The sequence below is a fragment of the Vulpes lagopus genome, chromosome 5 (genome assembly GCF_018345385.1).
Source record: "Vulpes lagopus strain Blue_001 chromosome 5, ASM1834538v1, whole genome shotgun sequence".
Lineage (NCBI taxonomy): Eukaryota > Metazoa > Chordata > Mammalia > Carnivora > Canidae > Vulpes > Vulpes lagopus.
In genome coordinates this window covers 101,490,044-102,066,759 of record NC_054828.1, presented here as the reverse complement: position 1 = coordinate 102,066,759, position 576,716 = coordinate 101,490,044, and the positions used below count along the sequence as shown (strand labels likewise).

Sequence of the window (576,716 nt, the reverse complement as noted above, 5' to 3'; positions counted from 1 at the left end):
TCAGAAGGATGCTATCTGTATACACGGTGGAGGGTATGAACTCTGTTGGAAGTTTTAATTCTAAAACTAAATTTCCTATATGCTCAGGCTTTACATTTAGGTGCTTACATTCAGCTTAAAAAGATAAAAAGTATTTTTAAGTCTGTCACTTCTCATGACTCAGCTGTTAGAAATCTGGGCAGGAGGGAGAAATCCAAATGGTATAGCAAGGAAATGGTAATGAGAAGAGGAAATACTGCATTATGACTGTCAAATGTCATCTGCTTAATGTTTGATCTGGTTTATGCTTATAGCAGGATACAGATGGAGTTATAGAAGAAGAAAGTGCCAATCAAAAGTATAGTTTCTCTCCCTTGCTTTTTTCACTGTGATCCCTAGAACTCGGACTTTGATTTCTGCCTGCCTTTTCCTCCACCAAATCCAGGAGTAGGGTGGTGCATCTATTCTCCCTGTTGCCCTTGTCAACTATTACTCTTAACTTGGGGAGGGACCTGCTGCTACCTTTTCAGAATTGCTCCCTCTCCTACTTTCTGCCTATTGCAGCCACCAGGTACTACAGTTACTATAGCCACATTGAGCCTAAAGGATATGGCTGCTTTCCACATGGAATCTGTCCAATAATGAAGCCAAAAGAGAAAAAGTAGAGCTCAGAGCTGAAAAGAGATAGTCATGATTATATTGTTTGGACCTCCAGATCTAGCCATGTCTGAGGCCAGCACTACCTTTTAGATTATTCTGCTTATCCTAGCTTTAATGGCATTTTGACAGCCTTCAAATCTTGGCTAATAAAGGTCCCAATACTCTGTTCCAGTGCCATGGTCATTAAACCCTGATCCTTTCCTACAGGTGAATGTATGCTTATCACTTGATCATCCCAGCTGGGCCCACAGCAGTTGTGACAGCAACAAAAATCTCTATTTTTCACCTCTAAGTTCTGCTTTTTCCTGCTGGCTTCATTATTGGGCAGATTCCATGTGGCATTGGTGAAGGCCACTAGACTCCTATCCCCAGCAGAGAAAAAGCATTTGTAGAACTGGTAGGAAGACCTTGGGGGAGGAGTCTGACTGGCTTGGCACTAATCAGAGAATAATTTCTGACGCAATCATGATACTTAGGGGAAATGGAGCTTGATAGGCCAGGCTTAATTTCATGACTGTCATTTGGGGTGAAGATGGGGCCAGCACCATCATAACAGGAAAGATATGCTCTAAGGCTGATCAAGAAAGGAATTATGGGACTATCCATTTGGATAAGCAAGGGCTACTCCTTGCCTTAATCTTGGCATTGGATTAGGTCCCTGGAAGAAATTCATGAAGACTGCTTTGTTTCTGGGAAGAGTGGGCTGTGTCTTTCCATCTCATGAATGGGAAGCTTGATGACTGTCCCACAAATCTCTTTCCACTAGTATGAATACCACAGCTGTGCCTGCCAATTGTTTTAGGTCTTATCCTAGTGTTGCCAGAAATTAGAGCCTCCGGCAAAGACTTAAGTGCTACTTCTTTATTAGGGAGTGCAATACCAACCTGACATCAACAAGACCTAGAATTCCATAACCAGGAAAGGAAATGGAAATGAATCAGGAAAGAAGGGAAAACCTGTATAAAGGTACATTATTAAATCAGCTACCACTTGGTATTAAAAGCACCTGAGAGCTCACCTTCTGAGATTATGTGAATGAGCCAGGAAGAGGTGTGTCACAGGAAGAAAGGAGCCACTGAATAAATTCTTCCTATTTGCCCTTAGTCAAAAGTTAACCACCTGGATGTTAATTTCTCTGAACTACTTTAATATGCATATGTGGGCTCTGCCGTGTGTCCCATCTCAGCATTAACAAGAAACCCTGGGCAGGAGGCAAGAAGTACTTGGTGCAGGTATGAGAAGAGGTGTTACATTTTGCTGCTATATTACAAAATGGTGCCCTCTTGGGGAGGAGGGTGCTGTCAAAGGGGCTGCATGACAGTAATGACCAGCTGCAAACTCTGAAAAGACTTGGACAAGGGGCTTTGTTTTTCTGAAAGGTATTTAAAAATAAGTATTTCTTGATGTATTTTAAGTAAACTCTACACCTGACATGGGGCTTGAACTCATGACCCCAAGATCAAGCGATGCATCTCTACTGACTGAGCCACTCAGGTTCCCTGACAAAGGGGTTAATGAAACAAACTGTAGTTGCTGTTTTTATAGCAAGTCACAAGTCTCTAATTGATATTTACCATCTTCTTCCATCTCTTCTAGATTTTCTCCACCTGTGGCCAACACTTTAGTGGTTATGGACTTCTATGTCTTGTTGATGTCATGTTGTGAGTGCTTCAATTGTGTTTCTTGTTCTTACTGAGCACAGAAGTACTAGGGGATGTTCCAGGGAATCTTCTGCTTCTAGACTTGCTCTTTCCTTCATCCTTTTTGTGTAACAGTTCTCTTAGCTCCCCATGGCAGTCAGGATCAAATCACTCCTACCAATGGAATGACTTTGTCTATAGCATGAGGAAGCCATTGACCTTTGGTATTATAGTGAGCAGTTCACTGGAATCCTTATGTGCACATTTTCCCATGGAAAAATCTGTTGCTCACTCATCCCATTTCTACCCTCACCTAGAATTGGAAAATAGGATGAGAAACATCAATTCCATGAGTCATCAAGAATAAGGGCCAATCCTGTGTCATTCCTTGGTTTCTGAACCTCCGTAGTCTAAGTATTGAGGACATAATATTTATTCCTTAAATGCACATACTATATTCTACAAGAGAGAGCCCCAATCCCATAATGGTGGTGCTCAATCTGACCTCTTAGCTGAGCCCTTAAAAGGCTCTTCACTGTTTTGTTGTGTTGGCTGCTTTGTGCGTAGGAAGGTAATGAGCAATTGACCGCATGGTCATGTACCCATTGTCGAATGTTGTTAAGAAATTGGTCCTTTGGTCCAAAACAATTTTATATGGGATATCAGGTTAGTAAGGCAGGCATTCTATAAGTTTGTAGATGGCAATACTGGAAGTAACACTGCAGCTGGGAAGGCAAGCCTGTATCCAGAATAGATATGGATTCTAGTTGGAATTAATTTCTACTTCCTCTATGATAGAATGGATCTGATTTAATTAATCTGTCATTAATGGTTGCTGGATTTCCTGCAGAATGGTACCATATGAGGGATCAGCATTAGTCTTTACTGCTGGTAGTTTGTGTATTCAGCAGTAGTAGAACTAGATGAGTCTTGCTGAGAGGGAGTCCATGCTGCAGAGTTCTTGCACAACCTCTATTCCTACCACTATGGTAATTGTTCATGGTCCCATTATGCTATATTGAAGTGGTCAAGGAGACTTCCTCGCTGATGGCCACAGGAAAAGTCATTTCTATCCATTTCATTTTTAATGGTCTTCTCAGTGCTGCATGTTCTCTGGAGGACAATATGAGACAGTTTTGCCCATGCTCATATGTCCATTTTGTTCCTTTTACAGACTTTTCTTTCCAATATTCTAATCTGTTCCTGCCAGGCCTCTGACCAGCCAGCCAGTTCATTCACCACTCCTCAGGATTCCTTGTATATCTATACTTCAGGGAATTTCTCTCCTACAAAATGAACAATAAAATATGCCCACAGCTCTGACTGTTAGGATTTCTTGAACTATTGCCCATTAGAGCTGTCCCTGAGGGAGCCTGAAATCTTAGGAAGCAGGAGTGCAGGAAAAAGAGTAGTGCAGCAAGAAAGGTGGAAAATTTACCATGGTGGCATATTACCAAACTGGTATCAAGTGATATTGACTCTATAAATGGCCATTCTCACAACAGTCTGTTTGCAGAGGAAGCAAGAAGACTTCTAATGCTCAGGGTTTCACCTCAAGTAATTAATTCTTACGTACTTTTAGGTCACATATGTGAAAACTTGGGGCAGAAGGCAAGAGGGAATGTGACAGAAATATGCGGTGAGATGTTTTTGGGTTGTGCTCATGTGAAGGTGCCAAATTTCCCACAGAGCTGGTAGCTGCTGGAGCCATTGAGGTTGGCCAAATGCCCTAGGGATAGGCAAATATGAAAGGATATGACTTGGTATGTAAGAAGTCTCTAGTTCATCTGCCCTCCTTGTAGAAATCTTCCTTGCAGAGTGATGGTACACTTGTGTTTCATACAGTTTCCACTGTACCACCACCCCCCCAAATACCTCTATGAATGTGTAGGCAGATACACCAGTTGAGCATATATAATGTATCCACAAATGAAGTTGACACAAAGTTGAATTAGGCCTGGTAAGTCTTTTCTGGAGTTTGAAATCTGTTATATTTGACAGATGGGAAAAATGAAATGAAGAGATGGTGTGACTTTCTCCAAGTCATTCAACCAGAACATGGCAAAGCTGGATCTATTAACATTTTATGTCTCCTATTACAAATAAATTGTACTGCCTATACCAGTTATTGGAGCATTAAAACAGCAAAATGACTGGCAAGTACAGGGTCATGACTCTTTAGAGCTTTGAGTTTTAAACAATGCCACATGGTACATGAGATTTGTAAGTTCTTCAGTGGTAATACTATCTTGATGAAGGTAGATCAGGAGTGTTTTTTATGCTGTATTTGCAGCAAATGAGGATGGACAAATTTATTGTCAAAGGGCATTTATCCTTCTGATTGCAAAACCAAAACTAATTGTAATATCTTTAGAAAAGCTATCCCAAAAAAGTACAAGTAGAGTAAATAACACCAACAGTCTTTCTGACCTTAATGTTATTACTGTCTTCCCATATCATTTAATATTTTACTAAATCTTCATTTTAATGGCATTGCATTCCATTATGTAATTATATCATAATGTATTTAACCAATTTTTTTTTGTTGGACATTAAATTAAATTAAAAATTAGTTTAATTTAACTAAATTAAAGTTTTTCAGTATTGAAAATGCTTCAATATATAGCCATCGAGGCATATCTTTATGAAACCCATGGTCTTTTTAAAAAATAGCTTCATCATCATGGAATTCCTTTTTTTTTTTTTTTTTCATCATGGAATTCCTGATTCAAAAGAATGTACTTTGATGCCTATCCATATATGAAAGTGCCCATTTCCTCCCTTATGAACTCTAGGTATTCTAAGTTTTCAGTATTTGTTCATGTGATGGAAAAATATAAAACCTCATCTTAATGAATGCCGGGAAAGCTTTTTTACTAAAAGATAACAGGAATTCTAATCCAAACAAGGATAGAGTTAGCATGCTTATCTAATTTATTATGGTAAATACTTTCAAAAAATGGCCACAATTTTTCCTTCCCCATATCTGACTTTTTCAGTGTGACCTTTTTTTTTTTTTTTCCAATGTGTTTTTGCAAAGATGAGTAGATATCTACAGCTGCTCACTGGCATCTTAAAAGTTTATATAGAGGTCTTAAAAGGGCTTAGTCTTAAGTTAGATGGTATCTCGACAACCTCTTATTCTCAGGACTATATGTTGAAATGGTTGCTAGTATGGGAATAATAGGTGTGGTCTACCTTCCAAGAACAGAAGGGGATGAGGAGCTTTTGATTCCCCAGGTCAACTAGTAGTCACAATCTCTCCATGATCTGCTCCAACAATGTGTGACTTGCTTTGACCAATAGAATATAGCAAAAATGATTTGCTGTTTTTTGAGCCTAGGCTCCTTACACAGAGGCTTTGCACATTTCTATTTGCTCTCAGATCATGGGACCACCATGTGAATGCCCAGGCTGCCCTCTGGATAATATACTCATGGCTCAGGTACTCCGTCATCCCAGGAGCCATCCAGTAAACCCCAGGAGCAGAGCTGTGTAGCCAATTTCTAGCTGAGCTTAAAAGTTAGTGAGTCTTATTAGGTAGAGAAGAACCATTCCTGTAAGCACAGCCTAAATTGTTGACCCTTAGATTACTAAAAAAAAAAAAATCAATGGTAATTATTTTATGTCCCCACATTTTGGGATAGTTTGCTACCCAACAAAAGTTAACTGTGAAACACTCATGATATCATTTTGATGAAGATATAATCATACTTAAAATTAAATGAAAAATAGAAATATTTCAACATCCACTTATTAATCCATTTCTCCTGTAATTATCTTCTGGAACTATTTAGGTTTATAACTCAGTACCAGTTATATGCTCAACAGGAAATGTGTACATTATGTTCACCAAAAGACATGCACAAGGATGTTTATAGCAATACTGTTAATAGAAAAAAATTGGAAATTACCTATTTTTGATATTTGGTTAGCCCTTGTATATTCATAAAATGGAATGCTATATCGTTATAAACTGCACGCAACAATGTGGATGAATTTCATAAATGTCATGTTGGGTAAAAGAAGGAAGGCATAAAAGAATCACATACTGCATGATTCCATATATAAAATTCAAAGGCAGGCAAAACTAATCTCTGGTGCTGAAAAGTCAAGAGAATGGCTATTTTGGGGGAGGTAGGTGATGACAAGGAGGAAGAAATATTTATCTTAGGGATTTTAATGACCAAGGGCATGGATGGGCTTCTAATATGTCAGAAGTGTTCTGGTTTTTTTTTTTTTTAATCTGAATGGCGTTATACAGTTATGTTCACTCTGAATATTTATTGAGCCACTTATGACTTGTGTACTTTTCTGTATGTATGATACTTTAGTAAATAAAAAAAATAAAGATTTTATTTACTTATTCATGAGAGACACACAGAGAGACAGAGACATAGGCAGAGGCAGAAGCAGGCTCCCTGCAGAGAGCCCAATGCTGAACTCCATCCCAGGACCCCAGGATCATGACCTGAGCCAAAGGTAGACACTCAACCACTGAGTCACCCAGGTGCCCCAAGTTTATTTATTTTTTTTAATGAGTATAGCCTGGAAGCTGTTGGAGTTTCCCAAAGATCAGCCATGGGGTTGTAAATAACAAAGGCACTTAAATGTAGCAAAAAGAATATTGTTTCATTAGGAAAACCAGCATGTTGGTGCACAATACCAGGTCTTGGGTGGTTCTGGGATCAAGAGACCCAGAGGGGGCCAGGACCAAGTACTTTGGCTCTCACTTATGTTGCAGCATATAGGTAAAGATCACAACTGGAGGATTTGGAGGGATAGTGAAACTGACAGTGGGTAAATCCTATGAATTGAGAGAGCAATGTTGAGGTCAGAAAGGAATTTGCAAATGCAAAACAGAATAGGTGAGCTGAGATTGACAACCAACTATCCTCAGGAAATGGAAGAGTTTGATAATTAAATTTACACATGGGCGGGAGATCATATACCTGGAAACAGATGGTAGACAGGGCTCAGTCCAGGAGGTCAGGGACAGCATGTTTCCACATATAGACAACATGCTACTCTGAAGCTGTGGCTTGCCTGTTGATCCAAGGGTGACCATTATCTCCTCTGATAGGTAAGAAATTTCCTTGTAGGTGAGTTACAGGGCTATTTTGCTGCTCAAAGTTGAGGCAAGAGTCATGAGGGACCTAGTAGTGGAAGCACAGAAAAAGGGTGAAATTCTCTGAGGAGTTCAGTTTTAATGATTATAGTGATTCAGGAAGGAATAATTCTTGTAATTCTGCTAGTGGCAAGGGAAAACTTATTGCTGTGTGGGTGCAAGATAATTAGAACCAAAATCATATAATTGGAAGATGTCCTACCTTAGCTGCTATGGCTTCTAGTACAAGAACAAACAACAGTTGGTCCTCAAATGCCAATTGTGATATGGTGTGAATCCATCTCCCTAAGCATGAACCAAGCATGTGTTAGGAAATGGCAAGTGAAATACTAGTGCTTAAATAATACTTCATTTTATGCAACACTATTTTCTTTTCAGAGAACTTTGACAAATACGAACCCATCTGAAAACTCAAAACAGACTCGAGGGAGGGAGAGCTTTGTATTCCTACTCATCTAAACAGATGAATCAGCTGAACCCTGAGGAGGAGAATATGATTAACCTACGGGCCTACAACTCAAAAGCTGAGACATCACTTTCTTCATGCATTGTTTTCCTGCCTAAGCTGTGATGCGTGCTGGCAGTGTGACACTAACTAAAGGTGGCATGGGATATTAAAGGTTGTGGTTGGTGGTTTTTTTTACTTTTGGAAATTTCACATGGACTTAGAGATGAAAGGCTGGCACGTGGACTCCACTACTTGTTGAAGCTTGATTTTCTAGGAAATAAGCAACATCTGAGTTTTCCTGGATCTCAAAGACTGGCTTGTGCTTTCCTTGATAACTCTTGATGAGAGAGAGCCTTTGCCAGTAACTCATAATGTTGCTCAGACTTTGTGCATATAAAAACCACCTTGTTGTGTATACATGTTAAAATGCACGTTATGACTCATAAGTTCTGGTATAAGAACCAAGATCTGCATTTCTAGCAAACTCGTAGCTGATGCTCCATGTCTCTGGACTGCATGTGCAGTAGTAGGAATGGAATATATTCTTGTGGTCACTGTGATCTGAGTGCTTTAGTGTGGACTCTAGAAATTGGCATCTCTGTCAAGAAATAGTGCACCTAAAGCAACATTTAGGAAAATCTTTGAGTTTCAGATCCATTGTAAAGAAAAAGGGGGGGAAAAGAAAAGGAAAATTTGAGTTTACTTTTTTCCTGTTGCCCAGGAAACAGAATTATGGATCATAGGAGTGCCTACTATATGGCAGCCACAATTTTAGACCCTGAACTTAGAGCAGAGCGCAAACTGGAAAATGTCCCCATTGTTGTAAGGTTTACAGTTTAATGGGGGTGAAGAGAAGGGGCGAGTCACACTAAAAGTTAATATGTAACTTGTAGAGTGGTTATAAGGGATACAGAGAAAAATACTTCTTTAGGAAGAGAAGGCAGTATAGTAAGAGGGTATGGAGTGGCAGTTTTAGATCAAAAGCCTCGTTGAGAAGAGGACATGGTGAATAAAGACAAGGAGGTGACAAAGTGAGTTGTGGGAATAACTGAGAGGGAGAACATTCTAGTCTGAGGGAATTACACATACAAAAGCTTAGAGATGGAGCAAGCCTGGCACATTTACAGTATAGCAAGAAGGCTGGTGTAGTTGTCGAGGGCAGGGGAGAACAGGTATTTGAAGATAGGAAAAGGGGCCTCTGAGAGCCCTGTAAGCCACTATATATACTTTGACTTTTACTGAATGTTATGGCATGTCATTGGGTGGTTTTAGAATCATTCTAGCATCTGTGCTAAAATCTGTAGAGGCTAATGGTAGAAGCCATGGGACTATGTAGGGGGATATTAATCTTTCTGATGAGAGACAAGGGTGGTGGTTGCTGGTATAGTGATGAGAAGTAGTTAGATATATTTATATGGATGTGATTTTCCTGTGTTTCCCTGGATTTGGGGGGGAAACAAGGATTTATTAATCTTGACTCATGAAACTCCTGGCAGTTGGTTGACAGTTACGAGACTTTTTCTTCTCCTGCCTTTTTTTTTTTTTTAAAGCCTACAACTTCATTTTGTCTCTGCTGCTTGGATTATCACCTTTTTATTATTTAAAGTTATGGAATGTTGGGAGGAATAGTATTTGAGGTTAACCTTCACCAATACAGACTTGGGAACAATTTAGCAGCTTGTATTCCATTTTTAAGTTTTATATCACAGATGGGTGTCTTTCCATTAAAAAAAAAATCAGGAGTGGCAGCAATTGTCAATGTTCCTTTCCTCATAATTTTAACTTGAGTATTAAAGATAGAAACTTTTTAAAGAATTCACTGTTCTGGGAATAGCAAATATGTAGCAAATATTGTCACTCCACCACTTTCTCACCAATGGCAGACATTGCTAAATAATCATAGCACTCTTTGTCATTGAGCCCTGAAGGAACACTGGAATCTTTATCAAAATAACCACAAATAGATCAGAGTTGGCATTAGTTAAAACCCGTTTGCCATTTTTGTGTGTAATTATTCTTTCTGACATCTTAATGGGATTGGACAGGAGACTATTGCGTAGTGTTACAGCTGGAGCCAGACTTCATCATTGTCTTATCAAATCCTGTTGCCACCACTTTGCTAGCCCTTTGATACTACACTAGCATCTTAACTTTTCTAAAGCTTCTGTCTTCTCCTCTATAAAATGGGGAAAATATTAATACCTATCTTATAGGTAGCTAGGAGCAAAAAAATGGTTAGTACAGGACCTTACCAGATTCATTTAAGTACTTAATCTCAAACATTATTACTTGAGTTAGAGCTTGATACACTGATTTCTTCAGTACACAAAGTTTATGGAAGCATGCTACCTTTGTCACTTTGTCCTTATCTTTTTTTTTATTTAAAGTTATAGCTTACAAGCATACCTATGTTTTCTTCAAGAAAGGAAATCATTCTTGAAAATTACTCCTAAGTCCACACAGGCGTTATTGGAGTCCTTTATCTCTAATTCAACCTCCTCTTGGTTTGGGGTTGGGTGGGGTTCAGGGTCTAGAGGCAGGAGGACTGGTAGATTATGTAGTGGAAAAGCCATGGGCTGGAGGTAAGGACTTTGGTCTTCTGGTCCTAGATCTAACATTTTACATTGCATCTACATGTGGACGTTGCCTTAAGGACAAGACCCATTAGTGAAGTGGGATCCAGTAATTCATATTCTGTTTCAGGTTCATTATGAGCAATGATTTATGTCAAGTTGGTTTGAGACACAATCATTTTGTATTACATAGTTGATATGGGAAAATATATTTCAGGTTCCAAAGCCTTTATGTATTTCATAGTCTTAATTTTTTTTTTCAATTTAAAAAATTTTAATTCCACTATAGTTATACACAGGGTTATATTTCAGGTGTACGATATAGTGATTTAACATGTACTTCATAGTATTTTAGTCAGAATATTTCCTTAATTTGGAAAACTAAAACCAATAATGATTATGTGGACATCTGCACTCATAAATGCTAAGCCATTGTTGAGGAAAATGCAGCTTATCAGGACTATTCTGGTATTAGCTCCCTGAAGTTTCATCTTCAGTCTCCATGACACAGGGATCAACTTCTGCTGAGTTAGAGACCATGTCTGGGTGCCAAGTCCTGGGTTCAGAGGCCATAGCTGAAGGCTTTACAGCAGTGTCCTCACAAATGCCATTCCATTTATTGAACACAAATCTTTTCAGAGACATGTTCTATACATTATCTTGATTCTTGAAACCTCCTTAGATAAAGGCCATGTTTGTGAGATTCTGGCCATAGAGGAAAGATGTTTTCGCTGTGGGGTAGTAATTTCACAGAGCCTCACCATGGCCTGTATCTTAGATGGATCTCACTCAAACCCTCACTCTGGAGTTTTACTTGCCTTTCTTCTGATAATGACAGACAACAATAACTAAGGGATTTTTTTCCCTGTTAGAACTAAATGAATTTTAAAAGCCTTCTAGGGAGATGTAACTAAATAATGGAGGAGGGCATACAAAATAAAACCTACTTGTCCTCTCTGGCCTAAATCAAACTCCTTTTTAAATTCATTCCATCAAGATTTTATTCTAGTTTCTGTTCTTGAACAGAAATCTGCTAGTCTAATTGTTCCTTTTTTCCTTGGTTAATTCTGATTTTTCTTTTGTATGTGTTTTATGCAATTTCAGAATTTTTTATTCTTCTTGGGACTCGTTATTCTTGAATCTTAGGATTAGTGCCTTTTTTGTCATTCTAGGCCATGTCAGCCACTACTTCCTTGAAATCTCCTTTCCATTTACCCCTAGATGTAAATTAGAGCTGATTTGTCTTCTATTCCTCTTAACTTTTTATCTTTTCTAACTCTATTTCTGTTTCATTCTGGATTTCCACAGATCTGTTTTCCAGCTTAAGTCTCTAAAACTGTTTAATCTTTTATTCAATTTCACTGCCTACATTTTTTTGAGATATATTGGTGGTTTATTTTTTTCCATAATGTCTCATTCTTCAGATTCTGACTTTCCTTTTTATTTCTTTTTAAGATTTTATATTTTTTTTGAAATTCTGTAACATTTAGGTGAAGTTTTCCTGAATTGTGTATTTTTTAATAGTATTATCTTAGGACTTTGATTCTTCCATTGGTGTATGTAGTAATTTTAAAAATACTTGTTTCATATTTTCTTGTAGATTCTTTGAGAATACTTATACTGTCTCTATTTCAAAATGGGTTGTTCCTTTGTGTATTTATTTTCTTTTAAGATTTATTTATTTTAAAGAGAGTATGGTGGGGAGGGCAGCAAGGGAGTGAGAAGGACAAGCAGACTCTGCACTGAGTACAGAGCCCAAAATGGGAGTGGATCCCACAACCCTGATATCATAACCTGAGTTGAAACCCAGGGTCGGATGCTCAACCGAGTGAGCCACATATGTGTTCTTCTTTGTATATTTTAGATCATGGTGGGGATTTACAAATGGAAGCTGTAACTGTTTTCACTTGACATTTGGGAATTCCCCTTCCTTGTAAGCTAGTAATGTATCTTAAAGATTTCTTAGGTTTCATTAGTATTTGTAGGTGTTTGTAGTGGGAGAATTTCCAAGTTACTTTGCTGTCACTTGAAAATCAGAAGCCTTTCCACATCAAACATTTATTAAGGACTAGTTAATACTAGAAGATGCCAAGAAAGAGAAAAGATTTACTTATTGGGGTCTATATGAGACAAAGGGGAGAGGGAACAGGAGAAGGCAGAGACCACTCTAATGCAAATCTCACACTTCTTAAAGGAGAGGAGGAAAGAAGGAAAATTGGGTAGGATGAGCCTTAGGCTGTGCTGCAATTCTAAGAAAATGTTTTCCAAACTAAGGGGAACTCTAGTAATTTCCTATAGAAGGAAGACATAGGTTGGGCAGAAATGGCCAGGCCTATGGAAAGGGAAAGTCTGTGTTAAGCAGTTTCCCTGCTCAGTGCTGTACTCAGTAATTGGCAGGGGCTGCCAGGTAAAGCATAGCCTCTGCAGCAGATTCCTAGGATCTAACCACACTCATTGTGTCCGGTTTGCTTGAACCTCCATGGCTACCACACCCCAACAGGAAATTTCACAAATTGACCTTCTGGTTTATACACAAGTCTCATTTGAGTTTAATTTTGTGCCTATTAGTAATAATCTGTTCATTTCTGAGTCTCCAATACCAAGGACTATAAGGTTGAGAATTAGAACCATGTCATGATAGATTTATCTAGGTGTAATGTCTAATTGGCTTCAGGCCTCTTTTCAACCTGCCCATTTTGGGCAAAAGCCTCTGTCTTATGCATCATATGCTTGCCCTTTCTGTCCTAAATTCAGACTATTCACTATATTATCCTTCCTATCCTGGTGGTATATCATTTTCCTAGGTGTACTTGTTGTCCTATCTTCATCTAGACTGGAGAAGGCTGGAAATTACACTATTAGAAAACTTTAGAGAATAATTATAAAAGGATTGAAGATATTTAGAAAAGTATACATTAATATAAAAAAGATATTGGTAGATAACTATCAAACCCTCCCTCCCAGGAAATTTTTTAATTGCTGAGGGATTTAACACATGTCATCGAAAAATCAGTCACATAATTTGAACCTTTGAAATTACATGGTGTTTTTAAAAATTTGAGAGAGTGAATCACTGAGAATGAATCATTTCTGTTCCCTTTGTATGCTAACCACCTCATCAAGATTCAAATTCACATGCACCTGTCCTAAAATTCTTAGGGCATAAAGGCAACGGAATGTCTCTGCCTTTAAGGTTTTCATTTTCTTATTTTAGGGTACATAGAACAAATGGGATTAACAGTGAATCTGCTCTGGTTATACACCTCTGAATATTTGTTGTCTGTTCACAGGACATCATGTACTGATGTGTTCTGTCCTTGACACTTATTCAACTATTTCATTGCAGAACAGTATACCATAGTGACAAATTTTTTTTTCCAAAGAGAATTTTAGTTTTACAAACTGCATTATAGATCTCTAGCTTTCATTTAGACTCAAGAGGTGTATTTTTGAGAAAAGTATTTTTAAAGCAAGTGATTTAGACACACAAATCTAAACCACATCTTCTTTGGGAACTGAGTCAAGCTGCCAAGGACCTAAGCATGTAGGTTCAAGGAATATATATTTATAGTTTCTGTGCAAGAGGATGGTAAGGAGGAAAAGGATGTGATAGGATATTGAGGAAAATAAGGTCAGAGAAATGGCTCCTTTTAAAAGTTTCCCTTCAGGCTAAAGAAATGGACCTAGGACTACAAAAAGGTCTTCTAAAATTATATGACATTTTCATTTACAGCTAAATGCTAGAGGTTTTCCTGATAAGCTAATGTACATGTAGTGGAAGGCCCATTTAGGATTTTAATCTAAGACCTTGTGCCTTCTGTGGTCACGGAAGGTCTAATTCCAGACAAACACTCTCATGCTTTTCTTCCCTGTTGTTATCCCATAGTGTCCTGTAATTACACCCCACCTATGTTTCCAAGGCTCCCGGGCATATCTCTGAATCAAAATGAATATATGTGTATAAGAGTGACACCTAAGTAAGGAAACACCCTATAGCATCTCATTAAAGAAAATGAATAAAGATGCAGAAATCAAAGGACATAATAAAACAGATAGCAAAGGCCCAAACCTCCAGAGATATGCATATGCAAATTAACTCTCTAACCTGGCTAAATGTTAACTGGTCTTGCTTTATAATCATCTTGCTCTGTTTATATAATTACTCCAGTCTTTTTCTTAGGATGTTTTGGTTAGATAATTCAACTAAATGTTAAGGTATCAAATGAATAAATAGAACTGCAATCGACTGGGGATGATGCCAGCCAGCATTGAGCATCATTATTAAGGTTATAGGTTTTAGTAAAGATTGGATTAAATGCTGATTATACTGAAATGCTTCAGTGGGTATATTATTACAAGGTCTTTGGAAAGACATTTTTTTTTTAAACATGTGGTATGCATTTCTTTGACAACTGCTTAAAATGTATCCCATAGAGTCTGATCTATAGAAATCTCTCCTTGTCTGAATTTTTAATTCTGTAACTTCATTTTGTATTTCCCCTTTTACTCAAGAATTGTTTAATAAAAGGTTCATAGATTTCAAGATAGACTTTCTATTGGTTAGTGATTTCTAGTTTAATTGCTTTGATCATAAAATAGAAATAAATGATACTCTATATGACTGAGTGGTGTGCTAGAGTGGACATATATATAATTGGCTTTCATAAGCCAGTACCTCTCTTCCCACTTCTTGATCAGTGACATTACATGGGTAGCTTCAAATCGACCATAGGATTTACGTATGTGTTTTTATTTTTTATTTTAAGATTTTTATTTAACTATCCATGAGAGAGGCAGAGACACAGGCAGAGGGAGAAGCAGGCTCCATGCAGGGAACCAGATGCGGGACCTCATCCCGGGACTCTAGGATCATGCCCTGAGCAGAAGGCAGATGTTCAACTGCTGAGCCACCCAGGTATCCCATATGTATGTGCTTTTAATGACATTAACCTAAGTGGGTTACTCAATGTGAAAGACATATTACCATGGGCTTAAAAATTTCTTTCTGTGGGGTGCCTGGGTGGCACAACTGGTTAAGTGTCCAACTCTTGGTTGTAGCTCAGGCCCTGATCTCAGGGTCATGAGGTTGAGCCTCTTGTGGGGCTCTGTGCTCAGTGCAGAGTCTACTTGGGGTTCTCTGCCCTCCTCTCACTCTGCCTCTCCTGCTAGTGCTCTTTCTCTCAAATCTTAAAAATTCTTTCTATGGCAAGTAGATGGGAAGGGAAGAGAGTTGATATTTTGCCACTAGTTCAGTTTATGGAAAATAGCAACATAGCTACAGAATAACAAAATGAAGAGGTTTGATTGATTTTTGCCAGTTATAGAGGATAAGCTTCAGCTAACCAAAATATTAACTAGGAAAATTTCAGCCAAAGGATTTTACTGAAAATACTAAAACTCAGGTGAATATTTCAGTATATAAATGTAGATATAATAAAAACTTGGTGGGGAGGAGGGTGGAAATCTAAAGTACAAATGTTGTATATTGTGACAAAGTAGATAATGCCCTGGAAAAGGAGAGAGAAGAGAGTTAGAATAAGCTTTTTGATTGTTGTATAAGCAGTAGATGGGAGTTAAAGCAGGATAACAAAAAGTGGTAAACCAGATCTTCAAAGGCAAAATCCAACCAAAAAATACCAAGAAATTAGAAATACTAACAAGTACAATGATAATCACCAGAACAAAAATTTAAACACTTCAATATACCAAAAAAAAATTTCAAAGGGCAAAGAATACATATATTCTAAAAAAAAGAAGCATAGCAAATGTAATAAAATACATATATTTTCCACAGATAAGACAAAACATCAGTCATATCAATAAGTGTGAATAGGTTTAACTTATGTACTAAGAGAAAATCATTCAATTTGGCTCATAAAACATATACCATACTGTATATAAGAGATATATACCTGAAGCAAAGTAATTTTGAAAGGTTAAAAATAATGGGTGAAAAAAGCACACCAGGAAAATGAATAAATAAGGAAGTAGGTATAGTAAGCGTGATATTAGACAAAATAGAATTGGTAAACAGGGGGTATTTTTCTCTTTTATTATAGAATACATGTAACATAAAATCTATCTTAACCATTTTAAAATGCAGAGATCAGTGCTATTAAGTACATGCATTGTTTTGTGTTATACAGCTATTACTACTTTCCATCTTTAGAACTTCTTAATCCTGTAAAACTGAAACTCTATACCCATTAAACCATAACCCTCCCTTTCAACCTCTGATAACCATCATTCTAATTTGTTTCTATGAATTTGACTATTCTAGGTACCCCCTAAAAGTGGAACATAGAGTATTTGCCTTTTTGTGAGTGGCTTATTTCACTGAGCATGATCTCCTCGAGGTTCATATTGCAGCACTTGTCAGAATTTCCTTCCTTTTGAAGGCTGAATAAAATATCGTTTTTTTGTATATACCACAGTTGGAATATCCATTCATCCTTTATAAACTTGTATCATTTATACCTTTTAGCTATTGTGAATAATGCTGCTATGAACATGAGAATAATCTTATTGATTGTTGTATAAGCAGTAGGTGGGAGTTAAAGTATGGTAACAAAAACTGACCAACCACACTGTCAAAGGCAAAATGAAACCAACCAAAAAACCTCAGAAAATTATGGGCACTTTTTGATGGAAAAGTCACAATTTACAATGTAGACATAGCCTTGTGAATATTTTTTACATCAAATAACATAGCAATCATCTTTATGAAAAATACTAGAGATGCAAGGAAACATAGAATCACAGTATCACAGTAATAATAGGACCTATTAAAAAAATAATAGGACCTATTTATATAGCACTCTTAATACAGGAATGACAAGGTAGACAAAAAATGAGAAGAAGACCTAATATGATCAATGGAGATCATATGAATAAATATCAAACTCTATACCTGCACAATACAGAGTAAATTTTCTCAAGCTCATGTAACAGTCACATAATTTGTACATTTACAAGTACAAAGTAAGTTCACCAGTAGGATGGTAAATAATCAGCTCTTTTGGTGGTGGTGGGGAAGCTCTGATTTATAGTACTTACTGATTTTTCTGATATAAATCCTCCTGTAGCTGATTTGAAGCTACCCATGTAATGTCACTGATCAAGAAGTTGGGAAGTGAGATCTACAATTGGCTTTCATAAGCCAAGTACAAGTCTGCTCTAGCACACAAGACTCATTTTCATAACGTATCATTTGTAATATTTCTATTGTATGATCAAAGCAATAAAACTAGAAATTTCTAATCAATAGAAAGTCTATCTTGAAATCTAAAAACCTTTTATTAAGCAACTCTTGAGTGAAAGGGGAAATAAAAATAAATTATAGAACTAAAAATTAAGACAAGGAGAGGTCTCTATAGATCAGAATCTATGGGATATATTTTAAGCAGTTGTCAAAGAAATGCATATTCCTAAATACTTTTACCAGTAAAAATGAAATCATGAAAATATTTACCTTAATAAACTAAAAGAACAAGGACGTAAATAAAACATAAGGGAATCCTAAAGATAAAAGAAGTTAATGAAGTAAAGAATAACAAAATAGTAGACTCTAAAATCCAGTTCTTAACAAATTCACAATATTAGCTAACTTCATCAAGAACAAAGGGAGGAAGGATTTATATACAAAATAAGAATTGACAGGGCAGAAATAACTGTTGAAACAGAAGAAATTTAAAAATTATCAATGACTATAGACCTTGACATCAACGTTAAAATCTAGGTGAAACAGAATTTATTTTTAGGAGAATAGAGCTTACCAAAATTGACCTAACTAGAGTTAGAAAGTTCCATTTTCATAGTAGAAATAGAGAGTTATTAAAGAACTATCCCACAACAAAAAGACCAGGCTCAGATGTTTTCACAAACAAATTCTAGTAAATCCTCAAAGACCAAGTAGTCTTAATGCTCTATAAATTGTTCAGGGCTTTGAAAATGAGGGAAAACTTCCTAACTTTTATGTAGCAAAATTGAATATTGAACTTAATCCTGATAAACATGCTACAAAAAAGGAAATAAAAGACCAGTAATTATGAATATTGATGCAAAAATCGTAAATACAATTTAGTACTACATTAAGAATATGCTATACTAGATCAAATGGGATTTATTCTGTTTGGCTTAATATTAGGAAATTCATTAATATCATACATGATACTAATAGCTCTAAAGGAAAAAAATCATGTAATTCTCTCAGTAGATGCTGATAAAGCCATTGCTGGAATTCAATTTGAGGCGAATTGAGGAGTACTTTTTCTGGTATATGTATTATGTACTGTATTCTTTTTTTTAAATTTAAATTTAATTTAGTTAACATAGTGTATTATTAGTTTCAGAGGTAAATTAAGAAATTAAGGGTGGATGAATTTCATCAGACATTAAAACCTGCTATACAGCCAGTTATGATTAAGTACTAGAATGTAAATAGATCAGTGGACTAGAAAAACTCAACAGACCAAAGTTCATATGGAGATTTGGCATATGCTAAAAGGCAAAGATGGGCTTTTTAATAAAGGAAGCTTGGACAACCTGGTGTAGCCACTTGGAAAAAATTAGATTCCATATTTCACACCACACACAAAATTAACTCAGTGTGCATCAAAGATCTAAATGTAACAGTAAAACCATTTGGTACTGTAAGAAAACGAGTGAATTCACCTTTAATCCTGTAGGAAAAGCCTCAAAATCTGTAGACAGTAAAAGAAGACTGATAACTTGGACTACATAAAATGTTTTTGCAGTCAATACACCAGAACTGAAAAACTAGGAGACAGTATTTGTGACATATACTACAAAAACCAACTTCCTTACATGTAAAGAAGAAACCTTAAACAATGAGGAACAAAAGACCAAAAACCCAACTAAAAAGTGGGAATAGAGATCTGATCAGATAACTCACAAATTAACATAAAAATGGCCCTTGAACACAGCAAAATTTCACATTATTGAAGAAATGCGAAGTAATAAACCCCACTGTGATGCCATTTTAACCTATAAGATTAGTGAAAATCAAAGTATTTACAACATGTTCTGTTAGTGAGGCTGTAGGGAGACCATTACTCTTGTACCTGCCCTTTGTGATGTAAACTTTTATAAACCTTCATAAGTGCTATTTAGTAATACCTAACAAAACAACATAGGTGCTTACCTTTTGACCCAACAATCTCACTTATAGGAATCTATCCTGAAGATACAGCACCAACAGTATGAAAATACAAATGCACAAAGCTTATCATTAGTAACTGTAAATATTGGAAAAATCTAAATGCCCATCCATAGTAGGGATGTTGCATTGACTGTGGTACCTCCATACCACATAGTGGACTTCCATGTGGTTGTGAAAAGAATGAAGTTCCCTATGAACTGATACTGGAGTGCTTTGCCAGAATCTATTGGTTAAATGAAAACAAAGTCCAAATAATGTTTATAATACAGTATTCTTCATGTAAGAATGAACTAGAGGAAAAAATATATCTGCTCATTTGTGCAAATTAAATACAGGAAACTTAAATTAGAAGCTGATGACAGGCTCAGTATATAAAACTGGTATCCTGAATTCTGAGATCCCTCTCTTCATAGTATAAGTCCTTTTTTCTTCCTGGAAGCAAGAATATGTAAGGTGAGATTTATCCTCCCACCCACCCTCGGGCCCTAGAAACCACTGTTCTATTCTCTACTTCTAGGATTTTGACTATTTTTGTATTTAGCCATGGATACACTTTGCTTCTAATCAGATACTAACGTCTCAGGGCTGGGGTTAGAATAATTTATTCAACTGCCTTTTAGGAGGCTAATTCTATTTGCTATTCTGTTAAGTATTTGATCTTCCAACTCTTACAATCAGTGCAAATAAGGAAAGAAATCATAGGTTGATACAAAACTCTGATTATTCAGGTACCCAAACCGCTGCCCTACCACCATCTGCCCCAAACCAATGGAGTATGTAGCTTGAGTTACCTGTAAACAAGACTTCCTGTCCCTTTGGGGGCCCTCACTCTTACTGTTTCCATATTAAGTCCTAAGGAAACTTGTCCTGAGATGCCTATGATTGAAGGTTAGGTAGAGAAAAAACTTCAATAGAAGGCAAAACAAGAAACGTGCAGTCAACCATGGGGAATTCCAGTAATTAAACAGCTAAGAAGGTGAATGGGAACTTAGAAAAACATTTAACACAGAAATCAATGTAAAGATGTAAAACTAGAAGATAAGAATTGGAGGGAATGACCTAGCACTCACTAAAACTCTAGAATACAGCAAATATACACAGTGCATTACCTAGTTCTCACTAGTACAACAAAAGGGGCTGACCTAGCCTTCCACATAAGGAGACTAAAGCCCGGAGGAGCTAAGCACTTTGCAAATGTTGCACTGACTTAAGTGTTTGAATCAGGATTTAAATTTGGGTCTGATACAAATCCCTTCTTCTTTGCCCTTACACCATTGCTTGTCTAAAATAGGAAAGAAAAACTATTTCAATTAATAGGAAATATAAACACAGATACAGATGTAATGTGTTTGAATTTCCACCTCTCATATCTAATTTCTGCCTCTTTCTTACTATTTCCCTATGTAACCTATGCCCCAACTTGAAATAATGATATTGATTTTTATTTGCTTTCCCTTGATCATAATCCACTGGACATTGGAGATACTTCTATCAAGGAACTATCAGGACTGCTAATCTTTAATGAAAGCAGAATGAAACAGATAAAATAGAGATGCATAAAGCATGTTATGTGGCATTAAGAGGAGTCATTAATTATAGCTAGGGAAATCTTTGTAAAAAAAAAAAAAAAAGAAAAAGATGCATTTACTGTGGATCTTGAAGAAGGATTTAAAGAGGAAAATCATGTGCAAAATTGGATAAAATTAGGCTAAATCACCAAATAACCAAAGTGTATAAAAGGGGTAGAGCAGAAATCTAAAGGGATCAAAATAGACCAATTCATATTCTTCACGTTTCTCTCTGTCAGGTGGAAATTTTTTATAGGGTGGAGAGTTGTGAGAAAAGGCATTCTTTTCTGCATTTGAAGTATTTATTCAATTAAGAAATTATGTCTTATTGAGACTAGCTAAGGAGCTGGTTTAATGAAAACCACTCAGAGATAAGGGGGAATGATAATTATGATCAAATCTTCTTATTTGGAAACAGCAGAGCATTGAAGCCTAGCTGCAGACAGGAGACAGATGCCTAGAACCTTGACTTTGGAGACATTTTGGAGGGAGATACGAGTCTAAGTCATACTGTTTTGGATGGAATTTGTAAAATGATTGCCTATTGAGCAGTAGTCAGAATTGATTTAAATAAGAATACTTTATCTGTAACTTATTGATTTGTATGGTGCTTTGAATAAAATAGCAATGCAAGCTGTATTGTGAAGGACAGAAAATCTGGCCTCACAGCTGATGACTTGGGGACCTGGTTCTCCCTAGGGTTCATAAGATCAAAGGTTTAAGTACAGATGAACTCAGTTTAAAATTGTTAAGGGCTTTTATTCATGTCAGTTATTCAAGGGCATGACATTTAATCATCTACCAAATTAGCAGACACATGGTATAGTTTACCATGTCACAGGAAAGCAGGGATTGTTCTCACTCTGTGGAGAAAGCTAGGAGGTCATTGAGTTCATAACTTAGTTGGTTTAGATAATAGTTTACAAATAATGACTGTGTCCTCCAAAATAGTGTTTTTCAAACTATGTTTCAGCTTCTTATTGGGAATTGCAATCAATTTAGAGTTGTCACCAAGGTTTTTCTCCTTAATGAAATAGACAATGTGGAATAGACTAGAATAGAAAAATAGATGTATTTCATGTAGTAAGGAAACAAACTTTTAAATGTGTATACATTATATATTATATACATTGTATATTAAAATATGTTATATAATATACATTATATATAATATACATTACATATATAATTATAGGTGTGTGTCTATACACACTTTAACAAGGACTAGTTAAAAATGTCAGATGTATTTCTTCAGTTGGCTTGCAGTCAATATTTGAAAAACTGCTCTAGAGAATTGTTAATGATGAATTACACTCACATCTTTTATCTCTTATAAGCTTTACTTTCTATGTTCTTATCTGCTAACTAGACATTTTCTATGAGTTGTTTAGCTTTTATCTCAAACGGATATTCCTAAAACTGAACTCTCTACCTTCAAACCATTTTATTCTACCAAATTTCTATTTCTATTTATTTGCTATACTAGTTACTCTTGATCAAGTCCTTATAATTTTCAACTCTTGCCTCTCCATCTTTAATCAGTTGGGGGGGGGGGGCGGGTCAAGAGGGTATGGAATGAACATTAATTATGTACCTGACATTTATCAGGCAACTTGCCAAATATTTTATATATGTTGCTTTATGTAATTCTCACATACACTTATATTCAAATGAGGCTCAAAGAGGTTGAGTAATCAGCTCAAGGTCACATGGATTATTTATGTAGAGCAGCTCTTTTAACTTTGTCAGCCTAGGTATCTGACTCCAAATTCAAATGCTTTTTTACATCCTACCACCTTCCCAAATGCACTCTTTAAGATTGTTTCCACAGGAGCTCAGAAGTACTGTAAGAGCAGTAACAATACAGAATAATAATCACTACATGATCTTCAGTTGCTATCAGGCCCATATTGCTGGAAAGGACTTCTGAGCCCTAAATTGTTATTTTGCTGAAGACATAATTAAGACACAGAAAGGTTAAGTGACTTGACTGATGCCATAGGCTAATTCATGGTAGATCCTTGGCCAGAATTCAGGTCTTGATTTTAGAACAGTATTCTTTTTATCTTTCCTACTAGCCTCAGGAAGTAGAACAAAGGGTGAAATGGCAAAAACAGATTCTATATGGCAAAGAGTTCTTGAACACCCCAAGGTGTCACAGTCTTTAGATGAAATTGACTTCTTATCAAATCCTTAGGATCAGAAATCTTTTGAGATTTTCTTCTGAATCATCAGGGGTCAATAGACTTTTAAAAAGCCCTTTAATAGCTGTGCTTTGTGTGTGGTTTGAATGGAAGTCTTTCAAAGAAGAATAAAGTTGTTAGGAGGGAAGAATTTTATCACTGGGTCTCCTGGTGAGTTAAGGATTTCAAGTATTAGAGAAACAGATTCATGGAGTCTTGTTTTTGTCTTTCTGTTAGGGCTTCCACAGACCAAGGTAGGGTGGGGTCTAAGAGAGTCAAGCTCAAGATTGTAGAAACATCAAGTTGGATTTACATGCCTGCTCTTCATTCTTTATCTCCTGATAAACCCAGTTGATCCCAACCTTGGTCCCCTGACTCACTCATTCATCTCAGCTATTGGTAGATCCATTGTGATCTTTATTATGTTTTCAATTTAGCTTAGTTCAAGGTAAAGTTTCCTTCATTTCCATTTTTCTTTTCCCACTCCCCTATAAAACCACTTTTACATTCCTAGAAACATGCTTTTTTATGTTCTTCATTGAGCTTTAGGAGATTTTTAGTTCAGATTTCTGACAGTTTTGCAGATAATACTTGGTAAGGGTGGCACAGTGGTTAAACAGTGTTCTTAAAAGATTTTATGTATTTATTTTAGAGAAAAGGGGTGTATGTGCCTGAGTGGGGGGAGGGGCAAAGGGAGAGAGAAAAATCTTAAGCAGACTCCCTGCTGAGCATAGAGCCTAAAGTATGGCTTGATCTCAGAACCCTGAGATGACCTGAGCTCAACTCACAATATGACAAAATGACAGATGCTCAACTGATTGAGCCACCCAGGTACCCTTAAACAATGTCTTTAATATTGGGGTTCCACTGTTCTTGAAATAGAAGTGTATCAAAAGTCAAATTTCTATTTGAACACATTCTTTTTATGATATGCAAAGGGATTTTGGATTATTGCTGGATTTGCCTGAGCTTTTCATGTAAAAAGACTGTTCTATATACAAATCAGACTAAGTAAAAGTATAGTTTGATCATTTCAGAAAAATAGACCTCTAGATGTGTGAGACCATGAATAATTTTATTGGGTGAGAAGTCCCATTAATATTCTGAATCAGTATTTGTTTTTATCTAGAAGGAAAATAGCATTCCAAAATAAATGGAGAAATGAAATTCTGCTCTACGTTATTTGTGCCAGGGTATTTCTTACCTTTGTGCTTTATACTTGTGTCAATCCCTTCTACTTTCCATCTACAATTCCCATTTAGCCAGCTCCTCTTTAAATCCTACCTGATTAAATAATGCTAAATTACCAGAGAGTGCTTGACAAGTCCTGAGGACCAGAAGTTCTAGAAGATGTTCTTCTAAATCATTATGAATAACACACCTTTAAATGCCTATCTTTATTGGCATTTGCTGTGTGAACTTATTTGAATATAATTCCATTTAGAAAAGAGAATAGTTAAAATTCCCAGCTGTGCCATGAAATCTTTTTTTCATACACTGTGCCACACATATAGCCCAACATTCCCAGAACTCCTAAACTTAAGTCTACATAGCTTAGTATTTAATTTTTCTCTATTTGTTTTGAAGTTATTTCTTATATCCATATCTAGACAAAAATCTATATATACCTTTTTAAATGGAGAAATAATTACTAATCTCAAATCATTGACCCATTTGTTCATCAGACAATCATTCATTATTTTCTGTGGGATGCACTATGTGTTAGGTACAGGGATATTAACTTAATCACTTAGCTGTAATTAATAGGAAACCTGACCAACAGGTACCTAAACCAGAGTCAGTAAACTTTTTTTGTAACCGATCAATTAGTAACTATTTTAGGCTTTTCCATAAGGTCTTTTTTTTTTTTTTTCCCATAAGGTCTTTATTGCAACTACACAGCCATTGTAAGAGCAGCCAGAGGCAATATGTAAGGGGAATGGCTATATTCCAATATAGCTTTATTTATAAAAACAAGACATGGGTCTCATTTGGCCCAGAGCCATACTTTGCTGGTTTAAACAGGTGGAACTTTATTATTCTCAGGTAATGGGATACCCACAGGTAGCAACTATTGTGTTAGAGGCTCAATTCAAGTTAAGCCTGAAATTTTTTGGCTTTTCCCTGGGGTTGCAAGATTTCTGCTGTCTTCCAGATATTAGGATGACACTTAAGATAGAAATAATAGGGAAAGGAAAGGGCTAGGTCACTGAAGAGTATTAATAGAAGTCCTCATGGCAGAGTTGTAGGTCTCATTGGCCATAACTCCTAGATAAAAGGAAGGCTGGCAACACAAGCATTAGACTTTCCAATCTGTTTTGTGAGTCATGGCAAAGGCTTTGGGGGAAACTAGTGTCTATTGCAAATATGATGGTCAGGACAATTCCTGTCCTTAGGGAGCTAATAATTTGCTAGGGATGATGAACTAGGTAATTCTACAAATACATACAATGAAAAGGGTCAGTGTGGATTCTTATAGGAGCAGACAGAAAGGGTATAGGGATAGCCATGGTGGGGAGTTAGGTTTTGGGGGATGTTAGGGATGCCACATCTAACTTGAGTTATCAAGGAGAGGAATGGCTCTTCGTAGGTGAACGTACTAACTGCCATAGTTATGGTGGAAATGAGGAGCTGTAGACATTCAGAGGGAAAAGAGATCAGGTGAATTCTCTGGGATAATTTTATCATTTTACTTGAGTATTGCTCAGGCTATCAATGGGGGAAGATGATACAGTTAGCATGTTTTCAGGTGGTGGGAATGGAGTTAGCTGAGATATGGAAAGAGAAAAGGAAATGGGGTAGACAGGCCTAGTTCCTTCTGGCACACCAAGGGTCAGTCCTGCATTTGGACATCATGGCCAGTAATTGCTAAGGGAGGAAGAACAGTGCACAGCTATCACTTGACATATGATTCCAGCCAAACAAAGCCAAGCTGGTGCATATTTGAGACACTGAGGTCAGTAAAGTCAGGAAGTAAATTACACAGGTCATGTGGAAGGCAGAAATCCAAGAAAGTTTAAAGCTAAGAGCAGTTACAGAGGAGGGTACCCATTACAGGTAGGGATAAGGGCAGATTTTAAGCTGCTGTAGTCTAGGTCCCAGGACTGGCTGGCTGAACCATGTTAAAATTGATATTGTAGTCTGTGGGCTTCTCCCCAATGCATTAAATCAAATATTTGTCTTTTATAACAAAATACTTACTATGGGATGTTAGGGAAATACCAGAAAAAATACAGCGCAAAAAAAAAAAAAAAAAAAAAAAAAGAAAATCAGTGATTTGTAGATATATGATTGTCCTTTTCACACAATTGTCTGCTGGTTTTGTCCATAGTTCTTTATATAACAACATTTTACTTGATATTTGAAACTCTTTATAAACATAATTTTTAATGATCTAATGTTCCATTTCTTAGATGTACTGTAACTACTCCCCTAATAATGAATATTCAGTTTTTGTATTTTTACTGATTGACATGTGTATAATACCTCAATAAATGTCTTGGAATGTACATTTGGATTAATGTTTCTGTGGAATTTTAAAACCATGTCCTTTATATTCTTTGATAATTCTCCTATCTAGAGATAGGTTCTAGGTCCCTCCCTTTAAATCTTGGGTTAAAGGGACTTGGGTCAGTTTCAGGGCCTATGCTTTAAGACACCAGCAGAACACACTTCCTGTCTCTTGGCCCCCAGACTCCATGCTATGAAGAAGCCCACTCAGCCTGTGGAGTAGTCCATATGCAGAAGTCCACAATGGGATCGCGGGGAAATGACTTCAGAACTCAGCCCATCCCAGCTCCCAGCTGGCTCCAGTTTATTAGCTTTGGAAGTGGCTCTTCCTGCTTCAGGTGCCTCAGCTTATGCTGCACGAAGCAGAGATGAGCCTTCCCAGCAGAATTACACATTTGTGAGCTAAATATGGGTTACTATTGTTTTAAGCAGTTAAGTTTTGAAAGGTTTATTACACAGCAATAAATAAACAGAACACTTTCTGTTTGTCTTCTTAGATTAGATTCTTAGTAAAGGACTATAAGAGTATAAATACTTTAAAAGCTGTTGATCCATATTGCCTTGCAGACCTTGAGAAGGGCTGTATCAATATCTACTCCCATCATTAGTGTACCAGAGTGTCTGTTTCACTGTATACTTGCCAGCATCGAATATGTAAAAATCACTTCTCATTTTCAAGTGTTAACTTGTTTACTTAATATATTTCTATTAGCTATTTTATGTGAACCATTTTTCTTTTTGATTTGTAGAAATCTTTTAGTGTAATGTTCTTTTTATCTCTTACTAGGCTCAGGAACTAGAATAAAGAGTGAAAAGGCAAAAACAAAACAAAACAAACAACAAAAAAAACCCAGCTTCTATAGGGCAAATCTTCTTGTATAAAAAAAACATTCTGGTGAGTCCTTTAATAAAAAGATACTACCTTATTATATTTGTTGCACATTTCCCTAGCTTATTTGCTTTTAAAACTTTTATCCTTTTAATTCTGTTCATAATGTTTATGTAAATGAATTTGTAATCAAGCCTATTGTTATTTCTCTCCATGAAAGAATAAGCAGAGAAGATTAATCCTTAGAGAATGGCCAGAAATAATACCTGAGGATCCTGTAGAGACAGCCAGATCATAAAACAAAGCAATCTGTAGACATCACATGTATAGGAGCAGGCAGTGGTAAGCTGCTTTCTAGAGGCACGTGCTTGTGGCTGTGATTGTATCACCAGGGAAGGGCTAGTTCCTTTGGGGATTATCAACAAATAAAACTGCAGAAAACATAGATGAAAAAACATTTCCCAAGTCTATGGATTGGTTATACCAATTAACAGGTTATCACCTCTATAATAATCTCTGTATGTAAACAGGCTAGCTCTACGAAGCAAATACTATTTTCCTATATAGGAATCTGCATTTTAATGTAGATAATGTAAAGATTGAGACAAGCCCAAGCACTTATTAACATTTTATATATTTCTTTAAAATTATAAACTTAGAGTGTAAATTCTCAAAGAAGAAATTATGCATTTCCAGACATCTAGCTATTAATATTTTTGGTAAATTTGTCTTCTTTTCTAAGCGTTTCTAACATCTGAATTCTTTTTTGCTTAAACAACAATGTATCCTGCACTTCTCACTTAACAAAAGGAAGTGCTTTCATTTAATATTATCTAAAACTATCCATAAACATTTTAACAACGGCATAATGTATATTCAGTTATTCATTTTGTAGCCTATTCAGCTTTTTTTCATTTTTGTCACTACTACAGGTAAACTTGTGATGAACTTCTTCCTACTTTTCCTGCCTTAAAAAAAAAATTATTCCTTAAGTGAATTCCAACAGTCAAAACATGTGAACTTTAAGTCTCATATGTATAGGACAAATATTTACTTTCTCAGAAAGAAAACATTGCTGTTTTCCATAGATCTAATTTTGCCTGGCTCACTAAATTTCTGGTTTAGGTTTAAGGACTTTAGGTTGGTGTGTCGTTGCTAGCCTCAGACTTTATCAGAAGGAAGGCTGAAAGAGATGGGTAAGCATGGCAGTGACCCAGAGGATGGGTTTCAGATGAAATTGTCTTCTGAATGTTTTGGTGCTTGGAGGATTTGGGGGGGGGGGCGCTTATTCAATGACTTCCCAAAGCTTCCTTATACCAGGCAGTGATTTAGCTGGGTTATACCACTAATATATAGGCTATTCAGAAGCAACAAGGGTTCTACTGAAGACAGGTATAAATGAACCTGTGGACCTTGTTGGCACCATGAATCACCCTTTGCAGCACCAGGCCTGCCAGGCTCGTGCTGATGTATTGGAAGCCCCGTGTCCCTGCAAGTGCCTGTGGACAGACATATGGGATGGATGGCCAACTACAGATAATGCATCCATACTTACAGAGGAATATTTGCCTACAGGAGCTGCTGAGGGGAAAATTTATTTTTAGGCAAGAATTTACTTTGTAAGGTACATTGAACATTGTGGAATTAGCCAAATTTGGAAATTTTCTTTAAGTTCCTACTTGGCTTGGCAGCAAGTTTTTCTTTTTCCCATTGTATAGCTGTTCTTAATCTTCACTGTGGACCAAAATTGCCCATGGAGCTTATGAAAATGTGTGCTCAGGCCTTACCCCTAGAGACTGATTCATTAGGTTGGGAGTTGGGACCCAGGAATTTGCTCTTTTGGGTGATAGTGATACGGGTGATTGTTTGACTGCAGGTAGGGAAACACTAATCTGGGGCTGTGAGAGACAGCCAGTTCTGTTACCCAAATCATCCTTCTAAAAAGGATTGTTGCCCCAGCCATTAGGAATGCCATCAGCAGAGAGTCTTGAGCTCTGTGACCCTACAGAGGATTGCCTCTCCTGTAGAAAATTGCCTCTCCTGTGTGCCACTTACATTTGGCGACTCTAGCCAAGGAATACAAAGGCCAATTCATCAAGTTATAGGCCAGTTTGATGGGCCATTTAGCTCCAGAGCACCCTTCGGGTCAGCTGAGGTGGTGGGCCTTGTTTCACAGCTCAACTTCTACCAGAATTGATCCAGAGGGGACATTCTAAGAAATTTCTTGTACATTAGATTCTGTCTCAGAGTTGGCTTCCCAGAGAACTTGATTGTAAACAGGTGTTCATCCAGGTTCTGTCCTCTGGGCAGAAGAGAAGAAGGCTCATCAAGGTGCCTTCTACTCCATTTGTAAGCCTCATCTTCCCACCTCCCGCCACCTCAACCTCTGCCACTTTGCCCTCTGCTATATGCAGTATCTTGTCCTTTATTTTTTGCAGACTTCTCTTTTCACTACCCAAGATTTATGTTCGGTTCATTTGCTTATAATTCAACAAAACTTTGTTAAATAAATTTTTGTGAGAATTTTCCTGTTTGAAAATATTAGAGTCTAGAGAAATATGGATTACACAATGAGATTTGTTCCAGGATTCCATCCCCTCTAAAGAGATCATGGTTTATAAGTCTTTTTCTGAATTTATATGAGTCACAAAGTGAACTATTACAAGTCTTGAGTCTATTGGTTCTTAGCTCCTCCATCTTTCATCTAACTGTCCATCCTCACTCACGCCACCTACCATCCATCATCCAGGATGGATGCTAGAACAATGATTAAGAACAGAGACTCCAGTGTCAAACCAACCTGAGATACATAATAAGACCTCAATAACAATTGAGCTAATATTTATAGAGCATTCATTCTCTATGACGCACTATTGGTTTAATCCTCACATACTTTTATGGTATAAATATTATTCACACTATAGATTGAGAAACTGAGGCACAAAGAATTTAAGTAACTTCTAGGTCATAGCTAATAAGTGGTAGAGTTGAGATTCAAACTAAATTTTCTGTAACTATTAAGCTATCAAATAAAATATTGATAGTACACGTTATTAATAATTATGGAATCACCATCATTGTTAGTATGTGGAAAGCAACTACCTTTTTATCAAACATCTCTCAGTACTCTCGGAAACATTCCTAATTCATAAAGTCAGTGACTGAGGTCTGGTCTAACAAAATCCATTTGTCATTAAGCAGTACATTTGACCTATTTCCAAGATTATTGGACACGGGGTGATACTTCAACAGGCTTCATTCCCATTACCCAAATTGTTAAGGTTGCTATTCTGAGAAACATACATTTTTACAGAACTTTCTGTTTTTCCAAAGCTCTATTTTGACACTGGTTGCTCTCTGCATTCTATCTGTAATCGGTCTCCCATCCAACACCTAAATGTTCCTGGAAAATTGGTGATGGACTGGAGTTTCAGCAATACTTATAATGAAAACACACTTTAGAACTCCTTAGATAGTTGCTTTTGGTTTATATTTTCATTCTCTTAGCCCATGTCCTTATTTATACCAGGCCTGGAAAAAGGGGGAAAAGCCAAATTCTGAAGCAAAACTTTGGAAATGAGTTAAATTCCATCTGCTTCAGCAAAAGGAAGCAGCTGTATTCAAGCAAAGTAAATGATAAAAACTGGATTGCCCTTCCTTGCTAAGGACCAAAAGAGCTTCAAGATGTTTGGGACAAAAATGGAATTATTTTTTTATTTTTAATTTCAGTTTAGCTTAAGGCATTCTCTGAAATGCAGATATTTTAACTTCATTATCCTCCCATGGAACCAGGATAAAATGGTCTTTTAAAAAAATGACCTTTAAAGATAGATAGAAGATAAAAATGATTGGATAATTTTTATCTTTTAATGTAAGTGAAAAATGTTTTAAGTGGCTCATCAGTAAGTACTGGAACTGTCGTCATTATAATGGACAATTGCCAATTACTGAAGGTTTACTGTGTGCCAGTCAGTGGGGTACACAGATTATTTCTTTCTACATCATGACCATATCTCAATATCACTAACAACTGACCTGACTTTGCACAATATGATTCTTACTCTCCTTCTGTTGAAAATATTGTAGTCACCAGATAATCTCCAATTAATCAGTTTGCTCACATATTAATCCATTTATTAAAGAATTATTGAGCATCTACTGTTGAATATGCACTAACACTGTATGAAGTGCTTGTAGCCCCTAGGGGAGATGGACTTATGCACAAAAAAAGTCACAGTGCAGTGAGATCTATGCTTTAATGTGTGCACTCTCCAAAAGGAGGAAGTGGTCATTGCTGCTTAGGAAACAATTTCATGGGGGTAAAGGATACCTTATGGAAGAGGAGATGGAGAAGGAGGAGATGCTGAGTTGGTCTTGAATGAGCAGAAGTTTTCTAGCTTTTTCTCAGAGCTTAATTATCTTACTGTACTTCATGGGCCTTGAACACTGCTCAGACATGTTTTGGGGGTACCTGTCCAGCCAATGCTCACAATGGTAGTTCATGTTTGTATGACATGGCTGTATCTCATCACCCCAGTTGATTGCACCAAGAATGAATCTCTAACCTTGGCTGCACTGATGAGATTCTCTTTTTTAGACTCTTAATAGACATAGAGGCCATGGTTGAGGGGTAGAGAATACTGGAGTGAAAAGATCAAGAGTAAAATAATTTCAGACTTAACTTTCTTTTCCCTTGCATAAATTGTTAAGAGGGGCTCACGGATATTATAGCTTGACCCCAAAAAATCAAAAATGAATGATCATATGGTGCTAATATAGAGCATGAGATTTGGCAAGGGAAATGAAGAAAATTAGAAGTCATTTTGGATGGTGTGGTTAGGGGATGGAATCTATCTTAGTTGGTGTGGTTAGGGAAGACCTTTCTGAGGAGGCTGGGTTTCAGTTGGGGTCTGAAAGATGAGGATTAACAGGCTATCAAAGAATGGGGGGCAAGTGTAGTCCAGGGAGGGGCAACAGCAGGAGCATAATCCAGAGCAGCATAGCTGGAGCAGTAAGTGAGAAGGAGAGAGAATCTGAGCCAAATGACCCAGGATCTACTGGCATTTGTTATTCTCAATGCACCCAGCACCAATAATGAGTTTTAGGCAGAGCACTGACACGAAGTAGTATTTTAATTTATTTCAAATTCTCAGTGACCTGAGAGTAGAGTCCTAACACATGGTGTAGGCTGGTATGATCAAGCTGTTATATGTGTCTGGACTTCACTTGGCCCAATCTGACCCTTTTTTTCCTCCACCCATTATCTAGATTTCCAGCATTCAGTGGCATAGGAAATAAATGATAATCATGATAGGAATATTTATAGATTCCTTTTAATGTGTTAGGGTGTAAATATTTTCAATATAACTAATTTTATTAAATCTACATGTATTAGGTCAACTAAATATTAACGAATACTTGGGGATTACTATTATCCCCATGGAAAGAGAAGTTCCATAATTGGTTTATGTATACAGACAGTAAGTGGTGGAACTGGGATCGAAGTTAAGGTTGGTCTGACTCTGAAAGCAGAATATACTCTTTCATACTCTTTCATACTGTTTCCTGTTCTGTTGGAGGTGACTGGGACTTCTGAATCAAGTCCTATACCCTCATTTCAGAAGTAAGGTAGTCCGGGCCAATTTTTAAGTGGTCTAGGCAAGGTCGCACAGCAGCTAGTTGGTGGCTTGGCCTTGTTCAAGAATCTGTACCTAGTTCTCACAGGCAGCATTGAAGTGCATGTATCCTGGTATTCCATGTACTAGTGCTAGGTACTTACATTTTACCACAAGAGTCTTTGATTTTGTGACGCTTAGAAGAGACCATTTTTGCACTAATGGGAAAATAATATCCCTGAAGCATTAAGAAGGAAAAATGACTATCTGGGAAGGAAGTCAGGTAATATGTCATACAAAGGTAGCTCAGTATCACATGGTTCTTTACATGTCCAGAGCAATAAAGACTTCCTGTGTAATAAACATGTCAATGATTTTGGCTGATCTGCATCTTATTCCAGCAAGAAAACACCTGACAAAATTACAACCTCCATCATCCTACCACTTGATTTTCATTTGTGAACACCAGTCAGGGGTAATTTTATTTTTAATGCTATATTGCTCCTAGGTTCTATCATCTCCCTATGACGAAGGAGAAGTTAATTATGAAGATCAGAATGATGTTGGGTCAGTCCTTCCCAAAGAGTGTTCCTGGAATACCAGATCTGTAGTATGCTAAGAGGCCTTATAGGGAAAATGTTCTCTGGTGCAATGGGTCTGGACAGGTCTGAGCTTTATTGAATTAGGTAGTTCTTACTAATAGGAACCTTAGGGTCTTTAATATGTATTGTGAATATCAAAGACAGAGGGATAGAATTTAGCATTTCCCAAATATATTTGACCATGGAAACCTTCTCTCAGGGTTTCTCCTAAAACTTACAGAACTGTACGTGCCATCCAATCTCTGACCTAATTCTCAGGCACATAATCTGCTACAGCCACGCTTGCTCTGTATAAATAAAGTCTGCTCCAAGTATAGTGGTAAAAGTTGATCAGTTTCTTAGCCTTTATCTCCCAGACTTTTTCTCCCTCATTTTTTCCCCCTTTGTAGTATCAGCATATGACAATTTTTTAACTTAAAAAATGCAAATTGATATACAGGTGAAAAAATATCTAGTCTGTGTAGTATACTTTCAGAAACACAGAAGAGGTACTTTTGCTCAAACATATCTGTATTTTTCTTTAGCCCATTACATGACCTGAATGATATACTTAATGATTCCTATATATAGCTTTATTAGTATTGCCTTAGGAAGAATATATTGTACACAGTGATAGCGTCTGGCAAACTAGATTCTCTAATTCTGTTTTCCCCCTGAAGGGTTTAGAGATGGGCCTTTGAGAGGGTGGGAATTCTGATGAGGACTATGACAGCTATTGCGTTTCTCTCAAGAAACTTCTGGCCTAATTCTTTATCATGTCTACTCCTCCTTGGTCAGGGTGCTCCTTATTATTCAATCCACCTGATTTTGATTCTGGAGAATCCCATAATATGTAGTAGAGATCTGCAACTCTGGAACTTGAATGTTGAAGAGACAGATAAATCTGCATATTGCCCTTTTAGGTCAAACAGTGATACCAGTTACCAAACCATAAAGTCAGTTTATTTTGATATCATCTGATTTTACATGATATGTAAAATATGTAAAGTGGCTGGAATCATGGTTTAAAAGATGCATTTGAACATTGAGCTGTCTCCTGGTGGATGCTGTTAGGTAGCTAATAGCAACCTAGGTAGTATATGGCTATTTCATTCAGCATGAGCTTCTTTCCCTGGTTGTTGGCTCCAATAAAAGGAGATGGGAAGGTGGGTAGCCAATAGGTGTAGTAGGGTAGGAGATTAAAGAGTTTGCTATCCTCAGTCATGGAGACAGTGTATCTCATAACTAGAAAGGACCTTTACATTGAGGTTAATTGCTATCTTTTAGAGACTAATCAGACCAGAGAGAGTAAATGACCTACCTACTGACACTCCTCAGAATTTGGACCAGAGCTCAAGTCTTGCATTCTGTTTCATTAGACTACACTTCCAGTGACCTACAGACTGGGTGACATTGAGAAGCTGGTGGAGTCAGGAGAAAATGTGTGCAGAGTGGTCTCTTCTCCACCACCTCCATTCTCCCACTGCCCCCTCAGTGTTCTTCTCTTCACAATTTTCCTTCCTTTTCTATTTGTCATAAAATCTGCCTCCTTCCCCCTGTATAGCTACTTTAGCTTCTTTCTTTCTCACCCATTTCTTCACTTTTTTTGTATTCCTTTCTCTGCCAATAATTTTATCTGTTCATTCATTTCTGTCCTATGTCCTGAATGTTTCTCCCCCAGGTGTCAATTTCTACAACTTAATTGATTTGTTCCTTGGTTCCATTCAAAGTGGTTGTAAATGGCCATATATTTGAGCACTGCAAAACTCCAGAGGCTGCAATCCACACAAACCTCAATATGACCAATGTGGTCCTCTGGTCTCATCCCCAACCAGGAACTTACCCTTGTGTAACAAAGTGGGGGAGAAGTGAGGCTTCTATTAGCTATGACAATTGCTCTCTATGAAGGGTGGAGCTTATATGGTCCTGCTGAAGAGTTTTTTGGGTTTGGTGAATAAAGGTAAGCTGAAACAGTTTTGTTATCTTGGGAAAATTGAATAGCTAGTCATAACTCAAGGAGAGGAATTTGGAGTTCCATGAAGAAGAGGTGAGATGAAATAGGTTGGACAAGAAAACCATAAAAATGGGGTGAAGAAACTGGTCTCATAAAAGTAGCTAGCAGAAATTTCCCAAGGTGAGGTGACCACAAGACCTCTTAAGAACTGGAATGCATATAAAAGTTCTGATAAAACACCCTCTTCTGTCTCCCCTCACCCAGGCCTTAGGCTCATTGAGTTATAGTCATATGTGCTTTGGGGATGTGTTTGATTGAGTGAAAATTGCTTATAAAGCTAAGTTTGACATTTGGGAAAATTCAGTGCTGAAAAAGAGGAAGCACATGAGAAATAGCCTTGAGCAGAGGTGACAGTAGGATGAGACTGCCTGGGAAATCAGAAGGAAAATTTGGAGGGAGGCAGATGTTTTACTGGTCATGGAACAGAGATTGAAGCTGATTGTCTACATTTCAAGGGGCCAGGATTCCTTGGCAAACATCTGGTTTACACATATATGATTAGAACACTGATGGGTTTCCCTGGGTCCAGCTTATAACCACGTAGCATCTGCTTCTCATAAGCTGCTGAGAGAGAAGGTCAAAGAGGCTCTTATCCAAGGACAATAGCATGTTTACTTTTCATTTAGAGAGAAAGCCTTGGAAAAAATCAGATGGATAAACTTGTTAATACAGAAAATGTGAAAAACCTGAGAAGGAGTCTCTTAACTCAAGAGCCCATTGCCAGCTGGCACATGGCAGTTGCCTGAAGGCTTGGAGGGGGCTGGGAGGAAGATTAGAAACCGTGTCTACTCAAAACTGAGCCAGGGATGCCAGGTAGTAAAAGTGTTGATTTCCACAATGAGAAGATACTTTTCCTAATGAAATAAAAAAGGATTTATTTTTCCTTTGGAATTGACCCAAATGCCTCTATATTCACTATAACCATTACCCTTTCTTTGATTAAAACAAGTGTTGGGGAGCTGACCTGGGCTAGGGTATCGGCAAGCAGGACACAGTGGTCCTCAGTTTCTTTCATTGCAGAGCAATGAGAGAGGTTCCAGCAAAGAGGGCATCTTTAATTGAGAATGCTTACCCATTAGGTACATATACCAGGCTTTGTGCTAAGTAAATTCATCACATATATCAATTAAATTTAATTCTTAGCATGGGTATTATTTGTGGCTGGTGGAGGTCCTGTGGATGTCCCACCTGAGCAAATGTTGACTTTTTAGGACTTTGGAAATGACTGAAGCAATCTGTCACCATCCCTGCTAAGTACCAATTAATTCTTACTACAGTGTCCTCACTCAAAGAATGATTCAAATACAGCCATATATATATATATGTGTGTGTGTGTGTGTGTGTGTGTATAGTTGGTAAGCTGCAAAGGTCTGCTTTAAAAATATGGACTACTTTATCGATTACTCCTGAAGTCCTTGAGACAGATCTGTGGAAGTAGGAAAAAGAAAACCCAATCCTGGGACAAAGCCAGGAAACTTGGACTCTGTAACCTTGGATAAATTAATAATATTTCTTAGTCTCTGATTTCTTATCTGTAAAATAAAGGATTTGAAATCTGAAATCTTGCTCCTCCAGCTGAAAAATATATTTGTGTTTTAAAGCCCTGAGAGCCATTACTGTCTGTTTTATGCTGATTTGCCTGATTCCTGACACTGGCCCTTATAAATAAGGGATGAAGTATGGATTAATCATTCAACTGAGGAACTGAGGATCAGGACACCTGATGTCCCTGAAACCAGCCCAGCAGTTTTTTTTTTTTTCTACTCATCTCTTTTCAATTGGAAATGGAAGCTGTCCTCACTTTTTCTAAGTAACAATGAATAGGATACATTTGATCTCCTCGAGTTCCACAGAAGAAAGTCTACATAAACAGGACATCACAGCTAACATGGACAGAAGTTCTGAACGTATTGTTGCAGAAAAGCAAGTCACAGAATATGTAGATTGTAACACCATTTATGTGACATAACAACTGTGTGTGTGTGTGTGTGTGTGTATGTATGCCTATACATAATGCATAAAAAATGATTGGGGTAGTGGTCAGAGAGAATTTAAGACTTATCTATGATTTTTATAAGAGGAAAGTTTTTTTTTAAGATTTATTTATTTGAGGAGTAATTGAAGGCAGAGAGGGACAGAGGCAAAGAATCTTTAAGCAGGCTCCCTGCTGAACACAGAGAGCCCAGCAGGGTCTTGATCCTAGGATCCATGAGATCATGACCTGAGCCAAAAGCAAGAGAACTGGACAGTGAACCAACTGAGCCACCCAGGAACCCCAAGAGGAAGGTATTTTTTATTTAAATAATTAAAAACAATAGAACTATGCTATAATTTTTGCTGGTGATAAAATGATTTGCCATTTTTAGATGGAAACTATATTGGGTCACTGAGGATGGCCCAGAAGAAGTTGGTCACCTATGTGAACAGAGGCAGTTGGTGTATGTATGGTGGGAAGGAGAGTGGGTGTTGGAAGCATATTATAACATGGGCAGTGTGATATAGAGAAGTGATACAGGTGTGTATTGCTCTATTCTTGAGCACCAGCCTCATGTTTTGCTGTTTCTTTGTCGTCTTCTGAGGATTTGGTGCAGGTCATTTTGGAATGTGGGCTTTGGCTGGACTCGCCAGCAACTCATTTGGGATTATTGGAGTCCTCTCAGCCTTGCCACGTCAGCTGGTCTCCACCTCCTTACCCCGAGAGCTATAGCTATCTCCTTGAGTGTACCCAGCAAAACTCCAAATGTTAGCAGACAGTGTAGAAGTAGTAACCTAAATAGCACTAAAGTGAATCTGCCAATGTCTCCAAATACTTGAAAGGAACGATGTTGCTTTGAGGAAAGAAGTTGAGAATATGTTTTTCTTGAGAGAAAGGGAAGATGATACTGTGTCTATAAAATAGAGGACCGGTGTTAGAGGAATACCGTACCTCATTATGTGCAGGTTTTATAGCAATTAATAGCTAAACATTTTTCAAAAAATTCCCACATACATTTTACCCACTAAACAATCTTATGGATTAACATACCCAATTTTAAGGAGAGGAATCTGGGATCAGAGAAATTAAATGATTTGCCTGCAGATATTCAGCATATAAGTGACAGAATTAGACTTCTATCACAATTCACTGTATCCATCACCAGCCTCCTGGTAGCTCAGCTCTACTGTGGACTCTGAGTTTGGCCTGATGGCCCAGCTGCCAGCAAGGGGTTACCAGTAAAGGAATTAGGAAATAAATAGCACCGGGTATCCTGCTGGCCATATGATTGATCCAGAAGAAGTGGCAGTTAATATTCTTGTTGCTATGCATTGCTCCAAATATTTGAATTTCAGAAAACAATAAAAAATTCTCTTGACTTTGATAAGATTTTGATATGGTTCTGCAGTCTCCCCACTCCTTCCCACCACCCCTAGACTTCCTTCCCTTTGCTTTTTAGATACCTTGATGAGCACAGTTTACTGTTTTCCACCACCAGAGACCTGTTGTTGAGTTTCTCAAATAGTTTGGAGTCCCTGACAAAGATTGAGGGCTCTGGCCTTAGCTGTTTCAGGAGGCAGTGGTGTGCATCTGAATAAACTTGGCTTAATCACGGCAAGTCATGGTTGGCGCAGTTTATCAGTGACATAACATCAAATGAATAAATGGCTCCTGGAAAACAGCTCATTCTAAAGCCAGCTGCTTTTATTGCTGAGCTCTGATTTCACTGTGATTAATGAGAATGTGTTCCCTCATCCTTGGAGATCAGAACAGCAGCTTCTCAACCCTCCTCCCTCTACCCCAGCACTATCTTGCCATTAATCTATACGACTCAAGATGACTGCGTTTCATGAATACTCCTTGGCTTGGGAAACTCTCCTGCTTGAGTAAATAGGATGGTAATAATATTTGTATCATTTTAAGACTAAGTCTCCCTCTGCTAAGAGAAGTGTAGCTTCAGGATAACACTGGTAATAATCACCTCCCATCCCCCAACACACACCTCATATATTTTAGCGCTCTGCAGTACCCTTAAAGGAATTCACTGGTACTGAAGAGGGGAGACTTCCTTCAAGAAGGGTTCTAGTTTTGCTACATACCTGGGGCCTGATCTCCATGTTCTTTGAATTTTTCCTTTGAATTTCCTCTGGGCTTGATCTTGTTGTGCTCTTTATTATGACTTCAGTTATGACCTAATACATTCTCAAATAAGACTGAAAACAGAAGCATAGAGAGCAAAACCTACAAGTCCCTCTCGTTTCTCCTTTCTCATTTTTGTTTCTTAGCCCAAAGGTAGCTACTGTCAGTGGTCAGTACGTGTCTTTTAGGCCTTCACTAATATATTGACATACATGCATCCATCTATATGCCTCCCATTTTATTTATTTTGCAGGAATGTGATCATTCCAAATATATCGAATGCAATATATTGCATTCAGCAATATATTAATACTCAGATTTTAAAAAATTATAAGGTATTTCAAGAACATAGAAAATATAGACAATAATATAAATATCCACACACCCCCAACCTAAGCTTTTTGAATGGTTACATTTTGCTTTACTTGATTTGCATATTTTAGTGAAGTTATATATTAGCGATATTGATGCTTCATTTGTACCTTTCCTTTTTCCTATTGTCACTTCAAAAGTAATCTGTTTTGAATTCAGGGCTAATTGAACTCCAATGTGTGTTTTTATACTTAATATGTAAAAATGTTAGCATTATTTTGAACATAGTTGAAATTCTGTCAGTGGTGAACGGTACGTAGTCTACAACTTTTTTTTTTTTTTTTTTCACTCTCTGTTACATTTGTACACATGGCCAAATAGAATTCTGGTTCATTTATATACTTCACGGTGTTCTATTGTGTGAACATACTGCAAGTTATTCAGTCATTCTCCCATCTGGGCATGTCGGTAGGGTCTCCAATACTTGCTCTAACAAACAGAATTGTAACAATTGCTGTTGGTATTTTTCCTGTGCAAGACTTGAGAAAATTTCTGGAGAGCACTGACCCATGAGTGGAATTGTTGGGTTGTAGTTTATGTGCTATTCAGCTTTAGCAAAGAGTGCCAGATTTTTGAAGGAGTTAAAGGAGATTTTGTAATTTTAAGAATTATTTTTGTTCCCCACATCTTCCTCAATACTTGGTATTTTCAGATACTAATTTTTGCCTATGACTTTCTTGCTTTAACTTGCATTTCCCTAGTTGCTAGTGAGGTTATGAATATTTTTATGTGTATTAGGCATTCAGATTTCTACTTCAATGAATTGCCTATTTTTATCTTGCTAATTTCTTATTTCCCTAATAACACCTAACACAAAGCACTTGTTGCAAGTCAGGCAAAACTTATAGGGCTTTATATGTAAAGTCATTTAACCTGAAAAAGAATCATATGAAAGACCTCAGCCAAGCTTATCTGGGCAGTTACGTGGGAGAACAAGGATTCAAACCCATGAAATCTAGTTTGAGAGTTTGTATGCTTAAACTATGCTATGGTGTCTGGGTAGATAGCCTTGTTCTTATTCATATTCTCCTCCTTTATATTTTTCATGGCTATTCTTCGCCCTTTTCCCTATGAGTTTTAGGATTACATACCTGCTAGATTTTTCCAAATTCTGTTAGAATTTTAAATTCCGTGGAAATTATAGTTTGGGAAAACTTAATACTTTCACACCATTGTTTCTTCCCATGAGTGAATGCATTCTTTCTCTCCTCTTAATCATCTTTGTCTCTTTAAATGATTTTAATGATTTTTAAAATAATCTTCATGAAGGGATGGCATCGCTCCATTCTTTCTTTAAATTTATTCCTTTATTTATTTTTAAATTTATTCCTTTAAAAGACATATTTATTTGAGAGATAGAGTGTGCACAAATATGGAGGGAGTGGTGCAGAGGGAGAGGAAGAGAAGGAATAGTAAGCGGATTCCCTGTGGAGTGTGGAGCCTGACACAGGGCTCAATGCCACAACTCCAAGATTATAACCTGAGCTGAAATCAAGTTGGATGCTTAGCTGACTGAGCCACCCAGACCCCATTTAAGTTTATTCCTGAAAAATGTAGTTTTTGATGCTTCTGTAAATAGTAATTTTTTTACTAGTTTATTCTGTTTCAAAATTTCTATATAAAAACATATTTGCATAATATATATTTAGTTTTTATGTAAGATATTTCCTATTTTTTCCCATTAGTTTTACTAGTTTGAATATAAATCTTTTGGATTTTCTAAAATCTACAATTATAATTTCTATGAAGGAAAGTTTTTTTCTTCTTTTCCAAATCTCATACCTTTGTAGTCTCTTATGATCCATGTCTGATATTGCAATCCAGGCTTTACCTGTCTCTTAAAAAGAGGGAGAATTTCCTTTCTTCCCCCCTCCATATTGTCAGGAATACTTTGCATAATAATATTATCTATTCCTTGGATATTTGGTAGAACTTGTTTGTAAAATCACCTGCGGCTTTTTTTCCTCTCCCCAGTAGGTAGATTTTACTCTTTCATTTCTTAAACTGTTTTAGGTTTATTCTTGTTTTATTTCTATTTTATTTTGATAAATTACATGTTCTTTAGAAAATTGTCCATTTGTTCAATGTTCACAACACAAAATTTCTCACAAATTTTACTCTTAACATTTTAAGTCTACTGAAAAATATATGGAAAACAATATAACAGTCATATAAAATCCCATCAAATTAGGTCCTAACTATTTGCATACTTGCTTCAGATCTCTCAAAGGAAGAAGGAGTGGAGGAGGAACGAAATAAGGAATGGTGAAAATATTATAGAAATTGCTAAAAATAATCCTTTACATCCCATTTCAGTCTTCTTTCCTGAGATAATCATTAATCGGAAGCAACTGCACATTTATGGTTATTTTTAATACCTTTGCTATGTATATGCATCATTAAATAATATATACTATTGTTTTGTGTGGTAAGCCAGACTTAGATATATGAGAGCTAGAGGAAAATAGTATTCGGGAATTTTTGGGAACCAAATTCATCACTTAAAAAAAATCTTTTTTTTTATTACATATGAATGTATCCTTAACAATATGCCATTCCATTTTCATTTTCCTTAATTGGGCTTTGGTATTATGCTGTGTGTAGTCTTCTGAAACTTGCTTTATTCATGTAACTTGTATTTCTAAGAGCCATGTATGTCTTCCACATAGTTGGTTTTTCATTACTAAATATTTTTTGTGTATATACCACAATGTATCCACTCAAAGCTGGAAAAGAACAAATATCTTTTCCAGCTTTTTGCTACTATGGACAATGCTGCCCTTCCTTCCTCTTCTTTATTAAAAGAAAAAAGTGTTGAATACTAATAATACTAAAAAAGTGTTGAATACTTCGGGAAAGTCAGTTAACCTTCTTAAGCCTCCTAAGTACTATTCTAAACACTAGGGATGGAACAGTAGACAAACCAGACAAAGGTCTCTGTCTTTGTAGTTAGGTTATAGAGGGCAAAGAGCTAATAAATAAGACAAGTAAAACGTATATTCTGTTATATGGTAATAAATACTAAGGTTGAAAAAAATACTTGGCAGAGAAAGGAGAAAGGAAGTCCTGGAAACAGAGGAATTATAATTTTGGAAAAAAATGCCAAGGAAGTCCACACTAAGGAGGTGTACTCCTTGAAGACCCAGAGGAGTGGGGAGAATGAACTATGCATATATCCAGGCAAGGAGAATTCCAGGAAGAAGCAGCAGTGAGTTCAAAGGTCCTAATGCAGGAGCATGTCTGGGACACCCAAGAGCCTGCAGGGAAGCTAGTATGGCTGTTACAGGGTGGAGAGGGAGGGTGACCAGAGGTAAGTTTAAAGAAGTATAGGGGTGAAGGAGAGGGAGAGAGTTCAAGTCATGGAGGACCTAAGATATACAAGAACATTTTGGCTTTTGCTTTGAATGAGATAGCACATCCGTTCCCTTACCATTTCTATCAGGATCCCTTTCCCTACAGTGTTGAGAAAATCAGTAGGGGCTAGAGTAGAGGCAGATTAGGAGGCTATTCCAGGAATCCAATAATGATATGATATGGTGGCCCTGTCAAGGTATATACTTGATCGTAGGTTTCTTACAACCACTTTTTAAGGTAAATATATTATTTCCATTTAACAGGAAGAAGTTGAGGTTCAGAGGTCAGTCAGTTCTTTATCTAACTCTGTTCCACAGAAGTTATGTATTCATGCAGAAGAGGACTTGAATCTGTTTCTGACTTTAACTACTTTGCTATATTGACAGCAAGAGTTCACAATCACTGCAAAACCCTGCTGCCTAATTTAAAACTTAAAATACTCACAAGAGATCTTGCAATGGACTAGATTATTTGAACCAGGCGTTTTTGCAGAATGTGTCAGCTGTAGTGTTTTACTTTTCAGATATTTATAATACATAAGGAAGAGGCATCATCCAAAGGAAAAGGTAGCCTAAAGCCTGTGAAAGACACTGTTAGAATTGTGGCTGCTGCACTTGTCTACAGGCTCAGCTTTCAAAGATGACTCAGCAAAGACGTGACTGCAATTAGATTCATTGAGCAATGTCTGCTCTTTTCTGCTGACTACTCTCAAACTTTCAGGAACAACAGTGACAATTTGTTGCCCTCCAGGTTCAATATTTGTAATTGCCTATTGAAAGTAATTGCTGGCATAATGTTTAATCAATAGATTATAAACAGGATTTTGTGTTTTAGGATTTCAAAAGCTTCTGTTGTCCTGGGGAGCCATTGCTACAGGGTATATCACACAGTGTGGTTTTCAGCAGTGGAATTCACATGGTGTGATAAGGTTGAAAGCAGGAAGGAAGCTCACAATTACTTGGTGTTTTGTCTTTATTTTATAGAGGAAAAAATGGAGGCAAAGAGAGCCTATTTAAAGGCATTCATTCTTTTTTAAGATTTTATTAGAGAGAGTGGGCATGCACAGTTGGGGAAGGGGTAGAGGGAGAGAAGCAGACTGCCCACTGAGGGTGGAACCAATGTGGGCTGGATCCCAGGCCCAGGGGATGGGATCCACCTGAGCTGAAGGCAGACACTTAATCAACTGAGCCCCTCAAGGTATTCATTGATCTAGAACTGAGCAAAAATGTTTGGAGAGGTGCTCCAGTGTAGTTCAAGGAAAACACTTTCAGACATCAAATAGACCTGTCTCTCTTACTGTCTGGCTTGGGAAAGTCAGTTAACCTTCCTAAGCCTCAGTTTTTCCATTAGTAAAAGCTAGACAGTAACTATCTAGCAGAATACTTGAAAGAATCATAAAATGTCAAAAGCTCCCAGGCACTGCGTGGTACCAGGTAAGTTCTAGCTATACATTTTTTTTGTTTTTGTTTTTAGTAAAATTGTCTTAAAAAAAAAAAGATTTTTTTTTTTTTTTTATTCACAAGAGACACAGAGAGGCAGAGACACAGACAGAGGGAGAAGCAGGCTCCCTGTGGGGAGCCTGATATGGGACTGCATCCCAGACTCCAGGATCACGCCCTGAGCTAAAGGCAGAGGCTCAACCACTGAGCCACCCAGGTGTTCCTAAAACTATCTTTTCAAACCTACTTCTAAATTACTTTCAAGTCTAAGTCCAAGCCAAACCTCAAGCCTCATATACACTGACAAAGAAAGCAACTTTGAGCCATCTATCTATCTATCTATCTATCTATCTATCTATCTATCTGTCTGTCTGTCTATCTATCTATCTATCTATTTATTTTTCATCTAGATATTTAGATACATATTTTAGATACATAATAATGAATGAAATATTTTATGAAGGGCTTAGGGCTCCAAAGAAAAGGGAGAAAAAAGTGACTGGTATCGATTATACTTTCTTAAATTGAGGTATAATTGACATACAATATTTTTGGTGTGCAACATAATTATTTGATGTTTCTATACACTGTGAAATGATCACAATAAGTCTAGTTATGTCTTCCTACAAAGTTAATACAATATTATTGACCATATTATGCATGCTGTACTTTACATCCTTGTGACTTATTTTATAGCTGGAAGTTTGTAACTTTTTAGTCCTTTCACCTATTTTGAACCCCACGGTTCCCCTCACCTCTGGCAACCACCAATCTGCTGTCTGTATCTATGCATCTGGGTTTTGCTTTTTCTTTAGGTAAGTGAAATCTCATGGTACTTACCTTTCTTGGACTTAATTCACTTCACACAATGACCATCCATGTCACAAATGGCAAGATTTCCCTTTTTTTTTTCTTTCTCTCTCTCTCTCTCTTTTTTTTTTTAATGGCTGAATTGTATTCTATTGTGCATGGGAGGAGGGAGAGCGTGTATGTGCACACATATCTTGGCTATTGTAAGTAGCAGTGTAATGAACATAGGGATGTGTATATCTTTTCAAATCACTGTTTTTGTCTGTCTGGATATATATCCAATAGTGAAATTACAGGATCATATGATAATTTTGTATTTAATTTTTTGAGGAACCTCCATTCTGTCTTCCACAGTGACTGCACCAACTTATAGTCCCACCAATAGTGCACAGAGATTCTCTTTTCTCTACTTTAGAACATCCCAGTGAAGGGACTAGATAATGACTTTTTTTATAGAGAAACTGTGTAATTTCCCATTTTCAAGGGACTGAGATCTCACATGTGTACCCGGCAAGGATCTTTGCCTTGGTACCACAAGTATTTGGAGTGTCTTGTTGTTTCTAAATAGGTTTTCAGTGTACTGTAGGGGATTTGATTGCCGAGTCTACCTCATTGCACACATTTCCTTTGGGTGCTAGAATGAGAAATTATCTAATTCACAAGTTTGAAGTACACGTATCAAGGCTTCACAATAATATCTGCCTTCTTTGTTCTGATATCTGCCTTCAAAACTACTGTTCACCAGAAACACAAAACATAAGCATGATAGTAGTGGATGCGTCTGATTTGTCAAGAGCACACAGTGCTGTTGGAGTAAGACTGAAGAGTACTTAGAACATTTTGTCTTTTCTGCTTAAAAAAAAAAAAAACTGCTGAGTGAAATCAGCTATATAGCTAGCTTAGCTAAAGCTTCAGTATGTATGTCTTGGTGGGGATGCTATGGGTTAAGGGCAAGAAATAGCTTTCTGGATTCAATTTTCCCAGAGTTCCAGGGGATTTTAGGTACTGACACACACACCAAACCCCCAAGAAATATATGATAAACTAAGAGGTTGATCTATTGATTTACAGTGGGGCCAATGCCTTTCTCATGACTGGACTAATAATGTATATACCAAATAATGCATTTGGTATCCAAAATATCTTCTTGAAGTGTTATTTGGCACACCAAATTAATGATCATAAAGCTGTTTTCAAATCATGGAGTCAGAACAAAAGCAAGAAAATTGTCCTGAAAAATGTGCTATCCAGATTTTTAGAGCAACATGATGAATTATGAACCATGCCTGTTCTACAAACAGATAAGGCATTGCTCTTACCTAGAAAGTATCTACCATCAGATACTTGAGAAACCTCGGTGCAGATCACTCAACTTCCTTAACACAGTCTTTCCTCAGATAAGTTTTGGGACAAAGGATTCCTTTATAATTTTCATTAATTGCTGGCAAGCTATACTGATCTGGGGTGTTTCCCAATTCTTCATCAACAGTGTGTTTGCAAACCACTTTTTAAAAGATTTTTAAAGATTCAATTACTAAGATTGAATTTTAGTAATTTCCTTTCCCAGGGATCACTTTTTCTTTAAATTTTAGGAACCAGTATTTTCTGAGACTCCTGTACTGTCTGATTGACCCTAAATATGCAAGTCCTACATTTGAATGTCCTCATGTTATTTACAGGGCACATGCTACAGACTTGGAGATCTAAATACCAAAAATGGTAGACGGGAGGCAGGAGTGAGTCCACATGGCCTTAAGTGAACAAACTAAAGTAACTATTTTAATGATCACCACCCATGTATAAAACCAATAAATATTCTGCCCATCTTCCCTTTGAGGGCCACTATCCCACACAGGCTTCAAAAGTTGGTGAAGAGCCCTCAAATGAGTTATACAAAGTAAAGAAAATGTATCTCTGAATCTTTTTAAATTCAAGTGAAGTTAACATATAGTGTTACATTGGTTTCAGTTGTGAAATATAGTGATTTCCAACAGTTCCATATATCACCCAGTGCTCTCATGATAAATGAATTCAGTAAAGCTGAAGGATACAAAATTAGTATGTAGAAATCTGTTGCATTTCTGTACACTCATAATGAAGCAGCAGAAAGGGAAATTAAGATAATCGCAGGTACAATTGCACCAAAAGTAATAAGATACTTAGGAATAAACCTAACCAAGAAGATGAAAGACCTCTTCTCTGAAAGTTATGACATTGATACAAGAAATTGAAGATGACACAGACAAATGCAAAGCTATTCCATGTTCATGAATTGGAAGAACAAATATTGTCAAAATGTCCATACTATTCAAAGCAATGTACAGATTTAATGCAATCCCTACTAGAATACCAACAGAATTTTTCACAGAACTAGAACAAACCACCCTAAAATTTGTATGGAACCACAAAAAAAACCAAATAGCCACAGCAATTTTGAAAAAGAAAAGCAAAGGTGGAGGTATCACAATTCCAGACTTCAAGTTCTATTACAAAGCTGTAGTAATCAAAGCAGTATGGTACCAGCACAAAAAAATAGATACATATCAATAAAATAGAAAAGCCAGAAATAAGCCCATGATTATATGGCAAATTAATCTTTGACCAAGCAGGAAAGGATCTCTGAATCCTTTAACTTCTAAAACCCAGTGGCAATGGATATTCACCACTCTTTTATCTAAAATAAGGTTATGACCATATTAGGAGAGAAAAACCATTTTGTTGGTGTGCCATGTTTTGCTTATAACAAAGCAATTTGTATTTTAAAACATCTTACAAAGAATCAGACATCGGGAATATTTACTTAGTAACTGCTTCACTAACCCCACCTAAACATTCCAGAATGGTCTGTCATAGATTGTTATCACTCATTATCATATATGAGAGTCATCTCTTCACAGTAAAGACTAGAAATGCTAATAAGATGCAGTGAAGGCAGTTTTCTGGTCTGTATGTGAGAACTTCTCCTTTACCTCCCCAGGTGATAATAGAATAATTCTACTGGCTGATTTCAGCAACACCTGGCAATGGGTGGGGCATTTAGGTGTTTTAGTGGGACTCTACCACTTGATGAATCTCTCCTTTCTTTTCCCAGGATTAATCTTGTTATTCTATTCCTTCCCTCTTCTTGTTTCCCTCCCCGGGATTAAGAATGGAGAGGGGTGAGGAGAAGAAAAACAGATGCTAAACTCTCTGGAACCTATTTCCCCCTATTCCTCATTCATAGTACTTGGGGGTCTTGCTGCTAGTTTATCAGAATTGGTTACAGACAAGTTGGGTACTTTTAGGGCAGTATGAACACAGGGCAGCCATAGTATTAGAGGAATATCACTATAATATCCCTTTCTTTCCAGGTCAAATGCTAAATTATGTAGCATTGTAAACATTTGTTGCTTTTAGTTTTTGATGCTAAGTGCAATTTCTTGGGTGTGAGTAAATCTGCCTGAAGAATTGTTTTTATTAAAGAATGAAAATTTAATAAAAGAGTTGTGGCTGCTCAGTTCTGCAAAAGGGCCAGTGATGAATATTTAAAGTTTGTAACTGAACAGCTCAGAGACCAGAATAACAGGACTTTTGAGTATAACAGGACTTTTGAGTTCACTTCCATCTTTTTATTCTTGTGAGCATTTTCCTTACATTAGGATAAAAAGGGATTCATTCTTTAATATTAATATTTTGAGACCTAATTAAAAATAAGTAAGCATTGTTTTCTCACTGAACTCTGTCCTGTGTAGGCATTTGAGGAATGTGTATTGATGAAGATTTTTTGAAAGGTGATAGGTAAGAATAAATACTACATTTTTTAACCTTTGTCTGATGGAAGCCCCTCACATCCTAGCAATGTATTTTCTTGCCCTGCACCATTTTTTTTTGGGCCTCAGAAATCATAGTTCTCTGTAAAATATGGCAAAGTAGCAGCTCTGTAACAGTGCTCACTAAGAAGACAAGCAGCTTTATTGTGGCTCCTCACAGAAGCAGCCATAAGTAAGTTATAATTTGGGACTGCAGAAAAAAGTTTTATGGTCTCATTTCCACCATACTTCTCTGCTGCCAATTCCATGCCCACTCCCATGTGAGTGCCCCCACTCTTAACCTCAAGATATTGAGCTCCTTGGATAGGTACAACATTGCTAGGCCTCTTGTTCCCTACCCCTCATCCTTCATGATGTCCTTCATGATGTCCATTTGCCTATTTCCCATCGCTTCACTCAGTGTTTCTGTCATGTTCAAGCTGGGCCTCTGTGTGTTGTCTGCCCATGTTGTGGTTTATTATGCTCATCTTGTTTGGGGCCAAAGTATCTTTGCTAGGAAAGCATCCCCTATATTATTGTAGCCTGGTAGATTTTCCATTGTTTCAAGAAACCCATATGCTTTTTCCCTTGATGGAGAGATTAGGAGAGGCCTTGTTGATATCAGGTGTTCTGATTCCTCAGAAGCTGAGGTTATTAGATTTACCTCCATTTTATTGTGAATATGCTTTAGCTTCCTGGTCCATGAAGAATTCTGTAACCCAACAGCAGGATGCCTTGGGTAAGGGAGGAGGTGAGGTAAAGAATCTACATTTCTTTTTTGAAGATTTTATTTACTTATTTGAGATAGTGAGAGAAAGCATGAGCAGAGGGACAGGGAGAGGGAAAAGCAGGTTCCCTGCTGAGCACAGAGCCTGACTTGGGGCTTGATCCCAGGACCCCAAGATCCTAACCTGAGCTGAAGGCAGAGCTTAACTGACTGAGCCACCCACGTGGCCTGAAGAATCTACATTATTGAAGATAAGATAGGCCTTGTGAGAAGCACCTTCAGTCCACAATACAGAACTAGGGAAACTTTCCACTGTGTGCTGGAAAGTAGGATCCTGGTGTGATATTTACTAAGAAATTTTGATTTCTTCAAGTAAACCATTTGGTTAGTTGTGGTTTGGCAAGGTTGATTTGCATACCAGTAAATTCCTTCTAAAAAAATGTCCCCCTGAAACATGTATGGTGTTTGTGGACTAGGAGGACCTAATGTTTTGGACTTAAAGTCCTGAAGGCTGATGGAAACTTCATGTCTCCTCTCCATAGTATTTCTGCTATTCAGTGGTATGTACAAGTTGACTGGAACTGACATGCCCTTTTCCCTATTACCTTCTTTCCTTTCCCTTTAGCTATGAGGCAGGAGAGTGAATTTGTGTATGTTTGTTAAATTTTCTCAGTGTAATCAAAGCCATTCTTCTCAGATGCTTGCATACCAGCATCCATCAGACCTTTCCCAGAGCTTCCAACTGGCTATCGCATAGCATGCTTTTTTTTTTTCCAAGGAATCTCTGCAAATCATACTTATCATAGTGCCTGTGTGTGGTCCTGTTAACTAAAGAAGGACTTTATTCTTATGTGTTTGTTTGATGGTTTTGGTAGAACAACTCCAACACTGACATCCCCTTGATTTCTGTTTTTCCTTCCTTCAACCTATTTTCACTTGGTTATTGGCTTTCTCCCAGAAGAGACTTCTTAGCCTGACTTTCTAAAGATTTTGCTCATATTTCTCTTGACCTATTCCTCCTCCACCAATGCCACTACTTCCCTTTCTTTCTGTCAGGGCAGTTCCACTTCTCATCTCCTTTTCTTCTTTGCCTCATTATTCAATCCATCCCACAGCCTCCCCATATCAATCAACCAACACAAGGATGATAATATTTAACATAACAGCAACAATGACTACTCCCTTACTGAGTACCTACTATGTTCCAGTCCCTACTCTTGAAAAACTCTTTTCAAAGAAGTCTCTTAAAAAGCGAGGTAGATGTCTTTGTCCCCATTTTATAGATGAGGAAAATAAAACCTAGACATTTTCACTATTGTTCCTAAGTAATGTTGTACTAGTTGGCCAACATAAAATATAGACTCTTAATGCTCTGTGCTCCTTCTACTGCATACTATGCTGTCTGAAAGAAAGGCCATGTAGTCTCCCATGAAATGACAATAGCTCATTTTTTCTTGAGATCTTCGCCATAGTCCTGCTAGGAGAAATTGACTCAGGTTGATGAACTTGTTCATAGCCAAAGACTTGTAAGAAGCAGAAAAACCAAGATTGACCTGGAGCTGTGTTTTGCATCCTGTCTCACACTGCTTGGGAAAAGCTTTGGTGCTCTTTAGGTGGAGCTGCTGAATGCTGGATGAGATCAATTCCATTGCTAGCTAATACTTAGAGACAGATTGGGTAAAGATTTTTAGATTCCTAAAGATTTGTTCCATATGTCATAATGTGTAGGATTTTCTTCTGCTGGCTTGAGGAGATGGACATCTATTTAGCTGCTCTATCCCCTCTTTTATACTCATTGACCAAAACAGGGTTAATGTTTGGAGCTTTTTCTTTCTCCAACTCTTGTAATGGCTTGATTCTCAGCATTCAGCATGAGGATGGCTTCTGGACCCCCATCCTCAGAGGTCAATGCACAAGCTCATATTCTGACTTTGACATTAGAAAGGGAGGAGATCTTCAAATGAGAAAATTATACTTTTTTTTTTTTAGAGCACAAACCTATCTAATTTTACTAGATGGAAACTGGAACCTTATCTTAAACCTTTGGATTTTGTGCCAAGGAATTCTGCTTTACATCAGCTCAGGTTTTATTAAATTCACAAGGGAATTATGGAAAGATTGGCTTTTAACATCAGCCGGAACTATAATTGCTTTAACTCCTTTTCTAAGAATGTCTTTGGAATTATCCAGATTGTTGAAGTGGCTTTAAAATCAACATATGATGGGACCTTCTAACAAACAATCTGACTAGATCTTAGTTCTCTTTTATGGGTTTTGAGATTAAGTAAAATCCATAAATATTTAATTACTGGGCATTATGGGAAATCTTGCTGGTTTAGATGTACAGGGACAGTTGAAGCTGGAGCATACTTGACCTTCATATGATGGATTCAGAGTTTTTGCTTTTAATATAAATTCTGATTATATCAGTGGTTTTAAATAATCCATTGTTTGTTCAGGTGTTTTTCATTCATTGTTTGATTCAAATGTTTTAATGTCCTAAAAACATTCAGTGATAGCGTGGCTATTTTGGCCATACAAAACCAATTTAAACATTACTGTGAGATTTGTCCTAAAACCCATTAATTTTTTTAAAACCACATAAAAATATCAGTAACAGTATCATAAAAGATTGTCATTTGACTTTTTTTCCCCGCATGTGTAACATTCATCTATTTCTTTGTATCTTCACCAACTCAGCTTGAGTTAATATATGATTTTTAGAATTGAGAACTTTGCTGACAAACTACTGTATAAGCTTTTCTTGCAGAGCTGTGTCTCTTTTGTGAGATAATAATATCTTAATTAATCTTTAGATGCCTGTAAAGACAGACTGGATCCAGTAGACCTAGTCCAAACTATTTTGAAATAGAAGAGCCTACTTGGGTTTTATGGTACTAAGCTCAACCCTTATATGCGCATTGGTCAGTATCTTTATGAGGTTTGCTTTGGGGATCAAAGCTTAATCAGCTAAGTTTTTAAGAATAAAGACTAATAGAAGGAAAAACTAGGACTCAAAGGGGACAGAAAGCAGAGCTTCACACTTAACTGAGAAGCCTGCAGAGTATAAAATAGAACTTTGAGAATGGTAAGCTTGGTTCAGGGTCAAACAGGATATACCCTCTGAATGAGAATGCTACAACCTTTGCAAATCTGCAGAGGCAGGCACACAAGTGACCTTCTGGAACACAAAAGCCATCAGTGCATCCCCATCACTTTGTGAGAAAGAGGATGCTCAAGATTGGTAGCTGGCATAGTCCATTCTCCTGGGTAGATCTGTTTTTTCTTGTGAGTTAATATACTGGGTTTTGGACACACATGTTTTATTTTTCTTTCAGTGGCCTACATGAAACAGGATTTGATGATTCCTTGAAGATGATTTTGATTTGTAACCGTAACAGAATATCCTCTGGGCCCTGGCTAGCCCTCCTGTCAACACAGTGGTGCAGGGCTTGAACTGATAAGGTTAAAGCTCATTGATAATACATTTAGCCTCAGGTGTCAAAATGTCAGGATAATTAGTATTTGAAGATGGTGAGTTTTCCCTTCTTACTAATGAGATTGAAAAAAACACTAAATGGGATGTTTTTGATGAAAAACTGAGGAGAGCTACATGAAAATGTAACAGGTTCATAATCTCAATCATTTAAACCCTGAAATTGTGTTAATGTTGCTTTTTTTTTCTTTTTTTGGTACAAGTCATTATCATCATTATCAGATTCATCAAGAAATATTCACTGTGGACTAGCTTTGTGCAAGGCATATGTCAAACACTAGATACAGAGAGATCAAACATACCCCTGCCTTCACAGGGCTTACACTGTGGGGGGGGCAGGCCCTGTGAACTGTGACTATAACCTACTGGGACTGCTTGTGAGTGACTTGGGGGCTTGGTCTTCTTTGTGTCCATTCCATCATAACTCTTCAAAGAGGACTCCCATTTTTCTAGGATCATCATGATGAATCTATCCTTATCTACTTCTTTCCTACTGTAAGATATTTTGGTATCTACATATTTCTCTTTGTCCTAGAGGGACGGTGGAAGTTAGAAAGATTAGAGGAGTATGGGATGGTGGGGTGGTATTTATGAAAGGAGAAATGTTATACAAAACAAAGAGAAAGTAATGGCTTTTTTTTTTTCTGAATTGTTTGAGGAGTATCGATTCTAGCTCATTGTAGGTAAATCTGATTACCTTGGTGTGAGGTCTTAGAGTGATAATAATCACTAATGATTATTATTACTAATAAGTCATCTACCTGAGTGTTCCTGAGACTGATGGTTTAAGTCAAAACAAGAGGAAAAATCTTGTTCTTCTTCTGCTCAAAAGTCTTAAATCATTACTCATTCATTGCCTACTAAATTTAGAAAATATGTTGAGAGAAAAAAAATGAAAGCTGATTTAGGTATAAATTAGGTTGTTTATTTCAGATTTTTCTTGCTTCTTGAGGTAGGCCTGTATTGCTATAAACTTTCCTCTTAGAATAGCTTCTGGAGCATCCCAAAGATTTTAGACTGCTGTGTTATAATTTTCAATTACCTCTCTCTATTTTTTTTATTTCCTCTTTGATTTCTTGATTGACTCATTCATTGTGTCATTGCTTGTTATTTAACCTCCATGTATTTATGTTCTTTCCAGATTTGTTCTTGCAGTTGATTTCTAGTTTCATAGCATTATGGTTGGAAAGGATGCATGGCAGACCTTCAATCTTTTTGAATTTGTTGAGACCTGTTTTGTGGTCTGACATGTGATCTATTCTGGAGAACGTTCCATGTGTACTTGAAAAGAACGCACATTCTGCTGTTTTAGAATAGAATGTGGGACGTTGGATGGTTGGTCAGCTTTCCCTAAGGCTCCTGACAATGGGTAGGGAACTAGGTTATGTTAAAAAGAGAGAGAGAGAGAGAGAGAGAGAGAGAGAGAGAGAGAGAAGAAAGAAAGATGAGCACTGATTTTTTTTGGGAAGAGAACTCAAAGTATTTGCTTCAAAGAAGCATCCCTGTATGCTCAGAAGTAGCTCTGCGACCTCCCATTCAAGGGCAACCCAATCCTGATTAACTCTGCAGTAAGCTGAGTTAGTTCTGGATCATAAACTCCTTGAGAACAGGGATAAAGATTTGTTCATAGACTTATTAATTATTTATGCTTTGACTGCTTTCAAAAAGGGCTTGAAATGACTTACAAAAAAATGCATACAATAAAACTCTTAAAACCATGGTAACCAGAATCATGTTATGAAAGGGTGGGAATAAGATTCATCTTTTTTACCTTTTATATCACCTAGCTTAGTGGCTTTACATACATACACAAATTCTTAAGAATAAATATTTAAATAAATGGCCATTTCAACCCTTGGCTCTGAGCATAAATTTTATGAAATACCAAGAGAATCATCTCACAATTAGCAGCCAGTGCTTCCCTGAGGAAAGACATCAGAGTTGCTTATCAGGCTAAGGTTGAGCAGATTTTTTCATGCTAAGGGCAAACAGTACAAATGATGATTGACCTTGCCATTGGCAGCCACAGATAGATGGATTGTTGTTCTTAACACTTTCTTTTCAGTGAGTCACCATTAGCAAAGAACCATCCAGACAGCAGCATCTACAAAACTCTACAAAAAAAAAAAAAAAATGTGTGTCAATTAACAGGGACAAACCAGTAATGTATACTATTATCTGTATATCCAAGGGGCTCTAGAAAAATCATTCCCACCTGCTAAACTGTAATTTAAAGCATCCCACATTTCCTCCTGTGTTCTTTAACCATCCCTACCTTCTCAAAATGTATTTCCTTGAAATGTAAATGAGTGACAGGCTTAATATACTCTTTGTTGGTGTTTAGATTTTAAGTAGGAGCAAAGTCTTCAGCCAAAGACATCTATCCAATGGGTGATATTCCAGGCACTTGGAGTTCATTTCTGATAATGGAGAACTAAGTCATTTGGGCCAATCTTCCCTCTGGGAATAGTGGAAAAGCTGGATGAACTATGGAAAACAACTGTTCTAAGGCTTAACAAATTTGTAAGACAATGACAATTTAGGGATCAAAGATCTGGGAGAAGAACAAAACCCAAATAGATGAGGCTAGGCTTTAAGGGCAGCTTTCCTCAAGAGATTTCTGCAGGAAGAAATTCAAAGGCTGAGAAGCCTGCTTTTATAATCTTATAGGGCTGGTGAGACAAGGACAAGAGGGTTCACCAAAGAGGGAGCTGTGTCAAACTCATCAGGTTTTGTGTTCAAACCCCAAAGGTGCACTCCATAGGAGGAAGGGTATATTGGAAGTAGATAGGTTTTTCAATCCTATTAAACCTTGATTGATTTATGGTAATCTGGAATTATGAACATCCCTAACCTAGATCCAGAAGCAAATTTAAAACTCCTTAACAGGAAGATGCTGTATTGCAGAGCCTTAAGTTTTCTCTACATTTTCCCACATAATATGAGGAAACAAATTTGTGACCACAAACTAAAAGAAACAAGAGACAAAGGAACTAGACCCACAGAGGATCCAGATACGGAGTTATGAGACCCTATGAGACTTTAAAATAACTATGCTTAATATTTTCAAGAAAATAAAAGGTGAGATGGAGAGTGAGAAAATACGACAGACAATATTTGAAAAGAGATAAGTGGTGTAGAATTTTCCAGTAGTGACAAAAACCTTCAAGCCAACAGATACACACTCCAAGCAGGATTGGTACAATGAAAACAAGATAATCAAGAGGAAAACAGACTAAAGATAATACATTCAATAAATCTGAAAGAATCCAGGGTGACATGGAGGGGAGAGAAGAAAAGAACACAGACCAGATAGAACCAGTAGACAGTAAACAGTAATATGGTAGTTTAAACTCAAATACATGAGTAATTACATTTGAAGTAAACATGCTAAAAATACTCCAATTTAAAGACAGATTGTCAGGCTAGATTTTAAAAACACCAAAACTCAATGACATGTTGCTTATCAGAGATCTATCTCGTAAAATGTATGTATACATTAAATATAAAAATATGGAATTTGAGACACTAAGGAGTTAAGTAAGGCAGGGTTTGGGACAGGAAACATTTAGTATGCCTGAAGTAGCTGCAACACAGAGCTGCTCTTCTACCTGTTGGACTGCATCTATAGCTTAATGGTGATTTATTAGAGCATTGGGGAACCTCTGACTGACCAGATGCTTTGCCCCAGATTGCACTGTGAGTGTTAGCAAGGAATATAGATTTAGGATTCCTCATCTTTTCATGATGACACAATTAAAAAAAATGTTTCTGAAGTCTTATGTCATTGGATATTAGGCAAGAATGGAGGTAGCCGTGGAAAGATGGGGGATTTCTCTCTTCTCAAAATCTCTGAAAACAATGGGGTGAGCTTTAAGCAGTTAGATTTGGGATTAGCCAGGGGAGTTAACCATATTTTTTAGGTTAAAAGGAACAGTGAATGTGTGGGTGTTTTGGTGATGAGTTTATTAGAAGAGTAGATGAGGAAGTGAGAAAGCACAGGAAATCATCTCAGTAGGAATAGGAAGAAGTAGGCCTATAGTCAGTGCCGCTTGGGGGTCCAAAAAGGGTCATCTAATTTTCTCCTTAGAATTATTTCTCCAGACTTTTTTTTTTTTTTCTCCAGACTTTTAAATATGTTTCGTCTTAACCCTTGCCATGGAGAGAATGCCTCTTATTGGAGGGTAGGGGAAGCAATTTCAATTGTTATGATTGCTGTTAATAATAGAAACTAGTTTTTAAGATTTACTTTTTTTAATTAAGATTTACTTCTATAAAGTAGTCATTACTGTGATATCATCAGCCATACAATTTGATATAATTCTTTATAATCGTTATAATAATTGTCCATGGTAGTATTATTAGCATGATAATTTTTATCCTAACAGGGTAGGATATCCCCCCTGATATCCCCCCTACACACTGCTGCTTGTTTTGTGTGCCTGGGGATAGAGGACATGAGAGGAAAGACAGCTTTGGTTTTAATAGAACTTCCTCTCTCTTCAGTTCCAGCTCATCTACGCTTCAGTTTTAATTAAGTTCTGCTTTCATGTCAGTGAATGCTCCATCTAGTTTATTAAAACCATAAGGTTAGTTCACTTGGGGATTCTTCTAAATTGCGGTTGCTGGTCTTGGAATCCAAGACAAAAGAAACATCCTATATCTTTATGTTCCTGGGAGGTAAGGCAACCCGCTACTTCTATACCTTCTTTCCACACCTCTAGTATTTACCACAGCCAGGCCTTCCTTGTAAGTTTGTTGAATTGAATCCAGAGACAGAGTATCTGAAAGAAGGAATCTTTGGACACAACATTAATTTCATCCATCCCGTTAAGTCTTATCCCATATTTTTAAGGCACTAATGCACCATTTGAAGGAAACCTTCAGAAAATCTTACGAGGTAAAAAGATTATTTTAGTAATTTAAATAAATCCTTCACTCCTTCTTCCAATACATAATTTGTACACAGACTTTGGGTTGAAATTTTAGAATTTCATAAATTGGCTTTCCCTAAAGTGGGGAGCACTTTTAACTTGAAATGTTTTCCAAAAGATGTTCTTTCCTTCAGGTCATTTACTTATTATATTTATCAGTATTTTGACAAAACACTAAACATTTTGAAATTAGATGAAAAATAGAAGGTGTGTTGCTCTTTTTTTTTCCATGTTAGATACTGAGATCCAATAAAGAGAATAAAATTCTTTTTTTTTTTTTTTTTTGGGTAAGAGAGCACATGAGCTGGAGGAAGAGGACAAGAGTGAGAGAATCAAGAGCCAAGATCAAGAGTTGGCACCTAATGAGCCACCCAGGTGCCCCCAAAACAATTTTTTAAATATTTTATTTATTTAGGAGAGAAAGTGAGACAGCCCAAGCAGAGAGAGCAGCAGAGGAAGAGGGAGAAGCAGGCTCCACGCTGAGCAGGGAGCCTGATATGGGGCTTAATCCCAGGATCCCGGGATCATGACCTGAGCCAAAGACAGATGCTTCATCAGCTGAGCCACCCAGATGCCCCCAAATTATTCTTCATAATCAGTGAGGGTAAACTAGTTGATGTATGTTATTTACATTGGACCCAACATGATTTCCTAATTGAGCTATAATATCACTTTTCCAAAGCCATCTGTAAATGAGAGGAAAGAAAGCCACATTAAATCGAATCTTAGTCTCTCCAAGCCTGCTCTGATGGTCTTTCTGGTCTTTCTGGGATTGTGGGTTACTACTCACTCAGGTGTCACAGCATGGACTAGGTACAGCCATGTCCCTTTGTATAGTTCCACTCAAGACTTGCCACCAAATCTGATTAAGTCAGTTTCTTGTCTTCATTATCATCTTCAAACTGGATCTTCCTTTCTTCCTGGGATAGATGATCTATTAAAACACTAGTTAGATTCAATAAACACTTATGAGGTTTCTGTCATGCAAATAATGGTGCCTATAGATGGGAAAGTGCAGCATGATTAAGACTTGGTAGTTTCCTTTATTGAACCATTGAATTTCCTGTATGTGAAAATGAAGGAAAAAGATTTAAGCTTTTTAAAGGATACTTTAGCAAAAGGATCCCTTTATTCATATTTTGTGGCTTTCTAGTGAGAAAACAGTGATAGTTTCAAGCTGGCTGTATCCCACAAGCCAAAAAAGGAATGATTTCATCACATCACTAGAGGGTAATTCCTCCCAGGGCTGTCTGTCACATGTACTCTTTTGCTAGAATAGCCAGAGCTGTCAGGTGGGGGGTGGGGGTGTGTGTGGGGGAGATGACTTTGAAAAAACAAGATGACTCTAATGGTCACCAGTAGGGTCAAGCCAAGTCAGATGGGGAAGCAAAACTCTGGAACTGTGAGGTTTAAGATGGTGAATTTTTGAGAAGATCTCCCACTGGAAAAGATGATTGTGATTTCTGAGCCAATATTGGGAAGAAAGTCCAGCATACTTTGAGTAGGATTGAATTTGAGTTCTTGCTCTACTGCTTAAGAATTCTGGGGACCTTGCAACACCTGGGTGGCTCAGTGGTTGAGCACCTGCCTTTGGCTCAGGGCATGATTCCAGGGTCCTGAGATCAAGTTCTGCATCAGGATCCTGCCGGGAGCTTGCCTGCTTCTTCCTCTGCCTGTGTCTCTGCCTCTGTCTCTGTGTTTATCATGAATAAATAAATAAAATCTTAAAAAAAAAAAAAATTCTGGGGGCCTTAATCTCTTCCCCTGTGAAATTGGAGTAATGAATGCCTAAGGATTATTGGAAGTTAAGAATAGTATATGTAAAGTGCCTAGCATAAAAATAGCCTCAAATAATGTGGATGATAACAGTGGCAACTATTGATAATATTAGCTTTAAAATGCTGAAGCAGCTGACATCAGGACATCTGATTCCCATGGATTTATGCTTGTTCTTTCCTGGAATTAAACTGGACTTTCCCACGGGCACAATTTACTGTTTATCACAAAGAACCTCATTTTGCTTTCCTTTCCCCAATTCTTCATGACTTATTCACACCAAATTTATGAATCCCAATGCTATCTTTGGAAAATAACCAATTCCACAACCTTAGAGGTTGAAAGTTTATTCAATTAACAAATATTTATTGAGGTCCTACTATGTGCTAAGTGCCGGTAATTCAGTAATAAATAACAAATGTAACTTGGTTTTTGCTCTTAGGGCACTTATAGCCTGGTAGTAACCCTCTGGATATGAGACTAATCATCCAAGTGAATATAAAAATACAACCATAATAATTGCTATAAAGGGACCACATGTTGCTATGAAAGTTAATATAGTTTGGGAATGGGAGCTGGGATCTAGGGAAGGGAAAGTTATAAATTAGTGGGTATTTTCAAAGTTACAGCAGAATTCCTGACATGAGTTACTAATAGGAAAGGCAAAGCGTATTCACTAAACACTATTCCCTTGACAACTGCTTGTGATGTCACCTGATGTTTTAATTCCTAAGCAGACTTCTCTCAGTAAAACCTCTAAATGTTAAGAATTATTCACTAGTCCACTACCAACATATATAACTCTCCCCTATTTTATGGAGAATCAGAGGACAGACTCCTATTACTCTTATTTCTAGGTTCTAACCTATAAAGTGCATGACCTGCAGAAGATGGTTCTGCTGTTTTCATTAAGGGAAATCCTAACAGTTCTATCATATTGTATCCACGATGCTTGCTGGCTTTTAACTGGGTTAGCTTGGGAAAACTAGCAAATTAACCTTGATTTCTTCAGCTTTAGTAACCCTATCACGAATATTTAGCATTGGGAATTGTTTCAAAAGGCTTAGTGCTCTGACTCCTTCACTTATTATCAACACAGTTTCTGATTTTGATGGACTGGCCTTTGTGTACTTTCTAGTTTATGAAAGCTATTTTTCCCCTAGCACTTGGGATATATTTTTATGCACAAGTGTGGCTCCTTCAAGAGCCTCCTGCAAAAAAAAAATAATAATAATAAAAAGGAAATAAACATTTTTTGGCTTCTTTTAAACCCATAACATTTTCAGACCCCAGGGCATGAAGGGAAAAACTAAGCTGCTTCAAGCTAGCAGGCAACCCATTCAACCCTGGTGGTAGAGATTTTGCTTTGTTCAGCATTGCATCATAGCATCTTGAAGAATGTCTGTTCTTGTAGGCACCCAAATAATTGAATGATTAGCAAGCTCCAAATTTGATGTGATCATAGGCTCATTGGCAAGTTTCACCTCTTTCCTTTGGAATTGTGAAGACCTCAAAATATGGCACAGAAATTTGCACTTTTCTGTCTCAGCTGTGTTGTATTTTCTTCTACCTATTCACTGTTGATTTCATGTGTGAATCATGTCAGACTTTCCATTGTTGTTGGCTGCTTTATCAACTCCCTATTTCCTCATTACCCTCCAGTTTCTCAAATTGAGCTGAAACTGGGCAACATTTCAGACTGGTTTTACTGAGGTAGAGGGCTTAGAGAGTATGGCTCATAAATACTATATTGTGAGCTAAGGAGAGTGAGGTAGGAAAATGCATAATCAGGGTGCTGCTGGCTGGAGAAAACTACTCAGTGCCTTTGAAGACAGCTCTAGTTAAGGTTCAAGAGCAGCCACTGCTAGCATAATTACTATCAATGAAAGTGGCAACACCCGTGGTGAGTTCCCAGAATAGCTGAGATTCTAATTGATAACACACAGAGAACACAAGCAAATCAGAAAGGACAAAAGGCTATTAATTTTGAGTATAAACTACATGAAATGAAAATGAAGACAAGGAAAATGTGTTTTAACAGAAAGAAAGGACTCTGTGCTCAGAATCGGCTTCTTCCTTTTATGGGTAATTTATTATATTTTAGTATTGCACTAAGTGTTTTACATGCATTATCTCATGTGATCCTTTAGCAGTGCTATGGCCAAGGATTGTTGGGTCTCCATTTATTTAATTTATAAGGAAATTGAGGCTAAGAAATCTTAGGTTAGTGGACAATGGGAACAGTCAACCTGACTAAAAAAAAAAAAATCCAAATTTTAGCCACTTTGCCATTCTGGGTACCTTATCTGGGTCACAGCTACAGTAGTATTTGATCACAGCTTACCTTGATCACAGCTATAGTAGTACTTTTCTTTCAGTTATTTCTTGTTGCTCATTGAGGATGATGTAGTTGTATATATTTTTGGTTCTTTTGAATTCATAGTTACCTTTGGACTTAGCCTAAAACTGGGTACTTGGGCAGAAGAAGTACAAGGGCATTTTTACTAGTTAACTTTGACTACCTTTCTCTTAATAATTTTGGGTAGAGAACATAGCACTCAACTCAGAGGAAGGAGAACTGAGTTTGAATGTAAACAGAGGTACTAAGATGTAACCTATGAAAATATCTTGAATGGTGCCTGGTACATAATAAGACCAGGAGAAGGTGAAGTAGTGATAGCAACAGGAAGGAAGAGAAACTGGAACATATGTCCAAAGATGTAGGACTCCATTAGGTAGGAGTCCATCAACCTTCTCGGTCACCCCTTTACCTTTGTCCTCTGCAACTTCTGCTTCAAGTTAGTCATAAAGACAATTGAAACATGAATTTCTCTCCCCATCTAATAAAGATTCACAGTGAACTTTAATTTTGAACCAAACTCCAAATGAAGGTAGTGGTCTATGGAGCAAAGTTCCAGGTTTGTAATCTGCTCCTCTTCCCTGATAGGGGAACGCTCAAGAGAAAGAGTGAAAAGAGGACAGAGTGGGGGACTGAGGGCACCCGAAGAGAGTAGAAGTTTTGCTGACTTTGGCAAGATCAGTCCTAAATGGATCCTGTGCTTCGAGGGCAGAGGGAGATGGGAAGCATTTTCTGGAAGTTTTCAATGCCATCAAGTGTCTGAGGCTCTTTCCTGGGTATTTGGGAAACCATGAAAATGCTCACCTTATTTTTCAAATATCTATTAGGTTATAATGAGCTAGTTTAAATATGGAAACAAAGATTATAAACTTGTGTCTGACTCCAAAGTCAAAGCTATTATGGACTCCCTTCTGTTCCACTCAGCCTCCCTCCTTGCTTTCTAGATGCTGAGCTGAAAAGCTCAAGCTACATACTAGCCACGGGGCAGAGGGACAGTATTGTTAACAGTGCCACATGTGATAGTAAATTCTTCAAATTTCTCAGTATGCTTGGGGTCTTGCCATAATAAAATGTTCTGGTTAACTGAAAGGTACTAGCTGCCCACAGATGGACTGCCAATTTTTGAAAAATACCACAATTAAACTTAATTCAATTTTTTTCTTTGACGATAGAGCTTGAAGATCATGCAATTAGTGTTTCTGTCATCATTAGGAATATAAATACTCATATCAAAAAAGAATCGTGGAAGTAGTGGCTCATGGAGAAATGTATACTAAGGGAATACTTATACTAAGAAATGTCAATGAACTAGTATTTACTCTCTGAGTGTAGCTAACATTGGGGAGATTCTGCTGGTGGCAAAGGATGTGATGCTCTAGAGGGGGTGGGCAGAGGAAGGCTGTGAATTGTTGCCATCATTGAAACAGTGCCTCCTTGAACTGATTTGTAAACTAACAACATTGACTTCAGCCATCTTATGTTTCTGGGTACTGTGATGAGTTACAAAAATCCACTGTCACTTTACAGTGCTCTTCTAATGTATACACTTTAGTTGTATGGCAAACACTGATTCAAAGGCCTGGTTTTGAGTCTGTGTTGGTGCTGGCTTCTTTAAGGGAACAGTCAAATTTTCATTATGGCTATGATGAATTAAAATCTAATTGAATTTCACAGGCATTTAATAGTGTGTCTAATGTGGGCAAGGATCTATAGTAGGTGATGGAAAGTACAGAGATAAGGGTTGGTGCTTGGTAATCCAGGTTTCCTGGTTCCATGAAGCTCTTAGCAGATTATATTATAGACAGATGTGAACAAGTTCCTGACTGTGAAATGTTGACTTTCTCTCTGTCTTAATTCACATCCCCCCCAAAGCAGTCCCTGCTGGGAGTAGTTTATGTGGGAAGAGATCTCAGGAAATACAGCTGAGGAGATGGGGAAAGGAGAAAAGCCAAAAAAAAAAAAAAAAAAAAGGATGTTGATGAGCAGGTCCCAGTTTGGACAGGTGGGGGTGAATCCCACTGGAGGTCTCTGAAGTACTCTGTGGTACACATGCCAGAATTGTTCTACCTGAGGATGGGGAGTTTAGATATTTACTGAGTTCCATTTCCCATCAGTTAGGGATTGGCCCTGAGGTCAGCAACCCCACAGCACTTCAGGTGCATGACGCCGAGCAAGTGCTCCGGGTGTTTGAGAAAGCTTTTTGACAGAGAAGCAGAAGGAAATAGGAGCTGTGGCAGGCTGGAAACCATTTGTTGGTGAACTCACCTCAGCCTAGGAGAGTGCTATTTATTATAGCAGTTACATGAGTTCACCACAGAAAGTTTGGAAAATAAAGAACATTTCATATCCACTTCTCAGAAATAACTACTGTCATCATTCTATTGGACTTTCTGTGAAAATTTTTTTTCCTACTGTGTGTGTATTCCATATGTGTATATGGCAGGGTTTTCCTTTGTTTTATTTGAGACTTTGTTTTTCTTACCTTTTCCCCATCTTCAAGGAACTCAATCCCTAATATTTACCTCAGAGTTTGGAAGAATTGAAAGTAGACAGTATGAGGTTAAGACATCTTCTTGTCTTTTGTAAAGACCTAAAAATGTTGTGGAGATTATTTTGGATATTCTGGAGGAAAAGACAGGGCACCAAGGAACCCCTGGGTCTTAGTTTGGGCTACTATAATTGAATACATAGACCAGGTGGTTCATAAACAACAGAAATATCCTAGTTTTGGAGGCTGAAAGTCTAAAATCAGGGTGCCAGCATGGCTGAGTTCTGGTGAGGGCCTCTCTTGATATGCAGGCTGCCAACCTCTAGACTACTCCTATAACAGAGAGTTGTCTGGGGTCTCTTTTATAAAGGCACTTATAAAATTCCATTTCTTGAGTGCAAATCCCACTCATGAGAGTTCTGTCCTCATGATCTATTTACCTCCCAAAGACTCTGCCTCCAGATACCATCATTTTCAGGGGTAAGATTTACCATATGAATTTGGGAGAGGCACAGACATCCTGTCTATAGCATCTTGACAGTAGCAAGGGAAAAGGAGATTCAACCCAAGATTGGAGGGATGCTACAGGCCTGAAATTCTTAGATGCATCAGACCTCTCCCCAGTCTATGGCTATGCCTGGGTAAATGACCAGAGTAGAAAGACTGACCTGGGGCACAGTGGCTCTCAGCCTGACCAGTGCTCCCAGGACCCCACAAGAAACAGATCTGCCTTTCTTAAAGTCTCAAATCTGTTGGGCAGTGGTATATGGCGATGGGAGTGAGTGAGTAATGCAGGCCATGAGTGATGACCTTGGGGCTCCCTGGTGCTTGGCTCTACATAATGCTCTAAGACTTTGCCAAAACCTTGAGGAGGGGGACTCCCAGAAATGATTGATATGAATTATATCACCACCCCTGTGGATGTGGGATTATAATTGACTTTAGTTTGAATAAGAAATACAACTAAGGAAGGATTTAAATTTTAGATTTTCTACTTTTCCTGGGAGATTATTTTCTTGTGGCCTCCATGGCTTCTGTCTCCCAAGTCCAGGCTACGGCCTCTGATACAGCTCACAGTGACCCAGACGTGTAACTCTTTAATCACTTTCCACCAGGAAATAAAAATTACTTATTCTGCATCATCTAATCGACTTTATTAAAGACTGGGGGTCAGGGAGAGATCACATTATGTGGAGTCTCATGCCATTTCTCCAACTATCTTTTTTTCATTCTATGTCTCCCCTTTCCTCTGGTAGCAAGAATGAGATGCTGTGGCTGCCCTGCCTCTTTAGGCTGGTGTTTGTTCCTATTTGGTCTGTTTGATTAGTTATTAAATATATTGTCTTTTCTTTTTAAATATTTATTTATTTATTATTTATTTATTATTTTATTTTATTTTATTTTATTTTATTTTATTTTATTTTATTTTTTTATTTCAGAGTGAGAGAGAGCATGCACGAGTGGGAGGGGGAGAAAACCTCAAGGAGACTCCGAACTGAGCCTACCTGATCTCATGACCATGAGGTCAAGACCTGAGCCAAAACCAAGAGTCAGATACTTAACCAACTGTGCCACCCAGGCTCCATATTGTCTGTTCTTGATCATCCTTCTAAGAAGCAAAACAAATTTCTCTTTTGCATTTTATTGTGTTACTAATGACATTTTGGAGCTTAATCATGCCCTTGAGAGTTTCCTATTCATTCACATAGTTCTTAATATAGGAAATAGTTCTAGATATAGATAGTGCCCTTCTTAAAAAGCATTCTGTTGATTAAAGTTATATTTATCCTATATAAAACAGCCTCTTTAAGAATTTTCAAATTAAATGATTGAGAACATTATGGCAGAAACACAAAATTCCATTTCATTTTTCTCTTGGGCACTCAGGAAGATGTTCCCTGGCTCCCCTTGTACTTAGGATGTAGCTATGTGATTAGTCTGAGCTCTGAGCCATGAGCAAAGATGATACATGTCACTTCCAGGTGGAGTATTTATGAGGCAGTGTGCCACTCTCCAGCTCTCTCTGCTGCAGCACCTGTGGAGGCTATGTGCTGAGATAGTAGAGCTGCAAAATGGAAGCAACCTGGGACCGGAGGTCCTCCTTCTGGAGAATTGCTTGACTGAATTAGACTTTGTGATTCAATTGAGAAATTAGTTGTTATCTCAGGTTACTAAGATTTAGGGTTATCTTGTAATAGCATATCCTAAAGTAATTGTTAAGCCTAAATCATAATTGATATGACCAACTCTGGAATCAGCCTTACTAGACTCCATTCCATGCCCTACCGCTTTCTAGCTGTTTGACCTTACAAGTTAACCTTATGAAGCTTCAGTTTCTTCATTCTTCTGTAACAGTACCTAATGTATAGAATTGCCAGGAGACAACCAATATGAGGTGCTTTAATATACTATCTGGCACATGATAAAAAATGTTGAAAAAGCAATAGCTTTTTGATGACAATTATGCATAAGGATGATTAAAACCTAAAACAAAATTGTTAGTATAAGCATGTAAGTACTCCCAAGCAATTTTAATGTCCATGTTTTTTTTTATATTTAGAACCAATTATTCATCATAAGAAATAGCATTAGGAAAATTATTGGTTGAGTCAATATGTGTTTACTGAGGTCAGTAATAAAATGTTTGAGCCTGAGTTTTTCACATTTGTTGCCACAGAATTGCACATAGCACTCTCATTTTGATCTTCTACAACTCACACAATTTTGTATCTTTATCATTTCTGAGCCAAGCCTGTTTTTGCTCCTTTTTTCCCCTCTCTAAATCTGGTTTGTTTTCACCATGTCCTCTTTCCATGAAGAGATAGCCTGTTTTGCCTTTTTTATGTCAGTGCACATGGCAGTACATTCCTGACTGTCCATCTCCCTTTTTATGTTGGTGGTAGGGGTGATCAAGAGGGTTGGGGAGGGACCAGAGAAGATGCTCCATGGTTTAACGCTTGGGGAGGCTGGAAATTAGGCAGCAACCATGGTGAGGTAAAGGAGATGATGAGCTAGGTTTGTGTCTGTCATGTGTGAGACATGTGCACTCTGGGGGTTGGGATTTCAGGAACATCAGCACAGAGCAGTTTTGTCACTGGAGTTTGTGGTGGTCCATTAGGATGGAGATAGTCCATGGCCTTTAAGAAATAACTTGAATTTTGGAGAGATTTCTCCTGTAATTAGGAATTAACTCATTTCAGAAGCTAAAAACAAAAGGATTAAGAGAGAACACAAAAAGATTCCTTAAGGTATGGAAGAAGGAACAGGAACCAATTAAGAGGATAGAGGGAGGACCATTGTAAGAAGACATTGCTCTGAAAGCTAAGGAGGGAAGAGTTCATGTCTGGCACACAGGCACTAAATAATTATTACAATAAATGGAAGGGCATTCAACCGTACTAAATGGTACAGGCTAATTTAGGAAGAATGCAGCCAGTCTCTCTCCTGGCTCTGGTTTGCATCCCTTTGTGCTCATTTAATTTTATTTCTTGTTTGGTTTGGTGTTTCCCCCCAACTTAGTTCTAATTTATTTTACCTTGCTGCATTAACCCGTTTTGGAACAAAGTAAGATATTTATAAAAATATTTGTCCCCGGGATCCCTGGGTGGTGCAGCGGTTTAGCGCCTGCCTTTGGCCCAGGGCGCGATCCTGGAGACCTGGGATCGAGTCCCACGTCGGGCTCCCGGTGCGTGGAGCCTGCTCCTCCCTCTGCCTGTGTCTCTGCCTCTCTCTCTCTCTCTCTCTCTGTGACTATCATAAATAAATAAAAGAAAATTAAAAAAAAATATTTGTCCCCCAAGTAATTCTAAGTGAGCAAGATTTGAAAAAAATAAAGAAAATATCTACTACTATTCTAACCTCACCAAGAGATTTCTACTGAAAATGACATTATTATAGAGCTCTGAGTAAGCACATTGTCATAAGGATTATACCCCAGATGCATCTAGATAGCGGTCATCATTATAAAAATAGATGTTCATTCATATAATATTTCCATATAACTTCTATTCCAATGAATGAATATAGTACTATTACATATAAGGGTCTATATTTAATACCATGTTAAGAAAAGATGAGTGTGGATGACGTTATATACACACATATATATTTATATATATAGAGAAAGATGAAGTTAATAAATCTACATACAGAGTATTTCTGGGAGGATCAAGATGTGGCTGTTTATCCATACCTTGAAAATTTTCTTTCCTAGATATTGAAGAAGTTAGGATTTTTATTTCAGCTACTGCCAGTCCCAAAACTTTCTTAACTCTCCACCCCCACAAGCTGCCTCTCCTGCCTTTCTTTTGATTTAAAATCAAAGACCCTGACTCCAGCCAGCGGAGTCTACAGACTTAGTCATTTCCACCCCTTGCTGCACACAGGTGGCAGCTCCAGGGGGGCAGTGGCTAAAGGCTGCGGAAAGTGCAGCTCTCCTGCTGGAGGCTGCTGGCTATCTACCTCCAGCTAGAGGCACGGGGCATTTTGCTGCCAGAGGCCAGTTTCTCTTTCTGAAGGCTTTTCTGCTTCTTTGGCAGCAAGACTCAGAAGTTGGGTGAATTGGTAGTGGGCCATGGGGCGGGATGGAAGGGAGTGGGACTCTCACAGAACCTCTTAAGCATGAGGCTGTTCTTTTGACTTGGCTATTCCCATTTATATCTCATATAAACAGCAAAAAAGATGGGCTGGAGAGATCAAACTAGGAAGTGCATATTCCTTTGGTAGCAGATACTTCATCTCTATCCCATGTTTTCAGAGTACTGTTGACAGATATTAGCTTAAATAAATGTTTCTAATTCAACATATGAGTCAATAGTAATGCAAACAGACATGGCTGATAAGTGCAGGAGATAAGGTGAAATTAAAGGTATTTTGCGAATCTTCAAGATATGTATATACTCTCATTTCATGTTTTTCCCATTTTAGGGTGGGTAAAAACAGATAACATATAGGAAAAGCACCCAAAATGAAAGAAACTTGTGTGAATTATTGCTAGTGCCACACCGTTCACACGTCATAAACTTGGATTCCTTAGGTCTTGCTTTTTACGATCTTTCTGTATTTTAGCATTTAGAGCTGACACTTATGTACCACACATACAGTTTCATTCACATTTAACACTAGATAAGAATTTCTTTTTAAAAACCAAAATTATAAGTAAATATTGTATATTACTGAATGATTTAAGCTCTGAGTTTCAGAGTTCTTTAGTATTGGAGCTTTGAATGCGGTAACTGAGCAATCCCTGTTGCTATTTAATTTATGAAAATTCCTTAGTGTTGGCAATGATTTACCAGTTATTTCATCTTTTTTGTACCTAGTAATCAGTGTTTAGCTTTCACATAGTATCTTTGGAACTAATAAACCAATGTCAGTACCTTGATGGGTGGGCTGTTTCACTTTTAATATATGTAGTTAATTATAGTAGCCTAATTGAAAACCAATAATTGCCATATTGCTTAATTTGGCAAGTGGTTCTCTTATTACCTCTTATCGGAAGTGTATCTTCTCCAGATCATTTCAACTGAATTTTTTTTTTCCTGACCTCTGGATCTTTTGCTGGCTGATATCACACCTGTCATTTTATGTTGAGTCTACATTTTTTCAAGCTTTTAGTTTATTTTTATTTAAATAAAAGATATTAAGTTTAGAATTTTCATGAGTAAGCAGTCTTATATATCAATGTGAAGTAAGAGAGAGATGAATTGGAATCTCCCTGTGGTGCCTAGGATGGTTTTGGAATCCCAAAGAATTTGAGTGATATAACTGCTCCTTTTGTCTATACCTTCCAGGATTTTTGAATATTTTTTCTTCCACTGCACTTTTAAATTATTCTGCACCTGGTAATCTCTCTGAATTCTGAGAACAGTTGATTATATGTGATTATCTGAGATAATCCAAGTAGTTAATCTTGTGGATATATTGAATGTAATTTTGTGATTAAATTTTAATTGCTGTATCTAGAGTTGTGGGAATTCTCAGTATTTCTGCACAAATAATGTCACCAACACAAAGAATGTTAGGAAATACCCAGGTTCTCCTGCTTCACCATTTCTCAACAAATCCATTTTCTTTCATTTGTGTTGGCAGTAGGTCATACTAGTCTCAGAAATAATGCATAGAACCAGTCCAATTCTTTTTATTTTATTTTTTACTGGAGTTCAATTTGCCAACATATAGCATAACACCCAGTGCTCATCCTGCCAAGTGCCCCCCTCAGTGCCAATCACCCAGTCATCCCAACCCCCCATCCACCTCCCCTTCCACTACCCCTTGTTCGTTTCCCAGAGTTAGGTGTCTCTCATGTTTTGTCACCCTCACTGATATTTTCACTCATTTTCTCTCCTTTCCCTTTATTCCCTTTCACTAATTTTTATATTCCCCAAATGAATGAACCAGTCCAATATTAAGTGACCTATACTCCTCTTCCTTTGTCTTCATCCCCATCTCAACTCAACTTTGTGTGTGTGTGTGTGTGTGTGTGTGTGTGTGTGTTTCTTTTCAAATTTTTGTTTTAAGTTTTAGTTAACATATAGTGTGATGCTGGTTTCAGGAGTAGAATTTACTGATTCATTACTTACATATAACACCCACTGCTCATCATAACATGTGCCTTCCAACTCAACTTTTTATTGGAATAGGGGAGAATATCAAATGTTGTTTCTTATGTGTTTTGACTCCTGAGCTAAAAAGGCTTCATAAAAAATATAACAGGTTTCTGATTGCAAGCAAACTATCTTGACAAAAGGATGCTTGCCATCAGGTTGCTAGGAGGGAGTCCTTGATGTAATAGCTGTCTCATGATCCAAAACTGGCCAATGGACAGCAAACCAAGGGAGTCCTGGAGGTGGAATAGCCAGATACCCAATTGGGGTCACATTGCAATGCCACTTTGGCCCAAGTGCCACTGCTCTTCCATCATTTCTCATCAATTTTACATCTAAATGTCTTTCTGTCTTGGTTGTAGTTGCTCAAGATTCTGGGTCCCAGGAGCCAAGTATCCAATGGACTGATCATAGATCTGATGAGTTTCCATAGGTGCTGGTACAGGCAGGTGTTAGAAATTACCCTTCCAAAAGGCCCCACAGAGAGATGGAGTGCTGATTGGAAGGGATGTAGATAATATGCTAGACAACCACAAAGAAGTTAATAAATATCCGATAATCTTTAGAATCAAAAGTCTAGCAAATAGTACTTGAGGAAAAGCCTAAATTGTACCACACTGAGTATTACAGCTAGCTGCCCAGTGGAGATTCCTTCTCAGGGGCTGACCCAAACTCAGAGCTGAACCCAAATTGCAGTTGAGGAAGGTGGAGAGGAATCTTGACCAACCCACATGTGCAGGGTATCAAGTTCCTGCTCACCCTTTTGAGTCATGCATCAGCTGGTCCTTCGTAGAACCAAGAGCCCCTTGCTCTGTTTCAAAGCCTTACTGCCTCCTCTGCAAGGACACACTATGAGGTCTGGTTTCCTACTATCCTAACTCTCTTGCTTCATATTATTATCTCAGGCATCCTCCCAAAGACGATCCAATCTGCACATCTGTGCTTTCTAGTAGAAGGAGATTAAGGGACATGTCAGAATTCTTAAATGTTGGAAATATGGAAATCTAGTTAACTCAGATTTCCTATTAGGAAATATAAATTTGCCCCCTTTCAGCTAGGATTCCCTAATCTTTGACAAGGGGCACATGGGTGGCTCAGTTGAGTAAGTGTCCAACTCATGGTGAGATCAGGCCCTGCCTTGGGCTCCCTGCTCAATGAGGAGCCTGCTTGAAATTCTCTCTTTCCCTCTGCCCCTCCCCCTGCTTGCACCCGTGCTCAGTGTCTCAAGTAAATAAATCTTTAAAAAAAATCTTTGATGTAAACACTTTAAAAATACTTTTTTTTTTTCATTTCTACCAATCTTGTCTTTGTGCCTACACATTATACTCATCAGCCTTAAGATCAGCCATCTGGCACCTCATGTCTCAGTTGGCTAGAAAAACTGAACAATGTATGGCATTGTTCCATGTAATAAAAATGAGTAATTTATTACTTAAAATTCAAATAATTTAATATGCTTTCTAAGAAATTTTCTGGTTTAGACAATTATGAAGGAAAATCGAAGGAGGAAAAACCACAAATAGGAAATGTTTCTGACCTAAAAAGGAGAATAAAAGTTGAGCTTATTTTGAGTAGATCTCTCTAATGATGAGTCAGAAAATGGGAGAAGGGCTTTTGATCTTCCAGTCAGTTCTAGTCACTGTAGCATTATCTCAGATTCTGAGACTGCATGGCATTATTTTCATTCCTTAAGGCTTCCAGAGCACGATTCTACTCCTTTGCTTCTCTGAGGCACTGAATTTTGGTTCCAGCATCCTCTAATCTGTCTGTCTTTGCTATTATCTATTGGCCATCTAGTTTCTCCTCTTCATTGAGTTTTTAATTCTGACTGTGGTTTCTCTCTGCTCCCAAAGTTCAGTCCTTATCCAGGGTGATTTTCAGGCTCTGTGGATGACCCATCCAACACCTTGATCTGTTTTTTTTCTCTCCAAGGACCTCTACCTCCTTTAAGTTTCACCCTTGCACACCTATAGTCTGTGCCAAACCTGTTTCAAAGTCATAATTTAGACTCATCATGACATTTTTTATTCTATTATATTAGGACTTCTCATTCATTGTCCCCTCTACTCTTTGCCTTTCCCAATACTCTTTTCCAGCTTCTGTGCAATATTCTATCATTTCAACTACTCTCTTCTTATAATTTAACCTCCCATGTCTTGTGCTCATTACACCCTCTTGGAGAAACCCCCAAATCCTAGATGAACCACTCCTTTTTCTTTTCTTTTCTTTTCTCTTTTCTTTTCTTTTCTTTTCTTTTCTCCCCTCCCCTCCCCTCCCCTCCCCTCCCCTCCCCTCCCCTCTCCTCCCCTCTCCTCCCCTCTCCTCCCCTCTCCTCTCTCTCCTCTCCTCTCCTCTCCTCTCCTCCCCTCCCCTCCCCTCCCCTCCCCTCCCCTTCCCTTCCCTTTCTTTTTTCTTTTCTTTTCTTTTCTTTTCTTTTCTTTTTTTTCTTTCTTTTAGATTTTATTTATTCATGAGAGACACAGAAAGAGAGGCAGAGAACATAGGCAGAGGGAGAAGCAGGCTCCCCTCAGGGAGCGATGTGGGACTCTATCCCAAGACCCTGGGATCACGCCCTGACCCAAAGGCAGACAGACACTCAACCACTGAGCCACCCAGGCATCCCCACCCACTTTTTCATGTACTTGTATCTGCTCTCTTGGGTATTTCTTGAGAAAATGATTGGCACCGCTATGAATTTATGGTCATCATCTTAATCTGAGTGTATGATACTAACCAGAATATTCTTTGAAAACTGCAAGTCTGATTATATTCCTCCTTCTATTTTTGTAGTTTAATAGCCTTCAACGACATATATTTGCTCCTAAAATTAAATCTAAAACTTAAGCAACCTTTGCCTACTTTTCCTATCTCAGTGCCCCCTTGCTCCCATTTAGCCACTTGGCTACCTACTGGGTATCTTTTAGTTTTCCTGTCTCTAGGTGTTTAAATATGCTCTTTCCTACAACACTCTTCACCATCCTCTTCTACTTTGCTAATTCCTATTAATTCTTCATGCTCGGTACTACTCACCCCTTCTTCAGATAAACTTGATCTGACCTCCAGGCAACTTTTGCCATTATATGCTTCCATAGCACTCTCTGCTGCCAATTTCATAGTACTTTTCAAATCTTTAAAAATGATGCTATATTCCATGCTAGCATCAAATCTGGGACTCTTACTCACTGTAGTTTCTCTAGCATTTATAATAGAAATCTTTGCTGAGTGAAAGGATGGATGTGTGGATGGATGGTTGGACAGATGAATGAAATACCAATATGAATAATTCATGCCATCCCACTCTATTAATATAGTTGACTTTTATATTACTTTTGTTGTTTCTCCATCTTTCTTTTCAGTTTCTGAATTCTCATTTTGCCAGTCTATGAAGTGTGAGATAAGCTGAGACAGACAAAGGAATTGGAGATGTGATGTCTGTTTTTATGTTAGTAACCAGGATTGCTTTAATTCCTTGCAAGTCTTCTGAGACATGTTCTTCTGACCTTGGACATAATCAGATCTGAAATACCTTTGAGTCTGTCCAGTGATTCTTAATGCAAAGCACCTTCTATCTCTTTGTATGTGGTTGGCAAACTAAGGGTGAGTTTTTGAAAAGTATACTTGATAAATCCATCCATTTCAATTGTGGTTTAGATTAAATCATTTCCTGAGGGTTTCATTTTTACTGCTGGTTTCATTGGCAATTGGCAAATTTGTCCTTATATTAAACTATGTAAAAACAGTTCTAAAGGAATTGGCTCCAGAGGCCATTTTAATATTTTTCATATGAGAGACCATTATTGGCCACATTTAACAAATTATTGGCCAACATCTCTACTTAATGTACATCTCCAATGTTACCTTTGGAGCATTTTAAAGAAAAGAAAGCTGAAAAATCTCTTAAGTATGATATATAGATTTCCTTTTAGCCTCTTGGAAATGACAGTGAAAAAGAAATTGGACAGAGAAACAGAAAAAGTGTGGGAGGATAAAGGCATTATTTTTCTTTGTATTTTTATTAGTTGGCCAAATATCTTAACCTGACATTCTAAACCCTCCTTCAAAATGATTATGGAAGTTTAACCATAGATGAGTTTTCAGGAAAAATTGGGGCAGTGGGGGGACTGATCAATATTACCTTGAGGCATCAGGCTAAAATATAGAAATTTAGAGGCTGGGAATCAGTTATGTGATGTGACTTCAGGGGAATCATCTATGAACAGATTTCTCCCCCAAAATACCACCATCACGAACCTATTACAGTACTAGGAATTTTGCCAATAGTTATTCATTCCTCCAGGATTAAGGGATTATATACTTAGCAGTCTTCTTTAAAAATGCAGAGTTTTTTCCTATGATGTCTTAGAAGTGTGCACAAATGTGCATGCACACCCCACTTCCCAGTTATGGACTTGGAATTAGTTAATCAAATAGCTATCTTTATGGGAAGGAAACACCTACAAGTGTTTCCTGATAGGTGAGACCAGCATATAACAGTTCTTTAGATGGAAGCAAAAGAGAAGTTTTCTCTGTTAATAATAACTTATTGGAAGGACACTGGTGTGCAGCATTAGAGGAAGAGGCAGCCAATCAGGCCTTAAGGACAAAAATCAGAGTAAGTCTGGGAACTTAGGCAAGATGATACCTCCTTATGCCTCAGATTCCTCACTTGGGGACTTTGGAGACAAATATAGTGCTAACTTTGTGAAGTTGCTAGTAGGATAAAAGGAGTTAATACTCATGAAGTTCTTAGAACAGGGGCTCACATATAGTAAGCACTCAATAAAAGTGATCTCTTAGTCTGGATGCAGAAAGTCTCAGGGGCCGCCAATGGAAAGACTGGCTAATGGAGAGATGGCATGGGCCAGGAGAGATGGTGGAGGAGGTGATAAGAAAGAATTAGATTCTGGAACACCACAGGTAGAATGCCAACAGTATTTGCTAATGGGTTAAACATGAAGTATGAGCAAAAGAAGAATAAGAATGATGTCATGGTTTTGGACCACAGCAAATGGAAAGTTGATGGTTGTCACCTATTGAAATGTAGGTGATTGGGACAAAGAGGCTGTCTTTAGATATATTAAATTTCAGATGCTTATTGAGACTTCTCAGAACAGTTATCAAGGTCAACAGGATACAGAAGTCTGATGTTCACTAGAGAGGTCCAGGCTTGAGGTCCAGAATATATATAGAAGCTGAAATAATTCTTTACTAACTACTTGCAAGGGTCTAGTTGTTATTAATGAATTTTGTCTGACATTACTGATTCTTTATTCTCCACCCCCTCCTCCCCCCAGCCAAAGATTTAACTGGTTGGTTTCTTTGTCTAATGAAATGGTCTAGACTTTTATTGGAGAGGTTTCTGGGACTTTGATGGAGCTATCAGTTGTACCTTTGCTGGAGTCTTTCATTAGCATTTCCTGTTGGATGTGGTAGATAAAGGTGGTACCCAGAGGATCCTACTGTTTGGATGTGTCTTATGCAATTTTGTAGAGGAAAGCTTGGCAAAATAGGGCCATAGGAAGTACCTTGGGGGCAACAAGTACTGGGAGTGGGGAAAGGATGAAGACAACAAGAAGGGAATGTTCTAAAGACAGGTTTTTTTCTGCCCTCCTGATCACTGCTCAGTGTCTTCAGGGAACTGAAACAGTCTCATATTACACTCAGTATTCTTTCTCTCTCCCCAGCCCTTGTACTCAGTGGGAGACACGGCCGAGGGATCACAAGAAGACCTGTCTCAGTCCCCTTCCACTTCAGCACACAAGGTCAAAGCATGTCGTGCATTTCTCTTCTGCTATTAATCTTCATTACCCAAACAGTCATTAAATGAAACTCAGCCCACGTTTTTTTTTCCTGTTCAGTTTTTATTACCACCACCTGACTAATTATTAAAAAGCAAGCAAGCATCAATTAGATCCAGACACATACATGACAATTACACTGGGGAGACACGACAGGGTTGAACAACACATCCCCCTGGAGTGCATAATAATCTGGCAGAGACCAGAGCTCTATGTATAAGCAACAAATGCATCTAATTGACTTCCTGGGAAGCGAGGTCCTCATGTCAAAACATCTGGGTACAATTTTCTGGGCATTTAAACAGCTCTGACTCCAGAGAGACATGGAGTATGCCCTGGGCTGCATCTAGGCTGGATTTACACAACCCCCTAGCACCTTATCCTTGGTTCTTGCACCACATATGCCTTTTTCTTTAGCTCTTGGTCCAGTTCACCTGTTATAGTTTGAAGTGATAGACTTTTCTTCCTATATTTCATCAGCCAATCCTGTACCACACTGAATTTCTGGCCATTCCATGGACAGGAAAGGAGGGTCAGTAGGCACCTTACACATGTTCTTTCCCCCCTTGTTTTGCTAAAAATGTGCACTCATTCTTCAACTCCTGGTCTAAATGTCACTGAATTAATGTAGTTTTTACTGATTGCCCCCAAGCATTTAGCTGCCTCCCATCTTCTTTTTTTTAACTTATTTATTTATTCATGAGAGACACAGAGAGAGAGAGAGAAAGAGAGACACACACACAGGTGGAGGGAGAAGCAGGCTCCATGCAGGGAGCCTGATGCAGGACTCAATCCTGGGACTTCAGGATCATGCCCTGGGCCAAAGGCAGGCGCTAAACCCCTGAGCCACCCAGGGATCACCCCAGCTGTCTTCTACTTTCTATCTCTGAACTAATACTTACCAAATTTGTGCTGTAATTTAACTACTCAGCATCTGTCTTTTCAACCAACTTGTAAGCCACTTGAGTTTAGGGAATATGTGGTTCTGGTTTTGTAATCTAAGATCCCAGTACACGAGCCATTCAGTGAATTCTGTAGCATTAATTAACTAGCTTTCGCTAGGTTAACTAAAATAATTATGTTAGAAAATGTGGCTGAAATAAGTTTTTACTCAATAGTTTGTATTGTTTTCCTGTCAATGGCTTACTAAGAAATATTGGTAGGTTTCCTATCGTCCTCATATTTGCACTTGTGATACATGATAGAGGAATGGTTCTCTGCATGATCAGAGGAACATTAGAATCACCTGGGGGCTTGATGGGCACACAGATTCCTGAGCCCTACTTCAAATTAGAATCAAATCCTTAGAAAGTGGGAACTGGGAGTCTGGATATTCAAGAAAATTCCTTCAGTGAGTCTTATGGACCTATAAGTTTGAAAGCCACCAGAATAAAAGAGAGTGGGAGATAAGATATTCCTTCATAAATGCAGCCAGGATGCACTATGACATAAAACCATCAGAGGCCAGAAATTGAAGTGAAAAACCATATTCCATTCTGTGACAGAAGAAAAATATCCCTTTTATCCCCAGCCTTTCTTGTCTGCATTCTCATTCCCCACCACTTCAACTCTGATGCTGTGCATATATCCTCAGGTCTATGTGCTTCATAAAATTTTTCATGAATGCCCCTAAAGAAAGAAAATGAAGTTATACTTCTGGGATTCTGGAGGTGGAAGGGTAACCCAAAGAGGCCTCTAAGAAAAAACATTTCTGTAAAGACTGGTTTTATCTCGCATATTCATGTTGCCTGTACATCTACTCCATAATGTACATATTTGTTTTAAAATAAAAATGTTTTAAAGCATTATTGAATAAAATTTAAGCTTCAGGAGGTTGTACCTCTTTGCCCTTTTCCATAACTGCAGAGTTACTTTTTTCTCTGATTGATAAGGCATCAACTTTTAAAATATCAATGGATAAGGATTCTGGTAAGAGGAAAATAGTTATAAAACTAATGTAACTATAGGAATGTTTGGGTGGTTCAGTCGGTTAAGTGTTCAACTCTTTTTTTTGGGGGGGGCGTACAGTATACTTTATTGATAATACATGACAAGGTAGGGCTCCCCAAGCCTCCCCCCCTTCCTCGGGGTCTGGGATGTAAATTGGAGGTCAGGAGATTCTTGGTGTGTTGGGGGATTAAGTTGGGGCAGGGACTCCCCAGCAGCTGAGGGCCTCTCTCTTCCTCTTGTTCTTGCTGGGGCTGGTGATCCAGGAGGCTCCTACTCCTTGGAGGCCATGTGGACCATGAGGTCTACCACCCAGTTGCTGTAGCCGAATTTATTGTCATACCAGGAAATGAGCTTGATGAAGTGGTCACTGAGGGCAATGCCAGCCCTGGTGTCGAAGGTGGAAGAGTGGGTGTCACTGTTGAAGTCACAGGAGACAACCTGGTCCTCAGTGTAGCCCAGGATGCCCTTGAGGGGGCCCTCCGATGCCTGCTTCACTACCTTCTTGATGTTGTCATATTTGGCAGCTTTCTCCAGGTGGCAGGTCAGATCCACAACTGACACATTGGAGGTAGGGACACAGAAGGCCATGCCAGTGAGCTTCCCGTTCAGCTCAGGGATGACCTTGCCCACAGCCTTGGCGGTGCCAGTGGAAGCAGGGATGAAGTTCTGGGCAGCCCCTCGGCTGTCACGCCACAGCTTCCCAGAGGGGATGTCTATGGTCTTCTGAGTGGCATGATGCCATGGATGGTGGTCATGAGGCCCTCCACAGTACCGAAGTGCTCATGGATGACTTTGGCTAGAGGAGCCAAGCAGTTGGTGGTGCAGGAGGCATCGCTGACAATCTTGAGGGAGTTGTCATACTTCTTGTGGTTCACGCCTATCACAAACATGGGGGCATCAGCAGAAGGAGCAGAGATGATGACCCTCTTGGCCCTGCTCTTCAAGTGAGCCCCAGCCTTCTCCATGGTGGTGAAGACCCCAGTGGACTCCATAACATACTCAGCATCAGCATCACCCCATTTGATGTTGGCGGGACCTCGCTCCTGGAAGATGGAGATGGACTTCCCATTGATGACAAGTTTCCTGTTCTCAGCCTTGACCGTGCCGTGGAATTTGCCGTGGGTAGAATCATACTGGAACATGTACACCATGTAGTTGAGATAAATGAAGGGGTCCTTGATGGCGACAATATCCACTTTGCCAGAGTTAAAAGCAGCCCTGGTGACCAGGCACCCAATACCGCCAAATCTGTTCACTCTGACCTTCACCATCGTATCTTGGGGACACGGTTGGCACTGCACCAGAAGATGCGGCTGTCTGTCGAACGGGGAGGAGCAGAGAGCCAAGTGTCCAACTCTTGATTTTGGCTCAGGTTATGATCTCAGGGTTTTGAGATCAACCCCCATGTTAGGCTCTACACTCAGTGGGGAGTCTACTTGAGATTCTTTCCCTCTTCATCTACCCATCCCCCCGATCATATGCTCACTTGAACATGCACACACACATTATCCCTCTCTCTCCTAAAATAAATCTGAAAAAAAGTTAAGTATAAATAGAAAGCAAAATCCATATAACATAAAATGACCAGACATGCTGATCTTTGCTAAACAATAATATATCAAAAAAGAGCCAATACTTAATGGAGAATCAGATTTATTAAAATATACTGTTCATTTAGCACTATTCACAATAGCCAGGAGGTAAAAGCAACCCAAATGTTCATCAGCAGATGAATGGATAACTCTGTGTTATACTTACAACAGAATATTATTCAACCTAAAAGAGGAAGAAAATCCTCACATGCCACAACATGGATGATCTTGAGGACATTATGCTAAGTGAAATAAGTGTGTCACAAAATATCTGGTTACTCTATGATTCATTTATATAAGGTAACTAAAATAGGCAAATTCATAGAAATAAAGTAGAATTTTTATTACCAGGGACTGGGAGTTGTTTAATAGGTCTAGTTTCAGTTTTGCAAGATAAAGTTCTGGAGATCTGTTTCACACAATGTGGATATATTTTACCAGTACTGAACTGAGCACTTAAAATGGTTAAGATGGTAAATTTTGGTTTAACCACAAAAAAGAGTGTGTGTGTATAAATTCACTTAAAACGACAACCCTGTGAGGATAGACAGTATTAAACCACTTTAAAGGTGTGGAAATTAGATTCAAAGAAATAGTGATTTGTCCAGTACCCATCTATGTTAATAGCAGAATAAGGATTTGAACTCAGTCACCTAACTCCAAAGCCAGTGCCCCTCCTAGTCATCTTGCTCCACAAGAGTGATCAAGCTCTTTACTGCGGGCTGTTCTGCCACTTGGAGGTCCTACACCATGAGGAAGTGCTCCTTCCTTAAATTCTTTTGTATGTATCTGTTTTTCTGCTTTTCCTCTGAAGACATCTTTGTTCATCTCACTGGGGGAAGATTTTGTATGCTTATGGATATTTAGACTTGATAACTTCAAACACGTAACCAGAGTTTTCTACTTTGTTTTGTGTGATTTGGGTGGCATCATAAGTGGGGACTCCACTCAGTGTCCCTAAAATGATCTGATTTTACTTATTTAATATTCTGGAATTCTGTGTTAAGATTTCATTTACAGAAAATGAAAGGGTGCTGCTGCTGGGAAATTAATCTATTCCAACTACCAGAATGACTCACCAGAGAGGAACAATTGGTGAGTGGTACAGCCAGGAAGAGAACTCCGATCACTTTCATGGTTTCTACTTGAGTTTGCTGCTTTTTGAGATTCTATTTGCTAAACACCTGTAATGCTTTGGTCTTAAGTGTGGTACTACCTCATTCTATTCACATTGATTTTTTTTAAAAGATTCTATTTATTTATTCATGAGAGAGAGACACACACACACAGAGGCAGAGACACAGGCAGAGAGAGAGAAGCAAGCTCCATGCAGGGATGTGGGATGTGGGATGTGGGACTCCTGGGACTCCAGGAACAATGCTCTGGGCCCAAGGCAGGCGTTAAATCGCTGAGCCACCCAGGTGTCCCCATTCATATTGATTTTGCCTGTGTTTTCTCCTAAGTATAATGTCTTTGAGGGCATGTCACTTACCTTGGTGTCTGCCTCTGGGTAAGGACAATGTTTGCATTGTGGTTCATTCATTCGTTCGTTCATTCATTCCACGTTGCAGTTACTTGATATGTACCTGATAATTATATGAATATGGTAATTACAGTTTCAAACCCATATAGTCATTAACCTCAACCTCCTGTTGTTATGCTTGTCAGGGGTAAGAAATACAGGCAAACCTTGAAGGTCAGAGACTTTTTATAGCAGTTTCATTTGTTAAAAAGTATGATTAATTGGAATACGTTCCCATGGTGAAAGTGAAACTTTGCTGCTTGTCTGTATGGCTCTTTGATGAAAACAGAGGGGAGTAAGTGGAAGTTGGGGACTCTGGGGAATCTGTGACAAAGGGCTCCATCTGGAGAGCTACATTTTGGATATGTTCCACCTGGTAAACACCTTGTCAGGTGTTTCAGATTCAGTGAACTCAATGTATTTTGCTTAACTGCCTTTTCCATTTGCTTCTCAACTCCTTGTGTACTCAGTGGCAATTTAATCCATCTGCTTCATACTCATTTACACCTAACTCCTCTAAATGTTTGGAGGGAAAGCTGAAAAGTCTCTTCTGTATTTAGTTAATACAGATTGATTTTTCAATTCCAGAAAGGAATGGCATAAACAAATACCAGGATCATTTAGTCTGATTCATAGTTTGGGAACCCTCTATTCAAGCCCTAGGCAACATTGTGATTAAAGTATCTAACCTTTACTATCTCTTGGTGTCCTCTTCTGGGCCCCTTATATGTCTGTTTTCGCATAGTACTCCAACCTCATGATCCCCTAACATAGTTCCCCATATTTCTGTAACTCATGCTTTACTCATTGGCAGACTATTCATTCAATAAAGGATTTCATGATTAGGTGTTCATGGAAAATATTGGGATGGAACCAGCAATACTCAAATTTTATTGAAAGTTTACTACATGTCAAAAACAGGATTAGTTCATTATACTCTCATAACCACTCTGAAAAGAGGTAGTATTGCTATCCTCATTCCAAAAATGGAATTTAGGCATGGAGAAGTTGAGTGACTTGCCCTGGTCATACTGCTTGCACATTGTGGAATATAAATGGAAACACAGGCTATCTGACCTTAGGCATATACTCTTAATCCTCATGCGTCCTGCTTCTTGTTGACTTACAACCCTCTCAGTGTGTTTGCATTGCAGTGGTACTTCTAGGATCCTTAATCTTAAAGAATGACTGATGGGTGGGAAGAGGAATAGGCCCTGAAAGCTACAAAACAACCACCCAGGACTCTTGAACCATAAAAGTTGGGTAGGAGGATGAGAGAATTACTCCACATTCATCTGGGGGCTGACTCATAAGATGCAAAGATACGAAAATATTTTCCTTTGTGGGTACAAATCGACTTATTTGAAGAATCTGCCCTGGTACTTTCACTGTAGACAATAAACATTAAATCATTTAAAAATGTGCACTGGATTTCCCAGGTGGTTTGAGGTTCTGCAACCTGAATTTGCCTGCCTTCCTAACCTCCCCAGGACATCAATACCCATCTCCAGCCTCCACCCCAGCATGGTTATATCAATGCTGTAGTTATCAAAGTATGGTCTCCTGAGTCAGCATCACCTTGGAACTTGTTGAAAATGAAAATACTTAGGCCCTATACCAGGCCTACTGACTCAGACTCTGGAGCTAGAGCTTAATAATCTATGTTTTAATCAGTCTCCTGGGTGATTCTGATCAATGTTTAAGTTTGCAAATCAGTGTCTCTTTGGCAGGAACAGTGACAAAGGGTGTACCTTACTCTGAGTCTGTTTTCTCATCTGTAGAAAGAGAAAACCTATTCTACCTCTTGATTATCTTTGGAATTATGAATTTTGCTTATGGTAAACCCTATAAACTCTAAAGAACTTAATCACATGAAAGTATCATGCAAGCTGATAACAGCATAATGAGTCCTTGCCTATCTTCTGTTCCCCTCTCCAGTCCACATGGAATTTTGAAGGGCATTGAGGTTTCATACCAAAACATACTGTATGGTATGGGTGGGACACAACTGCTTTTTCAGAGTGCAAGATTTTTTTTTTTTCAATTGCTTCTAGAACTCTTGAGAAGCCATGGAGAGTTAATCAAATTGTAGAGTAGGTTGCTAGAAGAATGATATCTGCTATATCACCAACGTGTCCTTAACCTCTGAGGCCCTTACTTTTCTGATTGCCTGTAGAGTGGGGATTGGACTCTATCCTAGCAAAAGAATGTCATTAGTTGCTCAAGGACAACCAGTGAATTAACAACCATGGCAGAATTTCTGGGAAAATAACAATCTTATTCTCTGTTCTCCTTTTACATCTAGGAAATTCTCTGAGTTAAAGGTTCTCATTTAATTTGGGAAAAATGACAAATGAGAGCTTTAATTCTACCTCTAGCACTTACCATGTTACATGATAATGTGCAAGAGGAAAGTAACTTCTCTGAGATGGTTTATTTTTTAAAAAGATAATAAAATATTTATAGACTGGAAGGTTATAATGGTGAAATAGGATGGCGAACTTAAACACCAAGCACAGTTCCTGGGTGCTTGGCACTCAAAATATTCTCTTCCTATCTTGCCTAAGTGAGAGCCATTCAGTGTTGAGGAGCAACTGACATATAGGTGTTGGTGATGACCTGGAGGCCAAGTGCACTGAAATTTGGGGGATTCTCACCATCTTTATCATTTCTCATAGTCCCTACTCTTGACTTCCTTTCTAAAGAGAATTCTAGTGCTAAGAAATCATGTTTAAAAGCCATTAGTTTAAGCATAATAACCAGATATCTTTGAAAAGGGGTAACATTAAAGATTAACTTGTGTTGGGAAATATGGCCTGTATTGAAGGAAAGCCACATCAAACAAATAGGAAAGAGACTTTGGCAGAGGGAAATAGGGATTCATCTATCTGAAAATTACAGTTTTGTGATGGAATTTCTCTTCTCAGGTTATATATTGAATATTATAGCATCCACCGATTCCAGGAAAGGCTGTTAGAAATCATGTCCCTAAGGGAATTTACTGTAAGCAGGAACAAATGGCACATGCCAGATAAATGAGTTTACTCATTTTCCCACAGGTTGATCTTTTATAAGGAAGAGTCCTGTCTTGGGAGAATTCCTTCTCAGGTTTCTAAGATTCGCAGGTATGATGAAGACCCCTAATCTACTTCTGCCTTTACTCAGGGATTGTTCTATGGCTGAATGGAGGAGGAATCAAATTTAGAACTGCCTAAAAGGAAATCCAGATACAGGCTATTATTAGATGAGAAGTGAGCTGAGGTGGTATCAGCTTGTAAGGTACTATCAGTTATACTTGGTTTTAAGAGAGAATCTTAAATAAGAGCATGGACCTAAAACCATGAAAGCAGTAGGAATAATGAGTTTTCAAAAATTCTACTGTTCAGAAGCCAAGGTTACAACCATGACTTGTATATATAAGGAGGCTCACTTCATGTAACAAAAGAAATAAAAATGTGTTTTTAGGAAAGGACAGGACATTAAGGAAAATAAAGTTAATTGTGTTTGGAGAAACTATCTTAAAATTTCTAATGATGCTGTAAGATGGGGAAAATGAGAAAATGCAGAGTAATTGTGTTTGGGAAGGCCTCTCTGGCTGCTGAACTTTGCCACCTGACATTTTAAAATCTTTCATCCTCTGGTCTCACTTTACCTATCCAACTTTGCTGGATCTCAGTGATGTACTTCCAAAGGCTTTGCTTGATTGATGCAAAAACTGATGACCAGAGATTTTAAGAGCTAGCTCACTCTTATGCAATTGGTTAATGTTAGACTTGATCATGGAAGTAAAATCTTCTATGAAATATATTGCTAGTAAAACTTGTATTAAACAGTGCATCTCCATATGCAATAGAGTGTGTGTGTACTTATTTCTGAGTTAATAACTATAGTTGATTTTTAGTTTCTTCTCTCTTGAATATATTTTCTTCAATATACTTTAAAAAAAAAGATTTTATTTATTCATAGAGACACAGAAAGAGAGAGGCAAAGACACAGGCAGAGGGAAAAGCAGGCTCCATGAAGGGAGCCTGATGTGGGACTCGATCCTGGGACTCTGAGATCATGCCCTGATCCGAAGGCAAACGCTCAACCGCTGAGCCACCCAGGCATCCCATTCTTTAATAGACTTATGACTGGGAAGTCTACAGGCACTATTTCAGCAACAGGCAGAGCAAGGGGCTCAAAGCAGAGTGCTCTTGTTCGTTAAATTTCTTGATCCTGTTTCTTAAGTATTGGCCTTATTACCACTCACTGAAAATGAGCTTCCTACGTGTGGCCAAGAAACACAATCAATAGCAACACCAGTCTTTGTTTCTACTCTGTAACCCCCAGGAGGGGCAGAGTTTCTCCAGAAGGTTTTAACTGTTCCTTCTTGAATCATGTGACCTAGATGGAATCATAACTGTGGTTGGAGAGAGTGGGACCTGACACGTTATGTACCTCTAGTGTCACTTAGGGCACAATTCCATGATAGACAACCCTTCACAATACTTTATAACTTCTTTTTCTTCTTCTTTTTTTAACTGAAAAAGTCTTTTGGACTTTTCTGTTCTCTTTCCAACATCCTATAGACCCTCTCAATTTACTGTCCTCACTACTTTCTACTTCCACCATACTTCCTCTTGTCTCTGTGATGTTGCTGAGATTTCCCTCTCTGATCTAAAGGAAAATGTGACCTACACAGAGACCAGGGTTCTGATCCAACCTCTGCCATTAACTAATCTTTAGTCTTGATTGTAACACCATCTCCTTGGGCCTCAGTTCTCTTAAATATGTGAGTACATGGGATGAGGAGGGATTCAAATGACTATTATACAAACATAAATATGAGGACACTTCAGATAAGGTATTTCCCATTTTCCCATTGGGAAGCATCATAGGCACACAAAACCAGTTTTGTTCAATTATAATAAGTACACTTTTCAGGATGCAAATGAATGTCAAAATATATTTTAGTTATGCAGACATGTTAAAATAGCATATTTTATACAGACTGATTAATCATACAGCATTTTTTCCTCTCATGTTTCATAAATTTTAAATAAATAAAATATTCAGCATTGGTATCATCATGAGTGGAGCCACTTTTGAACCATCTCAGTTTTCCAGGGTATGCTGTCTTCACTTGCATCTAAGACATAGTCATTTTTGAATCTGTATGATGATTTAACTGGCATTGATTGTCCCTCATCACAAATACTCTTTCAAAAGACTTTACTCTACTTGATTTTTATTTCTTTTCTGTGGTTTTGATAGCTACAACATAACTTATGTTGATTTTTCAAATGATCTTTATTTTTTAATTATTATTGGCATTCGATTTGCCAACATATAGCATAACAACCAGTGCTCATCCTGCCAAGTGCCCCCCTCAGTGCCCATCACCCAGTCGCCTCAACCCCCGCCTACCTCCCTTTCCACTACCCCTTGTTCGTTTCCCAGAGTTAGGTGTCTCTCATGTTTTGTCACCCTCACTGATATTTTCACTCATCAAATGATCTTTAAACTTGTTTATAATGATATCTAACACAATTATGAGCTCTGTCCCAGGAATAATTACTACACCTTTATTAGATTTCTTTTTTTTTCATTGTCCACAAGCTAATCTGTCATGTCACTCTATAATATCATGTCACTAAGCTAATCATGTCACTCTATAAACATTTAACTAACATAGGTTATGGGCATTTCATGCTAGCATGTTAGCAAAAGACATTTTATTCCAAATTTTTATAGAATGTGCTCCCCTTTTGTGGATTTTTTTTTAAGGATGTAGGTAATGTGACTCTTTACTGAGAAAAATTTTGGGAAAAATCTTCACCTTAATACTTGTGATGGAAAGGGAGGAAGAAGAGGGACAGTTGATTAAAGCTAGTTTTAAAACTGCATATGGTAGAGGAGAGACTGGTATGATGCCAGAGGAGGACTCAATGATGCAGAGAATTAATCTAGCGTGACCTGCCTGTGGACTGATACAAAGGCAGGTATGGGCTGTGTTGAGCCAGCAGAAGCTTCAGAAGGACCACTGCCCCTGGAAGTATAGTCAGCATGAACTAAAGGAAAAAGAAGAGAGGGTAAGTTTTAGAAGGATCTCCCCACATGGTGTAAGACCAGGAGAGAAACAAGTCACCCATCACACCTCAATTTACTTCAGTGTTAACAAGTCCTTTCTCTAGGGCACTTGCTATTCAAGAAATGTCAAATTTCAAATCAAACAGTGTGAAAACTTTTGATGAATATCACTGGGAAAACTGAGTAGATGAATAGTGAGTATAAGGAATATAATGAATAATCTATCTCATTTTCTGAGAGGCTTTATAAAATTGTGTCCTGGATATAGGGGTGATGCATGATCATCCTTAAAATCCTGCTATATCTGAAAGTTAAGACTGTTGAAACTCATATTTCACAAAGTATGAGAGAACAATGGGCTGTACTTGCCTTGGTTAATTAGTACAAGTAAGGGAGGCATTTCTGTGACATCAGATGACCTATTGTACATGTAAGTTAGTGTTTTCTGAAAACTATTCCAGGGACCTAAATGAATAAAATAAATGATGATGTTTTTTGGTGAAACATTTTCGTGAACATGATTTCATTTCATCACACAAACCTCTGAAGCAGGCAGGCATTATCATTCCCAGTTTGCAGATGAACACAAAACAGAATGTGGGTTGTTTGTTTCTTTGGTGTTGAGTTTAATAAGTTCTTTATAGATCTTGCCCTACGACCCAGCAATTGCACCGTTGGGGATTTACCCCAAAGATACAGATGCAATGAAATGCCGGGACACCTGCACCCCGATGTTTATAGCAGCAATGTGCACAATAGCCAAACTGTGGAAGGAGCCTCGGTGTCCATCGAAAGATGAATGGATAAAGAAGATGTGCTTTATGTATACAATGGAATATTACTCAGCCATTAGAAACGACAAATACCCACCATTTGCTTCAACATGGATGGAACTGGAGGGTATTATGCTGAGTGAAGTAAGTCAATCGGAGAAGGACAAACATTATATGTTCTCATTCATTTGGGGAATATAAATAATAGTGAAAGGGAATATAAGGGAAGGGAGAAGAAATGTGTGGGAAATATCAGAAAGGGAGAACATAAAGACTAACTCTGGGAAACGAACTAGCTAGGGGTGGTGGAAGGGGAGGAGGGCAGGGGGTGGGGGTGAATGGGTGACGGGCACTGAGGGGGGGCACTTGACGGAATGAACACTGGGTGTTATTCTGTATGTTGGTAAATTGAACACCAATAAAAAATAAATTTATTTAAAAAAATGGAATGTGGGGTGGTTAAGTGCTTGAATCTACCTTTTGGGAGAACCCCAAAAAGATTAGTGATGCTCCCTCTTCTCTTGAAAGTTCAGAAACCATTGTATAGACTGGCACCCAACACCAAGTGATAGCGACATTCCCGCCTCCCCCTTGCCTCAGCAAAGTCCAGGCAGTCCAGCTGCTAGGAGCAACTTCTACTCTGAGGGAAAAATGCACAGATAAAACTTCTATGGATGCAAAGGCAGGAATATTATTGTGTTTCAGAGTTTTTTTGTTTTGCTGCTGTTGGTTTTAGTAAGAAATGGATGTGGTATATTTCAAATAGTACAGAATGTTACAGTGAAAATGTTTTTGTCTTATGTGCTCCTGACCTTACTCTTCCAGTCCCAGAAAGGAACTCTCGAAACACTTGTGAATGGTTCCAAGAAATTCTCTCTAATCTGAGGACATCATTGCTTACCCCTCCTGATAATACCTGTTTAGCACAATTGGCAGCATATTGAATCCTACACCTTCTGTTATATCTTGGAGTTTATTCCATATCATTACACAAAAACTGACCTTTTTCTTTATAGGGACTATTTAGTATTTCATTACATTTGTTCTGCTGAATACATAGAACATTATTTATGGACATTTGGGTTTGTGAACAATGCTGAACCAAATATTTATTAGACTGTGTTCATATGGAAGCCAAATCCTTACAGAAAAAAAAAACAACCTAGGAGTACAAATCCTATATCAGAAAGTCTGTGCTTAAAATTTGAAAATTACCAAATGTTCTCCAAAGATAAACTAAGTTGCACTCCTACCAGTTATTATTAGAGTAATTGTTTCATCAATGTTGCACATTATGAAACTTTTGATTATGGCCAATTTATTAAGGGAAAATGTATTTGTATTTCATATGTTAAGAGTTAGCACATCTGAAGATCTAACAACATGAATATATACACTGAACTGTGTACTTCAATGGTTAAGTCAGCTTAAATTTATATATTTTAATAGTTTTAAACCCTTTATTCCTTGTTCCTGTCCTTTTTTCTATTGGTTTAATGCTCTTTTTCTTATTCATTTCTAAGAGCTTTTTTTTTATACTAAGGAAATAGCTCTTTGCCTTCTGCTATGAATATTTTTCACAGTTTTTAATTTTTAAGGTTTATAGCATTTTTACACTTAGATTTAAAAAAATCTGTGTAATTTAAAACACCAATTTGACATTTGATCTTTCAGAAATATTTCTTTTGTGGTTATATTTTTGTCTTTACTTTTAAATTCTTTATTCATCCAAAATATTTTTTAAAAGACTTTGAGAGAGAGAGAGATAGAGCATGAGCCTGGGGGAGGGCAAAGAGAGAGGGAGAATCAGACTCCCTACTGATCAGGGAGCCCCATGTGGGGCTTGATCCCAGGACTCAGAGATCATGACCTGAGCCAAAAGCAGATGCTTAAAACTGACCCGACTGAGCCACCCAGGCACTCCCAAAATATTTTTGTTGTAGAGAGTGAGGCAAGGATATAACATGTTTTAAGATGAATGTGCAGTTGTTCCAGTGTGTTCTCAGTTTTTCCTCAGCTAAGTTAGAATGCTACCAAATTTCCACACATAATTGACTTTATTTATGGACTAATTTATATCCAATTTATTAATCTCTCCATTCTTCATTTACACATCCTAAACTGTTTTTGTTACTGTGATTTTATTATACATCTTATATACTTAGAAACTTAACATTTTTACATTTTACTATTAAGTTGTTAAATGTTTTACTACCAATAAAGAAAAACCAAAATGGAAGCCACAATTTGAGTATACCTGTAAGCCAACCTCCCATAATCATGTAACTAAACATGTAACTAAAACTGTCCTGATTTCCATGAAATGCTGACTCTCACCTAAACAATAATGTTTCTTCATGTCAGCATGGCCTTACTAGCCAATCAGCTACAAGCAAGTAAACTTAGTGCTATTAAAACTAGAAACAATGTAAGTTTCAGAGGGCTTCTGGGAAAGATGATGGAGTAGGAGGATCCCAGGCTCACCTAGTCCCAAGGATACACATAGATAACACCCACATCAGTGTAAATAACCCATATAATCACCTGATGGCAGAACAGACTCTCCACAGCTAAATGTAGAGAAGAGGCAACACAGAAGAGGGTAAGATGTAATATATATGGTCGGGAGCCAAAATGACCTCAGGACTGTCCCTAAGAGGGAGGGATGTTGCATGGAGAAGGGAAAGTAGACCCCATGCCAGGCACCTCAGGCACAGGGCACCCACAATAGGAAGATGAATTCCCATGACATTTGTCTTTGAAAACCAGGAGAGCTGGAGACTGATAAGAAACTGAGTCCCTGATTTTAAAAAGCACAACAGCCCCGCTGAGATACATCATAGAAGAGTTAGTTTTAAAAACACCTGGGGTACACAGGAAGGAGATTTATTTACTAATCTGTGGGCTGGAGGGGCAGGGATCTTTGGGAGACTTCTCTAAGAACAAAAGAGCTACAGGTGCCATTTCCTTTCCCCAAGCCTGAGCTGCAAGAACCAGCATAGCACATATAGTATGCATCTAGCTTGTTAACAGCATGCCCTGCCCCTGTGCTCGTAGAGGACTTGCCCTCTCCATCCCAGTCTGGACAGTTTCCTGAGGGGCTACTGGTTCCCTCCTGCAGCTGACAGCACAGACTTGCTGGCTCTTCATGTCTTGCCCTTGCATTCTACAGACCTGTCTTCCTTCAATATGCCTTTGGCCAGAGCACATCCAATGTGATGCCACAAGCCAGGCAGTGTGTAAGCAGCCCCTACTGGGGCTGTCACCACTCCATTATGACTCCTGCCTCAGGGAGAGGGGAAGATAACCACACACCAGTCCAACTGTATCCCCATGGGTGGGCTAGAGGAAGACATCAAGTCTGACTGCAGGTCCCACCCACTGGTGAAAGCTCAGGGGAAAGGCAAAGTGTGCTTCAATTCAGTGCTACTGCATTTCTGGCAAAGACTTGGTCTGACTCAACTCAAGCCCAAGGCAGCCCCAGACTGGTCCCCACTAATAACACAGCAACCAAATCCTGCCCACAATAGGCAGAACAAACAAATGGAAAGATAGTCCATGCTTGTGGATTAAAAGAACAAATATTGTTAAAATGTCCATATTACCTGAAGCAATCTGCAGATTTAATGTAATCTCTACTAAAATACTAATAGCATTTTTCACAGGACTGGAATAAATAATCCTAATATTTGCATGGAAGCACAGAAGACCCCAAATAGGAAAGCAGTCTTGAAAAAGAACAAAATAGGAGGTATCACAATCCTAGATTTCAAGATCTACTACAAAGCTGTAGTAATCAAAACAGTATGCTGCTGGTACAAAAACAGACATAGATCAATGGTACCAATAGAGAGCCCAGAAATAAACCCACAATTATATGTTCAATTAGTCTTTGACAAAGGAGACAAGAATATGCAATGGGAAAAAGTCTCTTCAACAAACAGTGTTGGGAAAACTGGACTAGTTTCTTATAAACAAAAATCTCAAAATGGATTAAAGACCTAAATGGGAGACCTGAAATCATATAAATCTTAGAAGAGCTCACAGGCAGTAACTTTTTTGACATCAGCCATAGCAACATTTTTCTAGATATGTCTCCTGAGGCAAGGGAAATAAAAGGGAAAAAAACCTATGGGGACTGCATCAAAATAAAATAAAAAGTTTATGCACAGCACAGAAAACAATAAACAAAACTAAAAAACCTACTGGAAGAAGGAAAATTTGCAAATGACACATCTGATAAAGGGTTAATATTCAAAATATAGAAAGAACTTATACAGTGTAAAAAAAAATCCAAATAGGGATGCCTGGGTGGCTCAGTGGTTGAGTATCTGCCTTCAGCTCAGGATGTAATCCTGGGTTCTGGGGATCAAGTCCCGCATCAGGCTCCCTGTGAGAAACCTGCTTCTCTATCTAAGTCTCTGCCTCTCTCTCTGTGTCTCTCATGAATAAATAAATAAAATCTTTAAAAAGAAATCCAAATAAAATGGGCAGAAGACATGAACAGACGTTTATCCAAAGAAGACATATAAATGGCCAACAAACATGAAAAGATGCTCAACATCCCTCATCAGAGAACTGCAAATCAAAACTACAATGAGATATCACCTCACACCTGTCAGAATGGCTAATATAAAAAACAGAAGAAACAACAATTGTTGATGAGGATGTGGAGTAAAAGGACCCCATACACTGTTGGTACAAATGCAAACTGGTGCACCTGCTATGGAAAATAATATGGAGATTCCCTAAAAAATTAAAAATAAAATGACTGTAGGATCCAGTAATTTCACTACTAAGGTATTTACCCAAAGAATATGAAAATACTATAGGAGTACATACATCTTTTTGAATATTAATTACAGTATTTACAATAGCCAAATTATGGAAGCAGCCCAAGTGACCATCCATAGAGGAATGGATAAAGGATAGGTGATCTGTATATATGATGGAGTATTACTCAGCTATAAGAAAGCATGAGATCTTGCCATTTGCAACAACATGGAGAGTATAATGCTAAGTGAAATAAGTCAGCAGGGAAAGACAAATATCATATGGTTTCACTCATGTGGAATTTAAGAAACAAAACAAAGTAAAAAGAGACATACCCAAAAAACCAGACTTCTAACTATAGAGAACAAATGATGGTTATCAGAGGAGAGTTGGGTTGGGGGATAAGTGAAATAAGTAAGAGATCTAAGAGTGCTCTTACTGTGATGAGCACTGTGCAATGTATAGAATTGTTGAATCACTATATTATATACCCAAAACTAATATAACGTATATTAACTGTACTGGAACTCAAAAATATGAAGTATGTGAGTTTTGGTAACCAATCACAATGGAAAACAATGTACTTCCATATTCTTTATAAACTGAGGTGTAATTGCTGAGGGCAGAGTTTGCTTCTCAATAAATAAAGTACTCATATCAAGTGTAGCTCTCTGAATTCTCTTTTTATACTACTGCCTAGGAAGAACTATCTTCTCATTTTTCTTTTAAAGTATCCTGAGCTAGGGCAGCCCAGGTGGCTCAGCGGTTTAGCGCCGCCTTCAGCCCAGGGCCTGATCCTGGAGACCCAGATCGAGTCCCACATCAGGCTCCCTGCATGGAGCCTGCTTCTCCCTCTGCCTATGTCTCTGCCTCTATCTCTCTCTGTGTGTCTCTCGTGAATAAATAAAATCTTAAAAAAAAAAAAAAGGTATCCTGAGCTACACTATTCTGTATTTTTCATGAGAATTTTTTTAATCTACTGTCCTGCCCTTACCCTAAAAAGCTGTTGGTATTTTGATTGGGATTATATTATAGTTACAGACTAGTTAAGTGTAATTTACCTTGTTATTGAGTTTTCCTATATAAGATTAGGGCATTTCCATATATGCAAATATTCATTTAGATCACCTCATAACTTGTTAATTTTTAAGAGCTTTTTGTTAGGGGAGGGGCAAGATGGCTGAAGAGTAGGGTCCCCAGGTCACCTGTCCCCACCAAATTACCTAGAAAACCATCCAATCATCCTGAAAATCTACGAATTCGGCCTGAGATTTAAAGAGAGACCAGCTGGAACGCTACAGTGAGAAGAGTTCGCGCTTCTATCAAGGTAGGAAGACGGGGAAAAAGAAATAAAGACACAAAAGGCCTCCAAGGGGGAGGGGCCCCGCGAGGAGCCGGGCTGAGGCCGGGGCGAGTGTCCCCAGGACAGGAGAGCCCCGTCCCGGAGGAGCAGGAGCTGCACCAACCTTCCCGGGGGAAAGGCCTCCCGGGGAATTGGAGCAGGATCCCCAGAAAGGCGGGGATGCCCTCGGGCTCCCTGGGACAGTAACAGAGGAATGCGCCCCGGGAAGATGCGCCGAGCTCCCTAAGGGCTGCAGCGCTCGGCGGGACCCGGAGCAGCCGGAGGGGCTCGGGCGGCGGCTCCGCGGAGGGGGCTGCGGGGCTCCGGGAACAGCTCGGCGGCGGCGGCTCGGGCGGAGGAAGAAGCTCCGCGCGGAGGGGGCGGCGCGGCTCCGGGAACAGCTCGGAGGGGCTCGGGCGGCGGCTCCGCGGAGGGGGCTGCGGGGCAGGAGCGAATCCAACAGCGCAGGCCCCGGGGCACAGGGCGCCGGGACACAGCCCAGGATCCGGCCTCCCCCAGGGACAGGCAGAGGCCGGGAGGGCCCAGGACAGCGAGGACGCTCCTGCCTGGAACTGAGCAGATCAGCGGCCCCGCCCGGGAGCCCCCAGGCCCTGCAGACGGAGAGCCCCGGAGTTACTGCGGGAGCTGACTCCAGGGTCCCAGAGCTGCCCCCGCCACTGTGGCTTCCTCCCGGGGCCTCACGGGGTCAACAACTCCCACCGAGCCCTGCACCAGGCAGGGGCAGAGCAGCTCCCCCAAGTGCTCACACCTGAGAATCAGCACAGCAGGCCCCTCCCCCAGAAGACCAGCGAGACGGACCAGTTCCAGGGGAAGTCAAGGGACTCAAAGTATATAGAATCGGAAGATACTCCCCCGTGTTTTTGTTTTTTTTGTTTTTGTTTTTGATTTTTGATTTTTTCCTTCCCCCACCCCCTTTTTCCTTTCTTTTTCTTTCTTTTTTTCTTCTTTTTTCCTTTTTTTCTTCCTTTTTTCTTTTTTCTTTTTCTCTTTTCTTTCCTTTTTTCTCTCTCTTTTTCTCCTTTTCCCAATACAACTTGTTTTTGGCCACTCTGCACTGAGCAAAATGACTAGAAGGAAAACCTCACCTCAAAAAAAAGAATCAGAAACAGCCCACTCTCCCACAGAGTTACAAAATATGGATTACAATTCAATGTCAGAAAGCCAATTCAGAAGCACTATTTTACAGCTACTTGTGGCTCTAGAAAAAAGCATAAAGGACTCAAGAGACTTCATGACTGCAGAATTTAGATCCAATCAGCAGAAATTAAAAATCAATTGAATGAGATGCAATCCAAACTAGAAGTCCTAACGATGAGGGTTAACGAGGTGGAAGAACGAGTGAGTGACATAGAAGACAAGTTGATGGCAAAGAGGGAAACTGAGGAAAAAAGAGACAAAAGACCATGAAGATAGATTAAGGGAAATAAACGACAGCCTGAGGAAGAAAAACCTACGTTTAATTGGGGTTCCCGAGGGCGCCGAAAGGGCCAGAGGGCCAGAATATGTATTTGAACAAATCCTAGCTGAAAACTTTCCTAATCTGGGAGGGGAAACAGGCATTTAGATCCAGGAAATAGAGAGATCCTCCCCTAAAATCAATAAAAACCGTTCAACACCTCGACATTTAAGAGTTAAGCTTGCAAATTCCAAAGATAAAGAGAAGATCCTTAAAGCAGCAAGAGACAAGAAATCCCTGACTTTTATGGGGAGGAGTATTAGGGTAACAGCAGACCTCTCCAGAGACCTGGCAGGTCAGAAAGGGCTGGCAGGATATATTCAGGGTCCTAAATGAGAAGAACATGCAACCAAGAATACTTTATCCAGCAAGGCTCTCATTCAAAATGGAAGGAGAGATAAAGAGCTTCCAAGACAGGCAGGAACTGAAAGAATATGTGACCTCCAAACCAGCTCTGCAAGAAATTTTAAGGGGGACTCTTAAAATTCCCCTTTAAGAAGAAGTTCAGTGGAACAATCCACAAAAACAAGGACTGAATAGATATCATGATGACACTAAACTCATATCTGTCAATAGTAACTCTGAACGTGAACGGGCTTAATGACCCCATCAAAAGGCGCAGGGTGTCAGACTGGATAAAAAAGCAGGACCCATCTATTTGCTGTCTACAAGAGACTCATTTTAGACAGAAGGACAGCTACAGCCTGAAAATAAAAGGTTGGAGAACCTTTTACCATTTACCATTCAAATGGTCCTCAAAAGAAAGCAGGGGTAGCCATCCTCATATCAGATAAACTAAAACTTACCCCAAAGACAGTAGTGAGAGATGAAGAGGGACACTATATCATACTTGAAGGATCTATCCAACAAGAGGACTTAACAATCCTCAATATATATGCCCCGATTGTGGGAACTGCCAAATATTTAAAGCAATTAATAACCAAAGTGAAGAAATACTTAGATAATAATACACTTATACTTGGTGACTTCAATCTAGCTCTTTCTACCCTCGATAGGTCTTCTAAGCACAACATCTCCAAAGAAACGAGAGCTTTAAATGATACACTGGACCAGATGGATTTCACAGATATCTACAGAACTTTACATCCAAACTCAACTGAATACACATTCTTCTCAAGTGCACATGGAACTTTCTCCAGAATAGACCACATACTGGGTCACAAATTGGGTCTGAACCGATACCAAAAGATTGGGATCGTCCCCTGCATATTCTCAGACCATAATGCCTTGAAATTAGAACTAAATCACAACAAGAAGTTTGGAAGGACCTCAAACACGTGGAGGTTAAGGACCATCCTGCTAAAAGATGAAAGGGTCAACCAGGAAATTAAGGAAGAATTAAAAAGATTCATGGAAACTAATGAGAATGAAGATACAACTGTTCAAAATCTTTGGGATGCAGCAAAAGCAGTCCTCAGGGGGAAATACATCGCAATACAAGCATCCATTCAAAAACTGGAAGAACTCAAATACAAAAGCTAACCTTACACAAAAAGGAGCTAGAGAAAAAACAGCAAATAGATCCTACACCCAGCAGAAGAAGAGAGTTAATAAAGATTCGAGCAGAACTCAACGAAATCGAGACCAGAAGAACTGTGGAACAGATCAACAGAACCAGGAGTTGGTTCTTTGAAAGAATTAATAAGATAGATAAACAATTAGCCAACCTTATTAAAAAGAAGAGAGAGAAGACTCAATAAAATCATGAATGAGAAAGGACAGATCACTACCAACACCAAGGAAATACAAACGATTTTAAAAACATATTATGAACAGCTCTACGCCAATAAATTAGGCAATCTGGAAGAAATGGACGCATTCCTGGAAAGCCACAAACTACCAAAACTGGAACAGGAAGAAATAGAAAACCTGAACATGCCAATAACCAGGGAGGAAATTGAAGCAGTCATCAAAAACCTCCCAGGACACAAAAGTCCAGGGCCAGATGTTAAGGTTACTCTTGTATATTCTTATATTTTTCAACTGGCATTCCAAATAAGATATATTCTATGGTTATATATTTTAATTTTTGGTGTTTTTTTTTTTTTTTTGCCAGAATATCTTTGGGTTTTTCTTGGGAGATCAAGACTCCTTAAATCTTTTTTCTTTGCTAGTTCCATTAGTGTCAAAATCTACTTTTATTTTGCCATCTTCAGTTTGCAAAAGGAAACTTTTATAGGTAGTGATGGACATTTATCTTGCTCAAGGCTTAATCTCTTCATACTATCCTCATCTGGACTATTGTTTTGACACACATACTGGTCAATAGAGACACTTTTAAGAGTTTTTGATGAGAATGTTGGCTCACTCACTGATTCTGCCATAATGGAATGTCCAGCCCTCAACCCAAAAGGCCCCCAATCATGAAACTAAGGTTACCTCAGAACTCTCTTGGAATTACACACCCTAGCCTCTGGAATGAATTCATTCCTTAGCAGAGACACACTAAGTCTCTTGGGTCCATAATTTCGTGCCAGAGTGAAGGATTTTGCCTATTTGTGAATTCTGTTCTCACCTTCCAACTCTACTTCCATGACCGTATTCTGTTCGCCCAAACACCCATAGCATATCATAGAAACAGTTGGATCCCTGTCTTGTTCACTTGAACTTCAGTTTTCTGCCTCGGTGGCTAATCCGATGCCCCAATTTCTCTGAAACTGGGAGGGTTTACTTTGACCTCCATAAATCTTTCCATGGTAAAGTACTGCTTCTGATCCTGTATCCCTAGCGTTGATTGCCAAGTCCTGGGTGTCCTAGACATCCTAGTTTGTTGCTGTTGTATTTTCTTGATGTCATGCTCCACCTGCTTATCTTGGTATAATTCAATGGAGCTAAATACTGTACATTAGGATGTACTGGGGGATAAGGTTGCAGATATAATAAGGACTCCAGTTAAGTATGAATTTCATAAAACCACACAATTTGTAGTATAAGAATGTTCTGTATAACATATGGGGCATACTTAAAAATTATTCTTTATTGGAGGGGATCCCTGGGTGGCTCAGCGGTTTTGCGCCTGCCTTTGGCCCAGGGCGTGATCCTGGAATCCCTGGATCGAGTTCCGTCGGGCTCCTGGCATGGAGCCTGCTTCTCCCTCTGCCTGTGTCTCTACCTCTCTCTCTGTCTATCATAAATAAATAAATAAATCTTTTTAAAAAAGTTATTCTTTATTTTAAATTTAAATTTAACTGGGCATCTTATATTTTTATTTGTAGAACCTATTTACTTAGTAAAGTTTTTGAGAAATGCTTGTACCTAAGTTGTACTATTTACCCTCATATGTCAAGATTTTGATTCAATTGGTCTGTAGTGGGTTCTAAGCCAAGTATTTATATAAACATTCCTCTAGTGCTATTGGTGTGTAGCCAGAGTTAAAACCATTGCTTTAATTGTTTAGGACTGAAATCTTCCCAATAACCTGATCTATTACAGCGGGTCTCTTCTTTAGAACCTGACGCTTCCTGGGCCATCCATCCATCCATCTATGTATCTATCCACCAATTCTTCTGTTCATTTATCCATTCAATACACAAGTGTCAACCCTAGGTCAAGCATATGGCTTTGGCTTAATTTCCTGAACATCTTCAGTGCGACTAAGGCAAATTGGTAAAATTAACCTCCAGACATAGTCAAGAAGGAATTCTCTACTCTAGCACATGAGGAGGGGAACAAAAGTAAATCTTCTATTGGTTCTAAAATGTTTTAACTCACTTTTAATTCTATTTAATCAGTTACATTAAGACAATAGTTTATTCAATATTTCTAATTATAAGTAGATCAAAAGGAAATGCCCTATGCTGGTCATAGATTTAGTCCTAAATTCGTAAGCAGTCTTTGATGCAAAGTAATTATCCTTAAAGCACTTCACCAATTAAATACATGCTATCCCTAAGAGATTCTCATATATGCAGCATGAAAGCGATCATTTGTCATCTTGCCAGTTAGAGGAAATTAATCCCAACTTTGAACAATGACTTTTTCTCTTATGCCTGCCATGGATATAGTGCTACAATGTCATTACTTTGGAATAAAGAGGACAATGTATAAGTCAGTTAGTTTAGATAATTAGTGACCCTTCATCTTTCTCAGGGTGTCTTCAAAGATCTGTTAAATTTCTTCTGAAAACATACTTTATGAGCTTTATGATCACAATAAATATGTTTTTCACCTTCTGACCTGGTGCTATGGAAATATAGAAGGAATTATGAAAAATTCCTAAGATAAGAACTTTGTCAAGTGTCTATGATGCAGTGTTAACTTTGACATAATTTTCTGCAATTAGTTTTCTTGTGTAAAAGATCTATATGCATTTAAAAAAACTGTATTTCAGCTTAGAAAACAATGTATTTCAGTCTTCTGGAATGTAATCATTTATCAAGCATAAGTGCCTGTGTTTATAAACTTAACTTCTCATTTTTCACATTTTTTCCCCATGTGGGAAAGTTAGACTTAATTTATAATATTCTGTGTGGGACAAATATATATATATGTAATTTTTAAAGTAAAGATTATTTTTATCCTGTTCATAGTAGAGGTGTGGTTCTGCAATTATGCTGCTTTTTGAAACACTACTGGTTTTTATTTTTTGTTTTTGCATACATGCAGTAACAGCATCCACGTGATTAAGATCATCAAAGAGTAAAAGTTGTTTGCTACTGGTGGAGTTGTACAATATAAAACTATTAATATAACACCAAAAAGAAACCTATAAGGAGAATAGGAGAGAAAAGTTCAGGAGTAGTACTTTTTTTTTTTTTTTAGGATTATTTATTTATTTATTCAGAGAGAGAGGGGCAGAGACACAGGCAGAGGGAGAAGCAGGCTTCATGCAGGGAGCCTGATGTGGGACTCAATCCCAGGTCTCCAGGATCACACCCTGGGCTGCAGGCGGCGCTAAACCACTGCACCACTGGGGCTGCCCAGGAATAGGACTTTTTTATGGTGGTTTCCATCTAGCTCAACATTTGAATTTTTCCCCAACTGAATCCGTGTCCTGACATCTGCATGGGACTGAGTACAGCACAGTGGTTGGGGGGTGTTGCCTCTAGAGTCAGACTGGTCTTCATGTTGGCTCTGCATTGATTATCACATAGGCTTCACACATTAGGAAGCTCTTTAATTTTCAAGTTTTTTATTTGAAATATGGGAATAATAATATTGGACTCATGGAGGGTTTTTTTGTGGGGGTTGAATGAGATAATGTATGCTAAGTGCGTAGCAGTGGCTGGCACTTACTAAATGTGAACTATAAATAATAGTGTATAATAAACTATTCCTGTTTATATACTATAATATATTGCAATATAAATATAAATAATATCATAATATAAATAGTAGTTTATTATTATAAACTGTTCCTGTTTATTATACAATAATAAAAGTCATGGAGTACTTTAGGAGGCATCACTAATTGTATCAGTATTCTAACCCACCAAGTTGCCTTCCTCACTAAACATTCCTTTTCTTTTTCTACATTAAAGAGAGTCCTTTCAGTTCTATTTCATGTCACTACTTTCTTTTACTTTTGTATTTTTCCTTTTGTCTTTTCCCAATTTGTGTCTCAATGGCTTCTGTTCTCCTCTGCTTCTATTTTCCTAAACATTAAGAGTCAAGTCCTACTTCACTATGGATGGATAGCAAATAAAACCAATTAGAGCTCCCTGTCTTATGCCAGAGAAGACAGTATGTGACATTTACATGGCACTCTCTAAGAATTTGTGTATTTTAACTCATTTGATTTTTACAAGAACTCCATGAGCTAGGTGCCATTATTTTCTCATTTTACTGATGAAGAAACTGAGGCACAAAGTAAGTAACTTGCCCGTGATCACAGAGCTTAGCAGTACTGGGATTTGAACCCAAGTACTGTGGCTTCAGATTTTATGCTCTTACCCATTATTCTGTGGTGCCCCTCTGGAGGAATATTAGGAGTTAGGCAACTGCAATATGGTGACACTTAGACTTACATGTTCCCCCAACACAGAACTAAGGCATAGCAATTTTTCAAAGGTTACAGCAGGTCAAGTGCTAGTGCTTCCCATGACTACAAAACATGTTGCTCCGTCTCAGGCTTCCTCTGATTCGAATAAAATGAAGTGCCCTAGTTGACTGACCTTAAAGGGTCTGATGTTTGCCTATTTTTTTTTCTATTTCATCCTTCATCAATTCTTAAAAGACTCTGATTTTTTTTTTTTGTTCTACTTGTAGCCATATGTATATGTGTTGATTTTTTTTGACAATTGGACTTTTTTTTTTTTGACATCTAGACTTTGCTACTGATCATCTTTGGAAAGGCACACTCTGGTCTTTTGTTTCTATTGAATTGAAAAGCCTTTGGGATGCCTGGGTGGCTCAGTGTTTGAGTGTCTGCCTTTGGCTCAGTTCATGATCCTGGGGTCCTCAGATCAAGTCCCACATCAGGCTCCCCACAGGGAGCCCGCTTCTCCCTCTGCCTACATCTGTCTCTCACTCTCATGAATCTCTCATATGTCTCCCATGAATAAATAAATAATAAATAAATAAATAAATAAATAAATAAATAAATAAAATCTTTTTATTTATAAAATAAATAAATTTTATTTATAAAATCTTTAAAAAAGAATGAATTGAAAGGCCTTTGAGAAAGATGTTTGAGAGAAGTCTCTGTTCTGATTTGTCAATAGGAGGAGATTAGTTAAGAATTTTGAGTTAGTCTTTCCTTTGGAATTTATGGAACTCTGGCTTACAAAGAGTCTTCACTAATGTGTTGAGGGATGAAGCATCATGAAGGCGTCAGTCGCAAAAATACAGATTTTCTGTATTCAGTAACAGAAACCATAATTTTTATCCCATTTTTTATTGCAAGGTCCCCAAACATGAATGCCTTCTGATTAATAAAGATGAGATTTTATTTTTTTTATTTACATCTTTAGGTTCTGGCTTCTTTAGAGCTGGGACTTACATACACTTGGAATTTGTTGGCTAGAATTTTAAAACAGATGGCCACGTTTTTTCCCTCTAGGAAACTTGCTTGGTTGTTTGTCCTCTAGTTTTCATGGTAACCAAAGAAGGTTGTTAACATTTTTCCTCACAAAGTAAAGCCAGCAGAGCTGTCAGAACAGGTGCAGCTGTTTGTTGAGGGCTTAACCTTTTGTTGTAATTTCTAGTTTGTATTACTGGACTCTTATTCTACTTGTACCTTATTTTTAGTTACATATAGTAAGAAAAGAACCTAGAATAAATTCTTTATTGCATATAGCCTATTTAAAAATTTTGCATTGCAATATGAACATTAAAATTTCCCTGCAATATCAGATCTTTGGTAAGGTGGGCCATGGTTATTGCTGAGATGAAATGATTTCCTTTCAGTAGATGGGACATGTGTGGGACCATTGTAGATAATCCTCATATTATAGATTTATCATCTCAGAATTTCTGAAAATATTTTATGGAATTCTATATTTAGCCAGTAGTTGAAATGTGAAAGCAGAGACATTTAAGCGTCTAAGGTTCCAACCAAGGATTGATTATGAACTTTGATGAATGATATATTTATCGTGCATCCACCATTATTCCTTAAAATGTGAGGTTTTTATCTGCCACTGAATAGCTAAGCACAGATCTGGGAAGAGCTCATGGTCCACATACATAAACATGTAAAGTTATAGGATCTTAAGAGCTTAACTTAAACATGTTCAATTATTGAAATTTAAAAGAAAATCAAGAGTTTACTGGTATATCTCTGGATCTGATTACCTTGTCCTTCCCTGTCTGGGTGACTACATGTTATGTAGCCAGTACACACAGAAACTGGACATAATTGGAGAATCACAATTCATAGATGATGGAAGTGGTGCTGCAACATAGCTGCTATTATGGACAGTCTTAGAACAAAGTGGTCATTTGCAACAAGGGAGAACTTGTGGCATATTCAAGCACATTTTGGACTATTCATGGATTATGTACATAGGCATGGCCTTCTTGTTGCTCTGGATAATCTTGTAACTTGATTTCTTAAAAGAATTTTGCTTAAATTTGTGAGTGAAATTAGACTTATTTTTGTTCCCAAATCAGATGTCTACGATAAGCAGGCCAAAACAGCAAGAAATAAATATATCTGTTCTCCATGGTTTTCTGAAATACTGAAGGTGATGTTGGAGGAGCTGTGTCTAAGGTGACTTTGAGGAGGTATGAAAAAGTTAGTGAGCTTTCCTTGCATCTGGGGGTTATTAGCTAAAGTCTTTTTACTCATATGACATTCTATATCACTTCTTGTCACAAGCTATATAAGAGCTGAGATAATAATGATGTAGGATTGTTATTGTGGAGTTATATATCAATCTGTATGGAGTTTTTTGACCTATTCATAGTGATGGCATAGATTACATATATTGGTGCATACTGCTATCATTTTATGTCATCTTGGAAGTTTTCTCAAACCAAGTAGATATTTTTTATCTGTCTTGATAGAGGCAGAATGATATAATGATCATAAATTTGGTCTTCGGGGTCAGACAGACTGGAATTCAGATTTTGGTTCTGCCACTTAGTAGCTATATGATTTGGGGCAAATATGTAAATTCTCTGAGCTTCAAGTTTTCATGTGTAAAGAGGGGCAGAAATTATACTCTTTTCAGAGGTTATTCATGAGGAACAAGGATATAATCCAGATACTTAGTACATTGCCTCATTGATAGCAAGCACTCAATAAATGTTGGCTGAAACTACTACAACAAAGAGAGTTAGAATTAAGCTCATTTGGTCTTTTCGTCTCTCAGCAAGGAAGATGTTGCTGGTGTTAAAGGAGAATTTATTCAGATACTTGCTAAAGACAGGAAAGCTTTATTCAAGAAGGGGACCGCTGCAATGGGGAGTAGGGGAGAGAGACTGAGCTCAATTCTGAATAGAATGAGAACAGTGGGGGGTTATAGCTAAGAAGCAATAAGGAGGAACATTACTAAGATAGATGGAACATTACTAAAAGGATACATCCAAACTAGGTAGATTTTTGCTAGACTAACTTAACAGGATTCTTCCTGAAGGCAAGCCAGGGTGTTAAGATATCAAGGGTGAGGGATGAGGAATTTGATCAGATATCAAGATGGGAGGATTTTCAGTAAAATGACTCAGCAGGGTCTTTACTAAGATGGACCAAGCGGGCCGGGGACAGATCTCTAAGGTCAGGGCCTTCTCAGGAGGGCTCATTAGGAGTGTGACTCAAGTTTGGTCAGGGAGAGAAATTTTGTCACTGGCATCAGGGACATTAGTATCGTATAAGACATAAATATCAACTAACATTTCTTCAGTCGCTTATGAGTATTAGGTAATGTGCCAGGCATTTAATAAATGTTAATTATTTCATTCAACCCGTAGGACAATCCTAAAGAGCAGGTGCTATTAGTCTGATTTTATTCACCAGGAAATTGAGGTTCTGAATGGTGAAGGGATTTTCACAAGGCTAGACTACTCAGATAGACTGACAAAGCTGGAATTTGAATCCAGAGTTTTCTGATTCTGCAAACCAGTATCTGTGAGCACTGTTTTATCTTGTGAATGTGTGGCTGTATGGATGGATCTAATGTTGCCTCCAGTGAGTAGCACATATTTACAGTGAATAAATGACTTAGTGAATACCTATCAGAGGGACACTTGGGTGGCTCAGCGGTTGAGTCTGACTTTGGCTCAGGTTGTGATCCTGGGGTCCTGGGATTGATTCCGCATTGGGCTCCACACAGGAAGCCTGCTTCTCCCTCTGCCTATGTGTCTGCCTCTCTCTGTGCGTCTCTCATGAATAAATAAATAAAATCTTGAAAAAAATAATACCCATGAGAAAGGCGAGTTGCAATTGGTGTCAACAGATTCAGAGGACTTCAAATGCTGCCAAGATTAATTTGTGATACAGGGTCAGGGCATAAAACATCCGTCATCCTCATTACCCTTAGCACCACAATGGAAGGAATCACAAGGTTTTACTTTGGGTTTCATTCTTTGGCCATCCATGCTCATCTGCTTTCAGACTTGAATGGATCTGAAACCCTCATATCTCTGTCATAGCAACAATTCACCTTGAAAGACAGTGGCAGCATCTCCTTGAATAAGAAAAATGAGAATGTGTCACATTTCAGATGTGAATCTGGCTGTGAGTGAGTCAGTGACATGTACAAACACTTTTAAAAAGTGGTAAACAGACATGATACATGTAAGGGAATCTGTCATTGAGAGAACATCCTAGGTATGTTCCCTTTTGTGCTATTATGTAGATAAATATTTATCCCTTCATCAGCCATCTTCCTCCTCTTTCACAGAATTCCTTCATCCCTTGCAGGAACACCATTTTAGGAAATGTTAAAAAGAATCTTAGTGTTTTAAAACCAACACAATATACAAATTTCAAGAGGAGACCTTTTAAGCATTTCTCCCAGAGTTAGGGTCAAATCTCTTAAACTGGGTTTTATTTTCATTTATTTTTAAGTATGGCTTTAAGATATTACTTCTGTGACAGTTGCATTTTCTTGAGCCTGATGGACCATATTTTAATTCAAGATCTTTCTGTGGATAATTTCTGTTATAATGTAGGAGGAACAAAATAATTTCTTAAGTCCATGGAAAGTACAGAAGGATGGTAGAGGGGGAGTTCAGAAATTCCTCACTGGGAGATAGAGGTTTGTGATTTCCCTGGTTCTTGAGAATTCTAATATTTGGGGTAGAGCCTGATTCATAGTAGATGCACAATAAATATTTGCTGGATTAATGAATGAATTTTTGCCTAACTGAAATGTCTCTAGGCCTGGACTGGACTGTGACAAGAAAGGCTTTGATTCTTCTTTGTTTCAGGTTAGTTAACTGAGTCACACTGAAGATACATAAGAGTTGATTTAAAAAATTGAATGGCTAATTTACAAACATTTATATTTAAGTGTTAGGAAATATGGTTAAGATTAGGAAAACAGTTAAGACAATGATTTGTACAGAGTAGACTAGTTCAGGCAGCGAATACTTCATAGATTACAGTTTAACAAGATTAAATGTCACATAAAACATGTATGACAGTGCTTCTGATTTTTATATTAACATACCATCGATTATACACATGAGAAATATTGCTGGTTCAATTTGGGTTATGAAATATGTAGTTTTTTATAAGACATTTCAAATTACAACATATCTCAGGCAGCATGCAGGAAAGGCATTTATTGTACATTTGTTAGGACACACCTTGCAATAAGCTTCCAGTTTTGGGTAGTTAGATCAAGAATATAGAAACCGTTGGAATGGTAGTATGGTTGAAATCAGCAGTTGTATTTACTGACTGAGAGATCATTTCTGGTAAAAATAAAACTCTCTGAATTCATTCATTAGGAAAATGCACAGTGAGCATAAACTCAATTCTTTAAATTTTTTTTTTTCACAATTCTCATTTATTGGTGATACAGCAGCTGCAGGAAATCTGAATTCTGAGAGCTGGTTGTACATAACAGCAGGAATTCTGTGGGCTCACATGATTACAACAAAGATGCTTACCATTTGAAATCACATATTATAACAACGGTGCTATACAAACATCACAAATATTTGGTGTTTCAGAGTCTTAACAAATATTATGCTGTGGTTATTTCACAAAGAGACTAGATTAACAGGCAGTGTAAATCACATATATCTTAAGATTTTAAAAATACATTTTTTACAACAGTTTTCTAATTTCTTCACTAGAATTTAATTTTGGTTTTGTCTCATACTTAGAGTCCTTAAAGAAACTATGAATCTCTGGCTCATGCCAAGAAAGTCAATAGAATTGATATTTCCCCACAGGAATATGGCTGAGTGTACATTGAATCACAGAGTCAATAAAGCAACATCTAACTTATAACAGATTAATTTTTAAAATTCAAATAAAATCGAAGTATTTTAAAAGATAGCAGTTTGAACAAAACTATAGGAATCAAAAATTTTATGTACAAAACAGTTGAATGTATTTTGTAAATGGCTAGTTCTTGCAAACTGCACAAATTAAATATCCTTGGTACACATAGTCTGTTAACCATCTATGCAACATTGTTAGACCTTGGAGTTAACCTACATGAGATGATTAGGTGGGAAGATTAGATGGTAATTTCCATCCACTCATGACAGTGCTTGAAAGGGAACATTTTAATGCCTTCCATGTTAGACAAGATCTGTCATTAATGTTGGCGCCTTTCATTTAAAAGAATTAGCTGAAATTCCCAAAAGTGATTCAGTGCAGTATGACAATTATAGAGAAGACTCATGTATATACCCTTGAATGTTGGAGTGCTAATCCAGCATTCTGCAGGTGATCCAAGTTACTGTACCTTTCATTCCTAAGGTGTCTGTGTATTATACTGGTTTAAAGAATATTGTCCTGGGCCCTTAGGAATATAAAACATTGATTTTCAAAAAGATAGAGGATGATAGGGCAAACATGTCTTATATTCATAATAAAAGAAATTAATCTACATTTTCATTAAACAGTGCTCTTTGGCAGAAGACTATAGATAATATCCGCTTTTAACTTTTCATTTAGGCCATCTTCCCTTTTGATGGTATCAGGTGTATGGTCACTTATTCATTACTATTAGTTAATAGGAAAACACCACAGATATAAAAATATTTAAGTTTAGCACATATTTTTGAAAGTTGAATTCAAAATGTATTGATTCATTGATAACTAGAGAAGTTATTTTACACAGGCATTTTTAGCAGTGTTGCTTACAATTATAATTTTAACAATGTGGTCAGCAAAGAGGATATGAGAGTACCTTTATTCCCTACTACATGTTGTCACTGAAACACACTGAATAAATCCACTGGAATTTCTGTTTTTATACACTGTGTTTCCTACAAAATGAGTAATAGATGATGCATATCCCTTAATATATGTGTGCATGTGGTTGTGTGTGTTTGTACTCAGAATGGCAAGTTTAGAGATTACATTCATTGGCATAAAGAATAAAAACTGAAAAACTCAAGTATCCAAATGCATTACTGACATACCACCACTCAGGAATTTAAAAGTGCAGTGAAGTTATGTTATTTTAAAAGTAGTTTTAGACGTGAACATTTTCAGGATCAACTAAAGGAATATGAGGATTGTTTACCATTTTTCAAGGTAAAATCTCCTCCTCTCCATTTTTAATCTCTTCCCACTCTCCTTGCTTTGAAGGATATTTGTAGTGGGTCCTTTAAACTACACATACAAGATGTGAACAAGTGATTTTTCCTTTTTTTTTGCCTTGTACAGACAATTCATGATCACCTCCTCAGGAGAGGTGGTTTCTGGCTCAATGATCTGCCACTTTTTTTCTTTATGGATTGCCTGTTCTGGCTCAGGATGAGTTCAGTTTACTTTAACAGTCTTTACCAGGCTTATTCAGTGGGAACGAATTGCCATCAGTAATCATCAAAGGCAAGAGAGAAGTTCTACTGCCTAAATTTTCCCTTCTTTTTTGCCTCTTTAGAATACTCACAGTGGCACAGAGCAATGGATATATACAGTATGTACAATATGCTAGTTCCTTTCCTGGCCCTTGTCTAGGAAGTTACCAATATCTTCTCAGTGTGAGCTTCCTACTGTCTACAACAATTAATAGATGAAACCCAGGGATGTCCCGTTGTAATAACAGTTGTGCCAACGATTATTATGGCTTATTAGAATAGTGTTGAATTGCACCACTGACCTATGAAAATCACCATGAATGGCACTGAAAGGCAAAACTGTTGGGAGATTAAAACAATTATCTGTCATCTTCTAATACCAAGGCTTCTTTTTTTTTTTTATTTACCACATAAGTAAGACTCTTCAGATCATATAACTTTTCCCCCTGATCTTTCTGAAAGAAATTTTTTATCCAGGTTTGTTTCAAGGTTTTGGGACTTGAGCCAATAACACACACCATGGGGTGTGGACTAAGGCAAGCCACCAGTGTAACTTTGCCTTGAGTTTAAGAAGTGTAAAAATACCACAATATACTCTGAAACTCTGGAAGAAGGTCAAGGCTCTGGATCTGCATGAATCCCAGACAATTTGACTCAGCCCCTATCCCTAGAAAGGTGTACATCCCATCACCAAAGTGTCTTGACATTGGTAATTATTCTAGGAAGCATCCTTTTAGTGAGACTTTAACTTTTAGTTAAAAGAATATGTAAATAGATACTATACAATTGTGGAGACAGAGGAAGGGGGGACTTTTAGCTGGAGGTATTTGGTAATCAGGTATGAAAGAGAAATGGGATAATGGGGAAAGAGCCAAGGGGGAAAGATTCTTGGAGACAGAAAACAAATGTTCAAATGCTTAAACTTTGACCAACAACAGGAGAGGAACACAGATTTTAGAGAAGTGGGCTTTTCAGTAATTCCTGAAAAAGCAGTCGTTCCAAAATATCTGACAAATTTGACTCCTTTTAAGGGAGGCCTGGAGTGAGTGACAGTTATAGAATTCTTCTCCAGGATATCATTGTTAAGCCTCCATTATAGGCTGCTTTTTTGTACGCTTGAATTAGTTTTCTGGATCTCCAAAATAGGGGAGTCAAAATATATATGGTTGTTTTAAGTACCTGTAAGTGGGTTCTTTTCAGGTTAGATTTTAGGAAAAATACATACATGTGCACATATAATAACAATCTTAAGTTGTATTTTGCAAGGCCTCTTTATAAACAAAGTCACTTGTTGACTCTCCATTTCTGCATCAATTCAAATGAGAGAGCCTAGAAAGGAATTCCTGAGTAACTTGGGATGGTGCCTACATTGTGGTTTCCAGGTTTTATGAGCTATACTGAGCCTTTGAAACTATCTTCTAAAACCCAAACTCACTCATAACCAGTAGTCATTTTAGCTTAATTAGTTCACACCCAGTCTTTAAACCAGTGGACTGTATCATTAAGTATAACTCAGTACTGATACACACATGATGGTGCAGCATTAAGGCAAAAGGTCCAGAGCCTAATCAATTAAGTGTCCAAGGTCATTCTAGAGGCCCTGAGCCAGTCAAGCAAAGCAGATTAGCTGTTGGTTTTTTGAAAGAACTAGAAAAGCTGATTAGAAATCTCTCTGGAGAGCCTGCCTGAAGCTCTTTTATGCCAGGAAAGAATATTTGTAAGGATTAATTTGCCTTCAAATTGTATTTTAAGTCCAGTGAACATTTATGTCCATATATCAGAATTTATTGGGATTGTAAAGAACCTACCATTTAAGCTTTTAAGCTTTTTCCTCTGAGGAAGCAGTTAAACAGTGGGCAGCATTTACTTTCCTGGATCTCTCAGAGCTCTGTTCAGTAGCTCTCAAACTTGAACGTGCACCAGAATCACCCTTAAGGGCTTGTCAGAGGCTATATGGCTGGGCCCACTTCCATAATTTGATTCACAGGTCTGAGCAGGGTCTCTGGTAGGACTAGAGAATTTGCATAAATAACAAATTTCAAATTTTTGGCTGATACTGCTTTGTTAGGAACCAAATGTCAAGAGTCACTACAGTAGCTTATTCCAAAACACATTGTCATTACCCAAATCACCTTAATGTGCTCCCAGGACAAAGGTTTTCCATGTGGAATGTGAAGGTGGGTATTGGAGTTTTCTGCCAGACATTTTTATAATGTAGGTAAGGGACAGATTCAATAGATACTAATTTAATATAAGAGCTTCAGAAGTTAGTGCCATATCTGCATATATACAGCAAACCTGTAAGTAAAATGTGACTCACTCATGCTCTAACTTGTGACCTTCCCCTGAAGGAAATATTTTTCTATATCACTAAATTTGAGTCTCTAGAAGGCTTTTTAAAAATTTATTTGAGAGGGATAGTGGCAGAGGGAGGCCGAGAATCTTAAGCAGGCTCCACATCCAGCATGGAGCCTGACATGAGGCTCGAGCTCACAACCCTGAGTTCATGACCTGAGCCGGGAATCAAGAGTTGAATGCTCAGCTGACTGAGACACCCAGGCCCCCTTTAAAAGGTGTTGTAGAAGACTTTACAGAGGGCATTATTTCAGTAATAGCATTAAGAGTCTCTCTTGCCACACAGGTAAAATTATTCCTATTACCTTGAGGTGATTAACATAATAGATTAGTTAAGTTCAGGTTCTTCATTGAACACAAAGGTTTGTTGATTTCTTTTTCTAGTAAAATCCCTTTTAAAGTGTATCAAATGCAAGGATCTATTTGCATGAGTAAAGAGTTTGCAAGAACATCAGAGAAATTCAGTTGATGAGAAATTAAGTTGAACAAGCTGCCAGTGCACTTAGAGATTACTATTTGACAGGTGGAACTGGGTCAGTTCAAGAGCCTGGATTGGTATAAGGACTTGAGAGGGATGAGACATGAGGGTCTGAATGAGCAGCTGCCTTATTCAGAAGGGAGGCTCAATCTATTCACAAGTTCTCTGCCTTATGCCAAGCACCTATCACTGATTGACAGAGCTACTTAGATGGCTTAAGGCAGTCATTTTTAGAAAATGCTTATGGTGCAGATTTGTTTAAAAAGAGACAGAAAATCCAACCTTTCCAATTTAGGATCTCCTAATGAAATGTGAAATGGGGGTCAAAATCAATATGAAGGACTTCTCAATATATATAAATACCATGCCTACTGCAACTGAACAGCAGCTTTACATAAACATTAGTCATGAGAAGGAAAAAATAATTTTTTCCCTAGGTGAAAGTTCTAGATATTAATATAGTTATAGGAAAAATATTATCTATTTATTTTTTTTCTTAGTGGGGAGGCTCACGAGATCACTTTATCTGTTACAGTGCTGGGAACATTTGTTTACCTTTCCCCCTGATGAATTTGGCGTTGTGCCTCAATGCTAATAAAGTTGGAATATATGACTGTTATGATGTTGAAATGGTTTTGCCATTTCTAATGACATTCTAGCTGGGATTCTTTCAAGAGAAAGCTTACATTTATTCCACTAAAACATTTTTTGTTTATATAAGCAGAGTTCACCATGGTTGCTTTTTCTTTTCCCCATGGCAATGCCTACATCCTCTTGCTATATTTTCTCCAACTGTATGCAATTTCAGATTGCTAATGAGGCATTTGGGCTGTGGGCCAACCAGGTGACTTGCTAGGGGTGGGATTTAAGTCTTTGTAAAATCATTTTGAGGAGTCATCTTCTCCGTAACAAGGAAGGCTTTAGAAAGACAGTTGAACATGTAGAAATGAAATTCCTTTTTTGTCTTCCTTGACAATCTATTAATATCTTTCTGTCTGGTCAACAAACACCCTGTTTGTATTTACTCACTTTAGTATAAAATAACTGTATCAGTCTCTCTCTTAAAAGGTAAGAGAGAAACAAAGAATTAAACAAAGAATTAAGTACAAAGAATGAAAAAGTACGTGGAATTATTGCGAGAAGCTGTAGGAATGTAGTTTACATTCAGAAGAATAACATTCAGCCTTACAAGGGTCACTGATGTGGAATTCATTCCAATCTCATTAAATTTTCTATTGTAGGTTTATTCCGAAGGGAGAAACTTTTCACTCCCTGTTTGGGAAGGGAATTTTTTTTTTCCAGAAGTGCACAAAGGATTTTTTCAAAATAAACCTTTAAATTCCCATCAGACTTAATGTGGTTTTATTGGCTTGACACTTGCAATCAAGTATTATGAGGAGAAACTGGTTCACAATGGAAAGTACCTTCAACCCATACCCAGTGGATGATAACAGGGAGCAAGAGATCAATCATGTAGTGCTTGATGTGTTCTGGGAAATCAAGCTAAAGGTAGTCTTTCCTTTAATGATAAGGGAATTCATGTTCAGAAGAGCCAAAGATTCATCACCCTCTGAAACAAATACTCATTTTTGAAAGAGATGAGTCCTTGGGTCTCCTCTCTGATGACATTTGATGTTAAAATGAAGAGAGCTTTGTATATTCAGACATAGGGACTAAGGTATCTTCTAGTTGGCTGTCAAAATGTGACAGCTGGAGTTGAACTCACTGAAATATAACCAGACACCTCAAAGTCAAAAGAGCAACAGGTAGAGTTAAGAACATCCAGTGATGAATTAGTATCAACACTCAATAGAAAACAATTCAGGAGTGGGGAGGCAAATATTTGATATTTGTAATCAGTTCTTCCCTACTTGAAATGCTAAAGATCATATGTCAACCTCAGAGTTGGCTCATTGTAGACTCAAGATCTGTTAGTTGAGTTTGAATTCATTTATCTCATTGGTGAAAGACTATGAAGTTAAAGAAATTAGTATTTCTATTTCTATTAAAAGCTTCTTGAAAGGTTTCAGAATGGCTCCATTAAGCAGTCTCAAATTGATAAAATGTCTCCACCAAAGTGGAAGATTAATTTGCATGCCACAAGTGGACTCCTCTTAACTGAATTCAGGGCTAGTATTAATTTTCTTAAAACTACTTTGTCTTGAGCTCTCCATATCCTCTTAGAGCGCCTGATACAATACTTTGTACAAAATAAATGCTTGAGGTTTATAGAATTCAACTAGGATTGAAAAAATATAGATTCTGATGTTTGATTTAAAAATGGTTTCACAGCCTTGACTGTAGAGATGTTTTTTTGAAAGTTTTGACTGAATATAAAGTCAATCAACAATTCTGGAAGACATAGTTGCTAAGTTCACTAATTTTCTTCCCTCTTTGGTTTTAACTTCTGGTTCTTTTTTCTCAGGTAATTTGCCATTTGATATTTATCTAGCCTCAGTATCCAGATCTGAATTTTAATGGATTAGCACTGTCCAAACATACTTTGTAGCAATCAGTCTTTATTGTTTTGTGAGGACCAGGCAAGAGGATCAAGTGACATTTAAGATCCTGGTGTCAAAGCAATTTCTGACTTTTGATTAAAGTAGTTGAGGAAACATTTCCAGTTCCTAAAGATCCTCCGAATGGTCTGTGCTTTGGTACAAATCTTGTGAATCAACCAGTGAGACAGCTATCATTTCTTTCTTTTTTCTTTTATATTAGGAACTAAGGAATGGCTGTTTCTCCTGGGAGAATTAAGAATTAAAGGCAGACTCTGGAGCTGTGTCAGTATCCTCCCACAGAATGAGTATGGGGAAATACTCTGCTGGGAATCATGACAGATAAAAACTTATGAGGAAGAACAAAACATCAAGAGAGCCTGTCAAAAGCTGTGCCCTCCTCTTTAACCCAGAAGCCTGTGCTGAACCTTTTTTATTGTCTTCAAATGTTATTAAATATCTTGTCTGTTGTTTTAAAGAGACCAAAACCAGTCTGGTTTCTTTATAAGAGAAAACCCAGTCTTTCGGTAAAGTCACAATGATACTACACATGCTTACATCGTTTTGGTTAATAGAAGTGTCAAGATCTAAGGAGGTATGATTTCTAAACAGGAACAAAATAATTATTACTTTCATTTTACTAATGAAACAACTTCTAGAGTTGCAGTGAGAGTATTGGCCAGGAAGAAAAAATACAAGCCTGGAGTCCTTTAAGAATGGACTCCTTGGGGCAGCCCGGGTGGCTCAGCGGTTTAGTGCCGCCTTCAGCCCAGGGCAGGATCCTGGAGACCCAGAATCAAGTCCCACATCGGGCTCCCTGCATGGAGCCTGCTTCTCCCTCTGCCTGTGTCTCTGCCTCTCTCTCTTTCTGTGTCTCTCATGAATAAAAAAAAAAAAAAAAAAAGAATGGACTCCTTGCTAGGTCCAATCCACATTAGCTCTGCTACTTTCTTAGTGTTTTAAAAACTGGGTCCATGGCAAGCAGTTTGAAAAGATGGGTTCACTCTCTAGGCAGGCATCAAGTATCTGAGCTGCATGACTCGAAAGATTTGAGTCAAACAAAACAGCCTGGCTCAGAGAGGAGTCATTATAGGTAATATTCACATTAAGTGAAAAGAATACTCTGGCATTGTTCTAATGTTCATAGACCATATCCATTATGGGGGGGGGGGAGCAAGGGTGGTGCTGGTCTGGCTTGAGAACTAGTATTGGTCCCATTTATACTGCCCAGTTCCTGACCCCACCTAGTAACTAAACGGTGATGTGACTTATGACATTGATAGTGATTTCTCTCCTCTCCCCAACTGCTTGTTTGCCTCTATATACTCTATAAATGGGATACGGGAGGGCAAGGATTGGACACTAATGTTACTAAATCCCATGTCCCAGTAATTATGGGACATTTCCATGCATTTTCCTTATGGCTTTGCAAAACATGTACTCTTTGCTTCAGAATTGGCATTTAAAAGCATCTCTCTTGGTGTTTAAAGTTTCAAAATTTAAACACAATTTTCAAGGCGATAAGCAGATGTAGTCCATTTTGAAAATGAGTATAACCCTTTTCTTTTGACTTTCTCATCATCTACAGTTGTTTCTGAAAGATGTGCCCTAGACACTGAAAGTCAGGAGTACGAAAAGGGGCATAGAGGTGGGGTTGCTGATGCAATCCTACTGCTCACAGCTTCTTTGGGTGCTAGACTCCTTTCTCAACAAAATGAAACCAGTTGTTGGAAAAATTCCCAATCCATTTTGATGAGAAAGATACTCATTTTTTAAAAAGGAAATCTATCCAGGATCTGTGAGGACAACCTGAGAATATCAAGAATATTTTAAGCCACATGCATACATTTACCACAGTATCATCTGTCTCAAAGAAGACTCAAAGTGTCAAATTTCCTAAGGGATTACTAATGGAAGCAAAATCCTTGTTCTTAAGTTTTAGACTGCAACTTCAAAGATAATATTTTCTTAGCCTAACAATAACAGAGCTAATAAAAATGGCTTTCAGTTTTTGCATGATGTTATCTTTTGCTTAGATCCAATATAACAAGAATTTTATTGAAATAGCAATAAGATAAAAGTCCTTCCAATATTCCTAATAGCATGTGTCCCCAACAAGGTCCTATATGTAATGAAGCAGGTGGTTAAATAGGCTCCAGTGACCTGACATCAATATTATTACCCCTCTCTGTACTCACTCCTTACCCTGACTGGACCACCTTGGAGAAATCTCATTACCAGTTAGTTGAAAGGGTTGGGTTGCCTGTTAGTAACATCTTGGATGGAAAATGCTAGGCACAACACAACCAGTGTGTATGAAAGTTGAGGGTTGCTTCAGTGAAAGTAAGTTAAATTACAGCTAGTGGAGGATATATGGTGGTAAATGATTAGATTTTTATGGCAGAAGTGGGGAGGAGTCTCATTCCTACTGTCCTGTTGTGCCAAAACATATTTCTAGAAAATGTCAAGTCATGTATAGGAGCCTGCCTGCTCAGTGCTATGTTTCCAGGGAAAATATAAAATCTCATCCTTTTAATCCCCCAGGATTTGGCCTAGACGAGCATAATTTTTTTCAAGAGCTGTTTTCAACACCCTCCAAATAATAACAGAGAGTAATTGGAAAAATCAGAAGGGTACCCTAATTGATCCTAAAGACTTTCTATCAGAAATGCTTGCTAAATGAAGGGAAGAAAAGCATTTTTTTTTCTTTTAAAGATCTACTTACGTTTTTTAGAAAGATACATATAACTAACATTCTAGGCAGTTTTCAAACAACTGAATTTGCACCTTTATCAAAAAAAGAAAATCGGGAATGTGTTTTCTTCTGTATTTCTCTCCCTTTTTTAATTTATAAAAGACACCTGATAAAAGGAATACTAACTTGACATTGGCTTTTACAGTAATCTTAGACATCTGTAAATGTAATTCAAGTTATTTGATATACATTGTCTGTTTTTGTATTTATGTATAAATATCTTTGTGTCCTAGGAAAAGATGAAATAGAGATTTAACACTGAAACTGTGTCTGATTATTATAGAATAATCTTCAGACTACCATTTCAAATACTTTTTGTTTTTACCTTGGTTGAAATGGCAACTTCTGGTAGAAAAAAAACACTAAAAGCAACCCTTCTGTTTGCTTTCCATGAAAAGGCCAGTATTTCAGAAGGCTTTTAACTACTGGTAGGTCTTTCAGGACTTTGTTGTTTGTTTGGGTTAGACTCAAGCTCAATATCCCATCTGATGATTATTTAAAATATTAAAATTAATTCTGAAATGTTAATATCAAAATGGAATCAGCCTTTTTTACATTAAATTGTCAAGTTATTAAGTTCTGAAATTAAGAAACTTCTTAGCCTAAAAAAGACGGTAAATTGTTGAAGGTATTTTTATGAGACACCTGTATAGATCCAGTTGTGTTCCACAAAATAACTCAATAATTTGGAAAAGAGTAACTAAAGCATACCTTGTAACAAAAGTCAAAAGTTATGTATGCCAAGCTTTGATTCTCATATAAAAACAGAATACAAGCTGAAATTGTTACTGTTTTTTGAAACTAGAAATTTATCTTCCTTACGGTTAATGACTTTAAAATAATTTAGAAAAGAGTAATCTGTGATGAAATACTACCTCGCACATTTTATTTGTGCTAAATTCTTTCATTTTTAAAGTATGTCTATCAACAACATAGATACTTTTCACTTAAAACATTATTTTAGCCATATTATTTACTTACATGAACATTATTAGAATATATTTCAAGATTTCTTCTTTGGAGCAGTTCTCAAAGTTTAATGTTAGGATAAGTATAAGGAGGTAGAGAAATGTACCTACAGAGAAAATTATTTTTCTTAGAACTGGTTAGGTCCTATAATTTTTATCTTAAATATTGATATATTTTTTAAGTGAAACATTTTGAAAAGTGGTCAGATACTTGGTTATTAGGATTGTTCCTTCCAGTTAGAAAGAATGGGACCTTCACATTAGAATATAGGTCATAACAAACAGAATCACATTTTTAAGAAAGCTCTCCCTAGAAAATTTATCTGTGGCTTCAAGGGGATCTACTAAAAAGTACTATAAATTAAAAGCAGGTTAATTCAACTTGGGAATGTAGGAGAGAGGTCTTTGGAAATTTCTGGGCCACATCCTTCCTGGTGAATAAACAAATTCCAATATAGATGGTTGCCAGTATGTTAATTCCCCTGTCACCCCCAGTATACTCTTGGATTTGGCTAGGTAGCTCTGTCTCTGCAATCAACAAATTAGGAGGGCTGGGCTTTGCAGTAACTGTCAAAATCAAGTCAGTAGATTGAAGTTAGCTAATTTCTCTTTTGGTGTATGGTTATTGTGGAATTTTACTATCATTTGCATACCAGGAATATAATACCCACAGAGAAACATTTGACCCACTTGTATTTTTTGGAGGCATTATATTTTTCTATGTTTACATACTTCACCTTTGTAGAAACTTTCATAGAATTGAGTGTGAGTGTGTGTCTGTGTGTTTTGGGGGTGGGCTCCTTCATCCTGATCCATACTTACATATATCAATAGAATAAAAGGCTAGGTAGATGGCACTGAAGCATGAAAAATGTGATCCAAAAAGGAAAATCAGTACTGCTGTAATGTGTAGGGTATTATCTGTCCTAAACATTTATAGAGATACATAGTAAATGATTGTTTTCCAAGTAGAATGCCATTATTTTCATTTCTTCCTATGATAAATTCACTTTCAGAAAAATATCCCAGAGCACATTATCATGATCCTCTCTCCATTGCTGAGAGGCAACAGTGAGCATTACTAAGGGTGATGAACATGGTGGGAATAAGCATGGAAAAGTTTGGAATTGGGGAAAAGAAAGACTAAGATTGCCTATTTCCAAGGGAACATCTCTCTGGATCTTTGATAAAGGTTAGGACAGCATGATTCTAAAGAATGTGAGTAGGACCAGCAGCTGTGAAATAGTTCATTGATTACAGATGTGGTGACCATGGGCAAGCAAGTCTATCCTGTAAAGATAGGAATTGTGGTTTTAACCACAAAGTCCTCTTCCCTTTTGAAGTTATGAAGTAATGTTCTTTCCTACAAATAAATAAAAATAGTAATATGTATAATGACTGTTTATTTAAAGGCCCCTTAGGAGAATAAATCAGAGGAACTTTGACAAAACTGAAAATTGGTAGAGCCTCTTAGAACATCTTTTTGGACATCTTGGCAGGCAGGGGGAAAAGTCACAGAAAGCTACTCACCAATTCTTGTGGGCTGGAAAGCTGAAGCACTCTGTCCCTTGGGAGACCTAACTCTCAGTGGTTGTTCTCTTCTCTAGGACATTCTCTACCTTGAGAGATGATTAACTATGGCCTGATTAAGTTCCAAAAATCAACTATCTAACTATTGCAATAGTTTCCCCTTCCTATGTCCTTGAAAGTAGAACACCATCTGAGCTACCCAACACATTGTGTTGGGTAGAAGACTACATTTCTAGAAATGATAGAAAGCTAATATTAAAAAGAAGAGCAGAAATGCAGTCCATTAACAAAAATCTGTAGGTAGATCTGAATGAAAGCCAATAGATGTATTCATAATAGCATCTTTCTTTCTCTGTAAGAAAAATATGATTGTGTAAAGCTCTTCTACATAATACACTCATTTGTTTATCAATTAAATATTATGTTCAATTTTACCAACAGCTACAATGCTTTTGCCAAGCGAAGTGATTACTATAACAAAAGTTGTGAATGCCACTTGTAGATTTGGGTGAGAATTAAGGTTGTGCATTGTCAATCATGAAATGGCCAAGTGTTTTTGAAGTTATGAAACTGTACTCAAGACTTGCTCTGAATTCAACTGCCCAAGATAGGAGACAGAAAACTAGAATCAAAAAAGACACTCTACATCTTGAACCAGGAGACATTTTTTAACAGAAGTCTTAAAGGGGCTGATTTACATTCTTAAGAGGGTGAAGTTTTGTCACTGTCTACTGGAAGAAATGTATTACATTTCTAATTGCAGTTATGTGTAGAACAAACCAATCTATTTTGAAAGATTAGGACCAGGGATCCTGGGCTGTGGAATCAATGAATCTAACCCTGTATGGAAAAGGTAATGTGCTTCTATTAACCATAAGACTACTGGGGGAAAGATGCTGTGTTGGGGATTCTCACTGTGAATGAGATTCATCTATCAGAATACCTATAGGGGGTTTAAAGGAGCACATTTTATAATTTTTTTCTTTGAAAAGCAACAAGAAAAACTGTGCTTATGCTGTAGAGAAAACAAAGCTCTCTGAAATCTTCACTGGTGGCAGGCTTGAATCATCATCTTTGAATTAAAATTAGCTTATAAGAGGTTGAGAATCATTGAACCATGACATTTTATTGAAAGGTAGTTAAGATAGTCAAGACTACTCTGGCCATTGAATTACTGTCTTTGGTATTTAAAGAAATAAATGTTGGCTGCTTATTTTGTGTTAAACCAAAGATTGGTAACTAGGAGACATTAATTGTTGATCCAAGAAAATATTTAAATTATACTTTATTTCCTTCACATGTGAAAGTGTGCCACACATGATCATATATGGATATAATGAATTCAAAGGAAATTTTAAAGATGATCAGATGAGTAAAATTCCATTTACATGTGCACAGTGGACAGATTCCAAGAACTGAATCCACTGATATTAATGTAGACTTGCAAATAAGCATACAAACTAGAGGTCACATTTTTTTTCACAAATGCTGATTTCTAGTGTCACCTCTTCTTGTACTGTTGGTTATGTGATACGTAAAATCAATAACATGTAGTTAGAAATTAATGCAAGCAAATTCTATTAGGATTAAGAGGAATATAGTATATGATACTAAGCAACTAAGTATCACTTGGGAAACAACTGTTACTTCTGATCAGTTTTATTGAGATTGATTTATTTGCTATAATATTCTGCTAAAAAGTGGTTTGATGTGGAGCTGTTTATAGGTCATGTTCTTGGATGCAGAAAGGATGTAGATAAAGTGGTACTAAAAGATGTAAAAAAAAAAAAAACAATTAGTGAAATGGAGAAACATCCAACATTTATCTCTATACCATTGGATAGACACATATTCTGACACTGTGCTCTCTTGGGAACATTAAAAAGGAAACCTTGTATGACCGAAGAGTTGACATTTGCGTGAGTTTGAATACTGGGTATCTATTTTCTTTCTTTTGGATGAGATACCAATTGCACAATAATACCTTTTTGGTCTTTATTTCTTCAAAACATCAAAACAAAAATGAAGTAGATGACAATGAGAGGAAACATTCCATACAGATTATGCTGTATCACTAGTGATTAAATCAGAAACAATTAGAAACTTTATTTGTCTGTGTCAATAATGTGTACCATTTATAAGGAACAGCACAATTAGTGCACTTCCCCCCTAAAGCTGTGCACAATACACACAAAATAAACAAAATGAAATAATTTTACACAACTACAATTATTAACAACTCTGAACAATCAGAATCATATTTTCCCTATAACATGAAACTTGAAAAAAGCAAACAAACCAAAAAGCTTTGAAATTAAAATTCAATGGCAGGAATTTCTGAAAGTCCTCTGTGAAAATTTGCTATGGGATTATTGATGTTCCAAATATGGCTAAAATTGAGTGCAAAATCTAATTTTTAGACAACTCACATCCTTTGACAATATTTACTTGGTGTTTCTAGGCTAGATTTCCATTTAGTAAATCTTAAGAAAAAATGGGTTAGCATGTGCCCCCAAAAGACTTAGACCATCAAATGTTGGGCCATGGCCTGCTGGGGTGAGTCTCCTGGAGATATGAGGAAACTATAGAGGTGTGGGGCATAGAAAAGTACTGCTATCCAACAAAGATAAAAATGGGGTTAATTGGAGCATTTCAGTTATCTGGATCACCAACATATTGCCTTTCTTGGCTTACGATTGGGGGCGGGGTGTGTGTACGGATATATAAGAACAGCCAAGGATACATAGGATGCTTCCCTTAACCTGTGCTTTATCTCTGAGTTAAAATCTTAGATATTTGGACAACTCCATTGGTAACAATTTCAATGTGTTTATGTCAAAAGTTTTATCCTGTTTTTCCTTTTAAGATAAAAGTGTTTCCATTTGGCTGTGCTAACTTTTACCCATGGAAATAGCAATCACATTAGCTGTGAGCCCCCTGAGGGTAGGGATCTGGGCTGTCTTGTTCATGGTTTAGGTCCCAAGAGTAGCACAGTACCTGGCATATTGAGGAATAACCAGCATTTAATTATTCATTCAGTCACCAAATGTTTATTAAATGATGAATGATTATGATTACTGAGTAAAATAAGAGGAAATAACTGAACAGCTTTTATATCTTAAGTATCTTTGAATCAATACAGAGGGCCAGTGGTGTCTCTGGCCTGGGATTCTTTATAGATAGAGAAGTCTGAGACAGGACCAACGTCATTCCATTTTTCCTCATTACTGGACTCACTACTTTGGAATGTTAGGTTTATCCATGCTCTTTGGTATTTTGAAATAGAAAGAGCCATTCCTTTTCCAGGGTTAAAAACCTCCCAGTGCAATCCTCCTGGGAGACACTAATCTCATCTAATTGCTTCCTCCTTAGTCATAAGTACAGAAGATGCACTAGTAAAGGCCCATTGGTCTCCCTGGCTCCTTTCCTACTACAGATACAATCAGAGGAGTCTGGGTGGTGAAATAAACAGGGCTCAAAATAGCCTTTTACATAAAAAAATAAAATGAACAAACCACTATCTACCATCTGTGCCAGACAGAGCAGAAGTGAAATAAATACTTTGGGGTTAGGGGTGTCATGGAAATGGAGGCTCTCAAAGCCTGGGGAACATCGAATCCAGCCACTGCTCTACACCTTTCTCCTTGGCCTTCCAGAATCATCAACAGGTGACTGTTTAGAGGCCTCTGGTGTATTCCACATGGCTAATTTTCCATGAAGATACTTGGTAGTTTGCCTCCTGTCCTCTCAATAGCTTTAATTTCCCAGTGAACTGTTATTGCTTCTTAGAAATGAATGTGCAGGTCCATGAACAGTAAGCCATTTTCTCCTCTTATCCCTAGTAAAATCAAACTCAATAACAACACAAAAGTTACAACTCAGGTGAAAAGGAAACTCACTTATGTCTTCAATGTCCAGTCAACATTGCTGAATGGGAGAACAGTATACGCTATACTCTACTATATACAGATACGCTTATTTTGTTTTTCATCCATGCACTGTGTAACAGGTATCACAACAACATTCCCAAACAGGCACATGAAGAAGGAGCAAATGTTCAGTCATGACTGGAACAGGATTGTGCAAGCCATGAATGCTTTTGAAAATAAAACCGACGAATGATCCCAGGCAACAGCAAACATGGGACTGGGACATATCGAAGCAAATGGAAGAGGGTGATGTGCTTTTTGAATGGGATTATTCCTGTTTGCATTAGAGGTGGTGGGCAGGAGGAGGAGGGTTAGGATGAGGGCCTGGGGGTTTAGTCAGGTTGGAAAACCAGAATAAGGGCCTTGCTAATCACAGTCCAGAGCTAAAGAGATAAGAAATAAATGCTTTTGCATGTTCTTGGGAATCTAGGCACATTATTTCTGTACCTGTTGAACAAGAGTGCCAGGCATTGTATCTTTAAATATCAGACTGTATCTAGAACTACCACTTTTCCTGGCTGCATTCGAGCTCCCATGCTTCTTCTTGGAGGCAGCTTTACCTCTTCTCATGTTCCAGAGATAAGCATGAAATTTAGTGATGTAGTGAAGACATGCTTCTTCTTCCATGCCCATATCCTTTCTTAATCCAAAATAATTTTTAAAGTTTTTGGAGAGAGTAATTGTAATGATTTAAATTTTTGCCAAAAGCCCATTTGCACTTAGATTGGTCATCACCTCCCACAAGAGAAACAAAAACTTTGACTCTCCCAACAAAACAATACAAAATAAAAGTCAAACATCAGCCACCTCCCAGCCCCCACCAAAAACGAGCAGAAACAGAAAGCAAATAAAAATTTTGAACGATTTATGAACCTGGAGAGAACACAGTCCTTCTAGGCTGAGCTGCAAAGATGCCCCTGCCTCCATGCCTTGTTCAATGTGATGACGCCCCTGGGAATGGGAGGTGATGGTTTCTCACTTCAGCCCTAGTACAGAGTATGCTCTTGAAGCTGGATTCCATCAGCAGGTAAGTGAACATGACAAATGTCAGTTTCCTCTGTTCATTATACATAATATTTTATGTATATATATACGTATATATATATAAATTTACTATATCTGATTGTTCCTTTAGAAGCCTTTTATGTGGCAGTAGGCCTCCAGGGAGGAGAAGAAAATGTACAAGAGCCATAGGAGCACGAAGAGGCAGGATGTGAGGAGCTTGGCAGTCCGGGGCCCACCCAGCTCACCTCCGATTTCTGGCCTCCGCCGATACAGCAGCACCCCCACATTGATGAAAGCAAAAATGGTGAAGAGAGTGACAGAGAAAGCTAGCGTGCCAGGGGACACTTTGAACTGTTCCCCATTGGCTGCATGGTAGATGGCAGCGATGGACCAGGCCACGCCGATTCCCAGAAAGACGTTCACCGCGTTGCTGCCAGTGACGTTACCTATGGACGCGTCTGCATACTGATCCTGGGTGGCTGCCACTTTGCTTGCAAATGTGTCTGCAGAGGAAAAAAGAAAAAGGCAGTGACACTCAATATTTTAAAGAGGTCTGCGGAGTGCTGGAAGCTTCAGCTGTGCTCTCTAGGATCAAATCCCCCAATGGAAGCCCAGTACCAGGAGAGGGTTTTGCTGTTTTCTGGAGTCCCAGTCCTGTGGCCAGAGCTACAGGATCAAGACAGCAGCAGCCAAAGGTTTGGTGTTGCCTGCGTTGCTGACCAGATCATCTTGGCCAAGTTCTTTATCCACAGGTACCACAGTTCTTTGTAATATTGATCTTGCAGGGTAGCCTTTTTCAGAGTGATCGTGGCCCATCAGAATCATGTGGGGTCCTACATAAGCGTGAATTAGCACAAGGCTCCACCTGGTTGGTCTAGATCAGAATCACCAGGGCCCAGGAATCCATTTTAACAACCTCCCAAAGGATGGCAGGTTGCCAAAGTTTGTGAATGGCTGCTGGAGAATATTACTAAAAGGTTTGGTATCATTAGTTCTAGTTTATATATATAAGAAAAGTGAGGCATCAGGAAATCTTTGCAAAGATTCAGGAGCAAATCATTTGTGGAACTGAAACTAATGGAACCATAGTAATAGGTGGCATTTGCCTAGAGTCTTAGGGACAGGAAAGCTGACTCACCTGTGCTATGGCATTAATTGTGACAACAATTTTATGTGCCAAGGATGCTTTATAGGTGAGAACACTGGGCTTAAGGACAATAAGTAATGGATGCAACATCATACAAGAAGGAAGAAGCCATTTTAGGGCTGGCACTTGGGCCTCCTGCCTTCACTATAAATGCTTTTCCACGGTGCCATCTTACCTCTCACTATGCCATGTGTACCGATGGCCATCCTCAAAGCTTTGTTCACCAATAATCCTGAGTGCATCTTTTTCTGAAGGTAGGAAAATCATGTTCCATACAAGGAATAGGACAAAAAGTGACATATTTTTGATGCGTGGAGCATAGGGATTTCGAGCAGGTTTGAGCTAGAAAATTTCAAATCCTGCCTTCACAATTGAATGTGTGACCCCAGGCAGATTACTTGATTTCTCTGAGCCTCAATTTTTTAATCTGTGAAATGGGGATAGTGACATCCACTTCAGGGAGCTGTTAGCCTGAAATACTATGTGTAAAATGCTTATCCTTCTTGGTACAAAGGAAGAGTAGCTCTTTCTGTGGTTTTGCAAAGACCGTGTAAAGCAGACTAGATCAGTTTACGAAAAGTTGAGGCAGGATCCAAAATAACTCCCTTTATTAAGCATCTGGATAGAACTTGCAAGATAGTATCTTTTCTGTATAACTGTCTCATTAATAATATTAAAGTCCTTTTGGCTACCTTGGCAGTATACCTTACACAGAAGATTTATAGAAGACCTGAGTAACTGTCAGATTGAGCTCACATTTGCAGAGCCAGTAATGGCTGATATGACACTATGGCGGGGTGTTGTGTCATCTGCTCTGGTCCCCTGGAGGTTCCTGGGATGCTCTGAGTATGCGTGGGCTTGGGAGATATCTGGACTACTTTCTCCCCTCTGTGGCTATTCTGTGGCCACCATCATCTTCCCATAAATCCCCAATGGGGATGATACATAGAGCTTGTAAGCTTACATCAACCTGTAGGTCTTTGAGCTTCACTCTGGCAAGTTGGTTATTTAGGCTGCTCAGAGGATACTGAAGAAGCAATATCCCTTTCTTTTTAAAAGGAAGTCAGTCAACAGGGAGGACCTCATCTCATTAATCCTGACCTCTGTGGTGGAAAGCAGTTTTTACTTACTGTTCTATAATTAAACTAAGGCAAACACTCTCTGTACCAGGCACTGTCCGACACACATTACACATGTGTTCTCATTCAACCCTCTTATCAGCTTTAAAGATGTGGCTGTTCCTCTTCTATGATTTGGGAATGCCTCTTGGACAGGTCGCTAGAACACGGATTTTTAAAACAAACTGATTCAATGTCAGAGCCCATTCTCAGCCCACACCACCCGGCCACTCCCAGGAAAGATTAAAGTCTTCCTTTCCTCACTTCAGATTGTCCTGTTCCTTCCACTCGGAAACTCCGAAACAGGTTCTTGCAGAATGCTCTTTCCTGTCTCAGAGCAAAGACTGCAGAAGGGGTAGGCAGTTTGCCCACCTACCCTCCTGGATGCACGCTGCTTTGTGCATTCAGATCACACATGGCATTGAGGACTATCGTGGAAGCTAGTGAGTAAAAGCCAAGCAGGACAAATCTTAATGGTCTCTTGCACTTCATTGGTAAGAGTTATTAGGAGCAGCAGCAACAGCCTCAGGGAAAAAAAAGTGGAGTCGTTTTGCTTTTCTTTTTCAATCAAGGACAGACAGCTAGCTGAGCAAGGAAAGTAAAGGAAAAAGGTGGAAGGCAGGAGTTTGCAGTTTATAGTTCAGCTGCTGCTGAGGAACACCTGAGAGGCTATTCTGTGCTGACATGGCTGCTGGCACCAGCTGGTGGTGAACAGATGGCCGTGTTAGGCTGGGCCGTCCAGGTGGGGACATTTCCTCCCCACGCTGCTGGGGCAGGTGACCTGGCGCTGGTCCACACCTGCTTATCTCCCCTGGCATGTGGTACATGGCACACTGGACTTCCTGGGTGCCCCCTCTCCACTCAACCTCTAAGACTTTCTGGAGGTTTCTGCTGTTGTGCCTGAAGGAAATGAGGCATAAATCAAAGATTCCTGGGACCAAGGACCCTGAACACCCAAACCAGTCCTTCTGCCTGAAATGCAGGGCACACCTGGGTCTGCAGGGGTGTCTCCCTTTCTTGTTTTTCAATAGCCTATTGTGCATATTGAATGGGAATCCTTGTAATAACAGGCTCCTGTTTTCAAATGCCTCTCTCTGGATTCCCTGCAAAATTAGTAGCCAAAGTAACTAGCTTGTCACATAAATGAAACCTGCTTGGGGCTTTTTTGAGTCTGATAGGTTTTATTTACCTGGGTTACACATCAGGCCTTTTGTCTGGTTTAATTTGAAAGCTATATAAAAATTATAGGTATATGCAAATCCAAATCATTAACCTTAGCTCCAGCAGAGACAGCTCTGTTTTCCAAATAAAGTATGATGGCATCTCCCCAAATTACCTTCTATCACTGCTTTGCTGCCTAGTGCAAAGAGCGACACATCACACACCACATGTTAGGAGCTGCCAAGCCTCACGCTGAACACTGAGCCCATAACCTGTTTACAGTTGAACAAGGCAAAAGCCACTCATATACCACTCCCCAAAGGAAAATCCAAGAAATAACTACTGCTGTGGTCTCAGAGGGGTTGTAATCATATTCAGAACTTGGCCCATTAAACTAACATATACAAGTCAGATTTCCCATGTGATTGGCACAAATAAGACATGTTGATTATATCTATATCTATATCTATATCTATATCTATATCTATATCTATATCTATATCTATATCTATATCTATCTATATCTATATCTATCTATATCTATATCTAGATATATATATTCCTACATATACATCTTAGGTCAGATTTCCAGTAGGGTTTTTTGCTTTTAACTCTCATCTTGAATTCTAATAAATTTTGAATTAGTCACATAGTCTTAGACTTTTGGTTCTGCTTCCTGGTACCTATGACTATAAATCAGTAACAGGAAAGATTCAGTTGGGAGACAGTGTGGCTAGAACTAAACCAAACGTCACTGAGTCAGGACATAACTGTCCTCTGCAGACCTATCTTGAGTTCACTGTGTGAAACCTTGGCCAAGTCATCTGGTCAGTGTGCATAATAGGTCAGTACACTCCCCTTTCCTCCAGAAATTATTTTTACCTGAATTTTTCAAACTTTATAGCTACATGCAGAATTAAATGTCTCTTCTGTAGGGCAGCCTGGATGGCTCAGCAGCTTAGCGCCACCTTCAGCCCAGAGCCTGATCCTGGGACTCAGGATCGAGTCCCACGTCAGGCTCCCTGCATGGAGCCTGCCTGTGTCTCTGCCTCTCTCTCTCTCTTTTTTCTCTCTCTCTGTGTGTCTCTCATGAATAAATAAAAATTTTTAAAAATGTCTCTTCTGTAAAAAGGATATGTATTATGTTTCTATAGGTCACACATAGGGTTTATTATCTAGAGCAAGGGTTTCATCCTAGATGATTTATTCTTGACTCTTATCATATTTTGAGGGCCAGCTGTTCAACCCTGGAGCAGTTTGTGCCCAGGAACTGACACTGACAGTGATTTTCATTGGAATCAAGCCTGCTTATGAGGCATGCTTGCTTCCCCAGCACCTGTGAATTAATGACAATATAAGAGATGGACCAGGGGTACAGAGCTTCATGATGCAGTAGTGAGAGAAGCTTCATTAAGGAGACCATTTTATCTCTTCTATCTATGTGGTCTTGGGCAGGGCATCACTTTTTTTAGGTTCTAGTTTCTTCATCTAAAATAAAGGATTTAGACTAGAATATCTCCATGACTGTCCCTAAGTTTATTGTTTGGGTGGTACACAGAATACATCAAAATACTAAATTCTCATGTATGATTTTAGTGTTTCTCTTTTTTTTTGTAGGAGTTTGAACGTAGGCACCCTTCTTCATTAAAACTGATTAATGTTAATATCTTCTCATTTTTAAAGAATGGCCTAAATGAAATATTCAAAGATCCCAGGAAGATCTCTAGAGCTGAAGATACTGCCATTGATCAAATTGTGACAGTATTTATGAAATTAAACCATACTGCACAGTCACTTACCTCTCCAAATAGATAAATGTTTGCAAAATTATTTACTCGAAGTTACTTTGACCAGTCATCCATTTATATGAGTAAAGCCTTGATATAAATGGTGGCATTGACAACTGTTGCAAACTGTGTAATGTCAAGTTTGCATACCCCTGGCATGAGAAATACTGGGAGAGCCAGGTTAAAAGATCTGGAGCTCCACCCTCAACCCACCTAATCAGACTCTCTGATGTAAGGACACAGGAATATGCATTTTAACAAGTGCCTCAGGTTATTCTTCCTTACACCAATGTTTAAGAACTATGGCTCTAAGCCATGGAAATGGCTATTGCTCCAAATGCCCACAGTGTGGGTGGCCTTGCTGAAAGAGATAGAAGTTTCAGTTTGGGGGAAGCAGCTAATTTCTCTTAGAAACAGTGATGCCCTCAGATAGAGGGGTTATTTTATTCACAGAACCATTTGGGTGGGCGTGGTGGAGGGACTGGGGCTGCTTAACTCTAATGTTCACCCACTCTCAAGACATTACTATTTTTTTTAAAGATTTGTTTATTTTAGGGAGCGTGAGAGAATGAGTAAGTGGGGAGAGGGGCAGAGGGAGAGAATCTTCAAGCAGACTCCCTGCTGAGTGCAGAGCCCGTGGGCTCAATGCCAGGACCCATGAGATGATGATCTGAGCTGAAACCAAGAGTTGGACACTCAGCTGACTGAGCCACTCAGGCGCCATAATGCTCTTATTATCTTTAAACCTTAATCCAGCATAGATGCTATGAAAGGCCAAAGGAGGAGGGAAATGTACTTTAGTTGAATTCTGGCTCTGTCACTTGCCAGGTAAGCAGCTTACCTACTTCATTTTTGAAGAAAATGAAGTCTTGACAGAAATGTGTTAAGATGAATTGCACTCAGATTAGGGTCTGGCAACTAATGAGGGTTCAGTATTATTAGCTGTTTTTATAAAACAACAGCACCAGATCCCAAGAGAATGAATAAATGATAAGGAATTCTGACTTAATGTGTTAATTCTCAACTTTTAGGGAGTTGGAACATCCTTTAAAGCCTGACTTAATGATCCCATGCATTTAAAAATGTGATAAAGCATAGAATTATTCTTAAAAATCAAAGACTTTTTTTTTATTTTGAAAATTCCACATAACCTAAGTCATAAAATGACATTGGATGTTCTGGTTTTTAAGGCAGGCATCTCTGCTGAAATAATGCTCATATTCCTCTCTCACTTTCCTCTATGCACGTTTTTCTCTTGCTCTTTCAGAATTCAAATGGAAAGAGTTTATGTACTAATTCTGTCACTGAGGACTTTGAACAAGGTTTTGTCTTTAGTTGTGACATTTACCCAAGTAAATACAAAAACCACACTGCCTCATGCATTCCACTGGTTCATCTCAAAAGAATCCTTATTTGACTTCCAGGCAAAGGTCAAGAGATCAAGGAATTGCTGATGTTTGATTGATTAATGGCCAGTCAGGAGTTGTAAAAACAGAAAAAGGGGAAAAACACTTAAATGAGATTTCTGCCCATAAAAGCTGCTCCTGAAAAAGAGAAGAAAAGAGATGGAGATGGTGACATGACCTATTTTTAGAAGAGAAGAAAACAGAGGTAAGTAAAAAGCTCCAGAGGACTCGTGTTGGCAGATCAGAACACCTGCTTCTAGGCATTTTATCCCCAACTGCAAATCAGAAGCACCAGGGCAACCTCTGAAAAATACCAGCTTTCTAGCCCTACTCGAGTTTCTGCTTGATTGGTCTGGACACCGGTAATTTTTTTTAAAAAAAATTGTATTTATTCATTTATTTTAGAGGGTGTGGGGGTTGCTGAGGGGGAAAGAGAATCCTAAGCAGGCTCCAAACCCACTGCAGAGCCCCACATGGGGCTTAATCCCACAACCCTGAGACCATGACCTGAGCCGGAATCAAGAGTCAGACGCTGAACAACTGAGCCACTCAGGTGCCCCTGGACACCAGTATTTTTTTAAAGCTCCCCCAACTAGATTGAGATACACTAACCATTTGGAGCCTTTGTCTCTTTGTCTGTGGAAGGACAATGGCATGTCTTGCACATTAACCTGGATAACATATGGAAGAGCTCTGACACAATTTTTTTGTTGTTAAATAACTATTTTTGTTTTGATATGTTAACTTTCATGTTTGTACTTTGCAAGGGTACCCCGGGACTTTACTTCCCTGTTATGTATTTGAAATCCTGGTAGATTTTAAATTCAAAGAAAGAGATGAATTCTAATTAAAAGAGAAAAATAATAGAGGTTTATTTTCCTGGGAACATAAAGCAGAGAAGAGAACACAAACCAACAGTGCCATTTGATTTGTATTCCAAAATGCAATTTGATCCATGTTTTCAAAAGAAAATGATAATACTCCACTTTTAAATACATCCATAATGGGACACTTTTTCAGTTTGATGATCATGAACATCCAAGAGAGGATCCAAGGTTCCTCTTCTTTGTTCAAACCTCTAGCTTCATGAAGTTTGCCAAAATTTTCTAAAATCCCTGGTTCTAAATCTTTGAGGTCAATAAAGACATTTGAGCCTCTTGAAGAACTCTTAGTGGTTTTTCTGGAATGGGGCTTATTCTATTCACTCCATCACTCTCCCCACTCCCACTCTTGACCCTGAAAAAAGCCCTAAGCCAACTAGCTGGGTATGAAGCAAAGAAGTGGTAGTCTGACCTGGTTGTCCCTTGAGGCTTATATTAACATGGTTCAGGAGTGGACTAGATTCTACATGGTAAGCAGGTTTGGTACTTTCACTTTGGGAGTCCTGCTTGTTTACGTCCCCCAATAAAAAGGTTTATGCAGATTATAGTGGTGGAATTTCCAACGTGTGCCTGATAAACTAAAGGGTACAGGGCTGTCTGTCTTGAGAGAAATCTCCTGTCTCTTGGTCAAGTGGTGAACAGGCTAGCTTGGTGATGACCATAATGTTGCACGGTTCCCAGTGAGTTCATGTGAATCAATGGTTCTGCTTGGCATTGAGATACTTATTAAGCTGAAGTCACTGTAAGTAGTTCATTTGGTCACCTGGTTTCATGTTACTCTGTGGTTAACCACTGTCATTACGGAAGAACGCCAATCCTGATTACTGTGGACTGCATAATCTCTCTAGTTACAGCAATAAGTATTAAGGAACCTTTAGTTTATAGTACTAAAGGAGCCTTTAGTAAGTAAGCTAAAGAATAAGACTTGGTCCTAGTCCCATTTGCCATACACTGGCAGTATGGCCTTGGGATAACCTCTCTTCAAGCCTCTGATATCTGTAAAATAGGGAAAATTAGAGTCCCCATTTATATAGCCATAAAGATAATCAAAAATATTACAAACAGCTTAGCATGGTGTCTGAAATATAGTAGGTACACAGCAAATACCATTATATTTCAGAATTCTTTGTTCTGATGATAACCAAGGAAATGTTAATGATATTAAAATCTTTCATTATGACTTCCTTCGGCTAGGTGATTTAAGTTTCATAGAAATTATGTAGAATTTTGGGAGAATGTGTGTCTGTGTTTGATGTCCAGCAATAAAGGTGGTGATAAGGGCAATAGTAGATAATATTTATGAGGTTCCTAGGTGAGGCTCTATATATAGCTTCTCATTTTATCTACAAAACAACCATATGAAGTAGGAACATTTATTATCTTCATTTGGTAGATGAAAAAACTGAATCCCTGAGTAGAAGGGATTTGTCCAAAGTTATATAGCCAGTAAGAAGTGTAACTAGGATTCAGACCAAATGAATGTGATCCTAGCTAGGTTCTCAACCACAGATCTATGATGGGTTTTTTGTTTGTTTTGTTTTAGATTTATTTTTTAAAGAGAGAGAGCATGAGCACAAGGAGGGGTAGAAGGAGAGGGAGAATCTCAAGCAGACTCCATGCTGAGCACAGAGCAAGCTCTGACCTTAAGATTGTGACCTGAGCCAAAACCAAGAGTCAGATGCTCAAAGGACTGAGCCACTCATGGGATTTTGACCTTAAGCACGAGAGCATGGGTACTAACAAGGACTAAATAACTAACATATCTGAAATTTGAAAATGGACAAAAAGTTCAAAGAAAATAATCCAGAAACTTCATCATGTTTACCTCTGGCTATAACTACGCAATATTAAAACAGCTGATCAGTTGAAAGAAAAGGATTAAAGTTGTTCTACAGAGAAACATCAGCCTGACTCCTTTAGGAAAATATTTGCATGGGTCAGAAACAAATTAAGAAGGGACTATTTTCATGGATGACCCTTCATTCATTTAGAACAATATTAGAGATTACGGACAAAGTAGTTTTTTCAATTCCTTAAGTTCTTGGCTTCTCTTGGTTATTACACTTACACTGTCTTTCTATTACATAAAAATAGGCTGGAAAGAACCTACTTTAAAAATAACACAAGATTCTGATATTTTCAATTTTGAGCCATAATTCTATTTTATAATAAGCCTTTATTTTTTTTAAAAAAAGATTTATTTATTTGAGAGAGACAGAGTGAGTGGTGGAAGGGGTAGAGGGAGAGAATATCGAAGCAGACTCCCACTGAGCATGCAGCCTGACTCAGGGCTGATCTCACAAAGTTTGAGATCAGGACCTGAGCTGAAACCAAGAGTTGGGTGTCTAATAGACTAATCCACCCAGGTGCCCCTATAATGATCCTTTATTTTATTAATACTAAATCCATGAGGGTAAAACATTGTTGTGATTTAGTCAAGCAACATTTTGCTAATTTTGAAAAGTTTGCAAAAAGGGGGCAGGTTTGGGGGTAAAACAAATAGCTGACTGTCATCTTCCCAAGCCAGTTAGTTATTAGATACAACTGGAACTCCTTGCCTCAAACACAGTCCAGGGCTGCCCTGCATGAAACAGCATCCCTCCAGCTCACTTCTTCCTTCCTTCACGATAATCTCTCTCTTTCCCTCAACCCTCCTAGCCTTTGAAGTCTGGATCATTCTTCTATACTTTGCTCTATTTCTGGAACATCCATCTCCTATTTGAATCTTTTCAAGTCCTACTTTAGAGATACTAAAGCCACAGGTACCCCAAGTCTTGCTAGAACTAGAGGCAGCTGAGTGGGACCTGATAGAAAGACTGTACTATAACTTGGAGCAAACAGAAACCCTCACTCTTACTTCCAGGTAGCCTTATTAGGTTCAAAGAAAACTTCCCTGTCAGTTGGGCTATATTAGTATAATTCAAAGTCTACAGATCTGCAAAATACACTGAAGACACCCAACATGTGCCTTTGTCCTGTGGATATTTACCCAATTATTTATTATCCACAGACCTTCTCTTTTTGAAAGAGGTTGCTTTGTGCGTTATGCATTCAGGAAAGCCTGAATACAATTAAAAGTAGGCAAACAGAGGGAACTCAATATATAAAAATGGTCACTGCATACAACTTCAACCCAGCCCTGGAGGCAGCAGGTGCTCCTTAACAGGTGGAAGTTGAGGGAGTTCTGGAAAGTTGTGATAATTCTCTTCTTTCTGCTCCTACTTTGCCTCGACGTGGTGTAAAAATTTTTTTCCATTAGCTTATTCCTATGGATTAATTATATGGTCCCAAAAGGCATATGTGTCTATCAAAAGTCTTAAAAATCCATAAAATCTTTGATCCAGCAATTTTATTACTAGGGGTTTAGAAGTAATTCTGCAAGTGTGAAAGCTTATGTGTATGGGGGTGGTCAGTGCAGAGTTTTTATGTTAGAGAAAAATTAGAAACCTATCATTTCTGGTAAAATTACAGCTTTAATGTGCAACTGTTAAATTATGATTAAAGGTACAATAACAAAGTAAAACTACTTTCACTACTAAGTGAAAAAGTTCTGTAACTAAGCCTAATATAAGCCCATTAAAAAGTGTGGGTTATATATATGTTTGTATATATGTTTTTGTGCAATTTATTTAAATGTCCCAGGAATTTAAAATGATATATATATATATACACACAATAATGCAAATGTATGGTGGGATTGCTGGATGATTTTTTATTCTGTGCTTAATATTTCCCAATTTATTTACAAAGGGAATGTGTTTAGGACTAATCTACATTTTTAAAAGTTTCCTCTAAATAATAGAGTCTGTATGGAAAGGGATAGAAGGTTTATTTTCAGCCTTTTCTGGTCCTTTCAGGGGTCAGGGCTATGGTAGTGGGATCCTAAGAGGGAAGGTATACATATTATACACAGAGCAGGTGCATTTCAATGGGCGTCAGCATAAGGAGGAATGGAAGTGATAAAGGGATTTCCTGGCCAACAGGGGCTAGCCTGGAGTTCAGAGTCAAGAAGGTGCCCAGGATAGGCCATAAAGTGGCACAAGAAATCTGAAAACGAACTTCACCCATTATAAAAGTTTTTTGAGGACCAGCTGTGAAAGGAAGAGATGTGTGGGTCTTTGTTTCCTTCCAACCATTCCTGTCGGGCAATGATGGACTATAGAGCAAGGCCAAAATCCTCTCAATTTTTGTATTTGTGTAACAGCAACATTATATTGTATTTACTAATAGAATATTCCATTGACTTCAACCCACAGAATTACTGTGCATATTCATTTGTTAAGAGCTCTGTCCCCTTGAGATTTCTGGGAAGGGATATAATACCCAAGTGCTCATTTGTATGTGGGCTCTTCATAGAGATGTAATTTGTAATGCAGAGACTAGAAAGTAAGGTGTAGAGCTATATCCAAACTGCTAAGGATACATGATGAGGCTGAAATCTAATGTCAGGTTCTGTCCTTGTCTCTCTCCCAGGCACCTAGTATAGTTCTTGGTAGATACTTTTAAAATGTCTTTTGACAAAAATTTCTTATTTTCACATCTTAGAATTTTCAGAGCACTTCCAGAGATGTTATACTATTTGCTCTTTCTGACAATTCAGAGCAGGGGGAGCAGCTACCATCAGCCCTGCTCTTTTCAGAGGAGAAAGCTGAAACTCTCTAGGAGTCAGATGGAATGTGAATGCAGGGATGGGCTTAGAATTCGCATTCTGTGAATCCTGGTGCCCAGGTCCTCCTACTGCAAGCTCATTTCCAGTATCCTTCATTAATCCTGCTCTCATCAGATATTATCCCATGCTCTGAATCTGATAACACATCTAGATTGCCTAACTTCTAGGGCTGCTGTGGATATCAAAGAGATAAATTATACAAATATACTTTTTAAACAATGAAGCTATGCAAATGTGGCTATTGTTGAAACACTTCGTGTGAAATGCAAATGCTCTACTCTTATGAAATCACCATGAATCACTAAGGCCTTTATGTGGATCATTTGTTGGATATTCCAAAATAATAAGCAACACGGAACATTTATAAGGGGAGGGGAAGAAGTGCTGGGGAGAAAAACCCAGTGCAATTGGGTACTGTCCCGTAAGAACAGATGTGGTAGTGATAAAAGAGTTGCAGCTGCCCAGAGAATCAAACCACCGAAATAATTCAAAGTAGTTATTTAAAGGAATAAGCCAGGAAAAAGTAACACCTTTTCATAATTTCTAAGATTAGAACTGCCTGGATAAATTTGCAGGGGGGATAACCAGAGCTTTGAGTGAGTAGGCAATTTGCCAAAGGTTAGTGGCCTAAGGAGTCCTACCACCCTACTAGAATACTCCTCCATGTGTATAGAACATATGTATTCTTGATTTCAGGATTCCATGACCTTGTTTTATTTTCTTCTCAACAATGTTCATCCTCACTACTGTCTGACACTTTATCCTATTTTTGTGAAGTATCTGTTTTCTTCCACTGGAGTATGAACTTTGTGGGATTCAACATCTGTCTTGTTTATCGCCCTGTATCTACTGTGTTAAACAGGGCCTTCTACTTAGTGTGTACTCACTAAATATTTGTAGAATCAACGAATGAAAATGAGTATAGAATGGTTCTGAATCTATGCCATGCCCCTGTATCCTACTTCTTTCTTTGATTTAATGCTTAACAAAATGGTATTAATCTCCTTTTTAATGCCTGATGACTAGTGCAGAGAGAAGACCACTTGAATATTTAATGATCGAGAATGCCACATTGTCTCACTCAGTTTGCACATCCTAGCTACTGGCATCATCTGTCAGAACACAGCCCTTTATTTTGAAGATTATTTTTCACTAACATCCTACTGTGGACTCAGGTGTAGAAATTGTAGAAGAAAGGGTTTAATCCATATACTAAGGACAAGAATACTTGATACCTAAGTTACCGATGTCAGGTTCTTCTAGATGGTTTGACCCTTTTCTCCCTAAATGTGAGACTCTAGAAGTACAGACAAAAGGACAAGTAGCACCTGACCCACTTCTGATTCAGCCTCACCCTGAGTGTTGACCCCTCTCTGAGCAGCCATGTGGTCCTCTAGTTTGACAATTGGGTTAGTTTAGGGGTTTTGGCTTGCCATATTTCAGCTGTCTAAAGCATCATCATACATAGAATCCTTCAGAGGATGTCTTTATGATCCTTTTGCACATTTGTGGGGTTTTGTTTTGTTTTACAACTGTAACCCAGGAATGAAATGGTATAATTAGTTCTCTGCTGGGTCCATTTGTAGACCCCACTGGGGATCATTTCAGTTTGGAACTGCAGCTAGTCTTGCTTGTTGTCTCAACCCATGATTTTTTTATAGTGATAACCTAATAATAGCTTACAATTTATGGAGGACCATGTCAAAAAGCCCCCTGGGCTCCAGAGGGCGGAGGAAGGGGGAAAGAAAACAAACACAACACATAATTTCCTGATTGTCAGTAATAGAACCAAAGCAAGCTATTTTCTCCTTAGCACAAAATATGGGATTTATACGTGCTGAGCTAAACAAAGTTTATCAGATATGGTCACCTATAGATTTGGCATTTCTGGGTCATGTGCCGGGAAGAGTGGCTGAAGAATATAAGGCATTTTATGGATTTAAATCCTTTTCTAGAATGAAGCAGAATATAAAGTAATAATATATAGTTTATGTTTCATTCCTGGGAAAAGGCAGGATGTGGGGTCTGTGTGCCAAGGAGCATTGATGGCATTCCAGCTGGCTTTGTGCATAAATGCCAAGTACCATGATTTCATGTCTATAATATGCACTATCCCCAACAGACATTAAAATGCTTTTACAGTCACATGTAAGATTTACTTTTTAAATTGAATACCATTTTATTTGCCTTCTCGTCTAAAAATACCAATGGGCTTTAAATTCATTTTGCTGTTCATGCAGTGCCCATGACATGGCAATTAAGTTCTGCTTTTTTATGACACACTTTTTTTTTTACTTTTGAATTTAGTAATATGTCATTCTGTGTGTAGGGAGACAATGCACATGGCCTCTGTTCAAGGCCCTGGTCTCTACTCTCTTCCTAATGGTTCCAGGGGCCAATGACAAATATCTACTGGGTTACAGGCTGGGGCCAGGGATAAGAGTAAGAAGCTGAACTCATGAGAGCTGCCTCCTTAGCATTGTGTTATGATTACCTGACTATAATTGTCTAAGGATATTTAGGCTCTATAGATCATTAGACAGGGTGTTACCCCAAGATTCATAGTGCTAATTCCAAATACCATTGTGCAATATTTTCCCCTAGCGGTTTTGAATATATGAGCCAAGGTTACTGTTGGGGGAAGGAGAGTGGGATTGTTTTAAGGGATGCACAAATTCACATATGCACAAAGCAATGAAGACCAAAAATATCTCACACTTGTAGTTTGCAAATGTCCATAGAGATTTTGTGGTGAACAAAACAAAAATTATGTTAAAATCTTACAGACTCTGAGATGAATTCCTAAATTCTGTGTTACTAAAATACAGTTACTATCGTGGAGAGAATCCATGCCATATTTGTATTAAAATTGATACTTGTGAAATGTTGAAAAAAAGACAAATCTGTGGGTTAGAAAGTTACATTAGTGGCTGCCTGGGGCAGGAGGAAGAAGTGGGGATTAACTGTCAGTAGCTATGAGGGATCATATAGGGGTGATGAAATGTTCTAAAACTGGTTAGGGTAGTGGTGGCAGGGCATTGTAGATTTGCTAAAAAAAAATCACTGAACTTTCTCCTTCAAGGAGTGACATTTCTGGTATAAAAATTATGTCTCAATAAAGTTGTTAAAAAATGCAGCCTGAGGCCTGAATTTGAAAGAAAAAAAAACGCAAAACAGTGATTCTTGACATTTTTCATTTTCATTATCTTCTTTTCAAATGTGAGAAGAGAGAAATTTGAAAGTTACCACCTCAACATCATTTACAAGTCACTTGTAAGAGACTCATACTTTTGTTAATCCCTTTGGAGCCAACAGGCCTACAGCCTTCAGGACACTTGAAGTTTGCTCCCTTTAGGGATATCCTTTGAGACTAAAAAGGAGAGGAAATTTATATTCATTCACATTGCACATTCCTAAAACCAGCTCTCTGAACACACAGTCATATACACACACGTACACACCCCTGAGCAGGGTGATTTTTCTGCCAATGCCCTTGCTTTGGCTGACCTAGACTATGTAAAAAGGCCCAGATAAGACCAGGATGAGGTATTTTTAACTCCCCTTCTTTAACACTGGGATTTTTATGGGACTGAGTGAAGGTGGCTGGTGTGGGCTTGAGGCACTAATCTAAAGACAGTGGGGTTTGGGACTGGGCATGACGCATGGTGAATTCTCAGCTCCCTGGACCACCTCCGGGTAGGTGACATCACTGTGAGCATCTCGGTCCTCCTCCAGCCTCATCCTCCACGCCAGGTGGCCATGCAGTGCTGCCCCTTGGGACCAATCAAGGATTGAAACTGCTAGCAAAAAAACTTAAAAGTACTAAATACAACCTCTTCCTTGGGCCCTAAGAATAAAGGATGCAAATGGTTTTGAAATGGGTCTTTCCCAGATTTTTACAAGATGCTTTGAGTCTGCTGCATTTTGTCTGTTACCCAGTGTTTTGTAGTGTAGGATAACAGGCAGTTCTTGTGCCATTTATGGAGCAGGTCTTGTGAAATCTGGTATCTAGCCTTCCTTTGTTTGGCTCTGTCCTTATAAACGTTTGCTTTTGTAAGCTGCTTTCAATTCCTTTGAGTTGAAAGGTGAAAAAAACCTATTTGCAAGAAAGCGTGCTGAAACACACTGAGTGTTTTACCTCCAGCTATCTGGTCTCTGGCATAAGGTTGAGATAAGGTCCCGTGGAAAGCCCCCTGAGGAATTAGGGCTGCCTGGTGCTGCACTCTGGCTGTATTCCAGGGTAGCTCTGCCTCTTGGCCTGACTACGATCAGAGGACCCATTTTCAGCAGCACTGACCTTTCTTAGTGGCAAAGAAACTGCTTATTAGGGTATCTGGAAATGAAATATACCTGCCCTTTAGGATCCTCTTGGGGGAACCGACATTAAAGCCACAGGGGAATCTTGATGCAGAGTAAAGCAATTCTGTTTTCATTCCCATTTAAACTGATGTGAAATGTTAATCATCCAATTAAATATGTATACACACTGTAGCTATGGCACTTCCTTATCAACCCGGGGCCGAGTTGAAATGCCAATGTGCAGAGTATAAAGCTCAGAGAGAGTAAAATGCAGGAGACAGGAACACAACTGGGAATGCCCACCTCACCAGAGTTCCTAGCATAGGACCATAATGAAGATAGGCTTGGTTTGCTCTTTTTACTTGCTGTGATAGTGCTGAGCTAAACACTGGCAGGCCTAAACCCATTCATCAGTACATTGAAGAAGAAAAGAAGAGATCTAACATTTTTTTTTTTTTTTGAGCATCAGTTATATGCTGGGCCCTTGCTGGGTACTTGGTAAGGGTGTTTTCTTCGTGTCATCGTCACTGTAACTCTGAGACATTTTCATGTCCTCGTTATTCAGGTTAAGGAACTAAAGTTTATTGGAGTTAAGCAATTTGCCTCTAGGGGTGCCCTACATCTTGGAAGTGGTGTGAATGGGTTTGAACTCCAGTCTATCTGACTCTAAAGTTCATGTTCTTTTATACCTCCTTGTTGATGTCCATTAAAACTGCACTAAGAGAAGATTTTGCATAGTTTTTATGATACTGAGAGTGTTAACCGGTTCATCCGTGAGCCCAGAAATGACAACACTAAATTTATCTCAAGTTGGATGGAGGGAGAGGAAATGATTGCATCATCCTGAATCCTTGTTGTTCTCCAGGCCAAACCGGATGGCTCTGGGATTTCAGAATGGCTGGATACAACTTACCCTGAAAATAATATCTGATTTGTATGGGGTGCTGTGTTTCCCTTTGACCCCATCTCTGTTGTTAAGTAAGGGGGAGGCTGAGTGTGTGTACTGGTAGATGCCTTGGACAGTTAGCTCTAGTGATCCTACTCCCAGACTCCTACTTCTACTCAGAAATTTAGAAGACTGGGCTTGATTTCCAGAGTTGTCAGTAAGTCTTTGCAAAATATGACTGCTGAGAGAACATCCCCCATACGTCCTTCTTGGGTCCCACTGACCCCAGTGCCTCGCCAGCCGTGTATCACAGGAATCTCTGGTCTTAGCCCAGAATGACCAAACCTCCTTTTGTGGTCAGTTCCATTAGCAACATATGGCTGTGCCGATGGGGATTGTCTTGGATTTTTATTTTTTTGCCAGCTAGGTCAGAGCTGAAAATGTTTAAAAGGGTTTCCAGTGGTTTTAGTGTTTAAATTTTTACAACGTAGGAAATGCTAAGTGTTTATGGGTATAGAAATAGGCCTTTATCATTTCTGAATTTTTTTGAAGCATGTACTCTTCTGCTTTCCATGCCAGAGGGAATGATGATAGTACCTGACCTCAAAGAGCTTGAATATAATTCTGCTGCTGCATGTTTTAAATTGAGAAATACTAAATTAAAGCCAAAGAAAGAAGTAATTGCCCTCCAATTATAATATATGTGGGAAAGAATGCATAGAATGCTTACTTTAAAAATGAATCCAAGGTGGAATGATAGAGTGGTTGAGCACCAGATTATAATAGAGACACAATTTATTATTGATTTTAACTGGAACTGGATATGAGCAAATCATTTATTCTTTTTTGAACCTTAATTTCCAGCTTACTCTCTTGTTCTGATAAAGTGACTTTTAGACAGGACCACCACTATATACATCCATGGGTATGGTACCCCATACATCTCTAGGGATGTCATTTAGATTACGATGATCCCTTGAGATTGCAGTACACAACCTGCACAACCATACAAGTTACCTTAGGATCCACTGGGAATTAAAGTAGCAAGACACAATAAAGTGTGATGTACTATTACCCAAGTATACAGTATTTTTATTTTTAGAGTTACTAGAAGTTTGGAAACTAAAAATCCATAGTGAGTTGTTTTTTTCTGTAAAAACAATGTTTTCCAGCACAATGTCAAATGGTAAAAAATAAAACTCATTTTTAGGTGAAGGGGCTAATGGACAAAAAAAAACCTCAGAGGAGACAAAATCACTTTGTACCACTTACTGGTATAACCTAAGTAAGACAATAGATACTGTAAATACAGTGTGCATGCCTAGCACATAGTGGAGCTACATGACAAATATTTTAAAATTTCCATCTCTGTTCATAAGACCTTTCCCATTCATTCTCATTTTCTTTTTTTTAATAAAGATATTTATTTATTTATTCATGAGAGAGGGGGTGAGTGGGTGCAGAGACATAGGCAGAGGGAGAAGCAGGCTCCCTGTAGGGAATCTGATGCAAGCACTCTATCCTAGGACCCTGGGATCCCAACCTGAGCTAAAAGCAGATGCTCAACCACTGAGCCACCCAGGTGCCCCCTCATTCTCATTTTCTGATGGTTTCTATTCAACATTTTGAGAGTGTAGATAATGAGAATTATTTGCTGGATTTATACCAATGTTCAGTTGACAAAGTGCTTTGAGATCCGTATTATTAAATCCTCTTGTCAACTCTTAAATTTCCATATATTACCATGCCTATTTTATAGGCAAGAAAACCAAAGCACTAAAAGAACATAGTGAACAGCTAGTTTAACCAGTTTTTTTGTCAAGTTCTTCCTATGATATTTTGAAATCTGGAAGTAATGTAACTTAAAAATAGTACACATTTTCTCTAAAATAAGGTCTTATTTTTTTTAAGTTCTATATACAGAGTAGGGAAAAATGCCTAAAATCATCTATTTTCTTTCCCTTCATGACTTAAAATTTCTACAGTGAAATAATTCCTACTTGACAAAACTTAAAGGATGTTCAAAACACTGGAAGTGAACAGAAAATCTAACAATGCCAGGGGCTAAGAAATAGCCCTAAAATACCCAGTTCTTAAAGCGTTGTGGTCACAGGAGTAAACAACTCATAACAGGAAATTACGGGGGGTAGTTGGCCAGATCCAGGCACAAGCCTAATCAAGATGCATGGAGAAAGACCAAGGCAGAACTGAGTGAGGTAAAAATATTCCCAACTCATTAACATCTAAGAGTTTTCTCTGCAATTAAGGAAGAATGCTTGATTCTACTTGATTCCAGTAGGAGCAAGAGATGAAAAGAAAATCCATGTTTGGAATGTGATAGAGAAGTTGGAATGTCTTGACCCAATATACCCAGTTTTATTCAAGTAAATAATTGTAAGCTAAAAGAGCATGTGATCAGGGTAGTGGCTAGTGCAAAAAATGGCTGGGTTCTAAACTTCTTGCATTAATTTCTCTTGAATTTTGAGCCTGTTTTCTATAGAAACAATCTGATGTAACAATCTGATGGTCTTACATGTTACAAGACCCAAGTCAGGCTACTGCAAAATGCCTAGTTAGTACTACACAGAATGCATCTAAAATTTTAAAAGTATTGGCCTAAGTTCTGCATCCTAAAAGCAGGGATGATAGCAGAGAAAAGAATGAAGAAGAGACAATATCTTGCTCCCCATCACACTTCCCACAAGAGCCAAATTATGAAAGAGGAGACTTGTGCTCCTAAGCTATGCTTGCCCTTCTAACTATAGTAACCTACCCACATGTATTCCTCAAGAATAAGACACACTATAAAAGTATCTATTGTTCCTCTCCCTCAATAATAACTTTAATTCTTTGCTGTCTCTAAGTGTTAAGAAGAAAGCCATCTGATCTGAGTAACCTATACTAAGGTGTAAATAAATGACTGATTTGTACATTGATTTATAGATACAGCACATCCACACACACGTGCAAACACATAGGCATTTACAATTGCATTACTTATTTGTTAGCTAGGCACCTTTTTGGGAGCCAAAGAAATGAGAGATTGAAAGGGCAAAGTTTTCTGCTCCCATGAAGCTTCCATTTCAGTGGGCAGAGGTAGACAATAACATTCAAAAACAACCCAGAATATCCAGAAAGTAATAAAGACTCTACAGAAAATAGGGTGATACAACACACTTCACACTGTGTGGTTAGGAAAGTTCTCTTTGATGAAGTGACATTTAAGATGAGATATAATGAAGACAAAGAACCGATCTTGTGTAAATGAAGGGGAAGGGCATTTTAGATGGCTAGTGCAACCTTGAGAAAGGAGTGAACTTGGTGCACAGAGGACAGTAAAAAGGCCAGTGGGGCTGAAGAACAGTGGGCAAGGAGGAAAAGAGAATGGAGAGACAGGCTGCAGACAAATCAGATTGGTCATTGTAAGCCAGGGACAGACTTCTAAAGTGTATCCCAAGTAGGGAGACCTTAGAAGATTGTAAGCAGAAATGTGGTCTGACTTACATCTTAAAACAATCCTTAGCAGAAGCATGGAGACAGACGGGAGGGCCTTGCAGCAGTCTGAGAGAACAGCCTACCTGGCCTTGGTGGTAGACAGAAAGCTAAGTGGGTCCCATCATGATATGATATACTTGAGGGGTAAGATCTGCAGGAGTTATGAATGGCTTGACTGTGGGGATGAGGAAAAAGGAATCAAGGATACTGAGTAGATGATACTGTTTTCCTGAAAAAAGGCAAGATCTGGTTCGGTTCAAGGATAAGGCAGTCGGATAATGGAAATAAGCAGTTCTACTTTAGACATGGTGATTTGGTAATCATTGGCATGCTGATGGCATTTAAGCCTCGAAGACTGGTGTGATGGGCCAGGGAGTGAGCCCAGAAGGGGAGGAGAAGAGAGCTAGAGATCAGGCTTTGCTTACTCCAACATTAAAAGGTAGAAGGAGATGATTCAGGAAGCTCCTCTTCTCTAGACAAGTAGCTCTGCAGAAGGTGAGTCAGGAAAAGAAGGCTCTTGCTCTTGCTCTCCTAACAGGTGTGGGTCTTTAAGGTCTTCTAGGCATACTAAGGTTGAGGGGGAGTGAAGACACTCAGGCGCCCCCTTCTGCCGGGAGATTATAATGAGCATTTGATTCACAGTAGTAGGAAGAAGCTCTGTCTCACCTGGAAAGGCATAAGCTCCTTTCACCATAGATTTTGAATATGATGAAAAAATACTTTAGATGAGATATTTAAATATTCAATCCTGCCTCAGGGCAGGCCATCACAAGCTGAGAATCCAAGAGTCTCACCTACAAAGAGGCAGCAGTACATCAAACACTAGCTTAGAGCTCTTCTACTTTAGGAAAAGGGTCAAGACATCAGCCCAGAGAAAAAGCCGGGCCTCAGGACCAATGCCCATTAATGGTAAGCTTTGAGTGAAAAGAATTAGTTTCTTTTATTCTTCCACCTGTAGAGACTGGGCTTTGTCATCTCGGAATAATAGAATAATTTTTTTGAGTCAGGAAATATAATAAAGCACTGCTCTGAATCATCAGGGTTCAAGAATAAAGTCGGAAATATTATGTTTGTTCAGCATCTTGTTCAATTTGCACAGCTGTTTTGGGGGGAATGGGATGTCTGTTTATATAAATATGAGATTACCTGTGAATATTGTGTGGGGAACACACTGCACAGCTAATATTGCAGCAAATTACAGGAATCCTCCTGATGACAAAGTAAAGAAATCTGTTTCCTGATGGGAAGAATTTATGGCAGTGAAGGAAAACCACTTTGACAGTGAATGTTTCTGTTGTTTTCTCCCTAACAGGCTTTCTTACCTCTTGATGCCCCTACCTGGGTTCTGAGCCCGTTTTAAGTGGCAGAACAAATGACTCCTCCAAACACTAAGGATTAGTGGAATCCACATTTCATGTTACGGAAAAATGATATGGTATGGCTGCCACACTCTTCAAAAGAATTTAATACAAGAGATGCACAGAGCTACTTTGGAAGACCAGTATATGGGAAAAGGAGCCAGTTTTGAGGTACTGAGATAAGGAGCTGGGAAACTTAAAATATATATATTTTTAGAAACAAGGATTTGATGTAGTAAAGCTTTTTTTTTTTTTTTGATCATTTGGAAAACAAGAGATGCATTTGATGGGACCAACTGCTGACTTTCCAGAGAGGTAGGTTGATTTTGAGTAACTCTGATGAGAGACCTAATTTTGCTTTCATTATCATAATTTGCACATATTCTCCTCAAGGGTTAAACCCAGGGCCAGAATGTGTGCTAACTTGGGCACCATTTGATACAGTGATTTAAGCCTTAGGAAGAGTAGACTCCAAAATATTTTCCTGTAGTAACCTAAGATAGAGTGATTGGTAACCATTATGTTTAGTTCTTTTTGGTAAATGTGTCCTCAAAACAAAACAACTCACAGTATGAATATTTCAAGGTCTTCCTTCTTGCTAAATTTCTGGTTATTTTTGGAAAAAAATAAAAATAAAGACCCAAATTGGAACTGATAGAAACAGCTGGTGTTGAGAGGGAGTCCAATCTCCTCTGAGCATCAGCAGTCAACTGGAAGACTTTGCCTACTTCTGGCCACTAAGATAGTAGTAAAAGGACCCGCTAAGTCCCCTGAGTCCTCCATTAACTCAGTGACACCAGAACCACATCGGGCCCCTTTATCAAGACTCTCAAATGGTCAATCAGTTGGATAACACCATGTGCAATGGCTCACCACTATAGATCTGGAAAGTTTTTTCTGGTTACTCAAGGATGAAGTATCCAAATTTATACTGGTCAGATCATCCTCAGCTATTCATAAATAACTAATAACAAATGCTGGTGTTTTGGGGATCCCTGGGTGGCGCAGCGGTTTGGTGCCTGCCTTTGGCCCAGGGCGCGATCCTGGAGACCCGGGATCGAGTCCCACATCAGGCTCCCGGTGCATGGAGCCTGCTTCTCCCTCTGCCTCTGTCTCTGCCTCTGTCTCTCTCTCTGTGACTATCATAAATAAATAAAAATTTTAAAAAAAAGACTAACCATTTAAAAAAAAAAAGCTGGTGTTTTAGTCAAATTCCTTCTATGTTTCAAATGCTTTACCAGATGCATAATTTATAGGTGTTTTCTCCAGTCCTTACCACAATTCTGCAAGTTCAGTATGATTATCCCTATATTACAAATAAAGCAAGGCTCAGAGACACTGAGATGATATCTGAGTGGAGATGAGAGATATTCACAATTAGTGAATTCCAGTGAAGAGATATATACATGATTTAAACTGCAGTCGTTTTTTAGACTCAAAACCAAAAGCCAGGGTCAGCTGTATATCTGTCAAGATGTCAACTAGTACTGGGGCCTGGGTCCAGAACCTTGGTTACAGTAGGCTCTGATGTGCACCAGAATTACCTGTGAACTTCAAACACTCATGTTTGGGTCTTTCCTCTAGATCTTTCGATTCTGCAGGTGGATGGTGGGTTACAGGCATTTGTATTTTTTAAACAAGCTCCCAGGTAATTTTGATGCTCACCAATGTCTGAAAATTACTGCTATCAATGTCATGTTTGGGAGGATGATTTTTTAGAAGGCAAGCAAATATAATGAGCTACAGTTGTAGAATGGAAGAAAAATTCAGCTTATAAGAAATGCATGAAGGGACATCCATGAAATGTGTACTTGTTCTAATTGCTTTGGCTGGGATTACTTATGCCCTGTCCTGATCAATGTCTACTTTTTTTTTTTTTTTAAATTTACTCACATTAACATTTTGGTCAAGGGAATATTGTATCAGGTCTTCAGTAGATATTTATCTCAGTTACCCAACCAGTCAGATTCATGGAAGTCATCCAAACATTAGTAAATATATAAAAGTCAAATTCTGTGTGTAAAGGTGATTCTGTAATTTTGGTTTGTGTTTTTGAAATTGCTGATTGTAATGGGAAGCTGATCTATCGATCTAGCCATCAAACCAATCTGTTCTCTCAGTCCCCCTGGGAATGCTTTCCTGTCATCATGATGATACCGACTAGCTTTCTAACCTTGAAAAATGCCATGACGGTCTTCTGGCAGTGACATTATTTATATCTGTGGGCTCTTGTCTTTCATAGGCCTGTTTGTTATCATAGTCCTTGAAACTGTGAGAAAGAAAAGGTCAAGAAGGCAAATGGGCTTCCACGTCTGGGGGAGATCATATATGAACGTATTCTCTACCTGGTACCGAAGTTCCAAGTGCGACGAACACTACTGCAGTCACAGAATCTTTCAAGCCGATGGTGCATCCAAAGTGGGAAGCCAGGTCTCCAATGAAAGCTGTCAGTATGCCAATCATGAGGATGGAGACAATGAAACAGGCCCAGCCATTCCAGTATTCTGTCGGGGGGACGAAGGCGAAGAGGACCTTCCAGAACACAGTCAGAAAATGCATCACATAATCGAAACAGGAGGGCAGCTTCTCCTCCCCACATTCATCGTCGTCATCATCTTCCCCTGGAGGGAGGAATGAAGCACATGTCATCACAACCTGTGCTCGGCGGGGTCTTCCTGTCTCCAACTCCCTCCTTCCTTGGCCTGTCATCCCTCCCCTCTGAGTAACCGGGAGGTCATTAGAGGTGACTGGAGCTTAGAGTTTTCTAAGAGTCCATCATAATCAACCAATTAATTATTAAGCTACTGACACACTCCCTCATGTGGTTCATGGCTGAATGGCAAAAGCTTAAGTCCTCATCCAGTTCTGGTTACATGCAATCAACACACCCTTTCGACAGTCCTACCACCTCCAGTGAGAGTTGTCATTTTAGGGAAATGAAAAGGATTTCTTCCAAAAGACTGGGAAGCTCTGTGCCAGGCTCAGAAAGAAGCCTCTTTAGACAAAAGATAACTATGATGAAGTTCTTCTAACCAAGGATCTTCCAGCTTGGAGCCTGGCTTTGGGGATTCATGGTTAAATAATCACACAAAGTCCTCAATCACAGCTCTGGGCCCTACATAGTTTTTCAGCTTCATCTCTTGCAATTACTTCAAACTCAAACTTCATCCTAGCCAAACAGAATTATTTCTATTTTTTTCAAACCATAAGTACTTTCTCCTACTTTTGTCCTTTACAACTAAATGTGTTCCGCATGTCCTAATCCTGCCCTCCCTACCTTTCCCAGCTCATCCTTTAAAACTTACTTCCTTTTGAAATCTCAGACATCCCCCTTTGCCCTCCAGCCAGGACTGGAAATTCCACCTCAGAGCTTCCGGAACCTCCTAACACTTGAGACACTAGATCGGTGGTTCTTAAACTATTGTCCTGGACCAGTAGTATCAGCATCACCAGGGAACTTGCTAGAAAAGCAAATTGGCCCTACTGAATCAGAAACTAGAGGATGGGGTGTGGGGTGGCTCAGGTGATGCTGATACATACTCGCCTTGAGAACCAGTCTCTCTCTAGACTAGCCCATTACTCTCTTCTTCAGTTGATCATGAGCCCAGCGAGGGCAGGAGTTTGTTCATTTTTGTGTCCCTAGCACCTGGTCCCATCTCTGGCTTGTGGGATAAGCTGATTAAGGGCTTGTTAACCAAATGAATGCATGCACAAATTTCCACTGACTTTGCACAATATATACACATATATCCCAGTTCTGCCAATTACCTAACACAATTAGTACATTAAGAAATGCACCAAGCTTACTATTTAAAGGAACCAGGAAATCAATAATAGTATTCTAAAACAGAGACTTCATTTATAATGGAATATAATCCCCACTCACATATTTTAAAATTGGGATACTGAATGTCAAGTCTTCTTAAAGTGGTACCAAATACAATTTCATTTTGTGCCATTTTGGAAAGAGCTGCTTGGGGACTTTGTTCACCACCTCCCCATCCCCACAAACCTTGACACCAGGGATATGCTTTCCTTTGTCCAACTAATGCAGTTGGCAGCAGGTGAGGCTGTCAGACTTTCCAGCTGACTGTGTGGCCTGAGATTACCAGCAAGGAGCAAATATGTGTGTTCTCTGGGGGACACTCAGTGGTGACACTGTCTGGTGCAGATCATTATTGGGAAAACCCTTAAAGCTGAGGAGTTTTGAGGGAAAAGTGCCTCTCACAAAACATGAAAAGAAGAATGGCTCCATTTGTCACCTGTCATCTCAAAGGAAGAGAAACAAAGCAATGGCTTGCTCTTAGGGAGCACGTGGTCAGAATTATTATGCAAAAACACTTTGGGGATCTGTTGAGAAAACAGCCTCCCCTTTGAGGCTTTGCACCATCTCCAGTGAACTTTTGGGAGGAAGCTCCCAGCAGATGAATAGAATCCTCTTTGGAGACTAGGTAGGTAAAGATCGCAAGTCAGGCCAGCTGATAGAAAAGTGTGTGACTTGCTAGAGTAAGACAGCATTGTTGACCATGTTAAAGTGACTGAGGTAGCTCTAATGCCTTGGTGACCTATGAAAGGAAATGAAAACCTAAGCCACATCAATTTCAGAAATAAACTTGTATCTGAGAAAACAAAATTTTAAAGCAACCAATCACAAGCAGCCGCCTAAGCCTTTACCAAATAAGGCAACCACTGAAGCTATAGCCAATCAAATAATTTCCTTGCCTTACTTCCACCTCTGCTCTATAAAAGCCTTTCCCCTTGTTTCTCTTGGCAGTGTCCCTAAACCACTCTGGTTTGGCTCTGCCTAATTGGAATACATATTTGCTCAAATAAATTCTTAAAAGTTTTAATGTGCCTCAGTTTATCTTTTAACAACCATTTCCTATAGTGCCATGCTGAATAGTTATTACACATTTCTAATATCTGGCCTGAAAGCAGAGATGATTTTAAATAAAAGCACATGTTATGGGCTAAATTATCTCCCCCACATTCATCTGGTGAAGCCCTAAACTCAGAATGTGACCATATTCTGAAATAGGACGTTAAAGAGATGTCGAAGTTAAAAATGAGGCTGTTAGGGTGGAGCCCTGATCTAATCAGGCTGGTATCCTTATAGGAGGAGGATACTGGGACACACGGACACTAGGGACGCACGCAAATAAAGGAAGGACCCTGTGAAGACACAGCAAGAACGCAGCCCTTCTCCCAAATCAGGGAGAGAGGCTTCTGGAGAAACTAAACCCACCAACACCTTGGTCTTGGACATTTATCTTTCCAAACTGTGAGAAACTAAATTTCTATTGTTTAAGCTACCCAGACTGTGGTCTTTTGTTAAAGCAGCCCTAACAAACTAACACAGTCTCTTTGGAAGCCTCCAGTGTCATGACATTGATATTTAAGGCCAACCACTCAGTGTTTCTATTATCCATTCTTTTCTTGTTTGCTCATCCATTTCTTTGCTCCTCCTTTTACTTTTCTTTCTATTTCCCTTTTATCCTATGTTTTAGCTCCAGGAAGAGCTTACTATAAGAGCTGTAGTTGTTAGGGTTTATTAGAAAGAGGAGGAAGACAATCATTAATCCTGTAAGTCCTCTTCTCCCCCACTTCCCATCCCAGAGAGAAGAGTTGCACATACCCTACAAAAGCTCAGGAAATGCACTAGACTTTATAGTTATATTTATTTTGTATATGATCCTTATGAGTTCCTATATTCTATATTTTGGGACATTTTATTGTTTCATAAGGTATATGATTAAAACAATTTGGAAAACATTGAATTTTAGTCATTTATGGAAGCATTATTCTGCCTCTAATTCTACTTAAATTAGCTAATTTGGGCTGTATAAGAATCATATTGTATGAGCACGAAAGCAAATAGTGAAACTTCTCATAAGAAATGACACTTATAAATCAGGAGTAGACATTATATTCATCTTCAAGATGGAAATAATAACACCTTTCCCATGAGGGATGTGCAAGGGAATAATTAGATCCTCTCTTCAAAGTGAAGATATTTCGAGATAATAATGAGCACGGTAGTTACCATCATTGTCCTCCACTTAGGACTGTACTGTGTTTCCCTGTCAATTCTTTTTTTTTTTTTTTTTTTAAGATTACATGTTTATTTATTCATGAGAGACACAGAGAGAGAAAGAGAGAGAGAGGTAGAGACACAGGCAGAGGGAGAAGCAGGCTCCATGCAGGGAGCCTGACATGGGACTCGATCCCGGGTCTCCCAGGATCAGGACCTGGGCCTTTAGGCAGCGCTAAATCGCTGAGCCACCAGGCCTGCCCTCCCTGTCAGTCCTTAATTGCTTAGTCAACATGCTGGGTCCTAAAGTAACAGCCTAAGCTTTTAGAAACAAAATTTAATCTTGCCCTCTGGAGTTATCTTCATGATCTGTAAGCGTGCAATGCAAAATAAGTCAATGTCTGAGAGAGAGGGACAGAGAGAGAAATTTCCTTCCCTTCTGTAGGGTTCCAGCATTACAAGGTATCTGAAATATCTTAGCACTTAAGTCTGGAATGGGAGGCCCATCTGCTTCATTGCATTTGAAAGTAGAAATGGCTTCCCATCCTTTTTCCTGGGATCACACTGTTCTTTATAAATTTTAATCTGCAACTCAGATGCCATTAAAATATTAAACATGACCACTGACTGCCATGTGTGATGTACAATTACCTTGTCTTGGAGAAGGAAAAGGAAATATGATGTTCATTCATCACCATCAGGACTATACTTAAAAGTTTGTTCCTTGCAAAGAGCAGTGGAACATTAAAAACACAAACACAAACACCTGGAGTGTCTTTTATGGGATGGCAAAAATGATGGTAACCTGCCAGTTCTGTAGGTGTGTCAGCTCAGGATTATTGGAGGCTGCGTAATTCGTTCAAGTCCCTCCTCTGCATTAGCAAAGAAATAAGCAGTTTGGGGTGGGGGGAGCTTTCTTTTTATAGGATCCCAAGCAAAAGATCGGCTTATCTCAGAACCCTTCTTTTCAGCTTTATGGATTCCACTAATGGAAAGATAATAAGCTGCATTTGATTAATCCTTCCTGTGGCCCTTCAAATGGTTTCCTTGAGACATGCTGGACTTCCTAAATAGAACTACAAAAATAGTCATATCATTAAAACCACAGATAAAGGAGAGAACATCACTTCAACTACTGACATAACAACTTGGACTGACCCTGTTCTACGGCATGAGAACAAAGGTGGCATCAGCACCACTGATCATGAACAGGAATCCTGGGCTTGGCACTTGCAGATGACCACACATCTAATAGACCCGGTGTTAGTGTGCATCCCTCCAGAGGCACTCAGGGTTTGGCCTCAGGGAGAGCTTTGACAACCAGAAAAAGAGGCTACTGAGGTGTAGTAGACATAGTCTGTAGTAGACTTAGTCTGACTTAGGTCAGAAGACTTAAGACAATTTCTCGTTCTCATAGCTTGTGTTTGAGAGTAGAACTTGACCTTCCTGAGCCTCAGTTCCTCATCTGTCAAATGAATTTCCTAATTCTCACATTTTAGATCAGCGGTGAGGACTGGAAGAGGTAATATGAAAGTCTCTTGTCAAACCATAAACCCCTTTACAGCCAGATGTGCCATATTCCATCACTCCTACTTGTCAGAAGGAAGGTAGTAAATCAATATGATCCGAGTATCCTGATTTTACAGAATCTATATTCTGTTTGAATGAGTCATTATCACCACTACTTTCCCAAGCTGCTTGATTTTAAGAAAAGAAGAAAGGAACAGAGAGAGGGAATGATAGAGTGGCTACTAAGTGACAGGCACATAAACTAAACTTTTTCACACACCTAATCTAATTTAATCCTTATAATAATGCTGCATTATTAATCCCATCGTACGTACAAAACCCCCCTGAAGTTCAGAGAGTTTAAGTGACTTTCTAAAATAATCACAGGGATGTCTGGGTGGTTCTGTTGGTTAAGTTCCGTCTTCGGCTCTGGTCATGATCCTGGGGTTCTGGGATCCAGTCCTACCTTGGGCTCCCTGCTCAGCAGGGAGCCTGTTTCTCCCTCTCCTTTGTAGCTCCCCCTGCTTGTGCTCTCTCTCTTCCTCTGTCAAATCAATAAATAAGTAAAATCTCAAACAAAAGAATCACATAATAGGTAAGTGGCTGAGTTGGGATTTGATCTAACAGCCCAAGGAACACTACACATGATGTCTTTTTGAAGCAGGTAGAGTTTAGCATCAATCACATCTTGATTCAAAGTTTGAATTTGAGAATACTTTATTTATTTTATTTTATTTTATTTTATTTCATTTTATTTTTTTTTAAGATTTTATTTATTAAAAAAAAGATTTTATTTATTTATTCATGAGAGACATACACAGAGAGAGAGGCAGAGACAAAGGCAGAGGGAGAAGCAGGCTCCATGCAGGGAGCCCGATGCAGGACTCAATCCCAGGTCTCCAGGATCACACCCTGGGCCGAAGCCAGGTGCTAAACTGCTGAGTTATCCAGGGATCCCCAAGAATACTTTTAATGCCTACTGCTACACAGATACAATGTTACCTTTTTAGGAATTTAAAAACACTGCTGCACCATATTTGTCTTGTAATTTATTTTCTAGATATGACATATTTTTGGCCAACTAAACACAGAAAACAATAAATAAAGGGAGGGCACCATGGTTGTGACCATTTCGGAATCTTTACTTGAGTAGAGCAAGGTCTAATTTCCATTTCTAGCTGTCAAAGGTCAGCCAGGTAGTTCTGAATCAAACACCCTGGTGTGCATCTAGTTCTTTAGAATTTGGGAAACTGGCCTATATTGTCACAAGTCTGTAATGGAAAGCAGTTTGGGGAATGTATGCTGCTGTTAATCTGAAGGAAGGCCTGACTTTCAATTACTTCTTGGTACTTGCCTATAATTAGCCTATTTTTATTTTGCAAGAGTATTCTCCAACTAAGGGAATAATGAGAATGACCAGATGCTTTCCAGGAGTATGACAGAGTGAAGATAGGATGGTATCTTGCCAACCACACTGCCGTGCATATGATCCAGGCCCAGCAAGTCCTACATGACAGCCCATGTAATACAGAAATCAACAACTGTGAAGCTAGATCACTACGGTGGTTTTCTACATTCAATACACACTTGTTCTGAGCCAAAGTTCTTGATGAAGTTTTATTCCTTTCTTTCCAAGTGTGGTTGATTTGATTTTGTGTCTCTTTAGTTTCTGAGCACAAAGATTTGTTGCCACCAAACAAATTAACAAGTTTATTTTATTTGATTGAATAGGCTTTCTCCTCCATAGCTATCACTTTTTTTCCTGCAACCTGATACACAGTCATTTCAAAAAAAGTTCTTTTCAGTTGTAGATTTCCAATTCTTTTTGATTTCAAAGGTTCTGACAGAATCATAAAATGTTTAAGATGAAAGAAACCTTAGCAATCTGAAAATTCACCCCTCCTCATTTTAAAAGGAATACTACAAACTGTGATTTGATTGAATTTTTTGTTCTCTTGTTTTCCTATATCTCTCCCTCCCCCACCATCCCCCATTTGATACATGAGGGCTTTTACTGTCTTGATCACTTAGGGATCTAAAGACGTTTCTTCCCATTTTCCCTATTATATGCTTATATCTTATTTCTAGTGAGAAAACATTTATTCATCTCTTCCCACTCTTAACAGTTTCTATATGCACCCAAAGATTCATTCCCAAACAAGAATTTCCCTCTTGTTCTGGATTTTGGAGAAGTGCTGTAAACATTTTCCTATAACCTAATGGTTGGGAAGTACTTACAAATATGTTCTCTGATGAAAAGTAGAATATATCAGTAATTTTTCCACCAAGTATATTGCATGATTAATCCTTATCAAGAGAGATCTCAAAACATAGTTTACTCAGATTCCTAGATCTGTGCATTGTCAAAGCATAGAGGGAAAAAAAAATGCAGGCATTTGCTTTTATCAAATGAAACATGTGGGTATTAGAAAATACTTGGACTTAAACCACTGGGAGGGTTTCAGAGCTTGCTAAGGTCAACTCTCTGCTTAACATGAATTCCTTTAAAATCTGTCTACAAGGGGGCCAGGAGGCCCCAAAATGCAGAATAAAAAACGCTCAAGCCCCAAAATGCAGAATAAAAAAAAATCTGTCTACAAAATGGTCACCTGTGCCACACTGGAGGGTCTTAACTACTAGAGGGTTTATGATCTCAAAATCCAAATTTTAGGGGTCCTGGCTGGTAGGTTCCACTCATTTTCTCAGGTCCCATAGGACCATAGGCCATATGGAATAGGTCCAATCTTGCTCCACATGCCATTCCATCAGGCAGTTGATTCCAACCTCAGTCCTTGCTCGAATTCCTTTATCAGGCTGGCCATACTCCTCTGACCACTAAGGCATCCTTCTTTTTTTTTTTAGAATATGATGCATGGCGTTGAATACAACTTCAAGAGACACCTAACCCACCTGCACTGGGGAAGGTCTTTAATCTTGTGCATTCTGGACACTATTCACTTACATTAATGTTCACATTGGCTTTGGTAGCCACCTCACACACCATCCTACATATAACTTTTAAAGCAACAACAACTCACTCTTTCAATGTCATTTCTAGCTCTTGTCTTCCTTTTCCCATACTAGTATAATTGATTCGGGGGGACACAATGTTTTTTTTCTTACAGATTTGTTTATTTTAGAGAGAGAGGGAGAGAGAGTGAGGGGGGGCAAAGGGGAGGAGCAGAGGGAGAGAGAGAAAGTCTTAAGCAGACTCAGCACTGAGCACTGAGCCTGACACCAGGCTTGATCTCATGACCCTGAGATCACAACCTAAGCTGAAACCAAGAGTCAGATGCTCAACCTTCCATGCCACCCAGGTGGCCCACAACTGTACAATGTTTAACCTGTCCTTATTATTATTCTAAGAGAAATGATTCCTTACCGTCTTTTCAGTACAGTAAAACTATTATTAGAATACCTGTATCTTTGACATCATGCCAGCTCTTTCTAAGAACTTTCCTTCTTGAAGCTTTCTCGGAAATGTATTTGGACTGTGAAAAAGTCTCTCTGCGAAGCTAGTCATCCTTGGTGTGATGCTTGCTGGTGGTCTCTAGTCTTCCTGCCCTACTGCCCTAAGGCAAAAGTCTGAGAGCAAGCTTAGGCATATACTGAGAGGCCCTTCTTCACTACCTAGTGGGGATTTGAATTAGTGTGGACACTCAATGTCTGGAATACGTGTGCCTGCATGCCCACATTTAAGTGTATGTAGTTTACTCCTAGATACTTGACAGCTTTCTAGTTTTTATTCTATGCCCCTAGATAAATAAATATATTGGGTATCAACACCACTGTGCATGAAATGTCAGTTCAAGATTGCTATAGATTTGCAACTTGGACTGCTGGCCTGTTCTGGGATGCAGAGGACACCTACATGGGCCCTGTTAATCGCCTCAATCCCCCAATTCCAAGCCAGAGACAGCTATGGGCCATCCTCCTCCATAGGACCAGTGTTCATTTCAGTTCATACTTGAGGGGCTAGGGACCCGTGATATGTGACAGTGCCGGAAGGGACACAAGAAGGCAACTCACTCTCTGTGAATAACTTCAACTTCGTCTGGAACAAATGAAACCCTGGATGAAAGAACAGGATCCTTACCAGCTTAACAGGATCCTTAATGTTAGGAAGGTTGATGCAAAAGATGTCTAATGTGTCAGAAATACTTCTCAGCAATCATGGCCAGTGTCAAAATAAAAAAGGATCTACTAAGGAGTTCCAGTTCCATGTAAGTTTGATTACTAGCAGAACAAATCAGTTTAAAGCTGAAACCTGACTGTGTAGCTTAGCCTCCTTTGTCTTATTTTAGTTTAAAGATTTTACTTATTTATTCCTGAGAGACATACAGAGAGAGGTAGAGACACAGGCAGAGGCAGAAGCAAGCTCCATGCAGGGAGTCCTATGCAGGACTTGATCCCAGGACCTCAGACCTTTGGCCCTGAGCCAAAGGCAGATGTTCAACCACTGAGCCACATCCCTCCTTTGTGTTTCAAAAGACTTTTTCTTTGTGCCCTAAGTGTGCCTAAATGATCGCAGGGTGACATGATTAGTCATGTGGTTTTGTCCCAAGCTTCGTTTTCTGCAAAATAACTTCAAGTCAAGCTAAATATCTTGAAATTCAGTGTACTCTTACCCTTTACCAACTGTACGATTGACAGAATTGAGGCTCCTGTAGTAGAGAAGCACATGCCCTGTAGACATGAGCACCTAAGAAATAAACTTTCAACAAGTAGAACTGATACTCAGCAAGTGTAGATGCCTCCTGCCGGTTTAGATGGGTTAGTAATAGTGGGTGGTTTGTGAGCACACCAGGTTCTAAGATGGGCCTGAGGGCCCTGATAACACTTTGTAAATATCAGCAGCTGCGCCTGAATTAGCCTCCTAGAGTGTAGGAAGTTGAGCTTTGGAGGAACTGTTTGGGCAGCAATAACCCTGTAATTTTCAACAAACAGCTCAATGTTATGTCCTAGGAAACGGTTGAAATTTATATAAGGTTAGATGTATACCAAAGCCTACCCCACATGCAAAGGAGCATAAAGACTGCTATGATCAAGCTAAGAGTTCAGGTTCACTTCCTGAGTGCTTACCCTCATGTTCATGAATAAATATATACGTTCCACCTAATCTTCATCCTCCTAGCACCCTGCTCAAGTAGGTATTATTTTTTCCATTTTCAAGATGAAACCAAGACTCGAAGCGTTTAAGTGACTTGCTTATGAGATCTAACCTCTTTCCACCACTTCACTGAAATTACTTGACCCACTGTTTCCACAGAAAAAATTCTCTGTGGTTTGTCTAGCAGAAAGCCATTCTGATAAAACCTAAGCTCATCTGGCATTGATTTATGGAAAACTTGAATTAGAAAATAACTACCCTTTTTTCTGAGCAAGCGAGAGAGAGAGAGAGAGAGAGAGAGAGAACATGAGGTGAGTGGCAAAAAGAGAGAGAGAGAATCTCAAGCAGACTCCATGCTGAGTGTGGAGCCACATTTGGGGCTTGATCTCATGACCCTGAGATCATGTCCTGAGTCAGACACTCAACCAACTGAGCCACCCAGGCACCCCAAATAATTACCCTTCTTAAAATAATCCTCTGCATACATCATTTTTAAAAAGATTTATTTATTTGACAGCGAGAGTGCATGCATGAGTTGGGGGGAGGGGTACAGGGAGAGAAGAGAATCTTTAGAAGACTCCCTGCTGACTGTGGAGCCCCATTCAGGGCCTGATCTCATGACTCTGAGATCATGACCTGAGCCAAAATCAAGAGTTGGATGCTTAAATGACTGGGCCACCCAGGTGCCCCCATATATATCATGTATAAAATACTGAATGCTCTTTCAGGGAATGAATGGATGGCTCTAGTTTCTGTTTTCCTAAGAGTCTGATTTTCTTTTCATCTTGGGAAAATCCTCTATGGGTGGTTTATATGGGTTCTGTTGAGAAGTGGGATCCTTTTCATTCTGGTGGCTCACATCTACCTCTCTGCGTAGCAAACAGAAGGAATCGGCACTTCAACAACTGCTCTCCACCCCCAGCACCCCTGCTCCTTGCCTGCCTTCCTGGTTTGACGACCACTTGACAAGACTTAGTTCTGATCCTGAAGTTTGTGAGTTGATTTGCTGGCAAAGTGGCAATGTAAGTTGAGCATCTAAGACTCTGATCATGGGCTTTGGTTTCCACAATACAGAGTGATTGCAATTACTCGGCACTCCTCATCCGCTTGCCTGCATTTCCTTCTCTCTGTTGTGATTTCAGTGAGTCCCTAGTAAACTGGCCTGCCATGGACACCAAAGGGACTTCAGTGATTTTCATGTTCTTGGGCACTTCACAGATGCTACACGTGCTTTGGTTTCTTCTCCTGGAAACTGAGGATAGCCATTACTAACATACTCCTTAGTGCTGAAGATAAATCAGATTTTTAAGAGAAGTAGTATGCTTTATATGTAGTAAAATCTGTCTTGGGTGGGGCAATCAGCTCATTCAGACACAGCATCTTCTTTCCCTCCCTGTTCATGTACGCTTGTCTTAGAGGGAGGCTGGCTACAGTGGATGCCAACGATCAAGTTTGTCTGCCAGTCTCGTAAATAACAATCCTGAATGGAGCTGTTGTGATGGCTTTCTTCAAATATAAACCATCTGAAAAATATCTCTTTCCCTCTCATTATCTGTAAGTCTATGGCCTGTTTTTCTTATCTGGCTAAAGCAAGGAAACAAATGTTATTAAGCTTAGAGGTCAGAACTCTAAACATATTTTAAGTCACTGTTTTGCACCACATGCCCAGGCTGAACTCCTCACCTGGACCAGTTATCTGCAGTAAATCTTTAAAGGGAATAGAGTGGTTGAAAGAGTGACTTTAATTTGTACCATTCTTTTTTTTTTTTTTCAGTGAATATTTAGTAATAATTTATGTGTCAGGCACAGTTCTAGGCACTGGAAATGTAGGCAAATAACACCGTATAGAACTTCCATTCTGTCCAGGAGAGAGAGATAGCAATCAAGTAAAACAAATGAACAAACATGATGGTTTCAGATACTGATATGGGCTATGAAAATAATGAAGTCAAGTAGTGTACTTATGACTGGGTAGTTGAGAAACTCCTCTGAGGAGATGGCTTGTGAGCTGAGACCTTAATGGTGAGAACATCCAGACAGAGGGAAAGTCTTCCTTGGGTTGGGTTGGGGCTTGTGCAAAGGCCCTGAAGTAAGAGCATAGTATGAAGAGTAAGAGTACACCTATGGCTCACAGGCATTAAACTCTGGGAGGCACAAGTGTGACAAGATGGAAGGAGGATTGAGCTTGGGATCAGAACCTGTAGATTGGGGTCTGAATCCCAGTTTCTGTTTCCCTATCTTATAAATGGGTTCATGAATACCTGCTGCACAAAGTTGCCATGATGGGTTCATGAATGCACAGGTCCACCAATGGTACAACTGTTGACTCATTCAGTGCTGCTAAGTAGTTGGCTCAGGAAAGTTTTGGTCTTTGCTTTGCCGAATCCCAAGACATCATGTCATCAAGAAGCTCAGAGGTCCTTAGGTAAGATCAGGGGACAGGCATGGATGGAATAAGCACTAAAGTGTGGGTTCTACAAACACCAGCTCAAAAAAAACCCCCAAAAACAACTAAAAGAGACTAATGCCAGAAAGTTTGGCAAGAACCAAGAATTCTAAAACAGGTTCTGTGTGACCTTGGATAAGACACTTTCCCTCTCTGGTCTCAGTCTCTTGTTTATTAAAATAAGGGGAAGTTGGACTAGCTCTGGTTTTGCTCTGTGCTGGATTCTGGGCTAAGATGCTCCAACAGGACAAAAGACACAACACCCAGCCAGACATGTTCAGGCAACTCAAGGCAGGAGAGATAAATAGGGTAGGGGTTAGGGTTGGTATCAAAACCTGTTGGCTTATGTAAGTGGCTTTTGGTTGCAGGAATCAGCAGGGCAAGTTCTTTATCAAGAGAACAGACTGTGAACAGCAAGAATGAATGCTGCAAGTCACCTTTAGAGGCTCCCCTCTGCCTTGGGGTGTGTGTATGTGGTGGGGGTGGCTATGTTTTCTCTTCCTTCCACCTCTTTGGATTATGCTGAAAGGTTTCCCCCACTGTAAACAGTGTACAAAGGCTCCAGCCTAGGGATGAAGAGCCCTCCCTACCCCGTGCCTCGTGCATTGATTTGTAAGCAACCATTAAAACTGTATTCACAGCGCAGCAGCCAATGCCAACTAAAGAGCTACCGGATCCAGTGATGGCGCATTGTTTGCAGGGCTGAGCTGCTGTCTCCACACAAAAGCTGCATCAGAGACGTGACTTGAGGCTTACAAATGAGAGCGCTGAATCATTCTGGAGCCCTTCGGTGCATGTTTTCCTCAAGATTTTGTAATAAGCAATTTAAAAGAAAAACAGCTCAACAAGCCAATATTATTTTCAGAAATATCGGCTATAGCGTATCCAAGGGCCAGAAGATAATTGCTCCTTTCTCCCACCCTCTTGTGCTCCCATCCCTGTGTCCCTGGCCTGCCTCCTACTGAAACAGAGTTGAAGCTCCCTGACTATCCTGCTACCACTGACATTTTTAAGTTGATAGATATTCCAGATTTGCTTTGCCTACCTACCAATATGGCCCCAATAGTTTTCTCTCTGGAACTTACTATAACCCTTTTTTCCTCACGCCCTCTGCTTTTCTTCTTTTTCAGTTAGGATCATGATTATCAGCTAACTAGTAAAATTTCACTATGAAAACTGATAGATAAGGCCATTTTTAAATAAATATTAGCATATCTGATTTGCATGTATGAGGATAGTATTTTACGTGTACAAATACATGCATCTGAGTATCTGCATGTCCTCTGTATAGGTATTTATTCTAGATGAATTACACATGTCTGAAACTTTTGGAAAGGTGGCATGTGTCTATGTAAGAGCATGCATGTATCTATACATATTTTCTTCTAGATCATATGTAGCTGTATGATGTAGTGAAAACAGGCTTTTTAATCCAGTTACATGGGGACTGAATAACATTGATTCACACATAAATTCATTCATTCTTTCCCCATAAATACTTATCATTGTTGGACACTGTCCTAAATGCTAGGGAAATAATGGTGAATGGGACAGATTTACTGTGATTTAAAACAACAACAACAAAAAAAAAGGATTTTAATTTAGATTCTTACTACTTCTAAGAGGACTTGGATTTGTACCTGCTAATAGAGCATAATATGTTTTAAGATAAAATGAGATACTGATGTCTGAAGGAAGCGAAAATAAAGGATGCTTTCAGTCATCTGAAATGAGTGAATTTTGACCACTTGGGGAAAAAATCGAATAGGCTTTCTGATGGCCAAAGCAAATAAAAAAGCATTGAATTATACACTTATGATTTTCTAACTGCAGAAGTGATAAAAATTAATTTGTTGGAAAAACTTCTTTAAACTAAAGTAGGAATTTATTGCTTTTTCTTTATAGTGAGTGACATAATGAATAATTATTCTAACTCTAGGAAAGATAAAATAACACTTTTCAAAAATTATCTTTTAAAGATAAAAATCAAAGCTGTAACTAAATTATAATCCAGTGAAGGCAGTTTTGAAAAGGGCTCTGATAAAAAGTTAAAGAAGCTTTACCTCCTTAATATCTTCTTCAAAGCAAGGAAGAACAGCTACTAAATTTAGTTAATGTGACCATCAGACCGAGTATCGTAAGCATTAGATGTCTTAAATGAGCTTTAGCTGAGTTGGTGTAATTACCCAATTTATCTAACGGGTACTGTAAGGCAGATATTACACTTGATTAAAGTCAGAGCCCTAAATTTCAAGCAGCAGGACCAGGGAAAGCAAGTTGACATTTATTGCTGAAAATGAAGGGTCCTTCAGAGGATCCTTCAGTATTTCCATGTTCCAGAGACAGAGGTCACCTATACCAATCCCCCAACTTCACAGGTGAAGTTAGAGACTAGTTTAGAGCTATCCAACTAGTTGGTGGGTCTTTGACCACTTGAACTCAAGTCTCCAGAGAAGCCAAAGATTCCAACATACAACTTTTACATGAAATGCTTTGTCACCCATGGTATATGCACTATCACAACGAATATGAGTATTTTAGCTATATACTAGAAAAGGGAATGAAAGCCAAGTTGGATGACACAGTGTTGTTCACATCTCCTGTTAGAGTTTAAAATAACTGCTATTCCTATTAATGCAAGCAGGCTAGTGCTCAGAGCATGAGAAACCTACCAGAATAACTAATCATACTATTAGGATTAATTGGACAGTGAGGTAGTCAGGGCCAGGGTCCCCAACAAGAAAATATGGAGTCAGGACAGCTAAAAGAAAACAGCACTGACATCCTGTTTTGCAGCTTAGCTAGGACTTCCCTGACCTTCTGCTTTGCAGCGTTTGCAGAAATGACTTCTGCAAAACATCCTAAAAAAAGACAATGAACCACAAAAGCATATGTCAGTATCATGGGCAGGAGCAGTGAAGACCTAAGCCCCCAGATGTCAGCAAAAAAGACCATCAGCATGTGGATATAACCTAATAAGTAGGCAGCTATGGGACCAAAGCCCTGATTGGCATGATTCAGTACACCCCGATTGCTTAAGAGAGTTGTACAAAAGAGCTCACAACTTAGAAACTCTGGGGGCAAGCCACTCGGGCCCCCCTCCCTCTCCAGGGGCTTTATGCTTTTGGTTAATAAACTTTTCTTTGCTGCCCACCACTCTTCATCTGGTCTCCCTCTTCATTCTTTGAAACACAGATCCTGTAACAATACCACTAGGAAACACAGTAGGAGCTAAAATAAAGAAAAAGGTGGACATTGATTCTGTTTTGTGTCCAAAGACCTGACATGATTTCTAGCAGTAGATATAAATACAGTTCCAAGATCGCAAAAAGAATTTGGAAGTGTTGCTGGGTCCTTTATGATGGGATTAACCTTGCAGTACTAATGCTGTCCACTTTCCACAATTGGTTTTCTTTCTGGTCCTTCTATACTTCTGTCCAGTACTTTCACACTCATTTCCAAACCCTTCACTTCACCATGTGTAACTGAGAGTAAAGGGTTCATCAACATGGGCCCTTTTTCCTACATTGACTCATTGAAATCTGGCCACTTAAGACCTGAATTAAAATTGTAGAAGGGACATCCAGGGTTTTGCTAATAGCTTACCAGTGTTAGACTCACAATGATGGGGCTTCCTAGTCTAGCTGGCCACTTGCTCGTTGTGTGACCTTAACTAGATATGTTTACATAAGCACCCTGGGCCTCAGAATTGTAAACTCAGGAAAAAAAATTACTTACCTTAGGGTATAGCTGTGAGGAATAGAAATAATATAAATAGAGCATTGGCCAGGTAGAGACAGTCCATGAATTATGATATTATTTAAACAGAACATGAATCATAATTTCATGCATAGGTCTTTGATAGACTTTCTTTTAAGGCCATTGTACCTATTTCTCATAAAACCAGCACCTTTGTCCTTGAAATGAAAAAGTCAGCTTATGATTTTTATATAAACGATAATTAAAAATCTGTATAGTCACACAAGAAGCAGGGAAAAATGAAAACTCCCAGTCCCCAGCACATTCTCCCTCCACTTTACTTGTCTGCCTTCCCTTTCCCTCCCTCCCTCCCTTCCTTCCTTCCTTCCTTCCTTCCTTCCTTCCTTCCTTCCTTCCTTCCTTCCTTCCTCCCTTTCCTTCTTGTCTTATAATTATGTTGAGGCTGTGCCAAACTTGACCCAGCAGCCTTTTTCCTAACTGCTTAAATGGCATTTTCAAATGTTCCAGGGTTAACACATTAAGTAATAAGAGTATCTCCTTTGTAATGATATTCAATAATAATAGAAGAGAGGCTAGGAAGATTCTTCCTTAGACTAGGTTGCGTGGCAATCCCGTGAAACTCATTTGAAGCACCATTTTTATTACTCATTTAGGCTTACAGAGTGGGTCCATCTTCAGGCTGACAGTATTTTCAAATGAATTGATGTCTGGGGCCCCATAGACTTGACAGTTTCTGCTATTCAATAATTCAATTTAATTGATGGCACCTATTTCTCCACATAGCATGCATGGATGATGAGCTGATGACAGAAGCATCCCCAAACTGAACTAGTCTCTAAATTGATTTGGTAGGCTGAGGAAAACATGCCCTCATTATGTAGCTGAAGTCGGGTCTCTGGCTGTAATCTACTGTGAAGCAGAGTGAGGGCGGACAGGCCAGCTGCACTTACCAGCCTGGCCTAGTGTTGAATGTCTGCCCTTCTGTGGAGGATTTTGCAGGCATTTCTGATTTCCAGTTAAGGAGCAGGAAGAAAATTAGGCACTTTTAAAGCATCCTCTCACTTGTTTTTGAAGCTACACTTTGAGTTTCTTTGAGGCTACACTTTGAAAACTCTCCTTCTATCTCTTTCCTTCTAGAATAGATGTTTACTGCATACTGTTATTGGGCTAGAAATACCTAACTTAAGGTGGGTTGGTGGGAAGAATATTGGTTTCCAGGTCCAAAACAGGTAGGCCGTGACGCACAGCATCATCAGGGATGCTGTGGAGCATCGGCCACTGACAGAACTCCCCAGTTTTGGGACACCCAGTGGCTCAGCATTTTGAGTGTCTGCCTTTGGCTCAGGGTGTGATCCTGTGGTCCTGGGATCGAGTCCCGCATTAGGTTCCCTGTGGAAAGCCTGCTTGTCCCTCTGCCTGTCTCTGCCTCTCTCTCTGTGTGTCTCTCATGAATAAATAAATAAATCTTTAAAAAAATCCTTATTGCTGGTAAAATTATCAGGTAAAAGAGAGGGCAGCGTGTTGACTTTCTTTAGAGAATATCACAAATTATGAGGCAGGAGAAGACTATAAATGCATCAGGCAAACAAATGCTCCCATTTGTTCTTTAAGGGAACTAGCGGGTATTCTCTGTGGGGGACTATGAGCAAAGCTTCAGGAGACTTAATGACTATTAAAGGAAAAAAAAAACACTTCCTACTGTCAGCTGTGGCTCGGTTGTCCAAAGGATGAAAAGACATGCTCTATATGAGATACCTGTGCATGTCTCAGTGCCTGTCTTGTGTGTATCTGAGTGTGCACACTTCTGTCTGGGTCTGTGTGTCTCTGTGTATTCATGCGTGTTTGCATGCACACACATGTGTGTCTGTGTATCAGAGTATGTGTGCATCCGCGTGCTCGTCCCTGCATGTCCATGTGTGTATGCACAGGCACGTACTCAGCCCCCAGGTATAGCAAGTGAGTGCTCTCTTCACACTGGGTAGGATTCTGGGCCAATTTGCACTGCCATTTACCAGCTTTGCTTCTTGAGCAAATAATGTTTTTCTGATTCTCTGTTTTTTTATCTATAAAATGGTGTGTGTTACTCTTACTACAAAAGGGAAAAGCAGTGTTTTTAGTCACTTAATCATTTTAGTTAATTAAACTGAATCGACTATATTCACACAAAATTTGGTTATCTTTTATTGTAGAATCTTCAACGAGATTTGCCTCCCAAACAGTGAATTGTGGTATCTAAATGTATAGACAGCCCTCATGAAATTATGAATTGCCTTAATTAATTCTTACAGCAGCTCCATGTGTGAGGAGAAATTATCTCCTTTACATTCAAGGGAACAGAGACTTAGAGGGGAGGTGATCTGCCCTGAGTCACCCAGAGAATTTCTGGAGGTCTGACACAAATTCACATTGGACTCCAAAGCCAGGATTGCAACCATTCTCCTTCACCCAACCACGGCCCAAAACTGTTGTGAAGAACAATAATAGGGTGGTTGTGGAATTGGCAGCATTGACATCTGGTTCTCTTTACCCAGATAATGTTTGCCCTCTTCCTTGACATATCTGTTTCTCCTCTATATCTCAGCTGGTACGCAATTTCTTAAGGTCATCCCTCCATTCTGCTTGGGTGGAGATGAGAGGAAGAAAGATTTCTTCTTCCAGTGCCCGGGTGGCTCAGTCAGTTGAGCATCCGACTCTTAGTTTTGGCTCAGGTCATGATCTCAGGGTCATAGAATCAAAGCCCTGCATTGGGCACTGCTCTCAGTGTGGAGTCTGCTTGAAGTCTCTCTCCCTCTCCCTCTCTCTGTCCCTCCCCTGTTCCTGCACGTGTCTGTGAACACACGCTTTCTCTCCTAAAATAAATAAATCTTAAAAAAAAAAAAAGAGGACTTGGGGAAAATTCAAACTGGACATGCAGTGAATTGTAGCTTCACTTCTAAGTGCATCTGCTGACACATCTTAGAAGTACCTGATGGTACTGGACTTGCCTAGCAAGCATCTGACAGCCACTTAACTTGCTGCGCACCATTGCTCTTGGAATTCCACCCAGGAGGCAACAGAAGGAGAGCTGCAGGGACATGACTATTGAATCCCTACCTAATCTCTGGAGTCTCATGAATTTTGAACTCTTCAAATGTTAGACTCTAAGAACTTAGTTCTCAGAAACGACAGGGTCATAGGAGGCCCAGATACTGAGCAGGAAAAGCAGGGGAAAAAAAAGACTGCCAGGAGTTACCTTGAAACTAAATTTAATATAATTAGTGAGAAACAGAGGCAAAATCCTATTTCCAAAATTATTATTTTAGTTTAGCAAGATATATAGACTCAATTTTGCACAGAAAATTGCATAGGAAAAAGCCTCTCAGAAGAGCTGTTTAAAAGGAATTTAATATTTTTAATAAGGCAAATGGTTCTGATTTTCAACTCTTTAGCCATGAAATCTCAAAATCCAATGAAAGTCTGTTTTCAATAAATGCTGCTTTACAAATTTTATTGTCCACTTAACAAGTGAAGAATATTAACATTCTTTAGACATTTAAATTTAATCAAAATGACAAACATTGAGCTTTCTAACTGCCCTTCATGTAATTCAGTGCCTATAAAATATGGGTTTGCTTTTCTGATATTTTGTCTCCAAATTGTAAATAAGGTCAATTTACCCAGCAGCCTGCAAATTTCTGAGCAATTTTGTGTTATTCCCAAGCAGTCATTTAGAAACATAAAACACAATTTACTGCATGACAAATAAGAACACTTGAGAGGTTATACATCGCATTCATTAACAACAGTTTTTCAAAGGATTTGGCAGGAACTTGTCCCATCCAGAGTGCTGAAACCATGGCACCAAGAAAGGTGACAGGACCAGAGTCCCTCAAGAAGACAGAGGTGGGGGGCAATTTCCCTCATTTGAAACCTCTCTCTCTTAAGGGAAGTAGACAGCCCATTGGACTGGTATTTGGTAGACTGGGGCTCTGAGCACTGTTCCAAAGCTATAACTGCCTTGCCGATGCTCAGATGCTACAAGATAAGGATAATCCTAATACCTATGAGATACAATTTGGAGAGGATTTAATTCAACATTATATATGAAAATGTTTGCAAACCCAAATCTGCCCCCTTTAAAGTAAAGAAGTACTAGCATCTTTATAATTGTTTCACTCTATATCAATTCTGATCAGGATCACAACTTTGGACTTGTGCACAGCATAATCTCTCTCAGTGTTGAAGGCTGCCCTTTGCTACTGCCAAGGAGTGGCCATAAAATGTTTGCGCTGGTCTCTGAGAGTTACGAGAACATGTGAATAAACCAATAGAAACCCACGCTACTGCGAGAAAAGAAAATGCACCATCAACGTGTCTGTTGATGGCATCTGTTGGCCACAGTCCATTGCAGCCCCTACATATACTTCTTGTCTCTCTCCATGACTTAGTTGTTTTCTACAACAAGCTCACCATCGTGCATACACTTTATTTTCTTATTTGCTTTGTTTACTATCTCCTTCACTGGAATGTAAGCTCCATATGGGGAGGGATGTTTGTCTGTGTCACACACTGTGGTATCTCTTGCCCCAAGAACAGTGATTGACATGTAGAAACATGAATTAATTATATCTAGCTTGTGACCATTATATAAATACTCACATATATGCAGCCAGAGGAAACCCAGGAACCGTTGAGAATGGTTCAATAAAGTTTATGTTGTTTTTAATATTTTTAATGTTCTGATTCTGATATATATTAAAGCCCATAAAACAATTGTATTATTTTTAATGTTTTCAACTGGCCTTGTCAGCAGTTTCTTATTCAAGCTATTTTTGTCCTTTTAGTTTTTATTTCTGTGAAGATGGAGTAGAGCTCATGTCTCAGAAACTAATGTTGGATTTATGGAAAAACAAAAGCCATAAGGTAGGAGTGCTGTAGACTGTTTGTGCCCCCCCCTCAAACCCACCCCCAAATTCATATGTTGAAACCTAATCCTCAGTATGATGGTATTAGGAGGTAGGGTCTTTAGGGGGTGATTAGGCCATGAGGGCAAAGCCCTGTGAATGAGACCTCAGAGAGCCCTCTTGCTCATTTTTCCATGTGAAGATACAGTAAGAAGACAGCTGTTGTCTATGAACCAGGAGGCGGGCTCTCACCAGATACCAAATCTGTCAGTGTCTTGATCTTGGATTTTCCATCCTCTTGAACTGTGAGCTTGTTTATATACCACCCATTCTCTGGTATTTTGTAATGGCAGGCCAAAGGGACTAAAGACAGGGGGTTATCCCCTCCCCTAAGTAGAATTGGCATATAAATTCTAAATCTGCTCTCCAAGCAATTTCCCACCACTTAATGTGCATAAATTTCCTTTGTATACTCAATTTCAAGAAACTAAAGTATGATTATAAATAGCACTCATAATAAAAAGGCACAAACATTTTACCACCCTCTGTTCCCACAGCACTTCAGGGATTTGTCAAATTATTCTGGGGCAGATTGGAAAGAGGGGGTTTGTGTTAGAAGTCATGGCTCAACTGCCAGTGATGCTGGTTACATACTTGACAGTGGGAATCACTATTTTAAAAATTCTAGTTTTGTTCATTAGCTGCAATAGTAGAAGATGAACCTTTGGGGACTGTTAAAGAGAAAGAACCAATATAGATGGAGCAGAAGAATTGGGGGGCAGGGGAGCCCATAATGGTGCTGCTTTCATGCATCTTGGGGAAGGACCTTCCTCTGTCTTTATAAAATCATACAGGCAGTGGACAAGATATGACAATCAAGGGAAAAGATACCTCCTTCTATATTTAATTCTCTCAGGTCTCTGACTCCCTGAATTTGAAAACAACTTCATTTTTGTAAGATTTTCCTAAATAAGACTCTGTACTTTGCTTATACAGGAAGAAACAGAATGTGATTCTATTTCCACTTCTAAGAGCCACTGGAAACGCTTATTTGTTGGATGTTGCTGAAAAGAGCGTAAAATGATACAGATGGCAGTGGTGAAGTGTCTTAACGTCACCTTATCCCACCTATGATTTTGCTGCTTCCTTTGTGACCTTCACTTGGCCACTTCTCCTGCTTTCAGGGGATTTTCTAGACAAAGCCTCATGATTCGGTGTGAGTTAGAGACACACAAGTCTTTAAATTTATCTGGTCTATTTCCAGAAAGACACAACGTAGATGGAGAAGAATGCCAGGTTTAAGACACTTGCTTCATCGAGACAGTCTAAATCAGTCTCAGAAATGCGCAGGTATGCTACAAGTACATTTAACTCTTTTAATTTTACCCTGAAAGTTCTTTGGTGCTTTGATCCAGACCAAGTGGTCACAGTCGGAAAAGCAAGCTCAGCTTGGACCGTTGTAATTCATAGCAGAGAAAGGCACTCACCAGCACTGACGGTGATGGCTTCAATAAACTGCTCTCTCCAGCTGTTTGTCCCAACCACAAGGGCTAAGTTTGTCTTCTTAATAAGTTTGTCCACGGTACTCTAGAATGGTTGGAAAGAATAAGATGATAACTGCTGGGTTGGTTAAAGCCTCAGGAAATCTAAGACCTTGTTGATTTTGAAACCTCAGAGTTACACAAAGGATAGTGGATGTTAGGCTTGGAACAACAGTATTGACATCAAACAGTGTCATGATTATGCAAACAAGTACAGTCCTTGCTTGGAACCATTCTGAAATAGAAATTTCTTCATAGCAAATATGAGCCTCCTCTCCTGCCCGATGGCCAAGGAAGAATGGCCTCAGTGTTTAAAATAGCAGATGTTGCAAAAGCACATCCCTTCCCCTTGAATGCTTTATGAACTTGTTTCTCTGTTGGCTTCACCTATAGGATGCTGCCTACAACTGAATTAATATATGACCTGCTCAGCATTACGTATCTCTGAATAGCTGGAATTGGCAGATAGATTATGGAACTAAAGACTATTATTATCGTACTTTTGTTTGTCAATGAAATGCGGCCAGATAGCAAAGCCCCAAGATCGCTGCTGTGTGAGCATCAATAAATAGATTTTTCTTTGGCTCCTGATTTTGTCAGCCTGGCAGCTCTTAGAGAATTGACTCTAACTGTACTTCTGTCGCAAATAAGAAAAGGTTAATTCATATGGTTTAGGCAACATTGCAATTGATGTTGCACTGAATTTCCCCATGCTTTGCTTTACTTTTCTCTTTAGACATTTTTTTCCTCTTAGATTTTTTTAAGCACTTTTTTTTTTTTATACAATTAGCACACTCTAGCTTTCTAAATGTCAGTTAAGGTAACAATAGAACAGCCAAACATTCACAGGCAAACTAAGCAAGCAGATGTACCCAAAGCACTACCACACGTCATAGCAACTACAGGGAGAAGGGTCACTTCCAGGACGTAAGGCTGCTCTCCCCAGAGAAACTACCACATGGACTAGTCTACCACACGTCCACACTTACTGTCAGAGCATCCTCGAATTCCCACTAATTGCAAAGAGGCAGAAAACACACATTATTTTTCTTAGACCAAAATCCGTACATGTTTAATGCAATGTACCTGAATTGACTATGGTTTGGGAGGGAGCAAGTTATCAGCTAACTGGGAAGAAGGAAAATGTGATCTGAGCAGCCTGTACAGAAGTCTAAAGCTCCATCAGAATGTCAAGTGCATTCGTTCCACAAGCATCATCTGAACATTGAGATGATAATAAACATGAAAGGGCCCATCTCCAGCTGGCCCACTCTGTACCTTCAACAACATTCTCTGCTAGGTTGTTCCCTTAGGGTGGTGACCTTTTCTGCCCCTAGCCTCGTGTCTTGTCCTGCCAGTGGCCCTGATAACAGCTATACCCGTCACTGTTCTTGGCCACAGTAACTTGAAGCACATGACAAGCATGTCTTTTTTTTCTGGACTCAGCCCCATTTTATTGAGCCCTCTGAGTACCTTGGCTGATGCCAACTCAAAGTTCTGTGTAGAATGTTACAAGAAATGACCTTGATTTTTCCTAAATGTAATGGAAACGTGGAACAGGTCTCCCCAAAAGAGCCCTCTGTTCTGATGCCAAGGCAGAGAATCCCAACACCTGGCAAATAAACAATAAAGAGATAAACTGCTGTAAGAGTTACACAGACATGCCTCAAGGAATATCTCTAAAGAGCAAAGTTTTAAAATAAATTAAAGTTAAAATTTATGTGTAGAAAAAGCCCAGGGTAGATATAAACTTTGTTCATGTTAACCCTGGGGAACTATGGGATAGCCTGGGTTCTTCCTAGGACTTAATTTGCATACATCTCCTCCCTTGACCTATAGGAGGAGGGGGGACCGAATAAAATGAATTTGAAGTTTGGACACCTGAACTTGGACATGTCCATCTCTATTCACCTCTATTCTCTTTCCTGTAGGCCAGTGATCCACTCTTGCTGCCCTAGCCCTGGAAGCGACTATTATAACTTCACCCTTAGCAATGGGTGTTAGGAAAGTCAAGCTCTTAGTCACAACATAGTAAACAGGAAACCAGTGGGTAGGGGCAGAGTTGGACATTGTGAGGTGTCAGATTCTGGTCTTTAATGCAGTTCACAGTTCTATAAAGCTCTGAACAAGTTCTTTAAAATAGGTATGGTCTAGAAAAAAAGAAATTTCCTAAAAGAATAACAAAATATCAAAATTGATATTTGAGGAAATTTTGAGAACATGTTCCCAATTTCCCTTTTGTGTTAACAGTAGCTACTGATGAATTTTGAGGAGGTGGGAGGAAATAGTCTATGGGAACTATTCTAGGAAGGTAAGAACCCTAAACAAGTGAACTTATATAAGGAAATTGGGGGACTTTCAAATGTATGGAGCATTGGAGAAAACTTTGGACCCAAGAAAGCCTTGCTGCCTGGAAGACTGTGCCCTGCCATACCCAACCCAATGCTTCCTGCAGAAAGTTTCTGTGACTGTTCCTTTTAGCCATGGGTACATGAAAGGTAAAAGTTGAAGGTTGTCTCATAAGGGAAAGAACACATAGTTATTCCCCACGAGAGCCCTGAGTGGGGGAGGAAGCTCGGATTCTAGGTGAAAAGAAGGTGCATGAGGAAGAGTGAGGTTAGATACATCTGGACAAACTGGTCCATAGGAATGGACAGTCTGAGTTATCTGGTACCCCAGAATCACAGGGAACCTGTGTGAGTATGTGTACGAGTCATATGTGTGCAGTAAGGCTGATTCTAGATCAAACAACAGGTGAGCTCTGACAGTTGGGGTCTGCCTAGAAAGCAGTGGTCAAGGTCTTTACCCCTGCTCCTTCTTTCCGTGACAATGAACAAAAGAAACAGTGATTTGTAGCAACCTGAAGGGGAAAGTCTAATTGCATTTTTACCCTTTAAAAAATCCCACTTTAATTGCAAAAGACATTTTTCTTTCTACCTGTCTCCTATCAGGCACCTCAATTTGTGAACCAATTTTTTAAAATAATTCATGGACCCAGCTAAAAAAAAAAAAAAGGAAGTAACTACTATGAAACATCAAGCTAAAAAATACCGAGGTTTCCAAGTTCCTGGCCTGCTTCTCCCTTTTGGGATCCTCATTCTGGTTTTGCAAACAGGAGCAAAGTCTGCTTTTGAAAAATAAGTGAGGGAAGATACATCTACACTCTGGGTTTGTGGTTCTGGAAAACCAGAGAATGATGTTCCTTTCCATGTCCCACTCCAGAACTAAAGTGTGGCTCTCCTGGGGTCTTCCCAGATGTCAGGGCTGTGTGGACGAGGTGGAATGGAAGGTGGGATGGGGTAGAGGGACCAGCTAAGATGGACAGGAAGTTTCACCTCAAAATACTAAGCTCATCCTAAGACCCATCCACTTAGCTTCTGAAAAATGACTCTCATCATCCAGAGAACCAAGAATCAAATTTTATCAGCTCAATTGTAAACTTTCTGGTTATAGGCACTATATACCTTCAGTATGTTGACTGTGCTAATATGGCCCAGGATCTGAAGAGGAGGACTAAATATAAATGAGAACTTGTCAATGGGATGGATATTTTATAGAGATAGCTTACCATCCCTTTCCAAAACAAAAGCCTCCTAATTGTCAGCAGTGTAAGTGCTTTGCTTTTTTTTTTTAATTTTTATTTATTTATGATAGTCATACACAGAGAGAGAGAGAGGCAGAGACACAGGCAGAGGGAGAAGCAGGCCCCATGCACCGGGAGCCCGATGCGGGACTCGATCCCGTGTCTCCAGGATTGCGCCCTGGACCAAAGGCAGGTGCCAAACCGCTGCACCACCCAGGGATCCCAGTGCTTTGCTTTTGATGAATGTATTTGCTTCTTCAAATAGAACTTGGTTTCTCCCACACATAACAATCTCTCAGAATCTACCTTTGCTTCTTCCTTGCTATCCCCTCAGAGGAAGTCCTCCCTTTGGGGTACCCCTGACCCTGTGTAGTGACGGATCCCACCCGCTGAACCCTGGCTCTGATACCATTTGGTTTGCAGGGCCTCTTGGTTCCTTGTCAACTTTCCAATTTCAGTTCTGCTCTGAAAAACTTCTCAGTTAATGAGCCATCCCAGAAATTGCTAACACTATGAGCAGTCTTGGTTTCAAGATGGGCCTAGCCTCCCCTGTGGGCAGTGTTGGTAAGCATACCTTGAATTCATAGGATTCTTCAATGATCACTTCCAGCTTGGTGTGTTCTCCCAGAATGGGCCGCCCCATTTCTGCAATGCGCCTCTCCTCCTCCTCTTTGCTGGTCAGCGGTTGCTTGTCATCATATTCCTCTGTGAAAAGGGAAGGGCAAGACAATTAGCAATGTGCTCAATCTTATTTGGAGATTCCTGGATTCTGCTATAAGAACACGAAGAAGAAAGGAAGCCCTAATGACCTACTCAAAGTCCCTCGGGTGAGATCAGAAGTCTGGAGGGCAGAATTGACCAGAGGCTGGGCATGTCAGGCAGTGCATCACTGTTGACAGCAAGTGGATAGGATGACCCACAATCTGAGCACAAGCCAAAGTGGCAGATCACGAAAGCAACTCATATAGGCATATCATTGAGAAAGACCCTGCCCGCACATTATCTATTCTGAGGGAGTCACCTGGCTGTCTCCTGTGATGCTGGTTCATCTGGCTGTTTGTACACATTCCCTTAGCAGGTGACTGAGGGAACCACAATAAAAAGTACTAGAGTGACTCAAGGGGTGGAGGAATCTGGCCTCCTCCTCTCCACTTTCTAGAAGCAACAGAAAATGCTCCAGGGCCAAAGAGTTGGTGGAAGGGAAATTCTGATCTTAACCAGAGCTCCTGTTGCCAGTGAAGAAGCAAAACATCCATTCCATTTCACTGAGATATCTGTGCTTTCAGGCATCCTCTCTGGGGGAAAGTTCAAATTTGTTAAGAAGACCCTGACCACGTTCATCTTAAAGTAAATAGGGAGGGCAAAGGTGATGCCTTTGGGAGTTAATACTACTCACCATGTGAGTGTGATTATTTCCAGAACCACCATGTAGCTGACACTCCAGGAGAGGCTAGTGGGTGTTAAGAAAATGTTGATGGACTTGAGAGTCCATTAAGGGGTGGGGGGGAAGCTCACAGATGGCTCCTCTTTTTGTGAAGGTCATTAGGATAAATCCCAGACTGAAAAGGCCATGCACATGTGAAGGCCAAACACTATTCCTGTAATCACTCTACCTGCTTACCCTTCAGGCACAGAATGCTGGAACAAGCCAGGTTACTTCCCCTCAGAGTCAAGTCAAGTGTACCTCATCCCGAAGGAAGTAGTATGGGTGGTATGGAAAGACCTCAGTGCTGATACCTTTGCTTCTAGAACTTTCCAGGTAAACTGCCTGCAGTAGGAATCTGTTGACTGAGGAAACTTGAGAAGGGGAGGGATTTACAGCCTACTCTTCTTGCCTTTTGCATGTAGGTATCAGCTCTATGGGAGTCCACACCTCCCATTCCCTCCAAAGACATGGTTTCCCTTTGCTGAGGACCCTGCTGTGGTGGTTCCATATGATGCTCTGGCAAATTTTGTAGAGAACTGGTTCCAAGGCCAGTTGTTCACTGCTATGGCATGGAGCAGATACGCTAGGGACACTGCTAGCATTTTACATAACCTAGTGTCTAAATAAAAGTAGAAAGTAGCATATTAATTAATTCTTTAATATGTACTCAATAGTGTCTTCCTAAAGGAATACTTTAGAATCTGATTTTTCTATCCCCAGTTTTCACAGGGCCCCAAAGAAATTAGATGAAGACTAAAAATAAGAGATTTTGGACTGGCCAAAAACTGCTGAAAGTTAGCAGATGCAAAGGAGAGTTGCAATTTTGAATGTAGAAGTTGTAATGCGTTTTATAGTAGGCTTGGGAAGTTATGACCCAAGAGAAGACAAGGGTTCCAACTGGTGTCCACAACATCTGTCCTTGAAATTATGTGTGTGTAGTCAAGGAAGTGATAGGCTAAAATTTGTGATTTCCAATCAACCCAGTGCTCAAATCCATCACATTGTGATTCCCACTGCTTTCTGATCCTTGGTCCCAGGAAAAGGTTAGTGGTAGTTTCTAAGCAGTATGTTATGTTAGTGTCTGTTTAAAACCTTGACTGAACATGGATGTCTTAGAGACGTACATCAAATTAAAATTATTTTTCCAGAAGAACACCTGGGCTTATTATTTGAATTGCAAAGCCACTGGGAGGGAATATTTATTTTGGCTTTCTTTTCTGTTGTTTATTTATAAATGGTAAGTTGCTTTAAATGGGACTCAAAGCAACTTAGGTAGAAAATCTGGGAGATTACAAAAGAAAGGTGAGGTGGTTGCATTGTTTAATGCCACATTTCACAAAATGAAATTATTTGGAACATGGTATTAGATACATGGACATGGTAGTAAATGAAATCAAATCACAGTAATTAAAAAGGCTATTCCCTTTTAAATCATCTTTCAATCCTTCTGATCAGAAAGAAATGCTTATTTGGTGCCATTATGTCTGTAACTAGTTCATGACATTTGCTCTATGCATATAAAAATCCTTTGTTCATTGTTCACATGGGAAGTGAGGCATAGAGATGGGACAACTTCTAGTGTAGCAAGGCGAGGGCTGAGGGATCAGGGTGGGGAAGCAGCTTGCTCTATGTTAGGGAGTCAGGGAAGGCTTCAGGAAAGAGGAAATACATGAAATTCGCGTTGAAACCTGCAGAGAAGCTTACCAGGGGAAGGTGGTGCTAAATTTGGGCAGGAGGTGGTACAGGAAGAAGGGCCTTTCCATGCAGACAGAAGTCAAAGCACAAAGGCATAATGTCACAGAAGGGTCAGGGCTATTTTCACTTAATAAATGTCATGAACATTTAAGACAGAATGATATGCAGCAGATAGGAGGCAACTGGATAAATCCTATTGTTGCTCTACATGATACTGATAAATTAGTTTCTATGGTACAGATTTTTGATCCTGGCAAAGAGAGCTGGGTCTATTTTTTAAAAAGTGTCCTCTCTGTAGATATCTTTTATTGATTAGGGACATAGTTTAACACCCTATTTTTGGATTGTCTATTATGTTTGTTTCCTTTTCACTTTGTTTTTTGTTTTGTTTTGATTTCCTTTTCACTTTGAATGCTGGAGCAAATACAGTCCATTTTACTCTGGCCAAGCCAGTTTCACCTCCTTATTTATGCCCAGTGACAGCACATTGTGGTTTTAGTTTTGCTTCTAAGACAGAAAATTCATTCTCTGCCTCTGTCTCTCCACACACATACATGTATACTTTTTAAATTCTCCATATTTTATGGAGAAGTTGATAATAAGTCACATAACATCAGAGTCTTAACTAATACAACTTGAGGATCAAATGGATAATTAATACATTAATACCTACTGTTAAAATCCATATTGACATGACATAAACTATCCTGTGATAAAGCCAGCAGTATAGGACCTTCCTTCTTTTTGAGTAATTGATTTTGCAAATGACAAGTAACAGAAGCTAATAGGTATCTGGGATCTTTGAAAAAGCTGCTGCTAATGCTCTCTGGCTCGGCTGCTTTTTGAAGCAGCAGTGCTCTAAGAGGTGAAGGGCTCAGAGTGAGACTCCCTATTAGAAAACAGTACAAGCCACATGCAGGTCTGCACCGAGGAGCTACTGTTGCTATTCTTTCACATAGTTGCAATCTTTAATCTTAACCAACAATGTCAGATTTGGGAAGGGGTACAAGGACAGCACTGGGATAATTTGCTCAAGGTTATTTTAATCCTTCACTTAGATCTGTGCTGACAAGTCTGAAAGTAGAGACCTCTTGACAGTTTTCAGCACCTGATTGGCCTCTCTGGTTAGAGCCTAAAAAGACTGGCCTATTTATTTCCACGAGAATATTCTGTAACAAGTCTGTAGTCAGGTCTGGGTATTATGATTATGGAGTTGGGAAGTGGGATGTGAGGATGAGGAAAGGAGGAAATGTTTCTACCACCATGGCCAGTGATGGCGATGGGGATGACTGAGGAATAAATATCCCTATCCTCATCCAGACTTAGAGATGCCCGGGCTCTAAGCTTACAGTGGATCTGGGATGGTTGTGTGATCCTCTGGTCATCTTGGCAATGTTCCCTTTGGAGAACCTCCACAGATGTACCATCATCTGTGCATATGTGGCTAGCATATTGCCTGGAGGCAAGAAAGGCAGGCTCTGGAAAGAAATACAGCTTGCTTTTAAAGAAACTGCATTATACTTGGAATTAACAACCCATGTTTGAGAAGCAAGATTTGTAAGAAATCTGGATTATATTGAAACTTGAGAAGGAGAGGCCATGGGGGTCAGTCTTCTCTGCAGGTCCACATGGCTTCCTCTACCATGCCTCCTGTCCTGCGTGGATAGGTTTGTGTTTTGTTGCAGACTCTCCATATTCGGAGCTTCAGAGAAGCCACTGCATTATTTAGCAATGTTCTAGTGGGGATGGGGGCCAAATTGTGTTACTTTAATGGCTAAAGACTTAAAGAACAATCGGAAGGCAGTTAACTTCAAGCTAATCAAACTGGTTTTTCAAGGACCATGATGCAACGAGTACCTGCAATGGTGATTACAGTAGAGGGAATCGGATGTTCTCTAGCATGAACTTTCCGGAAGACAGGTTGGCCTAGCGAAAAGGATAGGCAGAAAATCAGCAGGATGGACTGTGTTGGTTTACCACCAGAGCTTTGTGGAATTAGTAAGCTAAACATCACACCCAGATGCACATATCACAAGTAGTGTTAGTTTGGGGTTTGAGTAGTTAGAGGCCACTCCTATGGAGGCTGCAGAAGTGAGCAAATAAATGGGTCAAGTGTTCTATGAGTCAAACCAGATTATGTGAATGAGCCACATACTCCTTGGGAGGGGGTGCAGCTAGATTCCTGCAGGCATCTGAAGTGGAGTATTCTTGTCCTTCAAGTTATTGCTTCTAGAGGCATCATGAAACAATGGAAAGCACTTAGTACAATGACAGGTAACCTGGTTTGGAAGCCTATTGGTGCCAATGACATGGCCTTGAGCAGGCCATTTCCCCAGTTTTCCCACCTGTAAATGGGGATAGTAGTACCTGCTCCATCTGTATTACAGGTTTGTTTGAGGGTTGAGTAACTGGGAACATGCTTATTTATTTCCTGAGCAGTCCGAACAGGAGAATATTTAATGTACTGTAGGTGTTGCAAGGGTATGCTATCATCACAGTAACTGGGGGTACTTAGGCCGAGGGTCTTCATTAAACTCCTGGCTCAGCTGACTGCCAAATCTACCCGCTGCTGGCTTCTATGAAGAGCTACCTAGAACTAAGCTGAGAATTGTGAGATTGGGACTTGGTACCAACTCTGCCATATGCTTGCCATCTAAATTTGGGGAAAGCATTTCTCTTCTCTGAGACTCAGTTTCCTCAATTGTAAATGAAGCCAAAGTTGAAAAGGATTTGTTCCTCTACCTTAGGTACTGCAGTGATTGAAATGTCTTAAACTCTCAGAATTTTCATACTTTGGCTTTCTTAAACCGCCATAGACCTTGTTAAGTCTATATGATGACCATAATACATTTGGGAGAGCAACCTTTAAAGAACTATATTGATTTTTAATTTATAACTCTATGGGTATCCCTGGGTGGTTCAGTGGTTAAGTGCCTACCTTCAGCCCAGGGAGTGATCCTGGAGTCCCGGGATTGAGTCCCACATCAGGCTCCCTGCATGGAGCCTGCTTCTCCCTCTGCCTGTGTCTCTGCGTCTCTCTCTCTCTCTCTCTGTCTCTCATGAATAAATAAATAAAATCTTTAAAAAAATTTATAACTCTGTGGCTGCCTGTTTGGGGAATTAGACAAACAGATTGAACCAGAATACTTAATTTTATTAAACAATCCAAATTAATGTGCTCTAGCTTCCCCCTTTGGGGGCCCCCCTCATGTTTCATTTGACTAGAATTCACACTGGTGGCATTCATAGGACATATCTGGACTTTGGATTGCCAATGCGTTAAGATAGAGGTAGGAATAAAGAGATTGAAAGGGAGGACATGAAAGACATCAAATGGCTGTGGACTTAAAGTCAGAGGGCGAGAACCCTAGATGGGTGATGTGGGCATAGACTGATTAATCACTTTCAACCTTCATTTCCTCCCTATAAGTGAGAACAGTAAACTCTTACTCTGCAAGGCTGAAGATTAAATTATATAATGAATAAGAAATGCTTTACAAACTCTAACAAGCTATAATGTATAGGGGGTTATCATGTTATATGGCTAAAAGGTCAAGGGACAATGAGGTCATAGGTTCCAACAGGGCCTTTCAATGAGGCAAGGTCTAGGAGCAACATGCAAAGATTTGCGAATTCCAAAATCACCTCCAGCACTTAATGTCCACAACTAATGAAATCTCTGAAATATATTGGGCTGTGGACCAAATGACTTTTTCAATTTCCATATATTCTGCTTCAAATTTAGACTTTCACACTTAGCTGCACAAGACCACATAAAAGCTGCAGGCAGTGTCCAAGGGCTAGATTAATTCTTCTCTATTGCCCCTACATCTCAAAGCCTTGACTTCAAAGCTTCAAATTGACTTCAAAGAAAAGTTCTTTAGACTTAAAGCTGCTTTTCACTGTGTAGACCTAAGTTTTAGAAACTTCCCCAGGGCATCTGTATATCTAGAGTGGATCCCAGGCTCTCTGACCTGGATTGAGAGAAGAAGGGTCATACACAGTGAGAAGAACAGGCCAATGTAGAAATTCCCAGAGAGCTTTAGAACATTATCTTGTTCTAACTGTATCAATTTCAAGTGTTGGGAAGAGATGGCAACAATAGAAAAGCTGTTATTTCAAATTGAAGCCATTAAGAAAGAACTTAACGAACTAAGTATATGAAATGATAGAGATATTTGGAGGAAGTGATTCTGTTCTCTCAATGCAAGATATGTCCACAGCAGGAAATGTTGGACACGACTGGACAGATATTCTAAAACATGATATGAACAGTTTCTGAGAAAATAAAACTAGGATTCTGTTATTACCTAGATACTTAAAAGGGAAGATACTTCAAGTGATGTGGAAGGAAGGCCCTAAAAGCAAAATTCTGACATATTCAATAAGGAAAACAGGAAAATATCTAAATACATCAATGCATTTTAACAAGGCTTTCTATAGCCAAAGATTTTTAGTGAAGATCTCATTATCAGGCTGCATAGTGCTGAAGATGCTGCTAGACACTACAATATTTCCACAATGTTTAGCTTTTTTCTTTCTAATTACTTCAGAAGCCATGAAGGCTGCTTTGCCCAATTTCCACCTCCCTCAAATCTCACAAGGATAACCAACTTATTGGGTGCCAGGAATAGAATATTTCCAAGAAGGCTTCAGTGAGTTAAAATGATGGGATGAGAAAAAGAAGATAACAATTTTTAAAATAAATGTAAATTCCTGCATTATGTTCAAAAATAGCATCTTCAGCAGTGCACAATCAGGGAGATTTGACCTGGGAGAGAGCTTCAGCTGGTTCAGATTTTTAAAATCCTCTACTAGGGCTTGTCCTGTTAACATTTTCATCCTTTTCAATTTGCATGTCTCTGAGAGAGTGTGGATCATTTTTCCATTAAATGTGGTGTTGGGAGAGAAACACCGGAGAGAAAAGAGCCCCTGTGAAATTGCTCATATTCAGAAAGTTCTACTTTGGACAGAAGCATGTTGGAACTACCTAATAATGAATTTACAAGAACAGTGGTTTAATTAAGCCTCAACTTCCCTACCATGGCATTTGCAAAAATTGGAGTTTTAAGGAGCATTTCCTTCCTTAAATATTTTGGTTCAGCTGATTTCAGAAAAAAAAAATAATTACAGAAGTGATATCTCCACAATATATCAGAAAATGCCATGGCCATTAGGATGCCTTTAGAGATATCGTCAACCTGCAGCTTCAGACACATTACCCCTGCCATTTGATATTTCTCTCTCTAAATCTGCATAGATGATTCTGAAAGGGTGGGAAAATACTTAGGGTCAGAAGAGAGGAAACTGTAAGGAGACACCTCCTTCTGTACACAAGAAAATAACTTTAGAGTTGTACTAAGTATTGTGATTTACACAGGCTGGATGCCAGTATGAATTTAAGAGTTTTAAACTTTCTGAGTGGCATCTTGGGTTTGTATAGAGCACTTTGTAATGCACTTCAAGTGGTCATGTTAATAATGCTCGCATTTCCCAAAGGGGCTCAGATTGGTGTCCTGGGATGAGGGGAAGGGACTGCTCTGTTCTCTGTCAACAGGGCATCATGTATTATTAGGAGCTGAAGTTTGGGCCATGGAACAGTCCTGGATGTCAATTGCTAAGTTTCCTTGAGGCCAGCAATTGTCTTATTTAGTCTGGTGCTCTGAAGCATATAGCCGAATATGTCACACATCATCAGTGCTATGTGAATATTTACAAATAGACCAGAATCAAAATGTGAACAATTACAGGTTCTCCATACAAATTTGTTTGTACATAAATACAACACACAGTTAATGTGTAAAATGTTAAATGTGTAAAATCAGCAAAAGCACACCATGTGCCACAGCTAAATGTTAAGGTAGGTTACATAAAATGTGGTTTTGGTTTGATTTTTTAAAGGCATTTGGGGGAAATGAAGAACATTAAAAAAAAAAAACTGTCTTACCATACAGGTATTTTCCTTCATTAAAAGAAAATAAAAAATGAGAAATGATTTTTAAAAATGTAAACAACATATGGCAAAAAAAGAAAGCAAAACAAAAATTGACGTCATTAGCTTTAAAAATTCCTACCTGTTATTGTGAAGCCACCTAAAAAAGAAAAAAGAATAAATGTTATAATTTATTTAACTTACATGCTAAATAACAAATACCTGTGACATTGGACTGCCTGACCACCCATCCAAGATACAAAAACTTGCCAGATTATATTTACAATTATGAAAGATCTGAAAATATCCATTCATGATCTAATCACTACTCATTCTTTTAAGGTTAATGGGATTTAGTGCACAAATTTAATTCTTGTGCATCCCTGAGCAATCACTGGTTTTTAAAAAAGATTGTATAAACTAAAAATGGAATATAAGCTATCTAACCTACACAAAAATGAGGTAATGGCCCTAAACAACAATCTTGCTAGTAAATCAATAGAAATAAAAGTCAGAAAACTACTGTATCACCTGACATTCATGGAAAATCACCCAGAGAAATGGAAAGGAAATGGAAGAAATGAAATGCTTACCAAGCTCATTCAATAACAGGGCTGTGAAGGAAACAGACAAAGACAACACAGAATAAGAGACCAGATGAATAATGAAAGTAAGAGGAATATCAGCAGAAAGAAATCCAGGCAGATCTGATTCCAGTGGTAGGAAGCCACTGCTAACATGGGTGCATCCCAAGGAAATGTGACAATGGGAATTTTCCAATAAACAATCCCAACACTGATTTTTTTTAAATGTGTATGACTGATATATATGTATACAATTCACCTCATCTCTTATTTCTTGGCATTTAATAAAACATTTCTACTATATATGTTTACATATAGTATGTATATCTATCTAGTTTACCAAATAGAGTAGAAACGTTTAATGAAGTTAATCTTAACCTCATTTGAGTGAGTCTTCCTCATTAAACATTGCCCAGGACTTACTGACTTCAACATAGGAAGTCTTAAATCATCTAGGATCTCAGGTGTTATACCTTTTGTTCAATGAAAACAGATAAAACATATCAGGAAACTCCATTTTGGTTGCCCTGCCTGAAGGGGACTTTGGCCCAAGATCTGGAGGTTCTATTTTGTATGGTATTCCTTGGCCCTCAAGTAATGTTTCTTAAATCCTCAAAACTTGAGTCCCAGGAATTAGCACTTATTTGTGTGTCCTTATCTATGACTTCTGCCTATTACAACTGGACAACCACTATACTTCTTGTGGACACAAGGATCCATGGACACTGACAAGGCAGGCTAGAGGAGAAGACATCCATAATTTGTCTTCCAGGTTAGGTGCTTTAAACCCAGAGTATACAGTAGCACTTTATTTTGGTGAAAGCTACCTAGCTAAACATATTATATAAATTTCTTCAGTAGATGTGGAGGGAAATGCTACAATTATGTTTTCAGCCCCATTTTGCTGCTAATGGTGGTGGCATTAGAGGATACTTTATAAAAGAAGTTAGTATTTTATTTGTAGTTCCAAGAAACCACTTGGAGGGTGTGAAACCACATAGTGCTATCAAGGAATTTTAATTTGCTTTTACATGAGGGCATATTTTACTAAAATGACAATTGAAAGAGCCATATCCAAGATACTCTTCCTTTATATAAAAAAGAGTGTTTTGGAGGAATACATTCAGAAGTAAGTGCTTTTTTTCCTGTATATTAATAAGGCACTTTTGATCCCATCTTTGTAAGAAATCAACTCGGTTTTCTAGTGTCTTTTTCTTCTGCCTACTGCCTAAGAAGCATATGAAACAGGCTGCATTAAAATGGGTCCCCAGTGCTCCTTTCTCCATCATTCCAAAAGGCTCCTGTTACCATTTATGACATGAGTAGGTCAGAGACATACATTTCTTTTCTTTTCTTTTCTTTTCTTTTCTTTTCATTTCTTTTCTTTTCTTTTCTTTTCTTTTCTTTTTTTTTCCTGATGGACTCTGAAGTCCATCAGTGAGTTTCTTACCAATGGGAGATTAAATTCCCCCAAATGTTGTGTCAATATAGGAATTAGTCCTATATTTTGACATTTTTCTTTACATGTAAAAGTCTAAATTTTTTACAAAGTGGTCCATCTGATCAACTTCTATGCTAGTCATCAATTGTTCAGATGCAATGAGTAAGAGCTATTCATGTGTAGTATGCCCATTTTACATATAATTACATAATCTCTTTAAAATGGCCACTATTAGAGGATAATTGTAGGAAGCCTTTGTAATAATTCAAAATAAAAAATTATCTTTAAGGGTGGTATAAAATTCTTGTCCTTCCTTATCAAAAATAGGCCATAGAAAATAGGAATAAGTCAAAGAGGAAAAGAAATTGGCTTTTTTGTTCAAATATTGTCCTTAAAATATATAAGTACAAATCAACTAAAAAGAAATCTAGTTGTAAGGATACTGCCGTTTATTTTTTTTTCTTTTTTTACTATACATGTTAGAAATTTGTCAATTCTATAAGGACCAAAACATTTTGGAGCATAAGGCTGGCTAGGCCGTAAGCAAGGGCTAAATTCTTCCTGAAGGAACATATCATTCCTACTAAAGAAAATTTGTAGGACTATAGTTTGCTACATCTGGTCCCTTTGAAATGTCATATTTGATGGTATAAAATATCTTAGGCCAAAATGAATGCTAGAATGTGGATAACACTACTCTCCTAGGATCTTTGTTCTATGAAATATATATTATTTGAAAACTGGATTGTCTAAAGAATCATAATTATTGAATTCTTCTGAAAGTTCCTATTAGCTGCCATTTGACTCCTCTGTCGCTACTCATAGGGATTAAGTTAAGTAGTCTTTATCACTAACATTCAAGGGGAGATTTAGAAGTTGGAAGAATATTCTAGAATGATCCCTGAGTAGTAAATAACTGAACACAGAAATCATGCTTTTAGATCATTCCTTCTGAATTACAGAAATCCCTCATGTATTTCTTAAATCTGGTTTCAATCAACGTTAGTGGGCATTTCTTGAAGAAAATGGGCATTGCTGGGTGCACTTGTGGATTAGGGAAGGGAGATGAAACTGTTAAAGCTTCAAAGGAAATGAAGGATAGTACTTGGAGCCGAGGAAGAGGAGAGAGTTAAGTGTGAGAGTAGGAGACACGGAGAGAGAAGAGTACAATTTCTCGCTGGTATGTCTTTGTATACTCTCACACCTTTCATTCCTCTTCTTATCCATTTTGGTTCCTCAAGCACAAGGGAGAAACTGCACTCTTTCTCATATTCCTCACGGTCAAATATTCTAATGGTAATGATCTTCCTGTGGGAACACAAGACAAAGGCAAAACAAATGGTTGGAGTCACACGCTCATGCTAGGTGTTCACCAAGCTGCATGTTACTGTGATGTTATGCAGGGAGAACTGGCAACACATGGACCTCCAGAAGTATGTAATAGGGCATCATGGCTACTCTCAGCTGGCCCCCTGTGAGGTCTTCTCATTCACCACTTTTGCACATTCTTCCTGCTTCCATTTGGTGTCAGGAAGCACCCCAACTTAGGAAGAGAAATCAGAAAATTGGCTTCATTTTGGCATGGTGAGTATCAGCACCACCTTTCCCAGAAATGGAGGCCTGATTGGCTGTGTTGAAAATTCCTATCTTGGACCTGCAATGTGCAGAGTGGCCCAAGTGGCCGATGGAGCCCACGGTGGCCCTGGGGCGAGATCTATGCCCTGTTACATAGGCGGAGGGATGTGTGTGTTGTGAGTCATGTCTGAAGAGTGCAGGCATCCAGGGGTGGCACAGGCCAGCAGAAGCTGTTGGGCTCAGCCCTGGAGCAGCTCCCCCACCTTTCTTCTCACTCATCTCCACCAGGCGGGGCTCTCCAATCTCAAGGAAGAAGGTCTTGTTTTTCTCATACTCCTCATCATCAATTACCTTGACTGATATTGTTTTGCTGAAACAGAGAAGAATAGAAATTGACGTACAAGGGGAAGAGGAAAGAGGAGAAGGGACATAGAGAAGAGGAAAGCAAGGTTAACGAGCTGCACTTCCAAATGGTAACTGAGAAACGTCTGTACTGTGACTTTGTTCTTCCAGAGTGGGTATGGGGTAGGTCTGAAGGACCGAGAGGTTACCCAACGTACCCCTGCCCAAGGTCATGGAATGATTTTAGAAAATATATAGCACTCAGGACTGAGAGGTTCATCATCATCATGAGAAGGAAAAGCAGAAGAACACAGATCACAATAATAAGAAAAGAAAAAAATATATTTATTTAGTAAATGCCTTAAACTGTAGGATTCTCTGAGCTGTGCCCTGGAATTCACTCCTTTAGAACAAATCATTAAATCAGATCAAAATATCAACAGAGGTTACCTGTGAGTGATAGGCTTATGGGTCTTTTTTTTTTTTTTTGCCTTCATTCTGCTTTACTGTATTTCCAAACGTAATATTTTTGTAATAAAATGTTATAAAAGTAATAAATATATAAGACCATCACAAAATAAAATCACGGCAGCCTGGGTGGCTCAGCGGTTTAGCACCAACTTTGGCCCAGGGCTTGATCCTGGAGACCCAGGATAGAGTCCCACATCGGGTTCCCTGCATGGAACCTGCTTCTCCTTCTGCCTGTGTCTCTGCCTCTCTTTCTCTCTCTCTCTCTCTCTCTGTCTCTCATGAATAAATTTAAAAAATAAATAAAAATAAAAAAAATAAACCAAAATAAAATCAAACGCTTTTATCTTGTCCCACCCAATGTCCTAGAATCAAACTCTTAATTCAGGCTAGCAGATTTTCCACCTAGATCACAAGGGGAAGATGTTCATATTTTATTTGTCTTTATAAAGATGAAAGCTGAGGGCTCACAAGAGCTGTTTTGAAAGGTGGGGGGTGTGGAGTCATGATGTTATAGTTATTTTCATCCCTCCAAAGCTGAGTTTCAACTTTGACAAAATATACTATTTACACTACTTTCCAACTTCACCCATACAGCAAGGCATTTAGTTAAAAATTTTCCCATAATCTATTCATTAGCGCTTCTAGCCTTAGGGTCCTCTGGTTTTGAGTGACTGGTAGACAGTAGGACAAATGCAAATATTACACAAATCTCAATTTCCCATAAGCCTGATGACTCTGAAAATAAATCTAATAATGTCACCTTTTAAGTAATAAGGGCTTAATTACTTCCTATATTACCACTTATTCAGAGGCTCCAAAACACTTGTTTGCCCTTGAAAATTTTTTTTTCTAGGAACACTGGCCAAGAAGATTTCTGACTAAAGTTTTTGAAACAATCAGTTTACATAGACACATAGATTTAAAGTCATGGACATTATTTAGTTTTGGTGGAATTTTCTAGGTCTTCTAGAAAGAAATTAGTTTGTAATTTTTTTTTTTTTAAGAGAGGGAGAGGGGCTTGGGGAAAAGGAGAGCACATCTTAAGCTGACCATAGAGCTCGATGTGGGGCTCGATCTCATGATCCTGAGATTATGATCTGAGCCAAAATCCAGAGTCAGACATTTAACTGACTGAGCCACCCAGGTACCCTTTTTTCCCTTAAATTTTAAATTATTGATCAAGGCCATCAAGTTTCATATAAATGAAGATGTAAGAAATGATACATGTGCTCTTTTTTTCAGAATTGAATTTGACATTATAAATGAAATCAGGGATCCGGGTGGCTCAGCAGTTTAGCACCTGCCTTGGGCCCAGGGCATGATCCTGGAGTCTCGGGATCGAGTCCCACATTAGGCTCCCTGCATGAGGCCTCCTTCTCCCTCTACCTGTGTCTCTGCCTCTCTCTCTCTCTCTGTGTCATGAATAAATAAAATCTTTAAATAAATAAACAAACAAACAAATAAATGAAATCAAATTTACTCTACAAAAACCTGCCAAAAGTATATCTTCTTTGTCATCAAAATTATGCATTTTGGATATTGATTTCTATCTTCCTGTCTCATAAAGTATAGTTGTACATCTCTCCTAAAGCAATCAGCCATTAGACCAAGTATGGAAAAGTATTGATGGGCATTAGAATGGCTGGGCCATGCTACCATCTTCTGGACATCATGACCCAATATGTTATCAAGGCACTTCATGATAAGGTACATTAAGATGGATTTCATGTTGCAATGCTCTTACTTATATTACCTAAAAACATTTGACTTCTTTTTCTCCATCTTGTACCCCAACCCCTCCTGTATCTCATCACATATTTTATTAGATTGCATACATAGAGTGCAGGAGAGATGGCTGGAGTAGCCTGGCTAACAGGGTGAGCCTTTGTTTAGAAAAGGCTACCTGTTTTACTCCCAAAGAGCAACATGACCACACATTCAGAAATAAATAGAAACAACCAAATAACATTGTTTCTTATTCTTGGCAAATCCAATCCTCTATTGTCTTAATAGCTTTATTTTCTACACTCTGAGTAGCTAATGAGTGTCAGAAATATGAAGCCCCACACAATTTGTTTGTATAATAAGATAAGCACTGAAATTTTATCTTTAGATTATTTACTGTTTATTGGATCATAATCCTTAGAGATTCCATATTTGATAACTGTGACACTGGAATATCAAAGAAGAAAAAAGAAACCAGTACCTCTGTAGGTGCCTGGAAAAAGACACCTAAAATAGATGGGATTTGCATAATGGCGTATTATTTGAAAATCATTAATAATACTATCAGCAGTGTCCTTGACAGGAGAAGCCATTAAATTATAAATTGATTTTGGTGCTCTTGCATAGTAAAACTATTAATAGGAGACTTGCTTATTAAAGGAACTTTCAGTCAATTTAAAGAGACAGGATGAAGTCAATCCTTAAGAATTAGCCCTTTAATCAAGAGAGGGAAAAATCAGGAGGGATTGCTAATGTTCACCTTTGGCTTCTCTCCTCAGCAAAGGTATCAAAGGTGAAATGAACCAATGTAATTTTTAAAGGAAATATCCTTAGGCTGTCCCTTGCTCACTTCCCAAAGTCTAATGCCACTTCTTCCATCACATGGGAAGTTACAGGAGATGGGGCACATTTGGTGAGGACTCCAGTTATACTAGTTTGATAATCAGCAGAAGCCCACCTCTGTTCCTCACAATTCTGCAGTGAGTATAGAATGTCAAGGATTGAAGGGACTTTAAGGGCCCTACCATTTGTACCCTCTCCCCCCCTACCCTTGCCCCTCCCACATTGCCACACCAATCCTATATTCATGGGGCTTTTGCTCTGTCACAAGGACTCTCTTTCCCTGAGAACATAGATTCATGTTGGCTGTTCTTTTGTTCTCTTTATCAACAGGACACAGTGAAGTTTTATTTCTTTAGATTGACAGGTTAACCAAAACAAGAGAACAGTCAGGTAGACACAGCCCTTCATCCAATGACAACTCTTGCACTCTTACAGCCCCAATAAGGAACAAATAGAAAAACTGATGTCATGCGATTTTCAACTACCATAATTATGAAGAAGGTAGTGAGAACTTTTCACTTGATTTTTGAAACATCTCTCTAAAGTTGAACAGTGTACTATAAAAATTATGTTTTCTGGAAACCAGCAAAGTAGTTATAAATCTTATATAACACTAAGTAATTTCTCAATATGGCCAAAATTTTTATGGAAATATATCTTTGTTCCATTTCTAGGGAAAAAAAGGGATTTGATTTAAAAAGATCAATTTATTTATTGGAAAAATACTGGTCATTCCTTTCGATTTTTTTTGCAGTGCTTTTCCTTTGGTAATACTAAACTAACATCTATACTTGACTTCTAAGTCGCTTTCTTATCTGATGGGTTTTAAAAGATCTGAACACCTTCCAACATTCTACCAAGGAGTTCATATGTCTGGTGGTGACTCAGGTGGATGGTGGGAAAGGAAAGAAAGAGGTGACTTTATTAGTGGAGGTAAAAAAAAAAAAAACACACAAAATCTCTTTAACATATATACTGATCTCTCCTCAGTAAGCCAAAGTAACATCAGGACTTCTTTTTCTATTGCAGCCTCAATTTGCCCTTCTGTGGTTTCTTTTTCTCAAGACTGCCCTTGATGTTGGGAGAAGTGAGGAAAAAATGAGTTTGGAAGGTTAAAGAGAAGAAGAAACTCTCCTTTTAAATCCTCATGCAAAAGATTTTAGTGAGGATTTCACATATTTAGATACTGCAGTGGCTGTTTTAAGAATTATTATAAAAAAAATTAAACTCTCCTTAGGCCTAATTAAACTCTCAATGGACCTCTGAGCACTTTACATTTCTTAATTCACCTGTGGTTCATAACAGCCCTAGAAGTAACTTCTGCTACTTACATTCACAGAGGAAACAATGACTCGGAGAAGTCAAATAACTCCTGAGGTCACAAAGTGAGTCTTTCCAAAGACTGAAACCTTCAATTATATGATGTACAGTTTCCTTATTCATTCAGCTGTGCAGTATCTTTATGACAACTTTAAAGGATCTGGATCATTATTTTAAATTAATATAAAGGTTTATTGTTTTATTTTTATGTTAACAAGGACTACCTAGATTAGCAATGATAGAATTTCAACTCTGTTTTTAAAAGGAGAGGAGCACATCTATATGATGGCTGTTCTAAAAAGGTGAATCCTTGAGACAGTGGTGAGAAGTAATTGAAAAGTGCCATGAATATGTAGGGCTCACCAATTCTGAGAGCCACCACCAGTAGCCTCAGCCTCACGGGGAGGGGGGGGTGGGGGTGGGAGGAAGGGGCTTACTAGAACTGCAGAATCCCAGGATTCACCCCAGACCCTCCATATCAGATCTACATATTAACAAGATACTCAGATGATACTATGCATGTTCAAGTTTGAGAAGCATGGATCTAGAGAGGATCTAGAAGCATGTGTTTTTTTTTATTAAGTCAGATAATGAATTAAGAGGCTGGTAAATCCTGGGCTTGTGTTTTGGAACCGTCTGCATATAGAATCACATTTGGAGTTTTGCAAATTTTTCATGTAGGGCTAGACCCACTAGAAAGCAGTGAAATCAAACTCTCTGGTTGCGGGGCCCCAAGATGAATATAGTTTTTAAAAGGTTTTCAGGTTGTTCCAATATGCAGCAGGGACTGGCAACTAACTAATGGGGAGTAAGAATGTATGCCTGATGTTTAAAAGAATGTATTAAATAGGGATCCCTGGGTGGCGCAGCGGTTTGGCGCCTGCCTTTGGCCCGGGGCGCGATCCTGGAGACCCGGGATCGAGTCCCATGTCGGGCTCCTGGTGCATGGAGCCTGCTTCTCCCTCTGCCTGTGTCTCTGCCTCTCTCTCTCTCTCTGTATGACTATCATAAATAAATAAAAATTTAAAAAAATAGTTTTTTTTAAAAAAAGAATGTATTAAATAGATAAAATTGTCAGAAAGAGTCAAAACTAAATTTCAGATATAATTATCAATCTAGACTGAAACATGGTAGAAACATTTTGCTTTGTTCTTCACCAGGGTTCTTTTCTGGATTACATAGAATATTTAAAGTTGTTTTCTCCTCTGAGGAAATGCTGGTCCCCCCAGGTTACCTTAATAGTATAGGTGAGAAAACACTGACAGCAGAGTGTACACTGCTGCAAGAGTGTTTTCCTTCCCAACAAAGTGATAGGAAGTCTGGTGATAAGCTTTTACACAATGGAAATTCTATTTGGAGAGTAGAAAAACTATGGATTTCAATTGCCACAGAAGAGAGTGCTCGCATCTCCACTCTCAGAGAGCTTCTCAGCCATGTCAGTGAAAGACCACTTTTGTGGAACTGAAAACTTTCCTCAGGGCCACCACATTTAGACTCAAGAAAGAAATGACCCAGGATCCATCACATATGAAGGGAAAAGATCTGGCAACTTCTCTCATCACAGAGTGATGTCAGCAGGTGAAGCAAATTTGAAATTTAATCCCCAGTACACCTGATGTTAAAAACTTCAAGATAAACTATTACTCAAAAAGACAAACCAACTTAAAAATGGGCTAAAGATCTGACTAGACACTTCTCCAAAGAAAATCAACAAATGGCCAATATGTATATGAAGAGATGCTCAACATCATTAGTTATGGGGAAATGCAAATGAAAGCCAGAATGAGATACCAATTCAAACCCACTAAGGGGCTAGAATGAAAAAGATAATAACAAGATTTGTAGAGAATATAGAGAGATTAGAACTCTCACGCTGCTGGCAAGAATGTAAAATGCTGCAGCTGCTTTGGAAAAACCTAGCAGTTCCTCAGAAATTTGAATTTAGAGTGATCATATGATCCAGCAATTCTACTTCTAGGTATATACTCAAGAGATTTAAAAACATATGTCCACACAAAAACTTATACATGAAGATTCATGGCAGCATTATTCATGAGAGCCCCAAAGTGGAAACAACGGAAATATCCATCAACTAATGAATGAACATAAAGTGATCTAGCTACACAATAGAATATCATTCAACAATAAAAACAAATGAAATTTTGATACATGCTACGAAAAGGTAGCAGGACATGCCACCCCAGGATATGCCACTTTGACATTTTGATAATGTGGAGATATAGGCACCTGAAAAATAGCAGATGCAGGGAGAGCTTTTCTCTGAACTCCCCTATCTGCCTGAAGACAGATACTCGGAAAGGAACTCGCTTGTCATAGATCCCCTTTCTGGGAGTGTCATGAACCATTATCACAAGAGAGGAGACTAGAAATAGTTGCCGCATCCTGACAAACTTTTTCACAAACCATCATACCTCCCATCTGTTCTTCTAAGGGTCTCTTCATCTTTCCTAAAAATCATTTACTTTCCCCGAAGAGACCTTTATCCCTTCCCCCTTTTCCCTGCTAAGATGGTCTTTAAGTCTACATTTAAAAGAAAAAAAAATATTTATTTATTTTAGAATAGATAGAACATAGCTGGAGGGCCAGAAGGAGAGAGGGAGAATCTCAAGTAGACTCTGGGTGTCCCTCATGTATACATGGGATATACATGTTAATAAATTTGTTTTTTTCTCTTGTATATCTCTTTTATTACATGACCTTAGCCAAGAATTCTGAAAGGTAGAGGGAAAATTATTTTTCTTTCCCTACACTACAACATGGATGAGCCTTGAAAACATTACATTGAATGAAGCCAGACACAAAAGTTCACATATTATATAATCTATGAAAAGTCTGGAAAATCCATAGGAACAGGAAGTAGATTAGTGGTTAACCAGGGCTGAGGGTTGGGGGGTAAGTGAGTGGTGATGATCAATAGCTATTGGTTTTCCTTTGGAGGGGGTTGAAAATGTTCTACAGGGACCCCCGGGTGGCTCAGCAGTTGAGTGTCTACCTTTGGGTCAGGGTACAATCCCGGGGATCGAGTCCCATAACCGACTTCGCACAAGAAGCCTGCTTCTCCCTCTACCTATGTCTCTGCCTCTCTCTGTCTCTCATGAATAAATAATAAAATCTTTAAAAAGAAAGAAAGCAAATGTTCTACAATTGACTATAGCAATAGTTAAACAATTCTGAAAATACACTAAAACTCATCGAATCACATATTTTAATTAAGTGAATCTATGATATGTGAATTATATCTTAATAAAGCTGTTATTTTTTTTTTAAAGCAAGTTCAGCATAAATCCCACTCCTCAGAAAGAACTGTTTCTTGGGTGAGAAAAGGTGGTAAGAACAGTTAGGCTTTTCAGTATGCAGTTTCAAATTTTGCTGGTCCTGCCAAATAGAACACCGAGTGCCACATGTCACACACAAGGGGAGCCATGGGCCCCAAAGCTAAGTGCCATGGCTCAGCCTGTCAGCTCCACTGGTCCTCAGTCCATCCTCAGGTTCCCCACAGAATTCATCCCTCCAGGATTAAGAACTATTGATGCGGTACTTTAACATGCTAAGCATTTCTGGCGGCTCTTGCCTCAGGCCTGGCTTCCTTGGCTGGTTTCTTTTCCCCAAAGTACAGAATGTTATGGAAATGTCAGAAGTGGCATTTCCTTCATGGCATTTATTTAGAAAGAGAAGGCGAGGACTGTGATCCTAGGTCGTGCTGCTGCCCTTCACAGAGTCCACAGCTCTGTTTGCATCACCTCCAGCATTATCCAACACCCTCATTGGCATTGATTTCTCTGCCTACAAGGAAAGACGGGCTCACTATGGATTGCCTTTATATTCCTTGGTTTAAGTTCCTAGCACATTTCAGCTTTTTTTTTTCCCCTTTAAAAATTGATTTGATGGGTGACTTGGGGATTTGGGATTAGGGAAAGAAAGGGTCAGTCAGAGACAACCCATGCATGTATTCTCATTTTCCTTAATCGACACAAATCAACTCCCCTGTCCAATGAATATTCCAAATCAGATAAAAGCGGCTGCTATTTATATTATTTTCAATAACATTTTCCCATCATTTTTTTACTTAGGAGAAACGTTGGGCATGGATTCACTTGGGAATTTGCTCAAGGTCCCATGTTAAGTTGGGTCATTGAGGAGGGGCCAGGCGATACATGGCTCAGTCTGTTATTTCCTTTGATAACACATCAGGAGCATCAGACTGGGATGCAGATTACCTAGGTTCTTATCTTGATTCTGCCATTTTCTAGCTGAGGGATTTGGACCAGTTCTGGCATCTTTGTAAACATTAGTATTATTGTCTATCAAGTGGGGATAATAAAACTCACTTCACCATGATTATCAAATCATAGGTGTCATCAGTCATCAACTGTAGATGATACAACCTCATAGGTTGTGGCAATGACTGAATAATACAATGCATGCCAAATAATTTTGCAAAGGACTCTAAAATATTAGGAACAGCTGTTATTACTAGTTGAAAAGGAGTGGACTACCATTACTTGCCTATTTACCCAGGCACCAAAAGGAGCAGTTAGCAGATGGTGGAGGTGGTGGTCAGGAAATATTTGATGGGATGATGGGTCATATGCTCAAATTCACTCTCATATGAAGCTTGGGATCACACCCCATATGATGGGCTACCCAAGTACAGAGCCCTAAATTCAGAGAAGCAAGGGGGCACAAGGGTTACAGTTCGGTTTTTCAGTCACAGCTCTGCCGGGTCCCCTTTAACTACATCAACTAGTTATGAGGAGGGGACTGAAATCATGCTTTTCCTGGAGCTCCTATGATGATGCAGAACCTGACAAACAGGGATAGTGCAATTCTGTAATTTAAATAGACTCTGAGGTAGAGAGTTGCTAAAGTAGCTAAACCAAAGTAATTCTCCAGGAGACCTTGTCATCTATGCTTTGATCTCTGCATTATCAAGTGTTAATTGAAATGATTGGGTCAAACAAGGCAAGAGACAAGGACAGCCCAAATCCTGCCGTTTCCTGGGAATACCAGGAAAATTTTACAGAGCACTGGAGTGGGGGTTTTCCAATAAAACCTCGGTCTATTTCATTTTCTTCTGCTTACTTTCATAACAGAAAGGCCACCAATTTATTTTTTTTTCCAAATGCAAAATAGGAACAAATGTAATTCGTTTTTGGTGTCTCTCCTTTTAGCATCGGCAGATTTAGTCTCAAAAGCAAAAGCTGTGAGCTACCTTCCTGTTCCTAGAAGACATGCTGGTTGACCACTTAAGAAACACTGCAGGGATCCTAGAGTTATTGTTCCAATAAAGAATATGCTAACAATTCTAGTATACCCCAAGGTTCTCTTCTATGATGGCAGGCTAGTGTGAAAACCACATGAGTAAATGTTTAAGAGAAAAATGATATGAATGTGTTAAAAAGTGACCATAACTTTGTGATATATAAAATCGATACCTTACCATTGCCTCACTTCTCTGCAGTCAATAAAGTTCAGTCTTAAAGAGGGTATAATCATAAAGGTCCTGGGTTTGTTACCTAAATGTGCATGCTGAGACAATTTGTCAACTTAGTGAAAAATAAAGTGGATCAAGCATTGGACATCATGCTGAATACAGATTTATGTCTAGATTTTTAAAAATTGTTTATTGGCATTGTGCAAGTTCCATGATAGAGAGACTTTTAACCAAATGGTGGAGGGTTCTCTTCATATTGAAACTGCTCCCTTCACTTGTCAAGACTACATAACTGTCTATAATCTGAGATCTTCACTGCATTCCTTAAGAGAATGAAAAAGGCCCCCAATTCTCTAGAAAATGTTTTGACAAACCCCTCAAAGGTGAGAATAACATTGAATGGTTTGTGGCACCAAGCATCTTTTCTTTAAACTGAATACAAACATCTTTGGTTCAGTTTTAGAAGCTTCTGTGAAGTCCTCAATTTGCCCCTGCCCTTTATAGGAATTTGGAATTAAGTGGAATTGATGCTGTTGAATTGCTAAGAAACTTTTGTTTTCCCATCCTTTTCAAAAGCTCTCTTCATATTGGACATTTTAGAAATTTTGGGGTTGTTACTGAATGCTCTCCAGAGATTATTTCTGCCTTTGGACCTTCCTCCTTTGTCAAGATTCTTTGTTCAAAGTAGAGTATCCCTGGAAGACAGTAGAAAGATTTCACTCCTAGAATGTTACAGAACAGCAGATAGTGTATGCTGAAAGCATCTCTATCCGAGAGAGGCAAGCTTTAAAAATAGAACACCAAGAAATAGAGCCAGGCTTTCCTCAGTTTTTTTAATTCACATTCTTTCTCTCTTTTCCTTCTTTCCCTTCCTTTCTCCATGGCCGCAAAACATTCGATGGCAAATCAATCTCTCTCTGCATGCATTCATATAAAATACTCTAAAAGACAAGATATCAGATATTTTCTTGAACAAATCCAAACTAAATCAATAATTAGCGAATTGTTGCTGATTTTTATATTTTGCATTTCTGTTACATATCTAATATTTTACTGCTATTTCGCATTAGATTAAGCCATCAATCCCTACGTGTTCATACTATATGTTTTATAAATATGTTTTGATTTTAGGTTTGCATTTCACAATGGGGACTTATGGTTTACAAAAAATTTAAAAAATAACAAATAATGATATTTATTGACTACCTACTCAGTAGGGTATAATAGAAATGCAGGTTGGGCTCAGATTTGTATATCCTGAGGGTGTCATGTAAGAAGCTCTCCACGAAGTCTATTAAACTATTCCAATGTTCGTTTATTTCCATAATTAACATAATTATTAAGGCTAATTAATTATTAAGGGCTCTTTGACCCTGACCATGCATGGCTCTGAGTGATTCTACGACACAGGTGGAGAAAATGACCTCCTAAAATGCTTTCTTAAGAAAGAGAATCAGGTTGCAAAATTCTTCCCCTGCCATTTACTAGCTGCACCTGTGTGAGTTATTTATTCTTTCTAAGGCTCAAGCTTCTGCTTTGTAAAGTGGTTGAAATGATGGTATTTATCTCATCTGATTGCTACAAACAGTAATTGTGATAATACATACAAAACGCTTAACACGGAGCCTGGCATATATTAAGTGCTAAATGAATATTAGCTATTTCTATTATGACCATGATAGATACTGTGTCACACAGGAACTGGGACTTTTGAGAATGAATAGCCTATAACTTCTGTAAGTGGCTTAATCTATGCATTAGTTTTCTCCTCTATAAAAATGGAATAATTATATCTGTATCTTATACAGATATAATATCTATATTATAGATATAATCAATCAATAATGTGGTCCTTTTTTAAAAAAATCAAAATTTCAGTGGCTTTTTCCTGATAATCTAGAAAAAAAAATCCTTGATTCTGAGCAGAATTCTGTCCTTGTTCATGTAAAATATCAGCAAGCCTATATTTTGGGCTCTTTTTCACTAAACGCAGCGAAAATAATATGAATTGCTTTCCAATAATTTGTGTTATTTCTCTTAAATTGCGTTTCCTGCTTACTAAAGTAATCCTTGCTCATTGTTGAGAATTTGAAAAAGGCAGAAATTAAGAAAAACAAAAATCATCCATAAGGTTACCATTAGAGATCACCATTTAACATTTAAAAATGTTTGCGTTTAGCTTTTTAAACACACAACTACAGAATTTGCACCGTATTGCATTTGTGTATCAATAAAATTGGGTGTCATGATTTTTCACTTAATGTTGTATTGTGAACATCTCCTGTGGCACAAAAATTTTTAATCCTTTACTTTAGAACAGCACAAGATAGTCCACGAAATGTCGTTACAACAATATAATTAACTCATGTTTAGCATGAATGGATTGTGGGCCATTGTTTTTGTCTATGTTGTCCCTATCCATCTACACTGATCTATACTTTATAGGGGGAAATAAATAAAACAAGCCAAAAAGTCATGAACTTTTGATACTTTCCTATGGATGTTTGTTTTCCCTATAATCTTCCTTCCATGTTTGGGTCCCCTCTGGACTCCTACCCTAGCTGGTGACCTTCCTCAGGTCCATCTTCTGTTAGCCTTTTTTGAAGTTCTTGTTGGAATCCTGCCCTGTAGAAAATTTGTATATCAGTTTTTAAATGGGGGAAATTCTCTTCTCATTCATTACTAACCGTCTGACTAGTTTTGCTGGAAAATTCTTTCAGGAATCCTCTGTCAATGTTGTTTCCCTAGAAGGCCATTCTGGCTACCTCACTAAGCTCCTGTTCATTCCATAACAAATAATTCCTCATGCTAAATTATCCACAAATACCCACGATTATGCCCTTCTCCCAATCACCCACTCCTGTTTGTCATCAAAATAGCATGAGTCCTTTTCTAGTCAAATTCAGAGTTTACCTTCACAAATACCCCACCCTCTAGCCAAGAAGCACAACCTCCCAGTCCTGGATCACAGAAATCGCCCTCTTCAGCTCCCCCCATACAGGTGAGCAAACAGACTCACTGACATTGGCCAACACCTCACAGCGAGGCAGCAGAGTCGGGATTAAAATTCATCTCCAGCCTTTCAGCCCACATCTGGTCTGTGTTTACTTGGCTATTATCCTAGTGTTTTTCTCCTCTAGTGTTGCTGGCATCCAACTCATCCCTCTGGAGAAAACCTTTCCTTCCCTCCTCTTTCTAATGAAGTAAAAACTGGTGCTGATAACAGAGGGAAGTGCGTAATTGTCTTTGTTAACTCCCTGCCTTTTTATCGCTGTCATGCTGATGAATGCTTTATAAATCAAATGGCCCATACCTTAGAAATAAGGACTTCCTCTAGGAAGGATGGCTGTGTGAGCCTCAGACATGGAAACAGTCTGCAACATCCACAGAAACACTAAAGGAAGAAGAAATCAAAACCCACCAAGAGCCTTATTTCTGCCTCAAGTTTAGCAGCTGACAATCTCTGCCTTTTCTTTTGTTTCTTTCTTCCACCAGAGTCCTGGGCCAACATGTTTAGCAGCTGACAATCTCTGCCTTTTCCTCTTGTCTCTTTCCTCCTTCCACCAGAAGCACAGGTGTACCTCTATTGGCCACTAGATAAGGAACCTAAAGATCTACTGGTACCGAGATGAGGATACTCAATATCAGGTGTAATTTTTTTCCACTTAAAGCCTATAGTTCAATTTTAAAGGAACCCTATTTCCTTAATTCAAAAAGAGTAATTATGGAAGGAATTGGCTTTCAGCAATGAGGTGAGCCACAAATGCTCTGAATAGTGTGCCTCTATGTGGCAAAATACTTCTGTGGTGTCTAATTCAACCAGGCAAAAATTAAAAGTGATATAAATGGTGAATCAAAAATTATTACCAGCAAAATATCAAGGGCCTTGATATGCTCCCTGCTTTGTGCTCCTGCTTTCCACTCTCTGCAAAACACAATGATTCACTGGCTGTGGACTCTTGCTGAACTTTTCAGGGTAGCACTTATTTGGATGTTTAAATCTCTTTCAGGTACTCCACTTGGTTTAAAACTGCTCTGAATGGTTATCACTTTGGAGCTCATATTCTTAACAGAAGGGACCCAAGGCACTTTATAGGTAATCATCGCAAGAGAAAGTCAGCAAGAAGACAATTTAGCCTCCTATTGAAGCCGGCAATTTAAAGCTTAAAATCAGAATTAACCAAAAGCAAAATAGAGTTTATTGGCTTTGAACTGGAAATGTGTTTTGCCTTTTTCCCTTTTATGTTTTTTGTTCATAATGGAAGTTTTCCCCAGTTAGAACAGGTTTACAGAACTCAAATAATGCCTTGTTTAGCAAAACTGAACCACTAGACCAAATGCAGTGAGAAAGTACTTGGTGAGCAGTTCTTAGATTAATTACAGGGGTTCTGATGAGATGCATTCAAAGTGCACATTGATTTTAGGAGGAAATCTGTAAGGAGGCCTTTAAATTTTTTTATTTTGTAATGGATTGTATATTGTTCACAGTTAGTGCTCAAAAAAGCAAACCCTCACCATTATTTCAGCTTTTGACCCACATGTAATCTTACAGGGAAGGGTTATTGTTGTTATGATTTTTTCTATTTGACAAATTCTCTAGAAAGTCTGCACTCTTGTTCAGAGAATCTGGTAGGTAGAGGGGACAGGCTATCTAGACTGGCACTTGCAGCATTGACATATTTATAGCTGTGAGCTGTAAATATAAAATGTAACAGCTCTTAGCAGCATGAACTTGGTCAATTCACTTTCCCTTTCAAAATTTCAATTTCAGCAAATGTAAAGTGAGAACCTCCCAGGGCTGACATGAAAAACAAATGAAATACTCTATATGCATGAACCATTTGCACTTGAAGCATTTTCAAATGTAAGGTGCTTTTATGATTACTATCTAGCTTCATCTTCTCATTTCACAACTGAGCAAACTGCAGTCTTTCAATTCCAGCCATCTTTCTGTTATGGTCCACTCTAAAATATGTATAGGGTATTAATATTAATCTTGCAATATTCATTTTGGAAAATAACAGCTTACTGTGTGAATGGTAAGGCAGTAATATCTGACACCTATCCGTGGATCTCCTTTCAGAGTTATATTTTATGTTTATATCATTAAAACTTGGAAATTATAGCAGCAGATAAAATTGACTGCTAGAACACGAGCTAATACTTTATTATGTATGTATTATGATACTGTCCTATTGGATTTTAACACTTCTACTAACTTTTATCATGTAGAATTAGTTTTGACTTGTATTAATTATAATATATGGTATATTTAAAAAATAGAGAAATAAGGGAGACATAAGAGTACATCTCATGGATTGGTCCATGTATCCTGAATAAATCCTACTAATTCAGTAGAAGTAAGAATTTTTTTTAGTATTTTGTACTAATTAGGCCAGAAAAGTTTATTTATGGATTTTCCTCTCTATATCAACTTGCTGTCTTGGTATACCAGCCTAAGGTATTTGCTTCATAGACATTTGTGATGACACAGCTATTCTTATTGTCACACATTTGTGCTTGAGTTTGCGTTGCTCTATCAAGATCTCTGAGATTTCTTGGTAAAAAGCAGCCCGCATGTTTCTGAGATGAAAAGACAGGCTCCTCAGTGTAGGTTTGGCCATGGGAGTGAACAAAATGGACAGTGTGTAGGTGATTCACGCTCATGACTTGGACCTCACTATGAAGGGCCAAATGAGGCTATCAGGCACTTTAGATTCCTATGGCATGTTATTCTGTCCAGCCATTCCACAGACCCTTACTTAGTATCCAGCTATGTGTCAGGCCCGTGTTAGTGTCAGGAATAGAAAGAAGAATATGAATCCACAGCTCAGTGGGGTGATAGGCATGTAAACCAAAGGTTACCTATATTATCTTATGTGCAACATATGAGCCAAAGCTTTGCGCAGATGGAGCTCAGAAGGTGGGGAACTTCACAAATAGCAGGAATAACTGGACTGGGTCTTGAAGGAAAAGTAGACTTTTGCCAAGCAGAAATACAGCGAAGGCTCAAAAACAGTAAAAACAAACAAACTTGGTGCAAATAACAGAGAAATGAAAAGGCATGAGGAGTGTGAGGTGCGGGCAGCCCTGGTGGCTCAGCAGTTTAGCGCCACCTTCAGCCCAGGGCCTGACTCTGGAGACCTGGGATCCAGTCCCACATCGGGCTGCCCACGAGGAGCCTGCTTCTCCCTCTGCCTGTGTCTCTGCCTCCCTTTCTCTCTGTGTCTCTCATGAATAAATAAATGAAATCTTAAAAAAAAAAAAAAAAAGAAGAAGTGTGAGGTGCTGTTGGGCTCCTGTTTTGGTGGTCGTGTTGGTGGAGGAGGCTTGACAGGAGACCAACCAGGAAAGAGGGCTTAGGGTCAGAAGAAATACTAAGTCACGTGGGCACAATCTTGTAACAAAGAGCCAATGGGCCTTTTTGATTATGGGCTGCCATGATCAATTTTGACCCTAATGACAATCAATCTTACTGAGTAGAGCTTGTGCTGTAGAATAGAAAGACAGTGAACGAGAGGACAGGGAAGCAGCCATGTAGAAAATGCCATCTCTTGGATGGGAAGAGCCTAATGTCCCTGCCAGAGTAGCTAGCCAGGTATCCCGCCTGCAGCACATTTTGAGAAACTGGCCCCCAGCCTCTAGTCAAAGCTGAAGAGCTAGAAATGGCTTTATTTTTTTTAAAAAAGATTTTATTTATTTATTTGTCATATTGAGAGAGAGAGAGAGCTCGTGCACAAGCAGGGTGAGTGGCAGGCAGAGGGAGAAGCAGGCTCCCTGCTGAGCAAGGAGCCCAAAGGGGGCCTTGATTTCAGGACCCCAGGATCATGACCTAAGCCAAAGGCAGCCACTCAACCACTGAGCCACCCAGGGCCACCCCCGCCCCTTGCTTTAATGTTTTAATTTGTTTTCTGTAAACTCTCCTTCCTGAAAACTTGTCTGTGGATTAGAGAAAACAAATTGAAATTCCATGAAATGGTCTCTCTGAGCTCCTCCTTTCTCTTGCAACAATCAATTTCTTACAGAAAGGTGAAGGTAGTAAAATACAAATTTTGCTGGAGAAAACATCAAATTGTAAAGCTGACCTGATTTTCATGAACAGAAAATCTAATTATCTACCATCAGTTCAGGTCTGGGCACATATTTCATTTTATTTCTTTCAAGTGCGAGCCGTTTTGGCAAGCTTTATGACAAAATATCTAGGTGTACACATTGAATTTTTAAATGAAAGTATCAAAAACTGAAGTCTCAGGTTAATGAATTACATGGAAAATTGCTATCACATTACATTATCTTATACAGTATTGGCAGGAGGGTTGGTGAGAGAATTACAACCAAAGTGATGTAATGAAGTGGAAATTTACAAGTTGGGGTGTAGAAAGGGTAAAAAGAATATTATTCTTCTGATACAGTGAGCAGTCACTAAGAGTGATTGATTCTTAAGTTACTTAGCAGGTTGGGTATGTGTGTGCATGTGCACGTGAGCCCATGTACATTCAAGAGTCCAGAGAGAGAGGAGACAGAGGGAGACAGAGAAAGAGAAAACAGAAAGAATAAAGTGTCTTAAGGTCTCTGATGAGAAATAGCAATTTACTATAGGAGGCAAATGAGATGTAAGAAGATTGAAGGCATGCAGAAAAATGACATCTGCTCCATGCTCTTCTTTGTTTAGGCAGACAGGAACAGTGACAGGTTGAAGGCAAAAGAGATAACCAGGGTTCAGCAGCAGCAGTTGGTGTCATGTCTGAAGGCCAGACCTGATTCATCACAGTGGGATGAACCAGACTGAAAGTGGATGAGACTGGAACAAGATGTAGCCCACTGGACAAGGTCAGGGGGCTGGAAATGACAGAAACTGTACAAAGCCATCCAAAGAGAGGAGGTCTATTAGGACACAGCAAAACATGGCACCCAGAAAGTGTGGAAATGGTACATGGAAGAAGCTAGGTAAACCACTGTGTGGGATGGGCAAGAAAGCATGGAGCTGAGTGGTTCAAGGATAAAACAAAAACAAGAGATCTAAGGATAAAGCCCTGCATCCAGCATCACGTGACACAACCCCGTTCTCCTGGGAGAGAGAGGCACCAGTCCACCAAGGGAAATGACTGCAGGAAGGATGTGCCTTCATTAGGATGAAGTGAAGTCCTGAAATCAAGACAGGAAGACAGAAACTGGGTAGGAAACCAAACCTTACTTTCAGATGGATTTCAAAAACCTAGCAGTTCACTGTTGTTTTTGTTGTTGTCTTTCTTGAGTGCCTGAAAGAATATGTGGGGTGCATAGCAATTTCATAGTGTTTAGAAAATCACAAGGCTGGACGACTGGAACTGGAGAACAGGTCAGAATCTGATGATCAACAAACTTATTGTGATGCTAGGCTAGACTAGGCTAGAGGGCTAGGCTAGGGTTTCTAAAATCCCTCCTACTTCAGGTCAGGGTGGGGCAGGGTTGAGAAAGCTGGTGGGGATCAGTACAGGGGTGAGGAGAACTGAGGAAAGGCATAAAGCTGAGAATTTGGCCACCACCAGGCCTTTCCTTGGACTCTTTCCCCCTGCTTCCTCTCAAATCTCTTCTGTATGCTTATGCCTTTCTTTGCGATTGTTTGTAAGATATTTAAGTAAGTGGTGTTTCCAATATTCCAAGGTCCTAAGTGTGGAAGCTAGCTGACATAATAATACGGAAGGCTAAGGAATTTTGTGGGGAGGAGATAATAAATCTGATTGTGATATACTTAATTTAAGCTATGATAGGTAAACGTCTTATCGTGTGGCTTTCAGTGAAGATGAAGTGTCTAGAGGAAAGGTCTCTATATATTTGTCACGCATATTGAAAAGGAAATCGAAGCCCTTGGTGTGACCTGATCGACTTTCCCCAAAGGAGTTACCTCAAAAAAAATAAGGAATGTAGAATCTGATATTATAATATCTCTGGGTAATGGTGTGAAAAAGAGGAGACACACACACACACACACACACACACACACACACACACACGAAGGCACCAGTTATGGGAAGGTGGGAAACTGAAGCTTTGGGTAGGACATCATTTAACTTGAAGAGAGAGCCTCTAACATGTCAAAATCAGATGATCCATAGAGGAAAAAAAAAAGAGGTTTGGGCCAAGGTGAGACTATTGGAAATAAAGCCAAAGAGCAGTTTTGTGTAGTGATTTGAAGGAGTTAGGAAAGATTTTGAATTAGTATTAGTAATGTTGTTGGCAGTTTTAACACAAAAGAGAAAGTGAATGAGATGGCATATAGTAGGGGTAGTAGTAGTGAATGATGACTTTCTCACAGGAAGTGACCTGAAATGGATTCCTAGAGAAAAAAAGACTCGTGGCATCTTGAGAAATAAGACTGTAAACTTGTGAGGTCTGGAGGCATATGGAAGGAATATAATATCAGACCAATATGTCCTCAGCTCCAGCTGACCATTAGAATTTTCTGCAGAGTTCTTTTTAAAAAAAAAAAAAACAGACACGTAGATTTCTTGTCCTTACCATAGACTCTTATTCTCTGGATGTATAGCAGAAGGGTGAGTCGGTGGGGGGGGGGGGTCTCTAGAGTTAAAAAGCTCCCCTAATAATTCTAAAAGCAATGATCCATCTATTGGCATGAGGAAAATATTTTACTCTCCCTATTTCTAGCCTCAGCCTATGGGGCTCAAACATCATTTAGACAAGAGCCTTTAAAAACCCATCTTTCATATCATCTCACTTCCCATATTTAAACAGTTCACGAGGGGCACCTGGGTGCCTCAGTGGTTGAGTATCTGCTTTTGGCTCAGGTCATGATCCCAGGTCTGAGGACGGAGTCCCACATCGGGCTCCCCACGGGGAGCCTGCTTCTCCCTCTGCCTGTGTGTCTGCTTCTCTCTCTGTGGCTCTTATGAATAAATGAAGAAAATCTTTAAAAAAAAGAGTTCACAAAATTTATCCTTTTCCATAACAATTTCTTAGATTGATCAGATATCATATTATCTATTCAGGGTAAAAGCAAAAGGTAGTTCTTTACAGCCTTTGTGAATTCTGCTCACTGTAATAAAGCAGGTAATTTATCTATCAAGTCTACTTGCAGTACATCGATTAGTGGTAACATCCATTTATTATCTCATTGAACTACTAAGTCTATAAAGCATTCTGCAGAGGGGGTATTCTTTATGGTAGACCAATTTGTTCTGTAACCTGTATAATTGTTGCTTAGAAGATCTCATGGAAATGCTCCTGGACATATTACATACATCAGTGGCTGCAAATAAAACGAAGTCTGGCATTTATTATTGTGGAATTGCACCAAGTTTGTCTGGCACTACTCCACAGTCATTTACCCAGTTCCTATTCAGGGGCCAGATGAAATAATATTCAGTGTGCTTCAATAGTGATATCCTTCCTGATAATTTAGCACTTACTGAGGGATCCACTTTCCACGCATGCGGTAACTGCACCATTTTCTCTAAGCCCAGAGATTATTGGCAGGAGTTAAGAGCTGGTGCCTCAGGACGGAGCTCTAAGTTTATGGTGTGGTATCTAAGGCTGGAAATGGAACTAGTAAAACCACAAATGCCAAAGACATCATAAAGAAAAATGTTCCTTAGGAGGAACTTGCCAATTTCTGGGCAATCCATTATTCCCTAACCTACACGCTGACTTTTATGAATAAAACAGCCTAGGAAATGCATTTAATTAAGCAGACAGTTACGATAAAATGAAGTGCCTTCCCTCTTTAGCAAGAGACCTCTCTTTCATCCCCTCCCCTGGCTTGCACCCTTGCTCCCTGGTAGATATGCTCTTAGGTTCACTTCCATTTCACAAACTCTTTTATAAACAAGGACCGTGAGGAAAAATGAGTGATCTTAGAATGGGAAAGAACTGAATATGGAGAGTGAAAGTGATTGTTTCCAAGACTCTTTCCTCTTTGGAAATCTCATCTGGCTCTATTTTTCTCCTATCTCTGTGGAACCAAGAGAGTGGTGTTATCTGTGAGGTTCAAAATTGGCTCTGTTAACAAAGTCCCGGGAGAGAATGACTGCCCAAGAATGCTCCTTGGGGATGGCTTTGGCGGTGGGGGGAGCAGTGCCTCTCTCCTGTATCTTCGGCTCTCTCACTTGCCTCTACTGCCAAAGAGAAGCCAGGTCAGAAGGACCCCCACGAGGGCCCAATGGAACCAGTCAGAGGAGGACAAGTAGAAGGCCATAAGATTTAGATGAGCTCCAAACCTCTAGAAGGACTTGCCAACTCTAGTCTGGCCTTTGAGAAGACAGAAATATTGGGGACCTTTGAGTATATTTCACTGTGAAAATATAAGATGAACAACTTATATTTATGTCTGCCTTAAACACTTGACAACGTTGCATGTGTTAACTTCTCAAATGAACTTGTGGTAGTTTAAATGGAAGACACAGGTACAAAGAAACCATGTAAAAATGGGTAAAACATAAAAATTAGAAATAAAAAAAGTTAGTGGTAGAGAAGATAATGGTAGCAAAAGATCCCTTCACTCGGGGAAACAACTGTACTTGAAATGGAGCATTAGTCACATGCACACTGGCTTGAGTGATGACCTTCTTTCAGGGGATGCTACCAATCAGAGTTGGTACCTGCCTTTTCCTAGCCTAGAAAGATGATAAATGAGTATCGGCATTCTATATTTATGTATTATCATCTCTTAAATCCCCCAAACACTTGGTGACATAGCTAAATCATATAAATTCTATAAAATATTTCGTGTTATCAATTTCATTTGCTATGAGAAAATTATTTATTGATTTTTTTTTTTTTGCCAGATTGCATGTAGTAAAACTGACTCAAGGTGTAAATACAGAATACAACTCACAGTGAAAAATGAATTCCACAGTGGAATGGAAAGTAAGGAGAACAAGACCCCAAGTCAGAGATCTGGATGTCTAATCTACCCTCCAGTTTTACTGAAAGCAATCTTTGGAAGCATGTCAATAACACCGGCATGGTGCTGGGTAGTTCCCCCTTTCAGGCGCTTACTCCCCTGAAGTTTAGGCTGACTTGAAAGTGGAGCTCCCAGGCCCTAAGGACTGTGGCAAAATTCCTATTAACTCAATTGTCAGTCCTTTTCATTATGGATATAGGGCTGAAGGGGTTTCTCCGTGCTCAGCACTTGGAGCCTCCAGGGGAACTGCACAGCTTTATGGAAAGCCAGTTGAAGAAAAAATATAAAAGGAGTCAAACTAGGATCTACTGTAGGGCCCATGACATGATTCTCCATGTGAGTTTCCTGGTGGAAGGCATGATATTTTTAAGGTCTTTGGTAATGCACTTAATAAATACAGAAATTGGCTGCTAATATAATGGAAAATTGTTCAATTTTAAGACTCTAAAAACTAACATGATCCCATTTCAAAGTGGGGCTATGAGTATTTCCATATTTTTTAGTCATCAGATTTAAGGTATGTAATGAGGCCTGCTAGGGGTCCTGGAAAATGGAGGAATTAAATAATATAATCTGCATTATACAGCTTGACTGCAGTGGTGGAACTGGATACTATTCACTTTGGGAACCTTGACTGCATTAACACTGGGTCACTGGTTTGCTTAGGATGGAGCTGGGGGTGCAGGGACTGAATCACCTGAAGTAGTACTCCTATAGACCAACACACAGTGATCTTTATCCATCATGGTCAGACTACAGAGAATGGTCTCCATGAGGATAATAGAGTCTGTCCATATTAGACCACAAGTGATCAAAATGCTGGCAGCCAATAGGATTTCTTTTCCAAGGGATAGATTTGACTCCAAAAGAATGACTAGATGACAAAGGAAGGTTTTAATGATTATGCAAACATGTTCAAGGTGCAAATCCCTCTTTCTATTACTCAGACCATTTGAATTAGGATTCTGGAAACAACCAGAGCAAATTCTCCTATACTACTTGCCAGGAAACTATGTCCTCAAAATTCCTCTCCTCATTTAGAAAAACCCAACTATAGAAATTTGTGCGTTTTGATACATGTTGATTCTACATGGTAATTGATCACTTGGAAATTGACAGGACTTACATTAGGCTCTTGTTCTTAGTTCCAGTCTTAAGAGGGGAACAAGGAGAGGCATAAAGCATTACTCATCAGTGGCCATATTTGGCAAAGGCAGGTCTCTCTCCCCTACTATTATCATTCATCCTGATAGAGCTGTGACACAGACCAGATGTCATTTCAATGTTAAAATTACATTGTTTTCATAACAAAGTCAGCTTACATCACTCTTAAATAGATCACACTAATGTTCCTCTGTATACTGTCATGGAGAGAGTGAGCGAGATCTTTCCAGAGGACTTGCCAAGCACAAACTATAGGAGGAGTTAAGATTTTTCTCAGGGCACTCACTAGCTGGCTCACAGCCTATATATCTCCATATCTCTCTGCAGCATATTTCAGGTCGTTGCAATATAAAATGCCCTTTCTACCGATTTCTTTGATTCCTGGAGGAAATTACAGGTACTTGTTCCTGTGGCAGGTAGAAGGCCAAAGATTTCATTGGCTGGAGCTCTTTTATTCCCTGTTTTCTTTGCCCTCCCTTCTTGGGCCCTGGTGACTTACAATTAACTTACAAGTCCAATGTTTAAGAGTGTCTTTCCCATTTAACAGTTGGAACTTGGAAGGTATCAATTTTAAATCCAGGATCAGAATCCACATGGACTAAGCACATATGAAACATAATTTTGGAAGCTTAGTACATTCTCTCCCTCTCTGCTGTAGATCCACTTGCTTCATCATCTCTGTGGCACTGATGATAGGTTTGGAGACCAAGAACTACAGGCACTAACAAAAAGTCATCCTCAGGATACTGTCAATAGTAGAATGCCAAATGAGGATAGCCTTTGCTAACTGAATCCCCAAACTATTGCAATGAACCTAAAGAAAGAAGTTTTTTCTCTCAGTTTTAGAGATTTTGTCCTTATTTGACCTCATGCTTCTATTTACAATACGCATTTTGATATGAAAGGTCATATTAGAAAAAACCCATCTGTGTGGATATTTACATATGTAAAGCCAAAGAGTATGAGCAGGATTGGTAAAACAAGCTAATATGTTGAATATTACAGGGAACACTAACATTTCTTTATTTCCTCACCATGCTCCCCTCTCTCGCTCTATTATTTCCCCTCACTTTTTTTTTGCCTTTTAAGAAAAAAAAGACTCAAAGGTAGAGTGTAAATTACTGAATGAAAATACTCAGAAATATTATTCTGTCCTTGAATGAAGACACTAATCCCTCAAGAAAGAGGTGAAAAATTATTCATGAATAATATACTTCTCCTTCAAGGTTACTAGGACATATAAGATAAATGCCACCGTTGTTTCTCATGGGTCTTAGTCTAGAAATTTTATGGTTTTCTGTTTTTCAGTTTCTTATGACTTAGTTAAGGCCTGATAGCTTGAGATATCTGCATTTCTTACTTCTTCAATGCTCTTTGGCTCTAAATCCAAACAAAATTGAATTTACTGACTTTTTTTGAAGTATATTTGAAATTATCTATTACCCTGAACCAGAGCTTTTAAGGCAAGCATGTTATTTTGGGGAGAAATGAGCATAAAGCTTGACCTAGGTGATCAACCTCAGCAAAGTCATCCCTAGCTGAGAACCACTGCTGTAGACTGAAGGCATCTACTTGCCCTGAATAACTGCACGATATTTAACCAAGGTTTGGCTCTGAAAATCCAAACTTAAGGGGTCCTGGATATTCTGGTTTGAAGAACTTGATGCCGCTGTGGATCATGGACGCCAAAGGGTTATACATCTGGAACATGTTTGGTCATAAAAAATGTTTAACATATTATCTCTAAGTGTGCATGTGTGTGTGTGTATTTGTATTTGTATGTGTGTGTGTATGCACGCATACCCAAGACTTTTCTCTGCTGTATCTTTGGTGGATAGGTTTCCAGAGATTAGATCAGTACCATGCAAAGAGCAAGGGTTGAAAATGAATCCAAAACTGTCAACTCAGTGTAGTCAGGCAAATGGGTACAAGAGTTAAAATTCTCATTAGGATCCAATTGTATTTCCTTTTGGTTCCTCCTGCCCCACCTTCATCCATGTTTTTGCATGTCCTAAGCCTACTCAATCTTTTAAGATAAAGCTATAAGGCCACCTCCTCCCCAAAGCCCTCCATGATTCATCATTTAGAATTACCTCTTTCTTTTCTGAATTTACCATCACACTTTTTCTGTAAATTCACATGGAATATGTTACTTTCTGATTTGTATGGTGATTATGTGCCTGCCTGATCACCAATACTGGGCTAGAAACATATCGGGAACAAAATCTCCCTCTGCTTCAACTCTGTATTTCTGAGAAGGGAAAGCAGTCAAGGACTATTTTTTGAATCCAAATATATAATGATAGCCATACATATGTATTTTTTCTTCTAGGCTAATACCATTCCCCCTATCCCCACCGTTACCCTGCCTTTCTAAAAAAAGCATTTGCAAAAGGCACCAAGGCTCACAGTATAACAGTGGCAAGGTTTAGAAGTATACTAGAGCTCAACTGTGGGCATCCAGGCAAGCAGAGAGAGGCTGACCTCACAGAGTCACTGGAGTCGTGCCTCTGGACAGCCAATATGTCACTTTATTAAAAAGTCACTGTTCATGAATTGCAATTACCATTTGGTTTGAAAGCATATGTTCATGACTAAGAAATCATCTCTAGGCCCAGACAGAGTATCTTGCTGGCTTTTCTAGAGGAAGTGAATGCCAACCAGAATGGCATCTATGTAAGCAACTTTAGGCACGCTTTAAAAAGTGCCCCCGTGATGAGCCACGAGAGCTGACATACTATGTGAAAGAACTCAGTGACTCTACAGCCATGCTATGCTTGCAGCCCACTCAGATGATAACTTGGGATTGTTGCTCTTATGCCAACTGCTCACATTCATTGCAACAAAGGGATAGCGTTAGGCAGCCTTCCCTATTCTCAGTAACTGACTGATGTTATTAGTGCTGCTTCGCTCAGGCCCCCTTAAGCATTTTTAATTGTGATTCCCTCCAAATGTCACTTATTAGAAATTCTGCTTTCCTGATCCTGGAGGTAATAAACCTGGACACAAAGCTTTCATTAGCAAATGTTAGGAGGCTCAGAGTATATCCAGAGATAAACAAATTAAAGGGCATAGAAGATTGGGGCAGTTTACAGCTAAGAGCATCTCACTGCAATATATTTAGAAATCAGCCATTCTCTTCCCCCGTAACATTGCACTACTACTGGCTCTTTATGTTTACCCAGTTTGGTTGCCAGCAAACCTAAACAGAAAGTGTTCCACATCCATGAACTATTCCCAAATCACTGGACTGAAAAAATGCCATTCTGTAGTATGCCTACTGCTAAAGCTTCCATTAGTTGCCCAAGAGAGCTGCAAGAATAGCTCAGAGAAGTCTTAGCCAAAAATACATAATTACAACATATGGAGAAATCCCAAAGAATGGTAAATGGAAAAAGATTAACAAATTCAGTGCTGCTAATGGGGCGGGGGAGCTTTAATCTAAGTTCGTTCATTCTAACATAATGAGGATTAAAAGCAATTTTATAAACCTAGTTTAAGAGAGGAAGGAAAAATAATTCAAAAAGATCTGTGTGTTCTTTAGATGACATTTAAACACTCACATGTTTTTAGAAGCCATTTGTTGCTGTTGTTATTCAGGTGGTATGCTTGAATGTTCAGGAAACATCTTAAATGTAGGATTCATTGTTCTATCCTTTAAGATTAGTTTAGATTGCTCCTTACTTTATAATAATTGGGGAATTATTTCAGGTGCAACACTTATAGAAAATTCGAAGGTCTGAAAATTCCTATAAGCCTACAAAGGCATTTTAAATTTATCATATTTCCCATGATCCTTTAACAAAATCAACTACAGATTTTCAGATTATTTTTTTCATCCCAATTAAGGGCAACCACAATAACAACTGCGTACTTCAGTTTTTGAGCAGAAGCGACCACACATTTTTGCCCTTAACTGAAGGGAAAACAACCATATGGACCTTGTTCTTAGCCAGCGCTCCATTAGCTAATTAAATTTACAAAGCCCAACCAGTGAGCTACCATGGATTAGCTGCATTTTAATGATTCCATCCCTTTGGCAGAGCTAATGGTATCTTGTTTCAGGGCAGCCTCAAGAAGTTTGCCTCATTTTGAACAGGTTAGACAGATTAGTGCAATAGGAATGCAAAGGAAATCACATATATAATTTTTTTAAGGAAAAAGAAAAGGCAAAGTTAATTTTAATCACATATTTTATATACCCAACATATCCAAAACATTGTCATTCTGACATTCGCTCAATATAAATTTTTAATGAGATATTTTATATTCTTTTCTTCATACAAAATATTTGAAATCTGCTATATATTTTACAACTGTAAAATTGTTTCATCTCTTAACATGGATTGGCTACATTTCAATTATTTGGTTTTTAAGAGCCACATAGGATTAGTGGCTAGTATATTGAACAGCATAGGATTGAGTGGTAAAATGTCCCACTCCGTATCTTTCTATTGCTCACGCCCATCGTCTTTTTCAAGAGTTTAATCCTTCACTTTTCACACTTGAACGTTAGACATACAGCCATTCATAATGGTAAGTCTCCCTAAAGATAAAAAAATAATAGCTAGCCTGCTCCCTATTAAGAAAAACATCTCTAATGAAAAACACATCATATTTTTTTTTAGGTCTAAAAAATGCTAGGGGGAAGAATAAGGTCCAACCCTTTAGTTTGCTGACCCGTTTTGAAGTAATGGATTACAGAATGTTTCAAGCATCTTAAGGCATGATGTGAAAGTTTGAGTTTGAATAAGTCTTTTCCAAAATTTTGTCAACTTTCTGCTTCAATTATGTTGTGTACAACTTGCCTACGGGTATCCTGATCATATTTTCCTATCTAGAAGTAGGGAAACATGATCTGACAAAGGACTGAATTGTGCCTGTGTGATTTGTTGACATAAAAATCCTCACCCAGACATGGGAATAAAATATATTTAATGAAAAGATGTGACTGGAGAAAACAAAATTATAGAAAATTAGTTTGTTTTCAGAGAGTTTGCCAAACTTAGGGGGAAGAAATAACTAAGGTTGTACTTGGCAATGAAAATGGGACAAAAGGATTGGGGCTGAGAAACCAACAGATATCCCATTGGATCGAATCCTTCTTTAATTTCTGGAAGACCAGTATGAATAAGTTAGTGTTATTACAAACATCAGAGCTGTGGAAAACTGTTGAATTTTAAAGTCAGGGTACCTGCCACTTCCCTCAATATCTACTTCTAGAAATAAAAGATGTCATTTCATCACCTTGGGACATTTATTTTAATCTGTCCTGAATGTAATTATTCCATCAAGCTATTGTCACAAAATCCTATTAACTCAAAGAGTGATTGCATTATTCACTCCTCACTCATTCCTTGATTTCAGGGCCTATTAAATGCAAGTTTCAGGCAGCCAATATGAAGGATCACCTTAAGAATTTTTAAATCCTTTTGATTTTAAGAATTGTTTTCTACCTGAAGTTCTGAACATCAGTCTTAAAATGAAAATGCACTAATATTATGGTTCATTATAATGGTACAACTAGGCTGAAGAAGTTCAGAGAAGGTCTGAGGGTTTTAATACAAATTAAAAATAAGATCATCAAGTGACCCAAACACTTCCTTTGATTACCCTAAGAAGAAATCAACAAAAGCACAAGAATAGATCCAGTATAGTGATGGATTCCTACATAAACAATGGGATTCTACTTCCTGAATAAGCTCTACAGAAATCAGGTTTACAGATTCTTAAACCTCAACAAGTGATCCAAGGTAAGACAAAAGAACTTTTTAGTCTGATTTTCTAATTTAATTACTTGAAATGACTGAACACAAAACAAAATGGATTGTATTTATACATTTAACAAATTCACTTAACTAAAAAGATAAAAATTAAGTGAAATGACTGCTCAAGAAAATAGGAGGCATGAGGTCCTCATATCATAGATGCTGGTTCCAAGTTTCTAAATGAGAATAGAGAATCGTGACTCCTGCAATGACTGGCTTGATCATCTATGTGGCTGGTCCTAGAAAATGTGTTAAGTTGGTGAAATGTAACCCCTCTTCCCCCTTTTTAGCATCAGTGAGATTACCACTCTCTGGAGCTCTCACTAGTTGCAACTTACTTGATTTGAAAGGTTTCCAAGGACAAGACCCTAAAATATATGCTAGATCTCTCTTCAAAGTACTGCAGCTCTTTGAAGTTGGCCAGATGGAAGTATCCTTAAGGTGTATGAACCAGACCTCCTTCATGGCCACACTGGAAGGACTTCCCTGTCTATAATCCAAGCCGTCTGAAAGAACTGTTATCAATATTTTATGCACCTTGAATATCTACAGCCAAGGAAAAAGAAGAGAACATGGAGGATGAAGGGAGGGGCAGGAACAAGGAAGGACAATAGTAGTGTCTAGCTTATAGAAAGAACCCAATTTATGCCTTAAGCCAGTGAGCACTGAACACATTCATAAAGTTGATTTCCTGGACCTCTCACTCTCTAGTTCTAGACCTCTCTTCCTGGTCAAGGTTTCAAAGACCCATCTCCTGCCTTCCTTATCAAATCCTTCCTGCAAGAATAGATCTATGTATCATTTATATATATGGCAGGTAACTGCTTAAATCTCTCCTGTGAATCACTAGGCACTTTTACCTCAGTAGGGAGTAAAATTGAAGTCAAGTGAATATTCTGAATGTTAGTCTCTCAGGTACCACTGGTCAGGAAGAAAGGGATGGGAAAGAGATCCCAATACTGTGTCAGAGAGTACCGCAGCTTGTCTGGGAATGCAACAGGAAGCCCTGTTTGTTTCATGCCTGGGTTTGGGTTGCTATACTTGGAAGTAAAATTATACAGAGGGCAACAATTTTCCCTCTGGCACATTAATCAATCAGCTCTGCTTACAAGGTCCCTTAAACAGGGAAGAGTGAACCAGATGAACCCTCTGGTCCTCAGCAGGCTACTCCTCTTACCCTTTGGGAGGCAAACAAGAACTGAAATGAGAAACCAGGGAGCAAGGAGGGTCTTTTTCCCCTTCTCCTCTTCTATGTCCGTTTAGGCTTAACTGTCCTTAAAGAAGTCAGAACTCTGCGCACTAAATGAATGCTTACTTTTGAGGTGAGAAGAATCAGAGAATACCAAATTTAGGAGGCTTTTGAGATTGTGCAGTCCAGAGACAAATGCTTCCATGTTCCCTTTCCCCATTCATGCCAGATACCATCTGTTGACTCATTCATTTAGCCATAGAGAGCTCGATATAGATCAGTGAAACAAAAGAGGAAAAGATCCTTGCCTTCTCCTTGAGGTGAGACAGATGTATATAATATATATAATAAATAAACCACAGAGTATGCTAGAAGTGCTATGGAAACCATAAATTAGAGTTAGGTGGTTGTGATTTTTAAATAGAAGATCAGAGTAGACCCTATTGAAAATGTGGCATTTAAGAAAAGACTTCAAGGAAACCAAGGGAGTTAGCTATCCAGATTTTTTTTTCAGTGGGGGATAGGGTGAAGCAGAGGTGAAGAAGGTCCAGCCAGGGCACCCATGTCCTAGGGTAGGAAAATCCCTGGCTTGTTGACGGTTTAAGGAGGTTGCTGTGGTTGGAGAAAAAGTGATCTGGAGGTAAGAGCAGGGTCGGGAAGGAGGGTGGTCGCTGAGGCCAAATCAAAGGGGCCACAGAGACTCTTGAAAGTAAAATCAGGAACACTGTTTTGAGCAGAGAAGAGATTTAATTTGACTGGAGCTTTAATGGATCACTGGCAATTTGTTGAGAATAGATTGTTGAGATAAGGATGGTAATCCAAGGGCTACTATAGCTTTAGGCAAAAGGTAATGGTGCTTCAGAAAGGAACGGTAAGTAACATTCAGGACGGCAAAATGCATAGCTCTAGATGCTGGCAGATGTTAGTGGTGGGAATCTGTGGAAAGTCTGTTCTAATTGCTTCTCCTTCTCTTTCCTTAGAGAGATAGGAAGCCAGATCATCAGGTGAGAGTGGGGACAGAGGAGGGGAGGCACTGGACATATGAGTAAGGAAAAGGCTGGAGTGAAATAGCTGGATGGGGGAGAGGAAATGAAAATGAGGGAAATACACAGTGACCAATGGCATCATCAATGCTTACTACTCAGTATTGCCTCCATTCCCACAGGTATCAATATCTTTCTCCACACGGAACTCCCAGGCAGCCCTATTGATTGATTGATCTGAGTTGACAGATGAGGGAATGTATATTTGCCAGTTCTGATCTCATCTAACCTACCTGTTTGGTAGAGTGAAGTCCAGAAAGTATCTTTTACATTTCCATCTTTGAGAATTGTTTGAATTGCCAATTAGCAAGTGCTTTAGTAAGGAAAACAATTAGAATGCCTATCTAAATATCATGCACCATGAGGGCCTGATAACTATGGCTTCTGGGAATTCTTGCTATAGGATAAGGACTGCAGCTGAGGGTCTGAAACATGTTCCTGTTAATCCAACAGGAAGAAGACACCTGCTCGATGGATTTCTACTTAACTCGTAGCTCTCTGCGTTCTGGTTCAAAGTTATATCTTCTGCACATACTGTCTTCCTTTCTCAAAAGGTTCCAGGGAGATCGGCCAGAGTTGGTCTCTGGAATAGAGTGGCATGACTTTTAAACAGGACCCAACAGAGTCACAACTGATTTCAAGAAATTGAGGAGATACTTAAGAATGTGTTAGTCACCACTGAATGTAGTTTGTATGCTTGCTTCTTCTATTTATGGATGGGGGAGGTCCATTTAAGTCATCCTAAAAGGGTACAAGATAAAAATTAGAGAAGGGGTAAATCTGAAACACAAATGACTTTCCTGCTTTACCAGTAATTTAGTATTACCTAATGAATGCTGAATAATCCAAGTATTTATTGACATTTCTGCACCCACACTGGGAGTTGGTTTGTGACCTTCAGATCTCCCCACTCTTCTGAATTGCTTCTCATCGGTTCTCTCTCAACTCTCCTTCCCACTCAGTTTACTTCTTAGAAAGCTTGTTGACCTTTACAACCATTTCCTCTCTCTCGGCTGATATCATTCTGCTCATAAGCCATCCCTTTTCTCTCCAACAGCTTCTTAGAATGGATGTTTATAAGGCACCATTAATACCATAAAGCTGCGTGCAGATATAAACAGAGGCCCAGGGCTAGCTCACACATGGGAAAGTCCTTGCTTGCTTTATTAAGACCCTCATTTTCAAGGGCTCTATCACTTTTAGAAAAATCAGGCCATTCTTAAGTAGATCTTTTCTGTGTTTTTCCAGCCCAGAAATAATTGCTGTGTCAAGTTCAATAATAAAATGAATGACTGCTGTTGACTGAGGACCTGCTCTGGGGTGTGGACCTAGTGAGAGTCTCCCCTGTCACTTTGCAACAACCATGCCAGCCTTGTTCCTTTTCTTTTCTTTTTTCTTTTTTTTTTTTACTGTGGATACTCATTAGATCTGAAATTCATGCAGATTGGCACTTCTAAAATAACCGCAATAGTTTGTTCTATAAAAGTTTTTAATGATGTTGGGGCTTTTAAATTCAGATTTTGACATTTTGTTTGTCATTGTGAAGAGCCAGTGGAACTCACAGTTGGGTTTTTCCAATAGACGGCTGCTAATGTGGACCTGAAGTTTACAACTAAGACTGGGGCTGAAGCTATGGATGAGAAAATGATCAATGCTGAGAGTGGAAGATAAGTCTAGCGAAAGAGAGACCCCTGGAGGCACAAGAAGCAGAGTTGGTCAGTTGGGCAGCAGCATCTTGGGAGGTTTTCATTTGGGGCATGGCTGAAACAGGTGATGGGGATTAAGGAGTGCACTTGTCATGGTGAACACTGGGTAATACATGGAAGTGTTGAATCACCTGACACATGGATTATACACCTGACACCGATATAATACTGTATGTTAACTCTACTGGAATTAAAATTAAAAACTTTTTTAAAAAGAAATAAAAGGAATTTTGAGTGAATTCATGATATATATTCTCCAGCACATTGCATTTGTCTTAGTTTTTAAATCCTATAAATATTTTATGTAATTGAAATAAGCAATGAAGAAAAGGAGGAGAAGAAAGATAAGAATTTCAATATGATCCAGAAAGAGGGCTGAAGAGAGGACATAATTCCTAGGCATCCAAAGAGAGGACATGTGTGATAGTTCCTTTGCTCCGTGACGATCTGCTACTTAACACCAAGTGCTAGTCAGGAGAGATGCAATATCTTGAAGGCATCACGAGCATCTCAAAGAAGGAAGGATGGAGCATGAAAGAGTGAAGACCTTCTAGCCCTTTTCTTTTGTCCAGGAAACATTAAAATTTTTCAAATTCTTAGGCAAAGCAGCTTGGGTTCAGAGTTCCTCTTTATTCAGCTGTGCTGTCTCCTTCTAGCAGCCACGTGGCCTCTGGATGGAGCTATAAATTTGAACAACAAAGTGTGTGTGTGGCAGCGGGTTAGGGGTGGGCAGAAGAGGTTAGACTAAGTCAGGGCCAGCAGCCACCTACAGGCAACTCCACAGAACACTCATGTCTGATTTGTGGAAGTGACATCATCACTAGCCTCAGATCAATAGTGGCCAAAATTTAAGAACTCAACTGTAGTATGCCAGCTTTAAATATTTATAATCTAAAATAGAGCACCGAGTTGACTCTTTCCTGCAGGCCCCCTCTTTGACTTCAGAATCAATGGCACATTTTCATTTCTAATTTCCAGCCTTGTCCAGTTCCTGGTGATATTAGCATGCATAAATAATTTGCTGTGGTGATCATAAAGCAACTCAGGAGTGAAAGCTACTGTTCAAGGTTCAAGATGTTCGGTCACCTGGGTGGCTCTGTCACTTAAACTCAGGTCATGATCCCAGAGTCCTGGGATTGAGCCCCGCCTTGGGCTCTCTGCTCAGTGGAGAGTCTGCTTCTTCCTCTGCCGCTCCCCCTTCTCATGCTCTCTCTCTCTCTCTCTCTCATTCACTTACTCTCTCAAATAAGTAAATAAAGTCTTCAACAAAAATAAAAGTTCAAGATGTCTATTTAGAACTACATCCCTTGCACCCCATCCCACCCCATCCCCCTGCACCTATGGTCTACAGCCAAGAGAAACAGCCTTTCAAGACAGAATGTGTTTTACCAGTAGATGGAGTAAGTGGTTCCCAGTACCCTCTACCTGCTAGTTAATGCCATAGTCTTTCAAAAAGAGCCAAAGCCACCACCACCAACTAATTATGGACAATGTATAATTGCAGCTTCTGAAGGTAACCAATGACATGGATGGCTCTTGCCTGCCATGTTTTGTAGGAGAGGAATCATGGATCCATATATCCATATGCCCATCATATATCTGGATATAGGAATATATATATTTATATTCATATCTCATATAGGGATGTATGAGTAATTGAAGGGAAGCAGTAGGACACAGAATAAACCTGGGGTACTCAAAATCCCTTCATTTCTTCACAATTTTGCTTAACACCAGCCTAACATCTGGGAAACAATCCCAAGTGCATTTTTTCCCCTTCATCTTAAATGTTTTTCAAAAGTGATCATTTTACTCTGTGGTTTGGTGAAAGGATAGAATGGGGGGGAAGTCCACTTCGCAGCTGGTACGACACAGAAGAGAGCTGCGTCAACTCTCAAAGGCTGCCAAGCCTTTCTTTTGGCAGAAGCACTGGGGATATTACACTGGGGATAATTTATCACGCTTGCTTTGGATGTTCCAAATTTGCAAGCTGTGGCTAATTTCCAGAGACAGCAAGGCAATAAACTCTACTTTCCTAAAAGAAAAACAGTAACCGCACCACCTTTCAATTAAATGGGCCATGGAAAATGCACAGCCACAGATGATCATGGATATTCAGAAATCCTCAGAAAGCCTGAGTGTGGCCACTAGCGGTGGGAATAATGACTGTGTGCCTGAAGAAGCCTGGTTTCATGGTTATTAGGAATTGGCACATGCATTTGCTTCTACATCTGTCTCTTTCTGTACATTTTCCTGCATGAATATGTACACACATGCACATGCAAAGCCTCACAGGTGCAAGGCCAAAATGCACAAGTGTTAGGTGCTGGTGGAAGAATTATAGCCTCTTCTGCTATGAATCAGAAGTTTTCTTTACAGTCTCTGGGATCTGCTTTTCTCTACTTTTTCCTCAATATCCTGATGCCCTCAATGTGCCTCCTTGATCATCCAAGGCCCCTTGGAGCACGAAACAAATAGCACCTCCCTCTAGATCAGGGAGCCATGTTGGAAAGTTGTCCTTAATCCCCCAACTCTCCCTAAATATATCTGTTGTCTTTTACATTTGCTGAGCCAGCTCTTCAGAAACTGCCTTAGTGGATCATCTATGTATATTATGTGAATGGATCAGTATTTTACAGTATTTCCAGGCCAACTTCAAAGGAATGCAGATGGTGGGCATTTTGAGTGGGTGATTAGTGGGTAACAGGAAAGATATCTGAGGGGGAGAGTCTTAGCCCAAGGAGGAAGCCTTCTCAGATGTTCCTGCCACTTCTGTGGTCCAGGATCATGCCATCTGATTATGTTAACATCCTAAGTATATGTCCATTACAGAATCCAGACCAGGACCACACTGTGCCTCTAACTTCAGAGGAAGCACAGCAACCCCAGCTGTGTGAGGTTTGCACAACAGAAGAACTCAAAGGTCAGAGAGGAGTACATTGTTTCTCTCCCCTCTCCAGTTCACACAGGGTAGGCTGCTAGCTTTTTGTCTCCTGGTTTTTGTTTCTATGGATATGTTAATGATTTCACAGGATCAATTCCTGTGGCACAGAGGAACAGCTTGGGTCAGCCTCCACTTTTGAGTTCAGGAACCCTGTAATGGCAGGCAGGGTCTCATGAATTCTGAAATGCACTAGAAATATTTTCCTAATTTCTTTTTTGTGCTAATTAGTATGGGTACTTCGACGGTTTCCCTTCCTTGACTTGCTAAAACATTCATAAAAGTATGCATATAGAAAGGGCTCAATATATGTTAGTTCTTATTATTCTTATCCGATAATTGCTGAAGTGAATCCTATTTCATGGTTCCCAGCCCCCAAACCAATGGAGGTTCCCTTTTGTCTTTCATGATCCTAACAAACTCCTCTGCCCTGGTCTGATACCTGACAAAGTAACTTGTGTTTAGGTGTTAACAGGTGATGATGGGTCGACACAGTATGCCTTCCTAGTGCATGTTATTTCACCTGACCTCTCCTTCGGGCTTCTGCTGCTTTCAGGCTTCTCCCCTATCCTGTACAGTTCCTCAGATGCCTTTCTTCTCAACCCTAAAGCTCCTTATGTTTGGTAAGTAGAGGTCATCTTCTGAGTTCAGAGGATTCCCACTTTCGAGTGAACTGTGACCCCAACCTCCACCTTCAACTGTGTGCAGGAGCCAACTTAAATAGAACAACAAGGTAAGGCTTTGCTAAAATTATCCCATCTGTCAGTCTGTGAAACCACCAGTTCGAAGATTTTAATCACAACATTGACACACATAATGCTAATTTCATACAGTTATATAACTTAACTGATAAACCCATCTAAGTTATACCTGCATGGCAACAGACCTGAGGTTGAAAAGTGAAACAAATTAAGTGACCATATGCTTAATTTATATTTACCTAACAGCAAGCGTTTCTGTATTCTGAAATAAATAAACATGTGGTGAACGGATTGCATGAAAGCGTGTCTTCACATCCAAAACCAGTATTAAGAGGAAAGGAACAACTAATTTGTCTCAGTTGGGTAGTAAAGGGACACAGCCTTCAGAATGTCATGGGAGGTTATATTACAACTATTTTTGGTTATTTGAAAACTGACTGAATTCTGGCACTGTTATTAACTAAAGTTTCAATTAATAACCAATTTGGATCTAAATTTCACTTCATCTGTATTCCTCCCATCTTCTAACTATTAGGATGCCTGGACTACTTGACTTACATTAAAAATGTCCTAAAAAAAAATAAAAAATAAAATAAAAATGTCCTATTTCCTGTAGCTAGTTGTGTTTTGCTTTGATAAACTCATTGCAAATTGTGTGTAATTACTACATTGTGAACAAGGGAATGGCAATAAATTAGGCATCGCATTTTTGAATAAAATATAAGCAGCTTGAAAAAACTATTTCTGGATGACAACAAATTTGGCATGACCAAGTAGGTTAGAATTACCACTCTACATTTTTATTTATTGAATTTTATGTCTATAGAACAAAGGGGGTAAAGAGGAAGCATATTGTAGGCATTAGCCTGTGTACTTTTCTGATTTTATGGATGATCACATTTATCTAGGGCCTAGAATGCTTTATAAAAGGTGAAAACATTCTTGTGGGAGACAAAAACCAATTAACTTCCTTGCTTGCAGAGATGGGTAACCTTGTTCCTTGCATCTTAGATTTCAGCAGGACACCCCTATCTTTGGATGAAAAATGCTGACCGGTATATTCTGGGAATCTTGGCTCACCCCAAGGCTAATGAGCACAGTGTCCTGGCTGCGTGCCCAGTTTTTGTGGCAGGGAGTTACCCCCGAGTGCTTTTTTTAACTTACGCTAAAGTTTTGACTTAGAAAGCAAGATCTGCCAGTGCATCAGAGGAAATTGGGCTTTCCCTCTATAACTGTCAAACGCAAATCCTATTTCCACCTGCAGCCCTGGATCAGCCTCCATGGTCTGATATAATCACTATATTTACACAAATCTCCATTGGTGCAGCTGAGGGAAGAGTACAGATAGGACTCTCTTAGTTTGGGGAACCTAATCTTTGTGTCCCTTTCAATGGGGATACAGGAGAGGGGTTAGCTGGTGGAGACGAATCCTAAGGGGGTGCGTGTGTGCACAGAAGAGGAACAGCAGAGCATGCAAAAAAAATTGGGAAAGTGAAGAAGAGTAGCTCTCACTTGACCTTGTAGGCTTCCTGCATGGGATTAAATTTCAGAAACTGGCTGAGGCTCACAAGAAGTAATCGTAGCAATTGCCTTATCCCCTACTATCATCACATGGCAAGTTCGCTGTGGGTAGGACAGCAGGGAGTTCTTCCCAAACATTCAAAATTGGTAATATTTTCTTAAATTTCTCATCAACCTCATAGACATCATTGGAAACATCAGAAATTCTCTGTCCAATTCAATGCTTACAGGTTATTCCAAAGCAGCAGAACTACAAATGCAATTGGCATGTGCGCTTGCAGTCCCCTTCGGTGACACTTTCTGATATACGATAGAACTTACTGGTATTTTTTAATAAGCCTCAAACACTCCAATTACAAGGTACTTTTTCCCCTTCTGCCTTCATTCTAAATAAATTGTTAGCCTATCTCACGAGTAATGTCTTCTGAAGTCACTTTGGCCCATTTATTTTTTTAAGTTTTAGAAATAGCCATAAAGGGGTCAAATCAATATTTTCACTAGCATTACTAAGTCCATAGGAGAAATGTTGTATAATTCAGTTTCCCATCCATGAGATGGCTTGGAAAATGTGATGCAGCCCCAGTACAGCTCCCTTATGACAGGATGATTTTTTTAAAAGCAGTCTATCCTTCTGGCAAAGTTTGTTTAGGCACAATTTGAAATTGCAAGTAAATAAGATGATTTTTGTCTTGCCTTAGAGAGATGGATCACTGTTTCTTAGGTTTCCTTTTCTCATCTCAGGCAAATGAGGCCCAAGTCCCTTTGCTGTTCTCATATCTTTGAACCTGTGGCCTTGCAACTGGCTAGCAACGGACCTGAAAAAAAGAATAATCGTGGCAAGCCTTATGAGGCTTTTCTCTGGGGAAAAAGAAGAAACAGAAACAAAGGAAGAGGAGAGAGGCAGGGAAAGAGGAAGAGGGAGGAAAAGAGTGGAGAGAAGAGAAGATGGAGAGGCAGGGAGACTTGCAGGCCAGCTGGCCAGCTGATCCAGAGACAGGTTCAGTCTCACAGCCCTTCTGTTTTATTTTTCTGACAGAGCAGTACTTCATTAAGAAAAAGGCACTCAGCTATTAATTTGGGCTCACTCTTCACCTGGCCAATGAAGTATGAGCATGTGCCATTTTGCGTCTATTTTAGGGCATGGATGTGGGGGCGGTTCAAACTCTGCTCGGCTGGCAGCTCTCTGCATTCATCTCACTCTTCCCAGCGCTGCTGCCTTCTTTGTTCTTCCCTCTCCTGACAGGCTGCCTGACGGGTACAAGAACCGTGCGGAGTCGGATGCAGGAGGCAAAGAGCTCAGGAATAGTCCCTTTCTTCTTAGTAGTTTAAAATATATATAAAACGTTTTCTTAAGAGAATGTCTGAATGCTCTTAAGTATTAGTCATTGCCATTTGGATGCTTTATCTGCTGAGAGGAAAAATTAAAATCCTCTTGTTCCCCTTATGCCCTCCATTTCTTCCTAGGTTGTAGAAATGACAGTAGGGGGGCAAGTAGGGGGAGTAGGGGGAGCGATAGGGGGCAGAGGGAGGCCCATTTGTAACTAGTCTCTGGTGCTGTATTATGCAACTTCACAATATCTAAGGTACTAAGTGTTGGCCTCGGGATGAAACAGCAATTAATGGGTTAGATACACAAATGATTCAATACGTTTGATTCATTTCCATCAAGTAAATATTTTTATCACGAGAACGACTTTTTTCCACTCATCTGTTGATCTGTTGGATTGTCAGTGTATTAGAAGTGAGCATATTCTGATTTACAGGAAAAGTGGGGGAGGATGAGCAAGAGGTTCGCCCTGTCTTGGTAACCATCAGAGACAAAGCAGGAATGAACCTTGATGAACCAGATCAAGTCTTGCCCAGAAACCACACAGGGAGCCACCTAAGTGGGTACGGGTCCCAAGTAGCTCAGCTATGAATATGTCCACCACAAAGATACTCAAGGGCCTGAGATTTTCATTTCACGGGGACTCATACAAGATATTTGGCAAGGAAATGACAGCTAATTGTCTAGTGAGACAGAGTCATTTTTAAAAAATTTTTATTTATTTATGATAGAGAGAGAGAGAGAGAGAGAGAGAGAGAGGCAGAGACATAGGCAGAGGGAGAAGCAGGCTCCATGCACCGGGAGCCCGACGTGGGATTCAATCCCAGGTCTCCAGGATTTCACCCTGGGCCAAAGGCAGGCGCTAAACCACTGAGCCACCCAGGGATCCCCAAGAGACAGAGTCATTTTAACGAATCACTTAGCTCCTTACTATTTTCACTGAACAGCAAAGATCTGGGCTTATGAGATGAAGCTGTCTCCTAGAATCTGGTTGGGGTCCCAGAGAGTTAGAAAAGGTGGAGTCCCTGTTAATGAGAGGTTTCAAGAGAGACAGAGTCAGAGAAGCCAAAGATGTACCTTGTCTCTCTTACAGATTTGGTAGGAATCAGACCTTCCTCAAAGCCCCTTATTAGGGACGCCTGGGTGGCTTAGTGGTTGAGCATCTGTCTTTAGCTCAGGTCATGATCCTGGGGTCCTGGGATCGAGTTCTGCATCGGGCTCCCCGCAGGGAGCCTGCTTCTCCCTCTGCCTATGTCTCTGCCTCTCTGTCTCTCATGAATAAATAAATAAAATCTTAAAAAAAAAAAGCTTCTCATTAACTTCACTGTTCAGAACTGGAAGATAGCAAGAACTCCGACTCCATCACTTTATGAGAAAGGGACCTGAATCTCATGGAGCTGGTAAAGAAGTCACAGCTGGAGAATAGGAATATTTTATATGTGCTTGGCACTGTGCTAAGTGGTTTGAGGTGCACATACCTCAGCTAATCCAGCGATTACCAGCCATGACCATGCATCTTAATCACCCATGGAAACAAAAAAATACATAGTTGCTTATGTGTTCCAATCCACCACCCACTAGACACTCAGATTCCTTAGGCTTTGGGTTAGAGTGAAACCCGTAGAGTGTTTTGTTTTGTTTTGTTTTGTTTTGTTTTAGCTGCGCAAATGATTCTGGGTTACTTGGGGGTTGAAGACTACTTGTTTAATTCTCACAATCCTTTGAGGCAGGAATATAACTCCATCTTCTGCACTGAGGGGGGCACTTGATGGGATGAGCACTGGTTGTTATTCTATATGTTGGCAAACTGAATACCAATAAAAAGTAAATTTATATATATATATATAAAAACCTCCATCTTCTCCAGGAGATAAAAGTGAAGTTCGTGTCTTCAGGGGACTAGAACCCAGATCTATAATTTCTGGTTCCTTGGTTTTTTTCCGTTTAACACAACAGCTTTCCTGGAGGGCTGAAGGCTTAGGTTAGAGTGGAAAACCCTGCGACTTCCAACTGTATTGGAACCTTTGAGTGATTGTTCCATGAGAAACCGAGGAATATATTTGCCAGCAGCAGAGTAAACAGAAAAGAGTGTAGGCATTTGCATTGTGGTGCTTTTAATGCTGGTTAGTTGTGTGACTTATGGGCAGGCCACCTGGTTCAGCCTCAGTTTCTCATCTGTATAATGGGAATGGCAAATAATATCTCAAATTGCATTTGAATATTAAATGAGAAAAAAAAACATATAAAGTAATTAAAATAATGCTGGAACACAGTGGTAGTGTGCGAACAGTTCACATTACTAAACAGGTCCTAATGCTTGTTGCTACATTGATGGCTATAATAGTTTTCTTTTTGCCAGACAAGGGCATTTTTTCCATTCTTTTATTCTCTCCCTTTTTCTGTAGACAAAAGAATGTGGTGACTGGAGAGAAGGCACTAGAGGTAGGATAGAGTCAGAGATCATAATGAATCATGCAGAATCTCTCTTAAACACCCCTCTCCCTGCTCAGGATACATAATTTCTAGATATGGGGCTCAATGGGAAAATCAGGTTGGAACAGGGGATGCATCTTAAAACTGCATCTGTCTCTGCCTATCAAACCCTTTATTTTTTTCTCAGATGGAGACTGGTATGGGGAGGTGAAAGCCCCTCCCAAAGATGACACCACTCCTTAAGCATCACACTCTACCTTGGCCTCACCTGAATAAACAGATTCGTCTGGTGTAATCCTAGGAGCCGCTAGACAGAGACAGGTACGTTCATCACTTGAATGGTGAGCTGCAGCGTTAGAGTTTCTCTATTTATACTTTGTTCTGCAGGCAATCCTGATGCTTTTACATAATTGGTGAGCCCCACTGGCTCAGCGAAGAAGGAAATAAGATGAGAAACAGTACTCTCAAAAAAAAAAAAAAAAGAAAGAAACAGTACTCTCATTTCTGTATAGGTAAATGATGAATTCATAAGCCAGCTTCACTTCCAATTGTTCTAGCTAACCTACCTATTTTAGATTACATGAGATGACAGTGCGTTTTATTGTTTTCCCTCTAAAAGTTGGGCCTTGACGACAGTCAATTTGCCAACACGGGGGAGCCTGCTGGATGATAGGCAGGGCAAGAGATGGTAAATCAGGCTGGCTCATAATTGTTCAAACTTAGCCTTGCTGAGTCGATTCAGAACTTCTGTAATTGCATAATGCTCCAAGGTTCAAGAGGATGGATGTTTGGAAGCATTATATACCATGTATACACTCCATAGTGCAAACTTCCATGGTTTCAAAGATTAGCTTTGTGTTCCATACAAAATTGAAGTTGAGGCTTGTGAAGTCATAGACTGCATGTGGGAGCCACACACCTATTCAGGTATAGGAAAGGCCTAGAATGCCAAGGCATTTGAGAAAAATTTGGCTTTTGTATATAGACCTCACCTCTGGATCTTGCCTCCACAGAGGAGTCAGGTATAGACAAGTAGGATTCTGGAAAAGACCTGGATTCTCCTACTCTACCCCTTCCACTCTGGAAGCAGAGGAGAACCAAAGGTGTAGGTATTCGACCGACTTGCATTTTGTTTCCTTTTTAGAGATGAAATGGAAGCATCTTTGACTAATGTGTCCACACTTGAATGTCCATAAAAGTAGCAAATGCTGGCGTCCAACTGTTAATGAATGATCTAAAAGATTACTTGGTGGCTTTTAGTATAATCCTGAAATTAGTTAATGGAAGTGCCACTAATGAACATCTATTAATAGGGGCAACTGATGTAACACCGCTAATGTAATGGCCAGGAGGTGTAATCAAACATGTGGATAAAGCAAATCTAATACTGTTCTGTATCAAAGTAGCTCGCTTGAAAAATGTAAAGCTGGAAAATGATCACAACTGCGAGACATTTTAGCAACAGGGTCATTGCTTAGGGGGCTTACCTTCGAGTTTTATTATTTTTTTTTTAAAGATTTTATTTATTTATTCATGAAAGACACACCCAGAGAGAGAGAGGCAGAGACACAGGCAGAGGGAGAAGCAGGCTCCATGCAGGGAGCCCGATGCGGGACTGGATCCTGGGTCTCCAGGATAGCACTCTGGGCCAAAGGCAGGCGCTAAACCGCTGAGCCACCCAGGGATTCCGCCCCCCCCCCCCACCTTTGAGTTTTAAATGGAGAGATGGACAGCTATACTTTGAGACCCTCATTCTCCATAGGACTTTTCTTGATTATTCTTAACTATTCTTGATTATTCTTGATGTCAAAGCTCTGATCATTTCTCTGAACTCTTATTACATAACAAGGAGCTTATGTTTTTAATTCAACAGTTAAATTTCTTTATGGTTCTTTGTTCTAGGAGTGTTGTAAATCATTAGCAATAGAAACCAGGGACTCTATCCATAATAGGATGTCTTCCCTAACTCTTTTCCTTCTGATCAAACTGCAACTCAGGGGTGAGTAAGTCCCATACTCTGGAATCTCATAGAGTGTTTTGTTTCTTTCTTTATATCCTAATCATACCACGTGCAAATAATCGCTAATGTATCTCCTTGATGAGGTTCTTCGGAATCTGGGCTTGTGTCTTTTATCTCTGATTCCCTACACCAGCACCAGGCTCTGCAGCAATGCCAGGGCAGTGCTGATTATTGTGACCAAAGAGATAATTGTGTTGTTTAGACTTAGTTTGTGCCTGTGTCTTAGGTAATTCAGAGAACAAAGAGCTGCTCCCTGCCTTCAAAGGGCTTGGAGTCTAGACATACATACATAGAATTCAGATCATGCTGCCAAATGAATACCTCCAAGAGGAAACGTAATTAGCATATTTGTAATGTGTGCTTAAAATTACCTTTTCTCTTTCTAAATGAAGTCATTTATTTAAAAAAAGCCAATTTGCCTTGGTTACTGCTCTTAGTAAATAAAATTATTGGCAGAGTTCTGACATAGCTCTCTTGTTATGAAATACGGAACTCTTGAAAGTCAGTCATTCTCCACCTAATTTCATCTCAGTGTAAAGGATACCCAAGCTCTGGTATCATCTATGTGATATCTTTTTTTCTTCTTGCAATGGATACTTGCTTTAGCTATGTCTTTGTACAGACAACATACACACAAAACAAGAACCAGGGATGTCTATGTGAGATGGAGTTAGTTTTAGCTTTTAGGGACACACAGCTATGTGCAAAAGGCGGCTGTCTACACTGGCATGACACTGGAATCTCAGCCAACTGGAAGCAGCTGCAGCTGCCTGAAAAACAAAGCTGGGGACTTTGACAGCAGAGGCAAACGGCTGTAGCCCAAATCCCAGGGCATCAAAAGCCCTGCTGTGGGGTCTGGCAAAGGCACTAGTAGACTGGCATCACTGAACTTCATTTAATGAAAAGACCCCTAGGTCTTCATCGTGGGCCAACTCCATTATTGCCATATTCTGGTCCTCATTAAAGGTTTGGGCAGCAGGGAGCTGTTCACATACCGAAACCTACTGCCATGTATGTGGAAAGCAGAAATGGTAGGTGTGGCTAGAAGTGGTTTACAACAAACCTACTTTGTGTACAAATAATCGAGTATGCTAGACTCTACCACCAAACCATGGAGGGGATAACAGTGGTGGAATCATGTTACACCTAGACTTATAGACATTACTTGCTCAATATTTTATGTGAAAGGTGCTCACTTTTTAGTTCTTGCAAATAATGTGTTTTGCTAAGTTGCTTCCCTTTTATTAACCTTTAAGAAAGGGAAAGCAATTGTTCTTTCATGTAGTCAAGCCATTACTGATTGAAAGGCTACTATGTGCCAGTCATGATTAATTTCATAATGGTTTCATATGTATATATATATATATATATATTTGTATATATATAATGGAATATATGTTCACATGTTAATAAATTGTATTTATTTTTATATGTAAACTAATAACCATAATCATGAAGATGACTGATTTCAACCTTTCATTTTGACTTACAATCTAAAAGCTGTTTACCTGGCTGCTGTTCACATATAAACTGAATTTGTTCCATGTACAATTAACAGGGGTAAAACTTGAATAGAAAAGGTGCCGGTTAGAGATAGCTAACGGCCTCTGACCCCACTAAGTTGCAAGAATATCATTTTCATAATTATAAAAATTAAGAAAATAAAAATGCCACTTCAGGGAAATATATTTTCCCATAAATAAAGATAAATTGTATTTAAGAACACAACTTGGGAACTAATTAAACAGAGCAAACACTTCAAAAAATCAATTGTCTGAGAAACCCTATAATTCTTTTCAAAGCTAATAGAACTTGTCCTTGCATTTATCTCTCTTTTGTATTTTCTGTATAGCAACAAAATTTCATTTGTTTAGTCAATCAAGAGTTAATGTCTACAAGACACTCTACTGGCCTGTCTCCCGAACAAATACTGATAGACCTGTGTTTCCACAGCACCACATCAGTGTTGTAGGTGCACTTTGTCTCCATGTCCTCTCCTGGAAGGGTTCACTATGATATCCTGAGCATAGCCCGATGACTATAGTTTTCTAAAATGCTCTGGAAATAGCTTGGCAACATCCGTGTTGTGTAATACACATTATCTTTTTGCTCCTTTGTATTCTATCCTTGGTTTCTTAAGGAGCAGTAATTCGTGGGTAAAAGAAAGAGTATCAGGAAAAAGCACGTAGGTTGAAACTATGAATCACATACATCCATGAGAGTCCCATTACTAATGACTATGACGTTGACACAAAAAGCTAGGTTAGTTCCTGACTTATTCGATGGATTCAGACACTTCTGATCTGAGAAAAGTCTTAGGAGAACAGCCAAACAAAACTCATTATTCAGATTTGGAACTAAGGTCTAGAAAGATGAACTGATTCTTTTTTTTCTTACAAGTTCCAAAGTTGGTACCAGAGCTGAGGCTATAAAATATCTCTAGGTCCCCAGTTTGGGATCTTTTCACAGACTCCAGGCTCAAAGACAAACCACTGTATTATGAGAAGGGTACTGGCTTACGGTGCACCCCAGTGACTCCAGAGATATTATGGGTTCCTCTAAAAATTCAGCTTTTACTAAATTTTGTTTGTATGCTTTCCCCATGTTGTATACAAACCCTCAGCTCCGAACAAACCCTGGGCACTTTTGCTTTCCTGCTGTTTTGACTTTGTTTGTGCCTTTCCCAGTTCTAGAATGCTCTGACCGTCATTAATTCATTCTAGTTCCCTTAACGTACATTCCAGAGGATGGCTTTCATCCTAACAACTCATGCATTACATCTCAGGTCAGCTGAGAAGCACAACTTACATCTACAATGTAAAACAAGATAAACACTTGCTCTTATCTGCTTTACAATCTTAGTTCAACAAATGAGATGATTATAACTTTCCATCTCAACTTTTACTTGATCACTAGAAGGATATGCATGATAGGCAGGAGCACATTATGAATGACTCAGTGAATGGGAAATGTTCATGCGTGGTTCAATTTTCCTTTAAAATTATATGTAATTGAATGCTGTTTAGGATTAATGAGCCTATATAGATATTTAATATAAAATTCAATGCAAATTTTGTATACAAAGCAAATTCTGCTCTTTACCACATGTGCTTTACAGCCTACAAGAACAAGAGCTAAATGTACTTTTATAAATAAAAGGGTGACTCTGCTCTCTATTTGGAAGAGTCCCTTTGTCTTTGTTTGAAAGCTTCCTTCATGTGGGAGGGAGTTTTCCATATGCAGATACCTGCAGCCATATACATGGAAGACAGAAATGATGGATATGACTAGAAGCAGTTTAAAAGAAACCTGTTTTGACGTACAAGTAGTTAAATGCTCAGACTGTATCACCAAACCAAGAGGGAGGGTAGAAATCAAGTCTGATCTTTAACGATCTGCCACATTTCTCAAGCCTTGCTTGATTCTCTGAACTGGACCCATAACTGCTTGCTAAAATCTTTCTGGTCTGCTTCGTCTTAGGACACATGATAAGGAATACTTAGTATTTGCAGAGGAGTAGTAAATGCCACCTATGCAAGAGATGTACTGGTTCTTGGCACAATTTTTTTTTTCTGAACTGGAAAAAGGTGATATGAAAAATATAAAGCAAAAATCGAGTTAAATTTCAAAGAATATAATATGTGTAAATATAAAAGAAATGGAAAATATCCACTACCCTTTTGGCATTAACATCTAATTTTGGTGACAATACCTGACACACAACTACAGATCTCTTTTGGTGGCTCAGGACTCCAAATCTTCCCACTTTGTCTTCACAGGGAACACTTGGGAGGAATGGCTGTCTATGTCTTTCAAAATGGCTGTATCAGTGCTGTGTTTTCCTCCCCTCTTTTTCTTTCTTCTTGATTCAAGGGCAAAATACTCATTCTTTTCTTCCGGGATTCACTTCAAATGGGTTTCTCCATCTATTGTGAATCTGGTACTCTCACTTTTCTCTTAAAATTAATTCTTCTGCAGAGCTCCTTACGTGGATCTCTTCCCCTGAGTTTTGGGCAATTATATTCTCTCATCTCTTTCACATAAATCTCACTTGGAAGACAAACCCCTCAGGTTAGACTGCTGTCGGGTGTGTGCATTTCTCATCGAGAGCCAGCAACACCTACATCAATAGCATCCACCTTCACTGCCACCTGCGAAAGCATCTTACGCTTTGGGAACCTATTTTCTTCTCTTTAGCATTTCTGTTTGAATGTGAATCTGGCCCAGGACAGGGACACTGGAGCCAGGCCTGGCTGTCCCTGGGCTCTGCCTGGGACATATAATGTGGGGGGCTCTGGATTAGGGACTAGAGTCATTAGGAGTAAGATAAAGTTTCTGAGATCCAGGAGTTTACAATCTGATAGAATGAAGCTGTGTGTCCTAAGACAGAGCAGGCCAGGAAGGTGTTAGCAGGCAATGAGGTCCAGTTCAAAGAGTAAAGCAAGGCTTGAAACAGGTGGTAGATTATGAAAGGTCAAGTAGACAAAGCATCAGAATCTGGTTAGGTGTTTGTCGAAGTAGAAACCCCGAGGAGACCTTCGTTATGAGCCAAAAGACTCTTTGTGCTCTGTCTTTTGGACCTCCCAGTCTATCTGGGCACATAAGTCATAGGATAGTAACTAAAAGCAAAGAAAATCAGGGTCACATAGGTGGTGATGGGGTGCTTACTTTCGGCTGGCACATAGATGCTCCGATTAGAGACAAAGTGTGTTATTTTAAGAGAAATGGAGCATGTGAATATGGCACAGATCACTATTTTTTGCTCTTTTGTGCTCGCTTCAGCAGCACATATACTATTTTTTGTTTTTTTGCTCTCCAAATTTTTTTCAAGGAATTACAAGGGATATATATTCAGAATGATGTGCTGTTTAGATGGTAGTTATCTACACACAGAGACTGGAAGTTAGGAGAGTGGGACTAGATGGAAAAATGAGGATTTGATGCATATTGTCAAACTGAATGGCCTCTATGAAGCAGCCTTAACCACTTTATGTTACTGCCCAAATTCCTCTTCTGTTTCTTGCTGGCAATACCCCCTAAGGCAGAGCTGTGCAGTAAGTCTTCCAAATTCCTTGAATCTGCATAGTCTATGAAGTTAAGTGTGTTTCAATTATATAAAATAACTCAAACATTGTTCAAAGAATATCTTTTGTGAATTTCTTTTTCTTCTGGAGAAGATTAATGTACATCATTAGCTATAGAAGCCCTTCTCTCCTAAAAGTAACAATGTAGGTACTTAGGTGTTATTTGCAGTGGAATTTACCTTTATAGTGATAATTGCAGTAACCTTTTAAATGAACATATGCATCTACCAGAACCTGCACCTGTCATTATTGCCATGGAAACAGCTCCAAAACATAAGATACAATTCTATTATTGAGGCCATATAGTTTCCCAAATAAATTTTAATGAAATTGTAACAGGAAAAAATAAAAGAATTTTATGGAGAATAATTTTAAATTATTTAGTGAAGTTTGCAAAAAATCTTACTAAAACCACATTGGTAACCTTCATCTGAATAAGAAATAATGGTCAGTGAATGTCAAGCATACATAAAGGAATATGAAGGAGGTTTACTTAAAGGTAAATGAAGCACCCAAATTCTACCTCTTTAAGTTTATCTTTAACACTGTTTTCAATCACTATCCCTATCATTGGTTGAAGCATAGCATTAGCTGTCTGGTGGCACCTACTGAGATCATGGAGTTACCTGAAGATTTTTCTAGTTTCTGTCATCTTTGAGCTTTCTGTTGTTATATGTGAAACAGATTTAGAGCTACATTACTTTCAGAGCTGAGAGACCTAAGAGATGTCTATTCCAGCTCTTTACTTTCCAGATGAGGGAACCAAGGTCCAAAAAGGTAAATGGCGTGTCCAAGGTACACAAGTTCATATGGCTGGACCAAAACTCAGGTCCCTGATTCTCCTCCCCACATACACATTCCCATGCCTTGGGAATATGGCCCACCTCCCCACCAGTTAAAGCTGGTGCATTCTTTCATGGAGGGAGAAACTCAAGCTCTGGACTTGAATATCTGGGCTTTTATTGCTCAAAATCTTCAAAATGCACTAGTCCAATTTGTTAAATGAAATAAAATTTGAACTTCTCCCTTAAAGGATGTGTCTACTTACAAAATCGATTGATTACATGGGGATTACTACTTTGCACTTTAGAAACTGAACTAATACTTTAATATAATTTTTAAAAGGGGAAGTTTTTTCGATTTGTAATCATTGCTTCATCTCTTCTTTACTTTGATGTCATGCGAATCAAATGTCCCAGGCTCATAATAAAGCCAACTGTGAAATCTGTGTGCAGTTCCAAGTCAAGAGCCTGGGAAACCCATTGATAGGTCTGAATTTAAAGATATCGGATGATGGTTGGGATTTCAATATATTATTTTGAGCATGTAGTTATGGCGTTATATGTGAGGAAAGAAAGCCCTCATGGCCATAAATTATGACTAGGAAATGGGTACTCCCAGAGACAGAGAATACTTATTATGTAATGCTCGTTAAGGGTTGATGGTGTGGCAGGCTCTGGGCCGAGTGTCTGGTAGAGCCGAGGACTCCCCAGGCTCTAGGAGGCTCCTGAGACAATGTGTCATGTAGTGATGATGGGTGGAAAATACTCTCACTGTTCAAGATGTGGATTGTTTTGGCTTCCTTCGGGTTAGGCTTTTGGCACTTGAACTGGTCCCAATGTAACACCACAGCTGGAAAATGACATTATTTGGATTGGTTAAGAGGAGCTTTTGAATTGAACTCTACTGCAGCATTAAAGAAGGGAAAATGTGCCTGCCACATTCAGCAAGTCTTAGAGGAGACGTCTTTCTATTGTTCACGTGTTTGCAGATGAATATGATTATTAACACTTTTTTGTATAGATATGCAGGTATATAAGACACTCAAGGTTATATAAATCTGTCTTACTAGAATAATTCATTCCATAAATATGTAGTGGGCACATATTCAATGGAACACTGTTCCAGTATGTACATGTGCATACACACTCATACAGACACACTTGCGTGTCACTTTTAAAACAGAGATAATGAATTCCTTCCTCACAGGTATTATAAGACATAGCATGAGTAAAGCACATCGGGTGTAGAAGGCTGCCATAAATATTAATTCCCTTTACATTTCTTCTTTGCCATCCCTCAGCTTTGGGATATGAATAACCTTTCTGTCCTTCCAAATTCTGCAAACCACCCCCAACATGAGAGAGAAAGAAGAGTGTGAAGATGATCTTTTGTAAGTCCAATTCAGAGCCTGGGACACCCATGCTAAAACTTCTCCTTCTAAAGAAGGAGCCCATAGACTCTGGCTTGTCACCTTTTGGATCCAGAAAGGATAGGAGTTTTTTCATCATAAATATCAGCTAACTTGTCCAAATCCAGTGAGAGTAGACAAATAGATATAGGTATTTTTTCTATCTATACAACTAATACATTTATGTTGTTGAATATTTGGGATAGAAAAAAATAATTATGTATAATACTATAATTCAAGTAATGTTCCACTGAACAATTTGGTGTATTTCCTATAGCTTGCTCTTGACTTTGGGGCAGACTCCTAAGAAATGAACACGATGGGACTATGCTATCTCAATTTTGACTACACATATTGTTATATATAGCAGCAATGCCTTATGACTTCCTCAAGCAGAGGAAAAGATGTGTAATGTGAGAGAGAGAGAGAGAGTGAGAGAGGGTGGGGAGAGAATGTATATGTGAATACTGAGGAGCAATGAGTCCACTAGAATTTCACAACAAGCTGGAACCGAAAACATCAAATATATTTGATGCTAGGTCTTTGTAACTATCATTTTAGAATACAAACTAAGACATAAGGGTAAAAAGTCTGCATTTCATGTCACATTTGTAAATAAAGCTAAAATGGCTTTGTGTAACTTGTAATCTCACTGTTGTCCTGGATATTCCCCTATCAGGCCACCTTGTGTTTATGTAGCTTCTCGCTATGGCATGTGCTCGGAGCAGAAAATGATATAATTATAAATCTCCATCCACTAACAAGAACAATGGTTGCACCCAGAAACCAGACTCTCCTTCTGTGAAGCTCTACATAGGAAACAGAATGGTGTAGATACCATTTTGAATGTCAAAGGCCTAAAAATGTTAGGAAAATGGCTGCCACTGGTTCTTTGTACCAGGCACCTCTTTTATCATTTACTCATGGTATTACTTTATCCATCCTGTCCCAAGCAAACCGAAGACCAGAGATTTTAAGATACCATGCTTATAATTACTCAACAAAAGCAAAAGACAAAGAAGTATATGATCATAGTGCATTTCAAGACTTTCTAGGCTTACTTAGAAAGAAAAGAAGCTAAATTTGTGTCTCTGAGCAAAGTAAGCCAGACTAGAAGGAGAAACTTGAAATGCAGACTATACTTTGTGCTATCTCCATTTGATAGAAGCAAAGCTAATGAGGTTCTGCTCTTTATCTCACGATTATTACGACTGTTTTTCTAAATCCGGCATCTTCGAGAAGATAGTGCAATTACCACAAATCATTTGTTCCTTCAACAAACATGCATACAAATGCCTACTGAATGCCAGTAAGAGCAGGACTGGTGACATGGAGGTGTCATTTCATGAACCATAGTTTCTACATTAAGTAGCTACAATGATTTGGATACTAAGGAAACCCCTAAACTTTTAGAACAAACTAAGGAAGTATTTACTGGAGTTATTTCCGACTCAAGGAAAGAAGCTAGAAAAATTTTTGAAGTCTAAATTTCAACATCAAAGTATTAGTGACATCATAGCTTTAGGGGAGGTTTTACCTGCTTTAGACGAAGAAATACATTCAAATGGAACCTGTGGCCCATAACCTCACTCTGGGAAAACCGACAAAGAAATGCAAAATTACATCAGTGCTATATAGCTCCTGAAGGGTAGTATTGCACTTCTCCTTTCTGATGGATCCACCCGTGCCCTCAAAGTATATTCACAGTGGAGAGGGCACCAACTCTGCTGTGCATTTATAGTTGAATCTATTTTCTTCCCTGACAGAGAAAAATATTCCAATAGGAGAAGAATTTCTATGCTCTAGGGCTTCCCTCTGATAAGTCTTAAGTGCTGGCTAAAGAAATATTTCCAAGACCTCAAGAGGTCCACTTGAATCAGGAGCAACGTAAGAGGAAAGTAGGTAGAATGGGGACAGCTTGCAGGCAGATTGTGACATTTCTGAGTAATTACTGAGTGCAGAAGGTTCTGGAGTTGGAGGGCCAACTCTCCATCAGCAGTCCGCCTTCTCTGATACGAAAAATGAACATTTGAGCAATTTAATGGAAAGCTGTGAAAACGCAGCTGCAAGCATTGCATTCCAGTGAGATTGCTTCCTCTAAGCTTTCCTATTTAGAAAATGTGAAGCCTTCCAGACTTTCTCCCTCGGGGATTAGAAAGTAAGCAGAAGCTCTGGGCCCTTGGCTTTAGCAATGGGTGGTGAACCAGGGGAGAGTCAATGCGAATGAAGAGGGCCACAGTCTAACCACCATCATTGCATTTACTGAGCACCTACTATGGGAGAGTCTTGTTCTGAGCGTTTCACATCTGTTATCTCTTTAAATTTCCCAACAACACTAAGGTAATGACAGCCTTTCCTGCCAACCTATGAAGCCCAGGCTGGGAGTTGTCCAATGACTTTTCCTGTATAATCTCGCCCTAAGGGAAGACGTTACTCTGATTTTTCCACCTCATGTTTTTCCCTGGCAATTGCTGTGAGAGAATGTTGTTTTTGGCGTTGGATAGGCAAGTGTTGTACATGATATGAAAACCCCTCCCCCCCCCCAAAAAAAATCTGACACAAAGCATTAGTCAATTTCAGCCCCTCTATGCATGATCAAGACCTTTTCCCACTGCTAGATATTTTTAAATGAACAGATTTGCCTCAATTTTCAGCTGGGCTTTTGCTCTTTGTGGAATGCCACCCCAGCCAGCCTCAGCAGCACTAAAGAGGATCAGTTATACTATGGAGCAGCCACACGGGGGCACTCCTGAGATCCAGAGGCGTCTTCCCACCAAAGAATCACTGGAGTCCCAGATGAGCCGGTGGGTGTGTTTAACAAAGGGAAGGAATGTCTGGAGGATAAGACCCAGTGCACTCATTCTTTGGAAAATGTCTGCTTTATGTATTTGCCAAGTGATAAGGAATCTAGTAAATCTAGTATAATCAAAGGGCATTTGACAATTTATAGTGTTCGAAGGTAGCTTCCTAGCTTTTGAGAGAATCATATAAATGGCTATGTTAAAAATAGGCAACCAATATAATTGAGCAACCTGAAATAGGCTATGATACACACCATATGTTATGGCCATGGAAAATAAAAAGAAAAGGAATTCAGTATAAATTGAGAATCATTCTCACATATATAGACCCAGTCTCATGGAAGAGGCACATAGATTGGAGTTTTACCCCTTGTGCTGTTGTATGTACAGATCTTTCTCCCCAGTATGACACCCTCCTCTTTAGCACCCTCTTTGAGATAGCTTTGATCTATTTGTTTTTGATCAGTCTATGGCGGATCCCCAATATCCCTTCCGGCTCCCAACATGTACTAATAGTCACATTAAGTGCCTGTAAATGAAGAGATATGTTCAAGCCATTTTTATCTTGTGACAGAACTAACAGTGAAGGTAGACCGTAAACAGTAAATACCCACCTAGAAAGACTAATGTCTAAATCTAAAGTAGATTAGTGAGAATTTCTCTAGACAGAGTGCTTGAGAGGACAATTTAGCAAGCGTGGAATTTGACAAGGTAAAATTTTTGCACGTTCTGACTTTATGCTGTACATATCTATTTGTTTCTGCCTGGAAAAGAACCATTAATATACAAGACCCACTTGAACCACCTAATTTAGCAGAAGAACCCAAACCAAAGAAGGTATGTCTTTGCATTAATATTTTCATTTGGTTTCATCTTATTTATAAAGGTGACTCTTTAAAAAAAAAATCACTCCCTGGGGTTCCCTGGGTGGCTTAGCGGTTTGGCACCTGCCTTCGGCCCGGGGTGTGATCCTGGAGTCCTGGGATGGAGTCCTGGATCAGGCTCCCTGCATGGAGCCTGATTCTCCCTCTTCCTGTGTCTCTGCCTCTCTCTTTCTCCCTCTCTCTGTCTCTCATGAATAAATAAATAAAATATTTTTTAAAAAACCCCACTCCTTATATACACCCTTATGTTTATTACAGCATTATTTACAATAGCTAAAATGTGGAATCAACACACATGTCCATCCATGGATAGATGGATAAAGAAGATGTGATATATATATGTATAAATTATTTAAGTAAATAAATATATATATGTGGAATATTACTCAGCCATAAAAAAGCATGAGATCTTATCATTTGTGACAAAATGGTTGGACCTAGCAGGTTTTATGTTAAGTGAAATAAGTCAGACAGAGAAAAACAAATGCCGTATCATTTCATTTATATGCAGAATTTATGGGGCACCTGGGTGGCTCAGTTGGTTAAGCACCTGATTCTTGGTTTTTGGCTCAGGTCATGATCTTAGGGTCATAAGATCGAGCCCTGTGTTGGGCTCCCCACTCAGCAGGGAGTCTACTTCTCCTCTCTCTCTCTCTCTCTCCCTCTGCCCCACCCCCTATTCATGAACTGTCTCTCTAAAATAAATAAATATTTTAAAAATTTTTAAAAATAAAACATAAGCAAACAAACAAAAAGCAGAATCAGACCTATAAATACAAACTGATGGTTACCACAGGGAAGGGAGGTAAGGGGAGGGGCAAAATGGGTAAAGGACAGTAAGCGATACAGGCTTCCAGTTTGGCTCCAGTTATGTTATGAATAAATCATGGGAATAAAAGGTACAGCATAGGGAATATAATGATATTGTAATAGAGTTGTATGATGACAGATGGAAGCTACACTTGTAGTGAGGGCAGCATAATATGTAAACTTATTGAATCACTATGTTGTACACCTGAAACTAATGTAACATCATGTGTCAACTATATTCAAATTTTAAAAAGTAAATAAATTACTCCTTCCCTGCACTATTTGCTGCTCTCTTGAGATGCATGTTATGATAAATGCGAACAAATATTTTAAAATCATACCAAATATCCCCAAACAGATATCATGTCCAATTTCTAAGCTGCAATGTTTTATGTATTATTATATTTAATATAATCATTTATAATTATATGTGTGTCAGAAAGATGTTGAATGTTTTATATACATTGCCTTATTTTATTCCAGAAAATCCATTTTATAAATGAGGAAATTGATGTTTACAGAAGTTAAGCAACTTGTCTACGCTTGCATAGTTAATAAGTAGCTGAACTGAGACTCCATAGGTTTGTTTTTTTAGCAGCCTATGATTGTAATTGTTATACTGTATGACTAGATTGGACTAGTTTATCAAATAGCTCTTCAATTAACCCCTCTTCTTTTAAGAGTTTTAGCAGATTTTAAGTATTTCTTTTCCTAGCTAGTCAAGAACTTAATTTTTAAGCTGCAGACACACATAAGTTACGATTAAAAAAAAAAAAAAAACACCAAATACATGCTCCAGATAGAGACTAGGGTTGCATTTTTTGCCAGTGGGTGGCTACAGACACACTGTAAAGCATATGATACACATCCATCCAGACCTTGCTTTAGAAACCCATTTTGAAGAGGGAAAACTAGAAATACGTAGACTGTGGTCTTGATTCCATTTAATAATGCCTGCTTTTATTGGGTTTCCCCTATAATCATGCAACTTTTAGCCAGAGTCAAAATAAGGCAATGATGTTTTTCTTCTTGGATTTTATTCAACAGGGTTCATTTGTAAATGCTTCCAACTAGTCCCCATGACAGACTTTGTTCACTGTAGTTCTTCTTGACTTTCATTAAGCAGAACCTCAGATCCGAGCAGTGTGGCCCAGACATTGGGCTGGTCAGCCTGCTCAGCAGTTCATCTTCCTGAACATCACCTTTAAGATCTGCCAGTTGAGTGTGTGGTGTTTCCAGCGTTGCCTTCCAAATAGACATTTTATAAGGAAAAGTGGCTGCTGCTTAATTCATTTCAGAAAGAAGATGGTGAACACGTTTTGCTTTGATATGCCTTCACACGAAGTCTGTTTGTTCATGGGAGGTTTGCCTTCTCTTAAGCATGCAATTTAAAAAAAAATTCTGACTACTTGTTTATGGGCTTCTATTCCAACACTTTAGAGAAGATATTTTTTTTAATTTGTTTTCAATGCTGTCACTTTAAAGGAAAATGGTCAGATGTGACTAGGGCTGGGCAAATGTGGTCTTGCTTTCACTGCCTGACAAAACTTGCAGTCTAATAGACTTCTGTTTAAAACAAATGAGCATGTTCCATCATTGCCTCAGATTCTTCCTTCTTTCCCCATATCTTCTGGAATGTAACATCTAAGGGTGGGAAACAGTCATTTTAGTGGGAAAACATGCTGGAGGGGAAAGGCCATTTCCTACAGACTACCGCTAGAGGAGAATTTGGTCCTCATCTTTGGCAGAAGTGGGGAGTTAGTACCTTTGAATCAACTCTGAGCTATGTGAAGCCTTTGAGCCTTGGTGAATTTTCCAAGCACAGGGCATTGGCTTTCTGTAGCCTGGAATGAAGAAGTCTACTGTCCTCCAGAGAGCATGGCAAGTGCGGGCGAGGTGCACTGCTTAGCTATGGCCCACCATGGTCCTGACCAGTCAGACTCCAGGTTAGGCCTAATCACAGAGGGCTTTGTTGACAGATGATTGAAAATGCTACTGACCAAAGTAACTTTAGAACACAGCAGAGGTGTATGTATAAGTGTATGTGTGGTTTTCGGGGTGTGTGTGTGTGTATGTGTGTGCGCGCGCACGTAGAGAGAGAGGAGTCTGAGGCATGGATCTCACTAATGTGATTATTTAAATAAACTCTCCCAAATGCTAGAGTAGCAGATGGCACTACAAAAATGAAGAAAAAAGGCTCAGGGCATATATGTCACATTAGCTATATTGGCCTGCATTCAAATGATAAACATTTTCATCACCCTAGGTTATAGCTCTGTTTTAAATTTTTTGTTAATATGTTAATAGAAAATGCAAATTCACACATAGAATTCTAATAAAAATGCATAAATAATTAGACTTTACAAGAGCAAAGGACCTTAGGGATTATTTCCTCCAGCCCTCATTTTAAAGGTGAGGTCAAGAATTAAACCAAATTGCAGAGAAGTTCAGTGACTTGCTAAATGTCTTACAGGTAATTGAAGGTACAACTGTGATTAAAATATAGATTCTCTGACTCTATGTTCAGTGTTATTTCCACTATCAGCTATAATAGATTTAGAGGCAAAGATTAACTTGTGTCAGCTATGCGCAATTCCCAATAAAATGTTGCAACAACCCTTGATGAGTGTATTCCCTGATTTCATACTTGGTGGAAGGTAGTGATTCTGAGTCCATTAAGATGATTGCTTGATTTTTTGAATCGTAGTTCTCTATTACACCAAAACTATTTATCGAACTTTTTAAAAAAGATTTTATTTCTTCATGAGAGACATAGAGAGAGAGAGGCAGAGACACGGGCAGAGGGAGAAGCAAGCTCCATGCAGGGAGCCTGATTTGGGATTTGATCCCGGGACTCCGGTATCACACCCTGAGCCAAAGGCAGACGCTCAACTGCTGAGCCACCCAGGCATTCCTATTTATAGGACTTTTTAAAAATCACTTTCAAGGAGATAAATAAATAAAATTTTCAGCTTTTGAGGACACTAAGGTATATTAAGCAAATGAAATATTCCAGATTGTGGATTAAAAATAAAGTACAAACTATAGGGTGCCTTTTTTTCAAAGTTATTTGAAATTTATTATAATGTTTTCCTATTGAAGTCTTATTGGGAGAGAAAAGAAAATCTGTAAGTTTTTTTTATATTTAATAAATTTCCTTTGAGTGATATATAGCTGGGAATAAATGGACTGCATATATAAACAAATTAAGATGACAGTAGCCAAGGAGAAGCCTGAAAGTGGGGCTACCACCTATTGATGGAGAAGATCTAGCTCTAATCTTAAGAACCTTAGGTCATTTCTGGTTTTGAAGGGTGGTATTATTTATTTATTGCAAAGTAACATTTTGGCCATAAGCAATTTAAAAACAAACAAATCTATACCCAATGAAGTCTTCTATCTTGTTTTTTGCATCACCGGAGGCAAAAGATTTTTATTTTTAGGGACATTCAGTGGGAGCAGGGTGGGTAGCAGAGCTGAAAATGGGATAAGCCAATTGTTACAGGACTGTGTCAATTTTCCTATGCTGTGATACCTCTAGGAAACACACACAGATGAAACCCAAATTTCACAAAAGTCAATTGTTCTTGAGATGGAATTATGGCTCCTTCCAATTCTCTTCATGATGTTATAAACAGAAAACAATGACTGAGGAGGGAGACCACACTAAGAGATGCATACCACCCTGACAATTTAAGCAGATGGATTCATTTGGTGTGGCACCTCTCAGGGTTGCCATGAGCTCATCAGAAATGTCTCTGTTACAATGTCAGTCAAATGGAAAACAGGCCTATTGCTCTAGAGATGCCCATACATTGTTGAAAGGAGCTTCTCTCAGGACCTTTTGAAATAAATAGAATAGTTATAAAATTTTAAGTATCTTTACTTGGGGTAAGTGCTAACAAACAAAATGACATGTCCCATTTATTATCAGTGGTTTCCAAAATTCAGTGCCTGCGTGGTTCATTCCCATCATTCACCATGTTTCATATTTTCATAAGCCTTCAGGTTTTCATGTGGGTGGACAGGCCTCGGTCTTACTCTGCCAGTCTCCAACAGCGGGGTAAGACAGAGAGGAGTTATTGCTCTTCTCACCCTGAGAAGCATTATTCTAGATGAATCTTCCAAAACTATCTAAGCTTTTAAATATGTGGGGTTTTTTATTATATTTTATTTTTTAATATAAAGTTAGGTAAATATTATCATTGCTTTGTTTCTCAGGTTGTATCATAGTTAAAATTGCCAAAGAATCATCTAAATACTGAGAGTAATGACAAACGATAATGTATACTCTGTTGCTCAAGCTGTTTTCCAATCTGATTAGCTACCAAGATCGTATTTAAGACTAGGAAGGGTGGAGACTTCACTGGAAATGACTCATGGATGTTCAGTTTGTGGATTTTATTTGGAAAAAAAAAAAAGATGTGTTTTGATATGTAGCAATAGTTGTTTCAAAGGAAAGTGTTGAGTCAATATTGAGAAGTACACCTCCAAATCTATTAATCGAGGTATTTACTCTTAAAATGTGTGTGTGACATTCTTAAAGTAATTCAAGCCATTGTTGATACCTGGACTTGACAACCTATGAAATAATTCCTTAATTCTTAAATAGACATTGTGATGAATATTAAAAATGCTAGCAGGGGATCCCTGAGTGGCGCAGTGGTTTAGCGCCTGCCTTTGGCCCAGGGCACGGTCCTGGAGACCCGGGATCGGGTCCCATGTCAGGCTCCCTGCATGGAGCCTGCTTCTCCCTCTGCCTGTGTCTCTGCCTCTCTCTCTCTCTCTCTGTGTGTGACTATCATGAATGAATAAATAAAATCTTTAAAAAAAAATAAAAATTCTAGCAGAACAAAATTGTCTGGAAATACAGAGAATGGTTTCTTCAGTATTGCTTTCTTATTGGGAAAGGAAGAAATTTAATATGGTGTAAGGAGAACACAATTTTGGAATTAGGTTGAGTTAAAATTCTTGCCTACCAGTAAGTGGCATTAGACAAATTACTTAACATCTTGAGCTCAGTCTCTTAATCTAGAAAGTGAGAATAGTATATGTATTATGAAGAGATTATAGATATTGAATAGGTGAAACAATCTAAGATATGCTTTGCCAGTAGCAGGTGCTTAATATATCATGCCGTTAAAGTTGGTGATTATTAACTAGGGCTTTACAATAAAATAATCGGTTCAAATTTTAAAGATGCACATGCCCTGGTTCTATGACAGGAAAGTCTAAATCCAGAGGGGTACTTTTGTGTTTGGAGAAAGCTCCCCAGATAATTCTGGTGCACACTCTGGTTAAGAATGACCAGTCCAGAGGCACCTGGGTGTCTCAGTGATTGAGCAGCTGCATTCAGCTCTGGTTGTGATCCCAGGGTCCTGAGATAGAATCCTGAATCTGGCTCCCCACAGGGAGCCTGCTCCACCCTTTGCCTATGTCTCTGCCTCTCTCTCTCTCTCTCTCTCTCTCTCTCTGTGTCTCTCATGAATAAATAAATAAAATCTTTAAAAAAAAGAATGACTAGTTCAGTTAATTTTCATCTTTTCAATAGAGGTACACATGAAATATTTCTTGGACACCCTTGGACTGAAGAAACTTTCTCCTAACCAAGCCTCTCTATGGCCAGTTATTTAATTTGGGGTTTGGGGAAGGACAGTTGGGATATTTTCCCAGAGTACTTCAGTGCTATATAGCTAAACAACAACAACAACAAAACCCACAAAAAACCAAACCAAACAAAAAAACTTAAGTATATTTGTATGTGAAAAAGTGCCTATGTCTATCCAGTAGTTCCACTAATGGGATCATGGAACTATGGGAGGTAAGAATTTGATTCCCACTCAGGCTTTTTAGTTTTCTCAGCTTCTCAACACCTACCCCCTACAAGCCATTGCATGAAGGCATCAGGCAGCAGAGTGTATACAGATCTACAGAATCTCCTGAAATTACTGGGAAGAGTTAAATATTAGCAAGTGGTAATTTAAAAAAAAAGTGTTTTTTTCGATAATCATTTTGAAGGTTTGTTTTTTTTAAAGAGCCCCCCTGAAATACTGGGTGTCTGAATGGGATATTACTAAAATACTAGGGTATGAAAATAATTCTCTTTTTAACATTAAAGAAAGAGAAAAATCTCACTAGAAAAAACTCAGCATATGAGGTGGATAAGCTTCAGACAAAGGGAAAACCAAATCTGCTAATCAGTGACACAAAAAAATATCAACCTCTACTTCATGTTGCCAGAGAGACCGTGTAAACAGACTTATACAAAGAGAAGTGGCTGGCTGGCAATAAGGCTAATGTGGAAAACCTCTTCATTGTTGTGTGGCATGCTTCTTTTCAGAACAGCAGGAAAAGGTGGTGGGCAGAGAGGAAGGAAAACAAGAATAGAAGAGTCTTTCTTCCAAAGAGGGGCATCTGAGTCCCTGAGGGATGAACGTAGCCCACACGGGATGACATCTTAGTAAATTACTTGGAAATAAAGCCTGGAAGGCCTATGGATTGTCTCACAATTCCCTGACTACTCTGTTCTTTGATCAGCTGCGTGAGGAAGTAGGCTCATAAGGGATTTTTTTTTAGAAGGAGGGGAAGGGGCAGAGAAGAAAGGAGAGAGAATCTCAAGCAGAATTCCCTGCTGAGTACAGAGCCCAGGGGCCTCGATCTCAGGACCTGAGATCATGACCTGAGGACCTAAGACCAAATCAAGAGTCAGATGCTTAATGCATCAAGCCACCCAGGCACCCCACAAAGGAGATCTTTTAATTCAAGCTTTCTTTTTTTTTTTTTTTTTTTATTTTTTATTTTTTTTAATTAACTTTAATTGGTGTTTAATTTACCAACATACAGAAAAACACCCAGTGCTCATCCCGTCAAGTGTCCACCTCAGTGCCCGTCACCCATTCCCCTCCAACACCCGCCCTCCTCCCCTTCCACCACCCCTAGTTCGTTTCCCCGAGTTAGGAGTCTTTATGTTCTGTCTCCCTTCCTGATATTTCCCAACATTTCTTTTCCCTTCCTTTATATTCCCTTTCACTATTATTCATATTCCCCAAATGAATGAGAACATACACTGTTTGTCCTTCTCCGATTGACTTATTTCACTCAGCATAATACCCTCCAGTTCCATCCACGTTGAAGCAAATGGTGGGTATTTGTCGTTTCTAATTGCTGAGTAATATTCCATTGTATACATAAACCACATCTTCTTTATCCATTCATCTTTCGATGGACACCGAGGCTCCTTCCACAGTTTGGCTATTGTGGCCATTGCTGATAGAAACATCGGGGTGCAGGTGTCCCGACGTTTCATTGCATCTGAATCTTTGGGGTAAATCCCCAACAGTCAAGCTTTCAACCTATGTTTACTTTGTGTTTTCCATGCAGGGGCAATGCCTGGAAGTTGGGGGAAAGGGTGAGTAACTGAATCTGTCTGACTGCTGGAGGTCACCATTTAATAAGTAAATACAGAATAGGCCCCATCTGACTTACAGATCTTTCCTCTTAAAAGTTTATCTAGTCTAACCACATACCTAAATGCAATTATTTCCCCTGCATTAATCTCAACACAAACAGGGTATTATATATAAATACAGTGGAGTTTCAGGTGATCCTGTTCAAGATGTTTGCAGCACATGGTATAGAAATATGCTCTCATTATAAGCTTTAGAGAGAAAAATGTTGTTTTTACACCACCATACATGCAGTATGATTACTTATCTGTAGAACTCTTCGGCAAACAATAAGTAAACAGTGATCTTTAATGATGGATATGAAAACTAGGGATTATCGTTTTCTTCCTCCTTTTAATTTGTCTCCAAATTTTCTATAATGTGCCCATATAAGAATTTATAGTTTATTAATGTGAATTTGGCTGCAGATGTTGAACTTTGTAGTTTATTCTTTTATAGAGTCTGAAGTGAGCACCATGAAGCTTGACAAAATCAAGATATAAAACAGTTCTTTCTACATCTGCATATTTGTCTGCAAGTTTTTTTTTTAAGAAAATTCCTTTTTAAATGTGTTTCTTCAAACCTGTCACCATAGAAGTTGCTTGTTTTGAAAGGGGATAAAATAAGATTGCAAACCAGCTCTTACTTCATTGCAGAGTTTCCACCTAATCAGAAGGCAAGTGTTAGCATTGGTAGTTACACATTAAAACGAAAAAAAAAAAAAGAGTCCTTTCCAATTGCTAAGTCATCGATAGATTCAAAATAGAAATGAGATTGGGGTCTTAAGTCATGGCAAGTTGACTTGGCAAGTTGAATTAATAACACTGCCTATCAAGCTGCTCTTAACTTGAGTTGTTAAATGTGCTTTTTTCTTTGTAGGATGTTCTGCTGTTGGATCATACGGACAGCCTCTTCAGAAAGGTCATCAGGAAACATGAAGTTAAATGTAGCAAAGAATTGCTGTTTTCAACTCTCAAAAATATCATTTTCTTTATACAACTGGGTGAAACGTTACCCTGTGTTTTCATTTCAAATTTTGCTCCAGAAAATTATGTTTTAACCATCAAGACACACACTCCAAGACAATGCCATCCTAGTGAGATCTAGTCAGTCTGAGTAGCTGGTAAACTTATCAGATCCACCCAACTCTCAGGAGATTGTGAACTTCTGCTGGCATATTGGTTTCTGTTCATTTTCACAAGATTGACAGGCTCATTATGGTAATACGGACATCTCTACTTGAGAGCTCATACTGTGCAATTGTAATTTTGCATATGCTAATGAGGAGACATATCAAAGAGTGAACATTTGGGCTGATGTGCAAGGCACCATTTAATTATAAGAACAGTATGGGATTGAGCTCTGTCATTGATTCTTCCATCCCTTCCACCTTGTCTTTTCTCAGATTATTCTATTTCTTCCTAGGTTTTCTTACTTTCTTTCTCTTATTTCCTTTGTTACCCCCCAATAAATGACAGACTTTTTTTTTAATGCCATCTCTATGGCTGCACTGGAAACAAGAAATCTTTCCTCCTAGTTGTTGTTTAACATCTGCAAATGTGAGAGAATTTTAACATGACAAACAACAAAGAATTAGAAATAAACTGACACGAAACAGCGGCTCTTCTCTCCCCCACCTCCATGGTGGAAATGATGATATCCTCACCATCTGCACATTCGCAGGCTGTTGAGTGGGTAGAAAACCAGCTGGAGATGCAGCCCATGGCAGGGATCCAGAGCCTCAGCTTCTGGGAGGTCCTAGAAGCTCAAGATGCCTCTCAGCTATTGGATTATCTCTTCCCATGTATATTCAAGGGGACAATGTAAAACATGTTTCCAAGCTCTTCGTATGGAGAGGATTTCCATAAACAGAAGGCTAAGGTAGAGTAGGGGATGATGGTGTTTTGGACTCAGTGTTCGGGAACCAAGTCCTTGGGGGTCTTCATTTGCAATCTGAGCATCTTAGGTCTATCACTTCACCTCTCTAGAGTCTGGTTTTCTCATTTCAAAAGGGACAGCTTCCAGCTTTAAAATCCCATGATTTTGTAATGGAAAATACGTGCAGAATTAAGAGAAGGATGAAAATAGTTTAGGGAGGTCTCCTTCGCCTTGGTTGACAAATTATGTTTTATTTTATTTTGTTTTGTTTAAAAGATTTTATTTATTTATTTGAGAGACAGAGCATGCAAGAGCAGGGTGAGGGGCAGAGGGACAAGCAGACTCCCGGCTGAGCAGGGAGCCCAGTGTGGGGCTCCATCCCAGGACTCCAGGATCATGACCTGAGCTGAAGGCAGATGCTCAACCACTGAGCCACCCAGGTGCCCCAACAAATTATGTTAAGAGTAGAATATCACTGCACTTCCAAAATACGTCCCTGAGGCAAGAGTTGTGGTGGAAAAGTAAACAGAATGCCATACTCTTCCCATCAGCTAATTGAGGAAATATGATTACTCTGAGCCCAAGAGACTCTGCTAAAAAAGATAGAGGCAATGGGTCCATTTGGTTCCTGCAAGGCGCCAACTTGTGTCCATGTGTGTGCCAGAATGGAAGTTAGGGCCATGGTACAATCATCCTGGTCTGCAAACAGGGAGAGTGGGGCTGACAGGCCCTAGGCGCTATTCCTGGTACCATGCAGGAACACAAAAATCCAACATAAGCCATAGGAGGGCTAACCACAATGGAGTACAATGGAGTAGTGACATGGCAATATTTGTATGAAAAGCCACCTTGTAGCCTCTTAAGAAAGGTAATAAAACCATAAGATACACAACATTTTAGTTTAATTCCTAAAATGAACATTGGTCCCTCCACTCCTAATTGAATGTCATATCAATAGTGTTAAGGACACTCCACAAATTCTTGTGGAAGAAGCCAGGAGAGATATGAAATATGCAATTATTTTGGGGGGTGGCTGCTTAGAGTTCTAAGGTGTTAACTCTAATATGTTTTAAAACCAAGACTCATTGGCCAAGATACACTTTCCTGAGTTTGAGAATATATAATGGTAATGACATAGCGCTATACATGTGCATGTATTTATATGACAGAAATGCCAAAGTGAAAGTAAAAGACAATCCAATCCTTGTTTCAAATGCCCTTAATGGAAATAATTCTGTCTTTACCATCTATAGTCTTTATTTGGATCTACTTAATATTCTTGTTTCCTCTATGTTACATTATATATTCCCTTTAGGGCACATTTTTGTACTACACATGAGCTTAATAAGTTTTGTTTTTGTTTTTGTTTTTGATATCACTCAAGGCTCCCCGAGGCTTAAACCAAGCACTCAGAGGAAACATAGTCTGTAGGGAAGCCACAAAGCCTGTCCTCAGTCCTAAGCTGGGCATTCTCCTGAACACACCCAGGCCTACTGTATGGTTGAGGCCAAAGGCACCTCCTGCATCCACATTCCTGGGAATGCTGGATTTGTTCCTCCAACATGCTACTTGAGACGAGACAGGACGGTCTGTCACACCACACTCTGCTGTTTCCTTCTCTATAGTTGGGGCTAGCAATGGGGGTAGGGTAGGGGGGAAAAATACTGCTGCAATTCATAACAGCAGGCTAGCCCATCACAAGTCCAGATGACCATCTCTGTAGCTCCACCTGCCCAAATATGGGACTGAGTCCATCAAGAAATAAATACATTTTACACAGGGAAAAATACATTTACCTATATGTATATATATGTGTGTACATAAATTTTATATATATGGGCATATATGTGTTAAGGTACATATACACATATATTCATAGTTTTCAGCCTAAATCTTATAGCCTGCTATAATCTTTCTAGTTGCATTTTAGCTAACAGCATGGTGAAAACTACTTGCAGATCTTAGCTCATTTTATTTTATTATTTTTTTAAAGATTTACTTATTTTAGAGAGAGAGAGAGAGAAAGAGCATACAAGTGGGGGGAGGGGCGGAGAGGAGAGGAAGAGAAGCAGAAACCCCACTGTGAGGGGAGCCCAAGAATCCCAGGACCCTGAGATCATGACCTGAACTGAAATCAAGAGTCTGCCGCTTAATTGACTGAGCCACCCAGGCGCCCAAACCTTAGCTGATTTTAAATGAACACTGGTGTAGTATGGAGGCTGCCTAACCCACCAACACTTTTCCATGTATTTCAGAAAACCTTTTTAGATATACTGCAGGGGAATATTTTTTTAACAAGTTCCCTTCATGCAGCTCCTAAACAGATGATGGCATTTGACTCATTGTGTCCCATTCACTTGTCATCAGCTACTGGGGGAGAATTAGATGGGTCAAAGAGGAAAAGTAAAAAATAATAATGAAACTCCTGGTTAAAAAAAAAATTCAGTGACAGTTACGGAAATGAGCTCTTTACCACCCTTTCTGTGACCTTTCCTTCTTCCTTTTTTTTTCTTTCTTTCTTTTTTTTTTTTTTTCTTTTTGGACCCTTCTCATAGGCAAGCCTTAGTTTATGGCAGGAATATCATCAAGTGAAGTCCCAGAGAAAGAAAAATGATTAGAGAGATAGCCGCTATTTCCAAGAGCATATCAGATCATGGCCAAGCACATTATGTCAACACTCCCCCTGCGACAATCTAGTTTTTACTGGAGTTAATTAAAGCAATTAATTCCCTTCCCTTTCAAAGCAGGGTGATTACATAAATAGATAAATTCCCAATCCATACCCGTAAGGCAAGTGATTTCTCTGCACCTCCCTCAGTGTGTCAAAACCTAACTGAACTAAATTATCCGTTTTTAAAATATGACCTTTCAGAAATTCTCCATCCACTTTTTCTGTTTTGCCTTCCTATCTGGTGGGATGGTAGAACCACATCTCCATACAGACACAGGACTCCAAGGTTAATTAAGCCTTTCACATAGCAAAGATCGGTGACGTCCAAAGGGTGACCCCAGTGACAGGAGTAGAATGGCGGATATACACCCTGACAGTCACCACTGAGTTCTCTTCAACAACAATTTACCAGTGTGGGTGATGCTGACAATAATTAGGCAAACAGAATGCCAAACAATCGTAAGAAAAGCTGTCAAACATTTTGTGTTATTATCCCTTGCACAGGCCTGTGATTTATCATCACAGAAAAAGTACATTAAAAAAAAAATCTCCATAAACAGCGACATTTTGTTCAAATTACAACCCCCGGCTTTCCTGTCTGCCTGCAGACTGACATCTCCAATGTCAGATACAATGTTCAGCAATTTTTTCCCTCATTCGCTGGGTTGGGTTCTAGCCACTGTCGGGGAGAGCTGGTGTGCCAAAAGCAGAAACAAAGCACCTCTCAGTACATGGGAAGCCACTTGCCTTTCAGATGTCAAAATGAAATAGCTGCCATCCACATTTCCTTCTTAGATTCTCTGGGTCACATGAGTCCTAGAACTTGAAATATGGTCTTTTGCACCAAGGGTCCTACCATCACCTTTTCCACCCTTTTCACTCAAGACCCAGTTTGGGGTCCTGGACTTGGTTAAAGTGTATTTTAAGGGCTTTGATCTTTTCAATATAAAATCAACCTTCTAGATGATGTCCCCAATGGCTGTAATTGAACCAGAAAGAAAAAGAAACAATACTTTTCTAATCTAATTTCTTTAGAGTTTGGTACAGTTCTATAGATAAATTCTTATAAATTGAGAAGTACTGCAAGGATACCTCCTTCCAGGGATGCTGGGCCAATGAGACAGACGTAAGGTACTAATACGATGATTTAATAGAGTCCACAGGCAGTCTCTAACTTAGATGTCTGGGTTGCTAAGTGTTGAAATGGACATTGGAGGTCATATAATCTACCTTTTCAACTAATGAGACAAATCTTGTCTATGATATTTCTGGCTCAGGTTGGGAACTGGAATGTTTCCAAGGATGGGGATGAAGCAGCCCTTCCCTGCCAAACAGCTGGCTGCTGAAAAACCTAAAATTTGGATCTTTAGTGTCTGCAACAACCCCTCGTCCTATCCTATTCAGACATCAAGATCCACTTAAGGATGAGAACCCCTGCCCCCTATGTATTGCCTTGTTTGAATAGCCATTTCCTTCTATCCTCTTGTAAGGGCTCTTTCCCACTCCTTCCATCACCCTTTCCTTAATCTTTACACTCACAAGAGAACCTTTCCTTCTCTTGACCCTCTTTTGTGATAGTTTGGTCAGTCACTGAGTATCATCAGTAGAGTCAATCCTCATTTTATTTAGATTTTGATTTTTAGAAACAGCCAACAACCATTTTACTTGAAATATAGCAAGTCATGTAGGTTAGCACACAGAGTAAATGAGCGCTAATTTCCCCCTAACCATGTATCTTTTTCTAGTAACCTTTCCACAAGGCATTCAATACCTCCATGCTGACTGTTGGCTGCCCAGGGGCCCTCTCACTAGGTTAAGGCTTAGCGGATGGCACTTAGGACCGTTTCCAACCGTCTTTCCTATCAGAATTCACGTGTCCTGTGTCTCATAACCGAGAAGGTTGATAATAAATTCAATGGACTAATTTAAACTAAGGTGTTGACAGCTTCTATCAGAACATTAAAAAAAAAAGGATGCTTTAATATATTGTAACCCAACTAACATTTACACATAAACAGTGACTCATTTCCTTAGCTAACAAAGGAAACAGAGGTTTCATTTTCTTTCTTTCTTTCTTTTCTTCTTTCTTTTCTTTTTTTTCTCTCTCTCTCTCTTCTCTTTCTCTTTCTCATTCTTCTTCATAGACAAATATGAGTTATACCCTACAACCTGTTCATCTAATTCTGGCAGCTGGTTTCTCAAGGGAAAAGGAAAATTCATAAGGAAGGACCGGGTAAAGGATGTGCAGGGCTCACTGAAAACCCATCTCAGCTACAGAATGAACAACTCACAGCTTCTCGACCAACCTCACCAAATCAATTTTAGCATCATTTTGTCCTGTGGGCTCCCAACCTACCCTGATTGATCTAGGCTTATCAGAAACAAAAGCAAGCAGTAAAAACCAAAATAAATGAACTATCTTTTAGAAGCCTTCTCTCTTGTTCAAAACATTTAAATTTATATCAATTATATCTACAGTAACTGGAGGAAAGGTAATATGAACCCATACTTCTAGTAAAGAAGAGGCTTAAATGAGAACTTTGGGTTCCTTTCAAACCCAATTATGATGTAGTCTAACATGTGATATGACTGAAATATATTATCTTTCCTTTCTGAGGTATGAAGTTGAATATGCATGTATGTGTTCGGTTTTGTTTTTTTTTAGATCTACATGAAACAAAGTGGTTCATTTTATATATCTGGACTCTTTCAGGCAACAAAACTAGGTATGCAGTTTTCTATCCCTCATAATCATACCTAAGACATGTGGCAAGCATTTCAGAATTCAAAGTTTTTTCATGATTTTTTCATCTTGTTTCCGTATACAAATTAAAAGGGGGTAGAATCACTCTATGTAGTCACAGCTGGGAATAAAGTTGGGTGAAGAAACAAAGGAATAGAAATGGAAGGACTTTTATATATTCTTCTTTACAGTCTAAGTATGTTGTACACATGAAGATTGCAACAGAACTAGATCAAAATGGCCCTTGCTCTGCTTGGGGAAATATATATTTTTTTAATTTTTAAAAGATTTTATTTATTTATTCATGAGATACACACAGAGAGAGAGAGAGAGAGAGAGAGAGAGAGGCAGAGACACAGGCAGAGGGAAAAGCAGGCTCCATGCAGGGAGCCTGTCGTGGGACCCGATCCCGGGTCTCCAGGATCACACCCTGGGCTGAAGGCGGTGCTAAACTGTTGAGCCATCCGGGCTGTCCATGCTTGGGGAAATCTTGGTTGTAAGGATCTTCTATAGTAGAAAGGCAGGTGGGTCTATCACACTACCTGGCAGGCAGTCCGGGGTGTGCTCACTGGTTGTATTGAGATCAATTACCCACAAGTCCCTATGGAGCTTCCCTACGGAACAGGGGAAGCCTAGGCCATTGGTATTCTGCGCACACACACACTAACAGCTTGTGCTCGCAGAGGCAATCATTTCTCAGCTGCTTTCAGATTCTATTTATTGTTTATTTTCCCCTTTGGCTGAAAAGGTTTCTCCTTCATACTAAGCAGAGACACCAATCTAAGAGAATGCATTAGAAACTGCTCGATTGGTATTTTGCTGGAATTCTACTGGGGTTGAAATGCTCAAACAAAATGTGATGAAAATTTTAGGGTGTTTTGGGTGACTTCAACTCCAAGGTCTTACTAAGGTGACTTGATTTCCTGCTCTTAGAGGTTTAGGCAAAGCTAGTTTGAGATCAGAGGTCTGGTAGATTCTGAAAATGAGGCAGCTTTACATCAGCCATTCAGTGGTGGAAAATCCCATGCTATTCTGGATGTCAAAATACTATACCTGCATTTGTGTGCAGGTGTGAATGAATTATTTAAAGAGGAAAATGTGGGAGTGGGCACAGCATAGCAATGCAATTCAGACTGCACTGGGTTTTTTGAGAAACACAAAAGATTTTCTTCTGTTGTCTTCCTATGGCAAATAGAAAATGATGATGGGAGTTTTAGGGTAGATAAGAGGACATTCCTTTATTACTCTTACTGAAGTTGACAATTTTGTCTTCCTTTGTGTCCTGTCTTCTTAAAAAATATAGTATTTATTTATTCATGAGAAACACACAGAGGAAGGCAGAGACATAGGCAAAGGAAGAACCAAGGTCCCTACAGGGAGCCCGATGCAGGACTCGATCCCAGGACCCCGGGATCACAACCTGAGTCAAAGGCAGACACTCAACCACTGAGCCAATCAGGCATCCCTGGGTCCTGCCTTTTGGGTGCTTGCCCCACAAATAAATTGTAAGCTCCATGGAGGCAGAGAACGTGTCTGCTCTGTCCATTACTATACTGCCAATACCAACCACAGTTCTTGGAACACTGCAAGAAAAGACAAATAAATACTTTGTCTCCTTTAAACCACTAGTTCTCATTCCTCTCCAAGTCTGAAGTTGGTATGGATATTCTTGAGGTTTGATAATGACCAAAGCCAGTAGTGGAATAATTATCTGGTAAACATGGTCTCTGATTCACTGGAAGTTCTAGCAATATCTGACTTGGATACTCAATGAATAAAATTCTAATATTTCCTAATACATTTTAGTGTACTAAATATGTAAATACATATTTAAGCCATAGCATAGAAACACTAACTCTATCCTTTTTACTTTTTAAAAGATTTTATTTATTTATTCATGAGAGACACAGAGAAAGAGAGAGGCAGAGACACGGGCAGAGGGAGAAGCAGGCTCCATGCAGGGAGCCCGATGTGGGACTCGATCCTGGGTCTCCAGGACCACACCCTGGGCTGAGGGCCACGCCAAACCACTAAGCCACCAGGGCTGCCCTAACTCTATCCTTTTTAAATATAAGATATAGCAGCATTCATTTATATAGTTAAGAAATATTTCCAGAGACCCTACATGGTGCCAGGAACTGTTCTTGATTCCTGATGAATATGGCACATTGTCGCTCATGGAGCTTTCAGTCTAATAATGCATATATGATTAAAACTGGTGGGCATGGAGTCCAAAATAGCAGTTCTAAGCCAAACTGCTCTGAACAAATGATGTGACTATCATGGGGGAATATCTACAATTTTGATTATATTTAGCTCTCCTGCCTCCTCTCTCACCAACTAAGTTGGATCGGAAGAGGTGCACCTAGAAACACAGAATGAAGTGGGAAGAGAGGTACCTAGGGATCAGTACAGGAATGTTGTTCTTAGCAAATGGTCCTCTGTATTTTTCCAGAAGGTAATATATTTAAGTATTGAATTGGTCTCATGATATGGCCATGCCAACTCTATTAGAGTGGTTCCATAATATAAACCTCCCTTCAATGAATGATCTAAAGTTTGAACAACTTACAGAGCAGGTTGGGGAGTCATTTGTCAAGGATAAATTGAAGCCCACAGCTTCATTATTTGCTGATTGATTCATGAGAAAGTTACTTTATGTTTCTAAGCATCAGTTTCATATGTAGAGAGGAGATAATAATATCTAGGTTATAGGGTTGTCATGAATACAATATAAAATAATATAGTGCATTGTTAGCAGGGTAAGTGACATATAATAGCAGCTGAATGCATTATTATTCAGTAGAGATAGAGCCCACATTTCATTAATCACAACACTCAGAAAAGCACAGTATATATAATTGGTAGGTAAGAAAATTGAGGCTTAAAGGGGTAAAATATCAATACTTTAACTGCTCTGGGCACAGGGGAGGTGTGCTCTTCACCTTTCCATTGAAATTAGATATGGTCATGCAACTTGCTTTAGATAATGAAATATTAGGAAAGAGGCACGTGTTGCTTTTGGGTGGAAGCCTTTAAAAGCCAAATTCCCTTCTGTTCCACCATGAATAGTACATTTCAGAAGAAGGATCGTCCAGCGTCTTGCATCTCAAAGTGAGGACAGTTCAGAGCAGAGCCCCCAGCGGATGCTGTTGGAATGTAGCATGGGCAAGAAAGAAATCTCTGCTGTTTTTGCCACTGAGATTTTTTGGAATTGCCTGTCACTGAAGCAGAACCTGGCTTATTCTAATTAGCCTAACATTAAAACTATTTGGATCCAGGAGTCAAACTCAGGTCTTATGATACTGAGAGAGACCTGATGCTCCTTGTACCACCTTCAGATATTCTAATTGCTTATTATTAATAAAAGACCCAGTGGATGTAACTTCTTCAGGAGAAAACTGACTTTCCTATTGCTCCTATCCTTGACTTGGAACAAAATTATTATTTTTTTTCCCCACAGATGCAGGAGGAGAATTCTCTGAGCAATGGTCAATGGAAGGTAACTAAAAAGTCGGAAAGAGGTGGGCAGATAATAAAACTGTTTGAAAAAATTCATTCGTTTTGCAGAACTCTTTATTTCCCACAGGTTCATGACCTGAAGATTACACGGGATGAAGGGAGGCCCTTATCAAAAGCTTGCAACTCTGTAGCAACAAAATCAATTTTTAAATGATTTATGTGATGTTCTTCAGGACCATAGGCAGTAATTCATTCCCCACGTGGCACTCAGGCTGCTGCTTAGATGTTGAAAAATGATTAATTTTTATTTACACCGTGCCTCTCTCATACATTACTAGAAACAAGATTTGAGGGATCCCTGGGTGGCGCAGCGGTTTGGCGCCTGCCTTTGGCCCAAGGCGCGATCCTGGAGACCCGGGATCGAATCCCACATCGGGCTCCCGGTGCATGGAGCCTGCTTCTTCCTCCGCCTGTGTCTCTGCCTCTCTCTCTCTCTCTCTGTGACTATCATAAATAAATAAAAATTAAAAAAAAAAAAGAAACAAGATTTGAGAGCATGACATGTCTATAGCATGAAATTATTTACTGAGGGCAGTCTCAGGCAAAAAGAAAAAAATATATACTTAAAGCCAAAGATCTCAACATGCACTAAAATAACCATTGTAAAAACTTTCCAAGGCCAAATCTTCCAATCTATTCAGTTCAATCCATTTAAGGTAAACAAGCCAAATCAATTTCCCAAGGGGAGCCATTCTTATAACAATTCATATTCACTATGAACTTCAACCATGAGAGGATAAAGAATTTAGAATTTCTTTGGTTTTTGTTCCCCCAGAAGACTAATTTCAAAAAGTTTCTAGAATTTGGTGCACATAGTATATTTCAACTTAATTTTAAATAAATGTGGCATTTAAAAAATATTAGAAGAATGTCTCCTCTGGGCCACCATATGTTGGTATTTCTTTTTTTCAAAACCACAGAAGAACTATATCCTCAGACTTCTTACTCTTCACCTTGCCAGCCTGAACCAATATGTCTATCACTCTCTGAGAATGGATTCGACTCAATGCCAAGTTCAAATTTTTCTCATTGACCATATTGCCCTGAGACTCCTAGCCCAGGACCCACAAGCATCTGATAATGAGGAGTTACTTTATATTTCCTTTTCACCTGTGACTTTTAGGTTTGGGGTAAGGACCTTGTATAGCAAAGAGGGAAAACAGAAACTACTCCGAGGCCATTGGAAAGAAGTCTGCCCATTGTTACTAGACACTGGAAAGTTAGAAGGCTGCAGAGAATGGTGTCTGCCATTTTATCTTTTACCATCTTCTAGGACAAAATTTCCTGAGGGAACAATGAGAAGTCAGCTTGGTTAATCACCAGATCCACACTAGAGACCATTCACCAATTCATGTACATTTCGTACCACATCCTTTTTCTTAGATCAGTGCATGTCTTCTCTTCATCAGGCTAATGATATTGGCTAAGCTGCAGGTTGGTGCCTATGGATCACTATTACCTGCATCATTAAGCTTGCCATAACCCTCAAGTGGGTTATGGATCAAATCAGTACTCTGCTTCTACTCTCAACTAACTTGGATTGTTTAAAAGGCATGGCTAGCTCATCAGTAAATGGCTTGAATTGGTATGACAAAGGATGTAATATCCTGTCAATACAGGCTATTTGTTAAGCCTTGTACAAATAAAAGATGCACAACCAAAGGGCAGAAGTCAGGGGCTTTTTTTCTTGTTTGTAGTTTGTTTTATGCCTGGTGTTCATCACCTATCAGCAAACTTTGGGAATCCCAGTTCATTAGGTTTGTTGGGCAAAAAGGTGGGCAAAGTTGTAAAGAATAGACAAAAAAGGACTCTTTTACCACCAGTGATGCTGAGTCACTTTTTATTAACTGGAATATAAAACAGGAAAACAAAATAACAGGGCTTTGCTGATGTATTAACAAGACCCTGGATCCTTCCCCTGTAGGACAAAGGTTATATTTGCTTGAGTGACCTTGATGAGTCTTATGTCTTCAGATAACTTCAGCTATACCCCTTAACATTTTTAAATAACAGAAGGGATGTATGCTGGAGACTATATGGACTGATGTCTTAGAAACATAATAATATTTGCTTAGTAAGTGAGCTCATAAGACATAAAAATGACCGATTTTTTTCATTCATATTTTCCTGTCAATGCACTTTCTGCATGCTATGCTTTTTTTTCTTCTCCAGGCCTAGAGATGCCTCTACCATTACCAGTCCAGAGAAAGACACTAAGTACTCAACACACAGTACTGTCCTAGCCTACTTGCCCCCACTCAGTTGCAAGCTCTGTGAAAGCAAGAAACACATTGACTGTCTATCCCTGCAGTCACTGAAGGGCCTGATGGGCAGGAGATATTCAGCAACTGTTTGTTCAATAAATGAGAAAAAAATTATAGAAGCTGCCATTGATTAAGCCCCTACTGTAGGGTAGGGAATGCAAGGCATTATATTAACCATATTTTGATTCTCATTAACAACTCTACAAAGTAGATATTATTTGTCTTGTACTATAGGAAAAGAAACAGCTTCAGTGAGCTTTTCAGGTGTGTGTCCTGAATGGTTGGGAGCTGTTGGGCAGTGATTGCTCTCCCCTATGACAATCAGAACCCTTCCTATATATTTTCCTGAATCTCTGTGTCTGGTCAGTGGGATGGCATGAAAACGACTGGTTAATGACAGCTTGCCTTGTCTGTTGAGCACTTGCCCCTTGATCAATGGGATGGGATGGAGAAGGAAAGCATAATTACTGAATCATGGTGGGTGTTTTACATACTTTATCATGTTTAATCCTGGAAAAAAACTTATCATGTGGACACTAGCAGTCTTATAATCAAATAAGTGACCAGAAGTTAGGAGAGAAGAAGTGGCTTTTCCCAGACTCTAATCCACAGTGCCTGTGCTATGGGTGCTAAAGATGAAGCTTCCCGAGCCCTGCCCAATTCATTAATGTGGAATTCCTGAAAATGGGGCCCCAGAATCTATATTTTTAGCAATTCACTAGATGGTTCTAGTGGCAACTAAAGTTTGAGAAGTGCTGGTGTACGTCCAGCTGCCTCTAAATGCATATTCTTGGGCAAGAAATTTTTCCTGCCCTTGCACAACACTAGGAGCCAGATGTTCTATAAATGGAAGATATGTCCCTTTAGCGAGCATTAGGGTTGCATTTGTGGCTTGGAGTATGAGGAATGCCTCCATACTCCCCATTAATGTTAATGGGAATCATGTGGCTAATTCTCTATATTCCATGCTGAAAAGTGTTCTCTTTAGAACCAGGAGAGGCTATATTTAATCAAACCATCTGGATTCCTATGCCTATGTATAAGGGCAGAAAAATAGGTCACAGTTGGTAAGCTACTTTCTGGAAACAATTGCATTGTATCAGCAAACTTCAAAGTCCTAAAAGGGCCCCTATTCTCCTGCCTCCCTCAGTTAAGTGATAGTCCCAAAGCTAAAGAGAGGTCAGAAAGAGTCCAAAATTTAAGGAAATGATGTTTTAATAGCAAGAAAACACATAAAGCAAATCATCCCCAAAAGATAAAGTGTGGAATAAGCTTGTTAAAAGCTATTAACCTCCCCAAATAACACATTTCTACTCCAGATAACCTCACTTGCAGTTTAGAGAGCAGCATGAAATTAAGAAACACAATTTGGACAGCATAAGCACTCCAGATATGAACTCATGACGTCCATGAGGTTTACAGGCACTGAAGTTCCTATGAAAAGCATGAGGATGATGGGTCTCTAAGCCCTGAGAAAGTCAAGGAACCTGGAAGAAAAGAGTAGTGAACATTCATAAGGCTTTAAGAACTCAACATTATTATTGACTATTTCTATTAAAGGAGAGAAAGTACAGAACTGGGTGAGAAATTTTAAGGCAAGAGAGGACCTATCAAGCTCAATCTGGATATGAATATTGGTCAGGTCTTAGAGCAGGGAACTATTGATTACAATAGAGTGTGAGGGCTGGTGGGTACTGGGCTCAAGAAAATTTATAGGTTGTTACTTCCTCTCACCACACTGCTGTTCAGTCACTTCTCATGGGTCATTTTGACTGTTGCTCTTTGTACAGTACCAACTAAGCCAGGGCACGGAAAGGGTGAAGTCTCCCAAGGCATGTGGCAGGGAGGATGAATGGCATATCTTATACATTTGCCTTTTGGTGTGTCTGAGAGTCTGAGAGCTCCCTAATGAAGAGTTCCTAGACTAAAGCCCCTAGTCTAGAGTGGGAAATTGCACAAAACCCCACAGGATAACTTATCAGTAGGCTTTCAAGCTAGCACTGGTGTAAGCCACACTATCCTTGAGACATTGGGCAGAGTGCAAAGCCCTCAAATTACCACCACTTTGTCCCCGGGGAAATTCAAGAACCCAGTTTTGAATCTTTTTTCTTTCTCTATCACGAGATCAGGAACTTTCTAGATCTAGCATCAGTTTCAAGGTGGTGCCAGGAGCTCTGAAAAAAGGGATGGTATAGGATGTTGTATTCATTTTCTGATGCTCCTGTAATGAACTCCCACAATTTAATGCCTAAAACAACACAAATCTATTCTCTTACAATTCTGTCAGTTGGAAGTCCTAGACAGGTATCAGGTTGAAATCAAGGTGTCAGCAGGGCTGTGCTTCTTTCTGGAGGCTGTATGGGAGAATCTGTTGCATTGTCTTTCCTACCTTCTAGAAGCCACACACATCCTTGCACATGGCCCTTTCCTCAAAGCCAGCAAGCAACACTGCGTCTCTCTACTTTTCCATAGCATATCTCCCTCTGACTGCAGACAAGAAAGGTTCTCGGCTTCTAAGGACCCATGCAATTAGACTGGGCCCACTGGGAAACCCAGAATTTCCCCACCTTGAGGTCCTTAATTTAATTACATCTGTCAAGTGCCCCTTGCCAAGTCAGGTAACACGCTCATAGGTGCTGGGAATTGGGACATGGACGTGTGTGTATGTATGTGGTGTGTGTGTGTGTGTGTAGGGGCATTCTTCTGCCCACCACATGGAGGAAAAAGTGGTGAGGAAGGAGGTTCCCAGAGATTCAAAGAATTTTAGTAAGAAGCTAGCTGGGAGTCTATCTTTGCAGGGCCTCTGGTTGGCATTATCTTTCCAGGACCCTTTAAATAGTTCAGACTGGTTTTTTAAAGTCCCCACTTTTCCATAATCACCTTCACTGCTACTACTGTCATCCTAGCCCATCCCTTCTCACCTGGATTATGCTCTAATCCTTCTTCACTGGTCCCCCCTGTGGCCCTACATCCAAATTTGTCCTGCCCCAGGCTTATTCTCCACATAGCAGTCAGAGTTATCCTTAAAAATTCGGTCATATTATGTCACTCTCATGTTAAAAAACTCTTTAATACCTTTCTCTCCACTTACAAGATGAACCCCAAGGCCCTCACCATGGACAACAGAGCCCCAGCTGGCCTGGCCTAGGACTCCTCTCCTATCCACCCTCACCCCACTGTCTCCAGGGTCACTGCTTCTTTGGTGTTCCTCCAGCTGTCCACACCAGCTCTCACCTTGGTCCCTACTGAACCCTTTGTGTGGTTTATTCTCTCCTTTCTTCCCAGACCCAGATAAAATGTCACCTCCTCAGGGAACTCTGACACTCTCACTCCCTTTGACCAACTCCTTCCTTCACTCTCTATCCCTCTCACTGAACATGTTTATTTTTCATGTTCCTTACACTACCTGACATTGCATTTGTTTGCTTGTTCTCCTTGTGGATTATCTATCTCTGTCACCAGAATGCATAAGATACCTCAGGGCAGGGAATTCCCATAAACCAATAACTGCCTCATACCTTAGAGGCACTCAAATATTTGCCATTTGAATGAATTCAACACATATCAGTTAAGGATCAATTTTGTGAAAGACACTGTTAATATAGCAAATGAAAAAGACAGACATGGTCTACCCTTTTCTCCAAGTGTCCCATTGACTGATTTTCCTGTCCAGAGTCAGGTTTTACTGATGACCTAAGGTTATTTTTTAATTCCTATTTCCATTTTATGGCTCTCCCCTGTTCGCATTCATTCTTTTGTTCATTCATCTAATCAATGAATATTTATTTTGAGCACCTATGCTAGATCCATAATAGGTCCCTGTCCCTGAAACAAGAATGTTATGAGTTAGGGAGGTTACTTTTGCTGGTGGCCATAACGAGAAGCAGATAAGGGATAGAAAGATTCTACACACACTCAAACCATTCTCTCCTTCCTCTAATCCTATATACGTTGTCTTTTCTCCTATGAATTTATTTGCAGACAAAGTTGAAAGTGTCTTGAAATGACAGCAGAGACTTTCTAGATAATCAAAGTATTTCAGTAGTGTAGGAGACAGGAGACATAATCCCAGTACCAACAATGCAAAGATTGTGCCATGGGGATGGAGTGAGGTCACTGTGCCTCTGTAGATCCTGCCACTTGGATCTAGGTCACCCTAGTTCATCAATGGCCAAGTAGGAATAGGCGTGCAATCCTAATTTCCAGCCCAGCCTAGGTGGCAGTGCACTAGGCACTGACCTTTTAACCTTTTCCACTTCTTGTTCACCATTATGCTTGTAATTCTATGTTTTTCTTAGAGAACATATGCTACATAAGTGTCTCCAAATTAGCCTGAGCTAATTTCAACCTTGAGCTCACCCTGTTGCCTCTGGCAAATCAGATAGGGAGCATTGACACATGCCCTCTGTGTGCTACAAGATGTGTTATGCAGAGTTAATCTGGGCTGTATGCGGGAAGATGAACATATTTCAAATATTCCTAATAATTAAGATACACAAGGAGATGATTCCTATGAACAGAAGAGTCCAGAAGAAGCTACACAGGGCAATACACATCTTCATCCTGCTCACTAATTTGTGGTAGGAAAGAAAGGGGGAAGGGAAGCTGGATGTCAGAAACTTTATTTTGAAGCATAAGCAATGTGGAAAGACAAAAAGTACTTTATAGGGTATCCAAAATTTGGTATCATTTATTGGTCCTAATAAGGACAAATAAGGACTAAGCATAACTCTATACTTTGAAAGTGAGGCTCGATAACCAGTAATTCACATATAAGTTTGTTAAATAATACCACAGCATTTCTATGAACTTTTCCTCTCTCTGATTTAATGCCTCAGGTTGGGGCAAAATTTCTAAGTCATTCATTCAGGAACACCCACACAGCAACTCACACAGCAATGAGGAGGAGGAAGAAATAGTTAATACATCATGTTCCTCTCTTCATTGCAGCTCATTCTGTCTTGGCTGGAGCACAGAGAGGTGGTCCTGCTTCTTTGGGGGGTTTTGTGTCCCCCAGGACTGCTGGGTGTTGGTACTCTGGGAAGGGTCTGTGTACCCTTTATGGCCCTGACCTTCAGCCTCTTATAAAGAAAGCATTGCACTGGGGATTTTCGATCATTCTGTCACATTTGCCCATTTCTTCACTGAGGAGTCTTGGAGGAGAGGACCATAGAAGGATGTGGAGCAATCCTTCTGGACAGAAGAGACTGGGTACCACTTCTTCCCGGCTGTTTGCCTCTTGTGAGGACATTCACACACTGTCTTCCACTAAAGAAACCCGGGCATAGCATCTTATGGGCTTAGCCCTATCTATATGTATTGATTTATTCAAATTTGCTTGTTGTGTAAATAAATATAATTTCTAGGGTTAAAAATAAATGAGTAACGCCAAAGCTAGGCTGTCCAGCTTCCACACTGAAGGGCTGTGGAAATTGTGTGCCAAGACTTTCCAACCACAGCCACGTGAAAAGCCACAGATTGGGGCTGTCTGGAAAATGAGAATATCAGAGACACTTAGAGATTCTGTGTGGGAGGATGTGATCAACAATGGGAAAGTTTTCTGACCATTTGACTTTACAAGTGTTCATTAACAGTTTTGCAAAAGAATAGGTAAAATGATGTATCAGAATATCAGCAGGCTTCTATTTGTTCTGTAGAGAATCCAGGCATAGGGATTCTCATTCTTTTTATCAGAAAACTAATTTCACTCTGATAGTAAATAAAAAATGCTCCATGGCCGCTTCAATAAATAAAAATGTAAAAAAGATATGTTACACATCTCCATAGAAAAAAGAACAGCAAACACAAAACTCAAAGTGCTCCTACATATAATCTGATTGTTTTGAGTGGGGCCTGGCTTATCCAAAGGTCTCCCAACAAATGGACAAGGGTTGAAGCTGTGTTGTGCATAGACCATTTGGTTTTCCCTTTATATTAAATTGAGGCTATATAGATATGTAACCATAATGGCACAAAGTGCCTGTTTTTCATAAGTAGTAGGTAGACTCTGAAAATATGAATTCATTCATTTCTTGACTGCAGAAGTACATCAACGCTGAAGTATTTTTGTTTAATATACAAAGGTTAATCAAATTGGTATTAAAATATAAGACAAATGGCTAAATTCCCCAATATTGCCTTATTTTAAATAAATGGAATAAGAAATATATACTTGTGTCTGACCAGGAGGTACCTATAGGATAGAACGGCCATGAGCCTCAAATCCTTATTATCTGAACAAAGGAGAGAATTGTTTTATGTTAAGGATCCACAGATTTAGCCATTGGCTACAAATTCACTCCAACCTTAATAGTGTACAAGTTTTTGCAGATAAGCTGGTATATTACCAATGGAGAAAATTCTTAAAATTAATTTCCAAAAGGAATATATCCTATGTTGCTTGGGGTGCAGCCTGCTTTCATCCACAGTAGCAGATTGTCTGGAAGACTGGAAGGAGAATGGGACCTAAAGCCAGAAGAAGGCCTGTGTCTGAGGCCCTTCTCATCACTTGGCCTTTATATAAGCTTGGGTAAGCCACAGTCCCCAAGTAGCCTGATTCTCCCTGGCTTTACGATGAAGATAAAAGAACCTAGCACTGTCTACCTCGAAGGGCTGTTGTGAGGATCACATGGGATAATTATGTGAAAGGTGCTTTGCAAAGTGAGAAATACTTTAATGAGGCAGGGCACTGGGTCGTCCAGATTCGAATCTGGATGTTCTGCAGGGAAGTCAGCCCAGATGCATGCAAGGCAAGGGGTCCAGAGAGGGATGCGCTAACTTCTCCGCTGGATATTTACCTCTTTCAACCTGTGGGTGATGAACACCCCTGGGCCGGACCCCTGTGCACAGCACAGTGCAGTTAGACTCTGAAAGATTCATGTGCTGTAGCTTCTGTTATCCATCACGAGAGCTGACTGAGCACCAAGGATATTTCTATTCTAACTGATGAACACATCGATACAGCCAGTCATAAAAATCAAACAGGTGAAATCTGGTCTCAATTTTGCCAATTCAACAGCTTTATATTGGCAAATTTGACAAATATTTGGGAAGTGAACCTTCGAGAGCTAATTAACAGCTGCTTTCCCTTTGCTTCATGTTCCTGCACCTGTTCTAAAGCCAGAATGAGAAGTGAGAGCAGCAAGCAAGGGCCTCTCTTTGGGACCATCTACCTGTTCCTTAAGCGGAGGTCTTCCTAAGAGCAATCGGTTAAGCTGCTGGGTTGTGTGGTGAATCCCAAGGATTCAACAGTGAGATTAGGCTCCCGATCACATCTCTGAGGCTTCATGAGACAATGGGTGAAAACGAAAAAGCCTTAAAAAGACTCCATGCATTTTCCTCTTTTCAGAGAATGTCTCTTCCTTATGCATTATTCTCTAGTCAACAGAAAAAAGATGCCAGCTCGTTCTTTCTTCATGGGTACTCTGGCTTTAAAGGACAGAAACTCTCAGCTACCAGAACAGTCTAGTGATTTCACCTCCTATCAAGGTCAGCAAAATGGATGATATAAAATATTCAGGGAGGGATGTGGTGAAGCACAGGACTTCTTCTTTGTCTTATTCAGTGTGTTGATAACTTCAGGAAATGGGGACCTCGTCAATCTTTCAAAATGCATTTTAGAGAGGCTCTTGCTTTTACAGGATATCTTTATTCCAGAGTGCAAGAATTTTTTTGTTTCTCTGCTGTGTTTATATGTCTACTAGGCATTTCTCAGGGTCAAAATGATTCACATTAGGGGATCTATTCTGGACACTGTCAATGCCCAATTTATATTGAGGATTTTATGGGGAAAACTTAACCCTTTATTATGGTGGTTCAGCTTAGAAGGGCTATTTTGAGTGAAATGGTCTAGGTTAGAAAGTCTAGATAGAAGGACAGTGACATTCTACCTAGTAGCCTAATGTTATTCAACTAAAAATAATGTTGACATGTAAATTAAAAATCAACAGTGGGATCCTGCTGCATGAACATCATAACACAAGGTACAGGGTAGAGGAAGAGGAAGCAAATATTACAAAAGTCTAAGTGGCTTATGCCGATAATAACAGCAATCAGATGGGCATACTCTAGTTTCACTATTATCACTGGCAAGCTTTGCTACTCTGACAAGTTACTTTCCCTCCCTGTGCCCCACTTGTGGCTTTTTCATCTTTCAAATAGGGATAGAAACAGTAGCTACCTCATGAAGTTGTAATGTAAATTAAATGAAATAATCACTGCAAAATACTTAGCATAAGGTCTGAAATATTGTAACTACTCAATAAATATTAGCTGTAAGATCAGTAACACTTATTCATTCGAATGCCTGAATAAATAAAAACTAGAAAGAAATGAGAATAACAAACACATATATAGTTTGTCTACTACATGCTGGGCACTGTCCAGCATTATAACTATTAATGTATCTAATTCTAACACCAACTTCATAAGGTACCTATTATCCTCATTGTACAGACAGGGAAACTGAGGCACAGAAAGGCAAACTGACTTACCCAGGTCTTCATGATGGAGCTAGGATTTGGCTAGGCAATCCGCAGATACCTTAATCTTTTCTGAAGTGAATGAGCACATTTGGGTTTCTAGAATCTTGTTTATTACATCACTGGTTTCTGTCTTTTAAAATATTCAATGGTTACTGGATAGCAGCCATCAGCTCTCCAATTTATTTATTAGTATCCCTCAGAATAAAGGCATCACAAAATGATGATATGGGGAAATGAGAGTTGCTTTGTATGTTAATCCATTCATATGTGGGGGAAAAAAGTATCTCATGCCAAATGTAGGCAAAGCAATATCCTTTCAGTGTTGGAGAGTGAGCTCTAGAGATTAAAGGCATTTTGATCTCTCTTCTACTTTTTCTTACAAGGCATAAACCGATGGGATGCTTGGACCTATGATAAGGTAGCCCTTTATCCGTCTTTTCTTTCTGTACGTCGAGCTCCTACTTTATAACTAATACCCATATAAGAAAACGGACACACACTGCCACCATCCCTACTTGACATTGGAGATCTTAAAAATCTTGTACAGTTTCATCAATATTCCTTTTTTACAGCTTCTCTTCTTTCTTATTTATAATGATTTCCCTCTACTATTTTTTCCCTTGTCTTCTAAGCCCAGATGCTTAAATATTGGTTGCTCTGGGTCTTAATGGTTACTCCAGAGCCATGGAATTTTAAATTTGATCTCCAACTTTTAAGATGTGACAGCTTGATTATTTTACAAGGCCAAAACCCTGAATCAAGTCTGTAATTTTAAGAATCAAAACTGTTTTCCCACTGATGTAGACATTTTGAAATGTGTGGTCCACAGCTATTTATGAGTAGTTTACAGCTGCGGTCTCTTTGTGCATGACATCTCGGAGAGCCCAGAGTTGATGCTCCTGGGGCTGCTATTAATTTCATTCTCATTTTAGACAGCTTTTCCCTCAACCATCAATTTTTGGCTCTCTTATGGGTACTATAGCCTCACGGCATTCAGGCATTTGCAGGGCACTTGGGCAATTTAGCGATGATCTATAATACAGGTTTTTAAAACGAATGGTGTATTCAAACACTGGTGAAACAGAAAATGAGTCTTGGATAAAAAAGCAAGTGCCAGAGACTGAGAAAAAAAATCGCATAAACTAGTGTCGGGGTCAGTAACTTCTTTAGTGTAAGGAGACATGATTAATATAATCAGTTTTGGGCTTTGTGATATCTGAGACCTAATGGAATGACTCCTAATGTTGTCATGAAGGAAGAAGGCAAGACTTTTACGGCAAACTAACCAACTTGTATTGCACATGGACATGATTTTGGAAGTGTTTTATCTCATTCTGTTTGATAAGTCCTGACAGCTCTCTTCCCAAGTGTGCACTGGAAATCCTGTTCCAGGCCTTCTTTTAAGGAAAAAAGTCATTATATCAGTCTTGAAAATGGGATAAACCTCACATTCACTGGTATACAAACTAATCTGTGACCTGGGTGAAAAATGGACACATTCTGGTTTTTGGCCTTCAACATGCAGACTTCACTAAAAAGTTCTAGCTCGACCCTCTTATTGTTTGCATTTGCTTTTAGCCTTTGATCACTTATGCTTCAACCCTCTGATTAATATGTTATTCCTTATTTTACCTATCTATAAAATGGTAGTAATAATAGCATAGGATTATTATAAACATTAAACTCATTTATATTTATAAAACATTAGAATTATGTCAGGCACAGAGAGGGCACTGTATAAATGTTTGATTTAAAAAAATGCCCCCTGGGGTGCCTGGCTGGCTCAGTGGCTGAGTGTCTGCATTTGACTCAGGGCGTGATCTTGGAGTCCTGGAATCGAGTCCTGCATTGGGCTCCCTGCAGGGGTCCTGCTTCTCCTTCTGCCTATGTCTCTGTCACTGTGTCTCTTATGAATAAATAAAATGTTTAAAAAAAAAGTCCCCTGCCTCTTTTCTATTCTCACAAAAAATAATCTGATTAATACAAAACTGTATCTGTGTGTGGTAAGCCATACAGACCATATGGTATTTAAAATCATGGAATCCATTTTTTTTTAAAGAATAAGGCATTTCTGAATTGCAAATTATGGAGAGCACTGAATGCCATTTTGAGAAATTAGATGAGGACAATAAAGGATTGGAAATCTTAGACATTTGGATATGGGTTGCAGCTTTTTAGGATTATCTCTGGCCCACGTAAATTGCAAAAGCAGACATTAACACTGACAGTGTAAACTAAAATAGGACCCAGCTAAAATAGGACCCTAAAATATGAATGTCTGCTATTATAAAAGATTCTAGTGATAATAAAACCTGAGGAAATATTAGAATGAGAAAATAGCAGGTTATTTTCTCTTCCTTAAAAGTTCTGAAATTTAATTTCACCATGCATAGTCACAGGATAAAACATCTGTTCTAATGGAAAAATAACAAAAATCCATTTCTGAAAGCCCCACAGAGAATTTTTCACATGCGTAGATGGAAATATGTATTCCATTTTTAGATAACTACTCTTTCTTGATGTAAAAAAATCAGTGGTGAAAAAGCACAAATATCACATTTGCCTTCAATCATGAAAGCCCGATAAGTCCCAGAGTAGCAGTGCATTGTGCTTCCTGAACTCATTCACTTATCCATTCTTTTCTTTTGAAAAGTGAGTGACATCCAGGCACTGGGAATGCTGAAATAAGAAATGTAATCCCTACTCTTAGGAGTTTGCACTCTTAGGAGTTTGCACAGCAAAGTCAAGCACCGAACAACTAAAATGCAATATTATTAGCTCTGTGATAGAGATAAATACAGGAGTGAATGGAGGAGAGACAAGGAATCCAGATCAGCAGTATTGGGAAAAGCTCCTAAGAAGAGGTGACATTTGAATGGTGCCTTTGAAGGCCCTGTAAAGATAGCTAGGCAGAGGTTCTCTAGGCGGGAGGAATGATTTGTGCAAAAGCAGAGATGGGTAAAGATGCATTTGCCATTTCTCCGACAGAATTAATCAATCTCATATACAGCACCTCAACACGTTGTCTAGAGTCCTGTTAGCATGAATCTTAGGCCTATTTTCATTGATCTACATGTCGCCCTTGACAGACAGTAAACGCTTAGAAGCGGGCCGATCCATCTTTGTACCTCCTATTTAGGCTCGTGCTTATAACTTGCCAGCATAGGGTTGATGGAAAGAACAAATGAATTACCGTGAGGTTTAATGAGATCACCTGTGAAATATATACTTAGCCAAAACATCCGCTGAACCACTCACTAACAAGGGAAACTCTTGGGTTTCTGCAAACATGGCCCCATTCCCGGGGCAGGGGCAGGAGAAAGTCTGAAGTTTTTTCAAGGGATCTCATCCCCAAGACATTTTTGTGGTCATGTGAAAAAAGGGTCTGGGAAATGTGCTCTCAGATGGCATGGCTGGAATGAGGAATGGGAACCGTTTTTGCCTTTCTACAGTTTCTGGGAAAGGCAATAAGAACCAAAAAAGCATCAGTGTTGGTTAGCATTCTCAGTGCCTGAGTTGAAAGGTGCTACAAACAGGGAAAAGTCTGATAGACCATTTCCAACCAGGCCCCATGCCAAGAATAGCTCCAGGGTGGCAAATCAAATCAACCAGGGCTGGTGAGCTCTGTCTCACAACTTTGGGGTCCCAACCAGCATTCATGAAAGTCACTCTGAAGGGAAAGCCACCTTTCCTGGGACAGCCAGGATCCTAGCCAGGTCCCACAGGGAAAGATGTTCATTTCAGAGCAAAAGCAGGGTTCTGCTCCCTTTAGGCAACTTCCAAAGTAAAGCTTTAAATATATGGAGCTGGGAATTTCTGGAAAAGGGGAGTCTTAGCATCTAAAACTGAAGTTCATTTTTTTAAGGAAGTAAAACAGAGAGCTGCAATTATTTCCATGCCAGTTCTCAGGGGAATGTCTGTAGCCAGAATCAGCTAATGATGCTTATTAAAGGTAAATGTTCCCTGATCCTCAGGAAGTGATTTTTCATCCTGGTGCTTCTGAGGCTTTGTCTTCACTTGAGACCTGGGTAGAAAAAAACCCTCCTGGATTCTTTCTAATCTAATACTCAAAGTCGGTGATTCACAGGAGACTGTTTATTCTTCTATAGTGTAGTAACGGTAGATTCACTCCTGGCTCCTATGCTTCAGTCCAGTCCTATCAACAGAAGAGTACAGCTTTATGACTAGAGCTGGTACAGCAGCTTTCTTCCTTTTAACAGCAAAAAAAAAAAAAAAAGGCAATAAAATGCCACCATTTCTGTTTTTCTTTTTTGCTGCTTCTTCTAGGGCATTTATTTTTCTTATCTAATTCAGAAGCATGCTGGGAAATCTAACTAGATCTGAAAGGAAACATTCTGTAAATCCTTAGGATTGGAGTAGTAGTGAGGAATAATTTCTGATCCAGATCAGCTCCACTAATCAGCTTTCTTACCCCAGGTACAAAACACAATAAAGCCAACCAACATTTAGAAGAGGAAAGAACAGGTGTTACAGTTGTCACATGAAGTCTTTTTCACACCCAGCAGAGGGTGCAGACTAGGTCTTCTGTGTTTCTATGCTAGCCAGAACAGAGTATCATATTGTGAGCAAGCATAACACTTACTGCAATGCAAAGGCTGTCTACTTTTGAAGGTTCCATGTGTACATTTGGTCATGCACTCTGGCGCATACAGGCTGCTAACATTATTATTATTATCCAAGATTAGAAATATAAATGGAAACTGAACAACTTTGCTCTCAAGAGACCTTCCTTCCACCAACTGAAATGCTAGGTGAGATGTATCAGTTTCATTTCACACCCTTCTTTTGCTTGCTTCAGTCTGGTACCAAAAGAAAAACGTTATTCTTTTGGGGGAAGGGTGAGGTTCTGTTCTTGCTGGGTTCAGTCACTAGGAATTTTAAAAGGGGTCACCATCTTCTCTGCCCAGTAACAAAGAACAGCTATTAAAAGTATCCAAGCACTGATTGGCAAGGGGACCTTGACCTCTGAGCCAGTATAAGCCCAGCAGATGCAGACATCTTTCCCATGTCCCTGACCGCATGCCTCTCCCCTGCAAGAATATTGAAAACCCTGGAGCTAGCCTTATTATTTTGACCATACAGTGATGGCCTTTAGCATACATCCAAGATCCTGGAAGGATCTTTTTTCACCAGTTTTCTCTCCCCTTCACTTATTATCAAAACAGCCTTGGTTCTTTATCAAGCCACCGGTTTTGCTTTACTAAGTTAAATATTCTAACATATTTCAAAACAATTCTACTGAAGTTGCAACATGATATTAGAAAAACCGGCCCATTCAGTGAAAACAATGCCCAAGAAAATCCCAAAACTTTTGGGATCCCTGGGTGGCGCAGTGGTTTGGCGCCTGCCTTTGGCCCAGGGCGCGATCCTGGAGACCCAGGATCGAATCCCACATCGGGCTCCCGGTGCATGGAGCCTGCTTCTCCCTCTGCCTGTGTCTCTGCCTCTCTCTCTCTCTCTCTGTGACTATCATAAATAAATAAAAAAATTTAAAAAAAAAAAAAAAAAAAGAAAATCCCAAAACTTTTAACACCTTCCCTTTTCTTCTCCCCAATGAGAAGAGGAGGATAGGAATGTGAAGAACCTAATGCTAGTGTCTCCACTGATTGCATGACTTCTCATCCAGTTGTCCTGGTGTCACAGTAAGAATGGGATGCTAGTATAATCTTTGTGGGGGTTTTTTGATAAACCTGAAAAACGAGTTAAACAAATGGCAAAACACGTGGATCTCTGACAGAAATGACATAAAAGAGAAAAACAGTTAATCTGGAGAGTGCTTTATGGTTCATCAGGGATCACTTTAAAGGTGTTTGTTCAGAGCCTCCCTCTCAAAGACACCTACACAAGAGCCATCAGCTACCAATGACACCGAGGAAGATTTACATCATCCAACACAGTCTTATGGCTGCCCTTTCAAGAATCATGAAAGAAAACAAAAACCAAGACAAAGCACGAAGAGTGAAAATGGATGCTGCTTCATTTTCTCTTGCACCCAGTCCTTGAAACCGTCAAAGCCAAAGCTCTTTATCCTGGCTTCACTTCGGCTGTCCCTTTTGCCACATGCAAAACAACTCCATCTCTGGAAGAACCTGAATGCCCTACCCTATCCTTAAATAGCCTTCTCAGTAACGGACACTGAAGACGGGATAGAGTTCAGACTTTCACAGCCAAAGAAGCCTTTGTGAACAGAGCTATGAACAGACAGAAGGAAAATAATCGGAACAGTCATTGGTTTGGCATATTTATCCATCCCCTCCCCCAATTTTCTTTTTTTTTTTTCCTGAAAAGCAAACTATATGGCCATTCACCAGGGGATTTTGGCAGAATCTGGGAACAGTGGGCTTGTAATTATTCATGTAATTCTAGCGATTTAAGAGAAGCAGTTGTCTTGCCCATATTATATACTGTATCTGAAAATATGCATTGCCCAGATGCTCAGGAGGTTAATCTTAAAAACAAATTTTTTATCTGTATAAAGCCCTGCACATGAATCTTGTTTTCATTTCTTCTGAAGACTTTAATTAAAAAGTTATTTATTATTTATATATATAATATATGTATATATGTATATATATATATATATATATATTTTTTTTTTTTTTCCTAACTGAAAGACTTGGCTGCACATTAATGGTTTGTCTGTAAGATGGTCTGTCAAGTCCTAAGGCGGCTGGGCTGAAGTACAGGCAACTGGTACTTGTATCAGGCAACTTATTCTGGTGTCTCTCCACTGATTACCTCTGCATAGTCTTGAGTTAAGATGGGCAACTATATTCACACACAGTCCATTGAGAATTGTCCTTAAAGTAACTTCAAGTTGAACCCAAATAACCATGAACCTTCTATGTGCAACTTGGAACAACTGATAATCCTTGGCCTGCAGGGATCATGTTTTCTAAGCGACATGGATTTTTTTTTTTTTAAGTGACATGGATTTAACTGGTCAGGCCGAAGTTATGATTAAACCAGCTCTACACATATGTTCTTCTTCACACTTTTCACTTTGGCATCCCTTGACAAGGGGAGTATGGAGTCACGCCTTCAGGTCATTATGAGTGCAGTTTAGAGTCAGACTTTAAAAAGATGACTTTTAAAGGAGTATATAAGGAGCATCTGCCCTCTTCCAGAGATGCAAGCCGCCATCAAGCTCCCCTACCCTCACTTCCTAAAAGATACTTAAAACAATTTGAGCTGAATCAGTGATGGTATACTGAACTTCCAAATCTTGCTTACTTGGCAGAGAATATTTAAAAGGATGTAAGACTCCTCATGTTCCTGGTCTGTCAGTAACTATGTATTGAACAATACCACCTTGAGACAAAAGCAAAGTATAACATGCAGTACTGTGGTATCTAGTTGAATAGAAAAGACAAACACAAATGTAATAATTATAGAGCAATAGAAGAGAGCCTAGATATAGAATTAAGTGGTTAGTTGAGATGTCAGTGAGTCAAGAGCATATAAAACTGTTCTGCTTCCAACACATGTTTGTGAGTTGGCAGCAGTCTATATATGGTCTCAGAAAAATAATGAGAGTCAGGCACCTACAAAAGCTGACATTATATATAATGCCCTTGAACCAGAGACTTAAGAATACAAACTCATGGTGTTTTATTGTTCCAAGAGGAAAAATATCTGGAATGCCAGGAATATTCCTGCCCAGAAGCTTGCTGCAGAGGATAATTCTATTCTTGATTCTCTCAGCCAACACAGCAAGGAAGAGGTTGTGTGTCTGTATGCGTGTATATGGACAAGGACAAGGGGGTTCATAGCTCTACTCACCACACTAGGAGGACAGGGGCATGAGGCTGGAGTGAGGGACAGGGAGGATGAGATGGAGACTGAGGATGGGAAACTAAAATGGGGGTTCTGCAGGGTGTGATAATGAGGAGCCATCCTGGCAAGTGGGAGGATGCAAGTTTGTCTCCTCTCCTCCCACCTGCTCTACATTAACTCAGCTGTGTGACTCTGAGCCAGGCACTTTCTTCCTCTACATAAAGACAGAGTAGCACAGCGGTAATGCGTAAACCGTTGTTTACTTTAATTCCTGGCTGCTTCTAGAGGGCAGAGAGGAAGGATGGAAACAGTAGGCACTTTCCCTTTGCTTCACTGCTCCTCACTGACACCCTTGGCCTCGCTAAGCCCCACACCTGATTATGGTTCCTGCAGGGATTCTGGAAAGGGAAGGAGCACAGAGCAGGTTATAAAACTTTAGTAGGTGGTGGCCTAAAGCATCAAGAAAGAGAAAAAGGAGTGGAATTTAGTGTGAAAGCAGTTCCTGATCCTCTGGCTTAGAAACCACTTCTTTCCCCTTCCACTGTCCTCAGCCTTACTACCCCCTGCAGACTCTGCAAACCGTATGTGCTGCTTAAGGCAAGGTGGTCTGTTCTGATAATAAAACTGCCATGGAGCCTGGATTCATGACAGTGTTTTCATGAATTTTCCTTTTAAACGGCAAATAAATACACTCCTGGAGAATTATTCCTATGGCTTCACACGCGAAATGAACTTCTCATCTGCTTTGTTTTTATTTAAAAGAACCACATTTCAGGAAAGCTAAGTCATTTGTCATTAAAAAAAAAACCTAACACAGAGAAGAGGGTTTTAAAAATAGCCTTCAAAGGGAATGTACGTTCAGTTGAAGAAAAAGAAAAATGCCAGAAGTTCCACCGGGGAAATTTCTGGCTTCATTTTGGCTCCTGGGTATGAGATAAGATGTTCCTGCTTGCCATAATTTGGGCAAAGTTCTCCCCAACCTCCTGCCCCCTGACTTCCACTTCTCCCTCAGCTGAAACACCCACACGGAGGATGACTTCAAAGTGACTATAACTCCTGTGTTGTGCAGAAGCCAGCACATCCTGGCTCTTGAGAATCCATTATGCCTATCCCTTCCAACTCTATGTTCAGTAAATTCATGTTGGTAGCTTGAAATCATCCATCGTGTAAGCATTGACATCATGGAAGTAGACAACTGCCACAAATCAGGATTTTTCTTTGGAGGGGACAGTCTACCAGCATACCACTGGGTAAAAGTAAAACAACAACAACAACAACAAACAAACAAAAAACACCTTTTTTTCTGGACCTCAAAAAGTACTTCACTTCTAAAATATCTCTTCTAAATGACCTGATATTTTGACTTTGAATACAAGTACGTGTTCTATAAAAACATAGTCTAAGAGCTGAAATTCATGCTCAAGTACTTCACTTCTAAAATATCTCTTCTAAATGACCTGATATTTTGACTTAGAATATAAGTACATGTTCTATAAAAACATAGTCTAAGAGCTGAAATTCATGCTCAAGTACAGTGATTTTTTTTCTTTGTCGCTCGAATGCACTATAAAATCATAAATGATATCATTTTTCCCCCTTTGGGGAAAGTATAGGGATGGAAGCTATAAAAGAATAGGAGAGTAAGTAGACTAACCAAATCCTAATTTATCAAAAAAGAATTTCATAGAGTCTAATAAAAATGTTAAATTATTTGAAATACAGTTTCTGGCTATAAGATTTATGAGTGTGGCTTGTGTTATGATACAAAGGGCAAAATTTTTCCTCTTCAAGTTACAAACATAATTTCACATTTTGGGGGCGGGGGGAGGTGAGGGAATCACAAAAGCCTCTGGTGAATTTTTTGCCTATGTGCTTTAAAGCCCTAAATGTCTTGTTAGTCTATCCACAGCATTGAGCTACTGTGTCCAGACAGCCTCATTAAAATACACACTGGTACCCTGGAAAGGTAACATGGCAATAAAAGATTATCAAAAATAATATATTTTTTCTCAGATTAGTAGACAGAGATAGGGCTTGAGGAGTGGGGTGGAGGACAAACATATTTTGGTAGGTAGCTGGACCTAGGAGAAGTCTTAAGCAAGTATTCTCTTATAGGAGTAAGAGATCCAGAATAGCGAATCTAGGGCAATGTAAGGGCACGTGGAGGGAAAAGTTCAAATTCTGTTGAATGAATTTAAAGTATTTAAAGTATTAAAGTTCAAATTCTGTTGAATGAATGAGGAATGCGGTATCAAAGTAAAAAAATTACTATTTTTCAATGCTTTTCTTTTTTTGTCACAGTTTAAGATTTTTATTTATTTATTCATGAGAGAGGCAGAGACATAGGCAGAGGGAGAAACCTGATGCACGACTCAATCCCAGGACCCTAGGATCATGCCCTGAGCTGAAGGCAGACACTCAACCACTAAGCCACCCAGGTGCCCCTTTATGTCATAGTTTAGAATATAAGTGAGATAATATAGTTTTGGGAAAATTCTTTTTTTTCTTCAAGTTTTTATTTAAATTTTAGTTAACATATAGGGTAATATTGGTTTTAGGAGAGTTTTAGGCGAGTTCTATATCTTCTCTTTGACCCATCAATAGCATCAATTCTCACAAGGTGTGGAGATAACATCGAATTTTAAACTTAGATTCTTTCTACAGTGATGATGCCTTCCCTTCCTATAGATGAGGAAGCCAAGCTGATAAATCGTCAAGAGAGAAATCCCATGCCAGAACCAGGGCTACATTTGCAATAATGTATTTCCTGAGATGTCTTGTTGCTTTCTCATTTTCCAGGTTCACTGCCCTAGGAAGCTCTGTTAGATGCTCAAAAATAAAAGAATTATAGCAAAGGGAAATTAGGTCTCTAAAAAACAACGATGCATTTTTTAAAACCAGAAAACGACTTGGAGTTTAGTCACTGTAGGTAATTTTATGTTTTAGTCATCAGGATTTGAAGGACCCTAAAGATCCCATTACCACATTTTATAATAAGTAATGACTTCGCTGTTTTTTTTTTTCTCCTCTGTTTTCAAAGATAATCTAAAGTGGTTCATATCAGTACTTCTCAGTCTTCACCTTTGATACACAGCAGTTAAATAACAAAAATGAAACCAAAAATATTCCAAGCAACTTGGTTAAGCTCTAACTGACTCCCCCAGCAACTCTGATATTTTCTCCATGGTTTGTGCCCATGACAGATATGTATAATCACTGGGAATATTTTCTAATAAAAAGTCAATGTCATTTACGGGCAGGTAAAGTTTATGCCAACTAAACATCTGTGTTTTTTTATCATAAGAAGAGCTTTCAGGGATCCCTGGGTGGCGCAGCGGTTTGGCGCCTGCCTTTGGCCCAGGGCGCGATCCTGGAGACCCGGGATCGAATCCCACGTCAGGCTCCCGGTGCATGGAGCCTGCTTCTCCCTCTGCCTGTGTCTCTGCCTCTCTCTCTCTCTCTCTCTCTCTCTCTCTCTATCATGAATAAATAAATAAAATCTTAAAAAAAAAAAAAAATAAGAAGAGCTTTCTCAAACTTGCCAGCCTACAATGTAAAGCCACAGATGAAACAAAGGGAAGGCGCTCCCAAGTGTTAAGTGGATGGCTTTGAGAGTTTATGACTCGAGGCTTTATGTCTCAGTACTTTACTGTGTTTAACAAAATTTTAAAAATGAAAACCAAGTCTGTCCATGAGCAATAGGGAGGTAAGTTTCCCTGCTAAAATTCTGGATTGTTCCCTGATCCTAAACTAGGAGTCCCTTGATAAAACCCAGGGTTCCACTGTCATGATATGCTCCCATCCCATTTGTAGATGAGTCACTAGTGTATTTCCCCTCAAAGAGGCGGGAAAGTGGGGTACGCTTCTATAAATGTCATAATGGGGATCTGCATTGTGCAAGGGCCTTCTGGTGACTCTGCCACCCTGTCACTCCAGTCCAGTGTTGCTTCAGTCACTTCTGAAAGAATCATATGACTTCAAATATTTAAAGAGTAACTTTCCATTGTTTCTCAAAAGGTCCTTTGTTATTTCACATTAATGTATTTATCCATCAGATCTTGCAGTTAATGGAAACTTCTTATTATATTTTTATAAAGCAAGGGAAAATGGATTCACTCTTAATTTTTGCTGTGAGACTGAAGTCCTACTGAGTCACAAAAATACAGTGATTATTGGAAAAGGCTCCTTTATTTCTATCACCACCCACCCGCTCACTTTTAAAATCTTACAAGTTGCCAATCATTAAAAACACCTGTACTGGGGCACCTGGGAGGCTCAGCAGTTGAGTGTCTCTGCCTTTGGCTCAGGTCATGATCCCGGGGTTCTGGGATCGAGTCCTGCATTGGGCTCCCAGGAAGGTGCCTGCTTCCTATGTCTCTGCCTCTCTCTGTGTCTTTCATGAATAAATAAAATCTTAAAAAAAAAAAACCCCACCTGTACAACCCACATACCTGAGATCTAATGTCACATTAACCTCTAGCACCACATGGTTTAGGTCTTTCATTATTTTATTTTTAGTCTTTACATGTACTTAGTTAAATATAGACCATATGAAGAGTATTACATGTGAGACAGTGGAAAGCAATCAAGAAAAGAGGGAAGAAAAACCAAGCCTGAGCTCAATATATATAGTTTTCTCTCTCTATGACCCATGTGCTCTCATCAAAGCAACGATAAATGAAAATATATTTCTTCGGGACTTTTCTACTGACGATGCTAACACACACTGGAGAACACTTCAAATGCCAACTACTGCCAAGTCAGACTATTGACCCAACCGCACTGTCATTTTGTTTCCCCCTGCATTGTAACACAATGGCCTTTAGAGACCAAGGTGCTAAGACTGCCAAAGGACCAGAGAATCTCATGTGGGGCTTAGGGCTTTGTCTCCAGTGTCTGAGCTGGGTGTGGAGTCAGACTGCTGTGGAACAGCTGTTTCTAGAGACATCCTTCTAGAGACATACCTGGTCACCTGTCACAATTTACATGGTTCTCCATCATAGGGATAAATTTTTTTTTTTAATTTTTTATTTATTTATGATAGTCACAGAGAGAGAGAGAGAGGCAGAGACACAGGCGGAGGGAGAAGCAGGCTCCATGCACCGGGAGCCTGATGTGGGATTCGATCCCGGGTCTCCAGGATCGCGCCCTGGGCCAAAGGCAGGCGCCAAACCGCTGCGCCACCCAGGGATCCCTCCATCATAGGGATAAATGCATCCAAGGAAAGCTCACTTCAGAACAGAATATGGTATGGATTGCAGTCCTAATAGAGAGCAGTGCACCCAAAGGGGTGATTGCAATCTCTTAAGTCAATAAAACCTTGGAAACCTTCTGTAAATTGACCTCAGAAAATCATGGTTCCCTTATCAACATACCACTGTATTCTTTGATTTGTCTTTTCTTAAGCCATTCTGAGCAAAGGGCCTGGCCAGAGGATTTTAGACCTTGAATGGTGTTAACATGGGATAAAAAGAATGTTCTATTATCTTGCCTATTGTCTTACCAAACTCAGTAATCCAAGCTTCTCTTCCTTTATGTAGTGGACTAACAGGAAAGGCAGAGAGAACAGGCATTTGGCAATTCATTCTCAACTGACTTTGAGAAACCATAAGTCACATTAGAGAGGACCTGTGTGCTTCTCCATCTTAATTCTGGTCTACTTTCTCCCTCATTTTGTTCCAGTGGCCTTCTTTCCCTTCTTTGAATAAAGCACATTTTTTTTTCCTGCTACAAAATCTTTGCACATGTTGTTTATTCATCTAGAATGCTTTTCCTCTCTACTGATCATTTTCTTAAATCTTATACTACAGGCTTCTATCTAAATACGACTTCCCTAGCAAGGAATCTAAATTAGGTGCCCTGCTCAGTCTTTCATTGAACCTTTTAATTTTGTACATTTTTTTTCACAATCCACTTATACTTTTGGTTTGTCTCCTTTCTTATTTCTGAATATGTCATGGGCATGAAAGCCTCACAAAGGAACATGTAGGAGGAGCTAACACATAGTAGGAGTTAAGAAATATTTTCCATATGGAAGAACTTTTTAAAAAGATTTTTATTTATTTATTAGAGAGAGAAAGAGAGACAGAGATGGGGGGGGAGACACAGGGATGGGTAGAGGGAGAGGGAAAAGCAGACTTCTCATTGAGCAGGGACCCTGACTCAGGGCTGGATCCCAGGACCCTGAGATTATAACCTGAGCCAAAGGCAGATGCTTAACCTACTGAGCCACCCAGGCACCCCAGGAAGAAAATTCTTTTTTGAAAAATAAATGAATAAATAGAGTTTCTGAAAAAAAAGTGGCAAGAATAATTGTGGATTTTATATTTTTTCATTTAAGTTCAATTAGCCAACATATAGTATATTAATTTCAGTTATAGTATTCAATAATGTATCAGTTCCATATCACACCCAGTGTTCATCATATCATGTGCCCTCCTTAATTGTGGATTTTAAGTAAAGTTGTACTGATGTCATTGTTTTCAATTAAGTAAACTTCAAACTAAGAGTTTAGTTTGTATACAAATCAGGAGATTCAATCATACATATTTAAAATCCCGTTTTTCTCAATAGAAGGCATGTCCTTTAGGTGAAGTTTACACACTTCTATCTTCCTGCAATATCAGAGAATTTTTAATAGCTAGCTTTATAGGGCTTTGTAGGTACAAGAAAAATCACTGTATTGATGTTAAGCGAAGGGTAGAGGAGAAGGCAGTTCTATTAAGCTGTTGACCTAGTTTCTTTCTCTCTGGCTTCTTTAAGGCAATTGAAAAGTCCTCAACTAGGTACAATTTGAGGGTGGCTTTACACTGCTGTCTGGTCAGATGCATATAGCTAGAGTAGGTTTTATAGACTTATGTATGTTCTATTCACTTACATAATTTTCTGTCATCAAGAAGAAAAAAAAGGTCAAATTCTTGATGTTATTGAATCCATTGTAAAACAAGGTATCTGGATGTTACTTTAGAAACAGTATTGATTGGTACAGAGTTCAAAGCATTTTCGATTATTATACAAAGGTTTATGTGGCAGGTTTAGTAAATTTTACATATAGAAAATGTTGGGATTAATAGAGTCCATGACAAGCAGTTTAATGTTTTAAATAAAGCACTGAATGGTAGGAGAGAAATCAACTAGAATGTGCTACCATTTGCCTATTACCGCAGTAAGATACCTTTATTGTCAATGTAGTAAGATTACTTATGCATGCCCTTTAATCCAGCAATTTTACTTCAAAAAGTTTATTTTACAGATTGTTACACAAGTGTATAAAAATTCTTTATGTAACATTTTTGTTGAAGAACAAAAACCCTAGAAATAGCTTAAATGTCAATCAATATAGGACTTTCTCCCCTAACATATATTGTCGGCTCTCTGCCAGAAATTATTCAAAGTATTTTTCACACATTCAGTTAATCTTCATAATGACAATCTTCAGTTATTGTCTCCACTTTAAAAATAAAGTAAAGTAGCTTGTGGGAGGCCACAGAGATATTAAGTGGCTAAGCTAGGGTTTGAATCTAAGCAAACATTTTAAAAAATGAGGTAGACCTAAATTTACTAACACAATATCCAGGACATATTTTTGGATTACAAAAAAGAAGCAAGTTGCATATTAAATATAGTTCTAAATAAATAGCACTCTAAATGTATACATATATGTGTCTAGAAAAGATCTAGAATATCTATCCAAACCAATGAGCTGTTAACTCTTTATTTCTAAGCAGAGTTTTTTTTTTTTTTTTAAGATTTTATTTATTTATTCATGAGAGACACAGAGAGAGAAAGAGAGAGAGAGAGAGAGAGAGAGAGAGAGGCAGAGACACAGGCAGAGGGAGAAGCAGGCTCCATGCAGGGACCCCGACGTGGGATTTGATCCTGGGTCTCCAGGGTCACACCCTGGGCTGAGGCAGACGCTCAACCGCTGAGCCACCCAGGCATCCCTTACGCAGAGTTTTAAAGTGGACTTGCATCCTTTACTTTTTTTATACTTCTGAATTATTTTAATTTTATATATTTAAATGGTAAAGAAATGAGTTCCCGGGTTATTAAAATTAAATGCAATCCACATTCCCACCCCTGCCTTAAAGGCAGTGATTAAAAAGTATAACATTTACTGATTGTATTTTTATTTCCTAATAATGAAAAGGTGTTATTAAAGAATCCAATTTTATATAGTCTACGTTCGCATGTACATGAATTCTGTATATAGCAAATGTAGTCTTGAATAGATGACTTTCGTGGAAGAAAAAAAAGAACACAAAGAAAGTTAGATTATGTTAAATTCAGAATTATTCCCCAATTTTTTTAGACACACAGCATATGCATGAGACAAATGATGACACAATGAACCCATAAAGATAACAGTATTGCTTAATAATGGATTTAAAAGAAATACATTGAATGAAAAGTCATAATGGGAATTGTAATGATTTGCTGTATACCATAGTTATGCTTGGAGGATTCAGTTTGAAATTTTAAAATTTTCATTTTTTACATTTATTTTTAAAATATCTATCTATAAAACATGACTGAAGAAATGGGAAATTTCTTTGTCTTTATATTCATTGTGTTTGTTTAGTGTGATGCTCTAAAATCCATCTATGTGATGAATGTTGGAAGGCAGCATTATAGCTCAAGACTAGATTTCAATCACAAGAAGGAAATATGGAACAAGAAATACCTGTGAATCATGACATGTTGACATGGAATTTTGATAAGTCCTTATAGTAATAATGTGGTCAAAAGATTATTAACCCTTTAAATTCAATTCAATTTAATAAGCTCTTGTGAACATAAGCACTTTACTATCAGTCCATCCACAAACAATATACATTTAGAATATATCATGTCTAGAGACACAGCTACAGGAAGACTGAAAAGCAGAGTCCTCACTCTTGTGAGCAAGAGATGGAGGTGTGCCTGCTTGTAAAGAGAGAACTGCAGAGTGTTCAAGCACCATATTGAGAATTTGAGAAGTGCCCTCACTCCCTATAGAACTAGTCACTGCTCTTGAGATTTTGGCTAGAAAACCTAATCTTTTACTCAGTTTTACAAAGAAATGAGGAATACACCTAAATCCACTCTTCTTAACCCATTTAGTCAGATCTGATTTTCATTATACATTAGTACTCACTCCATGGCAACTGAAGGATATTAAAAGTGATTCCAGGAAAAAAAAGTATGCCAGAAAGTGCTTCAGGTGTTTTTTTCTTAACTAGGAGAGCCCAAGGGCAGAATGAGTAGGTCCCCAAATTTCTAGGAATGACATCTCCTTGTAGGGAGCAACCTGAAATATGCAGTTGCTACAGTCTAACTCCTAAGAGACACTCCAGTTATTTAAAGAGGGGGTAAAGATAACACCAGCAAAGCAATAGCAGTAAACTGATTTCTTTTTTATGAATATCCTTGCCTCATTTAGGAGATCTACTAAATTTCCAATCAAAATGAGATTTTGTTGCCTTCTGTAGCTTTAAGAAACATTTACCTATTTTCCCCTATTTTACCCACACGGGTGGGTAAAACTAGTTGATGGTCTCTTCAAATGCTCCATTAACTAAGTGACTTTTGGAAGTGGACATTTGATGTTGGACCTAAAGGCTAAACTATGTTTTCTAGACGAATTCCTGCTAACAAATGAAACTCAAGAAGTAGCTACTATGTACTTAACACATCTATCATATCTTCTGCAAATGTTTTGAAACAAAATACTGAATATAAAAGATTCACTATCTAATTGAACAAAATTCAAACGGTTGCTTTTAAGGCAGTAATAAACCCACTCCTTAATATATATTCATAGTATAATTTCCAAAATTTCACATTCTTTTTTTATTTCTCTTTTTACCAAATAAAACAAAAGAAAGGCAAAACTCTGCTAAAAATATTCAAAGGAAACAAAACAGCTATGCCATTTTAATTAAATGTATTTATCATCAAGCTAGATGGCTCCATGTAATATTTTATAGTTATTCCTGTTACTTTTCCTTATTTTAACTCATTTTCCCTCCTGTAGGAATTGTTAGTTAATACTGAAACTATCACACAGAGTTTTTGTTTCTTTCTTTTATGTCATCATCAAGTTCATTAATCACCCAGTGTTTTGACACCCAAATAATTGACAAAGCATTGGATGGACCTCTCCAAGGACTCTTATTTGCTACTCCACTAGAGACTCCCCCTAGGCCAGGTTGACACTGAGCACCATACCTGGTGTGGTTGCTCTTTAACAGTTCCATAATCCAGGCTTCCCTAATCTCATAGCTTTTCATCTTGGTCACATGACTATAATGAGAACTTTTCTTTAATGTCTTACTGAACCAAAGGCACGTAATACATATGGTATTCTCCTGGTCTTCCCACTGGGAGGTAGATCAAAGACAAGAAATATCAAGTGGATTCCTTAAGTGCAGACATTATATCCTATTGTTTCTGAATTCCCAGTTTCAGGCCCAGTGACCACATGACATTAAATATAGGTTAAATAATTTTTATTACTGGGAGAATCTCAGGTTTTTGAAGAAGTTGCTTTGTAGTCCTAACTGTGCCATCTTCTGTGTGACTACTGTGCGACTCGCAGTCTCTAAGAATCTAGTTCTAAGATCTCTTTCAGATATAAGAGTCTACCTAGATTGAACACTCTTTACTTTGTGACAAAGTGGAATGGGGACCTATTTGTCTAACCCTATGTATTTTTCTGAAAGAAATTTTAAAAATACATTTTTAGTGTGTCAATATATCCTGAGATAAAAGCAAGTGTGCTATCTCCACATATGTAAAGCAAATATCTAATCACATGTCTAAAAACTTACTATGGTGCCAAACCATTTGTAAGCTTGGAAAAATAATGCAGTCTGGATCTTTCATCCAGCTGTTTAACATATGTAAATACAAACTTAGAAACCCTAACACTCTTTCCTGGAAGTGTGATAATCTTAGCTTTAGATTGATATAGATTGGTAATTTCAGAGAATGAAGAAACACTTAATGATTCATCTTCACTCAGTCCTTTATAGAGGAGGGGCTACTACTTTGATATGTTAAACCAAAAAATTCTGTGCATAACTGAGAGAAAGAGGTATGATTTAAGAATGAGCTTCATACGGAGTGGGAGAATTATGAAATCCATATTCTAAAAAAACTCCAGTGTCTGTTTACTATGGTTAACTAGTGTGTGGGTGGTAGAAATGGAGAACAAACCCCAAACACAAATTGGCTACTCTGTCCAGTAAATTGCCTCCACCTGCTTCCTACTGGGAGTCACACTGACCTCTTGGCTATTTTTTCCTATAAATGGATTTAGTTATAAGGCTTGGAAAATTGGATATATTTTATTTTCAGCAGCTTTAGTTTAATTAGGTTTATGAATGAAATCTTCTGTTATTATTTTTAAAAGTGCAGTTTACTATGGGATAAGGCATAAGGCATATAGGGAATGGATGAAGGTATTAATTTCAGGGAAAAAACATACAAAGACAATATTCACCAGCATATTGCTGTCCCTCAAGCTGATGAATTAATCTTTTTAGATTAGTTGCAGAGAAGTTCTACCATTTACTCCATTTTGAAAGAAGTTAAAAAGCTATGGTTTCAACATTGTGATCAACATTTAGCTTGTAAAATGGTAATAATTTACATATTCTGGGACACTATGGTAAGGATGATGTGAGGGACAACACAGAAAAGCAGGCTGAAACTATAAAAGCTCATATGAATATTAAATATAATTGCAGAGTACTATTATTGATGGTGAACTATAACAGATGATAGTTTACTTAGACTTTAAAGATGTTAATATAGAGCACTCCAACTGAATGATTTAGATATTTACAGCAACTATTCAGTTAGTCCATACCCTGTCCTGGGGTCATCCTTCCTGCCCTCCACCACCCCCTCCCAGCCACATATAGGTAGTGAGAAGAGTGGCAATAAACCTGGATCCACTGGGGCCAGACATGTAGACTATTCAAAGAGTAACAGAAAACAATGTTCCAGACTTGATTCTCCAGCAAGGCAGTTACTCAGGCAACCTCTCCCCAGTGACCTGGGTTTGAGGCTGGTGGGCACTACACAACCCAGCTCTCTGGGCAGCAGAGCCATGTGAAGTGGTTGTGCTACGCCTACCAGCTAATATTTCTGTGGCTCTGTGTCATAAACAATTTGTTTCTACATCTTGTGCCATCAGGATCCCAGGAAAGATGTCCATACTTATTATTCATGAAAGGAGTTGATTGTCTAAGTGATTTGCCTGCTTTCCAGAGTGGGGAAAAACTATTAAAGGCACTTTTAGCCACAAGATTGCATTGTCAGCAGTTGGGCTCTTCTTCTTTCTTCCTCTCTCTCATCCTCATTCTCTAATAGAAATTGTAGATCAACTCATTCCCTGCTTGAATTGTTCATCTTGAGGTCAACATCCCTGGGACAACCTTTAATCCTATCCTGAAACTGGATGTGACACGAAGGAGCAGAGAGTGATGTAAGAAAGTTACAAATTGCTGGCTCACTTCTCAGGAAGGGGGACTGAGAAGTGATTAGGAAACATTTGGACCTGGAAGACTGGCTTCTTGCCTGCATCCTCCTTCACCTTCAATTCCATCGCTGTATATTTTCTCCTTTGAGAGCTTCCCACCTGTCTCTGTCAAGACATCGTCCAAAGTGGAAATGCAGTTGAGTGGAAGAGGGTTTTAGCACAGAAAGCCCTAAGCCATATTCTATACTTAAGAGAAAAATAAATTGAGTGACTTGCCAACGAGCAGATATTTCTTCATACTAATCAGTTTAGGGCAGTGGTAACAAAACAGTGGCAAAATCTCCAGAAGAATCTCCCTGTGAGCACTCCTAAGCCTCCTGAACTACTGAATCCCAGGCACACATAGCCACGTCCATCACAACCTGGCTCCTGGGAAAGAAATGAGCACACTGCACTAGTACTTCCAAAAGGAAAAGACATCAAACCAACTACTTGCTTTGGTGACAAACATCGAAAACAAGCATGGTTTCAAATTCCCTATGCACCAATTGCTCTCTCAATAAAATCTAGGACACTTAAGTTCCTCTAGCATATGCCAGACGTGTGTTGAATACTATCTCATTTTATCCTCACAGCAATTCTACAAAGTCATTATTGTTTTATACACTACACACAAGAAAACAGGCTTTGAGAGGTCATGTAATTCACGGAAAGTCAAGAAAGTAGTAAAATGCGAAGCCAGGAGTTCCATCCAGCTCTGGATGATTCCAGAGTCTTTATGTTTCATTGTGTTAGAAAGTTGGATGCTTGAAATCTAGAATGTTCTAGTCTATAGAGAGGACACTGCATTTGCTATTTTTTTCCTAGGCTGGCTCATGATAAAGTATTGTTTCAGCTTCTCAAAATAAGGCTGAAACAAGAGATGCACAGGAGACTAGAATTCTTCTGAGTCCCACTATACTCCATGAGTGAAGGAATTCTCTATAGCTCAAGCCTCAGAACACAAGCTCTGAGCTACAGTCTTAAATTTTGCCACAGCCTAGAAATTGAGCTCAAACTTGGGACCAGAAAACCAGTCATCCTGATCTCTGAGAGAGACTAGAGTGTTAGGACAAGTGGTGGCTCTCCAGAAACAAAGTGGGCTAAGCAGCCTCCCCTCATGAAAAGGCTGAAGACAGTAGCCTTCTGAGAATTTACTCCAGCTACAGTGCTCATTCTTTATTTCACCTTACAGAGAATCTTTTTGCTCTGATGATCTTAAAGAGCCATATGGAGAAGTATTTAACCAAATATGTAGACCAAAGTACTGGGAAGGGGTTACCACCACATGTCTCACACTGGTAGGCAATTAAATTCATATTTGGGAAAAATCAATATTTAATCATCCTTTTGGAGGACAGGAATTTTTCAAGATGAAGAGAGACAGGAAAATGTGATTAGGCCCTACAATTTATAGGAACAGAGAGAGGAGGTCAAGTAAGTTCCCACAACTCGGAGTCAGGCAGTCAGGCTTTGCATCTCACCTCTTGTGCTGACTAGCTTTGCGACCTTGCACAATAACAACAATAAAATAGGGATAAGCTTTGTTTCTTGAACTCTATATGTCAAGCATTGCTAAGTACTTTATATGCATTCTTTCATTTAGGATTAAGATCAACCCTATAAACTACGCATTATAAGGCATCTCTTAGAGATAAAGAAACTTAGTGTGGAGGAGTTGATAGAACTTGCCCATGGTCACAAAGCTAGTTTAGTGGCTAAGCTAGCAGTGGAACATAATGAATCCAACACTCAAACTCATGGCCTTTAGACTGCTCTATCTTCACGTCTCTGTTTCCTTATCCATAACATTCTGAACTTGGGCCACAGGGTCTGAGAGTTTACCAGCCTAGTTCTGGGAGACCATGGAGACCTAAACATTTAAAAGGCAAAGCCAACAAGGCATTTTCAAATTCTTCCCTCTGTAGACTATAAGCACTAGTAAAACGCCTTGAATCTGAGTGCTATGACTATACTCTGCCAGAATCTGATTTATTTTGGACAAGTGGCTGTTTCCAGAGGTACAATTCTCAGCTGACCATGGGATGCTATGTTCCTTCAAGTAATGTCAGTGACTCTATGAAGGGACTAGTGTCTTCATCCAGCCACAGGCTCCTTCATCTTCCAGAGTAAGTAAAATGCCCAGGCCACGGTTAGGCTGTGATAGGAGCCCTGAACAAGATGCCATTTACCAAGAGACCTTGGTTAAGTCAACATCTCCCTCAGAAAGGGCTCCAGTGGCTGCTGAGCAAACACACAACATCAAAGTCTTTTAACATCTGTCATATGTTTTAATAATGTCACAATGTTCCAAAACAATGGTAAGATTTTGATCACAGGCAAATAAAAAAGGGCTACTGAGAAACCTGACAAATGCTACCAGAAAGAGCCCCTCAGAGATTTTCTTCGTCTAGTTCATATTTGCCCTTTTGCTCAGATTTTTAGTCCACTTGATTCTTTGTGAAGGAAATAAGGAGGATGTTGGGATAGCAATTTCCAATATCCAGATTCCAGACATATCAGCCTGCTACAGACAGAACTCCAATCCAAGGCATTCCTGGAATCCCCATGTTAATTACCACATTATCAGGTCCTGGAAGGGACTGTGAGCTATTGTATAAGGATTCTGAGTAACTCGATTCCCCTAATGAACTCAAGCCACCCAGACAATGGAATGAACAGCCTGTAGCCAGTCTGGGCTGCAGCCTCTCACCCCCGCAGTCTCAGAGCCTTGGCCTCTCCCGGATTTGGCACATGGCCTGTCCTTTCCCACTGTCAGCCTCCTTGGCGCAGCTTGGCAGTCTTTCTCTTCCACATCGACTGCCTGAGTCTTGTTCCACCTCTGTCCCTTGACCCAGACACTGCCACTTGTGACACAGCATCACCCATTCATCACCACCTCTGCCTTCTAGTCTATTGGTACTGCATTGTTTCTCCTGGGCTACCAACTGTGACTCTCAGCCCCCAATTCCAGTTGTATTCCAGGCTGCACCCATGCTCACCTAAACCTTGCACTACCCAGACAGATCCAGTTGGAATTCCTGAACTTGGACCTTTGCTTCTGAGCACCTTCAGCCTCTGCACTCCATCCATTTAACTCTGAAACCTTTTTGGTCAGGGCTTCTCAACCTTAATATGCGTATAAATTGCCAGAGGGTTTTGTTAAAATGCAGATTAGGCTTCAGTAGGTCTAGAGTAGGGTTTGAAATGTATTTCTAAAAACTTCTCCAGGTGGCAGCAATTTGATTGATTCAAGATCAACCTTGAGTAATAAGCTTCTAAAAAAGGGGTTACCTCCTCTTCCCCTTCGCACTCCTGGAGTTTCAACCTTATTATCACAGCCACCAATACATGTGTAGTAGTAAAGGTACAAAATAATTATGATACACATTGTTAGATGAATGGGTAAAGAAGATGTGGTGTGAAATGCAGTGGAGTATTACTCAGCCATAAAAAGAATGAAATCTTGCCACTTGCAACAATATGGATGGATCGAGAGAGTATAATGCTAAGTGAGATAAATCAGAGAAAGACAAATACCATATGGTTTCGCTCATATATGGAATTTAAGAAACGAAACAGACATACAAAGAAAAAAAAGAGACAAACCAAAATGCAGACTCTTAAGTGTAAAGAACAAATGGATGGTTACCAGAGAACAGGTGGGTATAGGGACAGGTGAAATAGGTGATGGGGATTAAGAGTCACTGATTGTGATGAACACTGGGTAATGTATAGAATTGCTGAATCACTATATTGTACACCTAAAACTAATAAACACTGTATGTTAATTATAGCAGAATTAAGATTTTAAAAATGACTATGATACAGTCCCTGTTCCCAAGAGCACACAGTTTAGGTCGGGGTTCTCATTCTCAATATTATTCACATTTTGGGCTGATAATGCTTTGTTGTGGTGGGCTGTCCTATAAATTGTAAGATGTTTAGCAGCATCTCTGGCTCTCTGGCCTCTAAGAACTTTATACCAGTAGCACCTTTACCCACTGGACACTGAAACACCTACCTAATTGTGACAACAACAACAAAAAAACATCCTCAGGCATTGTCAAATGTCCTCTGGGGGAGAAAACTGTCCCTGGTTGAGAATCCTTGGTCTAGGTGGGAGACAGACATGTAAATAATAATTGGAATGAAGGATCAAGTTAAAGAGCATAATTTAGGAGAAGGGGTTACTCACATTTCCAAGTGTGTGATGAGCATGAGGCACATAGTAAGTACTCAAGAAAAGTTTGTTGGGTAAACAAATGAACTGCCGAGGTCCTCACATTCCCTGGTAACTATTAACATTTTACCTTTCTGGCCTCAGCGGAAAAGATACTTGCACATTCCAAAGATAAATATCTAACTACTTTACTGACTTGATGAATTTCCATCAAGGAAATCAAATAGGCTCCACATATTTACGAGGTGCATCAAAAGGGAAGAAAGAAAGCTTATTTTTCATAATTCAGATGGGGTATGACTATTCATAAAAAGATGAGGCTCTTCCAATAATAAAGAACAGTTTTTTAAAGGTAGTTTTTACTGGGTATTTTTTTTTTTGACATAATAAGCACATTCATACTAGAAAATGACAAAACAGAGTGTGTATACATATAACTCTGTAAATGAATTCAAGCAGAATGGTGCATTTTTAGCTTGGCTCACCTTAATGCATTCTCTTAAGCAGCTGTGTCTTTTCCCCTACAGGTTTTGTGAGGATGAATGCATTTCCAAGACACTCTATTCTGAGATGCTCATGTTCCTACACAGATGCATCTGACATCTGACCATGCATAAAAAGGATGGCAAGCCAGCAAGCAGATAAGCTTATGGAATCCACATAAGAGGGAAGCTGGAGAGAGTTAACATCTCTGGAATGGAGATGAGGAGCAGAGCTGTAGGCCTGTGGTCTTCACATCAAGTGGTAGAGCAAAAATAATGTCAGCATTTGGATTCATATAATAGGGTTGCAAGTTGAAGATGTTTGGGTGATTTATCTTATTAAGGAGGCAGCCATGGAGAACAGTGTGATTTGGAAGCAGAACAATGAGTCTGTGACTGGAGATTACAGAGGTGCCAGGGCATTTGAGGACATATGAAAAGAAGAGGAGTGGAGAAGGGGGTGCATGGCATGGAACATTTTGGTGCAAATTTTTAGACACGTATTTGGTAGATGTTATTATCCCTTAACATTTTGCAAATGGAAGCCCAAAATAGGCCCATGGGGAAAGTTCTTGGAAATATATAACAATTGGACTGGAATACCCAGAGTTGCCAAAGGAAAGTGTGACACTTGGTCCCGTTGCCAAAGTCAGTATGCCTTGGCCCAAATAATGGCAAACCTTTCCTTTTAGAATACAGTTTCTTAATTTAAACACCAATGTCAGTTCCTGAACAGAAGTGGAAATCAGCAGATCTGATGCAGAGGCCAGGCTCCAGGGCTGGTTGGCTATGTGAAACAACAATCTTGCTCCAATTTTCCTATCTGGAGAATGGGAAAGCTAATCCTTTCCACCAATCTATGCTAAATGAATATCATGATAAAGCAGAGGACAAATCTCTAATTTTTTGTTGTTACTGAATGAAGAGCATTGCTGCATTTAATATAATAATGGCTTCTTCTGTTTTAATCCATAAATTTTGAAAACAGCAATGTAAATAATTCAACCAAAGAAAACCCCACACCCAAAACCCTATAATAATGGCCTTTGGTTTTAGTATCAGAAATTGGCTAGAAAGATACAATCTCTGGTTAGATTTCTTAGCAAGGGTAGTCTATGCTCTGCTTATCAGAGGTGTCTGGTTAGTAACACAGCTCATATAAAGGAAGTAAATCCACAAATGTCAATTTAGGACTATTATCCCATGTTCTATCTAGTTTGTGCCTTTCAGTGGCATGTGATAACAGCAAAGCCTCTGGAACCATCCAGAGGAGAAAATGGGGGACAGTCAGTACTGAGTCTGGGTTGGCTGCCATTGACAGCACAGGGCTGTAATTATGTAACATCCAGAGCAACCAACTCTGAAGACAACTGCCAGTTCTGTGTCATTAAGAGCAAGAAAAAAACACTAAGACATTCAGAAAAAAAATAAATAAAAGGAAATGAAATGACACAAATCAAAACAAACACTATTCAAGAGAGTTTTGTTTCTTATGCCTACGAAACCCATGTTGGCTCAATATACCAGAGAACTTCTGGTCCCTATTAAAGCACAGTGGCTCTTTTTTTTTTTTTTTTTTTTTTGGAATCTGTCTTTTGCTGGTTTCAGAACAGAAAATTGCCTATGTTTTGCTGCAGTGATATCATCTGAATAATTCTTACTGTTGTGAAAGGAGCATGAATCTAAGTGGAATGATAGGAATCTAACAGAGTGGCAGCCTGGCATGCTGGGAGTAGGGAACCACTCAGCTAGTGCTTCAAGATCTGGATCTCAATCAATCACTACTTCACTGGATCATCCTGGGCAAGTCTGTACCTCATCTTCACTTCTTCTGAGAAGTGGCAAGACTGTACTAGATGCCTTCCAATCTGCCAGGAAAAGATCAAGGGGGTAAAGTTGGAGAGTCAGAAGTTACCCAGAGGCAACGTGTGATGGAAAGTAAGCAGTGACTCCTCAGTTGGGGTGAACCTGGGTCATTTGTGTGGGGCTGCAAATGAAAAGTAGCAGCCTGAGAAGTGATGCTGTGAAACTCAGAGTCACCAGGATTTCTGGGGATCAAGACCAATATCCTAATGCTATACTTTAGTCTGTGAGCAGAAGGAATTTCTCCGTTGGGAAAATAAGCAAAACAAAATAACAACAAAGCCCTAAAGGTGTGTTGGGCTCATAATTATTTCCGAGAGTGGTTCAGTCCTGTGGGGGAGGAGGGAGCCAGGTAGACGCCATGGAGATCAGACACCTGGCCAATTAGCTCCACAGGGAACGCTGCATAGGACAAAGCTCTGTCATCCCATCTCTTTGAAGAAGTGTCTTCTCTGGAGGCCTTTAAAAATAGGACATGCTCTCAGCGGGTAAGATGACAAGCTATAAACCTATCTGGGGGAAGTGGATAGGGAAGATGGCCTTTCAAAATATTTGGGGCATTGGGTCTTGTAGATTGTTGGACTCCAAAGCTGACTGAAGATTTTGAGATGATGTTTATTCAGCCTAAAGCTCCTGGACCCTGTGAACTATCTAGTTGAATTCTTTTGAAAAAAAAAAAAAAAAACCCTCTGCCAGTGAAAACCAACTTATTTTTGTTGTTGCTGATGTTTCCTTCTCTATCATCTGCCTATCTATCTATCTATCTATCTATCTATCTATCTATCTATCTATCATCTATCTATCTAGATCTTTTTTTAAAGATTTTATTTATTTATTCATGAGAGAGAGAGAGAGAGAGGCAGAGACACAGGCAGAGGGAGAAGCAGGCTCCATGCAAGTAGGCTGATGTGGAACTCGATCCCAGATTTCGGGATCATGCCAAAGGAGATGCTCAACCACTGAGCCACAGGCGCTATCTATCTATCTATCTATCTATCTATCTATCTATCTATCTATCATCTATCTTTCTATCTTTCTATCTTTCTATCTATCATCTATCTTTCTATCATCTATCTATCTATATCTATCTATTTTGCTGAATTTAGCTTTTGAGGGGACAGATACCAAAGGATCAGGGCCTCAGGAAAAATCTCATTTCTTCCCTATTCATATTCTTAGTCAAAATGCATTTTAATGTTTTAGACAGGAATTACATTACCAACCTGGGAATAAAGTTTGCAGACATTTGCTGTGCCCTCTCAACAGTAACCAAGAGAAGCACCTCTCTAGGCCTTGGGAAGCACCGAGATAAAAAGCACTTGTGTTTTTGGCTGTACCTCCATGGTCCCGACCATCTCCCTAAATTGGTTTTTGAAATATTTCCAAATGTCCAAGCAATTCATATTATATAAATAATGATTACCTGAGTATTTTCATCAAATTTTTAATATAATTTACATGCCATAAAATCTACCTTATTGAAGTCTTTAATTCAGTAGTTCTTAGTGTATTTACATGACTGAGCAACCATCATCCCTTTGGAATTCCAGAACATTTTGATCACCCGAAAAAGAAAGATATCCTTGTACCAATTACTAATCACTCCTCTTTTCCCCCTCCTCCAGGCCTACAATCACCAACCCACTTTCTGTCTCTATGTATGGCCTCTTCTGGATATTTCTTGTTAATGGAATCATGCAATATATGGCTTTTGTGATTGGCTTCTATTACTTAGCATCATATTCTCAAGTTCAAGTATAGCATGTGTCAGTACTAATGTCTTATAAGCAATTACTATGTATGAGATGGCTAGGGGTTGAAACTTTTCTTTTCTTCTGGATGTATGGAGTTGAAACACACCTAACTCACCCTCACCAACCGTGGATGCCATGGGTCACAGGCTACATGTTTGTGGTACAGGCCAAGGGTTACCAGTTGGGTTAACTCAACAGGGCATGGTGGATTTCATAGAATATAAACAAGAGATAGGGCATAACTGGAAAGTGAGGAAAGAAAAAGCAAAATAAAGGAAGTATCCAAGAGGCACAGTTATGATCTAGGTGCACAGGTAAGAAACCAAATAATAGAGAAAAAATAGTGGGTGAGATGAGGTCAATGGCCAGGGATATAAGCCAACCAGCTAAGGTTGAAGTTTCTGGGTCTGTAGCAGCAGCCCTGACTAAAGGATAGGCTCCAGAGTACTCTGTAACAGAACCAGAGAATATTTACACTAGAGGAGCCTAGAGCTACCTTCTCCAACTCCATTATTTCAAAGATGAACAGTATGGGCCCCAGAGAAGCTGAGACCTCCCCAAGTTCACAGACTTTAGGGATTATCCCCTTAGTCTCCTTTCTCCCCATAGAATACATTTTCCACAATAGCTAATTGCCACAAGGTCAACAATTGGATTTGGTCATATGTTGGTGTCAAAATGTAGCTTAGCAGGGATATACTCATATACCTTCATGGTATACAAGAACCAACTAAAGGTCTTAAGATATTTTTACATTAGCTTAAAAGAAAAACTTGGTGTCCTTTAACCTAATGTTTATTGGCTAATTGTCTAAACATAGGAGGTTCCTTTACATTTTATTTATTTATTTATTTATTTATTTATTTATTTATTTATTTACTTGACTTACTTACTTATTTATGATAGACATAGAGAGAGAGAGAGAGAGAGAGAGAGAGAGAGAGAGAGAGAGAGAGACAGGCAAAGACACAGGAGGAGGGAGAAGCAGGCTCCATGCTGGGAGCCCAACGTGGGACTTGATCCCGGGACCCCAGGATCACACCCTGGGCCAAAGGCAGGCATTAAACTGCTGAGCCTCCCAGGGATCCCCTCCTTTATATTTTAAATGAATTTCATAAATTAGTATCAATGTATAGATTTAGAAACTGAGGAAAATGAATGAGGTTCCCCAAGAGGTCAAAGGAAAAGTCCTAATTCTGTTACTGGTTAGAACAGTGATGGCCAGAATTTGCACATAAATATCATGTGATGACCACTAAAAAGTGCTTAGTGTTCAACAGCATTGGAAAATTAACAGTTCAACAGGCCTGACTCTAAAGCACTTTTTCGTTTAAAATTCAGAACTGTTGTACTTTTTTAATATCTTTTTTTGCTAAAATTATGTTATAGAGGAAATCTTTGTTCCTTCAGAAAAATTAAAGAGAAATTAAAAATAAACAGAAACAGACCTTAACAGCCTTGAGATTGGTTAAGAATTTTTGGTGCATTCATACAATGAAACAACTGAAGGCATTAAAATGATGGTATGATGTATATTTATCGACATGGAGAGCTTGACAATTTGTTAAGAGGCTAAAGGCTACTAAGAAATATTGAAGGTTTGTTGTCAATAGATAGATAGATGTATGGATATATAGATAGAGATAAATAAATATATATACCTAAATATAAAATATATACCTAAATATAATTTATTAATTTATAATATTTATAAATATAAAATATATATTACACATATATTATCTGGACATCCATAACATATTAAGAACTATACTCCCACATGGGATTACAGGAGAATTTAGTTTTTGTTTTGTTTTGTTCTCTTATCTTAATCTTCTAATTTTTCCACAATAAAAACAGATCCTTTGTATAATTAAAAATGCTTAAAATAGACCTTCTTTTGAGTATTGTGATTGTAAGACTGGTTCATTATTACTTGTTCCTACAAAAATATATTTTATAATTCACAAAAAAATGAAACCTAGTCATCCTTATCATCTATGGAAACTCATCATCTATGGAAAATATTAAATTATTCTACATCAAATATGAATCAACACAAAAGGAAGCTTGTAAAGGAAACAAATGCCGGGACATCTGGGTGGATCAGTGGTTGAGCGTCTGCTTTCGGCTCAGGTAGTGATCCTAGAGTCCCAGAATCAAGTCCCACATCGGGCTCCCTGCATGGAGCCTGCTTCTCTCTCTGCCTGTGTCTCTGCCTCTCTGTGTCTCTCATGAATAAATAAATAAAATTTTTTTTTTTTAAAGGAAACAAATGCATGGGGTCTTGATTTACTTCTTACGCCTCCCCCTTGGCGCCCATGCCCCTTTAGCTCAAAGAGGTACAGCTTCTTTTCATTTATTCTGATTTATTAAATCAGCGTCTTCTCTCTAGCCCTGCCATATAATTCATGGTTTAGAATTTAGTCTCAAGCTTTAGGCTGTCAGCCTTACATCTGAAACATGCAAGTCACCTCTGCCCTATTACAAATTTTACAGATTCATCTCTTCCACAGGACTATCTGCTGAGTTTGTTTTCACCAATGTTTACCTCAGAGAAAAGTCCTATTAATAATAATAGGACTGAATCACCCCATTTCCTAATTCATGAAGTTGAAATCTATAAAAACAGATCATGTTTATGTTCCAAGGACTCAGACTACCAGGGTCATCATGATGAACAATTGTGAAAGGCACTATTTTCACCATATATTACAGTTATGGTTTTCTCTAGAGTTGTATACATTCTCTGACAATGGTCCAGGAAACTGCATTATGTAACATTTTAATCTAATTCTGTTTTCATTCAGTATTTGACAATATGTACAGGCACACTGTCTTCATGTATCCTGTAAATTTCACAGATATTTTTAAGGGTAGACTTTTAATTCCAAAACCTATGGACCACATTCGTTGAAAAACACAAGATACGATTGGATAGCAAGTTGATCATAAAAACAGAAACAAAACTCCTACTTTTAGATATAGAATCATGGCTTGTCAGATATAGTGATAGACTTTATTAATTGTAGCAAATATATGTCAGTTTTATATATTACAGTTTTTCATAATTATTTTCATGTCCTCAATGCCTAAAGCTTCAGCTTTCTAATAAACATTTTTATTGACATATCACTAACATACAAAACACTGAACATATTTAAAGTATTCAATTTCATAAATCTGGCAAGTTTTGAAATATGTATCTGTGAAAATATAGCTTCAATCAGATAATGAACATATCTAATCACCCCCAAAATTTCCTCAAACACCTATTTGTCCCCTCAGGCAACCACTAATCTTTCTATTGACTCTCCAATAGTTTTACAAAGATAGAATGACCCATTGTTACATATTTTTGGAGGAGGACGAGTCTGGCTTTTGCATTGGGCATCATTATTTTGAGTCACCCACGGTGGTGAATGTATATCTTTTTTATTCCTAAATAATATTGTGGTATATAAAAGTGCCACCATTTGTTTACTCATTCACTTGTTAATAGACATTTGGGTTGTTTTTAGAAGTATAAGTCTTTGTCTAGATATATGCTTTCTTTCCTCTTAGGTAAACAACAAGAAATAGAATGGCTGGATCATATAGTAGAGATAAGTTTAATTTCTTAAGAAATTGTCTCCTAAGCTAAATTACACCATTTTATATCCAACCAGCAGTGTTGGAGATTTACAGTCACTCCATATACTCACAAATATTTGGTATGGTCTTTTGAGCTTAACCATTCTTTTTGGTATGTAATGGTTTTTCATTATGATTAAAATTTGCATTTCTTTAGTGACTAACGGTGTGCTGCATCTTTTCATGTGTTTGTTATCTGTGTATTTTCTTCAGTGAAACATCTATGCAAATCTTCTGCAAACTTTTATATCTTCTTAATTGTTGAATTTTGAGCATTCTTTATGTATTCTGGCTAGAAGTCTTTTGTTAGATAAGTTATTTGCCAATATTTTCTTTCAGTCTTGCTTATCTTTTTATTCATGGAATGGTTTCTTCAAAGAATAGAAGGTTTGAATTTTATCAATTTTTTTCATGTTTTTGGTGAAGCAATTAAAACAGTCTTTGCCTAACATGATGTCTCAAAAAATTTCTCCCGTTTCTTCTAAAAATTTATAATTAGGTTTATGATCCATGTTGAGTTAATTTTTGCAATATAGTATGAGGTATCTTTCTTTGCATATAGGTATCCAATGTTTTCAGCAACATTTGTTTTTCACTTAATTACTTCTGCGTTTTTTGTGTAAAAAAAAACTGTTCATTAAAAAAAGCTGTTCATGTGTGTGGATCTATTTCTTTATCTCCATTTTGTTTGATTGATCTTTTATTTTTATGCCACTACTACACTATCTTGATTACTGCAACTATAAAATAAGCCTTGAAATCAGGTAGTGTCATCCCTGAATTTAGTTCTTAATTTTCAAAGCTGTTGAGCTATTCTAGATCCTTTGCCTTTCCATATGAATTTTAGAAAGAACACAATTTCTACCCTGCAGAAAAAGGCTACTAGGATTTTTGCTGGAATTAATGTTGAATCTTTAGTTAATTTGAAAAAAATTGATATCTTAAAATATTAAGCATTCATGGAAGGCACATTTCTCCATTTATTTAGGTTTTCTTCAATTTCTCTCAGCTAGGTTTTAAGTTTTCAGTGTACAGATCCTGCCCATCTTTTGTCAGATTTATCTTTAAGTATTTCATGACACTGTTTTTCTAAGGTCTATCTATATTTATTGCTAGCATCTAGAAACACAATTAATTTTTACATACTGATCTTGAAGCCTATAAACTTGTTAAATTCCCTTACAAGTGTTAGTAGTTCTACTTTTGTGGATTCTGTTGAATTTTTGATATAGACAATCACATTTTCTGTGAATACAGAGTTTTACTTCTGCCTTTCTGACTTGTATGCTTCTTTGCACTGCCAAAAATCTCCAGTATAATGCTGAATACAATTGGTGAGACCAGATATCCTTGTCTTGTTAGTGATCTTAGAGAAAAAGCACTCAGTCTTTTACTATTATGTGTGATGTTAGTTTTAAACTTTTTGTATATAGCATTTATTAGATTGAAGAACTTCCTCAGTTTTTCTGAGTCTTCATTAGGAATGGCTGTTTAATTTATTTGTTCTTTTTCTACTTCTATTGAGATGATCATATGTTTTTCCATTTTCAGTTTGTTAATATGGGCTCATGAACATAATCATGTGGTTAGTTTATTATTTTTGCTGCTGTTAAATTCTAAAACAAAGCAGTTTCTGAATAAGCAGAAAGTTACTGCCTCCATGACATTAGGTTGGCCTGAGCTAAGTAAATAAATAACTACTTTCTATCCTAGGACCACTTTTGGATTTCAATTGTCTAAATCTGTCATAACTGCCTTTCTGTCTGTATTTGCTAGATGCAAATGAATTAGTTCTGAACTAGCATTAGTAAAGGGAAAATGTGCAGTGAATTTTAAAGTTGATATGTAACTTAAAATGTGGCCTCAAATCATGATTCCTGCCTGAAGAACTAGTCAAAATAGGTAATTACAAACAAAAATGAATCACATAACTTTAATGGCACTCTCTTATCCAAAATAAACCTTCTGGAATATTTATCTAGAGTCTTTTCATGAAGCTACAGTAGCAACCATCTTAGAAAATGATTTTCCAGTAACAGGGTCCTAGAGATATGAATTTATCTAAATTTTACTGTGGTTCTATGTAGCCTTTGGCACATGGTTGCAATACATTAAGAAAGAAAAAGGGGTAAAATTCAAAAGCTTCTTGCAATGAGAATATTTATCACTGGGCTGTATCAAGAAATGAACCTGGGCATGCAACCAAAATAAGTAATTGCACTGGGCCCAGGCCAATTTAAATTGTGTACTATAGACTGTCTATATAGAAAAAAGTTCACAGGCTTTGTATTCAAACACTATGTGGATAAAACATGATATGAAAGTCTTTTGTTCTCCAAGCAGGACCTGAGTTTCAGTTGGCAAGACAACCTCTGTGGGTATGTAGAAATCCTCAGACATAGTATGTGTAGTGCAAGGGGAAGTGTTGGTTTGTGCTGATCACAGTCAATAAAAACATATTTGGTATTTAAGCCAAGATCTATTCATACTAGTATGATTCTGGAGTAAACTAGACTTTTTTTTTGCAGTTTAAGGGCATCAGGAGACTGAGAGGTAATCTTGCTAGAAAAAAAGTAATTTACTAAAAGGAACACAACTTGAATAAGTTTAGATACCTCCACAAAGCAATGTGTTCATTTTACTACAAAAGACCTGGAGACAGTCAAAGGGCTTAAAGGATTAGAAGGATTTTTTTCCACATTAATTCAAACATCATATATGAACATTGAATTTGGTTACATACTAGTAAATACTTTCGTATAAAAAGCCTGCTTAGCTCATTATAAATATTAAAATTAAGAGCATATTTTCTTTGTTTAAGCATGATAACAATTTAGCTGAGATCATGAATTTCAATGAATTTAGTCAATCTCAATAAAAACTCAGACAAGGAAAAAGTCGATGTTCCATAAATACTTCTGCATAAACAAAATGAATTCAAAACTAAAAGGAATTTGGAAAACAGAAGATTAGACTACCTTATCAGGAATATTATAGAGGATAAAACTAGTTGATTTGGTCAGTACGGTGTTCTAGAGACTGAATTGTATTTTTCTCAGAATCTGCCTACAGTGTCTTCCAGATATATTTTTGAATAGAAACACACTGGGTTGAGCAAGTTTACTTGCAATTCCAAGCTACCAATTCTTGAGAGCCTCAGACCCTTCCATTTAATTGATGAGGTTTAAAAAATTACCATATTGGAGACTACTCACATCTAACTCTCCCTCTTTCCCTTTGCCCCTCATTATCTGGGTTTTAAATGTAGTCTTGGGAAGGAGTATAGTAAGATATGGGTTTGTTTTTCAGGTTTTCACACCTTAATTCAGTAAAAAACTTGGAGAACTCTGCTTAAAGATATCTTAGTAAAAAACAACATAAAGATAATCAGTGTGCAGAAAGCTAGCATAGCTAAAGTCTAATGTAGGATACTGTAAGCCCGGGGACCATCTACCGTCATTTTGGAAAGTCTTTTACCAAGTGCCAATGAAAGTCTCCATTACATTCGCTCTCTCCCTCCCTCCCTCTCTCTCTCTCTCTCTCTTTTTAATGAAAGCCTCCATGTACAGTTCCACCCACTGCACCCACAGGCCTGCATGTCAATTCACACTACAATGTATAGCTTGCACCTTAAAATATAGCCCTTGGTCATGTGCACCAACACAAAGATGTGGCAAAAGAAAAAGAAAGAATACATGCCAGTGCTAGACATAGACAAGTAAATAAAACAACCCCTATGCTTCATTTTATTGGTCAGAGATTTTATTATCAGTGTAAGTGGGTGAAATAGGAACTTTCAAGGGAGAGTCAGGAGAAGGCTTCACAGAGATGATGGTACTGAAGCTGTACCTGGAAAAATAAAAAGGTGTCTGCTGGCAGATAATTCAGAAGTCATTGATATATGACTTTGAGATGTATTTCTATACTACCTCTGAATAATGGTGAATTTAAAATTAGACATGGACATGGCCAACAAGCACATGAGAAAATGCTCTGCATCACTTGCCATCAGGGAAATACAAATCAAAACCACAATGAGATCCCACCTCACACCAGTGAGAATGGGGAAAATTAACAAGGCAGGAAACAACAAATGTTGGAGAGAATGCGGAGAAAAGGGAAGCCTCTTACACTGTTGGTGGGACTGTGAACTGGTGCAGCCACTCTGGAAAACTGTGTGGAGGTTCCTCAAAGAGTTAAAAATAGACCTGCCCTACGACCCAGCAATTGCACTGCTGGGGATTTACCCCAAAGATTCAGATGCAATGAAACGTCGGGACACCTGCACCCCGATGTTTCTATCAGCAATGGCCACAGTAGCCAAACTGTGGAAGGAGCCTCGGTGTCCATCGAAAGATGAATGGAAAAAAAAAAAAAAAAAAAGAAAGATGAATGGATAAAGAAGCTGTGGTCTATGTATACAATGGAATATTACTCGGCAATTAGAAACGACAAATACCCACCATTTGCTTCAATGTGGATGGAACTGGAGGGTATTATGCTGAGTGAAATAAGTCAATCGGAGAAGGACAAACAGTGTATGTTCTCATTCATTTGGGGAATATGAATAATAGTGAAAGGGAATATAAAGGAAGGGAAAAGAAATGTTGGGAAATATCAGGAAGGGAGACAGAACATAAAGACTCCTAACTCGGGGAAATGAACTAGGGGTGGTGGAAGGGGAGGAGGGCGGGTGTTGGAGGGGAATGGGTGACGGGCACTGAGGTGGACACTTGACGGGATGAGCACTGGGTGTTTTTCTGTATGTTGGTAAATTGAACACCAATAAAAGTTAATTAAAAAAAAAACAAGAAAAAAAAATAAAAAACTAAAAAAAAAAATAAATAAATAAATAAAAAGAGTGGTCAGAAAATAAAAACTAAATAAATAAATAAATAAAATTAGAAATAGCAATATTACATTAATACGTAAGCCAAACTGCCTGGTTCTATATACTAGTTCTTCCGCTAAGCTAACTCTATAGTCTTGAGCATGTTATTTAATTTTCCTGGGCTTAGTTTCCTTATCTTCAAAATGGGAGTAATAATATATTGCATCTAAGTTACAGTGATGTTGGGAAGATTAAATGGCATATATATTTAACATGCTTAGTACAGTGCCTGGTACTTAGGAAGCATTCAAAACTGACCTACTATTATCATTATTAACACTATCCTCATCTTAAAGATGATGAAATAGAGCTATAGTGCCCCCATTTTCTAACCTGTAAAATATGTTTAATAAAAATGTTAACCTTTAAGTGCTGCTGTAGAATAAAGGTTTCAACCTAGGTCATTGGAAGCTGGAGCCTGTGGTTAGGGCAGCTACATTTTAATACATTCTCAGCACATCTGGCTGCCCCAGGATCGTGGACACAACTGTTCTGATGTGATGTGCTTAAGAGCTTAGGAAACCCTGTGAAATTTAACTTAGCTTTGTTTCCACAGGTGCTTTCCATATTGGCCCATTTGATTATGCACTTCTTTAAAAAAAAAATCCTTCTTTTCATTCTAGGCTTCTCTTAATGGAATCATACAATTTTATTAACACTTGAATAGGTTTTGTTATGCATGGGTGGAAAACAAGAAATGGTCCCAAGCCCCCTGCAAGAAAGACTTTTCCCCACCATCAGATCCTCAGAGATCCTACAGAAAACTTCAAAAGGCTTCCTTACCTTAATGAGGGGGTCCCTGGGAGCTGGTCAATAGCCTTATTTAAGGAAATTGTTCCAAGAGAAGGAATGGGAGATTAAGAATAAAGTTCCTTCACAGTCTAGGAGCCTCTTCAAAAACAAGGCTCCAGAATGACCTGATCATCCTATCAGAGACAGACGGCAGGGTTCCATCTCCAGAGTTCAGTAGGTCTGGGATGGGGTCAGGAATTTGCCTTTTTAACAAGTTCCCCCAATAGGAAGACAATCCAGAAGAAAAAGGGAGCCACAGCAAAATGAAGACAGTAATATATGAAAAAACAAACAAACAAACAACAAAAGACAGTTATATATGAAGCCGCTGGCGACTCCCCCTCCTGCAGTTTTGCTGGATTGTATTCTTATGCAATCCTCCTCACTTCTGTTTCTTTTCTTCTCAGAGCCACTCTGAGCATATTTCCAAATGGGAGTCTCGCTTTACAGGCAGAGCCCTGCATGGCTATCATCCAAAACACCTCCCTGCCTCATTTGGTATTTTCTCTTCACATATGACCCCATAATAGTTCAGAATCTCACAGTGGCCAAGATCTAATTTCAGGGCCTCTGCCCTCTCTCAAACTCTCTGTATCCCCCTTACCCTGCCTTATGTTATCACCACCTGACTCGTTTATTTATTTTTGCCCTCTTCCACTCAAATATAAGCTCCACAGGGACAGAGAATTAATTTTGTCCACTGGCTTGTGGTAGGTGTTCAAAAATCTTGTTAAACTGATAAAATTCATTTTAGTAGTATTAGTAACACTGAAAATAAATTCTCCCAGAATTAAGTTGGTAAATTACTAAAAATTCCAGCTTTGAACCGGAGCTAATTCTCCCTGACTCAAGTACAGATATCATGTTCAAACTTCTCCTGCTCAACTTCTTCCTGATTTTTATCCAGGCTGTAGATACACAGAAACCATCACTTTTCAGAATGATGCAAGGCAGTGGGAATAAAACAAGCTACCGCAACATGAAATCATATTGGTTTTATGAATCATATTTTTCTGAGTTAGGAAAAATAGTGGTTTTGGTTTAGGCTAGAGCAGAATTCTGACTCATGTCAACAAATCACTGGCAAACCAGGCACTGATGGAAATAAAAAACTAAAAGCAGCTCTTATTAGAGAAAACCTACAACCACTCTACATGAGTATTGGTTAATTACAGGTTGGCTCACGATTCTTTAAAACAAAAACACACACGGGCAATGTGCCAATGATTTAAAAATAGAATATGTAATTAGAAAGAAAGGAATATTTATTTAAAAGGTTATTCTGCATTTTGCCTTTTTAAAAGATACAAACTACTGCAAATTGAAACAAGTTCAATTTGTAACTTGAATCTAAAATTCCTCAAATCCTTTATCGCTTATGTAAAAGAACTCTTTTTTTCTCAAAATCATGGCAGCATGTAAATAAGACAATAAGTTGTGCTATTTCCTCAATTTTTAGAAATTATATTTTATTTTCATCACGCTAGAAAAATGATGTTTGCATCTACTTCCCACCTTGAAGCGGTATCTGCATTCTTTGATGTCACTGCATGGATATTCAGTGTGCACTGACAGGGCCGATTTCCTGGTGGGATCAATGCTGAGCAACAAGAGGCTGACCAAGATTCAGAAGGAGAAGAGTGGTTTAAATATGGATCTACAAGGGTTCCCCTTCCTCCACATCCTCACCAACATCTATCGTTTCCTGACTTAGATATTCTGACTGGTGTGAGGTGAAAATAGAGCTATCCTATGACCCAGCAATTGTACTATTTACATGTATCTTACCCCAAAGATACAAATGTAGTGATCCGAAGGGCCACCTGAATCCCAGTGTTTATGACTGCAATGTCCACAATAGCCAAACTGTGGAAAGAGCCCAGATGTCCATTGACAGATGAATAGATAAAGAAGATGTGGTATATATATGTACAATGGAATACTCCTCAGCCATCAAAAAATTGAAATCTTGCCATTTACAACGATGTGGATGGAACTAGAGGATATTTTGCTAAGTGAAATAAGTCAATCAGAGAAAGACAATTATCATATGATCTCACTCATATATGGAATTTAAGAAATAAAACAGAGGATCATAGGGGAAAAGAGGAAAAAATAAAACAGGATAAAATCAGAGAGGGACACCAACCATAAGAGACTCTTAATCATACAAAGCAAACTGAGAGCTGCTAGAGGGGAGGAGGATGGGAGGACAGGGTAACTGGGTGATGGGCATTAAGGAGGGCACGTGTTGTGATGAGCACTGTGTATTATATAGGACTAATAAATCACTGACCTCTACCTCTGAAACCAATAATACATTATATGTTAATTAATCAAATTTAAATAAAATTTATAAATAAATAAATAAAGATTCATACTAACAAGTGCTAAGTTTTGAACGGCCAAAGTCCAAATCATCAGGTAATTTTCAAACTCTGGCGTGCATGAGAATTTCCTGGACAAATGACTCAAAATTTGAGTATCTGACCCTCATCTCAGAATTGCCTAACCAGAGACTCTCATGAAGTGGAGGGGACATCTGTATTTTTAAAAATCCATTATAGGTGATTCTAAGTCTCAGCACAATTTCAGAGGTTCAGGCTTAGACTTCACACTCATTATGTACCATAAACTGTACCAAACTATTTCTAGGTACCACATTAATTAGCTTAATAACCTTACTACAACTCTATGAGGCAAGTATTATTATTATTCCCATCTTGAGGAGAAGGAAATCAGCACTTGGTAACTTTCACAAGGTCACATGACCAGTAAGTGAAAAGACTAGAATCATATGCTTCAAAACTCACACACTTAACCACTATACAAACTGCTCCCACCCGTATGGAGTATAATGACCCATACGAATGTAGACCATTGCTGTCTAAGAAAAATGAGCTATTTATGAGAACTGATCCAAAAATAATGCTACTATTTTTATCTACTGAGTGTAACCATTACAGAAAAATACCTGTATTGAAATTCAGTCATCAGGACTCTTGGAGTTACAGGAGGATCGATGAGGCAGGAGCCTAACTGTTGCATTAAGTGTCTTCTATGTGTAGCACTTGAAAGGGTTATTCTTTGGAGGTTGTTTTTCTTTTTCTCTCATCCTTTTAATGAGACATTTGATGTAAAATCAGTGCCCAGGGTAAAGAATTCCTGTGGATGTTAGAGTGACTCAGATTTGAACAACAATGCCATGGATATGTCAGTACTATTAAAAAAAATGCCCACTGGAGGGCTTTCAGTTTCCAAGAAACTGGATTTGGAAAGTAAGGCATGAACAGGCAGCTGAGGAGGTAATATAGGTAGACACAACGAGAAGGCCTTTATTTCCTGGCATACTCCTGTTTATAGGGGGTTGTGAGAATGGCTTCATTTCACATCAGAGAGAAATCAAAGTGACAAATCATTTTACAAGATGAATGCAATTACAGTGAGAATTTCCAGTTTCCTAAGTGGAACAATTAGCAGGTGCTCATGAAGCCTCTAGCAGGTAATACCATTTGGAGGAAGACACAGATTGCTTAACACTTACTCTATTTAATTTTGCTTTACTTCACTCTGCTCAGAGGCAGCTGGACTAAGGGACCGACTTGCCTGACTTCACGTCATTAGGTTTTTATTCCTCTCTGGTTCCCTGCAGCCTGGATCTCTACAGTTGCTATTCAGTTAATTCTTAGAGCTTCCTTTGTTACCTGGGTGCTCCAGCTTTGACAGTATCGATCCCTCCCTGGGCCATATGTTCTTTATAGGAGTGTTCAATACATGTTTCCTGAACAAACAATTAAATTAATGAAAGAATGCATGCCTCACTAAGCAGCCCAGGCCATAATCCCATGCGTGAGCTGTTCTGCCTGTCATAAAGCTGCTCACGTTAGATAGTACTCTCCCTCACTCAGCCCTCCATCAGCCACCACGCTTCCTCTCTGGAGCTACAGACCACTCCCCTGGAAAGCAACTCCTTTAATATCTGAAAGAAGTTATGATGAACTCCCAAATCCTAATTCTTCTTCCACATTTGTTGTCAAGTGTTTCTTTTATAATTCGACTTCTAGATATTTTACAATATTGGTCACCTTTCTCTGGAGAGAGTTGGATTGTGTCTCCATGAAAAAGTGGTGCTAAGAGTCCAGCACAGTATTCCTCATGTGGGCTGAATGAACATTGTAGTTTCTTTTGAATCTTTACCTTTCTTCTCCTCAACACCCTTGCTGCCTCCAAAATATGGTATGTTTTATCAACAGAGATTACAAGAATTTATGAGTTATTTTAGGATCAGCAATGGCTTACAGTGAACTATAATGTCATTATTTTTCCTCATGCTACATTTCAAAAATATGGTAAGTAAATGCTATTTTTTTGAATCCCTACCACGTGCAACGACATGGAGGTGCACTTAGCCTATATGAAGAAGAAAAATGAACAAGGGTAGTCTCTGGATCCAGGAAGAACTTTCTCTATTATTCAGTACATTGGTCTTTGTGTCATTTGAGCAAAGAGGAAGTATTCAATCAATGTTTTCCTGAATAAGTGGATAGTTGCTCTTTTGTGGGGATTATGGTATCTCCCTCATAAGGTTGTTGTGAGGTGCAGGATGTAGATAAACTGCCAAGTGTACAACCATGCATTGAGTTGGGATTCAATTAATATTAGTATTTGTTGTCACTGTTGTCATCATCATCATCACCATTATCTAAGTCATAGCCTGTGCAGTTGCAGGTGTTTTTCATTTTAAACTTAAGTGCCATATAATACATTTGCATGTATATACATATATATTCAATTTATTCCAGAAAAAAATGGAGTGATTATTCTGTTGTTCAACACAAACTTAAAAAACATCCAGTGTCTTCATTAAAATAATGGTAAAGCTGATAGGCTGGGGGGTGGGGCAACAACCTTGTCCTCCATTATAACATAATTCTCCAAATCATCATGTCCCATAGAACTCCTGTGCTTAGTTGGCTGGTCCACTTTGCCTGGGAGTAGCTGATGCCTTTTTGAACATGTGGTCAGCTTTCGTGTATGTCTCAAGCTATGGATAACCTTAAACAAATCCACATCAAATTACAACTTCATGTTAAAAATGAAAAAGAATGGGATCATCCTAAGCTCAGAAATGTACTAAATACAGTAATAGTCCTCTCTTATCCACAGGGACACATATCAAGACCCCCAGTAGATGCCTGAAACCATGGCTAGTACCCAACCCAACTACTATGTTTTTTCCTGTGTATACATATATATGATGAAGTTTAAGTTATAAATTAGTCACAACAAGAGATTAACAACAGTAATAATAAGTTGAATGATTATAATGATATGCTTCAATATACATTCTGTGACTATGATCTTTCTCATTCTCAGAATATTCACTGCATTGTACTTCCCCTTCTCTTTTTATGATGATGTGAAAAGATCAAATACCTACATGATAAGATGAAATCAGGTGAATGATGTAGCCTTATCCTACTACTGACCTTCTGATGGTAAGTCAGAAGGTGGACCATGTGCTTCCAGAACCCGGTTGACAGAGGGTAATGGGAACCACAGAAAGTGAAACCAAGGATAAGGGGGGATTAGTATAATAAGAAAAACACTTTCAGATGAGGAGTGTTAGGTTTCTTTAAATTCTTTACCATTTCCTCTTTGAATCTCTTTGATGTGTACCTCATTGTTAAGGACAGTGAGGAACGGCTTGATCTTAAATGGATCATGTAACATAGATCATACTTAAAAGGGATATTTGCCTCCATTTTCAATATTTTTAAAACTTGATCTTTTAAGACTCTCCTCAAAAAAGAACTTGGTGAACTCCTGAAAATGCATTAAAATCAAACGTGGCTGATTTCTTTCTGCCCTCAGAACATCCCGTCAGAACAAAATCTGCCAATTTGGCCATTAGTCATCAATAGTTTTTATCCCACCATCCTAATAGGCTATCCCACTGGCCCTCCCATTTGAGTCATGCAAGTAGAAGGAATGTGAGTGAGAAAGTGCCATTGCAAATCAAAGGTAAAAGACTACAGAATCCCCAGGTTGAGAGTTGAAAAGCCTGTGTTAGATTTGGCTCTACATATTTTTCAAGGTCATACACCTACTTATGGTCTCATTGTCTCAATTTCTTCAACTACAAATTAAATGGCATATGAAACCTGATTTTTTCCTAAGTCCCAGTAAGTATCTCCTTTTGTCTCATAAATCCAACAGCTGGATTTTTTCATTTGAAATCATTACTTTAACATTGCATAGAAAACATCTGTTAAGAAATGTACTTGATTTTTCTGATATGTTGGTGTATGGTTTGCACAAGTCAATTATCTAAAACATTCATGACCACCATGACCATTTGCCACAGTTGTAACTGGGATTCTGTTCATCAGAGAAGAAACTGAGCCTCAAGATTGATATGTTCAGACAGGCAGTGATCTAAAAACAAAACTAGAAGGCTCTCACTAAGGCTTGGGGTCTATGGATTATCTTCCATGTCATGAGTCACTGGAGATACAAATACGTAAAGTATTTCCTACTCATTACATCAATTCACAAGCACTCATTAAGTCTCTACAGTAGAGGCTTAATAGTTGAAGCTTCCTTCAACTAAGGAATCCTGTTACTCATTAGTCACCTTAAAATTTGCTGCTGAGGCTCTATGAAAATGGAAAGGTCCATGATGCTGCTACATTTATTCATAAAATTCACACATTCTTAAGCAGTAAATCAATTTCTTAGACTTTCCTTACTTCTGTTACACTGTACTGAATTAGGTTTAAAAAAGATTGCATTGGTAATGATTTCAGGAAGGCTGCTCTGTGGCTTTACATAATATATGAACAGGGTTTTCCAGGTATCCCCCTTGGTTCAACAGCTAGGATTCTCAAATCAGAAAACTATTTTAAACTTTTTTTTTTAATTCCAAGGAACTATCCTGCAGTAAGCATGGTTAATCCACAAATGTTTGTTGAAGGTCAAGTAAGCCATGATTTTCTCACATGTAATACTTCCCAAGTTGCTATTAAGCCAAGTTTGAATGATATCAGTTTAATCAATTTAGTATAAAATAACAACAAAGATGGTCATATAAATGCTACTTGTATTGTGCCTAACATATATCATGTATTGGGTTTTATACATATACACACACATACACATATACATATATTACTATACACACATATCTACCATATTATCTTGTAATTATATAATACTCTAAAAATATAAATTGTGTGTGTGTGTGTATATATATATATATATATTTCCACTCAATGCTTAGAACAATCCTTTGTGATAGATATATAATCCATATTAAAGATAACTGTGATGTATTTAACATTGTTCGGGAAGGAGGAGTCATACATTCCATTCCATTCCTACCAAAATTTTGGTCCAAGGAATTTTATAATTTAAAACTCAATTGATTAAATAGCAGTTAAAATTAATGATGGGTAGATTCTCAGGTTACTGACAGAGCAGGTAATGTTTATAGAAATATTCTTCATTCTTTGTAAAGCAACACCACATAGGCCCACAATGCTTTCCTTCCCAAGAGCTTCTACTCTCTTTATCACAAATTACAAAGTTGATAATCATTTTCCTTGAAAAGCTATAAAGAGTGACATTCATACACTGTAGATATCTGATAATCATCCTGATTTTTATCAATACGTTTTTTTCAAGATTTGAAGTACAAAGAGAAGAAATTTACGACTTTGATCCCCATGAAAAAGTAGTGTTAGTGAAAAGTTCAAAGTTCTTGCAAATACAATTGTCATTTTGGAGTCTCAAATTATTTCACCTGGTTTAAAAAAAAAGTCAATTTCCTTAGCTAAAAATAACTGACTGAATAATGTATCTGACATAAAAACAAGTCTGGATTTCTGACTCACTTGCTTATCATAATCTTCTTTTTAAAATCCCCAATTTAAGGATTCTATTAACACCCCTTCCCCAAATATTTGTATGTCAGAATTCAAGTACCAGGAAATAGAATAATGCAAAATTAACAGAGCAGCATTATAAAGGAGCATGTGACCAAAACAGCTGCAACTCTATGATTATTTGTCCCACGGCCCAGTTTCTGGAAGGGGAAATACAACAAAAACAAACTCTCCTACCCAAGAAGCCTCTGGGAGTGTTTAACTGGACTCTAAGTACATTGTAGGGATTTAGAAATATTCCAAATTGTTTAAGTGATTTGAAAGGATGTCAGATAGCTCTCTCACTAAGATGCTTATTTTGTCGCTAATCAGAAAATAAGGAGAGAGGTAATTCTAGTTTTGTGAGTGTAATTTTTTAAAAGAATTATTAGAGTAAGAAGTAGTCTGTAAAAGTATTTTTCTCATTTCCATGCACACTTCACTTATAAAGAGTTACCATATAACTACATTCCAAAGTGGGACATTTGGTGAGTAGAGGGGCACTATTAATAATTACAATATGTGTAAACTGAGATTGTCTCATGAAAACTGGGACATACAATCACCTAATTTATAAATAAACTTATATAATAAATAGACGGAGATCTTAAAGAGAAATCCATGAGAACGCAACAGGATGAACTTAAAAATCAGTAAAGAGCTTTTAACATCTCAACAGACACTGGTTGGGAGGTAAAGAGGTGTCATTAATCGATACTATACAGGCGAAGATAAGAAAGGCCCACATTTTTAAACAGGGGAAATGATCACAAAAATCAAGGAATGAGAATGAGAGTCACATCTGGTCTTTAACAGACAACTGGAAAATGGTGTTCAAGGTTAAAATGAGGTGATCTCAGAGGCACTTCCTAAATCTACATGGCAGGATTATTTAAATTTCCTGTTGTATGCCTAAATAGGACAAAGCATTCCATTTTCTTTTCTTCTAACTCTGCAGAAGTGTCCTTTCTCTTTCTTGTCACTATAACAGGAAATGTCAAAAATTCCTGTTCTAAATATGATTCAAAGTGAAGTGGCTCATGCATTTATTAAGAATGTAAGGTTTGAGTCTGCACAATATGGCCGCTTTCTGTTTTCTTTTTTTTCCCTCTCTTTGTGCCCCTGCCTTCCACCCTCCCTCCTTTCCTCTCTTTCTTTTAATTAGTAGCACACAGGTCTGAAATCCGAAGTTCATCAGAAACATAATACTTCTGACTACTCATAAAAGCTGTGTCGTGCCAAGCTCTTGGTTTAACTGGAAATGTCATGGCGCCACGACTTGTTACAAGAGCCTGTCCACAGCATCTTCTGAGGGAGCAGGTTGTAAGAGTTGCCATGGCCTCAGCTCCTGCTATGGCGGGACAGAATGGCTACTAGACCACACGGCCCATAGTATGTGTCACAAGCTTTAGTCCCTGCCTATTTCCTTCCTATAATTCCCTGCAGACCCTGGCGGGGTGCTCAGCACAGTGCTCCTGCTGTATTCCAATGCTATTCCCTGGAAATTCCCAACACATCTCTTCCTACTCTTTCCTTAAATAATGACCCAATTTATTTATTTAAAGGCCTGCTTTCTTCCAACAAACTCTGTAGAGAAAATCTGCAATTAATTCTTGTATGGAGAATAAAACGTATTTTCTGTTTCATGGCCTGAAAAACAAGCAGACAGTTTACTTGTGAGGCTCTTGGTAGATGCTTGGTGATTTAAGGGAAACACAACTCTGCCCCTTCCAGTGAATACAAGAAAAAAACTTGACCTCTTGAGGTAGGTCAGAAGGAGAACATTTTTTTGAGAGGACTGTCAGGAACTAGGGAGGAGTTTCAGTCTGGCTCAGGGGTGTTGCTCTTCCTTTTCAAACTAGGAGGGCAGATCAATAGTTTGGCTAACCATGTGCTGGGGTACCCTACCGGGCCTGCATTATGTCAGGAAGCTTGGGTTGTCTTCTTCAATAGCCCAAGAGAGAAAACCTGCAGCTCTGAACTGTCCAGAACCAATTCAATTCACAAGCACATGTTATGCACCTCTGTAAGCTATCCTGCAGTTTGTATGGTGTTGAATCAGGGACCATTTGTTCTGGATTTTTCAGGCAAGCCTAGGTAAGGAGGGAGACAGCACCCACCTTTTCAAATTCAGAGGTGAGGCCTTACCATGGTAAAGGCTAAAGATGTCTGAGGAGTGTGTCCCACAGTTTCCCTATGAGCTTACATTCTCACGTCCCCTTCCTACTATGGGTATTCTATTTACCCCGTTATTTTGTCCAGGTCTTGGCCGGGAGCCTGAGGTTCCCACTTCTGGTATAGTATACTCTGTGATTCAAGAGAGTAGGTCTCTTTCTTGCTGAGACCACCTCAGAATATTGATTAGAGGAAAGATCAAAAATAGTCACGGCTTTTGAAAATACAGTGCTTCTGTTTGAAAGGCTCCATTGAGCAGCAGGGAAGAGATTTTTAAGAAGTGAGGAAAAAGGCATCAGAGAGAAGCAGACACACTTCTCTTAGAGTGAAAAATCTTTCTTCTTTGCCCTTGGTCTTTTCTTGTCTCTTCCTATTTCTCGCACAGCCCACTCATTGGCTTGCTCCCTTCTTCTTGGATTTCCACCCTCTTGACTTTCCTCTTACTTTTTCTTTCTCTTTTACCCTTAAAACTGCCAACCGTTAAGAAACAAAATGGTTACCTTGTCCAACATTATCAGCTGAAACAAATCAGTGGTGCCAATCAATGGTGATGGGGCTGATCAATACTGCCATGGGCCAGTAATGAATCCTGACAGCCTTGTAAGAACCTGTATATTTACAAATGACACTTTCTGGGTGGGGGCATTGGAGGAAATGGATAAAGCAGATTAGTAGTACACCTATCATGATGAGCTCTGAAAAATGTGTTTAATCATTATATTGTACACCTGAAACTAATATAATACTGCATACTAATTATACTTAAATAAAAATAAATAAATAAATGAACAAACAAATAAATAAATAAGATACATTTAGCCACTTCCAGGAGGGTCTGTATCTTAAGTGTATGGCCTTAGTCACATGTATTTGATCTATCTGCATCAACAATGTGAGCTCAAAGATGAATGTGTGGAAATAAGAGAGAAAGGTCCTAACTAGAATGCAGAGGTATTGATCCCAAGACCTTGGCTCATTAATAGAAACTTCTAATGGCCCTAGTAACCTTCCACATTTACTACACAGTATTAGATTCTCCATAAGAAAACAAAACATCACTTTGATATATGATGACTTATTACAATAATATATTACAGCAAATTTTAAAAAGAAAAGAAACCACTTGCAATTTTACCTCCTATTTTCATCTATTATCTTCCAATATTTTCCTATGCACATTTTATACATTTCAAACTATAGTGCACAAATTATTTTGTGCCTTGTTTTTAAAAAAATAATAATCACATTTCTAAGTTGGTAAATCATCTTCATAGTTTTTAATAGTTGTATAATTACATTGAATGAAATATTCATATAATTCACATAAACATTCCATTATTACAATACTGGACTTTTGAATTATTTTGAATAGAACTCTGGCAAGTATGTTTGTATGTATGATGTTTTCACATTTCAGATTCTTCTTATAAAGTACAGTCCTAGAAAAGGTATTAATGTGTCAATGGTGGTAACCATTTTATACCTAATACATATTACTAAATTTCACATCGTAGTTTGTCCAAAAAGCAACAAAAAAAAGTTGTAAAAACTTTTGTCATACAAAGCATTTTGCTAGACTTTGAGGCAGAAATGAATAAGTTTAAAATACAGACTTTGCCCTGAAAATCATACAATCCAGTCAGTGAAATAAGACATACACATGTAAAAAGAGAACTAACTATATCAATGACAGGGATTCAGGGAAGAAAGAACAAGATCATTTCCAGCAGGAGTAGCTGAAGAGTAAGGGTTTTGAGTCTTAGGACATTCATACGTGTGGATGATTTGAGATGAGAGAACATCAAGGCTGATAAATAGTGTGATAAGAAAGAAAATTAAGCAATCTAAGGAATTCCCTGTGACTCAAAGCACCACATGAATAAATGCAACTCATTAGCCTGATTCACATAGATTGCAAATTCCTGAAGGATAGTACCATTACTAGTAATAGTTATTCACCTTGTCCTTGAAATTTCCTCTTTCCTTGTTACATTTGATATGATACCACGAAGGTTCACCTCCTCCACCTCTAACCAGTCCTTCTCTTCTTTCTTTCAAGCTCTTCCTCCAACAACTCCTGTAAATAAAGCACTTCTCAAAGATCTCTTTCAGTCCTTTTGTACCTTTATATTCTTTCTGTAGGTAATGTCACACTTGATATGTTGGCTCTAACTATAACTTCTTGCTTCTAACTCCCTAATCTCCAATATCCAGCTCTCAAATGTCTTTTTTGGCCCCATCCATACATACATTACCACCTGCCACTGACAGCATTTAAAATTCATCTCCAAAAACGAACTCTTTCTGTGTTCTCCAGATCATTTGAGAGCACTGTGGTTCAGAAGAACATCATCTTTGCTGGCTCTTTCATCTTCATAATTCACATTCAGTGAAGTTTCCAAATTTGGTCCTAACAACACAGCAAATCCAGCTTCCTTCTATTGTAGGCCATCAAAATCCCTCACCTAGACTACTGCAAGGATTCCTATCTGATCTGCTTGCCTCTGGACTCATTCCCCTCAATCTGTGCTCCACACTAGTACCAGGTACCTTCCTAAAGCACAGAGTAGGTTATGTCACTTGTCTATCTAAGAACAGATCTAACTGGCAGGCAGAGTTGAATCCAAACAAATTGATGTGTCTCCCCTGGTCCTTTATGATTTAGAACCTTTCTACTTCCCTAATTCTGTCTCCCCACCCTATGACTGAAAACAGACATGGACTTTCAGCAAGCTGAACCTTTTCTTCTGCAACTACCTTTGAAGTGAACACTCACACAGTCTGGACTACTGAAATCATATACAATCTTTAGATCCAACCAACTTGCAAAAACTTTCCTAGACCTCTGTCTCCTCAGTTTGAACTCCTGTATTCTAATTTCCTGTATTCTGCAGCACAAAGTAATTTACATTCCTATCTTGTATAACTACAATGTTCCCTTTCTGAAGGCCAAATTAAGAAATTCAATAAATGCAAGTATGTTTTCAATTCTTAATCTCTCTGGCCAAAGGCTGAGATTCTTCTTGCCACTTGATAAATGGCTATTAGATAAGGATCACCAGCTAAACCTAAAAGCCTTCAAGATGCTCAATAGAATCTTCATCTAATAGGTGTGGAGAAGAGGAGGAGAAAAAAAAGAGAAAAAGCTTTGAGAAGTTACCAATGATTTTTCTTTCTAATCAGCCCTAGGGCATATCTTCAAAATGAAGCCAAGATCTCTAATCACTTATTCTAGGCAGTTCATTAGCAAGAATGTGGCATTGCAAATCCAAGTTATTGTGCCTGGCTCTTTTGTCTTCATTCAAGGCCCTTTCTTAGTTTTGTTTTTTTAATTTTTATTTTTTTATTTAAATTCGATTTCCCAACATACAGTATAATACCCAGTGCTCATCCCATCAACTGCTCTCCTTAGTGCCCATCACCCAGTTACCCCATTCCCCCTACCAACCTCCCTTTCCACAATCCTTTGTTTCCCAGAGTTAGAAGCCTATCATGGTTTGTCTCCCTCTCTAATTTTTCCCACTCAGTTCCCCTCCTTTCCCTTATAGTCCCTTTCCCTATTTATTATATTCCCTTTCACTATTTTTTATATTTCCTGTGTGAGTGAAACCAGATGATGATTGTCCTACTCCAATTGACTTATTTCACTGAGCATAATACACTCCGGTTCTATCCATGTCAAAGCAAGTGATGGGTATTTGGTTTTTCTGATGGCTGAGTAATATTACATTGTTTATATAGACCACATCTTTTTCCATTCATCTGTCAAAGGACATCGTGGCTCCTTGCTTAGTTTTAAAGTGAAAACTTGAAGTTCACAAGAGTCCCAAGCTGCAAGTGTTCCTCAATCCCTTGTCACTCCACACTAGGCTGACTGGTGTCCTAGCATGCCTGAGATGCCCTGGTCTACAAAGAAATCTGAGGTATGATAGAGGGGAGAGAGGGAAGGGAACTTGCAACTAACACTCCAACTTTATTTACCACTTACCCTGGGAAAGTACTGAGTTAATAAAAAGAGGAGGAAAAAAACCAAGTTATTTAAAGAGCAGGAGCTAAAACATCAGAAACATAAACTAATGTTTCTAAATTAAAAAGGGTGTGGAGCAGGATTTTTTTTCAAAGTAGATGCTATATCTTAAGAAAGCTGAGTTTTAAATGATATTTTTGAATGATCTATACTGCCTTGTTTATTAGAATTCAAGGTTATTCACAAGACCCATTTCTGACTTCCTGGGTTCATGACATTAGGTGGCAGTGTGTTTTTTCCATTTGCGTAGTAGAGGCAGGTTAATGATAGTATCTGCTTTTGCCTGAAGTGACACTGGTAGAAGAAACACATTAAAATGATGAGGATAAATGGGCATGTCTTCTTAAAACCAGTTCTTCCTGCTATTCCTCAGGCTGAATTTCCTGAAATTCTCTTATTTGTTCAAAAACTGCACATGTTGTTGGATTAAATGTATGAAAATAATAAAATATCCAGCGAATGATAAAAACAATCTCTAAGGCTGACTATATTTAATCAACTAAAATGAAAGAGAAAGCTAGAAGACAGAAGAGTGGTGCCTAAAGCTTTCCCTGAATCACCAAATCGGCCAGTTATTCCAGCCTGATATACATACACCAACAGATGACAATCCCGAGAGAAGATTGTATACAGAACGTCTCATGTTTTGAAGTTTGTTGCTTGTATTTGCAAAGTTGAATGTAGAACTATCATTTCACCAATAACTAGCTCAGGAAAGGAAAAAAATCAATACATGGTCCCTTTTTCTCATTTACTACTAAGGAACTGACTGTTTATGATTCAGTAAATTAAGGCATTTTGGATAAATGGCAGAATTGGAATCTAATGAATGCATTTGTTAAATCTAGGCTAATGTTGATAGATAAATATCTGATCGAATATTATCCAGTTACCTGTAAATAAGAGCCGCATACAACATGGAGTGGAGAAACCGTATCTCAGGATAATCACAAATCATTTCTTTTTTTCAAGTGTAATACGGTACTTATTACGCTGTTTAGAGTAGTACATGTGCAGGCTTGGAACCCTAGCTTTGTATGTCCATAGTCAAGGGTTCAAATCCTGGCTCTGCCAAGCACTTACCAGCTCATGATTTCAGGAAGTTGACCTAATTAATAATCACTTTGTACCTCAGTTTCCTCTCTTGGAAAATGAGGTTGATAATATCTATGTTATGGGATTGTTATAAAAGTTGAGAGAATGCCATAAATCATGCTAAGCTCAGTGTCTGACATATGATACATTCTCAATAAATGTGGGTTTTTTTAATAAATATTATTATTAGTGAAGCTGAAAAACTGAACAATCTAGACAGTGCTCTTAACTTCAGATTCTACAGGAAGTTTATAGAATAATCTAGTTTAAACACACATACACAATGAAAATATTTCCCTCAGTGTTCAACTGTGCTTGATACTTCTCTTATTCACTTCCATGGTCCATTTTGGTGCAAACACAACCCTATAGCGAAGAACCCCCAGGAGAATCAGAAACTGTTTTATATATTAGTGGGGTTTTGTATGAGTTAACACCATTGAATGGAATGGGCTTTGTATAGAATCTTATCAATTATGTTCCTTTATGATGGTTTTTCTAAACAGAGATTTACTGAAGGATTTCTGTGGCGACTTGGCAAACTATAAGTATTTTATTTCTAAATCTTTTTATGTCTTTGTAAAGGTCATGGACTAGGTCTATGTAATTCTCTTTGCAGCACCACATGCAATTGGCTGCTTAGGAAATGCTTTTTGAGATGGTAAAGAGCTCTGTTTTTCATTAAGTGGCTTTGAACTTTGGCACTGCAAGTCCTGACTCTGGATTTACCCTTCACTTTACCACATAATTCAATTCAAACAGCAAAGTGATTATGTTCTCTCTCTAGTACATGTTGGCGGGGCTAGGGGAATGGGCAAGGAGAGTGTTTCCCTCTTGTGCCTTCTCCTGTACCTTTATCAAGCCAGTCCATTCTAATGAAAGGATTTCACTCTTCCCTAAACTTCCTTATTCTGACTCTTCTTTTAACTTTATGCTTCAACACCTTGTGGTGAGGCTAGGGGGAGAAAAGACCAGTAACTCAAGAATGGGTTAGGAACATAATCCTCTATCATGCTGCAGAAGAGAAAAAGGGAGTTGGCTGAACTCCAAAGGTCAAATATATACAGACTTTCTTATGGGAAAGGAATTTCAAACCTGTTTAAAAATCTTCTAAACTGAGTTTACAATCCCAGACTACCAAAATTAACCACCCAGTTGAGTCATTCTGCTATTTCCCTGAGTTATGTTAGATTGATTAGCTTCTCCAGGGTTATCTATTATCAGATAAACAAAGCAATATATTTTACATGAATACTTTTTTACCAAAATGGTAATGTGGAGCACAGGAAGCTTAAGAGATGCCCTCTGGGACTGCCCAAGTTTGTTCATAGACAGAAAAAGCAAATTAGCCTCATGAATGTACTTTTCAATGCAATACTGTGCAAGCTGAAACATACAGTCTTTTTTCCTCACTTTTTTTTTTAATGTTTCTAAATTATGTTAGAATTTAGGGCTTCCAGTTAGATTGAAGGTTGGTTGAGAAGGATGATAAATCGTGGGGGGAAGAACTCTTACAAAAATGCTGTTGTACTCGATAAAAAGTCTCTTTCATTCCAGAATTTCATTTATCAGAATGATGAGGCAACCAGTGTTATGGGGATTCTCAGGTCTATTTTATTCAACACCTAGGCCTCCCATTTGAGTTTATTCTGCTTTGTAATGGAAAACATACATTTTTCTGATCACCCCTATTTTATCAATAGGATAAGGAAGAATGAATTTTGATTTGATTTTGATTTTTAGGACTTCCATAACTTACTATTACTTCAGCTTATAATCAGGTGTCCCCTATAGCTTGGATTAATCATCACATTATAAATATATCTATCTGCATATCCCATTTGTTGTACCAACATCAACATATACATAGAGACACAGAATGTTAGGGTTACTACAAGGAGTCTTAGAGATTATCCACTCACTTTATTTCAGAAGCAAATAAACTGGGGTTCAGAGAGGTTAGTCATTTCCCCCAGAAAAGCTTGTATCTGACCCTCCACTCCCACCCCAAATTCCAGTCCAGCATGATGCTGTGGATGGAAGAAAATAATACTACTGTGTACTGAATATTGTATGAAGCTTCCATGCCTTTTAACTCATTCAAACACACTCAACAATTTACTATCATATATATTATCATTTCAGCTTTATATATAGAGATGTCTTAGTGTGGCCTAAGTTCACATATCCAGATAATAACATTTTTTACAGTCCTTGGGCATATTTTTGAAATAATACTAAAAATGAAATTTATGAATATAATTTAGTTCATAATAAATGATAAATATGCGTTCACACTCTCCAAAGCTGCTTTTATTGGTATCGGTACCAAAAGCACCAGCTGTGATTCTACTATGGAGAAAGAAGAAAAGCACTCTAAGGGCAAGAATCACTCTAAGAAGAATGCCCTTAAAACGTCCCCCAAAACATTTGTATTCAGCCATAAATATGAATAACTGAACTGGAGGGTTTTAACGACAAAATTCTCAAACCATTGATGAAGTGATGTGTCCTATTTTCAGGAAGATAATACCATAATAGCAAAGAGAAAAGATATATCTAATTTGTGTCTGGGACATTTAAATTAAATCCAATGACAAAGAACTGCTGAAATGTCCTTCCTCTAGTCATTCTCTCTCATTCTGATCCTAAAACTCATCTCTCAGCCTGCTGGGGTTTGGTGGGACACTTTATGCATCCTGCCACTTTTTCTCCTCTGACTTCTACCGAGGCCTCAGTAAAGGTTGCTTGTCCCTCCTATAGCCAAAAAGCCAAAAATCTTATTTAGATCAACTCATGGATCTCAACCTCCAGGTGGACACCAGTGCTCCAGTTTTGTAAACAGCCATATTCTGAGCCCCAAATGAGTTTCTAGTTAACTAGATAACTGTGTATATAGATTTAAATTTATATGTGTCTGTAAGATAAAACACATACATATATATAATATGTATATGTATATTTTTTATATGTGTCTATATTTTTTTAAAGGTCTTTTTTCTTAAGTAAACTTTACCCTCAATGTGGGGCTCGAACTCACAATCCTGAGATCAAGAGTTGTATGTTCTACTAACTGAACCAGCCAGGCAGCAACATTTCATATATATTTTATATATGAAATACAGGTAGCTTTCATTCCTATTATCTTAGAGATTTAAGTTGTTAAAACAAAATGCATAGATATATGCCCAGAAAGTTAGCAACATGTTCATATATTTTTCTAATTTCCTAAAATATCAAAGCATCAATAACCACTCAAAGAACAAACATTTACCATTTATTTTATTTTTTTCAGATTCAAATATGGCTTTATCTGGAAAACACACTCCCTCTAATTAAGCAAAAATGGTTGCTCTGTCACTGTGATGAAGTTTACATTGTCTTGTCAGGTTAAATCTGTAAAGAATGCTGTCTATAAGCAGGAAAATAAGATAGAAATGACAGTAAACTAACTTCTTTTAAGAAATATGATGAGCATAGCTTCCTTTCCCTTGTATTTTCTTAAAAACCATGTAAATAATATAAAGGTATCTTTGCTTCAAACTCGGAACTGTGACAGCCCCAGAAAGAAGAATGGGAATGATTCTTTTCCATGGTCCCCAGGTCCAGCCCAGGATTGCCTTTTCATACAAACTGGAAAAAAGTCAAGAAAGAGATAAATGAGTTTGGAAAACACTGTTAGTTGGTCTATGAAAACCAAGTGTTTAAGAATGAGTGGGGAGGGGCAGCTCCGGTGGCGCAGCGGTTTAGTGCCGCCTGCAGCCCAGGGTGTGGTCCTGGAGATCCAGGATCGAGTCCCACGTCAGGCTCCCTGCATGGAGCCTGCTTCTCCCTCTGCCTATGTCTCTGCCTCTGTGTGTGTGTGTCTCTCATGAATAAATAAATAAAATTAAAAAAAAAAAAAAAGAATAAGTGGGGAGAAAGGAATGAGTCCACAGGGAAGGCAATGTTAGAGCTAAATCCAGAAAAAATTGGGATTTACAAGTCAGAGAAGATAGGGCCGTATATTTCCGTATGATGTCATGCCATGATTACAAACTAAAAATCTCTGATTATGATTAAGGGCAAATGGCTGGCCTCTAAGATTCTCCACTTTGCCCCAGTCTCAAGGATGACTTTGGCATCCTCAGGACCAGTTTGAGTAGAACCCCAAAGATGTTAGCATCTCTAGTACAGCAATGATTATACTGCCTTGTAATCATCTGTTTGCACGTCTCCTCCACTTGAAGACAGAAGATGTATTTATATCACACTGCACCAGTGTCTGACATATTCTATATACTCAAATGACTAAACAAGTCAATGCATGAATAAAGATTTAACCAAGACAGCAAAGGCCTTGCAATGGCCACTCTGCCTGCAGTTTATAATCATGTTCACTAAAAAAGCTCAGAATGCCCCATACTATAGACAGCCAGTTCTGAGTACCCCTGAAAGATCTAAATTAGTCTATAGGGCTCCCCAGAGTTCCAGATAAATCTTGTTTAACCAAACTTCTCTTCTCTGAAAAATAACTTCACATCCCTTAGGGAGGTTATTTAAACTGGCCCTTTCCACTGGGACTCCTCCAGCTCTTGGTCTAGGCTCCATTTCTGGAGATGCTATCATAGACATGGGTTGCTAGGTTAACTTTGGTTCACCACCAAAACAGGCACAAACCCCTGTCTCCTGCCAGCATGTTCCATTTTGGGACACCATAGTATTTTTATTCCTGCTTTCTTTTTTAAATAAAAACGTATAATGTTAAATTCACAGAGAGATCATGGACTTTGGTGTCAGAGATCAGAGTTTGAATCTTGGCTCTGACACTTTCTGCTTGACCCTGGGTAAGTTAATTCCCTGAGCCTCAATTTCCTTATCTGGAAAATGGGGATAATAGTACTTAACTTCATAGGGGGTAGCAAACATCAAATCTGATACACCAACACAGTGTACCAAACAGGTATTCAGTAAATAATGACCTCATGCCTAAGAAACAGGAACATTTTTGCAATGCACAAAAGCCAACCAATTTTTCTCAAGATAGCTGGAAACAAGGCAAATGTCTGTTTAAATAGAAACATAGTAATTGTGTTAACTACTTAATTAATGTACTGGGTATATTTTTCAGCTGCTGTTTATCTCTAAAAATGTAAAATAAATTTTCTTCTTCTTTTTTTACTTTAAGAAAGGGGGAAGGAAATAAATTCACTGTCTCAAAATGGTATTTTGAGATTTATACCTGAATTGAAATATTTTGTTAGGAACGACTTTCCAGGAAAGGATGCATCATCAAGAGTGATATTGTTTTGTAAATATCGGAATGCAGCTCTGAGCAGCTGATTCATGCAGAATAGTTTCACTTTCTTGCCTTCTGACCCTGAATTCTCTAAGCTTTAAGAAAGTATTTGACTCAATAGAGAGCCTATCAAGGGATCCCTGGGTGGCTCAGTGGTTGAGCATCTGCCTTTGGCTCAGGGGGTGATCCTGTAGTCCCGGGATCAGGTCCCACATCAGGCTCCTGCATGGAGCCTGCTTCACCCTCTGCCTGCATTTCTGCCTCTCTCTCTGTCTCTCTCTCTGTCTCTCATGAGTAAATAAAATCTTGGAAAAAAATAAAAGAGAGCCTATCAAGAAGTTAAAAAAAAAAGAAAGGCAAGTAAAACAACAAACTACTCATCTCCATTCAGCCCATCCTCAATAATGCACATGTAGTTAGTAGATCCAAATAGTGGGCATGCAGGGATAATACCCATATGGATTAATCTCTTACTTTTCTCTTTCTCTATATTCTTTTCCTATCATCTCTTAGACTTTTCCCCCTTGGTTTCCATTCAATTTATTTTTCTTCTTAGTTATATTCCTATATGCTTACTTATGCCTGTAGGACTATATGAAATTACCCTTCCTATTTGTGGAGAAATATACCATCCTGATGACTCCAGGAAGTCTGCCTCTTTCAATTACTGTTTTCCAAAGTACATATTAATATGAAATTCCTTGATTCCTTCTCACCTATCAGTTCTCTCTTCCATTCAATAATCCTAAATCATCAAAATTAGATCTGTTTAATTGGCATTTAATTCACAAAATCACATTTTATCATGAGATGTAACTGTAAAGGAGAGGTATGAGACGCAGAGAAGCAAAGTAACAAGAACAGTATCACCCAGTTCATATAAACATAGAAAATATGCAAGTTCAGAAACTGTGCTCTTAACCTTCTCTCCCTATCTCGCTCACTTCTCTCTGTCTCTCTCTCTCTCTCTCTCTCTCTCTCACACACACACACACACACACACACACACACATTCTTCAATGAGGTTAAAATTCAGTCAATGGATAATCCTAGGAGGTCAGTATCTAGTAACTTTTCTAGAATGCAGGAATATTTACAGATTTACAATAGAGGCATGTAGGACATCCTGCCTGTAGGACAAATCCTGACACACGTGAAAATAACTTTGGCACCTCCTAATCTGTAAAAATAAACAAACAATAGCATGTTTATGTATGAAGGCCAGTTTTTTGTTTGTTTCATTTTGTTTGAGAGAGAGAGAGAGAGAGAGAGCAAGAATCTTAAGGTTTCATACCCAGCGCTGAGCCTCTCATGGGGCTTCATCTCGTGACCCTGAGATCATGACCAGAGCTGAATCAAGAGTCTGATGCTTAACAGACTGAGCCCCCCAGGTGCTCCAAGTCCAGCTTTCTATAAACTGGATAATATAAATGACCTTCGGCCATTCTGAGAACACTGAGCCTAATGACTAAAGATTACTCTGGAATGGAATGCAACCCAAGTCAAAGCTTCTGGCCCACGAATCATGGCTTTGATTCCATTGCTGTGCTAATAACTTCTTCACATGGCATCAGATTCTACTGAAAGCACTCAATAAATATATGTAAATGATTACTGAGAAGTAAAATTGATGACTATGGTCATGTTTCTTTTTTTTTTTTTTTTTAAAGATTTTATTTATTCATGAGAGACCCAGAGAGAGGCAGAGACACAGGCAGAGGGAGAAGCAGGCCTCATGCAGGGAGCCCGATGTGGAACTCAATCCTGGGACCCCAGGATCACGCCCTGGGCCGAAGGCAGACACTAAACCGCTGAGCCACCCAGGGATCTCCTATGGTCATGTTTCTATCAATAAGTCACAATAAAACAAGTTTCCAATCCAAAAACTAGTAGCTATTCTTATTTTGAAATTAAATCGTGAATGTCTTCAGTAACTGGATTTTCTGCTTTTTAAAATTTCCCTAATAGGGACTTGAAAATGTACACTATACACTACAGGAATCCAATAAAATACTAGCTTAGCTTGAAGTCATAGCTGTATTTTGAAAGATTTGAAAACAATATGATATACATTATAAATACAAGCTAACATAAATTAAAAATAACTATAATGAGAAACAGGGATTAACATTTAAATGACAAATTAATTCATGATCTTCTGATAGAACTATCTCTAAGCCAGAGACAATGAACTTTCCCGGAAAGTAAAATGTTAGCCATAGATAATGTGGTGTTCTAATATTCCTAAGACAAAGAACACTGGCTACCTACCACACGGATCCCACACACACAGAGAATCTGTCCAAATTTCAAGAACTGGACAAATTAATAACCAAATATGGTTATTTCCCTCCAGCATCTTCTTCCATGTTTCTTTGTTTAGTTCTTAGTAAGCATGGAAATAAGAGGTCACTCATTCCCAAAATGCCATTACCAACAGCAATTGCTGTTTTGAAGGGTGTCACGTTTCATGTTGGATCACAGTATCCTGTTTAAAGATGGCCCCAGATTAGATAAAGGTAATATGTGTTCTTTTGTTACATTGTACTTCTGTAGAAGCAGGGATGCTTTGAGCCTCTCTCAGGAGCTATAGCAATCCAGTTACAGGGAAGTCAAGGGTTCTCTAAAGTTAGGCAGAACCAAAATTCGCTTTGTTATTTTTTTATATACACTTTGTTTTGGAATTTGTTTTAGAAACATGTATGTTACCCTTTTCACAATACCAGACTGTGAAAAGAGTAATTGAAACAAGCCACATACATGTATGAAAAACTGTCTGGCAGGTACTATGAAGTGAATGATGTAGGTTATAAAATAGAAGGCAATCTATGATCCCATTTTGCCATTTTATATATAACCACTGAATGTTTAGCACACGTAGAGAGAAATTTTGAAAGTACCTGATTACTAGCAATGAACTGGATTAAGGAAGGATGAGTTGGGTATTGTGGAATACTTTCAATTTCTAAAACATATCTAGATAGATGTTACTATGTAATCAGAAAAATCTTGAACAAATATCATGATGCAGAAAATAATCAACATAGAGTATATCCTATTATATACCTATGTGTATACCTTCACAAATTCAGTTGAAAATGCTAGGTCAATAAAAAGAAATATAGAGAAATAAAAAGAATAAAGTCCCCTAGTTCATGGCTTTTCAGAGTTTTTAACCTGCAGTCTAGATGTCTATTAAGAATAAATAGTGAGGCAGAACAAAAATGTTCATATGCATAGAATAGAACCTCCTGCTGCTCATTGTGGCATGTACCCCTGGTAACTTTTGGCCAATTTGCTTTCTAGTCAAGATATATTAGGTACTCTTTGGATATTAAAAGTGGTGGCCTGTGATTCTGACCAACGTGTATACCTTTAATAGCCATGAGGAATATGTTCATTTCAAATGTTCTATTTCTGTGGATCACTTGGGCAAATTGGTCAAAAGAGGGATTGGGAGGCTGGGAGTATCAAGCACAGCTCCCCATCCCCTCCTTGAGAATCCCAGGTTCAGGATTTTTGCTCTGCAAATCCTCTGCCCAGCATAAGGGCCTCACAGTGCTCAAGGTATTCTGAATTTAATTCCTAAGTCTGGCCTGGGCTCATCCATTTCTTGCTAAATTGCCAGCTCAGTGTGGGAGTAGGGAAAATGCAAATTCATCATGCTAATCAGCCTTATGGGTCTTGAGGGTAGGAAGAAATTAAGGCCTTCATTTCAGAGACAATGAAAAGGCAAGCTGCCCTCTCTCTGCCCAAAACACACTGGAAAGTTATGCTTGAGTTTTTGTTCTTTTTGCTCAAGGCTTCAATCCCTGCCAAATAACAAATGACCTTGAGAAAGTTTACCTTTTTAGTTATTAACAGCCATTTAAAATCTACCATGCATTGTTCTATGTGATTCATATGGGAGAAAAAGCTTGCAGGGGTCGATGCCCAAGTGTAAAAAGAGGTGGAGTGGCACAGAGGAGAGGGAGCAGCCTGGCCTAGTTCCTTGTTTGGTGTAGCACTAGCTTTGCTTTGCGTGGTCCTTCATCCTTTGTGCCTATTTTTTCATATTCAGAAATGTGAGATCAGGTGAATTCATCTTCAGGAAGGAGCTTAAAGAGCATTAGCAAGCACTCTTCCCTAGTGGTAAGCTTGATTTTCCTTTCTTTTTTCTTTTTTTTAAAGATTTTATTTATTTATTCATGAGAGACACACAGAGAGAGAGAGAGAGAGAGAGGCAGAGACACAGGCAGAGGGAGAAGCAGGCTCCATGCAGGGAGCCCGACGTGGGACTCAATCCTGGGTCTCCAGGATCAGGCCCTGGGCTGAAGGCAGCGCTAAACCGCTGAGCCACTGGCGCTGCCCGGGTTAGCTTGATTTTCAAAAGCATGACTCAAATTTGGATGGAGAAATAAATAAGATAAGCAAGAATGGCAGGGGTAAGAGCTGTCTTTTCACCTGGTCTTGACCATCCTGCTATTAGAATCACAACATCACAACTCATTTAGAAGACTCTGGAGTCCAAATCAAGTAACTGAGATGGTAGCTCTGGGAATCTTTGCAGGTTGCTTTAGAAAATTGAGATTTCCTTCTATGACTTTGCTGATTTTGCAAGGTCCTTCCTTAACTTACCCTCTATGAATGAAGGATATTTTCTTTGTTATAAGGGACAAAAATGTTTTAGTGTTTTCAAAATAGAAGATAAATCAAATTGTGGTGTCTTTGAGGTATTATGGGATTCAAGAAAATATCAACACACAATTAATATATTATGCTTCTGGATCTAAATTCTAGTCCTTAACATTGCCACATATTAACATTATGTTTTGGGTAAAGTTTCTTCACTTCTCTGAGTCTTTTTTATGTATAAAATACAATTAATATCACCTACTTCTTAAATTTGTTTTTAAGATTATACAAGTGTGTGTGAATGTACTCTATTAAACCATAAGGCTATTTTTAGAACATTATTATTAATGTTGGTTTTATGCATGACTTCCATTTCTGACATCCACAGAGCAATAGTGATCATAGGTCAAATCCCACTGCATGGACCACCAAGGAAGAACATAATTCTTTTTTTTTTTTAAGATTTTATTTATTCATGAGAGACACAGAGAGAGAGGCAGAGACACAGGCAGAGGGAGAAGCAGGCTCCATGCAGGGGGCTCAATGTGGAACTCGATCCCAGGACTCCAGGATCACGCCCTAAGCCAAAGGCAGATGCTCAACTGCTGAGCCACTCAGGCATCCCAGAAGAACATAATTCTTATCATTGAAGTAGATTTTCATGTAAGTAAGTCCTTCTAAAATTATATACCGCATCTGCCTAGACCATGGACACTGTTTATCATATTAAGGAAAAATATTTATAATCTTAGAAAAAAGCAGATATTGGGGCACCTGGGTAGCTCAGTCAGTTAAGCATCCAACTCTTGGTTTCAGCTCAGGTTATGTTCTCAGGATAGTGACATCAAACCCTGAACTGGGTTCTGTGCTCAAGGGGACATCTGCTTGAGATTCCCTCTCCCCTTTGCCCTCTGCCCCTCCCCCAGCTCACAAGGGCGTGTGCTTTCTCTCTCAAATAAGTAAATAAATCTTTAAAAAAAAAAGAAGGGGGAAAAAAAAAGAAGGGTAAATATGGGTAGCTTGTCCTTTCAATAGCATATGAGGGCAGACACTTAATCAAGGGTTATTAAATTATTTAGGGAGAGTTTATTTTCTTGACTCACTCTCTTTATTATTGATGAAAGGTACAAGACTTAGTGAAGTTTCATATTAACCTGAAGAATTTTGTCTGGTAGAGATACAAATAATTTTTGTCTAGTGGAGAAGATCACCTCAAAGTTTGCAATTTATTGCCCCATAAGGTTTATATTAACTACTTTTATAGATAACATAGAAATCCTATTCTAACATTTATTTATTATGTTAGAATAGCAAATAATAATAATTATTATTATACATACTCAGCTCTTTAAAATGATCTCATCATCTTACTAGGTCCCTGAGTAATACATGAGTTTGAATGAATTTTTGGACATATATTCATTTTATATATGTAAGCCATGTTTTAAATTTTTTTTAAATTATATTTTCACTGTGATAAAAACATTTTGTTTTTGTGGAGATAGCTATAGGGGATTTGGTAGATTGTAGCATATATTCTGGTGTTGGAAAAAAAAGAATATTAGTATGTGAATGGGAAGAGAGATGGATAAATGGCAAGCTAGGAACAAAGTTTCTGGAAAATTTAAATGATGAATGTTAAAATTTCCTTTTTCTCAGTATTCCTCTCAGGGGGTATCAACATGCTGTTACATGGTTTACAGTCACAAGTTAAGGAACTTATTTAAATAGTGGCACTTTCTGACTAATAACTGGAATATATACTATATATACTATTACAACTCTACTCTGTGATTCTAAATTCTCACAGAATGAACGTCAGTGAACGTTATCATCCCCTTATGCTTTACGTTTGAGATGGTGGAGACCCACATCTTTGGTTTCAGGGGTTACCAAAAAGACAGGTCACTGAAAATACAAACAGTATTCAGTATCCTTGACACTCTGCTAAATGTACTAACCACTTTAAGATTTATACCTGGGTGAAATGTGTCCTTGTGGAGGTCCTCATCACGTACAATATGAGACTATACAAATATTTCCAGTTGTATCCTGAAATTTCCGCATAAACTTGAGCTTTTAGGACTTAAGGTTTCAGGACCTCATTTCAATTCTGAGTAATATGAGAATATTGGGCTAACTCAAATTTCTCATTCCTCTGTGAAATGTTCTATACAAAAAAGGGAAGGCAAAAGATACATGATCAAATATAAAACTTGGAAAACACTTATTTAAAAAAGAGAGCCAGAGCAACATCTATTCGGCTCTTTAGAAAGTTCAGCTGCAAACTAACCTTTTCAATTCTGTTTAACTACACATTTTCTCAGTCTAGCCATAGGCTGACTCCCTCCTGCCTCATCTTTTCTTGTCCATCACCTGTGAACATGCCTATGAACATTACCTATGAACTGAAAACTCAAGTCTGAAGCAGCACCTCAGGAAATTCTGGATTAATCACCTCTGAAGTCACTTGAGATTCTTTTTCTTTTGTCTTTTTCTTTCAAGATTTTATTTATTTAGGGACACCTGGGTAGTTCAGCAGTTGAGCATCTGCCTTTGGCTCAGGGTGTGATCCCTGGATCCAGGATAGAGTCCCACATCGGGCTCCCTGCATAGAGCCTACTTCTCCCTCTGCCTATGTCTCTGCTTCTCTCTCTCTCTCTGTCTCTCAAAATCTTAAAAAAATATATATTTATTTGATTGACAGAGAGAGTACAAGCCGGATGGAGAGGCAGAGGCATAGGGAGAGGCAGAGTGTGAGAGAGAAGGGGAGCCTGACACCAGAGTGATCCCAGGACCCTGAGATCATGACCTCAGCTGAAGGCAGACGCTTAACTGGCTGAGCCATCTAGGTGCCCTTTGAGATTCTAACTAGCACAACTACTTACTTAATATGTATGTAGCAGTCAGTATCTGCCAGGCCCTGCTCTGTTCACTTAACAGATATCAATCCATTCAGATCAACTCTGCTAACTACACAAGATGTTGGTAATTTTTTTGTGACATTCTTTTATGGTGTCAAGGGCTGAGTCTATACCAACATAGGTGAGGTAAGATGCATTGAGGGGAGGGATTCAGCACACATTTGTAATGATTTCTACCCGAACCTCCCTTGGCCCCCAATGACACAAAAGCAAAGGGACAAGAAACCAGGTCACTCCAGGTGTGCACTGCAAACATGCCATAGTGGTTTTGGCTCTAAAAGTATTCATCTTTGAGTAAAACACCCAGATCAGCTATTTATTTTGATGTAAACTATTACAGAGGAAAACATCTGGGAGAAACGCACTCAAAAAAGCATCTGTCGAAGAGTAAGCAATCTTATGAAGCAATATTTAAACGCTGTGAGGAAAAAGAAATCCCAAATCTTCAGGTCTCCCAGTCGCCTTAGTTTTGGCCAATAGCCCAATGTACACAAATCTAAAACCTTGTGGTTGGGCCTGCCAGGAAACTCTTGTTCAGAACTGGGCATAGGTTATGTACCTAGCAGGACCTAGATTCCCAGACGGATGCCAAGATTTCTGGAACCTGAGCCTCAAAACCAAGTATTAAACACAGTAATAAGTATGTGTGATCCCAGGGCACATATATGTGCTTCTTCACCCCATCTCTCTTGCCCTGACACCTGCATTGTGAACCAATCAGCACAGGTCAGAATGAGCAAACTGTCAAGAACTCTGAGAGTCACGTGCAGTGTTTTGTCTGTCTGTTTCCAGAAAGGGACAAACATCATAAGCCATGGATTTTCACCTTTTATAACTGGTTCAACTAGAGTCCACTCTTGGAAGGCAAAGCTTTTCCGATATTGTTTGTTCCTCCAGAGTCCAGACACTAATTGCTGTGTGGTGGCTACTCATGTTTCATGGTTATCACAGTGGATGCTAGATATTTTAACACATCATCTCCTTTGGTCCCAGAGCAAGTGCCGCAAAAACCATTCACTGTGGGTCCTGCTACTCTTCCCAGATCCCTACCTCCTACCCCTTGCCTTAAAAGGAATTATTACACCCTTGTCTCATCAATAACCACAGAAATTGTTAAAAATAAACATGCTTTAAAAATGCTGGGGATGTTTCATAAATTCTACTTCCATTTTCCTGCAAAGGAAACTAGAGTGATGGGGAAGAAAACATGTTTATACCTTAATTATGCACGAAAGCAGTCAGAAGATTACTCTGAGCCCAAGGAGAATGTCAGGGGGAAAAATTCCATACAATTAAGAACAAGAAAAATGATACCCATCAATCCCTAAAGGGTCAGGACCACTGATTTATTCCCAGAGTTGTTAGTCTCTGAATAAAAGAAAGAACCAAAGCAAATTTGTGTCTGGGTATCTCTAACTCTCAACCAATATGCTTTAAACAATGAGCTGCAAGCAAATCTGCATTTTGAGAACCTCTGATTTTCTTGTAGGCTCTCAAATGTAATCTTCAGAACTAACAAAAGCTGTTTAAGACTCTGAAGCAGTTCATTTCTCAGGAAGCCTGGTTCTACACCTCTGTTTGTGGGGTCACTGTAGTTCCTCTGTATTGCAGACAGTGAGTGATTGATGGAGTGAGTGACAAGATAACTAAGCCTTCCCTTTCCTGAGCTGTTCTTTTGCTAGAGTTGGGTCGGGCGCTTCCTGCCTCTTCATGAGAAAGGGCACTGTACCCCAGGATCAAGTGGATCAGCATCACCAGGAACTTGTTGGAAATATAAATACCAGGGCTCTGCCCCCCCATGAATTAGGATCTCTGGGAGTCGAGCCCCGCACTCAGTGTTATAATAAGCCCTGCTTTGCGGTCAAGGCCCCATTCCTCCCAGGGTCACAGCCTACCAGTGGTGAGGATGGCCCTTTCTGGGAAAGAGAGTAAAGCTGGAGTCGATGTTTTATTCTCTTCCACCAGAACTCTTGCTATGACAGAATTTCCAAGTCTGGCCTTTCAAGTGCAGTCCCCAAAATGGAATGCAGCACACAGGAAGGCAGAGAGGGAAAAAAAGTCCGAGTGCCAAACAGAGAAGAATGACCTGTATGGCTAAGTTGTTTTGTCTGCATCCTGTCTAAAGGCACCAAAATTTACAGAGAATAAACTAAGGGACGGGCAAAAAAATCTTGGAGCTCAATGATCTTTCAAGTTTGGAGTAATTTTAAATTGAGCAATAATCTGAGCATATTTTCATCTAGTGTGTGTCTTCCACAAAGTTTTAGACTGGCTTTTACTCCCGTGAGTAATCAGCCCACATACAAACAGGTTAAAAGAAACACACATTTCATTTTCTATTTCCCACATCTCTTTTTGTATACACATCAAGGTATAGCATGTGCCAAGAACACCCTCCACAATAACCAGGTAACAGACAGCATTGTAGACAGACTTTGGGCTTCTATGCATGGGTTCAAATTCCATCTCTGCTACTTACTGGCTATTTGAAATGTGGCAACTAAGTTACCCTTTGAGTTCCTATTACTTACTAAAACTATTACATACAGAATGCATAGACCATGAACAAGAATGATGCTCTAATCTCATAAGGCAAACATTCCAGAGGAAGGTTAAAAAATCAGTCAAATAATAACATATATACAATAACAACACTATAAATAAAAATAAAGTGGGGTAGTGGGGACTGAAAATGGGTGATAAGGTGCCATCTTAAACATAGGGGTTTAGTAAAAGCCTCTGAAATATTAGCAGAGAGCTGAATAAAATGAGAGAAATGAGAGAAATCACACTATTTGGGAAAAGAACATTCCAGAGACAATAGTAAGTGCAAAGGTCCTGGGGCAGAAACGATTGTGGCATGACTGGCACATCAAGAAGGCCAGTGCAGCCAACAGGCATAAGGGAGGATGACAGTAGAGCTAGATCACATGGGGCCTGTAGCCGGCATGGATTTTTATGTGTGTGTGGTAAGAACACTTAACATAAGATCCAACCTCTTAGCAAATCTTTAAGTAGACAATTCACTATTGTTAACTATAGGCACCATCCTGTGCAGTAGATATCCAGGACTTAAGTCATCTTGCAAAATTGAAGCACAGTCCCCTTTTACTAACACCTTTCCTATTTCCCCTCCCTCCACTCTCTGGCAACCACCATTCCACTCTTTGCTTCTAGGAGTCTGGCTACTTTGGATTCCTCATATATGTGGTATCATGTAGTATCTGTCCCATGTCTGGTTTGGTTTTGTTGGTTGGTTGGTTTATTAATTAATTAATTTATTTATTTATTTATTTACTTAGTGTGATAGAAACACATTGGAGATTTTTAAGCAGGAGAATGTTAGCACCTGGCTTAGACTTTGAAAGGATCATTCCAGCTGCTGTGTAAGGACGCGCTGTGGAGCTCACATTAGGGAGCAGAGAATCAGGGAAACTGGAGAGAGATGGTGGTGCCTTGGACAAGCTGTGGAGGAGATGAGAGAGGACAGGTAGAAGGTTTTTATGTAGGAGTCGATGACTGCCAGGTTTCTGCTCTGAAGAACAAGGTGAATGGTAACCCAGTTTGGTGAAATCAGGAACCCAGAGAGGGGAGCAGCTTTGGGGAAGGGAAGGAGTGTAAATGAGGGGTTGCTTTGGAGGGGTTGAATCTGAGAAGCCTATTTCCTAATCTTCAGTGTGTACAGCAGACACCTAGTAGGTGTGCAGAGCATTAAATGGATATAGTACATGTGAAACTCTGAGCACAGTATAAGGCGTGTAAGAAATATGCTAGAAATCATCAGTGAGGAGACATCGCATCTCAGACCTTCAAGGGAGGCTTGAGTGTTGTTGTTTTTATCAGGCTGGAGTAAGATCATTTAAGAACAACGTGACTGGGTTGCAATAAATAGTCAACCAGCGTTACCTCAACACTTCTTTTTTTTTTAAAAAAAAAAAAACATTTTTTCTTTTTTTTTCCAGATTTTATTTATTCACGAGAGACACAGAGACACAGAGAGAGAGGCAGAGACACAGGCAGAGGGAGAAGCAGGCTCCATGTGGGGAGCCCGATGCGGGACTCAATCCCAGGACCCCGGGGTCATGCCCTGAGCCCAAGGCAGACGCCCAACCGCTGAGCCGCCAGGCATCCCTATCTCAACACTTCTTAAAGAAACCCACACTTCATGCTTCTAACCCATACATTTAAACACACAGGAGGGAACAATGATGAGAACCCATGGCTCTGGGCCAGACAACTCAAGTTCAATGTCTAGCTCCACCTTTTGCTATATATGTGACATCAGAGAAGTTATTTATCTAACCTCCCTGACACTGAGTTTCCTTATCTGTCTATAGGTATAACACCCACATCACAGGGCTCTTGGAAACCTTCAGTGGGAAAACGTAATTTTCCTTCAGTGCTACTAAGATTTCTTTTAGCTGTGTAAAACATCTACCAGTGTTAATTAAACTCCGTACTAACAATTGTCAAATAAAAGAAACTAAATACTTCCAAAACATTGTGCATTGCATTAACTTAGGACCCCTGAAAAAGATGTCAAACTTTATTGACCAGAAGAGAGATCTTTATTTAGTCTCCACTTACTTATCTTTTTGGCTGTTACATTCTTTATTTTAGAAGACATAATTAAATAAACGCATCGATTCATGGCCTATGGTGTCTTTTGACTTCAGTCACACACAATAATAGCCTTGTTTAAAAAAGTCAGCAATGAAATCTGAGAGAACACACACATTCTATGTTAGAGACAAGGAAAGACCCAAGAGTTAGTAGGATAGGATACTGAACGGAAATACTGCACAATTAGGAAATTATGTCTTTCTTTATGCCATCTTATCCCATTTAGGGATCTGTTAGTAAAGAGATTTTTGTACCTCCCTCATCTATTATATACACTTAGTGAAGTAGAAGTTACTAAGCATCTTCTATAAAGCAGATTACCAGTTGCTTTCATAGATCACCTTCTTTGTTCCTAAAAGTACAACGATTTATTATCATCCCCATTTTACATATTTGCAAGCAGGCTTAGAATTATCAAATGTGAAAGCCAACAGAGATGTGCATTTAACCCTAAGTTTAAACCTGGATTTCTCTATTTCTAAAGCCCATGTATTTTCACCTTTACATCAGCCACATGACTAATAATAAAGATTTGAAAAGAAAGAAAACAATGGCTCACAGTCTGTATGTCCTTTGTGTGCATGTGTGCATGTGTGTGTGTGTGTGTGTGTGTGTGTGTGTGTGGTCTAAAAAGGCACATTCAAATTTATAAGTAATTGGAATTAGATTTTTTTTAAAAGTCACCTATGGGTTTTTTTTAAGATTTTTATTTATTCATAAGAGGCACAGAGAGAGAGGCAGAGACACAGGCAGAGGGAGAAGCAGGCTCCCTGTGGGGAGCCCAATGTGGGACTCGATCCTCAGACCTGGGATCACGACCTGAGCCAAAGGCAAATGCTCAACCACTGAGCCACCCAGGCATCCCACGCCTAAGGTTTTAAAACATCAGCTATATTTGCTCCAGCCCTTAGGTATCTACTGAAAGAAGAAGGTCAATAATTTGGCATTCATTTTATGTATGTATTATTATTTTAATCTTAGTATACCTCTTGTACAACATTGAAAGATGTCATGAATTATAAAGGCCCAAGAACCAATCTTTGGGTAATGAGAATAAATGACCTTTTTTTGAATACCAATAATGGGCCAGACTCTCTGGTAGGTACTTATTATAAATGATCTCTAATCCTCAAAATATTCCTCCAGAGAAGATATTATTACTGTTGCCACTTTACAGTTGATGAAATTGGGACTTTAAGAGGGATGTGACCTGTCACAGGGCCCAGGGCTATTATGTGATAGAGCTGAAAGCAAAGGCAGGTCTATCTGAACCTCACAGTCATATCCTTCTTTTGTTGCCTATGGTGCACAAGATTAAATAATCTTCCCAGCAATATTGAATATAAAAAGAAAATTTAGACAATCTCAGGTAAAGCATTATTACTAGATATCCTCTGAGAATGAAACCTCTCACTGTACTTTGTGTCATATTTTATAATATTTGTATGTTAGTTATTTATGTCAGGAGCCACATTTGACCTATTTTATAAGGCAGAAACGGAGTCTGAATTATATTTCTGTACAGAGTAGATATCCAAACTCTGAGAATATGGGTTTCATCCAAACTACATGAAGACAGCGTGTGCAACGGGAAATCGTGAAGGAGGGAAGAGTGCACCTGTCACAGAGGCTCCAGCTCAGCACAGCCCCTTCTGCGTGGCTTTCTGGCTGCCCAGGACTTACTTTCTCAGATGCCTCAGTGCCCTAATCCCACTCTCCTGTCTGTACTCAGCATCACATTAGATCTGAGGAGATTGGCCTACTGCATTTACCAAAGAGCCAGAAAACCTCTATTTTAGTCTCATTTCCACCCCGCACAGACCAAACACTCCCAACAACCCTATATATGCTAAAATCTGCTCCTTTCTCATAAAATTGAAGAAAGACAGGGCTGGGAGGCTTGACAGGAATAGTGAAGAACGCCATAGAATACAGTTAATGCGTTAGCTCACCTGAGTATTTGAGGTTGTGCAGATTATCTGAATGATCCCTTATGATCCAAAGGCAAGGGACAAAAAATAAAATTAAGGGGTTTTCAGAGATCCCGCTTGTACTATGCAAAATGCATGTATGTGTATTTATAAAGAATTCAGCTCTTTTCCAAAAGAAGCAAAAAGCTAATATAAGGAACATGGAAATGTTTTTTTAAATGGACATTGCTTCTATCAAATCTACTAATAATTATATCTAGCAACTGTGACAAGTTATTCTTTCAGTAATAAATTAGATAAGTGGTTTTTAGGTGCTTAGTTTGCCTCCTTTTTAAAAAATTATTCATAAGAATTCAGAGAAGAAACTTGCAGTGTATTAGGGTTTAGAGACAATGTATCCTGTGAACAATTCAATTTAAGAACATACTCAATTAGGGAATTAAAGTAGCAGAAGCTAAACTTATCCCAGAAAATTAAGATTATTATCTGTGAAAGAATATTTTCCAAAGCTAAGAATAATCCATTATGTTTATGATGGAGCATTAGATTTCAATGAATATCTCAAATAGCTACCATATGTTTTCCCATGTTGTTCCTTCCATTGGGGAATGGACATCTCTACTCATTATCCAAAAGCTGGTAAGTTATCTTTCTATAATCTTTGGGAATTCAAAGAAGCCTATGAGTCATCAGAATTCATTATCACAAATGGGAGTGGAATCTAGTTTCCTCAACACTAGGAAGACTATCACACACAACTTTGGTCTCTAAAAATCTGGATGTAATTTTGGTTATGGGCAAAGAATGACTTAAGTGACCTTACTGCCATGGTCTAATTTTAGTCAGAAAAAAACAGTAATTTTTTTCATACAACTTGACTGACTTAAGAAGTAGAGTATCATTTTAAATTAATACCAGGGTGCTAAGCCACTAAAAATAGGCACTGATGTTTGTCTGTTGGATCCAGGTGAGCTTGTCCCTATTTTCCAGTCACGTCTATACAAGTAAGAGTCTTCCAAGTCTTTGTAGCTTATCTGGTGTATCTATGAGAAATCAGGGAGGGTATGAAAAGCTGGCAGGGTAGAAAGCTCACTTACGGAAAGTCCACACCCCACCTTATTTTTCATGTCCTTATCTTTGACTTCCGAACAGGGTGATTTCATAGCCCTGCTTTTGTGTTCAACTTCTGACTTACTCCTGATTCCTCTACAACTTTCTATCATCAGTTACGAAATTATTTGGGGGGAGAAGGGGGAAATCTTTTTCAGAGCTAGACAACAATACTTTTTGTGATGAGAATGTTTTCAGGAAACCTTCTTCTACCTCCTCAAATCTGCCCTTCCTCAAACACGTGCAGGCAGTCATACAGCAAGGTCTCTGAGTCTCTTTGGAGGCCACCTCTTGACCGCCTAAATAAATAAATAAATAAATAAATAATAAAGCAAAGAAAGCAGTCCTCCTGCTAGAGCCCTTCCTTGTGGTCCCATCCCTCTGCTGGTCACTCAACCATGAAAACCTGGCTTCCTCTGTGCTCCTCCCCTGTTCTTTGCAGGCTCTCCAAGGACTATTGGTGTTTCATTAAGGAAACTGGCCCTAAAACATTATTAAACAATTTCTACCCAAACCTCGCTCCTCTCACCTCCCCACTTGGTAACATCACTAAGACTCAGAGTCCAGGAGTCTAATATGGGTACAAAACATTGTGTCTCCGGAGCTGCAAACTGCAAGAATCCCCAACTGTAGTATACTTTGGGCATGGTATGTAATCCATCCTTCTCCCTTAATACTGCCCACACACCTTTCTACTTCCTCTCCCAAAGCCTCCTCCTACTGAGACCTTTGGAAGCTTCTGTCCCATTTTCATTCCCGGTGTTGGTCCCTGATCGTGGTAAATGATGCTACCATAACTGGGATCACCACCCTGCAACCTGTACATCCTTCAAAACATGTAAAGCCCTTTGAAGGGAGGAAGGGATTATTGTAGATGTTACTTCCTCATGGCCCTCCGACTCAGAAAAGGGAAAGGCAATTAGGCACTTAATTAATACGCATATTATTTTACCAACCCCATACACAGTAAGTGGTCAAACAATTAAAAACACCACCAAACTGAAAAGCGCTCTACATAGGTCATTTCATTCTTGTGCAGATGTTTTTATAGGACAGAGTCCCAGAAATGAGGCTGCCAGGTCAAAGGACAAACGCATCTCTAATTCTGTTAATTATTTCCAGATCGTCCTCCATAAGGGTTATACCACTTTGCATCCTAGAGATGTACAAAAGGGCTTGTTTTCTCCCAGCTTTGCAACCGAGCATGATGTCAAGCGGCTGAATTTCTGATAGCCTTATGAATGAGAAATACTTTCTCAGTGCAGTTTGAATTTACATTATTATGAGTGAGATTATCATATGTTTATGGGCCATTTGTATTCTCCCTTAGATTTCTGTATTTGACAGAAGGCATTTTTCAATCCAAAGCCCTGTTCCTTTACCTCCGAGTCCCACCCATAGGCAGCCCACCCATCTGCTATATATCAGGCCGAAGCTACTTATACATGTTGTGGGAATTCAGTGAGGATGGATGTGACACATGTGTCAGAAGAGCCAAAGGGCCTCAAAGCCTTCATACTTCTCATCAGCAGTTGTTAGTTACTGGTTTGGCAGAAGCTGAATGAAGTATGTGAAGGCGACTCTGCAGACCACAGTCAGGAGGGGTTGCTTGTTCTGTAATTTACATTCTGTGCTATTTGGGGATGTCGCCTGGACGATTTGCCTTCTCCTTTTTCTGAAATGTAGTATTTGTGCTTCTGAAACTGCAAATCTGAGAGAGAGAGAGAGAGAGAGAGAGAGAGAGAGAGAGAGGAGAGGAGAGAAGTAGGGAGGGGGAGAGAGAGAGAGAAAGAAAAAGAAAGGAAGAAAGAAATAAAAAGAAGAAGAAAGAGAGGGGGGAGGGAGGAGAGAGAGAAAGAAAAAGAAAGGAAAAGAGAAGAGAGGGAGGGAGGGACAGAGAGAGAAAAAAGGAAGAGAGGAGGAAAGAAAGAAAGGGGGGGAGGGAGGGAGGGAGGAAACATCAAGATAAACTTCTCACACCTGACCTTCCATGTGGTGTATGGCATTCCATTTCCAGACACACCTCATTACATTTTATTTATTATTTCTTTCTCTTGTGGCTTTTGGGTTTTTTAAGCCGAGATATAATCAACACATAAAATTATATTAGTTTCATATTGTAGTTTATTTTTGACAAACATGGGAACGTGGAGGGTGCTGATGGTACCTTCTCCCTTCAGATTGCCTCCAGAAACCCCGTTAGGAGTAAGCAGGCAGCATGGCATAGAGAAGTGCCTCTTATAGCGTTATATAGAATAAAATTTCTATAAACTAGTAATAAGTGCTTCTTGAAAAAATAAGTGTTCTGTTGGCAAATACATGTGGGACGTGCTGGACTGAATAAAGAGAAGCAAGGTGTTTTATTGCAAGATCTCTCAAAGCCTTTTAAAAGGAAGAAGCCTTAAAGTAATTGGTGTCTCCATGCAGAATCCTTGTCCCAGAAAAACAAAAGACAAAAAGCAAAACAAACAAATAAAAAACAAGGATCTAATGTTTGTGGTAGTGCTGGGAAATGGTGGTATAGCAATAAAAGCATCTAACGAGGGGATCCTGAGGAGTCAGAGTTATGACAACACATTTTATGTCTCAGCCTCTCGGGACTCAGGTTACACATCTCGAAAGTGGGGCACTCCCACAGGGTCACCTTCAGTTCTCACTGCCTTTGACCAACTACAAGATGGAGTGTGCCGCACAGGACATCCTAATGGCCCAGCCTTTAAGTCACTCAGCAAGTGGATCCCTTGGTCTATCTCAAGGGCACTACCCAAAGGGAGTGAGTCAACACTTCTATAATGCCATAAGAAACAGTCAGAGAAACACTGAGGCTCTTCTCTTGCACAATATCGTGGAGACTTGGCACGTATCACCCTTCTTCTCAGATGTAGAGCCCGCCCTCTTCTCGTTGATTTTCATGGACTTACCTGTCGAGGTAGCAGGTTACCCTACAATCAGGTGACCAAGTCAGTCAGAATCCAGCTTTGCTTAGCTTGTGGTGCATTCATATAACATACACCTGTCCTCTGAGCCAGCTCATCAGTCAAACGTCAAAATAAACCCACAGGTGGTTCCAATCATTTTGTTTCTTTGGCATTCACTTTTCCTGGCATTTTATGTCACTCTATTATAACAGAGATTCTAATCTGTCAATGTCACCAAATTATTAAGACGTAATCAGGTTCTATAAACCCCTGAAGTGGGACTTGTTGCAGAAGCCTAAGGCTCTGCTTGGCCCCTTTACTTCTGTCATCAAATGTTTTGAGCCTATGGATGCCAGGCACTCTGCTGAGGGCTGAAGGTGCAAAGGCATTCGTGGTTGTGCATGCACTGTTTTTTCCCAATGCTGTGCCACACTCCCTACAAAGGTAGCTCAGATGCCTCCTCCTCCAGAAAGCCTTCCTTTGCTTCACCTCACCTCAGTCTGGATTATATGTTACCCACCACCCACCCATCCCCCTCCACACACATTCCCAACAGCTCCTTCTACAGATACAACATTACGCTTCTACTACTGCATACGTGCCTCCCTGCTTAATCTCCATCACCTCGGCATCTATGGCAGTGACTGCCACATAGCACATACTCAGACTTGTAACTGATTAACTGATTAAGGTATGAGAAAACAGTTCTTTTTCTCAAACATCACATAAAATCTAGTTCAGCTTTTCTAAGTCACTTTAAAATCTAGTAACATGTTTATAACATCTTAAATACCAATTGTATGAGCGCCTCTTAAATACATTAATAGTTTTGAATTCTGAAATGTTCAAATATGCCTTTCAAAATAATTTGGATAGTGTTAAAATTATTTGATGTTGGTCTCAAGCTCAATCAATGGGCCTGCAGAGAAGGACCCAGCAGTGAGACCAGACTAAAACACAGTTGAAAGACCTGGGTGGCTCAGTAGTTGAGCGTCTGCCTTTGGCTTAGGTCGTGATCCCAGAGTCCTGGGATCCCCGCAGAGAGCCTGTTTCTTCCTGTGCCTGTGTCTCTGCCTTTCTCCCTGTGCCTCTCATGAATGAATAAATAAAATCTTAAAACACACACATACACACACACACACACACACAGCTGATAGAGACCTCTGGCACTTTCCCCTATTTGAATCTGCCTACTTTTAGGGGGCTGTCATCTCTTCCTGCCTCTGCTTTTGCATGTCTATTAATGTGGGGAGAAACCAGTGTGAGACACTAGCAGTCACATTTCTAGGTTAATTACAGAAGCACAAACCTTCCATCTCCAGAAGCCTCAATTATTTAAAAAAAAAAAAAAGACAAAAGGTACATGTCATGTCTTCTCTGCTTCTCATCACTAACCATCTTGCCCTATTGTAAACAAGGACGTTCCACAAGTCTTCAGAGCATAATTACAACACACCAGTCAGTGTGCCAGTGACACCTGCAGAACCCTGCAATGAGGATTTTCATAAATGGACACTGAGGTAGGAGGCATGTAAAAAAGAGCGCCTGCTTCATCTGAACAAATCACCTAGAGAGTGTATTTTTTTATGATAATCACATACCCTTGAAATGACATTCTAAAAGACATTTAAATGTATTTCAAGAAAGGATGTAAACAGCAATATTCCTGTGCTCAGTGTGGAAGCCACCTCCTCACATTACTAACCGTCATATAAAATGCCAGCTATATCCCTGAATGCTACTCAGATAAATTAAGACCCCATGGCTCATGTGGCCTTCTTTGGTACACATCATTCTTTTTAAGGAAAGCCCAGCTAATGGCTTCTTGCTCCCCTGCTCCCTCTCTCCTCCAGCGCCTGACTTGAGGGAGACTTCAGCTATTAGGAAGACAAGTCTTTGTTTGTGAGTTGCATGGTTCCTCTCTACTGGCAGATATTTTATCCTGATTCATTTGTGAATCCATCACAAAATTATTTTTGCTCACTGAATGCCAAAAATTATATGCAACCAAAGCAAAAAAATAAAATAAAAAATAAAGAGGGGGGATATTGGTAGTGACCTCGCCCTGTTATGATGGGGAAATAGGAGGAAGGCTGAATGCATCCATCCATCCACTCCCTGCCCCATCCCCCATTCATTCATTATTCATTCAAGCTAGATTCAGTAACTAGATGCAGGTTTTACATCATTCCTCAAATGCATATACTTTTTGAAATTAAAATCCAGGCAGAGGATTAAAAAAAAAAAAGCTTACCACATGGTGCCTATGTTTAAATATGTCCTAAAAAGTGTGGTTGCAGAAATACCCATAGTCCACATAGAGCGTATTTTCATAGACATCCCGATAGCTAAAGAACTGGGTAGTTGGGAACATCAAAGGTAATGCCTATATCAGAAACTTCCCAAGTTTGGGTTTCCTTCTTCATTGCAGTGTCAAGGAAAGAATGAGGGGTTTGGAGTATGAAAATCCTAAATGTAAGACCTAGCCCTGTCACTTCCTACTTATTCTATTTACTTTGTGGAGCTGAACCAACGATCAAAAAAGTCAATTCATGCAACAAGCATCTAGTTCATGCATTCATTCATTCATCCATTCACCCAACAAGCCCTACAATGACCAGGTACTGTCTCTCAGGTGTGGTAGGAATACAAGGGTGAGAAAAAACAGACAAGGCCCCTACTCTCATGAGATTCTTTACCTCTTAGGGAGCCAGATGCTGATAAAATAACCACACTAGTGAATTCATAATAACAAATTAGAGTGTGTGCTTTGATGGAGGGACCTGCTTCTTCAAGCTTGAAAAGCAAACCAACGAAGGCAGGGGCAGGCTTTAAGGGAGACACTTTGTACCTAAGAAGTAAATGAAAGAGTACTGGGTGAAGCGGTAGAGATGGGTGCACATGAAACAGTATGTGCTAAAGCCTCCGGAACAAGACAGAGAGTAGTTGGGGGTACTGCAAGAAGGTCAACGTGGCTGTAAGGTCAGGAATGGGCAGGAAAGAAGAGAGAGTGAAGCTCAAGGTGGGGAGGGAGTGTTTAGCATGGATGTAGCTGTTTGAAATGAGATGGACTGTGACTGTAAATCTCACACTGGACTTTGAGGATTCAGCATGAAAAATGTAAAATATATCAATAATTGTGTATTTTGGTTATCTATTGAAATGATAACATTTCAGATGCAATGGGTTAAAGTACATTATTAAAATTAATTTCATCTGATTTTTTTGACTCAATGTAATTACTAGAAAAATTAAAGTTACATGCATGGCTCACACTATATTGTTATTGGACAGTGCTAGTTGTACATGCAGAGCCCTTGAATTCTGGACAAGAGTTTTTAACCTGAGCACAATGGGAAGCACTGGAAAGCTTTAGGCAGAGGGATGATGGGATCGTTCTAGCTCCTGGATGGAGAACAGATGAAATCATAGCCAGAGGGGATATGGAAAATCAGCCATGTACTGCACTAGACAGGCCAGAGGCTTCAGAATAGCTTGGTTTAGGGTCAAGAAGTACAGAGATGACAAGTGGGGAGAAAGAAAAGATATTTAGGAGGATCTGGATCTGGTACCAAGAACCTCCACAGGGAGGTGGCCAGCTGGGAATATAAAGATATATATGGAAATATAAAATGTAACACCAGGTGTCCTATACTAGAGGTCTGAATTCAGGGCAGTGGGAGCATAATAAAGTGGTAAGAAGTGCTTTTTACACAGTATACAGCATCACTGAAAATCAGGTTCTAACGTCACATCCAGAAATTGCATTCTGATTGGAACATTAAGTATCTTTTAACCAGAGTTGATCTTAAAGCTACATGAGTGTCAACTATGCACAAGACACTGTGAAAGGCTTTCAAGAGAAAATGAAAAGGAACTAACATTTATTCAGGGCCCACTTACCATGTGCCAGGAGCTTTGTATGTCTGATTCATTCAATCCTCCTAAGAACTTTATGAAGTCATTTCATTATCCCATCTTAGAGATAAGGAAAATGAGGCTCAGTGAGGTTATAAAGTTGACAGAGGCTCTGTACAGACACAGGACATTTTGTTCTTGGACCTCACTATATCTCTAATGCCCAGCGTACTGCCTAGCATATAATGAATACTCAACAAACACAGGCAGAATGAGTGAATAAAGCCTACCCAGGTCATGAGGGGTAGAACCAAGTTCCAACTCTGTGGTATTTTCACTCAGGCACAGGGTATCAAAGTTAAAATTTTTAAAAAGTAGAAGCAGTGATAGCTATATATTTGTATGTGGTTAACAGGTATTTATGTAAGAGCTCTTTATCAGGCAGATGGCTATCCCACACTTCATTGAATAATAAAAACTGTCAACATTTCCTGAAAATGTACTGTGTGCCAGACACTGTTCTAATCATTTCACTTGATTTATCTTATTTATGCTTCATTCTCAGCAACCCTGCAAGGCAGGTACTACTCTTTTTCTCGTGTTACAAACTGGGAAACTGAGGCACAAAGAGGTTCAGTCATTTGCCACAAGTCACACAGCTGTCAGGGCATTACGTCCAAGGTCACTAATTCGAGAGCCCCTATCACATTCTTAGCCACTGTGAGACAGCCTTCTACTCCATGGCACCCTAGTTCTTACAAAGATCTCCCCAGGATTATGGCAAAATCTGCCATTCTGGCATTGGTCCAGTGCCCTCTCTTGGGGCCACACAGTGTGATGATTTATTAGGGCACACCCTCTGTGAATCTAGGAAATCATTCAAAGCTAAATAGTGAGTCAGACATTTGGAGAATCAGAGCAAAGTGAGTACAAAGAGAGCCTGTGGATCTGTGTGCATCTCATTCAGTGCAAAGAGCACATTTATCCTGGGTCTTGAAATGTCCACTGTCAGGAAGCTATCAATTGTCTCTGATGGCATCAGATAGAGCAGGGAAAAGAGGTGAAGCAAGAGCCTTAGTAAGTTGAAGATTTCCCAACAGCAGAGACCATCTCAGTAGGGAGTTAACAAGAGAATTCAAGAGACCCTTGTTCACTAATGGAGTTTAATAGTTAAGATACTCTCTAAGCACACTGGGCATTAAGTGCTTGCTAGCAGTTCGGATAATGAACTGGATGGTTATGACCAGCCATCCAGGCATTTTATATGTGCCATTTACTTCAAGTGTCAAATTACAGATTGATCCTGGATAAGAGGGCTTAGTGCTCTGATTTGGAAAATCTGTTGGCCAAATATGGCCTAATGTGAACATTTTACTTCTTTCAAGACTTTAAAATTGCCATGCACATTAGTAGAGTTCCTAAAGGAATCAGATTTTGTTGTTTTCATTTTCTTTAAAAAAAAAATAGCCTTACTAATACTGTAAAAATTTTAGAATGGTATTCCGTATTTGGCAGTTTGATACAAAGGGATCCCACTGGTGACCCATTAGGATGGTCTGAAGTACAATCTAGACTTCATTATAGAGTGGTTTAACTGCCTATAGATAGATCCTTCCCTACTCATTGATGTCATCTGCAGCCACTGTAGAATCATAGAAGTAGACAATGCGCTATATGCTCAGTGGCCATCCATAACAGATAGGCGAGACTCTCCCAGGACTGCCCCAGCCCACTCAGCAACCATGAGAAGTAATTCTGCCAAGATTCCCAACACTTGCTCTGTCAGAGAACTTCTTATACCATATTATAATTGTTTGTCTAATTTTCTCTTCTGCTAGACTGATAACTCTGGGAGGGCAAATCCTGCATTTCTCATTTTAATCATTATACCCATAGCATCTAGTACTATGCCTGACAGATAGTAGACACGCGACACACAGTTAATTAATGAATACAATTACTTTTGCACATTGCATTTGATGTTGTCAGTAAATTAACAGTTTTAGAAGAATGAAAATAATGTTCCAGAAATGTATTGTCCAAAATGTTCTGTGATGGCCTTTCTAAATGTGCTAATGTTCAGACAAAATTCTAAGACCAGAAAACGAAGGCTGGTAATAAACTGGATTGGGGTGAAGAGAGAAGAGTTATGGAGTAGGGAAATGGGTAACTGGAAGTATTTACTTAGGGATTTATTTAGTGAAGAAATAAAAGGCATTCAAAATTACTTAGTCAGATACTTCATTTGGAGAGAGAAGATCAGGAATTCATGGGAGTGGGGATGGGGTTTGGGAGGTTTTGCAGTTTGTATGTTGTAACATAAAGCAAAGAGGAATACTACATTATTTTTAATACACAATTATTTTTATAATTCACCTAGGAAAAGATTCTTCAAAACACATATAGCTTCCTCTCTGAATATTGCTTCTTTCTTTTAAAAATCCTATCAATTGTTTTTGATTTCAGTCAATTTTAATGCAGTAGTAACTTACATTAGCTCCTCGAGGGTAATTGGTATGGGATATTCTAGAACTGGTCCCACACCATGGAAGGAGGAGAGGATAAGGACTGAGGGGACCGTGGCCCCACTTCACATTGCTCCTGGGTAAAATGACTGCTGTAGACAAAACCAATGACTATGGCAAACTTATTCAAGGGGGAAATTTTAAAGAAAGTTATATAAAAACTAGGTGTTTGTGCTTCCTCAGGTTCTTTTCTCTTAGAAGATCAAATGGTTTGGAAACTTGGATCAACTTCATGAGATAGGTCATGTGCTTTATGTTACTTTGAAGCTTTATACAACACCTCCATGATTTATCTTCCAACCTTTCAACCACTATGGGAGTAGTTTATGTCTCCATCTGGACATCCCGTAAGTATCTGAAGCTAAATGGCTCACACACCAAACTAATCTAGCATGTCCCCCCAGACTCCTTGGCATCTGGAGTTTTCTACCTTAACGAAAGACATTTACTCAAGGTGGGAACTTCAGGACCATGTTTATTTCCAAGTTTTTCTCCTGCTTCCTTCTTCCCTTTGCCCAGATCCTGTCAGATACCAAGTTTTATCAATTTGCTTTCCAAATATCTTTTAGATCCTTGTCTACATTTCCACACCCATTAGCACCTCTGTTTAAAATTTATATAACTTGCAAAACTGGTTTCTTTTCTCCAGGTTGGCTCCCTTTTTGAAAATGCTTTCCCCATTATGTCATGACTATCTTCATAAAATAAAAGCCTCATCCTGTCACTTCCCTGCTTAAAAACTTGTGTAGCCCTATGTCACTTCAGTCTAAGTCACAACTCCACAGATCAGCATTCTCCTAGCTTTTCCCAGTCTGGCCCTACTTGCCTTTCCAGGATTATCTCCTCTCCATATGGCAATTTACCTTGACCAGGTGTGTCTTCCAGAGCACATGAGTCTATAAGTGAAAACAGGTCCACCCCAGCAGGAACCAACAGTATTTCTATGGCTCTATTTTTACATAATGTGAAGGAATGGCAACCCCTTCAAATTCCTCACAGCCAGTTCCTGGAGATCCTGAAAGGAAATTATATTTGTTCCCATATGAATTATAACTAAATTTGATAATCTTTTTATCACATTTAACACTAGTTCCATATTATTACCTCACAAAAATCGTTCCTTAGGAAAAAAAAAATGATGAATGAATGTTTAAGGGATTGGTTCTAAATAAGCAGCACTTCCATAGTTTCACTTAGACTGTTGTCTATAAATCTTATTAGATCCAATTCCCCTTTGAAACAAATATTTTATAACACCCTTCTTCATTATCTTGAAATGAAATTCTTAGATAATTAAACTTATCCACGTCCCTAATCAAAGCCAAATATGTACATATAATGCCTAGATTGTAATATAAATGAAAAATAAAAGAAATTAATTTATAATAAAAATTGTATAATACTTTATAATAAAATATGTAAGTAGACAATAATTTCACTAGAGAGCCCATAGTTATACCTTTCTATGATGAACAGTATGAATGTAAAAGAAAAGATTAGAAGCCATTCCTGTCTAACGGATACTGAGAAATGAGAAACAGATAATATGTAGGTAGGTCCTAAAAGAGAAAAAGAAAACAAAACCAAACACCAGTGTTAGGATAAGTAATGACAGACAGATTTCTGTCTACATAAAAATAGAAAATGTAAATAAATTTATATGTCCAGGACAAATTACCAACTAAAATTGAAGAAAGAAAGGATTTATCATTGTGCCACCAATTTTTTTTTAGTACATAGGATAGCAAAAAACAAAATTTTTAAATGCTTCACAACTTTATATTATTAACAAGATACGATGTTAATAAAATTACATACTTGCATGTGACAGTTATAACTGCAGATTGATATGGATGTGTTGCCTTAGTGACTCAAATGCCATAACTGGTATTGCCTGGGTGATGTGGTGTTCCAAAATTGTGAATAATTCTCTACAAACTTCTAAACCATCTCAAGTGCGATCTTCCCTTGATTCACATGATTGCATTACTCAAACATTCGGTATATATTAAAACTTTGCCAAGAATACTTTGTGTTTTGAGTTTAGGTTCTATGGATCAGATGCTTATCAATTGAATTTTTACTTCTGTGGATTTCTCAGAGATACTCAGAGTGGCATTAAACTCAAAGAACTTTTTTGCTATTTGAGATCACACCGTGCACTGCAGTTTATGCAGCAACCTTAGCGCTCACTCACTAAATTCTCACTCTTCTCCCTCCTAGTCACTAGGATAACAATCACAGACCCCCACAAATGCGCCAAAGCATCCTGCCCCTGTGCCTGTAAGTCCAGGAGATACTGCTTTCATTTAGGACTACTGGCTTAGGACTCACCTGATCTAGAGGAATGAGATTGTTTTTATCAGTGCAGGTTAGTATTAGATGATTGTTATAATCATTCTTCTTCACATAAATAAAACTCCAAGATACAAAACCCTTCTTCCAGTCAATGAGATTAGCTATACATTCAACATAGTTTCTTTTCAACGCGAACTTAAAGCTTACTGCCCAGAGGATAAAAACCAAATGTAGTAGAAACTGTCTTCCTGTCCTTTTCCTGCCCAATGTTTAGACCCACTGAAATGATGATGATGATTTACATGACAATAGTTAGCATCTATTTACTTAAACACTTATTTTTGTGCCACTAAACTAAGTGCTTTACAGATTTTATTTATTCAGGGGAGACACAAGGAGAGAGGCAGAGACATAGGCAGAGGGAGAAGCAGGCTCCTGGCTGGAAGCCCAATTTGGAACTCCATCCCAGGACTCCAGGGATCATGACCTGAGGCTCAACCACTGAACCACCCAGGCGCCCCTAAACTAAGTGCTTTAAAATGCACATAAGCTACACAATAGCCCTCTTAGCTCCTTTGGGACGTCCTTGTTAAGTCTAGAGATGATCCACCAGAATCCTGACCTACCATCTCACACATGGTAAAGGGTTAAAAACCAAAAGCTATGATCATTAAATCCCAAAGCACCCTGAGGCAATAACTCAAAAAAACAAGGCTTACTGTCATGTCAGTTGTTCAGTAATTATTTATTTATGCCATGAACAATACATTTCTTAAAATATGCATGGAAACAAGCCCATCAGAGCCAGAAACTTCCTTTAGATTTGCACCTCTTTGGCAGGCAGTAACCCGTGGGCTTGGCTTAGATTATGTATAACTGGTTGTCATTAGCACCCTGCCTGGTGCAGGGAATGGTAGCTTTCTGTTTGGATCCTGAGTTGTAACATCCATTTCTTTATGGTTGATTGATTCTGGACAGTCACATTATTTGCCTGGGCAGTAGGGCAAGAAATTTTCCAAGGGAGATTTCTTGGGGGTGCGTTTACATGTGTGCCTGTGAGTCTGGGGAGAAAAAGAATTTGTGAGCATAATATAAGTAGCTTTAAAGATGGCTAATTAGAAATACCCTGGATTTTTTTCACCCTGTTACCTCGCACCCATAGCACTAAAGACCGTTTTTATAAGAGCAGCTTTTATTTCTCCCTCTATAAGAGTATAAAAGGACAACTGCCTGATAACAGTTTGCTCTTATAAAAGCATATCTTTCAGATTTTTAAAAAGAAATAACAGTTGATAAAAACAATTAAAACATATCAGTTGATAATGATTTTTCTCAATGATCAAGAGATGAATTAAATGATGGGAACATAAAGAAACACAATAATTTAGAAAAATAGTTCTAAAACCATAAGGTCTTAACTTTATCAAATTTTAAACTCATTGAAATCATGTAACTATTAAGAGCTTCTTTTTAGGGTGTTAGGCTTTAATGATTCATTTAAAATGTGAATAAAATAACCTAGGGTATATGGTAATTAGAACTAAAAAATTAGAGCCTTTCCATTTTAAAGGTTCATAATCTAACACAACTGAGTAACTTTCTTTTTGTTCCTTCTCTAAACAATTATTTTGTTCCATTCACATGTATGTCCACCAAATATTTTCAATTTATTTTTCCATCCTCAGGGAGTTAGATTACCTTTGTTGGGAAGATGACAAATGTACTAGCTGCTCTTACTACTGCCCCCTCCCCCAATATTAATTTACAAATACACAATACCCAATAGGGAAAATATTTTCTTTATTAAAAATGAAATCCATCCCCAGCCTCTTTTCCTCTATCTGTTAAAGAAGTCTATGCCCTCCAGGAAGATCCCCGCTTGCAACCCCCCCCCCCCCCCCCCCCCCCCCCCCCCCCCCCCCCCCCCCCCCCCCCCCCCCCCCCCCCCCCCCCCCCCCCCCCCCCCCCCCCCCCCCCCCCCCCCCCCCCCCCCCCCCCCCCCCCCCCCCCCCCCCCCCCCCCCCCCCCCCCCCCCCCCCCCCCCCCCCCCCCCCCCCCCCCCCCCCCCCCCCCCCCCCCCCCCCCCCCCCCCCCCCCCCCCCCCCCCCCCCCCCCCCCCCCCCCCCCCCCCCCCCCCCCCCCCCCCCCCCCCCCCCCCCCCCCCCCCCCCCCCCCCCCCCCCCCCCCCCCCCCCCCCCCCCCCCCCCCCCCCCCCCCCCCCCCCCCCCCCCCCCCCCCCCCCCCCCCCCCCCCCCCCCCCCCCCCCCCCCCCCCCCCCCCCCCCCCCCCCCCCCCCCCCCCCCCCCCCCCCCCCCCCCCCCCCCCCCCCCCCCCCCCCCCCCCCCCCCCCCCCCCCCCCCCCCCCCCCCCCCCCCCCCCCCCCCCAGGTATTTACGGTACTTTACCATTTTTAGACTGTATTTAAATGCTTTCCCTTATTTGAAGCTCAGAAAACCATAGGGCCAGCAGGGAAAGAATTACATTCATATTTTACATACAACTGGACTAAAAAGATGGAAGACTTCCTAGTAGTAGCTGAGTTGGTCCTTCTGTCAGCCGTATATTGATATATTATATCATATTTTGACACTTAATGTGGATTTGCTTCAGAGATGTGTCATTATAAATTCAAACATCTAAATAACCTGCAGAAAATTAAATCAGTGACTTATGTGTTTACAATTATCCAAATATTTGGCATTCACACATCACAGAGAAATGATTAACTGCCCCTTTCACTTTTCATCCTTATATATGTGGCCAAATTTCTACCCTCTCTACTTAACCACACCATTTAAGAATTCTTATAGTAGTGGGATCCCTGGGTGGCGCAGCGGTTTGGCGCCTGCTTTTGGCCCAGGGCGCGATCCTGGAGACCCGGGATCAAATCCCACATCAGGCTCCCGGTGCACGGAGCCTGCTTCTCCCTCAGCCTGTGTCTCTGCCTCTCTCTCTCTCTCTCTCTCTGTGACTATCATAAATAAAAAAATAATAATAATTATTATTTTTAAAAAAAAAAGAATTCTTATAGTAGTGAGACTTTGAATCCCCTTGGCAAGATCTCTTCAGGAATAGTCCTTCTCAGGCAAATGACATAGGTCTGGTTTCTTGTTTAGCTAATAGCCTCACCATACCTACTTTTACACACACACACACACACACACACACACACACACACATCACTCTTTTGCATTGTACTTAAGAGTATAAAAAATGCTTTACCATACTTTTTTTAAAAATAGATTTTAAAACCAGAGAATCTGGTCTTCATTCTTCTCCAGCCCATTATAAGCTCCCTAAAAACAGGTATGATATACCTCCTTTATCTCTATATTCCCTTTTTGTAAAATGAGAATAGTAAGAGTACCTGCCTCTATGAGGGTACTGTAAAATGCACTGATCCACATATGTTCTTAAAGCACCTTATAGTAAGCACTCAATAAATATTAGCTTTTATTTTAATTAATATGACATTTGCCAATGCTTCTTAAGATAGTTCTAGCACGCAGTAGTCACAAAATAAATGTTTATGGGGTGCCCAGTCTGTAAGTCTCAGTTTTGCCAACGTGTGATCTATGGGAAAATTGTTTCATCAAGAAAATAAGAATATAACATCAACAACAATGAAAACTGCTTCACAAGGCTGTTCTGAAGATCAAATGGAATAATATATGTCAGAAATGCTTTATAAATTATAAAGCGTGAAATAAATGTTAATGATCATGTTTATACTCTATTTTCATCCTCACAAATACACTGTTCTGCAGATGTGATTATCCATTTTATAGATGAGGCAACAGGCTTAAAGAGGATTATGTAACTGCTCAAGGTCATTTAGTTGCTTGGAGGAAGAATCAGACCAAAAATAGGTCTTTTTTTTTTGTACCTCCAATTCCAGGATTCTTTTTTTGTACCTCCAATACCAAGATCCTTTTCACTACTTCCTAACTGCTTTATACAAAGCTATGATCTCTCCATAACACTATATCTATGCTTGTTTTTTTTTATAAATGGCATTTGATATGTTGATAAAAATATAATTTATATTTTAGGGATAGTCTGTCATCACCAAGGAATTTTTAAAAATGTGTGTAGCAGCAAGCCAATGACAGTAATGAACAAGTTTAATCAACCTAAAGCACTCTTAAGAGGACTTCATCTATTAGTTTTAGATGACAAAAATTAAAACTAAACATCTTAAAATTTCACCTGACTTTAACCTTTTTAAAGATTTGAAGGCAGTGTTGTCAAAAAAGAAAGAAGAATTGCTCTGGTTCTGGGTGATCTCACAGGGATTTTTCACCAAATCAAACTGGTAGAATTTAAGGTCCCCTTAGAGAGCCCAGCCCCCTGATAGTGTGCCTGTTCCCAGGGACAAATTTTCACATGGCAAAAGCTCACACTGACTCCTGCTTCAGCAAATAGATGGTACTGTGTAGGATCTGCAGGCTCAGCTCTCTCACTTGTGCTGGACTCTGAGCTGCAGCTTCTGGTCTCCTTGTTCCTCCTCCTACTCTGCTTTCTTTAGTTTCTGGACATCAAATGTCAAGCCTATATCTTCTAGACAACTTGGGATTTCCTGACATTGGCCACATTCACCATGTCTGCCACCATTTTACAACTTGTAACATCCAATTCTGACCTGTCCTTTGCCCTCTGGGTTCTTGGCACCTATGTGTTCCCTTTGCCCTTACTGATTTCCCAACAAGTTGTTATTCCAGCCCCGTTTCTACCCCGGCTCTGTTGACTTCTGATGAATGCTGGCAAATTGCTTCTTCCAGTGGAAACACAATTTTTACTAAACTGCAGTAGGTCTTTTCCTTATCCTGTTGAATACCAACCACTCACTCCCAAGTGAGACAAATGTGTGTGTATTATCAGCCTGTGCCACTTTGCTGTAATTGGTAACCATCTCATCAAGATATCCTCCAGATTGTCAATGACATCTGAACATGCAGGTCCACAATGGAATTGAATATGAGAGCTGTGGTCTGCTCAGTACAAAGCGTAGGGAGGGAGACAATGACATCTCAGGGTTCTGGATACATTGTTTCTGTTAAGTGCCATCTAGGGTTACACCAGTTTTGTTCACAGACACTTTATCCCATTGATTCACATGAAACTTGAAGGCAATAAAAATTTCCCTATCTTTTTCACTGGAACTGGTGTGAAGGGTCTCCTACATCCTTACTATTTTTGTTTAAATCAAAATTCAGCTCTTTATGTTTATCCCGAATTCTTTCTATAATCTATTTAATATTAATTAAATATTAGAATATTATCAATGTTATCAAAATAATATTAATTTAATCATCAACAAAATCCTCAATCTTTTAATATAATCTAGTCATTAATATTCTGACTTTGGATTTTATTGGGAAGAACTGGGATTTGCTAATTCCCAGATAATTCCCTTCCTCTTTCATGAAAATTGGGTAACTTTTTCTATTATTACTATTTGTGCCTGTTATCATCCAGGATGGGTTGTTTCCTCTGTGTCTGCATCCTCCATGATGCTCAGGGATATAACTATATGACACCATTAGCTGAGCACATATAGTATTAAGTTGGGAACAGAAACATCAGCACATCATCTCTCAATTGTTAACGTGCAGGGGCTTGAACAGCTCCTTTCTAAGGAAAACTGGATAGTGTTGGCCATGCTAATTTTTAGGAGTGTCTCTTATTTTTCAGCCATCAGTTGTCCTGAGATGTTTCACTGTACTCCAGCCAAATCTCTTGTCTATGTCATGCTTAGTGGGTCATGGACTGGCCAGCCCCAAGGCCCCTGTCCTTCTTTCTGTGGCTGTCAGCCATTTCAATGTGTGCTAGCACCAATAGAATGTGCTAACACCAAAGGAGTACACAGGCAACACAATTCTGGTAGGTCCACTTTGATTTTCTTTAGCAGCTTTTACAAGTCTTTCAGGTTAAATTGTTGAGCCATTGGCTAGAGCTAATTTGGAGAATCAGCTATAAATTAAACCTGGCAGCCAATTCTGAGAGATGAACATCATGAGGAGGAACAGTGCTTACTGCTGCTGGGGTAGAACAGAAAGGCAAAAAACTGGTTGGAAACATTGAAAAAATAATTCAAACATTCCCCTGTGGTTTGATACCTTTGTGATATTTCTTTAAGGATAAAGATGCATGAAATAAAGACCACAGAGACATAAAGTTGAGATGAACATAAAACCTTATGTGATGCTGGTAGTCTTAGCAAAACATGGCATGGACAGATATGGCATCCAAACAGCTACATATCTATAATTTCTGGATATAAATTCTAGAAAATAGATTCAACAGAGATATAATACATATTAAAATTAAGGAAAAGGATCTCTTTTCTCTGTGTTTGTCACTGAGTCACTGTAGGGGCAAGAGTGATAACCTTTTGAGAACTTCTCCCAGAACTTTACCATACGTTGGCGAGTTCTTAGGGCTTGGGCATTTTTCTAGAGGTTCAACAGAGGACTGCACACCAGATCCCTAGGAAATCAATTTACATTTCCAACCTTTCCTCCAGTGTATACTCCCTTCAATTTCTCTCAAATGCTTTATTTTCTCATTTCCTCTTGATTTTACCTCAAGCTTGTATGTTGGTCTCACTGGCCTGGTATTGTTTTTAAAGTAACTTTGCTTTGCTGTGTATAATTAACAGCTTATTTTACTTTTGAGTCTAACACAATCTCCTGGTGAAAATTTTTTTTTTTTTTAAGTATCTTATTCTTATCAGACTGATTTGAGCTTCTGGCTAAGAAGTGTGTTTACCTCTAATAACGGATTACAAAATAAGTTAAATTTTCAAAGTATATGAAGATAATAAACATGTTTCAGTGAGAACAAAGAAAGCCTCTATTGTATTCTTGGGTCAGTGTCTCCAGAAATTAATATCAGCTCCAGTGTTCTACAATTTACCAAGCACTTTCACATCCATACTCGTATTTAATTAAGACAATCATAGTATTAACAATGTGCTTAATACCACATTACTACTATCATCTCCAACTTACAAATAAAGAAATGGAAGGTCAGCGAAGCAAAGTAACTTGGGATATTGGGGAATTTAACCCCAAAGCTCATGATTCTAAATTCAGTGCATTTTTATTCTTTAACCCAGCTCACGAGTTGTATTCTGAAAGCACACCACCTCCATAGCTAGAAGGACCACCTACATTTCATTTCAGTCTTAGGAGGCTTAAGACTCTCTACCCCCTCCCAGTTTCAGAAGAGTTTATTTTATTCTATTTTTTTAATTTTTTATTTATTTATTAATGAGACACAGAAAGAGAGAGAGCCAGAGACACAGGCAGAGGGAGAAGCAGGCTCCACGCAGGGAGCCTGATGTGGGACTCAATCCTGGGTCTCCAGGATCACGCCTGGACTGAAGGTGGTGCTAAACCGCTGAGCCACCAGTGCTGCCCAGAAGAGTTTATTTTAAAGCAGCAATAACTAGAGGGGTCTCTTTGGGCAGAATTATGCCTAGTGTTTAAGAATTTCTAAGTATGATACTAGTGGTCCAAACCCCAACCCTGGAATAATTCTAGTTTACTTCATTTGGGGACCTTTACACAAGAACTGAATTCCAAGGGTAGGGGGTCAGCTTTGAATTAAGTGGAAGAAAATTTCTCAGATTAAATTTCTACATTTTTAAAAAGATTTTATTTATTTATTCACGAGAGACACAGAGAGAGACTTAGGTACAGGGAAAAGCAGGCTCCCTATGGGGAGCCCAATGCGGGACTTGATCCCAGGACCCTAGGTTCATGACCTGAGCAGAAGGTAGATGTTCAACCACTGAGCCACCCAGGTGCCCCAAATTTCTACATTGTTGTAGGGGCACCTGGCTGGCTCAGACGATAGAGCATGTGACTCTCAATGTCAGGGTTGTAAGTTCAAGGCCCATGCTGAATGTAGAGTTTACTTAAAAAAAAAATAAATAGGGGATCCCTGGGTGGCGCAGCGGTTTGGCGCCTGCCTTTGGCCCGGGGCGCGATCCTGGAGACCCGGGATCGAGTCCCACATCGGGCTCCCGGTACGTGGAGCCTGCTTCTCCCTCTGCCTGTGTCTCTGCCTCTCTCTCTCTCTCTCTGTGTGACTATCATAATTAAATAAAAAATAAATAAATAAATAAATAAAAATAAAAATTTAAAAAATTTCTACATTTTGTCTTTCACATAAACATCACAACTTCAGAAATAAGGAAGCTTTGGTGGGGGTGGGGTGGGGGGAAAATAAGGGAAAAAGCGCAAGAGGTCCAGGGCAGCCCAGTCAACTATTATGGACCTGACTGGGAAAGTCAAGTATAGTTTCTGGTGCTTCCGAACACGGACTTTTGTGTTTGGCAAAGCTTTAGCTGTAGTTTTACCAAGCCTCAGTTTCCCCATTCCTAAAAGACAGAAGAAGAGTAGTATCTTCTACCTCAGGATTTTTGTGAGAACTGAATGAGCTAATGAGAGTAAAGCACAATGCAGAGTAACTTGTACATAGTAAATGCTCAATCAGTCCTAGCTCTTTTTATTATGATGAGATGTTACCTGATTCTGCAGATAGAACAAAGACAAATATATTTAAAGGGAGAACATGAAAAAAATGAAAGGTTAAAGTGTAATTCTTTGGAATGGGGTATGCAAAATTGTCTGTGTGTAGGGTTGACCCTGTTCTGTGGAAAGGTTGTCTCTGGCAGGCAGATTCTGAGCATGTGACATCACTGGCTCCTTCCTCTGTTGCCCTAGCAGCAGCCCAGCAGCCAGACAACACAGTTTTACAACAGAACAAGGTTTGGAGTCAGCCTGGGGGGGTGGGGGGGGGGCAGGCACAGAGATCCAAAAGTAGGTCTATATTCGTACATGAAATAGGGATGCAACGTCCTACCCATTTCTTATTTTCTAAACATTGTTTATTCCCCTCAGAGCAAATTCGATGCTTTTCCAAGGTAAGTTGCAAAAGCTAAGTAATTTAAAAAGAAGAAAATGATAAGCCCCTCTTAATGCAGGAAGGATTAGACAGCTTGCTACCAAAAATCAAGAAATATTTACAATAATCACATTCAACTCCAGACTTACTCTATGAACCTAAACAGAAAATTTTAATCCTACACACTGAAAACTGATGCCATGGCTATATATGGTCACAGAACTCCTAAGGGGAAGAAAAATGAAAAAGAGGAGGAAAAAAACCTCAGATGCTATGTCTCATAATTTGTGTATATGCTCCACCATGGGGACCTGTTAACTCTGGCAAAATCTACAAGTAAGATTCATTAATCAGCTTTACTCAAGCACACGTAGCACTCTCTGTTTAAAGAAGCCACAAACTCCCCTCCCCTTGGGAAATCTCACTGTTTATCATGCTGAAGTATTTTCTTCACAGATAAAACTGCTACAACAAACATCAGAGACAGCTGGATTACATATTCTGTGGGTTTAACAGCTCCAAAGGGGGAAAAAGAAATTAATTTTTCTTATGTTCAACTTTAAAAATGCTGTCTCTACTCCTTTTCTCCCACTCCTTCTTCTCTCTACCTTTTGTGGCCTTTTCGTTCAAAAGAATGTATCTTGAAAGTGTTCAAATATTCTTGGTAATGACCGTATTTTTCTGTATTCTTTCTAGGTTGAAGACATTTCCCACATTTCCGAGATCAATTTGGGTTCTAAGGAATCCTGCTGAAGACACTTCCTCCCCTGCAGTTAACAACCCATTGTTTATAGGATGATAGTTTGTTGTTTCATTTCCCCAGTGTAACAATGGAAAGTCATTATCTCTGGCTTTGATCTTAACATAGGAAGGGATCACAAATCGCCTCACCTACTAGTGAATGGAAGGAAAATCCCAGTTGTTTTATGAGGAGAGGTGCTGAGGGAATACAAAGGAGGAAGAATGCTAAACTGAAAAAATGAATTCTTACCAAATGTCAATATCAGCCTTATAGACTCCACTGAAACTTATCCAACCAACTTAGAAAAAAAAATTAAACTATGTCTTTAACTGTAAACTGAAGAATAGAGTCCAGAAATGTCAAAATACTTCTACCATCAACATTTTTATTACTTTTTGCTCTGAAGAATGTCACTTTAAAAAGCTATTATTTGTAGATTTTGTGTTATTCCAACATTAAGAGTGAATTTACAAAGCTGCAAATGTCATGTTTCCTGATTTCAAACTATACCACAAAGCTATAGTAATCAAAAACGTATGGTACTGGCACAAAAACAGACACTTAGATCAATAGAGTAATATGGAGAGCTCAGGAAAAAAAAAAAAACACACACATCAATAGTCAATAAATCTATGACAAAGGAGGCAAGAATACACAATGGGGAAAAGTCTCTTCAATAAATGTTACTGGGAAAGCAGGATAGCTACATGCCAAAAGAAAGAAAGAAAGAAAGAAAGAAAAAGAAAAGAAAAAAGAGTAAGAAAGAAATTGGACCCCACACAAAAATAAATGCCAAATGCACTAAAGAGCTGAATTTTAGCCCTGAAACCATAAACTCCCAGAAGAAAACATAAGCGGTAAGCTCCTTGACATCAATCTTAGCAATATTTTTTCTGGGCTAGTCTCCTCAGGCAAGGGCAACCAAAGCTCCAATAAACAAATGGGATTACATCAAACTGAGAAGCTTCTGCACAGTGAAGGAAACCACCAACAAAACAAAAAGACGACCTCCTGAATGGGGAAGATATTTGGAAATCATATCTGATAAGGGGTTAATACTCAAAATATATGGAGAACATACACAACTCAATATCAAAAAACAAACAGCCCAATTAAAAAATGGGCAGAGGGCATGAATAGCCATTTTTCCAAAGAAGATACACAGATGGCCAACAGACACATGAAAAGATTCTCAACATTACTCATTATTAGGGAAATGCAAATCAAAGCCACAGGAAGATATCATCTCAGATCTGTCACATTGGCTAGTATCAAAAAGACAAGATATATCAAGTGCTGGTGAGGATGTGGAGAAAAGTGAACCCTCATACACTATTGGTGACAATGCACGTTATTGCAGCCACTATGACAGAGTATGGAGATTTCTCAAAAAATTAAAAATAGAACTACTATGTAGGGCGCCTGGATGGCTCAATTGGTTAAGCATCTGCCTTCAGCTCAGGTCATGATCCCAGGGTCCTGGGATCAAGCCCCACATCAGGCTCCCTGCTCAGAGGGGAGTCTGCTTCTTCCTCTCCTTCTGCCTCCCTCCCCTCTGTTCATGCTCTTTCTCTCTCATACACTCTCTCTCAGATAAATAAGTCTTTAAAAAAATAGAACTCCATGCAATCCAGCAATTCTACTATTGAGTATTTACCCAAAGAAAATGAAAACACCAATTCGAAGAGATACATGCACCCCTATGTTTATTGCAACATTATTTACAATAGGTAAGATATACAAGCAACCTGTTCATTGATAGATGAATAGACAATTGAATATGTGGTGGTATATATTGAATATAAAGTGGTATATATATACAATGAAATATTACTCAGCCATAAAAAAATAATGAAATCTTGCTATTTGCAATATGGGTGGAACTAGAGGTTATTCTGTTAAGTAAGTCAGGCACAGAAAGACAAATACCATATGATTTTGCTTATATGTAGAGTCTAAGCAACAAAACAAACCAAACAGAAACAGAAACAGAAACAGACTTGTAGATACAGAGAACAAACTGGTGGTTAGCAGAGTGCAGAGTGGAGGGGGGTGAAATGGGGGAGTGAAAGAGTGAATTTATAAAAGGGTGAATGTCAGTTGCAAATATGACTCTTTCCTTTCGCTAATTCACAAAAATCATCTTATGTCTGCTTTTCTACCCACAGGTCCTCTGCTTGGGTCAGTCTCAGCAAAAGCATGTATCTTCAAAAATAAATAATCACAGTTGTCACTAAATCTCCCATGCTCAAAATTTACAGCCTATAATTCAATGTCAATATGAATAACATCCTAAGTCACCAATAATAAAGTTATAGTCATTCTCCTTCCTTCCTGCTAAAATGTCTCCAAGACTAATTTAGAGGCAAACTAAGATCTCTTGAGTGTCTATTTTAAGGTAGGCATTTTGCAAATTGTTTTACACATACCACCCTATTTAGCTGGAATAGGTATTAATATAACTAATTTACAGATAAGGAAATGAATGCTCAGAGAATTTGAGTAACAAAATTGCACAGTAAGATCTGAAGCCCAGAATTCTCATTTCTCCTGCCAACAAACCAACCAACCAACCAACCAGTAGATAAACAAAACAGGGTAAAGATGGTGTGGAGGTATTGGGGAGATATATATATATATATATATATCTCACTCATATATATATGTGTATATATATAGATATAGATATAGATATCTCACCCCTCCTTTCTCCCACTCTTTCCTATTTGTTCTCTACATCTCCTAACACTAAAGCAGTAGGTTTAGGTATTCTTAGTAAATCTTCAAATGAGTATGGATCATATGAGTTGGGAGGCAATAAAAGTTCATGTCACCCTCCCAAGAAATCTCATAGATATTGGTCTATTTACAGATACACTCCCTGCCTGACCCAGTAGGAAAAATGAAATCAAGGTCTGGACTTTTTGTACCTTCAAGGCATCCACAAGTTCACTGAAGTTCACAACAAACATCCAGAAATAATGTTAAGTTACTGAAAGAACTCTTTAAATGTCAAAAATCAGGCAGCCGGGGTGGCTCAGCGGTTTAGCGTCTGCCTTCAGCTCAGGGCGTGATCCTGGAGACGGGGGATCCAGTCCCACATTGGGCTCCCTGCATGGAGCCTGCTTCTTCCTCTGCCTGTGTCTCTGCCTCTCTCTCTCTCTCTCTCTCTCTCTCTCTCTATGTCTATCATGAATAAATAATTAATAAAATCTTTTAAAAATTTTTAAATAAATAAATGCCAAAAATCATACAGACAATGAAAAGGAAGTCACTTCAGGTTCAGGTGATCAGGAAAACTTAAAAGAAAGAATGGAATGAATAAATAGAATTTAATAGAATTTCAATACAGAAAAGGCTTAGGCTACTCTGGGATGTGTGTGTGTGTGTGTGTGTGTGTGTGTGTGTGTGTGTGTATAAATAATTTTGCACAAGGGAGACTAGATCACAGCAAGGGAGACATGAATTTGGCTATGAGTTAGGCTTATAGAGGGAGAAAACTGGCAAAGAAACCATTTAGAAGCTATTATCCAAATCCAGTTTTGCTGAGGTAAGATGTACCAAGGTGGTGGTAGAAAGAGAAAGGACCCTCAGCTTCCTAGCCTGACTCACACACAGGATCTACAAGAACTCCATCACTCCACATTGTGGTCATAAGGCAGTTTCAACTGCTTTGTGAATAATAACCAAAGATGACATAAGTTTAAGGAGGTACTTAAAAAAAAAAAGGAGGTACCTTGTTTTTTGGAGTTGGTCCATTGAAACATAGACTAGCCGTTCAAAAAGAACCATCCTTATCCTTGAAGAAGAAGCCCCTTGCACTGTCATCTTTCTTATTTACCAAATCTAGCTTCATCAGGATGAGGGAGAAAGGTAATTCCAGAGCAATAAATCTTCCATGGAAAGCACTCTACCTCTGGCTGCTTGATAATGAATTTAATCAGTCGGGAGAACAGCCCTGTCATTACGGATTAATCACCAAAGGCTCTGTTTTGGTAAGTTAATTGATGCTGTGTTTGCAGCTGATGGTGGTCACAAGACACACTTGATATTTTAAAGAAATTTAGAGATCGAAGGAGTGCTCAATCAGTTCATTAGCAACCACAAAACACAGCAAACAGACACAAAAATGGAGTTGTAGAATAGCAAATAGCAAATACTCAGACATCTATGCCTTTGGCTTTGATGAATTCAAGGCAGAAGTCACTCAAAATTTGGTAATATTTCTCTCCTTGTTGGTTTGTTTTGTTTCTTTTTCAACCCAATGGGAATGATAAGACAATGGAGTCTGAAGCAGGGATTTTTCTAACAAACTTACAATAAATCCATTTTGTAAAGTGCAGCTCATTTTTAAGATACATTTTAATTGGGTAGTTTTAGAAGATTTTTTATCTGTTCTATTTTCAACATGATGTCAAATACTGTTCAGCCTTATTAAACTTGCATGTATAACATATGACTCTAGTAGATCATTACCACAGAATTAAATGAAATTGATTCTGAGTTTTCTAGCCAATTATTCTCTTAAAAGGTATTATAGATTTTAAATAGGATGAGAACCATCCCTCCAGAAACTAAAGCAACTGAAAAATTCAGCAAATGTATGAACCCAGGTGTTTAGGTTTGTAGGTTGACTTCTTCAGCAAGGTATTTAGAACTCTGAATAAAGAGGCAAAGTTTCCAACTTAAAGGTTTCCCCTGAGTACATTTTTTCCAACATCATTATCATGCTATTTTTAAGTTTCACTAATTGCTACACAAATTTGTGACTTAACTGTTAACCTAGCCTTCTAGTATTTCTTGGCAACCTCAAGTGTGTGACAGTGAACAATGTTAAATACCCTAATGAATTATTTCTTATATAATCTGACCTAAGCCAATTTACTTCTTATTATTTTGGAAAAGATTCATGGTCACCTGAAATTAGAGGTAAATGGTAGCTATGGTCTCTTCTACAATTTCACTATCAAGTGGGCTTTTCCATAAAAGCTAATCTTAAGCTAAATTCTGCTAAACTTTAGGGAAGTCCCCCATTCTGTTGACACTCTGATATGTGCCTCATAAGAAATGCTCATGCTGAGGCAGATGTAACCATCTGGCACAGAAGGACCAGGTAACCATACAGGCAAGTCGGGAGGCACATCCCTCTAGACAATGGGACAATTGATACTCTTTTCTTCTTCTTTTTTTTTTCATTAGAGAGAGACAGAGACAGAGACTTGGGGCTCAATCTCACAACCTAAGACCATGACCTGAGCTGAAATCAAGAGTCAGACACTCAACCGACTGAGCCACCTGGGCGCCTCAGGACCAATGATACTCTTACCAAGAGAATTATTTGAAAGGTATTGGGCAACTGGGCTTGTGGCTTCTACACATGCTTAAGATAAGCATAGTGGAGCCCATAAAATCTCTCTGGTCAACCATATTTTGAACAATTATTTTCTGATCTTCTATCTCATAATTACCAAACTCTCTATTATGGTATAATAGACAAAATTCTAATTATGGTATAATAGACAAAATTCTAAGATGACCTCTGATGGCTCACAACCAGGTCTATTCCCATTGCCTTCCACTTAAGACGTACTTGCTTCTAACCAATAGAAAATGGCAAAGGTGATGGGATGCCACTCCTAAAACTAAGTTATATGATATGGCAAAGATGAAGGGAGTAAGCAGATGTATTAAATCCCTAATAATCTGACTTAGAGTTAATCAAAGAGAGTTTTTCCTGGGTGGATCTGACCTAATCAGGTAAACTTTTTAAAGGTGGTCCGGGCCTTCACTGAAGACGATACTCCAAGAAATTCTCCTGCTAGCCTTGAATAAGCGAGCCACCATGAAGTCTATGGGTGCAAGGAAAAGAATTCTGCCAACAACCATATGAGCTCTGAAGAATACCCCAAGCACCAAATAAGACCCCAGCTTTGGCCAACACCTCGTACTGCGGTCTTGTGAGACCCTGAGCAGAGGGCCCAGTTAAACTCTGCAAGGCCTTCTAACCCATGGAAACTGTGAGATAATAAATGCATGCTGTTATAAGCCACTATGTTGCTGGCAATTTGTTATGCGGCAATAGAAGACAGGTACACGTGGGTTACGAGAAAGAGACTGGAAGTGCTTTCTTTAAGCACCGCTGCTGGGATGGGTGCTTTTCAGATGCTAAGAGCTCCAGAACAGGGATCAAAAAGAATCAATACACACACGCATCACACTGTTTATTCGTGGGTGTGTTTCAGTAAATGCCATCCACGCAGACAAAAAAAAATGTTCTGTCCCACATATTTGAGCTTTGGGCTCTAGGTATTACATTACACAGTAAGAGCTGAAGTATACACAAATAGTGTTTAGTCCTCTCCCTGCCTCTCTACTTCTACTACCCTCTCCCTATTATAGCATCCCGGAAATTTTCAGTGACTTCCTCAAGGCCATTCAGTTGAAGACTAAGACTAAAGCTTCACATCTTGGAAGTCTCATAGCCATTTGAAAGATTTGTTACTCCACAGAGCTATAACCCTTCTCGTTGCCTTATACTTCACAACCTAAACTCACCTTCAACTCGTAGGCCTTGTAGAAATTAATCCTGTACCCCTTGATAACCATTCAGTCCCTCATTGAATATTTATTAAGCACCTACTATATGGCAGATACTGGTCCAGGATCTGCAGTTAAATAATGAATAAAACATAGAAGGGGCACCTGGATGGCTCAGTGGTTGAGCGTCTGCCTTTGGCCTGGGTCATGATCCTGGGGTCCCAGGATCAAGTCCCACAAGCCTGCTTCTCCATCTGCCTGTGTCTCTGCCTCTCTCTGTGTGTCTCTCATGAATAAGTAAATAAAATAAAATAAAAAATACAAGCGGCGCCTGGGTGGTTCAGTCGGTTAAGTGTCTGCCTTCAGCTCAGGTCATGATCTCGGGGTCCTGGGATCAAGCCCCACATCGGGCTCCCAACTTAGTGAGGAATCTGCTTCTCCCACTTCCTCTGCTTCTCCCACTTCCTCTGCTCCTCCCCGTTTGTGCTTTCTCTCTCTCTCTCTCTCTCTCTCTCTCTCTCTCAAATAAATAAAATATTTAAAAAATTTCAAAAGTCCCTGTCCTCATTGAACTTAAATTCTGATGAATAGGAAACAACAATAAATAAAATAATCAAAATATGTAGAATATTTGATGTGGGTTAAGTGCTAAAGGGAAAAGGAGCGTAGGGAAAGACAAAGGAGCCATGATTTCCTAGAGTCTCAGGGAAGACCTTTTGGAGAAAGTGACAGTTGAATAATGGCCTAAAGGAAGGAAGGAAGCACCAGACACCAGGAGACCAAGTTTGGGGAGCTTTCATTCTGAATGAGGCAGGAATCCTGGAGAGGGGTTTGAGCAGATGAGCATCTAGGAAAAACAACATCGTTTCTTGGGAGTTTTAAGTTGGAACCAAGTCAGAGTGGAAGTGGCCTCTACTCATCCTGTGGCACGGAAGCAAAGGCCCCGTTTGCAGAGAAAGAGGAACGAGCTAGATCTGTGGAGAAAAGCTGAGGTCAGAGGCTGGGAGAGTGCTCTGCCTGGTGCCCCATTCATGCTCCTATTCTTCTTAGATCCTTCTGTCCCAGCGCACTCTCTGCCTTCTTTGAAATGGCCTTGCCTCTCACTTTACTAAGGCACGGCTCAAATGTCACCTCCTCAGACAGGCTTTCCCTGACCACATTTTCTAAAATAGCAGTCTCTCATGCTCTATCCCCCTATCCTGCTTTGCCTTCACAGCATTTCTCTCCACTTGACATCACATCATTTGCTTATTCAGTTGTTTACTCTTTGTCTCCCAGGCCAGAATGCACACTCCTGGGCAGGCTCTCTGTCCACCTTTTCCACTGCACATCCTCCAGTTTCTAGAATAATGTCTGGGTCATAAGCCATGCTGTTTTAATACTTCTTTGACAGAATAATGAACAAATGCAAATGCTTAAATCCCCCATTGCTCTTTCCTCCAGTATCAGTGGTTCCTCTACTCAGATGACTTGCAGAAACCTGGATGGCTTGACCTTCTGTCCAGAATTTCTGATTCAGGTTTGAGGTCGCAGGTGCTGGTGCTGCTGTTCCACGGCTACCCTTCAATAACTATTCTTTTCTCTCTAGTTAGCTTCTGCATCTGTCAAGAAGTTGTAGCGAACAAAGATAAAAACTTCATTCTTTTTTTTAATCTAGTGAAGTTCTCAGGCTAAATTTATTTTTTATAAGATTTTATTTATTTATTCGTGAGAGACACACACACACAGAGAGGCAGAGACATAGGCAGAGGGAGAAGCAGGCTCCATGCAGGGAGCCTGATGTGGGACTCGATCCTGGGTCTCCAGGATCACGTCCTGAGCCGAAGGGAGATGTTCAACCACTGAGCCACCCAGGCGTCCTTCAGTCTAAATTTAACGTAAAATGCATACCTACTGTAAAAGCTTAATAGCTCGCTCAAATATGTTGCCAGCATGGAACTATTAAGAAAGAGCTCTGGTAGATCTAATACAGTTTGAGGTGTGAAGATTAATAAAGCATTTCACATCTGGTTTATGCAACTTGATAGCACACACCAGCACTTTGTGGCACTATAATTGTGTTATAATGTCCACAATGAGTGTTATACAAAATTGCAAATTAATACTTTTAACTTGGTTAGCACTTTCCAATTTGCAAAGCACTCTTTGTTGCTTCATCTCAATAGCAGTATTCAGAAGTCAGCCAGACAATTATTCTTTTTTTTTAAGATTGTATTTATTTATTCATGAGAGACACACAAAGAGAGGCAGAGACATAGGCAGAGGGAGAAGCAGGCTCCCTGCGGGGAGCCTGATTCAGGACTTGATCCCAGGACCCCGGGATCATGACCTGAGCCGAAGGCAGGTGGTCAACTACTGAGCCACCCAGGTGCCCCCAGACAATTATTCTTGTACTTATTTTCCTTATAACAAAACTGGAGTCAAGGGCTCCTGCCTCTCAGCCATGCTGATAGGCAGTAGGAGTTAAATTCAGTTATGTGTCAAGGTGCCATAACCTTCTTTGCCTCCAAAGAATGTTACAAAACACCCCAAAAAACCCCATCATTCTTATGATGAATCAATCATAAGAATTTCTATTAAATGCCACAAATGTAGGTATTAATGTGTGACGGGTATGTGACTTACTCAATTTTTTCATGAGACTCTCTAGTCTCACAAGGAAAAAAAGTTTCATGAGGAAAAAAAAATATCTGTGTCATCTTTCTTTTTTTTATTTAAGCTAAGGGCTCTAAGACAGATGTTTAGATAATTCTTTGATTTGTTGGTCAAATTTGACTTAACATCACAAATTATTCCACACAAGTGGGTTCCACCAGCTGCACTTGAAACATGCTTCATCATTCTAATAAAGCAAAATAAAGTAACTTGGCAAGTGATGAGTGCCTTAATTACTTTATTGCTACACTTATTAGGATTTCAATGATTATACTTAATAGAATTTCCTGAGTAATGAGGGTCCACATGGATCTAAGTGGGCTTTTCACAACTTCAGGAAAGCAGAAATTACTTACTAATCTGGCTACAGCCAAATTTGGCCTTCCTACTAAAATAAGGGTTACCAGGTGTCCTACTTCTTTAGGGAATGTGCTACTTTTCAACAAATCACCCTGCATATCTGACCCAAAGTAGGGCAGTAAAAATGTCTCTTTTTCTGTGACATGCCAGATTCTTCCCCTCCCTCAGCTTTGACTCACTGAGTTTCCACACTTTTCAGCATCTGAGTTTGAAATTTTTCCCAGAATGAAAAAACCCAGAATCTATGGGCTCAACGAACCTCTATGTTTCCTATAAGAGAATGTGACCACAGGGAGAAAATTTTCCACCAAGCAGGCTAGCCAAGCTCATCAGTTTGTATATCCATGTCAACAACCTCTGTGGTTGCTCCAGACATCGGAATCAGGGCTTGGCTGTCCTCTGCAACACCACTAGCCCTGCCTGAAATGTTTTATTGCATGGCTATCACTTCCTTCAGGAAGCCTTCCCAACTATCACATCTTCTACCCCCCCAACCCCCATATCACATACCCAGCTGGAACTAACCTTTCCATTCCTCTTTCTTTCCATAACATTTTTTTTTTATACTTCTCTTCAAGTGATTATAACAAGCTGCCTAGAACCATAGAGGCTCCAATGTGATAAACTTCATGGCTGCTACTTGTTGCGTATATCCATGAATTTGTAAACCTCAATCTTTATTTCTACAACAGACTTCTTCCTCTTTGGTTTGTCAAAATTCTATTCATTTTGCAAAATTCTCTACTGTGTGCCATTCCTCCTGTCACCATACAACAAGTCTAACCTTCCTCCACAATTTCAAACACTCATGCATCCCTCTTTTGAAGCACTTAATACTATACTACAATTACTTCTTTTTTTAAGTTTCAGTATAGTTGACACACTAATTGTAATTATTTCCTTATACCCCTATCTTCACTAGACTGTGAATTCATCAAGATAGGCTAAACCCAGCAGCCTTCCACAGAGCCTAGCACATAGCAGGCACTCAGTAGGGACTTGAAAGAGGAAGTTCCCCTAACCAATCTCTACTTAATGGTGAGCTGGTGATGACCTTGATGATAAGCTTAATGCTCTCCATGATACATTAAACACCTGGACCAGGACACCCAGGTGGCTCAGTGGTTAAGTGCCTGCCTTCGGCCCAGGGAGTGATCCTGGAGCCCCGGGAACGAGTCCCACATCGGGCTCCCTACATGGAGCCTGTTTCTCTCTCTCTGCCTATGTCTCTGCCTCTTTCTCTCTGTCTTTCATGAAAAAATAAATGAAATCTTAAAAAAAATAAACATCTGGACCTCGTATATTATCCTCAGGTGCCTGATGGCAGACCCACACCAACACCAGGGGTCCATTTGTTTATTCCCAACATGTTATGCCACTTTTGTTGTTGTCATTACATAATTTGATCAAATATTATATGAACTAATGCAATAGGATTATTTTAAAAGACAGTTAATCCTATGCCACTCAAGTAGAATGCTTTATAAATACTCAACTAATACTACCTCTTTAAAAAATGTCTAATTTTATGTGAGAAAGACAATTGTGAAAGAATGGGAAAAATATGGATGAACTCTGTAATTAAATTGCCTTGCAACTAACTATCTCTAAAGAAACTGAAATCATACATTATGGGTGTGGTTTAAACAAATAAGAAAACAAAGATTTACTACTGCTAGAACCTTATTTACAGAAATATTTTAGTTATTCTATAAAAATATTAGTGAATGAAGGTACATTTAGTTTTGGTTAAAATGAAATATATATTTATTCTAAATCAATTTAAAATTCCAGGGATGCCTGGGTGGCTCAGCGGTTGAGCATCTGCCTTTGGCTCAGGGCGTGATCCTGGAGTCCCAGGATCAAGTCCCACATCAGGTTCCCTGCATGGAGCCTGCTTCTCCCTCTGCCTGTGTTTCTGCCTCTCTCTCTGTGTCTCTAATGAATAAATAAATAAAATCTTTAAAAAATAATTTAAAATTCCTGCTTATTAACTACCAGGTATAAAATTAGAAGGATTCTATTGCAATTATTTTATGTCCAACTTGATGGATTCATCTGAATACTGGATAAATACTATATTTGCTTAGGTATAATCTAATGCACAGTCTATTGTCTTATGGTTATAAGCATTTTGACATATCAGTATGAGATATAGTGATTGGCAAATTAGAGGTACCCAATGGTTGAATAATTAATGAATTAATGAACCTGTTGATTCTTACTTTGATTTTGTGTTTTTAAATGTGTCCTCCTTTGACACATTCTCTTACTTAAAAAATGTAGTTGACATATCACACAGGGGTAAAGGTAGGAAGAAATGTATTTTTTTAAAGATTTTATTTATTTATTCATGAGAAACACACAGAGAGAGAAAGAGAGAGAGAGAGAGAAAGAGAAAGAGAGAGAGAAAGAGAGAGAGAGGCAGAGACACAGGCAGAGGGAGAAACAGGCTCCATGTAGGGAGCCTGACACTGGACTCAATCCCGGGTCCCCAAGGATCAGGCCCTGGGCTGAAGGCGGCACCTGATGAGCCACCCAGGCTGCCCAAGAAATAAGTAAGTTTTTCATGAACTTGCTAAAGTATTCAAACATCAGATAGGTTTTTCCACATCTTTACAAAGCTTAATGAAACCAGCTTCGTAGCCAATCTACCTAAGAGGAGTTGATTGTTCCTTTTTGGTTGTTTCTGACTTTCACTGCTATCTGCATAAAGGGGCACCACAGAATTTAAGGCTATATTTTCATAATGTAACTAGTTATGCTGATTATGTTGAACTTGGCTGTAGTCAGCAGGTTATTAATTTAGAGTTAAAAATCAGTTCAGACTGATGGGCCACTAACTAAGGGAATCTCTCACATTAATTAATCAATTTGGCCAAATTGATATATAGAAGAAATTAGAGTACAGATGAAAGCATAGTCCTGGTAAGCATCTCAGATTGACCCCTGGAAATTGTGACTGGCAACTATATGATCCTTTTTCAAATACAGTCACTGTGAAAAATGTTTCCTCTTAGGCCAGATAAATAAATGTTCATGCTATCGATGAGTGGAGCTACTAGGAAATCATCATAACTTGTTTAGGAATTGCTGTTATGGACAATGATTAAGATACTACATTTGAGAGTGTAATTAAATGCATGAAAGTGATTAAAACGGGAATTGCTACAAATATAGCAGACATTTGGAAATGTTTATGTATCATGCTAATGTGTGTGTGTCCCGAGTAAATATAAGATATGTATTTGTTGTTGCATGTTGTGTTCTTCCTGTAGAAGAACACATCTTCATAGAAGATGACATTTATCTCAGCAGTACCACAATTCTCACTCCACAGTATGCAGAAAATGACTGATAATAGAGAAAATACTGAAAAACACCTCTTTCAATACTGACTTCAAGTTTCTAGACCACAAGTCTAGAAGATTTAGATTTAAGATTTAGATTTAAGATTAAGAAGATTTATTTATTTAAGATTTAAATTTTAAGCTCATTTATTGGTGAGAGTGAGCAAAACAAAATCACCCTACACATCTAAGCAACACTAGGTAATATTGTGAATAGTTCATGTTCCTTGGTAACTATTTTTGTTAAACCCATTGCTTTTGTGACACTTTTTGTTAAATGTTTTACTTTTCTAAATATCTTGTTTTGCTCAGAGGTGTGGGCTAAATCAAATGATAGCTTAAAATGAATTATGTGTATATATATTTATGTGTGTATGTATTTATTTATATTTATTATATATGTATATTTACACACACCCTCTTACCCCTTTATGGTTTAGTAATCAGAATTCCTTATCCCCAGTCAGCTGGTTGAATGCCCTATGTACTCAATTCATAACCCCTTTGGTGACAATCTTAAACCATTAATTCACAATATTTCCCGTTTATTTATTTTTATTTATTTTATTTTTTTATTTTTTTTATTTCCCGTTTATAATGTCACCTAAGCTTCCAGGATTTTCTTACCCTGATAGATACAATGGACATTTTAAAATATTCACCATGAAGCATTAGTTTTAGAAAATGAAGTTGTTACAATATGGATGGGACTAAATAGGGTCACAAAATTCTGTCAGTTACCAAAAATCACAAATCTACAACCTAGACTTACTCTTATGTCTCACCTAAAACAACTTATTGCCCCACACAATCCAACTGAAGCAACAGCCCCAATCGCCTCAGTGTTACTCTTTTCCTGACCCTCCTGTCAGTCTGTGGGTCTTATAACCAGGAGTAGGGAAGCAAGGAAGTTTAAATTATGAGAAATTGTTTTCACATACATTTTTATTATGAAACTTTAAAAACCTGGGAAATATGGAAAAGCATAGTGAAGAAAATTACTGTTATTATAAGGCAGTCTCCCCCAAAATTACCACAGCCAATAACCTGGTTACTTTCTTCCCATTTATACATGCACACACACATGCACACAATTTGGAATTTTACCAGTTAATAACATGTCATGAACATTTTCTCATCATTCAAAACTCCTCAAAATCATGCTTTTCAATGGCTAAATGATATTCTATTATATGGATACAGCATAATTTATGGTTGGGCAACAGTAACAGACGCATTTTTCTGGAAGATCTGGATTATACTGCTTCATCACAGTAGTAAAGGAATTATTCATAGAAAGTTTAATATTTTCTGATGCTGTTTAAGTGACAGATTCAGCTGCCTTTCCCTGTTTTCTTAATTAGTGTTCCTTAAGTGGAAGACTCTGTTTATCTTGCAACTATCTCTTGGCTTAGAATCATATAATTATTCACTGCTTTTTTTTTTCAAAGTTTTCAATTGTGAACAAGGTGTTATCTTAAATGGGGCTGACTCCTCAACTACAAAACTTTAGCAATTTCTCACATACTTCCTGCTAATTATTCTAAATAGTTACAGGAGCATAATTATGATCCCAGTGGTCCTCCAAATGTGATCTCTGGACCAGAAATATCAGAGTTACCTGAGAGTTTGCTAGAATGGCAAGTCTTAGGCACGATTCCAGACCTACTAAATCATAAACTCTGGGGATTAGATTTAGCAATCGGTGTTTTAACAAACCTCCAGATGATCTTGATGCTTGCACAAGCATTATCTTATACATAGACCATGCTGTTGAGGTAAGCCATTTTCACACAAGCATAAATCCACCAAGGCATGCATCAATTCTTTTAACAGTCTGATGCATAACATTCATCCAAGCAACATTTTAATATCACTAGTCTGCATTTATCTTGACCTGAATACTTTGGTGTGATCTTTCCAAATGAGCTGCTTAAAAAAAATAAGAAGTACATTTCTTTAAAGATCTCTAACCAATTTAACGGAGGTTTTATCATATCCTAGCATTCCCATCCCCAGGTGGGAAACTGCCTGAAGGGGCAAATAGTAAATACGGAAGCTACCAAATCATTCTTGGTGCACTCATCTTGAGGCAGGTTTAGAATGCTGTGAAGCTATATCTAGACAAATTATTGACAGGACAGTTCATTGTACAGAAACTGGTTTTATTTCCTTTTGATTTTTTTCTAACTTGAAAAATGTAGCTCCTAAAGAATGCTCCTCTACTGTTCTTTCCTGCCAAGTGTTCTTTTCTCCTATAAAATATATGTATATGTATTATAATGTATTTTAAAATATATATAAGTAACTCCATTGTAGGGGAAAGGTTTTTTTGAGGACAAGTAGTTTATTATTCAGAATGAGAAGGTGATGTTGGTATGACTTTAAGGGATTTGTATAAATAGAAATATGCATCCTTTCGAAAAAGTAGAGTATGGAACTAGAAATACTTTCTGGAAACTCTGATCTCTTATTTAAGAAAATCCAATTGTTCAGGCTAATGGTAAACCCGGAGCTTACAGCCTTATTTCTCTCCCCCCATTCAATGTGGGGGTAGTCATACAGCCAGGAGGGATTTGACACTACCATAAACACTCCTCCTGTAAATCTCCCAAGATTAATGAGAGCCTTATGTCTTTCATGCTTTCTTTGAGTTTTTACTTCAAAGTCTTCTGGGACTGGAAGAGCCATTCCGCAATCATCCTGCCGTCACACTGTAGAACTCCACACCTTTAGAATTACCGAACCCTAGAAGAAATTTAGGGGGCACTGAAACCACTTGTCAGCTGATACAATGAAGTCAGGTAGACATAGAGGTTTACCCAAACCACACAGTGACAAAGAGCCAGGGCTCCCCATATTCAAGCAGAGCCCCTAGTCTCAAGACACTATTCTCTATTGCTACCAATATCATCCTAGTGACTAAATATTGTTACTACTGGGATATTTTTACACAAAGCTAAACTAAGTTATCCATGACCAAGTTCAACATCATTTCTTCTTCTTCAGTCCTCGAATGGAGACAGCAAAATGCTCGTAAATCCATATACCTAAAGATTTTTTGTCATAGAATTTCAGATCAGAAGAAATCTCAAGAGGCCACCTTACCTACCCCTTGCACCTGGACATTAGTGAACAGAGAACAGCACAGCTAGAAACCTCTCTGTTGCTAAAGATTTCCAGAAAGGAGAAATGCCTTGGTAAATTCAGGACATGTAAGTGTGTAGGCTTATGTACTGATGAAAGTGAACAAAATGAAATCACTCTGCATCTAAGTAACACTATGTGGTATCATGTGTCTCTTGATATAACAAGCTGGCATCAATTGTTGTAGATAAGTGCTAATTGCTGAAGAGCTACCAAATTTGCTCTGTTCTTTTATTAAAATATCTTTGAAACTTCCAAGACTTTGCAAGATTTTACCTACTCTATCCTGTCTACCTCCTTCACAGCCACTCTTGCTTGTTTGCAATGAAATGCTGATGATCAAAGTATTCAAGGAAAAGATAGGAGAGTGGATAAGAGGACAGGGAAACATCGTGGTTATGGTTTATGGAGCAAAGCAGGGCTTCTGGCATTAATGTTAACAAATATTGAGGTAGATTATACTATTCACCTCTGGCTTCACTTATTCTTACCCTACATGAAGTCAAATACTCATTTGTACCTTGTGAGAACCCTAATGTTCATAGTGTACTAGTAATGCATACATTTTTGGTGACATTAGTCAATAGACAAAATGGGGCAGAGAAATAAATTGTCATAGCAGTACCAGTACTGACTGAATTTTAGTGTCCTTTCATTTTTAATCCAGATATATAAAAACATTCACATTTTTAAAAATAACACTTAAACTGTCTAATCTTTTGTATTTGGTAACTCTTTACAGAATCATAAAATGTCAAGAACAAATTAGTAATATCTAAAACACACAAGTTAGCATCCTTTCAATTCTTTCTGAAAATTCAAAAAATTAGATGATTCTACCCTCACAGATCTGTATTATTTAGTTAGTTAAAAATCCCAACAACCATCCAAGAATATTCTATTGTACTTTAGGGTCATTTCTCAGAGCATGTACATTAAAAAACTTAGCAATCTTTGCTTGTGATCACTTTACCCGGCATTATAATATAATAAAATCTCACAAATAAAATTTACCAGGCACTAAAAGATCAGAGGAGGGATTTCTATTCTCAAAATGTTTTTCTGTGCTCTTTTAATTCAATGGTTTTTCAGTCCATAAAAACAATCTACTCCTATTTGCAGTAAAATATTATTACACTCTTATTTCCATTGTGAAATCTTAATTCCATAAATACATATTTCAATTTATGTAAATCCTTTCCAGTTCCATATAAACCCTTATGAGGATACTCCCAGCAAAAACAATTGGGGAAAAACTTTTTAAGGTAAAGGGGTAAAAATTTGGAATATTCTCCATGTTCTTTGATTTGTCAAAATTCACCTTGTAACACAATTGAATACCACAGCTGGAAAAATTAGTCATTTTATTTATATAATAGGCTCTGTCATTAGACAAAGAATGAATGTCATCCAAGTGGGTTAAATCACTGATAGTCATCGTCTGAGTCACCCAATCAACCAGAAAGTTGAAAAGTTCAGTCTTCATACTTAGGCATATTGCCCTTGGCTTAGCAGTGGGCTCCTTTGGATATTGTGAGGACTGGAAACACAGCTAGGTTACTCTAAACCAGTGGTTCTAAACCAGTGACTATTTCCTTTTGTCCTCTAGGTGACACATGGCCATGTCTAGAGACATGTTTAGTTGTCACAATTTGGGGAATGCCACTGGCATGTAGGGAGTAGGGCCAAGGAGTGCTGCTAAACATCCCAAATGCACAAGACAACTCCTTTAACAAAGGATTATCTGGGCTAAAATGCCAAGAGTGCTCAGGTTTGAGAAAGCCTGTCCTACACACCGAAAAGAATCTGATGCCATTGCATCATGCACAAATCCCTACATTCTAGGGGGTTGTGGTTGGGGAAGGACAGCCGTTCCAGGAAGAATCATTTGTTCCACTTTGGGATTTCTGACCTCTAAACTAATAAGATGTTTGCTCCTATAATGTAGATTTATCAGGGCAGTGAAATGTAACTATTATATTTAAAATATGATGTATGTTCCTTCTGGCTTTTGTATGTGTGTGATTTTCTACAATAGAGATCATTGGAACAAAGCAAATGACATTTAGTTTTATCATCAAGTTTCTGCTGCACTCCTCGCTAAGATCATGCAGAGCCTGTAGTAGATTTCAGAATATTTATGGATTTGGAGGGGGAGGGAAGTTCTTAAACTGATGTCTGCTCTCTTCCTTTCTAGAGAACCATGATTGCATTTTCCCTCTTTTTCTAATATGTCTAGGGTACCTGCTGCCATAGCAACCACTGATCTAGCACAACAACATGTTTTTTCCTCCTCCTTCTTTTAGAAAAATTAGTTTCCATTCCTGCCAAGAAGGAACATATTAATCTACCCATTATGCTCGCTTAGGGAAGTTGAAGGCCATAGAAGTTGTCACTTATGCAAAGATTACAGAAAGTTAATTGTTAGTATCTTTTGTGTCAAAAACTCTACCCCAGTCCCAGAGAGGAAATGGGACAAAGAAATAAAAGACTCTGGGGCTAAGGAGGTAAGATCTCCCTTCTTTCCCACAAAGGTTCCCAGCAAGGTGTGAACCCTCAAACTCCCTGGTACAATATTGTGTCTGTCTACTAGATACAGTTTTAAAAGATCACTGGTGCCCAGAAAACAGTGACTAACTACACAATACTTTTTAAGACAAGAATTAACCTCAAAAGTTCATCTACATACCCCTGAGGGAAGGGCAAAAATAAAAACTAACCAAAAAAGTCCTTCGAAGTGACTGATATACAGAGCAGGAAAACCTTATTGAAGAAACCAAAAATCAACTGTCCAATTCTTGATAAAACAAAAAGTCCTGCAGGAGTCTGACTGGCTAAATTCTTTCTAGTATTAGGTAATTAGATCTTAAATCTGATCCAGCCTTGCTATTCTGACTTCAGAATGCCTCTAAACATATCTATCCAGAACCGTGTCCAGGCCTGTTGTATGACAATGGTCTATGCTAACCTGGATTTTTATGAATGACACTCCAATCTGTGAAGGACAGATTCTTACCAATTTCTCAAGACAAATCCACTGGCTGTTCCATCTCTGGGGTTCCATATGCATGCCTAACCCCTGATGGGAAATGCCACCAATCCCGGCCAGAGCATTTGCACCAGAGGAAGAAGGATCAAAGGTTGACCTCAGACTCCCTCATATTTCAGACCTATTTACTGTTTTAAGAGAAGAAAGGCAGTGGAGGGAAGACAAATAAAGGCAGAACTGAAGGATTTTCAATATTCAGAAATGTCTGCTTATTATCAGAACGATGAGAACTCAAAATTAAGGCACTGGGAAAGAAAAGATTCAAAAGGGGAAATAAAACTGTCACTTCCTCAAAGGCTTTTACAGAAGTGGATCCTGGCTTATACAGAATTAAACCAAAAAAGACCTGCTATAAATGAGAACAGATGAAGGGCAGGAACATTCATGTTTACTAATAGTACATATGGAGAATGAACACACACCACCTTTCAAATAGAGCCTTAGAACCGTCCATATCATCCTGTAAACTCAGCACATTTCCTATTGTTTTCCACAACAAAGACCTGGCTCTGCATTTCCTTTCAACTTCATGGAAATGGGCAAGGGTTTAAACGGAAGAAAGATATTACTTCCTGAAACCTTGGATGTTTTTCTGGAAACAGTCTTCAAGGAATGAATCTTTGTTACAATAACAAAAACAAAATGTTTTTAAAACAATTGGTTGCTAAGAGAAAATGTGAGAAATGTGTCATTGGGAGCAAATACGCATTCTATGGCAGTAAGACCACTGTTCTGCTTTAGATCTTCCCTTCAGACAGAAAGCATTTGTTAATAAGTAGGCAGCGAACTGAGAGGTTATCACCTTTCCTCCAGATGTCAGGTATCAATTCATCAATCTCCAAGGTTACATGAATCTATGAATGGTCTACAAACCATTTGTTGGCCTACTTTCAATCCTGTTGTCAGTAATAATAATACCACCATTCTATTCCAGTAATCTTTTTTTTAAGATATATTTATTTATTTGAGAGAGAGAGTGTGTACAAGCAGAGAGGCCAAGGGAGATGGAGAGAATCTCAAGCAGACTCCCTGTTGAGCATGGAGCCTGACAGGGAACTCGATCTCTGGACCCTGAGATCATGACCTGAGCAGAAATCAAGAGCCAGTCACAACCAATGGAGCCATCCAGGCACCCCTCTATTCCAGTAATCTAATACAAATTAAAGATCATTAGAAAACAATGGCAGAAATTTGAAACAAACAGAAGACTGCCTAAAAGGATAAAAGGCAATGCAAAATTGACTACACAGCCTGGAAAAAGGAGTTGATAATGAAAATTGTGGTGAGAAGTACCTCAATGACTCATTAAATTTTTCTAGAACCTGATGTTCCATTAAAAAAATAAGTTATTGGTGTAAATGAACTTTTTATCTTTGTCAGGCAGCATCCTTTAGCCACCATCATCTTTAGAAACTAAGTAAAATACATGGATATATATAAAAGAAACAAGCCAGGTGGCTCAGTGGTTGAGTGTCTGTCTTTGACTCCAGGCACGATCCTGGGGTCCTGGAATCAAGTCCTGCATTAGGCTCCCTGTAGGGAGCCTGCTTGTCCCTCTGCCTATGTCTCTGCCTCTCTCTGTGTGTCTCTCATGAATAAATTAATAAAATCTTTAAAAAAGAAAGAAAGGAAGAAAGAAACAAGCCAGAGAAACTCTAGGTTGCTGTGTCGACAGCATGATGATGACCATGATGAGAAATTAACTCTCTAGGTCACTCCTCCATCAAGTCTATAGGGACCTACCTTTCAGGGAGGAGCAGGCAAAGTGTGCTTTGTCAGTCTCCATACATTTTGACAGGTTCTAGGCAGAAAGACCAGGATTTAAATCTGCAATTCTTATGGCCCTGCAAAAGTAATAGCCTTTGTTTCCTTAACTGAAAAGGGTGATGGGAGTCCCTCAGCACTTCATGTAGGTGCTGGATCAGCAAGTGTCATTCAACTGAAAAAAAACTGAAGTGCTGTTTTATGGATTAAAAAAAAAAAACGAACACATAGTGTTTAAAGCAATTTCTGATACATAGCAAGAGTCTAATAATGTGTCTGATTCCATTCTTTCCCTTTCTCTCTTTCTGAGGTACAGTCCAGTGTTTGGTATTAGTGGTGTAAACATGTCAATAGCTAACATGCTCATATGAAGGTCGAGCTTAGTTTATGGCCACTGGTCCAGTTTTCTCAGCTGATAAAACGAGAATTGTAGCCAATAAAGTTCAATATCAGTTCCAACAAGGATTAATTGGCTTGTCTTATTCCAAAGTCAAAGGCCATCTTAACCAAGTTCTCTATCACTTAAAATGAAGACAAGGGAAGAGACTGGCTACAAATCTGCTTTCGCTGGTGGAAAGTCAATGCAAGGGGCATTGTCCACCTATCCTGGCCATGAGCACCATCTGTGCATTCAAAAGTTTTCATATTGTCATTATTATATATCTGGATACATTTGCTGGGCCTGACCATTCCAGATAAATCTTCTCAATACTGGCTGCACATGGGACTCACGCAGTTTCATAAACATGTCCATGCTCAGGCTCTGCCCTGAGAAAAGTGGAGCAAAGCATTCTGAAATGGAAAGGATTCTTACCAAGATGACCACCCTGAGAATCAATAGAAATAGAGATCATGGGTCAAAGGAAAATATTCTTTCTCCTCTGGGAATCACCAGCATTTGCACAGATCTCTATGGCTGGCTACATGACCTAGAGCACTTTCTTAAAGTGGGACACAGTGTGCTCTGAATCCAGAACTGACACTGAACTTATCATGGTTGGGTAGCTGCTGCTATGGTCCATGAGACACTGAACTTACACATTAGACAGCTGAGCCAACAGATGCCTCAACAGTCAAAGAAATAACAGGATGGGGAGACCCTCTGTGCATCTGACAGGGTGTCAGCTTAGCAGAACAGCATTTTTCCCCTGCAGCCTTTGAAAGCAGGTAATTTAGCAATACCTATAGCCTTTTAGCTCCTAAAATACAGAGCCATAGTTTCTTCCAGCTTATTTTCAACCCAAACCAGATTCCAGGTTCAACAGGAACAAAAAGCATGTCTTGGTGCCTCTTTGCTACACCTGATCTGCTTTTTCAATTCCTCCAACTGAACTGGGCTCCAGTCTGGCTGGCTTTCCAGAAAAGTCTATCAGCACTATCTACAGAGTGGTCTTCTGAGCTATGTTGCTAACAAATATATAGTATCTAGATCCTTTCCTGTTGCTGATAACTGGTAGTATGTTGGTTTTTCTTCTGTATGTTGTTAAATTTAAAATAACATAGAAAATTATAATATCAGTACAAGTTCATTGTAAAATATATAAATAAACAGTAAGAAAATGTCCATTTTGATGCCACAAAAGGTTAACAACTGTTAGCACAATTTCCAAACACTTTTCCCATGTATATCTTCTTTTTTATCTTTACAAAAATGCAATCATAAAAATGCTCAATATTGTATGACCTTCCTTTTTCATGAAATAAAATATATGAACACCTATTTGTCAATAATTACTCATTTAGAATATTATAATTCATGGATGTATAGTTTCTCCTTGTAACTTATATAACCACCTCAATTTAGTTGTTTTGAATATTCTGCTGTTAAAAACTATGCTCCAGTGATACTCATAAGCTCTTCAACTGCTACTATGCCATCATGAGTGGCTGAGGGCCTAGGAAGAAGCAACAGATTCTGATGTTTACAGAGTCTGTCACTGTGGTAATCAAGAAATAGGCCACTCTGCATTATCATCATAGCTAATGCCTGGAAAGAGGAAAGCATTGCTGTTCACTGAAAGGAGAGTTTATGTGTGTATATATATATATTATATATATATTTTTTAAGATTTTTTTAAAATTTATTTATGACAGACAGAGAGAGGCAGAGACACAGGCAGAGGGATAAGCAGGCTTCATGCCAGGAGCCCAATGCAGGACTCGATCCCGGGACTCCAGGATCATGCCCTGGGCCAAAGGCAGGCACTAAACCACTGAGCCACCCAGGGATCCCCCATATATTAGGTATATATAATTTCCTATTAGTTGGGGAAAGAAAATGGGTGAGGAGAGCCAATCTTAAGTTCTTTCCCTGTTACCATTTAAAATTTGTTTTATTTTTCAAAGCATGGTCAGTGCTTTATCACTGAAGTTATTAATTTGTTCTGGGCTTTTTTTTTTTTTCAAATTGTAACACATATCTATCATGTGAGTAGGTTTGGATGATGGGGAAATGTGTTCAGGTGGGTCCTGTTTTTGCTGTAGCCACATATGGTACAGGCCTAGAGCTTGGAGATCCCTTTTTTTTTTTTTTTTTTTGGCGATCCCTTTTTACTGTGATATTAAGAGTGGGACAACAATAAAGTCCACCATAATGGAAAAATATATATATATGATATATGATAGACATATTTGGCAAAAGACTTTAAAAACTGACTTTAAAAAAAAAAAAAAAAAAACTGACTTTTAAAAATGAAATGAGGAATGTGGAGGTACAAATAGCCCAGAGCCTCAATCAGGAAACCATCTCTCAGAGATTAATCAGGTGCGATTAGCTGCTATTTAGAAAGTCCACTTCTATTTGCTAACATTTCCCTGGGTATAAAAAAAGAAAGGAGAATTAATGTAGCTGAGGTATGACTTCATTTCCTTTGCCTGGGTTAGACGAGAACTGTAGAAGGTTCTCCATGAGCTTGAGCTTCTCAACAGGAAACCGAGAAGGTAGGCTGTGGTTAACAAGACACTATGGGGAAACCAAAGGTGAGATGGGCTAACATGACTTTTGTGAGGCCCTCCCTCACCTTCCCTTCCTCACATCCCCAATTTGGCGATCAGGGCCATCTGGGGAACCATGTCAGCAGGACCACATACCCAGAATGGTTGTGGTCATGGGGACTTTGCTCCACATTGGGGCTACTCTAGCATAATTTCTGCAGAACACTTAGAGAAAAAGTCAGTTGAGGGAATTTTACTCAGGTCCAGAATGGCCCAGTCTCTAGAGGTCTGGATCCAAAAAAATAGAGACTGCATTTTTTTTTCTCTGACTCTCACCAGAATGAAAAACTATCTAAATGTTCCCTAGGGGGCCTTAAACTGTTATGTTTCCCAAAATGTTATTCTGTGGGAAACACTAATATTCAATAAATAGCCCCTCTCTCTTTTACTCAGAACACATGAAAAAATAAAATCCCTGATGAAGCACTGGATGCTATTTTAAGTTGCCCAAACTGACAAAATATAGATCATCACTTTTCTAAATTCTGGAGCCAATTAACAACCTCTATCACTAGTCGCTACATTAAATTCCATTTCACAAATAGGTATATTAAGTTTAAGGAGAACAGACTTAGGAGGCCGAAGGCAGCTCCTAGAAGGGAAAGATGAGGGTGGATAATTGAGAGGAAGACTCATCCAGCAGAGAAAAAAAAGAAAAGCAATCAGACGGGGCTATCTGAGAATTCTCCAAGGAAACTAGAAGCTGTGCCAGTCAAAATGTCCCTAGCAACATAGCACAATCATATGAAATCAAACCATACATTCACTGGATTCTTCTTTTTCCAATCTTTTGTCTTCTCTTGGCCTCTGGGTAAAGGTCATTTGTAAAACTTTCTCGTGGGTCAGATGGGGAGGAGAGGGGAGAAGGAGAGGAAGGCAGAGAGGGAGGAAATTAGAGGGTGTCCCTGCTGGGGCGCAGCAGTCACTGAATTGCCTACCCCAGGGCTAGAATGAAGTGGGAGGGCCAGCCTGCCAGGGGAGAGAGAGGTGCCAGTTCCTTTGCAAGTAGGGGACAGTGGAGGGCTCTTTTCAGAACACTGGGAGAGATTTTGGTGGTGATGTCAGAAATGGAGCATCTGCCTTCTAAGGACCTTGCCAACTGGCGTGGGGGCCAGAGTCTAGAGTGCCAATTCCCTTTGTAATAAGGAAAGCAGGAAATGGGCAGAGAGTATTAAACACAGTGGGAAAATCCACCTTTGAAGGACAGGAGAGGGGAAAGAAAGGGACCCCCATGGAGTCTTGGTATCCTCAGGTAGGAAGGATAACATCCGTGTTTTATATTTGCATTGTGTTTTACAGTTTACACAACACAGAGACCCTCATGTTGAAACTTCACAGTGGTCCATGAGGCAGGCAGGATTATCACTATTTTCCAGATGAAGAAATTACCATCCAGAAATAAGTAATACACTGGCTTGCAAGTCTTCTTATACAGGTCAGATGTTCTAATGTTCTTTCTACTATGTTTACCTCAGTAGCTTCTCTGGGGGCAGGCCTGCACTGAATGAGTAGGAGGGCTTTGCAAACAGTAATGAATTCTTCAATTACTTAATATACTTATTTGCAATGTTATTAGGCCAGTTCATACCCAGAAACAGTCTTACCACAGGTAGCACAGGTAGAAGGAACAAAGACACAAACTCTGAGTTTAGAAGGAAAAGAAGATACCTCCCCAAACATAATTCATCCACTGACCTCCAAGAGACCTCCCTTTGACCTCCAAATCAGTGTCACCCAAAAAGGACAGATCTTGACCTCTCCTACCTTCTTTTCTTTTCTTTCTTTTTTTTTTTTTTTGGATGTCTCCTACCTTCTAAGTCATCTTACTAGGCTGCCTCCCCAACCACACCTTCCATGTATTGCCAGCCCTCTTTATAATGCTACAGCTAAGTGATAATTCTGTAACAGCAGGAAATAAATGGGAATACGGTATCAAATCTGAGGCCTCAGGTGAATCCAAGTACAGTTTGGATCTTGTCATGTGTTCAAAAATCTGTTTCAAAAAAAGACTCATTTCATTGGGTTGAGGATTCTCATTTAACTTCCTACTGCTCTAGAGCACAGAGTTTAGGGTTGAAGAAGGCCCTTGTTGAACATCTGGGTTCGGGCAGCTTTTGCCACTTTGCAGTGAGGAGAAACAATATAGCATCACCAACAGGCTGCCAGACAAGGATAGACACCCAAGTCTCAAGCCTGATTCAGTCTCCATCTCCTAGTGACATGTTAGAAAATCCTCACAGTAGCTACCTTTGAGGACCTCTTACATGCCATGTGCTTTACATATAGTATCTTGCATGTAACATGCAAAGTAGATCTGTACCCCATCATGCAGATGAGAAACTGAAGCTCAATGAAGTTAGGTAACTTAATTATCTCAACCAATCAGCACACAGGGAAGCCATCCTTCCCTGCATCTAGAACTGTAAAACTTTCAGCTTTCTCCATGACATCAGAAAATCGTTTTTCCCTCATCTACGTTATAAACTTCAAAGATGATGGACAGTACCTTTTGAAAGTTGCTTAAAAAAAAAAACCAACAGATTATTTATTTATTTATTTAGAGACAGCAAAGGGAGGGAAGAAGAAGAAGAGGGAAAGAGAATCCGAAGCAGACTCCACACAAACTGTGGAGCCCAATGTGGGGCTCAATCTCATAACCCTGAGATTAAGACGTGAGCTGAAATCAAGAGGCAGATGCTTAACTGAATGAGCCACCCAGGTGTCCCAGAGGTTGTTTTTAACATTTTTTTATAAGTATGACAATCCATACATTGATCAGTGAAGGTTTATGCAATGATTCCACAAATGTTTATTAAGTGCCTGTGTGTGCCAGCCTTGGGGTCCCAGCCAAGAATAAAACTGACAACTGAATTTTGCCCTTAAAATAAGTTTGTATTCACAGAGTCCTATCTACCTATCCACCTGTTCTTTGGCTTTCTTCCCCTACATGGTGAACCTATTGCTTAGCCCTCAGGCTCAATTCCACATGCGGCCCTATAGCCTGAGAGGAGAGGCCACATTCCCACCTAATGAAGAGTCACACTTTTATACAGTTTACTCATCACTTCAAAAGCTGTAAGCCAAATATAGCTAATGACAAGTAATTCCATTTATCCCTCATCTACATTTCTTAATGAAATTTAGCAATAAAAAGTCTTAAAAATCCTGGTCTTAATTGTATGCAATGCATATAACTGTAGTTAATATGGCATTTCAGGTTGAAATTCTTACAAATTTGAATATAATCACAATATAAGATGTCCAATTTTGATATTTTCTGCTTGTATTTTTATTTGCTATATTTATTTAGTATTTTCTAAATGAGTGGGAAATGTCAGAGAGGGAGACAGAACACAAGAGACTCTTAACTCTGGGAAACGAACTAGGGGTGGTGGAAGGGGAGGTGGGCGGGGGTTGGGGGTGACTGGGTGATGGACACTGAGGGGGGCACTTGATGGGATGAGCACTGGGTGTTATTCTATATGTTGGCAAGTTGAACACCAATAAAAAATAAATTTATATTTAGTATTTTCTGTGTTTAAATATACATTTCAAACTATAGAGTCAAGAACCTTCTGGTACCCTGGCTTTGAAGTAGCTTGCCCTCCATTCCAGTGTCCTTTTCTTTATTCTAGTGCATGCACAGCCATCCTTTAGGAACTGCTTCAAATCCATGATCTGAAACTCTAAAATTCTTCTTCCTACCTCAATTTCCTTTCTGGCTATTCTTTACATGTCTTTTTTATTGACTTCAACCAGTTGCCAAGCCCTATACATTCTTAGTTCACAATATCTCTAAATGTCATTGCATCTCACCAAGGCATATTCCTTCTTTCCATTCTGTCTTCCTTTGATGTTAAAGTTTTTTCTCCAATTCTAATCCAACTACCTAACAAACCTATACTAAAGTTCCATTAGAGTAACAGTCATAGAAAATAAACCTAATCTTAAGCTTCTGCTCAAAATTGCTCAGCCACTTGCCCTCTGAATATCAAAAAATTACCTTGGCATTCAAGTTAGAGAAGTTGAGCCTGACTAACTTCTTCAGTGGTATCTTCCAAACACCATTTGTTTTCAGGATCCTACACTTTACTATACTTTAGACAAACTATATTAGTATCATTCTTTAAACATGCTGCAAGTTTTCCTGCCTTTATGCCTTTGCTTATGCTATTTTCTGCATCCTGGACTCCTTTGTCCAAACTGGATTGTTAGAATGTTACCTAGGTCTTTCAAGGTCTAAATCTCCACATTAATTGTTTCCCTTCTATGATATTTTTATTAAGATTCTTTGTATTGCAGATATTTATATACAATTCTTCTCCCATAGGAAATTTAGCTTTGTATTCATTGTAATGCCTAATAAAACTCTTTGCATATTATAAAAACTCAGTTTTGAATGAATGGACTGGCAAAAAAAATACTTTTTGAGTTTTTAATATGCATTTCTTTGCATACTAAATGAAAAATATTCCCTAAAACCAATTCTCTTCACAATTAGTGTAAAGTTGTATTAACTGAATTTTATATTCCATATTTATGAAGAACTATCTGTATCTATTTCTATATACTGACAAAACAATTTGTGTGTGTGGTTGTAGAGCTGTTTAATTCATTAAAATGAGTGAAAAATTTTCATCTCTGCTGAGTTTATGAGTCACGTCTAAATACAGAAGTCAGTGCTCACTGAAATATCATATTCAGTCAGGTACCAAAAATTCAAGTGCCAATTGTCCCATATCTGGATTTCTAGCTTTAAGTGTACAATTCTAGGCATTTATTGATTAAAACATAGGTACTAAATATAACTTCAAACTGACTTCTGTCATGACCCAGATTGGTATTCATTTTTACTTTAGTTATGGCTGCCATGTTTCCAGTGCTAAAGAAAAATTATCTTCACCACATCACTCTGCAGTGCTTCCATCTTACCTTTCCCACCAGAGGAAAGTGGGGGGAGGAGGGGAAGCTTATAGGTGCTATTCTAGAGTCATCCTTCAGCTACTCACCTTGACTATACTTCCTCACTCACTCTTTCAATTCTGACTCAGTATATCTCTCTCTCAGGTTAAAGCCTTTGCTGTTAGCTACTGGCACAATTGCACCATTTGATTTTTATTTGTAACTTATTACTCCAAATCACAGTTCACAAAATTTAAGCCATGAACTTCTCCCCCAGTGAAGCATTTGTGCCTTTCACAAATGACACTCCGATGTTATAAGATATAGGTTCTATACACAATACCTATCAATAGCACCACGTGAAATCATTTTGGGACTTAAATTTAGATTCAGATTGGTATTTAAAGTTAATCCTTACTGAATAGGAAACATTAAAAATGAGGCAAGTTTGAAAAATACCAAGCAATTTGGCATTATTCATTGTAGCAAGCCAGTTCCCTTTATTCAAAAGCAAACATTTTCCAAAGCAAAAAATTCTCTCATTAAATGCAAACATTAAGAAGAAAGTAGAGTCTTAATTACTCAAGGAGGAAATTCATTTGCTCCATGGTTAGCTGTGTAAACAGCCCAGGGAGCTTTCTCAGTGGTTGCCTCCTAAAGAGCCCCACTCTGATTCTGCTTCCCCATTCCCGCCAAGCCACAGGAGCCAACACCTTTGTCCATTAGCCACAGTTTTCCATATTGAGGAAGACATTATTGTCTACCGAGGGAGTGCTTAGGTCTTTGCCCTCACCTCCCCTACAGGAGGAAATTCAGTAGAAACCTTTAATTGGTCTGAAACAGTCAAGTCATTGTCCATCTGACTCCTAGGTGTTTCAGGCAATCTTCACAGTCATCTGGAAAGCCCTTCAGTTATAATTTCCTCTCTCTGTTATTCCTCTGCTCTTCAGTTATAATTTCCCCTCTCTGTTATTCCTCTGCTCGTACAGAGTTAGGTTGAAATTTAACATTAGCTTCAAACTAGTAAGAGAACATTTATTGTGTGAGATGGAAAAAGTACAGAACCTATTCATAGAAAGCACTCTGGCATCCAAAACAAATGTGTAACTAATAATGAATAATAATAGCATTGTCTCTGAAAGCAAGAACACGAATATATAGCTATGAAATAAAAATAAACTCCTGACAGGGCCATATGTGCCCTTAAAAAAATAAGTGGAAAGCTTTTGTTGCTTTTGAATATTGTGTCACGATTTCACTTGATTATTTTAAAATGTAACTTTTCACAAATTTGCATGATATGAATTTGCAGATCCACTGATATCTACTAGAGCTATATTAACCTGAGACTATCAAGATAAAGTAGACCCATGAATTTTAATATATTTCTCTACAACTTTCTCACTTGTCAATCATTAGTAGGAGAAATGCTTCTCTATATACATATCTGACAAACAAATCTTTTTTTCTGGTTTTTTTTTTTTTTTTTGTCCTTATGTGTGTATGCCTATGATCATCAAACCTGGCACTAGTTCTAGTCATTTGCAAACACTAAGATTCCTTCTCCACTCCATCTGTAATGCATGGCTTTTGCTGATGCCTTCAGGCATATATTTTCTGAAATAGATATGGTAAATTGAAAAGGCCATATTAAGATGTATCATTTTATGCAACGGCGATCAAATTTGTAAAATTCAATATCCCAAAGAGTTTGTGCATACTAGGGAAACAAATCCAAGAAATATTTGACTAAATTAATGAATCATCATTTCTTCACTGTTCATCAATGCCCTAGATTCATTAAAAAAAAAGAATATAGGCACTGAAGTTCATGAGTTTGACTTATGGTGACATTTCCTGCATTTTCACGATTGGAGAGTAGAACTGAAGCATTTCAGCAGTGTCAGGCTGGCATGAGTACTTTGCTTCCTGGCTTGAAATGCATAATTAACCAGAAAACTAGTTGCTGAACAGCTAAACAGACTGTGTAAAAATGACCCCATTACTGTTCAAATGAATGCTGAAAAGTAGGGTGCCAGGGTGATTTTTGTTTTATAGAGAAGCTAAATCCAAGCAATTGACAAAGACTTTTCCTTTTTTTCCCCCCTTTGTCAGAAGCTGATGAAAGCTTACGGGTAACAGCAATTATTATCTGTTTGTGGATTTATAATCCCATGAAAATTCTGTAATTTACTGAACCACTGAGCAAGTCCATGCTACTCCTCCTCCCCTGCCTCATAGGATACAGCTCCTTTCAACAGAGAAATGGAGTCAATGATGTAAATGAAGTAGTCCTCATAGGTGGAAGGCAAAAAAATGCTAGAGAAACATGCCTCCCATATCCCATAAGAAAAACCCCAATTATTGGACAGAATAGCCACATTTCAGAGCACAAATGAATCTCATTTTTGTTAGCTAAGTGAAGATGTCAGGGGAGAATTAGTGGCTTAGCATTAGGTTGGGCCATATACCTATATTTGCTAAAGTAATTACTATAATAGAAGATAAATATGGGAAATATTGTAGATCAAAGCCAAGGAATGTCTTAAATATGTACTGCTTAAGAAAAAGACATGGATATTTCCATACCTGGTAAATGGTAGTTTTTAAGAGGTTATCTTTAAAATTAAATGGATGAGTCATGATATAACAGCTGGTCCCTTTTCCAGCACATTCTACAAATTAGAATTCTTGCGAGACCTCGTGCCCCAATTCATCTTCCAATTTCCAACAGAGAAGATACTTCAGCTTTTTATATTGCATTTACATTGTATTGCAGTGCTTGAATAATGGTTTATGGTTGGTCTGGACATGCTTCCTTCTTAGAAGTATTAGAATAGAAAGGATGAGATAGGGATCCCTGGGTGGCGCAGCGGTTTGGCGCCTGCCTTTGGCCCAGGGCGCGATCCTGGAGACCCAGGATCGAATCCCACATCAGGCTCCCGGTGCATGGAGCCTGCTTCTCCCTCCGCCTGTGTCTCTGCCTCTCTCTCTCTCTGTGACTATCATAAATAAATAAAAAAATAAAATAAAATAAAATTAAAAAAAAAAGAAAGGATGAGATAATTCTTCAACGGTCTCAAAGTTTAACAGTTTTAACAAAATGTAATGTTATACTTGAACCAACAGGTGTTCTATTTATTTCCCTGTCTGCTCTACTTTTTTTTTTCTACTCTGGTCAATCCATATAACACACTAGCTGCAAATTATTCTGATTGTATTATTAAGCTTTGACATGAAATCAAATTTAAATTTCCATAAATTTGCCATGTTCCTTGAAAGCAATTAACATGAGTTTGAAAAATCTGTTAGCTGAGTCCTCAAAGACTACCACAATCTTTACAAAATCATTTTATGCATTATGTCTTACATCACTGTATGCTACCTATACATCGTCCTCTTTCCATAGGTTGGATATTCTAAATGTTTTTCACTCTTGGGAAAATGCAATTAATATTGGATTCATCTGTCGTCAGTTATCTTTACAATATATGCATGTACACAAATATACACAAAGAAGCTCCAGTTTTTAAACAATCTATTTCTTCAAAAATCCATACAAATGAGCCAAAGATTATGCTACGTGTGGTTTCAGGAAACATTTAGAGCATGCTCCCTTTGACTTACTTACAATTTAAAAACAATAGAAGATATCACTGCGCTTGGAGCTTTGTGCATTCCTGAACTTTCTAATTCCTCCTGCATGCATAGTTATTTTGGCAAGATGCCAGAATGTTCCCCAAACAATGTAATATTAGCTAGATAAATGACACACAGGGAATCTTAAAACTTCTAAATGAGTTGTAGAGCTATCAACGTCTATAGCTTTTCACTGCCAGACAGATAAAAGTAGGAAAGGATGTTAATGCATGCCCTGTAGGGGCATGAGTGTGGAGGGCACACTAGAAAGCTAGAAGAGTAGAGTGTCTTCCCAGACCAACTGATGAGATCAGTGTGGTAGAGCTGTGGGAAGGCAAAAGGGCTCAGCCCCATAACGATGCTACATGGTATGTACTGAGGGCCTGGTCATGAAGACAGAGCCAGTGTGGCTGGGCATTTCTACCAACCTTAGGATGTAACTGTTGTCCACTCATCCTCTGTTATTTTCAAGCTAAACTTTTTGGTAAGTCTCTTCTCTGATGCTCAAAGGTATCCACAGAAGAACCTAATGTCCCACATTTCCCACTTAGGGTTTAAACTTAGGAAAGTTGGCATGTGATACAGATTCCCTGTATCTATGTCACATGCTGATTGCATATTCATAAAACAGGAACAAGTCAGTCCCTCTCTGTGTTCTGTTCTCCTACTTCTGCATAATTTTCTTACTTCATCATGCAAATGCAGAGTGGACTGAAGGTTAGGCTAAGTAGGTTCTAGGCAGTTCCTACTGTGTGATCTTAGTAGGTCACTCACAAGGCTTCTTTTAAACTGTTTCCTGATCTGTGTGAAAGGAGAGATGTTTAACTCAATGCTATCCATAGTGCCTTCACTTCCAAACTTCAATGGTTTCTCCTTTCTTGGTACTTTGCTCTCTCCCTGCTTGTTGCCTGTGTCTATTTCATTTCTATTTTAGGAAGTCATAAATCTTTCACTGGGGTGGAATCTCTCCCACTCTACACCCTACACCCTGGGAAAACACCACCACTCAGTAACCATAGCTCCCACAACTCTGGGCTCCGTTGCATTTCTATTGCTCTGTCTCCATAAACTGCCAGCTTCTTTCAACAAAGACCTCCCTGTTTCCAACTTTGTGACACTTAGCGTGCATTCAATAAATAGTTTCTGAATAACTGATTTTTCTAACCTTTTCCTGGAGGGTCCCTTTAAGCAGAGGGAAGAGACAAGAGGAGTCAACTTTGCTTTTTGACCAATTCTCTTCACAAAGAGCCAGACTTGTGTCCTTCCTCCTCTGGGGTGACTTTTTTGAGCTGTGGATCTTCCCTGGTAACTATAATAACTGATCACTTCACATTTATTCACTCACAAGTGTAAGTAAATAACTGTGTCAAGCACCAAGGGATATATCCCATAGGTAATGAAGTCACAAATACGTTATCTCTGTAACAATTTAATAATCTTCTATCATACTAGACCATGAGGCTGGCCATGGAAAGGGCCATATTTTCTTCATCCCTCTAAATTTCCTTCTCTATCTCTTTGTCCCAGATACCCAGCTCCTGACATTGTCTGGGGCATCAAACATTATGTTTAACATATTTTTACTGAAAGTTTGTTTGGGGTTGAACCAGATCCCATTCAATCTGAACTCATACACTTAAAAGTCTTTATCTTATGTTGCTCCCTGTAAGATATGCAGGCACTCAAGAGAACCCTCTTGGCATTAATTTATCAACATTTTCTTTTATCTGTTTTTGGGGGCAGGATTATCAACAATTTTTAAAATTGAGATCTAACTGACATACAACAATGCATGAGTTGTAGGTGTACAACACAGCGATTCACCATATATTGTGAAATGACTGCCGCAGTAAGTTTGGTTAGCTTCCGTCACCACATATAGCTACAAAAATTATTTTTCTGTGATGAAGACTTTTAAGATCTATACCCTTAGCAATTTTCAAATATACAATACAGCATTATTAACTACAGTCAGCATGCTGTACATGTTATGATTTTCTACATTTCCCTTCAGAAACTACATGGGGTTTTAGTACTTTGGGCATTCCCTTTACACAATACGACATAATTCAACTGCCTGAATCTGGGTGAGGGAGATAGCAATTAAGATAGCTTTGGGAAATAAGAGAGTGACAGGTACATGCCCTAACTAGGGGAAACTGAAACTACAATGACAGAACTACTAATTCACAAATCATGGCACGCTGAAGCATGCCTTCATGCTCACAGAAGTGGTAAAGAGGCACCAAAGGCCCATATTTTGGAGTGGCTCTAGATAGATACTTAAAATTCATGAGCTTGATCAAGGTTTAGCAATATAAATTACTTGTCCCATGGGCTTGACCAATTCTGCTACATTGAAAGATATGGCCTCGGAATGCATTTGAACTGCAATATTGAATTAAAAGACATAAATATAAGGAATAATTTATAGCCTTGATGCCTCAAAAAATGAATTCTCCTTGGTAACCTAACTGCAAATGCACAGGAATGAAAAATATGTTATAATTATATAACACGTTTAAATCAGAGTAAATGATTACATTTAATCATTGCTTTTGATATGATTGCGAAACACCAATTCAAGAAAGGTCTATAAAATTCTTCCTATTTTTGAGGTCCTGAGCAAAGAAGACAAGGTACTCTTCTTGGAGAGAACAAATCTCTCTGAAAGAGTCACACTGGTTCTGTTCTGGTATTCATTTGAAATTGCCTATCCTTTGAATAAAATAACACCTATAAGTACCCAGTCCTATTTTTTTACAGGGCTATATCCTGAACTTTTTTTTTCTGGTGGAAAAACAAATCTGCAGATTCAGGCTTAGAAATACACTTGGAGTCAATAGAAAAATCAGGGTTTCTGCCTTGCTTCATAGCCAAAAGATAATGGATTCTTAGGCAACTTGTCAAGAACTCTTGCTTCAGAATTGTCCAAAGCAAACAGCTGGCCAGAAATAAATTTGAACACCCCCCCCCAAAGATTTTTAAATTCACAAAGCTTCAGAAACATGCCTGCAAAGTACCACGTCAGAGCTTTAGCTTATCAAGTGTGGGTTTATTGTCAACAATTTAGAATACTCTAATTCTTACAATACAATCTCCCTCTGTCCTCTAGCTGGCTGAGGAGAAAAAAGTTGGAGGTAGTGGCAAATAATGTGGCTGGAGAGTGCAAATGACTAAGAAAAATAAGATGCTTAGGGTTTTGGAAGTAATTGCAATAGAAATCATCTTGCTCAGAATACAGTGGAAATTATGTATTCCAGTGCCATATCGTCCAATGGTTGCCATTATTAACCTAAAAAGCAGAAGTAGTGATAAGAACATACTCCTCCATATATGCGCCCCTTGTCCCTGCTTCATCTTCAGTCTCACAACTGCCTATCAACCAACCAATCCAGCTGCAAATTTACCAATGGTGCTATTCTATACCTTCCCTACCTTTACCACCAAAAATGTGCTGTGTGAAAAACAGCCCCAGTGAATTGGAGCAACCACGGATTAAGAGTGAGAAGTGCAAAAAGAGGAAAGAGGAGAAAAAAAAATAAAGAAAGAATGAAGAGGTAAACTTTCTAGTGGAAGCAAATACTAGGGGAAACCTACAAAATAAAACTTTCTGGCTTAATTTCTCAATAAATCACGGGGCAAGGGAAAAAATGCAGGCCTCTTTTCACTAACACCTTTGGCAGTAAATCTTAGAAATGCTTTGTTAAATTATTACAGTAACCCTCTGGTGGCAATAGAATGATGCAATTAAAAATCAATATCACAACACTAAACTATATCCCAATTTACAGAAATCACAGTGAAATCTTTCAATTTGACTTGTTACTGGCTGAATCAGGGTGAAGGCAACATCCAATACTAGAGATTCAAACTGAAAGTAGTTTTATTTGGTTTTTATTAAAAGTTTCCTAGACGGTGACTAGTAAGAGGCCTATATGTTCTACCAATACTTCAATATTTATGTGCATTACAGAAAAGAATAACATTTTGCAGATACCTCTTTCTAGTAATAGCAGTGGGAAGTAGAGTTATAAGTGGGATTTTTTTTTTAAGATTTTATTTATTCATTCAGGAGAAACACAGAGAGGAGAGAGAGAGGCAGAGACACAGGCAGAGGGAGAAGCAGGCTCCATGCAAGGAGCCTGACGTGGGACTTGATCCCGTGTCTCCAAGATCACCCCCTGGGCTGAAGGCGGTGCTAAACCGCTGAGCCACCAGGGCTGCCCAAGTGAGATTTTTTTACTATTTAAATATAATCATCATCATAATTCTCACATGCCATTTTAATATGTCTTCCCACTCTTTGAACTTACCTACAAATTATCTCCAATATTTTCTAATAATAATATTACCAAATACCATTTTCTGTCATTTCTCATTTTCACATACCTTATCTTATGACACTCATTCTAGCACTTTGGTTAAGAACTAATTTCATGATTTTTCAGAAAAGGAAACTGAGTCTTAAGAACACACAACTAAATTAACTGTGGCCCTAAAGCCAGCGAATTGGATTTAAAATGAGATTTTTCAGCCCCAAAATGTTCTCATTCTGTAATACTGAAATACAGGTGCAAGCTTGATATATAATTTTGAAAAATAATAATTTCCTTATATTGGATTTGATTTGAGGACCAGCCTAAAGTTGTTTGGCACTAAAACTTTTGAAAAAGGTGAATGATCACATAAGATAATGCCATTTGAAAAAAAAAAAGATAATGCCATTTGAAATGTTTAAAAAACAAATATTATCTATGGTTCACAAGATAATTTCAAGAGAGGAATTTAAGATGTCTGAACAATAATGGTATATTGGAATCCAGGCCCACTTTAAAGGCAACAAATTTAAAGTATGATAATGACTGGCATAATATTTTGCACATAGTAGGCACTCCCTAAACACTAGCAGGAAAATTTTAAAGGTAGCACTTCCATATACAAGCACTAATAAGGTTTTCTTTAAAAAAAAATTATTTATTTATTTATTTATTTATTTATTTATTTATTTATTTATTTAAGAGAGAACAGAGTGATGGGTCGGGGGTGGGGAGGAACAGGAAATCTCAAGTGAGGCTCAATCTCATAACCCTGAGACTGTGACATGAGCTGAAACTGAGTCAGATGCTTGACCAACTGAGCTACTCAGGTGCCCCACTGATGAAGTTTTCTAATATATTATCAGTGTCATCAGAAAATTATCCATAGATATTAGAAATACAAATTGATACAGATGCTCCTAAAATAACTAAGTGAAACTTAACATATAACTTAACATGTCTATAGATTTTGGTCTATTTATTCCAATTTAAGGATTTAATCTAAATAATTATTCTAAGATGTCAACCAACATTTTCTTTTCTAAATGTTCACTATGTAAACTATAAAATGTATTAAATATTACTAAATGTTTAAATGTTCACATGGATTCATTTTTATGTGTATACACTTGTAAAAAGAAAACAATATAAAACAAAAACCAATAATAGAGGATTCATTAAGTAAGACTGTATGCATATAATATAATATTATTCAGCTATTAAGATCTTATTTTAAAGATAATTTCATTTATCTTTAAGAATACTTTAAACACAGACCTGCAAGAGCAAAACAAAGATTACATATACTAAAAGGTAAAAGGTAATAATCTCCAGTTTGTGAGATTATTTACAATTCTCTCCTTATCTTTTGAAAATATTTGGGATACATTACTTTATACAGACACTGAAATTACTTTTCAGTAATTAAAGTCAGTAATTAAACAATAGTCAACATGGATTGAATTTTTACCATATGTCAGGCATGTTTCTAACCTTTTTACACATATGATCTCATTTACTTCCTATAAAAAATTACTGATACAGAGCTATTTATCCTCTTTAATAGATGAGAAACTAGGGCAGAGAGATGCTAAATAATTGGCCCAACATCACCTTCCAAGTAAATATGTGAGCTGGGTTTTGAACCAAACCATCTGATTCCAGAACTCATACTCTTCCTGGACATACTATCCTCTTTACATTACACATTAGGGATGTGTCTGAACACATTAAGGTTATGGAGAAAGTGATCTCTTATCCCTGTGACGCTTGCCTATGAAGTTTTATAACCCTCCTGGTGAGTTGGCTTGTGATTCTGATGGTGTATTAAGTGTACTTTATATACAACCAGTTTTCATGAACGTGTCACTTCTTAATCCTGAGAACACCAAGGCTGTTTAACATAGAGGGATATTAACATCCATTTAAGTCCATTTTGTGATCATCTATTTACAGTATATTGAGCACTCAAGTCGAGAATAATTAGCTAGTGCTAGCTCTCCTTGCCATAAATTTAACACTACCTTGGAGGGGCATGTGGTCTTAATTAAAGCTATTTCTTGACCACAGGAAAAGGAGCACTGTTTTAAAAGCAGGGAAATTCAGAATGTTTCTTACTAAAATAGCTTAAGACATTATTACCTTCATAGATCAAAAGACAACACAGTAATTTCATTGGTTTCAGAAATTCCCATTATATTCACCAGCAATCGTGTCCACAAAACTACAGCTGCTAAAACTGCAAAGGTATAAGTCAGTCATGATAATAAAAATGGAGTATGATAATGACTGTATCAAGTAGGAAGACACAACCTAATTTTACTTCTGATGAAAACTATTGATGGACACTTGTTTTTACTGATTCCATTTAAGCATCCTCGAAATATTAGAGTCTGATAGAGAGCATGCTTTTTTTCTGGTTGTTATTGTTGGTTATTAAAATTATCTATTTACAACCAGATCCCTTTTTTTTTCTTAATAAAGAAAAAGTCAGGAAGAGTATTACTAGCATGGATTTACTTCATACCTTATACTTCTTCCTTCTCTCCAGATACCGTATGAATCTCTTACCCAGTGCAAGTGAGAACACTCATGTCCTATTGCTTCTCTGAAGCTGTATTATATATAAAAACATTGCACAACATGCTATAAATCAACATCTTTTAGGTAGGAACTCAAAGACACGCAAAAGTGTAATATATGTCACTAAGTTTTATTCCAACTTTTTTTGTTTATAAGGCAGATATTTATATTTTCTCATTCCCAGATAAATAGATAGGGATATAATAAATGTAAATAAAAGAAGATGCATTATGTTCTCATTAACTATGACTGACCCATTGCAGGCATATGACGAGTTATTTCACCACGTGTTGCATGTAATAATACATACTGGTTTACCACTTAACAGCAGCAAGAAAATGTGTTTCTTGAGTACTATATTTTATACCAATTGAAAAAGAAAATTCATGACAGTCATGCAAGAGAAATAACTCAATGTCTAAATGGCACCTTAATTATATTAACAGTTTACAAACAGAAAATTAATAATCAAGTTTACTTTGATTTCTATGCAGTAAAAACATTATTCATATCCTTCAAGTATTTTGTAAAATGAAACACAAATCAACATGTATACAGAACAACTCATGATTGAAACTGCAATCTTTTTTGTCTTTTATTTTAGGTACTGATCTTATTGGAAAACATATATTGAGATCAAAAGTCTGGGAACCATTGAGGTTCTAGCCACGGAGACAGCTAGACTGTGGTGATGCAAATATCTGTACACATCTGCATCCATATGAGGTCCCATATGAGATATAGGAACAACCTATGTCTTAATGAGCCAGTGTAGGTGACGTACCGAGCACACTAGGACCATTACATGGCGTTACCCATACGCTGTGCCGAGTAACTTCAAACTTGTGGTGAATTAAAACTCTCAGATATTCTTTTGCTTTAGAATATTTCTAGGTCTACTTACTCTGATTCTTGCCTGATTGATTTTTCCTTGTGCTAAATTCTATATTGTCCACACCTTCACTGATCTACAATTATCTATCACTTCATTAATTAAAATATTCCATTCTTCAACTATTTTTCTGTTCCATCCACAGCCTTATATTTAAATAAGGACTTATTTTAGTCTCTTGGAGGTTCATTCATTGTTCATGTACTTTTGCAATATCTTTTCCCTTTTTTTAAATCAATAAATAAGCTTCATTTGTCATACCTTTAAGATAAGTCAACATACACATATATGTAATATACATAATATATATAATATGCCTAGGGATCTATATATTATTCTTTCTACCTCTATAGCCATCTTGAAGACTGCTATTAGTTAAATAAAAAAGGTAAAGATGGTATATATTGTTTTTTAATTTTTATTTATTTATTTATGATAGTCACACACAGAGAGAGAGAGAGAGAGGCAGAGACACAGGCAGAGGGAGAAGCAGGCTCCATGCACCGGGAGCCCGATGTGGGATTCGATCCCGGGTCTCCAGGATCGCGCCCTGGGCCAAAGGCAGGCGCCAAACCGCTGCGCCACCCAGGGATCCCAGGTAAAGATGGTATATTTACAAGAGGACAAAAGGCATCGATTTGAGAAAACGCTTTGCAAATGGCAATACTGGGGGAGAAAAGACAAAGACAGAGCATGGACTATCTGGCTTAGATAGTTGTTATAGAAGAGAATGGAAGAACATTTAAGGACAGGGCCCTGAGGAGTATCCATGAGCATCAGCATGAAGAAGAGGATGGGGCTAGCCTAAAGAGGCATGGTAGACCAGAAGCACACCAGGTATTTCTCTATGCTTGGACAGTCAAGACTAAGGGGCAAAATAAGGTTAAGACGAGGTCATGGGGTCTCATGAGGGTATAACACTGCTAACAATTACATTTTAGAGCTGGAAGAGATATCAGAGAATTTTTTTTATAAAAATAAAGACATAATTTGTAACTTTTTGAGTGATGCAGAGGCAACACTATACTTAAAATCTCACACAGATCTGTTTTAGCTGCAACTCTACAAGTTCCCTGAAGTCATAGAAGAAAAAAAGTCAATTCTTTAATCCATGTGAAAAAAAGAAAAAAAAAAAAACCCACCTGTGAATGTGGTTTAACTAGCAAACCACTGGAGCTGTGGTTTAGGTATAATGGATTCCCTCTTCCATTGCCTCTAATCTAATTAATTCCTCTTATCTGTCTCCATTCCAGCAGATGTGTCTACTAGTCAAGTTGTATTAAGATGAATTTTTAATAGCTTCATTGAAAAAAATGGAGAGGATGTGGACAAGTTAAGCAAACAGAAACATCAAAGTCTTTCATTTCTTAGGACTATTGCTTTCTTATTACAAATGTCTTTAAAAGAAAAGCAATCTCTAGTTTTCTGAGACACCACACACATAGAGAGTGGTTAAAATAAGTTTGGCTATGCCACGTTTCTTAATCATTACACCTGCATAATTATTCATAGTGCCCCCTTTTACTCCAAAAAGTGCTCTGATTTGGACAATAAATTAAGTAGTTTCCTTAGATACATTGTGACAGGAATGTCAATTTACATAAGACATTGAAACAAAACTTGATATGACTCCTTTACCAAATCAATCCAGTGGACATACATAATTTTGCAAGTTCAGAACTTACCAAGGCTTCATGAGGAAGGATGTAAGCTTCCCTTAATTGATTTTTGCATTTCTTGTCTTTCAACATGTTTCTTTATTTTTAAAGATTTTATTTATTTATTTGAGAGAGAGCACAAGTGGGGGTGGGGAGGCAGAGGTACAAAAAGAATCAGACTCTGCAGGGCTCCATCCCAAAACCCTGAGATCATGACCTGAGCTGAAGACAAATGCTTAACTGACTGAGCCACCCAGGTGCCCCTCAATATGTTTCTTTTTAATAAAAAACTATGTCAAGAAAACTAAGGCAGGGAGTGATTTTAAAATACAAATAGAAATCAAGTTTCCTCATACTTGACTGTAAATCTTATTCAGTGTTATGTGACTTTTTAAAAATGTTTTCTCTCAGAAAAACAGCAACCATTCTTGAGATAAAAGAAAACATAGACTGTTCACTTCAACTCCTTGATTTTACTTTCAAGAAAACTAAAGCTCAGGGAAATGAAATGACTTGCCCAAAGCCGCTGGTCTGGTTAGTGCAGAGCTAGGTCTGAGGACTCAGGTCCAAACATGTGTGCTTCCTTCTGCATTCCATTCTGTCTCCTTCATTATACTCTTTACTTATTTTATGACTGATGATTGTCCTGGCAGGGATAAAGTCATAAAAAATCTAGCTTTTCCCTAAGCATTACATTTTGCAATAGGGAAAGACAGATAGAGAAAGTGAAGGACCCCAAATAAAAATTTTAATTTACCAACTTTTTCTCTCAGGGGGCAAAGTAAGGTAGTGTCTATAAATTAGCATTGTAAAATTTCTTAAGACTGTGGGTATTTTACTGCTTCTTGAAATAATACAAAGCAGGTTATCCCAGTTCTGTTTCTTGTCCCTGATTTCAATGCAACGTACTTTAAAACAAAAGAAGAGCAGGGACTTTGGGAGGACTGGCCCACAGACATTACTGGGAATTCTGAATTTAACTAAGAAAAACATAGTCAAGATTTATTTCTTAACATTCAGTGTAATACAAAGTTTAATTGGTTCTAAAGCAAGTGTTAGAATTAGTTTTGCCAAAGGAGTTAAAGGTAAAATTTTAAAAAAGCAAATGTGTCCAAAGTAATGTACTTGTTAAAACAAAACTACTGTAGTAAAAAGCCCATTTTAAGTGTTTTTATTTCCTTCTTTACACAGATTTATGCATTATGTTAGTTACAGAGTTGAATTAGAATGTGCATCTGGAATCAGGGAAATATGTTTATTTACAGGATTTACATTATCAATAAATTCATGGAGAAGCCATTCCACTAATTGGATTTTAACACGTTGAAATTTTTTGCATTAAGATTTAATATATATTTGATGACCCCCATCTGTCCTACACCTATGCAAATTTAGATGAATCATGTTTACTTAGGAATTATTTTCCATCAAGGAATCAGTCAACATGCTATGAATATCCAGTACGGTCATAATTGTGAAAAAATTTATTACACTTCCAGACAGTTCAAATGAGTTTCCCACATATTTTCCACAAATTACCAAGAGGATTTAGTTGTTTATAACAAACATGTCCTGGGATCATTAAAAAAAAGAAGAAAAAGAAAGGAAAGAAGACAAGAAACTAAAGTAATAAATTACAGACCAGAGTTACTGAACTCCCCTGGCATTTTGTTTATCTCTCTATCATCAAAATTATAGCACTTTGTGTTGTAATTATATTTATTTTTTCCCCCACTACATTCTAAAGCTTGGAAAAAAGACTCTTAATCCTCTTCAAATCTCTAGATTAAGTGCAAAACAAGCTACAATTGAGAAGTTAATAGATTTGTGCTGAATTAAGTGGTTAACTAATACATGATGGATGCAGAATCACACTTGCTGAGGGATAAATATAAGTTTAGACAGTAAGGACAACAGTAGCGGGTCAGGCATGAGGAGAACTCATGGGTAAGTTGCTAATGGAACCAGCTTATTTTAAGGCAGCAAAAGGAACAGGAATCACCCAATTCCTCAGACCGGTTTGTTCTGGTCTAAGAGTAAGAATGTGATCCTGGCAGCAGCCCATGAGGAATTTCATTCCACAGAAGCCGTAATAGAAGTGAACATCCCACTACTTCTATACAACATATTATTATCCTTACTATTTCACTCATAACCCTCCCCCAACTCTAATCTTGAATGATTTGATGTGTCTTATAAAAGCTTCTCAGGCATTTTTATATCATCATCATGGATAACCTTCTGAGTCAAGGAGACGCAGAGCACAGGGAATCAAATTGCAACACATTTTTCCCTCCTTGGACAAACAATTCAATCCAGATGGAAACTTGTAAAATACTCTTTAAAAGGATGCCATGAAACGTCTGTGGGAGCTGAGCAGGTACCCAGTCAGGCAGCTTCTCCTGAGTTAGACTTGCTGGCAGCATATGAAAGAGCCATAGGTGAAGTCCTAGACCCGATAACTACTCAACTTGGGGGAACATCAGATTACCAGAGGAGGGACACCCGGTGGCTCAGCGGTGGAGCATCTGCCTTTGCCTCAGGGCGTGATCCCAGGGTCCTGGGATCGAGTCCCACATTGGGCTCCTTGCATGGAGCCTGCTTCTCCTCCCTCTGCCTGTGTCTCTGCTTCTCTTTCTGTGTCTCTCATGAATAAATAAATACAATCTTAAAAAAAATAATATTTAAAATTTAAAAATTAAAAAAAAAAAAGAAGATTACTAGAGGAGGTGCCAATGCACGTAGTCTCCAGTTTGGGCTCTGCCACTTAGAACAATTCATTGAACTCTTCGAATTCAAATTTCCCATCTGTAAAAGTCTTTGTTGCTTCCCTCTTTCTTTCTGCTGTCTAATAAAAAAACATTTGTTGAGCTTCTATTAGGTATTAATCATTGTGGCACTCCTTCTGCCCTAAAATAGATGTGCTAATGCCTGGATGGTGTGAAGATGAAACAGACATGCAGGAACCTTGTAAATAGCACAGTGTTATGTAAAAGGAAAAAGTCTGATCTCTGCCCCCTCCCTCATGTTCCATAGCAGCTCTAGCACCTGGGCTCCATATTATATCTTGTTTCCCTCCCTTCCCCACCAAAATGATGACTGCACTGATGGGGAACCCTCTGGACAGCATCTTGTTATAATTTTGATCACTTTCCATGGCTATCATTTTTATTAGAGGAAAGCCATATGCCTTGAGTGTCCCTACCTTAAATGTAAGCATGCACACACATACACACTCATACACACCATACACAGAATCACAAAACCCAACAAGGGGGCTTTTTTTTTTTTTTTTTTTAAGAAAAGGAAAAGGAGAAGCACCTGTGCCTAATTCCCAGCAAGCCTAGATTAAACTTGTGCAAACAATCATCTGGAAAGGAACTAAAGGCAACAATAATGAACATTTACTGAATACTTATTATAAGGCAGGTACTGGCTAACTGGATGTAATCTTTTATAATAAGTACTATTAACCTTCATTCTATAGATGCTGGAACTGAAATGGAAAGAGTTTACATATTTATGCATTAATGCCATTTCTGAGTGAGAGGGAGGATTTAAACCCCTGCTCAGCTAGCCCCAAAGCCTGTGCTCCCAATCATTATATTGCTGCAGAAGATGTCTCTGGGTGGCTCTAACAACTGTCACGAAACCCATCCACTAAGCAAAATGCTAAGCCCTTGACTTCATAATGTTGTTATTTGTGTCCATAAAGAATACCTACCATTCATTCTTATTCTATGTGCAAGTTTGGGAAGGAACAAATTTAAAATGAACATAGTTAGAATTAGGCACACTGATACCTTGATACCCTGTGAAAAAGGAAAAAAATATATACATTCTCTATATTTATGTTACATATGTAATAAATATATATGACACATGCAAGGACTCAAAACTCAGTAGACCAGAAGACTGGAAAACTTTAATGTAGGGCCCAAGACCCAGATTCACCTTGAAATAACTCAAGGGCTTCATATGCAGGAATGAGTCATTAAATTAATGACCAAATAAAAACAGATTCATTTAAGAGACTATAGTACACAATGATATGGAAGTCATTAGGGGAGTATTGGAATATTAGGGGAGATGTTCCCTTCCTGAAAGAATTCAAACATATAGAATATGCTTCAATTACTCAAACAACTACGTTTTACAGGATATTTTAGCCATAGAGATTGCCAAGTACCCATCCAGATGAGGACTTAATATGCCTGATGTTATTATTTTATGATATTGATTTTTATATTTTTATCCTACTCATTTTTATGTTGATTATACATTATATTAATACTATTCATATTCTATGATTCTATTAGAGTATGTGATGAATCATTTCCTATAATACATCAATTTAAAGCATCCCCGACTTCATCCATACAGAGTTCTTTTTTTTTCCATATTAACACAGCTCAAAAAGACCTCCCACAGCTTACTCTTTCCTTGGTAATCTGGGTGTCATCCTTCAACACCACATCAGGATATTCTGAGTGCTAGTCTATCTGAGTCTGAGACCCTGAAGGGACCAGCCCCGGTGAATTCCTGGCTAGGTAGCTATGGTGTCTGTCTTCACCTAGCTCGTCCACGCTCAGTAAAGTCATTTCACTTAGAGGAAGGACTCACACTGAGTGGCATAACCTCCCCCGTAACACGCAAGATTAGCAAACTGTGAAGCCAGGTGAAGCGAATATTGCCACCTTTCCTTACTTCACATCCCTCTGAGTTCATCACTGCTGTGAACAAAGAATCGGATTTGAATCATTCCCAATATCTATTGTTTGATCTCCATTAAAAAGGGCAGCCAAGCGGTGACAAGAGACATCTGGAGTGGAGACAGGGAGGGAAGAGCAGGCACAGAGTGGGTTGCTGCTGCCAGAGGTGATGGCGATGCTGTAGGCTCAGGCTCATTATCATTTGTTCTCAGCCTCCCCACGGGCAGCAAGAGCCCCATCACTGCTCAGAGCTCTGAGAGAATGATGCCAAGAAAGGCACAGAGATAGTGAAACATCCGCATTGGTTTTTGACTGAATGTCTGCACCCCCATCTCAAGGCCAGAAAAAGACATGAGGTTCTCCATGGCAGGGATCGGGTCTTCGTCTCCATTGTTGTTCCCTAATCTTGCAAGGAACCTGACACAGAACAGGTGCTCATAAAACATTTGCTGCAAGCAGGAACCAGTGGAAAGGTACCAGCCCTATCCATTCTAGCAAACCTAGGAAGATTCCACAAGCCTCCTCTGGCTCCCCAAACATACTCAGGCAATTGTAGGTACATTTGATTTCAAGGACAAAGTTGTTGTCTATTTTTAATCAAGAAGCAGCATGAGTGAACCCCTGTCTACTTTCATACTCTCCTACTGCCTTTTGTTTGCTTGAGCAAGAATCTGGATGAATTTCAGGCTTTACTTCATTTTAGTAATAACTGAAATCTCATCAAGGTTGAAATTCTTTGCCTCTGTCTCTGTCCCTCTACCTGCCCACCTTCTTTCCTCCTCCCACTTTCTCAGCCTACCTCTTCTTACTCTTGAGCTTCCCTTTTCCCCCTTTCTCCCTTGCTCTCTATCCCTCTCCTCCTCCCTCTGACTCCAGGTACTGCTCTGCCTCTCTTCTCTTCCCTCTCCTTCCCCTCCTCCCACTCTCTCTGCTTCCTCCTTCTGTCACTTCCTCTGGTGGTATCGCCACACCTCTCTGCCCACCCCCCCTCCACCCCCTTTACCCTTCCTCCCCACTCCATCTCTTGCCCCTTGCTGCTCCTTTCCTGATCCCCAATCTGGCCCCCTCTGACCCCTCTCCTTCTCCCCATCTCTCTCTGCCTCCTCCCTCTCTCTCCCTCTTTTCCTCTCTCTCCCTAATACATAAGTCTCACACTCAGAGAGCTACGCCTTGAACTAAAGAGCTCATTTTAAAAACCATGTCAAGATTATAACATTTTGTATGTGAGAATGAAAGATGTCCTCTGGGAATTTTTCTTTTTTTTTTTTTTATTGTGCCCTAAAAATTAAACTCTATGTAAACAGGACTTAATTTTACTTTCCCACCTTTATCTTGGTAAATAAATGAGTATATGTTTGTGTGTGTGTGTGGGGGGGGGGATGAAAATTTCTCTGTTGAAAGGGAACATTTGGAGGCTTCTGTTAAAGGTTATAATTAATTATATTTATAAACATAGTGACAATAAGTTTATTCCAAAAGACCAATAATCCACCTCCAAAACTTAAAAAAAATAAAATAAAACTACTCTATTCAAAAGTAAATTAGTTGTAGACACCCTTGAACACTCATTCTGTATAAAATGTATACAAGTTGTCACTGGACAGTCATCTGATTGTAGGTAGGACTTTTCTGGTTATTGTTTTTGTTCCCTAGAGACGGTGTAGTTTGGAAGCAAGAGTGACTTGGAATTGGACTTTTAAAAAAGTATTTAAAAATTCCATTTGCCTTGAGATGGTTTATATCAGAGGAACTGCCATGGGGAATCACTTGTTCTAGGAATTCTTACCTTCTTTCCAGGGGCAGAAAAGTTAACTTTGTAACCTCTCAGTTGTGCTGACACAAGGTAACAAGCATCCTCTGGTACTGCTTCTCTGTTATCATTAATTTACATTGTCTTGTAATATACATTAAAAAGATAGGCCAAGAAATTATTGTTTTAAGAATATGGAAAAGCTACATTCATTGTTCAGCCATATAAGGAAGTTATATGGTACAGGGCAGGCAATGTCACAAAGGTGAGAAGTTTCTTTTTTACTTAGGAACAAAGGGGAAATAAATACCACAAGAGACAAAAGAATAGACAATAATTGAACAGGAAGGGTACATGGAGGGATTATAACATTAGCATTTTTCTTGCTTTTCAAACTCAGTTTAATCATGGCTTTTCTTAAGGTTAACAGAGAGTGGGGGTGGGGTACAATGTGGTTAATGCAGGTTCAACAATTCCAGAAAAGATCAATGACTGCTCTAGTTTCTTATCTTCTGAGCTGCATGAATAAATGATATAGTTAGGGTCATAGCACTACAACACCCTTGCATGGTCATCCTCACCTATGAAAGCCATGACAAAGGAGAACAGCCCCCATGAAGCAGGGCAGATTTTAAAGTCAGGCAGTCCTACTACTAAATTCTAGATCCATCCTTATTAGATATGTAACCTTAAGAAAGTACTCTCTAAGCTCAATTTCTCCATCTGTAAAATGAATATAAATGCACCTATCTAAAAGAGTCTTCGTGAAGATTAAACCAAATTAATATTGTAAGAAAAACAGCATGAAACCTGGCTCTCAATACACTGTAGCCCACTACGATCATCACCTCCTATACCACCACCATATCCAGAACCACCACCTCCAACAACACCAACACCACAATTACTACCATCATCACCAACAGCTTCAGCACCACCACCACCACCATCACTGCTAGCACCATTACCACCATCACCAGCACCACCATTGTATCCAAAGCTACCAACACCACCACCATCACCACCACTACCACCATCATATCCAAAATCACACCTCCACTACCACCATCACCACCACAATCACCACTACCACTGCCACCATCTACCACCATCATCCTCAATTTACAGGTGAGATGAGTTTAAGTAATTTTCTGAAAATCACAAAGCTCGTAGGGAACTAAGGGAGAGCTCAAACTTGAGCATGGAATCCAAGTTGAGGACTCCTTCCAAGTCCATCTATATCTCAGGAAGTCTAACATGAAGAATCAGAGTGGTCTTAGTCTCAAGCGTCATCACAGGGCTTCAAGAGTATGCAGAACTCTAGATCCTTCAAGCCTAAACCTACTGGAAATAAAATATCCCAGGCTGCTCCATTAACATCTCAATTGCCAGGTCTAGTGAAATTTCCCTGGTTGGCCTGTTGTGCACAGCAGCCTGAAAGGCAAAGTTCTGTGTTTGGCTCTGTTTCTGCCCCTTGCCTCTGTATCTTCAACTGTCACCAAAGAACACAATGTCTATTCCCCTATCTGATCCTGTGGAAACATTGTAAGAAGCAAAGAAAATGTCATCTAGAGCACAAGTCCTCACGAGAAAGGCAGGAAATGAAAAGGCATTGTTTGTTTCGCCTGGCTCTACAGTGAGACAGCTGTATAGGCCTGTGAAAAGAATGAGCCCTGGCTGGCTCAACCTTTGGCAAATAGATGGGTATTACGTAGGCAGTGTGTCGAGCCAGGAGAGGAAGCAAAGGAGGAGATTTCCTTTAATTCTGCCCATATTGTTGACTGCTTGCTTTCCCTCCCAGGACCTTCTGGACTTCCCCACTGCTGGAGCAGAAAGTGCAAGGCAGTGCGGGAAGCCAGCAGCTAAACCCCTCGTTGCCTGCCGAAGCCACTAGCTTATTAGTTGGTCAGCATCTTCCATGCTCCTCCCCTCCACCAGCTAGGCCTGAGCAGTCATAAAGATCATTGCCACTGCCACTGATCCACCCTATATTTGGCTGTCTTCTCTTCCTTTCCGGCCACTTGGCCCAAAGCCACTTCTATTCTTTCCTTGCAGGGATTAACACTTAAGAATCGCATGGCATGTATAACGTAACAAGGGCCTAATAGCTTCCCTATCCTCCCCAAAATGAATCTCCAAGGAGATTTCAGTCATCAGGACAGCACATGATGGAGAAAGGGATTTTATGGAAAAGCCTCTACAGTTCTCAAGATACTATAACCTACAGGCAAGTTTCTAAGCCTCAACTGATAAGGACAGAGTAGCATAACAACAAATAACCCCATGATAGGTGTTATACCCTCAAGGTTGCTCCACACAAAAGAATTAAGCATGCCTAAATCTCTTTCCCTGGGGTACCAGTGTCCTCAGGAGAAACATACAAAAACAAAAACAAAAACACAAAATTAAACACCAACAAAAAAACACAAAGACAATCCCTTTCCATTTCATAATTTGTATAAAATCCGCTCAGGTTTTACCAAGGTATTGCTAATTCTAAAAAAATGGGACAAGAGTGGAAGGCACAAGGACTGTTCCAGGGGGTATAGGTTAAAGTTTGTCAAACCTTTCCTAGAGATCACAGACTAATTCACAAAGTGGGAAACAAAATATTGACACATTTTGTTAGAAATCTTGTAAATTTTCCTTAAAAATACAAGAGGCAATCTGATACAGAGGGGCAAGCACATAAGCTTTTTTTTAAAAAAAGTAGATCAGCCATTCTATTTATATTTTTAAATTTTAAATATAAAACTTTTAACATGAGATTTACCCTCTTAATAGATTTTAAGTGTGCGGTAACAATAGTGTTAACTACAGGCACCATGTTGTACAGTAGCTCTCCAGAACCTAACCATTTTGCATTAATGAACCTTTATAACTGTTGATTAATAGCTCCCCTTACCACCCTCCCCCTACCCCTGGCAACCACAATTCTGCTTTCTGCTTCTAGAAGTAACTATTTGAGATATGTCATATAAGTAGAATCATTAGATATTTGTTCTTCTGTGACTAGCTTAAAAGGATATAGACTCAGATTAATTTAAATACTTTTGTGATGATTTAAAATTCCATTAAAGAAAATAAACATTCATTGAGTTCATTGAGTCTTTTATTCAGTTTGATAGCCATCCTATTTAGTGAAATCGTCCATACTTTCAGGTTTACCAAAATACTACTCCATCTTAAAAACACAACATTTTTCTCTCCAGTTACGCCTCCTGTCCTTCAAATATTTTGTTCAAAATTAAGATTTCTCCTACAGCTTCCACCATGTCTTTATAATGATGTTTGTACTTATCAAACATGAGTTATTTTGTCATCTCTCATTTTAGAATATAAGGAGTATATTTCTTCTGTTTCTTTCACAATCGCCAGCCCAGTACTGAGTACAAATCAGTATCTTATTAAGCATGTGTAGAGTAATTGATATATAAATTCTTCTCTAGCCCTAACCAAGTGAACCAATGATCCCCCCTCTGGAATGGCCTTGAATGATGATTCAGAAAAGAGTCCATAATTTAAACACTTCAGTGTGTCTGAACTATGAAATCTCCTCATTTGCAAAGCTAAAACTTCTTTACTATAACTATGTTATAACCCTAAGCTCTAATTAGCAGTGGGAAAATGAGATTACAACAGTATACATGGCAATCTGATTGACACAGTAAACAAGCCTGCCGCACATAATCGATTTAGGCCCCTGGTAATATTGAATGGGGAGTCAAAAAATTTTTTGGCTCTTATCCTGTCTTATTTTTATAATAGTTGTGCATTCATGAAAACATATGCATTTATAAAAACACTTCTTGTAGCTATAATTTATATTTGCAGAGGATACTACAAGTGGTTTGGATCTAAGAAGAGACAAATATTCCAGTCTGAAAAGATAATCCACCAAAGTAGAAATCCCTAAAATTCTAAAGTTATTTCATCTAAATTTCTTACTGTAGTGTACTACCTAAGAAAATTTTACATCAATATAAAATCATGATTAGGTTATTTTAATAGGCTAAACATAGCAAATAAAATTCTTCTTCCTAAAGTAAGTCTTGAGTATGTTGGATTCAAATACGTGCTAATGGCTTTTCTTGTCTAACATTATTTTCTGTAGTATTTTTCATCATTTCTGATTTCCCCAAACACACAAAATTATTCTTCCATTCTTACTACTTCAAGTTTCCTTACTATTTTTGTTTTATCTCTCTCTCTTTTTTTTTTTTTTCTTTTACAGCTGGCTGCTTTCTTGTATTACATATTTGTCCTACTCTCAGAACTGAATTGCTCGCTCATAAAGCTAGGTCTTTACACTCCATGGAATTCTACAGAGCAAGAAAAGAATACTGGTAATATAAATAGCAAAAACAAAGTATTTATTTTCCCTGGAGTATAATAATAATAATTCTATAGAACCTATATAATACTGAAGTGTTATTTCTTTTCTATTTCTTTCTCCAGAAAAGGCAATAAATTTTGTGTCAAACAGCTATATTTGTTGGGATGTCTTGCATATGATATTTTTCCTAAAGTTAATGAAGTTACAATCATACTTGAAAACATAATAGTTGTTAGAACAAAATTAATTTTGGACAGATCAATTGATTAATAAATTACGTTGTAGCTAGGAACCCCCAGTAAATTGATTTGCTAAGCAAAATATTACATGCATTTTCCAACCTACATACCTTGTCTTTCAACTCTCCATTTTAAATATGTAATAGTAAATGCTCATGACTTTTTGAGTCCTCCTCCAAAAGTATTGTTATTGGGTTACAACAAAGTAATTGAATTTGATTGTATCTACATTAGCTAATTAACCTTAACATTTTCCAGAACAGTCAAGCTAATGTCAGACCTTGGAAGACCAAACAACATTTTGTAATAATTATTACTGCTAAACTAGCATCATTAAAAAAACAACTATTAGTAGCACATCAAAGTTGTGGATATCACCTATCAAACCACAAATTGAATTAGCATGTTCTTCAAGTCAAGATTAGCTGGCATGGGCTTAGTATTTGTCATTGATTGAGTTTATACAAAAGCACATGCTAATTATTACATTTATCATTAGGTTTTGCATTATAGTTTCAAAATGTCTTGCTGAGAATACAGTTTTTTTAAAACTACAAGAACCATTTATTACTTATCAGTATCTTTCTCAGATATAGATTTTTATCTTTAAAAAAGATCAAGTTGAAATAATTCAAGTGATTTATATAAAAATGTGAATGAATGAGTATAGATTTGCTTATATTATAAATTTAAATGACTTTATAAAAATAAGATCAAAGATTAGGAATCTATCTTATTCTTGAAACTGAAGAATCAATAAAGCTGATTACCTCTTGATCTCCATCCCTGATTACATTGGACCCAAGGTAGAAATAACTACCTTGGTTAGTGCCTTTTTGAAATAGGTAAGCTTTACACCCAGGCTTTTCCAAGAATCTCTTCATAGTGCTCTAGAAAGAATCATAAATTCTGGCTTCTTGCACAACATTAAACAAACAAGCAAAAAGACTTTCTTAAGCAGTTAATAAAGTTCAGTGACATCCACCGTCCTATCTAAACATTGTAGGTTTTTAAGAAAGTAATCTCTCATGATTAACTGTGCAATTGGATGAGACAAATTCATTCTTCAAGAAAAATTGGGTTGAAGTCCACGTGGTTCAGCTTCACTGCCTGATGACAAACTCTGTCACTGCGATCTGACTATGTGGACCTGGCATTAGAAACAACCCAGAGGAAGAATGATAGGAGAAGAAGAAGAAGAAGGAGGAGGAGGAGGAGGAGGAGGAGGAGGGGGAGGAGGAGGAGGAGATCTTTGATAATACTATGTTTTTCTAGAAACATTAAGTTGGAATCCTTGATGCCTAGTTGAAGTCTAAGTCCCAGTCATCTAAACAAATTTATTTAAGCAATAGATGGATTAAGCATCTACAAAGCTTGTTAGTATTCTGTAATGTCAGGATAAAGACTCTTTAAAACTAAAATTCTAGAAAAAAAGAAAAAAATGGAGGGCTGCGATTCTATTCCCCTGATAAATAAAATGTTTGACATTTCTAAAATTTCACATTTCAACTTAATAAATAAAATATAGTAAGAGTTTTATTAAACTAGGAACTAGTGATTGATCTAGAATACTCCTAAGAACACATACAGAGATGTCATGCCAATAATTCTATCCATTCTTACCAATTTTCAGAAGATATTTAAATTTTTAAAGCTGGAATTTGGCAATATTCTCTTCCTTAGCAAGAATTAAATCAATTTAATGGCATAGGGTGAATGTTTTAAATGGAACTTGGCAGAATAAATTTTTCCATCAAATTACTGTCAGTCTTTTTTTTTCCTTCTTCTTCTTCTTCTTCTAACACTGTGTCCAAAAGAAGGTTATTATTTACAGTTTGATAAAAGTCCTGGACAGCAGAATAGATAAGAAAAGACTGCCTCTCAAATAAATAAGTACAGAGCCATTATTCTTAACCAAAAGCAAGACCAAAATTTAAGGAGAAAACATCCTAAGTAAAATGAATAAACAAAACAAAACACCCATTGGGTCATATTTAAATGTTACCCGTGTGAGTTCTTTAATAATATTCAATACCCCTTTAGTAACATGCAATATTATTTTCACATGGATTACAAGTGCTATCTAATACAAGAGGGTTCAATAACTGAAATGATTAGAAAACATAATGAGAAAGAATTTCAAGCAAAGGAATAAAGTTTATGAGCTAACATGGGCAGGATCATATTCAATGCAAGGCCCCTGAGAAAACCCTTCCTAGTATGCAGGATATTCATTTGCTTTTATATTACTATCTTTCAGTAAAATAGACATCCAACAAAACACACCTCAATGCTTGGAACATTAACAATATAAGAACCAACATAAACTAGATATTCATCCAAAGTTACCCCCCCATACATCTGAAGGTGGATATTATAATCTCTGCTTTGCTTGATTTCATTGTGATACTCCACTGTAACTGCTCATCTCTATAATACAACATCAAAGAGAGGTAAAGACACTGGAAGGTTTCTGCAGGAAAATCTCTTCCTTCTGCCCATTTGCCCTGCCCCCCTCTACTCTTTCATTTAGGAGAAAAGGTACTTGGCATTTGACATAACACATAATGTTTACACAAGAGTTAACCATTTTTAGAACAAACTGCATGTTTTTTTTTTTTCCTGGAAATCCCTAAGTTGCCAATGCTTCAACCAATATAAGCATTCATTTTAATGTCCTTTTATGTATTACAGATATTATAGTTTCTTTCTTTCCTTTCTTCCTTCCTTCTGTCCTTCCTTCTCTGTTTCCTTCCTTCTCCTTCCTTCCTTCCTTCCTTCCTTCCTTCCTTCCTTCCTTCCTTCCAGTTTGGACACTGCTCATTGAGTCAGCCTTCTGCTTTGCATTTGGTGAGTGTAATGCCCCTTCAGGCAAGGAAGGAAGAACAGCTCTAAACGGCAGCTGTCAATGGCAGAATCATTGTACAACCAGGCACTTGGTGTTACAAATTGGCAAGTGTCACTGTAAAGTGCCAATAGGAAGAGTAAATTGTTCCCAGTTTTTTTCTCTGACCCGTTCCCTGTCAACTAGGATGCTTGGACAGAATCTTATTCTCTCCCCGTCACTATATCAGTAGGGTAAAAGCATTTACTTAATCATAAAAAGAAAAATCAGGCTAGAACTACGTAAGAGCTATGTGACTTTTCCCACATTGGCATAAAACCAAATAAAAATTTAAAAAGCAGGTCTGGTCATTAAGTCATAATTAAAATGAGCATGTAAGCAGAAACATTACCTTATATTATTGCAAAAACACAGTATCAGATAAAAGCAGCAAAAAAGTGTTCCAGCCAGCCTTGGTAGCCAGGAAATTCTTTTTAAAGGTGTTTCCTTTTTGGGCTTTCCCAATTTGTACTCAGTAATAAAATTAGGGACTTGATGAGATGATCTAAACATTCACTTTTGATAAATAAGTAAGTAAATATTCCCTTTCTGTGTGTCTATGATGTGATTCAAAATAGAATACAAAATTTCCAACCCATCATAAGCAGTTTGATAAACTGTCACAAAACTCATTCTGTCATAATTGCAACAGTGTACTTAAAATACGCACAAGTACGAAAGTAAAAAAAATAAAACCCAATTAAGATCTCTGTATAGAGCAGATTGAAAGCAGGGAGCACCGACAGTTTTGAAGTGGTCTTGCGTACTACACATTCCATTCCTTGTGTACCATTTAGCTTAAAAAAAAAAAAATTACATGCACTCTCACATCCACAAACGCACTCGACCTCACGCTTATGTATCAAAAAGGAACTTACACAATTTCATCGTTCTGGAATTCGAGCTCTCCACAAGTGTCCTCAAAGTCCTCCCCTCCACCTCTGGCAGTCCCTTCGATGGTTTTATAGGGAACGATAACATTTCCTCGAGCTCCAGATGTTCGCAATACCTTCACCTCCATAATGCCAATGCTCTCACTCACGTGAGTCACGGGCTCCTCAAAAGTAAAGATGCCAGCGTGGTCATCGTCAAAAATCGTCACGGTGGCGGTGGCAGGAGATCCCAGGCAAGCGAGCGCAGAAACATGATTGGCTTCCAGGATGCCATCTTCTGAGGCTTCAGAAGATACCTTAACATTGCTCAAGTGCACAAGGAAATTTTCATCCTCCTCAAAGATGTCATCATCGATGATGCCAACTCTGATTTCCTTCTGGGTCTCACCTGGCTTAAAGACCACAGTTCCTTCAGTAAATTCATAATCAGACCCAGCGTTGGCTGTGCCATCCTCTGTTCTGAAGTCAACAAACACAGTGTTAGTCAAATCACCACCTCTGCGGATAATGGTCAGGGCTACAGTACCACAGTTCTCCAGACACTGATAGGTCCCTTGTTCAAAGAAGATCTTACTCACGGGGTCATTTTCAGCCACTTCAGTGTTGACCTCATGCATGCTGACAGCCTTCCTTGCCTGGTCAGCTGCGTGCCTCTTTAAAATGTTGCCAGCTCCGGTCATCAGGCGAGTAGCTTGGATGCGGTAAAATGCTCGGCTTTTCTGCTGCTGACTTAGGACTTGGTAGTTAGCTAATTCAATCAATTGCTCTATTTCTTTCTCCGGATGCTTCTGCTTGAGCTCCTTCAGAATCCTAGCCATTTCTCGCCTCGCCTCTTCATCATCTTGGTCCCTCTCATCAACCTCCAGAACCAGAGCACCATCTAAGAAATTGTCAACGTGGGAATTGACCACTTTCCCATCCATTTCAATTTCAGTCTTGGAAGATGGCCTGTCTCCTTCATGCTCGATGATCATTCCCCTCTGCTTGCCGGCCCGATACCTCTTGTAGACATACTTGTAAAACAGCAGCCTCCTATCTGCTACCCAAGCGAACACAACACAGATAGGAAAGAAGAAGAAAGTAAGCAAACCTTCCCAGACTTCCACGACCCCAGGAGAGATGACAGACAAAATAATGTAAAGCCACGTATAGGCAAAGATGCTCCAGGCTGCTGTCACAAAGAACACACGTAAATGCTTAATCTTCCTTGTCTCTCCATCTGGGACCACATAAACACAAAGCGCGATGATGATGAACATGTTGAATGCAGCACTTCCCACAATGGTGCTGGGACCTAGGTCTCCTGCGGTGAAGTTATGGCCACATACTTCAATTACCGAAAGGAGAATCTCTGGAGCAGAAGATCCCAGGGCCATCAAGGTTAGATTGGAAACAGTCTCATTCCAGATCCTCACAGTGGTCTTGGTGGTCTCTCCATTGGGTTTCTTTATGGTTATTTCTTTTTCTTGAGATGTGATGACTTCTATAGAGGACATGAACCGATCAGCAATGATAGAGACTCCGAGAAACATGTAGACCATGGCGACAAAATACACAGTAGCTCTGGCAATTTTGTCTCCAAAGGAAGGGTCTTGGGGCTCCCAAATGGGTAAAATCACCCCCTTCTTACAATAATATGAGCCAGTACACTCTCCGGTTTCATTGCCTTCTCCTTCCATTTCTGTCTCTGCACTTATAAGGTCCACGTGGGAAAATAAGAGAGCCACAATGGCTAACAGATGACATCCCATTGAAAAGGTAGGTAAGAGTCTTAACTGCAGCATGTTGTACAATGGTAGACCTCCAAGTGTCCCAACCTACTGGTAAAAATAAGATGGAAGGAGGGTGGGGGGAAAAAAAATCACATCATCAGAACCAGATTCAAAGCATGACCAATTACTTTTTTTTTTTTTTACTTTTGCCAATGATTTGCTTATATTTGACTACCGTAACATCTATGGTGAATCATTATTCCAAGTATCCATAGGTGATTAAGCAATCCTTTGCAAAATGTACAACTCAATCTCTCCACTTGTCAGTTTTGTACATGTAATCTCCATTCACTGAGCAATGTACACAATTGACTTACTGGAAATGAAAAGTTCAATTATAGCCTTGTCTTGTTAAATATATAGTTATGGATTCTAAGAGCCAATAAGGAAAAACAAAACTTTCTGATGCATCAAATAATCTTCTCCTTGTTGCTAATGCAGATTTTCTTTTACATTTTGATCAGAACAATCACCTCCCAGAAACTGTTAAATTACCAAAACCCCTTTATTAAGATCGATGCTTTAAAGTTCAGACCTTAAAATCTTAACCAACACAAGACCTCTTGATGATCTTAAACTCTGGAGCAGACCTTATACTGCAAGTTTTAAAATCACACCCTATTGCTCCAAACTTCCTTGGAAACAGAGATACCTTCAAACATCTCTGCAAAGTCAATTGTAGTTGTACTTGGGGGGGGGGGTGGATCTGCTGTAATGCAATCTTTCCACACATTAAGTACAGTTTTTAAAAGAATAATTTGATGAGAGCAGCACATTTCCTCCTGATTTTCAGCAAGCCCCGTACTCCTGATAGGTTAGCAGCTGGGCCTCTGGTTGCTGAAGCACAGCTCTTTGCATCTGGGTACAGATCTCGCTGTAGAGTCTGCAGGCTGTCCACAGCAAGATAGGAAATAAAGCCCGGGTCTAGTTGTGTGTTAAGACTCTTGTCCAGCAGGCTGTGAAATCAGCTTCACCAGCCGTAAAATGTTCCTTCTCAGTGTTGATGTCATCCTTTCCATGGTCATTCTAAAACACTTATTAGTTCTACAGAGGGTTCAAGTGACCAAAAAATACAGGAGCAATAATTTCATCCGCATCAGCTCATGTGGCAGGACAGCAGGGACCACAAAGTATCCACATGATGAAGGGCTGTGGGCAATTAGAGATACCGAAACAGAGTAACTGAGCCACACAAAGCTTGGTAAACAAAGCAAAGTGGGGGACTGAAAAACCATGGCTCTACATTCACCCACCAGCTTGGGCAAAACTCCACTCAGACCATACATCTCTTCTGCCTCTAAGGCTTGGTAAGGTGCTGACGTACAGGAGGGTCTTCTCCACGTCAGGGTGACTCTGGCCTGGAAGGCCAGTTATGACATCACCTAAAGTGGTGGCAAGAAGAGGCCCTGAGTCAGAACATAGCCTTGCGGCCTGATAAAACGTGAACAATGGAGCTAGAAGGGAGCCTTCCATAGTCTGGGGCAGTCTCAGAGGCATCCACACATTCACCTGCATTCTCTGGCCCATGTTTGCGGCTGATGGCATAGAGTGGAAATTCACCAGGGCCCATGAGAACCCCCCTGGCCCAGCACATTCTGGCAGACCTCAAAGAGCCCTCTATAACCTAAAGCCCCCTTTAGCTCATCACTATTGGGAGATAAGAGTTGACATTTTTCCCAAACTAACACACAGCAGAGGGTTGTGATGGGAGAATGACATTCCACATAAAAAGCTGAGAAATACAAAGAATGTATCTTCAAAATATGCAAGGTTCATGGTCAGTGATTCTACTGATTCAATCATTACAGGGCTTGGGTGAGATCACCACTTAAAACAAGGAGACACTGAAGCAAACTATAAGAGTCATGGAAGAGCTAGTTCTAATTCTATGATGCAGCCATTTATTCCACAAATATTTATAAGTGCCACCTAACTACATGTTTTAGGACCACCTGCTAGCTCTCTTCTAAGTCCTACTTGTGCATCAAAGAATTAAAACAAACAAAAAGGGCAGCTCCAGTGGCTCAGCGGTTTAGCGCCGCCTTCTGCCCAGGGTGTGATCCTGGAGTCCAGGGATCGAGTCCCATGTCGGGCTTCCTGCATGAAACCGGCTTTTCCCTCTGCCTGTGTCTCTGCCTCTCTCTCTGTGTCTCTCATGAATAAATAAATAAAGTCTTTAAAAAATAAATAAATAAAACAAACAAAAACCACAGTCCTGTCCTTGCAGACCTTATATTCTATTGGGGAGGAAACAAATAAGTATAAATTTCAGATACTAAAAAATGCTAGAGAGGTGGGGGCAGAAAGCAATGTAAGTAAGACAGGGAGTCTGTGCGTGTACACACGTGGCATGCATGATTTTATACTGGATGGTTAAGGAAGGCCTCCCTGATAAAGTGAAACTGGAGCATAATCCTAAATGAAGTAGGAAACCAAGAATCGTGGCTTCCACACAGAGTTAGGAGGGTCAGTAGCAAAAGTCCCATGGAAAGTTTCCCACAGGCTGGCTTTTATCTTATGGATTAGAGACTCAAATAGACAAGCATTGACAGCTGTGATGTAATATGTGAGCTGGCACGTTCCTAGAGATGGCTGCCCTTCACCTGACAGTTTTTTTAGCAACCACCTGCCACCTCTCCCTGACATACTCTCAGGGAAATCTCTTAAATCAGCCAAAAAAAAAAGAAAAAAAAAAAAAAAAAACTTGCTCTGACCCATATCTCACAGTTGTTCTTAGCCAAAAGGGCACATATGTTTAAGAATGGATGCATCTCTAAAAATTTCTATCAGAGAAAAAAAACAAAGGGAAAGGTTTGTGAGGTTAACTCCAAAACATCACAATTACATTCAAAAGGTGGTAATATTACAATTTGTGAAATCAGTGGACATAAAACACTGATACAGATTTTTGGCAATGGAGCAACTAGAATGAACTCTCTGGACTTCAGTTTCTTTCTCTATTAAATTAATACCAAATTCAACTGTTTGGGAGGATGTGGAACAGATAACATCTGAATGAGAGTTCCTTCTTCATTCTTTGGTTTCAGGATCTTTTCTCTATCATCCGATTTAAGCAGATCCACCTGGCCTTCCACACTGTCTCCTCAAAACTATATTTCCATAAAATTAAGCAGGAAATGGAGGCTGGCTGTTAATATATTGTTCTGCCATGTGGCTTTTTTTTTTTAAAATTCATGATAGACAGAGAGAGAGAGAGAGAGAGAGAGGCAGAGGGAGAAGCAGGCTCCATACCGGGAGCCTCACGCGGGACTCGATCCCGGGACTGCAGGATCGTGCCCTGGGCCAAAGGCAGGCACTAAACCACTGAGCCACCCAGGAATCCCCATCCACTTGGCCTTTTTACATTCTGCCCTGATCTACTGTACCCTGTAACAAGGGGTAGGCTGTTTCATGGTGCCTTCAAATCAATTCTCACATCTAGGGCCAGTTCTTGCTTAGCAACATCCATTACATCATCCAAATGAGCTTTCAGCACAGTATTAAGAATACCCAGATTGTCTTCTGCTCACTATTTATTTTGAAGCAAACAGACAACCCCAGCACCTAGAGATTACAGTTGTGAATGGCATTGATGAGGCAGGGTGAAAAGATATTCAACTGAAAAAGCCCAGACCCCAGCATTGAAAGGAGAGGTCAAAGGAATGAACCATACACCTGCAAGACAGGTTTTTATCAAACTGCCTCCATAAAGAGTGAGGAAGAGCCCCACTGCAGAGGGAGTCCTAAAGAGTAGTCAGGCAGCAGAGCTCTGGGTTCCTTGGGGAAGCCACAGCCAGTTTTGACCACCAAGGAGGACCTGACTTGGAGAGAAGAAACCCGTTTGGCATTCCTGTCAGTCCAGCGCACAAGGTAGCATAATCTCATTCTACTGATTGGCAGCTGAGGTTATTCAGAGGAACTCCTTGACTCATCAGGACCTGGAATTCCCTTCAATGTAATTCTTGCTGACTGAAAGCATCAAAGCCAAGCAATTAATCTGTTTCTAAGGCAACATTAAAGCAACCATAAGTTCTCATCCACTCCTGAGACAAGCACTTTCAAATGCTTTTAGACAAAGAGATGATGCCAGAAGACGACTTTCCTTATCTGACCTTCCATCTAGGGGGCAAATTACCGCTCTGACACCACCCAACCTCAGGCCAACCCACCACGACTACACGTTACTAGGGAGCTCTGTTTCCATGTTGACTCTCTGCTATCACCTTTTTCTTTTTTTCTTCTCAAAGAGAGAATTTCCTCTTTGTTACTTAGTAAATTGGGACAGGTCCTCTAGAGTACAGGCAGAGAGAGGTCATATAAGGGCTACACCCTCCGGTTGAATGTATGAAACTACAGTCAGAATCCTGTGCCACGTCAGAAAACAGTCACCTCATTCATCAAAGGAAGCCCCTCAGGTAATGGTCAGGCAATGCGGCCAAAAGCAGAAAGGTGAGTTTCAGATTTAAAATAGCGAAGAAGTTATTGAAAAGTCATGAGATGTCATCCATGGCCCTTTCTCCTACTTCGTTTTTCTATGTAGAACTTATTACTGCTTATGTGTTAATAAAATTTATGTAATGGTTCTATTTATTGCCTTTCTTTCTCTGATAGACATAAACTCTGTAGAGGTGGAGATTTTTGTCTCTCTTGTTCATTGATGGATCTCCAGTTCCTAGAGCAGAATCTGGCACATAAGAGATACATGGCACCTGCTTATTGAATGAATAAAATAATCCTCATGGGGTCATGTGCTGATTCACCAAATCTCTGAAGGTAAATCAGAATCTGGGAGCTCTGACTAGGCATTTGCATTTAAAAACATGCCCTGTGTGAAGCGGATGCCCCTAAAATGAGCAGAGGCCAATATCACACTACACTGAAAAGCCAATATCGGTATTGGGTGGAGGAGAGGAAATGTGATACAGGCTTATAGGCAGAGAACCTCAGGCTGGAAGAACTGACCTCCAGCATAGAGGAACTGGGGCTCTGACACTTTCCCCGGCACCTGGGGATGGGTCTTCCTACATGAGCCCTGGCTGGCTGATTTCTTTTGTAATGCCAAGTTCATCTGCTCTGTTGAGAGGGTCCTGATATTTTGGACATCCTCAATTAAGCATCTCTTCTCCTTTCAGAACAATAAAAAGACATCTGGTCAAGCACCAACCAAAAATCAGCTCCATTACAGATGCCTCATAAAAGGGAAAGTGCATCAAGAATTTAAATTTAAATAAATTAACTCTGCACACTGGCATGGAAATATAAGAGAAAGAAAGCCGGAGAATAAAGAGAGTCTTTCAATACTAAATAAATAGAGAGGAATTCAAAGGGAAGCTGCTCTGCTAATCTTGGGCCAGGACCGTCCTTGGATTCATTTTGCCAGTGCCAAGGGCAGAGTAAGGGCCCCCCTTATTGTCATAAATGCCAAATTCTGACAATAATGACCAAAACCACTGACTGAGCACATGCTTTGTCCCAGGTGCTTTACAGACTGCTTTGCATTCACTGTCCCTGACCTTTCTGACAATATTGCAAGGAGGTATTATCATTCTCATTTTACAAATGAGAAAAATAAATGATTTGTAAAAGTAAACTAGCTGAAGTTGTACAAACATAAGTGAACTGGGATTTTAATCCAGGCACTTTGTCTTAATTATACCATCGTGCCTTGCAAAATGGCAGCATTTTTTGTTTGGTTTCACTACCTAGGTGAACAATACTGTTCTCTGGTTAGCCAAGAACTCCCTACTTAGTGCGGAATAACATTTCCATGCTGCCCTCCTTTCCCCCTGAATAAATGTATGTCGTTGTTTGCACTATCTTAACAAGAGCCTTCATGCTTGCCTCTCCTGTCTCGTCCCTCCCCAGCCCCTGGAGTAAGGGCTTTGTAAGCCTTCTTATTCCTCACGTAGCGAGGGAAAGATGATCCATTTGGGGGATCATCAGCTAAAATCTGAGGTCTGAAATCACTCCAAAGCCATGTAATAATCTCAAGGTTTTTCCATTTGGTCAGGAGAAAAAGAAAATAGAGAAAGAAATCCTAGCAGTGAGCAGGCAAAACTAAAATACAAGATGGGTGGAGCTGGGGAGAATGATACTGAATTTTAGCATAACAAGTTAATACTTTAATAACAATAAATCAGTATTTTCTCAAGAATTTCAATGCAGCTCACAAATTTGCTGTCCTAGGGCCAATACTTTTTATTTTATTCTATTTTATTTTAATTTTTAAACCAGTAAGTAATCCAAAGCTACAGGAAAACAACACATTCATTCATGGTTTTGTCTGCCAAGCTTTTCTTAGCCACTCCCATATGCCAGATATTGTGTTAAAAAGATGAATAAGATAATATCCTCCAAGAAGCTCACATTCTACAGAGGTATTACAAAAGTCAAGTGTGAATCTCCTTTCTGGAACAGAACTCTTGCCTTACTAGAGAATCACAGTAAAGGAGAGGCTTTCCAGGCATTCAGACAGTGAGATAGATCATAGATGCACCTTGACACACTCAGAGCAGACCGCCTCGTTCCCAGGTTAATGCACCTGAGCTCCTGGATTAATACAACTAGGTTTCTAGAAACCGCAGATTGCTCAGCCTACTGTTCCACCACCTAAGGTTTCTAAGCGTAGTGAACTCTTGGAAGCAAGGCCTTGGAGCACCTTGATTGTACCCTGCAAATCTTTCAGAGGCCTCATGATGGACAACAATAACTATTTCAGATAATAATTTGTTCACCATCCACCCTGAAGAGAAAGAGCAGCCTTTGATGTCCAACCTTACACACTGGTAGCAAAAAATGAGGTCATATGCGTGCCTTTATATCTGGGTCACCAAAAACGATTTACTACCTAAAAATATTTTCCACACTAGCTTGTTGACGTTTCACCTTAAGAAATGTGTTTCTGAGTGAAGCACAGCCCTCTCTGTATTTCTAGCTCTAGAGAGTGGACCAGTCATTTATTCATTGAGCATGCACTGTGTGTGTATATGTGCAAAGCACCAAAGCCAGCACTATGGGGATTATAGAGATAATTGCACCTGCACCAGATGAACTGACAGTCTTCAAGCAACTCAAACAGTTAGCTAGAAAGAGTGAGAGGACATTCTAGAAGGAAAGAATGGTGTGCATAAGGCATAGAGCGCTGCTGCTTCCCTTTAAGTTCACCTACAAAACACTTGGGAAATTCATTAATATCCAGATAACTGGGTGCCATCACCAGATGTACAGTATCTCTAAATAGAAAACCCAAATTTGAACTTTAGCAAGCACCCAGCTGATTTGATAGAGGCAGTCTTGGCACCACCCCTTAGGGTACCGGCATAAAGGGCAGAACTAGGTAGGGAGTAGAACCAGCAGGGGGTCTTCTGAGCAAACACAGATTGCAGAGCAAAGCACTTAGGTGAGGTACTGGATAGCAGCGCCTAAAAATTAGAGGATAGTGTTTCTTGCAATATCAGTAAAATGTTGATGTGAAATAACAGATCAAAAGAGCTTTCCTTCTCACAGATTAGGACTGCAGATAGCATCAAAATATAGAACCCCTTAGTGAATCAAGGGGGAAGCAGAAGAGATCTGGACAATGGAGAAGATAGGAGATCTCATGGGCCCCCAAAGAGGAGGTTAAAGCATTGGGAGTAACATATATACTTCATAATTCTGCCAAGGGTTTGGCAAATTGAACACTAATAAAAAATAAATTTATTATTTAAAAAAAGGAAAAAATGTAAACAAACAAACAAACAAAAAATTTTGCCAAGGGTTAGTTCTGCTCTCTTTAAATAGGAACATCTAAGGATTGCTAGGACACTACAACCAACATGTGACAAAGATCCAGGATAAATGGAAGCCTTTGGAGACCTTCCATCCAAGGTCCATGCACAAGTCCTGAATAGAGTAGACAATATGTAGAAATAGAAACCCCAAACCTGAATCCTTGGGTGGTGTGGAAAGTTGTGCTTTTGAAATTATAGGGTCTTTACGTGCATCACCCTTCCCTCTCTTTACCTTCAGCTCAAGGGTAAATTTTGTTGTCGCTTTTGCATTCTAGTCTGCCTCTTGGGACTAGGGATGTTTAATACAGAATCTAATTTCAACCTATGTGATAGGAACATCCAGCATGTTTTTTTTTTTAAATCTTTTTTTACCAAGGAAAATGCTGGTTATGTGAGCAGAGGCTGGTGAATTTCATCAGCTTTTTCCCTGAGTCATTAAACTTCATCTTCAAGTAGATTGCTTTTCAAGAGATGGAACCCTATCAACTTGAAGTTTGAGTCTTTTAAATTTTCCTGCATAGTGTTAAATCATAGTCCTTAAAAGAATAAAATGCTCTTAAGAAAAGCAGAAGGAAGTAAAAAGAAATATTTTTATTTTTTAAAAGATTTTTTATTTATTTATTTATGAGAGACACACAGAGAGAGGCAAAGGGAGAAGCAGGCTCCCTATGGGGAGTCCAATGTGAAATTCAATCCCAGGACCCTGGGATCATGCCCTGAGCCAAAGGCAGACGCTCAACCACTGAGCCACCTGGAACCCAAGAAATATTTTTTAACACTCGAGTTGATAGATGCTCATGTAATGGTGACCCTTCATCAATATTCTGTGCTACAATTTTCTAAAGTTTCTGACAATCTACACAGTGACATGGTTTTAAAACCAGGTGTATATGTACATAGAACAAGTAAAGTTTTTTTTTTAAGATTTTATTTATTTATTCATGACAGACATTGAGAGAGAGAGAGAGAGAGAGAGAGAGAGAGAGAGAGAGGCAGAGACACAGGCAGAGGGAGAAGCAGGCTCTATGCAGGGAGCCCGAGGTGGGGCTTGATCCTGGGATGTGCCCTGGGCCAAAGGCAGGCACTAAACCACTGAGCCACCCAGGAATCCCCATCCACTTGGCCTTTTTACATTCTGCCCTGATCTACTGTACCTGTAACAAGGGGTAGGCTGTTTCATGGTGCCTTCAAATCAATTCTCACATCTAGGGCCAGTTCTTGCTTAGCAACATCCATTACATCATCCAAATGAGCTTTCAGCACAGTATTAAGAATACCCAGATTGTCTTCTGCTCACTATTTATTTTGAAGCAACAGACAACCCCAGCACCTAGAGATTACAGTTGTGAATGGCATTGATGAGGCAGGGTGAAAAGATATTCAACTGAAAAAGCCAGACCCCAGCATTGAAAGGAGAGGTCAAAGGAATGAACCATACACCTGCAAGACAGGTTTTTATCAAACTGCCTCCATAAAGAGTGAGGAAGAGCCCCACTGCAGAGGGAGTCCTAAAGAGTAGTCAGGCAGCAGAGCTCTGGGTTCCTTGGGGAAGCCACAGCCAGTTTTGACCACCAAGGAGGACCTGACTTGGAGAGAAGAAACCCGTTTGGCATTCCTGTCAGTCCAGCGCACAAGGTAGCATAATCTCATTCTACTGATTGGCAGCTGAGGTTATTCAGAGGAACTCCTTGACTCATCAGGACCTGGAATTCCCTTCAATGTAATTCTTGCTGACTGAAAGCATCAAAGCCAAGCAATTAATCTGTTTCTAAGGCAACATTAAAGCAACCATAAGTTCTCATCCACTCCTGAGACAAGCACTTTCAAATGCTTTTAGACAAAGAGATGATGCCAGAAGACGACTTTCCTTATCTGACCTTCCATCTAGGGGGCAAATTACCGCTCTGACACCACCCAACCTCAGGCCAACCCACCACGACTACACGTTACTAGGGAGCTCTGTTTCCATGTTGACTCTCTGCTATCACCTTTTTCTTTTTTTCTTCTCAAAGAGAGAATTTCCTCTTTGTTACTTAGTAAATTGGGACAGGTCCTCTAGAGTACAGGCAGAGAGAGGTCATATAAGGGCTACACCCTCCGGTTGAATGTATGAAACTACAGTCAGAATCCTGTGCCACGTCAGAAAACAGTCACCTCATTCATCAAAGGAAGCCCCTCAGGTAATGGTCAGGCAATGCGGCCAAAAGCAGAAAGGTGAGTTTCAGATTTAAAATAGCGAAGAAGTTATTGAAAAGTCATGAGATGTCATCCATGGCCCTTTCTCCTACTTCGTTTTTCTATGTTCTAAGCAGAACTTATTACTGCTTTTGTGTTAATAAAATTAATGTAATGGTTCTATTTATTGCCTTTCTTTCTCTGATAGACATAAACTCTGTAGAGGTGGAGATTTTTGTCTCTCTTGTTCATTGATGGATCTCCAGTTCCTAGAGCAGAATCTGGCACATAAGAGATACATGGCACCTGCTTATTGAATGAATAAAATAATCCTCATGGGGTCATGTGCTGATTCACCAAATCTCTGAAGGTAAATCAGAATCTGGGAGCTCTGACTAGGCATTTGCATTTAAAAACATGCCCTGTGTGAAGCGGATGCCCCTAAAATGAGCAGAGGCCAATATCACACTACACTGAAAAGCCAATATCGGTATTGGGTGGAGGAGAGGAAATGTGATACAGGCTTATAGGCAGAGAACCTCAGGCTGGAAGAACTGACCTCCAGCATAGAGGAACTGGGGCTCTGACACTTTCCCCTGGCACCTGGGGATGGGTCTTCCTACATGAGCCCTGGCTGGCTGATTTCTTTTGTAATGCCAAGTTCATCTGCTCTGTTGAGAGGGTCCTGATATTTTGGACATCCTCAATTAAGCATCTCTTCTCCTTTCAGAACAATAAAAAGACATCTGGTCAAGCACCAACCAAAAATCAGCTCCATTACAGATGCCTCATAAAAGGGAAAGTGCATCAAGAATTTAAATTTAAATAAATTAACTCTGCACACTGGCATGGAAATATAAGAGAAAGAAAGCCGGAGAATAAAGAGAGTCTTTCAATACTAAATAAATAGAGAGGAATTCAAAGGGAAGCTGCTCTGCTAATCTTGGGCCAGGACCGTCCTTGGATTCATTTTGCCAGTGCCAAGGGCAGAGTAAGGGCCCCCCTTATTGTCATAAATGCCAAATTCTGACAATAATGACCAAAACCACTGACTGAGCACATGCTTTGTCCCAGGTGCTTTACAGACTGCTTTGCATTCACTGTCCCTGACCTTTCTGACAATATTGCAAGGAGGTATTATCATTCTCATTTTACAAATGAGAAAAATAAATGATTTGTAAAAGTAAACTAGCTGAAGTTGTACAAACATAAGTGAACTGGGATTTTAATCCAGGCACTTTGTCTTAATTATACCATCGTGCCTTGCAAAATGGCAGCATTTTTTGTTTGGTTTCACTACCTAGGTGAACAATACTGTTCTCTGGTTAGCCAAGAACTCCCTACTTAGTGCGGAATAACATTTCCATGCTGCCCTCCTTTCCCCCTGAATAAATGTATGTCGTTGTTTGCACTATCTTAACAAGAGCCTTCATGCTTGCCTCTCCTGTCTCGTCCCTCCCCAGCCCCTGGAGTAAGGGCTTTGTAAGCCTTCTTATTCCTCACGTAGCGAGGGAAAGATGATCCATTTGGGGGATCATCAGCTAAAATCTGAGGTCTGAAATCACTCCAAAGCCATGTAATAATCTCAAGGTTTTTCCATTTGGTCAGGAGAAAAAGAAAATAGAGAAAGAAATCCTAGCAGTGAGCAGGCAAAACTAAAATACAAGATGGGTGGAGCTGGGGAGAATGATACTGAATTTTAGCATAACAAGTTAATACTTTAATAACAATAAATCAGTATTTTCTCAAGAATTTCAATGCAGCTCACAAATTTGCTGTCCTAGGGCCAATACTTTTTATTTTATTCTATTTTATTTTAATTTTTAAACCAGTAAGTAATCCAAAGCTACAGGAAAACAACACATTCATTCATGGTTTTGTCTGCCAAGCTTTTCTTAGCCACTCCCATATGCCAGATATTGTGTTAAAAAGATGAATAAGATAATATCCTCCAAGAAGCTCACATTCTACAGAGGTATTACAAAAGTCAAGTGTGAATCTCCTTTCTGGAACAGAACTCTTGCCTTACTAGAGAATCACAGTAAAGGAGAGGCTTTCCAGGCATTCAGACAGTGAGATAGATCATAGATGCACCTTGACACACTCAGAGCAGACCGCCTCGTTCCCAGGTTAATGCACCTGAGCTCCTGGATTAATACAACTAGGTTTCTAGAAACCGCAGATTGCTCAGCCTACTGTTCCACCACCTAAGGTTTCTAAGCGTAGTGAACTCTTGGAAGCAAGGCCTTGGAGCACCTTGATTGTACCCTGCAAATCTTTCAGAGGCCTCATGATGGACAACAATAACTATTTCAGATAATAATTTGTTCACCATCCACCCTGAAGAGAAAGAGCAGCCTTTGATGTCCAACCTTACACACTGGTAGCAAAAAATGAGGTCATATGCGTGCCTTTATATCTGGGTCACCAAAACGATTTACTACCTAAAAATATTTTCCACACTAGCTTGTTGACGTTTCACCTTAAGAAATGTGTTTCTGAGTGAAGCACAGCCCTCTCTGTATTTCTAGCTCTAGAGAGTGGACCAGTCATTTATTCATTGAGCATGCACTGTGTGTGTATATGTGCAAAGCACCAAAGCCAGCACTATGGGGATTATAGAGATAATTGCACCTGCACCAGATGAACTGACAGTCTTCAAGCAACTCAAACAGTTAGCTAGAAAGAGTGAGAGGACATTCTAGAAGGAAAGAATGGTGTGCATAAGGCATAGAGCGCTGCTGCTTCCCTTTAAGTTCACCTACAAAACACTTGGGAAATTCATTAATATCCAGATAACTGGGTGCCATCACCAGATGTACAGTATCTCTAAATAGAAAACCCAAATTTGAACTTTAGCAAGCACCCAGCTGATTTGATAGAGGCAGTCTTGGCACCACCCCTTAGGGTACCGGCATAAAGGGCAGAACTAGGTAGGGAGTAGAACCAGCAGGGGGTCTTCTGAGCAAACACAGATTGCAGAGCAAAGCACTTAGGTGAGGTACTGGATAGCAGCGCCTAAAAATTAGAGGATAGTGTTTCTTGCAATATCAGTAAAATGTTGATGTGAAATAACAGATCAAAAGAGCTTTCCTTCTCACAGATTAGGACTGCAGATAGCATCAAAATATAGAACCCCTTAGTGAATCAAGGGGGAAGCAGAAGAGATCTGGACAATGGAGAAGATAGGAGATCTCATGGGCCCCCAAAGAGGAGGTTAAAGCATTGGGAGTAACATATATACTTCATAATTCTGCCAAGGGTTTGGCAAATTGAACACTAATAAAAAATAAATTTATTATTTAAAAAAAGGAAAAAATGTAAACAAACAAACAAACAAAAAATTTTGCCAAGGGTTAGTTCTGCTCTCTTTAAATAGGAACATCTAAGGATTGCTAGGACACTACAACCAACATGTGACAAAGATCCAGGATAAATGGAAGCCTTTGGAGACCTTCCATCCAAGGTCCATGCACAAGTCCTGAATAGAGTAGACAATATGTAGAAATAGAAACCCCAAACCTGAATCCTTGGGTGGTGTGGAAAGTTGTGCTTTTGAAATTATAGGGTCTTTACGTGCATCACCCTTCCCTCTCTTTACTTCAGCTCAAGGGTAAATTTTGTTGTCGCTTTTGCATTCTAGTCTGCCTCTTGGGACTAGGGATGTTTAATACAGAATCTAATTTCAACCTATGTGATAGGAACATCCAGCATGTTTTTTTTTTTAAATCTTTTTTTACCAAGGAAAATGCTGGTTATGTGAGCAGAGGCTGGTGAATTTCATCAGCTTTTTCCCTGAGTCATTAAACTTCATCTTCAAGTAGATTGCTTTTCAAGAGATGGAACCCTATCAACTTGAAGTTTGAGTCTTTTAAATTTTCCTGCATAGTGTTAAATCATAGTCCTTAAAAGAATAAAATGCTCTTAAGAAAAGCAGAAGAAGGAAGTAAAAAGAAATATTTTTATTTTTTAAAAGATTTTTTATTTATTTATTTATGAGAGACACATAGAGAGAGGCAAAGGGAGAAGCAGGCTCCCTATGGGGAGTCCAATGTGAAATTCAATCCCAGGACCCTGGGATCATGCCCTGAGCCAAAGGCAGACGCTCAACCACTGAGCCACCTGGAACCCAAGAAATATTTTTTAACACTCGAGTTGATAGATGCTCATGTAATGGTGACCCTTCATCAATATTCTGTGCTACAATTTTCTAAAGTTTCTGACAATCTACACAGTGACATGGTTTTAAAACCAGGTGTATATGTACATAGAACAAGTAAAGTTTTTTTTTTAAAGATTTATTTATTTATTCATGACAGACATAGAGAGAGAGAGAGAGAGAGAGAGGCAGAGACACAGGCAGAGGGAGAAGCAGGCTCTATGCAGGGAGCCCGAGGTGGGGCTTGATCCTGGGACTCCAGAATCGTGCCCTGGGCCAAAGGCAGGTGCTAAACCGCTGAGCCACCCAGGGATCCCCCAAGTAAAGTTTTTAAAATGGAAGCAGCTTACAAAGGAAGTAGCCAAATTTTAGTATTTAGAGGAATAAATTGAATAGCTTATGGGAAAACATGAAACTTTTACACAAATCCCCGAGCACAGTTTATGAAACATACAGTTTCTCCATGAGATAAAGCATCTAGTGAATATGCCCTTTACACCAATCCCTTTACACGTATATTTGAAGAATTGTTTAAATTTTGGCTGAAGGGTTACGGTTTTAATGTTAGTAACTATGCCAAGACCATTATGTTATGGTTTTCTTGTGATAGGCCAGGACTGGAGAAAAGCCAGTGGGGAAGATTGGAGAAAAAAAGTCAGTGGAAGAAGAAATGCCAATCATCTGATTATTTAATTAGCAAGTGAAGAGAGTAACTTCTGCCTTTTAAGCAAGAAATGTTTTCATCTGTATCAATGACTTATGCAAGAACATTCATTCACTCATTCATTCAACAAACCCTAAATGTCTATTACGTGTCTGGAGTGGGAGAGGCACTGGGGCTAGAGCCATGAAGTAAACAGACAAACCTCTCCCCTTCTGGAATGTATTATGCAGCAGGGAAGACAGATGACAGGCGTTAATTTAAATTATTTCGAAAAGAAACGTAATTATTAACTCTAATAAATGTTGTAAAGGCAAAACACTGCCCTACAAGAGTAACTAATGGAGGACCTGACCTCCTAGGGTATTAGGGAAAGCTTTGCTTAAAGAAATAACATGTGAGCTGAAAATTAAGATAGTCAGCAGGAAGCCAGGCAAAAGATTGTTGGGTTGCCAGGTCTTGGGTTAAACTTTTTGCAATTCACCTTCTGTGTAATGGTGATACTCACAGACCTTCTTAGATATGCTGGGAGATGAGATCATGTTTAGAAAATACTAAAAGCCAAAGCCAGGGGGAGGAGCACCTGGGTGGCTCAATTGGTTAAGCGCCCAACTCTTCATTTCCGCTTAGGTCATGATCTCAGGGTTGTGGGATCCAGCCTCACAACAGGCTTCTTTCTCAGCGTGGAGTCAGCTTGAAACTCTCTCTCTCCCTCTCTCTCTCTCTCTCTGCTCCTCCCCTTGCTTATGCAAGCTCTTGTGTGCTCTCTTTCTCAAATAAATAAATAAATAAATCTTAAAAAAAGAAAAAAGAAAACAGTCAAAATGGCTTCTGTAAGTTTTTTGACTTGCCCCTCTGAGGTCACAATCACGTAATTGCAGTTAATTTCATTGTACCACTCTGCTGGGGGCAATGTGGTGGGAAAAAGGATCATTGGTCTGGGAGCCAAAAGAAATGAGTGCTGGTCTCAGTTCTCCAGGACCATTTTTTTTTTATTATTAATAATTTATTGTCAGTAAGAAAGACTGGCTAATGGTAGTTTTTCAGTAAAAACCTTTACAAGACCATTGCATCACAAATATACAGACACTATAAAAATTGTGTCATGATGGTTTTGGTTTCCTGTGGCACTGGACATGGCATTTGCCCTTTCTCAGACTAACCTGTAAAACTGGGGAATTTTGCTAACAATAGGAAACTGTGGTACCCTAATCCCTTGCTTTGACATTCAAGGTCATCATCATAATACAGCACATGTCTATGTTGCCAGGGTTACTGTTCCTGGTAGTCAACTAAGCTACTAAATAAAAATTATCCAAATATGCACCATGTTTTCCTTTCTCATGCTTTTCTACCTGCCTTCCATGATCCATCTTAAATGTCCAATTTCTCTTTATAAAACTGTTTTTATTACCAGGAAGGCCCCTGACAGCCATCTAACTTTGCCTCTACCCCCTTTCCCCAACACGAAAACTCAGGCCACGATAATTTAAAAGACTTTTTCAAAGCCACACGTCTCAAATTTGACAGAGTTTGGCTCTAACACAAGGTCTTAGATTCTAGGCCACCTCTCTTCGCAGGACACCAACCCCAACTGCTAGGATTCTTCAAGCTCACTGATTTTGCCTTTGCATCTCTCACAATCTAGCAGTGTGTCGGGAGTTGGCAAACTACAGTCAACAGGTCAAATGTAGCCTGCCGCATATTTTTATGGGGCCCATTTCATTAATTTTTTTTTACTTTTTTAAATAACTAAAGCAACAAAAAAAGAATGTTTCATGATGTGAAAATTATAGGATGTTCAAATTTCAGTGTCAATAAATAATATCTTAGGGCACACAGCATGCCTATTCATTTAAGTATTGTCAATGGATGCTTTCATGCTACAACAGCAGTGTCGAATAATTGTGACAGGCCCTGTGGTCCACAAAGCCAAAAATGTTTACTATGTGGCCATTTGAAAAACAGTTTTGTGACCTGTGGTATATGTCATTATGTATGTCCTTATCTTCCTCCTCTCCATGGCAACCTCCCACAATCAGCATGTACGTGTAAAGGCACACAGGCAGAGACAGAGACTCACTATTCATCTCAAGGAATAAGAGCAAATCCTTACTGAGCACTCAAATGCCAGAAACCCTGCCCAATGTTTTACAAGTATTAATGTATTATGCCTCACAAAAACCCCAGATGGCTTCTTACCGTTATCATTTCCATTTGATAGATGAGCAGAATGAAGCAGAGGAAAGCACCTAGCATGATGTTAGATATACCATTTGTTGAATTCAAATAAATATTATGACTGTCATGATATGCCTATTGACCTGAGAGAACTTTAGCCTGACTATTCTAGGGTTCCTCATTCTGTTGGTCAATACCCTCAACCTAGAAGGAAAAGTCATCATTGTCTTTCTACCTTGGGGAATCATTAAGAGACATCCAGGGACTCCTGAGGCCAGAAATCACAGATACATTTCTGGAGGCCTTCTACAGGATCAGACAAAAAAGGAAGATGTGACTTTGGTGACATGGCCTCAGAGCCCTAGATATGAATTCAATCTGCTCCTGTTTCCCTCTCAAAAGTCATTTACTTTCTATGACCTTCATTTGCTCATTTGTTTAAAAAGAACTGTTTGATCTCTGCTGTGATCCCTTCCAGAGAAAGCTGTGGTTCTAAGCAGCAAGAGCACAAAGAAGGAGAAGCTAATCCTAAAAGGGGCTGTTAACAGTTGCAGGACCAGGAGAGAAGAGGCAGTGAGGAGAAAGGGGAAAAAGAGCCATCAACTCTGCCCAGCACCAATTCATAAATTTCAGCTTCAGGGAACTCCCATCCCCCAACATCTGGCAGGTGGATTATTTTGGAAGAGTGGCTTGGAACTTCTGAGAGGCATTTGATATGACTTAGCACCTCCCCAAACTCTATCCTTTCACTCCTGCCGGATGCCGTTCACTTTAGAGGCTCTACCAGGGTCTATGCAGGAAGTTTAGGTTTGTGTGGAAGGGTAAGCAGTTGAATTCTCTAAACTTGCTGTTAGGACTAGATGCTATACATCGAGCAGGGCAGAGCCACAGCTGACCCTGGGTCCTGTGCTTTATGAGAAGCAGGAAAAGTTCAAAGTTCAAGAAGCTCAAGAGAGAAAGCACCAGAGCCATTCAGTGCCAAAAAAAAAAAAAAAAAGGGGGGGGGGGCGAAACAAAAACCACCTGTAACAGCCCAGAAAACATAACCATCAAATTTAAGGATGGTCTATCCTTTGTCTGACTTCTCAGACTTTTACAGTGTCTCTCTTTAAAGGCCATGCTGGAAATTCATCCTGAATTTTGTAAAATACACATGTGTAGTGGCTTATGCTATCATTTGTTCCAAATCCACTGTTCCCATGGCATGGTTCTGACCAGGACACACAGCTGATTTTAAAAGTCTAGAAATGGCCCTAACATTGCCCCAGGGTTGTGCTTGGCATAAATTAGCTGGGTCTGGTTTACATGTTTCAAAAATGGCTAGGCTGTATTTATGTTATTTTATTTATTTTTGAGAGAGACAGCACATGTGTGTGCATGGTGGGGAGGGGCAGAAGAGAGTCTCAAGCAGATTCTGAGCATGAAGCCCCACTCGGGGTTGAATGCGGGGCTCTATCCCAGGACCCTGAGATCATGACCTGAGCTGAAACCAAGAGTCAAATGCTTAGCAACTGTGCCATCCAGGGCTTTATTTCAGAAGCCCTTTTCACTCTTTAAAAATGAACTAAAATGCCTCTTCCATGAAGACTCTTCCAATATTCTCTTCTTCCTTTCAACTCTACAGCATTTTGCTCATTAGACAATCGTAGCAATATTTCTCCATTGGCCCAGCATTTAGGTGTTCTAGACCATGACATCCTGAAGAATAGAGAACGTGGCACAATGCAAGTAGCTTGTGAACAGCATCAAAAACTGGTACTATCGCCTATTAACTCTCGAATAAGTTATTTAACTGAGCCACTGTCTTCATCTTTAAATCATAATAAGGATGCTTCCTTGCAGGGCACTTATGAGCATTAAATGAGAAAACACATTCAGAGTGCCTAGATTGGCCCTGGGCATACAAGGAGCACTCAGGAGCTGTCAAATAATTCCTCTTCATCATCTGCATTGTCTGAAAAGCCCAGCACAGTGCCTTGCATACAGTAAGTGCTCAATAAATGTCACGGTTGGGCTGGAGTAAATTGCCGAAGCACCCTCTTGGCTGTCTGACTTCATTTCACTTTAGATCCAATGAAGAAACTATTAATTATTTTTGACTTCACGGGTAATGACACCTAAGTGATTCTTTTTTTTTTTGAATTAAGATGAATTTTAATATTTAAATTTATTTTTCTATGTCTACTGTATACGCAAGCAGCCATTTGTCTGAACTGGCATCGCATGTGTGTTTTGTAGGGTACTGGTATGAATATTCCAAGATGACATATAGTAGAAGCCATTCAAGATTTTAGGGATATCATTGGGGAACATTCACACTGGGGAACATAATTTGCCCCTTCTCAGAGGAATTCAAGAGGCTAAGTTTTCCAGAAAGGATCAGATTTTTTATATTTTTGCTGTGCCAGAAGTAAAATTTCAGCATGGAAGCGTATGTTGTCTCTGCCTGGCTACTCTCTACTCCCCCACAGCAGCCCTGTTCCTGGGCAGGCAGGTCCCTCACACTTCCCCACCAGAAGGAGGCACTGAGGGCACAAACAGGGCACCAACCCAGTTTCAAACTACTTTCACTTCTCCTGTACCTTCCTGTGTTTCAGGCCCTCAGGACTTTTCTGTCAGCTGACCTGATAAACCAATACAAGTTAACGAATGAACAGATGTCAGCGGTTTATAAGAATTCAGGGTGGCTCTTTCCTATGTGGTGTCATTGTATTTTGTTAGAGATCTACCAGATAGAATGACTTTATTCAAGCGAATGTCTAATAGTGAGAATTTCTGATTTTATGTTGGTAAATGGATAAATGCTTCCAATCCAAGGATGTTTTGCCCACCCCCGCCCCCACCAGATCACTTTAGAGGCACTGCCTAAAATGTACTTGCCTTTGACCACACACACATTTCCTTCATTTTCTCTTTCCCTATGTCATCCTCTTCCTCTTGAAATTGGCTAGAAAGTTTCAGGTAAAGAGGGGGCACCTGAATGGCTCAGTGGTTGAGCGATCATGTGCAGGGCATGATCCTGGGGTCCTGGGATCAAGTTCCGCATCAGGCTCCCCGCAGGGAGCCTGCTTCTCCCTCTGCCTATGCCTCTGCCTCTTCTGTGTGTCTCATGAATAAAGAAATAAAATCTTTAAAAAAGAAAAAAAAAGTTTTTCAGGTAAAGAGCAACTGATTCTTTTGAACCTCTGTCTATCTTGTTAGGTACCATACTCTCTTCGCTACGCAGATCAAAGGACAATCAGAGATGTGGATATAAAACACTTAGAGTTCAATCAGAGTTGTCAGCAAGGAGTCTACACAAAACACTAGAGGCAGTGAGGGCTGCAAGCGACTGTCTTCCAAGTTGAGCCAACACACTGGAAGAAGGCACCTGATCTCCCCATTTGTATTCTGGACTGCTCTTGATGAAAACATGCCAATGAGAGTAGTTTACCCCACAAGTCTCCAGTTCAGAAAGTAGGTTTCTGATTTACAAACCTTACTGAAAACCTATTAATTAGCTTAAGTCTTCAAAATATGTGTCGTATAAAATATATTTTGTGGTGTGTGTGTGTGTGTGTGTGTGTGCACGAGAGCCTGGGGAGGGAGGCAGTGAGAGAGAGAGAGAGAGAAAGAGGGAGAGAGAGATGGAGAGACATAGACACACAGGGAAAGAGGTATCTTTTGGAAGAGAAAGAAAGAAAACTGAAAATCATCTCACTGCATTTAATGAGGCCCCACCGGACTAGCTCCGAGTCCAAATCAAAATCTCAGAGGCCAACTCTGAAAGCTCACATTTCCCAAATCTATTCCATCCCAATGGGTCAGAAAGCATCTGACATTTACTTCCACTAAATCTCAACTATGTCTCCAGGGGATAGACATCCCTTTGTTCAGAGAGAAAACGGGAAACGGCTAGTTCAGGAACCCACTGGCTCGGTTAGCCACAAGTATTACTGGGATTAGAACCCAAGTGATAGACAGCTAAGGGAGCTGTGAGTGATGTGAGCTGTAATTCTTAAATCTAGGGAAAGTCAGGGAGAATATTTGCCACAAGAGGGAGCAGGAGAATTTGATCAGATGGGAGACTATCTGGTATAGGTTATGGTGAGGGAGGGCTCTAAGTATGAGGTATGGACAATACTAGAAGATGTTCTGGCAAGAGACATCTATCCCTTGTGAGAAAAAAAAAAAGCAGGAGGCATGAAAGGAGCAACAAGAAGAGAAAGATTGCAACACGTTGATCCCTAAATTCTCAGCAAATGTAAAGCAACAATTTAATTTTTGGTTCAAAATGACAAACATCCACACGGCAAAAATATAAAACATACAAGGTAGACCTCTACCACCCTCTTTTAATCGTATATTTCTTATTCCAGATTTAATTTTTATTTCAACTTGCACCTGGTTTATTTCCATGCTGATGGGGTAGACTGCTTGCTACCTACCTTTATGATATGCTCCCTCTACCTGAAGACATCATGGAGAAAGGGCTCCTCTCACTGAACTGCAACACGAAAATCAGATGGCAAAGTTCTAAAATGCACTTACTTTGGGGGAAACATATCCAGGACCTAAATGAATGCTTTAACTTGCTTTAAAGCAGGAGTGCAACCTCATTGGATCTGCAGAGCTTTTATCACTATTTATTTTTTCAAAGAAACAGATTAAATACTGAGAGGGAAGAAACCATGCGTTTACTTTGCAAGATAAATAAAAGCCTATTTTTGTCTGATAAAAACATGTTAAATATAGCTTGCTAACAAAATGCTGAAGCTCTCTTGGAATTTTTTTTTTCAAAACATAGTAAGCTTCAAAGAGCAATTAATGTAATTTCTGCATACAGTCCTGACTACACCTTATCTTCCTTCCAGTGAAAGCACTGCTATCACTCTCTTCCCCTTCATGGTCAACAAAATGGTTAGCTAGCTCTTAATCTTAATCCAAAATGATATAGCAGAAACCACTAAATAGTCATGATAAAATAAATAGAAAGATAGATGGATAGGTAGGTAGGTAAATATATAGACAGACAGACAGACAGATACAAAGCACAGCCTTCATATTCTTTTAATTCATTACTCTCCTCTTCAGCCTTATTAAGCTTTCAAGACAGAGTAAATTAAGTCTGATTGTCGTGGACCCTTGCATCCTCTGCAACCCTTGCATAGCTCAACAGTCAATAATCGTTTACCTCTATCCAGTTCCTTATTTCCCTAGTAATTAATCATTCCATATTCAATACAAGACAATAGCCATTTTAGGGGGAAAAAATCAGGGCTCTTTTTTTCAGTAGGTGGGAAAAATCTTAGCAAAATAGCCACCAGAATCAAATGGAATTCTTCAAGCAGGCGGAATTTGTAAAATGCAAACCATTTAAGAAAACACATCTTGCTCCTTGATGAAGTGAGTGGGTCTTCCCCCACCTTCTCACTCAGAGGCCCCAAAGATGGAGCTAGCTCTCCCTTCCTTCCTCCTTTCACACCAGCCTAAGCAGCCAATTAAGCAAGTTTAGAAAACCCATAGAGCTAAATCCAAACGACACAGGATTTGAAAGAGGAACCTAAAAGCGATCGCCCTTATTCTGGTTTTGTTTTCTTATCTGAAAAGAATTAAACATCTAGATACATTTCCACCCGCTTTTCCAGACTTGCTGCAGGAGTAGCTTTGAGAGAGAAAGAGAAAACATGTAAGTGTGTGTATGTGTGTGTGTGTGTGTGTGTGTGTGTGTGTGTTTAGGGGGGCGTGGGTGGGAGGTATACTTGCAGAATCCCCTCCTGGTTGCTCCCCGTTTCCCCATTTCCCTTAGCAAATCTTCACAGAGATGCTGGATTGTGGGTGTTCAATTGCTCATATTTGGAGATACTCAAAGCTATGCCTTTAACCAGATCTGATCAGAATCTCCACCTACTCTGCTAGCTCCTCCATGATCTGGATGCCAGCACTGTCTTTACCACATCTGTCATTTTTTAAAAAGCTTCTTCCACTACACCTCCTACTGATATCCTTTTTTCTCTTTTTAGTCTTTACACCTCCAGCAGGACAAAGTTTGTATTGTTATAGTCACAACCACTAGTGGCTGACTAGCAGGAGAGATACAGAGCGCCAGCAAGGGAGCCAGGCTAAGGGAGGGTTAAACAGATACCCAGTGCAAAGCATGACTTTATTTCCAATGACTGCGGACACCATGCACTATTGCTCTCTTCAAAAAAAAAAAAAAAAAAATTCTTTGTTAAATTTGATCACTCTGCTTTCAACCCAACCACTGCCACTTTGTCTGGAGAGGGAAATACAAATTGCCAGCCCCAGTCATTCATCAAATAGTCAAAAGAATCCTGGGGGGTGGGGGGGGCCGGATTTTTAAAATCCAGGATGCACACATACTGTATTTTTAAAAGCATCAGCTGGGCAGATTTGGTTTCTTTAGCCGAATGTCCACCCATAAGACCTCCCTGTTCTTCATTAAGGAGGAGCCAAGAAGGATATCCTCACATCTGAGAACACAGACCATTTCCCCAAGAGCCAGCAAAGCTCCAGAGGCAGATAATGCAGCTGCAAAGTTCCCTTTGAATCTCGTGGGGGGAAGATGCCTGTGCGTGCAGAATCCCCAACGCACACCCCTGCGGAGCGCCCAGAGACGGGGACCCTTCAGCCCACTCTCCCGCCGTCACCCCCGACCCCACCCCCGCCCCCTGGCCTGATCCGCCTGCCCCGGCCACAACTCCCTCGTCTCCGCAGTCCGTGGTGAAGCAGCACCCGGAGCTGGCCGGAAAAGAGACTCGCGAGCGTGGCCTTGGGGGAGACCCCAGGGATTACCGGCGGGAGGGACGACCGCGGAGCCGAGCCCAGTGGGTGGGGACGCCCGGCTCCCCAGCAGCGCTGCATTCCGGGTGCACTTAGCTCCTCGCGCCCCGGAGCCCCGGAGCCCAGCGCCAGCGCCGTGCGGGGCGCAGCATCTCCCTGGGCAGCCCTTTCTTCCTCGGCCGGCACCGGCACCGGCACCGGCACCGGCACCGGCACCGGCAAGGCAGGCACACTCACGCCCAGACGCACCAGCCCGAGCAATCTCGCTCCCCGAGAAGCGCGGACACCCCAGAAAACGTGCAGGGACACGCGCGCGCGCGCACACACACAATTGAGCAGCTGGTTCTTCGCCAAAGCAGAGGGAAGTGTAGCCTCACCAACAAGACGTGGAAAATAGTTGGCGGCAGCCGACCGCATCCCTCCCGCGGCCCCTCGTGAGATCCCACCTGGCCTGGGCGGCGTGGATGGCCCCTCCGCAGCTCCTCCAGCTCGCAGGCGACGCGGCGCACGCCCTCCTTTTAAAGAGCTCCCGACCTCGGGGAAGAGGTCGCTGGCATCTCGGGGGGAGCGCGGAGCGGGCGGCGGCGGGCAGGCTCCCCCGTGCAGCGCGGCGCGAGCGGCGGCGGCGGCTGCGGGCAGCCGGTGCGCGCGGGCGGGAGGCAGGCGCGGAGGCCGCGAGGCTGGGAGGGCCGGGGCCGGGCGGGCGCGCGCTCCCCCTCCCTCCCGCGCACACTCGCCCGCCGCCGCCCGCCGCCCGCCGCCGCCCGCCGCCCGCCGCCCGCAGCCTCGCGCTGGCTCACACGCGCGCTCGGCCCCGCCGCCGCCGCCGCCGCCGCCGCCGAGCCCCCGCGCCCTCGGCGACCGCCCCGGGAGAGGAGCCGGCGCGTTTCTGGAGCCCCGGGCGGGCGGGGAGCCTTTCCAGCCCCCCGGCCTCCGCCGCCGGGAAGGCTTCTGGATTTGCCCCCGGCCCCGGGCCCCGCAGTGCGTTCCGGCCCCCCCGGGCACCCGGCCCATCGGTCACACGCGCGGACCCGCGCTGCAACTTTTCTGTGCAACCTTCCTCGGAAAACCCTCACCCCGACTTGCCTGCCCAGGTCTCACCTCTGAAATGGTTAATCCAGATAGGTCTTTCGTCCCCCGCTTTCCAGCCCTCTGCTAAAGCGAGCGTCCGTTTAGCAAAGGGACCTGGGGATGGATCGATGATGTTTCTCTTGTATCTTCACTGGGTTTTTCCTACGTATAGACATGCACAGCAGAACCGTGGCGAGAAGCTGCTGACACAAGCAGATGAGGATGTGGGGGGTGAGGGGAGAGGTATTCCCCAGCCAGGATCCCTGAAAGAGGCTCCGGGTTGGTATTTCCCTCAAAGATTGCGGCTCCTCACCTGGGAATAAAGGCCAAGGAGCTGTTTAAAGCGAAAGCCGCGCCGGCTTCTAAGCTACACAGAGGAGTAAAAGATGAGCATTAGGGTTGAGTTAGGAAAGATCTAATGCAGCAATCGACGAACCATTCATTGGCCTTTCCAAGAGAAGCATTATCATTGCCAATACATCACTTCCCCATAATTAATAAAGGAGCATTGCACCAGGCCCTTGCTCTCTTGACAGCTCATTCATCCTTACAAATCCTTAATGACTTGGCAGGATGAAAGGCTAGACCCACTGTGGAGTTCACAAACCTGGCTGCACATGAGACACACCTGGGAAGCTTGTTAAAAAGGCAGATTTTAGCATCTCATCTTGAGACTCTGGTGGTTGTCGTTCTCAAGAGTGACTCCAAGCTTTTGTGTTTAAAGCAGCAGTTGACATTCACCAGTGGTGTAGCTCGCCTTGGTGTGAGGGGTCAGGGGCTGCTGTATGGAGGCGATGAGAGGATCAGAGCACCAGGCAGAAAGGTAAGTCCGTAGAGCAGTCCTCCGCACTGCTTACCGTGCAGCTCTGCGGGGCCAGGCCACAGGAGAAAGGCGATTCTGACTCCAGGAATCCCACTGTTGGACTATAAAAATCCCAGTGCTTAGGCCACACCCCAGACTGATTAACTTGGAATCTCTAGAGGGGTAGGACCCAGGCCTCAGTAACCTTTTTTTTTTTTTTTCCCCTAAAGATTCACTGGTTGATTCCTACTTCTAACCAAGGTTGAGAACCACTGTTCTGGACACAATACCCCCTCAATCCTGGAATGCGCATATGAATCACCTGATAATTACAGTTTCTTATGTGGCAGATCTGGAGCAGGCCTAGGATCTGCATTTCTAGCAAACTTAACAAGTGATGTTGGTACTGCCCGAAGGAGGACTGTGCTTTCATTAACAAGGATCTGCTGCGTCCATCTAGTGGTGAAGGATACACATCCTGATGGAGGAAACCAAGCTACTCCTTGTATATTCCCAGGAATCATTCATTGTCCCCTAAAAACATTTTCCTTTCCTGGCTAGGAGTTAAATGTTCTTGACTTTCCACAGACTTCGTTAGACCGCACTGACTAGGAGGTGTAAACAGAATGACATGTGGGGGAGACGCAGAAGGTCACCATCTCTCTGTGAGAGTATGTCCTTAGCCAAAAATTACTTAGGGTACTGATTTCAAGGGAGTGTGAGAGGCAGACATTTGGCTCACACTCAGTGAAAAGGACTTGGAGAGAAAAGTGGCTGCTTTCTAAATGACACAGAGTGTAGCATGTAACTAAGGACTCCTCCCGCGGGAAATAGGACCAGGCTAGGCGAAAGAACTGAGCAATAGAGCTAAACGCAAATATGAGTGGACGACAAGTCATTGGAACAGCCTCTGTGGAAGGGGCGTGGCCCGTTCCTGCTCTTAAGGACCACTCAGTGAGAGCTCAGACTTTTTGGAAGTATAAGCATGCCTGTGACCTGGGTGACACTAGCCCTGTTCTTAAATGTCTGTATCCTGGTGGTGCCCAGTTTGCCTTGTCTGTAACTGGCAAAGCATTAAGGCTCTACCTTGCTCCTTGTTATTCCTCTACTTTCCCAGTCTAGTCTGCCATTAGATTAGTTTGGATTTGAGGGGGGTGGGGGATCTACTTGAAGGTCCTCTCCTTACCTAGCACCATTGAAATGCAACCTCATCTTAGTGATTTGGCACCCTTTCTCATTTGGCTTAATCTCTGAGTATATATATATATATATATATATATATATATATATATATATATTAATTTTCTTTTCTTTTTTATTTTTTTTGTCTTTTATTTCTCATTAAAGGCATTTTATAAGGGTTCCAGAGCCCCAGGCAAATCAAACCTTTTGCTCCCTTCTAAATGTCATACATGACTGGATTTTTATTGCAAGAATTATCAAAGGCTACATCACTGGCACAAGGCTCCAGGTAAGGAAATAGAGTGGTTTCTGCAGGCTGTGGCTTTGGAAAGAAGAAATTTACGTGTAGGAAGATGGTGATTTACATTCCAATCCAACAGTATTTCTTAATTGTATTCTTGAATGTTGATCACCATTCTTTCCTCTGGGCTTAGGATTCAGAGTTATGGGTCTCTACTGTTAAGTATCCAAAGCAGTAGGGCATGACAATTTTGGGGACTCCACAGAGAAATCACTAAGATTTGATATATTCTTTTTTTTTTTAAGATTTTATTAATTTATTCATAGAGACACAGAGAGAGAGGCAGAGACACAGGCAGAGGGAGAAGCCGGCTCCATGCAGGGAACCTGACATGGGACTGATCCTGGTTCTCGGGGATCACGCCCTGGGCCGCAGGCGGAGCTAAACCGCTGAGCCACCCGGGCTGTCCAGATTTGATATATTCTAAAGATGGTTCAGATTTTCATGAACTAATGAATCTTCAGGTTCATACAAACCTTCAGGAAATCTTTTAGCAAATAAACTCACTTTCAGACCAAGTATAAATGTTGTGAATTAGGCCCTGTGTTTTTATCACGTCCTCAGAGAAATTGGACACAGGATCAAGGCTACCAAAATTTTAAAAAATATTGAGTATTTTAGTAAAATATTAAATAACTCTTCATCATAAGAAAAACAAGTACATCGTTGTAATTTCTTTCATTTTTACTTTGAATCACCTCAGTCAGAGGTACCCATCATTGTTTCTCTAGTCCTGGGTCTTTTTGCAAGTGTGCTAATATGGAGCTAGTAATTCCCCACCTCATTTCCTACTCTGCCAGCCTTCACACTCCACTACCTGCTCATTCTTGAGCTCAGTCTGATGCTGATTTCTACATAAGAAAAAAGTAGCATAGCACAGCACACTGAGCCTGGTCAGCAGGTGGAGCTCAGCATTAGTCCTCCCACACCTAGGAATGGGCATCATTTGTCCTTTGGGTTTCCTTTGCTGTTGATTGGATCCAGGGTTTTTTGCTCCAAGGGTGACTGCAGGGATTTTTTTGTTGTTGTTGACTCCAAAGTGCTATTGTTCCTCCTCCCTGGGGCCCTGTTCCTGCAAATAAACTTTTACTTCTCTGTTTTGTTTTGACTGGTTCAGCACCACCCTGAGTTCCGTCCAGTAAGTGGACCCTGCCTCTGGGTGGAAGCAGCCTCCCTGATAGACTCACAGTTATAACCCAGAATTCTTGCCCTGGGGAGTCACCCATGTCCTTTGACTTTGTCACAGTTTTTGGATCAGGGATCTGCACTTCCACATCCGAGCAATTTATCATCAAGGATTGGGCTTGTCCAAAATCCTGACACTCTCTTTTTCCATTTCTGCCCCTTACTACATTAAGGACATTCATTATCCAGTGTCCCACAACTTTACCAGTGCGTGACTTCGTGGTGGAATAATTATCTAGAGCCATTCATGGGTCAGAAAAGAACAGAAACTGGTTAAGAGTTAAAAATTTGGAGTCCAAATATCTGACGTGGAACCTCCCCTCTGACTTTGAGGTCTTGGGGAAGTTTTTAATCTCTCTGAGCCACAGTATCTTTGTGTGGAAAGCCTAGGTTTTAAAATCTCCTTAAAGGCGTTATAGGTAGGACAAAATATATATAATATGCTTGACATAGTCCTTGATTATAGTAATTATTCAATACATGATGCTGTTATTGTTACTATTGTTGGTAAAGTTCCATTAAGTGATATTCATAAAGTAAAAAATAAAAAGTGTTTATATGATTAGGTTCTACATAATCGGGTCATCTCATTATCAATAACAATTATGCTATCATTTGTACTATACAGAATTCTATACAATAAATAAACCCAGGAAAATGAATCCTCTACAGTATGAGAGTACTTTCCTTCTCTGTAATGAAAGAAGCTGTTGCGTACTTTCTAATTTTGTAAGTATGGAGTGTAGTTATATGTTTGATAGAGGAGGCACCACATCTGTTGTATATTGGTTTGGTACAATTTCAAATCCACTTATTTGTGATAAAGCCCCCCAAAAAGTTGTTGTTAGAAATAAACTTATTTTGATATAAGAATGAAGTATGTTGTGTCAGGACATCATCATCTCACCTCTTCTCACCAGTAAGAATGCAGCAGCTCAGCTGCTAGAGGCCCCTCCTGGGGGCTTCTTGATAAAAACATATAAAGAAGCAACTTGGCAAAGGACATTTAGACTATAAATACCGAGAGTTTATGAGGACCATCTGAGAGTGTTCGGTCCGGGCAAAGTGACTCCTTCTCATCTAAAATAGCTCTCCAAAGACCTTGGGGCATTAGCTCTTGCCTTGGTAAAGGCGACTCTTATTGGCAGCAGTGAAAACCAGGCAGCAGCCCTTGGCGAAGATCATCTTGCCCATCGACACCAGAGCTACCGTTCCCTAGCAACATGCTCTAGCAACAGGGAACTTTTGCACTGACAGCTGCACATCAGCTCACAGTTGGCTGACCTGTCTCTCCCAAGTACCAACTCCTGTAAAGGTTCAACCCCACTGACTGTGGACTTTATTCCTTTCTTCTCCTTTTGCCTAGAACAATAGTGTGATTAATGGATCATTGATTTGATGTATATTATTTCTTTATTGGCTTATTAAAAGACATCCTGTATGCTATTGACTTGTGAAATTTCCGCAGTGAAACTGCATTAAATAAATTGCTGGCAAAGAACAACAACGACAACAACAACAACAACAAAAACTCAGTCTCTGAGCATTAGTTTGCTTTCCAAAACAAAACAACATTCTTGCTGGATCAAAATATTTCTTTTCTTTTATGTCTGGGTATTAACTTGAACCCATCTCCATTGTATAATCTGAGGGCATAATTTCCAATAGAGTCATTTTAAATGAATTTCACTGCAATGAACATTTTTCTTGTCCTATCCATTATATTAACAGATGATCTTATCTGTGACATAAACTTCTTCACTAAGTTTGCACAAACTTTCCTCAATTAATTCAAGGACTCTCTACCAGTAGAGACTCCAGATAAAGCCCCCAGGATGCTCTTTACCAGACAGTTATTTGTGTAGATATTAAATTATTTGCCATCTACAACCTAACTTATTTTAAAGAAATCCTTAGGAACTACTGAGGGAATTCTGATTATCCTCATTTTATAGATTGAGACCAAAGAGGTTTGCCCAACCTTGGCTACACAGTATCAGTCATGTTGTTCCAAAATAATACAGAAGCTCAGACCCACTCTTGGAGATTAGAAGTAAAGTATGGGCATTGGAAATTTATTTATTTATTTATTTATTTATTTATTTAGGATCCCTGAGTGGTTCTAAATTTCAGCCAGAAATGAGAACTTCTTGCTTAAGATCAAAGAGCTTATTAGTAGTAAAGATGAGTGAAAAAAAAAAATCCCTTTACATCTGCCACAATGTTGCTTGTATTCTGCTGCTCCATCAAACATTGATATTTAACAGAATATAAAAATGGGGGCCCTTCTTGGAAACTTAAGAGAGCTTACAAATATTTGAGGGCCTTTTTACATCTCTAAGGGGCACAAGTGGATTTTTGTAATTGACCTGACAAAGATATATAAGCAGATTGGAAAAGATCAAGAAAATGGAGTCTGTTGACTGTGTGGCCTCTTTCTATTTTGTTGAACAGTCAATCCCCAGCATCTAGAGCAGTTTTTGGTACATGGTAGATGAATTAATAAAGCACATATTGTCCCCTGTAAGGGACTTCCCTGTGTTGACAGAAGATGGATTTTGGTTCTAGGGTAAAGTAAACTCTTTGGCCCTTGTCCAGTGCACTTGCAACTCAATAGCAATCATGCCCTCTTAGCTATAGTGCAGGCCCTGGTTAGCAACTGACATCGTCACCATATCCACACCCACAGTCCTGCCTGGCCACCTGCTCTGTGATGACAGACAGATTGTCTGTGACATTGCAGGAGGCCAGACCACACAGAGATGGCAATCTGACCAAGCCTCAGGCTTATGCCTGTAAACTGACCCTTTGTCAATTATCTCAGGAATTACTTATAAGCTCATTTGGCCCACTTTGTAAGAATGTCAGAGAATCTCTTATTTCCTGTTGAGAGAGGCTCTTTAGGCATATAATTTATGGATATGTGCTTGCTTTTTCATTTACTATTTTTCAAGAATCAAGGGACCTGTGAATTTTCTGATAGTTCAAAGGTAGTCATCAAGCAACTCTTATTAAAGGCAAAAATCTGGGCAGAGCAGAGACAAAACAGAGTTCACAGTGGAGAATTGTCATAGAAATTCTTGTTTTCATTCATTCCTTCATGTATTCATTCAACAACTATTGATGGGGACCTACTCTGGCCCAGGCACTATCTCATACCTAGAGATACAATAGAGAAAACATCAGTTAAATTTCCCATCCTCTGGGACCTACATTCTACTGGAAAAAAGAAGAGGCAATAACCAAAATAAACAAATGAACTCACCCTGGGTATCAGCTGGAGATGCTGCTATGGAGAAATGAAGCAAGAAAACAGGCTAGTGCCTTTAGGAAGCAAGTACTAGTTTAGGTGGTCAGTTTCTCAGAAGCCTCAGTGAAGTGAGAAGTTCTTCTGGACGTGCTATCCCTGTTTTGAGAGTCCCAAACAGGTAAGCAATAGAGCCCAATGTTTTGTTTGTTTCATACTTTGTTTCTGCCCGGAGTCAAGTTTGCTTTAGAATTCCTACCTCTAATAGCAGCCTTCCTGAGGCTCAGCTGCAGAGGCACAGCCACAGGGTTTGCACCTCCGCATTCAGGTGCATGTACATCTGTTATAAATCCAAGAATTTTTCCAAAAAGACGGACAGCTCCCTGAGGCTGCACATAAAATGGTTGTATCCTTTCTAAGGCAGAGCTGCTGCAAGAGTTCTGACTACCCCTTTAGGTTTTATTTAAAGAACGGTGCTTTAATGCAACTGGATGGCAAACTTTATGCAAGTGAGCTTTCCTGGGTGAACCTCTTACCACAAAGTCAACAGCACTGGGGAGTAGGGAGGGGAATAGCATATGTGTAGCTTAGGGATGGTTCCAGGGCTTCTTTCTATGAGTTAGTCACACCTCCTGTATCCTTCTTCCTATATTCTTAACTGAGATCACATAATACACATAACATGCACACATACACACTGCATTCATACACACACACTCTTACACAAACACACACTTGCATACACAAATCTTAACTCTGGCTAAATATCTTAATTATTGGAAAATCACCATTTGCAAATTTGCAAAAACACATGGAAATAGCAGCTGACTTCTTATTTTTCCTAATTTTATTTAACCTTAATGGTCTTTTATTGGCCAGATCTTACATACTTGATTTCATGTCTACTTAGAGGCTCATAGGCTAATGCAGAGTATCAGCCATGCACTGCTCTCTTTCAAAATGAATGATGATAGATTTCGGGCTTAAAAAAGATACTTGAATTATGTATCTTACAGATCTTGAGAGACATTTAATTTTTAGTTTTTGTCTTCCTGTTTCTTTTGTCAAATAAAAAAAAATCTCTAAATCTAGAAATTGCTCAAGGAAAGATTTAGATAGAAATTTTAGATGGAAATTATTCACAGCAAAATGCCAACTCAACTCAAAATGATCAATAAATATGTGTTGAATAAATGATGCAAATTAATGGAACATGCCTTATTATAGGGCAATCATGTAAAGGAAACTTTGTAGTACATTTATTGGCTGAATTTGTAAATCATCCAGGCAGCACACAGTGAGTGACCACTCCATTCAGTGCCATGAACTAAGTCCTGTGGTAATTAAAAACATGAATTAGATACCTCTAGGAATTTAGCTTCATAGTGAGAATTAGACTCTGAGGATTTTTGAGTATGAGAATGCTATAGCCAGATACGTACTTCATGAAGGTACATCTTGAGAAGGGTATGAGATGTGTCCAAGTGAGCATGGTCAGGGATATAAAGACCAGTAAGGAGGTGATCACAGTCATGTCACAGAAACCCCAGCCAGTAGAAGGACTTTAAGCAATGACAGGAGAAGAAAGGGAAGAATATAGTTATTTTTCTCCTTAGCTCAGAACTTCAGCAGAGTCTCATTACTGCTCCTTTTCCAGCCCCGTACTTTTTAAAATTACTGAGTTTTCACTTTCAGGGGAATCCTTCTGGATAGTTCCATTTGGAACACACACAATTTCTAAAGGCTGGTAGTATTCTAGGAAACAAGTATCCTTTGAGTGTGGCATACTAAAGGCAGGGGTGGGGGTCATCTGCTCCAACAGGCAAGGAGAGTATTTTATCAGTGGAACACTACATGGTGATAAAAAAGAGTGGACAACCCTTAGTTGATTTTATTATTATTTTTAGAGTCTCTATGGACAGTGCATCCCCTTATTCTTTGTACCTTAGAGTCACTCCTCCCACTGCCTGACCTCTTGATGTGTGGCTGCCTTTTTTAATAGGTTATAGGAAACTGAGAGTGTTTTGTCTTCTATGACATAGAACTGACTTATAAGTGGGAACAGGAGACCAGATCCTTTGCCCATCACCCCACCTTCACAACCACTCCACTAGTAAATAGCCAGACATTTCAATCTACTATGTGGGAAGGCCATATGGAGCCAAGTTTGACAAAGTATTGCCTTATGAAGAGCCTGTTGCTTCCCCTAATTACAGCTGCTTTAAATATTATTTTAGAAATACACAGAATCAATAAGGAAATCTGAATATAGTCTGAACATTTAATCAAGTATTTTTTGTCTTTAGAACACACACATCCAGAAGAACACTGTTTTGCTAAAAGCAGTCTTATTTGTTGGATAACAGATCCAAGTGTACCAATTACCTTGATTTTTCATACGTATTTCTGACATTTCTTATTCTGATACACACCCTTATTCTGATACAAACTAAAACATTATACATTTGTGATTAGGTGAAATCTAGTGCTAATTTAACACTATTTGACATTATAGGATATATTTTTAAAATGGAAAGCATTTGCTAGATTTTTAGATCTTCATTCCTTTGTTTTTTTTTCATCCCTTTGTTTTAAGATGAAATGTCACTTATTTTATTTAAACAGATTTAATACATTTGATTATTAAGTTTTAATAAATTAAATAAAATTTCCTTTAATACTAATATTAGAGGGACACCTGGGTGGTTCAGTGGTTGAGCATCTACCTTTGGCTCAGGTCGTGATCCTGGGGTCCTGGAATTGAGTCCCACATCAGGCTTCCCACAGGGAACCTGCTTCTCCCTCTGCCTATGTCTCTGCCTCTTTCTGTGTGTCTCTCATGAATAAATAAATAAAATCTTTAAAAAAATACTAATATTAGAAAAATGCCTAAGGAGTTTTTCTAACAAGTTTGGAAACTATCTTTCTTTCTTTCTTTCTTTCTTTCTTTATTTCTTTCTTTCTTTCTTTCTTTCTTCTTTCTTTTTGTGAGAGAAAATATCTTAAGGTTAGAGCAGATGTGTGCTTGAATTTTGTGGAAGTGGGTTTGAATTTTGGTAGTTACCTCCTAGCTATACAATCAAAGATAAAAATCATTTATTCATGTGATCACTTGTTGATTGCATTTTTAAAAGTAACTATTAAGCAAGGGACATGTTAGACATAAGGAATCATCAGTGAACACATGAAGAAATGGGGCTTTCATCTTAGGGAAAAAAAGACATTAACCAAATTACACAATTTCCAAAACAGGAAGATGACCATTTTTAGAAGAGTCTGTTCTTTTTTTTATCTACATATCTTCCAGAAATGCTCTTCTAAATTACTCTCTTATACTTATGGATAAGAAGAAATATTGATAGCCCAAGTGAACAAATTACTTCTGGCTCAATTCTGGCATGGAGACAACAACACATTTCATAACTAAAAGATTTCTATATTTCTACCTGTTTATTCAAAGTTAACATTTCTGCATTGTGGCATATCAACAAATAAGCAACTATGCCTGATGTGTTACACAATCTGTCAGGAGTTGTGGAAGGAGAGTACTCAACCAGTTTCCCTCTTTGAGGTAAAGAGTGGAGGCTCCCAGAAGAATTGCTTTGAAGACTTAAGAAGCAGAGACTGCTAGCTGATTTCCAAGTCTTAGTCTCCATTTGCTTTTGCATTATATAGTCTTGGGATGGTGGAAAGACCACTGGGGAGAAATGGAGTGTGACAGTCTCAGGAATGGGCCCACAGGAGGGAAATGAGATTGGGCTGTAGACCTGCCATGGATTCCACCACAGGAAATAAGACAGATGACCCAAAATAATAATCCAATTGTACAGAAACTCCTTAGTGCCTGGAAAAGATGCTGAGTAAAGGGTCCCTCCCCAGTGGGAACAGTTGAGGACTTTACCCAACGACACTGACCATATAACCAATGAGATGGCTCAGCATCAGGAAGAAACTAACGTGAGGAGGTGCAGCTTTGCCCCAAGAGGTGTTCTCATTCCTCATTGTCTGCCCGAACAGTACAGGGGTGTCGAGGAAAGGGGGTGGGTGGAAGGTAGACAATAGCCCATTCTTCCCCAAAGTCTCTAGAACACTGGTTCTTAATTGGGGTGTTAGGGCTCCTTAGGGGAAATTTGTAAATTCATGGGGGAGTTTTGTTGTTGTCACAATAGTATGGAAATTGCTATAGACATTTACTGGGCTAGGGCCAGGGAGGCAACACATCTCATAATGCATGAGCCAGTCCTGTACAGTGAATAACTTGCCTTCATTTTGTAGAACTTCAAGATGTCTTATGAATCACTCATATAGGTGAAAGACCTATTATGTGAGCCTAAACCTTTACTCTAGTTTTTGTGAAAGACCTAAGCATTTTTCACATGTCTTAACTTCTACAGATTTTTCCAGGAATAAAACTACTGTGTACATTGAGGAAAGACTGTACTTTGTTTTATTTGAAATTTAACAAAAGCTGTTCATCATTTTGGAAAATCACTTCACTGATGGCAATGTTACTTATTAACCAACGTTTGTAGCTGTTGTCCTCAGGGTAAGTTCTACATAATGGGATAAGCATCTGACTGCTCCCACGTATCTTCTGAAGTGGTCATCCCTGAGATTTACAAGATTTACAAATTGAACAACATATTAACTCATCATAAAATGTTGGCATTTATTTCCCTTTTATATTATAATTAGAACATTTTATAAAATTTTTAAAAATCATATGTGGAATAGATTATATTCTCAATTAATTTTATTTCAGAATAATGAAGAGGTTGCCACAGCACATTTGTTGTAAAAGAGGGAAATTGGATCTGAAGGGTTTGATAACCTCTCCAAGTTTATAACTGTCCAATACAAGCAAATATAGCCTGTGAGGTCAAGGGCTGGAGTTGTGGGAGAAATTTTAATCTATTATAAGACTGAAATTCAATGATACATATGAATGAGTCAATTACAATAATGAGGCTCTTAAAATTATGAAAATTGACTAAAAATGTTCTTAACTTCTATGCCCTTTAGGGATCCACTGCAGGAAAGGAGCTCCACCAGAGCTTCCCTGGAGACAATTATTCCAACATGACTTAAGGATCTTTCTTCCTGAAGCTTTTATTTCCAACTGAATGATCGCATACTGGAAGTTATGGTTTTGCTACTAACTAGCTGCTGCCAACTTTGTCTGCATTGATATCTTCTACAGAACAATAATTTGCTACCTCTTGCTTCTTCTAAAGGTCATAACCGTGTTCTGGACACCTGTGTGGCTCAGTGGGTTAAGTGACCAACTCTTGGTTTCCATTCAGGTCATGATCTCCAGGTGGGGAGATGGAGCCTTGCACTGGGCTCTGTGCTCACTGCAGAGTCTGCTTGGGATTCTCTCCCATGGCCCCTCCCCACTCATGTCTGTAAATAAGTCAATAAATCAATAATAAATAGATACATTTTTTTAAAAAGGTCATAGCAGTGCTAAGCTTTGTTTCTCCTGCAAACTGAGAATACTAACACATTTTCTGTCTCTTTCAATATTATTCTGAGAATCATTTGGTGCATAAAGTGTTTATAATCATAATAAATGTGATTCTGTACCTTCTTACATTCCAAGGTATTCAGACCTTTAGTTCATGTTGGTTGGTTGAGTATGTACTCCTCCTATCCTCAACCCAGCAAGCACAGATGCTGGAAATTCTGACTTGGTCTTTTATTCCTGATGGATGATGCTACTTTCTTTATTCACATGCATCATGTACCTGAAAAAGCTATGATTACTTGACATCATTAGCTCATTTATAAAGGGCCCAAGAAGGCACTAAATATAGTAGTGTCTAGCTATTGAGGTGAATTAATCATATATTTTATAGGAATGGGTACTCTAAAAGCATATGTAAAGAGAAAGGAAGAAGCTAGATAAGTGTTTTAAAAGATGGATTAATTTGAGACTGAAATCCCACCAGGGGAACAGTTAATTAAATCCTGTGAAAGGAGTAGAGTGGATCCTGAAGGCTGGCTGGAGTCTAAACTGGGAGAACACAGTGTTTATTGTGCCCTTTAGATTTGTATCTGACCCTCAGGAGCATTGTTCAGCTTCAATTTTTACCCACCCAACGACTTCACTGTTAAGCCCAAGCTGTCTATCTTGGAAACGTCTCCTATTGCATACAGCTGAGACTATGATGGGAGATGATGTAACCCAATGCCCCTGCTAAAGGGCAGCTCCAAGTGAAAGGGTCTGCATTATAGAGAATGGCTGGTAGATCACACAGCAGCACTGCCCTCCTAAACAAAGGGCAGCATCCTGATGGTTCCAGTTGCTTCTGATGCAGGGTGCTGTTAATTGTTTAAGGATGATGGAAGAAGAACAAACTCTAAACTGCTCCATTCACTTCTCTTTCTCCTCTCAAAAACATTGCTAGCTACCATCTTCGTCTCTTTTTGTCTCTTCCACAGAAAGATGATTTGCTACGCTTTGCTCCTTCATGAAAGGTCCTATAATGTCTCTTTGCATCTGACATTCCCATAAACAAACTTCTGTCCTTGTTATTCCCTCCAGAAGGCTGTTTGCTTTAATTAAATCTTGATTAATTTCCACTTTTTCCCAAAGAAAACAATAGTGATTTCCTTTGATACTTTTGAATTTACTTTGTGCTCACCATCTTTCTCTTATATTCATGATATTAAATTTGTATGGCTATCACCTTGTAATCTTCACAATGGAATTTTTAGTAGCAAAATAGGAATGGAGACTTTTTTAATACATGACCCTATTACTGTGCAAAAATTAATTTAACTATTATTAACTATGTGCATAACATTAAGCGAACTACTTCAGGATCTTAGAACTCGGGTTGAATATCTGTAAAATTGGTATCTGGAACTGATTTCTCCTTTCTTCCATTAAAACATTGAGATTTCACGATGTAAAGTCTCCAGTGCTTACACTAGGTTTCAAAGCTCATGCTCCATTATTTCTTCTACACTGCATCTTATAAGAGAGATGATAGAGGGCACCTGGTTAGCTCAGTGGTTGAGTGTCTGCCTTCGGCTCAGGTCATGATCCAGGACTCCTGGGATTGAGCCCCACATCAGAGGGAACTGCTTCTCCCTCTGCTTATGCCTCTGTGTCTTTCATGAATAAATAAATAAAATCTTTTTTTTTTTTTTTTTTTAAAGAGAGAAGTGATAGGGAACTAGCAGTATCCTCCTCCATGATTGCAAATTCTCTATATTGTGTTAAAAACATAGTAATTCATTTTCTCCGGAAAGATCACTTTCAGATAATACTAACTTCAATGGCTTTTACTTATTTTTTTTAAAAAAGCAGTGTTAATGCATTTTTCAACCTTTTACTGCTATTGTTTTTTACAGAAAAGTGTTCTTTCCTATCCATCTAAACAGTAATGTTTAAAGTCAACAATCATCCAATTATTTTGATTATTAAGACTTTTCATGTCTTTCCACATGGTTCCTGGCATTGCCCATTAAGTATAAGTAGACTCCTCTTGCAACCAAAGCAACCAAAAGAATTTTTAGATTATCACAATTTTCTGTTTTTATTTTAGTTTCTGTTAATTAAAAGTTTCTGCATTTCATGCATTCCCAGTGTGCATAAATCTTTTGTATACAATAATCTAAGTTTAAATACAATCCTTGCTTTTCATCATAGTAAGTTTCAAAGATAAGAAAAGTAGAGAGAGAAGTAGAACTAGTCCCCACATATCCACCTTTGGTTTCACCAGTTAACAGCAAATTGTCAATTCTGTGACATATAGATCTCCCCCCACCATTCAGATTTGATATCTCAAAGCCACTCCTGGATATTACATTATTTCATCAGTAAATACTTCAGTGTATTTTTCTAAAAGAGGACTCTTTGTTTTTCATAACTGCAACAACATTGTCACATTTTTAAAAATTAGCAATAATTACTTATTTTCATCAGATATTCAGTGTAGAAATTTCTCTGATTCTGATTAAACTATATGTTTGCAGTTAGTTTGTGAGAATAGTGATCCAGATAACTTTAAAACATGATGTATGTATGAAATGTCTTTAAGAAGCTCTTTATCTATAAATTCCTCCTCTCTTTATTTTTACAATTTAGTATCCTAAGAAATCAAGTCCTATGATCTGTCAAGTTTCATACATTCTGGAATTTACTGAATGCATCACTGTGGTATCTTTTAATGGATTTCTGTCTTATATCTTTTCTATAATCTTGTTTATTTAGCATGAATGTGTAATAGGGAATCTTGTGTATATATCTTCCATTTCATCATATCAACAAGCAAATAAAGCCTGTTTGCTCTCCTTCTGTGTTGATAAACTTAGTGTGTTCAGGTATCATCAGCTTGATTCAACTATCATAAATTTTTCCATCTAGTGTTTTCAGTAGCCATTGATGGATTCTTTATTTCATCAAAGATTTCAAACAGAAAATATTCTGTCATTACTCATAATTTACTAGTTGGAATTCTTAAAAGCAGAACTTTCTCTTAAAGGGGAACAGAATTTGCCACCCCAAAATATGTCTCTTTGGTACAAGGATTATTTTAGGGTGATTATTTTTCAGAAGCAGACAATGTAGAAGAGGCTCTGAAACTGAGTAGAAGCTACCATGTTGTAAGAAACACTTAATTTATAGGGAAATCTCCATCTGTAAGACTGTCTCTTACTTTCTGTACCAGGGGAAGGGGGATGACCAAATCTCTAAAAACTCTTATCAACTGAGAAGACTTGTACTTAAATCCAAATAACAATAAACCTGATTTCTGTGTTTTTCTTGATGGCCTTCCATAACTGGCTGCTTCCACCCTCAACATTTTTCTTTTGTCTTTATCTAGAGAGAGCAATTAAAGTGATGGTTTAATTCTGGGAATTACTCAGTTTTCCTGCATATTCCATGTGTACAGAAGGTATACATGTTATTAAACTCCTGTTTGTTTTTCTCCAATCAATCTGTCTTTTATTACAAGGGGTCTCAGCTAAGAACCTAGAAAAGTAGAGGGAAAATTATTTTTCCTCCTCTACACTCTCATCAACTATTTGGTTACCCTGAAGTTCAATTTGAACAGTGTTTTAATACTTTCACTAATTCTGCTCATGCTCATTCTTTTCCTATTTTCTCTTCTTTGGCTTAATCCACTTTTTAATGTATCCCCCTCCCTTTAAACCAACATTTAATTAAAAACTTAAAACAGCTTTAATTCAGTTAAAGCTCTGTACTTTATAGAGACTTAAACATTTCCTGTTATGTTTAAGTCCAAGCAGTTTTTCTAGAGGGCAATCTGGCAAATTTTTAATTCTTAATCTACATGCCTTTAGTCAGAGTAATTCTACATCAAGCAACTTAGCCAAAGAAAATAATTGAAAAGTATGCACAAATATAAATGCAGAGAAATTCAACACAGTGGTTTATAATAGCTAAAAATTATTGCAAACAATCTAAATATTTACCAGTAGACTGCCTAACACATTATAATAACCATGAGTAGCCATCAAAAACAGATGTATAGGTCCATGTTGACATGAACAGAATGATCTATAGATCAATATAGAATATAGATCTATACTGACATGAATATATATGTGTTAAAAGTAGGTACAAGAGCACCTGGGTGGCTCAGTCAGTTATCATGACTTCAGCTCCGGTCACGATCCCAGAGTCCTGGGATCAAGCCCCAAGTTGGGCTCCCTGCTCAGTGGGAAGCCTGCTTCCCCTGCCTCTGCCCTTCCCCCCTGCTTATTTCTTTCTCTCACTCACTCTCTCTCTCTCTCAAATAGATAAATAAAATCTTTTTTTAAAAAAGGCAGATGACAAAATATCATATATAGTTAGATGCTATAATTATAAAAAGAATAATTTTATAAGAATAGAAACAGATATATAGATATATATATACATAGAAAAGTTAAGAAAGCCTATCTTTTGGTTTTTTTTAAAGATTTTATTTATTTATTCATGAGAGATACAGAGAGAGAGAGAGAGGCAGAGACAAAGGTGGAGAGAGAAGGAGGCTCACTGCAGGGAGCCCAATGCGGACGCCATTGGGACCCAGGACCCCAGGATCATGCCCTGAACTGAAGGCAGATGCTCAACCACTGAGCCACCCAGGCATCCCAAGAAGTATTTTTAATCAACAATTAAACAATTTCTTTAATCACCAAAACACCCAATAAATCAATTTTCAATTTGTAAATAAAGAAGATCCCCATTCCTTGTCCTGTAAGCAAGCTAACACACACCACTCTTTCTTCTTCCCTTAAACATCATGGCGCAGATTACAAACAGAGAAGTGGTTTTGCTATTGCTATGCTATGAATTCTACCTTCCAACTTCTAAAATTTGATGTCTAGACTTGATGCGTCTTATCACCAGGGAAATTGCTGATTTTATACTGAACTGGGCTGCTGGAAGCTTTACATTGGAAGTGAAGTCTCTCAAACAGAAGCCTTTGCGGCTGCTAACATTCTGTGGTCCATGAAGACTCTATACATATTATGCTGCTTATTCTTTAGAACCACTCTGTGGTATAAGCATTGACAACCTCACTTTATAGATGAGAGGAGACCCCACATTCACACAGCTAACAAACTCCTATGCTGGGAATCAGACCCAGGATTTTTGACTCTAAAGTCCTTTCTTGCCCACTTGGCCACTACATCCCCCACTGGTTTCATTTCACCTCTGTTCTACCTTGAAAATCTTATCTGACAAGTCTTAACCGCACAGAGAATATCTTACTTAATTCTCTGCCACCACTTTTCTGTTGGAATAGATTACCTTATCCATCAATGTCTAAGCTCTCATGTGCTAGCACACCTTCAGCTCCTGTGAAAGACGGACATACAACTTCCTCCACCACCCTAGCTACTCAGCCAGTCAGAAATTGTGAGCCAAGCCCACTGAATCGCTGTTGCTGCCTAAACATAATGTTTTTCCATCAGTTATATAGAGGAAGCATACCCTTCATTAAAGTAAGAAGTAGCTGACCTAGACAACTGTCTGGAAATACCCTATTCGTGCAACCCAAGGCAAGAAAGTTGACAGGAAATCTGAAATGATTACTGTAGTTGCAGTGAGCTGAACCAGGTTGTTTGAAATTGTAAATAGTGAAAAAGTCAGATAACTTTAGCAAGATAGGGCAAGAGTCATTTTTTAATCAAAACTTTCTAAGACAAAACTGTAATATACATGTTTCTATATCACACTGGCAAATCTTAAAAAATAAGTTTTAAAAGAGGTTGATCCATCTGTGATACATCATCTGATCAATGAAAAGGTCAGGGCATCAAGTACATATGATAGAGCACTCTTCTGGCTTGGGGTTGGAGTGTACTGAGATGCCCTGTGAACAAACTTGACCTGTGTCTAAGCCAGGAGGATTAGAAGCATGGGCATGAAAGCAAAGGAATCAAAGTGGTATAGAAAGCCAAGTGCTGTCAACAGCAACTTTCTGACTTGCACCTGATGTTCTTGCCTATTTCAAAGATGTATAGTCCTCCAACAAATGTTTTCTGAGTGCCTACTATGTACTGGGCCTGTGCTAGGTGCTGCAAATAGAACACAATAAAACTTATTGCTATTCTGGAGTTTACATATCCAATTCGTGGAGACTAAAATTGTAGGCTACTGGATTTGTAAGGGATGTTAATTCATCCAATTCAATACATATTTCTGAGGACCTACACGCATCAAGCATAATGATGGAACGGATAGAATGTATGTACTATGTGTCATGAAGCTTCTGGCTTAGAAGGCAGGCTGGAGTCTGCCAAGTGTAAAGTGAGCTGCTATACAGCAAACTACAGCTAAGATACTGCAAAGAGGAGACACATAGCTCAGATTTAGGAGTCAGGAGAACATCCTGAAGGACGTACTGCACAAGCTAGAAGACTGAACATGGAGAAGAGGTATTGGTAATGCTCCCATTCTGCTCGGGCATTTTTGAATATAGTGTTCCTGGCTGAGTATGTCTAAGCAAGGACATGAGGACTTGAGACACAGAGGATCTCCTATCTAAATCCTAGCACATGGTAAATGATGAAAAAAACCTGAAGATATTTATCTTGGAATATGAAAGACTTAAACATAATACATAATTATAAATAAAATAAATTTATTTGGTGTGATTTCAGATAGCATATCTTAGTCAATGGCCAAATTGACATCTTCCTGAAATCCCCACTCCCATTTCTTCTATGTCTTCTGGAAAAATCCTTCCCTCACTATTTAATCAGCTAACATCCCCTCATCTCCTTTCCAACATTCCTTATCCTCCTTTCTGCTTTGCTTTTCTCCATAACACATAACACCTTCTGATAATGTGTATTTGACTTATTATTAATCTGTTTTGCTCAAAATAATATGTCATGTGAAGGCAGAGATTTTATATGTTTTGTTTATAGCTATATTTAAAGTTCCTAGAAGAAATGTCTGCCCTATAAATATTTATTGAATAAATGAATGAGAGGTGTCTAGAATATGAAATGCCACATAGAACATTTTGTTTTTATTACAATTGAAAGTTAATGGACTTGTTTATTTGAATATTAATGCAATGGTTAAGGAGTATAATCAGATGGACCTATGATTTTTTTTTTCTGATAGAAAAATACACTTTTCCTTTTATACATTCAGTGGTGGGGAACTCATTTTCTCAGGCAAAGTGGGTAGACAACTCTGATCTTTCCTGTTTTCTTCTCCCACTGAACGAAATTCTGCCACTCTGAAAACTCTATTTACTGATCCTAATTCTGATATGAATTGATATCCAATATAGAAGTAGATGTAAACCAGTATAGGATGGGAAACATGCCTAGAATATAACTTTGACAAGTCATAGTCATATGGGTTCATTTACATGACCTAGAGCATTCCATTTGTGATTATTCCCACTGCTGTCCTTTCTGTAGTGCAAATGATGAGACTGACTCTCAATAGACTGTCTTCCTAGGAGGCTGGTTTCACTGACTCTCAATTATCCTTTATCAGGATAATTGCCCTCTAGCTAGATAATTTTAAATATAGTGTTCTGGCTTGGGAAACAATGTTATCAGGAAATGATATTCTTAGCCCTAACAGATTATCTTTTCTATAATTACTAATCTTCAAAATACATAGTCTTTGTTTTCTTCTTGGGGCATATGTTTAATCTACATAATGAAGCCTTATCACATGATTATGAGAGAGAACACCAGAAAGGGAAATTTACTCTTGGGCAAAAACATATATGATTTATCAGAAAAGGATATTGTCTCAATGGTAAGATTAAATTTATCTTTCAATTTCTAATTGCTTTGAAATCTCCTAAATCTTCCTAAAGTATCGATGTCAACTTCCCTTATTTTGGTATTAGTCTAGTAATGATCATCATAGTAGCTAACATTTCTATGTTAACTCTAATAGTACCTAACACTTATCAAATGTACCTAGCACCATTCTGGACACCTTAGAAGTATGAAATTATTTAATCTTTTTACCAGCCCTCTGAATTAGGTATTAGCGATCCCTACACTTTAAAATGAAAGAAACCTAGGCGTAGAAGGGCTGAGTAAATTTAGGCACTTTTCCTGGAGCCTGTACTCATGACCACAGTGTTAGATCTTAAGATTTTCACATGGGTTCCCATTTGGATTCGGGTTGGAAAGCTTTAGTTAATTGCCTGTGCAAGTAAGCTGAAACAATGGTCTGAGTGTACACTAAAAACATTGTGGAAAGAGGAAGATATAATGAATGAAAAAAAAATCGTCATTTTCTTGGAGCCCTCAGAAACAAATCTAACTAAAGTAACCAAGGTATTTTTACCTATGTCTTCATCATCTTAAATTTAAGTTATAAGATATTTATTTAGGAATCTATTTGTTGATAGTTTAGTGTCTTAGATCAGCAATTCTCAAACTTTATGGACCCCATCATACTCCTAAAAATTAGTGAGGAGGGAGAGCTTTGGTTATATGCTTATATCTATAGATATTTATTAGAAATTAAGAATTTATTAAGTAGTTATTTATTCAATAAAAAAGAACAATAGCATATCTACTGCATGTTAACATAAATGATAAAGTTTTTACCAAAATAACTACATTTTCTATAAGAAAATATTTAGCAATGAGAATGGTCTTGTTTTCATATTTGCAAATATTTCTAATGCTTGGCTTAAGAGAAGACAGCTGCATTTGCATATCTGATTCTCCATTTAATCTGATTTGTCACAATATCACACACTATGTAACCTCCAGAAAACTGCCATGTAGAGTTGTGAGAAAATGAGAATGAAAAAGGAAAATAACATCTTATATTATGGTGAAGAAAATAACATTGACCTTATGGGGCCCCTGAAAGAATTTCCAAGATGTTCAGGAGCACCCAGATCACACTTTGAGAATTGCTGTCTTATAATGACAGACTAGGAGAAAACCAAAATAAACTTTAGGATTTCCTTTAGATAATTACATAAACTGTAGATTCTCCTATTTTTGATTCTGTTTGCCAAGAAGCCATAGCTTTCTATGATGCTTCCAAATTTTTAAGGAGTGTGGAGGAATTTTCCTACCCTCAACAATTTTCTATTCAAACTGTAGTTAACAATCTTAACGTATTCCCAGACTTGTTTTATCTCTAAAAGCTTTTGTTTGGTTACAAAGCATAGGACTAAATAAGTAATGAGAAATTAAAAGCAATTTTTACAAGTCAGTTAAAACATTTTGAGGGAAATTGTGGAACATTGGATTTTCTATGGAAGTGTAAGATTCTCTTTCAAGAACTATGATCGGGCAGCCTGGGTAGCTCAGCAGTTTAGTGCCGCCTTTGGCCCAGGGCCTGATCCTGGAGACCTGGAGATCCTCGAGTCCCACATCGGGTTCCCTGCATGGAGCCTGCTTCTCCCTCTGCCTATGTCTCTACCTCTCTCTCTCTGTGTCCCTCGTGAATAAATAAAATCTTAAAAAAAAACAAAAACTACTATGACTTTTTCCTGTGTGCATATTCTTCATATCATCCAATTTGCAACAGCTTGTTTTCCCTTGTTTTCCTCTAAAAGGACCCTATAAAATCTCTGGGCCTAAAGCCTAAGGCAGAATACTGTACCAGTTTCCCAGGGCCACCATGTGCTATTGTCCAGACTCCTTTGCCTGACTGCAATTGCAAGGAGGCTGAATTTTTGAGACCTCTGATATGAAAAAGCAAATCAACAAGGGTGAGTGGATTTTTCAGCTAGGCAGCTGAGTTAATGTAGTTGCTATTTATTAAGATAGGGAATCCAGGGGTTACAAATGAAGTTTTGTTTTGAATGTATTAAATTTGAGATGCCTAGTAGTAGGTATCCAAGAAGAGATGTTGACTTCTCAGTTGAGTTTGTGAGTCTGGAACACAGGGTTGTGGCCTGAAATAAAGCTTTGAGCTTCATCAACACGTGTATGGTTGTTGAAATCTATAAAAAGTGGGGAGCACACTGGAGGCTGCCATCTCCAGTATTAACTTCTATCATGAGGGCATGACTATATCAAGAAGAGTAGAGTATCTTATAATAAATATACATTTCTTTTCTCTCCAGAGAAAGCTAATTGGGATGGAGGACACACATTATTCTTCTGATTTCTGAGTCTCTGGGAATAGTAATCATCCATTTTGGATGGCTTAATATAATCACCTTTCCTCAGTCTGTCTTGTTCACTCCTTTGTTTATATCACCAAGCCTAATGCCTAGTGCATATTAAGTACACATTAATTTTTTGAAGGGATGAGTGAACCATTAAATCAATGAATAAAAGTTAACAGTTTATTTTCTCTGATATTTTAGTCTGGAAAATCTGGTTATGATTAATGAATGGGTGCCTCTTACCTATAGCAAACATAATATGGCAATGACAGTGTCATGCATTATTTGTGAAATTCAATGTTTAAAAACATGTAACACTATTCTCTGAAAAGAGGAGTAGAGAGCTTATTAAATAAACAGGTAAATTTCTTGGGCAACATAATCTTTTAAAATTTACTTTTAGTAAGCTGAACTACTATGGAGTCTGAAGAAAACGTCAGGTTTCTATTACCTTAAAAGACAGAGTACCTTTCAATGTAGTCCTAGATTGGAAGCTGAGGTCTTGTAGCTCCCTATTTCTGGAACCCTCTGAACGCATGCAAATAAATCAATTCGATCCTTTCTTCTTCAGGTTGTTATCTGTAAAACAATCCACCTGCTCCTCTCCCCCAAGCCCCTCCCTATTTCTTTGCCTCAAATTATTAAAAAGAGATAATTTCTTGCCACATAAACAATATTCTAGAAACCATTGCTCAACTTTATCATCACCAGCCAAATGAAAAAGACTCTTGACCTTTTGCTGAAGGAAGAAAAGAGGTCAGCTGGCATGGAAAGTTTCCTTCCTCTGGCTGAAGATGAACTTAACTGCATTTTTCTCTGCTCTGTACACTTAAGCTGCATGAGTAATTTACCCTTGAGTTGAACTGCTGAGTTTCAGTAGATGTGTGTGTGTGTGTGTGTGTGTGTGTGTGTGTGTGCATGCACAGGGGCGTGTGTGTGTATCTGTTTGTGTATAAGGAGAGAATTGGTCAACATAGGAACTGAATGCAAAGATGTTGGTTAATAAAGTTTCACGAGGCCCAGAATATGTTCAGTAAATGTCCATTTTTAGAGTAGCTTGATATGGCATAGCAAATTTCCAGAATGGTTGTGACTCAGTACTTTTCAGGAGCTCTTTAGATTGCAGCTTGGGAAAAAGCCAGAGATGACCACAATGTGTTAACAGCTTTTTAGAAAAAAATGCTGTATTAATACATGGCATTGTTATCGTTCCAGTCTGCCTCCTTCAGCCACACATTTTGATCAAACTGTGAAAATACAGTGATACAGCTTCTAGACGGTTATTTTACTCTCCCTCTCTTTTTCCTGTTCACTAATATTATTTGAGAGGTAATTTCTTTATTTTGATAGAAGTCCTTTTCTCTCTCAGTTTTTCTACTCTCCACACACACATTATATGCACACACAATTACTATTTTTCTGAAAAACAAAATAAGCCACCTGTTGAAGGCTGTCCTACTTGTCACAGTGAGAACAATTGTCATTTAAGACATAATCAGCATAGCACTAGCCTGAACCAGGTGTCTTTCAGTCCCGTTTACATATTGTAGAGGCCAACTAAACTCAAAATGACCTTTACAGAGCTAAACTATCTGACAAATTGCAATAGGTAGTCATCTTTGTATTTATAAATCCAAACATTAAAAAAAGTATTTAAAGCAACATTTGTCAGAGAATCAAACGTACTGTCCATTTAAAAGCCTGATTTCGAGTAGTAAAAAGCCAAGTGGTTAGTTTTTTCATTGAAAAACTCTCCTGTGCATATAGAATGCATTTCTCTCTCCCTTTTAAAAGATCAGTTTTTGTTGGGTTCCACAGGATCTCAGAGATAGCCAGATTCTTCTTCTTTTCTTTTCTTTTCTTTTCTTTTCTTTTCTTTTCTTTTCTTTTCTTTTCTTTTCTTTTTCTTTTCTTTTCTTTTCTTCTTTTCTTTTCTTTTCTTTTTCTTTTCTTTTCTTCTTTTCTTTTCTTCTTTTCTTTTTTCTTTTCTTTTCCTTTTCTTTCTTTTCTTTTCTCTTTTTCTTTTCTTTCTTTTCTTTTCTTTTATTTTTTAGATTTTATTTATTTATTCATGAGAGACACAGAAAGAGAGGCAGAGATATATGCAGAGGGAGAAGCAGGCTCCCTGTGGGAAGCCTGATACAAGACTAGATCCCAGGACCCCAGGATCATGACCTGGGCCAAACACAGATGATCAACCACGGAGCCACCCAGGTGCCCCAACCAGATTTCAATACCATTTTATTCTTTGGTAGACTTTACAAGGAAATTCACATCCATTTCACTAGATGTTGTATTTCATTATTGATCAACTAATTTTAAATTTCAGGAAAACTTTCAATCTTCATCTATTCAGAACACTAATTCAGAATGTGCAAATGTTCAAAAAAAGTGGTTATTATTGTAAACACTTCAAATAGTTGACTGCATTTCTGAAGTCCTTTTTGAGAAAATTCAATTCTAAATCAATATTTGAAGAAAATAAATGTTAAAGAGATGTCAGAATTTGTATTTTTTGTATGTAATTTTAACTTACAATTACTTCTTTGCATAATGTTTTTATATTTATAGCATAAAATCACAATGAAATCATTGTTTACTGGAACCTGAACGCCCAATTTTTTTATATACTATTTATCTTCTAATCATAAATTTTCTCAGGCCTAGGGAAATCTAAATGTTCTTTAAACTCATAAAAATCTTTCTCTTGGTCAGTTGGCTGGATAACATTTTTTTTCTCAAGGTTTCCTCTTATAGAGATAATAGTCATAAATACTTATATTCCACAGATAAGGAAACAGGAATTTCTTATCTTGGTTAGAAAGAGAAAAAATTCCAGGGCCAATAAATAGAGTTTTCATGTTCTTATCTCTGAAAACTTTAGTTTCATTTCTAATTGGGAAAATTCACTAAGGTATTAATGATAAATGTATCCATTTTAGCTTTGAGTCAAGCTGCTTTGACATCTTACCACTTCTGGATTTGTGAAAACCCTTTTAAAAGCCATGACTATTGGGAGAAAAATACAAGCCTATTTAACATCTTTTGCATTGTTTATCATAGTGGTCCTTTTAGTAGCTGTGTGAATGCTTATCCTCAGTCCCCACCCATTGGCCACTAATTAATGTACGGGGGCAATTTCTTCCTGACGCCACATCTGTTGATATAGCTATGAAAATTGACTGAAGGTACATGATAAGGTTTCCATAGTGACTTGATTTTACTGAGGAATGGGAGAAAAATGGGACAAGGAAAGATCATAAGAAAAAACTGCATATTTTCATTATTGTTTTCTCAAATTGCATTCTAATTTTCTGTGGTGCCAACAGAGAGGCTACAAACATTGATTCTTTAGGACTAGAACAAAAAACCTCACGAAACTTTGAAAAAGGAAGCCAAATGTTGCTCTTTTCCCCAAATGAAGTGCTTTAGGTTTGACAAAGGTTAGTTGTTAATCACCCTAATGATGCTTTGATGAAGGAGGTTGAGTGTATTAGCTAAATCCTAACCAACAGGTCTTAAAGGGATGAAAGGGGCCCTTTTTCAAGTTGTGCTGAGTGACTGCACCAAAATACACCGCTTTTCCCAGTCCATACCTTGTCAGGAATGAATGAGCTCAACGATATGCTAAGAGATGAAGACCACGATATTGATCAGCATTTGTGACCAGCACCCAATGTCTAATCTTATATTTTGAAGAGGTTTATCACTGTCTATAATTGCATTGATGCTTAAGTACAAATACCTAACAATACAAAACATCACATCCACAATCTTTTAATTATAGAGATATCCTTTAATGGGAGAGGGAGTGTAAGACCAATCCTTTGCTCTTAGATACAACTGTTTTAGAAAGATGGTATCATTCAGAGTCCTTTTCCAAAAGGGAGCAAATGTTCTCCTTTTGTGTGTGTGTGTGTGTGTGTGTGTGTGTGTGTGTGCGTGCGCGTGCGTGTTTGCACAAAAGCAACATGCTCTTTAGTATTTTAAAGAACATGAGTTCCCATGGAGAGAAATGGATTTAAAAAAAAAAAGAGGGTAATTTATTGGTTCTGAGTTATATCATACTGTATCTTTTTGAAGTTTAGGCTTTGAATGTCACTGCACATACAAATAAATGCCATATTTATTTGTAAGCACCATGGTGTTGGGAAGACAAAATAGGTTTTGAATTCAGTCATACCTGGGTTTGAATCTCTGCCACATGTTAGCTGTGTGATTATTGCAAGATTATTTCATCTGCTTGAGCTATAATTTTCTTATTCACACAAATAAGAATGACACCTTTCTTGCAAGATTGTTGTAAACATTCATCAAGATCACATTGGTAGAACGTTTAACGGTGTGTCTGGGAAAAAGTAACAGTAACTCTTAGATCCCTTTTCTCTCCCCATAAAATAATATAGCTTGATTTAGGCTAATAAAATCTTATATTACAGAGAATAATCATAATTTTTGCCACTGGGCTTATGAGTAGGGGAAGGAAATGAAATAATTTATTTATTCTTGAAAATAAACCAAAGGAGAACTAGTGGTTCACAAGTCTTAACACTTGTAGACAAGTTGTGTTTTGGGGCTGAAAAGTGGTATCTCAGCTCTTCATAGCTTCACCCCTGTCTGTCTCACTCAAAATTCAGAGCATTCATTGCCTTGGGCAAACCCTGAAGGAGGGGGTCAAGTTTCTGATTCTTCCACAGAATCTTCTGATTCTTCTTTTGATTGGTGTTTTCTAAATCAGGATTATGTAGTTTAAAGTTAGAATTTCAGACTTGGAAGAGCTATTACAACAGAGTGGCTTAAATTTTAAGGCACATTAGAATCACTAGAGAAGCTTGATCAAAATGGAGATTTGCAAGACCTATCCCAAAAGATTCTCATTCTGGAGATATAGGCTCCCAGTGCCTGCACTTTTTAAAATTTTAATTTAAATTCCAGTTAGTTAACATACAGTGTAATATTAGTTTCAGGTGTACAATATAGCGATTCAACACTTTCATACAACTTCCGGTGCTCATCACAAAAGGGCACTACTTAATCTCTGTCACCTATGTAACCCTTCACCTTCCCACCTCCCACCTCCCTTCTGGTAAAAAGTATCCTAAGTATCTCTGATTCAGTCACCCACACACCCACATAGAACATCCCCTGCCTTAGGGCTGTCTAATTGAAGGTTTTAACCAGTGTGGGGTCATATGGCTTCTGACACAACCGAACTGACAGGGGAGGCTTTGGGTTTTGTGGAGACTGAAGCTTATATAGTTTGGGGTCTGTTTTAAGAAAAGAAACAAAGGGCAGCCCGGGTGGCTCAGGGCAGCCCGGTGGCTCAGTGGTTTAGCACCACCTTCAGCCCAGGACATGACCCTGGAGACCCAGGATCGAGTCCCACGTCAGGCTCCCTGCATGGAGCCTGCTTCTCCCTCTGCCTGTGTCTCTACCTCTCTCTTTCTCTCTGTGTCTCTCATGAATAAATAAATAAAATCTTTAAAAAAAAAGAAAAGAAAAGAAAAGAAACAAAAAGTATCTTACTTTTGTAAATGATGTCAAAGCTCAAGATCACGTGAACATATATTGCCAGACTTCTCCTGGGGCCTGGGAAGGGACTGATGGATATGAGGGTGCCTGGACAGAAGCTTCCCTAGCTTAACAGCACATTAACTTCTCAACACCAGCATGACAATCTATCCTTGCTATTGTCTCTATTTTACACAATGAAGAAATTGAGCAATGAGACATGCAGTAACTCGCCGTGGTCAAGAGCTAGTAAATGGCAGAGCACAGGTTTGAATCCAGGCAGCCTATTTCCAGAGCCTTTGTTCTTTTTACCATGACAACATAATGTCTCTTATAGATACTTCCTGTTTTCTGAAAACTATAGAAAGATGATACTTCTTCTTCTTTACATTACAGGACCTCGTCTTACTAGATGAAATAAAGTGCTGATTATGATAAATAAAAAAAATAAATTGATTAGTCAAGTAGTTTTGCACTGTTACTATGAAATTAATCTATTTACTTGTATATTTTTATATTTTAAAATCTAAATTTAAAATACACAATCACTCAGAATATATATTGAGATACATCTATATATGTATATCTATCTATACATGCAAATATGTATATGATAAATACATATCCAGTGGATGGATGAAGTCTCTGGTTGATTAAAAGTAAAAGAAGAAACAGTTGTCACGTCCGGAAATATATATCTAATAAGCCAAGGATGTGGTATACCTCGGTAGCTCAGTGGTTGAGCGTCATGGTCCCGGGATCCTGGGATCAAGTCCCACATCAGGTTGCCTGTATGGGGCCTACTTCTCCCTCTGTCTATGTCTCTGCCTCTCTCTGAGACTCTCATGAATTCAAAAAAAAAAAAAAAAAAAGACAACCCATGGTTGTGAATGGGGGGGCGGGGAGGTAGTATATCTCAAAGGTGAGATAACCATGAACTTTCTTAGCAGCTTGAGGAAGTATGTGGAGGACTTCAGCATTTAGAAATGGGAGAAAGTATGATCCTAACCTCCGCAAGGGAATAGCGACGTGAAACAAAACCAAAACAGAACAAAGGGAAAAAAATACAAGAGAGCTAATTGTCTAGTCCAATATTCTTTTAGCAACACACTCCTCAATTTTAACTGCTTAGAATAAAGATGACTTTGCAGGAAGGCTGGTCACACGACTAAGTTCCGCCTGATGAGATGAACAGAATTGTTACGTGACAACTTCCAGGAAACCTTCTTTTTAGAAAGCTGCCATGCTCCCTTTGTTCCTTTCTCTTCCTCTTTCTCCTTTCCACTGACTGGAATTTGAACAGCCACCATGGGCCGTGAGACAGCACATGAAGGCTGGCAAAGCTTCAAGATAGAGAGGAGTTCTAACGGCCATAAAGCCACTGTATGAGCCCTGAACTGCTTGCTTATTGCCAGACTATGTTCATCAGAGAAGGACAGACCACTGTTTATTTAAGAAATGTTTATTTCAAAAAAAAAAAAAAAAGAAATGTTTATTTCAGGTTTTTGTCATTTACAGCTGAATTTAATCCTAACTTATAAAAACCTGTACCAAGAATGCTAACCCCAGCCATCATTTTCTTAAGATTTCATTGTAGAAAGTAGGTATAAATAACATTATGTAAGTACACTTAAAAAAACCCCAAATGCATCATTATCGTGCATCCAAATAAAATTATGCCTTATAAACTCTCAATCTGGAAGAAAATATAATTATTCCAATCATGCCGCCATTAGTCAAATTAATGTTAAAGCTTTTCCTTTGGAAGTGCATTCAGATAACTTCCATGGATAACCCTCTTCTAAATTAGGTCCCTGTAGTGGATATTTATTGTATAAGGTAGTTAATAGAAGGTGATTCTACCAATGCTGGAATTTCTAGCAAAAGAGAGAAGATATCTTAAATACAGTACCTTTCTAGTGATGCTCAAAACATATGATGCAGAAAATATCATATATGATCTGAGCATGTCAGGCATTCAACATTTGTTGAATGAATTAATTTGATAAATAAATGCTGTTCTATAAATAGCACCATTGGTGGATGTGATCTAAATGCAAACAATCCAAGATACGAAGGAAGTTGGTGGAAAGTGCACTTTCATGGGATAAGAAGAAGATGTGTAGAAGGTAGGAGCAGATGTTTGATCAATGGAGCAAGATCAACAATTCATGCTTGGAGAACCAATACTAGTCATGAAAAATCATCCATATTGTAAAATAATTACTTTTGGAGGGATTAATAATTAATTAAACTAACAAAACATTATCTTTCAGAAAAGAGAAAATTTGTTTCTTCTAAACAATTAATTCAAATATTAGCAAAAGAAATAATTGCTAAATAATTATTTGTTGAAATCCTGTTAAGTGATCAACACTGTGGAGGATGACATAAAATCTAAATATACCTCAGCACTGCATCTTTTACTTTAGTTTTAATGCTAATGATTCACAGTCAAACATCTTCTGTATTTTTCCTAATTGGTTGCATTTTTGTTTTCTCATAGATAACATGGTCTTAGATGTGGAAGAGCTCTTTAAGATCACTTCACTAATATTTAGCCCATATTTTGCTAAATGTAATTTTTTACCTGCAGGACATGTGCTTTTATCATAAACATGATGATGATATAACATAAATAGCATATGACTGTATTATATATATTTAATGTGACTTTCTATAGTGCCACGTGCTTTTCCATTGTCCATATTTATGCATTTTCACTCTGTTGGTATAGAACTGCTATATTCTATCTATAAGCATTTTAAAGTTTGGTTGCTATTTTCTCATCAGTCAGCTCATTAGGGGAAATGTCATTTCCATAAGAAAACTTTCCCTGATTACTTGGACCAAATCAGATTCCCTGCTATCCACCTTCTACTTCTAGAAATACACTTACCATAACTGTAATGAGTTAAAGATGTAATTTGTGTTTAATACCTAGCTCTTCAACTGCAATATAGGCTCATCGAAGGCAAAGAATGTTCAATCTAGTGTTCCCAGCATCTAGCACATTGCCAGGCCTATGTGAAGTGCCCAATAAAAGACTGCATGCCTAAATGAACACAACAAATAATAATTGAGAACCTACTTTGTGCTTCCCTTAACTGTGCAAATTATATAACAGCAATAATATGATTTGGGATCCTCTTTCTTGGCCAACCCACCATTCTCCCTCATGTGAGATGGCGGATTTCATACTCAGGCCCCTTAGGAATGATTCTTTTTTATTCCTTCAATTAGTATCTGTTTTCACCTGTTATGTGTGAAGCTGAATTTATCTTCTGAATATTCCATTTTTTTGGATAACTTTTTACCAGCCAGCTAAGCAGATCATTTTAAATTATTCGAGTTGAAAATGCCCTTAAAGGCTAGATGTCCTTCCCTAGCACATCTGAAAATTAATTGTCTGGCACTCTTTGAACACTTTTAATCACCCTTAAGAAACACACTTCTTTGCAAGGAAGCATAGCTCCTTGCTGTATCTCTCAAATTACTGGAAATTTCTTTATGTTGTTTGGAGCTCTTCCATACTGTAAAATCTCCGGTGGGGTGCTATTGTTACACTCTAAACATAACCCTCAATTTTTGGATGATGGACCTTTCCATACAGGAAGGAAACTCTTATGCCTTCTCAAATCAATGTAAGCATCCACTGCTCCTTCATCTGTTTGCCACTGACATTCTTTCCAGATGTTTTGCTTTACTGGTCATTTACATTGTAACTCTTTAAATATGCAGTGTCTTAAGTACAGGATTCCCCAGGCGAACAATTTAGCGCTTTGAACAGTGGGTATTTTGCCTTATATGAGCTTCATAAGGATCCCAGGATTCACTATGAACTCACTGGCAGATTGTCCTGAGATTACAGGGCATGATCAAAACACTTTTTTTATTTGTTAGACTGTGCCAAATGCCACAGGAAAATGAAGAGCTTGATCACTGGCAAAGGCACAGTTATATTTTATCAATTCATTTTCTTCACAAATGTTAATGGTAATGAACCAATCAACCATTGCTTTGGATTGCTCTATGTGTCTGCTTTACCTTCTCCACTTTGACAGGCTAATGATACAAAGCAATAGAATTGGTTATGCTACAAATTGTTAAACAAATGATCAACAAATTTACTCAAACAATGTCTGCCAGAAAAATACACTCATGATGTAGGAGGAATAATATAGACTGTGAAAAACAGTATCGAAATCCTCTGCTTCAGTGTGAGTATCAAATATGTTGGAATTTATTTCAGCAGGTGCCTGAGTCCGGATGCTTAATCAGATTACGTGCCTTGAAACATAATTCTACTCTCAGACAATAAGATGTATATCTCTCTTTCCAACAAATAATTCTCATACTCCATAAAGTATACTATATGAGTCATTCCATGTTTTAAAAATTTTGAGAATTGTAACATTTTTATAAAACACAGAATATAACATATCAATGAAGAGAAGTTAGAAAGAATATGTAGAAACTAGGAAAATATGTTCAAGAACACCATATTAGTGAGGTTCCCTATTATTATTATCCTAATCTATTGTATATAATATTGTTCCATAAATCTTTTTTTGAGAAAAATATGGCATAAATACACCAAATATTGTTGAAATATATACTTCATTTTTTCCCCAATTATTCCATCTACACCATGCATTGTATGTAGGAAACATGCCAGGCTTTCCAGTTGCCAGAGATGAAAAATACATTCCGTCAGGCTTCTTTGAGAAGGTGGCATTAGAAATGAAATATGTAAGACGTAGAGATCCATATCTCTAAACACCGATATATCATTACTCAGATTTTCTCCTTAATATTCAGCAATTTTCAACACTTTAGATCCATAACATATATTTTCCCTGGGTATTTTAGAAATTCCTTTAGATATAGAAGATAGCTGATTGAGAAGAACATTTCACATTCCTCTCCTTTTTGATTTTCCAAATGATGTAAGTCTAGTCTGGATTTCCTTTCTAAAACTAATATCTCCAAGCTCCTAATCACCTTTTATTTTGCTTGAATACAGCAGCATATAAGCCTTTATCATTCCTGAGGTTTTGGCAAAGATAATTGGATATACTGACACAGTAAACTGAGCGGGGGGGGGGGGGGGGGCGGGGGGGAGTTTATTGCAACTCACAACTCAAAATAGACAAGCACCAGTTCAACTGAGATACTTCCTTTAAAATAAGCAAAACTGCCAACTCTCGCTACTTTGGTGTTTACTCTGACTCCAAGGAGGGAGGAACAGGAATGAAAGGAGCCCATTGCGGTGCCTGCTGACTCAGACTGGTTTTCCCATCGCTGCTAGGAAGGCAGCACAGGTTGCATAACTGAGACAGCTTAATGGTCAGCCATGGCATTGACACAGACACTTGTGCTTAAGCACTTTTTCATGCTCCAGTAAGTAAATTGTTAATGGACAGATAACACCATCTTAATCTCTGATACCACTTCATGGAAAAACGATACACCCAGTCCCAGGGAAGGAGAACTTTAAAATAATAACAGCAAGCAGTTAAAGAGATGAAAGCCAGCAGACTGCATATCTGGCTTTGAGTTTAGCATTAACCTTCAGATAGGAATGAGTATTTGAATAAACGTTTACCCACTTAGAGGCACGCGCTATTAAAGGGTGGATAGACAGAAAACGAAAGGTCTTTGTACATGTGTGAAATACCACAAGATTAGATGAAATGTCAGACTAGCCTTTGCTGTCACCACAAGGGGGACACCTTCTGTGGATGGAAATAAATAGACTAAAAGAAAGTGAAGGCTTTTTTTGTCCATAATCCCCCACCCCCCACCCCCTGCCCCACCAAGTTCACTGAGAAAGCTGGCAAAAGACTCTAAATGCCAGGGAACTGCCGTGAGATAGACTTTAGGAGATTCAGGCCCATTAATATGCTCTTAGGGTTGACTGTTGCTGGCTCCTTTCATAGATATGCAGGCAAATTCTCTTGAAACACAATTCATAAACTGCTTACTCTCTCTCCAGTTTTTTGTGTTTTGTTTTGTTTTGTTTTGTTTTGTGGGATTGTTTAGAGCTGCTCAGCACGTGGAAAGAACAAGCATGTTCCTTTTTAACTGTCAAAAGGGAAGTCTCAGATGACAGCGTACTTTTGAGCAAAAGCAACTGCTCTTCTTTTTAAGTGAAGTAACCAAAAGGGGTGGGGGGGGGGGAGGGAGGAAAAGAAACCCAAGCATTTTGCACTAAGCCATTAATCTCTTCATTCATATTTTGTGTTCCTCCAGACCAAAAGGTGACTTAAATTCACAGGAGTTCTTTCTCTGCGCCATCTTAGTATGAAGTATGATTTGATTTTTTCTCCTTGACTGAGGTTTTTCAGGACTGGGCTCATATCTTACTCTCACATCTTCATGAATTACTCATTATAATCTTTCAGTGAGAGCAGAGAGAGGACACACAGTGTTCTCTGATGGAGACTTCTATCTACGCCAAGGTCGATTGCAATGCTGGGTGAGTCTCATGCTCTGTGATAGAAACAAGAATGGTGGGTTTGGGAATGGAAGATCTGTGCCAGAATCCCACAAGATAATCATAACTGTGGAAATAATCATACTGTACGGACGGCAGCTCTCATTGATGGAGTGCTTACTCGGTGTCCGGCATAGCACTGAGTGCTTTGCAAACATCTCATGAAGCTGTTGCATCAACCCAGGAGGTTATCAGGGTCCCTGTTCTACAGATAGGACGCTGAGGCTATGGTGACACACTGCCAGTCATTTATAGCAGAAACCGAATTTGAAATCAGATCTATCTGCTCAGTTTCACCATCTGTAAAATAAAGGTATAATCCCCCCACCCCGATTTTGCTGTGCATAAATGGGAGTACAGAAGCCCTTTAAACCAAAAAGAAATATACATGCCAAAGCCTTGTGTTAAGGACAACTCGGCATATAGACCAAGTGCAGAATGGAAACTGGGCTCTTCATAAGGCGAAGTACAAGGCAGAGGAAAGTAGGAGGAACTTTCCTTCCCAGGGCCATAGTTCTACGCCTTGTCACTAACCTAGAAGTTTCTTCTTGCTTTTCTGACATTCAGCATTAGTCCCTTGAGTTACCAGAGCAGCTTTGTCTACTCTCTGGTAGTAAGGGGACAGTGGCACATTGCTGGAAGGGGAAGCGGGAGGGAGACTTAGTTTCACTTTGGGTTTTTAAAACGCTTCGGTTGGAGAAAGAGAGAGGATAGAAGAGTCTGGAGGGCCAAAAAGCATACTGATTCCGTTTTCCCCCTTGAGACCAACACAGCACTTAACTCTCAGGCTTCCGCTCTAACAAGAGCCATTAAGTGGCTTCCTGACACCCTTCCTCCGTGGGGTTGGTCTCTGAGCAGGAAAAGGATCAGGTTTGTTGGCAGAATTTTCCCCTAGGAGCAATCCCAAAACTTTAGCCAATAAAAAACACTTCTTGCAGTCCCCAAGGAGCCAATACAGTATCACCTTATTAAAAAGCCCATCCTCAGATTTTTACAGTCCAATGTGAAATGAAGGAACTCACTCACCTTCACAGGAGGATACACTTCTTTTAAAAATCTACTTGTAAAAAAATAAATAAATAAAAATCTACTTGTTACAGTAAAACATACTTAACATAAAATAAATAAATAAAAATCTACTTGTTACAGTAAAACATACTTAACATAAAACTTACTCTCTTAACCATTTTGAAGTGTGTAGTTCAGCAGTATTAAAGAAATTTGTGTTATTATGCAACCATCACCACTGTCTATCTCCAGAATTAGTTTGCAACAGCATGGATGAAACTGGAGAACATCATGCTAAGTGAAATAAGCCAGACACAGAATGACAAAAGCTGCATGATATCCCTTACACGTGGAATACAAAAACCCGAACAATCACAACATAAAACAAAACCCCCAAACCCAAACTCATAGAAAAAGAGATCAGACTTGTGGTTACCTGAGGCACAGGGTGGGGATGGGGAACTGGAAGAAGGTGATCCAAAGGTATAAACTTTCTGTTATAAGATGCATGAGTACTGGGGATGTGATGTACAGCATGGGGACTACAGCTGACACTGCTCTATGGTACACGGGAAGTTGTTAAGAGAGTAAAATCCTGAGAATTCTCATCACAAGGAGAATTTTTTTCTTTTGTATTTTATTCTTTCTTTGTTTTTAGTATATCCATATGAGATGTTGGATGTAAGCTGAACCTACTGTGGTGCTCATTTCACAATATATGGAACTCAAGCCATCATGCCGTATGCCTTAAATTCATACAGTGATGTATGTCGATCACGTCTCAACAAAAATTGGAAAAGAAAGCTGAATTGATGGTAATGTAGAGTACAAAGGCACTTAGCAGAAACTGGGGAGAGAAGGAAGGGTCATATTTTAAAAAGGTGTTAAAAAAAGGAAAGAGAGTAGAATGGTTGTTGTCGGGGTGGGGAAAGGGGGGACATGATGATACATTTCTAACATTTTACATTGTACCGCTAAATCTGTGTTAAAAACAAATACACACAAAAATATTTTTCCCCTTACCTATCAAGACACATTCATGAGACCCATTTGATGACATTAATTATGTATGTTTTTTTTTCACCAAGAAACTAGTGAAAGTGTGGATATTTTACTTGTACCCAAGAAAAATATGCATCATTTAAATATCATCAATCACTTGGAATGTGCAATCACATATTTATGAGGGCAGATGCACTGTGCTTGACTTTAAAACATGTGGCTCATTGGAAAGCATGGAGAGAGAGATTTTTGTTATTATTTTAACCTTTGCTTATTGATGTGGGTTCTAAACAGAAACTTTAGTATTTCAGAAAGTAATAAGCACAGAATAATAAGTTTTCAGATCTTCATTTATTCCTTTCATATCTTCTAATTGTTTGTTTTTCTAAAGCTTCCCCTCATATATGGAATGCATTTACTTTGCTTCTTTTTATAAATGTAAATACATTAATTTACTCAAGACTGATTATAATCTCCTAGATACCTACTGTTTCAATAATAAGTGTTGAGGAAACAAAGATGTGTATCTTCTAGGTACTTAATGAATCTTCATTATGAAAAATTCTAGGTATATCGTGAAGGTGCAAAGTTGAATGTAATGTAATATTTTGAGATGATTTGTGGGGTGTGAGGTGGAATCATAGATTCGGAATTACCTATTCAGGTAGCCAGGGATGTCCAAGGATAAAACTCAAAATGAAAGACATCTGATCTCAATTTGGCAAATATATTGAACATAAGGTATTAATAATATCATTGAAAAGAAGCAAAAATTATAAAGTACAGTAAAGCTTTATGATGATTGACATCTAGTTGGAATATATGGCAAGAGGAAAATCATGTTAGAAACATGTATTATACTAGACACAGAATAAGAATATCTAGAAATCAGTAACAATGAGAGATTGGCAAACAATATTTTCTCAAATCTGGGCTTGAAAACTCTGCCATTCACTCTACTTCCTACCATAGTTCTACATTCAAATAAGAATGTGAAAATAACAAGAAGTTCTACTTCTTCAAATAAGAATGTGAAAGTAACAAGCCCCCAAAATTACTGTTTTGAAATTATGAGGCCAAAAGGCAAACCAACACAGAATAGATTCTCTCCACATATATATAAAGGGTATTTCATAACATTGTCTGTGTTTCTCCTGTGCATACAACTTAACAGTTGTGAGGGACCTTAGGTAATCATCCAAGTCAAGCCCTTAGTCTAACCTAAAGAAGCTTAGCTCCAGAAAATGAGAATGGATTTACCAAGATCACAGAACTGGAGAACTAGATCCCAGTTCTCCCTCCATCATAATCCAGCAGTCTTTCCCATATTATGTATGCCAATGGACAACCAGTCAGTAGCTACGTTTTCTTTGTGATGAGATTTCCATCTTCTTCATTTTCTCTCTCCCAAGCTGCTTTTTTTTTTTCTTTAACACACTTGATACTTTTCCCCTTTTTGTAGCTCTGCGAAACTTCAGATCAGGTCTGATCCATCCAAATGTGTGTGCCATCTCCCCTCTGCAGGCTTCTGCAATCACTACAATCAAATACTTGAATCATTTGGCCCAAATTCGAATAACAGGTCTGACAGGTCTGGCTGTCCCACTGCCTTTTGGTGACTCATCCATTTAACTTGTAATTTCTTTCAGGTACCTGGACATTTTTGTCCTGAATCCAATAGCTTTTTTGAAAAACATTTTTAGTGCAAACACTAAAAATAAGCTCCAGGTTCCAAAGAGGAAGCACAAGCATGAGAATTTGTTTCTGAGACTAAATAAATTACAATTATGTAACGCCAAATGGGACCTAGAGATTATTTAGTTCCACCTTTCCTTTGGCTGATGTTCAGAAAAGCTCATGTCATTCATTCATGAGTGTAATTTGTGTTGGTCATTGGCAGAGCTGGGATCAGAAGCAAGTGCTTCTGTCCTTCTGTCTGATGATCTTAGTTGTATTTTCCAAGGAAAATATGGGGTCTGGGGAACAAAAGAAAACTCTTTGTCATGTATGATATTTTTAAGCTTTTTCATTCATTTTTTCATTTGCCCACACACCCTCAAATGAAGTGAAATCATTATTATTATCATTCATTTACAAAGGAGGAGGTGAAGCTAAAAGTGAACTGAAAAGTCATACTACGAGATGAATTTTGATACTAGATTTATCAACTTTGTACTGTTTACTTTTAACATAAGTACTATGCTAAATAAAGCTGAAAAGTTATACATCAGTTGATACACAATTTTATGATTGTTCATAGACATGATTTCTTCAGTGTTCATGATAACAAAAGCTGCCGTTTTGAATGATGGTTATCCAGATCACAAGACATATGGAAAGAGCATAGATTTTAATGTCAGGTAGACATATGTTCAAATTCTGGCTTGTCTACTTTCAATGTAGTAGCTCAACAAGTGGTAGTCATAATAATTTTTATTATTATTTATGTCTGAAAGTAAATCATCTTCTTTTGGGGGGTGTCATTTTGTTTGTTTTGTCCTTCAAATAACACATATAAGCGAAATCACACAGTATTTGTCATTATCTATCTGATTTATTTTACTAAACCTAATACCCTCAAGGTCCTTCCATGTTGTTGCAAATGATAAACCATCTTTTAAATATATATAGGACAAAAGAGAAGGGTCTAAGTCAGGACAAATTCTTAAAGCATATTTTTACTTCTTTTACACTTATGCCTTCTTATTTTTCATCAGATGACAATGACTAGGATAATTCATGTAAAATGAAAAGCGATACCAAGAACAAAGAGTGAGTTTAGGATCAAATAATGGATGTATCAGTTAGTGAGTAAAAAATCAACATGTATCATGAAAGCCTCTCTAAAAGTCTATTTCTCTACTGTTACATACACTTTTGATGATGAACATTACAGCACAATGGCATTCCAGTGGTTATGAAGTCCAACTTCTTCATCCCACAGAGAAAAAAAAAGGTCTGGAAAAAGATTAGTGACTTGCTAACTATTGGACCTTAAAGACAGGACTTGGGATTTTGAGTGTAGTAGTTCTGTTCCTAGTCTCCAAACATTGAAATTGATGCCTATTTAAATATTTACCTCCTTTTTGGATAGACTTAGCCTTTGTCATAAAAGACTGTCAGTAGTTATTCAATTATTAGATGCCAGAAATTATTTGGCTCTCAAATGATATCATTTTACCCTTAAAAAAAAAAATAAAGCAGACCCATTCAGGAGCTATGTTCAGGCACTTATACCTTACTCATTACCACATTTTCCTCATTGGCAGGAGGTACTTTGACTCTAATAAATCGAAGAATATGACACCTGAGTCAAATTTTAGCTGCTATCTCTGTTTTTGATGTTATCTAAATGGTATATCCATATTGGTCTAAATAGATTATTTGACTAGGTATACTTGGCATATCTACTTGTATACACTGGTAAACTGAGATCAGTTTCCAGATCCAAATGGAGGCACTACTCAAGTGGTGTCTGGTGTTGTCAGATTAAAATCCATTTCCAAAAGTAATACACAAAAGGATTTCAGAACCATCTAAAGATAGGAAATATTGCTCTATGGTAAGTACTTCAAACAGTTGTATCAAGATCTGGATAATGTTGCTAAAAATGCTAATGGAAAGTTCTCACTATCATCATATGTTATTTTTGCCCTCATAGCCAGATTAACTGACACTTCATTTTTAAAAAAGTTTTCTCAGAATATTTGTGGGTATTGGAATATAAAATAATGAAAAGAGTATTCATTTAAAAGAGAAATATTTTAATCACCCTCTCCTCCGTGTAAGCTCTCTCATTTTGAGGCTGGTGAGGTTGATAGCTTTTGCAATTGGTGAGTTTGGATAACCTACAATAAATGGACTATATTTTGGAGCTAATCAACCACCAAAGCCTTCAACGTGTAATGAGTAACGTTATTAAAATCTGTTTATTAGTCGGGTGGACCTTATGATGTAAAGAACCAATAGGATTCTTAAAATTAACAATTTAAAACTAAATGAGGAAGGGACAGGCCTCCTTGGGGCATGTGGAAGACTAAAGAAACACATAACTCCATACAGAACATTTTCTTCTAGTTCTCCATTCGATGAGAATTATTTTGGCTCATTTGCTTCATTATTCAATAAGCATTTATGGACTACACCCACTGTATGTCAGACACTCTGCCAAGCCCTTCATATACAAAGATGAGTAAGATAAGTACATGCCCCCGAGTTGCTTAGAGTCTAATGAGGAGGCAGAAAAATACACGTTGACAGTACTAAGTAGGATAATGGAGATCTTTGCAGGGCTCAGTAGGAGCCCTACAACAGGAGAATACAGATCAGAATATGATTGGGGAAGGGCATTACAGAGAGAATGGTTCTTATTTTGAGTCTTAAAGCAAGGGCAGGGTTTGTTAAGTGAAAAGATAAACACTAAAGAAAGAAGGTATGAACAAGTAAGAAAATAGAGATCAGAGCCCTTTTGACTGTTTCAGTGAATCAGCAGTAGTTTGGTAAAGCTGAGACAAAGAACATTTTTTGGGAGATAGAGGACAGGCTTAGAGACATAGGCAAGCCTACAATTTCAAGGATCTTTGGCACTAACCTAATAAATTTTATCCTGGAAGTTATGAGGATTCTTTAAAAGATTTTTTTTACATATAAGGATGCTGATTAAAATTGTGTTTTAGCAAGATCGTGTTGGCAACTAAGTGGAGGATATTGGGAGTGGCCAGGCTGGGGGAAGGGCATCTCTTAGCATGCTACTGCAATAACTCATGTAGTAACTATAAAAGGCACTGGCGATGGATATAAGAGACATTTAGGAGACATGAACTACAGGATTTGAGGACTGATTTGTTGTGGTAGGGGGACAGTAAGTCAAGGAAAGTAGTCTAAGCTGACTTTTTGGTTTAAGGTTAATCAAAGAGTCAGATAAACCACAAAGATCAGTCGGGTGGATAATAAAAATAATGCGTTTAACTTTGAAAACATTAAGCATGGGATGCCTGGGTGGCTTAGTGGCTGAGTGTCTGCCTTCTGCTTCCTGGTGTGATACCAGGGTCCAGGGATAGAGTCCCACATCAGGCTCCCTGCGAGAAGCCTGCATCTCATTCTGCCTGTGTCTCTGCCTCTATCTGTTTGTGTCTCTCATGAATAAATAAATAAAATCTTAAAAAAAAGAAAACATTAAGTATGAGTCAAGGGATCTGCAGACATGGGTCAAATAGACAGTTGGATGTATGGATAGGAGTGTGGACAGTAAACATTAGTAATGGGAAACTAGAATCAAAGGTAAAAGTGATGGTAAGATAGCACCTGGTTGCTCCAAATTCATTCAGATGCTTTGCATAAGTAAATTACATACCAATGCATGAAAACTTTTCAAAAGAAAATCGTGAACCAATCAGTGGAGTGAGGAACTCTGGAGATTGGAAGAGCAGCGGCCATTAGATTGTAAATGAGCCAATATAGTTTCAATGTTCAAAGCCAAGTCAGCCTAACCTTATAACATTTAGGGATTTTAAACTAGCTGGCACATGATTTCTGACTTTCATCATGATATTTTACATAACTACACAAAAGTGCTTTGAACCAAATGGAGAAATACAGACTGATTGATAATGCAATTAGGTGAAATCCTTACTAAACAATTGTGCTCAAAGACTGCTGACTCAGGATGGATAGAAAGTGAGTGGTGTGCTGCATGGCACTGTCCCTGGCTTTGGCCAAATACTTTGTCAGAGTAGCAGATAAAGACATAAAAGCCACTCTCACAAAACATATCAAAGTTGAAGAATAAAAACCGGCTGGATGACATTTAGGATCCACAAAGATCTTAACAGATGAAATTTGATAGGGATAGGTCTCAAGATCCTGCACATGGAGCTCTCAAAATTATTTGCAACATATTTGTTGGGTGAGTTGTAGTTATCAATCCCCTTGACACATCAACTAAGTAAATTAAAAAATAGAAAGAAACTAGTGCACATTTAAAGAAGAGTTTTTAGGCATTATTCTAAGCTGGAATTCATACACATGTTATAAGAGACTTCACTGAAGAAACTGGAGCCATAGAGAAAGTTTGAGGGAAATAGAGTAACTGCAGGTCTTCAGAGACTCCAAGGGATGTCAGTTGGAATAGCAATTATGTTTTGCAAGATTATAAAGACTAAAAGTAGTATTACTAGATACAAGAAGTTACGTTTCTTTATTATGCTCCTTTATGCACTTGCCCACAGTGGAATGGATAATATTGACTCTGGACCCATATTTGTCCAGCTCTACTATTTACTATTTATTAGCTGTGTGACCTTGGGCAAATTTCATTAGTTCCTCCCCATCTCTTTTTCCTTATCAGAAAATGAGGATGGTGATAGGGTCTAGCTCATAAGGTTATTGTCAAGATTTAACGAGTGAATACAAGTAAACACAGTGAGAAAAGTGCCTGCCACATAGAAATTGCTTTGTGTTAGCAACTATTGTTATTAGTAGTTACAGGAACATAGAGGACAATTGCCCTCCACCCCCAAGGAAATACTAGGAAGAAAAAGAGATTTAAAGAGAAACCCTTTAAGCAGCTTTTAAAATTTATGAATTATTTGTAAGCCAGTTTATAGAAGTTGGTGACAGTTTCCAAGGCTTCTAGTTACTGGTTCATCTGTACAACTCCCATCAGAGTGTATGGGAAGTCAGCTGCAAGTGATAACTCCACCCTAGAGCCCAGGACAAATTTCTGCTTGGGTATCTGACAAAGTTAGGTACTTCTTTTATTTCTTTATTTCTTTTTTTTTTTTAAGATTTTATTTATTTATTTATTTATTTATTTATTTATTTATTTATTTATTCATGAGAGACACACATACACACACACACACACAGAGAGAGAGAGAGAGAGAGAGAGAGGCAGAGACACAGGAAGAGGGAGAAGCAGGCTCCATGCAGGGAGCCTGATGTGGGATTGGATCCTGGGTCTCCAGGATCACTCCTTGGGCTGAAGGCGGTGCTAAACCGCTGAGCTACCTGGGCTGCCCATACTTCTTTTACTTCTGAGCTCATCTTGCCATCATACTTTACATACTTTAGATTTAGATTTAGATTTTACATGCAAATTTTTTACCTCTGTATCGATGGCAATTCAGTATCTTTGACTGATTCCAAGTCCTATTCCAGGAAAAAGAAAAGGCATCAAGCAACTTTTACTTTTAAAAATTCCCAGGCATAAACTGAAGTCTGAAGAACCACAAGCACAAAGCAAATACTAGATTTTTATGGGAAATGGAAAAGACTTATTTGTATATCTAGTAGATCAGAGCAACCTTGACATTTTGGTAACAGCTAAATCAGTGTGACACTGCTTCTAAATTGTGGTTTGCAGTTTTTCATACCATTGAGTTATCTACCCAGCAATCTCATTAAAATTTCTGGATCAAATCTTGAAATCGCATTCATCATCCATTCTACTCCATCCCTGAATGACCGCTTTCTCCTAGAACATCATTCTACAGAAGGCTGAAGTCACAAGATATTATCTCCTTGAAAAAATAAAATCTATGGACAAATGACTTTGAGCAATACTGTATACCATAAAGAGTGCCTAGATATTCCCAAGGCAGATTGTTTTATTAAAAGCTCCAAGAATCAATTTACCTAGGTTTTTTGTAGTGTCCCTAGTTTGTTCATTCATCGAATTATTTTTAGTCTATAGCCCATTAATATATTATACATCTTATTTGGTGAAAGACTTGGTAACTATTACTTTTAGCTACTTTTCCTTGAACACCTACTCAGTCTCATTTATTCTTGAAAATAGTCTTTTAGTTAGGGCAAGCATATGTTTCAGTTTGCCTGGGACATTCCCAGTTCTTTGCTGTTGATCCAGTGTAATTATTAACAGTTCCCCCTTTTATTCTCAAGAATGTCCTCATGAATTGTATAGACATTTGACCTGCAAGGTGTCTATTATTATCATCTGAATTTTATTTTTAAGGAGGCTCCAAGCCTAGTGTGGAGCCCAATGCAGGGCCTGAACCCACAACCCTGAGATTGAGACCTGAGCTGAGACCAAGAGTCAGATGTCCAACAAACTGAGCCATCCAGGTACCCCTGCATTTTTTCCTTTTGTTTGCTTTTCTACAGTTTACCCTCCCTACTGCAGTCAGAATTAACTTTAAACAATGTAAATTAATATATTTCATTTCTCAGTCCATAATCCTCCAATGAATTCCTAGTACCCTCAGAACTAAAGTCCCACAACTGAGTCTTCCCAATATTGGGCTTCAAAGACCTAATAAATTGGCTGCTATCTATATCTCTGATGTAATTTTTTTTTTTTTTTACCATTCCTATTTTTTTATGCAGCCTCACTGGGCTCCTTACTGTGTTTGTAGAGCAGATCAAGTATGCTCCTACTTCAGTGAGTCTATACTTGCTGTTTCTTCCCTCTCTTGAAAATCTTCCCCCTAATCATTCACATGACTTGTGTCTAAACCATATTTAATTTTCTGTTCAAGGTCATTTCCTCCAACCACCCTATCAAAAAATGCTTTCCTTCTTTTTCTCTATCTCTTTATCCTACTGTACTTTTATTTGGTGTAGGTATTGTTTCAGTTATATCTCTAATGCCCCACTTATATTAGCACTGTGGAACCTCCATTAAGGTGTATGCATCCTTTTTATATACAATTTCTACTATGTTCAGTTCTTCAACACAAATTGGCAAAATAATTAAAAATGATTACACATACTTTCTTAGAAAGAAAAAAAATTGACATAGAAAACTGACATTTTAAAACAATGTTACCAATTTTTCTTAAATCTCTCCAGTCCTAGGTGCTTTGATTAGCAAATACTCTCTTTTGACATGCATGCAGTCTTTTAAAGAACATGGATTCAATCTGTGTTTTGTTTTTGAAAACTGATATGTAATTGAGCCAGAGACAGTTGGAGACAAAAAACTTTCTAAAGATCAGCGAGTAAGACTCCTAGTAAGATCGGGAAAATACTCAAGAAGAGTAGCGTTCCTTTGAAACCTTGACTGGGTGTGTGGACATCATCATGCCCTTTGGGAGCTACCTCTGGCTCACCTAGCAGCAATTTCAATCCTGGGCCCCATCTCATCTACCACACAGGAGGGGCCTAACCAAATCTTAAGAATAAGAATATACCATCCAAGGGGAGCTGTAGCTTCAACTTACCTCAACTCATAGCAGTAACCCTACTGGGATCCTATGCTGAGAAAACTTTCCTCTGCAGAGACCGCTGGCCTAGGGGTCCTAGGGCTCAATGACCTCTGGGCCCAGCCAAGACAAGCTGTGGTCTCAATTTCATTGTGTTGCTGAGACTTTACCTCTGGTGACAGACTTGCCATTTATTTTGAGAAAAACACTTATAAGCCTTTTGGTCAGGCAAATTGCATAGATGCATCTAATATCTTATTTTAAAAGAATAAGGTTTAAAATTGTTAAGATGAGAGAGAGAGAGAGAGAGAGAGAAAGAGAGAGAGAGAGAGAGAGAGAGAGAGAGAGAGAGAGAGAGAGAATCTTTCATTCCCCCACTCCCCATCCCCTGGATGCAGTAAGTGGCACAGGTTTTGGTGCTGTAACCAGGAAATCAAAGTATCAAGGACCTTCTTCTGTCTTCCCACTCTGTTTTAGTCTTCATCCTAAACCAAGCAATTACCATGAAGCAGCAAAGGTTGTCTTCATGATGTCTAGACATTATCCTAATATACTCAAATAGATGATTGAAGGGAAAAAAAAGAGCTTTGGGACATACATTCTCTATATTACTTATTTCATCTGTGTTCCCAAGAAAACATGGGCCTCAATTTTGGCTTTGGGATCCAGGGACTGAATTTAAGTTAAGTATATAACGTTACTTAAATTTAGTTTCTTAATAATGAAAATTTTGGTGTCTGGTGTGTTTTTGTTTTTGTTTTTGTTTTTCCACACTCTGAGTTGCTCAGAAAGTTTAGTTTAATGAATTATCATGGCTGTTTACTCCTGATATGGTTGTTGACTATTGATAGTTAAAAAAAATTTAAAAATGTGACCTATTAGGACTTATATATTTATGGGGTCAGGCAGGAGCCCCACTTTTTTGCCTGCCTCTGATCTTATTTGCTTTTTCTCTCTCCTACCTGCATCACGGTAGATTATTTATCTATCTAAGGCAAAAGAACATTTAAATTAATAGTAGCAAAATCATATATGGGGAAACAATAAGATAAATGATTTTGCATGTGTGATAGAACAAAATAAGTGGTAGAGAGTGGATTTGACCTTTATACCTCTGCAAATGCATGATAAAAAGAGGAGAAAAGAGGTAAGTTTTCATTGCATGCTCTTCACAAAAATAAAATAAATCAATAAGTGGCTAACTCCTGTACAATTTGTATTGCCATAGTTAAAATATATTTAATTTAATTTTCATAAAACTAATACATAATTCTGCAATGTTGTATGCTAAATTTCTGAAGGTCCCATGCCTATAAGCATAATTTAAAATGTAAGCTGAATGTCAAGTGGAGTTCCTGTTCTTCATTTTAGTTTTATGAAATTGGAATTTCCATACAATTTAACAGGTATGTGAGATGGGCCTCTGAATACTAACTTTCATGATTCTTATCTCATTTTATACTTTTTGTCTAACTCATCTTTGTGACATAACAGTGAAGAATGGGGGAAGGATGTCAAAATTTTTACACGTTTTTATTGAAACACAGTGTAATGAACAGAGAGAAGAAGAGGATGGAATATAGTCACAAAATAATAATTTAACCTCTATGTCTGAAAAACGTCCAGTCAGCATTGTAAATGTTAGCTTACAAAGAACAATCAATATTATTTCTTTTTCAGGAATGTTACATATAAATATTTAACATTAATAAATAATATTAAATATTAAATAAATATTGGTTCTTATTATTGTTTCTTATTCAGAAGCACTATTTTAAATGACTAGCTTACTCATTCAACAGGTTAAACTGAATGAACAGTAATCTGAGAAGAATAACATAGCTTGTTTTTCTTAACAGACACTATACTGAATAATTTTCGACATTACTTTTTTTCATACATTAATTTATTCGTTTCCATTTGTAAAAGGCCAGGAAACAATTGCAAGACAGTTGTAACACAGAAGCTAAGCACAGGCTTCAAATCCTGCCTCTTCTATTTACTTGCTGTGTGACCTTGGGCATAGTACTTAACCTTTCTATGTATCACTTTGTAAAATGGCTGCTTATCTTACAGAGCATTTGTCAGAATTAATAAATTAATATATGTGACTTGCTTAAAAGCATACTTGGGAAATAATAGAGCTCAACATATGTCAAGATAGTTACTAGGAAACATGCTCAGCATGGCATTAAGATGCATAGTTGGGAGTTAATAGATTTGTCTGAGTCTAGAATTCAAGGCTTTACTTCCCCTCCCGAAAAAAGACTTTTTATTTCATAGCATGTATTTTATCTATATGGGTAAAACAGCAGTAAAACTAGGTAGGATTTAGAAATTGTTTGTAAAATTATATTTCTTTAAATGAAATTCAAGAATAGCTTGCAGTTGATATATATGATCATATATGATCACATTTTTTTTTCTCTCCAGGGGCAAGCTGCTGAATAGACTAAAGGACTAGACTTATAATTACTACTATATATTATTATTAATTAGAACATAATGCATTACTCTGAATAGAGTAACTATTCAGTGGATTCTTCTATTTCTATCTAAAACACACCTTTACTCAGACAATGATTCAAGAAGTGTCTTAACTGGTACCTTTTTCTATTTATGATACTGGTTCATTTTTGAAATTGATTTTGTATGTCTCTTAATATTCATGAGTGAGTATATATCTGTATTTATTTATTCTTGATATAAACGGACAGTTTCCAGGCTCACCTTCATGGTATGATTTGGAGTAAGAGAGGAATTCAATGCTCATAATCAACAGTCAAAGAATATATTCATTTAGTGCCTCCCAAAGGCTCAGTATTAGTGCTTGGTTGATTTTAGAAACTGGGTTGAAAGCCAGGCATTTAAGAATTCATCTAGAGGCACTTGAAGGGCTCAGTGGGTTAAGTGGTTAAGTGTCTGCCTTTGGCTCAGGTCATGATCTCAGGGTCCTGGGACCAGGCCCAGTGTGGGCTCTCTGTTCGGTGGGAAGTCTGCCCTGGCCCCCCACCCCTGCACCCCCACTGCCGTTCCTGTGTGTGCTTACTTTCTCTCAAATAAATAAATACAATCCTCTTTAAAAAAAAAGATTTCATCTATACTCTTCTTGAAATGTGATCACTCTTTTATTTGGTGTTTCTAGTTTCAGAGACTTCCTCAAGAGACTAATTTGATTTTAATATTGCTTACAAGGATGGTATCACCATTTATTGGTCACTATGTAAACTCCTTGTTTGCATTTTACTACTTAATCCCTTCACTGTGGTTTCTGCTGTTATTGTTCACAACTTACAGAGAAGAAAAGGGAGGTCACAAAGATGATGTTATCTGTTTAGTGTCACACAGCCATGAGTATATTGAAGAGCCAGAATGAAATTCAGGTTGTCTGATTCCACCTACCCACAGCAGTCAGAACTCTGATTGTTGCTTCCATCCACTACCTGTATTGTCTTCTGTATCCTGGGCTGAAAACTAAAAGTTTTACATTTTATTTACCTGCATTTAGCCTAGACTCATTCCTTGCAGGGTTTGGACAACCCAGTCTTCATTTTCCACTTAAATAGAAAAAGTCTGTGGCTCTACATATCATCATAATTTTTCCCAGTGTTAGTTTCTTATTCATGTACTTTGATGTATGATAAATTAACATATCTCCTGCATAAAGTCATGCACCCTCTTTCTAAAGGACTTGCCATTTTAGAGGGGCAAAAGGCAAGCAGCCCGGGTGGCCCAGAGGTTTAGTGCTGCCTTCAGCCTAGGGCATGATCCTGGAGTCCTGGGATCGAGTCCCACATTGGGCTCCGTGCATGGAGCCTGCTTCTCCCTCTGCCTGTGTCTTTGCCTCTCTCTCTCTCTCTGTGCCTCTCATGAATAAATAAAATAAAATATATATTTTTTAAAGGCAATGATTTGCCTATTCCTTAGAAAACTGTTGCTATCCAAAATTAACAAGCCCTTTCAAGATAGCTATTTGATATTTGCTAAAACAATATAAAATTTCATTTAACATCTGTAGTTCAAAACCATAATGTAGCATATACATCTATTCTTTATCTTTCAATAATTGTGGCTAGCACACATATGTTTCAGGCTAAAGAAATATGAGAAATGTCAAATAGATCCATATCAATCCTTTGGCATAGAGAAAACTTCTTTTTAAATGTGCTTAAACTTCTAAAGAGGAACTCCTTGTCAGCCAAGATTACATCAATAAAACTTTCAAAGAAATAATCTCTTTGGGAAAGAGCTCATTTTTAATCTTCAGTTGTGGTTCTGTTAACTCCCCCTGTTGAAATAAATTGAAGTGGTTACCACTTTTTTATTGCCAAAGGAAGTGGTTCTTAACCTTGGCTGTGTATTTACATTTCATGGGGTAGATTTAAAAAATAAACTACTTTTGCCTGGACCCCATGAGCATATGTAGTTCATCAGAGGTGTAGTGTAGACATATCTCATCCCAAGTGATTCTCACGTGCAGGTAGAGGTGAGAAGCGTGGGAAGAAGTCGATGGGATAGGAAAAGCCCCTTTTCTCCTCACTGGCACAAAAGTGCCACAGGAATTTATTCCCTTCTTGCTACTTTATATACCTTAAAACTACCTTTAAAATTTTCCTCTGTCACAGAATTCTTCCAGTATCTTTCCATTACATTTGAAAATACTGTATAATTTTAAGATTAAGAAAGAAATGCAGCAGGGCACCTGGGTGGCTTAGTGATTGAATATCTGTCTTTGGCTCAGGTCATGATCCCGAGGGTCCTGGGATGGAGTCCTACATCAGGGAACCTGCTTCTCCCTCTGCCTGTGTCTCTGCCTCTTCCTATGTGTCTCTCAGGAATAAGTCAATAAAATCGAAAGAAAGAAAGAAAGAAAGAAAGAAAGAAAGAAAGAAAGAAAGAAAGAAAGAAAGAAAGAAAAAAGAAAGAAAGAAAGAAAGAAAGAAAGAAAGAAAGAAAGAAAGAAAGAAAGAAAGAAAGAAAGAGGAAAGAAAGAAAAGAAAGGAAGAAAGAAAGAGAGAGAGAAAGAAAGAAAGAAAGAAAGAAAGAAAGAAAGAAAGAAAGAAGAAAGAAAGAAGTGCAGCAAGAGCAGATTAGTTTTGATCAGAAAACCAAATGATCTGGATTCTAGGGAAACTTCACCTACCATTGATTAACCTCCGAGAAACTGTATCGCCTCTCTGGTATTCAAATCTCTTCCTTGGTCTCATGTCTTCCGTCACTTTTAAGGTTCTTGAAATCATCAGTGGTTTGTCTGAGACCAGTCAGTCTGAGACTAACCATCTGAGAAAATTTTATTTTATTTAAAGTTCCCAAAGGGATTTTTAAAAAGTAATGCTTTCATTTCCTTGAAACTTAATGACCTTTCTTGTGGGTCAAAATCTTTCATACCTCTGGAAAAGTAAACCTCTACTCTTTCTTTCATACCAACTCCCCTTTACATATTCAGGTAAGTTGTTTTCCATCAAAGCTCCTAAAAGCATTTGCTCTTCCTGATCATTGGAATACAACTGTCCTGGCCCAGGAGCTATTCTGACTGGCCCTGTCATATACATGTGAACCTCAAATCTGTGCTGTATGTTTTTAGATACATTTTGACTTCTTTATCATTCTTGGTTACCATGAATTTCCTTCATATCCCAGCTAACTATAGCATAGAACATCCAAGTCTTTTTATTTTTCACCTAAGACTATCAGTACTCCCAATTCTCTTCTCAAAATATGACCTTCCCAAGATTTTCTGCACATACCACTAAGTGCTTAAGAAGGTGTAGTCAAAAGGTCAAGTGGTTTAACTATTTGTCAATTTTTTCCATAGATATTTACATACTATATATAAAAATAGTAATAAATCTTTCTTTATTACTTATATTACACCTTCAAATTTGCTCGCTAAAGAAAAACAGGAGTAGGCATGTCTCATGAGAAATGTACACTTGAAATGTACTTGGCAGTAAGCAACTGAGAAAACAGCCAATGATGTCATATATGCATTGCGTCTGGTCACAAATACTAGTGACATAATTTATAATAACCTTTTACTTATTGAGAATTTCCCAGGCTCCTGCTGTGCTGTTCCTTTCAAAAAACTGGTTGGTATGTAGTGTTTAAGTAAGTGTCTTAAAGCCATCCTTTTGTAGGCCTGTTTCACTTTAGCCAAAGTTATGACAACTTGTCTCTGCTGGTTTAAAAAAAGAAGGCATAGTTTATTGCCTCTCTCTCTCTCAAAGTTACAGAATATTAGTATTTTTAAGTAAGGTAAAATAGCCTATTTAGAGATGCATGAAGGGTAAGCTTCAATGTGCTGTTAATTTAATGTGTTGTCAGTGTAAATAACCTAGACATGAAAAGGAATAATTTGATAAAAACACCCATGTTTTAGTATTATAATTATTTTAATAATGATGAAGTATTATTATTGGAATAGAACCATGTTTTCTCCTTCTCTGCCACTTTTTTTGTATTACAGAACATTCACAATTTGAGAGAACCCACTGCATAACTATAGTCATCTTACCTATATCTCCTAAGCCAATTCCTTTTCCCACTATCTGATTTATCCAAAGGACATCTCCTTGGTCAGTATTACAAATCATTTTATTATTTTCTTACACTTGTTTATGAATCATTTTGCATGTTATGCTTTGTCATCAGGAAAGGAAAAAAATCACATTCAATTTTTCTTTCTTTTTTTTCTCCCTCTCATGCTCTATTATAAGATTGAAAACCTAATAATAAGGGAATTCAAATCATGTGTGACGTATAGACACATAATTCTCAACAAGAGAAATTTTAAATTCACATTTCATTTTCTTGCGCAAAAATTATTTTAATTCAATCTTGGAAAAACACACACATTTTACAGATATGACCTATAAATTTTTCTCCTGACTTTTGTGAGTATTTGGTAATAGTTCACAGATTTTTGCCAACAATTTTAAAAAGACTGCTTTAATGATCTAATTATTACAATTTGCTAGTTACCTAGAGTAGCATTTCAAAGTATTATTGATATGATTTGCCTGGATTAACCAGTATTTTAGAAAATAGACTAGAGTCAGATATATATATACTGGTATTGTTTTTGTCCTCACGTTTATACTTTTAGTTTGGATCCCTGAGACAGACAGCTTTTGTGGTTCTGCCACAATCTACTATTCTCAAACATCACTTACAGTTAAACTATAATAATCTTTGGAGAAATCTCTCCTCAAGTTCATCTGTTTCCAGTCATTAACAAAAAGGAAAGAAAAATGTTAAAGGTATGGAGAAAAGTCCAGTGCGTACAGCTGGTTTCAGCAATTTCAACTTGCGCAAGACCCGTGTTTGTGAAAGCAACTCAAGAATCTTTGAACAGGATGTAATCAACCTCCGATCTGCTGAGAAACACTGCAAAAATGACTTCCCCTGCCAAAAATAATAATGTCGTTTACAAGCAGCTCTTCCATGTCTAAGGAAGAACTAGCCACACGTGTGAGTTTATACTGGCTTCAGAGGAGCAAGCAAGAAGGGCAAATCCCACCTACCCCCGCCTAAAATACTCAGTAGCAGAACCCACGGGAATCTGTGGCCCGTTCCAGAGGTGCTGGCAATATCCAGGAAGATTCGTATCGACAGAAATCCAAATGGTAAGTGACCCCAGGACAAAGGGATTATATTTGGCAGCAATTCTGTGCTGTCACTTTCCCTCTGCAACCAAGCTGCCTTGCTTTGTGAAGGCAGAGCTGTTAAATGCGTCTTGGTCACCAGCCCCAACCCAAATCTTTCTTTTTTTTTTTCTTTTTTTCCCCCCCTTTTCAAAATATCATTTGGCAGCTTCCCTTAAAGGACATCAAGAGCTCGGGAGGGAATATTCATGAATGATCCTTTAGATAAGTTTCATCACAAAAGCCCTGCACCTACCTCTGTCAAGTCTGGGCTGCTCAGTCCGCATGAGTTGGATGTGAAAAAAGACCCGGGATGATGGCTTCTCCGAATTTACCAGAAAGAAAGGACCTGGGATGCTTGTCCTTTAAGTGTCTCTAAACATGGTTTGCATAGCTGGATCGCTGCTTATCTGTGCCTTTCGGCTTTCGCTTCCATACATGGATCTGTTCCCAACAGTAACTCCAAGCTGTGGAAAAGAAGCTATCTGGCAGCTCTCCGCTTCATCCAACACATGGACGATAAAAATACACATATAGAGATCCTTCCAGCCAGGCCCAATTCCCACCCTGCCGTCCTGCCACTATGCCTTTTTGGAAATACACTTTCAGATTGGCATTTCGACTCCCCAGACGTTTAGAGAACAACCACCCTTCCCCTAATTCCCACACAGGGCTTTTAGGATGTGGGTTTGCTTCACTTTATGAAAACAGAGGCACAATTATAGTTCCTTACCAAGGTTTTCATCCTTAAAGATTTTAGCAATCAGATATGTACAAGACCTGCACAATGTTTAGTGAATGGATGAACATATAAATGAATGGTTAAACGAATGGACACTGTATGTGAATGAATATGATACATATTTATTGTATTTATTTAGGAGTAGTTGTTAAAAAAAAATAAGAGTAGTTGTTAACATTCTGAATTATTTGTCTTAAAGGATCGGGTAGGACCAGAAGGTCAAAGTAATCAAAATCCCTAAGATAGAAGGAGAGGCCTTGTTCTTTCTTAAACAGCTGCTCATTTAGGATACGGTGGCAGTTTCTACTAAGCTACCATCTAGTATATAGTTTGAAATTTAATGTTAAAGAATATACACTTGGATAGAATACTAATTTCTACATTTGTTAACGATACTTTAAATGACACATAACTGTGACCTAAGTTTCAAGGATGGGGTTGGGGAAGGAGTCCTGCTCTGGATAATAAAGATGTAGGTGAGACACACTCCTTCAGGGGCCTGTGGAAACTCCACTTAGCCTTCCAGCTCCTGGAAATTGGGCTTTTCCGCTTTAAAATTTCTCTCTTTTTTCTCAGTCTGTTCTTACTCTTGTGTGTATGTGTATGTTTGTGTGTGTGTGTATATACACATATATGAGAGAGAATTTCCAAGTGACATTTTTCCATTCACCATTTTTTTCCCAAAGTCATGTTAAAACTCTTATAGGATCTCCTGTCTGAAGAAGAAAAAAATCAATTTGAGGTATACAGCGATAACTCATTTTCTTGTGTACTGAAATGGAACTAGTTTGCTTAAAACATTTCAGAGGAAAAGGGGAGGGGTAGATGAAACAAGATTGGCAAAATGATAACCATCGCAGGTGGTTGAGTGGTCAATAGGGAACTCATTATATTATCCTCTCTACTTCATGTACGCTCCAAAATTTGTACAAAACAAAAGAGAGAAGAGTACAAAATAGATATATTAATGATAAGTTTGAGGAATTCTAGATTTGTGTAATCTCTGCATAATGCACTAAGGCTGGAACAAGAGGGGTCAAGTTTTTTTTTTTTTTTTTTATTCAGAACATTCTGACATTCAAACCTCCCATTCCCTCCCTTTAATCAGGCATCTATATGTGTGTGTATGTACATATATATATTCTGTATAATAATACATTTTATTTTGTATAATATCTATACAATGTATCATATATGCATAATAATGTATTATCAATATAATAATATATGTCCTATATAATAATAACATATATCAAAGGAAAATTAAGATGTGATATATTTTTAAAAGATTTTATTTATTTATTCATAAGAAACAGAGAGAGAGAGGCAGAGACATAGGCAGAGGGAGAAGCAGGCTCCTCACAGAGAGGGGAGTCCAAAGTGGGACTGAATCCCAGGATCCCAGGATCATGACCTGAGCCAAAGGCAGATGCTCAACCATTGAGCCCTTCAGGTGCCCCAAGATATGATATTTTAAAAGCTGACCAAATGTAGTTCAGTGATGGACATGGCAGATGGTGACTGCACACATAAGCCATTTCTGAAAGGAAAGTTCTTTTTTTTTTTTTTTTTTTTTTTTTTTTTACTGTCCCTTGCAGCTAGGGACAACCATGTAACACTGTTCTGGCCAAGTAGGTGTACATAGGAGTCTCCTGAGTGACACTTCAAGAAAGTGTTTATTTATCTGTTAAGAAGGGACAACATTAGCTTTAGCTTTTTTCCTTCTTGTCCTTATACTGCTTCTACCTATTTCCTTCCCAGAGAACAAACTTGACACCTGAAATTGCAGCAGCTGTTTGGTGACCAGAAGGGGACATGCAGGAGAAGAAAAGGCTGTGAGGTAAGGAGGCTGAACCAGACAGAAAGAACATCAGCTCTTGACAGCATCATTGAGTTGCTGTAGCAGTAAACTACCCACCCCTGGACTTCTTGTTCTTTGAGAAAAATAAAAGCATAATTAATACAAATAGTGGATTTCATACATTTTGAGATCAGGCTTTTGTTGGGAATTCTTTTCTTCAGCTCCAAGTATCTCGGTGGACGATGGTAACATTCAAAATTAAATTCCAATTTTTCCCCTCTGCACTCAACACTTCTCGATCCTTCCCCAAATCATTTAGGATAAAATATAAATGTCTTAGCTTAGTTCTCAGACATGTTTCAAGATTTACTTGCAATTCACATCTTAATCTCATCTCTGGTCACTCACCCACCAAGCTTCTTTCATTTCAGCCACCTTAATGACTACCGTGTGCGTGCAGCCTGGCCCTCTAGAATGCCATGGTTTTCCTCATACTTCTTATGCTATTTTCCTGTGCCTTTTCTTTCTGCAAAGATCATTCTTCTTTCTTTTCTATATTTAGCTAAATCTCCTTGAATTTCTAGGCTCAGATCATCAGTTCTTTTCTCTAGAGAGAGGACCCTGGCCATTTCTGGGTGATTTAGGGTTCTAGGGGCACACATTATACATGTTTGCCCTCTTCCACTGTATAATTATGGGGTACCTGCTGTTTCACTGGTTTGCTTTTTAACTCAGCTTCAAGTTCTATAAAGTCAGGGAACAGACTTCATTTGTACTTATATTATTAGGACTTAGCATATAATAGGCATTTAACACAATATTTAAATGAATAAATGATGAAATGGATACATCAATAAATTACTCTTGATGAGAAAGATAAAGAAAGATGTCATGGAATAATTGTATGGCTTTGAATGAGACACCTCACTCTTGAAGCAGGGATTCAGGATTGAGACAGGGACAGATACTGGCACAGACCAAGGAACAAGTACATATGTCCTGAGTTCTTGAGGGAATGAATGGGTAAATGAGAAGCAAGAATTCTAGGTGGACAGAGTTTGAGTCATTGCCCAGGAGCAAGAATCAAGAAGTCAAGCACCAATCTGCCTGACAAATTGTGACGAGTCCAGGTTGGCTGAGGCTTGGGATTGAGGAAACCCTAGGACCTCAAGTGACAGACTGCACATATTGGTTTGGGGTATATTAAATGGAGGAGTTTTGGCACAATCAAAATTGTGATTTTTTTTTTTTTACAAGACTTAATTTTCCTTCTTGATGGGACTTGATGATAATGGGATACTACAGCAATCTTGAAAGCAAATGTTTACCGAGATGAGCAAGTGGGTAGGTTCTTACTTGGCACCCTCTGCAAGAAAATTCTTAATGTCTTCTTTGTTTCTAAAGGGACATCTTACTTTCTAAATTAACTGCTGAATATGTTAGAAGAGAAGAAAGACGAAGAGGAGAGATGTAGTAGTGTGTAATCACCCATCAGAATGAAATGTTGGGGCTTCAGTTAGTTTAAAAATTGGTCTGCTATGCTTATATGATCCCTTGTATTTTAAATTCTGCCCGGCACATGGAAACACAGAATCATTGTATTTAACATAACAGATTGCATCTGGAAGGTCTCTTAAGTAATTCTAATAGTTCTATATAACAGGAATATTTAATTCATTTGGTGTTTTCATTATTTAAATATTTGATTATTTGTGCCATATATCCTTATATGTCAAATTACATGATCTGATTCTTTGAAGTCATCAATAGCAATTTGGCTCTAATCGAGCTGGCAGTCTCCAGGGAGATGATCTTGAGTAAATTCATCTCATTTTTGCTCTCTTCCAGGATTTGATTTTGCTCTTCTGTGCCATTTGCAAATGATAGGCCCTCCTGCCTCCACTTCTTTCTAAACTCATGTTCCATGATCTGCAAGAAATATTAAAAAAAAAAAAAATTTGCAAGCAGATTTTTTTTTTATCTTCCAATTATGAGCCCTTGAACAACAGAATAGAAAGCCCAAACTGGTCTCATATTCCTTCTGGGCTTTAGTATCTCAAGCTCATCATAGGTGTCCAATGATACTCTTGACGTTATGTGGAACATAAGGACTTCCCTCCAGGAGAAAGCAAGCAAGTTGGGATAGCCATAGTTACTTGAGAGTTTAGTTCTATAGTTCACTTAAAAAGCAAAAACAAAGCAAAACAAAATGAAATGGTATTCAACTATTTTTGTTCTCTATTGAAACCGTAGATTCTCCTTTGAAAGTGGATTAGAATATTCCTAGATTCAGGCACTGAGCCTAGTATATACTATATAATCTATTTATAGTACCTATTATAATATTCTATTTCTAAGCAAATAAATTCCTAAAGTTTTCTAAATAAATTTCTAAATAAATTTCTAAATAAATTTCTAAATAAATAAATTTTAAAAAATATTAAGGTCATTAATCTACTCAGGTTTTGCTGTTATTTGTGGGGGTTTTCTGTCACCAGATACTGACTATAAAAAAAAATCAGTGTTTAAAAGACTTTATGAATTGTAGTAGTGCATCATTTAAAGTCTATTCTATCTTATTCTATCTTCTACGTAGACAGCCCAGTTAAGCATGATCACGTCCATGGGCTTATCTCTACAGGACAAGTAGAGACATTAATGTACAATGAAGAAGTTTTTTGTACTGTTTTGTCTTTTCATATGTTTCATTGAGCTGTAGACAGAGTTTGATGAGATGAGCTGAAATAAAGGTAAGCAATTTCAAAGTATTTTGATTGTAATTGTTGGATGCTTGAGTAAAGAGAAAATGTTGGAATGCCATAGCATTCTTTCTCAACATCCTACTTGGACCCCAGAGAACATTTTTGCAAAAGAAGGTAATTTAAAGGCACTGATGAATGAGGAATCATTCTGTCCCCCAGGCTAGTTGGAGCCAGACTTAGCAAGGTCAGTAAGGTTGGTACAAACTTAGAAGAACTCAGTGGTGATTGTGAGTCTGTAAAGACAGGAAAGCATTTCTCCAAATACCCTTGGCCATTGTTCCAAAAAGTCAAGAGACTTTGCAAAAGTGCATGTTATTAAGCATTTCTTAGGAACTAACCATGTCCAGAGGCTCACACAGTAGCCAGCAGAGCCTATAAAGCATGTTCATCATCTAAGCTATTCATTAACATAGTAAAAAGGCATGGCAAGCATTTAGGAAAATGCACAGATATTACATGGAAATATATATCTATATTTCTCCAAACCTGAGCTTATTTTATATGAGGTACTTTAGAACTACCAATGAGATTGCTTTCTGAAGGCAAAAGGTTCAGTAAATCACTTTGCTTTTCTCCAGTCTTTTCATCCTGCATGTAAAATTTCAACCATGATGAACAGAGGGAGTCTCTGGTCCAAAAGCCCCAGATTTCTTATCCACAAATACAGGCAAATGGAAATTGCAGTTCTTCAAGAACAGCATTCCTCATTGTAATTTGTTTTTCACTTGTTACAGAGTCAAATAACATTGGTAAGTGTACTAAAATGTTTCAAAATATTCCTGTGCTTGTTCATTTGCTTTGAGGACATAAAGAGGCAGATCTTAAAGCAATGTATTCTGATCGAGAAACAGCTGGAAATGGCAGCAACGTGATATGGAGCAATCAAGAACGGAAGGTTTATTTTGAATGAGAGGTGTTGTCCAACTGTGAGACTGAGTGATTGCAGCTGAGAATGAGTGCAAACACAATCACTAGTGGCTCCAGGTATGAAGTTATTGAGGACCTGTCTTGTTTCATGTCTTTTTCTGCTGCCACATTCACAATACATCCATAGATTGCAATCCTGTGGAGGAGGAAAAAAGTTCTTCAGTTTATTCTTATTCTTAATGACAGCTTCTGAGCTGTCATGATTTGAAATTACAATGATAAAAAGGCTCCTTTGGAAAAAAAAGAATATATTCCAAAGCCAAATTGTGTATCGGACAGGTAAGAATGCTTCATCATTAAATGGTCTTGGATATGCATTGCCTCTACAGCCTGCCATCAATTTTTATGTCAGTTGTGCTCTGTTTTCTGGACTTGTATAGCTACGGGCAGAGACATTTCATTCTTCCTGGTCCCTGACAACATTATTATTTTATTGATATAGACCAAAGGAGCGGATCGATAATGATGTGCTGTTGAATAATCTATAATTGCAACATTTTATATTTAGATACCACTTGAGTTTGGGCAGTATATCTTAGCATACCTCATTTAATGAAACTTCGCTTCAACACAAGTATATTGTCCAAGATATGTGTCTCTTTAGGTCTCATTATTTTATAGTCATACTTTATGTGTCACACACAGATATATCACAAACACATAAAGACAGGCACATAACTACATAAGAAACATTCCCCAATCTTGGGGTACCTGGGTGGCTCAGTCAGTTAAGTGTGCCTTTGGCACAGGTCACGATCTCAGGGTCCTGGGATCGAGCCCTGCATAGGGGTCCCTGATCAGTGGAGAGTCTGCTTCTCCCTCTCCCTCTGCCTTTCCCCTTCCCCCTGCATGGAGGGGGAACTCTCTCTCTCTCAAATAAATAAATAAAATGTTTTAAAAAAAGAAATAGTCCCCTAACTTATGCTTGGTGCTTTGTTTAGGATATCTTAACAATATATTTTTTAAATAAAAATCTTTCTTCCATTTATATTGCAAAAATGACCACTTGATGATTAATAAATCTTTACTTTCTTGTGTTCCTGTATCTGTGTAAGGCCTTAATGGGCTACTAACCACATGAAATACAAACTTGAATAAAATAGAGCTCTTGACCTCAATGAGATTAAAATTCACTTGTTTCTTCAGCTAGTCCTTTCCAACTAGCATTCTCATTAGACAATTTCATTAAAAAAAGAAAAAAGTGCACTTATTTTAGAATCTTGGGAGTCAAGCTGGAGCCTGGACAGCCTTTCTACTTATTGGACTCTTTTGTCTATGCTTAGACATACAACACTCTTTTTCATCTGGTTGCTTTTATAATGCAAAAGGCAGGAGCAAATTATTTGGAGTACAATCAGTGGGACCAGAGTACTGAAACATTCCTTTTCATGACAATGCCAAGTTACTTTATTTGTTCATGAAGCTCTTGAAAAATGAGAAAGAACAGCAGGCCTTCAAGAGAGAACAGAGAAAGAGTTGGCTCCCAACGCTTTCATTACCAAAAGAGGGTGTTAAAATGCATAGAAATGTTAAATCTCTACTAAAAAAAAATCAATGAATGACACATCCAGTTGCAGCTCACTCAACCCTGATTTAATCATAGGAGATCTTACAAGGGAATGGTTCAAAGTATAAAAAGTATTTTAATTTCACCTGCTGAGTGTTAATACATTTGAAACACTGGAGGGGAAGCTGTCAGGGGGAAATAGAATATCTGTGCCACCACCTACACTCCCTCAAACAAAAATTATAATGTATTTGTATGGAAGGAAGTACAAGTAGTGGAACACTACTTTTATTAAAATGTGTGTGTAGGCTTAAGTGTCAGGTCGGACCATGAGACAAAATAGTTAATACCACTTATTGGTATTTGGACAGCATTTTTCTTTTGAGGATCCCAAAGCAATTTATGGGTACAACTCAATCTTTTTTTGCTATTTGGAATCTTTGCCAGTGTGTTTTAGTACATCTAGCAACCTGGAAAGTGACCAGGTCTTAGGGTAGATGAAGCTTTTAGGGATTTAATTTCTTGTTGAGCCTGGCAAACAAGAGGGTAATGACCCCTAAACCAAGGCAACCCACAGGCAATGTCTTCATGGATTGTGGCTACATGGATGTAGGGACATTATTCAGAGCTCCAACCCCAACATTGCTAGAGTCCACATAATGTTCTGCCAAATAACAGATTAAAAGGTCCAACTCCTTTGAAGATCCGGTGTCCATACTCAGAAATGGCAGACAGTTTATTCCAAAACAAAGATCTGGTGAAAAGGCTACATCAGACTTTCTAGCATCATAGCAATATTTTAATTTTTTTAAAAAGTTCTATTTAGAGCATTTATATTCACATCAATATAGTTATTTTGGGGTTGAAATGCCATACTAAAGAACCATTGGGTCCTATGATATTAGGATTTATGCAGGAAGGAACACATTGTTGCCATGGGGATGGGTAAATAGTCTTGATCTGAGACACTAGTTCCCACTGCCAAGACATGGGTGGAAGAAGGTGGTTCCCACAGACTTTGTTTTCTCTAGACTAAAAATAAAGCATGATTTCTATTAAAGGGCAATTAAAAAAAATTCTCGGGGATGTAGCCTAAAAGGAGTATACCCTATCATTTTCGGAACAATTAAGCAGTGAGCTCACTATCTAATACTTTGAGATTGTATTTGTATGCAATATTAATTATGTTCATTCTCTGTCACATCAAAGGTGGTGTTGCCACTGCAGCTTTTCTTAGTGCTGTTCACACAATCTTAAAAAAGAAATGGTTTATGGAGATTACATATATTACAGACACAAATTACTTCCTTTTAAGAGTTACAATATAAACTTAGCACTTTGGGGTTAACTCTTCAAAACTGTCACTCCAGTTTGTGAAATATTGCTCCAAATGGTTGTGATGAATGTGAATTCTGTTACTTACGGCTTTTCTAGCCTCTAGTCAAGAGATCTACTACCATTTTTTTACTCTTAAATAATATGTCCAGATATCTATAAGTAACCCTCAAATTCATAAGGGTTTGCAGTGATTTTACCACCAATGATTTTGCCCTACGTACTTCATGTTCCTGTGAGATAGGCACGGTTTGTTGTGAGTTAACCGTCTCCTTTTTTTTTTTTTTATGGATTTAATTTATTTTTTCATGAGAGACAGAGAGAGAGAGAGGCAGAGACATAGGCAGAGGGAGAAGCAGGCTCCCCTCAGGGAGCCTAATATGGGACTTGATCCCAGGACCCTGGGATCATACCCTGAGTGAAGGCAGATGTTCAACGGCTGAGCCACCCAGGCGTCCCTAACCATCTCCTTTTGTATGTTGAGATGGAGCCTTAAAAACATCAAAATGCTTGCCTAAAGCTACATTGATAATATACGTAAGATTGAGCAAAAGTTCTCAAAATGAAAAAGACTTTTTGCCTCTACTGTGGCATTAGAAAAATGACATACTTCATTGCATACCATCAGTCCTATAAACTCTATCATTATATCATCGAGACTTCTAGATTTCATCCTGTGACAATTAATACTAGAGTAGCATCTGAATCATCTAAAAATTTTGTTGAGCTAAATAGCAGTTAAGGAAAATTATCCATTGGGCAGGATATCATTCACAATCCCTGAAAGGGTATTTATTTTAAGAAAATTTGACACACCTGGAAAGGAACGAATTTTCAGTTCATTATAAATTCCGCTGAAATTAAGTTTTATTTTACCACTTTGAAGGTAGATTTCCTCTTCTACCTCTTCCTCCTCCTTCTCCTCCTCCCTGCTTTCCTCCCATGACCTCTTGTGACTTGTCAGCCTTCTTAAGTTTATCATTGCACAACTTAACCTTTTTTTTTTTTTTTTTTTTTTGCATTACTTTGCTGGATCTCAAGGCAGCACAGCCAGGTTTAAAAACAATTATTATTTTCTCTCATGCTGTCTTCCTCTAAGGTATGTTCTTTATACAGAATATTTGTTGGGGTGGTGGAAGGGGAGGAGGGCGGGCAGTGGGGGTGACTGGGTGGTGGGCACTGAGGTGGGCACTTGATAGGATGAGCACTGGGTGTTATTCTGTGTGTTGGCAAATTGAACACCAATAAAAAATAAATTTATTGTTAAAAAACAATTAAAACCAGTTTAGAAATAAAAAAAAAAGAATATTTGTTGGGCTGTTTCCAATTTTAAATGAGTATAATTTTATCAAGGGATTGACACTCACTAAGGAACTAAAATGTATTTTGAATAACTGCTTCTCAAAAGTTCTAAAGAACTTCCCTCTTCTTAAACAACTCTCCTTTTCATGCCGGCTCATTCCACCCTGAACATTATTTTTAAAAGCGCTTGATTTAGTGAGAACTTCACTTTTTTCAGCTGTCCCCTGGGAAAGAATTCTGTTGGTTCCTACCACCCAGGTCCCTAGAGTCAAATGTTTCATGTCTCCATGCAGCTTCCTTGTCATCCTACCCTTCACTCACATGAGCCACCCCCATAACCACCCATATTTTTATTTTCTCCTTAAATTATAGAATTGGCATCTTATGTTTGCACCAGAGAATCCTGCTTGTTACACAGAATGAAAAGAAAGTGTTATAATGAGTGCTATTTCCTCGCTTGAGCAATACTGTAAAATGACCAAATATTTTCGTCATCAAGCATTATTTACTACAGCAGTGTTACATTTCTTCAAATCACTAGCATTCATTTACTGAGATGTGGTACATTTTACTTGGATCTCACATTGTTTTTTTACAGGCAGCCTCCTTACCCCATTTTGAGGGAGGGAGCCCAAATGAGATAGATCTGTTTTGCAAAGCTCTCTACAGTCTTTATATGTAGAGCAGTGGTTCCCAAACCACATCAAAATCAGCTGGGTTCGAGACCCACTCATTTGGATAGTGTACCATTTACCGGGCTCAATTAGGAGACAGAAAAACTGAAGTACTGGTTGCCTAGGTAATTTCTCTAGGTCAAAGGCAAAAGTCATTTAGCCTTTTCTCCAGTCTAGGAATCTGTTTGCTCTGCTAATTGAACTACCCTAATCAGATCAATAATGTCCCTTATCTGCAATGAGGCAGGTAAAAAATCCATTCCAAAGTGGTGGTTGAGTTGCTTTTCCCTCCTTCACGCTGCCTGCTAATGTGAACCTTGGCATAACAGACACTACTTGGCAAAAGGTAAGTGCTCGGAAGTAAAAACCATATTCTCAGTGAATTCATTTATCCTTAACAGAGGCTTGGGTTTCCCCCCCTCAAAGGTCACCATGAAGTCACTGTGAAGAGATGCCTTCCTATCTTTTGAAATCCTGAGGAGTGGAGACTGGAGAAAACGGGGTGAGACCATTGCCCATCAGGATCCCTCTTAGTTCATGTCTCCCTCTTCTGTGAATGTATAATAAGCACAGTTCCCTGGAAGCCGGTGTTCAGATCAGGGCCAGAAAATAAGCACAAGTATATTCTAATCCATTCTTATCAATTATATATATTTCCCCTTCTCATTATTATGTTAAAGAAGGGATGATGAGAATTTGTCATTGGGAAATAATTAGATTGGAAACTTCTTTTCTCCAATCCAGTCCACTCTTCACTCTATGTTCCTCATGTCAGTAACCTCACAACCACTTGCACAGTCACTCAGGTTTGGAACCAAGCTTCCAATTGGTCTCCATGCCTCCTGCCTGGACCTCCTCCTCTGTCCACCCCACACTGCATCCCGTATGATCTCTTCTAACCTTGTATCAGATTTTATCACTCTGCTGATTTAAATCTTTTAGTGGCTTCCCAGAGCTTTGTGGTTCCTCTCAAATTCCCTAACTTGCTATCCAAGCTCCTTTATGTAGCATGGCACCTGCCTGCTTCTTTTGGCTCCTCTTGCATTCCAGTCCCACATGTATCCTCTACTCTGGTCCTACAAGCTCTGCCTCTGTCTTCAAGAATTTCACAAGTATAGTTTTCTTAAAACCTTTAGATTTTTTTCTACCCATTTAATTCCCATTCTTCAAGACCAAGCTCTTGAAAAGGACTCCTTCTGACTTCTTAGCAATGAAAATATTCTTTCTCTGTGTCTCTGAAGCATCCTCAGAGACAGCTATTTTAACACAATCATATGAAATTACACTTGCTGGTTTATGACCCTGTGTCTTCCACTGGATATAAAACTCTTATGAGGGGAAAGAATGTGTCACTTTGACTTTATATGCCCAGGACCTAGAAGTGTGCATGGAATGTAGAAAGAAATCAAATTTGCTTTTGGAATTAAAGAAACTGAATGAGTCAATAAAGCAAGGAGATGGGTGATGTAAATAAATATGTGATGTTTGCCAGGAAGGCAAACTTGCAAAGCCTATTTTCCCACAAACAATTTCTCATGGCTGAATATCTCTTTTTGCAATCTCTCCTTCAATCATTCCATCCTGCTGAAACCATGCTTTTCAGGCCCAGCCTGCTGATGCTCCCCAGGACTCTAGATGAGGTTCATTTCTCTCTGTAATAAGCATTTATTGGGTATCATGTACTCTTGCTTAATCAAGCTAACTCATTTCCCTGAACCAATTAACTCAAAATTTCCATCTCTTCTCATATGTTTTTCTCAATTAATTAGAAAAGAAAGGAAATTCCCCCTAGTACTCCTGTATCTAAACATGGAAATCATCAACAACTTCTTTAGCTCCAACTATAGGCAGCTCCACTGCTTCGTGAAGCTCCTAGCACATTAAGGAATGAATGAGAGCTCCAGACTAAAAGACCTGAATGTGAGTCCCAGTCTTTCCACTTTCTGTGTCACATGGGATGTGTTACCTCCTCTTTGAGCCTCAGGCTTTTTCCAGTATATTGTGGATTATAGCATCTTCCTGTGCACTTTTGATACTAGGACTGGATGAGATCTGGAAAGCCTCTACTCCCTATCTAGTACATAGGTTCTTTGGAGATGAGTAGTAATTATGTGTGTTAATATGAAGAAACTTTCCATTGATATTGGATATACTCAATGCATTGAGTTTTACACTCCCAGGTCATGGAGTTTTCAATAATTTAAATCATTAAATAGGGTATACAAGACAAGAGTGTCTAAATTCTAGATAGTAAAAAGGTATTTTATTGCAGCTGTGATAACATTATATAAATTGATGTGAATATTGAGATCACTTGATTTCCTGATTGGAAAGTTTATCGCTGTCCTTCAAACACAGATGTAGACATAAATGTGAAAGCAAAAAATTCAGGCCTGAACATTTGCCCATATTGTCCTCCCCTTGGCCTGTTTACATAATTTTTGCCATTATTCCCATGGTTCTGTAATCACCTTTCTGAGTACTCCATGTTCTTATTTTTTCTCATATTTGGCCTACAGCACCATTTAGAAGGCTTTATTAGACTCCTTTGTTTTACTAAATTGAATCTCCATGGTTTTCTTGTGGAAACCTCTCTGTTCTGATTTCTCTCTATTTGCATCACTAGATCCACCCTTCCTTTTTCTATTTCATGCTCAGTGGCCTGAAAGATTAACCTCAAAAACATAATCACCTGGATTTCCTTGCCCTCTGGCTTTCAAATGGCCTCAGTCCTTCAAGAAGCTGTAGAAATGTATTGATGGCTGAGAGAAGAGCTAGACTGGTGTACTAGATTCCTCCTGCCACCAGCTCACTCCTTGCCTGGCCATAGTCCTGGTGGTAGTTGCCTTATGGCCACAACTTCTGTTGAACAGACCCACACCCATAGCTCCGTTTCTCAGGAGGCTTCATTAGCACTATTCCTTCCCCTTATCTTTTCTTGTGTAGGAGTGGTAGAGGCTTCCTAATATCAGAGTTCCTGGGTGGTTCATATATTCTTGTTGGACTGTGAATTCTACCTAAATAGCTCTAAAATCCCCCTTACAAAATCTTTTTCAGTTAAATCTATCCTTTGGAATCTGCCTGATTGATTTTCCACATACCCTCAGTTCCAAGAAAAAGATATTTACCTGCTGGTAGCTAACTCCAAGGGCTTACAGTGGGTGAGGAGATGAAATTATTTATTAAGTGTTGAAATTGAGGTCTACAGTGGTTAAATTACTTGTTCAACATCACATGGCTGGTCAATTTACGGGCAAATCGTTCAAACATTTATTGAAACAGAATTGGTTGGGCAGTGGAGATAAAGATAGAAATTTGCTCCTGCTCTTAATAATTTGTATTTCAGTGTAGGAGAGAGATGTATAAATTAATATTTAATATGTAGCAAGAGTCAGGGAGCCTGGGTAGCTCAGTGGATTAAGCATCTGAGCTTCAGCTCAGGTCATGATGTCAGGGTCATGAGATCAAGCCCTGAATCTGGCTCCACGCTGGGCATGGAGCCTGCTTAGGATTCTCTCTCTTTCTCTGTGCACATATGCTATCTCTCTCTAAGATAAATAAATAAATAAATAAATAAATAAATAAATAAAATATAGAATAAAAATAAAATAAATTAAAATATAAAAAATTAAAATGTAGCAAGAGTAAATGGCCAATGATAAGAAAACCCAATATAATCTAGGCCTTGCAGATGAAACCAAAAGATGATATGGGAAAAAGATGGTTCTTTGAGTGGAGAGTAAAGCATGCCATGAAGCAGTTCTGGTGTTTAGAGCTTTCTCCAAGCAGCATTTGTTTTCTCCTGGACTGCTGCAATGGGCTTCTATAAAGAGGTATATGGCCCATGCTTCCCATCTTCTAATCCATCCTCTACATTGTGGTCATAATGTCCTTTTCAGATGCAAATCTAAGACAATTTTCTCCTTGAAACTCTCAATTTTCCTTAGAATTAAAAAAAAAAAAAGCAACTATGGCTAACAAATACTTATATGAACTGGTTTCTGCACCATCACCAACTTTACCTCTGGCTACCCACATTTTCTCTTTTTTGTCTTAATGTCTACAGCAGTCATCCCCTTATCTTCGTTTTGCTTTCCAGTTTCAGTTACCTCAGGTTCATTGTCATCCAGAAGCAGAGTCCTCCTGACATGTCATCAGAAGGTCAATAGTTGCTAACACTACGTCACATTGCCTAGGTCGTGCACCTCACTTCATCTCATCAAATAGGCATTTTTATCATCTTACATCATCACGAGAAGAGCAAGGGTGAGTACAGTACAAGAAGATATTCTGAAAGAAAGACCACATTCACATAATCTTTATTACATTACATTGTTATAATTGGTCTATTTTATTATTAGCTATTGATGTTAATCTCTTACTGTGCCTACTTTACAAATTCATCATAGGTATGTATTATAGGAAAAAATATATTATACTTAGGGTTAGTACTATCTGCAGTTTCAGGCATCCACCAGGAGTCTTGGAAAATATCCCCACAAATAAGGTGGATCGCTGTATGACCTTCTCTTAAGTCCTTGGAAATGTAGTTCTCCTCTCACCACTGGACCTTTGTAATCTGTTCCCTACCTTTAAAGGCCCCTCTGAACCTCCTGCCATTTATTTTCTGTAAAATCTTCAAGCATTAGCTCAAAAAAGCACTTGCTTGAGGAAGCTACCTCTGAAAATCCTGACATAATAATCCACTACTTTTTGCAAAATCTATCACAATTCTAACAAAGTTAAATACATTCACTTACATCTTTTTCCCCTTTTGAGAACTGATATGATTTCCATTTCTTTACCGCTTGACCCATAGTATTAAATCCAGTGCTGCACTGAAGGTAGGAGCTCAATAGATAATTTAAAATATATATATATTTATTTATTTATTTATTCATGAGAGACACAGAGACAGAGAGAGGGGCAGAGACACAGGTAGAGGGAGAAGCAGGCACCATTCAGGGAGCCTGAGGTGGGACTTGGTCCCGGGTCTCCAGGTCACGCCCTAGGCGGAAGACAATGCTAAACCACTGAGCCACCCGGGCTTCTCTCAATAGATAATTTTTGAATGAGTATGGGGATGATTATAAATGGCCTGGACTCCAGGTAGGCATTGCACATTAGGGGAATGTGCACCTCAGGTGGAGTGATGATAAATGAGGCTAGAGAAGACTGCAAAAACCAAATCTTAAATAGCCTTAAATGCAAAACAAATCCAGACTTACTCTTAAGTGTGATAAGCAGCCATTAGTGTATATATATATTTTTTAAGCTTGGAATTTTTCAACTTTGTTGACTAACTGAAGAGTGGATTGGTACAGAAAGAAACAAGAACAATTAAGATGCAAATACAAATATCAGGAAAGGAATATTAAGAGCATACACTAAAGTAGCGTTTCTCAAATTCGTTACACATCATCATCACATGGACAGCTAATAATGCCCACAGAGGCACAGGCTCCTTGAAGTAGGGGAGCTTGTGGGCCTTTATATTTTTAACAATACAAATTTCCCCCAGGGGATTCTGATAGCCACATTTGAGAGCCACTGAAGTAAATTTAAGATAGTGAGATGTAGTCTTAATAGAGTTGAATGATTTTTTTTTTTTTTTTTGAGGTGGGGAATGGGTACAAGTAAGGAGTTCATATTAACTTGTAGGTTATGGCAACAATGGCTAGTTCTGCCATTGGTTGAAATGGGAAGAGATGATTAGTTTTGGATCTTTATTAATGGGATTAAAGTCAATCTTTTCTCCTCATTTTATTGGTGTTTATGTTCTGCAAAACCTATCCCAGTTGGTCAGTGAAAATCTGGGGTCAGAATCCCTCCTGACACAATAAAAGAGATTGTAATAGAATTCATATTTTATAGTTCACAGTCTATGATAAGGTCTTAAAAATCACAAGTGATAAATTATAAGCATCTTAGAATATATTCTTTTCCTCTAAGTGTGTTGCTCCACTGTTGACTTGATTTATCTATGAAAGAAAGCATGTGAAATTCACTGTAGTGCTTTTTTATTTCAGTAGTGTTAAGTATTTGCCCATTTGTTGCCAAACCTTTTGTCATTCACAGAAGTTTAGTATTAGCATCCAAACTCTGGATAATATTAAATCTTGTGAAAGATCAACTGAGAAAGTGTTTATTCATCGTGTGAATTTAAGGAGGTACCACCCACAATTTAGTGTGGTGCTAATATTTGCTGATCCCTAATAGTACTACTGAAATTTTAAAAATGCATTGCAGATTTAATATTAGTTTGGCATCTTTATAATGCCTGGAGAATGGTAGATTCCCGGGATTTGCACTTTAAGAGTCAATATAAGGCTGGGCAATATCCAGGAGCAGGAATCAGGAAAGGTCCGAATGATGCAGTGGTCTATGTTGTTAATATTCCTGTACCTAATTTTACCACACAACACAATTTACCCTAAATATGTTTTTAAGTAAGATATTAAAATGTCCCTTCGTTTGTCATAATGACAGACAATCTGGAATAGTAGAAAGGACTTAAGTTCTAGTCCAGACACATAACCAACTGTGGAATGTTGTGCTCCCCACTTTAACATTTGTGTGTCAATTCCTCTGCTTTAAAATGATGGGAATGACTAGTCTCTAAAAATCCTTTTCTGGTTCTACAATTCTGAGACTCTGGGTTCTATCGACTGAGCATCTGTATAGTTTTTAATAGAAATGTGATTTCATCTGGGAACATCTGTTACAGTTTATAACATATTTTACCAAGTCCTTGACCTTAATTTTATCATAGGCATCAGATGTTCCTTCACAGATTCTACTCTGCATCTTATTGAAGGAACATCAGTTATGCTTGTGTCTTGAGTAGTGTCAGTCTGACTAAAAAAATATGCCAGATTTGTTAACATGATCATTAAGTGACTTCTTAATTAAGATTGTCAATATCACCAGTGATATAATTCAGTGCTATTTTAGCATTAGATATTACATAAACTACTCATTTACATTTTTATTTTTATACTTACTGCAAAATAAAAGTATTTTTGTTAAAGGCGTCATACTTTTTCCAAATAAACATGGATTCTAAAATAATTCTGTGACATACATATTAATTGTCTAAATATACTGCCATTTGATATCTTCTAATAAAACAATATTTCCTTACTAGTAATTATAACTTTTCTATTATTAATTTAGAAACTTGCTTCTTTATACTGGAAATTTAATTTTTACGATTTCCTGGCTATAAGAATAGTTTAGATAGGGCCATAAAATTCCCCCAGTTTTTTTACTTACTTGAAACCAAGGAGATAGAGAGGGAATTTTTCAATCTTTTCCTTTACTATTTGCTCATTAAAAGAAAAGTGCAGTCTTCTATGGTTAATTATTAAACCAAGGCAAATCTTTGGTTCTAAGGGAAGAAAAGATAATAAAGTGTAAACAAACAACCTGTTAGACTCAGTGCACTTTGGTGCTTTGCCTCTCTGCATCTCTATTTTCCAATCTGCAGATGACGGTGGGAAGGCATGAAATAGTAATCATCTTGTGAAATGTACTGAAAATTATTTGAGATAACAATAGTACAGCTCTTGACCAAGAGTTATAGTCGCCAAAAAGCTAATTTAATGTGCAGAATTAAGCGACATGTAAGAAGCTTCCCTGGACTCATGCTGGTTTCTGATCGCGTGTTAGAAACATTCATTTTACTTTACCTCATCTACTTTCCTTTACAGCAAGTCCGACAAATGTCCATAAGTGTCTTAGGCCTCCTGACGCTGTCTCCCTTCCTTCTGTTCCTAGTGCTGTATTGTTGGTTGTAATTGGTCATGTGTTTTCAGCATCTGGGGATCAAGTGTTGATTTTCTCTCCCAATATGGTTGTTTTTTCAAATGAGCTTCCTATTCCTATTTTAGCTTTTTTGATTAGCCTTATCTCTGTTACTTCTTAGAAGTCCTTGATTACTCTATAAAGGAAACTTAGAATCAAGTATATATCCTTATGAGAAATAAATACTTTTACTAATTTGCAAAAGAAATTCTAGAAAGCATAGTGGAGGCATGCATGACCTTTCTCTGTTTCTTTTACTCTATCGAATCTCTATCTTTCCTGGTTCCTTTATCCCTGGCTGATTTCTGACCTCTGCCTGTCTGCACTGGGTGCTTTATTCAGCCACTTGGAATCTTCTGCTGCCACAGAGCTGAGTCAGCTCTGCTAGTGCTTAGAAAGTCCCAGGACCTTGCAGAGAGGGATGGAGACCAGTAACAGAAGGAAGGGAGGAAAAATATCCCCTTGTACTGTGCTTTTCAAAAGTAAAAAATATGCCTCCAAAGAGGGCCTCTTATGTGCTCTCTTTATCTCTTTGTGGTCTAACTGGGGCAGAAACTACCATCTCCAAAGACATTGGGACTCATAAGTGTTAAATGATCTGCTTAAGGTCACACAGCTTGAAAGCATTCCAAATCAGTTGTAGTCTGTATGTTCCAAATGCAACTCCAGGATTCTTTCCACTTGTTCATTCCAACATCTCTATTCTGGGACTATTATCAGAAGTGCCTGAACTTGTCTTTGGGAAATCCCGTCATTCACTCAAGTGCTTCATGAGGTGCTTTGATTATGAAAACAGAAGAAATCTTAAAGCTTTGCTATGATGACAACTAAGAATGTTAACAGTCTATTAGAATAAGATGTAAGGATTTAGGAAGATAGGTACATCCTCACTGTATCTTCTCAAAAGCTGAGTAAGTAGTATTGCCAGAAGGTTCACTCATAGCAGACATGAGAAAAACAATAGCAGTGGAAAGGTTTTTCTGTCTCTGGAATAAGTAAGTGTTCTTCCATGAATGCAGGAAAAAAGGTTGAGATTGTTAAAGGCTTAATATTCCCTAAGTTTCATTCCATTCAAATAGCATGGTACCAACTGTAGACAAGATACTAAAATGCCTTTTGTGAAGTGCAATGAAAAAGGTATGATTTTAGACTTTGGATCAATGGCATTGGATTCAGGCTAACTTGAGCTCCCTATAAGGTCATGGCTAAAATGAAATAAAATAAGATGTAAAAGTTGTTACAGAGTACCTCAAATGTGTGTTAGAAACAAATAGTTTTTGTTTTTGTTTTTGTTTTTGCTGTCAGATGAATGAGATGAAAGCATTCAGAAAATGTCCCTGGATTTCAAGGAAAGAGAAGCTTACTAGTTCACAGTGTAGTCATAATTAGTTATTTTAGCAACAAATAAGCATGCAGCATAGTTTGGAAATTTTCTTTTTGTAAAAGTGGTCCTAAGCTCCAGATCACATTATAGTCATTTAGGAAGTAATAAAACATAAAAACAAAAACAAAAGAACCACAAAATATCCAAGTCTACTTCAGACTAATTAAATCTGAATCTCTAGGGGGTGGAGTCTGAGTTTTTTGTTTGTTTTGTCTTGTTTTTTTAGCTTACCAGGCCATTCTAGCATGTGGTCACAGTTGAGGAAAGTTGGTCTATAACATCAGCAGTCTTGAGTAGCAATCTCAGAAAACTTCTTTTGGTGATGACCATGACTTATGTGTGTCTATTTTAGTAATAATGGCCCGTGATGTATCCTCTTTTCTTTCTCATGGTGGCCCTATTCATAATTTTCAGCTTTCTGAAGAGGATCTGAGGTGAACACATCAGCCTGCAGCGTCCCTAGCAATGGTAAGTGAAATGTAAGAGAAGTAACATAAGAGCTTGTCCTTAGCCTGTCTTGCAGCTGGAGGGAGTAAATCAATTACAGCCTTCTTACTTCTTTTTTTTAAAGATTTTATTTTTATTTAGTTGAGAGAGAGAGAGAGAGAGAGAGTGAGAGAGAGAGAGAGAATCCTGGAATCCCAGATCAAGCTCCCATGTCAAGCCTCATAACAGGCTCTCTGCTCAGAGGGGAGTCTGCTTTTCACTTTCCTTCTCCTTTTGCCCCTCCTCTACTCATGCTCTCTATCTCTAAACAAACAGACAAAGAAATGAATAAAATCTTTTAAAAAAGAATGCATTGCTTAATATCCACAGAATTATGAAATTTCCAGTTTTACTTCTGTTAATGATTTGTAACTTCCAAGGTGATGGGAAAAGTTAATTAGTATGATATCTATCTTTCTCTATCTATTGAGACTTAACTTGTGGCCTAACATGCTCTATCCTGGCAAACGTCCTATGTACGCTTGAGAAGAATGTGTTATGCTATAGTTGTTTTGTAGTCTTTTCTTTGTATGTCTATCTAGTTGGTTTATTTATCTAGTTGGTATTATTAATGTCTCTTTAGTCATCCTTGGTCTGGTTGTTCTATCCATTACTGAGAATGGGTTATCAAAGTCTATATTATTGTAGAATTGTGTATTTATCTCCTTGATTTTGTCAGTTTTTGCATCATATATTTTCATGATCTATCATCAGTTGCATAAACAATTATAACCGTTGTGTCTTCTTGCTGTATTGAGGATTAAAAAGTATATAACGCCTTTCTTTGTCTCATAATCTTTTGTGATTTAAAGTCTGTTTATCTGATATTAATACAACCATCCCTGCTCTCTTTGGTTATTATTTGCATGGAGTATCTTTGTCCTTCTTTTCACTTTTGGTCTAATTCTTTGGTTCTAAGGTGAATATTATATAAACTGAATATACATGTAATGGAATGTGTGATTTTATCTATTCTAATCTCTTCTGATTGGAGAGCTTATTCATTTACATTAGTAATCACTAATAAGGAGAGGCTTCTGTCATTTTCCTTTTTGTTTTCTCTATGTTTATAACTTTTCTTGTCCTGCATTTTCTATATTACTGCTTTCTTTTGTGTTTAGTTGATTTTTTTTTTGGGGGGGGGCATGGGCATGTGTGGTTAGTTAAATTCTCTTGTCATTTTTTGTTTGTTTGTTTATGTTCTATAGCTATATTCCTCGTGGTTACCTTGGGGGATTATACTTAACATTCTAAGGTTAAAGTACACTATTTTGAATTTATACCAACTTATTTTCAATAACATGCAGAAACTCTGCTCATTATAGCTACATCCCTTCCCATGTAGGTTGTTGATGTCACAAAATTACATCTTTATACATTGTGAGTCCCAAAATATAACCTAATAATTCTTTTGAATGCATCAGTCTCCTAAATTATATAGAAATAAAAATTAGGAGTTATAAACTAAAGTTGTAACGATACTAGCTTTTGCATTAATGATTGTTTTTTTAAAAATGTATTAGTCTCACGAATCATGCAGAAAATAAAGTGAAGTTATAAACTCCACAAGCTTGTTGTTGTTAAAAGATTACAAGCTTTTATAATTTCCCTTGTATTTTCCCTTATTGAAATCTTTATTTTGCCATATGGCTTTGAGTTACTATCTGGTATCTTGTCATTTCATCTTGGCAGACTCCTTTGAACATTTCTTGCAGGGCAGGTCTAGAGGTAATGAACTCCTTCACCTTTTGTTTATCCTGAATATCTTAATGTCTCCCTCACTTTCAAAGGACAATTTTGCCTGATGTAGGATTCTTGATCGACAGTTGTTTTCTTTTAGCACTTTGAATATATCAGTACACTGCCTTGTGGCCGTCAAACTTCTGGAGAGAAATCGTAATGAAGATCCCTTGTCTCTCTCTTGTGCTCTCAAGATTCCCTCTATCTTTGTCTTTCTAAAATTTTATTATGTCTCAATATGAGCCTCTTTGAGTACATCTTACTCAGGGTTTGTTGAGCTTCTTGGATGTTCATATTCATATATTTCATCAAATTTGGGGAATTTTTAGGCATTGTTTCTTTATATATTCTCCTGCCCATATAACTCTCTCTTCTGTTTCTGGGACTCCCATAATGTGTATGTCGGTCCACTTGATAATGTGCTGTATTTCCCTTAAGCTCTATTCAATTTTCTTCAATCTTTTTTCTTCTTCTTTCTCAAACTTAATAATTTTCACTCTTTTAGCTTTAAGGGTGGTGATTCTTTCTTCTGCTTACTCAGATTTGCTTTTGAATTCCAAAAAAACATTTTGATTATGTACTTCTCAGCTAAAGAATTTCTTTTTAGGTTTTCTCTTTGTTGATATGTCCTTTTTTTTTTTTTACATTTTCTCCAAATCTTTAGTTCTTTGAGCATCTTTAAGATGGCTATTTAAAAGTCTGCCTAGTATATCTGCCATCAGTTCTTTTGTAGTGACATTTCTGTTGATTTATTTATTTCCTTGGAATGGGCCATAAGTTCCTATCTCTTTATATGCCTTATGATTTTTTTGTTGAAAACTGGAAATTTGAACCTAAAAATGTGAAAACACGGGAAATCAGGCTGTTCTTCCTTTCCCAAGATTTTCTGGGTTTTGTTGTTTTATTTCTGTTTGATTTCTGTAGACTGAAAAGTTATAATGATGCTAGCTTTTAGTATCAGCCTGAGAGTTAAACATAAAGTCATCCCAGTTCTTTTCTGGGTCTTTTGCTGGGCATGTGTGGTTAGTTTCTATTATCTCCTATATTTGCAGTAATTTTGAATGTCCTAGTCTTTAATGTCTGGATCCCAAAAAGGGGAAAATGAAAAGAAGAAGGAGAAGAAAAGAAAGAAGAAGAAGAAGAAGAAGAAGAAGAAGAAGAAGAAGAAGAAGAAGAAAAGAAAAGAAAAGAAAAAAAGAAAAGAAAAGAAAGAAAAGAAAAGAAAAAAAAGAAAAGAAAAGAAAAGAAAAGAAAAGAAAAGAAAAGAAAAGAAAAGAAAAAAGAAAAGAAGGAGGAGGAGGAGACAGGAAAGGAGAAATGGCCCTTTAAGTCTGCTGGAAGTCATATCAGCCAGAGGGGGAGGGACTTGCAATAATGGGGATAAGTAAAACTATAATGACTGCTACCTCTTTGTCTGCATCTGTATGATCATCAGCAGCAACCAGAGGTCAGAACACAGATCCCTAATATTTGGAGGACAGGGTCCATTTTGCCCAACTTGGCTTCCACCAACTGTGTGTAAGCTTCTCTGGGAATATGTTCAATGCCTGCCATGCAGCAGGGAGTAGGTATGGGTAGCTGCTACTGTGCTAAGAGCTGAAATAGACTGTCCATGCCTTCCTTTGGAAGTTGCAAGCTTTCCACAGAGTTCATAGTTCGAAAAAAATTACATCCGACGGATTCTTCCAGCGTAGTGTTGTCTAGGTGTGAGGACAGATTCCTGGTGCTTCCTATTCTGCCATCGTCCCAGAGCGTCATGAATGGCGAATTTTTAATCATCTCAGTAAGGATCACTTTTTATTAAGTAATTTAGCTTCCTTAAAATGTGATTAATCTGGAATTTCAGGGAAAGAAAACGTTTCCAAACAGATTTCCCATCATCTTAGAATCCTTCGTTCAATCTTCATTGTCTAAAAGCAAAGTACATATTAAGAACAAAGTTGACAAGGGACTTCTCCCCTTTTCCCCATGATCTGACATGTCCAAGTTTCACCATTCATATTCAAGCATTATGCACTAGAGGCGGTCACAAATAGACTTACACCACATTTCCTTCCTTTAATTTTATATTTACGTCAATACCAACATCTGAGCAGTACAGTTTTTTTTTTTCCTCTTTAACTCAACAATTAAACTCAAGATCAATCCCAGACGTTTCATGGCTCTTCCAGGTCACATTGATGCTGTATATGGGAGAAGAAAAAATTTCTGCTTCAATGAAGATTTTCCATAAGGATGAAGCTCCATTTTTCAATCCACATTTAATGAAACATCTATGCATTTAATACTTCATTCATTCATCTATAGTCTGAGTTCTTGTTTCCACTAGCACTTTTTAAGACCCTCATCACAGTCTAGTGAGTCTGATTTCTTAAGGAACCCTCTGTCTTTTGGGTGAGAAAGATATTTGGGATCAATCATATTTAGGCAGAGTTAAGTGAGATATTATAGAGCACCGAAGGGGAAAGGACATATGCTGCTTGAAAGAGTCAGGAAAGGACATCACAGGGATGGTGTCTGATCTCAGACTTAAAAGATAATTGGGAGTTAATGATGCAAAGAATATGAGAACAGTAAAATAAGTGAAGGGAACATCATATGCAATGACACATTGGCATGTGCAGAGATGTGGAATTCAGAATGCTTTCAGGATGTTTATAGAAAGAAGGGATGGGTAGGAGTAAGATTCTGAAAACTGAATTTTAGGTCCTCTGACCTAAGGACATTGGACTGATTCTATAGGCAATAGAGCATAAATAAAGGGAATTTTAAAGCAGAGGGTGGTTTGTGAGTATTTGTTTTGCTGAAAGTTATTTCTAATAGCCCACAGAGGATTAATTAGACACTGGTAGTAAGTAAAGCGGTGCAAGAAAGAAATGTTCTCAGCCTTGGAAAGAAGATGGAGAAGAGGACTCATACTTGAGAGAACTTTATGGAACATTCTTGATAGAACTTGCTATTGGTTGGGCTTAAAATGTAAAGAGGTTTGCTTAAGAGAAGGTTAACTATGAAGTACCTGAGGTCACTACAGGTAGCTAACAGGTCACTATAAATTCAGGCATGCTGTTTGAGAGAGTTGAAGTAATTCGTATGAGCCAGGTAAAGCAGAGTATCATTAGAATGGAAAGATACATTAGCCAAGGGCAAAACTCCAATGGCAGCGTTTCCATTTCAGATCTTGGCTAGGTTTTAGTAGACTCTGCATGTTCAGAGTTTAGTAAGATTTCTGCAGGCTTGACTGGATGAATTATCTTCTGAGTTCTCTTATATAATCTATTTTACATATCTCTTGAATCTCTGAGAAAAGATTGGGCCTAATTGGTAGTATATTACAATGCAATCCACAGGGGATACATTCCAAAACCCCCCTCCGAATGCCTGAGACTATGGATATACTGAACTCTACATATGGTATGTTTTTTTCATGTACACACAAACCTATGATAAAATTTAACTTATAAATTAGACACAGTAAGAGATTACAACATTAAGTAATTATTATTATTAATTAATATTTTATTTATTTATTTATTTATTTATTTATTTATTTATTTATTTGAGACACAGAGAGAGAGAGAAAGAGAGGCAGAGACACAAGCAGAGGGAGAAGCAGGCTCCATGCAGGGAACCTGACATGGGACTCGAACCCTGGTCTCCAGGGATCACACCCTGGACTGAAGGCAGCGCTAAACCGCTGAGCCACCAGGGCTGCCCAACAATAAGTAATTAAAAGCTGAATAGTAACAATGTATTATAAGAAGAATCATGGAAATGTAGTCTCTCTCTGTCAAAATATCTTATCGTACTGTACTCACCTTTCTTCTCCTTGTGATGATCTCAGATGATAAAAGCCCCATATGATGAGATCATGTGAAGTAAATGACGTAGACAATGTGACAATAGGCTACCATTGACCTCCTGATATCGCCAGGAGGAGGATCATCTGCTTTCAGACTGCAGTTGAGCGCAGGTAACAGAAACCATGGCAAGTGAAACCACAGACAAAGGCGGACCTTTGTATTCTTTTTTTTTTCTTTGATTTTTCAAAAGAGTAAAGTATTAGAACAGCAGTGATTTTTTTCTTAATAAGAAGAACTGATCATCATTTTTACATGTTTACTAGAAGAGCAATGATGGGGTTAGATTCATAATCCTATAAAGTAAGAACAACTCATAGCCTCATATTATAGAGGAGCATAAAGGTTAGATAGTTTAATATTTGGAATTCCAATTCAGGTTCCGTTGCTCCAGATCCCACAGTTTAAGCCCGTGAGTTTAAAACATGACTGATGCCTACCTTCACCCTCCAGAGATTCTGACTTAATCGCCTCAAGCGATGTTCAGGCATTGATTCTAAAAACTCCCCTGGCAATTCTAATTGCAGCTAGAGATGCAAACCGTTGCTTCACATCTTATTACTTCACCACCTTCTGTTTTGGAAGATGTCACCACATCACACTATCTCAGTGACTCTCCCTGGAGCTCAATGCAGATGGTGCCTCACGGAGATGTATAGTTTGGCAGCTGTACCTCAACGCATATTCATCTCTGAAAAAACAATCAATTCCAAGAGTTTTAATAAGTATAATTAATTGGAATCTTTTGTTCATTTGAAGCCAGAATCATATGGTCATCGAAGTAGAGAAGTCTTAATTCTTACAGTTTTCTTACTATTTTGGAAAACATTTGGCTTCACTTACTCTTGTGAGGATTTCACAGAGCTCCTTACCAACTAAAAGTGGTCTTATCTATTAGAAAACAATAACAAAAGCAGGAAAGGGCTAGGACAGAGGTAGGCTAAGAGTTTAGATGGAGTAGACTTTGCTGTGATACTGAGTGGGTATAGTGCCATCCTCAGATGCCATCCAGAAGATTCCTGAATATAGGCAGTGGAAACAGAACCAGAGAAATTAGCTCTTATAGAAAGAGAATGGGCAACTGGAGACAGGGCCTGACAATTCACTAACTGTGGGAACTTGAGCAAAATTATTAACCTCTCTGAACTTTAGTTTGCTCTTCTATAAAAAGAGATGGTGATACCTTTTCCTCCGAGGATTTACATGAACTCCTAAATGTGAAAACACCTAGCTTAGAGCCTCTTTATTGATTTCCCCTCCACAGTGGCTTTGGCTGAAGGGCAGTGGTAGCAAAAGCAGAAAGTGCAAGGAAATGGCAGCCAGTCATAGTAAGTCAAAGACAATGATGGAACAATGAGGTGGGCTGGACATGGAGCACAGCTGCAAGATTTGAAGCCTCCATTATGGCCATAGTCACTAACAATCAATTCCATTTGTAAAAAAGGAACCACCATTTTAATTCTGTAGCCTCCTACCCATCGGAAAATAATTCAGCTTGCCCTACTTTCAGAAGGGTCAGCTTGATACTCTGTAGGTTCTCTTCAGAAAGAGCACGGGCTATAGTCATGTCATTTTATAATGCTGCTGCCTGAGTTTTCATTTAATTAAGAAGACTGACCTTTAGAAAGAGTTTATTTTCTTTTCTTCCTCTAGCTTAGCTTGCTATGATCCTAATGGAAGCTGAAAATCTGATGTTAAGAAGTGCCAAGTTTGCACTGATAAGGCTAACACATTGTTCCTATCCTTACAGAGAAATTAAATAAGCATAATTATAGATGCATAAGCCAAAATCACTTTCAGATAAACCCGATCTCAAGTAGATGAGAAGGTGGGAACAGTAGGAAATGAAAGATAAGCCCTAGAGGAATGTGTACAAAAAAAAAAAATCCCATATACCAAAGAACTAAGACCCCATGAACACATATCCTTGTAATTAGCCTCTATCCAAAGCAAATTAAAGTCAAATTCTTACCCAGTTCTTTAAACCTCTGGAGATGGAGAAGTGGCTACTTAAAGGCTCTGTTGTGTACAGCATTTGTGGTGCTTGTGGTGCTTCTTAGATACAATGGCCACACGAACTGGTGAGACAGGAGAACGTGACCTATCAGAGTGACTGCTGTAGGACCATAGCACTGCACACTCTGCATTTGCTAATGGTTGATGATGTCATACCCTATAAGGTTAACAAGAAGATAGGGACCGTCAAGCTCTGGTTGAGTCTGGAGAAGACTCTGGCATTTGCACTGCCCTAGATTTATCACAAACTCCAACTAGCCAGTCACTGCTTAGGAGAGCTCCTGAGCTTCTGCCCTGACCCTAAGATCACAGCCCCTGCGGCTCTGTGTGTGTTCTTTTTTTTTTTTTTTTTTTTTTAAGATTTTATCTATTTATTTATGATAGTCACACAGAGAGAGAGAGAGAGAGGCAGAGACACAGGCAGAGGGAGAAGCAGGCTCCATGCACCGGGAGCCCGACGTGGGATTCGACCCCGGGTCTCCAGGATCGCGCCCTGGGCCAAAGGCAGGTGCCAAACCGCTGCGCCACCCAGGGATCCCTCTGTGTGTGTTCTGTTTTTGGTGCCCTTTTTCCTTTATACTAGAGAATACATTGGTCTTCTTAGAGACTGTTTATCTGGATAGAATGAGATTGTGTTACCCACACAGACTACTTGACTCTCAACCATGTCCTGACTGTCTGGTGGCCGAGTGAACAGTCATCATTACACGCACAACCCCACACTGATGACAACTCTGTAGGGTGGTGATGGGCTTATGTATGCCCCTGGAGTTAGCAACAACCTGCTTCCCAGCTTCATCCAATTGGTAAGCAACCTTTCTTCAATCAACTATCATTGATTGATTTGCAGATTAAACCAAACAATATGATGTTTACTCAAATTAAGGCTTTGGTCCCAAGATATTCTGGTTTGTGTCTCGCCGACTGTGAGCACTTTTATTTCTGTTCCTTAGTAGTAACAAGTGAGTATTAGAGGCAGAGGAGTATTTGTTTCCCTCCTTTTGAAGGTTGTAAAATATTATTCAATACCAAATGGAGCAAAGAGATAAAGAAACAAAATATGAAAGGGATCTTTGAATAAATGATGCTAGGTTAAATCCTAAATCACATTATTATACCCCCTAGTTTTTTCTTTTCTTTTTTTTTTTTAAAGATTTTTATTTATTTATTCATTCATGAGAGACACAGGGAGAGAAAGAGAGGCAGAGACACAAGCAGAGGGAGAAGCAGGCTCCATGCAGGGAGCCTGACGTGGGACTCAGTTCCGGGTCTCCAGGATCACGCCCTGGGCTGAAGACGGCGCTAAACCACTGAGCCACCTGGGCTGCCCCCACCCCCCACCCCTAGTTTTTTCTGGCAGCGTTAGTGTAGGTAGTAAATTAGGGTTACTTTCCCAGGTACATTCAGCTGCATGAAAAGAGAGACTATTTCTCATGTTGCTAACTTAATAGCCTTGCACTGGGTATTTGCAATACCTTAAATGAAGAAAAGGTCAAGAAAGGATGAGGCAATAAGCAGTGCTTGTACTTACAGCATCTCTTTCTACCTTCCCAGGGGCCTTCCCACCCTTGCATATTTTTATCCCAGTGTACATGAATTCATTGCAGGTCATGTAATTTACCACATGCATGAGTGAATTCAAGGAAAGGAGTGTTATAAACAAAATTGCTTCTGTGTACCTATTGGTGTCTATTGCTAGACACACACTCACACACAAACACATGCATAGGCTCTCATTTTAGCATACCCAGGAAATGAAAGTCATTTTTCAACTTTAAGCTCTAGTACATAATAGATCCCTTCTTACCTCAGCTCATTATATACCTTAAGGGAAATTTGAAGCTAAACAAGCAAACCTTGTAGCATGCTACTCCTTCTAACAGCAGAGTCTAATTTTATTTATTTATTTATTTATTTATTTATTTATTTATTTATTTATAAAATATTTTTTAATTTATTTATTCATGAGAGACACACAGAGAGGCAGAGACATAGGCAGAGGGAGAAGCAGGCTTCCTGCAAGGAGTCTGATGGAGTACTCGATCCCAGGACCCCGGGATGATGCCCTGAGCCAAAGGCAGAGGCTCAACTGCTGAGCCATCCAGATGCCCCCTATTTTTATTTGAGCTGGCATGGCATTTAAATGTATTCTCACATAAGATAATAGCAGTCATTTCACATATCACAGTGGAACTAAAATCCATCCAGAAGGAGAATACTCAGTGAAGCAGGTGCATGTTCTTGATAAAGTCCTGTGAGGAGAATCCTATAAAGGCTTTAACTTCTATTTTTCATATGACAGATATTCTCTGATAGAAGGATTTTTCTTTTCTTTCTCTTTTTTTAAAAGATTATTTATTTATTTATTTATTTGAGATAGAGACAGGGAGAGAGGCATGAGCAGGGGGGAGGGGCAAAGAGAGAGGGAAAAGCAGACTCTCCTCTGGGCAGGGAGTCCTAGGCCTTGATCCCAGGACACAGGATCATGACCAGAGCTGAGGGCAGACTCTTAATTGACTGAGCCACCCAGGCACCCTTCTTTCTCTTTTTTACCTATATTTTTTTTTCAAATATTGACAAAATCTGCAATATTTTCTCTAGCTGATTTTATGCTCCATGTAGCAGATTTAACACAATGCCTGTCAGTTGCCCAAATCCTCCCCGGGGAAAGGCAGTTTTACACACACCTCCTTCTGTATCATCCTGATTCTTATTTCTTTTCCCAGATAACAGCTATCACTGCTGCCCTGAACTAGTGACACTAGGCTCCTCCCCAGGGAGCCAGCTACAACTATATAAATACACTTTTAGGCGAGTGTGTGGGACACCTTTGCTATAGTAAAGGGCTCTGAAAAGAATGCAATAGTTTCTAAACAATGGCATATTGGCCTTGAATGAACAGGACAAAATCGGGGATTTTGCATCATTGTAAATGAGGGTCAAGATGATCTAACATGGAAGTAAAGTGACATTCTTTTCCTTAGCATCTTATTGTTACTAGACTAATAATACCCAGGGAGAGGGGAAAATGCGATAGAGGCTCTATTTTCCTTTCTTGGTAATGAATGCTTATGACCTTGAGCATTTGTAGATGGACATATAGCTATAAATCTGATTCAAAAATAATTTTTTCTTGATTTTTTTTGAATTAGAAATCTGAGTTATTCTTTTCTAAAGATGCATATTCCATTTTCAATCTCGCTTCTCTTCTCTAATCCTTCTTTCTTAAAAAATAAAGACACCATGGCTTCATCTCTCAGTTGAATTCATACCACTCCTCTTGGCAAAGAGAGGTGAAAAGAGAGAGACCGGTGGCAGAATGGCAGGTGTGAAAGTATGATACCAGCATCAGGTGCAGTGACAAGGAGAGGGAAAGAAAGGTCCATGGTCAGAAGGAGTTATAGCTAAGGAGGATAATAGGATGGAACAGAGCAGAAAAGTTGGCGCAGGGTCTTTTTTTCCAGCAGCTTTGTGTCAAATGGCTGACAGGCATTGTCTCAATGCTGTGCTAGACAGCTGTAAAACCCAGCCTCAGATCTCACAAAGGCAAGAAGTACTTGTTGACACAGCCACCTGTTGCTATTGCTTTGGCATCACTGAGGGAACAGTGAATGCATTTGCCTACTTCCTTCAGTAGGCCACCAGAGCAAGTGGTCTTTGTCTTACCTCTATTTTCCCAGAGCCAGCCTAGAGCTTGGCACATGATAACCATCTAACAAATGTTGATTAAACTGTATGATTGAAAATCAAGTCAATATGAATTGTTCTTCTAGAACTCTAGAGGTAAGACAACATAAATCAAGACCTCAAATTCCAAGGCCTGGGGCTAACCCCCAAAGAGGTCTTACATTTGATAAGAATGTTTTCTGTAGGATTGGCCAGGGGGTATGGGAAGAAAGTTTACTTATTTTTCGACATTAGGAAATAGAAACAAAGCCTTAAAGAGAAAACATAGGACTTTGTGCAGAGAGAGAGAGAGAGAGAGAGAGATTGAGAGAGAAGACATCGAGTAGAAAAGTTTGCTTCTTGTGTAGAGGTTTGGGAAAAGACAGGTGCAAGAAGACCATGGTAAGCATAATCTGAGAAACTCACAAAGATTCCTAAGTCAGAGAATAACTTGGGGTGTACAGATGTGTAACCATTAATTTCAGAGACCAAAAACATCTGACTACATATGCACGGACACTTCTGTTTTAAAAATTGCTACAAATGTATACAATGGAATATTACTCAGCAATTAGAAACGACAAATACCCACCATTTGCTTCAACGTGGATGGAACTGGAGGGTATTATGCTGAGTGAAATAAGTCAATCGGAGAAGGACAAACAGTGTATGTTCTCATTCATTTGGGGAATATGAATAATAGTGAAAGGGAATATAAAGGAAGGGAAAAGAAATGTTGGGAAATATCAGGAAGGGAGACAGAACATAAAGACTCCTAACTCGGGGAAACGAACTAGGGGTGGTGGAAGGGGAGGAGGGCGGGTGTTGGAGGGGAATGGGTGATGGGCACTGAGGTGGACACTTGACGGGATGAGCACTGGGTGTTTTTCTGTATGTTGGTAAATTGAACACCAATAAAAATTAATTAAAAAATAAAAAAATTGCTACAAATGAAAGAAAGAAAGAAAGAAAGAAAGAAAGAAAGAAAGAAAGAGGTTTGAATTGGATGCCTACCACTTATATAATGTATGATTGTGAATGGGAACAGAGCAGGTATAGGTGGACATAAAGACAATGTTGAGAGTGGGAAATTTAAGTCAGATCCATGTATGTTACAATGCAACAACATAACTTTTACTATTTCCTATTTTTCTTCTGGTCTTGACAGTGTCTGTATATTTGCTTCTATGTATATTCAATCATAGCCTTTAATTTATGCCAGTTTGCTATTTTACCTCCTACGCCATATTTTTAAAAATCTGCCCCTCATTTTCTGAAATACAGATTTGAACTAACATGCAACTATAAAAATGTATGTCTGGATTTTTCTAATATAGAGATTTGTTTTTAAAGATTTATTTATTTATTTATTCAGAGAGAGCGAAAGAGAGGCAGAGACACAGGCAGAGAGAGAAGCAGGCTCCATGCAGGGAGCCCGACGTGGGACTCGATCCCGGGTCTCCAGGATCACACCCCGGGCTGCAGGCGGCACTAAACCGCTGTGCCACCAGAGCTGCTCTAATATAGAGATTTTTATTTGCTAATTTTTAGAGCTTCATTTCCTTGCATTTCAGATGTTCTATTTTCTTCATTAATAGAACACTAAAATCCTTTCATTGGCCTCGTTTTTAATGATAAAATTATAAACTTTCACTTTGGTTGAGAAAGGCACAACTCCACTGAAAGCCATCTGAACTACATTATCATTTACCTTTTTAACCATATAGATCAGTGGGAGCCAAATGTCAAAATAAACTCTTCCTTTCCTCAAGAGAAATTAGTAGCCTGCATCCCTGCATTAAATCAGGATGGTAAAAGAAAATGGAATATAGTATTGTGGACTGATTTTAGATCAGGTACAGTTAAGTTTTGGGAGACCTGGGTAATCCATAGTCACACAGTAAATATAACGTTATTTTAGTTACTTTGCCTTTATCCTTCTCCTTGGGCTCTGCTGGTTTCACATATAGAGCATCTTAATTGTAGAGCAATCTTATAATAGTATTTATGCTTGTCTCACAGAGTGTAGATAGTCAAATAAGCTCTAGTCATTTTACTATCAATCTGTACCAGGAGAACAGCAATATGGTTAGTGGGATTTTGGAATTCTCTGTGGATTTGCCTGACATTTTAGTAACCAAAGTCATCATTCTGGACCACAGTTCCAGAAAATAAGATAGCTCCTAGTTCTAAAGCCACATAATTGTTCTTTATCCTAACTCCATTCATTTCATCAAGTCGTTCATTATCAATTGACTTCTGGTCAAAAAGTAAGACTTGGAAAATATTAAGTGAAAATTATTTTCTCTTGGTTAATTTGTGCTCTGTTCTGTTTTAGTTTTTAGGAAATAAAAAGTTTGAAAATTATTTCACATTTAAATAATATTCTTTCTCAGAATGAACCAGAAAGCTATTGGCTTAGGGCAGATGTTTAACTTTCTAACAATGGAATTTAGACTCACAGTTAATATTTTGAGTGAATAATTCTTATTCCTAATTTTTCCCATAGGTAATATTACATATTTTATTAAGCATTTTTAAAAGACAGATTCCACTTCATCAAATATTTACATTTTAAAAAATAATGATACAATTTCCCTAATTAGCTGTTCTCATTTTTTGTTGTTGTTGTTGTTGGTATGGTCTGTTTGACACAAATCTTTTTTCTTCCTTTATCTTCATTTGTGAAATGATCATTATTATTGCCATTACTATTTTTAACTCATTTTCATGTGAAAGCTCCCATTGATTCTCATAGGATCCATGACTCTTACATTCAGTGAATGGAAATGAATAAAACACACCAATATGCATTTATTCAATTTAATATTTAAAAATTTGTTGACAGCATTTCTCTGAGTGTCAACATTTCTGATGAGTATCTGTTTGACATTGAGACCAGAGCATCACTATAGCCCTGATTTTGGAATCAGGGAGTGAATAAAAAACTATTTTGCCTTTTCTACACCTGTAGTTATTTAGAACAAAGCTCTGTGATAGTGTGTCATGCCTTATTTCAACAGTGTTAAAATATGAGAAGTGATATTTAAAATTTATTTTAACTTTAGATTTTAGTCTTGATAAGCCAATACCTAATCTAATAATGGCATGAGAAACAATTCAAGCACATTCTGCATTAAATTTTAATGAGGAAATGTAAATTCATGGAAAGAAGAGCCACTGTATATAGTTTAAAAGCCCAGAAAACAAATGTATCAGAAGTTCCTCAAAAGTTTTTTCTAGTTTGGTATTTTATTTTGTTACAGAGATCTCTCATGTATTTGCTGTTGCTGGATACTCAGTCTGTGATGGTGCTGATTTTCTACCTAGAGTAAAGTCCAAATGTCACAATCTTGCGGTAGATGAACACACCCTACAATTGATCATTTGAGAAGTAACCAATGAATAATGGGGTTTATTAATAGAACATAGGTCTACGATAAGCTCTGACTATAAGCTCTGACTAAGCTCTGACTATACCTGCAGATCTGTGTGAGGTATAGCCAATGGTCTTTGTCTGAAGAAGCTGTTCATTTTGAGAAGAGAAAGTTTATTTATGTGAAATATGACACAAGGCAATATGAATAACAATGGTGTTTAGGTACAAGGCAGACAAGATCTATGTTGTGTCAGAAATGGTGAGGCAAGCAGTGGGACTTGAGTCACGTCTGTAAGAGGAAATATGCTTTTATATATGGAGAATGGGGTGGAGAATATTTTAGCTTGAAATAATAGTAAGAATGAGGGCAGAGGGATATGAATGTGGGTGACAGGCTTGGGGGACCATTTACATTAGTATTCTTGGAGCAAAGGATATAATGTACATACATATGTGCAGAGGAAGATGGGAGTATAGTGGAAAGAAGCAGTGGATGATTATGGAAGACAAGAGGATTAGTTGGACCCTGAACTTTATTGTGAATTTTATTCCATGGATAGTACTGAAACGCTTAAGGACTTCTGAGCTAAACAAGTGGCTCATACAAAAGAAGTTTTTTGGAATATTAATCTGACAATGTTTTGCAGACTACTTCTGAAAAGGGAGAGGGTTCAGTAAAGTATTTAATAATCCAGGCACAATAGTTACAAACCAAAAATAGTATGGTAGAGTGAAAAAGATAAAAATTCTAAGCAGCGGTTTTAGATATTCAGTTCAAGGCAAAGCAGAGGGCTATCTTATGAGATTTGTCTGCTGTTTTTAAAGGTAGCTTCCCCGTTTTCTTTCTGCCAATCCACCTGTTTATATCCTGACCTGATACTCTGATACAGAATGTATTTTGGGATTGTTCTCTGTCTTTCATCCTCATTACAAAGGACTGGCCCAGTGATTGTGATGCCTGTAAAAGTCTTAGCCAGTGTGAGGACAAAGAATCTAGCTAGGAGGAAGAAAAATAGATCTGTCTGTCTGGATGTTGCAAAATATTCCATTTTTAGTGATCTTTAAACCCATTAGGCCACATATATTATCATTGACTTCTAAAAGTTTGTGAAATTCAAGAGCTCTGAAGTGAGGCCATCTGTATTTAATCCTAGATTTACCCTACTTTATGGGTGACTTTGGACAAATCAGAATTTATTATACTTTTGGACTTTGTGCTTCTAGTTTCTATCATGGTCTTATCTAATAGTGTTTGAGAAAAGGCACAAAGACATGTATAGTGAATAGAATGCTGGCTTTAACATGTCATTAAATCTTAAAAAAGACCTGTAATAAACCATTTCTCCTATCCCACATCTTTCCATAATTAATCGACATCTAAGTATGAGCCAGCAGGTACTTGCTGATACAACAAAGTGCATGTTGACAAGAAAAGCTAGATTTCAGTTGATAAATGGAAAAAAGTACTCCATTCTGCTTGATTTTTCCAGCCACTTGATGCTAAAGCCAGTTGTGCTGTGGCCTGTGTCAATGGCTTCAAGTACACAAGGCCTCCAGGCAACCAATTGGTAGCGTTAGTGGAAAATATTGGAAATTGTAGGTTACTTGTATGTAAAATTTATTTTTACAGGAAATAGAGGCTAAGTGGTTCAGCCATAGAGTTTACAGAAAATAGTCTGGAATCTCTTATCATAGTGATTTTTTAGTGTAAAGCTATAATATTTGATTTTTGTGCTTTTGAAAGATACTCTTCAAAGCAGCAATGAGCTCAAAAAACAAATGCACTTAAAATTTAAAAAATAAGTACTACATTTGAACTTTTCTAGAAAGTTAATGATTAGTGCTGAATTGCACAAATTATTTGTCAACATTTATCATTCTTCACTAGGGCTGTGTGATGTGCCTGGGTATGTGAAAAAAAAAGGAAATCCACTGAATAAGCATTTGCTTCTACTTCAAGAGCTAATAATTATTTTAAGAAGACTTTTAAAAAGAATAATTTTACATGTGGAGCTGCAGAAAGCACATGTTCATGTCGCTGTATATCATTTTTCATTTAGATCAAAGAATTATAAATTTATTAATTTTTAAGATTTTATTTATTTATTTAGAGCACTCATGCAAATTGGAGAAGGGGCAGTGGAAGAGGAAAAGAGAGTCTCAAGCAGACTGTGCTGAGCACAGATCCTGACACAGGGCTCAATCTCAATACCCTGAGCTTATAACCTGAACTGAAACCAAGAGTTGGTCATTCAACTGACTGAGCTACCCAACTGCCCCAAATTTCACTCATTTCTAATTTCAAGCTTTTTTATGCCTGTATGAAAGGTGTTTGTGTGTTTGTTCCATTAGCAGAAAAACTAGACATTGCTAAATTATTATATCAATGTCATCTGATTCCAAAGAGAAAGTGAATTAATTCCAAAATTAATTCAATTTTTAACTCAATTAAAAACTTGAAAAAAAAAATCAAGTCACACATGGTACTTCATAGTCTTTGCCTAAAGGAGGATTGCTTGAATAGCAGAGATTTGGGGCACTAGTTACTATTCCTCATAAGAAGTATGAGATTATGGGAGTTATATTTCTTCCTTGTAGATGTAACAGTTAAATAAAAAAAATGTGGGTTACTCTTTGTTGTAGAAAGGAACACTTTGCAAAATTACTCCTCACTTCAAAGTAAGTTTCTTTTTGCTTAGTTTGTTTCTGTTTCTCTCTCTCCATTGTTAAATGAAATGGTACGTGCATTTTACAACTGTAATTAAAATGTACCAGTTTTATATTTCATTTTACAAATCTAAGATATCTAAACACTCACATGAACTAAATTTTAAGTCGAGGTCTTAATTAAATCTTTAAATAATTAGTGTTCAAAGCAAAAATATGAATAGAATTAATGTTAATTAGGTTGTTCATTTATCTATTCCTTTATAGACAGACATAGAAATTCAGGTCATAACCATAAGTTCTTTTTACAGAGAAGAGACAGATGTTAGAGAAACATAGTAGAAATTATGTATAAATCTATAGTAAAATACAGCTTTTTTTCAGCTAGGACTGCTAGAGTTAATGTGTGGGTGTGGGTGTGTGTGCACATGTGTGTGCATGTGTGTGTGTGTATGACACTGTTAAATTTGAATTTTAGAAGAATAAGTTATATGTTTGGGTAAGTATGTTCTAAATATTGCATGGACATACTTAGAGTAAAAATTGTTTATCTGACATTAAAATTTAACTGAGCTTCTTGTATTTTATCTGGCAACCTTATTTTCTGCATCTTGAATATATTTATTCAGGCACTTTGGATTTCTGAACTAAAAATCTTTTGATATAATGTAATGTCCTCTAAGGGTGGGTGGGTTGAGAAAGCCAGAATTTATTTATGGACCACAAAGACTGTTCAGTTGTAATTTTAAAAGTTTGGGGGTGCCTGGGTGGCTCAATCAGTTAAGTTTCCAAAACTTGTTTTTTGTTTTTTTTGTTTTTTTTTTTAAATATATTTTATTTATTTATCCATGAGAGACATAGAGACAGAGGCAGAGACATAGGCAAAAGGAGAAGCAGGTTCCCTGGGGGAGCCTGATGCAGGACTTGATCTCAGGAACCCGGGATCACACCCTGAGCCAAAGGCGGATACTCAACCACTGAGCCACCCAGGTGCTCCCTCAACACTTGGTTTAAACTCAGGTCATGATCTCAAGGTTCTGAGATCAGCCCTGAGCCCCAAGTCAGGCTCTGCACTCGTCAAGGAGTCTGCTGGAAATTTTCTCCATCTGCTGCTTTGCTGCTCCCCTGACTCTTTCTCTCTCTAAAATAATACATAAATAAATCTCTAAAAAAAAAAAAAAAAGTTTGAAGACTTCAGGTTACCAAGCTCACAGATTTTTGTTTTAGATTTTATTTATTTATTTATTTATTTATCCATTTATTTATTTATTTAACAGATATATTGAGAGAGAGAGAGAGAGAGAGAGAGAGAGCGCTCGCACAAGCAGGCATAGCGGCAATCAGAGGGAGAGGGAGGAGCAGGCTCCTCACAGAGCAGAGAGCCCCAACGTGGAACTGAATCTCAGGACCCCGGGATCATGACTCGAGCCTATGGCACATGCTTAACTGACTGACCCCCCAGGTGCCCCAGCACACAGATTTCTCATATGGGAAGAAAACAGACAAGTTATTACACTGTGAACATAAAAACAAAGAAAACCTTTGAAATGCTGAATTTCAATTCTTCAGAACTTGATACAATATTCTATTAACAAAATGAAAGTATGAAAACCTATATATTTCTATTTATGAGAAATAATACTAGAATTAATTTAAAAGGAAGAAAATCATAGAAGGATGTCTTTTACAGTTCTTTCATGATTAAGATCTTTTATACTTCCAATTGATTAGTACACAAATATGTTCATATAATAATAAATCTAATTGCTAACAGAAATGTAGGTGCCATCTATATAATAAAACCGTTTTCAAATGAGCATCTGGTGGAATGTTCAAATGAAGGGTAATTCAAGATTCACACATCTCATTAACTGATTTGAACTTAATAAATTGATTCATATGGTATATATTCTTTTGTTACTTTATTTTGATATATCTGTTAGATACAACTCTTACTTATAGCTGTAGTTATTTTATTTTCTCTACATTCTTCCACTGAATGTGTCTACTCATTCTACCATTGGAGGATATTTGGGGCTATTACAAGTAGTGCTGGAATTGCTGGGTCATAGTATACAAACATTTTTGTCTTTAGTAGAGAATGCCAAACTCTCTTACCTATAGGATTGAACCAATTGATACTCCCATAAACATTTCCTGAGTATCTTCATTTTCCAAATATTTTAGGATATTTATTACAACATGGCTTTAATTTGCATTTATGTAATGATTAACCATTGATGAATAATAGGCTTATTAGTCATTAGGGCATTCTCCCTTATGAAGTATCTAGTCTTTTGTCCATTTTTATAATTTATTCTCTTTTTCTTATTAATTTTTGGTGGTTCTCAAAATATACATATTTCATGTCTGAGTCCTTTATTAAGCATATATATTTCAAATGGTTTCCTATACTGTGACTTGTCTTTTTACTCTGTGATGTTTTTGATAAACAGTCTAAGTTTTAATGTAGCCCAATTTATTAATTTTTCTTTATATGTAATGGTCTTGCATCCCATATAAGAAAATTTTAGGCAGTATAAATTCATAAGATAGTTTTCTGTTTTATGGCCTAGGAGCGTTTACTTATTATGTTTATTTTTACAATTCATTACTAACTGATTTTCTGATGCTGTGAAATAGGGGTCAAATTTCACTTTTTCCCACACGGTTATCCAATTACTCTAGCTGCCCTAATTGAAAAGACTGCCCTAAATTGAATTCCCACATATTAGCAGGTTTGTTTGTAGATTCTCTATTTTGCTCCATTGGCATATATGTCTATCTTTGAACCGGTATCACATGGTCTTAATTATTGGAAGTCTATAGTAAGTCTTGATGTCTGGTAAAATAAGTCACCATATCTGTTTTTCTTCATTTTTCTTGGTAATTCTTTGCTTTTTGCATTTCCATGTAAATTTTAGAATCAACCTTGTGTACACAAACACACACACACACCTGTTCAGATTTTGACTGGGAATGCACTGGGTTGTACAGAGTGATTTGACCTATTTAAACTTTTGAGGTTTTAAATCTATAAGCCATGTATATTCTTCCACTTTTAAAGGTTTTCTTGATAATATTTTGTAGGTCTCTTATATAGAGGTCTTATTCATCTATCATTAGATTTATATTTCATATAATTATGGATTTATGGAAAATATTTTGGTTTTGATGTTATTAAAATGGCATATTTTAAAATATCTTAAGCTGTTTATTGCTAGTACATTAGAAAACTATATTTGTTTTGTTATTCATTACAGTATCCAGCAACACTAAAAAAATCACTGTTTGTAATAATTTATTATAGCTTTTATATTTTCAATATTCATGTGCACATTGGTTGTGCATAATGGCACTTTTTATCTCTTCATTTCCAGCTTTAAATCTTCTTTTCTCTTACTGTTGGGGCTAGGACATTAAGCAAAATGTTGAATGGATTTATGAATAATGAGCATTTGTGTCTCATTCTCCATTTCAGGCAAAGAACAATTCATCATTTATCATTAGTGATGTGCTCCAATGTACTCTAAATTTATCAATTACTTTTTCTTGATATTTAATTTTATTTGACAGTTCTTGATATTCCTAGTTTCCATGAATGGAAGTTCAGTTTTATCAAATACTTGTTCTGCCTATAATATTAAAATGTTGACATAATTTTTCTCTTTTTTAAATATTATTTTATGGTTGAACTATATTGATTTGATTGTTAAACCAACCTTTCATTCCTAGTATGAACCCACGTTGATCATAATGTCTTGTTATTAATGTATTCTGATGAAGATCTGTTGCAATTCTTTTTTTCATATTTTAGGATTTGTCTATGTGTGTATGTCCGCGAGTAACATCAGCATACAGTTTTCCTTTCAGCTTTTGATATGAAAATTATTTTGGCCATATAAAATGAGTTAGGTATGTTTTCTTTTCTTCTGCTATCTGGAAGAGTTTATATGAGATTGATGTATTTCTTTTTAAAATGTTTAGGAGAGTTTACTGGTGAAGCTATATTATCCTAAAGTTTTTATTAAAGAAAATTTTTATTTATAATTTAATTTCACTGATAATTTATGAGATTTTTCATTTTGCCATGCCATTTTATATTAAGTTGTGTTTCTTGTGGAGTTTGTCAATTTCATCTAACTTCCTCCATTAATGGACATAAAGTTGTCCATAATTTCAAAAATTTTACTAGTTTTTAATGCTGACTTTTGAGGTTGCTCTATTGCATATTCTAATTTACTTTATTAAGTTCTGATCTTTATATCTGCGTTTATTACTTTTTGTGCTGATGTTGCTTATTTTTAAAAAATGTTCTGCATTTTAAAAAATTTAACCCTATAGGGTATATGTTCTTTTCTTTTGTGTATGTATTGCTCTTAAATTTTAAAAAGTTATTAAATTTGTTCTGGTGTTTTTCTCTAGCGATATAATTGACCATGGTGTCTACAGGTACCAATGTTCATATAGCATCCATGGGATCCTTGTTCTAATGAATCAAATGTTTTATTTCCTTTTACTACTGGACTTATTCTATTCTCTATCATCCAACTTTAGTAAATGTCTTCCTTTTTAAAGTTGACTTTTGTAATGCTTGGCATTAGGACCTTGTGTTTCTTGATTTAAGTGTTATCCTATTTCCTCCCAGCTATCAGTGATGGGACAATGATCAAACATAAATTGTGTCTGATATTCTTCCTCTCTTTTCCTTCCTAGTTTCACTAGTTGTATCATTTCACATTATCAAGGAACACACTCCTTAAATTCCATTTTGCTACCTAAGCCCCCTAATTTGTTTGAGTCCCACTTCTTTTTCTTTCTCAGATTTTATTTCTTTATTCATGAGAGACAGAGAGACACATAGAGATAGAGAGAGAGAGGCAGAGACACAGGCAGAGGGAGAAGCAAGGTCCATGCAGGGAGCCCGATGTGGGACTCGATCCGAGGTCTCCAGGATCAGGCCCTGGGCTGAAGGAGTTGCTAAACCACTGAGCCACCTGGGCTGCCCAGAGTCCCACTTCTTATAGCAGCTCTTCACTACCAGGTTTCCTGCCACATTTCGTATTGTCACCTCTCCACAATGACTGAAGTTCTACTAGTTTCCTCAAGCCTGCCAAGGATTCATGGCAACAATATTTTATAGGTCCTTGTATGTTCATAATTAGCCTAGTTAAATATCCTTAAAATTGCATTCTACCTTGTTTTCCTTTCACCAAAGGAAGCTAGACAAAAAAGGTCAGAATTGAACTTGTTATTCATATATTTTCATTGATTTAAATACATTATAAACAAGTTCTGCAAGGCGCTGGAAGAACAACCCGCAGCATCACTCTCTGAGCCTGGCCTCTCCTCCCTGATACAGGGGCAGGGCCTGTGGCTGGAAGAAGGCTTGGCTTTCTGTGAGTGCCAGCTAGAAGGCTGCCCTGGCACTATGGGCCCCTGGCTCCCTCCAAGTCCACATTAAGGCAACCTGAGTACAGGCTTCAAGGGGATCAGAGATATGTCAGGAAAGGATGCGCCATACTCTCGCCTGCCAGGACAGGGGCCAGCCCCCTTGTCCATTGGACCCAATTTTCTTCTCATCACAGAGATGGTCAGGATGAGGGCTGTTAAATATAAAATTCTTAGATCACACTTTTCTTTCCTCATATTGACCAAAACAGCCTTATCATTCCCCTCGGTTTGAGAGGAATTTTAACATGTTTCTTACTGATGATAGGCTCCTGAATTCCCTTTTCTTAGAGCATTTAAAGACTTTTAATTGTATATTCTTCCTCTGCCTCCTTTGAAATGTAAATTTTCTTCTAATCTCTTACCAGTTTTATAACCCAAAAATGTCTTTCTCAAGGACCTGGAAGCCATCTCTTTGAAATGTAATCATCAGGAAACACAGAGTCTCTATCACCCTGTCTTTGTGGACTAGTGGGAGCTTAACTTCAACATGTGCCAACTTGCAAACACAGATGGCCTATGTCCTTACATTGACCATCTTCCTGATGCCCGTCAGTAGTTTTGTACTAGCTTGCCTCAGTACCAAAAAACTTTAGTTGTTTTGTGAGGATTGAATTCGATTTCTCTTCACTATGGTAGTAGTAATTGAATAATATTTTCTTTGTCAATTTAACCATGTCTGCTGAAATTTTTTTTTTTTGGCAATAGATCTTGTAAGTATTCTTCCACCATATCTGTTATTGTATATTTCTGTGAAGAGATCGAAGGTCAGCTTGATTATTCTCTCTTTAAAAATATCTTGAATTTTTATATAGCCATCTAATATAAATCTCAATAATTTTACCAAGACATGTTGCTTGAACACTCGCAGTTCAGTATTCACTGTGGAAGGGTAAATCTTTTATTACAGAAAAGTTTTCTTTTTTAAAAAAATTACATATGTATTTATTTATTTGAGAGAGAGAGAGAGAGAGAGAGAGCAGGGAGAGGGTCAGAGGGAGAGAGAGAATATCAAGCGGACTTGGAACTCAGCATGGAGACTGACAGGGCTGGATCTCACAACTCTGAGATCATGACCTGAGCTGAAATCAAGAGTCGGACACTGGGGATCCCTGGGTGGCGCAGCGGTTTGGCGCCTGCCTTTGGCCCAGGGCGTGATCCTGGAGACCCGGGATCGAATCCCACGTCAGGCTCCCGGTGCATGGAGCCTGCTTCTCCCTCTGCCTGTGTCTCTGCCTGTCTCTCTCTCTCTCTCTCTCTCTCTCTCTCTCTGTGTGTGTGTGTGTGTGACTATCATAGATAAATAAAAATTAAAAAAAAAAAAAAAGAGTCGGACACTTAACCAACTGAGCCACAAGGCACCCCAACAGAAAAGTTTTCTTAATGCATGGTTTAAGCATTTGTTTGGTTATTGTTTTGACTGCCATCATTGTTATCTCCAATCGATAATCTTGGTTATCTATCTCTTATTTGACACACACTCCCTGATCCCCTTTTCATCTCTTTCTGTTTCATTTTTCTCAATTTTCCCATTTTCATACTTCCTTCTCCATGGTAGTACCCTACAATGTTTTATACATTCACATGTAGGTTTTGTTTTCCTTTCTATTTCACTTTTTGTCAACTCACATTTCAATGTCTTCTAGTTTTTCATCTCATTTACCCTGATCTCTTGCATTTCTTGTTTGGTGGCCTTCTTCCAAAGACATGATTTCTTCTTTATTTAAGCAAATTTTATGTCATAATGTTTCATCCTAATTCACCTATTCTATTTCACCACTTAAAAGTAATTCTATGCATGATAAAACTATTTAGGAATATGTACAAACATTTAAATTTTTATTAGTCAAGATCCTTGTTTGAACCATCATAAACTCATTATGCCTAAATTAGCCAGAAGTGGATTGATTTAAAGGCTATTAGGTAGCTAATAGGAAAATTGGAGAAGACAGATCAGAAAATTGGCAGAAATCAAAGGGGGTTTTGTGACCAGAGGCACATTCACTCTCATATCACTGAACTCACTTATTTAGCACACTGGTGCTAATCCTGCAAACAGAAACTGGGACTATCATTGTCTCAGCTGCCACTGGTATTAGACTCCACCATCAACTGACACAATGAACTATAATTTATACCTATTTCTTGTTTCTATTCAACATCCCAGGCAAAAACATATAATTAGTTGAAGATGGATCACTTGCCTGCCCCTGGTTGCCAGAGTACAGGGAGAACAAACATTTGACTTTTTAGATTCCATGAAGATTCACACATTGTGAGAATCTCTAATTATTTGATGGGGCTTCAGATTCTAAGCAGTCAAGTAATATTAGTATATGATCATTTAAAAAATTATACACTAGAATGGGGGATCCCTGGGTGGCGCAGCGGTTTGGCGCCTGCCTTTGGCCCAGGGCGCGATCCTGGAGACCCGGGATCGAATCCCACATTGGGCTCCCGGTGCATGGAGCCTGCTTCTCCCTCTGCCTATGTCTCTGCCTCTCTCTCTCTCTCTGTGACTATCATAAATAAATAAAAAATACCTTTAAAAAAATTATACACTAGAATGATAAAAATGTGACTTAAAATGCCAAACTACTAAAGGAAAATATTACAAAGAAAAGTTCAATCCAGTATAAGAAAGGAAATGAGAAAGAAATAAAGGAAACAAGGTTATCATGGGGTAGTGAACAGGTGTTTTATTGTTGTTGTTGTTGCTGTTGTTTTGACTACTGGCTCCAATTTTTTCTTATTCTGATAGTATTATCTAGATTTTACTTTGAGAACAACTATACCACTTCTAGTTTGGATAGGGCAGGTTGGGATAACCCAATCCATTTAGTGGTAGGCTCAGTCAGGACTTGAGCAGTCAGGGCAATCTACCTCACTGGTGACTGAGACTAGCTGGGAGCTGCACATGTTGCTCACACAAGGCAAAGAGCTCTGAAAAGAAAATCATGACAGACAATTTCAAGAATTATTGGAACAGAGATACTTCTTTTTCAGAATGGCTGTTCTTTGTGATAGAATTTTCACACTTCTGGTAGCCATCTTGACCTTATGAGGGATGATGCCATGGATGGTTTAGATGGGAGCTGAAGAGAGGAAGCAGTGGACCTGCCAGAGGTGGGGGGACAGATTTCTGACCATATTTGTTCTGGTTAATTACAATCCTGCCTAAAGCGGGCAAAATTCCTAAGCTATGTTAACTTACTGAAAGACATATAAAAGAAGGCTTGAATTTCCAGTAAACTTTTTTATTTCATAAGTGAAATCTTATAAATTCTAAAATTGATTTCAAAAACTGGATAAAAATAGCCTAGAAAATTTAAATGCCCATAAGATAATTAATAAATGGCAAAGCATACAGTAATACTTTAGGAATTAAAAAAATGTGTGTCTGGTGCTGAAGCTAGTTAATTCATGGAATGGGAGAAAGTCTAATAATTCATGCATCCATTGAATTATATTACACTATAATACTCATATTTCATATCAATATGTGAGAATAGAATCGGATTAAGTAAGTAATATTGGGAAAAGATCGAATGATAAGTTAGATCCATGTTTCACAAAACTACTTCTGTATATATATAAAAATAAAATTCCAGATGAATTAAATATCTCTTTAAAACAATCAGAAGAATGCCTCTTTGTAATTGCTTTGGGCTAAATTCTGTCCCCCAGAAATGTGTATGTTGAAGCCCAAATCCCCAGGGCTTTTAGAATGTAATTAAGATTCAGTGAGGTCATAAGGGTGAAGCCCTAATACAACAGCATAGATAGCCTTATAAGAGAGAGACATCTCTCACATAGTGCACATGCATAAGAAAGAGCACGTAAAGTTACAGTGAGAAGGTATACTTCGGTAGGCCAGGGAGAAAGCTCTCACCAGAAACTGACCAGGTTGACACCCTGATCTCAGACTTCCAGCCTCCAGAAACTGAGAAAATAAATTTCTGTTGTTTAACCACCAGTCTGTGGTAGTTTGTTATGGAATCCTGAGCTGATTAATGCAGTAAACTTAAATTAAATATCTTTCAAACATGTCATAAAGACTGGAAATAAAAAACTGAGAAGTTTTACAATTGATTACATGAGATTTTAAAACTTCTATATCACAGAAACTGCCACACTCCAGGTAAGAAGGAGCAACGAATATTGACAAAATATTTTTTCTATACATAATAAAACCAATAGCAACAATATAAAGGGCTTCTGAAATAATGAAGAAAATGACAACTCAATAGAAAAACAGACAATATGAACAGAAAATTTGCAGAAGGAAAAAAGATTAATAAACATAAGACAAGTTACTGGACCTCATTAGTGATCAAAGCAATGGATAAAGAAATAATAGTAAAATGTTTTCCCTTGTCAAATTATAATGAATGAGTTGAGTGGCAATATCTACTATTGGCTGGATGCAACAAAATAGCATTCCCATGTATCATGGATTGGGGTATCATATGTTGGTACAGTGCTCCAGTGTACTGTACAATTTAGAATGTGTATCCCAATGATGCAACAATGCTCCTGTTCAGAGTATATGACAGAAGTCCACTTATGGTGAACAAATATATATTCATTGCAGCATTGTTTATAACAGCAGAAATAAATTTTTAAAAAAGATTAAACATCCATCAAAAGAGATAGACTTAGATAAATTAGTATATCTTCCTACTATGCAGGGGTAAAACTGGATACTACTATGCAGGGGTAAAAATAATATTTTCTTTGTATTTTTTAAAAAAGATTTTATCTATTTATTCACGAGAGACACAGAGAGAGGCAGAGACACAGGCAGAGGAAAGAGAAGCAGGCTCCATGCAGGAGCCCGATGCAGGACTCAATGCAGGACTCGATCCCGGAACTCTGGGATCATGTCCTGAGCCAAAGATAGATGCTTAACCACTGAGCCACCCAAGCATCCTTATTTTCTTTGTATTTATAAGGAGAGGTTCCAGTAAGAATTGTAAAGCCTAAGAGTAACTCACAAATACACATAGTGTGGTGCCATTTACAAACATTTTAAAACCTGTATGTGTATGTGTGTGCGTGTGTGTGTATGTGTGTACATAACACCAACAAAAGGAAAAAAAGAACAGATAAATAAATGCCAAACTTTTAAGTGTGTACCCCAGAAAGGAGAGTAGTAGGATGGCAATCCTTTTGCTCCTTTAGTCTCTACTGCTCAGCTCTACTACACTGAATAATAATAGAGTTTGAAACAAATAGAATTAGCACTTATTCTGGAAAAGTTATGGTAAAAAATGAAAAACAACTGCTGGCACCATTATAAAATAGTTCTCTTCTGGAAACAATAATTCATACAGTTGGAACCATAAACTTATTCATAACTTGTCATAAAAGAGATCGATTTTATACATTTGTCAGGTTACTTTAACTTTCCTGAACAATTGATATTAAAACTGTTTTATCAGTGAAAACAACTTAAGCTCCACCATTTACTTCAGTGGTAACTCTGGGCGGTACAGTTGGGCACAGATGCACACCTATCAAAGTTCTCTGGTTAATCCCTTTCTAGTTACTTACTGTTCTCTTCGTTCAGACCCTCATTGCCTGCCAGGTTTATTTGAATGGACTCTTATATGACCTCTCTCCCTACAGGCTCTCTTCCTTCCAATCTGTTCTTCTTGTTGTTGTTAGCGTTGTCTTCTTAAAAAGTAAATCTCACTTACCACCTTCTTATTCAATATCCTTAGGTGAGCCCCATATCTTCAGAAAGTATTTGAATTCAGTAGCATAACATTTATGTCTCATTGTGATCCAGTCGCTGCCAACCTATCCGTCTTTATCTCTACAATCTGTTTGTCAAGAAAGAATGGTGGTTGGAGCTGAAGATGTCAAAGACCTCAGCCCACTTAAGACTGCAGTGGAGGTTCTAAGCCACAGCCTACAGGAGGGAGCTGGGAGATGAAGACTAAGCAGTCTGACCTTACTGTCGTCAGTTTTCTCAATGCCTGTGGTACCTCCCACTGGGAAAGTCTGACTAGACACCGGAGGGCTAGGAGCCTAGTTGAGGCACTGTCTAATGTAGCCAAAAGGCAGTTCTGGAGCACAGAGCAGGGAGGGGAAGGGGCATATATAGCTGTGGAGTAACACAGGGAGAAGAACCACCCTAACCATCATACATCCAGGTGCTTTCCACCACCCATGCCTTTTGTACTTTCTCTCTTCTAGGAATGCTCCCCAAGGAACACACCTTCATCTGACTAATCGTCTTTCAAAATTGATTTTAGCCAGTCTCTTAAATTGCTACGGTCAGGTGCAGCACTCCAAAGAGAATTTGAGTTCTAGGCGTTGGTGTATTTTTCCTATTGCTTCACACCTGGAACAAAAGGTATCCATTACAACTCCAGAAAGTCATGCAGGTACCAAATGAAAAACCTGGAATTTGTGTTTTGAGAACTATGAAACAAGAGAAAACATATGGAATATTATCAGTGACCTCAAAATTAAAATTAAAATAGCCAAAAAACAAACAAAAAAAATTAAAATAGCCAACCTTTATGTTTCAAACTAAATTGGCAGGTAATTTTACAATTATTGAAGACAAGAAGGAGGATTGCTAAGATTTACATTTAAAGTCCTCACATATGTTTGATACATTCTCAAAAATATTCTATGAAAGGAAAAAGAGACTTTTTCTCAAACATGTTCTCTAGAAAGCTTAAGTACTTACATATTGCTCCTGGTCTGGATTATGTTGTTATTTTCGCAGGTTTCCCTCTTGCTAATGAAGCATGTGACTTAGTGTGGTAGCAGGTTTTCCCCTTGTTTCTAAAGGGAGGACCCAGCATCCAAAAATAGACTGATTTTATGCTTAAACACTGAAGTAATAGTTCTGGGAATAAGAGCCTTCAAAGTCTCTTAAGTTTCTTTATATCCCTTATTTTATTTGCTAAGAATATTATGGAAACTCTGCCAATACCCTTTGGTAAGAAGCTAATTAACAATGAATGAGTATAGTCAATTGAGATATTGTTATGTAAGCAAATAGAACAATGCCAGGTTACATCGTTTATTATAAAACATGTCTCAATTAAAATTTCATGTGATATAGTGCATGCAGATTTTCTAGGATAAACAGCAATGTTTTAGAGACTAAAACCCTTTTACAGCATGCTAGTAAACCCTGAGATAGCAAATCAATAGAATATTCATGTCAAGCAAGAGAGTTTCAGAGGAAAACTATTAACCTTAAACGTGAATGCATTTGTATTTATAAATTTACCTTAAATCAATTTGTATCTCATCTTCTTGTAATTATATCTTGTTATTTAGAAATCGTAAATATATTTTTAAAACTTTTTAATTGACATTGTAAAGATCCAAATTTAATTCAGAGTGGCCTTTATTATTCTTATGGAGTTAATACCAAATTTGAATATTATGATTACAACTTGTTCAAACTACCTGGTAAGCATCAGTGATGAAAATTGCTTATACAATTTTCCGCTCCCTGGATCCACCTTTTCACATTTGGTTCACTGAAAGCATTCCTTTAGTCTTTTATTCCTTGAGATACAATTCACATATCATGACATTTATACCCATTTCGTGTTTTTAGTATATCCAGAGTGTTGTGCCATTATCATTATTACTTAATTTCAAAATTTTTTAAACATCTCCAAAAGAAAGTCCATAGCAATAAGCAATCACTTCCCATTACCCCTCCCCACAACCCATGGTTACCACTAATTGATATTGTTTCCATGGATTTGCCTATTGAGGACATGGTGTATAAAATAGAATCATATAATATATGGCCTTTTGTGTTTGGCTTTTTCAACTTAGCATAATTTATTCAAGATCACCCATGTTATAGCACCAATTACTTTATTTCTTTATATGGCTCAACAATATCCCTTATATGGATGTATCACATTCTGTTTATTCAGATGGGATTGTTTTCACTTCATTATTATGAATAATGCCACAATGAACATTTGTGTACAAGTTTTTATGTGGACATATGTCTTCAATTCTCTTGGCTATATATCTAAAAGTGGAATTGCTAGGCACGTGGTCATACTGTGTTTAACTTTTGTGGGATTTCCAAAGAATTTCCTACAGCACTGCATATTTTTACATTCCCGCCAGCAAGGTATGAGTGTTCCAACTTCTCTGCATCCTTGCCAACACTAGTTATTGTCCATCTTTTGATTATATCAATCCTATTCATCATTTGTAAATAAAAAAATCCAATTAACCCATTAGAATGACTTTTCCATATTGACATTGACTATTCTAGATAATTCAGTGATTAAAGTTTTTATCTCTACTATTATTTTCATCATTTTGAGCGAAGGAAATAGTATAATCTTATTATATTTATATTTGGGTTGTCACTTTTAGTAATTTATTTAGCTAACATGTTCATTAAAAGATGGAATTATATCTATGTATCACATGTGAAAAACCCAACATTCTCAAAGGACTATAGAATTCCAAAGCTAAAGTATTCTGGTTTTGCAGTTGGCTACTTACGGAAACTTTGGCAAGTTAAATAAATTATTCTTTGCTCCATTTTTGATAACTATGAAATGGAGAAAATGTTGCGCAGTTGAAACGAATTTGTGGAAATTTCATGAGTATATTGGTTTCCTGATGATGCTGTAACCATTTAACATATATTTGGTGACTTAAACAAAACAGGTTTATTAACCTTCTAAAGGTGAATATTCTGACATGAATCTCACTAGGCTGAAATCAAGATGTTGCCAGAGCTTCATGCCTATCTGTAGGTCTATTTCTCTGCTTTTTTGAGTTTCTAAATGCCACCCCCATTCCTTGATTCATGGCTTTCTCTTTCCACCTTCACAGCCAACAAGGACAGTCTACATAGAGTCCTTCTCCTGCTTTCATCTCTCCAGCCAGAAAAGATTTTCTGCTTGTAAGGATGCAAGATAAGAATGGACCCACACAGATAACTTAGAAGGATCTTTCCAGGTCCTTAATTTAATCAAATCTGCAAAATCCCTTTTGCCATATAAGGTAATATGTTCACTGTCTCTCTGGTTTACAATATAGACATCTTTGTGGGACCATTATTTTACCTATCATAATGAAATAATGTGTGTCCCATAACAAGTACAGAACTGGCATACAATGCTGGATAAATATTAATTTCCTTTTTTATCGTTTAAAATAGGTACTGTATGATAAAATGGGAATGGACCACACTTCAGCTGTGCCAAGGAGATGAATGACCAAATCTGAGAGAGCAATACATAAAGACTTAAAATACAAACACTATTATTCCCATAGAGTAATTCCTGTCATGGGATATTTGCCAGATGAGTATCATGGCATTAATCTCCATCCATAACTGTCTCATCTTTCCTTTGGCCCAGCAGCCAAGACATCTTAGTACCATTTGGAGATACTTTGTTTTCATGATCTGATCACCAGTCCTTTACCTAAAGCAGAAAAGACAGCAAAGAAACATTGATAGAGGAAAAGAATATTGAGACAGTTCTAAGTGGACTGTTGGTCCTGTTTTCTGTGATGAATGACATTTCTCCTTCATTTATTTACATCAATATCTATAATTTCTGGGTTTCTAATGCTAGATGTATATCATAGCTTTCTTTTAAAATGGGAATAATGGTCACAATAGTGTTTAGTGAACAAAGACATTAGCCACATAGTGGCAAATTACTCTAGGATGAAGAAAGTCATTTCTAATCTCTCTCTTGCATCTCTGCTATACACATACACACTCACACACCCAATAGTTTCTATCAAATACCTGATGGAATGGCAAGAGTTTCATAGTTTCATTACTTGGCAACTTTTGGGTTTGAAAGAAGATTGGGTGGCATTAATGTAGTATATGTTAGTTATCTTAAAAACCACCACCACCACCACCACTATAGTAAATAGGCCTCTGTTAATAAAATTAAATAAATTTCTAGCTCCTCAGGAAAACAAAATATTGTCTCATTGGTGGAGACCAGAGCCAAAGCAGATCACTTTATTTATAATAACTAGAAATGTCAATTTCCTTAGGATTAATTTTTCTATAATCACAATCACTTTTTGCCCAAGGGAATTAATTCTAAAATTAAGACTAGCCATTTTATATCACTTTTTGTTTCTGATTTAAAAAGTGCATGTGCATTACAGACTTTTTGAATTAAAAATAAAACTTGATTTTTTAAAGCAATTCTTGCCCTAGATAAAACTTTCAGTCTGATGCCACCAAACTTTTAGTAGAATAATTGCATTATCAAAATGGCTACAAAAGAAATAATGTTTTCCTTATTCTGTGGACATTTCTTAAATGCCTCTGTCAATATTTCCAGTTTCAAAATAGATTCTAATAGAAATTCAGCAAGTGGTATTTTAAGCAAATCCTAATTAGAAACCGTTTGAATGTCAGTGATCAAAACATAGGAAGGGAAACTTGATATTTAATGATGAGATGGCACACTTATAGAGTGCCTTTTCCTGAGCAGATCAAAACAGATAAGCACAAGTTTAAGTATCTGTTTAACACTGATACCTGGAGTTGGGCACGTACACTAACTTTTCCAGGTGGGGCTAGGAGGAGAATTGTGTATTTACCTTGCACATCTGACAGCACAGGAACAGGCTTGTTTTATTTAGTGGGAAAAAAGTGGATAGCCAGGGGTAAATTGACATGGAGGAACAGATAGCCTCAGTTCAAATACTGTTTGCCTCTGAAATCAGTGTTACTGTTGACATCTTCTGTCCACTTTGTTGTCAATCCCTAAAATAATTTAAGGATTTCATTCCCTCAGAAAAGAAAGCTTTAATTCATTGCTTCGTGTATGTTGGCAAAAATGCTTCTGCCAAAGGCTATTTCTGAAATACTGCAGTAGGAAGATCTAAATCAATAAAGGATAAAAAAAATGAAAAAAAAAATAAATAATAAAAATGTCCAGCAATGCCACGTTCTTTTTAAGTGTCAAGCTAAAAATATGTTGATACAGAGCTTAGAAAAGAGATAAGTGCTCCAGTGCTCACTACTTTTACAGTTGGTGATTCACAACATACTTTTAATAAGGGGGTGTGGGTAAAATGAAAAAAGAGGAAGCTAGTAAAAATTGCCTACACTCTCCTAGCAGCTGCACAAACTACTGTTCATCTTTTGGTGCATTTACTTTGTTTCTTTTTCTGCAAATTATTATATTTTTGTTTGTAAATTTTTGTTTTGATATGATTTCAAGTTCATAGGATATTTTCAAGAAGAGTACAATAAATTCCCTGATACTTTTAACCCAGATTCAGCAATTGTTAAACCTGGCCTCATTGGCTGTATCACCTTCTTTCTCTTCACACCTGTGTGCATGTGCATACACACACACACTTCTGTGTTTGCATAAGTATTTGTAACCAGATACATGTGCAAATATATTTTTTTCCTGAATCATTGAAAGCATTATATCTTATTACTAAATACCAATAAAAATCAAGAACTTGAACATTGTCGCAATACATTATCTAATTTATATATTTAACTTTTGCCAGTATCCCAGCAAGCTATTGTATAGTTTTGTCCCCTTAATACAGCATCTAGTCTAGATCATATGTTGCATTTATTACCATGTCCGGTTAATCTCCATTAATCTGAAAAGGATTCTCAAACTTTCTCTTTTTCTTGACCTTGACATTTTTTAAGAGATAATAATGATAACAATAAATAATTTTGTAGAATGCCTTGTAATTTGAATGTTTCTAGTGTTTCCTCATGATATAATGTGGGTTATGCATTTTTTTGCAAGAATACCATAGATATGGAGCTGTGTTCTTCTCACTTCTCATACTAGGAGGCATATAATAACTGTTCCAACATTGATAACATGAACTTTTGTCATGGGATTAAGTGATGTCAGCAGAGTGTCCATGATAAATTATTTTTCTATTTGTAAAGATCTGTAACTTGTGGATGTCTACTTTAAGACTATTCTTCATCAAACTTTTACCCATTAAATTTAGCAAATGTTGATGATTTCTAACCCTATAATTTCTTCTATATTTATTGACATTGATAGATTTCTTATTTCCCCCTTCTATGTTTGATTCATGTGTATATGTATATTCATATAGATTTATGGATTCCTATTTTATTCAATTATAACTTATTGTTTATTATTAGTAGTAGTAATAGTAGTAGTATGCTCAAGTAGCCCTAAACTTGGCTATGGGAATCTTTATAATCTTTTTGACTCAACTCCATGATTTATTTTTAAAGATTTCTTTATTTCTTTATTTATTCATGATAGAGAGAGAGAGAGAGAGAGAGAGAGAGAGAGAGAGATAGGCAGAGACACAGGAGGAGGGAGAAGCAGGTCCATGCTAAAGAGCCCTACGCAGGACTCGATCCGGGACTCCAGGATTGCACCCTGGGCCAAAGGCAGACGCCAAACCTCTGAGCCACCCAGGGATCCCCAACTCCATGATTTATTGAGCATTCTTTTAATTTACAGTGAAAATGTTCCAGACTCATGTTGGATTTTCTCTGTCCCAGTCTTGGCATTAGTATTTACTTCAATGAGTCCTAATTTCATTTTAGTAGAGGATGGCTATTAGAGACTAAAGACTGGGGAGTAAATATACTCATTGTTACTGGTATGTCATTTCCTCTAGGCACACCCAGCTAACAGAGCTAGAAAGTATAGTCATGGACACATGGACACATGCACACACACACACACACACACCTCTATATGTACAGGCATACCTATGTATTCCTCGATTTATCTATCTTGTAATAGATAGTAGTAGTAATATGAATTCATGCTAATTCCAATTCCACACTACAGGGAACATATTAGTATTTCCCCTTTCCATATTTGTAACTAACCTTTCCAGTAGTGAAGAAACTGGTTCTCATTATCCTTTATATACATTATTATGTTATATATTGCATATATATTATACATATACGAGTATAGTATATAAAACATATTCTATATTACATATGTAAATATTATCTATTTAATATAAAATAAAAGTTCAAACCTAGAATACAGAGGACAGTTTTAAGGTTGCTGAGGTTATATTTGTTAACAGCTAGAAAATCAATCCATCAATAAAATAAAAGTTGTGTTTGAATATATATGTGTGTGTGTGTGTGTGTGTGTGTGTGTGTATACACACATCCTATAACATTTACTCTTTTAAAGTATACAATTCAATTGTTTTTAGTATATTTACAAAGTTGTGTAATCATCATCGCTATTTTTTTTTTCACATTTTGTTGGCCATTGGGGAGGAGGCCTCCTTCCTATCACTGGAGGTGCTCACAGTTTCTTCAGCCATTGCAAGCTTGGACACTGGAGGTCCTGGGGTTCCTAGGGATGCCTGGGCACACAGGACATGTTCCCATCACCTCAGGGGGGGCACGGGACAGTTGTAGGGCATGGTCTAGTTGGTCAGTGTGGCTACCTGGTGAAGAGGCAGGGGCAGAGTGGGGGCAGAATTCTAGCAAGGCCTCTGCTGGTGAAGGACATGACCAGTACCTGCTCCCTGGGAGTCTCCCAGCCATCTTGGTCTCAGCGCCAGTGGCAGCTACCATCATCACCATTAATCCCAGAGTTTATCAACCTCCCTCAAAAAAAAAAAAAATCAAACACTCATTGGTAGTCACTCCCTATTATCCCTCTTCTAACCCTGGATAAAGGAATCTGATGGCAAGTGATGCGGAGCATTTTCTCATGTGCATGTTGGCCATGTCCATGTCTTCCTCTGTGAGGTTTCTCTTCATGTCTTTTGCCCATTTCATGATTGGATTGTTTGTTTCTTTGGTGTTGAGTTTAATAAGTTCTTTATAGATTTTGGAAACTAGCCCTTTATCTGATATGTCATTTGCAAATATCTTCTCCCATTCTGTAGGTTGTCTTTTAGTTTTGTTGACCGCATCACTTGCCATCAGGGAAATACAAATCAAAACCACAATGAGATACCACCTCACACCAGTGAGAATGGGGAAAATTAACAAGGCAGGAAACCACAAATGTTGGAGAGGATGCGGAGAAAAGGGAACCCTCTTACACTGTTGGTGGGAATGTGAACTGGTGCAGCCACTCTGGAAAACTGTGTGGAGGTTCCTCAAAGAGTTAAAAATAGACCTGCCCTACGACCCAGCAATTGCACTGTTGGGGATTTACCCCAAAGATTCAGATGCAATGAAACGTCGGGACACCTGCACCCCGATGTTTCTATCAGCAATGGCCACAATAGCCAAACTGTGGAAGGAGCCTCGGTGTCCAACGAAAGATGAATGGATAAAGAAGATGTGGTTTATGTATACAATGGAATATTACTCAGCAATTAGAAACGACAAATACCCACCATTTGCTTCAACGTGGATGGAACTGGAGGGTATTATGCTGAGTGAAATAAGTCAATTGGAGAAGGACAAACAGTGTATGTTCTCATTCATTTGGGGAATATGAATAATAGTGAAAGGGAATATAAAGGAAGGGAAAAGAAATGTTGGGAAATATCAGGAAGGGAGACAGAACATAAAGACTCCTAACTCGGGGAAACGAACTAGGGGTGGTGGAAGGGGAGGAGGGTGGGTGTTGGAGGGGAATGGGTGACGGGCACTGAGGTGGACACTTGACGGGATGAGCACTGGGTGTTTTTCTGTATGTTGGTAAATTGAACACCAATAAAAATTAATAAAAATAAAAATAAAAAAAATAAATTAAAAACTTGGAAAAAAAAAGGAATCTGAAGTAAATAATAGGTAAAGAATATACAAGCAGCACTTCCAATTATTGCAGAAACAATGGAAAGAAAGAATGCTATTCATGCCCTTGACAATGCAGAGGGAAAGGAATCCACCCGGATTCAAGTTTCCTCAGTGTCCTTCTCTTGTTAAGGAACCTCATGAGAGTGAGTTTTCCAGTTGAAAAAAATATAAAGACCAGATGTGAACCTTCCTTCACAGAAAGCTTCACAGTTGAAGTAATTGCATAGTAGAGTTAGTCACAGTGAAACAGGAATGAAAAACCTACTCATGAGAGGCAAGAGCAGCTCTGACGGAGCAACTTTCTGAGTATTTTAAGAAGATGCAATGTCTCAAGTACAATTCCTGATATAGGGGATGGGATGCCTCTAGGGATTCAGGTATGATAAATGCCTAGTGCCTAGACTGCCCTGATGCATTTGGATTTCTTCCCATACGTGGAATGGCTACATTACTGGCTGGCCATTTTCTTGGTTAAATTTGAAGGAAAAATGGAACAAAAGGATTGAGAATGTTCACTGGGAGGCACACTTCTTCCCCATACCTGATGCTTTCTTCTCCACAGGGAAGTTCCGCTAGGACAAAACTCTTGCGCTTCCTCTTTCCACATTTAAGCATGGATAGGTGATAGAGGGATGGAGAAATGTATCATCAATTGGTGAATTTTGGACCAGGGAACTAGTATACATATTTCTTTGTTCTTTGGGAGCAGCCTTATCCATAAAACAAGGATTGTGCTTTGCTTGCTCATGCTGAGCAAAGTGAGTGTTTTAGAAACAATTTTCTGCCTTATGTAGTGCTCTGTACTGGTTCAGTGATGGTTGTTTGACCATTGAATTCTGAGAATTTATTTTGGAAGCCCATTTCCTTAAACAAAGAGTCAAATTTTTCACATTTCATTAGCTGGCTCCTTTTTTCTCATTTCCCAAATGGTTTGGTCCTTTTGTAGAGAAGAGTTTATTACTGGAGCACCTCAACACCGATTCTCACTTAGCATCCCAGTGTTGCACTCTGACGCCTAAGTTACTGTGATAGCTCTAACCTCAGCTCATTTATTTTTTATTTTTCAGAATTATGGCCAGGATTCTTTTCATATTATTTTTCAAAGTGGGTATGTATCTCTGTGTTAATGACATAAAAATACTTTATCATTGTAATGGTTTGGGGGCAGTGCTAGAAGCCTTCAGTGCAACATGGTCACAACTGGAATTCCCACCTGGTTTGTGTTGTCGTTTGGTTTTCTTTCAATTAACATTATTTTAATATTGTGATTGTAATATTACAAAAAAAGCTCTATTTCTTCTCTATACCACTATTATTAAATTTCTTGTTTTATTTTTACTTATATTCCATCCTGAGTTATAAAACATACTTATGTAAGGATTTTTCTCAATAGACTAAAATATTTATAATTTAATCATATCCATACATTTAAAACATTAATTGCAGCAATCTATCAGTGTAGTATATTCCTTTCAATATTCTGACTTTTTTCTTTATTTTCTGCCTATGTCTCTGCTTTCACTTATTCATTCTTTCTTAGAAATAGGGAAATCGTAGTGGTAGACAGAGGCACACAAAGATGGGAATCACTTGCTTTTTCTTGTTTTTTTGGTCTATACTTTTGATAACTGGATGTACTCATGTATTTACAGGGCAATTCATTGGGGTCTATGATATTAGACAAATACCATCGTGTGTAAAGTAAGATATACAAAATATTCAGGAGTACAGAAAAATGAGAGTATTTTTGTTTTGAGAGAGATTTTAAAAGTTCCTAAGATGTTAAAAATCAATATGCAGAAAGAGGCAAGCTCAACAATGTAGGTTAAATGGACATAATCATTTTGGAAAGCAATTTGAAGACTTATATTAAGATCTTTATGCACATGCTTTTCTCATTTCTGGGGCATTGTTCTAAATAAAGTATTTTTAGGAGCCCCTGGGTGGCTTGGTTGGTTAAGAATCTTGATTTTGGCTCAGGTGATGATCTCAGGGTCCTGGATTGGAGCCTGGTGTCAGACACTGCACTCAGCCTGGAGTCGGCTTAGGATTCTGTCTCTCCCTCTGCCCCGCCCCTAGCTCATGCTCTCTCTCTCTCTCAAATTAAAAAAAATAAATAAATCTTCAAATAAGGCACTTTTAAGTTTTTAAAGAAGCCTTTATGCACAAAGATTTTTATAATATTCTTATTTATAATAGTAAAATATGTAAAATTACAAGGCTATTTAAGATAATGATAAATAAAGCATGTTATATAAGCATTATAGAATACAACAGAGTTATTAAATTGTGTTAATGAGTCCATTTTAATATACAGGAAACATAAGCCATAACAAGAGGAAATTGTAAAATCACTATGATGACAATTTAAAATGAAAAAAATCCAAATCTATGAAATAAAGAAAAATTGAGAAGAAAATAAGGTGAAATATTTATAGTGCTAATTTGAGACTGATTGAATAAATACAAGATTTTTCTTGAATCTTTTATTTTTTAATCACTGTATCAATGGCTCGGTTGTGAACTGTCATAACACTCATAATAAAGACAACCTTTTTAATTTAAAAATGAATGTTCAAATAATAGTAAATGTACAGACTTTGAAATGACTATATATGATTTCTTGCATTGAGTTAATCAAAGAAGCTTCTTAACAGAGTTGAGTTTAACAAAAATTTGGAAATGGGGATACAGAAAGCTGAAAATTAAAAAAAAAAGGCATTGTTTGATGCTTGTTTAGTAGTTGTTACCAACAGGAGCATAAGGGGGATGGTATGGGCGGATTAGTTTTATTATTTCATGTGGATTAAAAATAAATTAAAAACATCTATAGCTCAAGAATATTTCTATCATAACTATCAGTTTTTATTTGCTTTTACAAAAGTTTTCTTATAGACTTTACATATATTTTTTTCTTCATTTTTAAATTTTATACCTTCAAAGCATGGCCAAATACAAACAATGTAGTATAAATAATACAACAATTGTCTGAAATATCAAAGAGAATAATATTCTCACACTCCAGAGATAATGTTTACATGATAGGGTTATCCTATATGATAAAATCTTTTTTTTTAAGATTTTATTTATTTATTCATGATAGACATAGAGAGAGAGAAGCAGAGACACAGGCAGAGGGAGAAGCAGGCTCCATGCACCGGGAGCCTGATGTGGGATTCGATCCCGGGTCTCCAGGATCGCGCCCTGGGCCAAAGGCAGGTGCCAAACCACTGCGCCACCCAGGGATCCCGGGTTATCCTATATGATAATGTGTACATATATGCATGGGCTATATATAATGCATCTTATCTTTAATTTTAAAATATCAATAGTAGGGATGCCTCAGTGGTTCAGCAGTTGAGCGTCTGCCTTTGGCTCAGGGCGTGATTTCAAGATCCAGGATTGAGTTCCACACTGGGTTCCGTACGAGGAGCTAGCTTCTCCCTCTACCTATACGTCTGCCTCTCTCTTTCAGTATCTCTCATTAATAAATAAATAAATTTTTTTTAAATATCAATAGTAAAGGAGCACCTGGGTGGCTCAGCTGGTTGAGCATCTGACTCTTAGTTTCAGTACAGGTTGTGATCTCAGGTTCCTGGGATGGAGCCTACGTCAGACTCTGCACTCAGAGCATGGAGTCTGCTTGAGGATTCTCAGTCTCCCTCTCCCTCTGCCCCTTAGCCCACTTGCTTTCTCTCTCTCTCTCTCTCTCTCTCTCTCTCTCTAAAAATAAATAAATAAATCTTTAAAAAAATAAAATATCAATAGTATTACAGTATACATACTTTTCTTTAAGGTATTTTTTAATTAAATATTTCCTAGTTTTACTTTCCCATGTCAAAGTATATTGGGCATCTTCACTGTCCTTAAAAAATGATACTGTGTTCTATTGTGAGAATGAGCCATAATTAGTTTCTTTAATTTTCCACTGGTGATCATTTAGATCATTTGTAAATTATGGCTTTTTCTCCATAATAAACAAATTTGCAATCACTATCCTAGTATATATTATATGTCTTTACTCTGATTACATTTTCAAAGTAGGAACATTAAATGTGATAGAAGGATAGTTATTGATTTAAGCTTGTGCTATACAAGGAAAGAATAGACAATATATCAAATGCCAGTGGAAGCAGGGCAGTACAAATAGTTTTCTTTTTAGACTTGCCCTTACAGGGATTAGATCATAAAAATATAGTCCAATCAAAAAACTAAAGAATACTGTTAATGATTATAATGATAATTTGTATTAAAAGGTTATGATGTGCCAGTTAGTTAGACCATCTTACACAGGTCCTACCAAATTCTTATTAGGACAATGATGTTATTATGCCCATTTTGCCAATGAAGAAATTAAAGTAAATTAATTTGACCCAGGCCACATAGTGAAATCTATTTTCAGGACAAGAATCCAGTTTCATTATGTATAATCCCACTCACAAGCATAGCATACATAAGCAGAAAGAACACTAAATAAAAATATTTGCAATCTCAGTCCTTGTTGAGGTTGGCTTCTACCTACTGAGATGACTGCATCACATCCATAAGTGACATTGTGTGAAATGAAAACTCCAGGCATTGCATCAGAGCTACTCAGTGTCTTCACCTCAGCAAACATTAGTTCAAAGTACTGTTTTACTGCTTAAATGAGCTTAAGTATATTTTAGTGCGCTGTCCCCTGTAAAATCAGAAAGTGGGGAAATGATAAGAGATTGTGATGATTATGTATGCTAATTATGATTTTTATTGATCTCAGCTAGAAAATCATGAATGTCCAAGAATGTAAAGGCTAATTGTAGTTTCACTCAGCCAATAAATTCCATCAAAATATTCCGTGATAAGATCTCTTACTCATATCTGAATACATAAAGGCTGAAATAGAAGGGAAGTGGGAGAAAATCTATAGGGTAACTGAATCATTGCTCAGTCTCTCTTTAATTTTGCATATACATTACTACCTAATGATGGCTACTTTAGATTAGCTCAAATATTATTTTAGCCATTTAAACAATTTTGCAATAGACCAAGAGTGACTAAAGTTATTTTTAAAAAGCAAAGTGCATATATTGTAAACTTCCACAACAACTGCTTAGATATTAATCCAAAACATTTGATTCACTGTTGATTTCATTCTTCTCTCTTACCTCCCACAGTCATAGTGTCAAGTTTGATTGTTTTTTTACCTCAAAAGGACCACTTAAATCTGTCCCTTCTTTTCTACTATGATTAAGAATTCTATGTTGATGACAGAAGATGAATGTTCTCCCACTCTGGAAAGGGGCCCATGGAAACAAGATAATTTATGTTGAGGTACAAATGAGGCAAAGGACATGTTTCCTAAATAAAGAACATGACAACAGAAGTCAGTAGAGAAGGAGTTTAGGGAAGATCAGAGAGAAGCTTCCTTGAGCAACTTCCCAGATCCCTCCCATGGTTCCCAGGTGAGGAAGAGGCAAAGAGCCAAAAAGTAGTAGACATGGACATGTATGAAGTTAACATGTTTCAAATTCCCAATACCTGTGACTCATTACTATTAACATTATATGTATGTGGACTCTTTACAAAAAACCTCTAATTCTGGGACCCTCTGAAGAGAATTTGTCCTGGAATACAGCTGTCTCTTTGTCTCCATGTATATCTATATAATTCTTTCTTTCTATCTATTTATCTATTTATCTATCTGGCTATCATTTGTTGTGCTTTTTATTCTTGTTTTACTTTATTTTTTGATGCTGCTATAGTGATAAATATGTTGTTACTTTGAGCTGCAATGTTTTGGGAACGAAGGAATGGGGGTAACATCACAGAACTGATAAGAGCAAAGTAAATGATCACGCTTATTCTTTGGCTCATCTCCATCATCCAAGCAAGGAAAGCAAGCCCTTTAAAGGATGAGAAGCAAAAACATTATGAGTGGAGGAAACTTTCCATGGACTCTTCTTATCAGCCACATTTTATCTGTTGTCTATTTATATTTCTACCCCCTGTGGCATCAGCAAGCTGCAGCTTGGGAAAATGAAGGCTTTAGAAATGCATTTGGGGCTCCCTCAAACTTGATTTTCCACATGGAAATGTAGGCAGATTTATCAGGGAAGGACAAATGAATACCACTACCAAAATAATAGAAAAAGCAATCTCCAAATGCATCATTGGGAATGACTTCTTAATTCTGGATTTTTTTTTTTTTTTTTTGTATTCAGAGATGTGATCTTCTTGAGTGTGTGGACCTCCTCTGACTTGCTGTGGCTACATCTGGCATTCCTTTCTGTGTGCCTGCTAAATTCTCTTCAAGGAGTTCTAGGAATGCTTGTTGGGAGTGTATGCATAGGAGTGGTGGAAAAGAAAAGAGACAAGAAGGACAGAGGGGAAGGTGGAGGATGAAGGAAATCTGTGTCTCAAATATTCTCAAAACTGTTTCATTTGGGGAAAAAAACCCTTTCATTTGAATGACTATTCAAATGGAAATTCATCATTTAAAAAATGGACTTTCTCAAATATCTACAGACAAAGGAAAGGAAGGTGGTTTGGTTTTATGGTTTTGGGTTAATTTGAATTATCCTGGAAGGAGTTTTAAACATGTTATGAATTCCATTGACTATTTAAAATATTGCTTTTGTTAGATATACAAAAGTAACATTTAAAAATCCTTATTATTCAGATTAAGTCTATAGATACCATGTATTGTGTTTTTGTCTTAGTAAAGTTTAACTCTTAAAGGCATCTGGTACAAGTTTTGTACAAGTTTTTTTTTTAAGATTTTATTTATTTATTCATGAGAGTCTTACAAGTTTTTCCTTGATTTTTCCCCCTTCCTTGTACACAAAGGATATTCATCTACATTCTCTTTTATTCTCCTCCCTCAATGTTATTAAACTTGACTGGAGTTCTGGCAGAGGCAGGCCCAAGGTTAGGAGATACTTGGACCAGCCTGCAGCTGCAGCTCTGGGGCATCCCAGGCAACCTGTCACAGGGTATGAATGTGTCACTCATCTAGAAACATGGGAAACTTGATAAGTCTGCTACCAGGAGAGTGTGGGACAAGGTATAGCCCTATACCTATAGCCCTATACCTTCCAACCTTACACAAAAAAGTAATTTGATTTATGATGAAGCAATAAAATAAGTACATGGCAATCTTAGATTGTGTCCCTTTATTATAACACCTATTAGGTATCTTTTACTAGCCTAAGGGAGAATTGAAAGGCTATAATTCTATGTCAACATTGTCAGTTGTCCTGTGTATTAAAAATGAAGGCAAACCTCAAAAAAGAAGAGCTGTGACCAGTTCTGCTCACAAACTTTAATTATATACACTCTACTATTTGTGCCCCCTAAAAACAGAATGCATTTTCAGTCTTGTTCTTATGACTGAAAGAATTAAAAAAGATGAGAGTGAGAGAAATTAAGGAAGAAAATAAGGTCATGGGCAAAGCACTGAGAAACATGATAGTTTCTGATAATCACTTTATGTTCTATTGAGTTGAAATAAAAGGATTTGACTGAAAGATCTTTTTTTTTTTTTTTTTTTTTTTCTGAAAGATCTTTTTAATGCTGAAAATTTCACCTCCATTGACTTTGAAAAAAATCCATTCATTAATTTGGAGCATAGTAGGGAGAAGAATTCTCTTAAAAAATAAGTCTGCATACGTACCTATTAAGTGGTCAAAATCTGGGATACTGACAATGCCCAGTACAGGCAAGGAAATCAAGAGGGAGTTCAAAAGTATAAAACAACACACACATATATAGTCAAGTAGAATACACATACATGTAAAAAAAAAAAAAAAATATATATATATATATATATATATATACACACTGAGCCTTGTTTTACAGGCAAGGCAGGCAAACATCACCAAGAAAATAATGGAAACAATCCATTGGACCTATCTGTCAGGGATAGCTCCTTATGTCTGAGTTCCAGGGCAGAACTGAACCAGGAAATTTCTATTATTTTATAAAAATGATTAATGAAACTTGTTTTTGAGGGTAGTGTTTTTGCATTGTAGAATGAAACCATAAAATAAGTTTATAGTGAGTCAAAGCCACTTGCTTGACCCCTAGACATATAGAGTTTGTCTTATAAAACATGTTAACTATGAATTTTGATATATTTAAAAGTGGCATAATATGAAATTTTACTTTGTTCCTCAAATATTACAAAATTTGGAGGTAAATGAGTGATCTTGACAGTGTGGAAACTTGTCAGCCAGAGGGGTCAGCATATAAAGTCGAGATGGCTGGAATAATGCCTGCTATTGTGAAAAGCTTGCACTGATTCAGTGACCACTTCTTGGTTCTCAACCATTTACCCATAGGTCCTATGATTAAGTCAGAGACTACAACCTATGGTCATTAGAAGAAGATTCTCTTACTGATTATTTTAGCCTTTTCAATTTTAATAGATTTTTTTTTTACCATCATTACCACAAACATTATGAGATCTGCTTGAGGGATCTGCCAATGTGTTACTAAATTTATTGAAAACTATTATAGAAATGAGTGAGAAAAGAAAAACCTCTACAGGTTAAAAGTGGTTGACGTTTGACCCAAATCCCTTCGAAGAATGGCATATTTTCCCTTAGGAGAGAGCTGCACTTTTATTTAGGAAATCACCTTTTTGAGTATGAAAATGTCATGCCATAGGGCACTGAGGGGAGAGAGAAAAAGATAAAAAAGAAATAGCTTGCTCAGCAAAAGCATGAAATAATAGTTCACAGGCTTTGGCTGGTAGGCCAAAGGATTGTAGGAATCAGGAATTAGAAAGAGCAGGATTGGATGAAGGGTATAACACAGTAATTTTCAACCTGGTTGCACATTAGAATTAACAAGGGGAACTTTTAGAAAACTCATTTCTTGGTTTCACTCCCCAAAGATTCTAACTGCCTTGGTGTAGGTGGGGCTGAACAACATTTTTATAAAGTCTCTCCAGCAATTCGAATTCTCAGCTGGGGAGAAAATCATTGGGGTGAAAGTGACCATGTCCCAAGGTGGTGTTTATGGTAGAAGATAGTAAGAAACCCAAGACTGGCCAGAGCAAAAAGTGCTTGAAAATGAGAGCTGGATAATATATAATCTTAAAATTATTAGTTTTCTTAATTGTTCTATGCTTCCTCTGTGCTAATACTCCATCTTTGGTGAACTGTGTTACATGCCACAATCTTGTATTGATGTGGTTTTAGGGAATGGGAACGAGGGTCCAGTTCTGGTGAGAACTAGTGCCAAAAAAAAGTAGCAACTCTAAGAGTTAAAACAGAAGTTCCGCAGAGATCAACCATGGAACAAGATCTAATCAGATGATAGGAGGGTGCTGGATACACCTCAGAAATCTTTGGAGCTCTGAGTTTCCCACTATAGGTGACATGGAGTCTTGTGATTCATTATTTGGAAATATTACCTGAAAGAGAAGGAAGATATGTAACTAGCCTATGGAGTTTGGGCATGTGCTAGCACACTGTGTTACACCTGAAAAAATTAAGTAGATATTAAATAGTACAAATATATATTTGCATTTCCTTTTGTCTGGAAAAATCACATAAGAATTTTACTTCACTGTACTGAAAGCTGTATAGTTCAGATACTTTCCAAAACATCTTTACATCTTCCTATAAATAATATATTTCCATGGAGAATCACAATGATAGAATTTTCCAGAGGCATTATAAGAGTTGGTGTCATGATCACAATGTTCTCAGTCGCTCAATAATTCACGATTGCAGGTGCTGCATACCCTTGTCTGCGGGGCCTGTGTGCTCTTTTTGGGATTGAACTCCACACTACTCCCTGAAGAACCAGCCTAATAATAGCTGTGCTTGTCAGGTGGTTGCCAGATACTCTGCAAAATGCATGGGGGAGAGAGTGGGGAGGCATAGTATCTCCCTTAACTGTGTGCGAGGCTCAGACCAAAGAGGTGTGAATCTCAGAAAAAGCAGCCGCTGCTCCCTCATCTGGAAGAGTTTCCTTTCTGATGACTGGATTCCAAATGGAGGCTGTGCAATCATGGTCTGCTTTTTTCAAAATGGCCTCTCTACTCAAAAAAAAAAAAAAAAAAAAAAAAAGGCCTCTCTGGGCAGGAGGCCCACTGCCTGATTAATCTTGCATTCCTTAAGACAGTAGGCAACCAGAAAAACATTCCATGTGGAATGTGTCTGAGCTCACCTGCTATTTGGGGAGTCAGAGGAACAGGTAGACTTAGGGTTCTGTGTACAGGTATTTGCTCTGAAAAAGACGACATACAGATTTTTCACTTTAAAGGTTCTCTTGCTTTGAAATAACCAGCTGAAAGCTGACTAAGGCAACTTAAAGGATATCAATAAAGATCTTCAGGTCTGACTGCAAACAATTATCACCTGAGAATCTTTTAAAAAAATATGGACTTTTAAAGCTGCTGATGTTCATGGCCTCGTGAAGTCTTCCTGAGTCAGAATCCCCTGGGGGGAAGCGATTGGGGGCAGGCATCTGGGTGGCTCAGTCGGTTAAGTGGCTGCCTTTGGCTCAGGTGGAGATCCCTGGGTCCTGGGATCGATCCCACATCGCGTTCCCTGCTCAGCTGGTAGTCTACTCCTCCCTCTCCCTCTGCCTCTCCACCTTGTGATTTATCTCCCCCTCTCTCTCATAAATAAATGAATAAAATCTTGAAGAAAACAACAACAACAAAAGAATCTCCTGGGGGTGGGGTCCAGAAATAATTATTCTGGTAAAAAAAAAATCACTGATTCTGATGTACAGCCAGGTTTGGAAATTATTTCTTAGTCTGAAATAAATAAACAAAAAATCAATAGAAGAATGACAAGCCAAAGAAGATAGACAAAACAGAAAGAGAGGGCATGAGGGGGAGAATAGGAAAAACACATTGCTAAAAAAAAAGTAGTAATGGCAAAGAGTGAGCGACATCACCATTAGGCAGAAGGAAAAATTAAGCACCACAGCAAGCAGTGCCAACTGTGGCTTGTCCTGGTCTAGAAGAAAGGGATATGGACAACAATGTCTCTGAATCCACAGGAGCTACAATTACCCTTGCATTCAGTCATTTGTATACTAAAGTCAATTAATTGTAATTGTAATAAGACTTTGTCACCAAAAAATGTCTCTTGCTTGGAAAATCAGTACTTCCACTCTGCCCCCCCCTTTAATGCTCCAGCGGGAGAGCTGAATGTTATCTTGAAACAATGTTCTGTTCTGCTAATATTATCATTTCATTATAGCTCCCTTACACCAAACTTCTAAGCTTTTAATGAAATATTTCCTAAAAACACATGCCTTTAATAGGAACATGTAAAATTGAAAAGTAGAAATGTTTCAAATCCATATGACTCAAAACAGCATCTTCAGTCATGGGACCCGCAGGGGTGGTAGCAAAAGTCATAATGTCAATGCCTGTTGAATAAGGTCTAGTCAACAGTTCAGTCTGAAAATAATGGAAAATGGGGAAAAGCAGGTTTTTAAAATATAAGAGAAAAAACAGAAGTGCTCTCAGGCTAAATGTCAAAATGAGAAAAATATAAATGAAGCTATATTTAATTGTATAAATGTGATCAGGTAATTCATGTGTAAGAAATAAAATGGAATTAAATTTGACTTTCAAACATTCATTTCTGCTGTTGAAAGTTTTGTTTTTTCTCACATCAAAACTCTGTCTTGAGCTCTAATGCTGTCCTTACAGAGAAATCCATACTTGTGCTTGTTTCTACCTTAAAATCAAGACTATCTACCTCTAAATCTCATTCATGGTCTCTAAGACAAGATGATAATGTAGACTTCACTCATTTGTAAAATGGGAAAAATAGTAGTACCTACTATGAGAGAACTGAGTGCAATTATATGTATAAAGCATTCGAAACAGTATCTGGCGTTTTGTAAACCATGCACAAGTGTTTCCTACAACTATTATAAAAGCTAAGATTCTTCTCTGACTTTTGAAGTTCCATGAACAATTTTCCCTCCATTATCTCCATATTCCTTCCACTGATTGCCTTGTAGTAATGCATCTTAAGTGACACAATAGCTTATGTAGTAATAAATGACCAGCTGTGTGTCAAAGGTAGTGCCAGAGATCAGCAGTCTCTTATTCTTAATGTCCTCTGCTGCATTTATGCCAAAAATTATCAATTAGAAATCCTGTCACAACTCTCTGTATTAAAGAAGATTAAGGAATACAATGGAAAGTCAAGGGAGTGGAAAATCCTCCCTTGAGGATTGAGAGTGACACAGAGGAAACGGGTCGCTACTGAAACAATGGCTCCCCTCAAATGGGATGGAAGCCTCCTAGAGGGGAGAGAGGGGAAGGGCTTCTGGTTCACATGAGCCAAACCAACTCCACTGCCACAGAGTGACAGATACTGCCACCAAACTGCTCTCCTCTCAGAGCTGCAGAATTTTTTTTTGGTCTTGCTGCATTATTCATATGTGTTTCTGTCTTCTTTACTCTTCTCTACAGACTCCCCTTAATACTTCCCCTTTGGCAATATTACATTACTATCTACAGTACCTGTAGATTCCTCTCTTAGACCATTGCTA

The 576,716-nt window shown here is 38.5% G+C and overlaps 1 protein-coding gene, 2 long non-coding RNA genes and 1 pseudogene across 33 annotated transcripts; 1 reads left to right on the top strand and 3 right to left on the bottom strand.

Moving 5' to 3' along the window:
- Window positions 1-80,140: 80,140 nt before the first annotated feature.
- LOC121491467 lies at window positions 80,141-81,190 on the bottom strand (annotated as a pseudogene).
- A 27,167-nt stretch (window positions 81,191-108,357) lies between these two features.
- SLC8A1 (solute carrier family 8 member A1) lies at window positions 108,358-506,530 on the bottom strand. Of its 17 annotated transcripts, none has more exons than XM_041756269.1 (12): window positions 453,435-453,730; window positions 452,837-453,119; window positions 426,218-428,052; window positions 190,327-190,433; window positions 187,057-187,077; window positions 186,606-186,623; window positions 186,479-186,493; window positions 182,389-182,457; window positions 177,985-178,115; window positions 173,774-173,873; window positions 150,933-151,208; window positions 108,358-126,883 (listed from the first exon to the last, which is right to left on the bottom strand). In XM_041756269.1, exons 3-12 carry the CDS (start codon window positions 428,014-428,016, stop codon window positions 126,507-126,509), a joined length of 2,913 nt encoding a protein of 970 aa, XP_041612203.1. In that variant the 5' UTR covers window positions 428,017-428,052; window positions 452,837-453,119; window positions 453,435-453,730; the 3' UTR covers window positions 108,358-126,506. The 17 variants fall into 17 exon arrangements, with proteins under 17 accessions (XP_041612203.1, XP_041612202.1, XP_041612207.1 ...); XM_041756268.1 differs by having other exon boundaries at window positions 426,218-428,049; XM_041756273.1 differs by having other exon boundaries at window positions 426,218-428,049; window positions 452,837-453,006.
- LOC121491399 lies at window positions 504,218-571,334 on the top strand. 15 transcript variants are annotated; one of them, XR_005987961.1, is made up of 11 exons: window positions 504,218-505,925; window positions 508,447-508,525; window positions 512,052-512,232; window positions 516,059-516,116; window positions 517,395-517,495; window positions 521,093-521,259; window positions 526,598-526,651; window positions 555,650-555,840; window positions 558,296-558,466; window positions 565,268-565,308; window positions 570,401-571,334. It is a non-coding gene; the product is annotated as an uncharacterized LOC121491399 (long non-coding RNA). The 15 variants fall into 15 exon arrangements; XR_005987958.1 differs by lacking the exon at window positions 521,093-521,259 and having other exon boundaries at window positions 504,224-505,925; XR_005987960.1 differs by lacking the exon at window positions 521,093-521,259 and having other exon boundaries at window positions 504,227-505,925; window positions 555,650-555,809.
- LOC121491400 lies at window positions 508,450-526,572 on the bottom strand. Its single transcript, XR_005987970.1, has 4 exons — window positions 524,685-526,572; window positions 524,269-524,383; window positions 521,103-521,283; window positions 508,450-510,415 (listed from the first exon to the last, which is right to left on the bottom strand). It is a non-coding gene; the product is annotated as an uncharacterized LOC121491400 (long non-coding RNA).
- Window positions 571,335-576,716: the final 5,382 nt, after the last annotated feature.

What these genes read in the sequence shown, in the direction of transcription:
- SLC8A1 (XM_041756258.1), bottom strand. Translation starts at nt 451,816, where the DNA reads ATGCAGCGCTGCTGGGGAGCCGGGCGTCCCCACCCACTGGGCTCGGCT. An exon ending in TTCCAGAACGATGAAATTGT is followed by an intron (nt 190,434 to 426,217) that starts GTAAGTTCCTTT and finishes TCTCTGTTTCAG; the next exon opens with CAAAACAATATCAGTCAAGG. An exon ending in GGAGATGAGTGAGAAGAAAG is followed by an intron (nt 187,078 to 190,326) that starts GTGGGGGAGCTG and finishes TTTCCTTCACAG; the next exon opens with CCCTGTTATTGAATGAGCTT.